At 39.0% G+C, this 576,716-nt stretch overlaps 4 protein-coding genes, 1 non-coding gene and 2 pseudogenes across 32 annotated transcripts; 4 read left to right on the plus strand and 3 right to left on the minus strand.

Moving 5' to 3' along the window:
* Positions 1-621: 621 nt before the first annotated feature.
* Positions 622-56,084, plus strand: CAPZA2 (capping actin protein of muscle Z-line subunit alpha 2). Its single transcript, NM_001168609.1, is given in 10 exon segments — positions 622-763; positions 25,746-25,809; positions 30,525-30,576; positions 36,332-36,395; positions 41,693-41,899; positions 43,745-43,824; positions 47,715-47,793; positions 49,545-49,616; positions 53,236-53,298; positions 54,565-56,084. Coding segments are annotated over 10 exon segments (861 nt in total). The 5' UTR covers positions 622-724; the 3' UTR covers positions 54,706-56,084.
* On the plus strand, positions 40,831-40,956 carry LOC114677306 (U2 spliceosomal RNA; annotated as a pseudogene).
* Positions 56,085-90,662: 34,578 nt separating the features above from the next.
* ST7 (suppression of tumorigenicity 7) lies at positions 90,663-374,777 on the plus strand. Of its 28 annotated transcripts, none has more exons than XM_015134739.3 (16): positions 90,663-90,853; positions 235,285-235,367; positions 254,080-254,239; positions 264,265-264,319; positions 264,966-265,081; positions 266,379-266,454; positions 268,529-268,597; positions 270,484-270,638; positions 272,803-272,900; positions 315,630-315,744; positions 334,325-334,397; positions 335,836-335,938; positions 354,488-354,638; positions 363,791-363,883; positions 366,622-366,761; positions 374,433-374,777. In XM_015134739.3, the coding sequence occupies exons 1-16, from the start codon at positions 90,703-90,705 to the stop codon at positions 374,526-374,528; spliced, it is 1,734 nt and encodes a 577-aa protein (XP_014990225.1). In that variant the 5' UTR covers positions 90,663-90,702; the 3' UTR covers positions 374,529-374,777.
* Positions 109,451-110,262, minus strand: LOC106997621 (uncharacterized; annotated as a pseudogene).
* On the plus strand, positions 156,052-156,160 carry MIR6132 (microRNA mir-6132). Its single transcript, NR_128325.1, is given in 1 exon segment — positions 156,052-156,160. It is a non-coding gene; the product is annotated as a microRNA mir-6132 (primary transcript).
* A 47,061-nt stretch (positions 374,778-421,838) lies between the features above and the next one.
* Positions 421,839-467,854, minus strand: WNT2 (Wnt family member 2). The gene is given in 5 exon segments (NM_001168687.1): positions 421,839-422,999; positions 442,229-442,493; positions 459,638-459,915; positions 465,129-465,355; positions 467,471-467,854. Coding segments are annotated over 5 exon segments (1,083 nt in total). The 5' UTR covers positions 467,554-467,854; the 3' UTR covers positions 421,839-422,769.
* Positions 467,855-507,654: 39,800 nt separating this feature from the next.
* On the minus strand, positions 507,655-572,435 carry ASZ1 (ankyrin repeat, SAM and basic leucine zipper domain containing 1). Its single transcript, NM_001168607.1, is given in 13 exon segments — positions 507,655-508,184; positions 511,806-511,919; positions 513,087-513,192; positions 524,418-524,527; positions 525,498-525,554; positions 526,556-526,631; positions 527,462-527,586; positions 529,211-529,345; positions 530,169-530,280; positions 564,934-565,045; positions 567,004-567,126; positions 571,786-571,885; positions 572,302-572,435. Coding segments are annotated over 13 exon segments (1,428 nt in total). The 5' UTR covers positions 572,407-572,435; the 3' UTR covers positions 507,655-508,031.
* Between the last annotated feature and the right edge of the window lie 4,281 nt (positions 572,436-576,716).

Consider the following 576,716-nt stretch of genomic DNA (forward strand, 5'->3'; position numbering starts at 1 on the left):
TTTTGTTTTTTTTTGAGACAGAGTCTCGCTCTGCCGCCCAGGCTAGAGTGCAGTGGCGTGATCTTGGCTCACTGCAAGCTCCGCCTCCCGGGTTCACGCCATTCTCCTGCCTCAGCCTCCCGAGTAGCTGGGACTACAGGCGCCCGCCACCTCGCCCGGCTAGTTTTTTTGTATTTTTTAGTAGAGACGGGGTTTCACCGTGTCAGCCAGGATGGTCTCGATCTCCTGACCTCGTGATCCGCCCGTCTCGGCCTCCCAAAGTGCTGGGATTACAGGCTTGAGCCACCGCGCCCGGCTATTTAATATTTTTTTAAAAACAATGTTTAAAAAGCTTCTATTTGTCCACCTTTTCAGATTTTAGCTGGCAGAGTTCAAGACTTGATAGAAACATAACGAAGGGCTCAGAATGTACTCATCGCAGACTGAGCCCATATGGTCACTGTGGGGAGAGAACGTTACACTCACGATGCTAGCAAGCCTGCTGCAGGCGGCCCCGGGAGACAACGTCCCCCGCCCGGCCACCAGGCACCCGCGCACGCGCACAGCCGCGCTCAGTCCCCGAGGGCCGGGTCGAGGGAGGCGGGGCTCTCGGGGCGCGTGCGCGGCGACCTGAGCGGCGGGCCCCTCCCTTAGCGGGGGCGCGCGGCGCTGAGGACCGCACGGAAGCGGGGAAGTCAGGTGGCCGCTGCCGCCGCCGCCGCCGCGGTTTGTCGCCAGAAGGAAGATGGCGGATCTGGAGGAGCAGTTGTCTGATGAAGAGAAGGTAAGAGTCGTGGGGGTGGCGGCGCCGGCCGTCGGGAGCCGGCTCAGCCCGGGCGGGTGGGCCCAGAGTCTGGTCGCGGGGGATGGGCATTGGCTCGCAGCTGGCGGTGCCCTCGTCTGCCCTTCTTCCCCCATCCTTGCTGCGCCGAGTGCCTGCCCCTGTCCGTCACCCGAGGCCCCGCGCGGGGGCAGGTCTTTGCCAGGCCTGCTCGCTCCGCTCCTTGTAGGGTGTGTACTCCGAAAATAGGAAGCGGGAGCCGGGCGACGGCGGGCGGGGGCGCGGGCGCGGGGGAGGGCGGCGGCTGCCCGGGACTCTCTCCTGCTATCCGGCCGCGGAGCCTGCGCCGGGGGCCGGGGACCGGGGACGCAAAGGGGTCTGCGTCCGTGCCTGGGAGCGGCCCAAGGGCAGTGCCCAGCGCGGCGGCCTGGCCTGTGAGTGTAGCGGCGGGTGAGGGGGAAGGGAAAAATCGCTTAGGAAGCAGACCTTCACTTCTCCCTTCTACTTCCCCCTCCCCAAAACAAAACGCTTCCTTTTCTGATTCTCTACGGTTTATCCCTTTTTTTTTCCCTTTCCCTATGGAGGCCTCTCTCTCCCCCTCTCTCTTTCGTTTCATGGCTCTAGCAGTAAGCTTTGCAGCTCCCATGTTCCCCGGGAGGCAGCGGAGTTGCTCACAAAAAGACGACCCCTTCCCCATAGTTGTTTTCTGCCCACGTTGTCAGCATTCTCCCCGGGGGTCGATTTGGTGTCACGTCACCTTCCTGCTAGGACTTCTTCCGAGAGGGGAAATTGTTCTACTCCTTTTACTGTATGTCAGATGCTGTGACAGCAGTGGAACCAGATGAACTACTTAAGTTCTCAGATATTTAAAAGGAGCAATGGAATAATTCATTGAACTGCTGCTCTCTTAATTCGCCCCTTTCGTTTGGCTTTCGTGAACGTCCCATTCCTGAGGGTGGTGGGATAGGGGAGAACCCTGCTAATTTTGACTGTTTCTCGGAAAGGACACTGACGTTTCTCAAACTTAGAAGTAACTGACAGAACATACGAGTGAGTTAGTTGTAGGGTTGGAAATGTCCACTCTTCGTTAAAGAGTGCTCCATTTTTAAATTTCAAAGCAGTACAGCCAATGGAGGAAAATACAGGTACATTTAGGTACGTTGTGGTGTTTAAGAAATCCTCGTGTAAGTCTAAGAATATTTTCATTTGGGACCCTCTGCTCTAGGTGTTTTTATATGCTGTGTTCTTGCACCGAAATAGAAGGTTCTGTCCCATTCCCAATGTGAATGGTCAGAAGTCAGCCTCATCTTTATTTTCGGAAATCTGTCTTTCTCTTGTGTTGTTTGGTGAAAGTGATAATACAACAACAAAATGGGGGCGAGCAACGTCTCCATAACCCACAGACCCAGTAGGCAGATCCCTGTATCCACAAAAGTTGCTATACAGTATTGAATGTATAATCTTGGTAAATAACCCTAAGTAGGTGACTGAAAATGTACAGGAGTGCACAAACGCATATTTAAAATTGAGTCGTGCTAAAAAGCTTAAAAAGAGATTGTCGTGTTTTTATTCTACCATTCTTAAGTGGTGATTAGTAGCTCAAGTGGCTAGAAATCTAGCTGAAGAGAGAATACTCAGTGTGGGAGTTAATAAGACCTGCCATGTGTTGTAAAGGCCTAAAATTAAAAAGTTTTTTAAAAATGAGATAACAAGATGCCTTATTATCCGGCACTCTCAGGGCACTAAGCTTCATAAAGAGGAATGAGGAGGTTCTATGTCTTAAAGCCTGCGCCGCCTAGTAGCAAAATGTTTTATGGTTAAATGAATGAAAATTCTAATTTGATTTTTGGTGTTTTGTAAGAATATTATGTAGATATTTTACATATAAATTTCATCACTATATTTACTAATTTAAAAACTGAGAAAACTTTTAGGTTAAATTCAAGTAACCAGTTAAGTGAAATTTTAACGTTCTTGTCAATTGAGATATCTAAAGGTTGTTTTCATTTTGGGGCAGGAGGATGTGTCCAGTATGGGATCAGAAAACAGAGAGGACTTAAAAGTGATATTTTGATATTACTCTTTGTACGCCTTATTGGTAATTTTCAAAAATAAGCTGTCAAGCTGGGCATGGTGGTTTGCACCTGTAATGCCAGCTACTCTGGATGCCAAGGTATGGAGGATTGCTTGAGCCCAGGAGTTGTAGACCAGCCTGGGCAACAAAGCGAGACCTCATCTCTAAAAAAAATATACTAAGTTTTGAATACTTTTAAGTTTTTGAGATTTCCATTCTAGATTGCAAATCTGAGGAAGGGAAGCTGTTAAGATGTATCTAGTACTGTACTTTATATATGCTTGGCTCAGTTAGATCCATTCATTACTTAATTTGTTGTTGTAAGAGGTAGTTGTTCTATTTCCATTTCACAGATGAGTAGAGTGAGGTTCAAAAGCTTTAAGTAGTTCACCCAAGGACAGTCAAGATGAAGGTCTTGTTACATTATGCTCTCTTCTTTTTTTTTTTTTTGAGACAGAGTCCCCCTCTGTTGCCCAGCCTGGAGTGCAGTGGTGCAATCTCGGCTCACTGCAACCTGTGCCTCCTGGGCTCAAGCGATTCTCCTGACTCAGCCTGCTGAGTAGCTGGGATTACAGGCACTTGCTACCATGCCCAGCTAATTTTTATATTTTTAGTAGAGGCGGGGTTTCACTATGTTGTCCAGGCTGGTCTTGAACTCCTGACCTCAGGTGATCCACCTCCCTCGGCCTCCCAAAGTGCTGGGATTACAGGTGTGAGCCACCGTGCCCAGCCGACATTATGCTTTCTTAAACAAAATTGATAAAAACCTCTTCTGGTTTTGTCTCTTCATTTTTAATTTGTTGACAGCTTATTTTGAAAAAGGAGAAACGTTGGTTCTTCCTTTTTTCTTTTTTAGACAGGGTCTCACTCTGTCACCCAGGCTAGAGTGCAGTGGTGATCATGCCTCACTGCAACCTCAACTTCCTGGGCTCAAGCAGTCCTCTCACCTCAGTCTCCCCAAGTAGCTGGGAGTACACGCAGGCGTGCCACCACACCCAGCTAATTTAAAAATTTTTTTTATAGAGACAAGGTCTCACGATGTTGTCCAGGCTGATCTCAAACTCCGGCTCAAGCAATCCTCCCACTTGGGCCTCCTAAAGTGCTGGCATTACAGGCATGAGCCATGATTCCTGGCCCTTTTTTAAAAAGTAATACCAAACAAGTAGTGTTAAGTTCTAAATTTTTGTCTTGATCATTTTAGAATAAAGCTTATTATTAACACATTTAAATGTGTTATGCTACTGGTAGGAAGCATTTTAGAAATTAATCTAGAATAATAGTTTTGTTTTTTAAAGTCATACACAATTGCTTTTTGAGGCTATCACTATGAAATTTAATAACCTTTTCTCCTTTGGCCACTGGGTGAATGGGAAATAAATTTAGCTGAAGACCACAATGAAGTTCTTTAAAGCTCTTAACTTGTATAGTGTGTCCCATAGACTTTTTTACATAGTTACAGAAACCCTAGACCCAAAACAGTTCATTGTCATTCCTGGGTCAGCTGTATTGTACAGTAAAGCATTTTTGTGAATTTGAAATTATATGAAATAGTTGTGTAAGACTCAATTGAAAAGACCCATTCCGAAACCTCTCTCTGGATGAGAGATTCAAGTTCCAGAAGGAATACACTTAGTTACTGATGGGAAAGGATCTTTTTTCTTCCTGTAACCCTTTACTTCAATGATTACAATAATCTATCCCATAGCTTCAACTTTTACGTCTTTGCAGATGTCTCCCAGGTACATAGCTGTAGCACTAACTTCTTTCCAGATTACTGGTCAGATTTTTATCTGCTAGTCATGTTCACTGGAGATGGTTAATTAGGTACGTACAAATGGAGCTTGCCTAGAAGTAAATGTATGAACTCCCTTCTTCTTTCGTCTCACACAAAGGGGGATATAATCTATCTCTCTTGATAATTTTTTCTCTTTAAAAATCTTTATTCCCATTATTCCAGTCATCCTGGTTTTTAATTTCAGCTTTATTCTAACTTTTTTTGGCCCCGTACCTTACAATCAACTGGTAAAAGTTGTCACTTCCATCATCAAAATGTATTATACAAATAACTTATTTCTTGCTTGAAAAGTCAATTCATTTATATTAATACTTGGTTTATTATCTCTTCATTGACCTGATTATTAAATAATGTTTGGTAACAAAATTTCACTGTACAAACAGAATGCAACTTGATTATACTTGTTCTGTGCCAACAGTTAAGAAGTAAAGTCAAGAAAAATGTCTCATATCCATTCTTTCCCTTCTGTTGTATTTGCCACTGTTAGGCTTTTACTATAAAGTTTCTAGACTAATTCCTCCTGTTTCCTGTATCTAAGCCATGCTTTATTGTGTCATTTATCTACTCTCAAAATTTTAGTGCCTGGATCCTCCATTGCCTTTACAAGGAAGTCCAGCTCTTAAAAAATGGTATTCATGGCCTTGTATTCCATTTTAACCTAAATAGTTCTGACATTTTCAATATATATTGTTACTTAATCGTGCTGTGAATTTAGAGAGACTTCAGAGAACTGCATACTAGTTCATTTCTCTCTCTCTCTCTCTTTTTTTTTTTTTTTTTTTTTTTTTTGAGACAGATTCTCATTCTGTCACCCAGGCTGGAGTGCAGTGGCACAATCTCAGCTCACTGCAACCTCCGTCTCCCAGGCCCAAGCAATTCTCCTGTCCTCCTGTCTTAGCCTCCTGAGTAGCTGGGACTACAGGCACATGCCTGTGTGCCTGGCTAATTTTTGTGTTTTTAGTAGAGATGGGGTTTCACCATGTTGCCCAGGCTGGTCTGGAACTCCTGAGCTCAGGTGATCTGCCTGCCTTGGCCTCCTAAAGTGCTGGGATTACAGGCGTAGGCTTGAGCCACCACTCCCAGCCACTGGTCCATTTCCAGCACCTCAGATAAATTATTTAATCTTAACTTCAGTTTGCTCTGAAATGTTAGAATGTGGTAGTAAGTTATCTTCTTCATTAAGTTGTTGTAAGTCTATTGGGCTTGGCATGTAGTAAGCACACAATAAATTGTAGTTATTTTTCTCTGCTCATGACTTTTCATCTACTTTGAGTATTGGCACTGCTCCCAGGTCTGTCCCCTTTTTTGAAACATGAAAATCTCAGTCATCCCTTAAGATTTAGCTTAGATTACACAGCTTTTTTAGCCTCTCATCTGAACTCTACAAGAGATCGTTAGTATTAAATGCAATTTTGCATAATAGTTATTTGCTTACTGTTTTTTCCCTTTTCCATTGGAATTCCTAAGTGCAGAATAATGTCATCTTTAGCATCTCTCATTACTCTACATGTGCTGAATAGCATGGCTCTATCTGTAGTTTATATACTTCTCCCTTAGTGACTGGCTTCAGAAATTTTGTGTATGTAAAAACAATAGAAGCTGCCATTGTATTTCATAATATTAATGTAAAATTAGAAATGCTCTTATTGGCTGGGCGCTGTGGCTCACACCTATACCCCCAGCACTTTGGAAGGCTGAGGCGGGTGGATCACCTGAGGTCAGGAGTTTGAGACCAGCCTGACCAACATGGTGAAACCCTGTCTCTACTAAAAATACAAAAAATTAGCTGGGCATGGTGTCGTGCACCTGTAGTTCAAGCTACTCAGGAGGCTGAGGCAGGAGAATCACTTGAACCAGGGAGGCGGAGGTTGCGGTGAGCGGTGATCGCACCACTGCATTCCAGCCTGGGCAATAGAGCAAGACTCCATCTCAAAAAATATTAAAAAAAAAAAAAAGTTCTTATTAATGAGAAAGTAAACTCAAGCAGAAAGCTATTAATGTAGACAATATTCGTTTCTAATTTCATTCTATAGATAAATTATGTTATTTCACCAATAAAATACAAAAATTTCTGTTGCAGACAAGAACTTGACAGCAGCTATAACATTAGTGGAGTTTTTCAGACTTTACACATTAAAGTAAATTTGTAGTAAATTTTCAGTGCATTTGGGAGCCATTTTTGCATGAGTAGTTGGATAGAATAATTGCACGTTAGTGTGAGAATACAGATATGAAAACACTTAGAGAATTTAAATAATTTTTAAGGTTGAAAAGCATAATGGCTAAACTTGACCTGTGGTTCCAAGCTATGACCTAAAAGCCTAATCAGTCACCTGAAGCAAAAATTTGTTAAAGTTATTATAGCACTAATTTGTAATAAGAGATTCATGCATATCAAAGAAAATGGGGTCTTTGTCTTCTGAAAACCACTCTTCTAACAGGTTCCATAAACATACCGATGGCTGTTGTCAAAAAAGGAGTATTTCATAAATTTTATTTTGAGAATTAAGTATAGTTTTTACATTCTTGCTCTTATGACATATTTACATGTCTCACTATGCATCTAATGGCTGAGAACTTTTCTTATGCATTCTAATTCACAGTGTTTCTACTGAAAATGACTTTTGAAATTGTTTACCTCCATCTTCATTCATTTACCAAATATACCATATTTCGCTGATTTCAGTACTGATACTTTTTTAGATTTTAAGATCTCTGAAATCAGGCTGCATTGTTCAATCAATGGCTTGTAATATTTCATTGGTAGCATTTTTCCTTTTTTAGTGGTACATAAAGTTAGGCATCTTATATTGATTGTGAATCAGGATAGGCAAGGATATAGTTCAGTAACAAACGTCCTAAAATCTCAGCACAAGAGTGTTGAATGTGGGAGCTTTGTACTGCATCTCATTCATTCGATGTACATCTAGTGTGGGTCAACAGAGAGCCCTGCTCAGGGAAGTAATTTAGCTTTCCAGTTGGTTAGAGAGCTTCCATCTAAACTTTTTTCTCAGTCACTGCAGAGGTGGGAAGGAAATGGAATGAATTGCACACTTTTTTTTTTTTTTTTTTTTTTTTTTTTTTGAGACAGAGTCTTACTCTGTCACCTAGGCTTGAGTGCAGTGGCACAATCTCGGCTCACTGCTACCTCTGCCTCCTGGGTTCAAGTGATTCTCCTGCCTCAGCCTTCTGAGTAGCTGGAAGGAGCTCACGTCACTTCTCCTCAGATTTCAATTAGCTAAAGCAAGTTACATGTATAAACCTAATTTCAGAAAGGTCAGGGAAGAAGAGGCGAATTGGAATATTTGTGAATAGCAATAATGACAGCATAGATTAAGTTTTAAATTCACTAAAGTGTAGTGATCACCTGGAAGGTGGATACAATGCAATGCAAAACTGTAGATTCAAAGGTGAATTGGACATATATAAGATACATACTAAATTGGGTCTAAAAATTTAGAAGATAGAAAAACTACTTCTGCTTAGGGGCATGGTAAACATCAGTTGGGGTCAAACTCATACCAGAGAGCACAACATAGGGAAAAATAACAGGAAAGTGGGAATGAGCAGGCAGTGAGTTTTGTGTGAAAAGAATTCAGTTAAATAGTTGAGTGTCTACTCTATCTTCGGTACTTTTAGAATAAGAGATGCAAAGGTGAATTGTGCTGTTTAACAGCTCACTGTCAGGGTTTTTCCACCTCAGCACTGTTGACAGTTTGGGCCAGATATTGTTGGGCGAGTAGACGTCCTGTGCATTGTAGGATGTTTAGCAACATCCTTGGCCCATGTGATATGCCACTACCACCACCAAGGCTTACCAATCCAAAATGTCTCCTGGTGGACAAATTACCCCTGGTTGAGACCCATGGGTCTAGATAGATTAGAGCTAGTAAGAACAGTTGAGAACCTGGCTTAAGTGGACTTTAGGACCTGGTTTAAAGTCATCCCACAGGAAATGGAGGCAAAAAAGATTGCTAATAGATTTTAGAGTTGGAATCAACAAGACTTGGTAAATGAATATAGGGGAAAGGCATGAGTCAGATAAAACTGTTAACATTGAAGTCTGGATGACTGGGAATTGGTACCACTAGTAACAACTGGAGAACACGGGAAAGAGGATACCCAGCTGGGAGAAATAATGGTGAATTTAGTTTTGGTTGTACTGAGTTTGAAATGCTAGTTTGTTTATGTGAAAATGCCTAGCAGATACGGGAGACAGAGAAACAGCTTGGAAAAGAGGTCACCTCCAGAGATTATATAGAGATTTGAGAATCCTTTTTGTGGGTTAAAGCGAGATGGGATAAGCCCTTTAGGACAAAAAGCTTAGACTTAGGAAAGAGGAGAGGGCAGGAAGCATATACTTAATACTTTGATTTGAGGAATAAGAAGTGGAGAGAGACCTAAAGGGGAGGAGAAACCCTTGAAGTCGAAGTGTTACCTATTGATAGCTAGCTAGCACAGAGTAGGTGCTCAGGTCACAGAATGTGAAGAGAATTTCAAGAAGGAGCAGTTGCAGAGATTAGGGGTATGAGATTGAAAAAAGCCTTTGGATTTAAGAGAAAGGAATGAGAAACAAATTACACCTACTCTATGCCCGGCACTTTAACATGTATTCTCTCTATTAATTGTCAGAATAACCTTGTTATTATCTTCATTGTACAGACAGGAAACTGGTGCAGTTAAGGCTATTTAAGTGGTGGACTAGGGATTAGTGGCCTTCAAGAGAATAATTTTACTAGTGTTTGGAGCAAGGAGTGGAGAAACATAAGCCAGATAACTGGAGTCTGTAATAAAAAGTATGTATTTTCCCTTTTCCAGAAATGGCCTTTCAGTCTTGTTTGCATTCTAAACTACTCATCTTTGGATAACCAGACTCAAGGTCTTTCTCCTCTTCTTTTGTATCCTGACCTATCTCTGCTCCCTTAGCAATGTGTACTTATCTTTGTTATAGCATTTACCAATTTTAATAGATTTACCCACTGTCCTTATTTCCTGTGTTCTTCAGAGCCGGGCCTTATGTCTTCATCATCTTGGTAATTCCAGTAGAGTGCCTAGCATGTATTAAATCAGTGATTTTCAACTCTGGCTGCACATTAGAATCAACTGGAGAGTTTATAAACAAAATGAACACACAGGCTCCTCTTGTGGGTGAGGCCTGGAGTATCCGTAATTCCTTGTTTTTTTTTTGTTTGTTTGTTTGTTTGTTTATTTTGTTGTTGTTGTTTTAAAGCTTCCGAGGTGATCTGAATGTGCAACTAGGGTTAAGTTTCACTGTATCACTGTATTAGGGGCTCAATAAATGTCGACTAAAGGATGAGTGGAGACAGTAAGTATAAATTATTCTTAAAAAAATTAGTAGTGAAACAAAAGAGAAAAATATGTATTACTACTTTGTTTTTTCCTGCTATTTCATTTTAAGAATACTTTTTTTGTAAGAGAACATTCTAGGGTGTACAAGGGAAATGATTCAGAAGGGAAAAGGAAATTGAAAACGTAAGATAAAGAATAGTTTACATAACTTATTCTCTTTTAGTTGATGATAATGCCTACTTTGGATACATGGGTTTCTTCATATTTTAAATAAATGGTAAAAACATATTTAAAGAAGAATCAATGTTGAGTTCTGTAGATGACCCAGTTTTAGGTTAAGTGCTGTGGGCCCTGTTTTTAATTACCAATCAAAATGATAATTATAAAGGAAAAAAAATTTTGAGGAAAACTTACTAAAACAAATTACCACTCTTAAGTTTACCTGTATTAAAATAAATTCACCTGAAACACAGACATGCAATAGTGATCACTTGGTCATAAACTATTTAAATGTCATAGAGTTCAAAAAAGTAGGTTTTGTCTCCTTTTTTACCTCTAATTCTCAAAAGACAGCCATTTTTTAGAGAGTTGTGGAAAACAACCTCAAATAATTCTTTTAGTTGAAGTGGAAAAGTGCATAATAGCTCCTTTAATTTTACTACCAGTGTCTAAAGTAGTGACCGTTTTTGGTGTTTCATTTTCTTGAGAATCAAGTAAAACCTATAATTCATTTCACAAGGGGACTAGACTAGACAAATTTTACATCTAAAGGCCCTTATAGGACATGGGTGCGGTATCTGGTCACCCTTCAGAATCACCTGGAGAGATTTTCTAAAACATAGATTTCTAGGTTCCCATTCTCTGGAAGTAGATTCACTGGGTCTAGAATAGAGGGTAGGAATCTGTATTTTTTCCAAGCTTTCCAGGTGAGTCTGACCGCCATTCATATCTGAAAAATTCCTACCGTACTATCTCCTTCCTTGATCATGGCGGCCCATACCATGTGAAAATTATAGGCGCTGTAGGTAGGATTCTCAAATAAAATACTGATGCGTCAGTAAATTTGAATTTAAGCTAAACAGTGAGTCATTTTTAGTACAGATATTTCCCATAGTAGTGTACCTTTGGACTGCAGGAGAGTGCAGGGTCCTTTGCCTCTAAATTTAATGCCTCTAGATGGCTGTTTTGGGGCTTTTTTGTTGTTGTTGGGTTTTTTTGTTTTTCGTTTTTTGTTTTGGTGCTGTGTATTTGTGTACATTTATGTCTGTGTGCTCCCATGCACATACATTGTCTGCTTTTTATACTTTCATCTTTATTTTTTCAGTTGCTTAAGGTTTAAAAACATTTTTTAAAATTTTTATCAGTTTACCATTTTTATAGCTGCTTTGGTGAGGACTCCATTTCTTGTTAAGGAATTGTTTTCTTCAGACAGTTTTTAAATCTCCTGAACTCAAGTTTTACCTTAGTGTTTGAAAACATGTTGCCAAATGTTCAGCAAAGGCAGCAGAACAATCTGGAGAATTCATGGACATAGGCAGGTGAAGTAACTTTAATTTTGCCATCAATTTCTGTAAATTGTGGTAATGAATGACAACCCACGGTAAACTCTTGTGTTGTACCCTCATGTTCTAGGTGGTAATTATAAAACTGAGGTAGCACTACCAATTGCTTATGACTTCCAATAATAAACACATCTTGAAGGGCCATCATAGGCTGAGGGAACCCAGTCACTTCCCCTGTGGCACTTCACCATGGAGCTTGTCTTTGCTTGAGAAAGGTACATTCTGTACCATTAATGCAAAGAGTGACACAGTCAAGGATTGCAAGGCAGAAAGATACATGTGAAGCTTGTGTTCATCCAGCCCTCCTTCCCTTTGTTCTCTTTCCCTGATAAGTTTTTCAGCAGTGTAGGTGTAAAATTGTACATTTCCAAATTCCATATTCCAAGTATTATAGGCCATTAGAAGTACTAGATGTTTTTGCACTCACTGCTTTTTCTGAGGTGTCACTCAAGGCCAAAGGCAACAATTCAAAAACCTGCTGATACTTGCCTGGTTCATCAGGGTATCCCGTAATGATACCAAGGCTTTTGATCACAGCTTCTCATACCAAATATGCCTTACCTTCCATTTAAGGAGGACTAGGGTGTGAGGAACTTCTTGAGGAAAGTAAGGCACCACTACTCCATAGGATTTAGCTACAAGTAGTGTCCTTTCTGGGTCTTTGTGACTCACCTCTTCCCATCACTGTGGTAAATGTTCGGCTTCTGCATGTGTTGGCCCGACATGATGTGTGAATGTCATAACACCAGTTAGTATCACTTGCCTTAGCTCTTTATCTGGCCTCTTGATCATACTAGAAAGAACGTGGAGAAGCTGATTTTTCTTTTTAGATTCAAGATGTAGGCATGTTGTGTACAATCTGAGGGCATCAACGTCTCTGTCTTTGCCAGCAGCACGTCAAGTACGATGTATGACAAGCAGCGTCCAAGCATCAGCACAAGGCGTTTTTCACTGCAGTCAGAGACACTTCTGATCCTAAGCGACATCTGCTGACACTTGACAAAAAGAAAGTAGTGCATGGTGGAAAGCAGAAGACAGTTTACTGTGGGGTTTATCAAAATGAACTGTGCTTTTACTTGATGGAGAAAATAGCATTCTTTCCTTTCTCTCCTAAGAGAAGGGACTGGGGAATTCTCTCTAAGAATAGTAGAATCAGGCTGGGCACGGTGGCTCATGCCTGTAATCCCAGCACTTTGGGAGGCCGAGGTGGGTGGATCACTTGAGGTCAGGAGTTCGAGATCATCCTAGCCACCACCACCATGGAGAAACCCTGTCTCTACTAAAAATACAAAAATTAGCCGGTTATGGTGGTGCTCACCTGTAATCCCAGCTACTCAGGAGCTGAGGTGGGAGAATCACTTGAGCCCAGGAGGTGGAGGTTGCAGTAAGCAGGGATGGTGCCAGTATACTCCAGCCTGGGCAATAGAGCAAGACGCCGTTCCAAAAAAAAAAAAAAAAAAGTGGAATCAACAACAACTGGTTTTGAAAGATGAATATCCTTCTTTTTTTTTTTTTTTCCCTTGCCTGAACTGTTTACGACTGAATTCTGTTCACTTTCTTCAGTCTTGTAGGGATTCCAAAGAAGGTTGAATGGAATCATAAACTACCAAATGGCAAAGTGTTCATTTTTGAGGATGGCAATTTTAGGTCTTCTAATTTGCTCCATCAAAGACCATTTGTCACTATGTAATAAATTAATTTTATCTTCCCAATTTGTATACTAACAAGGAGTTCTCTCCAGGTTGAAGAGTAGAACAAGTGAAAGAAGATTGCCTAAAATTGATGTAAGAGCTTCTAATTCATTTTCTTTTACTCCGCTAGCAGTATCCACAAAATCTTTCCCAGTTACTTGATCACTTCCAAAGTCTCAGTAGATTTGCAGTAAATTGGAGGGATTTTTTTTGTTTTTTGTTTTTGAGACAGGGTCTTGCTCTGTCATCCAGGCTGGAGTGTAGTGGCACAATCACAGCTCACCGTATCCTTGACCTCCCAGGTTCAAGTGATTCTCCTATCTCAGGCTCCCAAGTTGCTCCCATGGTGCTCACCACCATGCCTGGCTAATTTTTTATTTATTTTTTTCTCATTTTTTGTAGAGACAGGATCTTACCATGTTGACCAGGATGGCCTCAAGTGATCCTCCCATCCCAGCCTCCCAAAGTGTATAACTCAAAGTTCTGATCATTGTTTTCATCTGAGGTGTTTATTGATGTAAACTTGCATTCTTCAATAAAAATTCAGTTGCTTAGAAGTTTAAAGCACTCAAGAGGTTTGACTGGCTCCTGCATTTCAGGGCTCAGTTTGTAATGTTTTCGTTCCTCAGAAGGAACTTTGTTTTCTGCTGCCTTTGTCAGTTTGGCTCGGATCTTCCTTTGTTAAAATGTTGTTGTGTGTCAACCACTTCTCTCCTCCCTTCACATCCATTGGCTGATAGGAAACTAAATAACCACACTTGTAAATTTATGTCTGAAAAAAAATTAATATGATTTGTGGAGAATCTTGTGTTCTCTTCTAATGTTTAGACTATATGTCACCTTATTTGCTTGCTTAAAACATGTTTTTAAGTATCTGAATTCCTTGCTTCCTGTGTGCCTTGGTATGTCCCCAATTACATATCTTAAATTCAGGCTTCACCGGTAAGTGAGATCTTGTTTAAATGGCCTCCTCTTCACTCCATTGCTGGAGGGGTTCTTGCCCTGGAATTGGGGGGTTGACAGAACATACAAAACCTGACACTGGACAGATGAGATTGACAGCAGTTTATTAATCACGAATGCTCAGCAGCCCAGGAGAGAGGAGACAGCACACCATGCAGGCCCGCATGGGAGTTGTGCTTGGTTGGGAACAGAGTGAAGAACAGTCGGGCTGTAGGAGACAGACTTTTAGTAAGTATCAAGAGGGTGGAGTGATCCCTGGTTCTCAGGGCATGATCCATTCATTGTTTGATAATTCCAAGGGCTGGCAGGGACCCGAAGCTTGCTACTCAGGGATAAGAAGGAACTGTGTCTGTTCCCTGTGATAAAAGATTGTTTGTCTAGGGGACCTTGTCTGTGGGAGCAGAGTGAAGAGAACTTGCAGTTAGGCCATTCAAGGTTCTCCCTGTTTTCCCAAAGTGTCAAGGCACACGTAATATTGAGCCTTAATTTTAGGCCTTAAACCACAAGTCTTAATAGTACTAGCTAGTTATCAAAGGTATTTGCTAATGATTGCTGTACTAAATAATGTAACAAGAAGTTTTTAATCGTATAATTTGATCTTAGAGTTTTCCTTTCTGTATGACCTTTTCTTCTGATGCTTTGCAAAGTTTAAGATATTCTGCTGCTGTGTGCAGCTTCACTACAGTAAATAAAAGATGGCCAAATCATGTATATGAAGTGATATGGTGACAGGAAAGACAAGAGTTCTTGTTTGAGAGACCTAATGGAGTGATAAGGCTCCAGTTCTGTGTATATGTGGGATGACAAAGAATGGATAGGTTGTAGGAGCTAGAAAGTGGCAGAAAGATTACAAAGGTAATAGCTATTATTTGAGTGCTTACTCTGTGCCAAGCACTTTTCTAAGTGTATTATCTCATTTACTGCTAGTGAGGAAACTGAATTTAGTTTGCTTAAGGTCATGCAAGTAGTAAGCAGTGGAGCTGTAGTCTGAATCCCTGCTTAATGTTATTTAAGAGCTTATGCTGTTAACAGTTAATATTTTACAGCCTTAGAAGAACCTTATATATCATGCTAAAGACTTTGAACTTAATCTTGTTGGCATTGGGGAACCATTGAGTGATCTTGACAGGGAGGAAACGTCAGAATTTACATTGAAAAATACCAGTCTGGTGGCAAGGTGGAAAATGAATTTTGGAGAAAGATGAGGCCAGAGGCAGGACAGCTTTATAACAATCCAGGAACAAAGTGCCTGGGTCCGAATAAAATGGAATGGAATCAAATAAAAGGGGAATGGACTTGAGACAGATACTTACTGATCATGTGACTGACTGTAGGAGAGAAGTGTGGAATGATTTCTAAGTAGTGGCAATAATTTTATCAGGAACAGAAGGCAATACATTTGAATGAGAAGAGAAGTTCAAGGTATCTTTGAGGCATTTTGATGGAGATCTCTAATAGATAAATTATAGTTAGAAAAAGGATAAGATCTTTATCTTGAGTGAGGTTATGATAGGTGTGTAGATTTGAGAGTTACTGTGTGGTGATGATGGAAGCAATGGAAATGGATTACCTAGAGATTTATTTTGTAACTCACAAAGAATCGTCATAGAAGACTTTATGCTGTATTGGGAGGCGGCTATGTAAAAAGCTGAGGACTTCATCCAGAGACTTCATTCAGAACTTAATTCTGGATTTCTGTTTTCTCTTTCATAAATTAAGGGTAATATCAGCTATATCAGAATAATCATAGATAATATTGTATTTTATTAGGGCCTGAGGTATAAGAGTTGAGAAATAATGATGCATGTGATCTCCCTTAGTTTTTACCTTTGAAAACTGAGGTTTGCAGAAGTTAAAATAAAAACAAAATCTTGGCTACAGATCATTTGCCTTTACTTACGTAAAGCCCCACATCTTAACTGCACATTGCCACCATCTTTCTCTCCTGTGTTGCTATTACTGGTGTTTGAGGTGAGCAGGGTCAAGTGGAGGGGGAAGGGTGACATCCCAGATAAGAAGAAATGATGTTGATGTATGGCAAGTGAACGCACTGCAGACAGCACAGTAATACATGGGCATAAGCCACCCTTGAACACTGTAGGGCACAAAGAAACTAAGATATAATCACTTGAAAATGTCTGTACTCCAGGTCTACATTTAAGAATATTGGCCAGGCGTGGTGGCTCACACCTGTAATCCCAGCACTTGGGGAGGCTGAGGCTGGTGGATCATGAGGTCAGGAGTTTGAGACCAGCCTGACCAACATGGTGAAACCCCATCTCTGCTAAAAATACAAAAATTAGCTGGGCGTGTGGCATGCGCCTGTAATCCCGGCTACTCAGGAGGCTGAGGCAGGAGAATCACTTGAACCCAGGAGGCAGAGGTTGCAGTGAGCAGAGATCGTGCCACTGCTCTCCAGCCTGGCGACAGAGTGAAACTCCATCTCAAACAAAAAAAAAAGAAAGAAAATACTGGGACTATGCTAATGCAGACATACTTCTTATCTACTGCTATTGCTGCTAATAATAATAGCTAATATTATTTATTCACCCAAGGTCACATAGCTAATGACTAGTAGAGATTAGAAATCCAGCCTGGTCAGTCTGGCTCCAGAGACCATACTATAAACCATTACATTAAACTGTCTCTTTTTATTGGGATAAGTTTTTGTGATTTCTGAATGTAAATTATTGAAAATTAACAATCTATCTACAGTAGCAGTCTCCAGCCTTTTTGGCACCGGGGGTCCCGTTTCATGGAAGACAGTTTTTCCACAGGGGCTAGCGAGGTGGGGATGGATGGATGGGGGAATGTTTCGGGATGAAACTCTTCCACCTCAGATCATCAGGCATTAATTAGATTCTCATAAGGAGCACACAAACTAGATCCCTCGCATACACAGTTCATACTAAGGTGTGCGTTCCTATGAGAATCTCATGCTGCCGCTGATCTGACAGGAAGCAGAGTGCAGGTGGTAATGCTTGCTTGCCCACTGCACCTCCTGCTGTGTGACCCCGTTCCTAACAGGCCCCAGACTGGGACCTGTCTGTGGCCTGGGGGTTGGGGACCCCAATCTACAGAATTGCATTAGTGGTAACTCTCAAAATGTTCATTTCATTGAAAGACTACATTCCCTGACCATTTTGAATAAATGGGAATTTATTTGTGCTTATAGATTTATTCAGCCTGTAATCAGTAACTACTGATTACAGAGTATGGGGCAGAGGAAACAGATTCTGCCTTGGAGGGAGGTTAAATGTTTATTTATTCAGCTAATATTTGAGGGTCTGCTATTTGCCAGGTACTATTTTAAGCACTCAGATATGGCAGTATATAGGCAGTTTCTCCCGCTCTGATTTTTTTTTTTTTTCCTTCCCAGACTAAATCAGTGCTAAACTTTGAGGATTTTGAAAGCAGAGGGCCTGGAAAGTTGGCCAATTTTTTTAAAGTAAATTAAGGTAAATACGTTTAACCATAGATGACATATCAAAAAAGTACTCATTTATCTTGCTTTATTATAAAGTCTAAACTAGAGCAGTTTATTCTTGAGTTTCCAAAATCATGAGTTGGTTCAAATAATTGTAAACAAACAACAGTAGATATGATTACATTTTGATTAATCAGAACTCAAGTAATTAGAATCCTCTATTTAATCCAAAATTATTTAACTTGATTTTAAGGGGATGATGGCTCACTGTGAACTGCAGCAGTGCCTACTAGAATTTTTTTTTTTTTTTTGAGAGGGAGTCTCACTATGTTGCCCAGGCTGGAGTGCAACAGCACGATCTCAGCTCACTGCAGCCTCTGCCTCCCGGGTTCAAGCAGGTCTCCTGCCTCAGCCTCCTGAGTAGCTGGGATTACAGGCACCTGCCACCGTGCCCAGCTAATTTTTGTATTTTAGTAGAGATGGGGTTTCACCATGTTGGCCAGGCTGGTCTTGAACTCCTGACCTCAGGTGATCCACTTGCCTCGGCCTCCCAAAGTGCTGGGATTATAGGCGTGAGCCACTGTACCCTGCCTTTTTTTTTTTTTTTTTTTTTTTTTTTTGAGACAGTCTTGCTCCGTCGCCCAGGCTGGAGTGCAGTGTGATCTCGGCTCACTGGATCCTCCCAGGTTCAAGTGATTCTCCTGCCTCAGCCTCACGAGTAGCTGGGATTACAGGTGCCCAGTACCACACCTGGCCAATTTTTGTATTTTCAGTAGAGACAGGGTTTCTCCCTGTTGACCAGGCTGGTCTCCAACCCTTGAGTTCAGGCGATCTGCCCACCTTGGCCTCCCAGAGTGCTGGAATTACAGGCGTGAGCCACCACACTGGCCATGGAAAGTCTTTAAAGTCAGTTGGTGAGGAGGATTAGAAAATTAAATTGCTTTCACATTACTTACATTGATATTTTTGTAGTGTTAACCAAAGCCTCTATTAAACTCTAGAATAGCATCACTTCTTGCTGCCTGCTAATATTATTGAATATTTAGGACTTTCTTGAGGGAGTCACATTCTTATAATTACTACTTGAATGATGACTGCTAACTTCTTTGGATACTTATCAGAAGGGTTGTTGGAATTTACTAAACTATAAGATGTGTTTTTTTAATATCTCTGATAAAGAAATAATTTATATTGTTTAAATAGGACTAAATATGTAAGATCTTTTTTTTTTTTTTTTTTTTTGGTCCAGTGAGGAAAAGAAATATACTTTAGCAAATAGTACTAGAATGTTTTATTTATCCATATAACAGTGTAATAAAAAAGAAATAGAGCCCCATCACACGTAAGACACAAAAATCAATCCTGGGCAGATTGAAGGACTAAGTACAAAGAGCTGAACTTTAAAGTTAGAAAAAATATAGGAGAAACCACCCAGCCTCAGAGTAGAGAAGGAATTTTTTCCCCCAGTCTTTAAATACTTGACTGTATTAAGGGCATTCTCTTACAAAACTACAGTACAATTATCTGGCCGGACGCGGTGGCTCACGCCTGTAATCCCAACACTTTGGGAGGCCGAGGTGGGCACATCACGAGGTCAGGAGATCGACACTATCCTGGCTAACACGGTGAAACCCAGTCTCTACTAAAAATACAAAAAATTAGATGAGCGTGGTGGCGGGCGCCTGTAGTCCCAGCTACTCCGGAGGCTGAGGCAGGAGAATGGCATGAACCCAGGAGGCGGAGCTTGCAGTGAGCTGAGCTCATACCACTGCACTCCAGCCTGGGCGACAGAGCGAGACTCCGTCTCAAAAAAAAAAAAAACAGATTACATCACTAATGCACCTTCCCCTCCACCCCCCGGGTTCAGGATCTAAACCAGAATCACACTGAATTTTGTTGTAATGTCTCTGGTCTTGCTTAATTTGGAACAGTTTCTCAGCATTGTTTATTTTTCATGACACTAACTCTTTTGAAGAGTACAGACTTGTTATTTTGTAGACCGTCCCTCAAGTTTAGTTTATTTGTTTCCTGATAATTAGATTCAGCTTGTGAATTTTTAGCAAGAGTGTCACAGAAGTGGTGTGTTCTCAGTATGTACTCTCAGGGAACACACGATGTCAGTTTTTCCATTTTTCTTATTACTGTTGATAACTTTGGTCATTTGATAAAGGTGGTGTATGGCAGATTTCCTCAGTGTAAAATTACTATTCTTTAGTAATTAAGTGTCACCTGGAAAGATACTTACAAACCATGTAAATATCCTGTTGTTTTATTCTTCTGCCCACCAACTTTAGCCTGCCTTGATGATTTTTGCTTGCAAGAATTACTGTGGTGGTCACCCAACGTGATTTTCTAATTCAGTCCCTCCTTTTACATTTATTAATTGGAATTCTATGATGAAGGGCTTTTCATTTTCCCCTATTCGTTAGTTTATTTCTTTATGCCCGTATGGACTCATAGATTCTTGTTTTATTCTGTGGGTTACCATTTGTTACTAACATTATTATGTAATGGGTTGCTTGAAGAATTATTATTTTTTTTTTTACAAAATAAACCCATAAGAAAAACAAAATACGAAAAAATAATGTTTGACAGTATTACTTTTGTATTGTCTCAGACAGTTGATGGTCAGGAATTGTTTTTTTTTTCCTCAGGGCTCACATGTATTTTGGATATTTTTTGAACACACCACTTTTATCTTCTGTATAGGTAGCTTTATAGTGACTAGTGATGTGTGCTCTTCTACAAGAAATGCAGCAGAATGGAACATTTTTTTATGTTATATTTGTTACCTATGTGTATATTTTATACCACATAATGTTTGGAATCAAGAGAAAGAAAAAAATATAATTTCAGGATTTAACTCAGGTTATACTTGAAGCTCTATAGGTTAACTTTTCAAAACTACTCTATACTTCTTGATGTGATTGTTGTGAGGTATGCCTATCTGCTGCCAGGGACTTTATCATGGAGGAATACGGTTAATTTCCCACCTGTAGCCCCTGGTCCCCAACAAAACTATGCCCCCAAAATCCTCAATTAGATTAGAAATGCAATAAAAGTAATAACTCTTTCATGATTTTGACTCCAGTTTGTCCAGAATTGACTTTGAAGAATAACATGTGGAGGAAGATGGTGGATAAGGAAAAAAAAGATTTAGCAGTGGGCTTAGAAATGTATCTAATAATTCACTAGACTCTTTTAAAAGCTATAATTCCCAAGGGCAAATGGAATGTATTTACTTACCCTCCATGTTTGTTAAACTTAAGGAAATACGTTTGTAATTATTTTCAGAAAATCTATTCTTGGGATCTCTTTTTAACTTGTACGATTTTTTTTTTCTTTTTTGCATTTAGAAATGAGCTAGAATAAATAATTTTTAAAATTAAAATCAGCGAGGAGGAATGTTGAGTCTGTAGCAGTGGATAAAAAATACCTGGATGATTGAACGATATCTTCTTAGGAAGACAGTCAAACTTTTGCTTTGAGAGACACACTTTCTTTTGTCTGGGGCCTGAGAAATCCAAAGGTCAGATTCTTAACCTTTTGAAATTCAGAAAGAACCAGATTAAAGTATTTCAGGCACAGTTGGTTTAATCCACATTGTGTTTGGGGTTCTCAGCTAGTCTGCTCCCTTGACCCTCCCAACCCTTAGTGGTACTTTTGACCCACCATTCACTTTGGATGTTGTGGAAGACAAGTAATACCTTTTGATTACTGTGTACATTTAGTGCAACCGCAAGGGCAAATAAGTTCATGGAATGAAAATGCAGTACAGATCATTTTTGCTTTCTTGGTGAAAACCCAAAATAGAGCTGACTAAAATTCTAAATGGTATATTGCCTTTTTTGGAAACAACTAAAATTTTTAAATCTCAACTAGTTAAATGCATTACTAAATATACTATATGTATACTGCTTGCTATCGGGAATTTAATTTAGCCAGTTTTATAGGTAGTGTTTGTGTAAGTCATTAGGAGTGTTAATAATTACCTCAAAATTCTAAAAGGGTTTTGTTATCACATTTTTAATTTCTTGCCTGTGGTAGTGATCAAAAGACTTCAGTTTAAAAAATTCCTAACAACTCCTTATCTCAATAGGAAGGGGATAGGGGCAGAAAGGGGATAAGAAAATGAAGATGTTTACATAATCATAATAGGCTCCTGTGTATGTTTGGCATGCACAGTGGCCTATGCCCTACTCTATCCTTGCCTTTTTAAAATTGTTATGTATGTTTTACCTTTTAATAGTACTCTTAAATGTTTTAGAAGCAATGTGTTTTGAAAACACATAAAAAATTTTATTTTTTCAATTAGTATATAGTAAGTACTCTTGTTTGATGACTTTTAGCACATGTATAGATCAATGGAACTACCACAATCTAGATATATACTAGTACAGTTCCATCAACCCCAGAACTCCGTTTCTTTTCCCCCTCTCATTTCTCTGTTTGTAGTCACACTCTTCCCCTTCCCCACCCCTCAGCCTCTAGCAACTATCCATCTTTTCTTCATTGCTCTAATATTGTTTATTTGAGAATGTCATATATAGGGAATACTGTAGAGTTACTATGTAACCTTTTGAGATTGGCTTATTTTATTCAACATAATGCTTTTGAGGTTCATTCCAGTTGTCACATACATTAATGGTTTGTTCCTTTTTATTGCTGAGTCATATTTCATTGTGTAAATGTAGCACTGTTTATTTGTTTGTTCACCCATTTATGGACATTTGGGTGGTAGATTGCTTCCAATTTTGAGCAATTGTGAATAAGTTTTTATATGAACATAAGTTTGCATTTCTAAAGGGTAGATACCTAGGAGTAGGATTGCTGTGTCCTATGGTGTGTGCTTGCTTAATTTTATAAGAAATGACCAAACTGTTTTCCATATTGGTTGAATGATTTTGCATTTCCACAGAAATGTATGAGCGTTCCAGTTGTTCTGCATCCTCACCAGCACTGGGTGTTATGTCCTTTTTATTTTAGTCATACTATTAGGTATGTAGTAGTATTTCGTGATTTCAATATTCATTTCTCTACTGACTAATGATACTAAGCATCTTTTTGTGCACTTACCTGTCTTATATATCCTCTTTGGTGGCAAAGTGTCAAGTCCTTTGCTTACTGTTTTCTTGCTGTTGGAATCTTGAGGGTACTTTATATATTCTGAATAAAAATCCTTTGTTGGGTATGCAATTTGATGATATTTTCTCCACTTTGTAAACTTGTCTTTTCATTCTTAACAGAAGTCTTCCACAGAGCAGGTTTTACATTTTTATTAAGTCCAGTTTACCAGTTTTTGTTTTGTTTTGTTTTGTTTTTTTAATGGATCATGGTTTTGGTATCATGTCTGTGTGTGGACAAAACACTTATTTTTTTTTCCTATTCTCCCACTCAGCACAACAGTCAACACAGAAGACTTCTGTGACCCAGTGTTTGGTGGGGAGAGGTGGGAGTCCCCCACCAAAAATCAAGCAATCAGTTTTACAGTGGACACCGGCTGAGTGTCATCTAACTTAACTCCAATACCATCTACCTGGAGCTGCCTGGAAATAGTCAGATCCCACAGGTGGAGGGCTCAGTCCCCAAGGTTGCTCCTTCCCCCACTTCAGACACCAGTCGCAAGTCCAGGCATTTGGAACTTCTGACTGACCATCTGTAGATCCAGATTCTCACGGCCTCCTTTTCGGGTTCAGTAATTTGCTAAAGTGGCGCACAGAACTCTGGGAAATGCTTACTTACATTTACCAGTTTATTGTAAAGGATACAGATGAAGAGATGCATAGGGTGAGGTATGGAGGAGGGGAGCAGAGCTTCCATGCTCTCCCCAAGCACCCTACCCTCCAGAAGCCTCCCTGTGTTCAGCTCTTCCGAAGCTCTCCAAACCCTCTTTATGGGTTTTTATGGAGGCTTTATTACGTAGGCATGATTGGTTAAACCACTGACGATTGATAATAAACATAACCTTCAGCCCTTCTCCCCTCCCTGGAGTGGAGGTTAGGAGGTGGGTCGGAAGTCCCAGCCCTCTAATCTTGCCTCATCTTTCAGTGACCAGCCCCACCCTGAAGTTATCAGTCAGCAGTAGTTTGGAACACTAAGAAGTTTGAAGCAGAATCTGTGATTGTTGTCAGATACCAGATAGATAACAAAAAGATGATAAGGTGATAACAAAAATTGGTATTTAAATTAGGGCTTACCAAGTACTTGAGATCATTTACTCTTCCCAAAAATTCTATGAGCTAGTTACTATTTTATAGGCACTTTGTAGGTGAGGTAACTAAACAGAGAAAGTTCCGTCTGATTCCAGAACCTAAAGTTCTATTAATTACAAAATGCTGCTTCCAAGTTCAAAGCTACAAAAATTCCCTTTGTCTTAAATAGACGTTTTCTGACCTTTTGAAGGCCTTGTCATACACGTGACCTCTAACTAGGAACATCTTCATTCTAGCCATCTATACCTTTTTTCCATGTTTCTCTCCTCTGAAAACTCTATCTGTACTTAGACACATATACATGCACACATAACACATACACAAACATACACAGCCATTTCCTTTTCTTTCCATTATTTTTAGTTTCTACATCAAAGCAATGATAGTGCTATCAAAGTGGTAGATATAAAAATAAATCAAGGCTTGTTTTTGCCAAGGATGGTCTCTTCATACAGTGAATACTTGAATGTGCATAAAAATCATCTGGAAATGTTTAAATGGTGTTTCCCAGGACCTGTCTCTGGAGATTCTGATTCGGTTAGTTGGTCTGGGGCCAATGAATTTGCATTTTTGACAAGGTGCTGCCGAGGCTGCTTGCCTAAGGACTACACTTTCAGGGACACTACCTCAGCTTATTCAGAGGTACCATGTAGTGTGATTGGATGGCTCCTATACGTAGTTAAGGTGCTTTCACTAAACTATTATGTTAGGCACATCATCTGCTCTCTCAGATACGTTTTCATTAGTGATTAATCTCTTTATCAAAATAGGCTTTATTTTCTTAAAAGACGCCTGTTAGCACACCTGTTGATATTTAATCTCCTACTTGTCTTTGAACTAAGATATCCTAAGATCTAGTCAGGTCTCCTGTTAAACCTTTTGAACTTAGACTTTTCCTCTCTCCTTTTTTTCTACATGTATTACTAATTTGTGACTTTTTAGTCGAATATGTATATCATTGTTCTTCATTTTATTTATACCTAAATGCATCTTGTCTTCACACATAGAAAATTTTGTGATTGGTTTTTTTCACTTTAGTTAAGAAGAAATAAAATTGCTTATAAGAAATTGTTGGCCAGGCGTAGTGGCTCACGCCTGTAAACCCAACACTTTGGGAGGCCGAGATGGGAGGATCCTTTGAGCTCAGGAGTTCAAGATCAGCCTCGGTAACATAGTGAGATCCCTTCTCTATCAAAAATACAAAAAATTATCCAGGTGTGGTGGCACATGCCTGTAGTCCCAGCTGCTTGGGAGGCAGAGGCGGGAGGATGGCTTGAGCCCAGGAGGCAGTGGTTGCAGTGAGCCAAGATCACGCCACTGCACTCCAGCCTGGTGACAGAGCAAGATCCTGCCTCCAAAAAATAAAATGAAATAAAATAGGCCAGATGTGGTGGCTCATGCCTGTAATCCCAGCACTTTGGGGGACTGAGGCAGGCGGATTATTTGAGGTCAGGAGTTCAAGACCAGCGTGGCCAACATGATGAAACCTCATCTCTACTAAAAATACAAAAAATTAGCTGGGCATGGTAGCACATGCCTGTAGCCCCAGCTACTTGGGAGGCTAATGCAGGAGAATCACTTGAACCCAGGAGGCGGAAGTTGCAGTGAGCTGAGATTATGCCACTGCACTCCAGCCTGGGTAACAGAGTGAGACTCCATCTCAAAAAATAAAAAATTAAAGTTAAATAAAATAAGAAATTGTTTATCTGTAGGCAGCTTTGGATCTTTAACTGTATTGTATATTTTATCTGCATTCAGTCTGTATGTTGTGATTATATTAAATTATTCAAACAGTAGTGATCTTAAGGTGACTGAGTGAAGAAGTGTCACTGTATTTAAAATCTTAAGCCATTTTCAGTAGAACTTTGAAATAGTATAGTTTTGCATGTTTTATGCTTATTTTAGCGGAAACCTATGATATGGAACATTTATATCTTTCTTTCTATTTTAGGTGCGTATAGCAGCAAAATTCATCATTCATGCCCCTCCTGGAGAATTTAATGAGGTTTTTAATGGTGAGTGTTTGATTTATAACACTAGGCTTGATGTATCAAGCCCTCTTTTTAAAATAATACCAAAATAATCAAAGTAAGCTAAGGAGAGTATGCAGCAAAATCTGTTTTCTGAATTACAATGAAAATATGTTAGCCTGGATTTTATAATGGCTAGAATATAATGTATTTATATATGATAATTCTGTTAGCAAATTAACCCTTTTAAAGACTAAAATAAATTTTATTCATATCACTGACTAGAATATATCCTCATTCTGGGAAAGGAGAGTCTTTTTGGTAAATTGTTTTATTTAAGTAAAACTATAAGCACATGTAGTAGATATTTCTTAGGGCGCGGGCGCGGTGGCTCAAGCCTGTAATCCCAGCACTTTGGGAGGCCGAGACGGGCGGATCACGAGGTCAGGAGATCGAGACCATCCTGGCTAACACGGTGAAACCCCGTCTCTACTAAAAAATACAAAAAACTAGCCGGGCGAGGTGGCGGGCGCCTGTAGTCCCAGCTACTCGGGAGGCTGAGGCAGGAGAATGGCGTAAACCCGGGAGGCGGAGTTTGCAGTGAGCTGAGATCCGGCCACTGCACTCCAGCCTGGGCGACAGAGCAAGACTGTCTCAAAAAAAAAAAAAAAAAAGAAAAAAAAGATATTTCTTCACTAGAACTCTTAAATAGTTTAAAAAGACAACAAGCCAGGTGCAGTGACTCACTCCTATAATACCAGCACTTTGGGAAGACGAGGCAGGCAGATCACTTGAGACCAGGAGTTTGAGACCAGCGTGGGCAGTATAATGAAACCTTGTCTCTACCAAAAAAAAGAAAAAAATTAGCCAGGTGTGGTGGCATGCACCTGTAGTCCCAGCTACTTGAGAGGCTGAGTTGGGAGGATCACTTGAGCCCAGGAGGTTGCAGAGAGCCGAGATCACACCCATTGTACTCCAGCCTGGGCAACAAAATGAGACCCTATCTCCAAAAAAAAAAAAAAAAAAAGACAACAGGTGTTTCCTCATGACCATATATTTTTTGGAATTGTGAGAAGAATTTTCGTATTTCTTTTAAAGAAAATCCTATGAGGTCAGTATGGACAGCCAAAAGAAAAAGGGAAAAAACATTTTCATACTGCATAGAGCCTGACAGCACATGTAAAAACAATTTGTTATTTAAATTATGTCTTGTAAATCACTTCACAGTAGGCCTTACCTTAAATTTCACTGGCAGACATTTTTATAATTATTCACCCATAGATCTGAAATTTAAATTGCTGTAAAGTCTCCTGGTTGCTATAGACTGTAACAGTAGCTGCTCTTCAGCAGTAAGAACAACATGCTTGAAAGAAAAATGGCCTGTAGTGATCTCTTTATAAAACTTCTTATGTTGTTAGAAGAATACATTACTTTCAAGTACTGTCTATAAATGTGTTGTTTCTTCTTCATATATATTTGAACTTTACCGTGTCTTAGAAGTGAATTTACACAGAGCTCTTCAGTTTCAGTTTTTTAAACATTCTACATAGTAAACTAGTTAAATGTTTTTTAAGAAGTTTAATCATTTTTTTTCTTAGTATAAGATACAGGACTGGGCACTGTGGCTCACTTCTGTAATCCCAACACTTTGGGAGGCTGAGGCAGGAGGATTGCTTGAGGCCAGGTGTTTGCGACCAACCTGGGCAACATAGTGAGACCCCCATCTCTACAAAAAAAAAAAAAAAAAAGATATAATGGAATCTCACCTCAGGAAAGATTAGTTTTGAAAGTCAGAAAGTGAGGCAAAAGTTGCATAAAGTTAAAATTATCCTAGAAGTCCCTGAGGTCATCCACAAACTACAATATACATGATTTAGTGCTTACAATTACATATGGCAGTTCTTACGCATTTTAAAATTTAACCACTGAGCTGTGCTTAGAAGGCAGAATGGAAAATTGATGTTGTAAAAAAATCTGGAAATTAAAATCTGCTATTTAGTATAACTACAAAATCTTATGTAGTGAACTGGGGAGTTGGAGAGAATTCAGAAGTACTTTCACTTCCTGTAAGATTTAACTTCTTTTTTAATATTCAACCTCTGTAACCTACATATACATTAATATATTTGATGATTGGGGGATTAAAGAAGATAGTCTCTTCCTCCTTAGGGTCAAAAAGTGGCATGTAACTTAAATTGATAATGGTGAGACTGCACTAAAGTCAGTAGCCTCCAAACTGTACAATTCACAGAGCCAAGAATAAATAGAATTTTAAGAGAAGTTTTCTACATACTTTTCTTACCTTGAGTTAAATGCCCTGCATATTTAATCAGGAAAGTCCTAAAAGAATGTATGCATCCTAGAAATTGCTTTCCTAAGTCTATTTGAAATTGACATTGAATTAATATATTCTCTGTTGAGTTGTAGTAAATTTGGGCATTCAATATGAGCCTATTAAATAGGCCTGGGTAGAGAGTAAGCTATGGAATAGAAGTGGGGATATAGGATTTATCTAATAAATTTTAACCAAAAGAATATTTAAGAGTTAGATAAAAGGGATAAAAGAGCGGGCACAGTGGCTCACGCCTATAATGCCAGCACTTTGGAAGACCAATCCCGGTGGATCACCTGAAGTCAGGAGTTCAAAACCAGCCTGGCCAACATGGTGAAACCCTGTCTCTACTTTAAAAAAAAAAAAAAATTAGCCAGGTGTGGGTGGTGCATGCCTGTAATCCTAGCTACTCAGAAGGCTGAGGCAGGAGAATTGCTCAAACCCAGGAGGTGGAGGTTGCATTGAGCTGAGATCGCGCCACTGCACTCCAGCCTGGGTGACAGAGTGAGACTCCATCTAAAAAAAAAAAAAGGAGTTAGAAAAGAATTAAATTATTTGAAGGGAAATATCATATAAATGTGATTATTTTCTATTTTTATTGAAAACCACAGTGTCAGAATGATTCCAAGAACAGCCACAAAATTTTAGAATTACAAAGTTAATAAAACCTTAACAGTTAGATGCTTCCCAAATGCTGCTTCCTAGGCTAACTCTGTTAGAATCACTAAAACATGGATCTCTGGTCTTCATTCTCAAACACATAGTCATAGATCTGGACTAGGGCTCTGAAATCTATATTCCTTAAGTCTCCTGTCCTCCACCTTGTGGTTTATGTGTTGCCTGGCTTGGAGCCACAGCCTGATTTCTTCTTTAAGAGAAATATTTTATTCAAATTATCCTCTTTATTTCTTCTACTCTTCTTATGGTAAAAGCATGAATTTATTATTTTTTTCCAAAGTAGAGCTAACTGATCACATAAATCTTATTTTTCAATCATTTACCCATTTGGAACTGGAATAGGCATACTGTCCATGCAGTATCGCTGTTCATTGTGTTTAAACTATTGAAAATAAAATAATCATATTTATCAAATAGAACTTCCCACTTTGTGGGATAAAAATAACAGTAATTATAAATTTCTCATTTTTTAAAATAGTTTTTTAGGCAGAAGCATCCATTGTTTAAAATCAGTTCATTTCAAAATTTAAATAGTAGTATTTCAGTGGTTAGCAAAGGATATTGTTTTTTAAATAAGGACCTGTTGCTGAAAAGAGGTGAGGTATGTGAATAGGCAGTGGGTTTTTTTCTTTTGAAGTGACTTTATTGTAAAAATGATTCATAGTCATTCTAAATTTTCCAAAGTACAAAAAAGAATCTAAACATCACACAAAATTCTACCTTCTAGTTCCCCATTGTTCAAATGAATTACTTCAAACATCTCTCAACTAACAAATATATTTAACAATACATAAATATGATAATATACATACTAAATTTTTCTCTTCCTGCCTATTATGTCACAAATGTATTTCCTTGTTGGTAAATATAAGTGTACATTATTTTTCATGGCTGCCTAGTTTCACACTCTATGTAAGAACTATAATCTTTTTACATTTAACCAGTTTTTTAATGGAAGATATTTAGGTTGTTTGTGTTATTTTCATCTAGTGAAAAATTAGGATATATTGTATTATTTACTTTATAATTGCAACTAAGTGAAATCGCCAGGTGCTTGGGAAAAATAATGACAGAAAATACACTAAGACTAGAAAAGAATTTGGTTTTTTGGTGAGAGCCGTATGTGACTTTTTTTCTTTTATGTTTTACAAAGTTCTTGGATTTTTTTCAATAAAAATATTATTTTTGAAGTCACCTTCAAAAATAAGAATAATCCTAAATCTTTTCTGCAGACTTTAACATACCATATTTCCAGGGTAGCTTATTTCCCCTTTAGTTCCTTGGAGATATATTACGTACAGCAGGGGTGTCCAATCTTCTGGACACATTGGAAGATGAAGAATTGTCTTGGGCTACACATGAAATACACTAACACTAACAATAGCTGATGAGCTTTAAAAAAAAAAATCCCACGATGTTTTAGAGTTTACAAATTTGTGTTGGATCGCATTCATAGCTGTCTTAGGCCATGGATTGGACACGCTTGGATTGTAGTCTGCCTGCATTGACTATTAAGGGTGTAAAGGAATATGTATTTGTATTTCATTCCCCTTCATATTTACTAACCAAAACCTCTTTTTTTTTTTTAATACTATGGTGTGTGTTTGGTTATTTTGGTCATGGGTGATATTTTGATCTTGCTTGTGTTTGGGGTGGGAGGTGTTAATACATCACCAAAATAATCTGCATTCATTACATTCTTGAAACATATAAAAATAATAATGTAGATAACACAATAATTGTTTTGCAGATGTTCGGTTACTGCTTAATAATGACAATCTTCTCAGGGAAGGAGCAGCCCAGTAAGTATTATTTATTATACTAACCTAACTAAAATGACATGGGAAAATGAGAGATGTTTTTAAAGTGTGTGGGGTATTTTTGTGTTTTTGTTTAGTTTTGTTTTGAGATGGAGTCTCACTCCGTCGCCCATGCTGGAGTTCAGTGGTGTGGTCTCGGCTCACTGCAACCTCTGCCTCCTGGGTTCAAGCAATTCTCCTGCCTCAGCCTCCCAAGTAGCTGGGACTACAGGCGCACACCACCACACTTGGCTGATTTTTGTATTTTTAGTAGAGATGGGGTTTTACCATATTGGCCAGGCTGATATCGAATTCCTGACCTTGTGATCCACCCGCCTCGGCCTCCCAAAGATCTGGGGTGACAGGCTCAGTGAGCCACCACACCCGGCCTTAAAGTGTTTTTAAAGCACTAATCTCTGACATAGATATTTGCACATCAAGTTCAAATGTGTATGATTTTATATGTATCTACTAGGCAGGCTAGGAGAAAGATATTTTTCATCACAGAAGGACTTAGAGGTACAACTACGACATGAGATTATTCACTGTGTGTCTAGCGTGGCTTATACCCTCAGTTAATACTATATTCTGACATTTGCAAAGTTGGAAAAAATTATTTTGAAATTGTGGTTGCTACCATTTTTATGTAGATTTTGCATTTTATTTTATGTTTGACCCTAATAGCTTTTGAGAGCTTTTAAAGTTGGGAGTTTATTTACTCATAAATGCCTAACATAGTACCTGACACATACATGCACACTGAATTTTTGAGTGATTTAAGGAAGTAGGCAATTCTAAATCTTAATACATCATCTTTGAACCAGTGACCCCAGCCATGACTTTTCACAGCTATCCTGCAATTTCAGAGAAATAATTGGTTTTCTGCCTACTTCTCCTCCCAAAATAAAGTCTAGAGACTTATTTTAGGCTTACTGATTCTACTACTCATTTGAAAATGATGAAATAGTGCATTCTTTCTTACAAAGAAAGTTTAGTATCCATCCAGTCAGCTACTTTTCATCCTAGTATAATAACCAATATGTAAAATCCTGACTAATGGCTGGGTACGGTGGCTCACGCCTGTAATCCCAGCACTTTGGGAGGCCAAGGCAGGCGGATCACGAGGTCAAGAGATTGAGACCACCCTGACCAACATGGTGAAATCCCGTCTCTACTAAAAATACAAAAATTAGCTGGGCGCGGTGGCACATGCCTGTTGTCCCAGCTACTCGGGAGGCTGAGGCAGGAGAATCACTTGAACCTGGGAGGCAGAGGTTGCAGTGAGCCAAGGTGGTGCCACTGCAGTCCAACCTGGTGACAGAGCGAGACTCCATCTCAAAAAAAAAAAAAAAAGAAAAAGAAAAATCTGACTGATGGTGAAAATTTCTCTCATTTTATTGTTCGAACAATTGAAGTCTTTAAAAAATAAATAATATGACCTTTATGAAGGTAGAGGTTCGACAGACTTGTAGGCATATCTGCATTTGCTTGTGATTAAAATTCCTGTTATTTGTAGCAGTTTTTTAATTGTGGAAAATACACATAAAACATACTATTTTACCCGTTAAGTGTACAGATCAGTGGCTTTAATACATTTACATTGTTGTGTAATCATAGCCACTATCCATTTTCAGAACTTTTTTCATCTTTTCAAGCTGATACTTGAAAACCCCTGGCAACCACCATTCAACTATCTATGAATTTGATAACTTAGGTACCTCTTAGGAGTGGAATCGTACGGTATTTGCCTTTTGTGACTGGCCTATTTTACTTAGCTTAATGTCTTCAAAGTTTATCCATGTTGTAGCGTGTGTCAGAATTTCCTTCCTTTTTAGGCTGAATAATATTCCATTGTATGTGTATAGCACATTTTGTTTGTCCATTTATCTGCCAATGGACACTTGAGTTGCCTCCACCCGTTAATTATATTAAAGTGCTTCATAGGAATCAGTGTAGTTTATCCTTTTGATTTTAGTTACCAATTTATGAGTAAATGACCACTTGCTCCTAAATATTTTAAAGTTTATTGAAATTTTTTATCAAAGTAATATTAATTTTCTTTATAATTGTATAAAACATGTTGACAAAAGTTTTATGGATGCAAAAGAAACATACAGCGTTTATGAACAGTACTTTCAAAGTAAGCTTTTCCTTTGCATTCTCTATGTTAAATAAGTTGTGGGTTGTTTCATGTTGGTGCAAAAATTAGTGGATTGTTTTTAAGTCAAGAAAATGAGAAACTTGGTCAGAGTACTATTCATAAATAGCATGAAATAGTTATACATTTGACTCAAGATACGTGAAAGTACGGGACTTTTATTTGTCCAAAGAATTATTGATCTGTTAATGATTGTTAGATTTAATTTAAATAAATTGTATTTGTTGCAAGAGAAATGTGAAGATGAGCTACATTTGTCTTTTATTATAAACCAAATTTCTGGAACAGCTGTGGTCCACACTTCATGTACATTGTAATAGGAAATGCATCGTATTCTGATCTTTTAAGCAAATGAGCATTTGAGGACATCGGTAATTGTGATAAAATATGATGCTTATAGTATGACCCTAAGAAAAAACTCATCAAAACCTTTACTAGAAACTTCAGATTTTCTTTGCATGTGGTTGTAATGTCAGCAAATGTTTGCCTACTAGTTAAAAAAAAAAAAAAATACTGAGTTTGATTGACTTCAGTAGTATGCAGTTTCTCAAAACTATCCATTTAAGTTCATGTTGTAGACATCTCTGGGTGTCTGTGAAGTACAGAATATATACTGTAAGTCACTGACTTGACTTTCGAATGCTGTTACTGTGGTTCAGTGTGCTCTCTATGAAATAATTTCTGAGCAAAAATAGTGTTACCCTGTTCTTCACCCCACTTAGTTCTGAATTACTTTTGTCTTCAAAAGATAATAATTTGTTACCTATCATTGAGGCCATCCAAAACTACATAACAAAAGCTCAGAAGACATTATAAAAGCATTTAGAATGTTTTCCAGTGGCAGTTTCACTAGAGTAAGTGTATAGCTATAGACTGTTTCTTTTTCACTTGCACTTTTTGATATTGAATTTCTTTTATACAAATACATCTTTCCCACATACATCTACATTTCCTCCTTTCTTCCACCTTTGCCTTATTGCTTTATCTCTTTTTTTTTTTTTCTTTGCCCCTTACCTTTTTTGTAGGGGGGAAAACATGACAATTATTCTTTAGAGTGGTTGTAATGGGACATCTTTACAAAAAGGTACCAACTCAGTATGTTTCAGAGTAAAATTAGACATACTGAAGAGTTGGTATTGTCAAGTCAAGAACACTTTGAAATACCCAGAAATAGCTTCTTATTCAACAGACATTGCCAGACTTCACTGTGATGATGAGATCAATAAGCCTCTTAGGGATTTTCCAATGGAGAGTTAGACATGTTTAATATCAGACCAAGTGAAATGAAATACAATAGAGGCATCTGAAAGGCCTTTATAACCCAAAGGAAGAAATTTTTAATTTCTATTTAAAGGTGATTTCTGAGATGTTTTAAATGAGCAGGATTTTAACAGTAAGAGAAACGATATGGCTAAACTGAGGGAAGAGCATGGAGAAAAGTATAAGATACAACTTGATGGAAAGGGTGTAAAAATCTAAATACAGTTAACAGGTGACTTAGAAATTGATTGGGCCACAGAATTCTGCAAGAGCAGGGAGAACATTGTTTTTACTGTGTCTAGTAGAATGCTTAGCTTATAATATGAGCTCAGTATTTGCATAGATGGAGGGGTGGATGAATGAATGATGAGTGGGTGCATAAAGTGAGTTTTAGGAACTGAAGAGACTGGAATTTATCTGGTCCAGACTACTGTTTTTCTATCTATAAAGTAAGTGAGGTGGCCTGTACTGGTTAATGATAGGGTTGAAGCAAAATCTGGATAGTTTCACTCCTAGATGAGTACCTTTTCTACTGTACTGTGTAATGTCACCATTTAACTTACTTTGAGCCTTTAAGATGAAATTTTAACCTATTTCATATTATTTATCTCCTTTTCAGATTTCCTATTCTTCCTCTATCCCCTCCTCCCAAGTTAGAGGTGGATGGTGGTTTGGGCAATAAAAGGCTTTCATTCCAGCCTGGGCCCAAATTACTGTTTAAACTTATTTAAATATGACCTTACTGGAAAATGAATCCAAAATTTTAGCTAAGTGACTTAGTTTAAAACATACTTTTGGATAAATCATTTCAGGATTAATAATGCCCTGGCTGTATTGAGTTTATTCTTAGGAAAATTACGGTTTTCATGAATTAGGAAAATCAGAAGTGCATAGCTTCTTTTTTCTTTCTGACCCTCGTACACTTCTGTATTCACTGTCATCTTTTTTGAGCATGCAGTATCAAGAATTTAACAGCTAATGATTTAATTCTACTTTGCTGTTTTTACATTTACTAGGCTCCTTTTAACTCATCAATAATGCTTTGTTTAACCAAGCTTTCCTTTCTAAAGGAGACTCAGGAGCTAATACCTGAAAATTCAGTGGATGCCTGGCCATCCCGAATAATCTGGAAAGTTTCCAAGAAGATTAAGTTTAGAGATATATTTCTGAGATTGGAAATTCTCAATATCCTTTCTGTTAAGTGACAGTGATTTCCCAGATTGTAGATTTAATTTAAAAATAGAATTTTTAGATAATATTTTATACTCTTGAGAATTTTTTCTACAGAAATATATGGTAATGTATTATTCTTTACTCCTGTGAGAGTAGAGAGAGAGTAGCTTTATTCTTGGATCCGTCTCGTCACCATTTCCTAGCTCACACTCTGCAGTTTTTAACCTTAGCAACGGCCTAACTGCTTTTTCTGGCTCTTGTTGCTCCACTGCCCAATTCATCGTATATACACTGCTGCCAAATTAATCTTCTTTAGAAGTACTTCTGTGTTCTCCTTTCTCAAAAAGCTTCTGTGACTCTGCTCTGTGTCCCAAATAAAGTAATTATTCCATCATTCAGAGCCTTTCAGTTCATTTCAGTAAATATAACTGAACACCTGCTACGTGCCAGGCATTGAGCTTGGTGCTTTCTGTGATGTTGTACCTAACTTATTTTCTCAGGCGTTGTGCTCATACGGTCCCTCTACTCTTTTCTGCTCATCCCTCCAATTTCCATAAACCAGAGCCTACCTAGTTTTTCAAGTCAGTTTTTCAGTATCACAGTTATTAAGAAATTACCCCAATTCTCTTCTCTTCTCACTGTTGCCTCAACAGAAGGTAATCTTTTTTTTTTTTTTTCTAAAAAGCATTCTTTGCAGTGCTTCATTGGTAATTATCTTACTATGCTTTATACTTTGTGTTATGGTTACGTTTATCCATTATCTCTTATTCACCTGTAGGCCTCTTGATCAGAGAATATATCTAAGTATTCTTTGCAACTCTCACAGCACCTAGTCTGTTTCCTGGTATAGTAAATATATACTTGAATAATTGGATGCATCTCTTATCAGTAACCTTTATTTTCAGGGTCTTGAATGAAAAGCCAAGTTATATTTGATTTAATTTTATTTTGCTAAACATTGAAAGCTGGACATCATTGTTCAGTTTTTAAAATAGCCATGTCAATATTTGTAGTTAGTGTAAGTTCAGTAATGGAGAATTACAATTTTGTTTATTTTGCCATGTGCAATATAGGAGGAGACTTTATTGATGGGTGAATTTTTTGACCGTTGTTTTTAAAAACCATTAAATATATAATTTTAAGTAACTGCCATTTTCTTCTTTTTAGTGCATTTGCACAGTATAACTTGGACCAGTTTACTCCAGTAAAAATTGAAGGTTATGAAGATCAGGTATGTTTCATATAAACACAGTAGCTAGCTATTCTTTGTTTTGTTTGTAACCGTTAAGGTATCCTGCAAGAGCTGTGAAGTAGTATGCTTCAAGATAAAAAATTATTCATATTTTAATCATAACCACTTATGGGCAAGTAATTGAAGTTTTACTTTCTTTTGTTGATACCAATAATACTATTAGCAGAAAGTCCCTTTTAGAAATACTCAGATGTAATTCATTTAAGATTTTACTTTCTTATTTTTTTCTGAGAAGAAAATCCTATATTAATCCAAAGTCTAGAATATATGTTAGTAGATTTATATCATAATTTGGTTGCTGTGGAATTCTACAGTTCTTCGTGTGAGTAATTTAGCATTTAGTAATTTTTAAATCTCTTCTTTCCAAAATACAAGTTAGATTCGCTAAGCTAAGAAAAGCCACAAAAGGTCACTAGCATTTTTTTTTTTTTTTGGTTTAGAGTTTCTAATAAATAGTGATTGTATGAATGCATTTCATGCTTGCATGAAGGACAGCCTATGTAAAACACTATGAAGAAGAACTAGTAGGTAGAACATAAGCGAAAGTGGTTAAGAAAGAACGTAAGAGAAAGTTCTTAGTGGCTAATCATGTCAAAGCTTTTATTTGGCATTATCCATTCTATAATATGTAGTCATAGCTACGGGGACAAGCAAAGACTAGGCTAGAAGGTGACTTGTAACTGAAGAGAAATTTTAAGCTTATTTATAGATACGTGTGTGTATATACAAAGCTATGTAGAGTGTCATTGTATTAATCTGCAAATTTTATTTTATCTCTGGGAAGATTTGGAGTTTTTTTGCTTTTTCTTTACTACTATAAATAATGCTATATTAAACATCTTTGTACCTCTTATATTAACAATTATTTTTGGGCATAAATTGCTATAAGAAAATTTGCTGTGTCTTCTAAAAATGTTAGATAGCCTCCAAAATCACTTTATGAACCTAGCATAATTTTAATATTAAATATTTAAAACTAAAAAGATAAAAAAGGTAAACAGTATACTAACTTCACATGGTCTATAGATTTTAAAACTTTAAGTAAGATACTAACGAATAGGATTTAGAAATATATCCAAAGAATAATATATCAAAACTAAATAGAATTTTTTACAGAAATGCAAAAATGGGTCAATATAAGACAGATTGGTCTTACATATTAATAAATCAAAAAGAAAAATCTTATGATGTATCAATAGACGGTGAAAAGGGATTTGAGAAATTCAGTAGCCATTTTCTCATTAAAAACAAAAATTCTAGTAAAATAGGGAATTGAAGAAAACCTTTTAAATATGAAAGACTTTAACAAAAGTTAATAGTTAATGTCATAAAGTAAAACACTAAAACAGTTTTAGTTAAAATGTGAATTAGCTAGGTATGCCTGCTTATCAGCATTATCATTTATCATAAATGGAGAGGTAGCAAATAAGACAAAAACTTGAAAACTTGTAAATTTGGAAAAGAAAACTTCTTTGTGACATGATTTATATATTTAGGAATACCAAGAGACACTAGTAATACCACTTCCAACCAAAAAAAAAAAAGCTATTAGAACTAATAAAAGAATTTGGGGAGAAGTCTGAATTTAAGGTAAGGATACAAAACTCATTAGTTGTCCTTTATTACAGCAAGTAAGGACCTGAAACTAGAAATGGTGGGGGTCAGAGTGTGGCAGGGAATTCAATTTAAAATAATGGTAAAAATTATAGGAATAAGCTTCGTCAAAAAAAGGCATAGGATTATGAAGAAAATAGTGACGGTCTTCTCAAGCAACAAAAGCAAAAACTAACACATGGGATCTAATTAAAGAGCTTCTGCACAGCAAAGGATACTGTCAACAGAGTAAACAGACAACCTACAGAATGGGAGACAAATTTTGCAAATTATGCCTCTGACAAAGGTTTAAATCCAGCATCTATAAAGAACTTACATTTAAAAGATAAAAACAACCCCATTAAAAAGTGGGCAAAGGATATGAACAGACACTTTTCCAAAGCAGACATACTTGAGGCCAAACAAGCGTATGAAAAAAAAGATCACCATCACTGATAATTAGAAAAATGCAAGTCAGAACCACAATGAGATACCATTTCAAACCAGTCAGAATGGCTGTTATTAGAAAGTCAAAAAATAACAGATGCTGGTGAGCTTACAAAGCAAAAGGAATGCGTATACACTGTTGGTGGGAGTGTATATTCAACTATTGTGGAAGACAGTGTGGCGATTCCTCAGAGACCTAAAAACGGAGTTACCGTTTGACCCAGCAATCCCATTACTGGTTATATACCCAAAGGATTATAAATCATTCTGTTATAAAGAAACATGCTCGCATATATTCATTGCAGCACTATTCACAATAGCGAAGACATGGAATCAATCTAAATATCAGTGATGATAGACTAGGTGAAGAAAATGTGGCATGATAGACTACTGTGCAGCCATGAAAAAGAACAAGCTTTATGTCCTTTGCAAGAACATGGATGGAGCTGATAGCCATTATTATTATTAGCAGACTAACACAGTATCTTAGCAGAAAATCAAATATCACATGTTCTCACTTATTAGTGGGAGATAATGATGAGAACACATGACACATAGAGGGGAACCAAACACTGGGGCCTATCAGAGGGTGGAGGGTGGGAGGAGGGAGAGGATCAGGAAAAATAACTAATGGGAACTAGGCTTTATACCTGGGTGATGAAATAATCTGTGCAACACGCACATGACACAAGTTTACCTATGTAATAAACCTGCACATGTACCCCTGAACTTTAAAAAAGAAAATGTGATAGTCTTGAAACACATAAAACAGGATCTGACCAATGGAAAGGTGCTCTAAATTCCATTCTTAGATAAAAAATTAAATTATTTTAAAAGTAATATATGAATTTGATGAAATTTGAATTAGAATCCTGATCGGTTTTTGTTAATTGGTCAATATTTTCGTAAAGTTTATGTGGAAAAAAAAGCACATGCTTGAAATAACCAAGAAATACATATATATATATATATATATATATATACACACACACATATATATATATATGCACACACACACACACATATATATATGAAAAAAACATTAAGCACAGTGAGGGAGAATTGCCTTACCAGATAGTACAAATTGTTTTACAGCCAATGTTACGTCAATGTGGTGGTGTATAGAGTAGACAAAAAATCAGTAGAGCAGCATAGAGAACCAGAATTTAGTCTCAGAATATACAAAAAATTTTATACAGATATTGGCATAACTGGTTTCTATCAAGAAGAAAATTAAGTTAGACCTCTGTCACATACAGTATACAGAAATAGATTTCAGGTGGTTTAAAAATGTGAAAAATGACTAAAATTTTAGAAGAAAATCTGAGTCTACATGTGCAATACAGGGCTAGGGAGACCATCTTAAATAATACTGGATACCCAGGAAGTATAAAAGATGGACATTTTACTATATATTAATGTTTTTAACTGTAGAATGAAACCTATCTTAAAGAACTCTTATAAATTGATAAGAAAAAGACCCCAGATAAAAATATTTTAATATATTTGCTCACAGAAAAGCAAATGACCCACAAATGTGAAAAGCCATACTTAGTTCTATCAGTAGTCGGTGGAATTAAAATGATATATTTTCTACCCATCAGACTAAAAAAACAGCTATAATGCTTATCATTGGTGGTAATATGGATGGAAACATGCTCTCATATATGTATAGAAATTTGGATTGTCACAGGAGTATATATTAAAAATTACAATACCTGCTGTCCCTACCACCACTGCTTGGGAATTTATTCAATAGAAATAAAAGTATCCAATGGAAATAGAAACATCCGTATGTTAAAATATATGTACATCGGTACTCATTTGACCTTTTTTGTTGTTGTTGTTGAGTCAGGGTCCTGCTCTGTCACCCGGGCTGGAGTGCAGTGACACAATCACAGCTTGTTGCAGCCTCAATTTCCTGGGCTGAGTAGCTGGGACTATGGGCGCATGCCACCACGACTGACTAATTTAAAAAAATTTTTGTAGAGATAAGGTCTTACTATGTTGCCTGGGCTGGTCTCAACCTCCTGAGCTGAAGCCATCTTGCCCCCTCGGCCTCCCGAAGCACTAGGATTACGGGCATGAGCTACATGCCCAGTCTTATTTCACCATTTTTAATGTGTTCCTCCTTTCCCCTAAAAAGGAAACAGCCCAGAAATAAAGAGATGGCACATCAGTAGTGGATTGGCAGACTAAATTATGTTATAATCACATCATGGGACATTATGCAGCCATTTAAAAGAATGGTGAGAAATACATCAGCTGACTTGGAGGGATTTCCATAGGATGTTTATGTTGAAAGAAGCCAGATGCAGAGAAGAGTGTGTGTTTGTGTTTGTGTTTTCATCACATTCTTATAAAATAATGACCAATCGCTTCTCGGCCTTTTGGCTAAGATCAAGTGCAGTAAAATAATGACCAAAAAATTCTGTGTGTGTGCAAATACAGACATGTGTATATCTTTATCTGTAAGATTTTATGACTATGAAAAAAATTTAGAAAGGTGTGTCCTGTGTTATTAGCATGATATACATCAGAGGGATGGATAAGTCCCGAGATAGCTAAGGAGTCAAAAGACTGGAAGAATTGCAAGGGAAGGAAAAGGGGAAATTTTTTAAATAAAGCACAGAATATCAGATAATACATTATGCATTGTGGATGTATAATTTAAATTTATGTAAATGAATTATGTTTTTAAATATTTGGAAGTCAATTAAAATCAGTCGTCAATGTGGTTTTTAAGAAGCAAGAAGCAGATACTTCAGAGTAGGTAAGACTGTGGGCCCAGAGGCAAGGTGGGGGATACACCGAAGAGGATTTGCACCAGACCAAAACCATTCAGGTAACCAACCTGATTGGAGGTTCTCACAAGTTCTGTAGTTTTGAGGAACTAGAGTTTGATATCAGACACTGTAACCTGTTAGAGTTCTCAAAGCAGAAAACCCACCAAACCCACTTGAACAGTGTTTTTAGAGGTTGCATTTTTTTCCACCAGTAGTTGGAAGTTATATTGGGAGGAAATCTGCTCTGCACTGGATGAGAGTAACCTCATTGTCTGGATAGTCAACTCGTTTGAAGTATTAATAGTCATACCATATGATTAAAATATATGCCTGGAATAGAATTGTTTTATAGTTTTAAGGAAGAAGCTGAAATGAGTGTAATTATGATGTATTAGTACTGAAATGCTGTTTTTTTCCTTTTTTTTCTCTAAATTCATTCCATAATCAAAGGTATTGATAACAGAACATGGCGACTTGGGAAATGGAAAGTTTTTGGATCCAAAGAACAGAATCTGTTTTAAATTTGATCACTTAAGAAAGGAGGCAACTGATCCAAGACCCTGTGAAGTAGAAAATGCAGTTGAATCGTGGAGAACTTCAGTAGAAACTGCTCTGAGAGCTTATGTAAAAGAACATTACCCGAATGGAGTCTGCACTGTAAGTCATCAGTAGCAGCTTTGTGTGTGTGTTTTGTGTAAATGAGAGTCTTTAGTGTCTCCTAAAATTTACAGTAACTTACAGAATTGACATTGTATAATTTGTCATTTTTTTCCTTAAATATTTCTAAGAATGTTTACTATTTTTTTCAAGAAATTCTGGATAATAAATAGATACATTAGGATGGCTTAAAATAGAGAAATGGTTGTATCTTGATTTAAATCCATGTAGAAATTCTAATACGTTGATTAAGGGAGCATGATATGGTGAGATTCTGTAATCTTATGTTCATGACTCATCTCAGTTTAGATCAAATTTATTAAGTTACAGAAATCTGAGAACAAATAAAATTACTTGGAAGTAAAATTATGTGTTTATGTATTTTATAGTTACATTTCTTGTGGTTTTTTGTGTGGTTCTTTCATAGGTTCAGCCTGTTATTATATTTTCAAGAAATACATGGCTGGGCATAGTGGCTCATGCCTGTAATCCCAGCACTTTGGGAGAGGCCAAGGCAGGTGGATCACCTGAGGTCAGGAGTTCGAGACCAGCCTGGCCAACATGGTGAAACTGTCTCTACTTTAAAAAAATACAATTAGCTGGGCTTGGTGGCACGTGCCTGTAGTCCCAGCTACTCGGGAGGCTGAGGCAGGAGAATTGCTTGAACCCAGGAGGCAGAGGTTGCAGTGAGCCGAGATCGTGCCACTCCACTCCAGCCCGGGCGACAGAGTGAGACTCTGTCTCAAAAAAAAAAAAAAAAAGAAAAAGAAAAAAGAAATACAAAATATGGTAGTAGGAATACATTTCTTTTTTAAAAATTTCGTAATATTGTTTGTACCCTGACAGGCTTTTTTAGCACCCCCAGTTTGTGCTTCAGTGACCTTTTCCATTGCCAAAGTGATCTTTTGAAATGCAAATCAGGTTATCAAAATTCCCTGCTTGAAATCCTTCAGAGGTTTCCCATTGCACTTAGAGTCCAGGCTTTTGAAGGTGGCTTAAAGGCCCTGTGGATGGCGTGGCCTCTGCTTACCCCACCAACCTAACTCTACCATATATCCCAGTTTATACCTGCTTTCTCAACGTAATTATTAATATCACCAGTAGCATACCCCATTTCTTTCTTGGAAGTTTCCTGGTTAGGACAAAAATTCATGTGCTCTGCTTAAGTATCTAGCTCTCTAATTATTTGAGAAATATTGCAGCATAACTTCAAATATCTATTACTTGAATTATAACTTGTTCATCAGAATTATTTTGGAGGAATAATGAGAGTAAGGGAGTAGAGTCCTCATTTGTTCTAGAGGATTGAAAGTCACAAATTATTACTTTTAAAGCAGTAGGCAAGATGTGAAATAACATTGGGATACATCACAGACATTCTCTTAACAACCTTTCTCACTTATAAGTAAGTTAATTTATTCCAATACTTTTAAATGACTAGAGAAGCAGCAGCCCCTAAGATTGTGAAGTGAACAAAGGTGATAACCATAAGCTAGGTCCAGTTTTCACTTGCATGGAAAAAGCTAGATTAGCATCTGTATGTTTAAAATAAATTATCTACTTATGAAAGTAGATTATCTAGAATGCTCGTGAATATTTCAGAGTACAATTAATTTTAATAAATTTTATTTAATGTTGTCCCCTTTTGTGGTCCACTAATAATTTGATTAGGCACAAATATTTGAGAACATGTTTTTCTAGCTACTATATTGGAATGATGGCCTACTTTGTATTTTATGTGTTCTTGTCAAAGTACTGTGCAATTTGCAGTATTTTATAGATTTTTAAAGTTGGACATTCCGTAACCCTAAATTTATTCTTACGCTTATTTTCTTTGCCAATAAGGTGTATGGCAAAAAAATAGATGGACAGCAAACCATTATTGCATGCATAGAAAGCCATCAGTTCCAAGCAAAAAACTTTTGGTAAGTTAAAATCTTGGGTATTGGGGAGTTTTGGCATTGTTTTAAGTCTTTGTAGTTCTCGCTTTAGTGATTTGGGCAACACCTTGTTTGTTTATGATTAAGAACAATCTAGACATGATACAAAATTTTAGCCTTTTGATATAAGGAAGGTAAATTTGCTCAACAGCCTAATCATTAAAGGTAGTGGTAAATCCATCGACATTCAGTGAAAAGAGAATGGGACTAGCAAACAGCATCCTGAGGGAGCATGTGTGCCTGCAAGAACACCAGTTGGCAGTCCATATGCTCATTCTGTGAAGGGGCTGTTCCTGAATGAAACTAATGTGGAGGAGAACAGAGGTAATTATAAAGCAAAAAATGATGCTGCTTTTGTGAACTTTGTGGCTCTGAAGTAGAGGATTGCTTTGTACTTGGTTAGCCAATGTGAGGAAGTAATGACGTGTTTTATACAATGAGGCAGATTGCAATCATGCCTGGTAATTTTGTGTACAGATCATTCCATTATTCCTTAGAAACATCAAGCCCTCAGGAGCACTGACTGACCCTACTGATCTTGGACCTTTGACAAGTTGTTGGTCCTTTTTATTCTTAGACAAGACTATTTCTGAGCACCTGTTACAAAATTCTGAGATTCTTTAAGACCTTACAAGTCCATAATTGAATGAAATCTTTACATTTATCCCTGTTTTACATGCTGAGGTCACCAGAATAAGTATGGTCATAATATTTACCTTTTAGTATATTAGGCTTTGACTCACTAGCCAAGTTGGTTGGTGGTGCTATTAAAGGTAAAGTAACAGGTAACCCCTTTGGGCCAGTTGGGTTCATGGCCCAAGGTTGCTCCGCTACTTAGCCATCTCAGAAATAAATGCAAGATTGCAAGGTTAACCAAGAATATTTGGAGGAATGCAGATCCATCATCACTGAAGGAAAACCAATGCCATAAGTAAACATATGCCTTAATGACTAGCCGCAGTTCCCTAAAGGTTCTGGCATATAGAGTTACTTTTATAGACTTAATATAAGTGTAGTTTCTCTCTGTTGGGTCTAAAATCTTGTAGCATTAACCTACTGGAATCCTGAAGCAATCAATGTTTATAAAATTACTACTAATTGATGTTATTTATGCCAGGAAATACATAATAAAATCAATCTTGTTGAGATGGAACTACTATTAGAAGAAAATTCTTTTTACTAAGGTTTTCTTTATAATACATTGGAGATGTTATAATAAGTTTACTAATTCATTTTAAAATCTAATTCCTTTCAGCTTTAACATATATAAAATGAAGAAAATGTCTGTCCTTGAGTTTTATTTTCTTTTTAGAGACAGAGTCTTGGTGTGTTGCCCAGGCTGGCCTCAAATTCCTGGGCTCAAGTGATCCTCCTGCCTCAGCCTGTCAAGTAGCTGGAACTACAGGTTCACACCATGCCTGACTTGTCATTGAGTTTTCTATTCTCACTATTTCACTTTACAAGGGTAATTTTTCCTAAACCATCACTATGAGCATTGTATCACTTAAGTTAATGGCTTTCACTTTCTGGAAAAAAAATGTATTTTATATGCTTTGATATGATTTTTCCAAAGTGATAATATCATGGCACAGTAGTCTCAGTAAAATCTAAATAGTTAATACAAAGAACTATACTTCAAGCCAGGCATCTATAATCCCAGCACTTTTGGAGACCAAAGTAGGAGGATGGCCAGAGGCCAGGAGTTCAAGAAACCTGGGCAACACAGTACAACCCTATCTCTAGAAAAAAAAAAATTAGCCAGGCGTGGTGGTGCATGCCTGTAGTCCTAGCTACTTGAGAGGCTGAGGCAAGAGGATATCTTGAGCCCAAGAGTTCAAGCCTGGGTGAGCTATAATCACGCCACAGCACTTCAGTCTGGGTGACAAAGCAAGACCCTGTCTCTAGAAGAAAAAAAAAAAAAGAAATATACTTCAGTTCATCTAAAATATAGGTAGAGTAAAAATCAGAAGCAGCTAGTCTTAGATGTTTCTTAGGTTTCAGTAGATACCTTCTCTTAGTCTTTACCATTTCTCCAGGGTCTAGCAGTATTAGGGGCTTAATGTAAATATTTGTTGAGTGAATACATACTTTTAATTAAAGAGTTAAGGTAAGAGAGGGGCAGAATAGAATTAAAGGCTAGGACATATTGGCCATTTACTCCACTAATGAAAGAGTTCTATCTACTCAGTGTCATTTACTGTTACTGTAGTAATTAATGCCTTTGGAAGAATCTTTTAAAATAGTTCTCAAATTGGTAATACTACTTGGTTTGGATTTTTTTGTGTGTGCTTTTCATAATCAATGTTTATATAAATGTATATTGTCCTAGTCAGTATTGTATATGCTAAGGACTCACTAGTTGACTTGGCACTAATACCTCAATAAAAGGAATATTTCTTTTGGAATCATGAAACAAAAGTTATTTTTTCAACCTCAGTAAAAGGAGTACTTATTTTGGAATCATGTTATTTTTCCAACCAAACTTCTTTGAAAAATCTTGAATGAGTCACTCAAATCAAGACATGTTTTAATTATCTGTTATTTTGTAGAACATATACATTGATCTAATAATTTCCATATATTCAGTGTAACCGTAAGTATGAGAATACAGGTTGAATATCTCTTACCCAAAATGTTTGGGACCAGAAGTCTTTTGGATTTCGAATTTTTAAATATTTACATCATACTTATCGGTTTAACATCCCTAATTCAAAAATTCAAAATTCAAAATGTTCCATTAATCGTTTCCTTTGAGCATTATGTCAGTGCTCAAAAAGTTGCAGATTTTGAAGCATTTCAGATTTTTGAATTAGGTTGTACTATCATTCTATAGACTTTATGATTGGGTAGACTGCATGAATATTGAACCCAGAAATCGTTGTCTAGCAAAAGCCAGTATAGTGATTCATTACCCTGTGACTATTATATACTGTTCAAAAAAGCTAACATATCAGAATTTCCTTAGCTTGCAAAGAGTAAACAGAGACAAAAAGAAAAGTTACCGTGAAAGTTTGTCAGCAAAATAGAATATCAGAAGCTATACTACTCATCCAGAATTTTGTTAAAAAAGAAAGATAAAATTCACTAGTAGACAAAAAGTAATAACATACCAGTTTGTAATTTCTCAGTTTCGAACCATGAGTATGTATTTGTATACCAAAAATCATTTCAGGAGCAGAGAAATGCCTTTTATATGGTGACTTTAAACATAAAATTGGAATATTTTAAAAAACCTCATGTTAATAACTATAGCCCTTTATTTCCAGTTATCAAAACCTCCTTAAGAGTGTTGTGTAACATTTACTAGCCGTTCTTTTTAAATTATATGGTACTTTGTATCATTCAGTAGATGTTAAACTACACTGAGTGTATTTATAAAATCCCCTGATACTCTAAACATTTATTCCATTTATTTTGGAAATATAAGTGATACAATTGAAGAAGTAGCTTAAAATTTTTCTCCACAGTAGCTTATGACTTAGTTTTGTATTGGTTTTTGTTTTGTTTTGTTTTTTTAAGGCTAGTCAAGTGGAGACGGAACAAAGAAACCTGTAACTGATTGTGATCAATTAGTGGCAAACAGCACTGCACACACACCAGCCTGAATTGTATTTTAAGCCTTAGCTTTAGAATTCTGGCATTAAATCCATTATGTAAGTTCTTTTTTATCAGTAGGGTGAAGATTAAATTAAATATATATCATAACTGGATTTAACCTTTTGATTCTTTTTGACTGTTTCGGTGATTAAAAATTTAATGTCCAGTGTTCATCCCCCACACACTCTCATACTGTAGCATGAAATATAATCTGAAATTTAAAATTGATTCAAATTATTTTCCCTACCTTATTTACAGCTGCTGTTTTTATTTTTAAGGAATGGTCGTTGGAGGTCAGAATGGAAGTTTACAATCACTCCTTCAACCACTCAGGTGGTTGGCATCTTGAAAATTCAGGTATGAAATAAAAAGAATTTGTTTACTGATCTTTAAGAAGATTCTGAACAGAGAAACAACGAATTCCTAAGTTTACATTTTCATAGTACATTTTATATAGTTCTTTTTCAGGTCTTTGTTTTGGGGTAATAGGAAAAACAATAGTGCTGTTTTAAATATTTTAAATAACCTGGCAGTTCATTCCCTAGTCGTCAAAAATCTGCAAGGATAGCTAACAGATTATAAAACACAGCTAAAATTAGATGCTGCCATTTGGTCTGCTCTTCAGATACAATTTGTTCATCTTCTGAGTTTGAGTTGTGTACTTCTCTCCTCTGAATTGGGTGGAGTGTGGTGAAGTATAATATTAATATATGCATGTGTGTAGTTGTATAACTATATTATATGCATGTATTAACATGTGTATGTATTGGCCGGGCACGGTGGCTCATGCCTGTAATCCCAACACTTTGGGAGGCCAAGACAGGCAGATCACAAGGTCAGGAGATCAAGACCATCCTGGCTAACACAGTGAAACCCCACCTCTACTAAAAATACAAAAAATTAGCCAGGTGTGGTGACATGTGCCTGTAATCCCAGCTACTTGGGAGGCTGAGGCAGGAGAATTGCTTGAATCTGGGAGGCAGAGGTTGCAGTGAGCCGAGATTGTGCCACTGCACTCCAGCCTGGGCAACGAGTGAGACTCCATCTCAAAAAAAAAAAAGCATACATGATTGTTGGAAGATTTAGTTAATAGGGCTAAAAGGGTTAGAACAGAGACAGATACCGAGTACTCGATGAATGGTAGTCATTATTGTCAGCATTATTATTCCTTCACTTAGGCCTCAGTGGCGCTTACCCGGATAATTACAGCAATTTCTAAAATAGTGCGTCTTGTAGGACCAAAGCTTATTGAGAGCAAGGATTGTCTGGTTTACAGTACAATCTTCAGCATTTAGCATATGATTGTTATTTTGTTGAATTGCTGCACTCTTTGGCATTCACACTGCCATCAAAAAGATAATTTTTTAAATTTAAATGTGGATATGTTACTTGTAAGACCATTTAATGGTACACTCTTATCTACCAGATAGTCCAGACATATTTGCATGACATACAAGGCCCAGAGTTGACTAGTTTCCTACCTGCATATATTTCTCCAGCTATTGCTCTCCCCAACTTCATATACCTCTAGTCCTCTCTGAAATATGCTGAAGTCCTTTTTTAACCCTCAGAAAGAATCTGGAGTATTGCTAACATACTTTATACATACCTTTACCATGTTGTGCTGAAATATGAGATCAGGGACTGTGTCTTTCTAAAAGCCATATACCCTCAGAACCTTACGTAGTAGCAGTATATTTATTGCACTCACTCAATCTTTGTTGAGTAAATTCATGTCTGAGTTTGGGGAATTAAGTGGTTGGTGGAAATACACAAAAGAGGAGCAGGGTTGGGAGGGAATATTGTGAGCTCAGATTTGGACATCTCGGTTTTAGTTACCAGTAGAATGAATGATTGTGAGGCAAAAATGTCCAGCAGTCAGGTCAATAGAAGGCTTGCCTGAATAACTGCAGGGATGTCTCTAACTAGTCTCCTCACTCGGCTGAGGGAAGGGAGAGTCTTGCTGGAGTTCACAGGTTCTGGAGCTCAGCAGAGAAGTCTAGAGTAGAGCTGAAATATGTAGTCCATCTGCATTGATATGCTTGTTGAAGCAATGAGGATCTTGATGATTCCTGTAATGTGGTTTCTGTGATTTCTTTTTCTAATAGGTTCATTATTATGAAGATGGTAATGTTCAGCTAGTGAGTCATAAAGATATACAAGATTCCCTAACAGTGTCTGTAAGTAATTAATTCTACAATAAAATTTAACCTAATACTTCTTTAAAAGCAGAACAGTTTTGGAATGAACATTTTAAGTAATATTTCTGCTTCAGATTGAAGTGTTTTCTGATAGATTAAAGATAAGTAATTGCAAACCTGTACCTAACTTTTTTGCAGCTTTATTGAGATATAGTTTGTATACCATTCAGTTCACTCATTTAAAGTAGAAGCTTCAGATTTTTTTTTGTATATTACTAAAGGGTTGGACAGCAGTCACCACAATCTAATTCAGAACATTTTCGTGCTCCTTAAAAGAAACCCTGTACCATTAGCAGTCATTCTCCATTCTACCCAGCCCTTCCCCCAGAACCCTCCCAGCCCTAGGCAGCGGCTAATCTGCTTTCTGACTCTGTGGATTTGTTTGTGTTGGACATTTTATATAAATGTAATCATAATATATAGTCTTTTATGACTGGCTTTTTTCATTTAACATGTTCAACATTCATCCTTTTAGAGCATGTATTAGTACTTTTTTCCTTTTTATTGCCAGATAATACTCTGTTGTGTGGACATACCGCATTTTATCAATTCTTCAGTTAATGGACATTTCTGTTTTCTACTTTTGGTGCTGTGAACATTTGTGTACTATTTTTTGTGTAGATATTTTAATTTCTTTTTGGTATAGACATAGGAGTGGAATTGCTGGGTCATTTGGAACTATGTTTAACCTTTTGAAGAACTGCCAGACTGTTTTCCATTTTATAGTTTCACCAGCAGTGTATAAGAGTTTCAATTTTTCTGTATCTTTTTCCAAAATATGTCCTTTTGATGATAACCATCCTAGTCAGTTTGAAGTAGTATCTTATTGTGGTTTTTATTTACATTTTCTTGATGCTTATGATTTTGAGCATCTTTTCATGTGCTTGTGATCATTTGTATATCTTTTGGGGGGAAATACCTATTCAGATCCTTTGCTCATTTCCTAATTGATTATTCACATTTGTATTATTGAGTTGTAATTGTTCGTATATTCTGGATATAAGTCTAGTGTATCACATACATGATTTCAGATATTTTCATCCTTCTGTGTGTTGTCTTTTCACTTTCTTGATGATATTGTTTGCAAAACAGAAGATTTTGGTTTTGATTTTTTTCTTTTGTCATTTGAGATTTGAAATATTAATAGAAACCATTGCCTACCCAAGGTCATGAAGATCTACTCCAGTGTTTTCTTCTAAAAGTGTTATATAGTTTTAGCTCTTACATTTAGGTCTATGATCTTCTACCTAACTTTTAAACTATTGTATCTTTTCATTGTGTGGCTATTTGGATCATGATTTAATGAAGTTTTTTTTTTAAGTTCATCTTTCAAATTTAAGAGTTTTTGAACCTGGTTTTATTTCTCCACAGAATTCTTTCACACATTCTTTCCCTTGCATATGCAACTGTTTCCTCATTGATTTTTTTTTCTTTTTTTCTTTTTTTTTGAGACAAGATCTGGCTCTGTCACCCAGGCTGGCATGATCTCAACTCACTGCAACTTGTGCCTCCAGGGCTCAAGCCATTCTCCTGTCTGAGCCTCCTGAGTAGCTGGGACTACAGGCATGTGCCACTACACTCAGCTATTTTTTTTTTTTTTTCCCAGTAGAGATGGGGTTTCACCATGTTGCCCAGCTAGTCTTGAACTCCTGGACTCATGCAGTTTACCCACCTTGGCCTCCAAAAGTTTGGCTTTTGGTTTTCTTGCCCCATGGATATTGACAGTATAACATTAACAGTGACATTTTCTCATTTGTGTCATATACCTAAAAGTATCTGTGTATTATAAACATCCACTGCTTATATACAATTTGCAAATATTAAAGAAAACTTTATTTTTAACTCAAGAAAGCATTTAACTTTAAGAAACATGTATAAATGTGTTAAGCCAGATGCTACCTAAGAAGATAAGCTATATATTTACATAGACATATATATTTTTATATATATATATATATATATATATATATATATATACACGTGTGTATTTTTTTGAGACAAGGTGTCACTCTGTTGCCCAGGCTGTAGTGCAGTGGTGTGAATACAGCTCACTGCAGCCTCGACATCCTGGGCTCAAGCGATCCTCCTGCCTCAGCTTCTCTAGTAGCTGGGACTACAGGCATGTGCCACCATGCCCAGCTAATTTATTTTTTATAGAGATGGGGTCTCACCATATTGTCCACGCTGGTCTCAAACCCTGGCCACAACCAAACCCCTTCTGCCTTGGCCTCCCAAAGTGCTGGGATTACAGGCATGAGCCACCACACCCAGCCCCTGAAGCTATCTTTTAAAAAACTTTTTATTAGCACTTAGGTGATTTCTGCTCTGACCTAATTGGTACTGTTCTTGCAAAATTTGCCAGTGAAAAAAACTTACTAATATCTGATTTTCCATGAGATGTTCTACTCCATATAGTTATATATCATATGTAATTAGTACATTCAATATTATTCACATAACAAGGGTATGGTGCCATCTTGTTTGGGGGAGTTTGACATTGAGCAAAGATGCCTCCTGTCTGGGTGCGGTGGCTCACGTCTGTTATCCTATCACTTTGGGAAGCTGAGGTCGGTGGATCACTTGAGGTCAGGAATGTGAGACCAGCCTGGCCAATATGGCAAAACCTCGTCTCTACTAAAAATACAAAAACCCCATCTCTACTAAAGATAACAAAAATTAGACAGGTATGGTGGCACATGCCTATAGTCCCAGCTATTTGGGTGGCTGAGGCACGAAAATTGCTTGAACCTGGGAGGTGGAGATTATAGTGAGCCGAGATCACACCCCTGCACTCCAGCCTGTGCTACAGGCTGAGACCCTGTCTCAAAAAAAAAGAAAAAAAAAAACAGATACTTCCTAAGAGAAATTTGTCCACAAAATTACGGAGTGTGGGGTTTTGAGAGATGGTCATAGTAATTAAACTTGACTAATATGCCAGCTTGAGCTCATTTTTTCTAGGAATGACCATTTTTATTTTTACTCTATCTTAGGAGGTTTTCATTGTTTTATATTTTTACACCATATATATAAAGTATAAGGTGTTAGAGAATTTTACATTAACACTGTTTCATTTTTTAAATCCAGATTCTGTTAACTTTACTATTAGGAAAAAGCAAACAAACCCATCTATTGGCATGTTAAAAAAAATTTCCAGAAAAATACATTCTTCCTGATTAGTGTTTTTTTTTTTTTTTTTTTTGGTATCACTGTTCTGTTACATAATGTTCATAAATATTTAACAATATTTAGATAAAGAGTCATCAATTAGAAATCTTTACCAAACTTGTTACCCATAAAGGTTGTCTATTGGAATGCATGTCCAGTGTTTAAAATTGAACTTTTCATCAATGTGTGTATCAATGAGAGTTCACTTTCCTTAGCCAGCTAAACATTGACACCAGCTTATTCTGTAGACTTTTAAAATAATTTTACCTATTTCCCCCTTAGACTTAGAATAATTGATCTTACAATATTTGTTCTTTGTCATAATTTCCTTCTGTGTTATTTATTGTAACATTACATTAACCATACATATATTTTAAAGTAATAGTGGTTTAGTTTTAAATTACAATTTTTATTTTTATTTTTTTTTATTCAGAATGAAGTGCAAACAGCAAAAGAATTTATAAAGATTGTAGAAGCTGCAGAAAATGAATACCAGGTATGATTTTTTAAATATTATATAAGCTACATTCACGTATGAATTAATAGCACTGAAATTTGAATTTCATTCAAAGGCTGAATTTTTCCATTGCATCAGTAAGAGTCTTTTTGTTGTGTGTCTACTTTTAACACAAGGGCAGACTTATTAAAGTGTAGGCAAAAAGAGTGGCAAGTAAATTGAATTCCATTAATATTTTGTATTTTAAAAATACTAAGACTAGGCCGAACACGGTGGCTCATGCCTGTAATCCCAACACTTTGCGATGTTGAGGCAGGTGGATCACGAGGTCAAGAGATCAAGACCATCCTGGCCAACATGGTGAAACCCCGTCTCTATACAAAAATCAGCTGAGCGTGGTGGCATGTGCTTGTAGTGGCGGGTTCTACTTGGGAGGCTGAGGCAGGAGAATCGCTGGAACCTGGGAGGCAGAGGTTGCAGTGGGCCGAGATCGTGCCATTGCACTCTGGCCTGGCAACAGAGCGAGACTCCATCTCAAAAAAAAAAAAGACTAGGTTTTAGCCAACTGTAATTTCTGAGTGCAGATTGAGTATCGCTGATCTGAGTTGTGTGGGACCAAAAGTGTTTTAGATTTCAGATTTTTTTTTGGATTTTGGAATATTTATTATATATTTACCACTCAAGCTTCTGTAATCTGAAAATTAGAAATCTGCATCAATGCTCCAGTGAGCATTGCCTTTGAGCGTCATGTTGATGCTCAAAAAGTTTCAAGTTTTGAAAACTTCGGATTTTTCAGTTAGGGGTGCTCAATCTGCATCAGTCAAAAAATGCCAGACTTTTTAAGTGGCTATTTTTTTCTGGTTGAAAATTTTAATTCAGGCTGTGTCTTACCATTTGGATTATGTGCAATCTGCTTAGATCACATTTCATTTTGTGCTTTACTTTTTGTTATTTATCAGCTTCTAAACTACACTCTTGAATTTAAGCATTTAATTTGTGAATTAGACAAGTTTCTACTCCTTAAAAATAATAATCCATAAATTGTTCTGACATACTAAAATAAATTCAAAACGAGGACACAAATATTACATCTAATTTATAATTTTCATTAAGTTTAATTATTCAAAATTATTATGGCTTTTTCTTCTAGCTGCCTTAACAAAATGTTGGGTTTTTTTTATTTGACTGTTTAAAAACAGTGAAATGGGCTGCTTAAATAAAATGTATTCTGAAAACATCTATATGCTTTATAAATTGTTCTGTTCTTTTGCTTTACTTTAAACTTCTAACTATTGTTTTTCATAGACTGCCATCAGTGAGAATTATCAGACAATGTCGGACACTACTTTCAAAGCCTTACGTCGACAGTTGCCAGTTACACGCACTAAGATTGATTGGAACAAGATCCTTAGCTACAAGATTGGCAAAGAGATGCAGAATGCATAAGATGAACATTGCATGACCGGATCGTTTTAGTGTCTTTGCGTTAAAAAATTATTGCAAAAGTATTCTGAACTGTCAAGCTGCCCAGTCAGATGGGCTGTTGCCATTTAAAATCACTGTAATTAATTAGTTTGATTAGAGCACAAAGCTTAGCTAATCAACCATTATTTTTCATTTTGTTTGTTCTAAGAGGATTGAAAATCAGTTTAGTTTAAATGTCTTTCTGTTAGGCCTTTCTTTCTTAACAATGAAGAAGAGATGATTCTTCTAGTTTATGGTTAAAAGTTTTTGAAGTGTCTCAAAAATATTTTACTAACTGTAACCCTAAAATTGTTGTCTTTTGGTTTATGAAATGGGTAATTTTTGATATTTCCCCAGTTCTTTTTAATGGGGTCAATAATGGACATTCTAGTTTAAGGTGGTTGATGGATTTAGCCATATATGCTGCTAAAGAAATTGTCTACCTTTTCTTCCTCACCTGTTCCATTTATGTAAGGTTGAGATTAGAGGGAAAGCATTTTCTATATCAATTGTGTTTAAACCTTTCAAGAAGGTTATTTAGCTAGCTTAGTGTTGAACTAAATTTTTTTTAAACAAGGCGAGGTCTAATGCTGTTTTGAGATTCTGAAATTAAATGAAAATACTTATTTCAGAAATGCATTTAATGCTTTTTTTCTTGTGACAGTTACGCAAATCAGCTTGAATTCCATATGTCCCTGAGTTATTTTTATCATAAAGCCACAAATGTATTATAACAAGGCAAATTGTAATATATATAATCCTTAACTCATAACCATGTCTCGGTTTATTTTTTTTTCTTGGATTGAAAAGTACTGAAATTCAATGTGACATTAAAATGCAAATTTTCCTATTTATTTGAGTAGAAAATCACTTACCAGTGAGCATATATATTTTAAAATACTTTCTTTGGATATTGTAATTCTTAACTGGTTGTAAATTAGAAAAGCTGGGATTACATATGGTGTGTGGTTACAGTCTAAATTTTTTCATCCTCCTGTGCGTCATAAGCATGTTTGTAATATTTTAAAAAATAGTTCTACTGATGCTACAGGAATTTCAAGCCTGTGGCGAATGTTAGTATTTACCATAGGGAGTGAAGCGGAGTTATGGTTTCATTCAATAGAGTATTGCTTATTATACTTGAGTGGAATCCTTTCCTCACATACTCCTACAGACGTCTGGGCCTGGAAATTTTTTTTTTTTTTTTTTAGAAAAACACCACTTTTATTATGTACAATAAAATATTTCGTTAGCTTGAATTGTATAGATTTTTAAAAATTCAATGAAAGCATGTTGTTTAATTTCTTTTTAAAATCACTGTTGAGCTTTGAAAGCATTGAGAATATAATATGAAAATATGACATTTTGGCTAAATCATCTTTTCTTTTAGTTTTAAAACACAAGTTTTGACACATTGGGATTCCTAAAGAAAATGAATTGGTAACATTAATTATCTGTTCCTTTTTTAAATATATATATTTGAAAGTTTGATGATGGTGAACTAAATACTAGATCTAATTGACAAACTTAGTTCTATCAGGCCATCATGAGTTTCTATCCCATGAAAGTCATCAGTTTCCTGTCTGTTCTAGTCTGGAATGCATTACTGAAAATATATGCAAGTGTTCGTAAGGTGATTTGCTTGTGAGATGGAAGATTTATCAAAAATAATTTAGAACAGTCTGAAATAATGATTGCACAGAATAGACTAGTCTTTTATTGTGTAAGAATGGCAGCCGGGTGTGGTGGCTCACGCCTGTAATCCAAGCACGTTGGGAGGCTGAGTCGGGCGGATCACGAGGTCAGGAGCTCAAGACCACAGTGAAACCCTGTCTCTACTAAAAATACAAAAATTAGCCAGGCGCAGTGGCGGGCGTCTGTAGTCCCAGCTAACTCGGGAGGCTGAGGCAGGAGAGTGGCTTGAACCCGGGAGGCGGAGCTTGCTGTGAGCCGAGATTGCACCACTGCAGTCCAGCCTGGACAACAGAGTGAGACTCTGTCTCAAAAAAAAAAAAAAAAAATGTGGCATTTATTGGGCCAGGTGCGGTGGCTCACTGCTGTAATCCCAGCACTTTGGGAGGCCAGGCAGGTGGATCACGAGGTCAGGAGTTCGAGACCAGCCTGACCAACATGCTGAAACCCTGTCTCCACTAAAAACAACAACAACAAAAAATTAGCCGGTTATGGTGGTGCACGCCTGTAATCCCAGCTACTCAGGAGGCTGAGACAGGAGAATCATTTTAACCCGGGAGGTGGAGGTTGCAGTGAGCAGAGATCGAGCCACTGCACTCCAACCTGGGTGACACAGGGAGACGCCGTCTCAATAAAAGAATGGCATTTATTAAAGTGAAAGAAGAATGGAAACCCAGAGTATCCTATAGCTCAGGGATGTAATTTTAGTAGGAGCCATTGTGGCTGTTTTGCTGAGTAGGTTGAAGTGTGGTGGCAAAGGCACAATCAGGGAGAACAGCTAGGAGACTACTGCAGTAATCTAATTGAGAGCATGCTGGCTTGGACTGAGGCAGTTGCTGTAGAGGTGGTATAAAGCAGTGAGGTCTAGATACATCCTAAAGGTAAAATCGGCAAGACTTGGGGAGAGTTTGGTCATGGAGTGTGAGATAAAGAGAACCATCAAGGATGTTTGGGGCTGGAGAAATTGAGGAAGATTCTTGTAGGAGGTTGGTTTAGGGAAGGAGGCTGGTCAGGAGTTCAGTTTTCTATTCAAAGAAGTATCTCATGTAGCAGTTAGATAAAGAAGACAGGAACTAGAGGAAAGCTCTGGGCTAGAATAATGGGAAAGTGAATGAACCTGGGAAACAATTTTATAGGCAGACAGGATGAAGGACCTTAAGGTTAGTGATAATGAATTTAAAGTAAATGAGACCAATGATGAGTATGGCTGTATGTTTTTCTTCAAATGTGTAAAGCTGTATGGATGCAGGCATGGAGTAGATGAAATAAACCAAGGCTGTGGTTTTGCCCAGAGTGAATGACCACATGAATAGGGGCAAGGTATAATGATGGTCTGTGGAATTTCAGCTGGGTAAGCAGGGAAGTGAGGGCTTGAGACAGGAGGGATAGTGAAAATGTGGTACAACCAATGGATTATAGGTGTGTTAAAGTAGGGGGACTATAAAGAATGACCTAGAAATGTAAGAAGTGGGCTGGGTGCGGTGGCTCATGCCTGTAATCCCAGCACTTTGGAAGGCCGAGGCAGGTGGATCATGAGGTCAAGAGATCGAGATCATCCTGGCCAATATGGTGAAACCCCATCTCTGCAGTGAGCCGAGATCACACCACTCACTACAGGCTGGCGACAGAGCGAGACTCTGTCTCAAAAAAAAAAAAAAAAAGTGGTGGGCTGGGCACAGTGGCTCACACCTATAACCCCAGCACTTTGGGAGGCCACGGCAGGTGGATCACTTAAGGTCAGGAGTTCAAGACCAGTCTGGTCAATATGGTGAAACCCCATCTGTATTAAAAAGACAAATATTAGCCGGGCATGGTGGCACATGCCTGTAGTCCCAACTACTCAGGAGGCTGAGGCAGGAGAATCTTTGGACCCAGGAGGTGGCGGTTAAAATGAGCTGAGATTGCGCCACTGCACTCCAGCCTGGGTGACAGAGTGAGAGTCCGTCTCAAAACAAGAAAAAAGAAATGTAAGAAGTGGTGATTAAAGAATGGTATGCTTAACTAAAATTGAGATTTTGAGTAGTTATTAGTAATGACAAATATGACCAAGGGAGTGACTGGCTGAGGGGAGAGAGGAGAGGAGGAAGCAACTGTGCCACCCAGGGTTGGAAAGGTCACCTCTGTGACATTAAAATCCAGAATTCTGATAGAAGTAAGAGTTCTGGCATGAGTGGTGCTTTTCCAGACTACACTTGGTTATACGATTACATTAGATATTCATGTGGCGTTTCCTCATTTGGGATTTTGGAAACTAAAATAGTAGTGAAACCATTAAAAGAAAGATGTCCTGGAAGTTCTCGTTCATTGCAAATGTTCTTGAAATGTGAAATTCTTGAAAAAGTAATCAAGGACAACTATTGACAGTTGTATGACATTTGGGTAGCCCTTTCTACAGTTAAAGTCATTTTGACTTTTAGTAACCACACTGAAACCTTTGGAATAATGAAAGACCCTTTCAAAAGATCTTCCATACTGATCATCAGTTTGCACCTTTGCCATCTATGGGGTATGAAATAGAAAGGCACATTTAGCCACGAGTTAACACAGGTGTTTTGTAATGCGTGCATTATGAAACATCCCAAGAAAGATGCGTATTTCTGTTCACTTCTCTAAGGTACAATATATAAAAGAATCATCGTGTACTTGCTAGTCTTAAAGTGTAGGTTTTGGGCCAGGAACAGTGACTTACGCCTGTAATCCCAGCACTTTGGGAGGCGGAGGCTGGTGGATCACCTGAGGTTAGGAGTTCGAGACCAGCCTGACCAACATGGTGAAACCCCATTTCTACTACAAAAATACAAAATTAGGCGGGTGTGGTAGTGCACGCCTGTATTCCCAGCTACTTGTGAGGCTGAGACAGAATTGCTTGAGCCCAGGAGGCAGAGGTTGCAGTGAGCCAAGATCACGCCGTTTCTCTCCAAAGAGTGAAACTCCATCTCTGAATGAATGAAAGAGTGATTGAGTAAATGAATAGTGTAGATTTGGGGGCCTGAAACTGAGAACTTCTTAAAGGCAGACACTGTATAGGCATGTCCAAATTTGACATTCTGAGTATTATGCAAAAGCTTTATTGTAAGTTTGGTCAGTAGTGCTAGCTATTGGAGAATATGTAAAATATTCACAGATTAAGATTAAAATAGCCAATTAAACCTTTAAGGTCTAGTTGGCATTAGAAATGAATGTCAGGCCATTCACATTTAAGCAGATGTATTCAGAGAACTGTTCTAGGCATTGTGGAGTTTGGAAAATATAAAACCGTTTATAAAGGAATCTACAAACTAGTCATGGAACAACAGTGTTTTCCAACCTTTGTCACATCCCAACATATATAGAAAATATTTGTGGCCGGGCATGGTAGCTCACACCTCTAATCCCAGCACTTCAGGAGGCCGAGGCAGGTGGACTCCTTTCAGTCTATGAGTTCAAGATCAGCCTAGGCCACATGGCGAAACTCTGTCTCTACTAAAAATACAAAGGTGTGGCACACGCCTGTAGTCCCAGCTACTCAGGAGCTGAGCCAGGAAGATCACCTGAACCTGGGGAGGCTGAGGCTGCAGTCAGCTGTGATCACGCCACTGCACTCTAATCTGGGTGATAGAGTAAGAACCTGTCTCAAAATATATAAATAAATAAGGCATACTGCAGGAAATGGACAAGGCTGCCTGCCAATTGTTGTAAGGGTTAAGAAGATCAGTATCTTGGCACACCTTAAACCCGTTTAGGAAGATGTGCCATGGGCAACACAGGTTGTTTTTAAGATAAACTTCAAACCTTACCTAAGATAACTTTTTAAAGAGATGTCAAGCCAAGGGAGGTTTTCTGGAAAGGATGAGTTTTAAACTGCTTTGGCAAGTATGCGTGCCACTGGTAGGCGGGAAATCCTCTTGTATCTCGAGGAAGCATTAATATGCAGGTAATAGGTTTCCGCTAAAGAAATGTCATGGGTCAGAATGTCATCCAGTTCAAAACTAAATCTGACTTTTTAAAACAGCCAGTACAAAATGAAATTATAACACAGTGAAGTTAAAAATTAGTGTTCTTATAAACTGTAGTATGGCCAATAAGATGCTTTATCTCTAGTTTTTGTATAACTAGTACACAAAAAGTGTACTAGTTAACATCAGTTTCCATTTTTGCAGTGTGACTGTATCAGAAAACAGATTTTTTTCACACAAACTCGCTAGAAAACCCATCACAGGCCGGGCGCAGTGGCTCACGCCTGTAATTCCAGCACTTTGGGAGGCTGAGGCAGGTGCATCACGAGGTCAAGAGATCGAGGCCATCCTGGCCAACATGGTGAAACCCCGTCTCTACTAAAAATACAAAAATTAACTGGGCATGGTGGTGCGTACCTGTAGTCCCAGCTACTCAGGAGGCTGAGGCAAGAGAATTGCTTGAACCCGGCAGGCAGAGGTTGCAGTGAGCCAAGATCATGCCACTGCACTCCAGCCTGGGCGACAGAGCAAGACTCTGTCTCAAAAAAAAAAAAAAAACCCACATCAAGAATACCAAATCAGCCACTGACTCTCATAACATGAGCTGTGGGACAATCTGCAGTTAAAGCACTCTGATTAATAGAAGACTGTTAAGGAAGCCCCGTTGGCATATCTTAGAAGATTGATGACTTCTGGGAAAATTTGTGAAATGCCCAGCTCTTTTAACCAAATAAATTTTCAAGGCATTTTTTTACTGCAAGGATATCCCTAAAGTCTTGCTGACTAAACAGTGCAAAGTGTCACCTTCCTTTGGGCTGCTAACTTGCTAGCCTCTCAGCGTCTGAATACCTGATCCGGATCTCTTCCATCCCAGACTTTGGCCTGAAAATGAAGGCTTGCCTCCTGTTTCCCAAAAGAATACTAAACAGAAATAGCCGGGAGCAATAACTCCCTTAAGTATAAATTAAGGACCTAGGGAAGACTTTAGTTCTTTGAGAAAGGAGAACAAAATATAGGAGATCAGTGTTCCAGGACACTGAAAGCATCTGCAGTGAGGAAAAGGCAAGGTAAAGAAAACCTGCCCACATGCACTCATTTGCCCCTACTTTGGGGCTTTACAGAGGCGAAAGAGAAATTTTTAAAGGAAATAAATTTCATTCCAGAGACTTGAATAAGGCAAACCCGTAAGTCAACCTAAATATCCACCCACAGCGAATGAGTACAGATACTGTGGTTTGTTAATACCGGGAGAGCATACAACTTTTAAAAACTTGTGAGTCAGAGGTTGTATTAACATACTGTAAAAATTCCTGTTGAGAGAAAAAAGCAAGTTGTAAAAAAGTATACTAAAGTTTAAAAATACATAAAACAATACAAATGTTTTATTTTATATGTAGTGAGTGTATAAACATACAACAGATTAAAACACCAAATCAGGCCAGACGTGTGGCTCACGCCTGTAATCCAGGCATTTTGAAAGGCCCAGGCGTTCCCAGATCAGCCTGGACAATATATCAAGATCCCATTTCTAGAAAAATTTTTAAATTAGCTGGGCATAGTGATATGTGTGTATGGTCCAAGCTACTCGGGAGGTTGAGGCAAGAGGATCACTTGAGCCCAGGAGTTCAAATTACAGTGAGCTTTGATCATGCTGCTGCACTCCATCCTGGGTAGCCAAGTGAGACCCTATCTCTCAAAAAAATTAGGATATTATATGTGTGAGGAGGAACATAAGGGAATAGGATTAGGGAACAGTATAAAGGAATTGTAACTTTAAAAATTGGATAATAGGTATATAGGTGTTCATTACAGCAGTCTCAAATTTTAAACGTCTGTTTTGTTATTTAAAAAATTATACAACTTATGCTGACATATAACTCTACATGAGAGGAAATATATACAAAGATTGACTCAGGCAAAAGTAGAAAAATGACAGGTCATAACCATAGGATGAATTGAATAGAAAGTTTACTAATACCCCTTTATAAAGTCATTAGACTTACTGTTTTACAGAGAATTTTATCCAACTTAACACATACATATAATTTTCTATGTTACAGAAATTATTTTAGTTGGTAGAAAAAGATAGACATCTAATTTATGAGAATGATTTATAAGCTTAAATAAGAATAGCACCAAAACCAGAAAACTGATTAAACTTCCCTGTACAGTCAAAAGTAAAATTCCTTAATACATTCATAAAGAATCCTACATTATGATCAAGTATGGTTTATTACTGGAATTCAATGATTGTTCCCTGTTAGGAAATCTAGTACTGTAGCCTCCTACATTAGCATATTAAGAGAAGAAAAGCACATAAAATCCTCTGAGAAAATAACATTAAACCATTTGATAAAGTTTAGTCCCTAATTCTGACTTTAAGGGCAGCCTCTCAAATCAGTGGGGCAACAGATGAATGATGCGGAGACAACAGCGTAGCCAACTGGGGGAGAAAAGTTGGATCTATACGTCATACTTTACACTAAGTTAAAATTGGACCAAAGATTTAATGATATAAAATAATATTAGCCAGGCGCAGTGGCTCACGCCTATAATCCCAGCACTTTGGGAGGCTGAGGCAGGCAGATCACTTGAGGTCAGGAGTTCGAGACCACCCTGGGCAACATGGTGAAACCCTGTCTCTACCGAAAATACAAAAATTAGCCGGGTGTGGTGGCGGGTTCCTGTAATCCCGGCTACGGAGGTTGCAGTCAGCTGAGATTGTGCCACCGCACTCCAGCCTGGGTGACAGAGCGAGACTCCATCTCAAAAAAACAAAAAAGATATTATAAATGTTTTTTAAGAAATGATATTTTTAAAGTAATAGCAATATCAGAATAATTTTAGAAAAAACCCTTAGAATCCATTCAATAAAAATGTATTTGGCTGGGTGCAGTGGCTCACGCCTGTAATCCCAGCACTTTGGGAAGCCAAGGTGGGCAGATCACTTGAGTCCAGGAGTCCGAGACCAGCCTGGCCAACATGATGAAACCCTGTCTCTACTAAAAAATACAAAAATTAGTCGGGTATGGTGGTGGGTGCCTGTAATCCCAGCTACTTGGGAGACTGAGGCAGAAGAATCGTGTGAACCTGGGAGGTGGAGGTTGCAGTGAGCCAAGATCGTGCCACTGCACTCCAGCGTGGACAACAGAGCGAGACTCCATCTCAAGAAAAAAAAAAAAAAATGTACTTCACTTCATAAAAATTAAGATTTTCTACATGGCTTAAAATGCTCTAAACAAAGTCAGAAGACATCATTCACAAGGGAAAACATTTGCAACTTACTTAACAGATGGATACCTTTTCAAAAATCTAACGCGTACCTACAGCACAATAACATAAGAGTCCAGGAGAAAATTGAAAAGCACAGGCCAGGCATAGTAGCTTACACCTGTAATGCCAGCACTTTGGGAGACAGAGGTGGGAGGATCGCTTGAGCCCAGGAGTTCACAATCAGCCTGGGCAACACTGTGAAACTCTCTGTCTCTACAAAAAAAAAAAAAAAAAAAAAGAAGAAGAAGAAGAAAGAAAGAAAATTGAAAAGCAGTGCCTATGGCACCTGAACCCCTGACATTATGGAGAGCCTTACAAAACTTGAACTTCCTCACTGGACCTTTATTGAGAAATAACCATATTTAAGCCACTGCTGTTTGGAATTTGTTTCATTTCTTATCACCCCTGCCACCCCTGCGTCTCACCCTATACAGCATTTAGTACTAGAAACAGGATCCTGCAAGTATCAAAATCTGAAGTGTGGCATTGGTTAAGGGCAATGTAAGTCAACAGGGGTTCTGCTGGCATCTGAGTCCACTACAATGTGCAAGACTGTTCTCCTGTACCCCTAGACACTAAATGCCAGTGACACCTCCTAATCCTTGTGACAGTCAAAAATAATGCCCTAGAGGAAGGGAATAGTATGCCAGTGACTAGGGGGGTTTAGTAGGGCCTAGATATTGCAGGCTGGAAAGCTGGTGACGCTTGTTAGGCCGCGATAAAACATTGAAATTATTGCCTTGAGTAAGTAGATTGGCATGACAATAGGAAAGATGGCAGGGAAGACTCGGAATGGAAGAAAGGAGGTAGCAGCCATACTGAATTCCTCCTCTCTTGTCTGGGTTATTTGAGGAGACATTTGAGCCCAGCAGAACTTCTTACAACTTCAAATCTTGCAAGGATTGCCCTTCTGGGTGCAGTGGCTCACGCCTGTAATCCCAGCACTTTGGGAGGCCGAGGTAGGCAGATTACTTGAGGTCAGAGTTTAAGACCAGCCTGACAAACATGGTGAAACTCCAGCTCTGCTAAAAATACAAAAAAATTAGCCAGGTGTGGTGGTGAGCACCCGTAATCCCATCTACTCAGGAGGCTGAGGGAGGAGAATTGCTTGAACCAGGAGGTGGAGGTTAAGTGAGCATAGTTAGTTACACTCCAGCCTGGGCAACAGAGCGAGACTCCATCTGAAAAAATTAAAAAAATAAAAATGTTCCCAAGTCCACTGAACCAGACTGTCAAGATCCTTCTTTCTCTCGCTTGTAATTTGTGGACTGTAGGTCCAAAGTGATAACATTAACCAGGACAAGGTTATAAGGCAGAGATGAGAATAAGTATATTGCCCTTCCCCCAAGCCCATTGTCTTAGAAAATATATTCGTTTTCTATTGCTGTATAACAAGTGGTCACAAAGTTAGGTCTTAAAACAATCCAACCTTATTATCTCACAGTTCTCATGGGTTCGGGCACATGTCAGCTGGGTCCTTTGTTCATAGTTCCATGAGGCTGAAATCAAGGTGATGTCTGAGGCTGCAATCTCATCTGAGGCTTGGGTTCCTCTTCCAAGCTTGGGTGGTTGTTGGCAGTTCCTTGTGAATTGGATTTTGGAATAGAGCAATTATGTAATTTGTTGGCCAAGCTACAATATTTTTGAGAGAAAGGAGAGCTCTTAATTATTACATTGAAATAACAGGTGTAAATAGGAACTATTCTGGACAAACTGCTATGTGTGGTCACAATCAACAACAGTGAACTCCAAAAGCTATGCAGCGCCAGTTGTAGCCAGGAAAGTTTACAGACAATAAAGAACCTTCCTGGGAATGATGGACAAGTTTTCCCCGGAGAGCAGAATCAGGGGCTACCTCATGAACTAAGCAATAAAATCACTACCAGAGTAGGGAGACCTTGTTTCATTTCTGAATTGCAATAATTCTGTTCCTACTTTGTATATTAAGAGTGTTGGGGCACTTAGCATCTTCTAATTTACAGTTTGCTGGATGACGAGATACATTTGTTTTTGGTGATGAGAATTGCGCATTCACGCTGCTATCTTGGACTTGGAGCTGACTGTAGTGAGGGATGGGTCCTTGGGGAGGGGGTAAATATACTACTCTGTGTGTAATAAGAAGAATGTGTTCACATAAATCAAAGGGGGTAATCTGTGGTGCAAATTGGTAGTTGTCCCTTCCATATTTATTTTTAGTTATGTGACTAAGTTCTGGTTAATGGGATAAATGAAAGTGTTGTAGGGCAACTCCTGGGATTTGCCCTCAGGGTCAGAACCTGTGTACTCCCCTTTTATTCTCTCTTCCTCCATCCTGCTCTTTGAAACTCTGATGCCACCGTCTTGAGCCATCAGGTCTAGGCACAAATGGAACTGAACACTCTCCCTTACACTTTGAAACACAACACCGGCTCAAATCATGTACCTGGCTTTTTACCTGAGAAACTTCTATCTTGTTTAAGTCTCTGCTATTTTGTTCGTTGTCACCTGCAGCTTAACCTAGTCTTAAAACTTAGATCCTCAGCCGGAAGAGGTGGCTCATTCCTGTAATCCTAGTACTTTGGGAGGCCGAGGCGGGCGGATCATGAGATCAGGATTTCGAGACCAGCCTGGCCTGGCCAGCATAGTGAAACCACATCTCTACTAAAAATACAAAAAAATTAGCCAGGCATGGTGGCGGGCGCCTGTAATCCCAGCTACTTGGGAGGCTGAGGCAAGGAGAATTGCTTGAACCTAGGAGTGAGCTTGAACCTGGGAGGTTGCAGTGAGCCGAGACTGCGCCACTGCACTCCAGTCCAGGCGACAGTGCGAGATGCGGTCTCCAAAAAAAAACAAAACAAACAAACAAACAAAAATCATATGGGCTTGAAGATCTGACCAAACCAAATAGTGAACATTTTGGAACTAATAATCTTGAGTTACAGAAAAACCTTCCTATTCCTATAAAGTCAACAAAACTCAGAAGTCATAAAGGAAAAGATTGACAGATTTTTCTTCCCACAGAATATGTTAAATATTCTACAGAAGAATATTCATGGGAGAGCCCCTTAGAAATGGTTGCAAACTTTTGTTCTCTCTCCATCTGCTCGCACTCTTTCTCTCTCTGGAATCTCGCTTTGTTGCCAGGTTGGAGTGCAGTGGCACGGTCATAGCTCACTGCAGCCTCAAATTCCTGGGCTCAAGTGATCCTCCTGCCTCAGCCTCCTGAGTAGCTAGGACTACAGACTCGCGCCATCACACCCGGCTATTTTTATTTTCCGTAGAAACGGGGTCTCGCCATGTTGCCCAGGCTGGTCTCAAACGCTTGGGTTCCAGCAATCCTCCCGCCCTGGCCTCCCAAAGTGCTGGGATTACAGGTGTGAGCCGTCGCACCAGGCCTGCCTTTTGTCTTTTAATTTTGTGTTTGGCATCTTTCGTGTTCAGAGATGTTATCACTATGTGTCTCACTTAGTGTTTAAAAATTCTGCTTGAAAAGGAAAATGATTTGTGTTTCTGAGCATGTATTTGAGTGGGATGAGATCCTGTTTCTGTAACTAACGACAGGAATGGACAAGACTGCAGTTTCCAAGAGGCGCCAGCAGGGAGCACTGTTTCCATTTCTAGCTAATCGCAGTACAGGTAGATGCCGCGCAGAGAAACGAGGCCAGGATATCCTGTGTCCCATTCCTTGGAGCATCTCTGGGCTCAGGGTTCGGCTATTACTCAGCAGAAGGGCACTGCTGGTCTGGAAAAGAACCTTTAGGACGCGGAAATAGTAATAAGTTAGGGTATTCATTGCCCGCTAACACCTGTAGAAAAGTTTGAGTATGTTCAAGCCAAGAACGCAGGGATTCTTGACTGTCTTTGAAGTTAGGGACTCATCTTAAATGTGAAGCGAGCTATGATCTCTTTTCTCAGAAAAGTGCATTCGTGTCTGCACATTGCCATTTTTATCTCTGTCTCCTCTCACAACACGCACTCTTCATACAATTAGAGTTCATGGCCCCTATAATCCAGTATCTCTTGACCTGAATAATGTTCACAGATTTCACAGAAAAAAATGTTGCAGACCTCCACTGTTAAATTATTTTCAACACAATTCGTCTTTTAACAAACTTTCCTCCAACTCTTCCTGGTTGCAGACACTATTCTGGGTACTTGGTAAACACGGCAGTGAATTAGACAGTAAAAAGTGCCTTAGTCACTAGACGAGAGAGAGAGAGAGAGACACTACATAAGTCAACAAGAACAAAAAATGCCAGATAGTGATAAAGGTATAAAGAAAATAGGGGAAAGGCCTCTGTAAAGAGATGGCATGAAAACCAAGATGAGAAGGAAGCGGTAGTCAGAAAACGTGGGGGAAAGTATTGCCCGCAAGGAACCAGCTTCAGCAAAGGTCGAGGCGGCAGTGGGCTTGGCTGAATCAGCCGGAGTCCTTGGCATTTCTCTCAGTTCCTTTCTTTCTTTCACTAACCACATTCAATTGACAGCAAGTTCTGTCCATTTTACCGCCAAAATACATCTCAAGTAAGTCCACTTCTCTCTATTCCTAGTGCTATCACCCTAATACAAACTGCCTAGACTGTGGGAATAATCTAACTTTTTTGTTCGTTTGTTTTTGTTCGGCATCTACTCTCATTTCCCTCTAATCCATTTCCTATCCAGCCACAGAGGAGTGATTTGTATTTTTATTTTATTACTTTGTTTCTTTTTCTTTTTTTCTTCAGGCGGATTCTTGCTCTGTCGCCCCGGCTGGGGTGCAGTGGCGCGATCTCGCTTCACTGCAACCTCCACCTCACGGGTTCAAGCGATTCTCCTGCCTCAGCCTTCGGAGTAGCTGGGACTACCTCCATGCACCACTGCGCCCGGCTAATTTTACAAAAAAGATGAGATTTTGCCGCATTGGCCAGGCTGGTCTCAAACTCCTGGCCTGAAGTGATCCACCCACCTCGGCCTCCCAAAGTGCTGGGATTACAGGCCTGAGCCACCGCTCCGGCCTAGGAGTATCTTTTTATAATGCAAGTCCTGTCATTTTCCTTTCCTGCTTAAAACCCCTCACATCCCTTGCTAATGAGGTCTCTAAATGGCCTTCGCAGCGTAAAGGTAGAAAGAAAGGTAGATAAAACAAGAGAGCTGGATGATGTGGAGGGTCCTGCCCCTTCCCCCTTACTCTTGTACACTCAGTCACGCTTTCGGCAACAGTCACCTACTGACAGTGGCTTAAACCAGGGTCTGCAATCTATGTATGGCCCGTGGGCCAAATTCACAAAGATTCTCACCTTGACCAAACTCTCTAGTTAGACTTTTTTGAGCTCTTTTTCTTTTTTCTTTCTCTCTCTTTCTTTCTTTCTCTCTCTTTCTTTCTCTTTCTTTCTTTTTTTCTCTCTTTCTTTCTCTTTCTGTCTTTCTTTCTTTCTTCTTTCTTTCTCTTTCTTTCTTTCTTTCTTTTTTTTTTTTTTTTGAGACAGAGTCTTACTCTGTTGCTTAGGCATGAGTGCAGTGGCGCCATCTCAGCTCACTGCAGCCTCCACCTGCTGGGTTCAAGCAATTCTCCTGCCTCAGTCTCTCGAACAGCTGGGATTACAGGTGTGCACCACCGCACCCAGCTAAGTTTTGTACTTTAGTAGAGATGAGGTTTCACTATGTTGGCCAGACTGGTCTCAAACTCGGTGATCCACCTGCCTTGACCCCACAGAGTGCTGGGATTACAGGCGTGAGCCACTCCACCCGGCCTGAGCTCTTTTTCAACGAGGCTTCAACCTTTGGGTTCCCACGTTTATCTCTGTATTGTCCAGTTTTAGCAAGAATCCTGCTAAGTCGGTTTTGCCAGAATCCTTTACCTCTGATGTTTCCTCTTAGTAATTTTTCCATTTGACCCGCATCCTGCTCCTTGGCTAAAAGTTTCCACTTGTCTTTGTCGTATTCAAAGTTGAGCTCAATGTGTCTGCCGCACAGCAAAACCCCATTTCAGTGGCCCCTACAACTATCCCAATGGTAAGTCTATCTTACCTTCTTTCACAAGTGTCATGAATGACTTTTAACAAAATCCAGCCTATGGCCTGTCTTCATATAGCTGGAAAGCTAAGAAGAATTTTTACACCACTAAATGGTTGAAGAAATAAAAAGATGAATAATACCTAATAAAGTACATTAAAGTATGCCATTCACTACTCTAAAGTTTTGCACTTGTTAGATCTTTTTATCATTATAATTCTGTGAAGTAGGTATTACTATTTTATAGATGAACTTTGAAACTGATGCTCCAAAAATTGACTGGGCACGGTGGCTCACGCCTGTAATCCTAGCACTTTGGGAGGCTGAGGTGGGTGGATTACCTGAGCTCAGGAGTTCAAGGCCAGCCTGGCAAACATAGTGAAACTCCGTCTCTACTAAAAATACAAAAAATTAGCCAGGCGTGGTGGGGCATGCCTGTAATCCCAGCTAGTCGGGAGGCTGAGGCATGAGAATTGCTTGAACCCAGGAGGCAGACATTGCAGTGAGCTGAGATGGCGCCATTGCACTGCAGCCTGGGTGACAAGCAAGACTTTGTCTCCAAAAAAAAAAAAAAAAAAAAGTGAATTAAGTAGTAGTTCAGCTGGAATTCAAACTCAAGGAGCCTTAGTTTCGAGCCTATTCTCCCCACATGAAAAGGTATCCAGCAGTATGAAGACAGGTATGTAAGTGGCAAAAGAGAGATGTGGGCAGCAGACGGTGGTGAGTTCCCAGGAAGGAAGATCACTGTGTCTCAGAGAAGCAAGGGAAAGCTGTGTAGGCAAATGAGGCCATGTTTCCACCATGATTCAAGGGAGCACTAGCCCCAGTGAAGTGAGTGTTCTCTATCTCTCCCCACTGTCTCAGTAGTAAGCCTGTATTGTACTCGATGATTATACTTTGGATTTTTTCCAGTAAAAAAAAAAAAAATTGTAGAAATTTGTTTTTCTTCATATATAGGTACATACCTAATATCTTCTATTTTGCCTCTTGGTCTGCAAAGCCTAAAACATTTACTATTTGGCCCTTTACAGAAAACATTTGCAGAACCCTGGTTTAAACTAGGGTTTAAACCATAAAGACATTTGTTGTTTATTTAAGAAATCCACATTCCACAAAGCATACATATTTCAAAACATCATGTTGTACATAATAAATATATACAATTTTGTCAATTTAGAAATTAATCAATTTTAAGAAAAGAAGTTCAGATGTAGGTGATTCCAAGGTTAGTTCAGCAACTCAGTAATGGTGTCAAAGACTCAATTTCCTTTTATCTTTCTGCTCGATCATTTGTAGCATTTCTATTTGTTTGTTTGTTTGTTTGTTGACTTCTCATGGTCACAAAATGGCGGTGATAGCTCCAAGCTTTGCAGCTGATAGAAAAAAAGAAACTTGGACAATACATGTATATAGATCAGAGACCTCTCAGCAAGTGTGGGGTAGAGACTGACAACAAAAGACCAGGATGAGACGATTACACAACGCTGCCAAGGCCAGCATAGATCAGAGACAGACTCAGAGGTGGATGCTGTCTCTTCATTTAATGGGGAAACAGCAAAGTTTCAGAGTTTAGAATTAACACCAGTGGAAAAACAAGAGGAAAAATTCTGAATGTGGCTGAGTTAATCTCCATATGAATAGATATTAATCTGGACATGATAGAAATTACATTAACAACAGTGAAGTTTGCAGTCTCTCTCCTCTAATAGAGTGTCAGCTGCAGGAAGGCAGATATCTGCCTCGTTCACTACTGTGGCAGATACTTCGAGTTGCCTACTCAAAATGCTGTCCTCCTTCCTCCTTCTTCCCTCCTCCGTCCTTCTCTATCTTCCTTCCTTCCTTCTTTCTTTCCTTCCTTCCTCCCTCCCTCCCTCCCTCCCTTCTTCTCTGCCCCCTTCCTTCCTCCTTTTTTTTTTTTTCCTAACACACCTTGAAGTATCTTTGAGATGTCAATTTGCCTAGTCGAAGTACACATTTGCCCTGTTTCCTTTGCAAATATTGGGGGCCAAGTGATGAGCTGTGAGCAGAAGTAGTGGGGTGGGGCTTCAGAAAATGCTCCTTAAAGGAAGGAAGCTCTTCTGACTTGCTCTTCCCTCTGCCCTTCTTCCTCCCTGGAATGTGGACCTGTTTCCTGGAGATGCAACAGCCCTTTTGCAGCCCTGGGAATAAACACTGCACACTGTACCAGAGGTAGAGCAGGCCAGTGGAAGGAGCCCGGGTGCTATCTATTTATCTATCTATCTATCCATTATCTCTCTATATATATCTATATATTATCTCTATATAATATACCATAATATATATTATCTCTATATATCTATATCTCTATTTATATAATATATAGATATATATTCTCTCTATATATATACACACATATATATACAGACATATATACACACATATATATACACACATGTATATACACACATATATACACACACACACACACACACACATATATATATTTTTGAGACAGGGACTCATTCCGTCACCCAGGCTGGAGTTCAGTGACGTGATCTTGGCTCACTGCAGCCTCGACCTCCCAGGATCAAATGATTCTCCCACCTCAGCCTCCCGAGTAGCTGGGACTACAGGCATGTGCCACCACGCCTGTTTAATTTTTGTGTTTTTTGTAGAGACAGGGTTTCGCCATGTTGCCCTGCCTGGTCTCAAACTCCTGTACTCAAGCAATCGGCCCACCTCAGCCTCCCAGAGTGTTGGGAATACATGCATGAGCCCCTGTGCCTGGCCAGAGCCTGGGCTTTGAGCAACTGCATGAGCCCTGGACTCTGAGCTGTTTGTTCTGTCAGGAAAAAGAAACCTGTTTGATTAAACCACTATTATTTAGGTTTTCTGTTACATCAGCTGAACACAATCTTAAGAAATACAAACTTCAATCTCCTGTTCCTAAAATGGTGTCACCGTAGAAGGCTCTCGATAGTCATGTGTAGAACGAATGAATGAAATGCAAAGGCAGCACTAAAACTTAGTGACAGTAGACAGTTTAAGATGGTAACAAGATGCAGCACCACAGAACTACACGATCCCGGAGAGCCCTCCGCACTGCAGTCTGCACTCATGGAGCACGAATGAACAGAATGTGGACACTGCCCCAGGAATTCTGCCATATAGGGCACCCTCTCCATCATCCCAAATGCATATGTGTCCGTTTTTCATGATTATCACCTAAACGAAAAAAACACATTTGGAAAGTTCTTGTAAAAGCTCTTAGAAAACTCACAGATACCCAAGGATATCCCACTGTGAGATACAATGTCCAGAAGGGCAACGTTGCCCTGGGATTTGAAATCACTAAGAAGTGCTTGCAGAACTCATGGATGGTGGGTGTTTCCTTTGAGCACAGTTTATTGGTAGCCATGGGCACTATTTGCTACCACCTAGTTGTGTGACTTTAAGAGACAGAAAAATAAAATCTACTAAATGTTCAGCATTCCAAGTTTGAAGCTGGCACAGTTTAGTGTCCAGAGTGGAATTTCACATTCTTCTTTCAACCATAAGGTACCTACCAATTAGCACAACCTACCCATTTGCTCATAAAGCCCCATTCATCCTCAGCATAACATAAAGCGGCTTTTGATGGGGAAACAGCAAAATTTCAGCCTTTAGAATTAATGCCACTTCTAAACATTGACTTGAGAATATACATTTTTATTAACTACCCATTTAAAACAACTCTTTCTGTCCCCACATGGCACCACAGAACTACATGATCCCAGAAACCCCTTCACAAGAGGGTCTCCCCTATACAAGAAACAGGTTGGTATACAAGTCACTCAGCAAATTAAACTATTTACCTTATGCACTTAAGATAAAGGTATTTTCTCTTAAGGAAGGATTTTCTTTGAAAACAATGAAGGTGGTCAGGCGCAGTGGCTCATGCCTGTAATCCCAGCGCTGTGGGAGGCCGAGGTGGGTGGATCACCTCAGGTCAGGAGTTCGAGACCAGCCTGACCAATACGGTGAAACCCTGTCTCTACTAAAAATACAAAAATTAGCCAGACGTGGTGGCGGGCACCTGTAGTTCCAGCTACTCAGGAGGCTGAGATAGGAGAATTGCTTGAACCCGGGAGGCAGAGGTTGCAGTGAACCAAGATCATGCCACCACACTCCAGCCTGGGCGACAGAGCGAGACTCCGTCTCAAAAGAGGAAAAGAAAACGATGTTGTGTGGAAAGACCCGACTATATCATGATTACTGTTTATTGTCTCCCTTCCCTCCCACTTTCCTGCCGCCAACATGTCCTAAGTTGTTAGCTTTACAGCAGCAGGGGTCTTTGTTTCGTTCACCAAAGTAGCTTCCGCACCTAGAACTTTGACCAGTGCTCGACAAATCCTTCTTGATGAATGAACTGGACCAGAAGGCAGCATAATTGCATAGCGTAGAGCAAGTAGCCTATCACAGATTTTTGTTGGAAATGTAAGAATAGATTATTTCGCCCACAAAACAAGAATACTTCTTAATATAGGTTATGAAATATGTAGAATTATTCCTGGAAACATTTTCACAAAACCATCATCCTCTAAGGCTCAATTTCACCCATGCTTACTCCTCTGCTGGATTACCTTTTACTTCATGCTTCTCTTTCCTCTATTGTATCCATCTTCTCTGTAAGTCCAAATTCCTCCCACACCACAAAGACTGGTCCAAGGGCTATCCCCTTCATATACGCTTTCTGCACATTAATTTCTCTCTCTCTTTGAATCCTTATGAATAATTTATATTTTTCTTAAGACTCATCCCTCTATTTTGGGGATATCTTATTGGTAAATACCATTGACCCACACATCTGAAACAGCAACAAAATAGACAAAACATATGAAACAACAATTTTCAAGACACTTGGACACGAGGCAATAAAGGACAGTGATTCCTGAGGGTTGGGAAACAAATGAGGTGAGCCCTCCTGAGAGAGCATCCAGGTCCCAGTGAGAGAAGGGAAGACTGGGATAGCCCAATAGAAACGTTGAACTGGAGAGACATTGCACAGAATCTGAGGAGACCAAGACAGAGCTCACAGGAAAGAGTTTGGGATCCTTTATTATGGCAGCCTTAGAAAACTAATATGGAGAGGGTGCAGTTTGACCAGTAAAACTTGTTTCCGTGAAGAGTTACTTCTCAGAGGGAATTTTCTTCAACTCTTTCTTAGCCAATGTAAAAACAAAGACCTTGAAAATAAAATGTAATGTCCACAGAAGACAGTGTGTCATTTTGGTGATGCAGAGTTAAATGTTCTGCAGTGTAGAAGGATTTCAGTTTGCAAATTTTGGATTTTTTTTTTTTTTAAGACAGGGTCTCCCTTTGTCACCCAGGCTGTAGTTTAGTGGCATGATCATGGCTGACTGCCACCTCACCTCCTGGGCTCCAGGGATCCTCCCACCTCAGTCTCCCAAGTAACTGGGACCACAGGAATGTGCCACCACACCTGGCTAATGTTTTTTATTTTTTATTTGTAGAGATGGGGGTCTCATTATGTGCCCCAACTGGTCTTGAACTCCTGAGCTCAGGTGAGCCTCCCACCTCAGATTCCCAAAGTGCTGACATGGGCTACTGCACCCACCCTGAATTTTTAAAATGGATTGATTGAATATGATGCTTGTTCCCTGAGAATTAAGGTCGTTTTTTTTTCCTCTTCTTCCTTTTTTTTTTTTTTTCCTTTTAGAGATGAGGTCTTGCTCTGTTGCCCAGGCTGGTCTTGAACTCCTAGCCTAAAGCGATCCTTCTATCTCAGCCTCCCAAACTGTTGGGGTTATAGGCGTGAACCACCACGCCCGGCCAAGTCTTTTTTCTATTATGATTTATGATGAACACACAATAGAAACTTTTTCCTTTTATCAATTCCACAGTCAGATTCTCCCAGTTGTTTCCAAAATGTCCAATATGTAGCTCTGAATAAATGAATACAAATGTCCTGTAGCGAAACCACAGGACACAACTCATAATGCATGTTACACAGTCATTTGTCAACTGGGCTGTAATTTGAGGCTGTGGTTAAGATTTTATACAATCGGGATGAGTGAACCTTTCTAAGAATTGCTTACAGCAACTGGGTAGCATATATCAAGGAACTTCAACATGTTCTTAAGCTTCAGTCCACTTCTGCATATCTACCACAATAAAATCACCCTAAATCTAAAAAGAAAAAGTTACAAACGCAACAATATTCATCATGGAATTGCTGAAAATAGCAAAATATTAGTAATGACAATTGTGGAATGGCTTAAAAATACTATGACATAGGATGGGCGTGGTGGCTCACGCCTGTAATCCCAGCACTTTGGGAGGCCAAGGCGAGGTCAGGAGATCGAGACCATCCTGGCTAACACTGTGAAACCCGTCTCTACTAAAAATACAAAAACAAAATTAGCCGAGGGTGGTGGCAGGCGCTTGTATTCCCAGCTACTGGGGAGGCTAAGGCGGAAGAATGGCGTGAACCCGGGAGGCGGAGCTTGCAGTGAGCCAAGATCGCGCCACTGCACTCCAGCCTGGGCAACAGAGTGAGATTCTGTCTCAAAAAACATAAAATAATAAAATAAAATAAAAAATAAAAATACTACGACATAAGGAATATCATGCAATCATCAAATATCATGTTTAAGAAGACTATATACTACCATGGAAAATAATCTTCTAATGATAATATGTAAGAGCAGCCTGTGGCTGGGCACGGTGGCTCACACCTATAATCCCAGCACTTTGGGAAACTGAGGTGGGCAGATCACCTGAGGTCTGGAGTTTGAGACCAGCCTGGCCAACATGGTGAAACCCCATCTCTACTAAAAATACAACTAATTAACCAAGCGTGGTGGTACATGTCTGTAGTCCCAGCTACTCGGGAGGCTGAAGCAGGAGAACTGCGTGAACCCAGGTGGCAGAGGTTGCAGTGAGCTGAGATCACGCTACTGTACTCCAGTCTGGGCAACAGAGCCACAGTCTGTCTCAAAAAAAAAAAAAAAAAAAAAAAAAAAAAAAAAAAGAGAAAGAAAGAAAAGAAAAGAAAGAGCAGCCTGCAAAATCAAACTTATAGATTGAATAAAATAATGTTAAAACTATGCTGGAAAAATACTAAAACACTCGCTAACAGTAGATACTTAGGGTCATTGTTCTTCATTATTTGTATATAATGTTTTCTATTTTCCAAATGTTATTGTGATTATTTTGACTCCAGATATGAACAGGCCAAAGCCAATTTGTTCATGTGTCATCACTGGCTTTTTGAAATTTTTGGTTGGTATCAATAGCTATAAATACAACTTGACCCTTGAACACCCCAGGCTTAAACTGTGCAGATCCACTTATACGTGGATTTTCTTCTGCCTCTGCCACCCCTGAGACAGGAAGACCAAACCCTCTCTTCCTCCTCCTCAGCCTGCTCAGTGTGAAGACAAGAGGATGAAGACTTATGATGATCCTCTTTCACTTAAGGCGTGGTAAATCTATTTTCTCTTCCTTATGATTTTCTTAATAACATTTTTCTTTTCTTTAGCTTAACTTATTACGAGAATATAGTATATAATACATATACAAAATATATGTTAATCAACTGTGTTTGTTATTGGCAAAGCTTTCAGTCAAGAGTAGGCTGTTAGTAGTTACATTTTGGGGCAGTATGTACAAAGGTTATACATACCAACCTGTGCAAGATGGTGAGACCCTGTCTCTACCAAAAAAAAAAAAAAATTTAGCTGGGCATGGTGGTATGTGTCAGTGGTCCCAGCTACTCAGAAGGCTGAGGTGGGAGGATTGCTTGAGCCCAGGAGTTCAAGGATATAGTGAGCTAGGATCATGCCATTGCAGTCCAGCCTGGGTGACAGAGAGACTCTGTGTCTATTAAAAAAAAAAAAAAAAGTCATACGTGGATTTTTGACTGTGTGGAGGTTGGTGCTCCTAAGGTCAACTACAGTTACACGGAACTGAGAGAGCTATAGTCTTTTTCCCCTCTCCTTCCTCTACAGCCTGAACATCCTTGCTACCAGGTAACATGTCAAAATGAAAGGAAGCCCCAGACCAAATTCTGACATGTGCTCAGGCACTTATTAGAAACAGATCGTGAAAGTGTCTATATAACTTGTTCTGTAAGCTGGATGAATTCCCCACTTTCGGAAATTGTAGTGCTTTGCCACCTTTGCGTGAAAGAAGCTGTGTGAATGAATCAGGACTCAGTTATCCATACAGTTGGCAGGAGGAAATTGGAAAATTTCCAATTATCAACTAGTTCCAGGAATGTTTAGGAATCATGCTTTTTGTACTATCCTCCTGCCCACCTCCTTTTTTTTCTTCTTGGTACACTGGACAGGGTATCTTTAAAGTATTTTAGCCAACCTCGTATCTTGATTTCCACTAATATTATAAATGAAAACTCATTTTTAATACTCTTGCTCTGCCTAGCAGAGGAAAAGGTAAACCCTCTCTGGTAGAAGATATCATCATCTGTAGACTCTACCATTTTTTAAGTAAACAATGTTCAGCATTCATTCAAAAATTCTTAGAAATATCAGGCTGGGCACCGTGGCTCACATCTGTAATCCTAGCACTTTGGGAGGCTGAGGCAGGTGGATTACCTGAGGTCAGGAGTCCAAGAGCAGCCTGGCCAACATGGTGAAACTCCATCTTTACTAAAAATACAAAAATTAGCTGGGCATGGTGGCGGATGCCTGTAATCCCAGCTACTCAGGAGGCTGAGGCAGGAAAATCTGGCAGGCGGAGTTTGCAGTGAGCCGAGATGGTGCCACTGCACTCCAGCCTGGGTGACAGAGCGAGACTCTGTCTCAAAACAAACAAAAAAAAGTTCTTAGAAATATCAAAATTTAGCTGGGCATGGTGGCGAATGCCTGTAATCCCAGCTACTCGGGAGGCTGAGAGAGGAGAATTGTTTGAACCTGGGAGGCAGAGGTTGTGGTGAGCCGAGATCATGCCATTGCACTCCAGCTTGGGCAACAAGAGTGAAACTTCGTCTCAAAAAAAAAAAAAAAAAAAAAAAAAAAAAAAAAAAAAAATCAAAAAAATCAAAAAAAGCCAAGAGAGGGGAAAAAACCCAAATAAACAATAGCAATAGGTCCACAGGTGACCCAGATGTTGAAGTTAACAGATAATGTGGTTTAAAGTAACTATGATTAATAAAAATAAATAAATAGGCAAGGTGCGGTGGCTCACACCTGTAATCCCAGCACTTTGGGAGGCCCAGGCAGATGGATCACGAGGTCAGGAGATCAAGACCATCCTGGCTAACATCGTGAAACCCCATCTCTACTAAAAATACAAAAATTAGCTGGGTGTGGTGGTGCTCGCCTGTAATCTCAGCTACTCCAGACGCTGAAGCAGGAGAATCACTTGAACCTGGGAGGCGGAGATTGCAATAAGCCGAGATCCCGCCACTGCACTCCAGCCTGGCAACATAGTGAGACTCTGTCTCAAAAAAATAAAAATAAATAAATAAATAAATAAATAAAAAGGGATAGCAGATAAAAAGATGGAGAATTTCTTACCCTTTAAAGAACTGAAATCTAAAAAAGAATGAAGTTGAAATTCTAAAGCCAATGTACATTACCATTATAATAGTATTACATTTTTAGAAAGTTCTTGCTGAGGTGAGCTGAGACAACATATGTGTACTTTTGTGGGGTAACAATCTTGCTACTCCTTAGCTAGGAGCTAAGGAGGCTCCTAAATGCCTACAGCCACTGTGGACGTTCAGACCCAAGCAGTCACATACTGATGAACTGAAGCCATTGCAAGGAAGCTGTGAGGGTTACATGACATCCTCAGAGTGCATAGATGAGCCAGCAAAATGAGGTCTGCTTCCAAACTTGGGATTTAGCTACCATAGGCAGCAATGTTGTTATGTAATTTAAGGGAACTTGGCAATAAATGAAATAACGGTTAATCTATAATTTCTCCAAATCACTGATCCTTAAAGTAGGGTTCAGGCAGACCAGAGTATGTAGACAATCTCCTAGGTTTTAGGGAGGAAATGCTAAAACTTACGCTTATGTTTAACTCATGTTTGAAATGCCTTTATATTTATTTTACACCATGTACTTAGTATGTTGGTATTGTAGAATATATTAACTTATAAAAAATAGATATGCATCTTTTGGAAGTAAGTTTAATTTTTTTTTAAATTTCTGGCCAAAGTTTGGAGACTTTTTTTTTTTTGAGGCGGAGTCTCGCTCTGTCGTCCAGGCTGGAGTGCAGAGGGATGATCTCCTCTCACTGCAAGCTCCGCCTCCCGGGTTCACGCCATTCTCCTACCTCAGCCTCCGGAGTAGCTAGGATTACAGGTGCCTGTCACTACGACCGGCTAGTTTTTTGTGTTTTTAGTAGAGACAGGGTTTCACCGTGTTAGCCACGATGGTCTCGATCTCCTGACCTCGTGATCCGCCCGACTCGGCCTCCCAAAGTGCTGGGATTACAGGCGTGAGCCACCGCGCCCGGCCCCTAGATCATTTTTTTCTAAACCGACATATTTATTTACTAAATTCCATGTTGCATCTACTAAATCATGAATAAAATCTTACCACAGTTGGTTAATATCTGAATTTGGAGTTGCATTTGTTTCCTCAGTTTTCTTCATCTATAAATCCTTGGCACTCAGCTGTTTTGTGAACTAGGCTAAAATGGCAATCTCATTTGCAGACAATAAAATGGTTTTCTCAAAGTTAAGTTATTTCCCATAAATTTTTATTAAATCTTTGATTATTGTTATTATTTGTTTTATAGTGCATTAGTAACAATAAAACAGATGAATAAGTAGATAATTGGTAATAAAAGAAACATCAAGGTATAGTTTTTTTATAGCTTGTCTGCTTTCTTTCTTTTTTTTTTTTTTTTTTACAGATACGTGCTCCTAAAATAGTTTTTTCAAAGTTAAGTTATTTCCCATACATTTTTATTAAACCTTTGCTTATTGCTATTATTTTTTTTCTAGTGTGTTAGTAACAATAAAACAGATGAATAAGTAGATAATTAGTAATAAAAGAAACATCAAGGTATAGTTTTTTTAATAGCTTGTCTGCTTTTTTTTTTACAGATACATGCTCTTGTGATTTTTTAATTGCAGATGTATAATATATTTATTATAATATATTTATTCTTACCTTTTTTGATGGAATTACATTTATCAGGTAAAGGTTTGGTAAGGTCACTCTGACCCCCAAGATATGCTGATGCCTGGAAAAACTTGTGAAGATTATTTTATTTTATGGCTCTGTTATCTGGTATCTGTTAGTAGCACTTGGAAGAATAACAAATTATTTATGCACAAACAAACTGATAGTTGTAAAAGCAGATTTTGAGAGTAGATGAGGGAAGGAAGTAAAGGCCTGAGACAGCTAAAGAAGTGAGAAAGTCCATTAAAAGGTACAGAAAATAAACTTCCTCCTACCTCCCAATTTTGCCAGAGGCAGACCCTGCAACTGAGAGTCTTAAGAGTTGGAAGAAAACTCAGAAGTCATTTAGCCCCACTGTGACTGACGGGATTCTGAAAACATGGGACTTACAGTATTAAAACCAGGAAAGGCCCAGCAAGCCAGGATGAGTTGGTCATGCCTCCTAACTTCTGCAAGTATACCTTTTGACATGATCACATATGCTATTATTGTTCCCAATTTACAGATGAGGTTGGGTGGTCAGCCAAGCCTCTGTTAGAATATTCTCAGTGATGGAAAACTAGATAGTGTAGATAGTGGTTCTACTAGATGCTTCTGCCTCAAAATGAAATATTTTCCCCTCTCATTTACATGCATTGGTCCTTTTTATATGAAAATCACATAGGACTTCTATTTGGTAAGTCTAGAAAATCAACTTGCTGAGAGGTCCAAAAAATAAATAAATAAATAAATCAACAACAACCATACCCCTTCTTCCCTCCAACTCAAGTATATTCGTTTCCCATCCAAGTACTAACCAGGCCTGACCCTGTTGAGTTTCCAAGATCACGTAAGATCGCGTGTGTTCAGGGTGATATGGCCATAGACTTCATATTCATTACCATTTAGCCCAGCACACAGTACTTGTGCTAGGCCCAGGAGGGGATCTGAAAAAGAGCATGGACAAATGAACAAATCTAGAAAGACTATTTGATAAATGTGTCTAAACGTGGTAGCCCAAAATAGTGCCTCTTTGGGAATGAAAGTGTAATATGCGATGCATATAAGAAATAGAGGTGTGGATAACTCAATCCAGACTGTAGCAAGCTATTTGCTATAGTCTGCTGTAAGTTGCTATAGTTTGTCCAATCAGTCATACTTGACAAGTTAATTCAAATTGGCTTGATTATGTGGACATCTTCAGCTCAAAGGGTAAATGACAAATTTATTCAAAGAGACAAAATTGTACTGTAAATATAGTATTACAACAATAGTTTTGAAGATCGGACATGGTGGCTTTCACCTGTAATCCCAGCACTTTGGGAGGCTGAGGTGGGTGGATCCCTTGAGCCCAGGAGTTCAAGACCAGTCTGGGCAACATAGCGAAACCCTCTCTCCACTAAAAATACGAAAAATTAGCCAGGCTTGATGGCATGCACCTGTGGTCCCAGCTATGTGGGAGGTTGAGGTGAGATAATCACTGGCACCTGGGAAGTTAAGGCTGCAGTGAGCCATGATCGCGGCACTCTACTCCAGCCTCAGTGATAGGAGTGAGATTCTGTCTCAATAAAGAAAAAAAAAAAAAAAGATAATACTGAGGGGGAGGAAGGAAAAACTCAAGGGAAGCCACAGCTACCATTACAATTATAATCCATATTCACTAACTATCATTACTAACAAGGATATAAAACCAATTATGGTTAAATGTGCTTAAGGTGCTAAATTTAGCAGGTGTGCAATGACATTGCAATGCAGAATAAAACAGAAACCTGGAGTGATTTTTGCAATGCAAAGTAAAGAGAGACTACAATTAATATTAAAAATACAATTAATTTAGGTTGGAGTGGGCAATCGCTTTACTTAGTATTAGCCTGAAATGTACTTTAAGATAAAAATAATCTGACTCTTCTTTCTTTCCTTTTTTTGGATTAGGTTTCTGCAGAGGCCAAATATACCAGATGACTGTGAAATGTTCACCTTAATTTGCATGCCTAAGTATAGTCTTGGGTATTAGAAATGAGAAAAAATGAAATGTAACTGATCAAGTGTAAGGGAATACATCCTGATTAAGAGAATAGAATCAATTTTTGGAAATCTAGGAGTAAATGCTCTGTGTCAATAGAAACAAATTTAAGCTTACATCATCATGGCCAGCAGATTTTGAAAATTTCTACTGATAATTCTATAACATAAGTTTAACCTGCTTTCTGACTTTTTTTTAATGCAAAAGGTTGTTTAATTGACTTGTCTAAATCTGTCAGGTATTTTGGAGGTTCATATGCATGAACTTGAAATTAAAAGCCAAAACCAGAAAACAGCATGCTATGCACATGGAAAGTAAATAGATAGCATATAATTTTTGAATTTGGCTTGGAAGCATTTAAAGTGATAGTTATCACTAGTGCCAGGTATTTTTGATATCATGTAATTTTTCAAAGTGATATCTAGATGTGGCTCTTGTTCCTGAAATCTTAGCCAGTTATGGACCAAAAAATGCAGTTTTTAAATAAAGTAATAAAATTGGCATAGCTTTTTTTGTTTTTGTTTTTTTTGAGATGGAGTTTCGCTCTGTCCCCCAGGCTGGAGTGCAGTGGCGCAATCTCGGCTCACTGCAAGCTTTGCCTCCCAGGTTCACGCTATTCTCCTGCCTCAGCCTCCCAGGTAGCTGGGACTACAGGCGCCCGCCACCACGCCCGGCTAATTTTTTGTATTTTTAGTAGAGACGGGGTTTCACCATATGAGCCAGGATGGTCTTGATCTCCTGACCTCATGATCCGCCCGCCTCGGCCTCTCAAAGTGTTGGGATTGCAGGCGTGAGCCACTGCAACCAACTGATACTTTACATATACAGAATATTTTAGACAATGGATTTTTATTTTGATTAAAAGTGCTATAGACATAAAAAATAATAAAACCTCTTGGGTTTGAGTGTCAAGAAATTAAAAAATACATACCATTACATTTCCACACTATTTAAAGTGCAACTGACAAACTGCCCCATCTTAGAGTATCTTCCCAAGAGGAAAGAGGGTGAGTACCAGAGTAAGGAATAAATAGAGTTAATTAAAGGAAGTGGGTAATATTGTTACTTTTCATGATTAGTTAGCCTAAGAAGCAAGAGACCTCGCTGAACTTTAGAGGGTTCCTTAAAATAAATTTCTAGTCTTTTTGTTGAACACATCTGGATCTCTCTGTTGTCGCTAAAGTTTTTTTTTTTTTTTCCAAATCTCATCCATCTTCCTCTGGTCTTGTCTCCTGATTGTATTTTAGCAGTGTAGAGGAGATGCTATGTTCACTTCTCTACTTCTTTCCAAAGAAATTTTCTTTTTTCTTTTTCTTTGAAAATAAGAAAACATCTTTCATTGGCTGGGGCAGGTTTTTAGGGTGGAGATAGCATTAGGTTGCTTTCAGATTTTTAATATTATTATTATTATTATTATTATTTTGAAGACAGAGTCTCGCTCTGTTGCCCAGACTGGAGTGCAGTGGCATGATCTTGGCTCACTGCAACCTCCGCCTCCGGATTTAAGTGATTCTCCTGCCTCAGCCTCTGGAGTTGCTGGGCTTACAAGCATGTGCCATCATGCTTGACTAATTTTTGTATTTTTAGTAGAGACAGAGTTTCACCATGTTGGCCAGGGTGGTCTCCTATTCCTGACTTCAGGTGATCCATCTGCCTTAGCCTCCCAAAGTACTGGGATTACAGGAGTGAGCCACCGCGACCTACCTGATTGTTTTATTTTGTATTCTTGCTATTAGAATTATTCCATATATCAACACAGCTGGTCTTATTACAGTAATTTTGATATTTTAAACACATCAGTGATGCTAAGGAACATCACTGAATGTTGACATGTCTGTGAAAGCCTTTATATAGAAACTAAGATATCTTTGTTAGGAATGGGGAAACAAAAGGTCAATGTGATAATGTATCATAATGTCTGAACTTAGTTACTGTGAATCTCTGTCAGATTAGGATGTATGTGCAGTATATGTTAATTATGGAAATGCATTCTGCCTTATACATGCAGAATTGTACCTTAGAGAACTTCTCCCCAAACTTTTTGCTAACCAAATCATGTTTTCAACTATATACAGGTAGTTGAAATTCCATCTCTTCAATATTTTATGAGAGAGTGTGTTGACTTGAAGAAGTTAGAAATGGCAAATTCCCTTCCAAACCTGGTTTTCTGCTCTTACTATATCTCTAAACTAAACACATTGGATTTGCACTTATTCGGGTCTAGGTAAGTCACTAAATAAGGATAACCAGTTATGTAGGATGTTATTCACGAGTATAGGATATTGACCAATTCAAAAACCCAAGCAGTGAACATGGACGAGATTTTTAAAATAAAAACCAACCAGTCAGAACAGTTACTTCTTGTGTTTAAATTTCAGATGAACTCTGAAAATTGTTTACAAAAGTAGATTCTTAAATTTATAACAAAGTATAAAACTAAAGACTATGACAGTCAATATAAGCATATATCCTTTCCAAATATCACAAACAAGAAACAAAAATAAATACTTTTAAAGAAATTTTAAAGTTCTTCGCTGATATACTGGTTTCTTATTCAGCTCAGATATTTTATCAGACTAAGATATATACTTTAACCAAATATATAAACCAATTTAAGAGGAATTTAGGAGCATATTGCTTTTGACATAGTTATTGTAAGTTAATGGTCATTTCACTACTATTATCCATTCCAAAGGTGGTTACACCTTTAGAAACAAACTTTCGGTTTTTTTTTTTTTTTTTTTTTTTTGAGACAGAGTCTTGCTCTGTCACCCAGGCTGGAGTGCAGTGTCACGATCTCGGCTCGCTGCAACCTCCACCTGTCGAGTTCAAACAATTCTCCTGCCTCAGCCTCCTGAGTAGCTGGGACTACAGGCGCGTGCCACCGCACCTGGCTAATTTTTTGTATTTTTAGTAGAGACGGGGTTTCACCATATGAGCCAGGATGGTCTTGATCTCTTGACTTCGTGGTCCGTCCGCCTTGGCCTCCCAAAGTGCTGGGATTACAGGCGTGAGCCACCACGCCCGGCCAGAAACAAACTTTCAAGGAAGCTCATCACGTGGTGGTGGCCAAATCTTAACTTTTGCCCCTGAGTTAAATCTTAGCGTTCTTTGTGTCTGTGTTTGTAAAATGTAAGATTTGGAATTTTCTTTTCATGTAACTGATTTTTCATTCCTTTATACAACGCTCAATATTCATGAGCACGTACCATGTGCCAAACACAGCACAATTTGTACTAGATTAAAATTCAGAGGACTAAAATTAACAACCATAACAAATTACTTAACATCAAAGGCTTCCATTTAATAACAGAGGAAAGATATGGACAAGGTGTTCTGCTCAGCATTTTTGGTATGCATATCACTCAATCTTCACAACAACCATATGTAAAAGGTAGAAGTGTAACCCATTGTACAGATGAAGTAACTTAATAACTTGCCAAAGAGCACCCAGTTAGTGAAAGGCAGGATCAGAAATATGGTCCAGCACTGTCTACTCTAAACCTGGTTTTTAATGACCTTCTTGGTGCTGCATCTCACAGGGAAGAGACAGTGAGCTCCGTGGAGGGAGCTGGTGTCACCAAGGAGGCGGTATTTCAAGTGGTTCTCTAAATAACCTGTTATCAGGCAGTTGAAGCAGGAAAGAATGTTGGTCAGGGAAGTGGAGCACAGAGAAGTGTATTATAGGCAGGTTGTGTGGAGCAGGTCCAAAAGTGTGAAAGAGAATAGTATGTTTGCCAAAATGCTGGTGCTACGAAGGTAGGCAGAAGTGCCCTTGCAGAAGGCCTGGATACCATCTAAATTTCATCCTTTAGTTAGACACTGGGATAAAAGTAGGAGTGCAGTAGGGGTGGGGCCTTAAATAATTTTAAGCAAGGAGCGAGTTATTGGATTTGTGCTTTAAAAGGTAACTGGTAGAGAAGTGTGGAAAGTGGATGGAAGGAGGCAGTGGTGGTGCTGGCCGTGGTGCAACTAGAGGCAGGGAGCCCACTGCCTTGTTCTCCATGAATGATGATCAGGCTATCACCAAAGGCTGAGAGAAGTGGTGGTCTGAGTCTTAATGCACAGTTGAATGTAGAGAGGAAAGGAGGTACATGATGCTCAGATTTCTGAATTAGGGAACTGGAAGGATGGTGCCCATTCCTTGATGGAACTCTAAAAGGAACAGGTGAGGGTGAAGAGGTAATGCATTCCATTCTGCATGTGATGAGCTTGGTGGCTATGTGCCATTCCATTGGGAGATTGTCAAGAGGTAGTTAGGTATATCTGGGGTGTCATTATTTCATTAACAGTCCCACTCAAGAGCCCCCCCTTTATCTTTGCTCTGCCTTTTTTTTTTTTTTTTTTTTTGAGGTAGAGTCTCACTGCCACACCCAAGCTGGAGTGCAATGGCGCGATATCGACTCACTGCAACCTCTGCCTCCTAGGTTCAAGCGATTCTCCTACCCCAGCCTCCCGAGTAGCTGGGACTACAGGTGTGTGCCACCATGCCTGGCTGAGTTTTGTATTTTTAGTAGAGACAGGGTTTCACCATATTGGCCAGGCTGGTCTCAAACTCCTGACCTCAAGTGATCCACCTGCCTTGGCCTCCCAAAGGGCTGGGATTACAGGCGTGAGTCGTCGCGCCAGGCCTGCCCTGCCTGTCTTATCAGTCACCAAGACCTGTCACTTCTGCCTCCCCTCCCTCTCTCTCTCCCTCCCTCCCTTCCTTCCTTGTTTCCTTTTCTTCCTTCCTTCTCTCCTTCCTTCCCTTTATTTTTTTCTCTCTGCTTGTCTCTCTCTTCCCTTCTTCCCCTTTTCCCCCCTCCCTCCCTCTTTCCCTCCCTCCCTCTCCCCTTCTTTCTCTTTCTGCCTTCCTTTTTCTTTCTCTCGCTTTCTTTATCCTTCCTTTCTCTCCCCTTCCCTTCCCATTTTCCTTTTCTTTCTTCCTTTCTTTCCTTTTTCTTTCTTTCTCTCTTTTCTCTCTTTTTCTTTTCTTTCTTTCTTTTCTTTCTTTCTTTCTCTCTCTTTCTTTCTTTCTTTCTTTCTTTCTTTCTTTCTTTCTTTCTTTCTTTCTTTCTTTCTTTCTTTCTTTCTTTTTCTTTCTCATCCTTCCTTCCTTTCTCTCCCCTTCCCTTTCCCTTCCTCTCGCTTTGTCTCTCTCGACAAGGTCTCACCCTGGAGTGACTGGCACAATCACAGCTCACTAAAGCCTCAACCTCTCAGGCTCTAGTGATCCTCCAACCTCAGCCTCCTGAGTAGCTGGTACTACAGGTGCACACCACCACACTCAGCTAATTTAAAAAATTTTTTGTACAGACAAGGTCTCCCTATGTTGCCTGTGCTGTTCTCAAACTCCTAGACTCAAGTGATTCTCCCACCTCGGCCTCCCAAAGTTTTGGGATTACAGGCATGAGTCATCTACTTCCTTAATGTTTCTTAAATCTCCACTTAAATAAATCTCTGAGTTGGTCATTTGGATTGGTGTGTGCAATGCCCTGCCCCATAGCTATGAGCACCTTAGGGTTTCTACTAGGCCCTTCAGAATCAGACTCAGGCCTGTATCTTTAGCTTTGTCTCTAGCCACACCACTCTGCAGAGCCTTCACTCCAGCTATACTGAAGCAGCCACAGTTTGCAAGAGATTATGCTTACTTCTGTTTTGAAGCACGAAGACATGTGTACAGTCCCCACCACATGCCAGGATGCACACCAGGAGAGGCAATGATGAGTAATATAGGGCTGACTTCCCAGGAGCGCCTAGTAGAGAATTAGAAGACTGTGACTCAGCAGAGTCATATTCATGTCCATTCATTGAAGTTCATTGACAGCAAAAAGCCAGGCCTCTGGATGTTCATTTAAATTAAGTAGTCAATATCCTAATTTAGTGACTCGCAGAGAATCTGGTGGGTTTTTTAATCATCACATAAAATAGGTGGTTCATATACTCATGTTGAGGCAGGAGAACAGGGTCTAGAGGCAGGGAAACTGAGGACTTCCTTGAACTAAATTGAAAGGAAAACCTTAACTTTCCACGCGTAACGAAAGGACCAGAGGCTACCTTTGACCTTTTCGGCCTAGCAGATGGGAAATTGGCTGTCTGCAACAGATCGGACTGATTGCAGGTCCAGTCTTCATTTGCAACTTTGTAACTTCACTCCAGCCTCTGAATGGTTGTTGTTCACAACTAATCAGACTGTGGGCGAGTCTTCGTTTGCCTAGAAGTATAACTTTGTAACTTCATCCCAACCTCTGATTGGTTGCTTTTTGTAACCAATCAGATGTTTGCACAGGAGTGTTACCTTTATATCTTCATTTCAGCCTCTGGTTGGCTGCTTTCTGCAACCAATCAGACTGATTGCGGGCTACCACTTCATTTACCTGAGGTGAGCATGAAGTTGCCAATGGGAAACTTCTTGGGGGTATTTGGACCCAAGAGGATTCTGTATCCGGGCCCTTGAGCCGCTCCTCCGCCCGCTCCCCCGCCCGCTCCCGTAATGTGGAGTGTACTGTCGTTTTCAATAAATCCCTGCTTTCGTTCTTTTGTTGCTTCGCTGGGTGTTTTGTTCAATTCTTTGTTCAAAACGCCGAGAACCCGGACAACTTGCAGTCACGATCCTCTACTGGTGACAATATTGTTTTATTTTACTGAGATTCCATGTATCAGTGTTCGACACAAAAATCATTTGGTCATGTGCTGCCATAAATAACTATAAAGAAAGTCTATGTGTGCCAATTTCACTTATCCTGGCCTGGATCTCACTGTAGTAGATAAAATGTGAGGAAGAAACAGTAGCAGAGAGAGGCTGGAATTAGTAAAAATTTAAGAGTAATTCCATCCATTATGTATGCCATAATAGGCCCTATATGTGAAAAGTTAAAGGAGCTTATTTAATTATGGAGGAAACTATTATACAAGTAAGCAAAAACAATTTATAATAAAATATTCTTTATGCTCAGAATTTAAAAAATAGCTGTAGACTGGAAAACCTGCAATTGCCTCATTACCATCGAATACATAGAAAGTCAAATCACTTATGGACAGAAACAGACTTGAAAATTTCAGCTGAGAAAACATTTTATAATAAAATAAACATTTTATTCAGCACAGACAAAACAAAACAAAAAAATCTTTAAAATGGACTTTTTGTTAAAGGTAGCCGTTTCACAGTCAAAATTATCCCAGAGAATTGTTTATGTTAAAAACAGGCTGAGAATAGTTTGACCTCTGATCACCAAAAAACCTGGAGGATAAACATTCATCTTGTCAAGATATCTCTGGAAAATCGCTGCGCTGCTTCAAAGAATTAGAACAAAGGTAAATAGCATCTGCCACCCAAATCTTGCTGAATAGAGTGATTTATCTTCAGGCCTGCTAGCCGGCGACAGGAGCGCACCTCCTCCCTTCTCCTAGCTGTCCCGGGTTTATTCATTCCCTGAGCCTGAATCCTGATAAGGGAGCAGAGTGTAGGGTTTAAGACCTCGGGCCCCAGAATACACCACTGCAATTGAATTTTGGTTCCACCTTAAGGTAAACTACGCAGCTGCTGTGAGCCTCAGTTTCCCTACCTATAGAAAGAGGATCGTAGTGGGGATTGTTGCAGGGGTTAAATGAGATTGTACGGAGCGTGGAGCAGTGCCTGGCGTGTGATAAACGTTCAACTTATGCAGGTTGTAACTGCCTGAGGAGTTTCCTTCGACGCGCCACTTGGCCTTGTCTTTCTAAATATTAGCATAATAAATATAAATGGACCCAGAACGCGAGGGGGCAGGGGCCACGTGATCGCTCCACGAAAGCCACTTGTTAGCAATAAGGCTGGAGAAGGAAAAGCCGGCGCGCCCGCGGCCCGCGCGATTTCCCGCCGCTCCCGCGTCCCCGGCGGCGGGCGGGCTCCGGGGGCGCCCGGGCCGCGGCGGCGGCGGCGGCGCGAGCTGCGCCTCCGGGCCGGTGAATCATCCCGGCAGACACCGAGAGCCGCGGCAGCAGAGAGCAGCGCTGAAACATGGCTGAAGCGGCCACGGGCTTTCTGGAGCAGCTCAAGTCCTGCATAGTTTGGTCTTGGACGTATCTGTGGACCGTGTGGTTCTTCATCGTGCTATTCCTGGTCTACATCCTGCGGGTGCCTTTGAAAATCAACGACAATTTGAGCACAGGTAAGGCCGGGGAGCCGGGCCCGCGGCGCCCACCCCTCCCCCGCCCCGGAAAGTTAGTGTAACTCGCGCGGGGCCGCGGTCGGCTGGGCGCGCGCTCGGGGACGCGCCGGGGCCCGCGCACCGGACTCCCGCGGCCACCCGCCAGCAACGCGGCGGCTTAGGCGGCTGGGCCGGGTGGCTGCGGGCGCGGGGGCGGCTGGCGGCCTTCACTGCCCCGCGGAGGAAAAGCTGCGACGCGCGCAGACCGCAAGGCGGGCCTGCCTGGCAGCCGCCCTGCCGCGTCGCTGGTGGTCGGGAGACGAAGAAGGACGGAGGTCGCGGGCGAGGGAGTTCCTGGGATACCCCCTCGGGTGTCTGCGCCGGAACTCCGAGGGTTCCCCGGAGTTAGACCGAGTCCTTCCTCACGCCCTCCCGGCTGTGGGTGCCGAGCGGCCGAAGTGTAGTCGGGGAGGCGCCCTCCCGCCCGGCCGCGGAGGCCCCAGGGCGGCTGCCGTTGGGTGCTCAGCGGCGAAGCCCCCCGACCCAGCCGGGCTGTCCGGGCGGCGCCCTCCGCGGCCCGGAGTTGCGCCTCCCCGAGCGTGGGGCTGTCTCTCTGGTTGGGTAGTGGGGAGAGGGGTTCCCGAAGGCACTCTTGGCAGTGTATGGATGACGTGTCAGGTCACCAAATGGATTGTCGAAGGGACCGGAGGGAAGAGGGGAAAGCTGGAATTTCTGAGGGTTTCTGTTGCAGTTTTCAGTGATCTTTGCTGGTCTCCTTTCCCTGTAAAGCTACATATGCTAAGCAAGTGCCGCGTGCCTCCCATCCTTGGTCGGTGGTAAATGCAGGAGGTAATTAGAACAGGAATTTAACAAACTTGGAGCCAGCCCACTGAGTCGTTAAAAAAACACCCGCAAAGAAAACACACGAGCCCTAACACTACAGAGAGTTCCGAAACACAAAGTATATTTTGAGCTAAGGGTTACAATCCTTGAAATCTGGAAATTTCAAGGTAGAGTGTTTTTGTTTTTGTTTTAAATTTCAATTTCACAATACTGGGAAATTCTTACAGTCCTGAATATAGATACATATGCACACATATATTTTTTCCGTTGTTAATCTCCATACTCTGGGAGTGCAGATCTGGAAATGCATTTTCCTCAGGTGTTTAGCTGCATTAAAACGCTTTTTAAAACGCTTGAGAGAATGTACTCATTTTGTTAGGAAACTTGTACCTTTCAGATACTAAAGTATTTTGATTACTAACTTGAACTCACGTTCATATTTACATTTGTTTTGTAATATCCTTCGGGATAGTGTCCCTGGGAGGCGGATAGGATTCAGCACTCTAGAATTGTCTCACTATTTGAATCGGTGCTGCTCAGCCCTTTGGAATCTGTCATCGGAAAGACCATGGCTTTCTGGCTTTTCATCTTTTTGGATGGCTGCTTGTCACAATATTGTCTTCTTCGCTTTAAACAAATACTTCCCCAGGATACCTTCTGGTCTCAAAGTTCTATACCTTTAAGAAGTTGTTTGAATATATGTTGTAAAGGAATTATGTATTTGTTGGTAACAGTCTCAGTCTGTTTTGTGCTGCTGTAACAATACCACAGATTGGGTAATTTTTAAAGAATAGATTTCATTTCTTGTAGTTCAGGAGTCAGGGAAGTCTGAGATCAAGGGACTGGCATCTGGGGAGGTGTCATCCCTTGGTGGAAGGTGGAAGGGCAAGAGAACATGAGAAAACAAGAGGGGGCCCAATTTCACTTTTATAACAAACCTACTCCTTCAATAACAAAATTCATTCTTGAAGGCAGAGCCCTCATGACCTTGTTACCACTCGCAGGTCCCACTTTTCAACACTTTTGCACTTCGGATTAAGTTTCAAACACACTAGTTTAAAAAATACTAGTGTTTCTCCTTATTACACACTTAAAATTTTATTTCATAATATGCATTTGTATATCACATTTTCATCAGTTAGGTTAAATAATTATCCATGTATCTATGTGTAAGTGTCACATCCAGTGCTCTGTGCAGATCAGGCAAGAAGCAAAATACCTACTGGGAAAATGTGTACTTGTTAAGGAAGGTCATTGTTAGGTCTTGTCCTAGCAATTTAAATCTAGCATTTCTCGGAGATGCCTTTGTTAATTTGTGTAGGGACAGTTCTTTTTTTTTTTTTTTTTTTTTTTTTGAGACGGAGTCTCGCTCTGTCACCCAGGCTGGAGTGCAGTGGCCGGATCTCAGCTCACTGCAAGCTCCGCCTCCCGGGTTTACGCCATTCTCCTGCCTCAGCCTCCCGAGTAGCTGGGACCACAGGCGCCTGCCACCTCGCCCGGCTAAGTTTTTGTATTTTTAGTAGAGACGGGGTTTCACTGTGTTAGCCAGGATGGTCTCGATCTCCTGACCTCGTGATCCGCCCGTCTCGGCCTCCCAAAGTGCTGGGATTACAGGCTTGAGCCACCGCGCCCGGCCCAGGGACAGTTCTAAGAGAGAAAATATGAAGATGAACGTGCCATCCAGGCTGTACCTTGCTGGACACATGATAGAAGACCTGGTGATGCTGGACTTTTCAGTTTTGTTTCATGCTCATTTCAGTCATAAAGGAAGATAAAAGGGGAAGCACACAGGGAGCACTCACCTCTTTGCTGTTTTTATGAGAATGTAGCAGGATCTGGGGTGGTAGGAGGACTTTGGCATTAATTTTGAGACATGAAATTACAGCAACAAACCACCCCAGAACACTTTAGGTTTTTCAAAAGACAGTTGCAGACATTAGAGGCCTATTTTCTTCCCTTTTAAGTAACTGAGAAGTTGTAGTAGGAAAACTGCCAAAAGGTTGTTGTCAACTTAATTCCCTCCTTTCCTTGCCAATTCCCCTCCCCTTTGGGAAAAAGTTTCTGTACTGAAGTTATTGGCAAGGAAGGCCTAGGGAGAAAGAAGTCATTAGCCAGCACCCCTGAGAGGGGAGGCAGGAGCTAGCCTGGTCTAACTTGTCCTTGCAGGGAGGTCTAAAAGAGTTCTAATGGGACTAATTTGGCTGTTCTTCAGCCCTGTGGTGCTTACTCTTCCTGTGATGAAGGCAAGTGTGTTCCTGGAGAGGTTACTGAATCTGGAGCTGCTTTTAGGGAGTTGCAGATGGTGCAGGCCTCCCTCCCTCCTCAAGGAAGCCAAGGACACCATCACAATCAGGCAGCCAGGAGCCAGGGCTTCCAAAGGCCCAGCTGTGCACCTGTAGGGGTAAGGAATCTGGTAAAAGTATTCTGAAGTCGTTCTTGGATATCTGCTCAGTATCTTCTCAATATCTTGACCATCTGTGACAATTTTAATCCTCATTTGATCATATTTTATGGTAAATGAGCTTAACTCGATTTTTTTTTAAATTTAAATGCCTCCTAATGTACTATAACAGGTGCTATAAGAAAGATGAACGAGTTTGTAAAACCCAGGGTAAATAAGGAGTTTACAACAAGAATACAACTTGGCATATGCAAGATGGGGCTGGGCAAGACTGTGAGAGCTTCCCTTGAATTGAGCCTAAGAGGATGAGGAGAATTCCATGATTGAGGACTCGGAGGTGGACCTCCCAAACAAAGGCACAAAGCTGTGAAAGTGCAGGTCAGATCCAGAGAACTGTGAATCATGTGGAATTTAATTTAAAATAATAAAAGAAAAGGACTTTGATGAACAACCGTGCTGTTTTTAGCTCTTACATTGTGTAGTTTTCCAAGTAAAAATGCGTTGAATGCTATTTTTGAGGTATACTACTTCCCTACTCCCACCAGCTTGGCTTGTGTGATCTTCGTTGCATTGAGCCAGTGCCATTTAGGGTAGGGATATAGTTCAAAGAATTCCACAGTATTCTCTTAGACCATACAGAGAAACATTCACATAGGCAACCACATCTTGTAATGAAAATGAATTTTAAAAAAGAAAGGGGAGAAATGAACATAATAGGAATAGTACATAATGGTTAGCTTTGATAATAGGTTTTTGTTTTTGTTTGTTTGTTTTTTAAGGGAGTCTTAGTATGTTACCTAGGTTGGGCTTGAACTCCTGGGCTTAAGGGATCATCCCACCTCAGCCTCCCTAGTAGCTAGTACTACAGGTGTGTGCCACCATGCCCAGCTGCTAACTGATTTTTGAGGCTCTGCTCTTGATTTGGATATAAGAGTATTAAAATAGTTTTATGATTTACTGAAAATAGAATGAACTTTTAACAATGTTTTTAAAAGACCCCGAATAATATTACTTGTCAGTTTCCAAGAGAATTAATATCATAAAGCAATACTTTTCCAAAGGGCAGAAAATTAATTGTAGATTGGAGCGGTCATGCAGGATATTATTAAAATAGGTGAGTCTTAAAAAGTAGCACCATAACTTACTTTAAACAGTGATGTTGATGGCACTTTCTCATCTACCCTATGTTATAAAGTTTTTTGCTGCTGAATTGAAACACCTTTTCCTAAAACGGACAACTTTGCCATTTTTGCAAAAAGCAGCATAAGTGATTTTCCAATTCTTTCTCTATTTGCTGAAAAGCAAGTTTTCAAATCTCTTTGAAATCCGTTTTCATTCTTTTTGGAAAACAAATGTAATAGCCTGACCTAGGCTTAAAGTTATTTATTTACTTATGTTTGAGACAAGGTTTCACTCTGTCACCCAGGCTGGAGTGCAGTGGTGCAATCACAGCTCACTGCAGCCTCAACTTCCAGGGTCAAGCAATCCTCCTGTCTCAGCCTGCCACTTCACTCTTAGTAGCTGAGACTACAGGTGCACACCACAATGCATGGCTAATTTTTTTTTTTTTTTTTTTGTAGAGACAGGGTCCCCTATGTTCTTGAACTCCTGGGCTCAAGAAGTCCTCCTGCCTCCACCTCCCAGAGTTCTGGGATTGCAGGTGTGAGCCACCGTGCCTCGTCAAGTTATTTAGAAGACATTTTTCTGTGTTAATTAAGCTCATAAATACAGATGTAAAACTCTTACATTGTTGACATGGTATATAACTTAGGCTGCAGCTCAGTTTTGGCATTTTTTCATGTTGAGAATTTTTGCTCTAAATTTACTTAACATTTAGATTTTAATTTACTTAAAATGTACATAAAATTGGATTGTCCTTCTAGAGGGCCTGGTTGCAGTTTACATAGGTCTTTTGCCCCCGTTGTGCCTGTTGTCTAAAATGTTCTTCCCTATCTGTAAATCCCACCAGTCCGTCAAGGACCAGCTGGCATGCTGCCTTCTGATCCTTTCAGCTGCAGAAAAGACAGGCTTACTTTGGAGAGACTGCGAGTTTGGTTCCAGGCCACCGCAATAAAGTGAGTCCCATGAAATTTTTGGTTTCCTAGTGCATATAAAAGTTATAGTTACACTCTATTGTATTCTATGAAGAGTGCAGTAGCATTATATCTAAAAGACTAATGTTTATACCTTAATTTAAAAATGCTTTCTTGCTAAAAAAAAAAAAAAGTGCTATCTGAGCCTCAGGAAGTCATAATCTTTTTGCTGGTAGAGAGTCTTGATGTTTATGGCTGCTGACTGATCAGGGTGGTGGTTGCTAAAGGTTGGGGTAGCTGTGGCAGTTTCTTCAAATAAGACAGCATAAAGTTTGCCGCATGGATTGACTTTCCTTTCCAGAGACAGATTTCTCTATATCATGTGATGCCGTTTGATAGCATTTTACCCACAATAGAACTTCTTTCAGAATTGGAGTCAATTTTGCCACCCTGCCACTGTTTCATCAATGAAGTTTCTGTAATATTCTAAATCCTTTGTTGTCATTTCAGCAATGTTCACAGCATCTTCACCGGGAGTAGATTCCATCTCAAAACACTTTCTTTGCTCATCAAAAGAAACAGCTCTTTATCTGTTCAAGTTTTACAAGGAATTACAACAATTCAGTCACATCTTGAAGCTTCAGTTCTAATTCTAGTTATTTTGCTGTTTATGCCATGTCTGCAGTTACTTTACCTTACGTGAATTATGGTATATGTGTGTAATATATGTGGGTCAGTGTTTGTGTATATATGCATCTTTTTTGTGTATGTGTGTTTTATCACTTCTTCTAGATTCTAGTTCTTCATCTTCCAGTGTAATTCCTTGTACAGAGTAGATCCTTATTCACTGGATGAATGAATATCGAAGTTATGGTGTATTTAGTGAGCTGGGATTGGGACAGTACAGTTGATCAAATGCATTGCTGAGTATGTGTCCCATCTAAGTTTGCAGCTTTAGATTGTGGTCAGAGACTGTTACAAAATCTTCTATGTTCTATGATGGGTCATGTGCATCGAAAGCATGGTGGTTCAGTTTATGAATATATAAAAGGGCAATTTTTTGATTAATGTCAGCTTTGAGTTTAGAAGGTATCCCAGACATCTTAGTTGCCCTTAATTATTTTTGGAGATATTTTTCTCAGCCATTAATAAAGCAATCCGAATGATGCATGTTTCTCTGGCCTTGAGTTTTTGTATATGTAAAATAATGGTTTTACATTCATTAAGTTTCCTTCTAGCTCTGGGATTCTGTGTCTTACGATGAATTAATCGAGTGCAAAGCATATTATCAAGAAAATACATGGACTTAATGAGTATACATGTTTTTTACAGTTTGGACTCTTAATTCTTAGTGAATACAAGTCCAGATTTCATAAGACTTCCTGCAGTGGCTTCCATTGCACTGAAAATACAATCTAAGTATATTATCTTCACTTACAAAGTCTGATGCTATGACTCTTTCTTACCCCTCAAATCTGAACTTTCACCTCTCTTTTTCTACATCACCACCCTCCAAATATGCTGGGATCCTTTTTTTTTTTTTTTTTTAAAGACAGAATCTCGCTGTGTCACCCAGGCTGGAGTGCAGGGACGAGATCTCAGCTGACTGCAACCTCCGCCTCCCGGGTTCAAGTGATTCTAATGCCTCAACCTCCCAAGTAACTGGGATTACAGTTGCACGCCATCATGCCCAGCTAATTTTTGTATTTTTTGTAGAGACAGGGTTCGCCATCTTATCCAGACTGGTCTCAAACTTCTGGCCTCTGGTGATCTGCCCCCCTTGGCCTCCCAAAGTGCTGGAATTGTAGGTGTGAGCCACTGCAAACACATAAAGTTGTGCTGAAGTATTTCTAATCGCTTTGAGTTACAATTCTGTCTGTTAAGTTTCATTTTGCCTGCCAATATTATTCTGAAAAATTTCCCAACCAAATCTTTCTTGTACTACTATATCATTGCTCACAGACAATTTTTTTCCACATTAGTAGAACCCTGAACTCCATTCATACAGATACTATGAGGTACTTGTACATTTGTTTTAAGTTCCTTATTGATGCTGGATATTAGACCTTTGTCAGATGTGTAGTTTCCAAAAATTGTCTCTGTTCTGTAGGTTGTCTGTTCACTCTGTTGATAGTTTCTGTTGCTGTGCAGAGGCTCTTTAATTTAGATTTTATTTGTCAATTTTTGCTTTTATTGCAGTTGCTTTTGGTGTATTCGTCATGAAATCCTTACCCGTTCCTATGTCCTGAATGGTATTGTGTAGGTTGTCTTTCAGGGTTTTTATAGTTTTTGGTTTTACACTGAAGTCTCTAATCCATCTTGAGTTAACTTGTATATGGTGTAAAGAAGGGGTCCACTTTCAATCTTTTGCATATGGCTAGTCATATATCCCAGCACCATTTATTGAATGGGCAATCCTTCTCCCATTGCTTGTTTTGTCAGATTTGTCGAAGATCAGATAGTTGTAGGTGTGCAGCATTATTTCTGGGTTCTTTATTCTATTCCATTGGTCTATGTGTCTGGTTTTGTACCGGTATCATGCTGTTTTGGTTACTGTAGCCCTGTAGTATAGTTGGAAGATGAGTAGCAAGTAGCATGATGCCTCCAGCTTTGTTCTTTTTACTTAGGGTTGCCTTGACTGTTTGTGCTCTTTTTTGGTTCCATATGAATTTTGAAACAGTTTTTTCTAGTTCTGTGATGAATGTCAATGGTAGTTTAATAGGAATATCATTGAATCTGTAAATTGCTTTGGACAGTATGGGCATTTTAATGATATTGAGTCTTCCTATCTATGAGCATGGAATGTTTTTCCATTTGCTTGTGTCATCTCTGATCTCTTTGAGCAGTGTTTTGTAGTTCTTCGTGTAGTGATCTTTCACCTCCATGGTTAGCTGTATTCCTACGTTTTTGTGTGTGTATGTGGCGGGGAGGGGGCGGGCAATTGTGAATATGTTTGCATTCCTGATTGGCTCTTGGTCTGACTGTTGTTGGTGTGTAGGAATGTTAGTGATTTTTGCACATTGATTTTATATCCTGAGACTTTGCTCAAGTTGTTTATTAGCTTAAGGAGCTTTTGGGCTGAGACTATGGAGTTTTCTTTCTTTCTTTCAATTTTACTTTAAGTTCTGGGATACAAGTGCAGAATGTGTAGGTTTGTTACGTAGGTGTATGTGTGTCATGGTGGTTTGCTGCACCTATCAACCCGTCATCTAGGCTTTAACCCCTGCATGCATTAGCTGTTTGTCCTGATGCTCTCCCTCCCCTCACCCCCCACCCCCTGACTGCTCCTGGTGTGTGGTGTTCCTCTGTCTGTGTCCATGTGTTCTCATTGTTCAACTCCCACTTATGAGTGAGAACGTGCAGTGTTTGGTTTTCTGTTCCTGTGTTAGTTTGCTGAGGATGGTGGCTTACAGCTTCATCCATGTCCCTGCAAAGGAGATGATCTCATTCCTTTTTTATGGCTGCATAGTATTCCATGGTGTATGTGTACCACATTTTGTTTATCTAGTCTATCATTGATGGGCATTTGAGTTGGTTCCATGTCTTTGCTATTGTAAATAGTGCTGCAATAAACATACGTGTAAGTGTGTCTTTATAGTAAAACAACTTATATTCTTTGGGTATACACCTAGTAATGGGATTGCTGGGTTAAATGGTATTATTTCTGGTCCTAGATCCTTGAGGAATCACCACACTATCTTCCACAAAGGTTGAACTAATTTACATCCCACCAACAGTGCAAAGGCATTCCTATTTCTCACAGCCTCATCAGCATCTGTGGTTTCCTGACTTTTTAATAATCACCATTCTGACTGGCGTGAGATGGTATCTCATTGTGGTTTTGATTTGCATTTCTGTAGTGATCAGTGATGGTGAGAATTTTTCTATGTTCGTTGGCCACATAAATGTCTTCTTTTGAGAAGTGTCTGTTCATATCCTTTGCCTACTTTTTAATGGGGCTGTTTGATTTTTTTCTTGTAAATTTGTTTAAGTTCCTTGTAGATTCTGGATATTAGACTTTGTCAAATGGGTAGATTGCAAAAATTTTCTCCCATTCTGTAGTTTGCCTGTTCACTCCGATGATAGTTTGTTTTACTGTGCAGAAGCTCTTTAATTCGGTGACTCTAGGGTTTTGTAGATATAGGATCATGTCGTCTGCAAACAGGGATAGTTGACTTCCTCTCTTCCTATTTGGAAGCCTGGGCGTTCTATGAATATTTATGTGGTTGAGATAGTTACTGAGTTTTGCCTTCCAGCTTGATGATAGACTTGGTCCCTTTACCAGAATGCAGTCTTCATATGAGATTATAAAATGAATAAGAAAGTGCTTTGTAGACGGTAAAATACTATTTAAATCCGAGGCATTGTAGTAGGTTTTTTCCTCAGAAGGCTATATTCTATATTCTAGAGGCTTGGCTCTCACAGTGAAATGACAGGTTAAACTATATAATATAATCTCTTTTATCCTTGAATATTCTTTCTAAAACTGCACCAAGCAAGATAATGGGTTGTTGGATTGTTTGAAACCACACTACTGAGTGTTGTAAATGTGGAATAATATCTTTCAACATCACTATTGTATTTGAGATGTTATTGTAAATATATCTATAAGGGGCTTTGTATTTTCCAGAAGAGAGAACTTGTAATGAAACTCATTTTTCTTTTTCAGTGGAGCAAGACAGTTGCTGATGTGTTACTATTACCCATCATTTAAAAGTAGCAGGCATTCCTGTACTACCTACTGTGCTAAAATAAGGAACTGACAGGCCCAGTTAGTTAGCTGTAGCAGTATTTTATGTTGCTGTGGCTGTGGTGTCACTGTTTAATTGCAGTTACCGAATTTCTCAACAAAGTAAGGCAACATTTATCTGAGAAAGCGTTTTTTTCCCCTTCTGAATTTTAGCAAACTGAAAGTGTACTGGTTATACTTATACTCTGTGGAGAACCCTAACTTTGGTTCTGTTTTTTTTTTTTTTTTGAGACGGAGTCTCACTCTGTTTCCCAACCTGGAGTGCAGTGGTACGATCTCGGCTCACTGTAACCTCTGCCTCCCGGGTTCAAGCGATTTTTCTGCCTCAGCCTCCTGAGTAGCTGGGACTACAGGTGCGCACCACCACACCTGGCTAATTTTGGTATTTTTAGTAGAGACAGGGTTTCACCATATTGGCCAGGCTGGTCTCAAACTCCTGACCTTGTGATCTGCCCGCCTCGGCCTCCTAAAGTGCTGGGACTTTGGTTCTTAAGTTGACCTCCACATCTAATAAAAGATTGTGTTTAAATATCAGTCTTTCAGAAATTTTAAGCAAGGTTGTAGAGCGTTAAAGGACCTTAAAGGAATCTCTCAGGTCAGTGAGGAAGGACTATTTGTTTTATTATTTTAAAAAATTAACATTTAAAAACCACAAACAGTAGAAACACTCTGAGGTATAAAATCATCTTAAAAAAGGAAGTAGTTTTGACACGTAAGCAGCTCATATCTGGAGTTATTGTGTGACCTAGATTTAGAGTTTTGTCTTGTTTTGGTCAGTTGTTAATACCATTCTGAAGTATTATTTTATTAGCGATAGATGATAGTAGAATGCTTACAGTTCTTCTCTCTGTTAAGCTTTTCCAGTTTCTGGACTCTGTCTTGGGAATGAGAATGAAATTTACTTCCCTACAAATTGGGTCTTTTCATTTATTTGATAGACCTTGTTTATTGAACATTCCTAATAGTGCTAATAAAATAATGCTCTTGTGGTGTTTTGCAATTTATTACACCTGCTCCACTCAATTGATTCTCTTTCTGTGACATGTGTTTAGATTTGTAGAGTGCTACATAATAAGAACTAGTGTGATCTAGTTTGCACTTTTCCCTGGGTCTTGGGTTGGGGAGCGTGTGTATTATGTTGTTTGTGTAGAATTCCTATCCTCTATCATTCGTGTCTTTTATTTAAAGCAAAATAAAACAAATTATACTTTTCTCAGTTCAGGCTCAGAGTTGGCATCGTTTAGAGAGGAATTTTTGTCTTAGCTTATTTATGTTGCAGAAATATAATATTTGGCTGTTTTCATAAGACTTTTTAAGGAAAGTATTTTAAATTGTACCCTTACATTTGAGAGGTGAAGCATGAGAGGCTAAACTACAATTTTGAAATATTAGAAATTTGCTGCCCAATCGTTCTTTCCCCAAACTGGAAATTGTATATGCATTATCATTCACTAAAAGTCTGAAATGGAATCTTAAAAATCTTATAGCAAATCTAATCAATTAAAGTTATTATCCTAAGAGAAACTTTTTCTTTCTCTTACATTATTTGAATAAGGAAATTCTGTTTTTGGAGGGAAAGCACAGAAGTGATGGCAATATAACATCAATTAATTTAGAGCAAAGATACGCAGACTTAGTTTAGGCTATAAAAGTATTCCATGGACACAGGGAGGGGAACATCACACACTGGAGCCTGTCGGGGGATTGGTGGCAAGGGGAGGGAGAGCGTTGGGACAAATACCTAATGCATGTCAGGCTTAAAACCTAGATGATGAATTGATGGGTGCAGCAAACCACCAGGACACATGTATGCCTGTGTAACAAACCTGCACGTTCTGCACATGTATCCCAGAACTTAAAGTATAATAAAATTTTTTTAAAACAGTATTCCTATAAATGTTTTGTACACTGTATTTTTTATTGCTTATCTATAGAAAATAGTGTAACAATTCTGGTAGCTCTTAAAGTACAGTTAAAGGAACTGTTGACTCTTGAATGAATGTTTTCAGTTTTAATCATGAGAATAAATGGGATGAAGAAAAGTAATAAGATATTTGGAAAAGATAAGACAAACAGCACGTTACTGTTGGGGCTAAAGAGGACCTAAATTCAAAGTTTGCATGAAATATTGTCAGCTGCTAAGATAAAATAAAGATTTATCATTGTTCAGTCCAAAGAGAAAACTTAAATGATATTTATAAATGTAGTGATGAGCAGGTTGGATCTAGCAGGGGAAATGTAGTTGTGTAGTGTCACAGGCAAGAGATTTTCCCCTATCATGTCTTGAATGTGGTTCATTGGTTCCTGCCCACCTAGCCATTGGTTCATACCCAGCTCACTTTCTAGAAATAAACATGACCTAGAAATAAAATATAAGGTCCATTTTAACATGTTTTCTTCTGTTTGTAACACCTGCAAAAACAAAACATACAACAATAGGTAGACATCAAGACAGTATCTTTTTTAGTGGATTACACTTATTTATTGCAGTCATTTATTTCCATAATATATGTTGCTTTTTTTTTTTTTTTTAAAGATAGGAGTCTCACTCTGTCGCCAGGGCTGCAGTGCAGTGGCATGATCTTGGCTCACTGCAATCTTTGCCTCCCAGGTTGAAGTGATTCTCAGGCCTCAGCCTCCCGAGTAGTTGGGATTATGGGCACCCGCCATCACACCCGGCTAATTTTTGTCTTTTTAGTAGAGACGAGGTTTCACTATGTTGGCCAGGCTGATCTTGAACTCCTGACCTCAGGTGATCTGCCTGCCTTGGCCTCCCAAAGTGCTGGGATTACAGGTGTGAGCCACTGCGCCCAGCCCATAATGAATTGCATTTCATTAAAAACATGGTGTTCATAAGTGATTGCTATTGGCTTTATGGAAATCTCTTTTTCGTGTTGACTACTCACCCAGAAGATTAAAACGTGGCAGCTAGACAGGCAATGTCAATCCTTTCAAATCAATTTACTTACTGGAGATTTTAAGTAGTTTAAGCAGAGCATACCCTCCTAGGCAGGAAGCCCAGCTGTGTTTGTGAAATGACATTATTTTTACCTTGCATTTAATTGAAAGCAGCTCCTTTCTAGTCCTGGCACATTGCTTTCACCCTTCTTAGAGGCACTGGAGAACAAGTAACTATTGCTTCTTGCAGCACAATGTTGTATGCCTGTGATTCTCTGTCCTAGTTTACTTACCACAGAATGTAGCAAATTATCCAAAATAGGATGTAAAAATTGCAAATCAATAAAAAATTAATGTATCACTTGTTACTTTCAGAAATAAAATGGAGGTTAGGAAATCAACACTTTGATGTATGTTACACAACATATCAAATGATTCACTTTGCTATTTGTGGGTTTCTATCATTCCTATACCCCCTCCCCTCCCGCTAATTACAAAGTAACTCATATAAACCTGAGTTTCTCAAGCAATGTTCTCCTGGATGTGTAGGACAAAGGATATATTGGTATGAATAGGTAGTAATTCTGAGCCTGTTCTGGAAGACCCCATTCCTCTGCAGAGTTCAGTAGGGCTCACATACCCTCAGTGGTGGCCGTTAATGACCACTTCTGCCTGTGAGTGCTCCAGTTGCACTACTCTCACTTCTGGTTCCTGGTGCTTAGGACCACTGTCCCCTCTCCCTGTATTACCAGTTCCTATTGTTGTGGACATTAAGGAGTGAATTTGGTCAGGCAGCCTGTGCAAGTCAGCGTCCCAGAGGCAGGTCTACAGCTCTAGCGGGTCCAGTCCCAGTGGACCTTTCTGCTAATTGTGTGCAGCCTTTTCATTCTTGAATTACTGACCTGCAATAAAAAATGATGGCGCCCTTACCACATTCTAGCAAAAAGGTCAGCAGTCATTTATCAGTTCTGTGATCTTAACACTAGTTACCTTCTTTATAACTGAGCACAATAATGGTGAGTACCTCATAGGACTGTTGGGAGGATTAAATGAGATACTATGAAAAAAGCCTTAACCAGTGCCGGCGCTTTCTAGTGCTCAGTACATTTTAGATATTTAGTTGTAGTTACTCTTGTGGCTCCTACTATAATACTGACTTTGTTTGGTAATTCTTGGTATCTAACTCAATCAGCTTTTTCTCTTAAGTCAGTTTCTAGACTGATAGTTCTTTTTAAATACATCTGTTCTTTGTTTTCATAGTGACATGTATGTCCTCTGTATATTTTCTGTTCCCATTCAGTTTTGGGGTGAAATATGATAGCAGCATGAGGAGCTCCACTCTTGGTGTAAGTGAATAAGCTTATATTATCTGTTTCTTAACTTTACTCCTTAACTCTTTGTATTCTGTTACCTGCTTTCATAATTTGTCTGGAACTTCTTAAACCTCATTGGTAATTTCAAAGCCAAATTTCATTCATCATTTCTCAGATTTTGTTCTTACTAATATGTTGCACTACAGAAAAGGACTTAAATTTTTTTTTCTAATATTCACTTTTTTGTTTTGTTTTACAAATTTTCCCCTCCCCCTCCCTTCCTTCCTTCCTTCCTTCCTTCCTTCCTTCCTTCCTTCCTTCCTTCCTTCCTTCTTTCTTTCCCTCCCTCCCTCCCTCCCTCCCTCCCTCCCTCCCTCCCTCCCTCCCTCCTTCCCTCCCTTGCTCCTTCTTCCTTCTTCTTCCTTCTTTTTGCTGCTTCTTGAGACAGGGTCTTACTATGTTGCCCGTGCTGACTCGAACTCCTGGGCTCGAGCAATCCTTCTGCCTTAACCTTCTGAGTAGTTAGACTACAGGTGTGCACCACCATGCCTGGCTTAGAAAAGGACTTTATGTTGAACCTCTTTTCTCTTACAATCAAATAATAAATTCATTGAGTCATAGTACTAGCAAGTCACAGTGCTTGGTGCGGGGGTAGAGGAATGGAATGATGACCAAAACACGGTCCCTGTCTTCAGTATCTTGAGATATTGAGCACTCAGGGAAAGAAAAACAGGGACAAAACTAACTCTAATCCAAAGTAAAATGTGTAGAGCACAAAGGAGAAGTAAATACCAAAACAAGGGGATGAAGAGAAAGCTTTCAAATCATAGCGGTAGTTACTGAAATAACTGTAGGAATTCCCAGGCTGCTTGGAGAATGTGCGAATGGGCATCTGCTTGGTCCCTTCAGAAAACTGCCAGTGTGACAGATGGGAGGGTGAAAAAGAGAAAAGCTAGAATCTGTTGGGGTTAAATTGGAGTTCATTTTGAAGGATTAAAAATAATTGAAATTCTGATATATTTTACCTGTATAGAAAGGGACAGGGAATAATATGAGAAACAGTAATAGTGGGGTGACCCATCATCCATATTTAATGTTTGTTAACATTTTGCCACAACTGCTCATATTGCTTTCTCTCTCTTTTTCAAATAAACTATTTTTAAGAACCTTTTAGATGCGGCAGTTTTTCAGACTTTCCTTGTTTTTGATAACCGTTACAATTTTGAGGAGTATCATATCCCTCTACAGTCCTTTTGGGTGTGGCAGTTTTTCAGACTTTCCTTGTTTTTGATAACCTTAACAATTTTGAGGAGTACCGGTCGATAATTTTTTAGACTATTGCTTAATTGAGATTTGTTTGATATTCTTCTAATGATTTTCTGGGATTATGAGTTTTTGGGAGGAAGACCACAGAGGTCAAGTGCCATTTTTGTCACGACATAGTATCAACTTGACTTGTCACTGTTAATATTGACCTTGATCCCCTGGCAGAGATAGTGTTGATCAGGTTTCTTCACTGTAAAGTTACCCTTTACTTCCTCATACTGTGCTCTTGGGAAGGAGTTCGCTTTGCTCAGGCCACACTTAGGGAATGAAGCTTTATTTCCTCTTGTGGAAATAAATGAGGAACATCTAAATGAGAACAAGTAAAGGCTATCTATTCAAAGCCTCCCATAGCAAAGGAGTCAGCCATCATCACTTGTGTTTGGCAGTTAGAGGAGTAGGAAAGCTTTATTGTAGAAAAAAGGGAAAGTGGCTGGGCGCGGTGGCTCACGCCTATAATCCCAGCACTTTGGGAGGCTGAGGCGGGCGGATCACCTGTGGTCAGGAGTTCGAGACCAGCCATGACCAACATGTGTCTACTAAAAACACAAAATTAGCCGGGTGTGTGGCGCATGCCTGTAATCCCAGCTATTCGGGAGGCTGAGGCAGGAGAATCGTTTGAACCTGGGAGGTGGAGGTTGCGGTGAGCTGAGATCACGCCATTGCACTCCAGCCTGGGCAACAAGAGCAAAACTTCATCTCAAAAAACAAAACAAAGCAGAAAACAATAAAAGAAGGAAAGCTATATTGTAGAAGAAAGGGAAAGTTCCAGGTAGGCCCTGTTTGGAGGCTGCTGACATGGAGAGGGTGGGACATCCTGTGTTACTGATTAGTGGTATATATTTTGCTTTCTTCAGCAAGTCTTAACTTAAAAGTTGGTACAGAAATTAGAGAAGCTGTTAGTTACTGGTCAAGTCCTGACTGTTGGGCTAATTGTTATATAAGTTTTGTGCTTAGTCAGTTTAGGCTACTCTGGACAAATAAACCATAGGGTTTGGTGGCTTCAACAACAAACATTTATTACTTACAGTTCTGGAGGCTGGGAAGTGCAAGATTAAGGGGCTGGAAGATCCTGTGTCTGGAGGTCTTGCTTCCTGGTTTGCAGATGGCCTTCTTCTCCTTGTGTCCTCACATGGAAGAGAGCAGAGAGAGGAAGCAAGCTTTCTCGTGTGTCTTCTTATAAGGGAACTAATCTCATTTATAGAGCACTCCATCATCATGACCTAATTACCTCCCAAAAACCCCACCTCCAGGTGCCATCACATTGGGGATTAGGCTTCAATGTATGATTTTTGGGGTGACACAAATATTCAGTCCATAGCATTGTGGTTTGGCTTTCTGGACTGGTTGTTGCAGGTTGTGAGTCAGAGTTCTATTTTTATATGTGGTCTGGTCATTACCCATTTGTGTATTCACTCTTTCACCCACCTCAAAGGTAGTGTTCTATATCAGTTATTTTGAATTCTTCTGCATGGGAGATTTGTCTCTTCTTTCCCATCTATTTATTTTTTATTTTTTGGAGGGACTGGTTCTTTATTTCACAAAGACATTTGTCAATATTCAGTATCAAAACAGTTGCGCTATTGATTTCTCTTTCTCCCAATTGGACCCAAAGAGACCACATCAAAGGAGAGTACATTTGAAGCCAGTAAACTGCAGGACGTACATCTAACAGACCTCCTGGAAACCTAAACAGGCTTTAAAAGATCACTAAACTGCCAGCCCACGGACTGCAGAGGCTGTCACAGCTAGATGGGATGGCCAGGGTGCCACAAACCCAAAGAAACAAAGTTTCAAAATAATACAAAATTTAAAATTTTGTACATAAGCTGTTCAAGATTTCTCCAGCACTGACTGATACAAAGCACAATGAGATGGCACTTTTAGAGACAGCAGCTTCAAACCCAGAAAAGGGTAATGAGATGAGCTTCACATGGCTAAATCAGTGGCAAAAACATCATCTTCTTTCTTTCAAGGAGGCAGGAAAGCAATTAAATGGTCACCTCAACGTAAGGGTCATGTGATCCGTTCTGTAAGCGGTTGGGAGGGGTAGAGATGGGACAAAAATTTGGTCTCAGAGGTCTTACCATCTTAATTTGGTCACTTCTAATGAAAAAAAAAGAAAAAAGAAAAAAGAAGTAATATTGTCCAAAGATATCTTAAAGTGAGAACTTGAACAGCACACTTTTTTGTTGTTGTTGTTGTTGTCATTTGACTAACTCCTCCTGGAATCACCTTTGTGGTTCAGCTGGTACTTTGTACAGAGCAATGAGGTTTCCCCTAGTGGAGTCTTTCCCTGGGCTGTTTGGCTCTCAGTAAGGCAGGCCTATACCTTTTCCTGTCCTCTGTGGAGAGTGCAATATGCAGTAAGCTGAAAAGTCACCTTCCAAAAGTGAGAAAGGGATGAGGTTGCTGCTTCAGGGCTGTGGAATTATTTGGAATGTTTTACAAATGGTTGCTACAAAACAGCAAAAACGGTAATTACAAAATGTGTACATCACCACATGCTTTTATTTTTTTTATTTTTTTTATTTATTTATTTTTTGAGACGGAGTCTCGCTCTGTTGCCCAGGCTGGAGTGCAGTGGCCAGATCTCAGCTCACTGCAAGCTCCGCCTCCCGGGTTTACGCCATTCTCCTGCCTCAGCCTCCGGAGTAGCTGGGACTACAGGCGCCCGCCACCTCGCCCGGCTAGTTTTTTGTATTTTTTTTAGTAGAGACGAGGTTTCACCGTGTTAACCAGGATGGTCTCGATCTTCTGACCTCGTGATCCGCCCGTCTCGGCCTCCCAAAGTGCTGGGATTACAGGCTTGAGCCACCGCGCCCGGCCACCACATGCTTTTAAAGACATTATGCATTGTGCTCACATTCCCTTAAATGTTGTTTCCAAAGGTGCTCAGCCTCTAGCCCAGCTAGAATCTCCGGGAATTGGTAAAGACAGTTTGGCAAAAAAGACACAGGGGAGGAGCAGGAGGCAAAAGGGGAAAGCAGCCTTCCAGTTAAAGATCAGCCCTCAGTTAAAGGTCAGCTTCAGGCAGGCTGGCCTCAGGAAGAGTCAGGGTCAGAGGGAGGAGCAGCAGCAGGGTGGGACTGGGGCATTCTACGTGTTATTCAGGTCAAGCAGAGTCTGGTCCAGCATCCTTTGTGTACAGAGGTGCTCTTCTTTGGTGCATTTCAGTTTATCTTCCAAGTCATCAATTGTCTTTTCCAGCTTGGCTACCGATCTCTCAGCAAACCCAGCACAGGTCTCTGCCTCCTTGAGTTTATCAGTAAGAATCTTGATCTCTTTCTCATATTTGTCTTCTTTTTGAGAGTACTTTTCTTCAGCAGCACTCAGACACTTCAGGTTCTGGTCCCTCCGTCTGATATGCTCATCTATCTCTCGGCAGCGGGACTCTGCCAGCTCAGCTTGTTCCTCTGTGTGTTTCAAGTCTCTTTCAATGATCACCAACTTATGAGCCACCTTTTTATACTTCCTATCTGCCTCTTTTGCAATGTGCTTAGCTTCTTTGAGTTGGATTTCCTGGAGTTCCATCTTTTCTTCATTTTTTAAGGCCGGTTTTCAATAACTTTCATACCTCTCTTACTCTTAGCAGCAGCTTTTTCCGCTTCTTCCAGCTTTTGCAGGGCAGTGGCCAGGCGCTCCTGAGCATGGTCCAGCTTCTCATCAACCAGCTGGATCCTGCAGTTCAAGGAAGCCACCTCAACCTCAGCCTGTTCCCGGGCCCACCTTTCCCCCTCAACTTCTCACTGGAGGCCCTCTGCATCATCTGCCTGCTGCTGCGGAACCTGGATATTGCCCTTAACTGCCTCAATGGTGGTGATCCCCGCCATGGTGCCCACTCAGCTACTGCTCGCGCTCTGGTTCCTGCCTCCTCTACTCAGTGTTGCAGCCTCCTCTCCCTCCCCCATTTATTTATTCACTTATTCATTCATTTGTTTATATCAGTATGGACTCATGGATATTTATTTTATACAGGTTATAATCCAGTACTGCTTTATTTCATTGTTCAAATTTTTCCAGTTTTGGCTCATTGAGAGCTCTACTGGTTGACTTCTGTGTTTCTTTGACATGCTCCCATGATAGTGGGTTTTTCTTTTGAGGATTTCCTTACTTTCTAGCACTACAAGATGTTCTAGGCTCATCTTGTTTATTTCTCGTCCCACCTCTCTCTCTCTCTCTTTATTGATTGATTGATTAATTGAGACAAGTTCTTGCGCTATCACCCAGGCTGGAGTGCAGTGGCACAATCATGGCTTATTGCAGCCTTGACCTCCCAGGCTCAAGCAATCCTTTCATCTCAGCCTCCCGAGTAGCTGGGACCACAGGTGTGTGCCACCATGTCAGACTACTTTTTAATTTTTTGTAGAGATGGAGTCTCCCCATGTTGCCCAGGCTGATCTCAAACTCCTGGGCTCAAGATGCTACTCCCTTGGCCTCCCAAAGTGCTGGGATTACAGGTGCGAGCACTGCTCCTGGCCTCTCTGTTTTTAAAAATAAACTGTTACCTAGACAGGTAAAGCTACTCCTACATCCCTTTCCCCTCATTTTTTCTTTGTTGGTAACCATTGTCCTGAAGTTGGTATTGTTCCCATGTATTTAATGTATTCATCAACAATATATAGTTATTTTGTAAGTTTTAAAAACGTACATGGTAGACTACTGCCCATACCCTTCTGCAGCTTGTTTCTATTATCAAACATTATGTTTATGAGCTCTTCCCATGTTGTAGATATAGTTAATTTAGATGTTATATAGTATTTCATTGCATGAGTATACCATGGCATATCAATTTTACCATAAGTAGATAAATTAACTCTACATGGACCTCTTTACACATGTATTTGATTTATCAAAGGACAGTGTTATCAATAGTAATGGATCAACTAGGGAAAGTTTGGAAATTTGTGGGGGACATTTTGTTTTTTAAATTTTTACATATTTCTTTTTTCTTCAGGAAATGCCAGCAGGAGGGATATTTTCAATTATTGATTGGGAGAGCCTTACTGACATTGAGAGAGGGTGAGGACAAAGGATGTGTGATGACCTGTGATGTGTGTGTATGCCTTTCTCCCATATGATTTTTAAATATCCCCGTCAGGTCTTCTTGTACTTAAAAATTCTTTGTATGATGATCTGACTCTAGAACCACCATTTTGCATGTAAAACTAAAGTATTTTTGGCATGGTTTTAGTATATGCTTTTTTTTTTTTAATTGAAACTACCATGCATGAGGGAAGAGTTTACTTTGTTCAGAACTTTTACCAAGTTCTGAATAAAATAACACACTTGTATCATCCTGCATTTGTAGGTTTTGCATTCATGATGACAGTGTATATAGGGGTGCAAATGTCTATTTGCTTCATTAAATCCTCTACCAAAGTCATGAAAAAATTTGCATTTTTAATGTAATTATATTATTCTAAATAGGGCCAGGACTAAGGTGAGGCAACTGAGGTTGCTTAGGTGCAAAATTTGAGGAGATACAGATGCAAGTGTCCTGCAAGTGGAGGTTCAGCACTTTCACTACTTTGCCTCCTTAAATTTTGCACCCAAAGCACCTTGCTTGCCTCATCTCCATTCTGCCCTGATTATAAGTAATATTTTATTTATTTTTTTCATATTTTAGTTAGGCTAGTGCATTAGTCCATTTTCATACTGCTATGAAGAAATACCCGAGACTGGATAATTTATAAAGAAAAAGAGGTTTCATGCACTCACAGTTACACATGGCTGAGGAGGCTTCATAGTCATGGCAGAAAGTGAAGGAGGAGCAAAGGCATGTCTTACATGGTGGCAGACAAGAGAGGGTGTGCAGGGGAACTGCCCTTTATAAAACCATCAGATCTCATGAAACTTACTCATTATCACAACAGCACGGGAAAAACCCACCCCCATGATTCAATTACCTCCCACCAAGTCCCTCCCATGACACGTGAGGATTATGGGAGCTATAATTAAAGATGAGATTTGGATGGGGACACAGCCAAACTGTATCAGATATTATGGGGGTTTTTTGAAAACAATTTTTTTTTTTTTTTTTTTTTTGAGATAGAGTCTTGCTTTGTCTCCCAGGCTGGAGTGCAGTGACATGATCTTGGCTCACTGCAGCCTCCACCTCCCGGGTTCAAGTGATTCTCCTTCCTCAGTCTCCCGAGTAGCCGGGATTACAGGTGCCTGGCTCCACACCTGGCTAATTTTTGTATTTTTAGTAGAGACAGGGTTTCATCATGTTGGCCAGGCTGGTCTTGAACTCCTGACCTCAAGTGATTTGCCCGCCTTGGCCTTCTAAAGTGCTGGGATTACAGGCATGAGCCACCATGCCCAGCCTTCTTTTTTTTTTTTTTTTTTAAATTTATGTGTGTTAGGTAGATTATCTATTACGTTCATTATAGAATAGAAAAAGGGTGTTTCAAATAATTTCCTTTAAAAGGAAATATTAGATCTGATTGGTCTGAGAACCACTGCTTTAGGACACAAACTTGGAAGTGCCCTTTGTTGGACCATATGAGCATCTTCAACTTTATTGGGTGTTGCCAGATTCCTTTACAGAATGGTTGTCTCAGTCAGAGATTGCTGTAGTAATGCTACATTAAAAGAAAGAAGGCCAGGCACGGTGGCTCATGCCTGTAATCCCAGCACTTTGGGAGGCCTAGGTGGGCAGATCACCTGAGGTCAGGAGTTCGAGACCAGCGTGGCCAACATGGTGAAACCCCTTCTCTACTAAAACATACAAAAAAATTTAGCTGGGCGTGGTGGTGGCAGCCTGCAATCTCAGCTACTTGGGAGGCTGAGGGAGAGAATAGCCTGAACCCAGGAGGCGGAGGTTGCAGTGAGCCGAGATCACACCGCTGCATTCTAGCATGGGTGACAGAGCAAGACTGTCTCTCCAACAACAACAACAACAACAACAGCAACAAACCCCAAAAGACCCCAAGTTCAAAACTCAGTGGCTTAATATAGTAAGGATTTATTTTTCCCTGTCAACCTGTGGATAGGTTGCAACAAAAATTAACTGGGCAGGATTCTGGACTTCAGGCTCTGGGCTCCAGTCTGCAGGTCGGATTGAGGTTGAGTTCAGGTCTGCTCCAAGTCTCTCATTCTCTTGGACTAACAGCTACCTAGGACATGTTGTTCTCATGCAAAGTGGCAGAAGCAAAAGAAGCCAAGTGGAAATATGTGAAACCTCATGTGGGCCATGCATAGAACTGACTCGCTGTCATTTTTGCTAACATTTCATGGACCCTAGCTTGTCACAAGGTCAAGCCCCACATCCATGAGGTAGGGCAATATATTCTGTTTATTCTAGTGAACGGTACTGCAAAGTTATGTGGCAACGGTGTGGATTAGAATTCTAGTACAGGGAGGGTGTGAAGAATTATGAATAATGATTCAGTTTACCACAGGGGTGTGCCATTATATACCTCACCAGTAATAGATGCAAACTCCTGTTTCTGAACATCTTCACTAGTCCTGATGTTACCAAACTTCACATTCTTGCTAGTTTGAGTGTTAAATGACACTGTTATTTTAATTTTCGTTTCCAATTACATAGGTCTTTTAAAATACTATCTATTCATTTTAAAAGATTAGTTTTAGTCTCCACTCTAAAGTCAGTTAGAATAAGGAGGTTTTTGTGATGAAAATAAAAATTTGGAATCTGAGATTGTGATAGTTATAATTAATTACTCGCTTTGGCTACCAACTAATTTGTTTTTCCTTTGCTTATGTAATGTCAGATATTCTGAGGACCATTAAAATGTCTAGACTGTGTTCTCCAAGAGCCCTGTTCTAATGTTCTGATTCTGTGTACATGATGCATTCGTAATTTTATTTCCATGTAATAATCTAATTTTATTGACCCCACTAAGTAAGTAAGGTGTTGGCATTATATTGCAAACTACTCTTGCAAAAGTGTGACTGTACTGCAAAAAATGCAGATGTTGTGGGTTTCAATAAATGGATTTCTGGTACATTCCTCTGGGAAGAATGCTTCCTGTTTATTGGCAGTCCTCTGATGTGGAGGCAGGTCTTGCTGGAGAGCTGCATTCGGGTGAGAGAGGGGTGGGAAGGAAGAAAGGCACCCACAGAGCTTCTGCCTCGTAAATATAATCTCATTTGTGCTGGCATCAGACAGATCGGTCTAAGAGTGGTAATTTTTTTTTATTTTTTTATTTTTATTTTTTATTTTTATTTTTTTGAGACGGAGTCTCTCTTTGTTGCCCAGACTGGAGCGCCGTGTCCAGATCTCAGCTCACTGCAAGCTCCGCCTCCTGGGTTCATGCCATTCTCCCGCCTCAGCCTCCCGAACAGCTGGGATTATGGGGGCCCACCACACACCCGGCTAATTTTTTGTATTTTTAGTAGAGACGGGGTTTCACCGTGTTAGCCAGGATGGTCTCGATCTCCTGACCTCATGAACTGCCCGCCTCGGCCTCCCAAAGTGCTGGGATTACAGGCGTGAGCCACCACACCCGGCCCATTTTTTTTTTTTTAATATATTTGTTTATTTTGAGACAAAGTCTCGCTCTTTTGCCAGGCTGGAGTGCAATGGCACGATCTCGGCTCATTGTAACCTCCACCTCCCAGGTTAAAGCGATTCTCCTGCCTCAGCCTCCCAAGTAGCTGGGACTCCAGGCACGTGCCACCACGCACAGCTAATTTTTTTGTATTTTTAGTAGAGACAGGGTTTCACCATGTTGGCCAGGATTGTCTCGATCTCTTGACCTCATGATTTGTCCGGCCTTGGCCTCCCAAAGTGTTGGGATTACAGGCGTGAACCACCACGCCTGGCCGAGTGGTGGTATTTTTAAAGAAGCACAGGCCATACCTGCAAAAACAATAAAAGTTGAAAAGGAATTTCTTTCTATACTGTTATTTCTTAAAGGAGATACAATTAATAACCCCAGTAACATTTCCAGAGCCTTCCTTTGGCTTCTACTTCTCATTTCTCACTTCTCTCCTCAGTTCTCTCTCATGTGGCTGGTCAGCAGAGCTTTTACCGTTCTCACTCTCATCTGCTCAGCTGAGCTTGGCTGAATCATTCCATGGGCCAGCCTCATATCCTTTGGTAAAACATGGAGACTTATGTGACATTTTCAGAGAAGAACCATAGTTGATTGAGGAAGGCCAGGCCAGTGTAGGTGGAACAATGTCTCTCTTACCAGATAAGAAAGAAGTTGGTTCCTGACCTGCAGGTGTGAAGTTTTCTGATGTCCCCCGATTTCCTTTTCCCAGGAGTCACCAGCTTCCACAGGATTTGGTGAGGATGTATCCCGCTTCTGACATCTTAGAATCCAGCATCTTGACAGACAACAGAGAAGATCAAAGATAGAATGAACCAATTACATTCTAGAAAAGGCTGTTGACTAGAACTTTGTTTAGGGATAGTGGGAAAAATTAAATGCTTCAATATATATTATGGAGATTATTATGACTGACAAAAATAGGGCACTGTATTCAAATGAAGGTCCTAGCAGGAAACAGATCATACATTCTGTCTGTCTGTCTGTCTGTCTGTCTATCTATCTATCTATCTATCTATCCATCCATCCATCCATCCATCGATCGATCGACAGTCTCATTCTGTTGCCCAGGCTGGAGTGCAGTGGCATGATCTTGGCTCACTGCAAACCTACAGCTCCCAGGTTCAAGCGATTCTCGTGCCTCAGCCTCCGAGTAGCTGGGACTAATGGCATATACCACCAGGTCCGACTAATTTTTGTATTTTTAGTAGAGACAGAGTTTTGCTTGTTGCCTAGGCTGGTCTCAAACTCCTGAGCTCAGGTGATCCACCTGCCTTAGCCTCCCAAAGTGCTAAGATTACAGGCGTAAGCCACTGCGCCTGGCCCAAATCATGCATTCAAATTGGCAACTGAAGATAATTAATAAAAGGCTATTTACAAAGGTATTGGCAGGATAATAATAAAGAATGTTTTACTGGTAACAAAGGATAGCACAGTGCCCTGGAGCAAGCTGCAGAAGGGAGCCATGACCATTCTTGGGCACAGCTCTAAAACCTGGGGAGGCAGCCATGTGGAAAGGCTATGGCCTTCAGTGGAGAGATGCAGTCGGTTTGTGCATTGGGAGCCTGGGGAAAATGCTATGTGCCTGTTGATCCCTATTGATCCCCTATTGGGGAACCCAACCAGAAGCCTAGGGCAAGCAGCAGGGAAAGTGTAAGGGGAGGGACAAATGGAAAATAACTAGCAGAAGACATTTTCTCTGACTCATTGAAATATTTTTTTGTTTCACTGTCTCTTTTCCTAACAAGAGGCATTTCTCAAGATTCCATTTACAGGAGTCTTCTTATGCTGTATCTTTCAATAAGCTTGTGTAAATGAAAGTGAGATCTTTCTCCTTTCTGTCCTCTCTCAGCTTCCAGGTTTTCATTTTCAATTGCCTATTGTATATTTTCAGTGAGGCATAGATTACTAGCTCCATCTCTTCCTTCTAACAGAGTGCAATTTCTTGTCAAGGCTCTTAATAGTCTTCATCTGGTCTTTCCTTCATATACGTTAAGTTCCTAAATCCCATTAACTTTGTATTGCCTTAATCTCTCTTTGCTTCCTACTTCTGCCATTATTTCAACACTTATAATCTTATTACAGTAATCTCCCAACTGGTCTTCCTGCCTCTAATCTCTCCTAATCTATCCTATATACTGGGATATTGCTTGCAAATTCTTTAATGTCTTTTGTTGCCTAGCAAATAAAATAGAGACCCCTAAACCTAATATCCTAGGCCTTCTACCGTGAGACCACTGCATGTTTCTGGCTTGATACTAACTGCTTTCCTTCATACACCATGCTCCATTCAAAGTATGCTTTATAAAATGTAACTTTATCATATTTATCATGCTCATATTCCTTTTTTCTTTTTCTTTTGTTTTGTTTTGTTTTTGAGACAGAGTCTCACTCTGTTGCATGGGCTTGAGTGCAGTGCTGTGATGTCGGCTCACTGCAACCTCCGCCTCCCGGATTCAAGCAATTCTCCTGCCTCAGCCTCCTGAGTAACCAGGATTACAGGCGCCCATCACAACGCCTGGCTAATTTTTGCATTTTTAGTAGAGACGAGGTTTCGCCATGTTAGCCAGGCTTGTCTCCAATTCCTGGCCTCAAATGATATGCCTGCCTCACCTCCCAAAGTGCTGGGATTACAGCTGTGAGCCACTGCGCCCAGCACTCATATTCATGATCACCTTAAAAAATTCTTCACTTTTGTTGTCATGGAGGCCAGATGAGTCATCTGCAAGTTAGACACCTATAGTTTATCTGAGTCTGAACACTTCCAAATACCCCACATTCGAAATGTCCCACATAACCAATATACCCCATTGGCTCCTTAGTCTCCTTGTCCTGTGGTTCCTCCACAGGATTTCAATTTTCCCTCCAGAGTTTTACTCGATGCTTGATGGTGCATCCTGGCTTGGAAGCCCCTGGACTTTGACATGCTCTGGGTCTTTTCGCCTCAGTGCATGTTTGTCTACAAGCTGAGCTCTTCCAGCTGCTGTCGTCACAAGAAACAGCTGGCAGTCTATATGGAGGCGTCTCTAGCATTCCTCACCCACCTTTAATTTAAAATAATTATTTTAAAATAATTTCAAATTTGTAGAAAAGTTGAACGTACAGTACAGTTTTTTCTTCTAGAACCATTAGATGCTGATGTGGGACTTTATCACTCTGAAATACTTTAGTGTATATTTCATACAAACAAAGGTGTTCTTCAAAATAACCATAGTATACTCATCAAAATAAGAAATTAATGAGATTTATTAATCCGAAATTGGTACAGTGACACCATCTAATTCTCTCGATTCTATGCGTTTCGTCAATTATTACAATAATGTGCTTTACAGCAAAATAATTCAGTTCACAATCATGCCTTCCATTTAGTTGCCATGTCTCTCCAGACTCCCTTTTTTTGCAAAAGTTCCTAAATTTTTCCTTGACTTTGATGACCTTGACCTTGATAGTTTTGATGAATACATGCCAGTTATTTTGTAGAATACCGTTCAATTTGAATCTGTTCAGTAGTTTTTTTGTTTTTTCTTTAGACAATCTTGCTCTGTCACCCAGGCTGGAGTGCAGTGGTGCAATCATGGCTCACTGCAGCCTGGACCTCCCAGGCTCAAGTGATCCTCCCCCTCAGCCTCCCAAGTAGCTGGGTCCACAGGCGCATGCCACCACACCCAGCTAATTTTTGTGTAAGTTTTGTAGAGATGGGTTCTCATTGTTTTGCCCAGGCTGGTCTCAAACTCCTGGGCTTTAGCGATGCTCCCACCTTGGCCTCCCAAAATGTCAGGATTATACGTATGAACCACTGCACCTGGCCTCAGTGGTTCCTCATGATTGAATTCAGGTTATGTAGGTATCCTTGGCTGTGATGATGCTATGTTTTTCTCATAGAATCCTATCAGGTGGCAAATGATTTTTTCTGGGTCCCGTTATTGATTATTCTCATTGTGATTACTTGATTGATGGTGTCTGTGAGGATTCTCTATTATAAAGTTATTCTATTCTCTTTTGTAGATAACAAGTATTTTTGGAGAGACATTTTGAAACTGTAAATTCTTTATCAGATGCTTAATGTACAGTCATGTGTTGCTTAATGACAATCCCTCCTTTCTAGAATACTTCCTGAAGGACCTGCTTAAGGCTGTTTTACAGTGAACTAAGTAGGAGTATACTCTAAAATAATGACAGAACTGTAGTGAATACATAAACCAGGAATAGTCATTTATTATCATTTTCAAGTATAATGTACTATACATAATTATATGTGCTATACTTTATTTAATTGGCAGCGCAGTAGGTTTCATTACAAAAGTGAGTAATTGTGCTACAGTGTTACAATGGCTGCAGAATCATTAGGTGATAGGAATCTTTCAGTTTCATTTTAATCTTTTGGTATATAACTTGGCAGTAAGTTACAAAGTGAGTAATAAGTTGTGCTACAATGTTACAATGGTTGCCACATCATTAGGTGATAGGAACCTTTCAGTTCCATTTTCATCTTTTGATATATAATCTTGTACTGTTGTTTAATGTGGTCTGTCATTGACAGATATGTTGTTATGTGATGCATGACTATTCGTTTACTGCTGCTGTTGCTGCTGCTGCTGCTTCTGCTGCTTCTTCTTCCTTCTTCTTCCTTCTTCTTTCTCCTTCTTCTTTTTCTTCTTCTTTCTTTCTCCTCCTCCTCCTTCTTCTTCCTCTTCCTTTTTCTTTTTGAGATAGAGTTTTGCTCTTGTTGCCCAGGCTGGAGTGCAATGGTGCAATCTTGACTCACTGCAACCTTCGCCTCCCGGGTTCAAGTGATTCTTCTGCCTCAGCCTCCCGAGTAGCTAGATTATGGGCATGCACCATCACGCCCAGCTAATTTTGCATTTTTAGTAGAGATGGGATTTCTCCATGTTGGTCAGGCTGGTCTCGAACTCCCGACCTCAGGTGATCCACCTGCCTTGGCCTCCCCATTTACTTCTTTAAACCAGTGTGGAATCCTGCTTTTCTGTTGTGTTCACTGGGATATAGCCTATTTTTACTATCGTTATTTCAATACTCAAATTGTTCTAGATTTGGCCCATGGAAACCCCTTCAGGCTAACTTCTGTATCCTTTTGACATGTCCCTCTTATTCTTTGAGGACTTGATTACTTTCTGAGATGTCCCAGTCTCGTCTTGTAGTTTTCCTCTTCCAGTCTTGGAATCAGCAGTTTCTCTGAGGATCCCTTTTTCCTTTCAGTGGAGAAAAATATTTGGAAGCCAAGATCTGGGCACAAGGTATGCTTATTGCCATTGAGGAGTTGCTGTTCCCAGTCCTCTCAGGGGAGAGTAAGGGAATATATGTATATATACATATATAGATCTATGCACTTTTACACATATATGTTTTTTGTTTGTTTGTTTTTGAGACGGAGTTTCGCTCTTGTTGCCCAGACTGGAGTACAATGACACAGTCTCAGCTCACTGCAACCTCCACCTCCCAGGTTCAAGCGATTCTCCTGCCTGGGCCTCCTAAGTAGCTGGGATTACAGGCACATGCCACCATGCCCGGCTAATTTTGTGTTTTGGGTAGAGATGGGGTTTCGCCATATTGGCCAAGCTGGTCTTGAACTCCTGACCTCAGGTGATCTGCCCTCCTTGGCTTCCCAAAGTGCTGAGATTACAGACATGAGCCACCGCGCCCAGCCACATGTATTGATTTTATATCTAGTCCTTACCTACCTCTCTTGAAATTGTAAGTTCATGTGGATATCTCAGATCCTCATCTAATGTCTCCAGTTTCCTTCTTTTTATATTTGTTTATTTCCTGAAAATCAGAAACATAAGTCCCATTATCCTTAATATATTTACCTATTTGCTTAACCCATCTGTATGCAACCAGTATCTCTTAATATCCCCTCTCACCTCACTCTGGCTCTGATATCACATGCTTGGGCTTTGAAACCACATGCTGAGCATCCTTCTCAGAGGCCTTGCTCAGTTGTTTGGGCTCCAGCACCCAATATCCTCTACATCCATCCCCCTTCCCCTAGGGGATGCCTCCTATACACACTGGGCTCTGACACCACGTGCAGCCTGCCTCCTGCTCCTATACCCTCCTTTCTCTGCTTGGGCCATGACACCCTAAGCAGGGCTGCCCAGTGCATCGATGCTCTCCTCACCTTGCTGAATCTCAGTGCTGCCGCCAACCCCCACTGTCTGTCTTCACCCAAGCATAGATACCTACCTCGCTTGGCCCCACCTATGACTTTAGAACTATGTAGGAAGGAGAAGAGAAAGAAGAGGTGGGCCCATCTTTTTGATTGATTCTTCTCCCACCCCTTTCTCTTTCTTGCTACCTTAAAGAAACTCCAAATAACGTATTAATCAGTTACTATATACTTAAAGTTTTTGGTCTCATTCTTGGTTCCAAAGTCATGATGTCCTCTTTCATTACGCTAAGCTCTCATCTGTTTGTCACATTCTTTGGTTCTTAAGGTGGAATCGATCAAATTATGTGAAGATGTAAGGCTTTGAAGAAACCTTGCAAACCTTGCCACAAAGAGCATGTCTGTTGGAAAGCAGCAGTTCGAATGCAAGCTCCAGTTTGCACATATTTATGTCAGCTGTGTGTGTGTGTGTATCTGTCTGTCTGAGAAAGAAGAGAAACTGTTGAAATTGGGCTGAATAATTTATAAAGGACTCCCTTGTTGTGATAGTCTTTAAACATCCCCAGATTCGGCCTGTCAATCTGAGACTTCTCAGCCTCCATAACTATAAGAAATAAATTCCTTTTCTTTATAAATTACCTAGTTTCAGGTATTTTATTATGAGCAACAAAAAATAGACTAATACAGGCTCTGGTTTCTTTTAAGATGGCAAGAGTCTGGTTAATCCCAGAGTCTGTGGGATTATCTATTATACAACAGCGCATCTCTCTTTTCCATGTTGGGGTCAGTTACGTGTGCCCTAAACTAAGTGCTCAGTGAATTTGTGTGCACTTCTCCTATTGTATTACTTAATTTTTTTCCCCAAGGAGCCAGTAATAGTTAGATGCAGGGCAGGAGGCACGGTAGATGGGGAGGTGACTCTATCACTTAATGTCTGTATGAGTTAGGATACATTATTTAATATGTGAGGGTCAGTTTTCTCATTTGTACAGTGGGGATTTTAATAACTTTCTTACCCTGTTGCTATGAGGATTAAATGAGATACAATGTATGTAAATATGCCCAACACATGTGCAGAGTCAGTGCTCAATATAGGCATTCACTTCCCTCAACTGCAGGTTTAAGACTCATGCAAGGATGTTGGAACAGCTCAATCTGGACTGTTCAAATGACCATTCAGACTTAATATTTACCCTAAAACTGGCATTATCCTTGATTTAGTCATGATGTGATTATTAAATTTGTTAATAAAATTGAGTCCTGAATAAGAACTGCCCATGATTTGAATTTTGGCAGATAATTTAGGTAGCTGTACCATCAATGGTAACTGTTTATCCAGAGTAATTCTTTTTACCACTAGATGGTGCTTGTCCATATATTTGTGAGGCTCTCCTATATAAAGTTACATAATTTGAGGTAAAACACATCTTGTTGACCTTTGAGAATTGTATAGTGGTACTGATACTCATGTTCACCTTGTTGATGAGATGTTTTTAAGGGTAAAATTTAGGGAAGGATTTGATGAGAATTTAAAAGTTTGGATCACTTTGTTTACCCATATAATTCGCAACTCCTAAGTTTAAGATATTTACTAAAAAAAGGATGAGATGGGAAGAATTAATGTGGGTAATATGGTATTTGTATTTTTGAAATGTGTGCAAAATTGGACCTAGGCTAGTTCATGAATTTGTTAGAAGCGTCAAGATAATTAAGCAATTTGTAGGCCCACATAATTTCCTCTTGATTTTTCAATATGAACAGAAAAGCTTAGCAGACATTTCACACTCCAATGTACTAGTAGTGGATAGTCAACATCACATACAACTCAGAGTATGCATTATTTGAAGTATGGTGACATCAAAAAATATAAAGCAATTTTTGTTTTGCTTTCTGAACAAATTCGAAAAGTAAATTCAACTTGCCTCACATGGGGATACAGAGATGAGATATGGTCCCTTCTTTCATGAAGTTAGGAATAATTAATTTTGTTTGACTGGGGTTAGCTGGTATAATAGAGATTGTGTGGGATCAGAGGAAAAGGTGATCAGAATTTGTGTTACACAACTATTTTAGATGAACTGCAAGGAAATCCCTGCTAGAGATTTCCTACTCTGTGCTTTCCACAAATAGCTGACATAACCAGTTTGGAAATAAATACTTTGGTGATTTATTTTATTTTACTTTATTTCATTTTGAGACAGAGTCTCACTCTGTTGCTGAGGCTGGAGTGCAGTAGCATGATCTTGGCTCACTGCAACCTCTGCCTCTCAGGTTCAAGCAAGTAGCTGGGATTACAGGCATATACTACCATGCCTGACTAATTTTTGTATTTATAGTACAGATGGGGTTTTGCCATGTTGGCCAGGCTGGTCTCAAACTCCTGACCTCCAGCGATCTACCCACTTTGGCCTCCCAAAGTGCTGGGACTCCAGCCGTGAGCTACCACGCCCAGCGTGATAATTTTAATTTTCAAAATTTCTCAACACTAAGAGCAGTTCTGGGTTGTGTGAGTAGTCTATTTTAGTTGAAAGTGGGATGATTCTGCTGTTTGATTCTAACTGTAAGTGGGAAGGAGGGGAGGAGACAGGCTGGTGGTGAATTGAGAGTTGAGGGGTACTGAAGCAGAGTCAATGAGTTGAGAGGTGGTGTCATGTAGGGTAAGGGATTTTATTTGTAAGCAATGGAAACTGACTCTATTTTTAAGGAAAAGCGAAAAATTTTCAGAATCTAATAGAAAGTTAAAGGATTCAGTTTCAGAAAGGACAAAATCAAGAGCATTTTCAGGGATTTAGGTAGCAGGAAATAACAAATCATTTTCTCAGGATGCCACTGTAAGAATAAATGAATTCTGGCTGCTTCAGTTTTTTTCTTTTATTATTTAAAAACATTACTGATAAATACTGTATTGTTTGGAGAGAGCATGAGTACCAATCCCAGTTGACATCAGATGAAATGGGGAAGGCTAGTGTGAGGGAAAAGAGGAGCAGGTTTTCATGGAAAGACGAGTTTTGGATGTCAGTGGAAGAGATTTAAATATTCAAACTGAGATATTGGGTAGGTAGTTGGATATATGAGTCTGGAGGTAGAGAGAGAGATTTTGGATAGGTGGTATTTAAAGTCATGGGATTAGATATGGTTACTAAAGAAGTGAGTATACATGAGAGTCCTTAAATTTTATGGTGAGGCTTTCCAACCCAAAGAGAATGGGAGGAAGAACCGGCAAAGGAGACTGAGAAGGATGATTAAGAACTGCTGCTGCTGCACCTTTAAGTGAGAATTCATGTGTGTATTCAAATTCTCTGAGCCCTTTCATATAGTCTGCCTATCCACATTCTTAATCTCCAACCTTTGAGCTGGAAATCCTTCAGTCCAGCTTTTTCAGCAGGACATTAGCCATTGCTCAGAAATTTATATAGATTCTCATCCTATGGCTTTTCTTCTGGCAGACAAAGTAAGAAGATGTGTTATTTGAAGACTCTTCCTTCTTCATTATTCTCAGTTACCCCAAAGAAGGGCTATCAGCAGTAAATGAGTACTATCATGCCATATAGAGCCATCAAAATGGGCTGGGTATTTTTCATCTTTAAGTATCTAACAGGGTTCTAGGTGAGTCCCCGTGAACTGGTATATGTTTGAGGCACAGGAGTAGACTTACTGGGTGTGTACATCCTATTATGCAACCTCCTGGGCCTTTAGGCCTGCTATGGCATCACTGGCTTGGCTGTTCAAGGCTGCAGCAAGAAAACTGCTCCTCTTTTGATGTTCTTTGCCTAGTCCCAGATTCTTGTCACTAAAAATTGGCCTCTGATTTGGTTCCTGACTCTGCATCACACCCTGAACTTCAGACATACTGATTTTCCGTGAGATTGCTCTCGGCACCAATCCCTTCACTTATATTGGCCACATTTCTACAGAATAATTTCTGACCTTATTATTGGCTCAGATACCTCAAAGGAAACCTATTACCAGGGGCTTCTCTTGTTCACATCTGGCATCAGTCTCTCTTTGGTACCAGACATCACCCACTGTGAATACACCTTTTTTCTCCTTTTGACACAGAGTCTCACTCCGTCACCCGGGCTGGAGTGCAATGGGGCAATCTTGGCTCACTGCAACTTCCGCCTCCCAGGTTCAAGCAGTTCTCCTGCCTCAGCCTCCCGAGTAGCTGGGATTACAGAGGCCTACTACCACGCCTGACTACTAATTTTTATATTTTTGGTAGAGACGGGGTTTTGCCATGTTGGCCAGGCTGGTCTCGAACTCCTGACCTCAAGTGATCCATCTGCATTGGCCTTCCACTGCGCTGGAATTACACGCATGAGCCACCGCGTCCAGCCCACCTTTTCTTATTTTCCAAAAATTTTCTAATTTTCTAGCTAGTCCTAATATAATGAATCATTTTTATCCTTTGCTAGTTCAGGAGTACTGGCTGAACTAGTTAAATTAACCCCTATTATGACTTGTAAAAATCCAAACTGCTTGAAACATTTATATAGTTCTATAGGAGGCCTCCTGTTTCCCTGAATCAGCCCATATCTCAGCTACATTAATTGCTTTGATGAACTTGGTGGTCAGAGTGTTTATGTGGATCTCTTTGTAGTAATACTGCTAGAAAATTAGGTTGTGAGTTTACCCACTTTTGTAAAATGGAATATTTATTGATATTTTAAAAATAACACTGAGGGATATTTTCTCTTCTGCTTTCTTTCATTAAACTGGTTCACCGGAAGCCAATATTTTAGCTATCTGCTGCATTTAGTTTTACTGTATTTTTCAGAGAGTCCTTTAACATTGTTATATACAGATTTCATAGTCAAATTTGTTTTTAAATTTTATTATAAAACTAATTCATCTTTGCAGACCAATGTATTTTAATAATATTATGATCACTAGAGGGCACTCTTTAAAAGATAAAGCAGATTTTTTTCATTTCTCGATTTTTGAAATCTGTATGATCATAGCTATTGAAACAATTGAAGGTAGTGATTAAAATGATTGTTGTGTTCTGATTACATATGAGAAACATAAATCATAATCTATAAAGGATACCGAAAATACTTTAAATAATCAACCAAATACAGGAATGCAGATGTTGTTACTTGAATTGACTATCCAGCTTGTCTCAGGCTGAACTTCCAAAATGTACACTTTTAACGTGTCACACTTGGGCACTAATGCTGTGAAACATGTATATATTTTTTTAAATTCAGCAAATAGCAAATACCTACTGAGGGTTTATGATGGTCTAGGCTCCCTAGAGGACACAAAAATGATTTAGATACAACCTTGTCCACAGCGAATGTATGATCTAGCATAGTGGTATCCAGTAGAAATATGATATTCAAGCCACACATGAGCCACATATGAAATTTCACATTTTCTAGAAGACACATTAACAAAGTAAAGAGAAACAGATGAAATTATTTTTAATAATATCTTTTATATAACCCCATATATTCAAGATATTATCATTTCAAAATGTATTAAATATAAAAATTATTAATGAGATATTTACAGGTTGTTTTTGGTATTAAGAGTCTGAAATCCAATATGTACTTTCCATTTCTAGCACATCTTCCTTTGCATTGGCCACATTTCAAGTGCTCAGTATCCACATGTAGCTCGTGGCTATCCTTTTGGACAGTACAGCTCTGGGACCCTGCATAGCTGTGGAGCTCAGCATTTTCACTAGGCTGCATCCTGGAGATTTAGGTAATAGCCTCTCAATCTTTGTTGAGGTATCATTTATATACCAAGAAATTCATCCATTGTAGTGTGCAATTCTGTTACCCGTTCTCTTTTAAACAGCATCTGTTCTTATTCCAAGGATGTAACATCTTATCTCGCTGAGCTTTTTTTTTTTTTTTTTAAAGTGTTTTGTTGGTTGTTTTTGTCAGTATTTTGTTAGAAATTTTCCTCAAATGAGGCTGTAATCTCAGCACTTTGGGAGGCTGAGGTGGGAGGATCGCTTGAGGCCAGGAGTTTGAGACCAGCCTGGGCAACATAGTGAGACTCCCATCTCTAAAAAAAATTTTTTTTTTTTTTAAATTAGCTGGGCATGGTGACATGTACCTGTAGTCCTAGCTGCTCAGGAGGCTGAGGTGGGAGGATCATTTGAACCCAGAAGTTCAAGGTTACAGTGAAGTTTGACTGTGCCAGTGCACTCTAGCCTAGGTGACAGAGTGATACTCTCTCTCCAAAAAAAAAATTTTTTTTTTCCTTTTGTCTGGTGATCCTTGATTGACAGAAAACCATATGTGTGTGTGTTTGTGTGTATGTGTTATGTGGCATAGATTGGTGATTAAGCATTTTTGTTGTTGTTGTTTGTTTGTTTTTGAGATGGAGTCTCGCTCTGTTGCTCAGGCTGGAGTGCAGTGGCAGGATCTCGGTTCACTGCAACCTCCGCTTCCCGGGTTCAAGTGATTCTCCTGCCTCAGCCTCTCGAGTAACTGGGACTACAGGCATCTGCCACCACACCCGGCTAATTTTTTGTAGGGGTTTCACCATGTTACCCAGGATGGTCTTGATTTCCTGACCTCACGATCTACCCGCCTCGGCCTCCCAAAGTGCTGGGATTACAGGCGTGAGCCACCACGTCCAGCCGGTGATGAACCTTTGATTTCTTTGTAGAGTGAGTGAGTAAGTGAATGAGTAAAAATGAGTAATTTCTCTTTCAGCTTTCCTCTTTATCCTGTTCGGACCATTTTCTTTCTATTCTGGGTAAACTCATTCTTTTTACTTTTCTCAGCAGACTGGCTCTGCTTGTGCCTAGGAATCAGTCCCCTTCCTCTAAGGGGTTAGTGTTGTTTTGTTTTGTTCTGTTGTATGCACAGAGGGGAAACACCATTTTAAAAAATGTTATAATGGTCTAGGTTGTTATAATTCCACTGGAAAAAAAAAAGGTAGAAGATAGGTGGATTACTTTCAGTTTGTGATACAAATTGCAGTACACAAGCATAGGTTGAACTATCTATTCTGTGTACTTTCCTTTAGAAAGCTGCATACCCACACTCTTTTCAGGTTTCTAATTAAATGTCATCTTCTAAGTTCAGCCTTCCATGACCCTTTAAAATTGTAAATCCCCTTCCATACTCATCTATATACCCTGGCACTGACTGTTCCCTTTTCTTGCTTTATTATTATTATTATTATTATTTTAGTTGCGCTTACCATCACTGACACAGTATATACTTTACTAATGTCTTTCTCTCCCCAAAATGAGAATGGAAAATTTAAGAAGTAGACTTTAAAATTAATGTAACATTCATTCAGAAAAGAGCAGATATTCTAAGTTTAAAACTTGATGAATTTTCATTAAGTGACACATACATTTGATTACTGTGTCCCATATCAAGAAACAGAACATTACCAGTACTGAGAGGCCTTCCATATGCCCCTTCCTATCACTAACCCTGACCTAAACACCTCCTCAAAGGTTTGTTGGTTCTTGTTGCATTGGTTTGCATAGTTCTTCATTGTATGTTCACATTTTATTTCTCTATTATACTTTTTGTGTATATTTGGTTGGTTGCCAGTTGGACCTATTATGAATAGTTAGTATTTTGTTTTGAAAAAGCCTGAAAGGTTCCTAGGCTACTACTTTATCCACGCTGACATACGCCTCCTTTGAGGCATTAAGCACGGCTCTCTGCTTGAATTTGGGGAGGTGGAAATGTTATCCAGCCATGTACTACTCCGTTTTCATGCTGCTGATAAAGATATACCCAAGACTTGGAAGAAAAAGAGGTTTAATTGGACTTATAGTTCCTCATGGCAGGGGAGGCCTCAGAATCATGGGGGGAGGCAAAAGGCACTTCTTACATGGTGGCAGCAAGAGAAAATGAGGAAGATGCAAAAATGGAAACCCCTGATAGAACCATTGTATCTCATGAGACTTGTTCACTACCATGAGAATAGTATGGGGGAAACGGCCCCCATGATTCAAATTACCACCCACTGGCTCCCTCCCACAACACATAGGAATTATGGGAGTACAGTTCAAGATGAGATTTGGGTGGGGACACAGAGCCAAACCATATCATTTCACCCCTGGCCCTTCCAAATTTCATGTCCTCACATTTCAAAACCAATCATGCCTTCCCAACAGTCCCCCAAAGTCTTAACTCATTTCAGCATTAACTCAAAAGTCCACAGTCCAAAGTCACACCTGAGACAAGGTAAGTCCCTTCTGCCTATGAGCGTGTAAAGTCAAAAGCAAGCTAGTTCTTCCTAGTACAGGTATTGGGTAAGTACAGCCATTCCAGTGGGAGAAATTGGCCAAAACAAAGGGGTTACAGGGCCCAGGCAAGTCTGAAATCTAGCGAGGCAGTCAAATTTTAAAGCTCCAAAATGATCTCCTTTGACTCCAGGTCTCACATCCAGGTCACGCTGATGCAAGAGGGTATTTCCCATGGCCTTGGGCAGCTCTGCCTCCATGGCTTTCTTTGCAGGGTACTGCCTCTCTCCTGCTGCTTTCATGGGCTGGCGTTGAGTGTCTGTGGCTTTTCCAGGCGCATGATGCAAGCTGTAGGTGGATCTACTATTCTGGGGTCTGGAGAACAGTGGCCCTCTTTTCACAGCTCCACTAGGCAGTGCACCAGTAGGGACTCTATGTTAGGGCTCTGACTCTACATTTCCCTTCTGCACTGCCCTAGCAGAAGTTCTCCATGAGAGCCCTGCACCTGCAGTGAACTTCTGCCTGGGCATCCAGGCATCTCCATACATCTGCTGAAATCTAGGTGGAGTTTCCCAAACCCCAGTTCTTGACTTCTGTGCACCTGCAGGCTCAACACCACGTGAAAGCTTCCAAGGCTTGGGCTGGCATCCTCTGAAGTCATGGCCTGAGGTTTTTGTTGGCCCCTTTCAGCCACGGCTGGAACAGCTGGGATGCAGGGCACCAAGTCCCTAGACCTCACACAGCACGGGACCCTGCCCATGAAACCATTTTTTCCTCCCAGAACTCCAAGTCTGTGATGAGAGAGGCTGCCGCAAAGGTCTCTCACATGTCCCGGAGACATTTTCCCCATTGTCTTGGAGATTAACATTTGGCTCCTTGTTACTTTTGCAAATGTCTGCAGTTGGCTTGAATTTCTCCTCAGAAAATGGGATTTTCTATTGCATTGTCAGGTTGCAAATTTTCTGAAGTTTTATGCTCTGCTTCCCTTTTAAAACTGAATGCTTTTAACAGCACCCAAGTCACCCTTGAATGCTTTGCTGCTTAGAAATTTCTTTTGCTAGATACCCTAAATCATCTCCCTCAAGTTCAAAGTTCCACAGATCTCTCAGGCAGGGGCAAAGTGCCACCAGTCTCTTTGGTAAAACATAATAAAAGTAGCCTTTGCTGCAGTTCCCAAGTTCCTCATTTCCATCTGAGATGACCTCAGTCTGGACTTTATTGTCCATGTTGCTCTCAGCATTTTGGGCAAAGCCGTTCAACAAGTCTCTAGGAAGTTCCAAACTTTCCCACATTTTCCTATCTTCTTCTGAACTTCCAAACTGTTTCAGCCTCTGCCTGTTATCCAGTTCTGAAGTTGCTTCCACAATTTCACATATCTTTTCAGCAACACTCCACTCTACTGGTAACAATTTACTGAGTTAGTTTGTTTTCACACTGCTGATAAAGACATAACCTGAGGCTGGGAAGAAAAAGAGGTTTAATTAGACTTACAATGCCGCATGGCTGGGGAGGCCTCAGAATCATGGTGGGAAGCAAAAGGCACTTCTTACATGGCAGCGGAAAGAGAAAATGAGGAAGATGCAAAAATGGAAACCCCTGATAGAACCATCGTATATCATGAGACTTGTTCACTACCATGAGAACAGTATGGAGAAAATGGCCCCCATGATTCAATTTACCTCCCACCGGCTCCCTCCCACAACACATGGGAATTATGGGAGTACAGTTCAAGATGAGATTTGGGTGGGGACACAGAGCCAAACCATATCAAGCCATATTTGCATTCTCTGTTCTCCTTGAGAACAGAAATCTTGACTTAATCATCTTGGAAACTTTAGTGTTTGGCATGGGCCAGTAGCATAATAATCTAAAGACCATTTCTGAGGGATCACATCAGCTTTTATTCTCAGAGTAGATACCAGAGCTAGGGGAAATAGAGTTTATTTAGAAGGATCAGGGTTGAAATTGAGACTCACCATGTAGAAACTTCAAAACCAGCAATAAGAGGGGTTCTAAATACATTGAAGATAGAAATGTGGCTAAGGAATCAGTAGTGTACTTTGATTGTATTGTATAAGGTATTTTCAGATAGAAAAGCAGGTAGCAGAAATACTAAAATAATTTTTTGCCTTAGTGTAAAGTAGATGAGAGGTAGATGCCTAATTTCTTAATTTTCTTTTTTAAATTATGCTAAAATATATATAGTGACATTTACCATTTTGACTATTTTAAAAGCATACAGTTCTGTGGCATTAAGTACATTCACATTGTTATGCAGTTGTCACCACTGTTCATCTCTAGACCTTTTTCACCTTCACCTAATGAAACTCTGTACCCATTAAACACCAACTCCTCATTCCACCTTCCTGCTAACCCTTGGTCATCATCATTCTACTTTCTGTCTCTATGAATTTGACTGCACTAGGAGCCTAATTTAAGAGGAATCATGTAATATTTATCCTTTCATGACTAACTTATTTCACTTAGTATAATGTCTTCAAGATTCTAAAATTTTCTTTTGAAGCAAATAGACTGGAGTATGATTTGGGGTTGATTAATAAATAAAAAAACACTTCACTCTCTCAGATTCAAAGACATCTTTCCAAAAGTATCAAGGAAACTTAAAGGCATAATTAATTATTTGCCAAAATATATAATGTTTAACATTTTAATGCACAATAAATAACAGAATCATTGACTAAAGGAAACAACTATAACTCTTTGGTGAAAGAATGCCTGATTTTTATGATAGAATCTACTAGATGTATCTGGGAGGGTATATTTACCTCCAAGCAAGGATAAACCAATGGACAAAATGTTTTTAGATTAAAAGAAAATCTTTAGTGATATTTTTATACTCAAGACTATTAAAAATGAATTCATTAACCATTAGAGGGATACTTTGACATTGGAGGCATTCTCTCTTAGAGACCATAATAAAAAAGAGAAGTAAGTATTTAGTTGTGGAACATGAAGTGCTAACAGTGGTTTTTTCTGTCGGGAAATTGATGCTGGGAATATGTGTAATTTAAGATAAATGACTAGAGATTACATGATGTACCAGTCCTGTTCTGTTCGCTCTTTCATACTTACTTTTCACTCTTTTTTACCATCTCCTTCTATCCTGGGAGGTAATCAGGATGGACTTTTGCAGTCAGATGTCTTGCATACCTCTGTTTTCTGGTTGGGTTTAGCCCATTGGAGGAAGCCTAGTAGGAGATTGGGGGACTTAAGGAGAGTGACTTATCTGGCTGTGCTCCTCCACCAAAGCCTGTGCCCTTTCTACATCTTTATTAAATTCTCCTCAAAATCTTCGGAGTATGGTATCTGCTTTCTGCTATGACCTAAGTAATACACGTAACCAAATCTAATAAATAGTTGGAAGAGAGGAAAGAATCACCAACCCAAGAGATCTGGATATTAGACTTGTCTTTGCTGTTATTCGTAAGAGACAAAATAATCTCTGTGCCTTTGCCCTTTGACAAATGAGGAATAGTAACCATCCCCATCCTAGGGTGGTTTTGTGGTAATGTACATATATACATATCTAAGTTTACCTGAAAGCTTTTTAAAACAAACTGCCACCAATGAAAGGCATTATTATTACACTCACCACCAGTGTGAAATGCCAAGTGAGGGGAATAAACCCTTCCTGGTGAGGTGATATGATGGGCTGGAGGTAACGTACAAGCCATAAATGGCCAGGGCTAGCACTTATTGGGAGCCCATGGGAAGCAGTCCTGAGTAACAAGGAAGCTGTTTTAGAGAATGGGTTGGATGGTGCTGCAGACTGTAATGTCTGGTTTCTTAGTTTGTGCTTTCCCCTTCCTTTTTCCTGCTATTCAGCTCCTGATATGGATCATAACTTTGAGTATGTCCAGGAGTTGTAAACTCAGATGCCTACAGTAGGTGTGAGTTATTTGTTCCAGTCAGTTGTTTCTGTGAGGGAATATGGGTCATATCTTCTAACTTTTCAAGGAAAGTTGAAAATGTCAATTTTTATGTGAAGTTTCCCAATTTACAAATGTTAACAACTAATTAAAATTTTAAAAATTGTGTTTGGGCTGAAAAGACACACGTTTGAGCTAGATATGACCTGTGGGCTGCAACTTTTGATCTCTGCTATATGGCCATCTTGGATTTCCTAGTGACTTTATAGGATTAGACTAGAGTTCCTACCCCTTGTTACCTCCATAACATACTGATGTGTCTTCCACTTTTTGGTTTCTGGTGTTAACTCTGCAGATTCCCAGTTTTGTTTTTTCTTTTGAGACGAAGCCTTGCTCTGTTGCCCAGCCTGGAGTTCAGTGGCGCAGTCTCGGCTCACTGCAATCTCCACCTCCCGGGTTCAAGTGATTCTCCTGCCTCAGCCTCCCGAGTAGCTGGGACTGCAGGCACATGCCACAATGCCTGGCTCATTTTTTTGTATTTTTAGTAGAGATGGAGTTTCACTGTGTTAGCCAGGATGGTCTCGATCTCCTGACCTTGTGATCCACCCGCCTTGGCCTCCCAAAGTGCTGGGATTACAGGCGTGAGTCACCATGCCCGGCCAATTCCCAGTTCTTTATGTTTAATACTTGTCATATCCAAATGTGTGGGAATGCACTCTGGGAAACACTGTCTAGGAAATTGAGCTAATACCTCTGCCAATTCTTGTAGAAGCTGAGCTACTGATACATGATATGAACTTCTTAGTGCTGCTTCATCATACCGGGCTTGCTTAGGTGGCTACAGTCTCTTCTTAACCAGGCAGTATAGAAATCTGTTATGTTCCCTCCTCCAGTCCATTAGTTGTCATTTTCTGAATAGGTGCATTCTTCTTTATTAATCTGCAGAGACCAGAAAGTTACCTGGTTTGATTTAAATATTTTAGTGTTTTCTCATGGTGCAAATGAATAACTCCCTTTTGCCAAAGAAGGTGATAAAAGTGCCTAGATGACATTTACATACTATTTACACTTTCTAGTATACAACTGAATTGACATTTATAGCTGGTGTTTTTCAAATTTGTGTCCATAAAATATTAGTTCTGGAGACATGAAGATCTTCTATAGGAAAAGGATTTGATAGCTGGTAGGAGAAATATTCCACACCCTATGACCCTCTAGAAGGGTCATAAGGCAGATTTGCTTGGAAAAGAATGAGGAGTCCTGTAGTAAGGAAACAGTTAACTTTGTTTAATCCAGAAACTGAGTCATTCATTTATATGCCAACTATTTATTGAGCATTTACTATGTGCCAGAGACTTTGCTTTTCTTCCAGGACATATTGTCCTCATGGAACTTATGTTCTGGTGAGAAAAACTGATAACGGAGAACTAAGTGAATATGTAAATTCCTTATACATCATGAGTAAATAGTGGGAAGAAACTAAACAGGGAGCTGTGATAGAGAATAACGGGCATATATTGAACGTAAGTGGTCAGGAAAGGCCTCTCTAAGGAGGTAACTGAGACCTAAAGAATGAGAACAAGCTATCTCTCTGAACTATCAGGGGAAGAATGTTTCAGGCAAAAGGAACAGCAAGGGCAAAAGTAACATTAGCAAAATACTTTGTGTCCCTACTATGTGCTAGGCATTTTGCCTGATAATCTTTTATCAGTTCATTTTTCAGTTGAGAATCTTGGCTTACCATGCAACTGGCCTAAGGTCTTAGAGCATGTCAACTTATGGTGGAAAGTGGATGGAACTCAGACATGCTTGTGCTATACTGCCTTCCAAATTGCTTGAGATTGAAATATCCTCCCTTCTTTCTTTTTTTCAATAGTAGGCCTCCTAATAAGCTCAGGTACACGAAATTGGAGAACTCTGGTATACAAGGAATTATAACAGAATTAGAATTACTGCCATCATCTTAGAGTTTCAAATCGTAGAGAGGTAGAGAAATACTTTTACAGCTTTATTAAATACTTTTTCAGGAACTTACATTCTAAGCATCTTAGATACTTGGAGTTCAGCCTTCAAGGCCCCTTCTTGGGCACAATTCCAAGGTTTAGTAAGTGTGCAAACAACAAACCCTATGAGGAAAAGTGTCCAGTAACAGAAGAGAAAATGGAACAGCTCTGAATTTGGGAGGAGCAAATAGACATCATACCTCTGTGGCCCCCAAAGGCCATGCAGAACATTTTAGAAGGTGATATCTAGAAGAGAAAGAAAGGATAGGCATGTTCTTAGTATCATTTCACTTATCAACATTATCTTTTAGGACACTTTGTTTAGAAGATACTGTAAGAGAACTGATCCATCCTGTAGATACTAAATAACTTGTTCTAAGATTGACATTTCTGTTTTTAATTTCGCTTGTGCCTAGAATTTTCTTTCAAAGCCAAATGTCAAAAAGAGTCTGGACATGAACTGTGAACTGTGTAAGTACTTTCTGTTACTGCCACTGAAGAATTCTATCTTTGCTGCAAACTACCCTCAAGATGGCAATGAGGTGGTGGCAGGTCATATGCTTAGGAAGCTTTTAGAGCAGCGTTGTCCAGTAGAACTTTCTACAATAATGGAAATGTCCTGTAATACAGTGTCTGTTGAGCTCATGTGGCTAGTGTGACTGAGGAAGTGAATTTTTAATTTTAATTAATTTAAATTTAAATAGCCCTTTATAGCTAGTGGCTACCATATTGAATAGCACAGGCTTTGAGATAACTTTAATACCTTTACAAGGGGAGAAACAAGTGACCAAAAAGCAAAGTGATTTTTGAGACTTTGAAGCAGCTTGTTCGAGATCCTTTTTAGAGGTTAGGCCTATATCCTACATCATGTTTATTTGCATATCCAGTTACTTCTGTAGTCTATAAAAGTAATTGCGTTATTAGGAGAAGCTTTTTGGAGCTTTGTGTGACTTAAGATCGCAGGGAAATACATTTGAAGGTTGGGAGGCGGTACTGCCATGTGGAAATGTGGGTGTGGGCTTTGCGTTGTCACAATGACTTGTTAGTGCTACTGGCCATAATACCTGGGGATATTGACTGTAATATTATCCTGCCCAAAATACCAATAGCACCCTCATTGAGAAGCATTATTGGATCTTTTTGATGGTAAGAGTTATGTTAAAATTTAAAAATTCCAGAACTCAAAGAATTATTGCTTCTCTGAAAAACCCAGACATCTGGTAGACATTCTCTGCAGCTTCTGGATGTTTTTCTATATTGTAGTCTATGGCATTGTGAATCTAAGATGCCTTTTCAGCCCAATTAGTAGAACATTTTAATGTTGCTGTTGGATAACACTGAAGAAGCTATTGACATTTGTTTTGAGCAGCAACAGTGAAACTGGCACCTTATCTCATATGCACAAAAATCCATGTGGATGATTTAAAAACTGCTGTGTTGCAAATGAAGGGAAGAAAGCAGGAGGTCTAATCATCGTCAACTGAAACCTCACCTAAGTAGTATTCGCCTGTCTCCACTTTAAAAGACAAATTAAACTACTTGTAGTATTATGTAGAAGAATGTATGTATTTGTATAATATATTTCCAAATTTAAAGTCTACCTTTTGCCTGAAAGAACATAGAAAAGAAAACTACCGATACTAAGTACAGTTGAGTGGTTTTCCTGCTGTTTTCTGTTACAGTCCCTGGAGCTCAGGTGTCCATTTTCATGGGAAGGAACCTTTTCACTTGATAAATGAGCTGGAAACCGGGAGTTTATGTCTGTGTGAGTTGCAGAAAGGACTAGTAGTTAGTAAGGTGATAAAATTGCAGGATCAGGCAGTGATACTTTCAGAAGCAATCACTGCAGGCTGTCAACAGAGCCTACAAACCTTTGAGGTTATTCCTCGGCCAACCTTGGAAGAAGGTATATCTTATGTAATTGTCATTATAACCAGAGAACATTTTTGATACAGTTTAGTGTTCTTATCCCTTTTTTTGTAATTATGGGTGATAGATTGATAATTGCATTAATATCAGTACAGGAGCTATATTTAAAAAAAAAAAGTGGCTGAGTTTTCTTATTCTTTCCTCCAGTACCATAATAATGGCAAGATCCTTATGTTGTTCAACAAATATAATCTGATGTCTATTTTGTCTAAAGACAAAATATAATAAAACTACATGGGAAAGTACATGGACAAGACATTACGTTTTATGAACGTACTTTCTTATTAAAATGTTTTATTGGCCAGGCGTGGTGGCTCACACCTGTAATCCCAGCACTTTGGGAGTCCGAGGCAGACGGATCACGAGGTCAGGGGATCAAGACTATACTGGCTAACATGGTGAAACCCCGTCTCTACTAAAAATACAAAAAAATTTAGCTGGGTATGGTGATGCGGGCCTGTAATCCCAATTACTCGAGAGGCTGAGGCAGGAGAATTGCTTGAACCTGGGAGGCGGAGGTTGCAGTGAGCTGAGGTCACACCACTACATTCCAGCCTGGGTGACAGAGGGAGACTCCATCTCAAAAAAAAAATAAATAAAATAAAATGCTTTATTTATTTATTTAATATATTTTTTAGAGACAGGTCTCTCTGTACTGTCCAGGTTGGTCTTGATCTCCTAGGCTTAAATGATCCTGCTACCTCAGCCTCTTGAGTGGTGGGGACTATGAGAACGCAACACCATACCCAGCCTTTTGAATATACACTCTTAAACACTAAAGATTGTCTAAGTAATTTTAGCTGGAGGTGAACTAAGACCTATTATTTTCTAATTTCAAGGTTCTAATACAATATTATTGTTTTTACACAGCATTTGCTGTGTTTACAAGCTTCATTAATTACCTCCAGTTAATAGCATGATATATTTTCAACGCAATCTGTTTCAAATTGATCAGGTATACAGAATCTCTGGTAACCTCCTAAGCATTGCAGTTGAGGGTGTGTGTGTGTATATGTGTTTGTGTGTGTATGTGTGTTAAAGGCAGAATCTCTTCACTATGAACCATTGAAGAAATTATGCAAATTAATAATAAAATCTGCTTATGATTTTATATGATTAAAACAACATAAAATTAAATGCATCTACTGATTTTTTTTTTCTTTTTTTGAGATGAACTTTCATTCCTGTTGTCCAGGATGGAGTGCAAGGGCCAATCTCTGCTTACTGCAAACTCTGCCTCCCAGATTCAAGCAATTCTCCTGCTTCAGCCTACTGAGTAGCTGGGATTACAGGCGCCCACCACCATACCCGGCTAAGTTTTTGTATTTTTAGTAGAGACAGGGTTTCACCATGTTGGCCAGGATGGTCTCCAACTCCTAACCTCAGGTGATCCATCCGCCTCAGTCTCCCATAGTGCTGAGATTACAGGCATGAGCCACCGCGCCGGGCCTGAATTAGTTTTTTAGAATGTGTGTATTTTTTTTTTAAGACAAGGTTTTACTCTGTCGCCTAGGCTAGAGTGCAGTGTCATGAGCCCCACCCGGGCCCAAGTGATCTTTCCACCTCAGCCTCCCAAGTAGCTAAGACTATTAAGTGTGTGCCACCACAACTGGCTTTTTTTTTTTTTTTTTTTTGAGACATAGTCTCACTTTGTCACCCAGGCTGGAGTGCAGTGGCACGATCTTTGCACACTGCAACATCTGCCTCCTGGGTTCAAGCAATTCTCCTGTCTCAGCCTCCTGAGTAGCTGGGACTACAGGTGGGCACCACCACACCTGGCTAATTTTTGTATTTTTAGTAAAGATGGGGTTTCACCATGTTGAACAGACTGGTCTTGAACCCCTGACCTCAGATGATCCACCTCCCTTGGCCTCCCAAAGTGCTGGGATTACAAGCGTGAGCCACCACTCCTGGCCATGCCTGGCTAATTTTTGTATATCTTTGGGAGAGATGGGGCTTTCGCCATATTGCCCAGGCTGGTCTTGACCTCCTGGGCTCAAGTGATCCTCCTGCCTCAGCCTCCCAAAGTGCTGGCATTAGAGTGTGAGCCACCATAGCTGACGAATGTGTATATCTTTTCCCTATGGTGTGCTGAAGGGCTTTTAAGAAAATGTTTCATAGGAAGGGGTTTTGAGTTGTTCAAAGGACAACTTCTGAATGAGTTGTCTGTAGGCTGCAATTGTTGCTGATTTGATTCATGTCACATGGAGGGTGTCTTTGCAGGGTGACTACAGTCTGTTCTGAGTTCTCTCCTTCGTTTTTCATTGTCTCTACAACTCCGAGTTCAGAATTTCTCAAAATGAGAATGAGACTGCCATTGTCTATTGTCTACCTTTTAAATTGAAAAGAATAAATTTTATGGTGTCCCATTAAAAATCCTATTTAAGTTTCTTCTTTTTTGGAAAGTTTTTTTTACATTGATATGGATGAATGCCAATTAGTATGGATAACATATTTTTGACAGAAAAATATGTTGGCTTGATCCAGATGGAAAATGATTGTCTTTTGGATATATAACAGTAAAATTGTTAAATTATGGAGAAGAAACCCCATGTTCTGAAAATGATTTCTTGAACATTGATAATCAGAGATGCAAGTTGATAGCTACAGAGTTCTTTGACCTTGCTTTTGTGTTGTCCACTTGGCTCAGAATTGTACCATTTCATCATGGGCAAGTCTCTGGAGAGAAACCATGAAATGTTCAGCTTGTTTAATCTCTTAACAATTCAGAAATATGCTGTATATGTTGAAAAGAAGTGAGGCGGGTGGATCATCTGTGGTCAGGAGTTCGAGACCAGCCTGGTTAACATGGCGAAATCCCGTCTCTACTAAAAATACAAAAATTAGTCAGGTGTGGTGGCAGACTCCTGTAGACCCAGCTACTCGGGAGGCTGAGACAGGAGAATTGCTTGAACCCGGGAGGCAGAGGTTGCAGTGAGCCTAGATCATGCCACTGCACTCCAGCCTGGATGACAGAGCAACACCCTGTCTCAAAATAAATAAATAAATAAAATAAAAATAAAAATAAAATGACCATGAACTCTCATTTTTCTCTTCTAATACTTTAGAGATAAATGCTTTAGAATAATTTTAATTAGAGTACCTAATTTCTAAAAATATAGGTTACAGAAATGAAGACAAAGGTAACTTATCTTCCATGGAATATTTTGGATAGAACAAAACATTTATGATGCTTGAATCTGTGTTTGTATGAAGAAGATTTGATTCAAGTGAAATTAGGAGTACTTAAGGTAGTGTGGGAACTTAGCATGTTTTATGTTTTCGTTTTCTTAGCTATTTTAAAAATATGGCTATGTTTAAATATATTGCTACTGCATAATGCCTAGAAGTCCACTGGCCTCTGCATTTTGTTCCTTATGATATCACCTGTTCTCAATGCACTACTTTTTTTTTTTTTTAAAGAAACATATACACATTCCTAGAATCTTTTACATTCCCAATGAAATGCCAAGACAGGTCCGTCAAATCTAATTTTACAGAATTGGAATGTATTTGTCAATATTTTATAATACTGACAAAAACTTAAAATTTTTTCTTCATTTTGTTTATCACTTCTTGTGACTTATGAGAACAAATTTTTGATGTTAACAAGTCACATTATGTAAGTTTAAAATCTAATATTAACATTGTACAGAGCAGGAAAATCTAAAGGCTGTTGTTCCTAAGGCTAGCCCCAGTTGCAGTCTACTTCACTTACAGCCATCTCCTGTGATGGTAAGCCACAAATGTCCCGTTTTCCTCTCTGCCTTTGTATTGGTTGTTACTAATGTAAAAATATTTCCAATTTTTACAAATAGTTATGTGCGTCAGGTTTTAATGAAATGCTGAAGGATGTTACTAATAGACCCCAAGAGATTCAATTTCTTCTTCGCCTGTCACACTTCCTGCTCAAGTGCTGATGGACTGTGGAAACAATGACTACTATGGAGCACTGTTTGAAGATGTAGTATGCTGAATTCCCAGACATCAGCTTAAAAATAAATTCTGCTCATGAAAAGTATGCAGGGCATGTTTCTGCTTAAAAGAATGTCCTGGGAAAAAGTCTAAATTGAATTCAGAAGCTAGAGTACCATATAAAAGAGTGGCCAAGTTATAGGAGGTATTTATTTTTTATCTTTAATTAGGCATTTTAACATTCAAAAAGCTAATGCATTTTGTTTGTTAGACATAAATAAATACGTAGATCATAAAAAGAAATGTTTCAGAGACATTTTATTTAAGAGTCAACAATAGTAATTAAATTAATAGTAATAAATAATGCTAGCTCCTGACACTTTACCATTGACAGGGTGCTTTCACCAGTATCTCACATGAACCTCATAGCAACTCATAGCTCATGTCTGTGAAAACTGAGGCAGAGAGTTGCCTAAAGAAGACTCCAAAGTGGATTTTGCTTTAATTCCATTACTTTTTTCACCTGATAACCTTTTTCATGGTTGATTTATAGTAGAGTCAATGTACCTTTTGAAAGAACAGTGTCCATATCTTATTGGAAATAGTAAAGCTTTCAAAAGAGAGCAGTTGTTATGAATCTGTCATCCTCTTACTTCCATCTTTAAAGTTTCAACAGTTCACTCTTTCCTTCTTACCATCCTTGTGTTTTCAGAATGCTATCACCAGTCAGTCGCAGTGTAACATGACTACCTATTCTGAATGGTTTGTACCCTTTCTTAGACTTTAGGAGTTGCTTTCTACTCAAGCTAGTTCAATTGTTAACTCAACAAGCATTGCTAGGCATTAGATTTAACAGCACAATGTTTATTCTTTCTTTATATTTTTATGTCTTTTTATTCAGAATTAAAATTTGTATAAGCTTTGCCTAATTGCCATTTAAAGTTAATATTTTTCAACAAATGTAAGAACAGAAATATACCTAATTCTTACCAAACTTTTATAATTATTTTAGCCAGTTATTCTGACCCTAGCCATATAGAGGCACACCTTGTTTTGATGCACTTTGCTTTATTCTGCCTTGCAGATACTGCACTTATAAATTGAAGGTTTGTGGCAACCCTGCATTGAGTGTCTGTCGTGCCATTTTTCCAATGGCACATGTTCACTTCATGTCTCTAACTCACATTTTGGTAATTCTTGCAATATTTCAAACCTTTTTATTATTATATCTGTTATGGTGAGCTGTGATCAGTGATCTTTGATGTTACCATTGTAGTTATTTTGGGGTGCCACAAACCACATCCATATAAGACGGAGAACTTAATTGATAAGTGTGTGTGTTCTGGCTGCTCCATTGACCTACCCTTCTCTGGTTTCTCTCCCTCTCTTTCGGCCTTCCTATTCCCTGAGACACAATATTGAAATTAGGCCAATTAATAACCCTACAATGACTTGTAAGTGTTCAAGTGAAAGGAAGAGTCATATGCCTCTCACTTTAAATCAAAAGCTAGAAATGATTAAGCTTAATGATGAAGGCATGTTGAAAGCTGACATAAGCCAGAAGCTAGGCCTCTTGTGCCAGTTAGCCAAGATATGAATGCGAGGGAAAAATTCTTGAAGGAAATGTAAAGTGCTACTCCAATGAACACACAAATGATAACAGAATGAAACAGCTTTATTGCTTATATGGAGAAAGTTAGAGTGGTCTGATAGAAAGTCAAACCAGCCATAACATTCCCTGAAGCCGAAGCCTAATTTAGAGCAAGGACCTAACTCTCTTTAATTTCTTCAGTTCTGTGAAGACTGAGAGAGGTGAGGAAGCTGCAGAGGAACACTTTGAAGCTAGCAGAGGTTGGTTTATTTGGTTTAATAAAAGACGCTATCTGCATACCATAAAAGTACAAGGTAAAGTACAAGTGTTAATGTAGAAGCTGCAGCAAATTATCAAGAAGGTCTAGCTGAGATACTTGATGAAGGTGGCTACACTCAACAACAGATTTTCAGGGTAGATGAAACAGTGTAATATTGGAGGAAGATGCCGTCTAGGCCTTTCATAGCTGGAGAGAAGTCAATGCCTGGCTTCAAAGCTTCACAGGACAGGCTGACTGTCTTCTTAGGAGCTCATGCTCACATTGACATGCAACCAATCTTCAGAATTCTTTTCATTTTACGAAACTGAAGTTCTGTACCCATTAAACAACTCCCTATTTTCTTCTTCCTTCTGCCTCTGGCAGTCACCATTCTACTTTCTATCTCTGTGAATTTGAAGTCTGTGGTTGCACAGGCACAAATGTCTGTCTCTAGAAACATTTTCTAAGTAATACACTTCACTACATTTTCTCTTAGAATCACCTATATCTGTGTCAAAACTGTAAGAATCTGTGTCAAAATTGTAAGAATGTAGCAGTTGTCTTGATTATAAATATATTTTCAATAGCCTTTCAAAAAACCAGAGACAAAAGAGCAGAGTGGAAATTATCTGCTTCTTACCTGAAGGCCAATGACAAAAAAAATGTCATCCATGTGCACTTTAATAGAAATATGCCAAAACCCTTAATGAGGTAGGTATCATGATCAGCATAGCTCATTACAGAATTGTTGTATTTTAAAGCTAGAAAAAAATCACAGAAATGATTTTAACTTCTTCATTTCATAAATGAAGTGATACTGTTGTGAAATGTCTAACCAAATTAATTAACTGTGCAGTTAGGATTGCAGTCTGTTTCTTGTTTCTCAAGAATTCCCTTTCAGCAATTGTTGGTGAACAGGGTCAGATTTTCTCATATGAACTAGTTATTACTTGTGTTCAACACTATGAGTGTATATTATAGAAAGTTTTCCTGGCTTATAATATAATTGAAGAGACTTGGAAATCTTAGCCCATGATTTCCATTTTTATATAATCTTCAAGGACTAGAGATGTATGTGAATTGGAGGTATATGGTTTTCCTTATCTGGGAAAGTAGATGATTTCTCAGAAATTGAACGTTTATCACCAGTTCTAATGTGATAGGGAGTGAGGTATTGTTCTTAGTATCATCAGAAATGAAAGGAATTGGGATGAAACTTTTTTTGAATTTCTGACCCTGATGCAGTCAGGCAGTTGTTGATGAATTCCATTATCTTCTTGAGTCTTGTCAATGGCAGAGACCTAATTGAAGAATAGAGCTCTTGCAGAGAAAGGTCAAATCAACCGCAGTAAATATTGTTGAACAGGGCTGGCAAACTGTAGCCCATGGGCTGCGTGTTTCTGTGAGACTTAAAAGCTAACATTTTTTTTTTAAGCATTTTTAAATCGCTGAAAAATTTTCAAAAGAATATGTCATGATATGTGAACATTAGAAGAAATTTAATTTCAAAGTTTATAAATAAAGTTTTATTGGAATATAGCTACACTAATTTGTTTATGTATTGTTTATGGCTATTTTTGCACTAAAACAGTAGAGTAGTTTTGACAGAGACCAGATGGTCCCACAAAATCTAAACTGTTTACTATTTGGCCCTTTATAAAAAGAATTTGCCAACTCCTGCTAGAAAACATTGAGAATGATTTGTTTTGGAGTACCATGGAAATCTGTGATCTTCTTTGCTTACCTAGAACTGCAGCTGTATGCTACAGCTAAGAAATTCCTTAAAGAATTTCTCCACTGTTTTTTTTTTGTTTGTTTTTGCCTCTGGGACAACCCACACTAGTCCATTCATGACTATTTTTTTATGACTTTCTTTGCTTATTTTCCAGTGGTTCCTTTTGCCAATCATGTGAACAGACCAAAACCACACAGGAAGGTCTGTGGTTTGCCTAAAGAAGCTTTGCTACAGAGGGATATGTCTGACTTGGGTACCTCCCTGTTTGTTGTACAAATCTATAGTTTGATTCTGATCATTACACTAAAGCTTTGATTCAAATGTATATAAAATAACCATCACTGTCAGGATGTAAAATGAATAAGCATATTTATTGTTGGATTCGTATTTGTAGGAAGAAAATCTTAATCTTTCTTATTTTTATCAGGCATTTTAGTAACTTTAGTAATATTTCTCATGACTCCTAATTATACATCAAGATTAATTGCTATGTTTTTTTTTATTGGTTAACCTTAAACACGTAAACCCAATGTCCTTTTTTATTGTCATCTTCTGGTAGAATTAAAACATCAGTGATTAGGAGACCAAACAACACCTCTTATAAAACTTATTTACCTCCTTTTTCCAGCTATGATTACTTGATTTTAGTTCACTTGAGGCCCCTGTAAGAAGGGAGTGACCCTACAACCATGTAAGAGATCTGTGCTTTGCAGCCACTGAGAACCGGGGATCCTGCCACCATTGCCACTATCCTGTTAAAGCATAACAGCAAACAGGTGTTGTGTATCCAGAAAGAGCCCTTACCTGAAGGTTTGGAGTTTGGTTAAGCAGATCTTTTATTATGTTTTACTCATGTCTTTGGTCATAATTATGCTTTTGTGCCCAATGCGGATGATTGTTATCTGTGAAAGTAGTTGACGATTTCTCAGAACCATTGCCTTGGTTCAGCTAGTAACTAGTTTGGTTAGTGCCATGGAGAATCTGGAGCACTGGTCTGGGTCATGATATTGAGTTGAGCAGCTGGATTCCCTCCTCATTTCACAGGGTAGTTCTTTTATCTGGTTAGTGCTAGATGCTCATCTGTCTTAACTTACTTAAGTTTTGAGGTGTTGGGAGTAGAGCCCAGTAATGGGAGGAGCTGGGCATACTCTCTAGGAATCTTCTGCATCCAGAGAATCCTTTTCTCAATGGAATCTTCTCACATTTTGGGATAGGCCATGAGGTAGACTTGGTGCTCAGTAAGCAAAGCCAGTCAGGATGACAAAACATGAAAAGGAAATGCTGATGCAGATGCAGGCTGGAGTGGGTGGTAAGAAGCCTGGGAGAGCAGCAAGGTGAGATATCTTAGATAATGTTTGTTCTGACTTAGTAATAAGGGGAAGTTGGGATGTGACATAACCTTAAGGCATTTTGACTTAGCTCTCACATGTTGGTGAGAATTGAGACTAGAGGGAAAACCCCCTATTTTCATTTCTGAAATGCAGAAAAGTAGAGTGAACATTTATAATCCAACCCTGGTGTTTTAAAACATGTGTAATAACAAAGTCAGTTATTATATAAGTTGGAAATGTGATGTAAGATATTATGATAAAGTTGTGATTTTCTGATTTAAGAGGGAAAAGTGAAGTGGGAGCCATGCTCATTCTCCTCCTCTGAGGAGGTTAGAGGACTGTGGACTCACGTGGCAGGCACTAGTCCAGGGAGGAAAGCCGTGAAAGAGAAAGAGAGGAGAGCTGTGTCTCATAGATGAGATTCCATCTATGGAAAACTTCACACTCTGTGTCCAGCTGTCTCAATCAAGTCCTGGAAAAAGGGTCTCCTTCAGAGGCTTTATTGCTGGCTCCCAGGCCACATTGTCCTAAGAGGTGTGACTCACCAGGCCATGAACCATGAACCCTCTAGTAGGCAGGTCCTCCAACAGTTTAAGTGTGTGTGTGTGTGTGTGTATTTGTCTACTTATCACCAGGCTGAGTTACTGGGGGTCTGTCTAGAAAGGAACAGTGTCTCTGTAAACAGGAGGAGGCTCCCCAGAACATCAGCATCCAGCATAAACACACTGGGTCAGGACAACACATCCTGGCTCCTTTGAGGAGGGGCTATTCCCAAGGCCCTGGCAGGATAGAAGAGGGGATGGTGGGGGCTAGAAAAGGAGTAGGTATCAACAGGAGTTACTTGAGTTTTCTCATCTGGCTGTGATTGGTTTAGAGTCCAAGATTATTAAAGTTGGACTAGATCTTAGGGATTTTCCAGTTCAACCTCCTCATTTTACCAGTGAAGGAACAGATACATACATGGGTTCTAGAATTTATCTTAGATCAGAGAGGTAATGAGTGGCAGTGTTGGCTAGATTTCAGGTCTCTTGATTCAGTAATGATTCTTTCTCCAACCTGGATCATGAAGGGTTAGATTGTAGTAGGACTCTGGGATGCGATTCAGAGGTGCAGAGTGTAGTAAGTACAACCCACTGCTGTCTCAGGAAGTTGTGGTTAGGATAGCGATCCCTAGAACAGGTGACCCAACAAGAACTTCTGACTTAGGTGAATGTTACACGTTTTGGAGAGGACTATGATCTGATTGTTTGGGAAGGGGGCATCTAGGCGTATCAGCAAGTCTTACTTGCTGAGAGTGAGATGGAGATCGAGAAAATTCTTCAAGAGGTAGGTGGAGGGATCTAGTTGAAGGCTCTCCTGTTGAGCTTTGAAGTTACAGTCAGTGTTTATAGTCCAGGCAAATAGTATCTACTGTGACATTTGGAGAACCGAAAAGTAGAGTGGGATTTAGTGGTTACTGAGTGTGCCTTGGGTAGGACAGGTCCTTTTATGGTTGCAGCTTTCTGCACTTGAGTACTTATTTCTGCTTTACTGGCAAATGCCACTCTCATTTTAAGCTATCACAATGACTAAACATTATCCCTTTCATTCTGATTCTCTGTTTAATTTTTTCATATGTTGGAATTGAACATAGAATATAAAAAGAATTTTTATGAATTCGAAACTGAAATGTTTGGCCCACTGTAGATTTGGTTTTGTTGGAAAGAATCAACCTAGTATTTTGAAGTGATTTTTTTTTTTTTTTTTGGCTTCCATATGATAACCTACTCTACACAGGCAGTATTGTATACTGGTTAAGCACAAGGATTCTGAGCTAGAGGCTACTCTAGTTGAATCCTGGCTCTGATCTTAGATAAGTTAGTTATTCTCCATGCCTCAGTTCTTCATCTATAAAATGGGGATAATACCTCCCAGGGTCATTTTAAGGGTTAAATAGGTTAATACATGAATTAGAACAATGCCTGGTACACACAAAGTGCTATTTACGTATTAGCTGTTAATACATTCCAAGCATTGATCTAGGCCTTTTGTCAATTTATAAGTAAACCAAGGCTCAGAGAGGTTTAAAAACCTACTTAATTAAGATAATCTATCTAATAAGCTGCTAAGATGGGAGTTAAATCTTCTCTGACTAAACTTGGCTTTTCTGTCTGTTAAACCTGGCTCTTAACCCCTCTGCTGGATTTCTGAGGTATGGCAAATCACTTAACTATAAGTAGGTTGTAGGTTTTATATTCATCTACTCATCTGTCCATGGGTCTTATACTTTCTAATTTAGATATTTCATTATGTTCTCATTCTGTTAATAAAATTCATTTCCTTGAAATGTCTATCTCTTAAGAATTATAAAATATACAGCATAAAAATAAAATGTCTTAAAATAGTGTTACTCAAATAATTAGATAAGTACTTTAAAAATCCATGCTAACTACTAAATTGTGAAAATAATAAAGTGTTATTTCATGTGATACTCGATAATGGCAATCAGTGTTTCCACACACTTGTAAGTTTTGTGTAAATGTAGGTAGTTATTATCAGGCATTTTGAGTTTACTATTTTAAAACAATCATTACATTAATATTCTAACCATTTGTACATCTTAATTACCAGGATGAAATTCTATCAAATTGTTACAACTTGTGGAAAGCTTCCCAGTCTGTACCCTGGGTTAAGATAAAGAGAATTAAGGCCCAAGAAATGAGATAGGCTCACTTAGCAACAGTGACAGGTGAGGTTGATGAGAATTAACAGCTTCTGACTGTAGCAGATTGGTGGCATAATAGGCTCTGCTTATGGTAAGGAAGCACTGATTAGACGACTGAGTGAAATGGTACTTGCTTATTTATTTTATAAAATTACTGGAGATGGCTGGGCGAGGTGACTCATGCCTGTAATCCCAACACTTTGAGAGACTGAGGCGCGGATGGCAGGTTAGGAGTTCCAGATCAGCCTAGCCAATGTGGCGAAACCCCGTCTCTACTAAAAATACAAAAATTAGCTGGGCGTGGTGGTGCACACCTGTAGTCACAGCTACTCTATTCACGAGGCTGAGGTAGAATTACTTGAACCCGGGAGGTGGAGGTTGCAGTGAGCCGAGATTGCGCCACCGCACTCCAGCCTGGGCAACAGAGTTGAGACTCCATCTCAAAAATAAATAAAAATGAGTAAATAAGTAAATACAATTATTGGAGAGATCTGTTAATTGATAATAGTAATCCTAGAAATTGTAGAATTTGTGTTACAGACTTTTGATATTGTACTGAAAATTCAAAATCACATTTTATAGCATTGTCAACTTTATAATTTCTTATGGAGAAACCTGTTCAGTGGAAAGGAAAGTAACAAAAGCAAAACCAAACACCCCGCAACTCCAGCAAAACCATTCTAAACAATTGGTACCTCATCTTCTTCAAAGTGGTTGCAATTTGGTGGTGGTGGGGGGAGGGGGTTGGTATTTGATATAACTCTAAATTGGAAATTGTCCAACCATTCAGATTGCTTAAAAAAAAAAAAAGAGGCCGGGCGCGGTGGCTCAAGCCTGTAATCCCAGCACTTTGGGAGGCCAAGACGGGCGGATCACGAGGTCAGGAGATCGAGACCATCCTGGCTAACACGGTGAAACCCCGTCTCTACTAAAAACTACAAAAAACTAGCCGGGCGTGGTAACGGGCGCCTGTAGTCCCAGCTACTCGGGAGGCTGAGGCAGGAGAATGGCGTGAACCCGGGAGGCGGAGCTTGCAGTGAGCCGAGATTGCGCCACTGCACTCCAGCCTGGGCGACAGAGCAAGACTCCGTCTCAAAAAAAAAAAAAAAAAAAAGATTAAAAAATGTAAAAATTTATGTTTTGTCTTTTGGCAAGGTAAAGAATTGTATCAAGATGAAGTAGCCATTGTTAAATTTTATTTAAAGTGTCAGCTAGGATATACTCAAGATTGAAACAATTGGCAATGGAGGAAAAGATGGCTCAGGATATGTGGCAATGTGACATTAAAGATTACATCAGATAGAGTGTCTCAATAATGACCATATGTCCTTTCCAGCTGATGTCTATTTTAGGACTTGGATAAATGAGTTGGAGGTCTTAGATATGCTATAAAGGATTGTTCTTGCATCGCCTTTATTAGGTTTGTTTTCCAATTAGTCAAATGTATTTCAAATGGACAAATGGATAAAATGTGCATATGTACTATCAAATGAATGGATGTAATGACAAAATTGTGACAAACATTGGGACGCTGATTCCTTTCAGGTTATGCGGCTTCATGTTGAGTACTAGGCTTCATTGAGTACTAGGAAGAAATATGAATATCTTGTGTCCTTTTCACTTACAGGAATAAAATAATTTATTTTTTCTCAAATAGAGTTTTAACCTAAAACCAAAATTTAGTTTTAACCTAATAATTAATACAGGAGTGAAATGGGAGTAAATAACAGTTATTTTCTGAGAGACATTTCTAAGGAAGACTTTAAAAGACCAGGCAAAGGAGGGCAGAGCCCAGCCGTTGCCGCTTGAGAGAGATAAGCAGAAGTGTGGGTGTGCTTAATGTCACATGGCAGGAGGCTTCCCCAGAACGGTTCGTCAGTCCAGGGAGCTGTTTCATTTTCTGGCTGATAGAGTTGTACTTGGAAAATACTCAGTTTCCTGCTTACTGCTTCATTATGGATTATACAGGTAAAATGAAATGTTAAATATTTTTCAGTTATGTAGAATTTAATATTTTGAATTTATATTTTAAAAATTACATTGATTGTGTGAGTACTTTAAAAAATATTGTGCATCAGTTTATTCCTGAGTATTGTATGAATTTGTTTTATCCAAATGGTGATTAATTTAGGATAAGAGCTTAAGGGAATTTCTGAGATATACCTTTGTTGTTTCTTCCATTTCAGTTGGATCATACTTAAATGGACTTAAAATAAACCCCAACCCATAATTAACCCACATTTCTTAGACCAGAGGATTTAAAGTACAAACATCTGAGTTCAGATTATTTCACACAGGGAAATATGTACACAGTGTACAGAGCTTCTGTTATTGTGGTGGTGGTTTTGTGCTTGTGTATGGCTCTATTAGATGGTGTTAATGTAATGAAGTGAACTGGAGGATTTCAGTTTTTCTCCTAAATTTTCTGAGTATAAATGTGCCCAGATTTTTCTGACCTTTTCTGACCTTTCTAACCTTTTCCTTTTTAAAATTGCATAGCCTTGTTTCTCAATTTCTAGTTTCACTGAATGGTAAATTGGTACATGTTTAGAAATAAGGTTAGATTAACCATAGGTAGTGGTTGCTTGATGAGTAAGTGGGCGATTCCCTTACATCTGGTAGGGTAAAAGTGTGGGTGGGAGGTGAAGCAGTGATCAGGTAAGGACATGAGTCTTTGCCCAAAATTTGTGTAACGAATTAAGAATTATATTACCCTAAATTTGAACTTTTGGGTAATGGTGACATTGTTTGCTGACAGATTGCTTTTAAACTAAAGAACGAAGAATTGGAAGATTTGTTTTTTAGGGCAGAGAGAGGCCACTTTTCATACCCAGTGTAATACAAATTCCCGTTTGCATCCAGATTGAACTGTACATACACAGTATCTATAAATTATTCCTGTAGGTGGATCTTTGGCAAGACAGTTAATTACAGTGTGCAAATAAAAGTTTTGTGAAATCGATCACTTAAAATATAGCTTTTAGGAGCTTGCTATTTAAAGGACTTTGTGGTAGATACTTTTTGAAGATAAAACATTTTAAAGCAATTAATTGCCCCCAAAAGATTTGTTTTATAAATCTTTAGTATTCTATTTTAGGGCTTCTTTAAAGCAAGTATACCTGTATCTGTGTCTTGTGTGTGCATTTTGATTTTCTTTTCCTCGTTAGATTAGCATGCTAGAATTTGTGTTCCAGAGCTCTGAAGTAAAATGCACCTACCTTTTTAGAAGGTTCACTTTATGTGTGGTGCTACATTGAAGCAGGAAGGAACACATTTTAGCCATATGCAAAGAAATCAAATTTGTAAAATCCTACCACAGAGCTTTACTATGAGTATGCTTTTAGTTATAAATTTGTTCCTCTTCCCACAAAGAACACCATCATTGATGAATTCTTTCATTTTCTATAGTTTGTATATTGCCATTAAAACATTTCTTTGTTGTTCTTAAGTAATACTCTGTATGTGTATAATTGATAGTTTAAGACGTACAGCTTTAACATTCTAAATAGACATCAAGAGAATACTAAGAAACTAAGAACTTTAGTGTGAACAAAGAAGGTGGCTTTAAAGAAATTCACAGATATGACACTTTCAAATTTAGTTGTGTGTACTGTAGAGAAAAAATTATGGTTTGACTTCTCACCACATTAATAAATACATTAATTAAATTACCTGTCTGATGTGGTGGGAAGCTCTTTTGAATATTGTCTTTCATGGTGATTTTTATAAACATTTACACATTTATTGCAAAGATAGCTATATTTAGTCTATTAAACTTTGAAGAGAACAACTCATGTTTTCAGTTCATGGCAGAGGGATTTTTTTTTTGTATTAGAAAAGAGAATTTATTTTGCTTTCAGCACAATCACTGTTGTACTAACGGCATCATCATAACACTGAAGGGGATATCTTTCAAAACTGATATTTGATGATTCAATAATAGATTTATTATAAAAAATTTTAAGGGGCCCAAAAACACTTCTATTCAAGGCCTTTGCATGAAACACTCTTCCTTCCATGTGGTTTTCATGCTAACCATGTGGTTTTTTCAGGTCTTGTTGAAATGTCACCTTTCTAGAGTGGCCTTTCCTAACAGGCCACCTAAAATAACCTTCTCATTCAATTACTCCTTATCCTGTAATTCCTTTTTATCTTTGTTCATCACACATACTATCACTTGACATGTCATGTGTTTGTTTCTCTGTCTCACTCACTAAGATATAAGCTTCATAGGGGAGGGACTTTGTTCATGGCTGATGCCTAGAGTGTAGAACAGTAAGCTCCCAGAAAACAGTTGTTGAGTGAATGCATGATAGGCTTTCCTTTAAAAGTGACTATTGACTGACTTTAAGATTTTTGCTATAATTGTTCTTTGTCAATAGCATTCTCATTTAATGATTATTATTTTGACCACTAAACTATTTTGAATGTTATCCTTCCTTTCATTGCTAACTTTTTCTAGAAATTAACAGCACTGTCTTTACTGTGAAAGAAGGACAAGGTTGCAGGCAGGGATATTCAGACAGAGTGGATAAGCCAAAGATCACTTTGGGTTTGGATTGTATTATATGACTTTTTTTTTTGGAGAGGGAGGGATAGTGAGGGACATCAGATCAGTTTTATTCATCCTTCATTTTTCTTCGTTACGTTTTCTTTAGGCAACACATTTAACTTTGTGTTCCTTCTCTGAGGTGACTAGAGAAGAGAACTGGAATGAACTAAACTTTTGGAATCATTTTGGTCAAAGATGGATCTTCAGCAATGTGGATCCAAACCTTCTAAAGTGTTTAGAAACGCCTCAGGCCTCCACGTAACAGAAATCTTCATAGGAGTCAGAGGGTGTGATTTGTGTCCGGTTTTCCTGGCAAGTGAGATGCCTAATGTTTTTAGCATACTGATCCTGTTACAGTTGTCTAAAAAGTAGACTTAAAACAATCACAGCCTTTAACTCTTAGAAGCCTGTGCCAAGAAGTAAATATAGGCCCTCAGAAAAATGCATTTTTTTTTTTTTTTGAGGCGGAGTCTGGCTCTCTTGCCCAGGCTGGAGTGCAGTGGCCGGATCTCAGCTCACTGCAAGCTCTGCCTCCTGGGTTCACGTCATTCTCCTGCCTCAGCCTCCTGAGTAGCTGGGACTACAGGCGCCCGCCACCTCGCCCGGCTAGTTTTTTGTATTTTTTAGTAGAGACGGGGTTTCACCGTGTTAGCCAGGATGGTCTCGATCTCCTGACCTCGTGATCCGCCCGTCTTGGCCTCCCAAAGTGCTGGGATTACAGGCTTGAGCCACCGTGCCCGGCCTGAAAAATGCATTTTCATACACATATATATACACCCTCCCATGTATGAACCAACAAAAGGAGCAACATAAATGAGTCGGCAAAGCAGTTATTAAATGTAGACCATGGCCTCTGGTTGAAAATATCTCTAACCCAGGTGCCATTTTCTCATTCTCTTTTCCCTCTTGCTGTTCTGATGGCCACATCCATCTACTATTTGAGTACCTATTTATATGACAACATCTCATATGCAATTTAAAATTGACCTTATGTAAGACATCTGTCTTTAAGGTTCCACCCTTTTGAACTGTATTATCCTTTCCCACTTCCTACAGTTACATTTCAGCACCATTATTGATATTCCGTCTTGGTTGTTGACATGACTATTTTTGAAGGTATACATTTTTATTAATTCCTGCAATTTTCTGTGATTTTTTTTTTTTTTTCCTTCTCTGATGACCTTTTGCTTTTAAGGATTCTTTTTTTCCTTCACATTTTGAGTTGGTTTCTGTTTTCCCTTCATTTCAATTAAATCCTTAAATATAATTTTGCCGATTATTTATTCATTGTTCAAGAGGCATTATCGTAGTGCGGTTAAGAGCATTGGATCCAGACTCCTGAGTTTGAAGCCCAGTATATCATTCACTACCTGTGTGACCTCGACAAAGTATTCAACCATTTGTCAAATGTGGATAAAAGTGGTATCTACCTTGTAGGGTTATTATGAAGATTATACATGTAAAGGACCCAGGATAGTGCCTGGCACATAGTAAACACTCAGTAATAGCTAATTGTTATTCTTTCCTGCGACAGATGATTTGTTCTTTATCTTATGTAGCATCATCAAATGTTCTTCTTAATGGCTCAGCATTTTTAGTAAGCTAAAGATCAAGTTACCTTGAATAAATTGTGGTACATTCATGCAATGGAATCTTATGCAGTCATTAAAAGGATGAGGTAGATCCTACATATACTGACCAGAAAAAGTACTAATGATATTTTTAGATGTTAAAGTAATATGTGGTTCCACTTTCATAGCAGAATATAATATTTAAAAACTGTATTGAGATGAAGACATGTCTTTGTGAACACAAGAAATTAATTAGAAAAGGTATATACCTTGGATGAATGGGTGGAGAGGAGACTTGAACTATTGAACTTTCTACTATATATGATTTTAAAAGTGTGGAATTGTGGAGTTACATATATATGTATATATATTTATTTTTTGTGCATTTCAGTATTTTAAAAACATAAGAAAACTTTTTTTTTTGGCTTGTGTTGGATAGCTAATGAAAGTTCATATGGTTCTGGTACTTCTTCTTTAAAAACAGATTTATAAGAATATGGTAAAGAAGGAAGACATTTTTTTGTTCCAGTGAGTCAAGAGATAAAATATTTTCAATTATTTCTTTGTGTGGGTAGATCAAAAAGAAATGTGTTGGTCACAAATGCTTACTCATACAGAGGTACACACAGGTGTGTGCACACAGCCTTAAAATGACTGAGTTGCTCTGGAAAATGACAGAAATTCATGTAAGCCACGATGAAGAAATAGGAAAAATACATGTATGTAAATATATTCCTAGAGCAACGTTTTTCACATTTGAATAATAGTTGCAAAATAGCTAGTAATGGAATTGCCTACATTTGAGTACTCGCTGTGTGCCAAGCAGTGTTCTAAGTACTTAAGATTACTATTTTACTGTTACATTTGTATGTATTTATGTGCCTAGAATATATGTGTAATAGTATACATATTTTCACATACTTGTGATTGAGTATACAATCCTTGATCTGTCAATCTACCATAAGCTTCGAGAAAATAACAATGAACTCTTCTGTAATTACTTATAAAGGCAGATAATTTTTCTCACTTCTGATATTCTTAATTCCCTTGAAAAGTTCTTTCTATATGCTGCGCAAAACCAAGAAGCCTGATATGCATGATGTCTTTGTGGTTAATTGCTATAAAGCCAATATTTAAATTTCTTTGAGTCCTCTTTTACTGCCTGGTATCTTGGGATGAAGAGCTGCGCAGGAGGGGAATATATACGTGGCTCTCAGTCTTGTGCATTTTGTGACAAAGGAATTCCCCTTTCAATCACGCTGCTCTCCTGGAGCCCCTGGAGCCTCTGGCTCAAGCGGCGCAGTCAGTCTGTGCAGTGTCCCTGACGTCATCCAGCGTATGCATAAGCCCTGCTATTGTCTTACTGCTACAGCAGGGCTGGGGATTGCAGTATCCGCTGTTGCTGCTACTCCCAGTCCTGCCTCTGCTGCTACCTAGTCCAGCCTCACTGCATCCCAGAAGAGCCACGTCGGCCTTCATTTGCCTAGTGGATTTTCAAAAGCAGCTCTTCGGTTTTTGGTGCTGTTAAGAGACCTTGCATTTCAATCACACGGGAGAAAACTGAAGCTCGTAAGAGGAGAATCTGGCAGCTGGACACAGCTTGGACTGCATTGTCTGGCTTCATGACCCCTGCTGTGTAGCCGGCTCATCTCTTCACTCTCACATGTACACTCTCCTCGCTTTTCTTTCTTTTTTTTCCCCCTTTTCTTTCTTCTTCTAATTTTTAAAAAGCAGCCTCTGGAGCCAGCCATGTTTGGCACTGAATCTTCATGTAAGTAAATGGATCCCACTTCTCTGCTATTTAGAAATCTGCTTGCTGTCATGGTTTCATTGGCTTGGAGTTCATATCACTTCGCCTTAGGTCATTAACAACCTTTGTATTTTGGCTCTAATTACAAAGGACTTGGTCTCAGGGAAGGAACTCCCCTTAACTGGGTTATTCATCCTTAAGGCCAGGGATGTCAATGTGTCAAAACCAGGCCTCTTAAGAGGGAGGTAGGAAGACCAGAATCCATACAGCCACCCTAGAATGTGTTAATTGATGGGATCAGGCCTGTCACTGATCTATTGTTGCAGGCTCCATAATGGTGCTTAAACCTTAAAATAGATACTGGGAGGATCTGAGATGATAGTGTTTATTAGAAAGGAAAGAAAGGCTTACATTTTTCATCTAAAGAGATAAATAGTATCATTATATACTCTTCTTCCATAGTTTTACAAAAACATATAGACATATGTAGATTCAAAATGAATAAGAAATAGCTTTATTTTTAAGGATGGATTTTTTTTTCCCCCCACAGTGGCTTCAATTTTGATATGCTGGCTAGCATCACAGCCCAGCAGGATCATATCTTTTTAAAAACTTATACAATGAAATTGCTTTTGTGCAGAGAAGGCCCTGCACAGTGGGCTAGGCAGGACAGCAGTTGTAGATGGCTACAATTGATACTTTAAAAATTACAACCAACCTATGTGAGGAATATTTAATGTTGGGCATAGAAATATAACATCAGTGCAGTTGTACAGGCTCTGCAGAATATTTTGTCATAGTCTATTAGCAAAGATGACAGTTAAGAATTTCTAAAAGAGATAAGAATTTCTAAAGAGACTTTCAACCTGCTGGGTAGAGCATTAAATATTGGCAAGCCACTATCTTTGCCAGGGAGAAGGGGTTTAGGGCAGGAATTTAGGAAACCGATTTCTTATGAACTTGTAGTTTGACCTTTGTTTTCTGATCACAGGTGATCAGTGTGACTGTGTGCATAGCTGATTATTGCAGAATAGTAGCGTTTCAAGAGAGCTAATAGTCCTCAGTTCTTTTGTTTCTTAATTGGCTTTTTAAAAGGGTTACTTTTGTTTCACTGTAGAAGCTTCTCATCTCAGACTACCACATTGCCTAATCAAAGTCATGTTAGAATAATAGTGACATGTAATATCCCATTCAGCCTGTGATAGTATTATTCCCTAATAATTTAGGCATAATTTTTTTAATTCGCTTAGTGGTACATTTACAATTGGTTATCTAAGAAATAGAAATAGATCACAAAGTGTCAAAGACCGTCTGGTTTCATTTCAGTCATGGAATTTTGTTTATGTGGGAGCCTAGGTATGGGCAGAAATATTTATATACTAAAGGAAAATTAGACCTGTTACTTGGTTTAGCCAAAAATGGAAGTTAAAACTCAGTGCAGAAGTCTTTGGTTCTTGGACTAGGGACTCTGACATTGTCTGCTCAGTGTTACCAAGCAGACACATAGCCTTTCCCCATCATCAAACCTGATCTTTGGTAATATCACCTATGTGCTGTATGGTATGTGTGAAAACTGCTGGTTGCTTGTGGTCTCCATAGCTACCAGATTACTGAAGAGAATAAAATATCGTTCAGAAGACAGAATACTATCATGCAGGTTTTTAGCATTTTTTGTCTTTTGTGAGTGTTAAGCTCTGTTTCTTGCTTATAACTTGAGGACCATAGTTAGATTCATACTGTCAGTGGATATTGTGTTGAAAATGAATTGCCTTCTTTGGCACGTGTATACCTATGTAACAAACCTGCACGTTCTGCATATGTAGAACTTAAAGTATAATAATAATTAAAAAAAGAAGATACCCTAAGTCTGCATTCAGTGTTAGGATAAGTGTATTTTCTTTGTGTTCTGAGACATAGCTTTCTAGGCCTTTGATTTCAACCTTTTGGAGGCTGTTTTTTAGGTTTGAAACTTTATTTAGCATATTCAGGAAAATAGTCACATTTGAAATTCCAACTAGTTCAAAAGGAATCTCCCAAACCATCTAGGGTATTCTTACTAAATTATCATAAGAAATTCTTGTTTAACTATCTATTCTGTATACAGTGCTGTGGTAGATCCTGGAAAGAGTTAATTTTTTTCTAACTTATTCTGATTTTCATGATTCTTATCCTTGATTATGGTTGCAGTGCCTTACTTATATAGGATGCTTTTACTATTTAAATTGAGGTATGATTTACATGCAGTAAAATGCTTAAGTCTAAGTGTGCAGCTCAGTGAATTTTTGCCCATGTTTATACCCGTAGAATGCTACTCAGATCAAAATACAGAACATTTCCATTTCCCCTAGAAGTTCTCTTGTGGCCTTTCCCAGTCAATGTTATTTCCCCTTTTCATGAAAAGGTAACCACTATTCTGACTTCTGATGCCATAGATTCATGTTGTAAGTGCCTCTTTTAAACTTTCTTTATCTCCCCCTTGCTCTCTGCCTATAAGAGAAGGAAATGTCTTCATTTTCAAATATTGTATTGATTAAGTTGATTTTATGTTTCAGATCTTTGAGTTCAGGAATTTGCAGTAGCCTGAATGTCACATTATAACATGTTCTGTCTTACTGAAATAATGTTGTTTTAAATACTTGCACCCTCCCTAACCAAAAAAAACAGACACACAAAAAAGCCTTTAAAAATACCAAAAAATTTATGTCGAAGAGTAAACCCTAGTTCTTCAAAGTTAAAGACTTACACAACTATGGCAATAGAATTAATAAATGCTGTTTTATGACTGACACTGCTTTAGTCAATATCTCCAAAGGTACTAGTCTCATCTCTTTGACTTAGTGAATCTGAATCTCCCACGGTTGTGTAGATTGGTCACAGTCAATCTATTCTGGGCTCACTTTGAAATGGGTGTTCTATAGTATGTGTAGACTGATCATCACAAAGCAGGAAGTATAGCTTCTATAACTCCGTTTATTACCATCTTGATGTATTTCACTGAGCTTTTCCTTTACTAAAATTTCCCATGTCTAACAATGGGAATAGTATGTCTGTTCTTTAACTGCTTTGAAGAAATACAATTTTAGTTTCTGTGGTCAGAATAATTTCGGTGTAAGAAGAAAGTACTATCAAGTTTTGTTGAGGAGGGTGATAATTAAAATGCATATTTAGGGTTCTTAATTTGATTTAATTTTATACATACATACATATATATATATATATATATAGTGTGTGTGTGTGTGTGTGTGTGTGTGTGTGTGTGACGAAGTCTCACTCTGTTGCTTTGTTGCCCAGGCTGGAGTGCAGTGGCACATTCTTGGCTCACTGCAACCTCCACCTCCTGGGTTCAAGCGATTCTCCTGCCTCAGCCTCCTGAGTAGCTGGGACTACAGGCGCCGCCACCACGCCCGGCTAATTTTTGTATTTTTGTTTAGTAGAGATGCGGTTTCACCATGTTGGCCAGGCCGGTCCCGAACCCTCGACCGCAGGTGATCCGCCCACCTCAGCCTCCCAAAGTGCTGGGATTATAGGCGTGAGCCACTGCACCTGGCCGATTTAATGATATATTTTAAAATAAATTGATTATTTTCTCTTAAAATTTTATAAGAGGAGAAAATATTTTTAGGGAGAGAGGGAGAAAAAGTGTCATCCTTTCTTTCTGTGGAGTAAGTGGTTTTGAGGAAAACTGATTTTGCACTGCTGACATTTGGTTACATCCTCCTTGATAAAGCCAGTTATTCTTCAAAGAGTGGATACTTTAAGTATAATGAATTATTTAATTGGCATTTATTGGGCTCAGCCCTCCTCTTGTCTCCCCTCCCATGTTTGGCTTTTTCAGTTCTCAAGGGTACCACTTAAGATGTACTGTGGTGGGAATTGTGCCCTAGTCGAACACATTAATGTGTCTTCCAAAGCACCTGCCTTATTAGTCCAGTGAAGAGAGCAACACCTTACCTGCTGAGAAACAGAGTGTCCCTGGAGCAAATAGCATTATTTTATACTCTTCCAAAATTTTTTGTACAGTTATAATAATTAAAAAGACCATCTGTGGATGGAGAAAATAAATCACCAAAGAATCAACAAAGCTTTAATAGGATCCCCCCACCTGAGCTTAGTGGAGATGAGAAACTAGTGGATGGGTGTGTCAGGGGGTCAGGAGTCCTTTTTAGCTCTGGTGTGGCTGGTCCACACATATTCCCTGCCATTCCTTGGATATCTACATCACCTGGGGTAGGCAGCCAGATGTTGGAAAGGATTTGGGATATAGTTTGATACCCCATGTGATTTGTCTTTGATGGGCACCAAAAGTTCAGTTGTTGCTTTTTGTTTTCATTACTGATGAGTGCATTAAGTTGAAAATGACAGCTTCTCAGTTTTAACAGGGAGTGTGGTACCATGTTACCGAGAACTAGATAATTTTCTCAAATTTTGAGCCATTGTGTGAGAGGTAGTCAAATGAATAATACTCTAGCAATATTAAATCACCAAGATACTGTAGTTAAACAGACATCTCTTTGATAAAGAAACAAGTGAGTTGTACTCTTTTATGTGCATCTCAGGCCATTCTTGGTAACTGGTCACATGTGAGATTAAACTTGGGCCTATTGTTTTGGTGTGTAATTTCTGTGAATTGGCTGAGATTTGAATAGTAACTATGGTCATTCAAAAATGGCTGTTCACATCTGGACCATTTCTCAAAATAAGCATCTAATTATTATTAAATCATTATGTCAGAGACTGCTGTTTTTGCTGTTAGTATGTTTGGCATTTTAGTAGTCTATTTGGTTTTCCTTTTTATTATTTATCATATGAAACTAGGTAATTTAGGAACATGAACCCTTTTCCTTTCCCACAACATTAATCTGGTTATTAGATTTAGCTACATTGGATTTTAGATGCTTTCATCTTAAAACAAAAATAGAAATACTTAAGTATATGCACAAAAACCTACCTCTAAGTCTGCACTTAGAGCATTGAATGTAAAAGAAAAAATATTGCATGACATTAGATAAGTAGAAAACCACAGACTGCTGAAGTCACAAACATGGAAAAATAATTATAGATTTTAGGCATTATATTGGAACATAGTCATACAGGAGCTTGAAAAACTAAAGCTCATATAACGTATTTGACTCATCTTACTGTATCATTTTTTTCTTTTTTTCTGAGAACACACATTCTGATGTGAAATTTCCTTTTGAGTTCCTTGGCTGTTAGTAGTTGACGTTGTATTTTTAGTATCAAGATAATATTTTAAAGTAAATAAGGAAATTTTTTTTTCTTCTGGGTATTTATATACTTTACCAGTACAGAAATGGAATAAAAATATGCAATGGTTATTTTTAAATCCTCAGATTTCTTATTTTCACTTCAGTATTGGTCTATTTGTTAGTCTGTAGTTTGTTCAGAAAAAAATTACATGTGAGTCTTCAGTGATTTGTTGTTTTCATTGTCACAATGGACCAGATTCATATCCTGTATAAACTGTGGGGAGTCTATGGGGAAAATTACCATATATGGAAACTTTCCCCATAGTATCCCCATGGAGTTACACAGGATGTGAATAGTATTCATTGTTGTTATGGATTCTGAGCTGGAAAAGTCACTGATCATGTGTATTTTTTTAAACATTAATAATAGTCACTGCATTAATTTATGTTCATATACTGTTAAATTTTCAATATGAGACTATATGGACACTATAAATTGAATAGTCATTTATAGACTATTAATTGTATAGTCATGTTTTTGTTCCTTTTTTGAAGAGTATTGATATCCTTCCATTTTTTCCTAGTCAGTATAAAGCACGAGTTAACACACTTAATGTTTTTAACAAGAAAATGCACAAATGCTATATTATTTAAAAGGTCCCATTTACCATGCTAGAATAGTAAATAGTAAGATTTTCAATGTATTCTATTTGTATTAGTAATTAATTCAGATACTTATGAACAAAAAAACAAATATGCAATTCAATGCATATTTAGAAATGGCAGCAACCACATGCCAGATGCAGCAACTAATTGCAGAGACTCTGACTTTCACTTGCCTGGATTCATACCATGGCTCTACCATGTGCTACCAGCGTTTAACCATGTACTGTCTAAGCTTACAGTGTGACTTATCCAATGAACTCTCTGTTTTAGGGGAATTGGCCTTTGGGGTCCTGGATATCTGCCAGGGTAGGGCTTATCAAGGGGCATTTGTGGAGAGAGAGTTCAGCAGTGGAAAATACTGACTGAAGAGAGATGTCACTTCTTTTTTTTTTTTTTCGAGACGGAGTCTCGCTGTCTCCCAGGCTGGAGTGCAGTGGCCGGATCTCAGCTCACTGCAAGCTCCGCCTCCCGGGTTTAGGCCATTCTCCTGCCTCAGCCTCCCGAGTAGCTGGGACTGCAGGCGCCCGCCACCTCACCTGGCTAGTTTTTTGTATTTTTTTTTTTTTTTTTTAGTAGAGATGGGGTTTCATTGTGTTAGTCAGGATGGTCTCGATCTCCTGACCTCGTGATCTGCCCGTCTCGGCCTCCCAAAGTGCTGGGATTACAGGGTTGAGCCACCGCGCCCGGCCACTATGTCACTTCTTAAGGCTGGGTGAAGACTGGAAGTTCCATCATGGGAATATTTTAAGGGATCCAATAAGAGGTTTGAGGGGAGGAGACTGTATGAAACTGATGAAATGAAATGCGTCAGGGTTGGCAAATGCCAGATGCCCAGTGGCAAGCATCATTGATTGGTCATAGCTCTCTTGCAGGATTAGCTTCAGCCACTAAAGGTTAGAATGTTGTCCACTCAGAACACTTCATCAGTGCAAGTGTTTTCCATGTTAGTATGAGTAATAGACACATAAATATTTAAATAAACATACAAATATTTACCAAATTAAGAATCAAGGGCCGGGCATGGTGGCTCACGCCTGTAATCCCAGCACTTTGGGAGGCTAAGGCAGGCAGATCACAAGGTCAGGAGTTTGAGGCCAGCCTGGCCAACATGGTGAAACCCTGTCTCTACTGAAAATACAAAAATTAGCTGGACATGGTGGTGCACACCTGTAGTCCCAGCTACTCAGGAGGCTGAGGAAGGAGAATTGCTTGAACTCGGGAGGCAGAGGTTGTGGTGAGCTGAGATCACGCCACTGCTCTCCAGCCTGGGCAACAGAGACTCCGTCTCAAAAAAATAATAATAATAAATAAAAAAGGTAAGAATCTTAAGTGTTCCAGAAATATCTCTTTAGATTTTGGGCTGGACATGGTGGCCCACGCCTGTAATCTCAGCACTTTGGGAGGCCGAGGCAGGAGGATTGCTTGAGCCCAGGAGTTGAAGACAAGTCTGGGTAACAAAGCGAGACCCTGTCTCTAAAATGAATGAATGATATAAAATAAACACACCAGTCTGTGTCACATTATGGTTCTCAGTAATGTCAATGTGTTAAAGATTCAGACCCACCACTGGGCTCTTCTGAATGAAATATTTATCAGTTGATGACAAATCCCCGGAGTGTAGCAGGGTACCTAGCATATATCAAGTGCTCATGTTCTTTAAAATTTGAATCTGCTGTGGATTAAGGTAATGTCATTGAAAATAGGATGCGTGGGCTTGTAGGGTGTTAATATTCAGTTTAATAAAATTTTCCAGGCTAAGGAGTTTATCACACATAATGGGTACATGTCAGAAACATGCCAGTAATCAGCCCTTGTCATCCTTCAGAGCAGGAACAACTGACACAAACAGAATAATAGCTTATTACTAAGCCCAAATTTGTTAGTGAGTAAACTACCATATACTGATAATTTGCCGTACACTGATAAGTTGACTGCGTCTAATCTAAGTTGGCTCACCATTCTTAAAGGTTAAGTAAAAATAATGAGTTACTCATAATCATCAGTTTATGTACAGCATGAAAATTGAGAATTGTTTGCTTGCAATACTGATATAATTTCAGGAACTAGAAAAATTATTTTACATTTTTTTGTGAGCATTTCACACTGTTAAGATTGAGGCTTTTTGGCATATTTTGGGCAGTAGCAAGCCCGACTGGAATGCATATAGATTAGAAAATCACAGGCCGGGCGCGGTGGCTCACGCCTGTAATCCCAGCACTTTGGGAGGCCGAGGCGGGCGGATCACAAGGTCAGGAGATCGAGACCACGGTGAAACCCCGTCTCTACTAAAAATACAAAAAATTAGCCGGGCGCGGTGGCGGGCGCCTGTAGTCCCAGCTACTCAGGAGGCTGAGGCAGGAGAATGGCGTAAACCCAGGAGGCGGAGCTTGCAGTGAGCCGAGATGGCGCCACTGCACTCCAGCCTGGGCGACAGAGCGAGACTCCGTCTCAAAAAACAAAAAACAAAAAACAAAAAAAACAAAAACAAGAAAATCACAGTGACTCCACTGGAGTATTCTTTACTACCTCCTCTACCTCTGGCTTCTTCTAGAACACCTAGTTTTCAGGGGAAGGCTTTGGTAGGGTCTGGCCTGGTGATATACATGGATGGTGCAAGCCTGGACTTGTCTCAGAAGTCTGAATTTCTCATCTGAAACTTTCCTAGTCTTGTGTTGGTATAATGATGTTTCAGTTACCTATTGTTACACAACAAACTCCCTCAAAACATACTGGTTTAAAACAATTATGTATTATTATCTTTCACAGTTTTGTGGGTTAACTGGACTCCATTAGTGGTTCTCATGAAGGGTCTCATGCAGTTAGATTTCTGTCAGTGCTGTAGTCATCTAAAGGCTCACCTGAAGTAGATCTCCAGGATAGCTCTGGCATACGCTCTCAGTTGAGGTTAGCTGTTGGCTTAGGGCTCAGCTGCGGTTATGGGCAGGAATGCCTATACAGTTGACCCTGGAACAATTTAGGGGTTAGAGGCTCTGATCCCTGCACAGTTGAAAATCTACATGACGTTTTACCACTAAAAACGTAACTACTAATAGCCTACTCTTGACTGTAAATAATTATAACATGGATAATTAACACATATTTTGTATGTGAAATATATAGCTATAAATATATATGCTGCAAGTATAAACATTCCTGTATATTTCTTTATGTGGACATATGTTTTCATTTCTCTTAGGTAAATACCTAGGCATGTCATTGTTGAGAAACTGCCAGACCATTTTCCAAAGTGGTTATACCATTTTACATTCCCACTAGCAATGGATGGGAGTTCACTTGCTTCACATTCTTGCCAACATTTAGTATTGTCAGCCTTTTTAATTTTTGCTAATTTCGTGGGTGTGTAGTGGTATATTGTGATTTTAATTTGCATGTCTTTCATTCTTATCATATTGAACATTTTTTCATGTTCTTTTTGGCTGTTTGTGTATCTTCTTTGGTTAAGTGTCTATTCAAATCCCTTGCCTGTTTTAAAAATGAGGTTGTCTTCTTCTTATCGAGTTTTGAAGGTTCTTCATATATTTTGATACAAATCCTTTGTCAGGTGTATGTATTGACAATATTCTTACAGTCTGCAGCTTTCCTTTCTGTTTTCTTAATAATGTTAAGTTTTTAATTTTGAAGTCCAGTTTATCAATATCTTCTGTCCTATGTAAAAATATTTTGCCTCTGTTATTGTCATGAATATTTTTCTCCTGTATTTTCTTCCAGGTGTTTTGTGTGTTTTGCTTCTTTGTGTGCTATGATCCATCTTTAGTACATTTTTGTTTGTAGTATGAGGTAATGATAAATGTTCTTTTTTTTTTTTAGTGAAATAAATATTCACTTGTTCCAGCACCATTTCTTGAGAAGACTGTCATTTCTCCATTGAATTGGCAACTTTATCAGAAGTCAGTTCACCCTATATTTCTAGTCTCTTTTATCCTAGGGATATGTATATTTATCCTTAGGCCAATACCATGATTGTGATACTGTATAGCTTTATGATCAGGTAGTGTAGGCCCTCCAAGTCTGTTCTTTTTCAAAATTCTTTTGGCTAGACTTGATCCTTTCATATCCTCATGCATTTTTAAATTTGCTTGTCAGTTGCTACAAAAATACCTTGGATTTTGATTGGAGTATATTTAATCTATAAAGTAACTTGGGGAGATTTAACATTTTAACAATATTAAATTTTGCAATTCACGAACATGATATATTTGTCCTTTAATTTAGGTCTTTAATTTCTCTCTGCAATGGTGAAACTAGTTATGAAATTAAAGGAATAGTCAGGATATTTTTCATTGATAGAAGAACACTTACTTGGAATGGAGTAACTTATATTACCCACTGAATATATGTTTCTAGGGAACATATAGTAAATGTAAAAGTGGTGGTATTAGTAAAGCATCATTAATTTGAAGGAATTATTTGCACTTGTAAAAATCTTAAATAACCTGGAAAGTGAGATTTCATTAAACAAATGTTGTCATGAAGAAGTGTTTTGATGGTATGTTTTAACAAATAGATTAGAATTGTTTATACATACAGGCAAAAAACAACCCCATTAAGAAGTGGGCAAAGGACGCAAACAGATACTTTTCAAAAGGAAACATACATGCACCCAACAAGCATACTAAAAAATGGCCAGCATCACTACTCATTAGAGAAATGCAAATCAAAGCCACAGTGACATACTATCTCATACCAGTCAGAATGGCCATTATTAAAAAGTCAAAGAATAACAGATGCTGGTGAGGTTACAGAGAAAAAGGAACGCTTACATTGCTAATGGAAGTGTAAATTAGTTCAGCCATTGTGGAAAGCAGTGTGGCAACTCCTCGAAGAACCAAAAACAGAATCAGCATTCAACCCAGCAACCCCACTACTGGATATATACTCAAAGGAATACAAGTCGTTCTACCATAAAGACACATGTATGCGTATGTTCACTGCAGTACTATTCATAATATCAAAGACATGGAATCAACCTAAATGTGCATCAGAGGTAGACTGGATAAAGAAAATGTGGTAAATATACACCATGGAATACTATACAGCCATAAAAAAGAACAAGATCATGTCCTTTTCAGGAACATGGATGGAACTGGAGGCCATTATTCTTAGCAAACTAACACAGGAAAAGAAAACCAAATACTTCATGTTACCACTTTTAAGTGGGAGCTAAATAATGAGAACACATGAACAGAAAGAGGGTAATAACAAACACTGGGGCCTACTTGAAGAAGGAGGGTGGGAGAAGGGAGAGATTCAGGATTAAAAAAAAAAAAAAAAACTGTTGGGTACTATGCTTAGTACCGAGGTGACAAAATAATCTGTACATCAAACCCGAGTCACGAGTTTACCTGTATAACAAAACTGCACATGTACCCCTGAACCTAAAATAAATGTGTGTGTGTGTGTTTCTGTGTGTATATATATATGTGTGTGTGTGTATATATATATATATTTTTTTGGCAATGGAGTCTCGCTTTTTCACCCAGGCTGGAGTGCAGTGGTGTGATTTCGGCTCACTGCAACTTCTGCTTCCCAGGTTCAAGCAATTCTCCTGCCTTAGCCTCCTGAGTAGCTGGGATTACAGGCACATGCCACCATGTGTGGCTAATTTTTGTATTTTTAGTAGAGATGAGGTTTCGCCATGTTGACCAGGCTGGTCTCGAATTCCTGACCTCAAGTGATCTGCCCTCCTCGGCTTCCCAAAGTGCTGGGATTACACGAATGAGCCACCATGCCTGGCCTAGTTAAAATATTTTTAAAAATAAAAAAAGAATGGTTTTGTACTTAGAACATTTAAAAATTATGTTTTATGTAAATGCTATTTTTATGGCTCTTAGAACATTTGTTCTTCCTCTTGTTTGTCATATCTTGGGAAATCACTTTATTATATTTATATGTGTTTTACTCCAGTTCTTGCTAAATATTCACATTTCTTTAATTAGAAAGGTCTGCATTTATGAATTTTTATACGAAAAAACAGGATCCCCCATTTTTATTAAGCTGGTTCTATAGTCCTGTTGGGTTTTCGACCTTTTTGAGACTCTAATAAATCTATGGATCCTTATGATGAAGAGATCTGAAGCCAAACCTTTCTCTAAAAATAGATTCAGGATGACATTTGTCACCTTTAAAAATTAAATTGAATTTAAATTTACTTTTTAAGAACTTTTTCTATTTGGCATTACTTGCAGTGATTTTCAAAGTCCTTAAACTTGATAGAGATTGAATTGACCTGAAACAGTGTATTATGTATATGCATAATAAATATGAATCTATAAACATATTTCATCCCCAAAACAATTAATATTGCATTCATCCACCTTTGTTTTAGGCAGTGTATAAAGCAGTAATCCTCTAGTAATCTCTAGGTAATTAGTGTAGTCTCCTGAAAGCTGCAAGGGTGAATATACTTAGTGGCTTATAGATTCATCTATGCTGACTTTCTCACCCTTTTTCTAAGTTAGTTCCAGGCGGGCCTACTCTGTTAGTTATTTTTATTGTAAATATATAGCACAGCGCTTAAGAACCTGGGCTTTGGGTCAGGAAGATAAGGGGGTCTAATTTGACTATGTTGCTTTGAGCATCTTATCTCTCAGCTTCAGTTTGTTCATCTGTAAAATGGGGATAATATTAACTTCATGGGATTGTTGTAGTGCTTAATTGAAATAAGTAAAATGGAAAGCCTTTAATGGCACATGATAAGCAGCTGATATGTTAATTATTTTTGAAGCTTTCCATACCAGGAACACATTACATAGCAGCATCGACATGCTGTATATATATATATGATATAAAATAAAGTATAGGCCAGAATAGAAAATGGCAGCGTTGAATGTACAAATGTCAAAGAAAGAAAAAACTGTTTTAAATGGAAAAACTTATTAAGTTTGGTTCCTGTCGTCTGGCAGTTTCCATTCTAAGGGGATAAGATGAATGAAATTATAATTCATGTGTGTCTGCTTGATATTGATTTGTGTTACTGTTTGTATACATGCTTTGTTTTTTTGTTTTGTTTTGTTTTTTGGAGATAGAGCCTTGCTCTTTTGCCCAGTCTAGAGTGCAGTAGTGTGATCTGGGCTCACTGCAACCTCCGCCTCCTGAGTTCAAGTGATTCTCCTGCCTCAGCCTCCCAAATAGCTGGGATTACAGGTGCCCACCACCACGCCTGGCTAATTTTTGTATTTTTAGTAGGGACTGAGTTTTACTGTGTTGGCCAGGCTGGTCTCGAACTTCTGACCTCAGTTGATCCACCTGCCTCAGCCTCCCAAAGTGCTGGGATTACAGGCGTGAGCCACTGTGCCCAGCCTTATCCTGCATTTTTTAATGTTCTATTGTACTTTATAATGGAGGGAGCATCTCTTCTGGTTTACATGCTCTGGAGTCAGTAAATACACTGAAATCCTCATTCTATTGGCTGCATGACCTTGAATAGATTAACTTCTCTGGCTTCAGTTTCTTACCCTGTAAAGTAGGCTCACAAATAGTACTGTGTCATGGGGCTGGTATGAGGTGGTTTTTGTTGTTGTTGTTGTTGTTTTTGCTTTTTTTGTTTAGAGACAGGGCCTCACTCTGTACCCAGGCTTGAGAGCAGTGACACAATCACAGCTCATTGCAGCCTCAACCTCTGGGCTCTTGGCGATCCTCCTACCTCCCTCAGCCTCTCAAGCAGATAGGACCACAGGTGCATACCACTATGCCCTGCTAATATTTTATTTTTTGTAGAGGCGATCTTGCTCTGTTGCCCAGGCTGGTCTTGAATTCCTGGGCTCAAGCAATCCTTCTGCCTCGGCCTCCTAAAGGGCTGAGATTACAGGTGTGAGCCACTGTGCCTGGCCTGTTGTGAGTTTTAAATGCCTTAAAATACTTATCACCTAGTAAAGGCTCGATGAATGCTACCTACTGTTATTAGGTATTGTTATATTAGTCGTTTATGTTATTGCCTTATCCTTCCAATTGCCTTCAATATGCCCATTTAAACATTTGCTGTATGAAAGTCTGTGATGTGTGAGGGGTGAAAAGTTATGTAAAGACAGAACATCAGTGGTTCTGGGTTTTATGCTCACCTCACCTAATACTTAGTCTCATCTCTCAGAGTGTCTTGCTTATTAAACACAATAAGGTCAATAACCTTTTCTTTATTCATGAAAATGTCTGAAATGTGAATGGAATTTATACCTTTGTAATGGTATCATATTTTAACTTAAACTTAATATTTAAGGAGACTCTAAATACTAATAATCACTCATTGGTTTATCTAATTTAAATGTCTGTAGCTTTGTTAGAATTTTTTTAAGTCATGCATATAAGTTCTTTTTTTAAATAGCTTTATGATATTTTGATACAGATGTCATAGCGTGCTTTGCATTGTTTAATCTCCATTTAGATGGATTAAGTGGCATTTTCTTCACTGAGGAATTTGGTAAACCCTTTTTGACTTTTTATTGGGATGGACAGAGTTATCACTATGTAAGAAGGGAAATAATACACCTAAGAGTGTACTTTCTGGTTTGTTTCTTTTAGGATTTATACTAACATGCATCCAAGATGTTTTGTTTAGTTGTGTAAGGGGGATCAGGAAACAGCATTGCTACCCTCCAGCACTTATGCTTAGAATGAAAAACTTTTACTGTGGTGTTGCAACATGAATAATTTTCCTTCAGACTTTCATGAGGCCAAGACCATGTTTACATTTGATTCCAAGCAGAGGACTGGCAAGCTGGGCAGTTTTTTGTTTTTTTTTAAGATATAAAATACCCATGTCCCTCAATGCTTGAGTCTTCATATGCTCTGGAATTACCAGCTGCACACCTGACTATAGTCTGTTTGTTTTTAATATTAAATTGACCTTTTCCAGCCTCTCTTGTTGAGGAAGTGGAGTCTGAGTAACACCAGCTGTGTGTGGTGTCAGGCTGGAACAATAATTCAGGGATGCAGAATATGGCTCGCCTTTGTTTCCTGAAATTGTGCATTGATTTCTTTTGTCAGTAGACTGTTTCAAATGAATGGAAGAAACATTTTCTATTTTTAATTTTTTTGAGGGGTGGCAGACTTCTTTCAAAAGTAAATAATTCATCTGCAAATTCAAATTCTATTTGGTACATTGAATTTCTCTTAAAGTAAAACACACATATATAGTAGAATTTTTTAACTGAGTCAATTTCATAGCTGTCAGAACCTTTCTCATCACAGTAATTTGATTAAAGTTTTCTTTAAGGTTTTTCATTTCTGGTAAGGAAAACACCTCTATTGTAACCACTGCTGCCAGCAGGAGGACATTAGTTTTCATGAATATTTTTAGAATTTTCTCCACCTCACATTTTTAGGTAGATAAAACTGAATTAGGTTTATAGAGTTGATTTCTCCTTTTCTTTGGCATTGAATGTACTCTAATTTGTAGCATAAAAAATTAGAATTAGTCTTTTTTTTTCCTGAGTGAATATTTTTTTTTTGTAGAATAGATGGTTCTTAAAGAATACATTAGTTCAGGATCTAATATGAATCAATAATTTTTTACTGATAATATGAACAACCAGATGATTGGGAATTCTTGAGAATTATACAAGAAGTTTATAGCTTTATTACTATTTCACAACTGATTCTGGAGGTTTCTTAGGATATTAGCATTATAAGCCTGAGGTAACTGGTTTTTCTTTTTCTGACCTGGGTGCATTTGTGGAGTCTGAGGCTGACAAGTGAAATAGTTACTTGCTGTTTAATAAATCTCCCTGAGAATTGTTTGGTACTATTTGGCAAGCTTACTCCACATACTAAGATTTGACTTTTCTGTGTTTTATTAGAACTCCTTGCTCCTGAAGCACTAACATTTCTATTTTGTCTTTCATGCAGTTGAGCCACCTCCCTAACGGTGACCCGTCCTCTGCAGGCAATCAGGTCACAGCTACCAGTGATTGGCTGTCAGCCCAAATGATGCAGAATATTTTATCATTTGTAATGCAAAAACATAATGTCTGGAATAAGGGATAACATGACATTTATCATGATCAGTGGAATTGGTTAATCTGGTCAGGAAACGACTGAATATTTTACCCATTTAGCTGACTGGGCTTTTATTTTGTTTATTTGCCTTTGAGAATTGACAGTAGGAATAAGCCTGGGTAAACAGCAGTGCTAGGCTCTGCACTTTTGTTTTCTATCCAGCCACTGTGCAAATGAGATATGATAATTTAAGATCCCTTTTGGGAGAACCATGTTAAAAGGAGAAAGGAAGCAGGGACCGGGGCATTTAGGTGGCAATTGTCTTCCACTGAGGTAGCCATATATTATATTCCCATGGTATGATATATCGTATACATATGGTATGATGTGATATCATATACTTTTGGATTTGGCTGCCCACTTGGTATTATGAGATATTTGCATAACCATAAATGCCCTGCATTTGTTAGAAAGCCCCAGTTGCCTGAATCTCTCAACCTAAACTCAGTTTCAAATCTTTTCCTAGGGGTATGAGTAGGTGTGATAACAGTTTCAGACTTCTTTTCCTTTCAGCACTTCAGCCTAAAGGCCTCTTACTGAATTCAGCAGGTGTGCTTCATAATAAGCTTCCTCCTTCTCTAACACAAGTAAAAAGTCACAGGTTGGACCCAGCATTGTGGCTCTATGAATGCTGGCAGTACAAGTGGAGAGAGCAGCTCTGCCCTGAAGAGCTGCCACGGAAGTCGCATGGGCAGCTGGAACAATTGCCTGAGCCACGTTTTGTGAGGCAGCCTTCCCCCTAAACGTTGGTATTTTATTCTGGTGATTAGGATAATTTAGCCTTTGGGAGGAAGGTCCTGTGACCTTGTATTTTGTATGAAAATATACAGCATTACATTTTTATGTTATGCCCTTAATGCACAGTCCTACCACAAAAGCTTCCCAAGGAGAGGCAATTTCAGGGTGATGAGGAAAGGATGTTATAATGCCATTTCAACAAAGAAGGCAGTCAAATGCAATAAATCAGAATGAGGTACAAAACAGACAAGCTAATGGCAAAAGACTGATCCAAAAATGTTGGCCATAGCATCTACCATCACCTCCTAACCTGAGTTACAAATAGACTTTTTCTTTCAGAATCAAGATACGGGAGTGCTATGATCTTTTCACATTATCCTATTGGGGCTGGTGGGAATATGTTTTATTCAGTTTTCATGAAACGATTAAAATGATCCATTATATGTTCGGCACATTGTGTTGCACATAATGATTTTTTTTTCTATTGTTCTCGTGTTCCCCAAGGTCTTTTGCTGCTAGCCTATGCTTCTGAATGTGTGAGGGATCAAATGAGACTTCTGATTATATGGCGAATAGCATCATCTTGAATTTTGTGAAATTGCTTCTGGATAGAATTAAATCCGGTATCTGACATTATGGTTTAGCTAATTGCTTGCCAACCTGTAAGCTCTCTTCTCAATGGCAAATGAATTCTTTGGGAAATAATTTAAATCTGCGGTGAAATAATTGGTCCAGATAATTGTGCTCAGTGTGTGGAGATGTTGATGAGTGATATCTTGATATAACCTGTGTTCTTTAAAGGGGACTGCTTAGGAGAAGGGCCTGGACTTCCTATTGCTATAGCCTTAACTGAAAAATATCTGATGGTAGATGTTTGACACTAAAAATATAGATCCGATGTGATAACTTTTTAAAGAATAATTTTCTGTTATTTTCTTGGAGTCATCTTCATTACTAAAGATCATTCCCAAGCTAATGGCAAAAACTCCCAGTACACTAAATAACCACAGCAAATGGTAGGGTTTGTGACAGTTCCTACTGCTGGGAAAGGCTTGTTCACTCTTGGTTCCTGCCTTAACCTATGCAGGGCAGTTTTAGTCTACCTTGTTAATACTACTTTTTCTGCGTTGGGTATTGATTAACACCTAGTGATGCTTTCATTTCTTACGGCTAGGGTAAGAGCTATTTTTTAGAACACAATACCATTTTAATCTTTCCAGTGTCTAAAATAATAAAACATGTCGGAGTTCATTTTCATTGTAGATGTCTTAAACAATACCAATAAAAAAGGAAGGAAGAAGAAAAAGAAGGGTCTGAGCTATGAAGTAAGACAGATTGGGATTGATTTTGGTTCTGCCCTTGACTGGGCTAGTGATCCTGGGCAATTTTATAATCTTTCAATTGAGGACAGTATTCTGCCGATAAACTTGCTGTAAAGGTAAATGAGATAGTGTATGTAAATATATGCTTAGTACAGTGCTCCACATACAGTAATGTTGAATGCATAGTCATATAAGTATAAATGTGGGTAAACATGTATCAAGCACTTGGGAGGCAGTGTATTAGGGGATTTATACTATAGGTAAATATACAGATATATGTAAAGGGGGGAGTATGTGTATAAAATTAGTAAACGTTTCTAGTTCTATCTTTAAAGCAGAGTGCCCTGCTCAAGAAATGGAAGATTTTATGATTAATAACATACAAATCAATGATATCTTCTGTTAATATGTCTTACAGTTTTTGAGTGATTTGTGTAAAAGGATATTATTTTGTATATATTACTTGCAATCTGCCTTTTTTCATTTAATAATATTTAGTAAATACTTTACCATAATACTGAATTTAACAGCCACAGAATACTTTGTTGTAGTTTGAAACATATTTTTTTAGCTAATCCTTTGAGTGGTTACTTAGGTTTTCTTTTTGCATTTTTTTCTCTATAAATAGATGTGGCAGACATTCTTAAGGTTAAATCTTTGCACATAGCCATGCTTTTGTCCTTAGGATATATTCCTGGAACTAGAATTGGAGGCCAAAAGGCTTGCAAACTTTAAGATACCTGGTTGCTATTACCAGGTTATGTTGGAAATCTGTACTTCTTTGCTATATATTTTAAAATATTGGCTGGGTATGATGGCTCATGCTCGTAATCCCAGAACTCTGAAAGGCCAAGGCAGGAGGATTGCTTGAGGCCAGGAGTTCAAGACCAGCCTGGGCAACATAGGGAAACCCTGTCTCTACCTAAAAATAAAAAAATTAACTGAGCATGGTCTCATGTACCTGTGGTCCGGAGGATCACTTGAGCCTGAAAGGTCAAGGTTACAGTGAGCCCTGATGGCATCACTGAACTCCAGCCTGGGCACAGAGTGAGACCCTGTCTGCAAAAGCGAAAAAATAAAAAAAATTATGCAAACTCTGAATTTGTAAGGACATGGAAGAATGCAATAATACCATTTGCTTTCTGCCTGTTATGTAGGAAAAATACATGTTTTCATTTTATTTTTAAAAATTTGTGTTTTTTACGTTAAGGTGGCTGAAAACAAATCCTTCCTCCCTACACTGCACCTCACTACTTCACAGTAGGGTGTGTAGCACCCTTGCTTAGGCTGTGATCTTGGTAAGTCTGACTTGAACTCATTCTGGGCCAGCTATCCCACCTCTTCTGTAGAAGTTATCCCACAAACCAGACTGTCTTGCCTGGCCAAGTATCTTGCAAATCTTGGACAGGTGTCCCAAGGGAAATAATCTGTTATGGAAGCTAGAAGAGCCCAGGAAGAGCCATCATGCTTGCACGTGAAAACAGTTCATTGTAAGAAATTCAGTCAGGTAGAATTTGGATGTTACTAATCATCATAAAGTCTTCCATTTCTTGAGAAGGGCACTCTGCTTTAAAGACAGAGCTAGAGGCTGGGTGCTGTGGCTCATGCCTGTAATCCCAGCACTTTGGGAGGGGGAGGCGGGCAGATCACGATGTCAGGAGTTCGAGACCAGCTTGGCCAACATGGTGAAACCCCCTCTCTACTAAAAATACAAAAGTTAGCCAGGCGTGGTGGTGGACGCCTGTAATCCCAGCTACTCAGGAGGCTAAGGCAGGGGAATCGCTTGAAACTGGAAGGCACAGGTTGCAGTGAGCCGATATCGCAGCCTCTGCACTCCAGCGTGGGCGAAAGAGTGAAACTATGTCAAAAAAAAAAAAAAAAAAAAGTACTAGAAACATTCACTAAATTACACACACACACACACACGCACACCCTTTTACAGATACCTGTATATCTACGTATAGTGTAAATCCCCTAATATGCTGCCTTCCAAGTGCTCAGTACGTTTAGTGGGTCGGTATATATTTGCTGTTCGCATAGTAAATACCCTCTCTGGGCAGCACATTTCAACTGAGCAGGTTGCTTCATAGTAATTCTTTAGGGGATGGTCATAGGTAAAACTTTTTAAAGATTTATCTAGTGATCCAATTCATGTCTTTATCACTGGGTCTAGTTGTACTTGTTTGTCACTATGAAGGGCTGATTGGTCCAATTCCTCTTGGGAAAAATCATTACTGGGAGGACAAGTTGCTGATATATTTAGGCTTCCATATTTGCATTTAGAATAATCTATGCAATAATGCCATTGCCAAAAGGGTCCACAATTAACTCTGAATTAATCTATTGTCTTGTAGAATATTCTTTACTAATTTCATTCTGCAGAACTTATTCCATGGAACTACACACATACACATCCTATCAAACCTTATTATTCACCTTTCTTTTTGCCTCTCTTCTTCCCTGCGTCCTTCACTATCTACCCCTTCGCTTTCCTTTTCTCTGGATTGAGTAAAAGTTACAATTAGTAGATGGTGCTTTCTAGAATGTTTAAGGATTTCTCTGGGGAACAGCCCCTTCAGGGCTGTATCAGCCTTGTGGTGTGAGGACCCTGAACATGAACAAGAAAGTCTGAGTAATGGTTGTGCAAGGGTATCAGCTGATTTTCATTTAAGGAGTTTAGAGATGTGTCATCTGGCAATGTAGAATTGAATCTTTACCGCATGTTCATTTTTCTACACTGACAATGAATGTAATTCTAGTAGATGAGCAAGCAGATTGATTGGTTATTCATTGCAAATTCTGCTGTTACTGGAGTGTTCTGCTTTTCTCTTCCAGTGAAGCCTGGAGATGTTTAGTGCCAAAAAATCATGTTACAGTCACTAAATTAGCCAGAGCTATAAGACAGTGGTATGGATACTTTTAAAGAATTAATATTAGCAAAGAATGAAGGTCTGCAAAGTGGTTGCTACTGGGAGAAATTATTTGGTTAATGCTTGGTGCTAACTGGAATGTTTTCTTCTTTTTCATGTTTTCCTATGAATTGTTTCCCATTTGCTTTATTACTTTTGACATCTATCTTATATATCCATATATAAGATCACTTTTCACATATAAATGCCCCTTCTCTCTGCATATATGTGTTTGCATTTTCCTAAAATAGCCGTATAGGGTATTTCAATAAGGCATATTTTACCTTAAAGAAAAATAAGAAAGCCCCTTTCCCTGAACTGTGTACCCATACCTGTGGTAAACACAGTAATGGCCCCAAAAGATCTCTATGTCCATGTCCTAATCTCTGGAACCTGTGGATATGTTGCATTAAATGGCAAAGGGAAATTAGGGTTTAAACCAGGCAGAATTAAGGTTGATAATAGACTGATTTTAAAATATGGATATTATGCTGAATTATCCAGGTAGGCTCAGTATAATCACAAGGGTCCTTAAATGTCGAAGAGGAAGGCAGAAGAAGAGGTCAGAGTAATGCGATATGAGAAGAACTCAACCTGCCTTTGCTGGGTTTGAAGATGGAGAGAGAGGGCCACAAGCCAAGAAATGTGGATGACCTTACATAACCTTTCAGAAATATTCTGCATAATAAACACACATATGTATTTTCTCCTCTTTATTTTACACAAACAAGAGTTTACAGTCCACACTTTTATATTGTTGTTTTTGCTTTTTTAATCAAGTGTTTAAAAAAGGTGTAGAGACTATGTTTAGATCAATTACTTTCTTTTTAAAAACAGCTTCTAGTAGTCTTTTGTATGACCATACTACAGTTTATTTAAATAATTTTCTATTGATGGAACTACTAGGCTTTTTTCAGTTTGGGCTATTACAAGTCTTTGTGAATATACACAAATATATTTGCAGCAGAAATTCCCCAAAATAAATTTAAAGGTAAAATTACTAAATTACTCTCCAAAAGAGTCATCCAATTTATACGTTTTATAGCCTCTTTCTGGGCTAGAGTGTACCTTGATTATTAATTATAATGAAGTGGGAAGTATAAGATATTAAAAGACAGAGATTAGACGGGGTGTCACTCTGTCTTTATTCCCTGTTAAATATAATTCCAAACATGGTGGCATGATTGCCAGTAGAGTTCTTCAATTTGTCTTTTTCTTTATGGCATTCTTCACTCTTGTAGACATTTAAAATTTTTATGTAGTCAGATTTATAAATTTTTCATTTATGGCTTTTGTTTTGTGACTTGCCTTCTCCAAGATTTTTAAAAAATATATAGACCTCCCATATTTCTTTCTAGTACTTTTGTGCTTTCCTTTTTTACTTTTGAATCTTTGATCCAGTTAGAGGTTTTTTTCCTTTTTTTAAGGAAAAATTCATGCAATTAAATATTAAAATGAGATTTGACATAATCTCTAGGTCCTTTATGTTAACTATATAATATATTTTAGCACAGCGGTTCCACTCTGTATATATTCTTTCATCATGATTGTAATTCATACATAATTTTTTTACTTGAAGTTTTCAATATAATTGCTTAGGAATGGATTAAGTAATGTTTTGAACCTCATTGCAACACATAAAACAATTCACCTTTTTGTTTTAGAACTAATGTAGTAATCCATAAAGAATTAAATAGACATGTAATAATGAGTTTTCGTTGAATCATCACAAAACACATGCTATTAATAATCTTTGGAATACCTTGATATTTTCTAGTTCTCTACTTCCTCATGTCTGATTACAGCAATTTGGAGGAGGAAAATGTATTCAGTCTTAGTAATTTTTTATTTTGACTTAAAGCCTCCCAGTGGAGGAATAAAGATGAATTATTTATGCTTTATAGTCTTAGAGTTGTTGTTAGAAATTGGTGTTGATGAAAATAATGACTAATGAAGCAAACATTGGTATGTGTTGCTGGGACCTTTGAGATTATTCCTTTTCAGTTTTTCCATTGTGGCCTAAGAAAATTCTATCTGCTATTTGACGAAGTCATATGTTTGAGACAAATTAAATTTTCAGGTCAAGAAATATTTACTTAATTAAACATATATTACTTTTGTGATAACTGCCTCATATTCCCAAGTCAACAAGCCTTCTCAGAAGAGGTCAGGGAGTTTCCTGTGTTTTTTAATTGACTTTAACCAATGAAAGCTTGTCATGAATGGGATCTAAAGGGAGCCTGACCTCATCTCCCAAGTGAAGAAGTGATTGTCTATGCCATCATAAGACAATTCCCTCAGATTATTTCATATTCCCTCAGATTATTTCCCTCCTATTCATTGCATTCCCTCAGATTATTTAATAAATGTTACTTCAACTCCTCAGATTTTATTATTAGTGCTATTAATTTTTAAGTCCAAACTTGCAAAATAACATCACCACACCCCTGTGAGATAGCAAGTGTTATTTCCATTCTCAGTTGCAGAGATTCCAGTTGAGTATTAATGCCTGTTTTGCCTGAGGATGAAGATGATGATCTGTATTTCTTAACTTTTTAGCCAATTTTCCTTAATTACATTTGCATTTTTTAGGGTCAGAGAGTTTTTGAGGGGACACACTCTTATTAGGGACTACTAAGACCAGGACTTACTCTGCATCTTGAACCACTCTGCCTCTTGTTAGTTTTCAACCTACATTGTTCTTTCTCAGTACACATCCCTGGGATTGGTTCTTAAACACTTATCTTTTCCCTTTCTTTCTCTCTTAGATGTCTTTTTTCTTTGGCTTCATAAAGATAAGAAAGGGGATTGTTAGCAGTTTTGATTTACATATTTGATGGAATGTTTCATTTTAGTGGCAGGGATTGGCTTGCGTGAGGGTATCTTTCTAACAAAACAAACTTGTTAGCATCACTCATTTGCTTAAAAGTCTGATAAAGTCAGCATCATTTGAAAGCTCATCATGTACTAGATACCTTCTAGGTGCTTTGTGTATTCATGTAAATCCCTCAGGTAGGTGTTTTCTTCGAGACAGAGTGCAGTGGCATGAGCTCGGCTCACTGCAACCTCTGCTTCCTGGGTTCAAGCGATTCTTGTGCCTCAGCCTCTCGAGTACCTGGGATTACGGGTGTGCACCACCATGTCTAGCTAATTTTTTTAATTTTTTTTTTTTTTTTTTTTTGAGTCAGAGACTTGCTCTGTCGCCCAGGCTGGAGTGCAGTGGCACGATCTCGGTGGACTGCAAGCTCCACCTCCCGGGTTCACGCCATTCTCCTGCCTCAGCCTCCCAAGTAGCTGGGACTATAGGCGCCCGCCACCACGCCTGGCTAATTTTTTTGTATTTTTAGTAGAAACGGGGTTTCACCATGTTAGCTAGGATGGTCTCAATCTCCTGACCTTGTAATCCACCCGCCTCGGCCTCCCAAAGTGCTGGGATTACAGGCATGAGTCACCACGCCTGGCCTAAAAATATTTTTAGTAGAGATGGGGTTTCACCATGTTGTCCAGGCTGGCCTCAAACTCTTGACCACAAATGATCAGCCCACCTTGGCCCCTAAGGTAGGGGTTTTATCATACTATTTAATTCAGGGGAAAAGGAATTCAGAAAAAATTTAAAGATGCTTGTATAAGGTCACACACTGACACTGTTGTCAGTGCCAAGAGTCAAACCCAGGGTCCTGTGACTTCAAAGTTAATGCTGTTCATTCATTTAGTCTCACCTCTCTAAACACCATATAGTTGCAGACATCTCCCAAATTCATATCTCTAGTCTAGACCTCTCTGAGCTCAAACCTGCTCACTCAGTTGCCTAGTCAACATCTTCAGCTGGATGTCCCACAAATACTATATGTGAGATGTTTTCCAAAACTGATTTCTAATGCGTCTCCCGACTACTACTCACCCAGTCATCACCTTCTCAGGTTGTGGCTGCTCCATCCTTCTAGTTATTGAGACCAAATATTTTGAGGTTATCCATGACTCCTTTATTTCTGACACTCCACATGCACTGCCAGTAAGTGTTGTTGGCTTTACCTTCAAATGTATCACCATTGCCTCCACCATTACTACCTTGGTCCAAGACACCATCTTCTGCTTGGATTACTACAGAGGTCTTATAATTGGTGACGCTGTCTTCACCTTTGCTTCCCATCAGGCAGAGCTTTTTCTAACTCCAGTCAGACCTTGTCACTCTTCTGCTTAAACCCTCCAGTAGCTTTCCATCACCCTCAGAATTAGAGCCCTAGCAGATCTGGCCGTGATACCTCTCTGATGTTACCTTCCATAGTAATTCCCTCTTCCTAATCAGCTCTAGTCACATAGGCCTGCCTGCTATCCTTGGATATACCAGGTACACTGCTGCCTTAGGGTCTTTGCGCTTCATGGTCCCCCTTTCTGGAATGTTCTTTCTCCGTATCTGCATGGCTCATTCCCTTATTTCTTTAAGTCTTTGAGCAAACGGCATATTTCTTTTAGTCTTTGAGCAAACGGTACCTTCTCAATGAGGCCTGCCCTGACCATCCTACTTGCTAGCACTCCTTATCTCTCTTACCCTATTTAATTTGCCTCCATTGCACTTACCACCCTCTAATAGATCATACAATTTACCTATTAATGCATATTATCTATCTTCCCTACCTTCTAGCCTCCCGTTCCCAAATGAAAGCTCCACAAGGACAAGGGTTTTTGTCTGCTTGGCACATTGTATGCCTGGCATTAGGTCAAGACCTGGCACATTGTTGCTGACCAATAAAACCTGTGGAATGAATAAATTTACTCACAAAGTATTAAACTCTGTGCTGAGATTGAGGGATATAGGAACCATCTCTGGCTTTCAAGGTTTTAGTGGATTCTACCTTTTTAGGATTTCTACCTTTCAGTTAAAGGGAAATCAAGTTCTAGAGAGGTTGTAACCCCCAGTGGTGAAAACAACCAGCATGTGTTGAGCAGTTGTTTTATACCAGATGTTTCATATAAAGCGATAATGTATTCATTCACACCTTACAACAATCCCATGAGGATTGTTATCTATCTGTGTTTTGCAGATGAGGAAACTGTGGTTTAGGGAAATTATGTACCTTGCTGAAAACCAGCTTCCCTGTAAGTGGTATAAGGAAGAGTCAGACCATATCCGTTTGTTGGTGGTGTTTCTTTTCACTCTGTCATGTTGCTTTTCTAACAGCTCCCCCATCACTTGTAGGGTGAGCCCTGTTCCCTTCCTGCAGCATATAAGACCCTTCCCTGTCTGTATTCAGCCTGTCAGGCAAGACTTCGTTTTTCTGTCTCCTCTGGGACACTACCAACTCCAACTTCTCTATGAAGTCTTGCTTTTCATCTAAAAGACCATATGCTTGCAGTTTCACACCTCTGCAAAGTGTTTTCCCTCTAACTGAAATGCCTTTTCTTCCCTTTTCTGCTTGGAGAATCTATGCTTTGTCCTTGGCATTCCAGCTCGTGTGTTACTTCCATGAAGCCTTTTTTAGCTTCTCTCAGGGACATAGTGGGTCACTGCATGCTGCTCCCACACAGTACCACCTGTTATTCCTGTACTATGTTCTAGTTAGTCTACCACAAATGGGGCTTTCTTCTATTCTTTGTTTTACCAATGCCTAGGACAGGGCCTAGACTATACCATATACTAAGTAAATGTTTATTTTATGACGTAATGGTGATTTGTGCAATAATGGGTAATGGAAACACCTAGGGATTTAGAATTTAAACATGGAAGAATGACAGGTATAATCTGAAAAAAGTCTAATGACACCTCAGCAATTCTCTGTAGATGAGGCGCTCCTTCATGTATTCATGGCTATAAAGTAGTTATTAAGTGCATGGACTTAATGGGTTCAAAACCCAGTCCTTACATTTACTGCAGGTTTAATGTTAAATTATTTACTTCTCTGAGCCTCTTCTTCATCTGTGAAATGTAAGATAATATTGTACTCACCTAACAGTGTTGCCAGGAGGATTTAATGACAGAGCCTGCCACATATTAAACATTGAATAAATATATATAATTACAGCAAAGTTTTCTAGAGGAGTTAGTATTTGTACTATATGGTCTTGGATCTACATTGCATTGGATACATTGAACGAAATACTAAACTAAGGACATCAGTCATTAAAAACCAGGGAAGCCCGTGGTTTTTGATGTTCTTATGGGTTCAGCCTTCAGAATGATTCCTACGCTCGTCTTTTTTCCCTAGGTAAAGCCCCATTTGAAGTTGTAAGTTGAAAATGTTAAACATTTAAGCAAAGAGGACTTAGAAACTGTTATTATGAAAGAGGAAACAGTTGGAACCTGGGAATTTTGTGTTTCATCAGAATGACTTAATTACAGGCAGTGACAACTTTGTTGTTTATGAGATGGATTGTTTTACCAAATAGAGCATTTGATTGTAAGAACTGAATCCTGCCCAGAATCTGTCTGGAGGGCCCTGTGATGTGGGTATTCATGTGATAGAATAATATTTAGAGGGTCCTCTAGGGAAATTTTAGAACCATGCAAATGTACATGTCTAGCTGCAATCCAATTTTACATTAATCTAGTGTCTGGCCGTTTATACTCTGTGCATTGTCAGATAGCTTGCTAGCCTGGCAATAATTAAAGGATTTAGATTAAATAGATGTAATGTGAAGTCTGTGACATTTGAGGCTAGGTTAGCTAGCTTAATACCAGGTGTTTGGAGGCTGGGGATGTTTTTCGTGGTTATAAGTCTCCATGCCAAATTTTTATTCTAGAAATTGGCCTGAGAGGGCATGTTGAGAAATTCAATGCAGAAGTAAACAATGACTTCAGAAATCAGCTTGGAAGTCAGGGATTTATTTTCTGTGTCTTGCACTATTAATATACATTTGACCCTTGAACAATGCAGGGGTTAGGGACGCTAACGTCTGTGCAGTCAAAAATCTGAATATAACTTTTGGCTCCCACAAAACTTAACTACTAGTAGCCTACTTGACTGGAAGCCCTACTGGTAACCTAAATGGTCAATTGATACATATTTTGTATAAGTATTATATACTATATTCTCAAAATAAGGTAGAGAAAAGATGTTATGAAGAGAATCATAAGGAAGAGAAAATATATTTACTGTTCATTAAGTGGAAGTGGATCATTACAAAGGTTTTCTTCATTTTCACGTTGAGTCGGCTGAGAAGGAGGAGGAAAAGGAGGGGTTCATCTTGCTGTCTCAGGGGTGGCAGAGATGGAGGAGGTGAAAGGGGAGGCAGGAGAGGCAGGGACATTCTGTATAACTTTACAGAAATACATCGTAATTTCTGTCTGAAGTTTTGCTTTGTCCTTTATCTAAAAATGTTTGTATATGGTACCAATTTGCAAGTTTCAGCGTCTAGATCATAGAATGGTCCATGTTGTAAAAGAAGCCCAAAGCAGTCTTGAATAATCAGAATCTTCTGGTAGATTATCTAATGTCAGCTTGTTTTCTGGCATTTCTATGTCCTCTTCATCATTTGGCATTGGTTTGGAAGCATTCATCTTTATCCAATTGCCTTCTGTTTAATTCGTCTCGTGTGGTGTCTGTTAGCTTTTGAATTTCTCCAAGATCCGTATCTTGAAACCCTTTACCCACCCCACCCCACCTGCTCCTTTTTGCCATATCTGCAGTCTCTTTCATGGTTTCCTTGATAGGCTCTGTCGTAAATTCTGGGAAGTCATGCACAACATGTGAACACAGTTTCCTCCAGCAGGAATTTATTGTTTCAGGTTTGATGGCTTTCACTGCTTTTTCTGTAACAGTGATAGCATCTTCAATGGTATAATCCTTCCAGACTTTCATTTATGTTCTCTTTGTTGGGTTTTTCCTCATAGCACTGACAGTCCTTTCCATAGAGTACTGTGTGTAATGAGCCTTAAAGGTCTTTATGATCCCATGATCTAGAGGCCGAATTAGAGACACTGTGTTTGGAGGCAAGTAGACCACTTCATTGTCCTATATCAAAAGAACTTTTAAAAGGCAGTCTTTTATTGACAGGTACTTCCTGACTTCAAGAACAGAGCATTGATGGAACCAATCCAGAAAAAGAGTTGTCATTGTCCAGGCCTTATTGTTGTAAAGTTAAAAAACTAGCAGCTGGTGTTTATCTTTTCCCTTCAAGGCTTGGGCATCGGCAGCTTTATAGGTAAGGGCAGTTTAGGTCATACACCCAACTGCATTTGCACAGAACAGTAGAATTCGCCTGTCTCTACCTTAAATCCTGGTGATTCCTTCTCTTCCTTACTAATGTCCTTTGTGGCATTTTTCCCCCAGAATAGGGCACTTTCGTCTACATTGAAAACCTGTTCAGGTAGGAATCCTTTCTCTTCAATGATTTGCTTAATGGCACCTAGGAACTCATCTGCCGCCTCTTGGTTGGCAGAAGCTGCTTCTCTTGTTATCTTGACATTTCTTAAGCCAAACCTCTTTCTAAAGTTATCAAACCATCATTTGCTAGCATTAAATTCCCCAACTTTAGATCTTTCATCTTCCTTTTGCTTTAAGTTGTCATGTAACGACTTTACTTTTTCTCAAATCATACTATAGTCCACAGGTATGCCTTTCTTATAGCAATCCTGCACCCACATAAAAGCTGCATTTTCAATAGGAGATAAAAAGATATTTTGCAAAAAGTGTATGCGTTTTGTGTCTGCTGGCATAGCTGTAGTGACAGCTTCACAAATTTCATTTTCTTTGTTTTACAATGATTCTTACTCCCGATTCACGTATCTCGAAATGGTGGGCAACCACAGCTGGAGACCTCAGTCATATATCAAACAATTCACTCTTTTCCTGTAATGTCATGACTTTCCTCTGCTTCTTGGGGTCATTTCCAGCATCACTAGTGGCACTTCATATGAGTTCCCTGGTGTTATTAAAGTTTACAGTGTTGCACTAAATGTGATGATAAATACGCCAGACCTGGCCGGGCCTGGTGGCTCAATGTCTGTAATCCCTGCGCTTTGGGAGGCCAAGTCAGGCGGATCATGAAGTCAGGAGATTTAGACCATCCTGGCTGACATGGTGAAACCCTGTCTCTACTAAAAATATAAAATATATATATAGCTGGGTGTGGTGGCGGGCACCTGTAGTCCCAGCTACTCAGGAGGCTGAGTCAGGAGAATCACTTGAAACCGGGAGGTAGAGGTTGCAGCAAGCCAAGATTGTACCACTGCACTCCAGTCTAGGCGACAGAGCGAGACTCCATCTCAAAAAAAATAAATAAATAAAATAAATATGCCAGACGTGTGAGAGAGCACTTATTGCTGTGATGAGCAGTTCACTGGAGAGACAGACTGCTCCCATGGAGATGATTAGTGTCACATGTTGTTTTAAGCCAATCCTCCAAACAAACTCGTCTCAATAGCAACAGAAGTGGCTACAAAATTATTACAGTAGCACAGCATGTACTACAGTTAATTTTATACAGCTCTGATTTCATCCTGCATCTTTACAATTGTTTACATTTCTCCTGACTGCAGATGGTGCCATGTATGGTCTGTGTTTGTGTGTGTAGGTTTTGATAAATTTTAACTTTTTATAATAGATCTGTGTATATTTTATTTAGACTACCGTCTCTATATATTTTACGCATTCATGACACATAACCTAACTTAAAAATTTTGAGGCCGGGTGCGGTGGCTCACGCCTGTAATCCAAGCACTTTGGGAGGCCAAGGCGGGTGGATCATGAGGTCAAGAGATCGGGACCACCCTGGCCAACATGGTGAAACCCTATCTCTACTAAAACTATAAAAATTAGCTGGGCGTGATGGTGCACGCTTGTAGTCCCAGCTACTTGGGAGGCTGAGGCAGGAGAATCACTCAAACCCGGGAGGTTGCAGTGAGCCGAGATCCAGCCGCTGCACTCCAGCCTGGGGACAGAGTCTCGAAAAAAAAAAAAGAAAATATTTTCAGGCTATGCGGTTTGAGTTTTTCAAATTTTTGTAAATCTCCAAATTTTTTTCCAATATGTTTATTGCAGACAATTTGTGTATAAACAGACCTACACAGTTCAAATTTGTGATTCAAGGGTCAACTGTACTTGTAGAAATACTACAAATTACAGATGAAACCAAGTATTCTTCATTTCATTAAAACATACTGTGTTTAGATGCTAGAGATACAACAGTGAACAAGATGGAAATGGTTCCTTCTGTCATGGAACTTATAGTTTAATGGATATAGCAGACAACAAACAAATAGGCAACACATATGTATTTACCTAATAGGGTGCAGAGATCGAGGCTAATTGTTCTCTTAACGCAGATAAGGTGGTCAGAGAAAGCATTTCTGAGGAGCTGAGATTCAAGGTGTAGGCTTCCAGGAAGTCAGGCTTGTGAAGGAAGAGTGTTACAGAGAGGGGCTCAGCATGTGCAGAAGCCCTGAGAGGGAAAGAGCTTGATCTTTGTCTGTTCAGAAAGAAACAGAGGCAAGGGCCAGGTCACACAGGGGCTCATATCCATGGTGTGGAATCTGGGCTTTATTTTGAATGCACGGGAAGACACTGAAGAGTTTTAAAACTCAACAGGGTCCAGTGTTTATATTATATGGAAAGTGGGCTGGAGGGAATAGAGCAGGAGTGGAAGCAGGAGACCGCTAGGAAGTCCTTGTGTAAGATGAGAAATGATGGTGGCCTGGACTAGGATGGTCAAGGTGGAGAGAAAGAGAGGGTTCGTTCAGATCATACTTGGATGGTAGAACTGATGGAGCTTGTTGGATTGGGTGTGGGGAGTGAGGGAGACAGAGAAATCAAGGATAAGTCCCAAGTTCCTAACTTGAGGAATGGGGTGTATGGGAGTACCATTAGCTGACATAAATTATCTGAAGGAAATAGAGAAGGACACGCAACAAAGGCCAAAGGAAATTTGAAGGTTGGCAACCCTTAGCAGAGTCTAGCCACCCACATGTTTTTATTCCCATTCTCTTGCTTCTTACCAAAATAAAAGCTTTTCATCTGCTGCAGACTCTTTGAACACAGTGCAGCCTCTGTATCATCAATAATTTATGCAGTGTTCTCAAGTAAAAGCGTTAGTGTCCAAGGCCTTGTGATTCTGATCTGGTTTTCCAGAAATATTTCACAGAGCAGATATGAAAGGGAAGATTTAGAAACAAAATAATCCATCACTTATTGCTGTGGTGCAATATAAAGTGCCATAATTAAGTTGTCCCCAGCATCATTCTCCTTTTTGTAGGTGTGTATTTCAACTAGAAAGATTATCTTTCCTCCAAGATCTGTTGTACTAGTGCCTGAACCCTATTTATAGGAGACTAAACAGGTTGATTGGTAAGTTTTGCTTTCAGCTGATTTTTTTTTTCCCTGTGCACCACCAGAAAGGATTTTGGAGTTATACGCTTGCAACTTTCAGTCTGACACTGTTAGTTAACTTGTATCAGGAAGGTGATTATTCTCATCAGGTATCATTCTTTTAATAATAAATAACTTTTTTGTTATAATAAAATATCTTCACTGTTTAGACAAATTGGAAAGTAGAGAATTTGTACACCAACCACTTACAATCTCAGTGCCAAGAAGTAACATTCTCTTCCAGTCTTTAAAAAATCTAGTCAGTGTGATGCTTCCTACTTTATGTGCAATTTTATATCCTCATTTTTCTACTTAACATTCTATTATGACTCTTTTCTTTTTTCTTTTTTTTGAGACAGAGTCTCGCTCTGTCGCCCAGGCTAGAGTGCAGTGGTGCGATCTCGGCTCACTGCCAGCTCCGCCTCCCAGGTTCACACCATTCTCCTGCCTCAGCCTCCTGAGTAGCTGGGACTACAGGCGCCCACCACCATGCCTGGCTAGTTTTTTGTACTTTTAGTAGAGATGGGGTTTCACCGTGTTAGCCAGGATGGTCTCGATCTCCTGACCTCGTGATCCACCTGCCTGGGCCTCACAAAGTGCTGGGATTACAGGCGTGAGCCACCGCGCCCGGCCTATTATGACTATTTTCTATATCTTATCAACTATTACTCAAAGACAACATTTTGAATGGCTATATGGTATTCCATTGGATGGAGTACTTAATCATTTTCCTGTTGTTGAGCATTTAGGTTGGTTGTTGTTCTTCGTAGAGAAATTTTAAGTTAAGGAAAAAAAGCCAGACGGTTTTTACGGAACACATTGTTTTAACAAAAGAGATTAAATTTTCTACTCAAGCCAAAATAATTTGTAAAAACCACTGTCTGCTCCAGGCAGCTCTAGAAGAATGATCAATCAGGGCATCAGAACAATTGCACTAAAAACCCTAGTCTCCTGGCAAGTCATTTCCGTGCTCTCAACTCTTGCAGTGTTTTTCCATTACTCTGTAAGGTACCAGAGTTAAACACGGACCACTCTTGCTAAGTAAGTCAGCTCTGTTACTCACGGGGATCTTTGCCCTGGTCCTTTGAAGCTTCTCAGCATTTCCATTTGTTGCTTGTACCTCTGGATCTTGCCTTGCAACAATGACTAGAACTAGGGAAAGATAGGCACAGCTTTGAGCTCTTACTACAGCTTTGAGCTGCCAAATTTGTGCTGCTTTATCCTCATCCCAGCCCTCCACTATGCCAGTCCCTCTGGTCTCAGTGGGCCACCTCCTTCTGACCACCCTTCAGTCAGCAACTGTTGATTGAGCGCTTTCCAAATTCCAGAAACTGGCTGGATGTTGGGAATACAGTGGTGAGATAGATGCAAATGCTCTTATAGTTTATGATTGGTGGGAAGTAATTATGTGGGAGGGAAGATAGAGAGTTATGTATGGTGTGGGAGAGTGATGTACTAAAAGAGAGGTCTAGACAGTTTTTTTTTTTTTTTTTTTTTTTTTTTTTTAAGATGAGGTCTTGCTTTGTTACCCAGGCTGGAGTGTGGGATCTCTGCTTATTGCAACCTCTGCCTCCTGGGTTCAAGCAATTCTCCTGTCTCAGCCTCCCGAGTAACTGGGATTACAGGCATGCGCCACCAGGCCCAGCCAATTTTTGTATTTTTAGTAGAGATGGGGTTTCACCATTTTGGCCAGGCTAGTCTCAAACTCCTGACCTGAAGTGATTTACCCGCCTCAGCCTCCCAAAGTGCTGGGATTACAGGCGTGAGCCACTGCGCCCGGCCGTCTAGACAGTTTTGACCTCAGCTAGCTTTCCCACACTCTGAGCACTCTCTACATACTGTATTTTAAAACCTGTGCACACACCCCTTTAGGTGTGATCTGCTTTTGTTAAAACTATAAAATAAACACAGAAGGACACAGCCAGTGAAGTGGAGGCATTGTTCAGTAAGGTTGTGTCTCTCTAGTGGCCTCCATGCTTGGAATTGTCAAGCTGGTCCTCCGGTGTTGCAACACAAGTCTCTTAAAATCCTTCGGAGATCAGGAACTGCTCCTTTTTACTGCTGTGCCTGTGACACAATGCGTGACACAATGCGTCGCACATGCATCCTGGAGGTGGAGGTGGGTAGAGGTGAGCTGCTAATCTTCTTAGCAGGCAACATTTATTGTTGAGGTTTCCTCTTATTCTTAAAAGGACCTCATGAACACAAAATATAAGTGAATTTTGCCTTTGTTGGGCTGTTCCTTTATCACACTTTGTACTATAAATGTGCTATGCTTGAGGTGTGGGCTTTGGTTTTTGGTTTATTTGGTAATTTGACAAATACGTCTTCATGGGTGAAGAACAGAACAGTTTCACCTGCTAAGTTCTATGTGAGCATTTCCCCAGCACATTGTTTTTGTAAAAACGACCAGTATCTGACAGATGTTTGTTACTGAACTCTCTGCTGGACATGCCAGGAAAATGCAGCAAATACATTTGGATTTCAGTAATACATCCATCTCGTGATATTTCTTTACAAAGGTGAAGAAATATGGGCTACATACAAGGAAAAGCAGATGAATTAGGAATATTAGGCATTGTGCGTGGTGGTAATATGGTATAGGGAACCCCAGTCATGCATTCATTGGTTCTAAGTTAACTTTTTTCCTCCACTTCTTATTAAATACATGGCCTTGGACAATTTAATTGAAGTAATCAGAATTATGTATAATAGTGATTAATAGTCACCCAGTAATTGCTCAATTACTAAAAAGTAACTCACTATACCAAGGATTCAGTTTGATTGATTTAATCCTCTGCAACATGTGGGTACTGTTGTTATCCCCCAATTTATTTATTTTTTTCTGCTCCTTAATTTTTTAATTTTATTTTTTGAGATGGAGTCTTGCATTGTTGCCCAGGCTATAGTGAAGTAGCATGATCTCGGCTTAGTGAAGTAGCATGATCTCGGCTTACTGCAACCTCCGTCTCCCGAGTTCAAGCCATTCTCCTCCCACAGCCTTCCAAGTAGCTGGGACTACAGGTGTATAACACCACACCTGGCTAATTTTTTGTATTTTTAGTAGAGACAGGGTTTCGCCTTATTGGCCAGGCTGTTTTCGAACTCCTGACCTCAGGTGATCCGCCTGCCTCGGCCTCCCAAAGTGCTGGAATTATCCCCCAACTTATACGTGAAGAAACTTAGGTGCAGATAAATTGAGTGAACAATCCCAGATTGCACAGCTTCTCTTTGCTGGACCCAGGATTTGCACTCAGGTCATTGTCACAAATAGCCTATGCTCCAACCACTACACTCTAACCTTTGTAAGTCCTTATTTGCTCAGTTGGGTAGTGGGCACTTATTTATCTGATAAAATATTAGGTGCTTTTGGTGTTCATATTTGGGTAAATTACAAGTCTCCCCCTTTCTGGTACTATTCCTTCTTTTTATTGAAACTGGCAATAGGACTTTTTGTTCTGGCTTAATTAACCAGGTGGATTAGTCAGGATTCCCTAGAGGGACAGAACTAATAGGATAGATAGACTTATTTATAAAGGCAAGTTTATTAAGTATTAACTTACATGATCACAAGGTCCCACAATAGGCTGTCTGCAAGCTTGAGCAAGAACAGCCAGTCTGAGTCTCAAAACTGAAGAACCTGGAGTTCGATATTTGAGGGTGGGAAACATCCAGCATGGGAGAAAGATGTAGGCTGGGAGGCTAGGCCAGTCTTGTCTTTTCACATTTTTCTGCTTGGTTTATATTCATTGGCAGCTAATTAGATTGTACCCATCAGATTTAAGGGTGGGTCTGCCTTCTCAAGCCCACTGACTCAAATGTTAGTCTCTTTTGGCAACACCCTCACAGACACAACCAGGATCAATACTTTGCATCCTTTGATCCAACCAAGTTGACACTCAGCATTAACAATCACACTAGGTGAGATGGGAACGCTGTGCCAGGTGATAAACGGGTTTTTGTGCAGTGCTGCTGAGTATATATCTTGCTCAGAGTTGTGAGAGTTACATGAGATTAAAGAAGATAAAATAGGCCAGGCACAGTGGCTCATGCCTGTAACCAGCACTTTGGGAGGCTGAGGCGGGTGGATCACCTGAGGTTGGGAGTTTGAGACCAGCCTGACCAACATGGAGAAACCCCATCTCTACTAAAAAAAATACAAAATTAGCTGGGTGTGGTGGCGCATGCCTGTAATCCCAGCTACTTGGGAGACTGAGGCAGGAGAATCACTTGAACCCGGGAGGTGGAGGTTGCAGTGAGCCGAGATTGCACTATTGCACTCCAGCCTGGGCAACAAGAGCGAAACTCCATCTCAATAAATAAATAAATAAATAAATAAATAAATAAATAAAAAATAAAAATAAGATAAAACAGGAGAAAGTGTAAAGTAGAAAGGATCTTACACAAGATCCTTACACAAGGATCTTGAACAAATATGGCCAATCTATTGACTTAAAAGCTGAGTAAAATTTTGCATTGTAATTGTTCATAAAACACAGGATGAATATGAAAATAGGATTTGTAATTCTTAAGTATTTCCCTTTTTTGATAATTGGCTTCCTCTTAAGAATTATGATGCTCAATTACACTTATAAGAGATTACGTTTATAAGAGATTCCTTTACATCAAGGTCACCCTGAGGGAGGATTCTGTTGGTGTACTGAAGGGTCCTAGCTCTGATCCTGCCCATTTCAATATTGTGTCAGTATCTGAGATAAAGTAAAGTGGATGGTTGTCTGTTTGTGGATGATCTAAAGCTGTAGATTTAGTTTTCACTGAGTCTTTATATTTTTTCTCCAATGATTTTGAAAGGTAGACTATTTAAAATGTAATTATTTTAAATTGTGGCCAATTTAAAGATTTTCATATACATACTTAGAGCTGTATTTCACTACCTAATTTATGTCATTGTACTTACATATTAAAGTAGAATAACTCCATTTATTCTTCACATATCTGAAAGTGACTTTCTTTTGCCTGCATCTTTGAGTGATAGCTAACACAGTATAAAACTGCAACTAGATGTGAAAATTCGTTAGGTCAAGGACTGTTTATTTTGTTACCTTGTTTTTCACATGGTGCTCAACCTTATGTTTTAGATAGAATTGATACTCTTTCCATATTGTTGATTCGCTGTGAATTTTTAAAAATTAAGAACTTAAGCCTTAGGAAGTTTTAAGGTACTTGTTTAAATGCCGTGAGTTAGAGCTTCTCCTAACAAGAGATTGTATGATTGATTTATGTGCAAACGTGTTTATGCTTGATTAGTTGACTTCAAGTGCTCAAACACAGGAAATAATTGCCCAATTGAAGATGTCTAACATTATTAGATATGAAGCTATTTCAGACCCATACTAAATCATCCATTTGAATATAGTACAAGAAACTTCTTTATTGGGACTTATTTTTCCTCTTTACAAAATACCCTTGAAAAGAGATAGTGATGTAGTCGAAAGAGTGAGGGAACCTGAGTTCCTTGACTATGTACTATAAGAACATGGGCCTGTCATATTAATTTTCTGGGACTAACAATTTGTACTATAAAGTAAAAGGGTTACAAATCAAAATCCCTTTCTATTTTTTTCAGTTACCACTTGTAAAGTATGGTAGTTATAGTAATCCTATCTGAGTGGGGTGTTTTGCAGAACCTTAGTTGATTCCACTCCTCTGACTTAGGATAATGACTGTTTCTTGTGTGGGGGCCACAGATGCCAGGATTTAGATATGCTATCATTAGAAAGCAAACTAATTTTTCACAGGTTTCTATTTTTTAATTCTTTATCGTTATGTTTGCTAGTGGGTGTCAAGAGAATCAGGGATATTGATTAACCTGTGTGAATGAGTAGCTGGAAACACATGTGCTTTGCCTTTTGGAACTCAACTGTTCTTTAGCCAGTCAGGTTATCTACCTAAATAAGAGGGAATTCAATAACACTTTTTCTTTGTGCACAAGAGTGGTTATTTCTTATGGTGTTTGCATGATGGTATTTTTTATTTTTAATTTCCAGTGGAATATAAACATGATTTTTTAAAGCTTTATCCATCTTTCGAAATTAATGATCAATTTGCATAAAAGCACTTGAGCTGGAAGGCTTCGAATATGTTCTATTTAATACCATCTGCTTTGTATCTTTTCTTTTGGTTGTTATGGAGACTTATTTTTCATGAAGGGACATGGTGCTGCTTTACTTGAAGACTGAATTTGCTCTGATTTCATAGTTCATTATGGTAAAACTAAGCACCATAATTCTTAAGAGGAAGCCAATTATCAAAAAAGGGAAATACTTAAGAATTATAAATCCTATTTTCATATCCATCCTTTGTTTTATGAGAAATTGCAATGTAGAAAAATTTTACTCAGCTTTTAAGTCAATAGATTGGCCATATTTCTTCAACAACTACTGTGTGATGGTATCAAAGAAATAGCAGATATAATGCACTCCCATGTTTATTGTAGCACTATTCACAATAGCCAAGATTTGGAAGCAACCTAAGTATCCATCAACAGATAAATGGATAAAGAAAATGTGGTACGTATACACAATGGAGTACGATTTAGCCATAAAAAAAGAATGAGAGCCTGTCATTTGCAACAACATGGATGGAACTGCAGGTCATTATGTTAAGTGAAATAAGCCAGGCACTGAAAGAGAAACTTCGCCTATTCTCATTCATTTGTGGGAGCTTAAAAATTAAAACAGTTGAACTAATGGAGATAGAGAATAGAAGGATGGTTACCAGAGGTTGGGAAGGTAGTGGTGGGGATATGGGAATATGGAGATAGTTAATGCATCCAAAAAAAGAAAAATAGAAAGAGTGAATAGACCTAGTATTTGCCAGCACAATAGGGTGACCATAGTCAGATATAATTTAATTGTACGTTTAGAAATAGCTAAAAGAGTATAATTGGATTGTTTGTAACACAAAGGATAAATGCTTGAGGTGATGGATACCTCATGTACCCTGATGCCTGATATTACACATTCATGCCTGTATCAAAACATCTAATGTACCTTATAAATATATATCTACTAGGTACCCACAAAAATTAAAGATAAAAAGAAATACTAGATGTAATTTCTGCTTTTGAATAGGTTATTATTTAAAAAGAAAATAGTGGTCAAGGCAAGAAGTATGTCTTTGCCTGTTTAATATGCTAGAATGGACACAAATAATGGCAAAGTTTCATTCATTCTTGTGTATGTGTGAGAACATGTTCGTGTATGTAATATATATGGAATTTCTGGCATATATATGGATATATTTGAAATTCCTACTAATTTTAGAGATATAGATCTAAACTTGTTCTGGAGTTGAGAATTATGTCATCCCCCAAAGACTATATTTCATAGTACTTCTGGTCAGAAGTACTGTGGATCTTAATATTAAATTCTTGGCCAGGCACGGTGGCTTATGCCTATAATCCCAGCACTTTGGAAGGCCAAGGTGGCAGAATCACTTGAGTCGAGGAGTTCGAGACCAGCCTTTGTTACATGGTAAGACTTCATCTTTGCAAAAAAAAAAAAAAAAAAAAATTAGCTACGTGTGGTGATGTGTGCCTGTAGTCCCAGCTACTTTGGAGGCTGAGGTGGGAGGATCACTTGATCTCAGGAAGTTGAGGCTGCAGTGAACCAAGATCGCACCACCCCACTTCAGCCTGGGCAACAGAGCAAGACCCTGTCTCAAAAAATCAATCAAATTCTTATATACTAACTAATTGTTAGTTTTCTTTTAATATATTCCTGACTTTGGACCTCACACCTCCACCATTTTTAGGATTTGTCTGATTAAGCTTTAAAATTTTGTTCTGGATTTTACATTGTTTGATCAGCGTAACCAATTGACACAAGTGCAGTGGGATCTTTCGGTGGGCACCCAGACCTTGGGTGGGGCCAGACACTGGCTGGTCAAAGAATAAGAGTCTGTGGGTAATGGAGATCAAAATAGGCCTGAGAGCTACAGAATCAGTTGCAGAATCAGTTGTAACAGGAAATGTGGAGAAGGCAAACAGAGTATCAGGTACTCATGACTGCAAAACCATAATTACAGAAACATTTCCCTTATACAGACCCTAGTGTTTAACTTCAGTGTTCATTGAAAGGGAACTGGTATGTAAGTGATGCTACATCAACATGACACAATCTTATCACGTCATTACAATAAAACATATGAAGACTAAATGCTTGACAAATATATTTAAGGTGTAATGTTAAATAGAATAGAACCCACAGTGTGATTTCAAGGATAATAAAATTGTGTGAAAGCTAATAGTCAATAAAGTAATTCTATTAAAATGATAGTTTGCAGGGTTTTTAAAAGAATTAAAATAATGTTTTTCATATATATTAATTTTTTTTCTCAATCTTGTGATTACCACAAGATAAAATAATGTTTAATGTAATATTGCCTTGCCAGGTGTGGTGGCTCACACCTGTAATCCCAGCACTTTGGGTGGCCAAGGCGGATGGATCACCTGAGGTCAGGAGTTTGAGACCAGCCTGGCCAACATGGTGAAACCTGGTCTCTAATAAAAATACAAAAATTAGCTGGGTGTGGTGGTGGGCGCCTGTAATCCCAGCTATTCAGGTTCCTGAGGCAGGACAATCGTTTGAACCTGGGAGGTGGAGGTTGCAGTGAGCCGAGATTGCACCACTGCACTCTAGCCTGGGCGACAGAGACTCTGTCTCAAAAAAAACAAACAAAAAAACAAAAAACCAAAGTATAATATCGCCTTTCCACTAAATAAATGGGAAAACAAATCCAATTCCTGCCCTTTTAAAGACAATTAAAAGGAGTTTTAGGTCCTGCCATTTTCAAGACAATTAAAAAGAGTTTTAGGTCTCTGAGATGTGTGGGTTATAGGGAATCAGATTGTCCATTTGGCTTTTTTTCCTGCAGTCTCAACCACAAAATTCAGCTCTAAGGATTCCTACACTAAATGGGGAAGCAGGAAGAGCAAGTCTTGAAAGATTCAAGTCCATTGACTCACCCTTCTCACCGGCCAGCCTGTTTAAACTTATTTGAACCTTACTTTCTACACTTTTGGTTGGGGCCGGGGGGAGGGGTAGTAGGAATAATTTATGATGCTTTTTACAAGTAATTTGATGCAAATTATTTATTACGCAAAATAATTAGATACCCAGAGAACATTTATATAAATCATCTGAATCCCAGGCTCAGTGATAAGAAAAACTTAGATGTAAATGTTTTACTTTTCAGAAGACCAGTCAAAGGCCCTGAATTTTACATCCGTAAAGGCACAAGGGAAGAATATAAATTGAATTAATAATTAAAGGAAGGTCTGAATCCACAGACATAGCAAAGATGGAGGATTATATATAAAAGGGTAATAGAGAGGGACACTGACATTAAAAGGAAATGTGTAGCCATTACTGTGCCAGAAAAAGAAAAGGAACAGTATTTATATCGGTTGTCACTTAGAACATTAATATGTAGGATGAAGCTTAAGAATCTAAACACATTTTCAGATTATATTTCGGTTTGTCGTGATTCAAAAGGATAACTTGTGTGTGACTGATTTGATGGTATATGAGTCAGCAACTCAGGCTGCCATAACAAAACTTCATGGACTGGGTGGCTCAACAGGAGTTTCTTTCTCACAGTTATGAAAGTTGGGAAGTTCAAGATTAAGATGCCAGCTGACTTGGTTCCCTGGTACCAGGTCTTTCTTACTGGCTTGCAGAAGGCCACTTTCTTGCAGTGTCTTCACAGGGTGAGGGGGGAAAGGTGGGAGAGGGAGAGAGGGAGAGAGGGAGAGGGAGAGGGAAGAGAGGAAGGTAGGAGTTGGTTCTTATGAGGGCACTAATCCCATCATGAGGGTCCCTTGGGCTGCTCCCTCATGATGTCATCTAATTCTAATTGCCTCTCAAAGGCCCCATCTCCAAATACCATCACACTGGGGGCTAAGGCTTCAACGTAAGAATTTTGGATGAACACAGTTCAGTCCATAATAGATGATAATTTTGCCAGCAGGTACCCTATCTTATACTTTTTCGGCCCCTAAGCAGGGGGCTCATTCTAATTGTAGCACATGTGCTCTCATGGAGATCAGAGTCAGTATTGTTTGATTAAAGGTGATAACTTACTAATCTTTTACTCACTGTGATACGAAATTCGATCATACTTTCGTAGTAGTCTATGAAATTTATTTCAGTGAGCTGGTTTGTTAGAATGCTAAGCAGTAGTAGCAATACCATTCATGTGTTTATTTTTTTACCTTTTCTTTTTCTAGAACATTATATTTAATACATGTTAAATTTTTCTAAGATACAATAAATGTATGAGGTCTCCTCAAAAGATATAATCATTAATATAATAGTTTATTATGGGTAAGTTAAATTAAATTTAGATTCTTCGTAGGAAAAAAGTGAATGTTTATGTTCATCTACTCTGTATGTCAAACATTGGATAGAAAAATGATACATAATTCTGTGCCAAAATAATGGGTTAGTTCTGCCATTTTAGTTAGAATTATTAGCGCCTTAATCCCCTACATAGTCAGATACAGTGGAGCACAGGATGCTGGAAACTTGCCTTTAGCTTTTTACATCTTTCAAGTAGAAGAAAAGAACGTTAAGAAATTCCTTGGTTTTGACCTTTGCAGATGCTCTCATTAATCAATAGTGATATTTTAAAGAATTGATTTTTTTTAAGCATAGGGATATTGTCCTATAGACAGAAAAATAATCAAAATCAAAGATAAAACTGGAAATAGAATCTTGTTTGCTTTTTTGTTTCTTTGCTTTTGTTTTTGTATTTCACTGTGTTCTTTTTTGAGGTCCTAGACAGAATTAAATTAGAAATCTGGGTAATAAGAGTTTTTAAATAATATGAGTGATGATTTTATGTGAATTATAAAATATAGTCCCAATTCTTTTTTTGCTTTAAGCCCAGGACAGAGATTAAATGTTTTCACAATAAAGCTTTCGTTTCTGTTCATTTTTGTTTCTTTCAATTGATAGGACGTGGAGAAAGATGTTTGCATTTATGTTTGTGTAAAGTACTTCAGGTCCAGGCACAGTGGCTCACACCTATAATTCTAGCACTTTGGAAGGCTGAGATGGGCAGATGACTTGAACCCAGGAGTTCAAGACCAGCCTGGGCAATGTGGCAAAAGCCTGTCTCTACAAAAAATACAAAAATTAGCTGAGGGTGTGGCATGCACCTGTAGTCTCAGCTACCTGAGAGGTTGAAGTGGGAGGATCATCTGAGTCTGGGAGGGTGAGGCTTTAGTGAGCCGAGATTGTGCCACTGCACTCCAGCCTGGGCAACATAACAAGACCCAGTCTCAAATAAAATAAAATAAAATTAAAATAAAATAAAATAAAATAAAATGTCCATCTGCTGCTTTCTTAGTTTTATATCTCTTCCTATAGAAGCATAGTTTACTTGTTTCTTTGAAGGAAGCTGAATTTTTAAAAACATACACTAACCTGGAAAATACTTTTGGTACTACATCCTGGGGACGAAATTTAACACCAATATGTGCCATTTATAGCAATTCCCAACAGGCATTACTTATACTACTGTGTATCAGTGTTCTTGTATAAGATTTGAAGCAGCACACCAACATGGCACAAGTATACATATGTAACAAACCTGCACGTTATGCACATGTACCCTACAACTTAAAGTATAATAATAATAAATAAATTAAAAAAAAAGATTTGAAGCAAAATAATTTTCAGAACATTAAATTTCTATTTAGGGAAATAATTAGATTTCTTCATATTTCTTCAGTAATTAAACAATAGCTATGACAACATAATATAGCATTTATTTAAAGGCATTTTCTATTTTATTACCTTTGGTTTTTTTAATATGGTATTTTATTCAACAAGAAAAAACGACTACCTTTTTCTATTGAAGATAAACATTAAAATTTATGGGACAATATACATGGGAAAAGTTTTTTTTCTCTTACATTATCCTACTTAACATATTGTAAATAAACATATATTCTTTTGCTTTTCTTTTAGTTAATGCTTTCTTAACTAAAAAATTTAATAAATGTGTAATTATTATGAAAAAAATTTAATAAATATGATGTAAGTATTATGAAAAGTCAGAAAAACATTAATGAAATATCAAGGTAATTAAAAAACTACTTCCCTGTAGGTTTCTGTCAGGGGCTTCCAGCAAAGTCTCAAAAGATTTTGCTTTTTTCACACTGTTTAATTAACTTGAGAAAAGTCCCAAGTGTACCCTTATTACAAACATCCTTCAGAAAAGTGGTGACTATAATGTGTACAGCGGTATCTTCACCAGCAGCAGGACCAAAGTGTTGGGGTTTGCAGGTGAAATTTGACTGTAATTTATTTACTTCGGTCAAATTTTAATGCTATAATACAGATAATTTTGTCATGAACTTTACAAAAATATCTCCTAAAATCAGTTCTCTTATTTGTTGCTTCATAAAGCTGTTTTATAGCAAATGTACACTGTTCTTCAGGTCTGCACATTCCCTGGTCTGGACTTCTTTAAGGAAAAGCTTTCTCTTAAAATACTGTTTGCTTCCCAGAGATAAGTCTATGGGAGAGGATTCACCTGCAAAAATTTGAAGAGTTTCCCAGCAAGTGCGTGCCATGGAACAGGAGTTGATGGATCCTCACTGTGTTCTCTACAGGCCATGGTCTATTGAAAAAGCTTAATTTATCCTCAGTAAAACAAAACACACCTTGACCTTAAAGGGGGAAAAATGACTAATCTCATTGTGTATCTTGTTTTCCTTTGGGTGTATCTCTTAAACTGACTAACACTTATAAGCACACTGCCTGCAGCTCTTCAGTCACTTTCACATATATTAAGACAGTTAAGTCTTACTGTAATCTTTGAGGAAAAGCTATTATTCTAATTATACTGATAAAGAACTGAGTCTCAGTGAGGAAGCATTTGCCAAGATTCTATAGCAAGTTGGGAATAAAACTAGAAATTTGAGGGCTTTTTGGTTCAAGTCTTTTTTTTTTTTTTTTTGAGACGGAGTCTCCTTGTGTCGCCCAGGCTGGAGTGCAGTTGCGCGAGCTCGGCTCACTGCAAGCTCCGCCTCCCGGGTTCCCGCCATTCTCCCGCCTCTGCCTCCAGGGTAGCTGGGACTACAGGCGCCCACCACCACGCCCAGCTAATTTTTTTGTACTTTGAGTAGAGACGGGGTTTCACCGTGTTAGCCAGGATGGCCTCGATCTCCTGACCTCGTGATCCGCCTGCCTCCGCCTTCCAAAGTGCTGGGATTACAGATGTGAGCCATCGCGCCTGGCCTGAAGCCTTTTATGGTACACTTTATACCAATTCAGTCTTCCTTTTGTATTCTATCCAGTGCAGGCTGCATATATAGAGCAGAATAGGAAGGATTCTGCAAGTACTTGTTTTTTTATTTCTGTGTATCTGTCAAGGTTGTTAGAATCTCTACCATAGCATAATCCAAGCCATCATTTTATTTCCTTTAGAGCACAGCAGTGGCCTTCTGACTGTACTACGCTCTTCACCTCTCAGCAGCCAGTCATCTTTTTGAAATGTAATTTAGATCATGCCATCCTTCTGTTCAAAAACCGTCAGTGACTTTCCATTGTACTTAGAATAAAATCCAAAGTACTTATTTTGGTCTTCAAGACCCAGCACGTTCTGGCTCCTGCTTCTCTCTCCCTCACTTGTTCAGTATCGTCTGACCATGGTTCCTGAAATACCTTAAACTCTTCCTTGCCTCAGGAACTTTGCACTTAAACTTTCCTTTGTCCGCAGGTCTTCAAGTTCCTTAAATTCTTTGACTCCCTCCAACTGATCCTTCAGATTTCAGCCCAAATGTCATTTCCTGAAGAAATACCTTCTCCTACTTCCTAAACTAAGTCCTCCTAATTTATTCATGTTTTTTCTCTCTCCTGACATTTTTAATTTGCCTTTATACTCATTTAGTAGTAACATTTAGCAAGTCCTTCCAGTGTGCCAGTCACTTGCCTTTAAACCTTATTCGTAGATGAGGAAGTAAAATACTTCCTCAGATTCCCACAAGTATTGAGCCAGGATTTAAACCCAGGTTTCCTCCACAAAACCATAAACTCTGGGACATAGACCGTGTCTATGTATTGTTATAGCTCCAGTGCCTGGTACTTAGTTGGCTCTCAACAAGTAGATATTGAGCAAATGAACCTGTAGTAATGAATTTTTTTAAAAAAAATAGCATTATTGAAATGTAATTCACATACAGTAATATCTGCCCTTTAAAAATGTGAGATTCAGCCAGGCATGGTGGCTCACGCCTGTAATCCCAGCACCTTGGGAGGCTGAGGTGGGTGGATCACGAGGTCAGGAGTTACTGAGACCAGCCTGGCCAATATGGTGAAATCCCATCTCTACTAAAAAAAAAATACAAATATTAGCTGGGCGTGGTGGCGCACACCCGTAGCCCCAGCTACTCAGGAGGCTGAGGCAGGAGAATTGCTTGAACTGGGAAGGCAGAGGTTGCAGTGAACCGGGATCATGCCACTGCACTCCAGCCTGTGCAACAGAGTGAGACTGACTCCATCTCAAAAAAAAAAAAAAAAAAAAAAAAGTGAGATTCAGTGGTTTTTAGTATGTTCACAGAGTTGTGCAACCATCATCACTATCTAATTTTAGAGTATTTTCATCACCCCAGAAAGAAACTCTATACCCATTAGCAGTTACTTTCCACTTCCTCCCACCATTCTCTGGAAACCACAATCTACTTTCTGTCTCTGTGGATTTGCTTATTCTAGAAATTTTATATAAATGGAAGTATACAACATTTGGCATTTTGTGAATGGCTTCTTTCATTTAGCCTAATGTTTTCAAGGTTCATTCATTTTGTAAATGTATCAGTGCTCCATTGCTATTACTATTATTTTATTATATGGATATACCATATTTTATTTATCCATTCTTGGTGAACATTTGGGTTGTTTCTACTTTTTGGGTTTATGAACAATACTTCTCTGAACACTTTTGTACAAGTTGTTGCATGGACATGTATTTTCAATCCTCATGAGTGTATACCTAGTAGCAGAATTGCTAGATCATGTGATCACTCTATTATGTACATTTTGAAGAACTGCCGAACTATTTTCCAAAGTGGCACAATGACTAAGAAAACCAGAACTTGACAACATTTAAAGCTGTACAAGCAGATTTTATTCAGGACTATTGCAGGAGGGTAAAAGAGACCCCAGTACAGAACTGAGCTCGGTTCTGAGTACAAGGAAAAGTAGGGGTTTTATAGCTGGGAAGCAGGGTGGGTAGGTATGTGTCAGTGGATTGAAAATTACTGAGAAGATAAAATGACCTAAAAGATTCTGGCTGAATGTGGGCCAGAGTGATTAGCTGTCTCCTGGGGGATAGTTGGGGTTGGGGAATTTGGTCAGATTTTGAGGGTGACCAGAAGGGTGGGAGATTGTGGCTAAAGATTTTTGCAAAGATGGACACAAAGTTTAAAAGTTGAGACCTACTTGGGAAGAGGATTTTGAGGAGCCTGACTAAAGTTTGGTCAAAGACACATACATTCTTTGTCATACCCAAAACAGACAATTCAGCTACAATGCTTTGTCTCAACTTTATTAGCAAGGATGCTTCCCTTAAATTCTCTTAAATTCTGCACAGTGACATTTCATTGTGCATCCAGTGGATATTTGTTGACATGGTGTTAGCTGAGCTGGGATATAGCCTATGGAGAAATTTCATGAAGCTGGCAAAGCTCCTGTTATTTTCTATCTCATGCTTACGTATTAGCGTTTTGTTGGGTTTTCTTTTTCTTTTTTTTTTTTTTTAGATCTACACAGAAAGATTTGGCAGGTCTGATAATTTAGGCCTCTGGAAACCTCAGTTATGCTATAAAGAGTAAAGAGCAACATCATATGTTATTGTAGGGTTCACAGTTTAGGATACTTGGTCTTATTTTGGTAAATTACTATTTCTATTTTAAATGCATATTTCAAAAATAATGAATTATATATTTTTCTTCTTTTTTTTTCTTTTTCACTGTTCTTTTATAAGAAGCATTTCATTTTTATGTCTTAGGGTAGGTAGTGGCTCCAATCTAGCACTAAGTTGTTTTTATTACTATTATATTATTCCACTTACCGAAGTACAGAGTAATTTGTTTACAAATGAACTAGCAATGGCTAAGAATGGTTTAAACTTTCTCACAAATTGTTTCATCCTACGTTTTTCTACTTTACCACCACCTATCTGCAGTAATGTTACACATCTTCAATTAATGCAAATTCAAAGTTATTTTTATAATGGAGCAGCACTCCTGAAAATAATTGGCTGTCTTGGGGAGTTGGAAATCCAGAGTTGTTCCTTACTCTATTAGAAAAATGAAAGCCTCCTTTTAGTGACTAAAACGGAGCTTCCTAACCTTCACCAAGGTTAACTGCATCCTTTTCTGTGCAGTGAGCAGCTAACGTGGTGTGCCAGCTCTGATTGTATAGGCTTTTATCACAGGAAGTAGATTCAAATGATTGTAATTGCTTGGGTTACGTTAATATTCACGGCACATGCCTCTTACCTTACATGGCACTCATTCTCTGTGTATTTAATTAATATGCCATTTTGCCTTTCATTTTGGCGCGGGGAGCCATGATTTTAGAGGGTGTGAAACAGCGAGCAGCTGGGGAAAGAATGAATACCCAGAACCCAGTGCCAGGATTAACATACTGATGCAGATATTCTGAGAAGGGATCTTTTGAGGCAGGTTAAAAGGAAATGCCAAGTGGAAGCAAAGCCGACCTTGCACTAGCACGTGATACTAGTCAAGGAGGCGCTTGGCTTCACTCTGCTGCATTTTGCTCTTGGATTGCCAGCTGCTTCAAGCCAGCTGCTTCAGCACAGCTCAAATGAAGGAAAGAATATTCACTATATATTTTGTATTTGAAAATCTGCTGATAATTTCAAAAGCTTAGAATGTTGACAGTAGCCTGTAGACGAAAATTTAAAACTTGATGATCAAAAAGGAAAATATATCCTTCCTCCCTTTGCAGAATTATTTTTAAAAGATTGTGGCTTGCCTGTTTGGACAATTTTCAGAAGACAAGGGGAAAACATTTTTCATTTTTTATTATAATATGATTAGATATAATGGAATTTAGTAAGTACATTGCAACAATGAATTTAATTGGGCATACAGTATAACTATTTTAAGTTTTCTGGATGTAGATTTTGCAGAAAGAGGAAGTAAATACTGGAATTTAAATGCCATTTTCCAATGGACATTCCAAATAGGAGCTTGAGATGTAATTCATTTTTTCCCCTCTGCTGTCAGTTGTCCCCTTATATCATAAACTTGATGTCTAGCAAGAGACAATATCACTCCTTTTTGTGTTCCTTTGGTTGATTGTTAACTGGAAGATCCCCCTAACTTGTTACTTCCTGTGGAGGCTTCGGGTGCTCATCAAGAAACAAGTACTTAAGAGCTTTAGTAATTGATATGAACCCACCAGGTGCCTGTAGAAGCAGTTTGGTTTATGGGTTACCAGAGTGCCCCTGTTGAGCTTTGCCCCAGGTCCTGCTGTGTATTTTAGGCTCTTCACTTCAGTTTGGTGCTTCTCAAAAGCCCTAGAGACAGAGGTGGGAATGGATGCCCTTGGCAGCTGGACCACAGGCAGAAGCAGCTCACTGCTGAAACACTATACTCTTGAAGTCCTTTTAAATTAGGTTAATTTTGCACTTTACCCTGCAATATATTCATGATTACTTTAATATAATACAGTTAATTTTCTAATCACCAAATGAAATTGATGCTCTAGGAAGGCATGGCATGTTTAAATTGGGGCTTCTTGATGTTTTATGTACCTGCACTGGAGAATTGTGGACTTAGCGTGGCTGTAGGGGAAATTCTTTTAATCCTTTCTTTGAAGTGGACCTGATAGATACAAATAACTTTCAGGACATTTAGTGATAGAATTTGGTTAATTAGCAGCTTGTTTCAGCTTTCTACTCTGAGTGTTGTGAAAAGAGGCCAGACTTAAAGTCCAGTGAGTTCAAGACCTGGTTCATTATTAATTTGTGATGTTGTACAAATTATTAACATCTTCAGGCCTGTTTCTCATCTGTAAAATGAGGTGATGAACCATAAAATATAAAGCACCGTTTTCCAAATTACGTTTTGTGAATGATTACTTGCAAAAGGTATTCTAAGGGTGGTTGTCAGGCAATAGGAGGAGAGGGAAATGGAGAGTTGTGATTTAAAGGGTATAAAGTTTCAGTTTTGCAAGATGAGAAAGTTCTGGAGATTGGTTGCACAACAATGTGAGCATATTTAGCAGTGGTAAATTGTACACTTAAAAATGATTAAGATGGTAAATTTTATGTTATGTGCATTTTACGTGCATTTCACCACCATTTAAAAAACTATATTCTAAAAGCTCCATCTTTAAATAAATATTAATTTGTATTACACCCCCCTGCTGGAGAATGTCACTGCATTCAGCATATCCAAATGTCTTAGACATCCTGCACTTAAAAAAAAAAAACAACTTTTAAACTTTAACCCAGTATTTCTCAAATTCCTTCTCCCAATTAATTTAACATATCTTAATGTTCTATGGAACTTACACTTGAAGGAGTCCCATTTGGGAAAAAGTTATCTGGGGTCTTTCCAGTTCAAACATGTTTTTATTCTTCAAAGACACTGTATGGGATATGCCAAAGTAAGATATTTGATAAAGATTAATTCAGGCCTTTCCAACCTTTTCCATTATCATGGCATGTATAGAAAGTAATATTTGCATGGCACACTGGGGTTAACTGACAAGGTGGCCTAGGGCTGAGGAGCACGGTAACTCAGTTACACCCTTGGATAAAGATCTGTAACCAGGTGTTTAAAAAGTTATCGCTGAGGAAGCTGCGTGACATAGCTTGTTCTCCAGATGTCATTAGTTAGCATGTTTGGTCTGTCAGAGAAGTAGAGGCAGATCATACAAAACTCTATGCCCTTTGGTTTGCCTTGGCAGCAATTTATTTTCCACTTTAGAGGAACTAGAAAGTCTTCTGATTATATATGGCTGTGGATATTACTGGTCATTAGACCTAACTGGCAATCCCTTGTGGTATGAGAGTGAGGGATAAGAGGTTTCCAGAAGGATAATACTCTTCCACAGTCTATTTAATATACTCAAGTGATGAATTCAGCAGCCTCCTATTTTTAAAGCGATAGCATATATCCTAATGTCATAAGCAGAAAAATTCGCATTTAATGGGGGAAATTTTTTTCAACTTCACATTTCTTAGAGGAACAAGTATTTAGTGTACTAATAGGTATTGGATGTGGGGAGAAAAGAATGTTTATATTAATTTTTAAAAGAAATATAGCATAAATCAGTGAGTGAGATCAACATTTTTTATGCTTCAGGCCTTTTTCTGAAGTCATCTTCAGCCCTTTCTCTCCACTCTATTCCTCAGTTAGTATCATTCTATAGTGTCACATCTTCTGAATGGCTTACTTAAAGATTCTAGACTGATGGAAAAAAAAACAAAGAAACAAGAAATTGATTAGATTTGACAATGGCCTACATCATTGTTCAGTTAGTATTTTTATTCAGCTCACCTAGAAACTAAGCAGTCACGATCCACTTAGTAACAGATGTTTTGATTTCAGACATGCCAGGTCTTCCCCAGATTATCTTTTGTACTTACTGTCATTTTCCCCTTAAAACAACTTTTTTTGGTCTTAGTCTTTACTGTCTTCTCTGAGAATCCTATTAGAGTTTAAGATTTAAAACCAGATGTAGAACTACATCCTTGCTTAGTGTCAGGGAGCCACTGTGAAATCCCATTGACAACCTACTCTGGGCTTTAGAGCCAGAAGTTTAATTACCACCTATTAAGCAAGTTTGATTTGTCACTTCTTGGGTTCTGGCCAGGCAGAGCTAATTCCTCCTAGTAGAGCAAGGCTGGTGGGCAGAAGCCAGAATTGAGAAAGTGATGCAGTCACTTCAGCTTGTCCAGCTTCAGGCGTGGATGAAGGGAGTTAAGTGTGCCAGATTAAGTCCAAAGTGGCACACAAGCATGAGGGGCAATAGGGGCACCTGGTAAACCACAGCAAGAGGGAGTCTGCAACAAAGAAAGGGGGAGCGTGGTGACCAGCAAGGAGCAAGGGCTTGCAATTTTCATAAGTCCAGGCAAGCTGTGCTGGCACCAGACAGGAAACATTGAGGCTGGGCTTCAGTCAGAGGCTGGCTTCAGCCTTTGAAGAAGACTGACAGGGGATATTAAGCAGTTACTGGAATGAGACCTGTAAAAAAGGCAGAAGAAAATCAGTAATAACAACTGAATAATAACAACTGAAGAAATCAGTAGACTATTTAACCACATCCGTAGGCCTCTACACAATCTAATACTGTGGAGTATTAAATGAATGAGATAGATTTAGAAATAAAAAACCATCCATGGTATATTAAGGAAAATTCAAATCATAGTATATTACATAATATGTTAGTGAAAGGAACTTTGGGACATGGTAATGTAGAACTCTGTTCAGATGAATGATACAAACACCTTAGGCATACTTTATAGGGACAGATATACTTTGTTTGCCTTTTGTTTTCATCCATATATCCTGAGGAAGGTCCACAATTATTGAATAATAACTGCCTAAAGTGGCAAAATGTCTCTGGTACTCCTGAAAAGAGGCAGCTTATTGTGGAGGGGGCATTGTGAGTGGTTAGGGGCACAAACTTTGGATCCCAACTACCTGGGTTTAAATCTTGCTTCTACTACGGACTACTCGTATGATTCTGAGTAAGTCCTCAACCTTTCTATACCTGTTACCCCATCTGTAAAAGGGGGACAGTAGTAGTACATACCTCAGAGGGTAGTTATGAGAATTGAGTAATAATAATATTTTAAAAATCTGTGGAAAAGTATCTGGCCTATAATTAGCCCTATAAATATTTGCTAAGCAAATACACAAATAAAATACGTACTTTCCCAGCTTCCAGGAATCAGGAACTAACCTTAGACTTTGCATCTGGTGTGGATATTGTTCTCATGGAACACTGAACATTTCTTTAAGTATTGTTTTAAGCACTGTGGAAAAAATAATAGTTAAAATTGTTAGCAGATCATGGAATTGGATTTTTTACCTCAATCCTTTTGAAATTAAGAAAAAAATTACACTAGTTACTTTAAACTGGCTATTCTGTATGTTTGTACTCTAGCGATATAGAAAGTAGATATTGTTGTATGATTTCCTAGATACAATTAATCTAGGCCAGGCATGGTGGCTCAGACCTGTATTCCCAGCACTTTGGGAGGCCAAGGCGGGTGGATCTCTTGAGGCCAGGAGTTCGAGATCAGCCTGGCCAACATGGTGAAACCCTGTCTCTACTAAAAATACAAAAATTATCCAGATGTGATGGCTACTTGGTTGGGAGGTTGAGGCAGGAGAATCGCTTGAACCCAGGAGGCGGAGGTTGTGGTGAACTGAGATTGTGCCACTGCACTCCAGCCTGGGCAATAGAATGAGACCCTGTCTCAAAAACAAGCTACTATCTTGTTTAGATAGCAGATCTTTTCCCCCTCATAGAGAGCGCTTTGGCAGTTAGGAAAAGTAAATCACACCGAAACTGTTTATGGCGACCCCCCTCACCTCACACACTATGAGCTAGTTAGACAGAAGATAATGCAATTTACAAATATCTGTGGGTGGCCAGGCCTGATTAGTACATGTAAAAGAAAAGTCATTAGATACACTGTGACTTCAAATAATGAGGCAGGGTAATAGGATTTGTTTTAATAAGATTTTGAGAGATTAAACCTCCTAAATCTTTGTAATTCTGTCAGGTAAAGTTAAGGAAACCAGCACTCCACAACATAAACAATGGTGTTCTATTTAGAACCTCTGCAAAATTAGATGTGATTGACTTCTTCTAAGACATTGAGCTGTAGTTAGTTGACATGTTTGTTTGCTAGTAAGTAGTGGTGCTATGGTGAATAATGCCCTTTTTGTATTTGTACTCTTTTTGGTACAGATACACAGTCTCATAGAATAATTTCAAATTAATTAGTATTGCAGCTGAACTATGTGATGCTATCACAATTTGGGTTAGTGGATGAATTTAGTAATTTTGGGTGCCATTCATCCTTTCTAGCTTAAATCCAATAACTGAATATTTAAAAACTTTCTTTTGTTGATAAAGGTGATACCAGTGGTATGCTAATATGGTGAGGATAATTTCTATCCCTTCCTAAGGATTTTTGTGAGGAATAAAGATGAAAATAATTACTCTAAAACATACTGCAAAAAATCTATTAAAATATATCCTATTCATGAAAATTTATATTAATGACCAGTATCCTTAATGTTACTTAAGTTCATAAGCACTCATAGTTCAAAGGTTTATTTTTTTCTTATTTTGTATATATATTATAACCACTGAACTCAACATAGTGACAGTTTTTACTTTGTTTCATGGTAGAAGTTGTATCTAAAGAAATAAAGGAGTGGAGGTAGATAGAGAAGGATTAGAATGGGAGGTAGAGCTAGATAATGTAGGGGCTACAGGTTTCTTTGCTCCCAAATTAAGATATTTGGACTAATTGTAAGATTAAGAAGTTCAGCCTCTCAGCACAGCCCATTGTTTCCCTGCCATCTACTCCTCTGGATGTCGAGGAGTAAGGGAAGGAAAGATGTGTTTCTTTGCTCTCCTCCACATTGTACTTCTTCCTGCTTCCAGGCCTGTTCGTGTGAGGCCTGAACCAGTGTGAAAAAAGACAGCTGGAGAACATACATCCTCTCATCTCCCTGCCTTTAGAGTTTTCTAGAACAGTTGCTTCATAAATTGCAGGGGATTCCCATAACTCAGTAATTTATCCTGATCTTCCTTAAAAATGAGAGAATTTCAAGATATCTTGTTTTGAAACCAATTGCCCCATAGGCTGTTCTTTTTGATAAACATAGAAATTGACCCTTCTGGCATTAAAAATGTTGAAACATATTTGATTTCTCTGAGTTCCTTCCTCAGGAAACGACTTTTAGGCCTCTCACAAAAAGTATCAAAGAACTGAAACCACATCACTGCACCATATGCCAAGAGATCCCCTCATTCACCATGTTTGCTTCTTTGCCCCTCTCAACTTCCTGGTTTTTTACACATCGTTACGTTGCTTACCTGCTATATAAACCCCTGATTTTAGTCAGTCAGGGAGATGGATTTGAGAGTGAGCTCCCAACTCCTCAGCTACAGCACCTGATTAAAGCCTTCTTCCTTGGCAATACTTGCCACCTTAGTGATTGACTTTCTGTGTGGCACGCAGCAGGACCTAGACCAAACCTCTGGTGTTTCCGTAACAATTTAAAAAATAGATTATGGATTATAAAACAAAGGTACAGAAAGTATCTTGATAAATCTTTGGTGAAACTGAAAGTAGATTTTTCATTTCCAGATTATCAATTTGGGATTTAGCTAATCAGGATACCTTAAATTTACAAATTAGTCAATCCATATGTGTATGTATACACATACACCCAAAACTTCTTAGTATTTCTCACTACTGAGGCAGGATATTTCCTTGATGCCTTCGTGGGACTTGCAACAGGGGTGCCTTGTTTGCTCAGCCCGCTGCTTTCAACTCCTCATGGGAGGGAGTGTGCGAGCAAACGAGGCAGGAACTGAGGTGCACGAGCGCTGGAGTCTGCTGGCCACTTGGGCACCAGCAGGATCAAACTCCACTCAGACCCACTGCGTTCCACCCCTTGTGGGAGGTGATTGGGTACAGGAGCTGGAGCGAGCACTTTTGGGCACTGGCAGGAGCGAACTCTGTGCAGGCCCTGCGGCAGCATCCAGGCAGGGTCCCTGCGGCAGCATCCAGGCAGGGTCCCTGCGGCAGCATCCAGGCAGCGTCCCTGCGGCAGCATCCAGGCAGCGTCCCTGCGGCAGCATCCAGGCAGCGTCCCTGCGATTCCTGAAGTCCCAGGAGGCATGTTACAGAGCCCTTTTAGCTCTGCTGTCCATGGATGGCTTGAGTGTTAACAGCTCAGGGGGCCCTCCACCCTTTCACGTGAGGTGGCTGTTCTCTGCCAGTGAGGGCAAAGGGCCAGTCTATCAGCCTTTTGTATCTGCACTCATGGCTCCCGAGCTCTTGCCCGGCGTCCAGGAGAAACAAGGTTACACGAACAAATTGGATGGTAAATGTGGGAAATTTTTCTTGACGATGAAAGTGGCTGTCAGTGGAAAGGAGAGCTGAAAAGGGGACACGGGAGTAGGTAATCTCCTGGAGTCTGGCTCTCTCCAGTCGGATTCTTTTCCAAAGTTACGTTCTCAAGCTGTGTCTCTGAAGTCAAGCCACTTCTCTCCAATGTCCAGCTGTAGTCTCTGCTGTCCAGCTGCTTCTCCTCTCTCTGCTGGCTGAGCCTGGGGTTTTTATAGGCACAGGATGCAGGGTGGGGCAGACCATGGGCAGTTTAGGAAAAGGGAATATTTGAGTGGGAAAACAGGGATATAAGTTCTAACTTTGGGCCATGGTTTCAGGTTTTTCAGCTTGAGAGTGGGGCTTTGCCATGGACCTGCCCTTTTCTGCCTAGAATTTATCTGCCTCCTGTCTCCATCATCAGGAATTCCTAGTGATTTATACATATTGTCTCATTATTTTCTATAACATCACTTAGAGGAAGGTAGAAGTATAACATGTAAGTCTATGACAGGGTATGGCTAGCACACAAATTTATTGAAGATCCTAAAGGACTGTCCTCAAACCAGAGAAAGAGTGACATTTAGGAATCCAGTAACTGCTTTTATGCTACTGCAGACATTGTGTTAAATAGGTGTTATAACACAAGCCATAATAGCTCCAGATGAGAATGTCATTAAATTTAACCATTTAGAATGGATAATATGTTGTAGTAGTAATAATAGATATTATAGGCAGCATGTGGGTTTGCCTCATTTTAAGCAAATCTGAAAAAAAAGTGTATATTATCAAATTTTTGGATTTTTGCCAATGTAATCAGTGTGGGTTTGAATTCTGTTGTGAAAGAGGTATTGATTTCTTTCTTTTTCTTTTTTCTTTTTTTTTTTTTTTTTGAGACAGGGTCTTGCTCTGTCACCCAGGCTGGAATGTGATATTGATTTCTAAGAACTCTATTTATTAGTGACATTAGTCCGTTGTGATATGAGTTGCAAAAGTTTTTGGATTCCTCGCTTAAATGCTATGCTAGAGCAGTCATTAGAGATTTGTCATTTGTCTTAGAGGTGAAAAGAGCCTTGTAGTCCAAATCTCTCAATCTATAGATAAGAAAAATTGACCCAGAGACATTAAGCTGTTAGCCCAAGAGAGAGCAAATCTGATCCCTAAATCTTTTCTAGGAAACAAGGTTCCATGTGGCTACAAGAGAGTGAAGGACAGAGGGAAGAACTCATAGTTGCAGCCATGTTCATGTAGTAGTTTTATACAACTGGCATCGAATCCAAAGCATAGCTTGTAACTCCTTGATGTTGAGAAGGTGCAGCTGGGCATTTTGAACAGTTTTAACAGTAGAATAGAAAAGTAAAGATTTCAAAAACTAGAATTATGTTTCTACAACCTTAGTTTTAGGAGCATTGCTGATTAGTTGCTAATTAATCCATCTCTCTGGTGAAACAGATTAGTAGCATTATTGGGTTATAATATAACCCAATAAGCATTGTGAATCCAAGTTAACATGTTACTTTCATTCTTTCTAATGTAATTATTATGCTATTATCAATTTGTTACCATGCAGTAATCATGCAGTTTTAAGTAACTGCTTAAAACCCAGAGTGAGGCATAGAAATTTATGTCCAGTTGGACAGAGCTGAATGTCAGCTACATGGTAGCAAGATAGATGCTTTGCATCAGGGTCATTTCTACTGTTACAAAGCTTGAAAAAGAATAGAACAAAAAGAGTCATGGTTGTATGGATGTCTTTATGGGTGATAAAGTTTGAATTAGCATATGTAGGACATTCCAGTACAATTAATAACCACTCTGTTAGTTAATTGGTTGGGGTGAATTCTCTTTTAGTGTTTCATTTACCTTATAATTAGCTGTAACTCAGCAATTAAGTCATGACACCAGCCCACTGTGACACTGAAGGATGGAGGATAGTGCTTGGGTGGGGGAGCATAGTGCTTAGATGCATTCTGCTCATATTAAATCAGACTTGTTGGCTTCCTAAGTGCCTCTCATTCTCTTTTAGGTTCTTGAATAAGTCTACGTGTTATTCATATATAGTCATAAATGCACTGAAACAAATGCCGTCCGCCCCATGAATCTGCAGGTTCCACATCTGCGGATTCAGTCAATGGCATATTGAAAATAATATTCTGAAAAAAATTCATGGTTGCCTCTGTACTAAACATGTACAGCATTTGTTTTTTACTCATTATTCCCTAAACAATACAGTAAAACAACTATTTATGTAGCATTTATATTGTCTTAGGTATTATAAGTAATCTAGATATGGTTTAAAGTATACAGGAGGATGTGCATAAGTTATATGCAAACACTATGACATTTTATGTAACGGACTTGAGCATCCTCTGCTTTTGGGGTCCACAGGGTGAGGGGATTCCTAGAACCAGTCCTCCATGGGCACGGAGGGACAACTATAATTTCATACAGGATTTTGTGATTGTAGTAAACAGTACAAATTGTTTCATGTTCATGTACCATCTTTCTAAAACTAGAATTCAGATTACATATATACATATAAATACTTTTTCTCATTGGTTCTTTTAGAAAAACTTTTTAAGATAGGAGGATTTTGTTCTTGATGTTGTTGTTGCTATTATTCTGTCAACTTATTCTTAAATATCTTGTTTTAACTAAAATAAAACAATTAAAAAAAAGATTCACCTAAATTCCTGCTTTAGAAAACAGCCTGTATTGGTTGTTTTTAAAGCTATATATGCTATTATTTGTTACCAAAATAAAACAAGTGCATTTAAAAATATTTAAGACTAGAGAGAATGGAAAAAGTGTGTAAAATAAAAGTTCCATGTAATTCTATCCTCCAAAGATAACTACTTAATGGATTCTAGTTTTATGTCATGCTTTAGAAACCTTTTGTCCTGCTGATTAAAATACACCACTAGCACATATAGTAGAACATTTCAAGTCTGTAGTGAAGAAAAAAAAATCACTCATAATTCTACCATTCAGAGGTGAGCACTACTGGAATGTTTGCCCTTCTATTTTTCAGTGATATATGTGTTACAGAAACTGTACTTATGTTTATGTACCTATACAGATAGCTAACGTATCATCTATACACTTTAAACAAAAGATGTCAAACTACACGCACTTATATAATTTGCTTTTTAAACTAAAATGGAGTGATCGTTTTCCCATCATTTGTAACTTGATTTTTAATGGCTGCATACAATTATATCATATAGAGATTTAATATTTAACCATTTTTCTTGTTGTATATTTAGTTTGTTGTATTTTTTTGCTTTTGCAAATAATATATTTATAGATATATTTTTGCTGAATATCCTTGAAGGTAAATACTTGTACATACCTATTATTATCTCCTTAGGTTAAATTCCCACGTGTAGTGATTTTTAAAGAACGACAAAAATATGCTCAATTCACATGTACGAACTTATGGGATTGATGAGTGTTTGAGCAAGATCCCATCAGATTTTTAGAATGACTTTAGCAAGTAAGTTTGAAGATTCCAAATTTCAGGCTTTTAATATAAATAGATAATCTTCTAGCCTTAAACATTCTGCATTTAGGTACTTAAATATTTTGGCAGAGTATGTATTAATAATCACCAGATTTGTGCAGAGGAAGCCTATTGTGCATATTTTAATACCACCTTTATTTATGTCACTGAGTTTTCTATCCATTCATTGTTTGGAACTGTGTATATCACACCAAAATCCAAATCCAAAGTGAAAAACATAGTCAAACACAGGTGTTGTGGGGTACACAGAAACAAGCAAACCTAGATTTTCTTGGGGAGAAAGGATATGATGACTTCCCAGGATGCTTTAAATTTCTTTCTTGTTTTTGGCTGACCTCACTCTAGGAAGAGAAAATAAATTATATTGGTTATTTTATTTCCAAATAAAAGCAAAAGAATTATAACTTATAAAATAGCTTAAAATGTAAGTAAAAAATATAAAATAATATGACTTAAAATATAAAAGGGTATTATCTCAAATGTTGATTAAAACAATAGTTAGATGACTGGAATAAAATTTTGACTTTAAAATGTAGAAACTGTAATAGCTACTGTTTAGTAAGCTCATAGTAGGTACCTAACATGACCCCAGGAGCTTCTTCTCATTCTTATTAATCTTTATTAAGGCCAGGATAATAATATATGCATGGCAGGTCTGAATGCTTCAATTTTAAATGCTTCTCAAATTATTCATCTTTTTGATGTTTTAGATCCAGGAAACCTTTGGATGCCTCCCCACAATTTATTAAATTTTTTCAATGTGTTAATCATTTTCTTTACAATTTTTATAGAAATTATTTTAAGTGTGATTTGGCACGACCTGTAGCAGAAATTTTAATCATTTCATTCATCTTTTTACCACCATTGTTTATCTGAGACATAATGATTTTTCTGACTTCAGTGACACCTGGAATGAAACCAGTACTCTATGGTTTCAAGTAGTTTTTGTCTAAATGATTTTATTTTAGAATTTATGTTTTGCCAGAGTGAAATGAGCAATTCAGATGTAATAGGGAGTGACTGTACAGTAATGAGTTTCATTTCTAGCTAGCTATTTTTATCTAAGGAATTGGTATTCTCTAAAATGACAATTGTAAAAAATGACTAAAATTATTTTTGAAGCATTTTTATTTAGACTTGATATACCAGGGTTCCACTAGAGAAACAGAATCAGTAGGCTATGCACACATACACTGAGACAAAGAGAGAGAGAGAGAGAGAGAGAGAGAGAGAGAGAGAGAGAGGAAGAAAAGCAATGAGCTCGCTTCCAGGATTTTGGGGGCTGGCTAGCCAAGTCTGAAATGGGTAGGGCGGGCCATTAATCAGGAAGGGCAGGCTGGAACTCTTGTGTCTAAGCTGAAGCGGCTGTCTGCAGGTCAAGTTTCTTTATCAGAGAAGCCTCAGCTCTGCTGTTAAGGCCTTCGAATGGATTGAACCAGGCCCACCCAGATTATCTAGGATAATCTTTACTTAAAGTCAATGGATTGTGTATTTTAATCACATCTACCAAATACCTTCACAGCAATACTTAGTGTTTGATTTAATAGCTAGGGGCTGTAGTCTACCCAAGTTGACACACAAAATCTCACCATCACACTTGATATCTGAACTAGTTGAATGCTCATATAGAAACACCCACTTCATTAATAGGTAGTCATAATTTATCCATGAGAAAAACCATGTATTGTCTATGACTGCTTTCATGCTACAACAGCTGACTACTTAATGCTGGTACTAGTTTGGGCTATACACAGTTTGCACGTTACTAAAAGTAAAAATCTACCTTAGAAATACTAATATTTACCAGAGTTGAGAATATTGAAAAGAAGGTATGCTAGGCTACATTTAGGACTTTTATAAAGTTTTGAGGAATGGCAGCATCACTGGGATACTGATGACTTCCCAAATGATGTAATGGGGCAAACAGTCATTTAACGCTTTGCTTCTTAAGCGGGGCTCATAACTCCCCTGAAATATATTCTTATTTAGTAGAAAATAGTAGAAAATACCAGAGAAGCATTGCTTTTATTCAAGGTAAACCAGGGGTCAGCAAACTCCTTTCTGTAAAGAGCCAGTTAGTAAATATTTTCAGCTTTGCAGGCTGTACAGTTTGTTACACTATTTAACTCAGTTGTTGTAGCATGAAAGCAGTCATAGACAATACATGAACTAACAAGCATGGCTGTGTTTATAAAATGTATTTACTAACACAGGCAGTGGGCTGGATTTTGCCTGCAGGCTGCATGTTCCTATCCCTGATGTAGACAGGTCTGGTGTGTTGGTTTAATAGTCGCTCTGCTTGTAATACCATACATATCTAGTGACAGGATGTATTTCAGCACAGTTTAGGAACTGGTCAACTATTGAACACCTTCCATTTTTCTGCTATTTTATTTTATTTCATTTTATTTTATGTTGAGGTGGAGTTTCGTTCTTGTCACTCAGGCTGGAGTGCAATGGCATGATCTTGGCTCACTGTAGCCTCCACCTCCCAGTTTCAGGCGATTCTCTTGCTTCAGCTTCTGCAGTAGCAAGGATTACAGGCACCCACAACCACACCTGGCTAATTTACACACACGCACACACATATATATATTTATTTTTATTTTTATTTTTGAGACAGAGTTTCGCTTTTGTCACCCAGGCTGAAGTACAGTGAGTGTCACAATCTTGGCTCACTGCAACCTCTGCCTCTCTGGTTCAAGTGATTCTCCTGCCTCAGCTTCCCGAGTAACTGGGATTACAGGAGCCTGCCACCATGCCCGGCTAATTTTTTGTCTTTTTAGTAGGGATGAGGTTTCACCATGTTGGCCAGGCTGGTCTCAAAACTCCTGACCTCTGGTAATCTACCTGCCTCAGCCTCCTAAAGTGCTGGGATTACAGCTGTGAACCACTGCACCTGGCCACATGTCTCTGCTATTTTAATAAGAACATGGAATAGAATAAGTACAGGAATGGGGTCGTGTTCAATCTATCAGGGGATTAAAGCTATTTATAAAATTATTAGCACACAATATAGAGTTATGATATATTTTTATATATGATTGTATAACATATGACTTGTCTATTAAATATATGTAATGAAGCATATTCTCTCAATTCTCAAGAAAGAAAAAAAAAAAAAGTAAGCATTCATGTTTGTTTTGTGGCTCAGCACAGAAGCTAGGCCAGGTGCAGAGATTTCCTTGTGAGCATATGGAGGCAGCGCCGTAAGGCAAGCTGGTGGTTGCCAACTTCCTGGCTTTGGTTCCGTCTCCCATCTTCTCCTTATTAACAAATGACAATAATCAGAGAAAAAGGAAGCTGAAGAATTATTTGAGCATGTATGTAGACGACATAGGCATTTGGTAGACTATCATAGACATCCAAATACTTGGGTTTGAGATTCTAAATTTGGTAGCAAAAATGCTACTTTTTACTCTAACACTATGTAGTCAATAGTTCAGGCACAGGCTAAGAAACCAGCAGATTTTCCAATTCTTAGAAAAATGACCTAGGGAATAGCACTTACCATCTTTAGGTATTAGCTTCTTCATCTGTTTTAGTCATGCCTTATGTCAGTGATCTTTAAGCTGGAGCAGATCAATTCCCATGTATTAGAAAGATGACTCAGGTGGCAGTGTAGAGTTTGGGCTAGATTGAGTGCTGAGAGATGGCATCTAGGAGACAGGTTGGGGGGATATGATCATCCAGGTAAGAGAAAGGAAGATTGGACCACTGAGGTCGGCACAGATGGAAAGAAATGAACCTACTGGAAACACCTGTGAACACATGCTTGGGTACATGCTTTATGTGAACCCAGGGTGAATAATGCTGTGGGATCCTTCCAGTGTAAGAAGCCCTTAGAACAATGGTTGGGAACTCAGGCTTCAGCACTGGTTGTACCTGAATTCATATCCTGGGTCTGCCACTGTCTATCTGCGTGACTTTGGACAAGTGACTTAAGTGATTTAATCTTCACTTTCTTATCTCTAGACACAGGCAGGATAATAACACAAAGTTGTGAAAATTTACTAAGACACAATGTAAAGCATTTAGCCCATTGCTGGTTGTTTTATGAAGATTCTATGAGTGTTTGCTACTACTATTATTATTATTATTATTATTATTTGTGGGAGGAAGTAAAGTTCAAGTACCAATAATAATTTTCAACCATTACAAATTGTGATTATATGAAAGTTTTAAAAATTTCTCAGGAACCAGGGAGCATTCTATTTTTTATTCTAATCTGAGAATAAAATTATATTTTATGTTTTTACTTTTCTCAAAAGTGGTAGGAGCAAATTGATTTTAGGTTGTCATTTTTTCTGTTTCCAGGTTTTTAGAACAGTAGATACCTGTTCCCTGTAATTTGGTATGTGTATCTGTGTAATGCTTAAGTCAGTCCTGGTGGTTGTTCCTAAGAAAAGGAAAATAAGAGGCAAATACATATTGATTCTGTACAAAAAAAAGAAGACAAGAAGGGGGAAAAACATCAAAAGTCACTAGTGCTCTGTGACAGAAGAGAAAAAGGTTATGTTTCATACTACACTGAGGTAGACTTTATGTTAAAAACATACTCACCAATACTCTGCAAGTCGAATTTTTTTTGAATATTTCTTTTCATCAGCTAGGTTCTTATTTTATTTTCTCTGCAGCTGTTGGTCTGTCTCATGTTACATTCCCATCATTTCTGTATCTGGTTTTGCCTGTGATGAAACTGAGAAATGTCTCATTTTAATGGTTTCTGTGTTTTGTGTCTGTCCGTTTTCCAGTTTTAGGGAGACATTTAAACCAGTAGTCATGTCATCTCATGTAATGACATGTCTCTCTGCTTATTCTCCCTTCTGTTAGCAAACAATATTTATGGTTAGTGTCTGTGTGTATGTGTGCGATGACTATTTGCTATGCAGTTGCCTCGAGCACTGTGAAGCTCCGCATATTCAATGGAGTGGTTTCTTTTTGTTTTTCTGCATGCTATCAAGTACTTTCAAAGTATTCCTTCTGCTTTTTGCATCAAAGATAGCTGGAGGATAGAAAGGGACATTCTAGTAAATTCTACTTTCTAGCAAATTGTATATAGAAGTTTTTCTTCCAGTAATGTTTTCCTCTCGATTTTTATGTAGAAAGCGTTTTGTTAAAATTCTGGAAATGAAACTCAGGAAATTAAAAGAAAAGGGAAAAATTGCATCAATTATGACAGATAAGAGGTTAACGTACTAAGAACTTTTATAAATTAGTGACATTCCAATAGAAAAAAAGGCAAACAACACGAACCAGTAATTAAATTAAATTAAACAATTAATTAAAGCATTAAAAACTAGAGAAAATAGACAGAATTTTAAGCCTAGCTAGTAATCAAAGAAATAACCAAACTTCCCTCCCCCCTCCCCTCCCCCTCCTCCCCTCCCCTTCCCTCCTCTCCCTTCCCTCCCCCTCCCTTCTCTTCCCTCCCCCTCCCTTCCCCCTCCCTACCTCCTCCCTACCCCTTCTTTTCTTTTCCTTTCTTTTTTCTTTTCTTTCTTGAGCAGGGGCAGGGAGGAATGGTTTCTTTCTTTCTTTCTTTTTAATTTTCTGCATTTTAAAAAATGTTTTGGGAAAATAACTTTGAAAAGCAAAAGCAATCTCCATCCATTTTGGGGATACAGGTTTGTTTGTTTCTATGGTAACGTGATGGTTGGCCTTCCAGTGGTAATACTCATTGTAATACACCTGGGCCAGAGGTAACTTCTGAATTCGTGGCACAGGATTTCTTGGTGTGAGGCTGACCGACTCATTCAAACCTAGGACTGTAGCTTCATTAACCTTGAGTTTTAACCAATTACTGATCCACCTCAAGAAACATTGTCTAGGTTCTAAGGATCTAGACATTAGACAATTGCTAATTAAAAACATGAAATTTCTTTCTTTTTCCTTCTGCATTACAGATGAATAGATTATTCACCATGAGGAATGACCATTTTGGACACTATTTGAGATAATAAGAATAGATTTTTAAGAGGGGGAAATGCCATTTGCAGGGGCTAGGAGCATTTTTATTAGGGATGAATTTAGCTTAAGATTTGTGTGGTAATAAAAAGCACCTGGAATTTAGATGCATCTTTTAATAGATTAAAAAAAAAAAAACTGTCTTGCCAATATTTGAAAATATCAGTGCTCCAGTTTCCATTGACTGTTACCTGTAGACATTATTTAAAGCTAGGTGCATTTGTGATTAACCGGAGTTCACAGCCCAGGACCTAAGGAGATAATTGTAGGTACTTTCTGGAATAATAACTGGTCCTTAGGTACAAATGCAAAGCCAAATGTAGTTACTAGAATTGAAAATAATAAAGCCAAGGGCTTATTTTGGACAACCACGCAGTTGGGAGCAGCTGAATACTAAAATAGTGGCCTGTGTGGTGGTTTCCCCTGTGGCTTCTTATCTCTGTGGGTTACACACCCTCACCCAGAGGAAGGCAGCCTTCTTAATGCAGCTTGCAGCAGGCCTTCTTCTGTGGGGCAGCTTTTCCTCAAAAGAGAAGTACATTAGTCATTGAACTGTTAGAGAATATAATGAAAAGAAAAACCCAACTTAGGATCAGATTTGATTTTTACTACCCCATGGCCTGTAGCTGTTCCTCTGACCCAAAATATTATCTTCCTTTGAGGCAAACTATTTAGTATTCAGTTAGTAGAGGGTTTAAAAACAAAGCAAGTAAATTAATAGAAAGTGTAAAAATCAGAATAAATAGATTAGAAAATAGCTTTATTTTTGTTTTGTCATGTAATCTCGGCTGATAAAACAGGAATATACATATGTGTAGTTGTCAGGTTCAAAATCATGCCAGTTAAAGTTCTCTGTGTTTTAATTTTTCTTAAAGGCATATATAAAAAAGAATCTCAGAGAAAGGAGACACATTCATAATGACTAACCATACATATATCTTTAAAAGTTTGGTGTAAGAATGAACCAGTATTATACTTCATAGAAGGGCTGATTGTTCTTGCAGGAGAAAAAAGGTTTGAGTTTTATTCATAATTTACTTAATAACTCATTCAATGCCATTTATATCTTTAACTTAAGTCACACTTAATGATAAATGCTCTTCTCTTTACTGCCAGACTGCCTGTAGAAATAGCTGAGCTGGCTGCCTTAATTTCCTTACTATTCACTGTCTTTAATCACTTGAAATTTGACTTTGGCCCCACTTCACCAACATGCCCAGGCTCTCACCCTTTGTGTCACATTGGGAAAGCCACATCCTGTTGAATTTAACTGTGCAACATCTGATATGCCCAACTCCCCTCTCCAGTGGTATTATAGGCGCTCCCCTCTGAAATAATTCCTGAAGCTGTACATTTTACACACTCTACCCCATTGCTACCAGATGCATCCATCTTTGTCACATCTCTGGTTATGAATGGTGAGGATCTTCTCTCTGCCTGCTATATAAAGTCCACTTTTCTTGGCTTTACGTTTGAGCCAACATTCTCTCCTACTGCTTCTCATCTGCCCTGTTTTCCAACCCAGTTCCTTCATGTATGCTGTGATATCTACCTACAGTCCATACTTTCTTCTTTCCTTTTTAATCTCACATTCAAAGCTTATCCTTCTTTCCAAGCCCAGAAGGAAGGACATCCCATTCATTAACCTTCTCTAACCCTCCTAGCTGGAAGTAATGTTTACTTCCTCTAGATTTTATCTGTACTTCTCTTCCGAGATGTTTCATATTCTGTGTTATTTGTGTAGCCATCTCATTTTCCCTTCTCAAGGGTAGGGTCATTCTCATTATCATGTTATTTTCTGTCCCCAGTGTCTAGTTCAGTGTATGATACCTTTTATAAGCTAAATATATTTTAGATATTAATAAATGTAAAGCATATATGAAAGATGTTTTAGAAGATAGTTGGTTATTCCATTATACTTGTTAACATTCTTCTTACATTTCTTGGTTATTTCCATGCATTTTAGATTTAACAATTGTCTGTTCAATCAGCTGATTATTGTGAGTATTTTGAACCCTTTTATTAGGTTCCAGCACATTAAGTAACGAATTGCTGTATTCAGCTTTATAGCATGTAATCTTCTGAAATCTTACTATTAAAGTTTCTGTAATATTTTTCAGTGTAACTTCCAGTTATAGGAAGAGTAAATGAGAAGCTAGTGAACAAATTCACCTGAAGATAATGGAAAAATCCTAGCACATTTTGCATGACTGATGCTGTGAAGAGCCTTTTGGAGTACTCCAGTGTGAACACAAGAACAAATGGGATTGTCCTTTTATACCACTCACTCCAGCCACCCCATAAGAGCATGTATTATAGCTCCCTACAGTGACACTGCACCTTGTGAGAACTCAGCGATCCAATCATTTCAACTCCCCAGAGCACCAAGTGCTAAGTAAGAAAGAAAAGGCCAGTACATATAGCACATACAGATGAGCATAAAATAATTACCAAGGGAAGGCCTTACCTTTGGCTCTCAAACACAGCTGTTATTTTACATAGTTCCAATGCACATCTTTTAGGGCTATACTTAGCAGCCTTCTCAAGGAAACTTTCCTTTATGCACATTCTGTCACTGACTCCCTCCAGCCCACAGCTGAGTTAAGAGTACTAGCTCTATATTTTCAGCAACACCAGAATTATAATTGCCTGCCAATTTGTCTCTATGTCTGCTTCTCCCACAAAACCCAGAGCTCCTTGAGGATAAGAACTATGTATGTATCATGTATCTTTGTATCACCAGTGTTTTACATAGTGCCTGGCCACACACTGAATATGAATATCTATTGAATGACCAAAGCTGGTCATGTGCCTTTGAAATCACAACAGATTTTTGAGTAGCACATTAAGGTGAAAAAGCAGTTTGAAGCAGGTACACAACAACAAATAATAGTTCATATCTGATAGTGTGTCAGGTGACAAAAATAACATGAAGAAGACATTAAAAAAACAAAACAAAACAAAACAAAACCCTGTCCTGGATTACTTACTTTTGGAGGGCAATAACCTAGAATACTTCAATGGCTTTTTTTTTTTTTGAGATGGAATCTTGCTCTGTTGCCCAGGCTGCAGTACAATGGCATGATCTCGGCTCACTGCAACCTCTGCCTCTTGGGTTCCAGTGATTCTCCTGCCTCAGCCTCCTGAGTAGCTGGGACTACAGGCACCCACCACCACGCCCAGCTAGTTTTTGTATTTTTAGTAGAGATGGGGTTTCACCATATTGGCCAGGCTGGTCCTGAACTCCTGACCTTGTGATCCGCCCACCTCGGCTTCCCAAAGTGCTGGGATTACAGGCATGAGCCACCGCACCCGGCCTCAACAGTTTTTTAAAAAACTTTCTTGCATGCTAATACAGTACTGTAGTTTACATTCATTTTGATGACTTAGAGTTACCAAACAAAGATTAAAATATGTTCCAGCCATACTTTTTAAGGGTGAAGTCAAGTATGTAATGCATTTTGGAAAGATTCTCTTGGGAAATTGCTTTAAAAAGTGTCTTTGGTTTAATAGGATAAAACCTTAACTATCCCACATGGCTAATTTCAGAGGGTTCTTCATAGCCATGGTCTTGCTGTATGAGGATAATATAAGTATATCTGGGACCATCTTGATTTATTAATGTGTAGTAGTCCATTGAGTCTCCCTAATATGGACTTCAGACTGTACAGGTAGTCTAGGGATAGAAACATACACACACACACACACACACACACACACACACACACACGCGCACATGAATGGCAAGGTCCCAGCCACCAAAGACTTACAGTTTTGTCAGATTTATATTTTCTTAAGAAGGTTATTATCAGAAGTCCTGGGAAATGCTTGTTATAACTTTCCTATCTAGAACTCTGCCCCTGATAGTCATTCAGCATTTATCAAACACGGAGTACTCTGTGGACCAGGCTGTGGCTGGGTGTTCTGTGTTGGCTGCTAGAGGATTGAGACATAGTGTGTGTGCTTGTAAGAGGTTCCCAGAGCCTGGAACACCTTGTCTTAGCTAAGTTTCTATTTCTCTTCAGCATAACTAGGGGGAAGGTTTGCTTTGTGTACAAATAGACATTTATTTTTTCTTCCTGGTATTAAATAGTTTATGAGAAACAGACAAACTCATAAAATAGTCTTCAACCATAAATGAAAGCATATTTTAAATAATTAAAAATATAATAAGACTTATTTAGGTCTTTCCCCTGTTCTTGACCAGGGTGGAGATCTTCATTATCAAGGTTCCTCTAATTAAAAGGGAACAGATAGTCTGAGATCTTGCTCCACTTGTCCTTGAGGGTTATTAAGGTTTGTGTGTGACTGGGTGTTGGATGGTCCTTCATGATATCAGGGAAGGCTGACAGATGGCCTCCCTCCAGCAAGGGAGAAGGTGCCATGAAGACTGAACGCTGCATTGTTCCCACTAATACAGTTTGCTCCAGTATAGTTTCCCAGATCACAGCTGAGAAAAGAATGTGCTCAGCTCCACTCCTCAGCAGAGCCAGATTCCCAGTACGGCAGAAACGGTGTACCTGTAAAGTTGCCATGGCAACATCAAGAGTGGAGGGAAGAGTAGACAGAATGATTTATGAGGGTTTCTTGCTGTAGGAATGGGTCTAAAAATATACCTCCACGTCTTTTCCTCAAGAATAAATGACACAGGATTTATCAAGGGGATTGTGATGCATAAAAACTCGAGACCTTATCAGAGCCCAAGGAGACCAGTGCCAAGGACAAGGAGAGGGGCAGCGAAGCAACAAGTGAGGAAAAGAAGTGCTCGTGCTGTGCTTTTAATCCGTGATTGAACTGCTGCTCTGCCTTGATGTAAAACTGATTTTTAAAAAACATGCAAATATTGTATGTTTAAAATATGACTAGAAAAAAGCCACTTACTGGGTGAAATGAAGATATTTTATTTCCATGTTAAAAAAAACAGCTCCTCTCAGCATCTACTTTAGTATTAGCACATTTGCAAAGACAGTTACATGCCAGCATGTGAAATAGCATGTCATGGTAGCAGAGGGAGAAGTTGTATTTTATTTATGAACAATTGGGAAAGAAGCGCTCGGGGCACATAGAGTTGGATTATCTTAGCACCTTTTCTCGGCGTTCTGCGGTTAGCCAGCATTATCAGATGTCAATGTTGATTTTTATTTTCATGAGTTATTATGTTGGTGATGGTATCAGTTTTATATTGCTGCATAACAAATTTCCATAAATACAGCCGCTTAATACACACTTCTTATCTCTCAATTTCTGTGTCAGGAGTCCAGGCATGGCTTAGATGGGTCTTTTGCTCTGGGCCTCACAAGGCTATAATCAAGGTGGTGACCAGGCTGCTGTTTCAATTGCAAGTTCGGTCAGGAGAGAATCTGCTTCCAGGTTCGCTCAGGCTGTTGACAGTAATCATTGCTGTAGCACTGAGGGCTTGAGTTTCTGACTGGCTGTTGTAGAGGCTGCCTGCGGTCCACATGGTCACTTACTTCATTAAGCCAGTAAGGAGGATCTCTCTGTCTGCCACCAACATAGAATCTTATATATAGCTGTTTGTTAGAAGCAAGTCCCGTACTCCATGTCCCACCCACATTCCAGGAAAAGGGGTCACATAAAGTTATGAATAACCGGGGCTGCCTGTAGTTCCAGGTACTCGGGAGGCTGAGGCAGGAGAATGGTGTGAACCCGGGAGGTGGAGCTTGCAGTGAGCAGAGATCACACCACTGCACTCCACAGTGGGCGACAGAGCGAGACTCTGTCAAAAAAAAAAAAAAAAAAAAGTTATGAATACCAGCAGAACAGGGTTCGTTGGAGTCACTTTAGCGTTTGTCTGTCACAGGGTCATTCTGAGAAAAAGTTCTTTCATTTTAAAAGCTGTGCAATTTAGAAATCTGTTTGAAATTAGCAGGAGTGTAAACTAAGCCATTAGAGCTTCCATTTTTCATTCCCTTGTCCTTTGGTAAATGAGGAAGGGCAGAAGTAAAGTTGCAGCCTTACTTAATAGAAGCTGACAGGAAGGAAGAGAGAAGTTAGTAAGGTTGAAAGAACAATAAAATGAGAGAAGAGAATATTCTCTATTATCACATGGAAAAACAAAAATACAAATGATGTATTAAACTATTCCATTGTTTTCCCTACCTCACTTTGGAGGTCTGAGAAAACAGTCTGAGGTGAAGTCGCTGCTAGACTAACTTGTCTCGTAATGTACTTTCTATAGAAAAGCACATTTTCAGTAACTAACTCAGAAATGTTGCTTTGCATGAAATTGACAATTTCTTAATCCACCCTGATGCCCAGTCTTAGGGCCTGGAAGGTACTGTGGCCTTAAATATTCATCCCTTACAATGAAAACATTACTAACCAGCATGCTTAGGTTATGGTTTAGGCTTTAACATGGCCTAGGTCATAAGCCATAAGAAGACTTGAAGAAAAGGAATAAACAGGATCACAGGTGGTTCCCATATGGCCTGTGGCTCAATTGATTGTTCCCATGGTATCTGGTAAGGCAGTAATCAGAGATTTAGGAGCACATGTAAGACTTTAGGGACATTTCTTTGCCTTCTAAAATGGCTGCTTTCAAAATCACCCTCAGGTTTAGTACTACCCCAAGCAACTGGAATCCAGATAAAAGTACCCTTCTATTAAATGATTTCTTCATTGTTTTGTAGGACATACATATTTCACATAAGGACTGATCACAATGTGGATGTTTTGCTTCCTGGGCTATACACTGTAGCACAGTGCTTGGCACATAGAAGATGCTCAGTTAATGCTAATATGACAGCTACTCCTACCATTTACACATTCAGCTCAGTCTCCCCTGCGCATTCTACAGCTATAGTAATATAAGATGCCAAATCAGGCTGGGCATAGTAGCTCATGCCTGTAATCCCAGCACTTTGGGAGGCCGAGGCAGGTGGATCACGTGAGGTTAGGAGTTTGAGACTAGCGTGGTTAACATAGTGAAACCTGCATCTCTACTAAAACTTCAAAATTAACTGGGTGTGGTGGCACATGCCTGTAATCCCAACTACTTGGGAGGCTGATGCAAGGGAATCACTTGAACCCGGAAGGCGGAGGTTGTGTTGAGCCAAGATTACACCACTGTACTCCAGCCTGGGCAGCAGAGTGAGACTCCATCTCAAAAAATAAAAAAAAAAAAAAAACAAAGAAGTAAAACAGCCATCATAATACATATTATTTGATGAGGTCTGCTGTATTAGGCATTTTATCTGCAGTATTATATTTAGCTCTTGTGACAACTATGCAAGATAGGTATTACTTTTTAAATTTTATAGACAATGAAACAATCTCAAATGTGCATGAATACTTTTTGTAAAGAGATTTTCACCCACATTGATTTACCAAGAAAGTAAGTAAACCAAAGCCCCCTATTCTTTATCTTTTTAGTTGGGCTGCATTGTCCATCCCGGCACTGCATAAACTTGTTAGAGAGAAGTCCTCCAAAAATCATTTTGGTAATTTTGGAGAAGACCAAACAGCTGTCCTAATTTTTAGAAGTACTATTTGGATTCATGTTAATTTGTCTCATCATAATGGAAACTGAGACTAGACATTCACTACTAGTCAATCAGTATTCCGTGTATTTGTATACAGGCACTTTAGATAGAATTTCACATATCTAATTCCCCACCGGTGCCTCAACTGCTCTTCACTTTCCTTCCCTGGGCATTCACACTCAGGCCCCAGGGCTGCAGTACTCTGCATGGAATGGCCTATGGCTCTACCCATCACTGTTCCCTAGTCTCTGCAGCCATCAGTAACTTTACCTGGTTAACTTTCTATTCAGCCTACAGGTCTCAGATGAGATGCTTTTTCTTGGCAGAAATTTTTCTTGATCTTCCTTTCCTTTTGGTGCCCTGTCCCTTATAATTTCCTCATGTGTCCTTTCCCATTTGCTTATCCGATTACTTGCTTCTGTCACCCATTGGATTGTGAGCCTCTTGTGGTCAGGGGCAGTGCTCTGTAAGCTGCTGTGTCCCCAGAATCTGGCCCAGGGTAGGCACTCAGCGACTATAGACTGATGTTAAGAGAAAATGCACATTTCATCTCAGCCTCAGAGCAGTTCTGGGAAACAGATAGGAAACCAAAGCTCTGCAAGAGCTCTCAGGGCCATCGTGACACAGTTGTTGGTCTCATGTTTGGCGACTGGGTCTCCTATTCCTGGTCTCTTTCCTAGGCATAATGCTTTTATATAAAGTCCCTTCCGTTGTTTTTTTGTTTGTTTTCTTTTTTCAGCCTAAATAATTTAGTTTCTCTAAACTTTTCTCCCAGGGACTCTTTTTTAACCCTTTGAATTATTGCTGATTGTTATCTTATAACTTTTATTTTTTTTCCATTTTGCATGTCACATTTTCGCAAAGCATTAAAAGGAATATGGCACAAAGCACACCCATAGTTTTGGATGCTGTGGACTTCATCATGCTGCTTATTCAGTTCTATCTAGTCAGTACCTCCAAGGCATTCATGCTGCCTTACCTCATTCATTCGAAGGCTTCCCTGTGCAAGGTGGAATATACGTAAGGAGGCAAACACACAGGGTTATACGCCTGCTGTGTTTACAGAGGCCTCTTCCAGGAGTGTAATACAGGGGTTGCTCATACTCTGAAGAAAATAGTGGCAGGTTGTTACTGTCCTGAGAGCCAGAACGTGGCTGGCTCCTTACAGATGTGGCTTCATAGGGGCATGCCATGTGATTCCTGAGTGAGCCTTCTGGTATTAATTCCCTGCTCACTGGGGTGATTCTTCACTTCCCACAGTTGAACCTGCTGTATTATCCTGTTACCTATGCTTTTCTGTGATCCATAGAGGTAATTTAATTTTCAGTGCATGTACCTACCCCGCCTACTTAGTTTCTTCTCAGTGCCACACTTAATTCCTTCACATTTACTGATTAATTAAATGAGAAGACTGTTCCAGGTGAAGGTGCAGCATCTTCAGAACTCTACGTGGTGCATTCTCTGAGGCTGCCCTTCAATAAGTGATGTAATATTCTTCGAGCAGTGTGACCTGTTAGAGGTGCCCAGTCAGGTCAGATGAAAAGCCCTCTGATTTATTGAAATAGTGCATTAGTAAAGTATTATAGTTCATTTTCACAAAGCTAGATTAGTTGTTACATGTTAGTTTTTAACATTTGTTTTGCCTAGCCCCAGCAAATATGGAGGTGACCCTTATGTATCTATAGAATATCAGGAATATCTGGCTGGGCGCGGTAACTCACACTTGTAATCCCAACACTTTGGGAGGCCGAGGTGGGTGGATCACCTGAGGTCAGGAGTTTGAGACCAGCCTGGCCAACATGGTGAACCCCCGTTTCTACTAAAAATACAAAAATTAGCCAGGTTTGGTGGCTGGTGCTTGCAATCTCAGCTACTCGGGAGGCTGATGCAGGAGAATCACTTGAACCGGGGAGGTGGAGGTTGCAGTGAGCCAAGATCGTGCCACTCCACTCCAGCCTGGGCAACAGAGCGAGATTCTGCCTCAAAAAAAAAAAAAAAAAAAAAGAATATCGGGAACATCCATTTTGTGTCTCAAAGCACATACCTCACAGTTTTCTGGTCCAATTTTTAGGCACTTTATCAGGCCCTCATATGTTTTCAAAAATAATTGCTAATGACTTTGATGAAACTAGGCAAGATATTTCTTGGTTTCAGGGCAGTTTGGGGTTTGCAGCCTTCCTAATGTAATAGAAGAATTTTTAACTAGATTCTCCCCCTTCTCAGGGTGGCTTCCTGCCTTTCCATTCTAGTGCTTCACACACAAATGACAAGCTCACAGGGGACTTATCTAGAAAAGGCAGAGATAAAAATAAGTGCAACGTTAAAAAAAATCTGTCTTATAGTATCATTTAGAGCTTCCTCTCCTTTTCTAATGAAAGGCTACTGTAGTTTCCTTTTGTCCTTTTTTGCTGAAGGCTTTTCAGTAATATTCCCCTGTGTCCCCCATGGTGCTAAAAGCATGAGCTTGGGGGCAGGCTGACTGGCATTCAGGTCTTTGCCCAGCCTCCAGCCGCAAGACAAGGCGAATAATATAGATCTCATGGTGCTGAAATGAAAATTAACTTCTCTAATCTGTGGAAATGCTTTGTTATAATCCTTAAACACATAGATAAATACATAGGTTGAAATGGCAAGTACCAAGTGTTGATATTATGTCCAGAATTGCCACATGCCATGTCTGCATGATTTTAGCCAGATGCTTAATAAGGTTGTAAATGAATAGGTTATTAAATGGGCATCTCCCACTGTCTGGGTGTTTGTTTCTGCTTCTCTATTTTCTGTTTGTGTCTCCATTTATTTTAATGCCTACCATTATGTCTCTCAACTCTGCCACCTTCCTATACATGGATATACCAGAGAAATAAACTTTAATTATTAATTATTATTGGTATATAATCGTAATTAAATAAAAACAAATGAATGGAATCTTTATCTTTATCTCCTTTAAGAAAACTCAAAAATTTTTTTTCACTTATTGATTAAATCTTCAGTCGTTTGCCCCCAGTGGATCAGTGATTTTTCAGCAGAAAATCTTTCTTCTCCATTGCTTTATGCTTTTGTTGCTAGGCAGTTAACAGCAGGGCTACTAAAGCACTTCTAATTTAGGCAGATCTTTTCCTCTATTTTAGAAATGGATTTCAATGGCGTTCAGTTTGTTTGCAGAAACCTACTGAAAGGTATATATGGTACAGATATGAATGTTTATAATTACAGAATAACAAAGTGAATATTCTGCTGGCTTTTTCTTTTTTCTTTTTTTTTCTTGTGATGGAGTTTTGCTCTTGTTGCCCAGGCTGGAGTGCAATGGCACGATCTTGGCTCACTGCAACCTCCGCCTCCCGGGTTCAAGCGATTCTCCTGCCTTAGCCTACCAAGTTGCTGGGATTACAGCACCCACCATGCCTGGCTAATGTTTTGTATTTTTAGGAGAGACGGAGTTTTGCCATGTTGGCTAGGCTGGTCTCAAACTCCTGACCTCAAGTGATCCACACACCTCTGCCTCACAAAGTGTTGGGATTACAGGCATGAGCCACCACGCCCAGCCTCTGATGACTTTTAAAAAAATAACAGGGAATGTGGGGTCACTCATAGTGTGGAGGGAAATTTTGAGAATTTTAAGCACCTCTGAATCATATTGGCAGTTATAAGCTTTAGGGGTGTTTTGTGCACATTTGATATTTTTCCTTTTTAAAAATCTCCTTCCTTCCATGAACAAACTTTTGCATGGGAAATGACATATCACTTTATTTTGTTTTTTTTTTTTTGATGGCCAGGGAAAGCCTCCTCAACTCAACCGTACCTTCCTCCTCTTACCTCATAGCCCTCAGCTGATCACTACTTCTGTGCCGCCTTCTACCTTCCCGGAAGTTCCGGGTCCATTTAGTTCAAGTTGTAAATATTGACTGAACACATTGTGTTAGTCCAGTCTCTTGTGATTGCAAATGAGATACCACAGGTCAAACAGATTCATTTAAGAGTAGGTGCAGTGGGAGGCGAGCTTATTGAGAGGATGCTCAGGTAGCACGAAAGAATGCAACCAGTGTACCCCTCTACATCCATGTCTTTGTTGCTCAATCTCCTTCCCTCCCCAACCCTTGCATCTGCTTGGAAAGTCCCATGCTGTCTCCTTGGCATCTTGAGGCAGGTCCTTTCCTCTGTTTAGATTGTCCTCCTTTCCCTCCTTCCGTCCACTTTGGTCTGGTTAGCTTTTAATTATTCTTCAGGATTCAGCTGAGATGTGTCCGTCTCCTGGACTTCTTCCCTGCCATCCAGCCTGGGATGCATCCCTCTTATGTGTTTTCATAAAATCCTACGCCCAGGACCTATCTATGCACTTATGTAATAGTTGCTCATTTGCTTGTGCGTTTCAACTGCACTTGGTCTTCTAGAGGGTAGGAACTGTGTCTGATTCATTCTTTCATTTTTTACCCATTGTCTCATTCATAAACAGAGAAAAATATTTGTTGAATGAGTGAACGTGGGATCTCTGTTCATTTTGGTATATTACTTTGCTTTCTGGGCTGAACTCAGGACAGATGCCAAAGCCTTTCCCTCTAATGACATCAAAGCCCTACTTCTAAAACCAGACTGGATGTGATTCCCTTCTACAAACAGATTCAGTAAAGAAATGTGACTGTTCCCACAAAAAGCCCAGTAAGTATGTGGTGGTTTTGATAATAATAAAAGTTTTGTGTAGTATCTAGATATAAATAACAATGACTTAAAATATATGTATAAAATACTTATAAGCGAACCCTAATCGGTGAGCAACCAGGTTAACTGGATGGTGGATATGAACAGAGTGGTGGGAATTGGTCAAGAAGGTGCCTGGGCTTTCTTAATAAACTTGGTTTCACTAAAAAAAAGAAAAGAAAAGAAGGTGCCTGGCAGTGAACATTCATTTTTAGAGGTTTATTTTTCATTTGTTTTCATTGACTCCATTTATTTTGATGACCAGTTTAAAAGCCTTTAAGTAAGTTGAAAAAAACCTTTTACTCATCATACAATGGCCAAAACCACAATTACTTTTGCACCAACAATTTGTCCTCCCTTATTAGGGGTAACCATAGTATAATAATCTTTAATAACTAATATATTAAATATAGCTATTTTCAATTTATTCTAAGGTTGAAATACTGCTTGTTGATGCATCAGGGACTCTGATGTGCAGGTCCCACAAAATGTGTAAGAGCACCTTCTCTTTTTTGGCTAAGAGGTTTGTAATCAACTTTGATTAAACTCTTCCGTGGTTATGAATCCATGAAAACCATTCTCAACAATTGTTTTGGGAGTTAGAAATTACAACTACTCTATTTTCTCGTATGTAGCTTTTTTCTTTCAGGATATGTTACTTGACACCTAATATTCTGAGCCTGTGTAATGGTGAATCATTTTAATGGGATCTCACTATGGTTCTAAGAATTCTCATCATCAGAAATGAATGATTTTAGCAGAAAGAAAAATGAAAGAGCTGTTTTTACTGACATACTCATACATTCCTTGTTCTTCTCCCTTTCTCTCTCTTTTCTTTTTCAGTGAGCATGTTTTTGAACACATTAACACCGAAGTTCTACGTGGCCCTAACAGGCACTTCCTCACTAATATCAGGGCTTATTTTGGTAAGTGGTGGAGTCTTTCTCATTTAAAACCTTGCTGATTAGTAATATGTATATTAGTGTATGTACAATAAAAAAACTGGAAGAATATACACTAACAGGTTATAGTGATTATCTTGCTCATGTCTATATGTTGGGGAGTGGACTCATAGAAGCCTTTTACTACCCCATTATATTTCTGAAATATTTGAAAAAAATTTAAGCAATCGTATATTACTTTGTTGAAGGGGAAAAAAACAAATGTAAATGAAATAGAAAATAAAGGAAGACATAATTCTCTGTCAGATTTTACTATCTAAGATATTGTAAAATAAATGTAACTCAGTTCAACTAAAAATCATCAAAATGGGGCCAGGCGCAGTGGCTCACATCTGTAATCCCAGCACTTTGGGAGGCGAAGGCGGGCGGATCACTTGAGGTTAGGAGTTTGAGACCAGCCTGGCCAGCATGGTGAAACCCATCTCTACTAAAAATACACAAAAATTAGCCAGGTGTAGTGGCGCATACCTGTAATCCCAGCTACCCAGAGACTGAGGCAGGAAAATGGGTTGAATCTGGGAGGCAGAGATTGCAGTAGCCGAGATCACGCCATTGCACTCCAGCCTGGGTGACAGAGCAAGACTCTGTCTCAAAAATAAATAAATAAATAAAACCATCAAAATAGAATATTGTGCAAAATCAAGATCAATAGAAATATAGCTTTTTAAAAAAAATGTATTGACATGGATTGTGACAATTCTAAGGTTTTTCCCCCCTTCATCTTCTTTTCTTTCTAAATTTACATTTATTTATGCGTTGCTTCCTTTAAAAAAATCCCAAACGTGCCAAAAAGCAATATGATTATCATTTGTATGGCTCTGTTACCTTATCTTTGTAACAGTTGCAGATGTGCTAAATCGTAACACCTGAAGTAGTTAGTTTTAGTGGCCTCAAATGGGGACCATCTAAACTCAATGGTACTACTCTAATAGAATTAAATGACCTTTAAGGCAAGAGGTTTTAGAAAAGCTTTTTTTCTCTGTACTCATATACTTGTGGTTAAATTATTATAGAAACAAGCATAAGAAAAATTTTACAGAGTTGATGTTAAGAAAAATGGATGACAGAAGAAAAACAGAAAAGGTTTAGAGAAGGGTGCAAACATGTGGAGCAAAGAGCATCAATGGACCTAGAATAATGGTGGATTTCAGAAGCTTGAGCTTGTAAGGAGCCACAGTAAAAAGGTGGGAGAAATGTATGCAGGGACAGAAACCTGCAAACAGAGGAGAGGGATGATGGCAGTGTGGGGAGGATCTTTTTGTGTGCAGAGGACATCCAGGTTCATCTTGCTTTGCTGTGTCATATGGATTGCTAAACTTGTGGCATGAGATGTTTAAAGTTGATGTTAAACGTCCTCCCACACATCTCCATTCCAAGTTGCAGGGTCCCACTCTTTTCCAGTTAATGCCCTCACTTTAACAGTAGACACCTGACGAGCCTGAGCATGTACCTTTCATTGCACATCAGCCACTCACATGATAAGAGCTTGTGTCTGATTTTCCACAATTTCCAGCTGTTTCTCTACAGGAGCTAAGACTCTCACTAAGGGCACTCTTAGAAGATTCGAGGCTCAGTATGTGCTTCTGGAGCCAGGAGTTAGAATCCCTGAGTTCATTGTTTTCTTTCATGACCTTGTCCAGTGAACTTAGGAGCAACCAACCAACTTCATTATATTCCTTGCTTCTCCACATATGGTCAAAGGTATTATGTGTAGAGTTGCTAAACTCTTTGCCTCTCAAGAGTGGTGAATCAGGAGTATCAAATGCATTTATTTTGCGTAACTCTCTAAACAATTCATGCCAAGGACGGTCAGTGTTCTCCACAGTATTAGAAGTAGAGTCCTTAGCGTTTTTGGATCTAATTATATTGAGCAGCCAACTCCAGAAACCCCAAAACCAACTAAAGAAATCTATCCTTAAAATTCTGTTTCTCTAGAACTACTTCTGGTATGAAAAGTTTGTTTTGGATAAGAGGAAATCCAAATAGAAAGCCCAATGCTGGCTGCAAAGACCAACCCAAGTTGAGGGGAAGCATATTAAACTTCCTCTTTAAAATTGGTTGAAATAAGGTATATGTGATAATTTATACCATGTCACCTCTTAAATACTAATCAGTTCACCTGTATGTGTCTCTGAAGTTTTCCCTGTTCTTTAGAGACATGGGAAAAATAAAGACCCTGTAGAAAGTGGCTCCATAAAGCTATAAAGCTGGTCACTAATTTATTCCATGTAAGGACTGTATTTTATTCTGAGATTGTGTCCTTCTTACTTTTTAACGTTACAATGTTCTTCTGAAATGATGGTGATAGTGTATGGTAGTGCTATTTTACTATTATTACTTTGCAAAGAAGAATATAGCAGCCCTACATTGGTCTTCACATTTGTCAGGGGGTGGGGCACGAACTCTTTGCTTCAGAGAACAACCTCAAAAATTTACTTCTACTTAACCTGTTGAGGAACAACATAAATTGTCCAAATGGGAAATAGTAAAAATATTTGAGTCTGACCTAGAGCAATGAATGGAGAAGAGAAAGGCTTTAGATAATCTCTTCAATCTAGGGGATTGAGGGCAGAGGAAAATAATCTGAGAGAGGATTTGGTGGAGGGAAGCCAGCAGAAACTGTTTTGCTAGAAAACCACAGAAAAAATTGTGGTAAGTGCTGAGGGTATGGGAATGAATCTCTCACTCCAAAGGTTTCTAACTTTATTAATTAAAAAAGATTTTCATTAGGAGGCAATATACTTACTATTTAGAGCTAAGTAAGAAACTGTATTAATATATTGAGAATTACATGATATCTAGAGAGGACAAAGAGTAGACAGAAGATAATGAGAGAAAGTAATGAAAAGGGGAGATCAGTTTCAGTGAGACAGGTTATAGAAGAGAAAACTCTGAAAAAGGAAGAAGTCAAGTGAGCCCTGTTTGCAGACAACATGATTTTATATTTAGAAAAACCTAAAGCCTCCACCAAAAATGGTTAGAATTGATAAATGAATTCAATAACATTGCAGGATACAAAATCAGCATACAAAAATCAGTAACATATATGCTAACAGTGAACAATCTGAAAAAGAAATCAAGAAAGCAATCCCATTTACAATAGCTACAAAGAGCGTAAAATACCTAGGAATTAATTTAATAAAAAAAAGTGAAGGATGTATACAAGGAAAACTATTAAACCCTGATGGAAAAAAATTGAAGAGGACACACAAAAAATGGAAAGATATTTTTTGCTCATGGACTGGAAGAATTAATATCATCAAAATGACAATACTCTGCAAATAAATTTGCACATTTAATGCAATCCCTATCAAAATACCAATCACATTCTTTACAGAAATAGAAAAAAAAAATCTAAAATTTTTATGGAACCACAGAAGACCCTGAATAACCAGAGCAATCCTGAGCAAAAAGAACACAACTGGAGGCATCACACTACCTGACTTCAAAATATTTTACAAAGTTATAGTAACCAAATCAGCATGGTACTGGCGTAAAAACAGACATGTAGCAATGGAACAGAATAGAGAGCCCAGACGTAAATCCACACATTTACAGTCGACTCATTTTGGACAAAGGCACTGAGAACATATGTTGGAGAATGGACAGTCTCTTCAGTAAATGTGCTGGAAAAACTGAATAACCATATGTTTAAGAACGAAGCTGGAACTCTGTCTCTCACCATATGCAAAATCAAATAAAAATGAATTAAATACTTAAATCTAAGACCTGAAACCATGACACTTGTGAAAGAAAACATTGGAGAAATGCTCCAGGACGTTAGTCTGGGTAAAGATTTTTTGGGAAAGACCTCAAAGCACAGGCAGCCAGAGCAGAAATAGACAAATGGGATTATATCAAGCTAAAAAGCTCCTGCACAGCAAAGGAAACAATGAACTGAAGAGACAACTCATAGAATGGGAGAAAATATTTGCAAGCTATTCATCTGACAAGAGATTAATAACCAGAATATATAAGGAGCTCAAATAACTCAATAGCAAATCCCCAAATAATCTAATTATAAAATGGGCAAAGATCTGAATAAACATTTCTCAAAAGAAGACATGCAAATGGGCAACAGGTATATGAAAAAATGCTCAGTATCGCTAATCCTCAGAGAAATGCAGACCAAAACCACAATGACCTATCATCTCAATACAGTTAGAATGGCTTCAAGTGATTCTCTTGCCTCAGCCTCCAGAGTAGCTGGGACTACAGGCATGTGCCACCATGCCCAGGAAGACAGAGTATGGTAGGTGCAGTGGCTCACACTTGCAATCACAGCACTTTGGGAGGCAGAGGCAGGAGGATCACTTGAGGCCAGGAGTTCAAGACCAGCCTGGCTAACATGGTGAAACCCTGTCTCTACTAAAAATACAAAATTAGCCGGGTGTGGTGGCACACGCCTGTAGTCCCAGCTGCTCAGGAGACTGAGGCAGCAGAATCACTTAAACCCAGGGGGCAGAGGTTGCAGTGAGCTGAGATGGTTCTACTGCACTCTAGCCTGGGCAACAGAGTGAGACTCCGTCTCAAAAAACAAAACAAAACAAAAACTGGATATAACAGAAGCTGGTGAGGATGTGGAGAAAGCGGTACTCTTGTACACTGTTGGTGGGATTGTAAATCAGTACAGCCACTATGGAAAACAGATGGATGTTTCTCAAAAAGCTAGAAGTTGAAATGGCATATGATCCAGCAATTCCACTACTTGGATATATATCCAAAAGAAAGGAAATCAGTATATTAAAGAGATACCTGCAGTCCCATGTTTATTGCAGCACTATTCTTAATAGCCAAAATTTAGAATCAATGTAAGTACCCATCAATTGATGAATGGGAAAAGAATATGTGGTATATATTGTAGAGATGAACAGAAAACTTCCCCTTCACCCTTGAAAGGTTGACAGAAAAATCAACTGACAAATGACAGATTAATAAGAGAAAAGGCGTAAGAAATTTATTATTAACGTGCACAGGAGAACTACAGAGTGATTGCCCAATATCTCAATGGGGTTAAGAAGCTTATATATGATCTTGAGGTTACAGAAAGATTAGGGTCTTGGATCCTGGCAAAACAAGTTATGGTGGAGAAACAAGTTGTGGGAGGGGGAAAAGAGGAATTTTGTTGAGGGAAATACATGATTACTAGGGAGAATGATTGGATCAGGGAACAGAGATTAATTTGTAAATGATTCTCTTTGGAATTTGAGTATTCCACAATAGAATGTTTTTCAGTGATAAAAAAGAATGGAATTCTGTTATTTGCAGCAACATGGATGGAACTGGAGGTACTTATGTTAAGTGAAATAAGCCAAGCACAGAAAGACATATATTGCATATTTTTACTCATATATAGGAATTTTAAAAGTAGATCTCAATGATACAGAGTAGATTGGTGGTTACCAGAGGCTGGGAAGGTCATGCAGGCTGCAGTGTACTGCACACTGCACATTTGATTGTAACCTTGACCTCCTGGGCTCAGGCAGTCCTTTGTCTCAGCCCCCCAAGTAGCTGGGACCACAGGTGCGTGCCATCATGTCTGGCTAATTTTTTATATTATTTGTAGAGATGGGATCTCCCTATATTGCCTAGGCTGGTATTGAACTCCTGGGCTCAAGCAATACTCTTCCCTCGGCCTCACAAAGTTCTGGGATTACAGGTGTGAGCCACCATGCCTGATTGAGATTGATTAATAGGTACAAATATACCAGTTAAATAGAATAAATAAGACCTAATGTTTGACAGATTGCTAGGGTGACTATAGTTAACAATCTGTTGTATACTTCAAAATAGTCAGAAGAGAATAATTTGAATGTTACCAGCACAAAGAAAAGAAAGATAAATTTAAGGTAGTAGATATTCCAGCGACCCTGATTTGATCTTTACATATTACATGAAGGTGTCAAATTATCACGTATACCCTGAAAATATGTACAGCTATTATATATCAATTTTAAAAAGCAGGGATTGTTGATGTGATGGGACTTGGGTCATTCATCCCTAAGCCATTCATTTTTCAGAAGAGAAAATCGAGACTAACAGAAGAAAGAAAAGGAAATGTTTTATCTAAGCTCATGTGGTTAGTCTATAGCAAAGCCAGGCCTAGAACCTAAGTCTTCATGTTCCTACCTTAATATTCTTTTTTTTTCTTTCAAAGCTTGTTTATTTTTATTTTTAAATTTTTATTTCAATAGGTTTTTGGGAAACAGGTGGTATTTGGTGAATAAGTTCTTTAGTGGTGATTTCTGAGATTTTGGTGCATCCATCCCCTGAGCAGTGTACACGGTACCCAATGTGTACACTGTGTCTTTTATCCCTCACTCCCTTCCCACTCTTTCCTCCTCTGAGTCTCCAAAGTTCATTGTATCATTCTTATGCCTTTGCGTCCTCATAGCTTAGCTCCCACTTACGAGTGAGAACATACTTTTGGTTTTCCATTCCTGAGTTACTTCACTTAGAATAATGATCTCTAATTCCATCCAGATTGCTACAAATACCATTATTTCATTCCTTTTTATGGTGGAGTAGTATTCCATTTTTAAACTTTTTTATTATAATCATTCTTACAGGAAGTAAAGTGATACTGCATTGTGGTTTTGATTTGCATTTCCCTGATCGTTAGTGATATTGAGCATTTTTTTCATGGTTTTTTTTTGGCCATTTGTATATCTTCTTTTGAGGATTATCTATTCTTGTCTTTAGCCCACTTTTTTTTTTTTTTTTTTTTGAGACGGAGTTTTCTCTCTTGTTGCCCAGGCTGGAGTGCAATGGCGCAATCTCGGCTCACTGCAACCTCTGCCTCCCGGGTTAAAGCAATTCTGCCTCTGCCTCCCAATTAGCTGGGATTACAGGCATAAGCCACCATGCCTGGCTAATTTTTTGTGTTTATTAGAGACAGGGTTTCCCCATGTTGGCCAGGCTGGTCTGGCCTCAGGTGACCAACCCGCCTCGGCCTCCCAAGGTGCTGGGATTGTAGATGTGAGCCACTGCACCTAGCCTTTAGCCTACTTTTTGAAGGGATTTTTTTTTTCTTGCTGATTTATTTGAATTCCTTGTAGATTCTGGATATTAGTCCTTTGTCAGATGTGTATATTATGAAGATTTTCTGCTACTCTGTGGATTGTCTGTTAATTCTGCTGATTTTTTTTTGCTGTGCAGAAGCTTTTTACTTTAATTAAGTCCCATCTATTTATCTTTGTTTTTGTTGCACTTGCTTTTGGCTTCTTGGTCATCAAGTCTTTGCCTAAGCCGATGTCTACAAGGGTTTTTCCAATGTTATCTTCTAGAACTTTTATGGTATCAGGTCTTAGATTTAAGTCTTTGATCCATCTTGAGTTGATTTTTGTATAAGGTGAGAGATGAGGATCTAGTTTCATTCTTATGTATACATGTGACTTGCCAATTATCCCAGCACTATTTGTTGAATAGGGTGTCTTTTCCACACTTTATATTTTTGTTGTGCTTTGTCCAAGATCAGTCGACTATAATTATTTGGCTTTATTTCTGGACTCTTTATTCTGTTTCACAGGTCTGTATGCCTGTTTTTATACTAGTACCATGCTGTTTTGGTGACTGTCGCCTTACAGTATAGTTTGAAGACAGGTAATGTGATATCTCCAGATTTTTTCTTTTTGCTTAGTTTTGCTTTGGCTATGCAGGCTCTTTTTAGGTTCCATATGAATTTTTTGGTTGTTTTTTTCCAGTTCTGTGAATAATGATGGTGATATTTTAATGGGAATTGCATTGAATTTGTAGATTGCTTTCGGCAGTATGGTCATTTTCTCAATGTTGATTCTACCCATCCGTGAGCATGGGATGTGTTTCCATTTGTTTGTGTCGTCTGTGATTTCTTTCAGCAGTGTTTTGTAGTTTTCCTTGTAGAGGTTTTTCACCTCCTTGGTTAAGTGTATTCCTAAGGTTTTTTTTTATAGCTACTGTAAAAATGGTTGATTTCTTCATTTGATTCTCAGCTTGGTTGCTGTTGGTGTATAGCAGGGCTACTGATTTGTGTACATTAATTTTGTATCCTAAAACTTTGCTGAATTCATTTACCAGTCCTGGGAGCTTTTTGGATAAGTCTTTAGGGTTTTCCAGGTATATGATAATGTCATCAGCAAACAGTGACAGTTTGACTTCCTCTTTACCGATTTGAATGCCCTTTATTTTTTTCTCTTGTCTGATTGCTGTGGCTAGAATTTCCAGTACTATGTTGAATAGAAGTGGTGAAAGTGGGCATCCTTGTCTTTTTCCTGTTCTCAGGGGAAATGCTTTCAACTTTTCCTCATTCAGTATAATGTTGGCTGTGGGTTTGTCAGAGATGGCTTTTATTGCCTTAAGGTATGTCCCTTCTATGCCGATTCTTTTGAAGAGATAAATAAGATTGATAGACCATTAGTGAGATTAAGCAAGAAAAGAAGAGAGAAGATCCATATAAGCTCAATTAGAAACGAAGTAGGAGATATTACAACCGATACCACAGAAATACAAAAGATAATTCAAGGCTACTTTGAACACTTTTACACGCATAAACTAGAAAACCTAGAGGAGATGGATGAATTCCTGGAAATATACAACCATCCTAAATTAAACCAGGAAGAAATAGAAAGTCTGAATAGACCAATAACAAGCAGCGAGATTGAAATGGTAATTAACCAACAACAAAAAAAGTCCAGGACCAGACAGACTCACAGCTGAATTCTATCAGACATTCAAAGAAGAATTGGTACCAATCCTGTTGACCCTATTCCAAAAGATAAAGAGGGAATCTTCCCTAAATTATTCTGTGAAGCCAGTATCACGCTAATACCCAAACCAGGAAACAATATAACAAAAAAATAAAACTACAGATCAATATCTCTGATGAACATAGATACAAAAATCCTCAGTAAAATATTAGCTAACTGAATCCAACAGCATGTCCAAAAAGATAATTCACCATGATCAAGTGGGTTTCATACCAGGGGTGCAGGGATGGTTTAACATACGCAAGTAAATAAATGTGATACACCACATGAACAGAATTAAAAACAAAAATCACGTGATCATCTCAGTAGATACAGAAAAAGCATCTGACAAAATCCGGCATCCCTTTATGATTAAAAACCTACCTTAATATTCCTAAATAGAGTGAAGCAACTTCAGACTGGGAAAATGCTTGGTAAATTCTTACTAAATATGTGCCCACAACATGGCAATCTTTTAGCATATATGTTTTGTGGGGGGAGAAGGGGAAGGCATTACAAGTCTCCCTCGGATAACTATCATTTACATTTACAATAATATTTTAACATTTTCATTCAAAACATCTTGGAAATACTTTTTAAGTGAACAAATAGGAAAAAAGAACTTTTCTGGATACCATTTCATACTGAAACCAGTAATTCACTCTGATGCTGAAAGGTAGGCTTTTGTTTGTACATTCCTCCTCTCAGGGGAAGGTCACTGGAAACTGTTACCTACTTAGATGATGTCAGGCACTGATCTAAAGCACTTTGCATGCTAACTCATTTACTCTTCCCCACAGTACAACAAGGTCATTGCTTGATTGTTTCCTTTTTACTTACGCATAGCCTCAGTAGGTAGAATAGGCCAGTTAGTAACCTGCCTTAGGTCACACAGCTAGCAATGGAGGAGCAGGCTTGGAACCCAGGCCATCTTGTGCAGACAGCCTGCACTCTGTCACTCATTTCACTGCCTCCGTGGTCAGCCGTTTTTCTAGCCTGCTGTACGAATGGTAGGTCTGGACTTTATTCTAGCAGTAGCTTGGTGTAGATTCACAGGCTATAAATTAATTACCTCAGTGTGGGTTGTTTCCTTTCACTCTGGTAAGCTAGGCCTAATCTTTGTTTCCTTTTTTAACTCAAAGATGGTGAAGCCCCAACAGCAATAAAGGGATTTCCCTAGAGCATGGCCACCTTTGCAGATCTGGGCCGGTGCGGTTTTCTGTGCCCCTGCTGAGCCGGATGATCATTGCTGGGCTATCTTATGGTACATTTGCCTTGCAGCATTCTCAGGAAGCAGAGGATACTTCCGACTAATAGGAAACTTTGAGCAAAGGAAAACCTCTCCTGTAGGAAAATTTTGAAAGGTCTCTCTCAAAATGCTGGTCTGTAGTGAGAGCTAAGTAACTACAGTGTGTACAGCTTTAGGCTCCTGCTTTAGAGCTTGTTGACATGCCTAGCATTTAGGGACTCAGCTTTGCCAGACCTCGAAATGAACCCAGGGTAAGGTTTCTATTCAGCCACTATCCTTTTCTGCTGAGTGCATTTCAGGGAGAGGTGGCATTGAGGTAAAGGATAAGGTGCCCTGCAAAATAGCTGTGTGCATGGAAGTGCTTAGCAGTTTGCTTCCTGGCCCTAGGGAGACAATTACCTAACTGATCTCCCCTAAGAATGTTCTAAGAGCCTACCGTGGACATTTAAAGTATAGGGCTGACCCTGGGGAAATTGATTATTTGGGGGCCTCACAGTTTCTATGCTGGAGACTGAAATTATCAAATTAAATTGAATTTCTTTGGAAAAGAGAGCTAAAAACAACAAAAACCCTGGTATTTCCTCTGTAAAGAAAAAGTCAGTTAACTGAAAAAATATACAATGTGTTTAAAAATAAACAGGTGTATATTTTATGAGATATCCCTAATACTTCTTAGTTCACAAGTTGAAAGCTAGCAATGACTTTGTTATACCATCTAGCTCACTCTTCCCTTTTAGTTCCTGTGCCTGTATCCATCCATCCAGCTTTTTCCCTTGCTGAATTTCAAGATACCCCTCTGTCTGCTTGGCACAAGACTTCCCATCCCAGTCCAGTTCCATCCACAAGAACTGCACCTGTCATCACAGTGTAGACCTGCCAAGTTAGTCTTTTATCTGCTAGCAAAGACATGCCCAGCCTCTGCAGGCAGTGTTTATTTCAGTGTAGAAAATCTCTGGATTTTGCTTCGCTTTTGGGAGTGGAAGGTGGATACGTGCAGAAAATGCTTGCCTTAATTATCTCAAAATGTGATAGAATGCATAAAATTCTATATGTTGCATTGACATTTATACATAGATTCCTATATACCTATTAAAATGTGTGTGTATGTATTTCATTGGATACAGGGATCAATACACATTTTAATAGGATAGAGGATATGTATATGTGTGTATATGTATATAGATAAACATGTACATATATGTGTATGTGTGTGTGTGTGTGTGTGTGTGTGTGTGTGTGTGTGTGTATAAAACAGAGATATTTTTAAGAGGCATCCAGAGCATAATTTTTAAAGGTCAGAATCAAGAACAGGAAATGGAGAAAATCAGAATGATAAATAAAATAATTAGTTCATGGATTAAATGTAAAAGAAGTGTGTTTTTGGGAAAGTGGTAGCAGATGACAATTGAATAGGAATGAGTTATAACAAAAAGATCTGTTTATTGAGTTACCACTCCATGCCAGGTGTACTATATTAAGCACTTTGCATATATTATTTCATTTAATTCTGATTGAAATTCTGAGTGGTAGGTATGACCAGTGTCTTTATATTGCTAAGTATAAACAGACACAAAGTTTAAATAATTTGGCCAAGATTATATAGCAGTTAAATCATGAGATTCAAACCCAGTTCTCTGACCTTGCCTTCCTTCTCCTCTTATTCAAAAGTAAGAGAGCGGAATTGAAGATTGCTGTGTCTCCTTTCACCCCCTTTTCATCCATCTCAAGAACTTGAACTGCACTTCAGGTAGCACTTTAATTGATAGGCATATGGATCACCCAAAATGATGGTGATTCTGGAACAAAGAGTGGAAAAAGACGCAGGGAAACTTGATTACAAGGGCTCTTGGGGGGTTGGGGTGGGAAGTAGCACATCATCTCTGTCAAGCTGTGTCATCTCTGAAGCACCTTGCCTCTTGACTCTAGAATAAAGAATGAGAGATATGCTGTGAGGGCCAGATGGCTGGGGAGCCTGCAGACAATGAGAGGAAACAGGCTCATTTAACCTTGTCAGATTACAGCTTCTTGTGTTCACCACGGAAGTAAATGATCTTCTGCAGGAGACCCCGTGTCAGGCAAAGAAAGTAGATTGATACCTGTCGTGGACTGATTGTGGACATGAGCATTTGGGTAGAACAGATTAATGATAAGCTATGGCAAAGGTGAAGAAGGTGAATGAACTAATGGCGGATAAAGGGACAAAACTGCCATTTTGGCTTTTTCAGCTTACATTTCAGCACAAATTGAGAGACTTGAAAGTCATGTAGTTGCAGTGCTGAGCAAGAATGCTCAGAAGCAATCCACTTTAAATCAGTGAAGACCTAAGGACTAGGCATTCAGAAAACTTGTGACTTACCTAGGAAACTTTGCTAGGTAAGGATGGAGTGAAGACTAGAATTTAAATTTCCACCACTCTGCCCTAGCGTCATTCTGCCTCTCCTAAGGTTTGCCTGGGAAGGTGGATAGCAGCAGGGTGTAACGGTTGATATTTTCATTTTAACAGACACACAGAAGTGGGTCAGGTAGATAAGAAAGAGAGAGTGGGGAGAGGGAAAGAGAAAAGAAAAAGGAAAAGAAAGAGGGAGGAGGAAGACTGCAACCTTCTTTGGAGGAAACATTTTTTCTTTTTCCAATTGGCCGTGGGTTAGTCCAGATTTGTCCAGCCTAGAACATAGACCAGTACTTAGCACATTTATATTTTATTTGTGTAATCATTTATTGTCTTCTTTCTCTTTAGAATAGAAACATCACAAAGGCAGGAACCATATCTGTGTTTTTGTATACTACTGTATACAAAATGCCAGCATAAATACTTAGAAAATATTTGTCAAATGCACATAAGATCCAAGGAATGAATGAATTAACTGCCTGCGTCAGAATTATCTGGGAACTTGTTTAAAATGATACATTCCAAGCACCACCCAGACTAACTGAATTAGAATCTCTAGAGGAGGGACCTGGAGGACAGCTGGCAGGACTTGGGGTGAATGACACAGGCTGGCTTTTCCCAATTCTCAGTGGTCTCCATGGCTTTTTGCTCAGGAGAGTTACCCTCCTTTTTAGGCCACAGTAGTTAATGCTGCGGTGGAAAATCTCGTCCTGTGAACTTAGAGACACTGAGGTGGGGATGGACCATTGGCTGTTGACCTTGAAGAGAGCCTTACTTCCCTGTGTTTTCTTAAAGTCTTGGCAACAGGTGGCCAGAAAGGCGGGTGGAAGGGCAGGATGCCAGTTTACATGGCCCCTGCAACTGTTTAGGGGAACAGGTGGCTGAGGAGGGATTGACTGAGATCTAGGAAGCAGGAGGCCAAGACCCACTCGGTTGCTATTCCATATTCCTAAACAAAATATACAGAAACCAAGAATGTAAAAAAAAAAAAAAGTTTTATCTGTCATAAGGAATTAGGAAGGACTTTGTAAGAGTCAATATGGTAAAAAGAATATACTTTAGGATCAAAAAAGAAACTAAAAATGTTACAGGTATTACTGTAACACATGCCAACTGCCTAGGTTTATCTTCTTTAGCCCAGATAATCCCCTTTTGCCAAAAAAAAAAAAAAAAACAAAAACAAACAAACAAAAAAAAACCGTTTACCACCAGATATATTTTTGAAGACTTAGAGCAGGTGTTGGTTTGGCAATCTTTCTATCTAGGAGTAGACTGCCATAAAGTTTCATATTCCTTCTTCAGCCTCTACCATCACTGTATCTATCCTCCTGTGACATCATTGTAATTCTTAACAAGCACTTAGCCAATTTCAAGCTTTGACATCTTTCGATTTCCCACAGGTTTAATGGCGTTGGTGTGGAATTACTATGCTTTTGCTGTGTGGAAATCTGGAGGCATTTTTGAGTGTGATAATAGGGCATAGGGAAATTCCTGACGCATGAAGTGTTTTATATACAGAATATGCAATTCAAAAGAAGAGGAGGACTTATTGGATAGGAAGAATCTAGGCATCTTGAGCAAAGGCTTTTAGGTCTGCAAGATTGATGGAAGGGCCTTGTTTATTGTTCCTTTGCCAGATTTTTGTTCCCTGCAGGTAAACATGAGACAAGTTTGAAGCTTAGGGCAGCTGGAAACCTGGGTCTCTGCCCCCAGCTCCCAGCCCCAGTACTCCTTGGCTATCCTCTCTGCTTCTGTCAAATAATAATGAAGGAACTCACTGGGCATTGGTAACTGGGTCCTTGCCAAAGTATCTTTGTTTTAAATATGATATGGGCCTTGAGTATAGCTTCTGGCCCTTCTGCCTTGCAAGATATAGGTCCAAACCACTTCCTCAGCCCTCATTCCCAATTCCGTCCCCACCTCCCTTATTCCCAGAAGATAAACCTTCCCTGCATCTCCACTGAGATCAGTGTCACCCAGTTTTTATCCGGTTATTGCCTTCTAGCCTGGGAAACAGCTCATAACACACTCTACTTTCCAAAATAGAATGTCTCCCCCTGTTCATTCTTTCTCTTTCTTCCTATCTTAGAGCAAGAAGTGGTTGGTTTTTTTTGTTGTTTTTTTGAGACGGTGTCTCACTCTGTTACCCAGGCTGGAGTGCACTGCCGCGATCTCGGCTCGTTGCAACCTCCGCCTCCTGGGTTCAAGCAATTCTCCTGCCTCAGCCTCCCGAGTAGCTGGGATGACAGGTGCCCACCACCATGCCTGGCTAATTTTTGTATTTTTGTGGAGATGAGGTTTCACCATGTTGGCCAGGCTGGTCTCGAACTCCTCACCTTAGGTGATCCGCCCACCTCGGCCTCCCAGAGTGCTGGGATTACAGGCGTGAGCCACTGCACCCGGCCGGTGGGTTACTTTTAAAAGGCAGAATAGATATGCTTCCTACTTGGCATCATGTCTCTGGGTAATTTGTACTGTTTCCCACCATCAGTTTCTCTCTTTCCACTGGATTCTTTTCCCCTAGCACAAATATGTGTGAGCCTCTCTTTTTCGTAAAAAACAAAATGAACACAAAATCTTTTATTGATCCTGTTGTTTATTTAGACAATCTCCCATTACATCAACCAGACCAGCCCTTATCATCCATCCAGTCAACCTTCCAACTATCCTTCCATTCAGTCTTCTAGTCATCCCTGCCTTTCTCTCTCCGTCTCTCTGTCCAACATTAACTGAATGCTTACAATAATCTTATTTTACACATTAGAAAGCTAATCCCCAAGGAATCAAGAAAAGCAACCAAGGTCGCATAGCCCAGCTATCTAGTTTAAAGGGGTTTTGCCTTTAAACTAAATGGTAAGGTCCCTGTTGACTTCCTAAATCCCAAACCCGCTTGATACTTTTTATTCTCATCTTACCTGACCTTCTTAGGGGAAGAGCATGAATAGGGAAAAAGCACAGGAGAGGTTTTTAAAACTATGAAATGCATATTTGTATTTTAATTTTTTGGTGATCTGTCAGACTAAAAACTGTTTTGTTCCACTGTGACAGGCCCACTGAGCTACTAGCATGTCCAAGAAGTACTTTTAAAATCTAAATTTGTTTATGAGAGCTCTGCTGTTTACATTGTAGGTATGCACCAGGGAAAAGAATTCAAAGTGACACCGAATATGTGCGCATTAAATAACACCATCTGCCCATTTGGATCTGTGCAGCTCTTTTAAAATACTGTGAGGTAATCGCCTAAAGCCTGACATGATTCAGAATAAGGGAAAGATTTTAATGTTAAGACCCTAGATGAGGACACTATGTTTGAAGTTTCAGAAGGTTTTGAGTTATTCCCTTCTTTCTTTACTAGTTGTTCATTCAATATTTATTAGAAGGACAGGGTCCTTTTTTATTCTAGTGTCCCTTGTACACAGCAGAGGTCCATTTTTGTACTTGTGTTCTCTGTACACACAGGGGCTGTAATATTGCAGGGATATGACAGACCTGAGAAGGCCCTCCTTTTCCTCCCCGAACAGCTGCATGAATAACCCAGTCTTCACTGAGGTCTGTTATTACTGCATTAGAAATACTGGGTCGAAGGTCTATCACCTATTACAAAGCAAATGTCCAGTTAATACAAGTCATTTTTACCTTAGGATGAGTAATCTGGTCCCAGTTGATAGACTACTTCTGGATTGGTTTTTATAACTAGGAAAGCGCAAAGGGACAGTGTCAGAGGGCACTTGGAAGTAAAGATTTGAAAAAAGGAATGATAGGCTACATCTGTCTGTTTACATGAAGCAAGGGAGCTATAAAAAGCCTTGTTACAGGGCCTTGGTAAGATAGTGACAGAGAGCAGGGGCTTCTGGCTGAGTGACTATTTAATTAGCCATGAGACTTTGGTCAGGTCATTCTACGTTGATGGGTAGTTCTCATTCTGCAGCTGTAAGTGGACTCTATGTAGACCTTTAAGGTCCTTTGTAGCACTGACACTTTATGGTTCTGCTGGAAGAACTGAGAAATCTGAAGAAAGCCAGGGTTTGTGTGTGTGTGATGGGTACAGGCATGTCAGGAGCCTGTGAGAGGTATTATGGATCTGTGACATAGACTTGTGGTGGCAGGGGCCAAGTCTGTAATCCTGGAGCACTGCTTATGGTTGGTGTGGAACATGTAGTGCTGTGTGATGGAATCAGTGAACTTAGGACTGGCAGGTGCTCCAGCAGCACAATATGGAAAGCAGAAAAATGACTTGGGGCAAATAATTTTCTGGGTCCTTTGGAGTCTTCTCTTCTAATAAAGGCAAAGCCATGAATCTACTGAGAGCCTTGTTTAGTGGTCAGGACTGTACAGTGAGCAGTACCCTTTGTCATGATGATTTCCAGTACTTTCTACCAACGGTCTAGTAACAGGCAAAATGCTGTACTAACCTGAATTGTAGACTGGCATAAAGAGGGGTGCCTCATGGTAGCATGTGAGGTATGCTGCCCGTGGAAGGGATGTGCATCGTTAACATAATAAATGGCAGCTTTGCTATTACTTTTGACAACCAACTGCAGCAGGCACTGACTTAGGTGTTTTACATGGGGTTAGTATGAAAATTGAGGACCCTTGAGATAAACAATAAATATGATTTCCACTTACAGTTGAAGAAACTAATGTTCAGATAATAACTCACCTTCTAGATCCCTTCTAGACTCCCTTCTAGATCCATGGTGTGTAAATTTATCATTCCTGAACTTTCTTCCTTTATGCAAAATCCCATTCCTAGTCATTCCAAATGTTACAGATTAGTCTTGTCCCTTCTTAACTTTCTAGTATATTCTCCCCTCTCTGCCCAGAGAAAATACTTGGATGTTTTAACATGTGATAATTCACGATAGGTTGAGCACTTTAAAATCTGAAAATCCGAAATCTTAAGTGCTCCAAAATCTGAAACTTTTTGAGTGCTGACATGACACTCAAAGGACGTGCTCATTGGAGCATTTTGGATTTTGGATTTTTGGATTAGGGATGCTCAACCAGTGTGATACACATATTCCAAAATCTAAAAATACTCAAAATCCAAAACATTTCTGGTTCCAGGCATTTCATTTAAGGGCTACTCAACCTATAGTCAAAAAGAGTAACTCCCTGGGATTAAATCAAGGTGTCGTTATAGGATTGGAAATGTTTCATTGGATTGATACTTCCTTCTGGTCGTTCATAAATGTTCCTTATATCTTTTTAGAAATCTTTAATAGAACAAAAGAGAGAAAACATCAGTTTTAAAATTATAGCCAAAAGTCCATTCCAGAGTAGATAATCTTGTTTTTATGGAATAAGTAAGGATAAAAGTAATTCTATGTTAATTGCACATTTTATGTTATAAAATGTAGCTATCCTATGAGACTCTGGGATATGATTGATTCTTAAATTTCTTCTGTGGAATGATTTGTGACTGCCTAAGGAAACCCCCAATCAGGGAGGAGAGAAAAAGATGTGGGAGAGAGCCACTTTAAGCAGTGGTAGGAAGTGTTCACTGTAGAGAGGCAGAGAGCCCAGGTAAGAAGTGTTGGGGGAGGTCACTGCTTTTCCAGTGCTTAGGAAGTCCTGACTTCAGTCTAATCATATAAGCATCATTGTTCTTTCGTTACTGAAAGTTATTTCTTTTCCCTTTTGTAATTCACAGTACATAACAATTAGTAGGCTTGTGAACTAGTAAACATTAATGGTGTACAACAGATGCTTGTGTTTATAAAGCACTTCTCTGCAAGTGGGATAATGCTGAACCTCAGTGGCTGGGTGCTATCCATGTGGGAAATGGGATACATCTCATTCTTTTGTTCTGTAAAACCAGTATTTCCTTAAGGAGGTCTTACCAAACACCTCCGCCACCTCCCCTCCCCGATTTTGCTCCTAAGCATTTTACACAGGTATGGTTTTTATCAGAATATAAAGTGCAAAGAACTGGAATATTTCATAAGCCATATTTCAAAAACTGAGTTATTTATATACATTTCTGGAATTGTCTTTCATCTATGGTGATTTTGTTATTTGAATATTATATACAAATTTGGAGAAAAATTATATTGAGCAGTTCTTAACAGTGTTCTTTTATCCATGATTGATATTATAGTTTTTTGAAACCAGTATTAAGCAGAGAAAACCACACTGAGAATTTTAAATGTTATTATTAATTTTACTAAAAACTAATTTTTAGAATAAACAGTTTTTGAAATAAAATGTACTTAAGGTGGATAGAATTAGTAAATGTAACATGTTTTGTGGGCATGTGTATAGAAGTCATAAATGATAACAGGGACCATAAACACGCTTATTTTTCTGTTTTAGATATTTGAATGGTGGTATTTTCGCAAGTATGGAACTTCATTCATTGAACAAGTCTCAGTAAGCCACTTGCGCCCCCTTCTGGGAGGGGTTGACAACAACTCTTCCAACAATTCTAATTCCAGTAACGGGGACTCCGATTCTAATAGGCAAAGTGTCTCAGGTATGGAATTTCCTTCAGCTTGCAATATTATTTGCTCGCTCTGACTAAATTATTATTGTTACTCATGCTAAGAGAGTAAGAATGCTGTTATTTAAACATTAGGCTTCAGAGAAAAATGCAGTTCTCCCATGGAGTTGACAACCTGTATCAGAGAAGGAGGGTATAAATATCCTAGGGAAAGGAAATGCTTATCTTATGAATTTTACCCTCTTTTTTTTTTCATGTGAGAGTTTTGCCCTGTCACCCAGGCTGGAGTGCAGTGGCATGATCTCAGCTTGCTGCAGGCTTCACCTCTTACGCTCGGGTGATCCTCCTACTTCTCAGCCTAGCAAGTAGCTGAGACCACAGGTGTGCACCACCATGCCTAGCTAATTTTTGTACCTTTTGTAGAGATGGGGTTTCGCTATGTTGTCTAGGCTGGTCTCAAACTCCTGGGCTCAAGTGATCTGCCCGCCTTGGCCTCCCAAAGTGCTGGGACTACAGGCGTGAGCCACTGTGCCGGGCTTTTCACATTTGACTTAACCAACAGTCACTTAGGTCAGTGTTCCCAACCTGATGCTATAGCTTCCTTGTCCATAGTTTCTCAAACCTCAGTGAATAGATTCATTTTCTTCCACGATAATGGCAGAATCTCGTGTCTAACTAGATCTGATCACATCACTCCTCTACTTAAAAGGTATCATTGGTTCCCATTCCACTGAAGATAAGACCCAGGTTCGGATTCCTTAGCACAGCATGAGCTGCTAGCCAACTTTGGCTTCTGTCACAATCCAGTCCCTTTCCCATATGTCCTATTTTCTAGTCACATGAAGCCAATTTTTATTTCTTGAACATGCCGTGTTTCTCATGACACTCCGCCTACAAGTCTCCCTTTTCCCTTATTCATCTGTCCAAATCACTATCCAAATCAAATGTCACCTCCTGAGAAGCCTTCTCTGATAGTCTGTACACTATCTCTCTACTTCTGTTAATCTTTAATATTTTTACCTTTAGCAACACTTACCAAATTACATTGTGATTTTTTAAAGTATGGCTTTATTGTAGTATCTCTAGCATCTTGCAGTGTCTACTATTTCTTTGAAACAAAGCTGCTGTTACAGCACTAAGAATAGCATCAACATTCATATAAAGAATAAGGCTTAATCAAGGCATCCACTAAGAGAGACAGCAAAATAATAGTGAAAATGGGAAGGGTATGAACTCTTCATTGCATTGAGAAATGATGTCAAGAGATTTAGATCAAGTAGAGAGAGAAGGGAAACTTCAATGAAAATATAAATGTATTCACTATAAAAAATGGTCTCAGATGAGGATGGTTTCTGTTTTCAATCTGTTAATTTTCTACAATGTTCTTTGTCATTCAAAGGCTATAGTAACTCAAGTCAGACAAGAGCACAATTAATCTGTGGGATATACACAGGAGATGCAAAGTGGTAGCAGTTATCCACCACTGCTCAGGCCTGGCGACTGAATGATCAAGATTCTTCGTTAGAATAATAAATAGCATTTATTATAGTAGCTGGTTAAAGTAATGTTTTGCTTTGCTGAGGTCTCTTTTCCTTTCATAAAGTGAATGAGTTTACAAAGTCTCGGACAATTTTGTTACCTGGCTGGGCAATGCCATCTTTTATACATGTACCCTTTAGTCATAAAATAAATTGTACCAAGAGGTGCCCAGTACTACTCATAGCAGGCTGGCAGAGTCTATTAAAAGAGTATTGACTTAAAATCTGGAACAAAATTTATATATACACTGATCCTTGATTCGTACAACCTGGTTAGACAGTTACGAAATGTGGGTTGGTTATTCTAGACAGGAAGGAAAACACCTAATGTGGCTTTTTAAATTTCTTCTTCTTTATCCTTCAAGTTTTAGAACTGGTGGCTCTCTCCTTGAAGGAGCAAATTACTTTTCCCAGCTTGGGTCGGGATCTCCTCCTTTGTTTTCCTTAGATTTGTATGTTTTCCTCATACAACCAGAGCACTTATCCCTTTGTCTCCTTTGATAGACAGAGTTTTCCATGGGGATAAGAACTTTGCCTTTAAAAAAAATCATATTCATAAAAACCTACACAAGACTAGGTTCATAAGAAGTACTTAGGTAATGTTTACTCAGTTGACAGAGAGACTGAGCTAGGAAATTCTTCCCACTTGTTTTATAAGAGGAGAAAGTACAGGCCTTGCATGTACTCATGTGTTAATTCATTGAGTTTCAAAGAAATAGGACACTGCAAGAGGCTAGAAATAAAGCCATGCCTTAAAAATTACAATGCAATTTTATAAGTGTTGCTAAAGGTAAAAATATTAAAGATTAACAGAAGTAGAGAGATAGTGTACAGACTATCAGAGGAGGCTACTCAGGAGGTGGCATTTGATTTGGATAGTGATTTGGACGGATGAATAAGGGAAAAGGGAGACTTGTAGGCAGAGTGTCATGAGAAACACGGCATGTTCAAGAAATAAAAATTGGCTTCAAGTGACTAGAAAACAGGACATATGGGAAAGGGACTGGATTGTGACAGAAGCCAAAGTTGGCTAGCAGCTCGTGCTGTGCTAAGGAATCCGAACCTGGGTCTTATCTTCAGTGGAATGGGAACCAATGATACCTTTTAAGCAGAGGAGTGATGTGATCAGATCTAGTCAGACACAAGATTCTGCAATTATCATGGAAGAAATGAATTCATTAACTGAGGATAACCTGTGTAAATTCTCACTTCTGTTTGTATTTTTTACTTGGCTAAGACTGAGCTTTTGGATATTATTACTAATTCAATGATAATATTATCTACTAGTATTCATTTGATATTAATATCTACTAGTATTTACTGAGTGCCTACTATGCATTCTGTATGTCCATTCATTTCTTGTATAATAGATAGCTGCATTTATTATCTGATATCATAACAGTGTTCAAATAGTTATCCTTAGAAAAATGGAAATTCCCTTGTCTAAGTATATTTAGGTCTCCGTCTGCCCACTTCTTGACATTTGGGCTTCTGATATTTGGCTGACTCAGCTAAACAAACATGTGTGCTAGCTTGGAAGTGCCAGATACCACTGGAATAATCCCATTGTCTATTTCTGTTTTTTTGTGGTGATTTTGATTTTTGAATAAGAAAAATACTAAAAAGGTACGTTGTCTGAATTTATCTCTACTTTTAATCACTTTCTATTTCATAGTCTCATTTCAAATGCTAAGTATCAAGAAGGTCCAAAGCTGAGGGTTATCAGTGTATTTTCTTAAACTTGTTTAAAAATTCCCATTGCCTTCATAATAATAAAATGACTATTGGCCTTAATAACAGAAGGGTGAATCTGTTGACTTTCTTGGAGCATCATAAGACAGCCCTTTGCTGAATTGTACATGAAATATAACATGGCTCACAAAGTCTCATGGATGTTGGCAAAGGCAGTGTAATGGTATTTTATTGATTATTTGAGAAAATCATTGAAAATAAGAATAAATGGAAAATATCAGTTATAAACATTGTTCTATATGAAAATTCAGTGTAACTCTTTCCTTAAGGAATAATTTGTTTTGAATAAAAGCTGAAAAACATGGCCTACCTAAGAACAACTTGGGATGGGGGTGGTGGAGTGAGGAGTGAGAAAGGTTGTTATGGTTACAGGCAGATTGTACATATATTTTTAAACTTCTGGATTTGTACAAAGTGGCCTGAATGCAGACTTGCTCAAAATTTGCAGTGATCTTTATCTGTGGGCCAGTGGAGAAATGTAGTTAATTATACAGTTTCTTACTTCAGTCAAACTTCAGATTGTTTGGCTGAAGTTAGCATTTGTGTCCATTCCACTGGTTTCGCTTTATTTGGGAGCTAAACTGCTGTTTTCCTCTCAGATATGCAATTTCTGATAAACTTGCTTATATATTCTGCCACATCACCATGTTTCTCACTACCATTTCTTAATTCAGCTTAGTTTATGAGCTGATGATGAATAGGGTTTTAAAAGGTCTCAGTAACATTCTGAATTTGGGTTTATGGGAACATCTGTTTGATAATTTGCCTTGTTCTCAAATAAGATTTCATAAAGACAAAGGTTTGCAGTGTTTACCTTCTTCAGGATAATGCGAAAAGTGGAGAGTGCTCTGTCATGTGAAAAACATCCCTGCCAAAGTCAAGTTTAAATTATCTGAGATACTTTAATAGCCTCTTGCGTAGAACTGGATCTTTAAACAAACTGGATAGTCACTTGGCTTCCTGTCACAAATCATCTCCTTTTAATCTCTTTTAATCTTCATAAGATATATACATGTATATTCCAAATTCTAAATAATTTTAATAATTCTATATAAATGTATATATTCTAAATTCTGAATTAAATTTTATTACATGGCTAGAAGCAATTTAAGCGCTGATTAAATTCAGATAATAAAGAAAAACAATGGCGATGTAGAAATTCAGATAGAGTAAAAAAAATATATTCAAGACCTTCATAGATCCCAAATTTTCATAACACTAGAGCAAATAATTTTCTCCATAGGAAGCCATTTCGTTCCAATAATAATAACTAACACTCTTAGTGTCTGCTATCAGCTTTGTATGATATTATCTCTTGTGATCCTCACAATAGCCCCAGAAAGCAGATATTATTATTTCTCTTTTATAGTTAAGGGAGCTGAGGCATAGCAAGGTGAAGTAATCTGTCCAGGGTCACATGGCGGATAACCTGGGTCGTCTTACTTCACAATTCAAGTTCTTAAGCACTTTAAAAAATTCAATTGACCTTGTCCAGAACCTCTGTGAGGTCTATAAACCAAGATTAACCTAATTATCAAGCAATTAAAATAATAATTTTAGTAAAATTCTATACTACAGTGGATGACATTATTTCTGAAGTGACATTAACCTAAACTTACTGTAGGAACAAGTCAGTGGCAGGATTGCCAGTGGTTGACAGCTGGGGCTCTGGGGTCAGACAGATGTGGTCCTAATCTTCTGTGTGTGACCTTGGGCAAGTTGTTTAACTTTCCTACGTCTTAGTATCTTAACCTGCAAACATGGGAATAGCAGTGATGTCTACCGCATAGAGTCACTTGAGCATTAAATGAGGTCGTGTGGAAATGTCAAGTCAGAGGACAGCCATTTGGCAGTGTGCCCAGATGAACTGATTTCTCTACGAGTATGATTGTGGAGAATGGCAGTCACTTGGAGGTATGGCTTTGTGGTCAGCCAGGCTTACTCACTAGCTGAGTGACTCTTTTATATCCAGGCCATTCAGTGCTTGCCTTTCAAATATATTCCTCAGCAAAACTGCAATGTCAAGGACCTTTCGGGCTGCTCTCTAATAGTCTCAATGCGGATAAACTCACCACAATCTAATGGATGTGTTGAAAGTGATTATCTTAGCCAATGTTTTTCACATCTTTTTAAAATCCTTTGCCAGTAAAATTTGTGCTCTAGTACAAATTAGATCTCCAGTTAAATGATGATAATACCTAAAACAGTTTTAGTAGCTAGGGAATACTTATTTAGTAAAGTTATTTCACAATTTCCACATTATTTGGTAGGATTGGTTGACTTAGGTGAAAACTGACCAATGAGAAGTGTATGACAGAAGCTGCTACAGATTTAACCATCTCAACAGTATTCTTGAAGAAAGTAGTACATTATCTTAAATAACAGGCCAAAATAATGGTCTTAAAATTCACATGTACTTATATCTTTTGTTATTTCATAAATAATTTGAGATAGTAACATATTTGAATTGAAAGCTACCTACATATTTTTGTGCTTTTACTTCTAATCATTGTTTCAAAATAGCATTTTAAAGTTATGAAAGAGTTAAAGCTTAATTATTTAAGAATATGAATATTTTTACTCATAATGATTGCTTTAAATTGATCTGAATAATGTAGAGAATAGGGTATTCATTTCTGAGCTATCAAAGCTGATAAACATATGCACAATCACTTGTCAGAAATTGACTGATTTGGGGTTAATTTTATAATACAAGCCAATGAAACTTTAGCTAGCACCCTTTTTTGTTGTACTTTGGAACTAAAGTGTTTAAAAGTGTTAAAAAGTTCCTAATGTTTTTCCAGAGGAGTTTTTAAAAACTGTTTCTCTAGTGAAAAGTCTAACTGATGGACTCACAATATTTCCAAAATATGATGTTGCAGGATTTAACAGGTTTGTTGCATATAATGGATAAGAGTTGGGCAGTCTGGACACCAGGCCTTAATCTCATTTACCATAGACCTTATGGAAATTAGCTTTTCTGTTTTTACTTTTGTAAAAAGGATGTAATATATACCTCTAACTAATGTATGTAAGGAATATAGATAAATTGAGCTTTAGGCCCCTTTATAGAAAGGATCAATGAAAATCAAGCTCATAACAACAATAAAAGTTGCGGCTACTGCTGTTTGTAATAACGTTGTCATGCTTGTCCATACTTTAGATTCTGGGAAGAAGTGTTAACATTTTGAAACCTTTCTGGGCCATGAATTAGCAATTTATAACTTTTGAAGTCCCTATGACGAGGAATGTTCTATCTTTTTTTTTAATTTTAGAAAAAAGTTTTCAGAGTTAAATTGGGTGTAGAATAATATTTTCTTTCTGTGTGATTAAAAGTCCTGTGACTGTAGAGCTTTTTGTTTTGTTTTATGAGAATTGAGTTCTCTTCCCTTGAATATTGTGACAAAGGGAAAAGTCTGTGGTTCTCTCAGAATATTTATTCCCTCTGTAGAGCTTCTTCAGGTGGGTGCCAGTTAGTTCAATACCCTTTTCACTTTTCTGCCAAGGCTAAACATTCCTCTAAGACATAAGCTGTTATCTTTTTTTTTGTAACCCATGGCCTAATTGAGAGATTAATGCATAATTAGCTACTCAATACATGTTTAAACCACACAGTCTTATGAGTGATAGGATGGGCATTGTAGAAGAGTAGTTGAGTATGAAAATACATGAAATAAGTATGATTGCGATGATAGGTTTTAGTAGGGAGTAGTGAGAGGGAGGGCTAAAAAAAAAGGATTAGAGCTTGCTTTTAGAAGTACTTAGCTGTAGATAGTAAACATTATTCTTTAGGTTCTTTGTCTCTCACACAGAAACTTGTAATTATCTCATTATGACAAAGTAGGGAATCTCTTCTGCAGACTTTGGGAATTAAACAAGTGTTATTCCAATATTTGCTGCTGCCCTTTTTCTTGAATTTCATTCTTGTATGTGTGCTGAGGATGGAACATTTCTGTCAGCACTTGTGAGTAGAGACTGCACTGTGAATTGCTGCGTATGGAACTATAGAGAGCATGTTTGTTGTATTAAGGGCATATTTTTAACTATATTATTAATGATATTAGCAAGTTCGTGATGAAGTCCCAGTCAACTTCTAGTGAATCTTGAGGGCATTAAAATTGTTGATGTTAATGAAGAATGGAAAATTCCTTTTGGAGGTAAAATTTTAAATCTGATTTGAAATAAAGAATTTATTCGTTAAAGGAACAAATAAGAAACTCTTACCCTCTGGAGATCTGAGTATTTCTTGACTTAAATCTTCATATTCTAATATGCTTGGTATTTGTGTCCTTCGTCCCTATCACTAAAACATCAGGCAGCCTGATACTTATGAGGTATGTTCCCTGGAGTGATTCCAGACTGAGTTTTTGCAGTCAAGGTAAGATTATGGAACAGAGGGACAAAGAAGAAATTAACATAGCTGTGGCCTAATCTCAAAGCAAAACTTTGACATGTGTTCATGTTTGACCTCTAGATTGCTTGTTTCTTAAAAGAAAAATATACCTGGCTTGCACCTTCAATTTAAGGGCATAACTAGTGAAGACATTTCTTAGGTACTTCTTCATTACATGTTTTATTCTCACTTAGAACAGTTTACATCTGATGCAATTACTTAGATCCTTTTTTCTAAGTTTTAGGGATAATTAAACTGAATTCAGCACACATACACGACAACGATGTTAACACATTTCTTTTTAAGCTCAGTTCTCTAATGGAAGTCATAAAAGCAGTATTTCACAATGTTTGCTGCACCCCCTACTGGCTATATTGTGACACTTCCTAAATAAAGAGCATCTTTAGATACTGCTCAGTGAATACATGATTTCTCTTTGGAGTTATTTTTTGTTTAGAAATCATTTCAATTGCATCTGATATATAATAGAGTTGAAATTTTAATTGAAAACAGTTTTCTTTGTAATTTGTCAATTGATGTTTAAACAGTGCTTAACCTTTCAGGTAGTATAATAATGTATTTGTTGGAGACAAAATATTTGCCATAGCCTTTTTACTAATATTTCAGAGGAAATTCAGTGGAGGAGAAACATCTCCCCAAATGTTCTTCTTTTATAGTAAATAATTCTACCACGAGGATCCTTATCCATAAATCTATATTCATGTTTATTTTATGATAGATACAAACCTTGCAATATTCATGAAGCTTTAAGAAGAGCACTTTGAATCTTAAAAGAGATTCTCTGAGCAGGGGTTAGCAGTGGTGAGGTCCAGGTAGTTATAATAGCCATAAGGGCAGGGATTATGGTTATTTGGCTCACCAGTGTGTTTCAAGCCATGATCTGGAGTCAGGGTGTTAGTGATTCCTCTAAGGGGAGAAAAAGTAATTACAGGAAGCATAATTTTCTAGTTAATGCCATATGAATTGACAGCCATCAAATCTCAGTTTCTCAGGAACAAAATGCAGAGATGCTAAATTAAGTGGACAAAGATCATTTTCTAAATGGCAAGTTAAGCTAAGTGACAAAAAATTTAGGGCCATTATTTATAAATATTGCGTGAATTTTAAGTGGGATCCTGCCCTAATTTAGAAATAAGTGCATCTTCTTTAAATAAAAACATGTATTCCTGTTACGTGTACATCCTTTACTATCTTAACAAATATTTATTGAGATTACACACATGTTCCCAGAGTGTTTTGTGTTCTCCATTATCATACTGTGTTGAAATTGATGGTTTACTTATTTCCTCCAGTGAGTGCTCAAATTAATGCTCAGTGGATGGATGGACGTTGAATGTACAGGACTGAGGGTAGAATCCTAATGAATCACCATGTGGCCTTTAATGTCCTTTGAATTTCTGCAATAATCGCTCACTTTTTTGTACATATGTTGTTGGATGTGGTTTTTGCTGGTTACACATGCACATAGATGTTTTGAATACTATTAACTGTTTTTTTTTTTCTAATAAAATCTTATTCATCCAAAATCTAGTACTCTGAATCAGTAGAAAGTCTTAATCATAGACTGTTTTAAAAGAATTGTAGTTTATTAGTCATATGCTTACCATTGTAACACAGTCTTAAAGCTAATGTTTGACTTTTCTAAGTTAAAGTCCTTTTGTTCTAAATTTCTGTGGTCCTGGTATGATGAAAAGGTATGGTCTATTAGGACATGCTAACATTATGATATTAGTATGATGATTAGTACATGTATCTATGCAAGTAAATGATATTAAAATGCTTTGAGACAATTTTTAAAATTGCATTTCTTCCTACAACATGGTAGCCTTATTAATTTTCTTATTCCTTTCCTGTAAGGCAAAAGCAAACTGGTAAATTATCATAAAATCACTGTTATCATGAACTCAAATTAAGACTGTAAGGCTCTTTGCGTATTATACTCTAGAGTTTGTCTTGTCATGTACGTTATTGTGAGATATGTTTCAGACCAACAGAAAATAGGTTTACTTCTGCCTATACTTTTATCTATAAGATTTTAGAAGTAAATTCATAGAATCAGTTTGGACTTCTTGAAATAATTTTAGGAGTTATGAACTAGCTGATTTTGGCGTGTATCTTGATTTGGCAAGTGAGGAAACTCAGGCCCAGAGAGATTAGGCAAAACTTTCCAAAGTCTGGAGCCTGAGCCACATTTTGTGATTAACCACCCAGAGTTTTTCCACATTGCTTCCCATGGAAAGGATAGAGAATAGAATTATCTTATCAAATGGCCAGGAAGGGTGTTTTGCTGAATTAATTAGCTTGTAGTGTCACTGAACTTACGTGTAACATTTTCACATTTCTCTTTGTTGCAGAATGCAAAGTATGGCGAAATCCACTAAATTTATTTAGGGGTGCTGAATATAATCGGTAAGCATTTTGACAGCTTGGGAAACAAATGGGTCTGGTTCAGAGAGCAAAGACAGCAGTAAATGTTTTTGCTGGTTCATTTAGGGGTCATTGTAACCGTCTATTTAGTGCATCCATTTTTTAATACTATCTATCTTCAAATGTTTTGATTTTTCTGTTTTATAAATATTTTAGCACTAGATTTGGGATAATGTACAAAAATGTGTAGTTTTTAGAGTTTTTGTATTAACAGTTATTCTTTTCAATATATACTATACATTCAAAACATTTCGAAGCTTACCTGGAATATGGTTATAGAGATGTCACAGAAGTTATGTTGGAATTTAGTTTAGCAAAGTAATTAGGCAAATTAGAATTTTCTTAGCTTTAGGAAAGTATCTATTCATAATATGAATTAGGGAAGGTTTTCATTAGCAATGGCTAGTAAATTTTAAGACGAAAATACAGGGGAAAATGTTTATATATTTTGATTGATATAATTTCTGAAGGGAGAATAAGATGATTTAAAAAATTTTTTTTATTCATTAGCAAAGCTATTTTAATATTCAGTTAATGGTCTATATTTCAACACCTCTGCAGCTTAATGTTTTATAGGTCTTGCTTTTCTCTCTCAAAAGTGTCTAATCATCTTATTTCTCCTTTGCAGGTATACTTGGGTGACAGGACGAGAGCCTCTTACTTACTATGACATGAATCTCTCTGCCCAGGACCACCAGACGTTCTTTACTTGTGACTCGGACCATCTGCGTCCCGCAGACGCAAGTATGAAAAATCCATACGTCCTTCTGAATGGGAGGGCTTTTTGGCTTAAGTATGAAGATTTCTGCTTTTAGAATATCCACTCTGTAAAACTCCAATGAATAAAATGTTAAATTATTGATTGACTAATAAGAACCCAGAACTCTGATAATTATGTAAACCTTTATCACAATGAAGTATTAATGTAGAAATGAGTCCCCTCATAATAATTTGAATCATGATTTTTAAAAATATATTAAATTTGGTTTTATATATTTTAAAGAAATATAAATCTTATATGATGCTAATGAAATTATTGGTTGAGTTAGCCTGAAGGATCTTGCTCCTTTATAATATCCAAAGTAGAAAGTGGAATTCACTGGATTAAAATGATTAATGAATATATTTTAGTGACTTTTATTTGCTGGTTTATAGGTTAACTATCGAATGGGGTCATGGCCTTGGCTATTGGAGTCCAGATGTGTGCTCCATCTGAGAAAATACTTTGTTTAGTGTGTATTTTACATTACTTGAGTTTCAAATAATTCAACCGAAATTTTTTGTATTATAAAACTAACTCAAAGTAAATAGGTGAAAAAATGTTTTTAAAAGGGAACCTCTGCACACTCTGAAAGAATTTATAAAATACAAATTTATAAAATAAATAACGAGATTGTTACTCCTTTGTAAAATGGTACTCTTTGCTATGGTAGAAACATCATGGTACAATAAATATTCCCAAACATTGAGCTTCCCACCATATGTTCAGAAACTGCTCTGATGTATAAAAGCTAGGTTTGTAGGTAAATTTGGGATGTCAGTACACATGTTAAGCAAAAGCTTAAAGCACTTATTACTGACGCACACATCATTCCTGAAATGGTTTCAAAATGTTCTAACACCAAGAGTCTGTAATAAGTGCTTCAGAAAATGACCAATTATGTTGCATCTAAGTGAATGGAGAGGTTAGTAGCAGTGTCATCTCAAAATGTGTAAAATAATGTATGTTCTCCAAAAACAAGTGACATTAATGTGCAAAGGACATTAATGTGCAAAGGACATGCAAAATCTCTGTTAGAGTGCCTTTTCTTGATTTCCTTAGCCTGTAGTTTTGTGAGCACAAAAAAGGTTTGCTATCAGCAGTTGAAACACAGTGGAATAGCACATTAATGTGACTTTGGAGATTTTGGCCAACCCTCTTAGCAATGAACTATATTCTTGTAATTTAAGCTGACATTTCCAATTTAGCTCTTGTCCTCTACTGAGTCTACCTAATTATATGTATAGATTGACTTGGATTTTTTCTCTTTTTCTTAAATAGTAATGCAGAAAGCCTGGAGAGAGAGAAACCCCCAAGCTAGGATTTCTGCAGCTCATGAAGCGTTGGAGATAAATGAGTAAGTGGCGGAAAATCTTGCCGTTAAGAAGGAAATCTCATCCTTTGCTGAATATATTCAGTTGCCATTGATAGGATACTTAAATTAAACTGCATTTGAACTGGAGGATGATTTGGGGAGTTATTACTCTATTTAAAAAAGTTGTTTTTCTTTTTAAATGAAGGACAGCCACTGTGTGGAGGTGGTTTTAGTCATTTTAGAGAGAAATTCAATGGCTTTGCTGTAATCCTAAATTAATTTCTTGAAGGGCTTTCCCTAGGATATTGTGAAGATATAAAATAAATACAATTATTTACATATCTAAAACATTTTGACAGGGAAATTTTTCCAGATGTAGACTGCGCATGTGCACTAGAACGTTTTCTAGTAGAACTTCTGCTAGTGGGGAAAACATGATAACAACATAAGGTTTAAAAAAAAATTTTAGAAAATATTTCAAGATTAAGACAAAGATAAGAGGAAATGCTGTCTTGAGTGTTGTTAAACATTCTATGGGTTACCAAGGAAGGCTGGGAAATCTCTTCTGGAGATCTCAGAAAATGAGAAAGATTCTTAAAGTTGGAGTCATACAAACTCAGGGTTGGCAGAGACCTTAAAGGTCATTTAGCTCAACCACCCATCTGGTGCTTGAATCACCTCAACACTATCCTTGCCAAGTGGTCATTGCTAAACTATTTTATGATTTTTCTAAAGAAGGTTACAGAATCTTCTTCAGAGGTCTTAGGAAAAAAAAAAAAAAAGATTGTCTTGAGAGTTGGAAATCCTGCCATTGTAACCAGTTGATCTATGGTTTCTGATTCTGTCATGCAACATATTTATTTTCCAGTTTCTTGTCATCTACAAATTCGATATGCCTGCCTTCTGTGTGTCATCCATGTTTCTGAGAAAAATATGAGGGCCAGGAATAGAGCCCTGTGACATGACATGTAGAAACTACCCTCCAGGTTCATGTCTTCATGAATCACCATCTTTTGTATTGTTCATGTAAATCTATTAGAGTAAATTAAGCTAGCACAATCTGATTTATTTATTCTTAGTGGATTTAAGCTGGCTTCTAGTGGTCACTACTTTCTTTTTAAAGTGCTTGGAGACCATCCCTTTAATAATCCATTAGAATATCTTTCCAAATCACTGTGCTCTGTAGTTTGGGAAGTCAGCCTTCTTACCCTTTTTGAAAATTTATGCTACATTTATCATCTCATCTTCTAGCACCTCTCCATTCTTTGTGATTCCTCGACTATCCACAGAGAGCAATTCCATGGCCTGCCTACAAGGTCTTTTGGTTTCCTGGGATTTGCCCATCCAGTCCAGTAATTCATTTAGAATGGATCAATTATTTGCTATCTTACATCTTTTTACCCATTTTAGAGTTTAATTTCTTCTCCCTTTTTCAGTCTGACAGTCATTCTCCTTAATAGAGAAGCCAGGAACAAAATAGGAGGGAGTTTTGCTTTTTCTTTATTATCTACTGCTGTTAACAATAAACCTTCCTTGTTTTGATGTTGTTATGTTGTTTGTCTTTTTTTTTTTTTTTTTTGCTTATTTGCTTTTGTGACATGGGGATGGTGATAGGGCCTTAAACATAATTTTAAAATAGGGAATACATGGTTGTCTTTAGTATTTTATTTTGTCTTTATTATTATTATTATTATTTGCAAGCATCAGCTAATTTGGAATTGTAGCTCTCCTGACATTATTCTTATAAACTCATTCCACTCTCTTATAGACCATCATTACATGCCCTCTTTCCATCTTTTAAAATACGTCCTTTAAAAATCTGACCTGGGAGAAATCTCTGTGAAGCCGTATTGGTTACTTAAGTGCCACCCCTCTTTTCTTCCTGAGAGGATCATTTGTGATTGCAGTTACAGTTGAACATTTAGAAGCTGCTCAACCCTCTTAAACCATTTTTCCTTCTGAGTCTCATGCCATTGAATCATGCCTCTTTTCTTTGAATTTTTTGAAGTCCACCTTCCCCTCTTTGATTACCCTGAACTCCGAAATGACATAGTGACTCTTTCTGAATGTTCCTATCAATTTTCATTTTACCAACTATTTTTTTCTTCTTGGGCAGAATTAGGTCCAGAGTTGAAGTTCCCCTAATTGCTTCCTCTACCATCTGGGAGATAAAATTGTTACCAAAGTAAGTCAAGAACCTGTTGGGTGCCCTACTTCTAACCAAATGAGACTTCTAGTGGATATCTGGATGGTTGACACCCCCATCACCACACTTTCTTGCTTCTGTGTGTGTATTGTGTTGTGACAAGGATGCATCATCTATATCTTCCATCGAGCTGAGCAGTCTGTTCTGTACTCCCCAACCATTAGCACTTCTATTGCTCTCTCCTTTTTCCTTCACTCACAAGCTCTTAGCATGTTTCTACCCCAAACTCATGCGTTTCCACATAGATGTATGTTTCTTGGCCAGTAGTGCTACTCTGCCTCTCCTCCTAAGAATACCATTTGAAATTTAAATAAGCAAAGCAAGCAAGCTAGCCCCAACCATTCTTGGGTTCCCAGCCCAACAACTACAATCTTACAGTTAATTCCTCTGATACTGTATCTACCACTCAGTATTACAATCTCAGTTTTCACTTCATTACCCTTGCCTCATATTGATATGTCGGCATCTGAAGCCTTAAGCATTTCTTCTGATGCCTGTCCCAGTTATTTTCTCCAGTGAATCACTTGGATAGTTTCAGCATCATTATGGTTCTTTCCAAGTCATGGATGCTGCCATCTGTAGAAATTGGTTTTATAGCTGTTTTTCTGGGCATTTTTCTCCCTCCCTCACCACATTGTTTAAAGCCCCATTGATGGTTCCTGCCTGAAATTAGAGAGATTGGCTGAAGACCTTACAGACCCTTCCTAAGGCTAAGATTAATTAGTAGCCCCAACCCTTACATTAGCTGTGAAGTTCAGCCTCCTTTTCCTAGCTGGCTATTGCAGTTTGTGGACAGTAAAAGTAGCATTTGGTTTTACTTTCTGTTTATTTTCTCTCTTGTGGTCTGATGGAAATAAGTAGGGAAATGGCCACAAGTGAGGCAGTGGGGAAGGAAAGTGGAAGGATGGGTGCAGGGCCTGTGTGGTCTGTTACAGCCTCACTACTGCCCTATTCCATTCCCTGTCTTTGGCAGTGGGTTGTTCCTCATATGCTTTGGAAGGTTTAAATTCCCAAGAACTCCCCATGTTCATTAATTATCCTTTTGGCTTCCCACCTGAGAGGCTTGTTGAAAGGATTATATGAGATGATATATGTTAAGTGCCTGGCACAGTGCTTAATAGATACTGAGCAACAAGTGATAGCTATTGTTGTTGAAGGCATGAGATTTAACTTGTTAGCTACTGTGGCTGAGTCAGATTTTGAGTTCTTCAGAAATAACACTACTTGTAGGTTCTTCCCATGTTCTCTGAAGCAGAAAGTCAGTGCTAACTGTAAAGAGATGTTGAAGCACTGTGTTTTTTTCAGTGAGTAACTTGATTTAACAGATTTCTTATTCTGAAGAAATCCTTAGATTGAAGATAATCTGTGTTTGGTTAACAGAAGTAAACCTGTATATAGCACCTCTAACTTTAAGTGTTGGAAGGAACTATTTAATAACAGCTGTTATCATCACCATCACTAGCTGACATTTATTGAGCACTTAACCACATGCTGGCTATAGTACTGAGCACTTTACATGCATCATCTTACTTAACCTTCACAACAACACTGTGAACAAAGATTCCATGTTGTTCTCCATCAGGGAGGCAGAGTAAGAACTTGCCCAAATTGACACACTAATAAAGGGTGGAGTCCATATGTGAGCCCCATGCTCCTAACACTACACATCCTACCTCTCAAGCTAAAATATAGACGTTTCTTTTGTACCATTATTTTGTGTCAGCAACTACAAACAGGGGTGCATGAACCAGTTGGCCACTCTGCATGTTTTGGCGTAACTCCTTGCCTTTCTGCATGAGCTCCTACAAGTCTATTACCATGTCCTTGGCTTTGTAATTGATGGTGGCTATTATCTGAATGAACAGGTGTGCAACTGCTTATATTCTTTTGGCTGAAGAGGAAGCAACCACCATTGCTGAAGCAGAAAAACTATTTAAGCAGGCCCTGAAGGCTGGAGATGGCTGTTACCGACGCTCTCAGCAGCTACAACATCATGGATCCCAGTATGAAGCCCAACATAGTAAGGTTTCCTCCAGGTTGATGCATTGGGGGATCAGAATTGTAAATATTATTAATCAGAGCAAATTTTTAGTCCAGTTCAAAATATGATTCTCCTAGACAAGAGAAAATATTGGCTTTTGCTTTATTTTTATTAATTTTCTTCTTTCCTATAAGTGCAGTTGGTAAATAATTAACTTACAGCTTCATTACTGTTTATAGTCACATTCCCTTTCCTGCCCATAGACTCCTAACCCCAGAAATAAATGGCAGTAATCTTTGATGGTAACCTTTTTCTCTCCTGAGTTCTTACATATTTCTGTTCATCAGTCGCTTCTGCTCATAACTTTAAAACCCAGTTGGGAAACAGGATTTAAATTAGCCATAGTGTTAGCAAAGGTTTTATCTTATAGATCTTCTGTAACATGGATTAAAATAAGACAGTTAAGAATATAAGTTCTTGGTGATTGTATCAGTATTTTTTGTTACATAAGAAACATTTGTATTGGCTTCCAGAGAGAAAGAGCCACGAGCTCCTAGTTATTTATCTTTTTTTCTATTAAAATAATACCTTTTTAAACAAACAAACAAAAACTGCCCTTTTAAATTTAAGATAACGCTTTAAAACCCGAGACCTTTCACTTCAGTATACTAAATGGAAAGTCAGTGACGCTTTGTAGGGGAACCATATAGAAAGAAAACAATGCAATCTTTTCTGGAATTCCCTGACCCCCTCGTCTCATCAGTTTGTTTGTTGTTTAAGCAGAAATTTTGCAGTCCTTGTGGTAAGAGAGTAAGTATTTCCATGGTCCAACCAAAATTCACAAAGTTATTTTGTTTCTCACTTAGTTTCTCCCTCCTGAAATTTAGGGAGTAGGGATGTATCTCCTTCATATTTGAGATTATAAAATTAAATGTTAATGTTAAACTTGGATTTGGTGTAGAAACTGACTGCATTAGTCCCCATAACTAAGGTGTCAGCAAAATCTTTGCATTACAGCCTGCATATATGTGAGTATGTCCTCACATGTACCACATCAATACCTAGGTTTTTATTTTTATTTTGCAGCATCTATATGCTAATAAAATCTCTAATCACCATCTATGTCTCACTTTTTAATAAAAAAGTGTTTTAGTGTAATGCAGTGCATTTTGAAGACAGTAGTAAATGTGTATTTTGTAAACTAAATGGAAATCAATACATAAAATTACATAACCTATAATACATTAATTTTCTTTCTTTTCTTCTCTAAATTAAATCCTTTCAACCTGTTGCCTAAATCCAAAAATATAATCACATTTTTAAAATAATTTGTAGGTACTTGGCAAATTTTCAGCACACATCTTGTTCTCATTGTTTCAATCTTGAAATGTTAGGACTTTCGTCTTAACATCTTTTAATAGCTGCATATTATACATGTACTTAATCTATAACAGGTGTGTCATATTTTTCTCAAACGTGGTAATTTTTATCGAGGATTAAACACATGCATGTTCTCATTGGTCTGAAAACATATCCAACAAGACATATAATTAAATAAAAGATTAAGATTAGAAGTTGTTAATGTACTTTTTTTAAGAGTCATTTTAATGACTATTGTTACAACTATTTAGCTTGTCAATTCTCTAACACTAGGGTAGTTTTTCATTTTGTTGCATACTCTATTGTCATATCTGGAATGTGTTATATTGCCATCTAAAATCAACTGCTTAGGGGACCTGGAGATGATTATGATGTCACTAGTGTTAGGGAAAGAATAATATGAAGCAGAAGTTCAAGATGAGGCTTCTCCAGACTTAATGTCAAGAATGAAACAAAAATAGTTCATCAGGATGCAACCTGAGATTCACCTCTGCATCTTTACCAAAAGAATGCACACTTGAAGAATGTGGAATTCCTGCTTGTAAACCATATACATTGTGGGTATGTTCATTTTTGCAGCACTTCGTGGCAGATGATTTTATTTATTATCAAATATTCAACATCCTCACTCAGAAGCATGGATTAGGTAATCAGTCACATGATTTGACCTTTGGGAGTCTAAATGCTTTTACTTTACTCGATATTCATTCTACTATTAACAAAGTTGTCAGTGCTCTGAAGATTTCCTTTAGGGGCAAGGCAAATGGGCCTCTGTATTTTTTTTTTTTTTTTAAATGTTGGTGTTTTATATCTCCCTCTTCAGGACGAGACACCAATGTCTTGGTGTACATCAAAAGAAGGCTAGCAATGTGTGCCAGAAGACTCGGGAGGACCAGGGAAGCAGTGAAAATGATGAGAGATGTGAGTTTGAGTTTGTGTTTGGGATCAGTGGCTTGCAGATACAGGAGCCCGCTGAATGGCCATAGCAGTCTGTACCAGTGATGGTGTGGTGGTCCCATGGGTTCTGGAGCCAGACTCTGTGGGGTTCTACTCTAGTTCCCAGTTTACGAGATGAATGATGTATGTTGGGCAAGTTACTCAACTTCTCTTTGCCCTAGTTTCTTCATCTCTAAAATGGGAACAATAGTAACAGTTCTCATAATTACTACTTAGAATTTTTGTGAGGACTAAATGATATAATACATACAAAGCTTTTAATAGGGTGGCTGGCATATTTTAAAAATCTGGATAGATGTCCTTATTAAACGTTTGGGGCCACAGCCAGAAGCCAATAATGAGACCAGCCATGTTAGCAAACTGATTTTATTCTGTGTAGTTGTTAGGAAGATTCAAATTAATTATGGTTCAAATTGCTACTCTCAAATTTAATAATATGTGCTAATCCTATTGTAGTTGTTTCAAGCATTTTCCTGGATTCTTGAACCAGGATTCTTTATTAGTAGTAGTCAAGACAAAAGAAGAGAGGAAATAGGTGGGAGTATTAAAACAAAAGAGAACCAAGGGAGGTTATTATTATGTAACTTTAAAACAAAACAGGTTTTAAGGGAAACCAGTTGGGGAACTTGGATTTCCATGTTTTTTGTTAGTAGGAAATACTTTTCATAAAGAAACTGACACCAGTATGAATTGTATTTATAGGCTATTTTCTTTTTTTTTTTTTAATTTATTTATTATTATTATACTTTAAGTTCTAGGGTACATGTGCATAATGTGCAGGTTTGTTACATATGTATACTTGTGCCATGTTGGTGTGCTGCACCCATCAACTCGTCAGCACCCATCAACTCATCATTTACATCAGGTATAACTCCCAATGCAATCCCTCCCCCCTCCCCCCTCCCCATGATAGGCCCCGGTGTGTGATGTTCCCCTTCCTGAGTCCAAGTGATCTCATTGTTCAGTTCCCACCTATGAGTGAGAACATGCGGTGTTTGGTTTTCTGTTCTTGTGATAGTTTGCTAAGAATGATGGTTTCCAGCTGCATCCATGTCCCTACAAAGGACACAAACTCATCCTTTTTTTTGGCTGCATAGTATTCCATGGTGTATATGTGCCACATTTTCTTAATCCAATCTGTCATTGATGGACATTTGGGTTGATTCCAAGTCTTTGCTATTGTGAATAGTGCCGCAATAAACATACGTGTGCATGAAAAACAAACAACCCCATCAAAAAGTGGGCAAAGGATATGAACAGACATTTCTCAAAAGAAGACATTCATACAGCCAACAGACACATGAAAAAATGCTCATCATCACTGGCCATCAGAGAAATGCAAATCAAAACCACAATGAGATACCATCTCACACCAGTTAGAATGGCAATCATTAAAAAGTCAGGAAACAACAGGTGCTGGAGAGGATGTGGAGAAATAGGAACACTTTTACACTGTTGGTGGGATTGTAAACTAGTTCAACCATTATGGAAAACAGTATGGCGATTCCTCAAGGATCTAGAACTAGATGTACCATATGACCCAGCCATCCCATTACTGGGTATATACCCAAAGGATTATAAATTATGCTGCTATAAAGGCTATTTTCTTTTTTAAAAACAATCTCAGAAAACCTTTGTCAACATTTCATTCTTTTGCTGAATTAGAAGACATACATACCTGCCTATTATAAAAACGAAAGAACCAAGGGGCAAGATAAAAGTGGCATCTAGCTCAATTCTCAGCTCATGGATTTGAGCACAGGAGGACTGCACACTTGGTGAGCCTTTTTGGAGTTTGGAAAGACAGTTATTCTTGTGAATTCCCAGTTGCTCTTTGGAGGAGGGAGCACCAACACACAACGTTCACTCCAGGTTATTTCTGCAAGTTGCAGCATGATGTGAGAAGGCCCAAGTGAGACTCGTGCTTTGGTTTTGGCCACTCTGTTAGGCAACAGTGTAGCCCCCAAATCTGAGGAGAGGAACTGGAAGGGAAGGTATTACAGTATTTCTCTTCAACTGCAGGTGATAGATGCTCTCTAGGCAGAGCCACTGCAAAGAGAATCTCCCTCAATTAAATTATTTTGTTTGAAGGAAGAATTCAAAGAACGTTATATGGTATAAGTGCTAATTTTAAGAAAAGGAGATTTCTGCCGAGATAGGAACTTGTTCTCAAAGCTTTTTAACTTACAGAAATTCCATCCTTTGATATACTGCATCCCTTTGCCCGTCACTTTGGCTCTGAAGGGGCTGGGAATTTTAGGAAGGATGAGGTATTTCTCTATCTTAACCTGGCCCAGTCACATTCAGCCTTTAACAGAGTTTTCTGAACTTTAATTAGCTTGGAACAGGCATGCATTGAGGAGCTAATTTTGGTGATTTTCTTGAGTGCTTAAGCAACTTAATAGGAAGAACAAATTCTGATGATTTTAATTTCAGGGTTTTTTTCTGTCAGTCTCCTGGTTATCATCATTTTCAGTACGTATAAAATTTCATGTGATGAAGATCAATGCACCTACATTATGATTTGCTTTTTGTTTACTGTTATTTTATATTTACAATTCCATTGATTGACCTAGTTCACATTATAGATCTTGAGGGAGAGACGGATGCAATGGGAGAAACACTGGGCAGGAAGTCAAAACACCTGGATGTGTATCTCAGCTTTTCTCTTTATCAGCTTCGTGACCCAAGGCAACTTATTAATGCCTTTTATGTGCTTTTCATTTAGTCTTCTGTAAATTGGGGATAATAATTCTTACCTAAAAGGATAATTGACAGGGAGAATTAAATAAGATAATGTGAAAACACCTGACATATGGTAGGCATGCTTACAATTTTTGTTCGGATTTTTCTCCATTGTATAAACATACCATCATTTGCTTGACCATTCTCCTGATGGACATTTTACAATATTTCTAATTTATTTTTCTTAAATGAATTGATCACTCAATTAATTTCTGTCTCCCTCTCTCTACATATGTGTATACATACATACACATACATATTTATGCATGTTTGTGTATATATGCATGTTTCTTATATTACATTTCTAAAAAAAAATCTGTCATACTCTTAGAATACCAATACATGTGCTCCTTTTTCTGGATTTATGGAGCATCCAGCATACACGGGCCCTCTGGTATAGCAGTCCTGTAAGGAACACTATGAGACATGGTAGAGATATGTTTTGAAGAGAAATATTTGAAGTGCTCCTTCCTTCAGGGACTCCTTTTATCAATCCTTGCACCACAAACAGAGGAGGGAAGGCTGAGGACCCTTCTCTTTGTTAAAGCTATGACTGTTCCCAGCCTTGCAGGAGACAGTTGTTGACCAGGCCTAATTTGTTTGGCTCCTCTCCGGTCAGGGGTCATAGATAACTACGACTTCACTAAGAGGTTCACTCCTTTAACAGCATGCACATAAACTATCTTGCTGGAAGACTTTTTCCGATAAAACAGCTCAGTAGATTCCAGACAGCCTGCTGATAGAGGCTTAGGCAGGATGATCTAATTTCTCATTAAGACATAGCCATCCTCTCCCCATATGCATGAGTTTAAAACTTTCCTAGAGCAGATTTCAAAGTAGAAATAGAAATGTCAGAGTTGGAATGCCTTCCATGTAGAAAGCAGAATCATTTAAAGAAATTTCTCTGGAAACACCTTAAGGAAGGGGAAACTGTTATTTGATAAGAGATTCTGAAAAAGAATAAAAGGGAATTCTGGGAAGGCCAGCAGTAGATAATTTCTTGTATTTCCATGGCAATACACCTGTGAAATATCGATGAGGTAAACATGTCAACTCCTTAACATCAAGATTCATCACTTCTCATTTTTTAAAGCAACACATTAATTATTTTGAATTCCCAGGATGTTTTTCAAAAATACTCATTTTAATTAGCTTCCTTTTGCAATCATGAATATGGAAGCCGTACCTTACTACTGAAGGAATATTTTGGCAGTAGGCAGAGCTAAGAAAGCATACTGACTTTTTCTTGCTTTCTTTCTTTCCTACTTTCCTTTTTTCTTTTCTTTCTTTCTTTCGACAGGGTCTCACTCTGATGCCCAGGCTGGAGTGCAGTGGCACGATCTTGGCTCACTACAGCCTCGACATCCCAAGCTCTAGTGGTTTCCCCACCTCAACCTCCCAAAGAGCTGGGAGTATAGGTGCACACCACTATGTCTGGCTAAATTTTGTATTTTTTGTAGAGACTGGGTTTTGCTATGTTGCCCAGGCTGATCTTGACCTCCGGGGCTCCAGCAGTCCATAAGTTCTGGGATTACTGGCCTTGCATGCTGGCTTTTGAACGTCACTGTAATGTAAGGTGTTATTTATTATTCAAAATAAAAAGGGTTGCATTTTCTGCTTTATTAAATTTAAGGAAAGGTCTTTCTGCTTGCTCTCATGTCTGGTAATTTTGCCTCTTTAACATTTAATATACAATACAATTTCTTTTTTCCTTTTGACATCTACTATTTAGCTAACCTCAGGTTTTCCTTCTGTCTTTTCCTGGCCCTATTTGAGTAGATTTGGAATGAATGTCATAGGGCTGATGACTATGGTCTGGCCCCTTAGCCATACACTGTCAGAACTGGCATGGAAAAACTAATAAGGATGGGTTAGATTGCCTGTATGAAAGAACCCAAAAGCTCCTGTGCCTAGGTCATTTGGTCTAGGGCAGGATTTCTCAGCCTCAGCACTATTGACATTTTGGGTCACATAAATCTTTGCTGTGGGGAGCTGTCTTGTGCATTGTAGAATATTTAGCAGCATCCTTAGCTTCCACCTACTAGATGCCAATTGCAACTTAACCCCTGTACCTCCCCAGTTGTGACAAAAAAAGGTGTCTCCAGAAGTTGCTAAATGTCCCCTGGGGGGTAAAATCATCCCCCATTAAGAACCACTGATCTAGAGCATCTTGAGGTGAGTAGATCTGTTTCAGGGCCAACATTGGGTATGTTTTTTGTTTGTTTTTTTTTTTTTTTTTTTTTTTTTTTTTTTTTTTTTTAATTTTAATTTATTTATTTTTATTATACTTTAAGTTGTAGGGTACATGTGCATAACGTGCAGGTTTGTTACATATGTATACTTGTGCCATGTTGCTGTGCTGCACCCATCAACTCGTCATTTACATCAGGTATAACTCCCAATGCAATCCCTTCCCCCCTCCCCCCTCCCCATGATAGGCCCCAGTGTGTGATGTTCCCCTTCCTGAGTCCAAGTGATCTCATTGTTCAGTTCCCACCTATGAGTGAGAACATGCGGTGTTTGGTTTTCTGTTCTTGTGATAGTTTGCTAAGAATGATGGATTCCAGCTGCATCCAAGTCCCTACAAAGGACTCAAACTCATCCTTTTTTTTGGCTGCATAGTATTCCATGGTGTATATGTGCCACATTTTCTTAATCCAATCTGTCACTGATGGACATTTGGGTTGATTCCAAGTCTTTGCTATTGTGAATAGTGCTGCAATAAACATACGTGTGCATGTGTCTTTATAGCAGCATAATTTATAATCCTTTGGGTATATACCCAGTAATGGGATGGCTGGGTCATATGGTACATCTAGTTCTAGATCCTTGAGGAATCGCCATACTGTTTTCCATAATGGTTGATCTAGTTTACAATCCCACCAACAGTGTAAAAGTGTTCCTATTTCTCCACATCCTCTCCAGCACCTGTTGTTTCCTGACTTTCTAATGATTGCCATTCTAACTGGTGTGAGATGGTATCTCATTGTGGTTTTAATTTGCATTTCTCTGATGGCCAGTGATGATGAGCATTTTTTCATGTGTCTGTTGGCTGTATGAATGTCTTCTTTTGAGAAATGTCTGTTCATATCCTTTGCCCACTTTTTGATGGGGTTGTTTGTTTTTTTCTTGTAAATTTGTTTGAGTTCTTTGTAGGTTCTGGATATTAGCCCTTTGTCAGATGAGTAGATTGCAAAAATTTTCTCCCATTCTGTAGGTTGCCTGTTCACTCTGATGGTAGTGTCTTTTGCTGTGCAGAAGCTCTTTAGTTTAATGAGATCCCATTTGTCAATTTTGGCTTTTGCTGCCGTTGCTTTTGGTGTTTTAGACATGAAATCTTTGCCCATGCCTATGTCCTGAATGGTACTACCTAGGTTTTCCTCTAGGATTTTTATGGTATTAGGTCTAACATTTAAGTCTCTAATCCATCTTGAATTAATTTTCGTATAAGGAGTAAGGAAAGGATCCAGTTTCAGCTTTCTACTTATGGCTAGCCAATTTTCCCAGCACCATTGATTAAATAGGGAATCCTTTCCCCATTTCTTGTTTCTCTCAGGTTTGTCAAAGATCAGATGGCTGTAGATGTGTGGTATTATTTCTGAGGACTCTGTTCTGTTCCATTGGTCTATATCTCTGTTTCGGTACCAGTACCATGCTGTTTTGGTTACTGTAGCCTTGTAGTATAGTTTGAAGTCAGGTAGCGTGATGCCTCCAGCTTTGTTCTTTTGACTTAGGATTGTCTTGGAGATGCGGGCTCTTTTTTGGTTCCATATGAACTTTAAAGCAGTTTTTTCCAATTCTGTGAAGAAACTCATTGGTAGCTTGATGGGGATGGCATTGAATCTATAAATTACCTTGGGCAGTATGGCCATTTTCACGATATTGATTCTTCCTATCCATGAGCATGGTATGTTCTTCCATTTGTTTGTGTCCTCTTTTATTTCACTGAGCAGTGGTTTGTAGTTCTCCTTGAAGAGGTCCTTTACATCCCTTGTAAGTTGGATTCCTAGGTATTTTATTCTCTTTGAAGCAATTGTGAATGGAAGTTCATTCCTGATTTGGCTCTCTGTTTGTCTGTTACTGGTGTATAAGAATGCTTGTGATTTTTGCACATTAATTTTGTATCCTGAGACTTTGCTGAAGTTGCTTATCAGCTTAAGGAGATTTTGGGCTGAGACAATGGGGTTTTCTAAATATACAATCATGTCATCTGCAAACAGGGACAATTTGACTTCTTCTTTTCCTAACTGAATACCCTTGATTTCTTTCTCTTGCCTAATTGCCCTAGCCAGAACTTCCAACACTATGTTGAATAGGAGTGGTGAGAGAGGGCATCCCTGTCTTGTGCCAGTTTTCAAAGGGAATTTTTCCAGTTTTTGCCCATTCAGTATGATATTGGCTGTGGGTTTGTCATAAATAGCTCTTATTATTTTGAGGTACGTTCCATCAATTCCAAATTTATTGAGCGTTTTTAGCATGAAGGGCTGTTGAATTTTGTCAAAAGCCTTTTCTGCATCAATTGAGATAATCATGTGGTTCCTGTCTTTGGTTCTGTTTATATGCTGGATTATGTTTATTGATTTGCGAATGTTGAACCAGCCTTGCATCCCAGGGATGAAGCCCACTTGATCATGGTGGATAAGCTTTTTGATGTGTTGCTGAATCCGGTTTGCCAGTATTTTATTGAGGATTTTTGCATCGATGTTCATCAGGGATATTGGTCTAAAATTCTCTTTTTTTGTTGTGTCCTTGCCAGGCTTTGGTATCAGGATGATATTGGCCTCATAAAATGAGTTAGGGAGGATTCCCTCTTTTTCTATTGATTGGAATAGTTTCAGAAGGAATGGTACCAACTCCTCCTTGTACCTCTGGTACAATTCAGCTGTGAATCCATCTGGTCCTGGACTTTTTTTGGTTGGTAGGCTATTAATTGTTGCCTCAATTTCAGAGCCTGCTATTGGTCTATTCAGGGATTCAACTTCTTCCTGGTTTAGTCTTGGAAGAGTGTAAGTGTCCAGGAAATTATCCATTTCTTCTAGATTTTCCAGTTTATTTGCGTAGAGGTGTTTATAGTATTCTCTGATGGTAGTTTGTATTTCTGTGGGGTCGGTGGTGATATCCCCTTTATCATTTTTAATTGCGTCGATTTGATTCTTCTCTCTTTTCTTCTTTATTAGTCTGGCTAGTGGTCTGTCAATTTTGTTGATCTTTTCAAAAAACCAACTCCTGGATTCATTGATTTTTTGGAGAGTTTTTTGTGTCTCTATCTCCTTCAGTTCTGCTCTGATCTTAGTTATTTCTTGTCTTCTGCTAGCTTTTGAATGTGTTTGCTCTTGCTTCTCTAGTTCTTTTAATTGCGATGTTAGAGTGTCAATTTTAGATCTTTCCTGCTTTCTCTTGTGGGCATTTAGTGCTATAAATTTCCCTCTACACACTGCTTTAAATGTGTCCCAGAGATTCTGGTATGTTGTATCTTTGTTCTCATTGGTTTCAAAGAACATCTTTATTTCTGCCTTCATTTCGTTATGTACCCAGTAGTCATTCAGGAGCAGGTTGTTCAGTTTCCATGTAGTTGAGCAGTTTTGATTGAGTTCCTTAGTCCTGAGTTCTAGTTTGATTGCACTGTGGTCTGAGAGACAGTTTGTTATAATTTCTGTTCTTGTACATTTGCTGAGGAGTGCTTTACTTCCTATTACGTGGTCGATTTTGGAGTAAGTACGATGTGGTGCTGAGAAGAATGTATATTCTGTTGATTTGGGGTGGAGAGTTCTATAGATGTCTATTAGGTCTGCTTGCTGCAGAGATGAGTTCAATTCCTGGATATCCTTGTTAACTTTCTGTCTCGTTGATCTGTCTAATGTTGACAGTGGAGTGTTGAAGTCTCCCATTATTATTGTATGGGAGTCTAAGTCTCTTTGTAAGTCTCTAAGGACTTGCTTTATGAATCTGGGTGCTCCTGTATTGGGTGCATATATATTTAGGATAGTTAGCTCTTCCTGTTGAATGGATCCCTTTACCATTATGTAATGGCCTTCTTTGTCTCTTTTGATCTTTGATGGTTTAAAGTCTGTTTTATCAGAGACTAGTATTGCAACCCCTGCTTTTTTTTGTTCTCCATTTGCTTGGTAAATCTTCCTCCATCCCTTTATTTTGAGCCTATGTATGTCTCTGCGTGTGAGATGGGTCTCCTGAATACAGCAGACTGATGGGTCTTGACTCTTTATCCAGTTTGCCAGTCTGTGTCTTTTAATTGGAGCATTTAGTCCATTTACATTTAAGGTTAAGATTGTTATGTGTGAACTTGATCCTGCCATTATGATATTAACTGGTTATTTTGCTCGTTAGTTGATGCAGTTTCTTCCTAGCCTCGATGGTCTTTACATTTTGGCATGTTTTTGCAATGGCTGGTACCGGTTGTTCCTTTCCATGTTTAGTGCTTCCTTCAGGGTCTCTTGTAAGGCAGGCCTAGTGGTGACAAAATCTCTAAGCATTTGCTTATCTGTAAAGGATTTTATTTCTCCTTCACTTATGAAACTTAGTTTGGCTGGATATGAAAATCTGGGTTTAAAATTCTTTTCTTTAAGAATGTTGAATATTGGCCCCCACTCTCTTCTGGCTTGGAGAGTTTCTGCTGAGAGATCTGCTGTTAGTCTGATGGGCTTCCCTTTGTGGGTAATCCAACCTTTTTCTCTGGCTGCCCTTAAGATTTTTTCCTTCATTTCAACTTTGGTGAATCTGGCAATTATGTGTCTTGGAGTTGCTCTTCTCGAGGAGTATCTTTGTGGCGTTCTCTGTATTTCCTGGATTTGAATGTTGGCCTGCCCTACTAGGTTGGGGAAGTTCTCCTGGATGATATCCTGAAGAGTGTTTTCCAACTTGGTTCCATTTTCCCCCTCATTTTCAGGCACCCCAATCAGACGTAGATTTGGTCTTTTTACATAATCCCATACTTCTTGCAGGCTTTGTTCATTTCTTTTTCTTCTTTTTTCTTTTGGTTTCTCTTCTCGCTTCATTTCATTCATTTGATCCTCAATCGCTGATACTCTTTCTTCCAGTTGATCGAGTCGGTTACTGAAGCTTGTGCATTTGTCACGTATTTCTCGTGTCATGGTTTTCATCTCTTTCATTTCGTTTAGGACCTTCTCTGCATTAATTACTCTAGCCATTAATTCTTCCACTTTTTTTTCAAGATTTTTAGTTTCTTTGCGCTGGCTACGTAATTCCTCCTTTAGCTCTGAGAAATTTGATGGACTGAAGCCTTCTTCTCTCATCTCGTCAAAGTCATTCTCCGTCCAGCTTTGATCCGTTGCTGGCGATGAGCTGCGCTCCTTTGCCGGGGGAGATGCGCTCTTATTTTTTGAATTTCCAGCTTTTCTGCCCTGCTTTTTCCCCATCTTTGTGGTTTTATCTGCCTCTCGTCTTTGATGATGGTGATGTACTGATGGGGTTTGGTGTAGGTGTCCTTCCTGTTTGATAGTTTTCCTTCTAACAGTCAGGACTCTCAGCTGTAGGTCTGTTGGAGATTGCTTGAGGTCCACTCCAGACCCTGTTTGCCTGGGTATCAGCAGCAGAGGCTGCAGAAGATAGAATGTTTCTGAACAGCGAGTGTACCTATCTGATTCTTGCTTTGGAAGCTTCTTCTCAGGGGTGTACTCCTCCCTGTGAGGTGTGGGGTGTCAGACTGCCCCTAGTGGGGGATGTCTCCCAGTTAGGCTACTCAGGGGTCAGGGACCCACTTGAGCAGGGAGTCTGTCCCTTCTCAGATCTCAACCTCCGTGTTGGGAGATCCACTGCTCTCTTCAAAGCTGTCAGACAGAGTCGTTTGCGTCTGCAGAGGTGTCTGCCTCGTTTGTTTAGTTTACTGTGCCCTGTCCCCAGAGGTGGAGTCTACAGAGACAGGCAGGTTTCCTTGAGCTGCTGTGAGCTCCACCCAGTTCGAGCTTCCCAGCGGCTTTGTTTACCTACTTAAGCCTCAGCAATGGCGGGCGCCCCTCCCCCAGCCTCGCTGCTGCCTTGCCAGTAGATCACAGACTGCTGCGCTAGCAATGAGGGAGGCTCCGTTGGTGTGGGACCCTCCCGGCCAGGTGTGGGATATGATCTCCTGGTGTGCCTGTTTCTTAAAGCGCAGTATTGGGGTGGGAGTTACCCGATTTTCCAGGTGTTGTGTCTCAGTTCCCCTGGCTAGGAAAAGGGACTCCCTTCCCCCTTGCGCTTCCCAGGTGAGGCAATGCCTCGCCCTGCTTCAGCTCTCGCTGGTCGGGCTGCAGCAGCTGACCAGCACCGATCGTCCGGCACTCCCCAGTGAGATGAACCCAGTACCTCAGTTGAAAATGCAGAAATCACCGGTCTTCTGTGTCGCTCGCGCTGGGAGTTGGAGACTGGAGCTGCTCCTATTCGGCCATCTTGCTCCGCCCCCTGTTTTTTGTTTGTTTTGTTTTGTTTATTTATTTATTTTTGACATGGGATCTCTCTCTGTCACCAGGCTGGAATGCAGTGGCACGATCTCGGCTCACTGCAATCTCCCAGGTTCAAGTGATTCTCCTGCCTCAGCCTCCCGAGTACCTGGGACTACAGGCATGTGCCACCACACTCAGCTAATTTTTGTATTTTTAGTAGAGATGGGGTTTCACTGTGTTGGCCAGGATGGTCTTCATCTCTTGACCTCATGATCCACCCACCTTGGTCACTCAAAGTGCTGGGATTACAGGCTTGAGCCACTGTGCCCGGCCCAGACTTTGGGTTTTTATCCACTCTGTGTGTTAGGAGTCTGGGCTTCCCTTAGTGTGGGTGTAAGCCTCTGAAGCACCCCTAGATTTGACCAGCCTGGTTTTGGGGACTGTTTTGCCCAAATGAGATTCCCTGAAGATCCATCCCAGGGTAGGAAGAGTAAATCAACCTGCTGGGGTCCTGGTGGGAGGGCGGACAAAGAGGAGAATGTGATGTGGGGTGGTGGTCTCCCTTGCCCCTCATGCATGCTTCGAGATCATCATTTGCTTCATTTCCGTAAATCTACAGTTCCTTTGAAAGTAGACTCTGACGTTATCGCCTTTCCCCCTTCCTTTTTGCAGTTTCCTGCCAACCTCTGAGCCGTTCTCCCTCACTCTTATTTCACTCTCTCTGCAACACTACCTCTTCCCCTATCCTGGCCTCTCATTTCCCACAGATCGTCATGCTGTTCTTGAAACATTTTATTTACTTGATTTTAGAAAACCATACTCTTAGTTTTCCTAAAATCTCATAATCTCTTTGCTAGATTTTCCTCATCTTTGTGACTTCCAAAATTTGAAGTGTCCCCTGGCCAGTTCTGGGTGGCTACATTCAATCTCAGAGTTTTAAATACCATCTCAATGACAAATATTTCTGTAGTGTTTACTGCGTCCTAGGTGTTGTTCTAGGTGCTTTACAAATATAACCTCATTTAATTTTCCTAACAACCCTTGACATTGGTACTTGTTAAAGGTCTTGTAATAAGGTAGTATTTCTGAAAGTGTGGTCTACAACTACCTGTATCAGAAGTGCCCAGGGTGCTAGTTTGGTACTCACTTCACAGGGTAGATGTCAGGATTAAATGGGATATTTCAAGCAAAGCACTTGGGACCAGACTTCATGAGTAATAAGTACTCAGTGTTGCTATTCTTACCGTTATTGTCCAAGAGATATTGTTAAGTGAAAAGGAAAAGTATAAACATTAGGTATAATTTGATTCCATTTTTTCAATTAAAAATATACGCTAATATAGACTAATAGTTCTCAAACTTTTTGGTCTCAGAACCCCTTTAAAATAATTGAGGACCCCTAAACCTTTGTGTGAGTTTACCTATTGATATTTACCATTTTAGAAAATTAAAACATAAATTTGAAAAGATGTTAAAATAATAATTACAAATATATGTTAACACAAATAACATTGTTATGAAAACTATATTGTTCAAACAAAAAACAGTAAGAAGAGTGACATTACTTTTATACTTTTACGAATCTCTCTAGTGTCCAGATGAACAGGAGACAGCTGGAGGCTAAGATCTGCTTCTGTATTCAGTCTATGGTGATATTACCCAACAGGTGACCTCTTGGAGTGGGAGAGGGAGAGTGAAAAAGGCAAAGAAAAACTTTATTATTATGAAAATAGTTTTGATCTAAGGACCCCCTGAAAAGATGTCAAATACTCTTAGTGGCTCATACTTGTAATTCCAGCACTTTGGGAGGCCAAGACAGGCAAATTGCTTGAGCTCAGGAGTTGGACACCAGTCTAGGCAGCATGATGAAACCCCATTTCTACTAAAAAAAAAAAAAATTAGCTGGGTATGGTGGTACATGCTTGTAATCCCCAGCTACGCAGGAGGCTGAGGTGGGAGGATCACCTGAGCCTGGGAGGTCAAGGCTGCAGTGAACTGTGATCAGGTCACTGCACTCCAGCCTGGGCGACAGAGTAAGACCCTGTCTCAAAAACAAGACAAAGTAAAACAAAACTCCGGGGGTTCCCTGACCATACCTCCAGGGGTTCCCTGACCATGCCTTGAGAGTCACTTGTATAAGCATAAAGAAAAAACCTTGATTATGGAGAAAGTCTATAGCAGTAAGATTATAGCCATCTTTCTATTTTTTTGTATTTAGGTAATGTTGAATATTTTTTTTTTTTTTTTTTTTTTTTGAGAGGGAGTCTCGCTCTGTCGCCCAGGCTGGAGTGCAGTGGCCAGATCTCTGCTCACTGCAAGCTCCGCCTCCCGGGTTCGCGCAATTCTCCTGCCTCAGCCTCCCGAGCAGCTGGGACTACAGGCGCCCGCCACCTCGCCCGGCTTATTTTTTTGTATTTTTAGTAGAGACGGGGTTTCACCGTGTTAGCCAGGATGGTCTCGATCTCCTGAACTCGTGATCTGCTCATCTCGGTCTCCCAAAGTGCTGGGATTACAGGCTTGAGCCACCGCACCCGGCCTAGGTAATGTTGAATATTATATGTGCTATTTGTATTTTCTTATGATGATAAAAATAAAATTTAAAAATAAAGATCAAGACCACTTTCAAAAGAACGAAGTAGTGGATGCAAAAAAGGTAGAAAATGGCCGGGCATGGTGGCTCACGCCTGTATTCCCAGCACTTTGGGAGGCTGAGGCGGCGCAGACTGCTTGAGCCCAGGAGTTCGAGACCAGCGTGGGAAAGGTAGTAAAACCCCATCTCTACTAAAAATTCAAAAATTAGCCAGGCATGGTGGCACACGCCTGTGGTCCGTGGTCCCAGCTGCTTGAGAGGCTGAGGCAGGAAGATCTCTTGGGCCTGAAGTTAAGGCTGCAGTGAGCCATGATTGTGCCACTGCATTCCAGCCTGGGCAGCAAAGGGAGACCCCATCTCAAAAAAAAAAAAAAAAAAAAAAAAAGTAGAAAATGGGGTAGACACAGGGAAATACGGATGTGGTGAAGAAAAACTTCATCCACCTAGAATTTTAGCTTAAAACCAGACCTGTGACTAGTTTGTTCCCAGGCATATTAGTTTCCTGGAACTGGGATAACAAAATACCCCAAACTAGATAGTTTAAACAACAGAAATTTATTCTCTCACAATTCTGGAGGCTAGGAGTCCAAAAACAAGGCAAGTGGCAGAGCCGTCCTCCCTCTGAAAGCTCTAGGGAGGAATCCTTATTTGCCTCTTCCAGCTTCTGGTGTTTGCTGGCAGTCTCTGACATTCCTTGGCTTGTAGCTGCATTACCCCAGTCCCTGCCTCTGTCTTCACATGGCATTCTCCCTGTGTGTGTGTGTGTTTCTGGGTATAGATTTCCCTCCTCTCATCAGGATATAAGTCATATTGTATTTATGACCTCATCTTAACTTGATTGTTTCTGCAGAAACCCTATTTCTGATAAGGTCACATTCATAGGTACTGAGGGTTAGGATCTCAACATATCTTTCTGGGAGACACAATTTAACCCACAATAGCAGGTCATATATAAAAGCAAAATATAGATACCCTGTATAAACTTTCATTCTTCTAAAACTTCACTGCTATATCAGCTCAACTATAAACATGTTTTGCATGCCTCTGACCATGTTAAACCCACTCTCAGCCTAGTATGTAAAGATGATAGCTGCTGACTATCCCTCTGTGTTCTTAACACTTGGCTCCTTTAAAAAATAGTCAGAGGGAGCTGCTTGTGTCCTTTCTGCATTTTCATCGTCATCTACAGGATTCCCAGCTGAGAACTACAGGCTTTTTAGTTTGTATCAATAACCTACAGAGTGAGTATTACTATGTGCCATACATTCTGCTAAGAAATTTACAAATATTGTGTCATTTAACTCACACATACCGTGAGTGTCCTATAAAATTACAAAAGTAATTTATGCTCATTGTGACAAGTCAGAGAATTGAAGGAGTTGTGATATCACCTCTACTTCTACAGTGCCATCGCACTGAGGAAGTCAACACATACAGTTTAGCCTGTATCTTTACAGCCCCTTTTCTCATACAAATACGTATCTGATCATGTAGGGATTTTGAGCGGAGTTGATTCATATTTTAACCGAGGTTCTCGGAGAGAATGAGCCTCAATTTCTGAGCATCTCCCATGGGGGCTCCCTCACTCAAGAAGACATACAAGTTTCGAGGTAATACAGTGCCATTTCCCTTGATGTCTTTTCTCACTTATTTTATCCCTATTCTCAATTTTTATCTCAAATCAGTTACTTTTGTGATCCCTTTATTAAAGAGAAATTAGGGCTGGATGTGCAGACAGACAGGTTCTTGAGCCACATTTTAAAAGCATGCGAAAGGGTAACTGAAGCTCACTAAATTTTGAGCTTCTTGAATGCGAGTGCTGTGCTTTTCGGAGCAGTATCATGTAGACAGAGACAGTCAGTAAAATCTTTGAATTGGTAAGCCAGAGAGCTGTGGCTTACAAATTCCCAGGCAAGGCTTTGCACCTGTGACCTTTGATGCCCAGCTTCTTGTTGATTATGACACCTCTTTGTTACTGGTTTAATTCTGATTTTCTACCTTCCTTGAAAGTGATAGTATTTGTTTTAAAAAATAATGTAAATTACAATGAGTTCTACTTAGAAAATTATTGCAGATGCTCAGTATATACCTTTTGTAGGTCATTAGAGGTATCCTGGGGTGTGAATGATTGACCTTTGGGAATTAGTGTGATAGTATGAATAGTGTGAGGATGCCCTTTAAATTATTTATGAAAAGGAACACTTCTAATGAAAGCATACTTTACAAAATATACACCTCTGAGACGAGTAAAAGTCAATAGAACATTAAGTACTGTTGATTTGCATTTGTGCCCACTTATGTTCATGAGGGGAAATCTTTATGAAATCAGTGATTTGTAAAAGAGAAATATTATGCTCTTCCAAAATTGTTTGTAAAACATATTTTAGAGAACATTTTACAACATGAATTCTGCTTTTATTGCAAAGGTACAAAGATCTCTTTAGGAGGAAAAATGCAAAATGAATGTTTTGGAGGTAATTTCTATTACCATTTGTTTCCCCTTTTTCTTATTCTTAAGTTTTCTAGTTACTTCCTTCTCTACCTTTCCATTCCAAAGGTCACATTATTTCCCCTGTATACAGTGTTTCTTTTTTTTTTTTTTCTTAAAATTATCATGGATCATATTGGTTGTTTGGTTGATGAATCGATCTCAATGTTGTTGAGCTTGAATGTTGAAGAAGTAAAGTACCATTATGTGGGGATGGGGAGTGGAAAGAGTACCTTTCTTACCTCAGGCAATCAAGTGTCACCTGAACAGTTACTTTAAAAGCTTTGAAGATATGCAGGTGTATCATTGATCTAAAGACAAAGTATACAGTGAAATATGTTAATTCCTCTAAGTGTTTCTGAAATGACTGTTGGCGTGTTTCTAGATTTTCTTTGCTGTACTTACAAATAAAGGAAAAGTGAGTCTTGAAAGTAGATGCTAGACATAAAACCACACTGATCTTCAAAGTTCTTTATATTAACCCCTGCCTTCTTTTTCATTTTTGATCTGAATTGCTTTTCTGGACTTGCCTGATACTAAGTTTACTTATTCAGTAAATTATTGACAATTAGTGTGTCATGGAGAAAGGAAAAGAATTTAACTAATTGTCATGCGCGTCCATGTGAAGAGACCACCAAACGGGCTTTGTGTGAGCAATAAAGCTTTTAAATCACCTGAGTGCAGGCGGACTGAGTCTGAAAAAGGAGTCAGAAAAGGGAGATGGGGTGGGGCAGTTTTATAGGATTTGAGTAGGTAGTAGAAAATTATAGTTAAAGGGGTTTGTTTTCTTGTAGGCGGAGGGGGCTGAGTCACAAGGTGCTCAGTGGGGAGCTCCTGAGATTTGTTGTCCAGGAGAAGGAATGTCACAAGGTCAATTGATCAGTTAGGGTGGGGCAGGAATAAATCACAATGGTGGAATGTCATCAGTTAAGGCAGGAACTGGCTATTTTCACTTCTTTTGTGGTTCTTCAGTTGCTTTAGGCCATCTGGATGTATGTGTGCAGGCTTGGACTCAGAGGCCTGACACTAATGAGAGCAAATAATAGATTTACCAACTGTTTATTTACCTAATGGTAACCACATCAGTAATGATGAATCATGTTTTATGAGAACTCTACTCTGTATTCACCATCCATAGTGAAGCAGGTGGTAAACAACCCCTGATGCAGGTGAGAGTTTTAGCTGAAAATAGTGTTATTTTACTTGCCATGGTATTTCTATTTACATGACTGATAACCTGAGCTGTCACTATCAGGATTTCTCATATGCTGGGTGCTCATTTTCCAGTGTATTGAGTAGTATACCCTGCTAAGTAGAACCTTCCATTTATATGGCTGGCTAGATGCCTGCCACCTGAGTGAGTGATTTAGCTTCCCTCCTCAAAACTCCTGTTTTGGGCCTGCTTTTGCAGGTACTGATGTTGGGTTTCTGTTTCCCAGCTATACCTATACCAATTCTTCCCTCGGATGCCCGCTGTTCTGCTTTTCACCTTCCCAGGATTCAGTCCTGGTTTCCACTTAGTGGCTCCAGTCAGGACTGCTGTTTTTCTGGTCTGCATTTTCTCCCATTCTTTTTACCCTTTAGTGTTGATTTTGATCATGCCATACCCACATTGCCCTAAACCACCCACCATTCATCCATTCGTTTATTAAAAAAAAAAGTATTGAATCTCTACTCCATATCAGCCCGTGTTCAAGGTGATTGGTATAATTGGTGAACAGAATAAAGAATCTTACTCTTACACAGCTTATATTCTAACAGGGAGGAAAGACCAAAAATAATAAGCACAATAAGTGTGTTTTTATAGTATATTAGAAAGTGAAAAATGCTGTGGGAAGAAAGATAAGGTACAGCAGTACAGGGAGGATGAGGAAAGCCAGTGGGTAGAGAATGTGGAGGGCAGGAAGTCACATTTTTCAATGGGATGATCAGGTGTATGTGACCAAAGACTGAAGGAGATGACAAAGTTGGCCATGTGATGTATTTTCAAAGGCCCTGAGGCAGCAGTATGTCTGGAGCAAGGAATCCTGGGTGGATGAAACAGAATAAGCCCAGGGAAGAGAAGGGAGGGAGCTTAAAGATCGTACAGGGCTTAAGGATCACAGTAAGGATTTCAGCTTTTACTCTGGGTGAAATGGAGAGCTTTGCAAGGTTTTGAACAGAGGAGTGACATGACCAGTCTTAATTTTTACAGGCTGCTGTGTAGCAGCGGAGAAGCGGAAGAGTGTTATATTAATCTTGGCGAGCCACAATGGCAGCTCAGGCCAGGGTGGTAGTAGAAGAGGTGGTTTGAAGTGATCAGATTCTAAATATGTTTTAAAGGTAGGACTAACAGAATTTGCTAATTAATCAGATGTACAGTACAAGAAAAAAGAGAAGTCAAGGTTGATTCTAAGTATTTGCCTTGAAAGGGAAGGAGTTTGTGTCAGTTAAGATGTGGAAGCCTGGGGTGAGAGAGGTTTTTTGAGAGAAAATTATGAGTTCAGTTTTGAACATGTTACATTTGAGAGAGCACCTATTCATTTTTATCTTAAGTAGTGACTTCTTGATCTTCTTGTGGACTATTAACAAATTTATACTTTGTTGGGACATTTTGGGGGATTTGATTAGATCCTTCTTAAAATATAGTTGGTGAGGAACTTCAGGAAGATAAAATCTAATTGATTTCAGAGAAACTGTGACTATAACAGTCTTGCAGAATATAGAATGTAGTGTCATGTGTGTGTTTAATTTATATGTCTATACATCTCTTCTGTTTTTTTCAGGTCTGTCCGTTTTTGCTCTATGTACCTCTTGTATCTAGTTTGTAGTTTCTAACTGCTACATCATATTCCATGTTGTGTTCTTACTCTATTTTACTTAACCTTTCCTCTAGTGAAGGACCTCCAGGTTTCTTCTAACTTCCCATTATCCCAGCAGTGCTGCAGTGAACATCCTTGTAGACATGTGAGAAACATTCACTAGACTGTGGGATTATGTACGTGCTTGATTCCAGTGAGTCCTGCCATTTCACTCTTCAGAATGGCTGCCTATGTTTAAATTCTTACGAGCAATACCTGACTATGCCCATGTATCCCAGTACTAGGCTCTGCTTCAAGCACGTCTATATTTAATATACGTATTTATATATTTTAAAAATTTATTACATATAACTTTTCATCATGTTATTTCATAATTTAAAAATACTATATAGTTTTTTTCTTCCTTTTCATTTTGTATTTTATTTGGCTATTTTTACTTATTTTCCCTGATTAGTCTTGGCAGAGGTTGTCTATTTTGCCAGTCTTTTAAGAACAATTAGGTTTCGTTTATTTCCTCAACTTTTTTGTTTTTATTCTGTTTTTTCTTTCCATATTTGTGTTATTGTTTCTTCTCCTCCTCATCCTTCTCCCCCTCCATCCTCTGTGTTTGTTGCCTTTTTACCATTTGATTGTAAGCATTTTTAAATTTCTTTATAATTTCATTTTACCCTGTATAGTATGTTTTAACCCCCTGTCATTGATTGATTTTTTTTCTTTACATTATGCTTAGAAAACATACATCATATGATATTGATTTGGGGAGAATTTATGGACACTTCCTATGAGGCGTAGTATATGGTCAGGTTTAATAAATGTTATATCTGTGTTTGAAAGGAATATAATCTCTGTTGGGTGTAAAGGTTTATATGTATTTACTAATTTGAGCTTATAAACCATATTATTCAAATCTTGTATATCAGCTTATTTTGTCTCTTTGCTCTATCAGTTTCTGAGAAGAATGTGATAGAATATTCATCTCCAACTGTTTATTAATCTGTTTTTTCATGCTTAATTATTTGTTCCTTTATATATTTTAAGGTTCTGTTGTTGGGTGCATTTATGTTGGTGATTATTATGACTTACTGATATGTTATTATGAGTATACAATGTCTTTTATATTCATCTTCCTTGAATCTTTTAACTTGTGTTAAGAATACCTACTCTAACTTATTGGGATTCATATTTACCTGGTTTATTGTTGTCTAAATTTTATAATCAAGCTTCCTATAAGTTTTTGATGGATCATTTGGATCTGTAAAATTTTTGAGGAATATTGTCTTTATTCAAATCTGAGGGTTTTATACTTTTAATTGCTATGTTTATCCCATTTGTGTTTGCAGAGTAACAGAATAATTACTGCTTTTTTTGAGCGTGTGTGCTGTCTTTCACGTTTTCTATGTCGTACTTTCTCTCTTCCATTGAAATTATCTTCCACTGATTCAACATTTAAAATTTCTGTTTTATTCTTCTGATATTCCCACCTCACTAAGATCCATACTTATATTTATGTTTCTTGATCAGTTACTAAGCATATCACTATCTCAATATCTATAAATTATTCCCAAATGTTAGAATTAACTTAGCATGTGCTGCCCTGCTTTCCACCCTAAATCAGGCAGCAACCATGGACATTTGTGAACAGCTTTTCCTTCTGTGAGATGTGTGGGGAGCACTGATGTCTGAGTTTCTGCTGGGCTGGCAGGATTGCTTCTGTGAGCAGAAGCCAGTGAAGTTGTTGATTTCTAGGGTAAGCAGAGAGGCGATCACTGGAAACAGACATATTGCAGACCTGGGCTATCAGGAATAGAAACCATAAAACAGGCAAAGCCAGCAATGCATGTGATGACCAGGGAGGACAATGAGTTGGGTCTCCTGGCTTTCCCTTTTTAATAATCAATGCAAAAGCACTGATCATATCCTTCTTTCTGGACCGCTATCTCTACTACTTGTTAAGAGCAGATACCCTGGTTGGCCTTCCCCCTCTCCTTGGGCCTGGGGAAGCTACCTTTGTGACTCAGGAATCCTCAGGTACACAAACCTACTTTCTGGGACCTCCCACTGAGCCATTTAAAGACAAGATTAGGCTCTAGTAGGACATCTTTACTCTTTCACCAGTAAAATCTTTACTGCCTAAACAGAGTAAAGATAGTTACCACCCATCTTCCTACCCACCCACCACCCACCTTTCTACCCCTAAACACCCATTTCTTGAAATCAGGTGGGCTGTCCTTCCAGCTTAATGTATCACTGTCCCATTTTCCACTCTTGATTCACGGTTTCTTGTTGTTCCATGGAGGGTCAGGAGTGGGCCTTCTCAAGTTTTCATTGGAGAGATGCTCTCTGCTCCTACTCTGATGGGCTCCTCTGGCATTTAGGTGTGTAGAGGTATTCTCATCCTTCAATTTTTGCTATATGCAAGTATTTCATTTTATTACCTTGACTGTCCATGTCCTACTTTTTTTTTTTTTTTTGAAAGCATTGTTTTTTGAGCTCATTGACATTTTATTCTCATTTGGATGTATAGCTGTGGTTGCCCAGGTAACTGGCTTAATCATTTAATCACATACTCCCCTCAAATGTCAGTACCTGGATTTTTTTCCCCATGGTGATTCATTTCCTCCATGGAAAGATTGTCAGGTATTTTGCTTGTGGAGTATACACCTGACTGCCAGTGTTTCTGGGATCAGGTTAGGAGACAGAACTGAGTCATTCATTATCCAGACTGTCACCTTAATTATTCAGTTTTTAGCACCAGGCCTTGCTTAGTCTCTTACTCTGTCTGATATCCCTGGTTTCGCGGTTGTCTGAGGTGGGAAAGAGAAACTGGAGTGTCTAGTCGCTATGGGTATAGACTTAAACCCAGTCTTGTTCTCTGGCTGCTTCTGTGCCCCATGCCTTCAAGTGCTGAGGCCCTCAGGGATTCTGTTTCCTTTTTGTTTGGATCTCTCCCTGAAAGTATTTTGGAAGGTAATGTTGTCCACTCTGCTCATGCATATCCATATTCCATAAGTTTTACATCGCCTAAAAATTTTTCAGAGAGTTTCATCTTCGCTTGACTCTTCTGTTTCTGGTTTTATGCTTTTTTAAGCTCTTCAAGTGGCCAGTTTGTCATTTCAGTTGTAACCTCTTTTTGGTTACTTCTCTCCTGGAACACTCTCTTTCCTGCTCTCTGTGGTCTCTCACTCGTGTAATTTCTCTTCTACCTCTCCATCTGCTCCTTCTCCATCTTTTCCCTGGCTCTTCCTGCCTGCAGCCTCTCAGTGCTGGAGGGCTGCAGCCTCTGCCTGGGCCTCCATTCTTCCCTGTGACACTCCCTTTCCAGCCGTCTCACTTGGCCCTCGACTCTAAATACAGGCTGTAAGGTAATGACTCCTGTAGTTGTATTTCCCTCTTCTCTGTTGAACTGCAGATTTATATTCATTTGCCTACCTGATATCATTACTTAGGTATCTAATAGGAACTTCAAACTCAATACGTCAAAAAAATTGAACTTTTCAATCATTTATGCCAAATCTGTTTCTTCACTATCTTGGCTCTCAGTAAGTCACATTACATCTACTTAGTTGCTCATGTGAAAAACCTAGGAGTTATCCTTGATTCCTCTCTTTGCGTCACCTTCCACATTCAATTAATATGTGCAAGTCCTCGTTGGCTTTACTGCCAAAGCATGTACACAGTCTCGTCACCTCTTCCAACAGCACTGCTATAATCCTCATTCAGATTACCTCTGTCTCTCATCTCAGCTATGCAGTTGGTCTGCAGACTTCCACTGTTGCCCGTATAGAGTCCATTCGGAAGAAAGTAACCCAAACTACTTTTTTAAAACTCAGATCAGCATTTGTCACTTTTCTGCTGAAAAGCCTTCAGTGATTTACCATTGCCTTTAGAATAGAATGCAAACTCTATACATGGTCTGCGAGGCCTCACATGATCTTGTCCCTGCCTACTCCTCTGAACTCAGCTCATGCTACTCTTTTTCTAACTCACTAGGCTGGACTCACACTGGATTTCTTTTTGAGTGTGCCAAGCTTGCTTGGTCCTTTCTTAGGACCTTTGCACAGGAATGGACTGATCCAGATCCTTACTTGGCTGGCTCCTCCTTGTCATTTAGGCCTAGCTGGAATAGCACTTTAGAATGGACCTTTCATGATCCCCAGTTGGAGGAGCACTATACACAAACACTCATGGGCACACACACACTATTTTTTTTTATTTATTTTTCTTATTTTTTAATTGCTCCTTCACTTTTGAAATTACTTATTTGTTTATTTACTTATTTATTATCTGTATTCCTCACCTCCATTAGAAAATAAATTCTACAAGGGCAGGAACTTCATCTTCCATGGCACATGATAGATAGGCACTCAATTAATTTTTGTTGAATAAATGGATGGATGGGTGAATGCCTGGATGGGAAATAGAGGGGTACATGTTCCACCCCAAATCCTCATAAAAGTCAAGATAAGAGGACTTGACTAAGAATTTATGACCTCAGGCTGGGCGTGGTGTCTCATGCCTATAACCCCAGCATTTAGGGAGGACGAGGCAGGTGGATCCCTTGAGGTCAGGCATTCAAAACCAGTCTGGCCAACATGGTGAAACCCTGTCTGTACTAAAAATACAAAAATTAACTGGTGTGGTGGCACATGCCTGTAGTGTGTGCCTCCCAGCTACTTGGGAGGCTGAGGCAGGAGAATCGCTTGAACCCGGGAGGCGGAGGTTGCAGTGAGCTGAGATCATGACATTGCACTCCAGCTTGGGTGACAGAGCAAGACTCCATCTCAAAAAAAAAAAAAAATATATATATATCTATATATATATATTTAATGAAGAAATATTGAGTTTCTTTAGTGAACACCTCTCTGATTGTAGAGCAGGCAGTCACTGTATTTCCATTAAATTTGGGGCAATGAGAAGGGTTGCTCAGCCCAGCTGCTCTGAAGTCAAGTGTTTAATTACATATGGCTACTGCCCCATAACCCACTCCTGCTTTCTGTCTCTGCCAGCTCCAAATTTGGAGCCTCTGTGAGGCTTTTCTCAGAACAGCTATCGCTTCCTGTGCTGTGGATTAATCAAGTCCCACTTAACAGTTTATCTTGGAGAAAATTGTTAAAATCTCTTGACTCTGCCAGCCATTCCTCCCACCTGCTTTCCTGTTTTCATCACAGGTATAGATTTCTCTCCTTCGACACCATTTTCTAATAATTTCAATAGGTTTTGTTGCAGGGGAGAGGAGTAGCTAGGTTTGTTCAGTCTTCCATCTACATCTGTAAGTCTTTTGCTGAGTTCTTTTACTGCTGTGATATGGGCTGTATAGAGCCTTCACAAGTGGATCCAGAGTTTATGCATTAATAAATAACTCCATCTGGTGTTCTCATACATCACTGATTTTAGGGAGATAATTTTTTTAGATCTTTTGCTGAAGAGTCAAAGGTCATTTGATGCTGCTGCTTCAGAGTACAACACATGTCTGTCTGAGAGAGAGAGAGAAATGCTCACTCCTGTCTTGTGTAGTTTCCTGTTTCAACCTTGCCTTCTATTTTTCAGTAATAGAGAGACACAGTTCAAATATTCTGGGTTTAATTTAGTGGGTCCTGGTAGAATAACCCGAAGTGGATTGTGGGTTCAATTGGCAAGATTTAAGAGGTAGAGTTGAGAGAAGTTGGAAACTGGGTAAGTTTTTGTTTGCCTTTACTTTCAGGGTGGTGGGTGTTGTATGAGGAAGAGAGTAAGAAAGATAAGTCATAGATAACGTCTGGATTTCGTCCTGGGAAACTGGGCAGAAAACATCGTCATCATGGGGATTGAGATTGCAGTCTAAGTAGCTGGTTTATGGATGGGTGGGCAGGAGGAATGATTTCAGCTTCAGACCTGCTAAACCTAAGGGTCATCCAAATGGAAATATTTAGAAGGCAGTGGGATATACAGACCCTGAGCTTACGAGAGAGATATGGGCTAGAGGAAGTTCTGGGAAGGATCAGCATGGGAGGTGATTTAGATAGTGAGTGAAGATGAGATTATGGAGGAAAAAGTGAGTAGAGTTAACAAAGAGGAGGAGGAAGAAGTGCAGGATTGATCAGTCAAAGGAGACTTAAAAGAAGTGACCAGAGAAGTAGGAAAAAAGTTTAGGACACTGCCATGAAATCCATAGCAACAGAATATCTTAGAGGGAGGAAATGGTCAACAGTATTAAATGCTGCAGAGAAAAATGTATATATGATCTGAACAATTCTTAGTCCAGTACTTGTCACACAATTACTCAGTAAATATTTGTTGTGGAGAAAACTATTTGTTACATTTTACTTCAAAGAGGTGGTTGGGAATTTGGCAAAAGCAAGATCAGTAGAATGTAAAGTGTATAAAACAGATTCCATTGTGTTATCTCCTGAATGTGAGGTAAGATGTCTACTGGAGTAGTAAAACTCTTGCAGTAATCTTAGATGGAAAAGAGAGAGGTGATGATACCTAGAAGGGAACCTGTAAGCAGTAGAAGACCTGAGCATGTGCCAGTGTTGATGGGAACGTACTGAAAAGCAAGGGAGAAATTAAACATACGTATGAAAGAGAGGGGATCACTGATAGAATGAAGTCTGGAGGAGTGCAGCATGATGAATTCCAGAGCACAGAAAGGGAGGATTAACTAAAGGAGTACTACAGAATGAATGTTTGTATTCTCCCCAAATTCATATGCCAAAGCTCTTCTCCCCACTGTGATGGCATATAAAGAGAGTGCCCTTTGGGAGCTAATTAGGTCATGAAGGTAGAGCCCTTACAGATAGGGTTAGTGCCCTTATAAGAAAAGGCAGGAGAGGATCTGTCTGTGCCATGTAAGGATGAAGCAAGAAGGTGGTCCTCTGCAAACCAGGAGGAGGGCCCTCACCAGAAACCAAATCTGCCAGGACCTGGATCTTGGACCTCCCAGCCTCCAGAACTGTGAGAAATAGATTTCTGTTGTTTAAGATGCACAGTCTGTGACATTCTCTGATAGCAGGCTGAGCAGACTAAGACAAAGAGGATTCTCTGTGTGGCTGATAGGGCTAGGAAGATGGATCTGGATGCAGGTGGGACCTGCAGTGGAGGAGTATGGTAGAGGTGAAGAGTGACCGGATTCCTGCCTGCTGACTTTTGTTTGCTTGATTAGATAGAAGACAGGGTCATCTGCTGGGAGTTAACTGCGAGGAGGTGGGTTAAGAGTATTAAGGGAGTGGTGGAATTTGCAGGAAAGAAGTCAGCAGAGAGGTAAAAATCCTGGAGGTTTACTGGGCAGTTTGGGCTCGATAGAGGTCAGAGATCAATATACTTTAGTTGCTCCTCTACACCTCATAGTTGTGCCCTTTGACCTGAATGTTGGAGCAGAAATGATAGACATCTGGGTTGATCTAGGGTGGGGGTGTTGCTATGTGAGTGGAATGAAAAGATGTGAGGAAGTCAGGAACTTGAGGAATTGGCAAGGAAATGGAAAGGTGATGGGCTGTGGGCTCTAGGTTGGAGAAGGGAGGAAGGGGAGGGAGGGTAAGAAGGGATGATGGATTCATTCTTTTTTAAAAGCAAGCATCTATAGAATGCCTCACACCAAAACAGACAACATCCCTACCAGCATGGGGAGGGGAGACATGGATGATAAAGACACTTGCAGATAATGATAGGTGCCATAAAGAAACTAAACAGGCTGCCATGATAGGTAACAGGAGGGCCTAATTTAGATAAGTGCTTAGGAAGGGCCTCCCTAAGAGGTCATATTTTTGCTATCTAAAGGGTGAGAGGGAGCCAGCCCCATGAAGATCTGGTCAGAGGAAGAACTAATGCAGAAGTCCTGAAGCTGGGCAGAGTTTAGCAAGAATGAAAAGGAGGCTAAGGTGACTAAAGGGAAGGTCAGAATGAGATGAATTTGAAAAGGCAGGGAGCAGCCATGTCATTTAGGGCCTTGTAGTTTTGTAAGGAGTTTAGATTTCATTGTAAGTACAATGGGAAGCTTTTGAAGTGTATACAACAGAGGAGGGATGAGATCTTACTAAACTACGTTGTCAAGAATGGAGAGCAGGAATGGAGGCAGGAGGCCAGTTAAGAGGTCATGATAGTATTCCAGGCAAGAGCTGAAGAGGGTTTGGATTAGGGAGTGGCAGTGAAGAAGTGGTTGTATGTGAGATATATTTGGACGTATATATCTCAACACCCTACCCTTGGTTCATAGCCCTTCTCTTGGTTTAAACCATCATCTCGCACTTGGAGTGTACTAACAGCCTTCCCTTTTAACTGGTCTTTCTGCTTCTACTCTTTATTCTAACTCCACATAGCAGAGAATGAAGCCATTGAAGGCATATGTAAGGTAATGTTATATTTGACTTCAAACCTTCCAGGGACCTCTCATCTCACTCAGAGTTTAAACTCTCAAAGTGGCCTACGGGGCTGTCCACAGCCCGGCTGCTGTGTTCACTATGCTCCAGCCATGCTGGCCGTCTTGCATTTGTTGAATACCCCAGACTCACTCCCACCTCAGAAACTTTACGCTGCTGAAAACTTTGCCCAGCATGCTTCTCTTCCAGACATTCTCATGACTTGCTCTGTTATCAGTTTCTGTTTAAATGTCACCTTGCAAGGTAGCTTCCCTGATTGCTCTATTTAAAAATCACGTCTGCCTGTGCTGCACCAACATTCACGAACCCATTTCCCTGCTTTACTTATTCTCCTCAAAATGTATCATGATCTGACAGTCTATGGATTTTTTTTATTTGCTTATTTTCTGTTTCCTTTCCCTAGAATGCCATTTTCATGAGGAGAAGAATTTTGTATGCCTATTACTGTATCCCAGTACAATAGTGCCTGATACACAGTAACTACTCAGTAACTATTTGTAAAATGAATTGAATAGATTGTCTGTGGAACAAAAGAAATGGTATAATCAAGGAAAGTTAAAAGTGTACAGCTTTTTAGCCTGATCAACTTGGTGGTGGTCATACCATTTACTGAAAGAGGGATGACTAGGAGAGGAACAGGTTTTAAATGGTACAGTGGGCATTCTGCTTGTGTCATGTAGAGTTTCAGATACCTATTATAGCTCCAGGTAGGTGTTGCAGGAAGGAAATTGGATGGAGGCCTGTGGATGGAGGCCTGGAACTCAGAGGTGAGGAGTCTGGGAGTTACCAACATATACAGGATTGAAAGCCCTGATGTTGAATAGGATCATGTATGTGGAGAAATAGAGAAGAGGGAAGTTTAAGAAGTGAGTCCCAGTGGTCTCCAACATTGACAGAGAAGCATCCAGTAGCTTCTGAGCAGGAGCAGCTGGAAAGGCAGGAGTAAAACCAGGAGAGTGTGATAACACGGGGTCTAAAAGAAAAAAGAATTTTTACAGGAATGAGACTGGCCCGAGAAAGATAAGGACAAAAAAGTAGAGAGGACAAGGCACTGGTGGTCTCAGTGAAATTAAAGAGGAAGTTTAATGGGAGTAATGGTGTGAGATAACCGGGGAGCAGTATGTTATGGTCATAGCATTGCACAGGTGAATTTCAAAGGAACATATCTAGATAACATCAAGCTCTGGAGTTTGGCCATGGAGTCTTCTTATTTTGAGAAGGTGAAACACTAAGAGTCTAGGTTACCAGATGGGATGTTCACATAGACTGAAATTATCTTTGTGGAGGGTAAGGCTTAAGGTCAAGAGTGAGAATATGGAGCTAGGCGCCAAAATCTTCAGTGTATGCGGGTGTGTTACCTGGTAGAATACATGGTAACAGAATGCTGGCGGGTGCTGGAAACATGATGGTATGAGCTTCTGAGGGGCAAGAACTGCTGCCCAAGGGCTGAGCGTTAATGATCTGGATGCACTTCAGGCAACATGGAGAAGCCAGCCCTACATCCTGCCTCATAGACAAAAGTTTTTTGGGCTAACTCAACAGCTGCAAAAGAAGCAGTGAACTCAGGCTAGTACTCTGTAAATAGCATGTGGACGTGTTGGGAAATGTGTGTTTCATGGACTCAGATTCCAGGAGGGTTCAGTGGAAAGACTTGGGGAGCGAAGAGAATGTTAGAAGGCAAAGTGAAGAGCAGTGTGTAGATGAATGTAAGAGGTTGGAGTACCAACCTTCTGCCTATTGCTATAGAAGAATCTTCCATAATAGTTAACTTTCAGCATGACCCTGTCATGAGATGCCTGCCAGCATGAATATTTGTTAATTGTGCCCCAGATAACCATATGCATTAATCTACTGAATAGAATTATTTACTATTACCCATGTGAATGCAGAAGGATGCCTGCCAAACACAATGATAGTGGTTTTGGCATAAAAAGTCCTTTCTGACAGTAATTGTTGGCCAGTGTGGTTAGCTGCTTGTTGAGGCCACTCTTGGCACAGGAGAGCAGTGCCATGTCATCACAGAGGGGGAGGAATGCTTATCGCCCTCTGTCGGTGGGCCTGCTTCCAAACCATTCAAAATATGCACCAAATTGCTCGGATTTGTTCATGATCTCCGGGCCAGGACACAGCCCTGTTTTAAGCTGTTTAAGATGAGAAAGAAATGTTTTACTCAGAGTTACCCATCAGTTTTGAGGAGAGTATAAATCATTCTTCTCCCCAAGACAGCATGAGACCAGCCTTCTTTCCTCCCCTCCTCTCCAACAACCTCACTCTGGGGTTTGTGAAACTGCAGTTTGCCATAAAGTTTAGAGTACAGAAATTTCCTTCCTAATAACATAGATAAAACAGTGGTGCTCTCAGACCTTTGATTTTGGAAAGTTCTTAGATTCTTAAAGTTAGGTAAAGAATTGTCACTGAGGCAGGTAGAGGTAGAGGACAACCTTTGAAGATTTCCAAGTTTTGACCAGGTTTGCTTGTTGTTTTTGTCTGATTGAGAAACAAATGGAAAAGGAAGTTTTACATTGAAACGTTTTTGTTGGTCTGTGCATAAATGCAAAGCTTGTCTCATTCATTTTAATTTTTAAGGAAAAGCTTCCTCTTTGGACCAAACGGATCACAGTTTTGACAGGAAAAGTAGATAATTATTTAGATAAACGTCCAGCCCTTTGAGTCTTTGGGAGATACAAAACTCTCTTTGGAAGATCATCAGCGTGTCTGCAACTGTTACTTCTCTTTAGTTCTCAATGATGGATGCATTTACATAATGCGCTCAGTTCAGTGAAGAACTAGTTAACTGGTGAACTAGTGAACGTGTGGATCATGTATTGACCATATTACTTTTCAATAGATGCAGCTTAATATTTGTCTTTAGATTTGTTGTGAAAATGACATTTTCTACTAGTGTATGTTTAGGCCTCTCAGGACTCAGTACTGCATTTTATAGTGATCTGTATAAATGGAATTCTCGTGGGCCTCTGAGGACTCTGGTAAACAATTCATTCTTCCCGTTCACGGCCCTTAGTGTCAGTAAAAATTACTGACAAAATAATAACCATGCAATATACAGTGTCTTTTCTATTTTCTATTTATGCCTTTATTTGAAACTATAATTAAATAATGTCAAACTTGCAACTATAACAAAATAGTATCCGCTCTTTGAATATAATACAGGCCAAATTCTATAAACTTTAATTAGCCCAAGCTTGTATTGACCTCACTAGGAATCTGGCTGAGGATCTCTTTTAGTTAACCTCTGCCTTAAAGTATGTAAAAGTTTTCCCATTGCCTTTCTCACTCAAGGAACAATACATGCATAGCTAAACTAATAAAATGCTTAAATAGATACAAATCAAACGTGAAAGGTTTAAACTGTTGTTTTCATCCTGTAAGTCAGCTGAGAAAAAGTATACAGACCGTAGTTCTAAATTATGTCCATAGAGTATTTCAAATCCAGTGAATTAACTCTGCCTTTTTTTTCCCATTTGAGCTCATAAATGTTAACCTCAGAAGTGCCTCAAATTCTTCCATTGAAATAAACTTGAACTGACAATAGCCAGATGATGTAAAATTGAAACTGAAATTCTATCCTTGGCCCATCCCATGTTCTTCCCCATAGGTATTAGAGGACTCATAGAAGAGTTAGCATTTTCATTCTATGTGAGCTGTAATATTTGGGTAAAAGAGGGCATATAAATTTCTTGCTGCCAAGAAAAAATCAATTACCAGTGTGGAGAAGATAGCGGGCAATAAATAAACAGAACTATGCTAGATACTGAGCACGTTTAAAGATTTATTTAGAATGATTTAGCTGATAGAAAACAGGCCTTTATATTTATCATATGCTTTCATTCAAAACTTGATATGGGAACTGCGGTCTTTTTGTAATAGAAAGGCTAATTATGTTACCAAGTATTTATTTGGTACATTATTTTAAAATAAGTAAATTGAGTTATGTTCTGTTGTGCAACTAAAAATGAAAACTATTCATACATAGCGTAGCCGGGCGTGGTGACGCACGCCTGTAGTCACAGCTACTCGGGAAGCTGAGGCAGGAGAATTGCTGGAACCTAGAAGGCAGAGGTTGCAGTGAGCCGAGATCACGCCACTGCACTCCAGCCTGGGCAACAGAGCAAGAGACTCCGTCTCAAAAAACAAAAAACAAACAAAAAAGCAAGGCAGGCGCAGTAGCTCCTGCCTGTAATCCCAGCGCTTTGGGAGACTGAGGCGGGTGGATCACCTGAGGTGAGGAGTTCAAGACTATCCTGGCCAGCATGGTGAAACCCTGTCTCCACTAATAATACAAAAATTAGCCGGGTGTGGTGCCTAATTTAAATTTAATGCCTCAGCCTCCAGAGTAGCTGGGATTACAGGCAGGAGAATCGCTTGAACCCAGGAGGCAAAGGTTGCAGTAAGCCGACATCGCCCCACTGCACTCCAGCCTGGGTGACAGAGTGAAACTGTGTCTCAAAAAAAAAAAAAAAAAAAAAGAAAAAGAAAGAAAAGAAAAGAAAACTATTCATATGTAGCAAATCAGATAGCACTTTGAAAATGTACTATATCTGTGTCAACGTTATTTATGGATAATGACCCCCTACGTGTCTGTGTGGGATCTCTACATGTAGTGGGAGCTAGGTGTTAGCCCCGTCTTACTGATGACGAAAATGAGCTCATCTGGTGCTAAGAAACTTCACTTTCCCTGGGTATCAACCCAGATCTATCTGATTGCAAAAGTGGTGCTGCTCTTGACTTCTATAATGTGCCCTCTCTCCCGTGACAATCCCTTTCATCTCTCTCTCTCTGTCTCCCATCCATCCCTCCATCCATCCATCCATCCATCCATCCATCCATCCATCTACACATCCCCCACATATATGAGTTTGTGCATGTGTATATATACACATACATATACATGCATATATATACATATATGTATTTCTTCTCTTTTGTTTTGAAAACAATGTGCCAGAGAGTCATTAATGTGGTTTTAGAGAAGAAGCAAAAAGGAATTTTTGTGACCCCAGAATTGTATTAGGTAGTCTTATCTAGCCTAATCTCAACCCCAATACTAAGGGTTAGACAGGGAAGGGACTTACCTTATAGTTAATGTAACTGTTAGGCATTCTTCAGGATAAAATATTAATTCTTAAAGTTCTTTACACCCTGTCTGTCGGTGAACCTACTCTCTGAAACTCACGGAGAATTAAGAAGCGGGGCTCCAGCTATGCTTCCTGTGGGATTAGCAGTTATTATCTTGATATTATTATAGAATTCAAGTACAGAGTATTAAAATCTATTAAATCAAATTATTTTAGGGGAAAATTCTCTAAATAGTGTTCAATCAAAGACACTCTGGTTTTTTTGTTGTTTTTTTTTTTAAATGCCAACACCACCATAAGTAGCTACAGAGCCAAACCCCTGAAGGGAAGAAGTAATTTTGCCTCAAAAGGCACTTAGAAAATAAGAAAACAAATCAAGGTCTCATGAAAATTAAGCTCTTTAAGAATTACATATGAAAAGTACATCTCACAAACACCCTATTTTTGAGGAAGAAACTTTTAAAACATAAAAATGTATGCAGAATGTTGTGTAAAAATCATAGCTGCACTGCTTAGAATTTAAAATAAGTAATAATACATAGTAACAAATTCATTAGTTAAAATTTTTGCATTTTTCCCTTCACCTTCTTTCCTTTTATTTTTTATTTTTTTCTTTTTTCACCTTCTTTTTTTACAAGAAATAAAATAATGTAGATAAAGCTGTGGCCCTCATCTGACCACTGCTCACACTATTCACCTTCCCTGAGGCACCAACGAGTCTGTTTTTTCAGTTTTCTTTCTTTCTTTCTTTTTCTTTTTTCCAAGATGAAGCCCTGCTCTGTTGCCCAGGCTGGAGTGCAGTGGCGCAATCTTGACTCACTGCAGCCTCTGTCTCCTGGGTTTAAGTGATTCTCCTGCCTCAACCTCCCAAGTAGCTGGGATTACAGGCATGCGCCAGCATGTCCAGCTAATTTTTGTATTTTTAGTAGAGACGGGGTTTCACCATGTTGGCCAGGCTGGTCTCAAACTCCTGACCTCAAAGTATCTGCCTGCCTTGGCCTCCCAAACTGCTGGGATTACAGGCGTGAGCTACCACACCCGGCCCTCATTTTGTTTTCTGATATTTCCATGATATAGCCCATAAACTATACATTGTATTGTTTTGTGTTCATTTTTGGTTTTAATTATATCATATCAGATTTTAGAACAGATATAGTGTACTTACTCACTGAAAACTACTTGATTTTGGTGACTTGTATATGCAGTTGATCTCAGCCTTATGTGTTCGTCTTATCTTTCTAACTACTGAGGTTCTAAGTATAATTTGCTCTCATTTCTATGACTTGCCTTTAAGAATAACAATCAGTTGCCACTTTTTGTGAAAATAAAAAATTATCGATTATCTTTTATGCAATAGGTAGGGGTCAGTCTTAATGAACTGTGTGTCCTGATGCCTAGCATATAGCAAGGATTTCATATTTGTTAATGTTTACTGAATGAATGATTAATGTTTACTGAATGAATAATCCTTTTAGATAAGGAAAAAAAAATAAAACTGCTTGATTTTTGTCCACATTAAGATATCTTAAATTCTAACCCATTTCTTTTTTCTGCTGAATAGCATTTTGTCATATAAGTATACCCCATTATCTGTTTAGTCCACTATTTGTGATGAGATTTTCCTCATCCCTAGTGAATGTCCGCACACTGGGGATATTTACTACGGATGAGGAAAATCCCATCATAAATAGTGGACTAAACAACAGTCTCCAGGGGATGTAGCCGGGAGAAGAGGTGCTGGGTTGTACGGTAGGCTTTTTCCATTTTGCTACAGTCTGCCAAACCAGCTGTGTATAAGAGATGTTATGTTTTTAGAATATAGTATCATTATGAAACTTCTTTTATGAAGATATTTTGGCTTTTACATTTTATTCCTATTAACCAGGAGTTGGCAAACTAAGGCCTGTGGGCCAAATCTGGTTTCCTACCTGTTTTTGTAATTAAAGTTCACTGTAGTCATCCTACACTGGTATGGAACATTAGAAGTTATTCCTTCTGTTGAGCTATAATTTTATATCTTTTAACAAATCTCTCTCTATCCTCTGCCCTTCCCAGCTTCTAGTATCCTCTGTTCTACTTTTTAGTTCTAGGAGCTCAACTTTGTTTTTCTTCTGCATAGGAATGAGAACATGCGTGATTAACTTTCCGTTCCTGGCTTATTTCGCTTAACATAATAGTGTCCTCTGGTTTCATCCATCTTGCTGCAAATGATAGGATTTTATTCTTTTTTATGCCTGGGTGATATTTCATTGTGTATATGCCACACTTTCCTTATCCATTCATCTGTAGTTGGACACCTATGTTGATTCCATGTCTTGGCTATTGTGAATAGTGCTGTAGTAGAGATGTGGGTGCAGACGTCTCTTTGATATACTAATTTCCTTTCCTTTGAATAAATGCCCCGTAGTGGGATTGCTGGATCATATGGTTATTCTATTTGTAGTTTTTTTTGAAGAACCTCCATACTGTTCTCCATAGTGGCTATACTAGTTTACAGTCCTACCAAAAGTGTATAAGAATTTCCCTTTTTCTGCATTCTTGCCAGTGTTTGTCATTATTTATTTATTTATTTATTTTTGATCTTTTTTACAATAGCCATTCTAACTGGAGGGAGATGATACTACATTGTGTTTTTGATTTGCATTTCTCTGATAATTGTGAGGTTGAGCATTTTTTCATATATTTGTTGGTCATTTGTTTGTCTTCTTTTGACAAGTATCTGTTTAGATAATTTGACCATTTTTTAATTGGATTGTTTGTTGTTTTGCTGTTGAGGTGTTTGAGTTCCTTGTATATTCTGGGCATTAATCCCATCAGAGAAGTAGTTTGCAAATATTTTCTCCTATAGGTTGTCTGTCTTGTAACTCTGTTGTTTCCTTTGGTGTGCAGAAGCTTTGTAGTTTGACATAATCCTATTTATTTTTCCTTATGTTACCTGTGCTTTTGAGGTCTTATTCTAAAATATTTTCCCAGACCAATGTCCTGAAGCTTTTCCCCTCTGTTTTCTTCTAGTGGTTTTATAGTCTTGGACCTTACATTGAGGTTTTTGGAAGCAGTCTACAGTTTTGCTGCAATCTCTATCAAAATACCAATGACATTCTTCATAGAAATAGAAAAGCAATCCTAAAATTTGTATGGAACCACAAAAGACCCCAAATAGCCAAAGCAATTCTAAGCAAAAAGTACAAAGCTGGAGTCATCATACTATAAATTGTTTTAACCCAAACTGCATGGTACTGGCATCAAAACAGATACAGGCCGGGCGCAGTGGCTCAAGCCTGTAATCCCAGCACTTTGGGAGGCTGAGACGGTCGGATCACGAGATCAGGAGATCGAGACCATCCTGGCTAACACGGTGAAACCCTGTCTCTACTAAAAAAAAATACAAAAAAATTAGCCGGGCGTGGTGGCGGGTGCCTGTAGTCCCAGCTACTTGGGAGGCTGAAGCAGGAGAATGGCGTAAACCCGGGAGGCGGAGCTTGCAGTGAGCTGAGATCCGGCCACTGCACTCCAGCCTGGGCGACAGAGCGAGATTCCGTCTCAAAAAAAAAAAAAAAAAACAACACACACACACACACACAAACTGATGGAACAGAATAAAAAGGCCAGAAATTCATCCACATATCTATAGCCAACTGATTTTGACAAAGGTGCCAAGAACACTCATTGGAGAAAGGACAGTCTCTTCAATAAACGGTGTTGGGGAAACTGGATATTCATATGCAAAAGAATAAAACTAGACCCCCACCTCTCACCCTCTATTATTTTTAGTTTTTTTTTTAATTATCTAATATTCAGCCACATAAATAAGATGATTTCAGAATGTGATAGAAACAACGGAAAGTCGTGATATGAGGGGTGGGTGGTGACATTAGGTAGGGTGGTAGAGAGAGTCTGAGAAGATGCCATATGAACTAAGACCCAGGAGATGAAAAAAACAAAGCTCAGAGAGGTTAAATAATTCGTGCAAATTCACACAGGTAGTAAATGGCAGAGGTTGGATTTTAATTCAGGAATAACTTTAAATTTAGGACTCTTTCCTCTGTAATACATCTATCTTCTTAAATTCATGTAAACACAATACAAAGATGATACAGTAGTATTGTGTGAGAAGCGTAAGCAAAATGGTTTAGTTCTGGACTTGGCAACCCAGAAACTAGGGTTCTGATGTTTTGAAATTTGGACTCAGTGCTGATGACTGAGTTTGGATCATAATCCCAGCACTAACTTGGCTGAATCACTTAAACTTGCAGCCTTTATTGTTTTTTGGTGGGGCGGGGGTGGGAGGGAGCTCGTCTGTAAAGTGAGGAGGGTGTTTGGATGATCTCCATGGACTCTTCTGGCTCTCACTTTCTACGATGCTGTGACTTTAGGAGGTGACATTTGATCTGGGCTTTGGAGGGCGGGGTGATTTTGACAGGCTGCCTTGTAAATGAGGGGAAGAGGTATTCCAGGTGGTGAAAACAGTTCGAGCAGAAACACGGTGGCTAGGAACAGTAGACAGGATTCTGGGAATGGTGCATAATAATCTGGTTTGACAAGACTAGAATTTAATCCTGCAGAAGACAGGAGAGGCCGGAGGAATCTGGCCTTGAACTGAGAGAGGGCCTTAAAAGTTATGCTTAAGAGCTGGGAATTGTTTCCCTGGAATTGCAGAATTTGAAAGGTTCTTGGTCCTTTCTTTAGTATCCCTGTCCCATGACGGGCTTCTCTGTATATAAGTAGTTATGGTGACAGAGACTTCTCTAGACCATCTATTCCATTTTCAGACGGTTCTAAGTATAAGAAAATTCTGAGCATTGAGTCAAAACATACAGGTTCTACCTATACCTTGTCCAAGGTGTAGATAATGGAAGATTATAAATGATAAAGAACCTGTTTAGGGATATGTAATTCAATGGCCTGAAGTAGAGCTGTGGCAGCAGACATATAATATTATAACATGTACTCTAAAGCAATAGAAATGTAAAGCCTTTAAAAAGTATTCCAGTCATGAAGTGTGTGCTGAGCACCTATGATAGGTTGGTCACTGACGAAGAATACAGCAATAAGGCAAAGTTCCTGCTCTCATGTTCTTCTCAGACTCATGGAGAAGATGGACCAGTAGATGATTGTGACAAGGACTCTGGTAGTTCAGGCCAGGAGTACTTAACCTGCAGATGAAGGTAAGAGGTCAGGAGTCAGGGGCCAGGTAAAGATTTCCTGGAAATTGAGGAGTAACCAGATTGACCAAGATGGGAGAGCACTCCAAGGGGGAGGAGCTTGGATAGATGCATGAGTGAACGTGGCCTGTTTAAGGAACTGAAAGCTGTTCTATGCCAGGTGTGTGGTGTGTGTGAAGTGGCTAGAAGTGAGGCTGGCACGGTAGACAGGGACTTGTCACAAGGGGCTGTGTTCGCCTTGCCAAGCATTTTAGATTATATCCGGAATTGAGTGAGAAGCCAGTATTCCTAAAAATGGCTGTCCCCCTCCCCAGTTCATAGAATGAATGTTAGAACAAAATTTTCAAAAATTAGAACATATAGAAAATATGAAGGAAGAAATAAAAATCACCTTTAATATCAACTAGAAATAACTGCTGTTAACATTTTAGTATATTAGTATAATTTAGTATATTGGTATAATTTTAGTGTATTTCTAACCAAGTATGTTTCTATGCATAGGCTCATAAGAAAAGCATGATTTTATTGCAAAATATAGTTTGTATCCTGCTTTCTCTAGTGTAATATTGTATGCCAGCATTTCCCAGGCCATGCTGTTGAAAGTTTTTTGAGAACTTAACTTCTAATGACAACATATAATAGCCCACAAGGTGACTATAGTTTATTATACTTAAATATCTCATAATGGGTTAATGCATTTAAAAAATTTTTACTATTACCAATAATGTGATAAACAGCTTTGTAAATTTGTATTCACATCTGATTATTTCCTTGGGATAAATCTCGTCAGGTCAGTGGTTGCCTTTTAAGCAGGAGTGTGATGGACTCACTTGTGTATAAGAGTCTTCATGGGCTGGGCGCGGTGGCTCATGCCTGTAATCCCAGCACTTTGGGAGGCCGAGGCGGGCAGATCACGCGGTCAGGAGATGTAGACCATCCTGGCTAACACGGTGAAACCCTGTCTCTACTAAAGATACAAAACATTAGCCGGGCGTGGTGATGGGCGCCTATAGTCCCAGCTACTCGGGAGGCTGAGGCAGGAGAATGGCATGAACCCAGGAGGCGGAGCTTGCAGTGAGCCCAGATGGCACCACTGCACTCCAGACTGGGTGACAGAGTGAGACTCCATCTCAAAAAAAAAAAAAAAAAAAAGCCTTTATGACTGCATTGGAAGGGTGGATTGGAAAGAGGTGATTGGAGGCAAATGGACAAATGCAGATGCTATTGGAGCAATTTAGGTAATATATGAGGGCATAAGTTACTGGCAGCATGGTTAGAGAAAAGAGAGATAGTAATGATTCTTAAGGTGTATGTTTGCATAACAGAGCTTTCAGTGAATGTAATGAAAGCTATCAACATGTTTTAAATATCAACTCAGGGGTTGCAGGCCTCTAAAGTGGCTGTAAGGAGAAGAGGGTGACAAGAGTTTAATGGTTCTTTTCTCTGAGATAGGAAATACCAAGGAGGGAAGAACAGGTTTGAAGGGTTGGCCTGGGAAGAGGGAAATTGTCAGCTCAGTATTAGGTGTGTTGCCTTTAAGGACACTGAGGTGAAACTGTCAGGAAGACAGTTGGCAGGATGTTAGGTTGTGGAAGTCATCCCCGTGGAGATGCTGATGCTGAGACCCTGGAAATGACAACGGTTCTAGAGATCAGGGTGTTTAAGATAAGAGGATGCAGGACATAACCTGCAAGAAGACTTACTCCTAAGTCAGAGACAAGGGGAAACTAGAAAAGGAGCTGTGAGATAAGTATGAAGAAAACCAGAAGAGAATACTGTTGAAGAAGCCAAGAGAGGCAAGCGTTTCAAAGAAAAAGCTATCAGACTTTCAAATGATGCAGAGGTCAAGCAAGAAAAGGGCGGAGGGTGTCCACAGGAGCAATCTCAGTCACCTGTAGATGGGGACAAGCAGATTCAGGTTGTGCAGAGGCAAGCCAGATTGTAGCGAAGCAGTGTGGAGTAAACAGAGCCAAGGGAGTTGTGGGCTTTTCTCTAAGATAGCTTGTTTGAGGGGCTGGAGAGGGCAGTGGAGGCAGCAGAGGGTTCACTTTTTCTTCCTGTTTATATTAAATTAGGAAAGCTAGATTTACGAATTGTCATATGACTTTAATTACCTCTCCAACATTTGCTTTTTACCATGTTTAAAATCCTTTTATTGGTGATGTGTTTTTGAACACAGTTTACCCTGTCCGAGCTTCCAATGAAAGCACTGTTGTTTAAGCTCCTAGCAGCTTACCTCAAGTTCTGTTGGAACCGGGTGAGACCTCATGTTTGCATATGCGGTCTCACTGAGTTTTAATAAGACTCAGTTTTTAAGCTTCAGCAAGTAATATTTGGAATTGTACTTTTTAAATTATAGAATATGATTTGTGTCCTTGAAGTTTGATCATTACCTGAAGAATTGGCTGAAAACAATAAATGTTTAAATGTTGCAGTTTAGAGAATGTCTTTATTGTGTTGCCAAATGCTGAATGGCAGAGAGCTTTAATTCTAACTAGCTTTAATTAGAAAGAGAAAAAAAATCAAAGAGTAATGTCAACTAGAATCAAAATGAACCAGAACAAGAAGTACTTTATTGGTTACAGAACATCAGCAATGTGTGGTATAGTCTTATTCACTTCCTTTATCAACAGTGAAAATACTGCAGGCCTCTCTGGGGAAGTTCGGACCATCAGTCTTACTGAACGCCTAATCAGTTTAATAGGGGTTTTTCATTAGTAATATGATGCTCTTTTGGGCTGCAGAAAATTATTTATTTTTAAAGATAGGGTAAATGATTCTTGGCTTTAAAAAACAAAGCGATATGGTAAATGTTACTAATGATGGAAGAACTGGATGGTCAATGCAGTATATTCACTGATTTTTTGCTTAGCAGTGAATTAGCCTATTTTTGAGTATTATTTCTCTCAGCATAATTACTTTAAAGATGTTGACATCGAAAACAGTTACCACTTTTTTAGAGGTTATTATGTTATAATAGATAGCAGTTATCCAGGTAGAGGATTAGAGGAGAATATATCTGTGATTCTGCTCTATAAAGAACCTGGTTACCTTTCTTTTAAGATAACATTTTACTTTTCTTTTTTTTGAACCTGGTTATCTTTGTTTTAAGATAAGATTTTACCTTTCCTTTTTTTTTGAACCTGGTTAACTTTCTTTTAAGATGAGATTTCTTCTTTTTCTTCTTCTTCTTCTCCTCCTCCTCCTCCCTCCTCCTCCTCCCTCCTCCTCCTCCCTCCTCCTCCTCCCTCCTCCTCCTCCCTCCTCCTCCTCCCTCCTCCTCCTCCCTCCTCCTCCTCCCTCCTCCTCCTCCCTCCTCCTCCTCCTCCCTCCTCCTCCTCCCTCCTCCTCCTCTTATTCTTCGAGATGGAGTCTCACTCTGTTGCCCAGACTGGAATGCAGTGGCATGATCTCAGCTCACTGCAACCTCCACCTCTCAGGTTCAAGCAATTCTCCTGCCTCAGCCTCCTAAGTAGCTGGGACTACAGGTGCGTGCCATCGCACCTGGCTAATTTTTGTATTTTTAGTAGAGAGGGGGTTTTGCCATGTTGGACAGGCTGGTGTCAAACTCCTGACCTCAGGTGATCCACTTGCCTCGGCCTCTCAAAGTGCTGGGGTTATAGGCATGAGCCACTATGCCTGGCCAGATTTTACCTTTCTTGAAGATAAAAAATTTACTCTGAAATTCTTTGTCTTTCTTCTTTCTCTTTGCTTCCCAGTGAAGTTCAATATTGTATCTTTTAACTCCCTTTGGGCCTCTCTTCATCCTCATCTAGTCTAGAACCCTTGGACCATTCCTTTAATCATTCGTTCACCACCATAGTCCAGTCTCTTGCTCCTTGAATTTTATTGAACCTAATTCAGTCCACCCAGGCTCAACCTAATCATTTGACATCTTGCTACTGTACCTGGGCTGCTGGCCACTGCTAGGTAAAACTTGACCACCATGCAATTATAACCTCTATAAATTTATGGTCTCCAGTCTGTTAGGCCCTCAAGACAGCCTTAGCAATTTTTTCTTTTTTTTTTTCCTGAGCAGTTCACCACCGTGTGGCTGTTTTTTACTTTCACCCCATCTTTAAGCTTCTTCCCTGACACCTATTAGTCTCAGAAGATGATCTTGGCCCCGGTTTTATGGAGGCCACCAGGCAGGAACTCGTAAACCTTCCTCTTTACTACCACCCCCATCACTACCTACAAATTTTCTTTTAACCCATGTCACTTCCTAGCTATTTTTCTACTTTGTCTCCCTAACTTTGCCACTAGGCTACTTGAAAGAGTAGGGCCCCCTTGTTTACTCTTCTACAGTCTGGCTTCCGTCCAAACTGCTGCTGGCGAAGTTACCAGTGACCTAACTGGTAAAGCCTGTGAGATATTTTTCATCCTTTACCTTGTTTGGTTTTTCCATGGCATTTTATCTTTATTGAGCATTTTCTTCAACTTTTATGAAAACCTCTCTTTGAATCTTATCCCACCTTATCGGAAAAGAAAGAAGCATTTAATGATTTACAAAATAATAATTGATATGAACTCTTATAGCCCAATATTAATTATACTTTTAAGAATTGAATTATACTTTTATATAAATACAATTCAGTATTATACTTTAAAAATAAGAGATGCTGTAATCCCAGCACTTTGGGAGGCCGAGGTGGGTGGATCACGAGGTCAGGAGATCAAGACCATCCTGGCTAACATGGTGAAACCCCATCTCTACTAAAAATACAAAAAATTAGCCGGGCATGGTGATACGTGCCTGTAGTCCCAGCTGCTTGGGAGGCTGAGGTAGGAGAATCACTTGAACCTGGGAGGTGGAGCTTGCAGTGAACTGAGATCGCACCGCTGCACTACAGCCAGGGCAACAGAGCAAGACTCCATCTCAAATAATTAAATAAATAAGAAATGCTTATTCCTTAAAATGCTTAACTCTAGTAATCATTTTACTGTGTGTGTATATATATAAACGTAATATATACAGTAAATATGTACAATAAAATATGTACATTAAAAGTATAAGACATACATAATATACTAATTATTCCTTGGTTTCTTCTGCCCTAGTTAATGAAGGAGTTCCCCCTTCTGAGCATGTTCAATATCCATGAAAACCTTTTAGAAGCCCTTCTGGAACTACAAGCATATGCTGATGTTCAGGCAGTCTTAGCTAAGTATGATGGTAAGTCCTTGGGTATTTTTATTTACTTGACTGTTCCTCTTTTGATGTATTTTCCCTGATTAGATTGGAAGGGTCATTTTAAATAGCACAGCACTTTTGTAACCTTACTCTTACAGAATTTTCACCTACAGTTTTATGATGGTGTTTGGTAGAACCTTAGAATTTCATGGTTAGCAAGGACCAGAAATGTGACATGGCGTGTGTCCCGTTCCTCTCCTTCCCTCCCTACAGGCTCCCCTCATGCTCTCCCCATCAGGCAGTTATGTCTACTCTGCTCTATTACCTCTGTGGTCAGGAATCACCCAGAACCTCACAGGCAGTACCTATCCTGTAGGGGCAGCACTGACTGTTAGAGCTCTTGCTATAACTCCACATCAGTTCACTGTGACCACTGCCTACTGGGCACATTACCCTTTGGAGCAATGTAGAACAGCTAGTATCCCTTGCACATGTGACAACTCAGTAAATATTGGAAGATGAAATCAGATCCCCTTCATCCCAGCTCCTCTCCTTTGCAGCAGAATATCCCGATTTCTTTAAACAGCAGGCTTTGAAGTCCCTTTGCCATTCTGGTTACTCAGTCATGAACTTATTCCATTTTGCCTGTTCCTAAGAAATCAGAAAAATAAGCTGGCACATCCTAGATATTTTAAAACTCTAATGTTCATATTTTCATTATCCATGAATTCATGATTTGATTAATTGGACAAAAATTGTCCACATAATTACCTGCCATGACATAGTTACTAAAATATCTGCGGAGCTTCATACTATTCTGCTTCATTTCAGCAACCATCTTCCTAAAGTGTTTGCTTGTAAAATGGATATAGGGAATGATTACTTATTATATAATCATTTTTTGGTTTATGAAATATTTTTTCTTTAGTAAGCATCTTCAGTGCATTTAAAGCATTATTCAGATTACAAAGCATATAGAGCAAACTATACCATTTGGGTCTTTTTTTTTTTAGAGATAGGGTCTTCCTCTCTGTTGCCCCAGATGGAGTAGTATAGTGGTGTGATCATAGTTCACTATAACCTTGAACTCCTGGGCTCCAGCCATCCTCCTGCTTCAGTCTCCCAAGTAACTAGGACTATAGGAGTGTGCCATCATACTTGGCTAATTTTTAGGGTTTATTTTTGTAGAGACTGGTTATCATTATGTTACCCAGGCTGGTCTCAAACTCCTGGCCTCAAGTGAACTTCTCACCTTGGCCTCCCAAAGCACTGGGAGTACAGGCGTGAGCCACCACACCTGGCCATTGGGTCTTATTTTTGACACATTTCTTCGTAAAGAATCTCTGAAATGGGTGAGAGTTGTTATCTCCTATAGTTGAGGGAACTCAGGCATTATGAGATTGTTTTTGTTTTTGTTTCATTTTCTTCAAATTCTTGCTCAAATTTATGGAAACTAACAGCCTTCAGCCAGTGATGGCATCATTTTGCCTGTGCAGACATGAGTACCCTGTGTAACAAGATATTTGCCACCTAGTATGGAACTGATTTTATTTTATTTTATTTTATTTTATTTTTGAGACGGAGTCTCACGCTGTTGCCCAGGCTGGAGTGCAGTGGCGCGATCTTGGCTCACTGCAAGCTCCGCCTCCCGGGTTCCCGCCATTCTCCTGCCTCAGCCTCCCGAGTAGCTGGGACTACAGGCGCCCACAACCGCGCCCGGCTAATTTTTTGTATTTTTAGTAGAGACGGGGTTTCACTGTGGTCTCGATCTCCTGACCTTGTGATCCGCCCGCCTCGGCCTCCCAAAGTGCTGGGATTACAGGCTTGAGCCACCGCGCCCGGCGGAACTGATTTTAGAAACAGAGAAAAGTATTTGTGGAGCACCTTAAAGTAAACAAAATAAACACTGTTTGGCTTTCATGTCAGCTCACTTGTATTCTCTATTTATATGCTAAAATCTTACTCATGGTTCAGCTAAACAGTGGTCCAAGCTTAGGGGTCTAAACTGTTGGGCTGCTTTGTAGGCAAAAATCCTCATACGTTGACATTCTTTTAGTACCAAAGGAATTCAGTCCCATGACCATGGGTTCAGGTGGCAGTACTCTTTTCCAAATGCCACTCTGTAGCCATCAGTGCCATAGCAATCCCTAATGCTGACCTCTACTCAATCTGATATATCAAGCCTTAAGAAATAAAACTTTAATTAGTAGAGCCTTTGGGACGGCAAGCCTCTTAAGGCTCCTTTCATGAAGATCTCTGTTCATTACAGAAATCATCAGCCTTGTGTTATAAGACTGATTGTAAAATAAAGAAATGGAACTCCCCATTGTCTCTAACTATCCCATTGCACAGCCTCTGTTCCACAACATCCAAAAGCTGATTTATTAGATTCTGATAATATATGTTCGCATCATTTGTTACAACAGCTCGTCCCACCCTCCACTGAAACTTGGCTCACACTTTGAAAAATTCTTTTGTTGCAAATGGACAAACTCACCATACCAAGGCCCTTGTGTTGAGCTTTGTTTATGTTGTGTACCTGGCAACAGAGATGATGTTCTTGTTCATTATTCATGGAAAAAGAGCCTCATTAGTGGCAGGACACATATTGTTGCTGAGATGCCTCGTTAGGGGTTTTGAGTTCAGCAGTTGTCAATAGAGTACAGATGACCTAACACCGAGTGAATTCTGAAGGGAGTTTTGGTGCTGACTTGGCTCAGGCCTGTATCATTTACAGTAGAAATATAATGAAGTGGCTGCTGAAGTTACTGCTCTTACGGGTTGAGCTGCAGCCACTGAAGATTGTGGAAAAACATGCCTCTTGTTTCTCACCCCATATCATGAAATGGGTTCTTTCAAGTTCATCCTTGCTGCTTTTCCTGGAGACGTCTACTGAACTGCTGGTTCCTTATCTGGCCCTGGGTGAGGAGGTGGGTACTTTAGAGGTCTTGGAGTACAGACAGCTCTTAGGGCGTCCTGTTCTTCACCCTGGTTCAGATGTCTAATCCATGAGATGCTGGAGACAGCACTTAGAATCCCATCCCCTTCATCCCTCTCTGTAGAGCCACACCCAAAGCAGCAGGATTATATGTCCTTTTTACTAATTGGAATGCTCTGGTGGGGTAGCCATTTTTTGGATTGTTTTTGGGTACAGCAATCCTTCTTTATTACATTTGCTAGGTGGCTGAATTTTTTAAGTAGTATGCTGGGAACACAATGGGATTAGTTCTGCTTTTCTGACCTTTGCAAAAAGATTTAGAAAAATGGCAAGGCACTGGGGACCAGGGATGAGGGTGGTGAAGAACATATTTTGAGGGAAAGAAGGGAGGCAAAATGTATTCCCCTAGTCTCATTGTTCTTCACCACCTTAAAAAAAAGTTTGGCTTTGAGTTCAGAAATCAGTAACAATCATATACTCCTGTGTCCCCACAAAGATTGCCAGTTGATTGGACATATCTCATCGTAGTCTGCAGTCTGATTTTGATTTTGCCATTGAGATAACTTCTAATGTTTTATTATTCCAGGTGTTAGTCTAAAATACTGTATTGCTATTCTCAGGCGTTTTCTTACTCTTGTGTGTTCAATTTGTGAATCAACATTATAGGTGGGTAGTTTTATTCCAGGTGGCTGGTCCTGGTTCTATCATGTTCTTCACACAGTGACTAAAATAGCAGCAGCAACAGCTAGCATTTATTGAGTTCCTGTAATGTGTCAGTATCAGACATGATTCAAACCACAAGCATATTGGGTAGATACTATTGTTAGCCCCATTTTGCGGATATGGTAACTGGTACAAAAAGAAGGTAATTGCTCACAGGAAGAGCCTATAATATCAAAGTAAAGCCATGTAGATGTTATATTATGAGAGAAAAGTGGTCGACTGAGAACAGCTTCATTAAATATGATGTGAATTCCACAAGGAAAGGAAAGCCAGGATAAAAACTGAGGTGGTCTGACTCCAGACCCGTGCTTTTAACCACCACACTTACACTCTTTCTGCTGTTGGCAGTATTTATTTAGATTGTTTTTATGAATTCCATTGTTCTTGTTGTTATTAGCCACAATTTATTGAGAACCTACCATGTGCCAAGCATGTTATTAGCTTGGCATTAGCTTTACCCTCACAATAACCCTGCAAGGAGGCAGTTATTCCATTTTAGCAGATGCAGAAACTGAGGCTTTGTGAGATTAAATAACTTACAAGCCCACATTCTTAGAAAACTGCAGAGCTGGGATTCAAATCCAGATCCAGCTGGCTTTAAATCCCATGTGTTTTCCATAAATGTAAGCCTTCCAAAAGTGATGTGCTGGGCCTCTCTCACTCCTCTTACAAAGGCATGACTTGTGGGCTGAAGCCATGGTGCAGAATTTCAGTGATGCCACGTTGTCTTCTAAGGTTCCTTCTAATCATTTTTTAAGAACTGAGTGTATCTATATTTGCTTGTCTTTCTGAAACTGTCTTCAAAATATGACTTCCCATCTTCAATCAACTTGTATCTAATTTTTTTTAATCACAAAAGGGATTTGATGTAAGGTGTTCATTTAATTTGAGATTTATCTTTCTCTTCAGTCATACATTTGCTATAAAGACAGCAATGTTTTCAAGATCCTTAAGTCATGAGAACCTTCTTTTAGAAGCCATTGCAAAAATTGTTACAAGCTTTGGATTGCCTTTCAAAGAAGTTTATAGGCCACCTAGGTTGAAAACTTAAGTCCCAAAGATTAGGGTGGGAATGTGGAAAAGAATTCATGTGTTTCTTATTCATTGTCATTTGTGTATTTCAATTTTAGAAGAATCTCATAGAGCAAGTGAACGCAGGTCTGAGCACTATAAGGTACCTTTGGGAGCATCTAGTTCTGCCTGTCTCTAGTTAGTGATCCTTGGGGATACTAGAAGGCAGTCATGGGTGGTGGGGAAGAGTCCCAGCTCTGCCTTTCACCAACTGAGGGAGCTTGAGAAAATTACTTAACAATCAAAGCCTTGGTTTCTTTCTCTGGATATGAGATCAAGGCTTAGAAAGGCTAAGTAACTTGCCCAAGATCACACAGTGGGTAATTTGTTGTGAGGATTAAAGTGGTTTAATCTATGTTAAGTGTTAAGAACAGTGTGGGACACACAGTAAGAGTTCAAATATTATTCGCTATTATAAAGAGCTGAAAGTGTCACTCCTAAACTTCACCACTATTCTTCATTAGTCTTGTTCAAATGGAAAACCATATATAAAATGTCACAATGAGGGAATAAGAGTCCAGTCTTATGCTCTGCAAAAAGACAATGTTATGACTTGTTATTAAAATTAATTATAGATCTAATAGGACATACAGATATTTGATTAGAACTAAAATTCTTAGTTTTATCTAAAGCTTTGGAAAGCCGAAAAAAGAAATGCCAGGGATTTTTACTTCTGATCAAAGGAAAAATTACTTCTTTGGGTTCATAGCAACTTCAGCCTCTCTGAACAGTTTGTCCTAGTAGAAATACAGATCTAAGCACTTTTGGATATTTACTCCGTTAAGTCATTTAGTGATTGCCCTAAATTTGGGGCAGAATCTTCTCTTGTTCTTCCCTTCTTTCTCAAAAGAACTAGGGACAGCTGGTCTTTCTTACAGTCACAAAAGTTATATAAATGCAACCACTATATCAAGATCATTTTTACTGATGCCATCAAGCCCATCCTAAATTAGCATTATTATCTGCCATCTGGTAATTTGCAGAGGGTATACTTTTTAGAACAGGACATGTTTCTAACATTGGAGGAAATACTTTCATCTCAGTAGATTGAAAACAGAAGTTCTAAGGAAAGTCATTAGGGAATCACTCTATGTTGAGACTATTCGGAGAAAAAGCCTTTTTGCTGATACTGTTTTGCAGAGTCAGCAAGTAGTTATAACTAAAAATTTCGTAAACCTTGTTTATTGCCCAGGGCCTTATAACTAGCACAAGTTATTCAGCTATCATCATAGTTCCTTTGAAATGGTTACTGGACACCCTGTCTTTTGGTTAGGCTGTTTTCCATTTATGTTTGAGGAATAAGTAAAAATAGGAAGGATGTGAGATGTCTGGAGGTCCAATGAGTAAAATCTATATTTATCAAACATTTCAAGTGTCAGTCTGTCCATACTTCCAAAACAGTGCTTTTCAGTTAAGTATATAGATGTGAATTTTGATGCCACAGGCACAAACATCTGAAATACCCATCTGAAAATACCCATCACAAAATTAGGCTGCATATTAGAAAGAAGATTTGGTATGCTGTTGGTTTCTAGTGACAGACTATAAACCTAGTCCACCTCCTTTCCCTGGGCTGGCTGTTACGGAAAAGATCATGGATACCAGGCAAGAGCTTAAAGAGAGTCGTTGTGAAAAGACTGGCAAATGAACCACATTGGTGCTTCAAAGAAGAAAATAATTATCAGCACTGATACTAATGGCTGTGACTTCATGCCTGTAAGCACAAGTCACTGAGAAATGGTGGTCTTACATAGCTTTGCACTGGATGCTCTGCAGATTTGGACACCAAGAGGTAGATCTGCCAAGAGGACTAGGCCTTTGAGGTTACTTTAGAACAAATGATAGACTGTTAGGGGATGAACTATATATTGCAGTGAGCAAAAGTTGTGACAATAGATGTCATTTCAGTGAGGACTATATGCATGACAAACTTCTGTCTCTGATGATGGAAGACCTTTGGTGAATGCATACATCTGTAATTCACATAGTTGGCACTTGCACAAACCCTCCAAATTTATGTTGGGTTTGGTAATCCTTATTGCCCAGTTATCATAATTTACCCAGGTAACATCCCTCCCCAGCCAGCCATTACCATCAGGGAAACTGCTGTGTTTGGCTTCAGGGCACCAGCCACAGAAGGGCCCTCTGACACAGACCTTCTGGGGTAATCCAGTCCAAAAGTTGCAAGTAACATCTGGTGTTTGGCTTTGTAGCGTAAGATGCATTTTTCTGGGTGTAGTTGAATGTGTAGTGCTTGTCCTTCCCCCTGCCCCAAATGACTAAGGTCATGTAGAACTTCCTAATTGAATCATTGAACTCCCAGGCGGCACATCTTTTTGAGATTCTTGTATATCAATCCCTTTTATTTCTTCAGTAAAATTTTTCCCTTTAGTTGGAAGGGGACCTCAGATTGGCTTTCTGGAGGTGGGGCAAAAAGACCTTATACTGCCTGGAATCAACAATAACAAAAATTTAAGCACAGAATCCTGTATGTCTATTGTTTTCTTTGCGTCATATCATAAACAAGTAAACTGATTAATCACATAATGGGACAGTAAGAACACATCACAATCCACAAACAGGTTATGAAGAAGAAATGGACTGCTTTTTAAATTTGTTTTCCGTTTTTGTTTGTTTGGTTGGTTCGTGCTTCCAAGAACATCTGTGAAGGCCAAACATGTTGGATTATAGGAGCTTCAAGTGTACCTGGTAGAAATGATATCAATTTGTTGCCTGACCAAGAAAAGGGATTCTTGGTACTTCATAATGTTAAAGGATAACAGGGAGTAAATAGGTTAATTTTTTTCAAATTATTTCAGCAAGGATCTATCAAGTCCTTATTATGCTGAAGTACTAACTTTTAGGTGCTTTAGATTCAGAGATAAATATAACCTATTCTCTGTCACCAAGAAGTTTTCAGTCTAGTGGAAAAAACAAAAATACAAAAATAAGGTGAAGTGAGATGAATCAGTGCTCAGTGAGTCTGTTTGAAATAAGCTGTGGGGAGTGCAGAGAAAGAAAGCCTTTGAGAGCAAGCTTGTGCCCCTTTCATCTCAACCCCTTTGTACTAAGGTAGTCATTGGGAACATCTGTGGTCAGTGAGTGACTCGATCTGTAAGATCCTACTACGATATAGTGTTCTCATTTGTGAGATGATTTGGGATTTATATATCTACTTGCTGCCACCTTTGAAAAAAATTTAGATTCATAGATATGAGAACTGACCCTGCATTGAAACTACATCTTGGTTGTTTTGGGAGATGAACAAAAGGATATCAGATCAAAAAGGTTATCATGGAAAACTGTTGTATCCTGTCTAAAGTTTTGCAACATAAGTTTTCCGAGGCCCATCTGATTGACAGTTTTACTCATAATTACAGACATTTCTTCCAAGATTATTGAATTAAAGTTTGACTGTTATGAACCACTTATGACTGTTGAAAATTCAAGAGTCATTCTCCCTAAGATGACCTTTTCTTTCAGCAGCATCATTCCAATAACGGCTCCTTAAGGAGTCAGAAGAGGTGTGGTTTTCCTTGTTTTTTCTACTTTCCTTCAACCTTGTTTCAGTTTTTACTTTATTGTTTTTTTCATCCTGCCCCACAATTTCATTCCACTGCTGTTTCAAATAGACATTGAGATTAGAGGACCAATACAATTTCAAACACTCTGCTGGAACTCTGTAAGCAAAGATAAATGCAGTACACATGTTGAGAAATAACAAGTTTCTGATTCCCTGTTAGAACGTACAACACTCATCAATGTTGGCTTCTGGGAGCTAAATTGGATGTAAATGTTTGCAAGTTGAAGGAAGCTAATATCAAGAGATTTGAGATTTTAGTATATTAATTTAGGATTTTATTCAGCAAACACTGAGCACCAGCTATATTTCAGACATTGTTTTTTGTTGTGGGTGCAAAGTGATGAAACAGCCTAGCTTTTACTCCTAAATCACACCATGTACGTAGGACAGGGAAATAAGAGAACAGACAGTTGCTGTAAAGTATAAAGATTGTGATGCACTTTAGCCCAAGATGGAAGGGGCACCGCAGGCAGCAAGGAGGAGCGAGGGGAGCCTTCCCCTTGGGGGTGGTGTCTGAACCGCACAGGAAAGTTGCTTGGGGCAAGGAGAGCATATTGAAAGGTGCAGAGGCGCAACTGGCATGACTTATTTGGAGAATTGTCTGTATCCCTTAGAGCAGAGGAATGAGGAGGGATGCAGTGAAGGGAAGAAGATGACTTGGGTGAGTTAGCCGGGGATGTGGGGTGGTAGAGGGACTGGATTAAAATCCAAGCTTGCATTTTATTTTATGGGCCCTGGAGAGGCCTGGAGGCAGTTTCAGAAAGGGCTTCAGTCCAGCCCAGAGTGAAGTGGGTGGCACAGTACATTCACACCGTGCCCCTTTTGAGTGGAGGTACTTGAGAGATCACAGTGGGAAAGCACTCAGGTGTGGAAGAGTGGAGTGCCACTGCAGCAGGCTGGTGAGGTGATCTCCCACACTACAGTGGAACACATTCTGTCCTGGAGGGAGACATTTGTGAGGTTTTCTGAGCATTGGTGTAAAAGAGTTAGAATTTGGTTTTTCTTTCTTAAGCAACAAGTAGGAATCCTAGTGCAGAAACTTTTGTCTCCTGGGTGGGAAAACTTACTTGAAACTATAACCACTTCATTTCATTTGCTCTCGGGTAATCTCTTTACAGGACATTGAGCCCTATGTAAAACCACCATCACCCACAGACAATCTTTCAAGGGAGCGTAACTAAGGGTGAAGAGCCTGTCAGGACCCATGTCACCCATCAGTGCCCACCTACTTCTGCTGAGTTGTAACAATGACATGAGGAAAAAAAATGCGGAAGAGGGGAACAGGTGGCATGTCCAGCTGTACTTTCTGTAAAGGCTGTGAATTTGAAGATAGGAGAGGACATGATGTGAATGCCTGTATAAATCTCACTTGCTAAAGCAAACCATCTGAAAAATTCCTGCCTTGTTGATACTTCAGTTACTACTAAAATAGACAAAGCATGAGAATAATACCATGGATTTAATTCTTACCAAAAAGGAAGAAGCTTAAGAGAAGGAGACCATATTATCCTGTAGCTCTAGTTTAAAAAAAAAAAAAAAGGAATATTAGGCACAGGTGTACCTTGAATCTGAAACAAACAAAAGTAACAAAAAGTGAAAGCCATGCTCTTTGTTGTTGTTGTTTTGAGACGGGGTATAGCTCTGTTGCCCAGGCTGGAGTGCAGTGGCATGATCACAGCTTACTGCAGTCTCAACTTCCCACGCTCAAGTGATCCTCCCACCTCAGCCTCCCAAGTAGCTGGGACTACAGGTGTGAACCACCACACCTGGCCAATTTTTTCTAGAGGTGAGATCTCACTATGTCGCCTAGGTTGGTCTTGAATTCCTGGGCTCAAGTGATCCTCTTGCCTTGGCCTCCCAAAGTGCTGGGATTACAGGTGTGAGCCACCACACCCAGCCTTTTATTTGTTTATTTTAATGCAGAGGAAAGATAAATATGAACCCACAAACAGAATTTCAATTAATATAACTTTGTGCTGAGACTATTTGGCATAGGAGATACAGAGAGTTTTTTTTAAACTGGAAAATGGTTCATGAAGGATGGAAGACTAAAAGTGGAAATTGTAGTTACTCCCAATGGATAAAAGTGTAAGGAAACATAAATGATTAAAGTGTATGAAAAGATCAGAATGACAAATAGCTAAATAAGTATATACAAGTCAGGTATAAACTTGTAAGCAGGTTTTCAGGGTGGCTAAAGACCGGAGGAAGCTAAAGTCTCACACATTACAGGATTTAATGTGTGACTCTGTTGTCCAAACAAAACAGTGAAGAATGACAGGGAAAGTAAAAGCAAGTGTCACACTAACTATGGAATGGTGACAAGGACGTGGTCAGTTCTGCCACTCATTTGTTGGGTGGCTCTTAAGAAAATCATTTAACTTTGCTGGGTCCATATTTCTCATCTATAAAAGAAAAAGATTTTGGGAGGTTGATCTTGGCAGTCCTGTACTGTTGTTCAGTTTTTTGTCTGTATCTTGCAGTAGTACTGTTTTGAGCAGAAAATATTGTATTAATACATTGCTGACGTACAATTATTCATTCCTATTTTATATTTCCCTTTAGTACTTTCTACTTTTTAAAAGAATGTGTCAAATAAGTCAATCCCAACCAAATTGTAGAAATGATTATGTGGCTTTTGACCACAAGAAAAAAGGAGGTAGTTGGGGATCTAACATGGATTTATTAAGACAGTTGTGTCAAATAAACACTGATGAGATAGTGGATGTGAAAATATTGGTAGTCTATACAATAGTATTTAAATGTTTATCTTATTAGTGTAAATGACCCTTTTCCTTCGTGTTTCTGAAATAGGAGAACACCATAAATGTGTTTACATCTTTATTTAAACAAAACATTTGGTAATATTTTAAATGCTGTCCTTTCAGGTACCATGGAGCAATATGGATATAATACCTAATTAATAAGTGGTTGCAGACATATCATTGCAGACTGTTGCAAATTGAGGGTGATCTCTAGAATCCTATTTCTAGATTCTGTGGTTGGTATTGCCATGGGCAGTATTTCTAAAAATCAGATCTTGGAAACTACATAGCACAGTTTAAAATCATGTGCTCAGGTTTGTTCTCGATTTGTGATATTGGCATATTTCTTAACCATTCTATGCTTCATTTACCCCACCTATAAAGCAGGGATAACAGTCCTACCTCATAGGACTGCTCTGAGAATTAAATAGGATAATATATATAACTGATTAACACCAGTGCCTAGCAGTTAGCCTTTGGTAAGTGTTAGCAGTCATTTTGATGATGATAATGATCATATGGGGAAGAAGATTTGGAGGAAGCACAACTGTGTGTGGTAGCTTGAATCAGAAAAATGACTAATAGGCTGGAATGATGGGCTGAGGCTGAAATTATTAAAATTTAATGGCTCAGATTTAATTTTAAGATTTGAAATGTAATGGAGTCAGATGTGAAATCCTGCCTATAGGTTTTTTTTTGTTGTTGTTGTTGTTGTTGTTTTAATGTTCATGGCTTACATAAAAGGGAGAAAAGACCTGACTTTGGCTGAAGTCTGTTTGAATAGAATTGCGGGGGCGAGGGTGGGGATGTTGTTGACCACGCAGTCAAAGAACAGACAAAGAGTCCCAGCTGCTCAACACCAGGGCGTTCTAGCTGGTATTCAGAGACGTGGAGCGGCGCAGCTCCTCAGATGGCACGTTTCCCCGAGCTCTCTACTGCTCAGTTTGGGGGATTTAGAGGATTGTTTTCATTTCTAATTCTCATATTTTGAAATCACCTGTGGCCAGGTAACAAAAATAGATGAGAAGTTCTGAAGAATATGTCAGGTGAGGAACTGGAGGTATTTATCCTAGAGAAAATTGCTATAGAAGAGATATTTTAACCATCTTAATGCTTGAAAGATTGACAAACAATGATCAGATTCTGTTTTCTTGTGGAAGGTGCAAGTGATTTTTAGATAAAGATTTGTAGAGAGAATGGAGTGGGGCAGAATGATAAAAGGCAAGTAAAATGTTATGGAGGTCAGATTGGTATCTTCAGGTGACCACAAGATTTCAGGTTTTATTTTGTTTTGTTTTAATTTTTATTGGCTGGGTGCGGTGGCTCAGGCCTGTAATCCCAGCATTTTGGGAGGCCAAGGTGTGCGGATCACTTGAGGTCAGGAGTTCGAGACCAGCTTGGCCAACATGGTGAAACCCTGTCTCTACTAAAAATACAAAAATTAGTCAGGCGTGGTCATGTGCACCTATAGTTCCAGCTACTTGGGAGGCTGAGGCACAAGAATTGCTTGAACCCGGGAAGTGGAGGTTGTAGTGAGGGAGATTGTGCTACTGCACTCCAGCCTGGGTGACAGAGTGAGACTCTGTCTCAAAAAAAAAAAAAAAAAATATATATATATATATGTATATAATTGAGGCATAAATTACATATAATTACATGTACAACTCTTAAGTACAGAGGGATGATTTTTCACTTATATATATACCCATATGACTGTTACCCAGAATGAAACGGAACTTTCTGAAATCTCAGAAGGTTGCCTCATACTCCCTTCCAGCCAATAACTGCCCTCCAGCCCAGCAGTAACCACTTGCCTTACTTTTATCACAATATATTAGTTTTGCAAACTTCACACAATCACTTTGGAACACTGTCTAACAGTTTCCAGTAAAGTTAAACAGACATCTATCTTCAGATCCAGCAATCCTATTTTTAGTTACATATCCCTGAGAAATGAGTTTTGTTAAGCTTACACAAAAATGATCACAGCAGCTTTTTTCATAACAGTCTGAAGTGGGAAAACAATTCAAATGTCCTTCAGCAAAAGAATAGATAAACATGTGGTGTATCCACACAATGAAATATTACTTAGCAATGAAAAAGAATGAATGACTGATCCATGTTTTGAGATTCAACATGGATGAATCTCAAAAACAGCATGCTAAGTGAAAGGAACCAGACAAAAATGAGTACAAAAATGAGTCTGATTCCATTTGTGTGAAGTTCAGGATTACAACTTTTAATGAAAGACTTTCATGACAATTTAATTTTGCATGCCTGAGATGTTTGGGGAAATTTCTTCTCCTTTCAGAAAAACATTTCTACAAAACATAAGATGGCAAAGAGGTGGAAGAAAAATTAATACTGGCAGTTCAGCTTTGCCTAAGTGAGAAACATTTACTTAGCATTCCTTGTTTCTGCAGTGAGTAATGGATTATGTGATACCTCATTATTTCCTTTCCTTTTGTTTGCTCTTTGGATTCTAATTCGTAAGAGGTAATAATGTAGCTAAATGCCACTTACAAAAGTCAGAAGGCCACTGCAGAGTCAGTGTGTTCATACAAAATCAAACTGACTTAGAATTATTTTGAGTTGCTTACTCAAAGTAAAATTTCTGAATAAATTACAGGCAATATTGGAAAGTGGATGATTTGTTCTTATTGCCACCATTTCAATCACTACTGGTAGCCACTCTATTCATCTTATCATTTTATCCATTTCCGTAGTGATAAAAGCATGAAGTCATAGCAGGCAGACAGAACAGTACAGAACAGATTAGTGATCACCGGGGGACATGTATGAGGAAGGACAGGGAGAGTACAAATACAAAGGGGTAGCACCAGGGAGTTCCTCTGTGGTAATGGAACAGTTCTGTATTTTGGTGTGGTTACATGAATCTAGTTATGGGATGAAATTGGATAGACATGCACACTTGATTGTATATAAAAAATGGTGAAAATGAACAAGGTCTGTAGTGTACCCAATAGTACTCTAGCAATGTCAATTTCTTGTTTTTTGATATTATACTACAGTTATATAAAATACCACCATTGGGAGAAGCTGAGTGAAACATTTACAGGACTCTGTGTATATTTTTATAAATTTCTGGAAACCTATAATTATGTCAAAATATTAAGTTTAAAAATTATAGGCAGCAATAACCAAGCTTCCCCCTTTTTTGTGGGGTGAGGTGGGAATGAAAGAGGAGGTGCTCATGGGGCAGGCAGCCTAAATAATTTCTCCTAGAGGAGAGTATATATGGTTCTTGTTAATGGTGAGCCAAACATCAGTTCCTGCCACTGGTTTAGATGTTAGGCAGTTATTAGATTAAAATATGGCTAATAAGGTAACTGTACCATAGTGGGCACACTGTAAATAGAACACACTAACTTTCACAAGAGTATGTGAAAGTTACATCTGATAGATCTCCGGGCCGACAGCACCTCATGTGATAAATTCTACGTTTGTCTATGCTGTCGGTATCTGGCTCCACCAATGTATTTGCCCATGAACTTGCTTCAGGCAATTTATAGAACAGAATTCTTCCCTCTAGCATCATTATCTGCTAAAAAAAAAAAAATACAAAAAAAAACAGTTTTTGCATGTACATGACAGAAAGCTTTGGAAATACAGATAAACAGTGGGAAAAATTGCCTATAATCTTGCCATGCAGAAATAACCACCACCAATGGAGTAGTCCTCCCTTATCCTTAGGGCATATGTTCTAAAACCTCCAGTGAATGCCTGAAACCATGGAGAATACTGAACCCTGTATACACAATATTTTTTCATGTACATATATGCTTATGATAAAATTTAATTTATAAATTAGGCACAGTAAGCTGGATGCGGTGGCTCACGCCTGTAATCCCAGCACTTTGGGAGGCCAAGGTGGGTGGATCACGAGGTTGGAGTTCGAGACCAGCCTGACCAACATGGTGAAACCCCGTCTCTACTAAAAATACAAAAATCAGCCGGGCGTGGTGGTGCATGCCTGTAATCTCAGCTACTCAGGAGGCTGAGGCAGGAGAATTGCTTGACCCAGGAGACAGAGCTTGCAGTGAGCCGAGATCGAGCCATTATACTCCAGCCTGGGTAACAGAGCGAGACTCTGTCTCAAAAAATAAATAAATGAAATAATAAATAAATAATAAATAAATAAATTAGGCACAGTAAGAGATTAACAATAACTAATAAATAGAACACTTATAACAATATGTCATAAAAGTTATGTGAATGTGGCCCCTCCTTCTTGTCATTCTACTTACTACATACTGTGGTCATAACTTTTGCAGTTTTGAGGTACAACAGTGAAACTAACAAATTTCTTTTCCTTTTTCACGATTCACATGATTCATTCCTGCTGTAGATCTTAGCAGCCTCGGTGTATGATTTTTTTCTTTTTTTATTAAGTTGAGAAGTTTCACCTTTTCGTTTAATGGAAGCACCTTACATCTTCTCTTTGGCCTATCCAAATTGCCAGCATCACTATACTTGCCCTTTGCGGCCATTATGCAATAAAATAAGGGTTACTTGAACACAAGCACAGTGATAACTATGACAGCACTGTGATAACTATGATAATGCATGTGGCCACAAAGTAACTGATGGGCAGTAGCATCTACATTGTGGATGTGCTGGACGAAGGGATGATTCACATCCTAGGTTGGATGGAGCAGGACAGTAACAAGATCCCATCACACTACTCAGAATGGCATGCTGTTTAAAACATAAAGTATTCGTTTCTGGAATTTTCCAGTTAATATCTTCAGACTGCAGTTGACTGTGGACAACTGAAACCACAGAAAGTGAAACTACTGATAAAGGTAGTCTACAATATTTGGTGCATATTATTCCAATCTTTTTCTTTGTGTATATAAATGCTTTTAAAGATGAATATTAAAGCATACTTTTTATAAACTTATTAATGTGTGCACAATACATTTCCCCCAGATCATTCAGTACCTTTCCACCACCACCATGATTTAATGACTGCATGGAATTGTACCCTGTGAATGTACTTACAGCGTGTTAACCAGTCTATAATTGGACATTGGGCCATTTCCAGTATTCCATTAGAAACAATGTTGTGATGAACAATCTTTGTGCACATTAATGATTATTTCCTAGGATAAAGTCTTAGAAGTGGAATTGCTGAGTAGGCAAAACGTAAGAGCTTTCCATTTATATTGCCTAAGTGCTCTGCAGAAAAATATGCATCACTTTCAAAAATGAAAATTGTAAACCAAAACCTATCTGAACAACAAGACGCTCTATGTGAAGGGAAATTTAGGATCAGTTTCTTTAGAGTGATTCATCCCTCCTTAGAGGCAAATTGCTATTACCAAATAGATGTAATGTTTTTACAGAAAAAAGAATAACATTGAAAATATCTAAATAAACAAGCTATGCAAGAATATTTTGCTATTTTCTATTTTTCTTAATCAGTGGGAACAAAATAACTCACTAGCATAAAAAGATAAATAGAATGAAATGCCACCAATGGGGAATGGGGTATTTTCATAGAGCTACATTTCCCTGTTTCCTCATTTGATATTGATTAAAATATATTTTTGGTTATTTTTAAGCATTTTTCTTGTGCACATATACTACTTAATAAAGGAGAAGGAGCAAACATTTAAAAAATGGAGAAAATGTACTGTAGTCGTCATATGTTGCTGAATGCTGTTGCATTTTTCTAGTTGTGAATGTCCTGTCTATGCTAGTGGGAATGGGGGTCAGGATTCTAGATTAAAGATTACCTTTGATTAGGCATCTCTAGTCATTTGCTGGAACACCTCAATTGTATCTCTTTCTGTATTTCTCTCTGGGTGAAAGTGTTCATTTGATTGATTAGGTAACCATCAAACACAACTTGATCTTTCTTGTTGAGCAGCTAAGTCCTTAAAAAGAGGCTCCTTCTCATGCTGCCACCTTCAAATAATTATGATCATTGTTTTCGGAAACAAGGCTTGGGTAACTTTAAAATCAAAAGTCTGAACTTTTAAGTAGGCCATGTATCATCTAGTTTTTTTTATTAGCTTCAAATAACAATCAATGAGTATACCCAAAAAACAGGATATTTCATTTTTGTATTGATTCCCCACACTGGAAAGCTGTTAAATGTTTAGATGCTGGAAAAGCAACAAGACTAATCCATGAGTGTCTGGCATTTTTTTCTTCCTAACTGTAAGTGCACCATTTTATATAGTATGTATGTGGTGGTGACATTTTGCTTGAAAATAGTTTATGAGATTAAGGGTACAAAGACCTCTTTTCCTTTCAATTCTGTGCTGATATTTTCTATGATTGTGTTTTATCAATGTCATTGAAATTTCCCTCAAAGAGAAGTTCCTTAGGAATCTCCTTGGAATTGGCATTAAATACTCTTTATTGAAAGAGAGATTGGTTTTCTTTTATGAAATTGTTTTCTTCTGCCTCTGTCTATTGGCTAATTATGGGACTTCCCTTTTTCATTTCTACTTTAATGTAATCCTTTCTAAGTTGAAAACAGCCTTGCAAAGAAACTTGCAGGGCATTCCAGGTGCAAAGAGTTCCTCTAACCTAGAATGAATTTTGCAGCATCTGGGAATGGCATATTTTTACCTGTTCTGAATTAAAGTATTTCTGTGTTATAGTGTAAATTTGGTTGCAAGTATTAAATACTAACTCCTATTCTGGAAAGAATGCAATCATACTTTAAGAACATGTTTTTCACCCAAAGGAATGCCCTCTTTGAGTTTATCTACTCTCACTTGTACCCTGTGCTTTCACTTTCCTGTAAACTCATTATCTGAACCCCACTCCCACCCTGGCCTTTCTGTACTTTTTGTAAAATTGAAAGGAACTGTTTTTCCTGGTGACGAGTGAGTCTTCATATGAAAGGAGATTTATGATAGGTTGGCATGAGCAAAAATTGTGTAGTTTCCTAAAGATTTCATACATATACTGTTTAAAAGTTATATATCTTTAATTATATATTAGATATATATGTATATCTCCTTGACTTTGACTTTTACATTTTTAACAAGCACTATTAAAAATTGAATGTAAACTTGAAATTTAATGCAAAAGAAATGTAGTTTAAATCTGACCACTAAAGAATCATTCATTTGGCTATGTCTTTTTTTAATCTAGATTTTTTTCTTCAATTAGTATTTCATACACCTGTCGAGAAATTTTGATAAGTGACAAAGACACTTTCACATCAAGGATATTCATGTGATATCTAAATTTATATATTTATAGCTATAATCTGCTTCAACTCAACATACAAAAATTCATATTTTAAAATAGAAGGTGATTGCTTAAGAGTCAGCCTGGTGGACATGAATTATTCATAAAAATACAACCTACCCTTAGTTTCACATACTGTGTTGATACAGTAAGGAATAGCTGAAATTCTTTTGTAACATATGTATTAAAATATTCTTCATTTATGCTTTATTACACTTAAATGTGATTAAAATGCTAGTGTATTGAAAATTATTGCTCTTTGTTACCTACAAACTTATGTGTTCCTACTTTCTTTTTCTCCAACAGATATAAGCTTACCAAAGTCAGCAACAATATGCTACACAGCTGCTTTGCTCAAAGCAAGAGCTGTCTCTGACAAGTAAGTGAATAATAGCTTGTGCGGTACTAATGCCTGACCGGAATTGAGATGTGTTGCCTCTGAGGGCTTTCTCTGGAAGTTTCTCTTAGTCTATGAGACCCCTGCTTATAAGCATGCATTTTCCAAAACCTGCTGTTCTTTTCTTTCACTATTAGAAGGAGGGAATATGTATCTTCAGGTAATGTAAGAGTGTGTAAAGGTATCCTAAAGCAGGATTTATTTGAAATTCCATACTTCTGAGATGACTTTTTTGGTGTGAGACAGTAGATACCAAAACACCTGCTTGGGACTTACACAGAATGCCATCCTTCTATTCGTTTCTTGCACATTCCTCTCCCTTCAGCAGTCCATAAATGGGCAGTGTCATACACATGTGGAATGTGGCAGACGGGATGGCCATCTCTCATTCTTTGCCTCATCAACTCCAAATTAGCCCCCACTGGTCTGTTAACTTTGAGTTGCCATCTCAATGGGACGTTTGCCTATTTTGTTCAGGCAGGTGACTATGGCATATGGACTTTTCATAAGCATCCAAGGATGCCTGTCAGGTGAAAGAGCCTAGATGGCTTAACTGGTTTTGAGTCCATAAACTCTTACACTTCCCCGATATAATCCCTCTGTAGCATCAAAAGCAGAGAATAGGAAACCAGCCTCTGCTGTATCAGACAGGTTTGCTGTTAAGTGTGTGTACACTTCAAGACCAAAGTAATTTTCTTTCATTCTTTTTTATCCTGTAGATCGCCAGTACCTACTGCAACATCTTTTCTCCCTACACAGCGACTCCAGCTTGGGAGGGCAGGGCCAGGGTTGTCACAGCTTCCCCTGTGGTGTCTGCCTGCCAAGCACAGCTCTGGAGTTAGCCCTGGGTGTGAGGTGAGAAAGAGATTGCATGGTCTGGTTTTTTTCATTCACTCGGGCAGGTGTCTCGCCCGCAGTTTGGGCATGCACACGCCCCCTGCCGGAATGGCCCCAAGCAGGCTCGCCTGCTGCTGACGCTGCAATGATTTAACCTCCATCGCAGCACTGACATTGGGTGGGAGGCCTCCTTTCAAATCCTTCCCAGCTCTGTTTTTAACCAAGTGCACTCTTCTGTAACCTAGTTTTCTCTTTTTCCTACACTGTCTGCCCTTGTCAGTCCTACCTCTTCCCCCGACCTGAGCAGGTACCTCGTAGAAGACTTAGATTAGCTATTTAGACAGAGACTTGACAGCCGAATTTAACTCCTGCCATGACTAGATGCAAGCACGCTTTCTGCTTCTGCTGGGGTTTTTGCTGGCCTCGGTCCTCGGGGTCACTCAGAGGTTCCATGCAGTAGAAGTTTGGAGAGCTCATGTCATTGGCTCGTTGTGGTTTTATGGGCCCTTGATGTGTAGATGCTTTCGGGTTGATGCCCAAGCAGTGGTCCCAACTGGATGGTTTTTGTCTTTCTGCTTTTCAGATTCTCTCCTGAGGCTGCATCTCGGCGGGGGCTGAGCACAGCAGAGATGAATGCAGTAGAAGCCATTCATAGAGCTGTGGAATTCAATCCTCATGTGCCAAAAGTGAGTCTGTGGAATCCCCACAGGAACTCGTTATGATGGCAGAGAAAGCATTCATTGACCACGGTGTTGTATCTCGACTACACCGGTTATAAAAAATGAATTGCAACCAACAAATGTTGAGGCCCTGTATAGTGTATGGGCATTAGCCTCATTTTAAGCAAAAGCTACACTCAAGAGGCTTTGGGGCAGATTTCCAGACTTCACTTAATAAGGGTAAATCGATAGACCTCGCTGAGGCAGGCCAGGAAGCCTGAAATTGGCAAAAAGTAGATATCCCGGGAGTGTTGACACATTTGATAGGAATTTCACACCAGTTATGGTCTCACAAAGACCAAAATCAGGAAATAAATGTTGTTGTGAATAAAACTGGTAAAAAAAAAAAAAATACTGACTAATGTGGCATTCCATGTCTCTATAAATAAATGATAGTAATCAGTATTGGCAAGAAAATAATAGAGAAAACTTCAAAATATGAAAAAGTATTTTGCTTTGTACCATTTTCATAAGTATATGTAGTAGAAAATATTTGTTTTAGTTATTAACCACATGGTTGACCAATTTATAAATACCCAATATTTCCAATTTTTTTTCTGAAATTTATTTTAAGGGAATCAATTTGGAGCAGAGGATATTTCTGTAATCTTTTATTCAGGAGATGAATGTGTATTTATTATTTACCTATATTTAACTCCCTGCTCTTTTAGTATCTACATGCTGTATTACATAATTATCATCTTCTCTGAGGGAGAAAAAAAAAGTAGCTGAGAGCCACTTTCAGTCCCACTATTAAGTACATTTTGACCTCTAAGAAACTTCGTGTGGTTCACCTCAGGTATGACAAGCCATATCTTCCTTGGCAAAATGTCTGATGAAGACTTACTGGTGAAAAATGACAAAGGAAGGCTGTTTGATTTGTGTTGTAGCACTATAGCAAAAGGGTGGGAGGTATGAGTGAGAGAGAGAGAGATGATTTATGGAGTTAACTACTTTATTTTGTTGATATCCAGAGTGACAGAGATAAGTGATCTAATATCATTCCTGGGATTTTAGTCAAGTCTGGGTCATTGTTTTCAGTTAGCAGGAAATTGAAGAGTGGTTCACTATGCCACATTTGCATAAGGATGTATTTATTCATTAGGCCTGATGGGTAATGACCAACATAGTATTTTTAGATTTATGTATTGTCCATATGGTGCTATAACTATATATCCTTATATAATATTTTTCACCTAAGCTAAAAACATTTATTCCACTTTGACTAAAATTTAAAACTAATCGTGAAAATATTATCCTGAATTACAGTAAACTGAGGTCATCTATTAATACTCATTGAATGCCATTCTCTACAGAGCTATTCAGTAAGCATAAATAAGGCTCTTTTAGAAGTAGTATTGAGCAATAAGTTCTGGATTCTGAGGCAAAAACTCGTGTTCCACTTCTGGTTCTGTCATTTATCAGCCATTGGACATTGGGCTTAGCATTTCTCAGCTCAAAGTTGTCCCTCATCTTTAAATGAAGATAGGATAGAAGCCCTGCCTATCTTCTGGTAAAGATCAAGTGAGATTATATATTTGAAGTTCTTTGAAAATACTTGAGCACCATTTATTTGTAAATTATTAAGATTTTTGATAATTTTAATATCAAAAATTTTGATAATTATTGATAATTATTAAGAATTTTGATAATGATTGGGGGCTTCTCATATCTAGGAACCAGATCTTTTACTGTGATCCTAACTAGAGCCTTGCCATCCTGGGGCACAAGACAGAAAATCAGTACAGTACTTGTTGGTTAGATATTTTGATGGAAGTAGTCATCTAATGCTATAAAACTGGTCCGAAATGGTTAATTGAGCCTCTCGAAGAATATTAAAAGCCCTAAGAAACACTTTAAGGCTGCCATGGAAGAATTTGACACAGTTAACCGGGATTCCACCTGCAAAATAGAATTATTCTAAAGGTGGAAACATTTCAAATATTTGATTGCACTCTCATTTCTAATCATGAAACTGAGCGAAGGTAGGGAAAACTACCTAGGTAAACTGACTCTCCAGCACTTTGCTTTGTTGATGATTGTGCTGAGGGGGCGATGTGTTTCCAGATCCTCTTCGTCTATCAGAATTCCGTGGGGGACGGGTCCTGGGATTCACTGGCCACATCTGTCAAGAATTAGCCACAAATTTCTAATATACAGTATGCAGCGTGCTCTAAACATCTTACTTTAGCAAATACACACACACACACACACACACACACACACACACACATTTGGTGCCTTGGAGGCAGAGAATAATAGCCTTAGTTCTAATGAGACATCGGTGAAGGTTATAAACTCTTGGACTCTTAGCATAAGAAGGGGCCTTAAAGATCTTCTAGGTCACCTTCCCGTCCTAACCTTGACTCTCTCCTTATAATGATACTGCGATAATCATTTTTATTATTTTTTTTAATGTTATGTGCCAAGCACAGTGCTAACTGAAGTACATAAGCCCTTTCACTTATTTTTCATAATGATTCTGTGAGGTGTGTTATATTATTATCCCTATTACATAGATGAAGGCACCAAAGATTTGGAGAGGTTAAATAATCTGCTTATGGTCATTCAGCAAATAAATGACAGAGCCTGAACCAATTCTGGGTTATCTACTCGTAAATGTTGCCCTCTACTGCCTCCCACATCTCACCAGGGAACAGACCAGCCTAGGCTTGGACCCTTCAAATGCTGGTGGGTACACTGCTTCTCAAGGCATTCAGTCCCTTAAGGGCAATTCAGGTTTCTTCAAGATATCTTAAATGATATGACTTCCATGGCTTCTTTTTCTCTACCACAGGAAGTTGTCAGTGGCCCACCACAGGAATTTTCAGTATCTGCATGCTGTATTATATGATTATCATCTTCTCTAAGGGAGAAAAGAATACCAAATATAGTAACTGAGAACTGCCTTCCATGTATTTCCAGCTTTGCTTCATCTGGTATCCCATTAAGCAAAGATACATAGGTAATATTTCACCATCCAATGATAAATACCAGTCATTTACCTTCAGAGGGCTACTCTTAGAAACGCTCTTCGCCTGCAGACATGAGGAGTAGGGAGGGAGTGTTGCTCCTTACCACATCACAGGACTGGGAAATAAATAAGAACAGTAAGAAACCCCTTATCTCTGTTCTGAAGGAGAGCCCCTTCAGTGGTCAGTTGGATGTGAAACACTAGAATTTCTGAAGTATTAGATTGCAGCAAACTAGTAAAGAGGAAGCAAACACACAGGCTCATCAGTCCCAACAGAACTGTCACTCCCTCCTGAGAAACTGCAGCTGTGCCGCCAGCTCCCATAGGAAAAGGCATAAACTCCTTGTGCGATTCTTCAGTACCCTCCATAATCTGACCCGACTTGGTTTTCCTTTTTTCCACCTCGTAACTATTTGTTCATCATTCCAGACACATTCTCTTTCCTTTCCCTTTTTCACTTCCTCTGAGGAAACCCTGTTGCCCCTTCACCACCACCATTAAGAGTCACCAGGAAGCTTGTTCTTCTTCATCAGAAGTAGTCTGTCTCTTCTCTGTGGTCTCTCAGTATAATGCATTGATTATGTACTTGCTGTTTACCTTTTGTTGAGGAAAATTGGGGATATTAATGATGCTGGCGATTTTCAACAACTAAAAACAAAACTCAAGAAGACAAAGAAATCTCGAATCCATTAGAGGATGTTTTCCATTTAATGGGATTAAAATCACTTTGCGTATAAAGAAAATTCCATTCATGTAATGCTGGACAATCAAAGGACTGCCCTCATCACGGTTCTATACCTTCATCTTTGTATTGTTATAGTTGATTGGATTTGGGGCCTTCTTTCTGCAGATATGCTCCATGCTCACCCTGCTCTTCCTCAGTAGTCTTGAGATTTATATAGGGTGGGGGTGAGGGAGACATTTCTATCAGTGACCCATCAGCTACACAGACCTGGGTTAACCAGAGCTTATGTGCTCTCAGTATGCTGTAGCTACACTGCAAGCCTTGCACTGCGAGGAGACACATTTTTGTTTTGGAGGATGTTACATTAACTCCTTCAGGGTACCAAAGATAAACTTCCATTTTCTGACAAGTTTCTGAAAGGTGGGCTAAATTATTTGTTTGTTACCGGCAATATTAGATATGTCTTTTGCTCTATAGTGGTATTATAAAAAACAATCTACTCATATTTAAGACTATTTCTAGCCTTTTTTCCTATGTATTTTAAATACTTTTACTTTACTATTTTAAAAAAATTAGCATAGGGCTCTTAACATGGACTTTATGTTTGGGTATTGGGGTTGTATTTGTTTCTGAGGGAGGATTATCAGATTTTCAGAGTTCTTTAACCTTCAAAAGGTTATTCTCCAACTTACAGTTCTAGTATTTTATCTATGTGCCTTCAGACTCTTTTAAGACAGTTTCTATAACTGGATACTTCTGTTTTGGATACTTCTTTTTTATGGGTGTGAGGTAAAAAACATGTAACATGAGATCTACCCTCTTATCAAATTTTTAGGTGTACAGTACAATCTTGTTAACTGTATTAGTCCATTCTCATGCTGCAAATAAAGGCATACTCAAGACTAGGTGATTTATAGAGGAAAGAGGTTTAATTGACTCACAGTTCAGCATGGCTAGGGAGGCCTCAGGAAACTTACATTCATAGTGGAAGGGGAAGTAAACATATCCTTTTTCACATGATGGCAGGAAGCAGAAGAATGAGCAAAAGGGGGAAAAGCCCCTTATAAAACCATCAGATCTCATGAAAACTCACTGACTATCATGAGAACAGCATGGAGATAACTGTTACCTCCCACCAGGTCTCTCCCACTACACATGGGGATTATGGGAAGTAAAATTAAAGAAGAGATTTGGGTGGGAACACAGCCAAACCATATCATTAACTATATGCACATCACTGTACAGTAATCTCTAGAACTTTTTCATCTTGCACGATTGAAACTCTATTCTTATTGAACAGCAACTCCTCATTTTCCCCTCCGCACAGCCCCTGGAAAGCACCATTATACTCTCTGCTTCTATGAATTTGACTACTTTAGATACCTCATATCAGTAGAATCATGTATTTATCTTTCTGTGACTGACTTATTTTAGTTAGCATAATGTCCTCAAGCTTCATCTATGTTATATCCACCATATGACAGAATTTTCTTCTTTTTAAAGACCGAAAATTATTCCACTGTATGTATATGCCACATTGTCTTTATCCACTCATCTGTCCATGGACATTTAGGTTATTTCCTAATAACCTTGGCTATTGTGAATAATGCTGCAATGAAAACAGCAGTGCAAATATCTCCTCAAGATCCTGCTTTCACTTCTTTTGAATGAATACCCAGAAGGGGGAATGACTGGATCATATAATGGTGATTCTATTTTTGATTTTTTGAGAAACTTCCAAACTGTTTTCCTTAGTGGCTGCACCATTTTACATTCCCACCAACAGTGCACAAGGGTTCCAGTTTTTCCACAAACTTGCCAACACTTGTTATTTTCTTGAGAGTGGCCATCCTAATACATCAGGTAAAAATTTTTTTGTGGTTTTGATTTTCATTTCTCTGCTTGTTAGTGATGTTGAGCATCTTTTCATATACCAGTTGGTCATTCATATATCTTCTTGGAGAAATGTCTATATGAGTCTTTTGCCGAGTTTTAAATCAGATTGTTGGGCTTTTTTTTTTTTTTTTCATATTGAGTGGTAGGAGTTGCTTATATGTTTTCAATATTAACCCCTTATTAGATATATGGTTTGCAGATATTTTCTCTATTCCACAGGTTACCTTTTCACTCTATTGATTGTTTTCTTTGCTACACAGAAGCATTTCAGTTTGACATAGTCCCACTTGTGTATTTTAGCTTTTGTTGCTTGTGCTTTTGGTGTCATATCTAAGAAATCATTGCTAAAACTAATATCATGAAGTTATTCCCCTCCTTTACTTTCTTCTAAAAGTTTTATAGTTTCTGGTTTTACATTTAAATTTTTAGTGCATTTTGAGTTGATTTTTTGTATGGTGTAAGATAAGAGTTCAATTTCATTCTGTTACATTTTGTAGAAGAGAATTATCTACTTCTTCCCTCTCCCAGACCCCCTGACCCAAGGCAGGGTTGTACTCTGTCACCCAGGCTGGAGTGTAATGACACAATCATAGTTCATTATAACCTCAAATTCCAGGGCTCAAGGGATCCTCCAGCCTCAGCCTCTAGAGTAGCTGGGACTATAGGTATGTGCCCCTACGCTAAGCCAGCTTTTAAAAATTTTTAATAGAGACAAGGTCTCTGTTGCCCAGGTTGTTCCTCAAGCAGTCCTTCTACCTCGTCCTCCCAAAGTGCTGGGATTATGGGTGTGAGGGACTGTGCACACAGCCTAATCTACTTCTTGAGTCCTCCATGGTAGATACCAAGTTGACATGATCGGTCAACTTCTGTAATGAACCTCTTTGGGCAAGAAGATTTTTTAGTCAGGATTATTTCCTGAGGGTAGATTTGAAGTATGGGAATTACTAAGTCATGTGTGGAAACACTTAAGGCTCTTGATATTGCCAAACTACTTGCCAAAAAAGATTATAGCAGTTTAAATCAGCAGACAACTCCTTCTTCACCATTTTATCATACCCTCACTGTCGTCGAGCAGTTTGTTTAAAAAGGAAAGAAGGGGAGCAATAAATATTTATGAACCTATTAAGTACAAATGGAATTTTGTTCTTTAAGTCTGCATTTCTTTGCCACTACTAGCTTGGTTGAACATTGTTAGCCATTTGTATTTATTCCTTTCTGAATTGTCAGGCAAAACATATTATAACAACAGAGCAAGGAAGACAAGGAGAGCTATGAAGTATCATTGAAAGGGTTCATCATGCCTGTAATTCCAGCACTTTGGGAGGCTGAGGCAGGAAGATCGCTTGAGTCTAGGAGTTTGAGACCAGCCTGGACAATATAGTGAGACCTCATCTCCACAAACAAACAAAAAAATTAGCTGGGTGTGGTGGCACACACCTATAATCCTAGCTATTCGGGAGGCTGAGCCAACAGGTCAAGACTGCAGTGAGCCACGATTGTGCTGTTGCACCACAGCCTGGGTGACAGAAAGAGACTTTGTCTCTAAAAAAGAGAAAAGCGCAAAAGTGTTCAGAACAGTTACTCCCATTACTTGCTGTCCACAGGACTGGAATAAAGTATGGGAGGAGGGAGTTAGTTTCCTGCCCATTCTTGTTTTGATAAAATGAGGATAAAAGTAATGGCTTCACAGGACTGATGACAGGTAAATGAAATTACATCATGTAATTCATTCAGTACCTGCTCAATACATGTTGGCCCCTTCATTATCTCTTCCTTTTTACCTCCCGTTCTATTTCTGTGCTTGCAGGCTAGGTGGAAATAGAGGCTGCCTAGAAACATGCATTAACAGGTGCTTCTTGGGCCACCCTAGCCTGAAGAAGGAAACCAGAGAGTATAACAGTGGCACCTCAATGCCTTGGCCTTGAGGACCCTCAGGGTCCCTTCAGGCCTCCAGATTTGAGGGGAGGCTCTAGCATGTTCTGGCTGCAGCTATTGTCTTCAGGGATTCTGCAGCTTATAGCTGCTTGGTAAGTTCTTTGCTTGTGGCTGATTAAGTGTTACCCATTTCCGACCTGTGTCTTATATTCTTGTTCTGAGCCTGGTACCATCCCTGCTCCCTGCCAACCCACTCCCATCAGGTCCTCTACCCCAACACAACACTTCACGTCTGGTACGAAACTTGCCCATACGCAGGCCCCTTCCTCTCCCTGTTGCACCTGCCTCCTCAGGTGGAACAGACTTGAAAGCCTGACCTAGGCATGCATGAGGTTGCCTCGTAAAACATCACTGTGTCTTCTTCTTTGATTACAGAGGCAGGTGTCCCCTCTATTATGGAGGCTGAAGCCACCCATCTTTCGATTATATAACTCGTATTTCCCTGTCTGAGTAATCAAGATTGTAGGGCTACATTAACAGTCCCTAATACACACATACATACACCGAACCCATCATCATTGGCTGCCCCAGCAAAATGTTTCCAGATTCTATTAAGTTTTCACTCTTTCCAAAGCTTTTCTTCTTCAGCCTATAAAAAGCAAGCAGTTGTTTTTTTCATTCCCGGGGTACTTCTACCAATTGGAGTTGGGCTGTTGGAGTCATCTCCACTGCCTACCACCAGGACAAGGAGAGCAGTGTGAGTGGAAGAGAGAGAGGTGGCAGGGAAATCTCCCTTAGTGTGAGCTGTGTGGTCAGGGGTCCCAGGTGCCCATAGTCATAGAGGAGGTAGGGACCCACTTGAACATCACCAGGTACTTTTTTCAGACCTGGCCTAAGGAGTTTGGCGTCTCCCAGCCTGGGTTGCTTATATCTCCTTCCTCCCTGCCCCTGCACCCTCTGTCTTGGTGCCTATTCTCATTATCAGAGTTGGCAAGGCTCTCATGCCCCTCAGAAGAGGAATTCTTCCATTTCCTCCCTCAGCTGGAAACCACACACCTTGCTAACTCTCCTGTCAACCACAACATATTTGAACTACTTTTACTTAAGCAGGATCACTCTGCTCTAATAGAATAAACAGGAGACATCCCTGCCACTTTACTTCATCCTGGAGGGGCTAACCTTCCTGCTGCTGTCCACCAGCTTCTCTAGTCTCCAAGCAGAGTCCCCTTTTCCCTCCCAGCAGCGCATTCAGCTAGCACTTATTGAGCACTAATTATGTGCCAGCCACTGGGACGCTGGTCAGAACACGATGCGTGCTGTCACAAGAAGTGCTCAGTCATTGAGAAGACAGACTGGGCCGTGCCCCTCTGAGGCAGGCAGAGTGCTGCTGGGCCCACCAGAGCAAGGCAGCCAGCTCACAGTCAGGGTTGGGCCAGATAACCCAGGTACTCTGTAACTTCTGGAAGCTAGATCCTGTGCTTTGCTGTTAGAAACATTCTCCAAGTGTGCAGTGGTAGGAGAGTGGCCTGGCTGTATACAGAATGCCCAAACTTCCCTCTCAACTCTGAAAACCTTGAATGTGGTAGTCCCCAGAATTGAGCCTTGGCTGATAGGAAAGGCTGACCTGGTCAGTATCACCAAGGAGGGCTTCCCAAGTCACGGGTCTTCACTACCACACACAGGTCTCCACTGGCCAGCTTGTGTTTACTTCTACAAAAACAAACAATGTTTAACTTTTATAAAGCAGTAAACATTTTTCCTCTCCTAATTCAGTCTTACATGAAACCTTAATAAATAAGCAAGTAGATGCTCTGCTTGAAACTGGGATGAGAAGTCTGGTGGCCCAGCAACCCCAAGGCCCCTCTGCATACAGTTCAGAAAATAACACATGGCTGTGACCCATCACCCCCAGAAAATCCTAAGCTTTTGAGGTCCCACCCATAGAGGAGGAGGCCTCACATCCTCCTCTGAGCAGCAGGGAGGGGGCTGCGGAGCCAGTACCAGTTCCTTAGCATGTCCGAGTGCTGTAGACAGAGCTGCTGAGGGGAAAAAATCAAGAAAACTTGCCAGCACCAACGGGGGATAGCTTTCATCTTAATCTTGCCCCAAATCCCAGAACCAGTAAACCATCTGCTGTCCTCACTGCGCCTGCCCAAGAGGTAGCGGAGGACACAACAGGCAGTCCCAGAGGGTACCGAGGGGAGAAGGGTGCCACACTCCCAGCACTCATTTCAGCAGCGGGGCAGACTGGGGTTGACGCAATATGGAAGTGAGGACCTAGCCTAATACATATTTAGCTTTCAAATTTTAAGTCTAGGAGTGTGGGAAGTCATGAGAAAACAGAGAGGAAAGAATGAAGAATGTTATGACAGAAATGCATTTCCATTAAAAATGTACTTTTTTTTAAAAAAAAGAAAGCTCATCTAATGTTAATCTAGAAACTAGTTTCATGGGGATTTCAAGAGGCTTGTGGAAGAAAACATCGTGGTAATTGTATATGCTAATGGAGTACCTACAGGACATTGTTATAGTGATGGAAATTCTATTTCATGCAAACACTAAAGCAATCCTCCCTTTATATCTTGGTAAAGCTGATTGACAGAGTATAAAATTGCTTTTTAATCCAATTTAGGAAACAAAATGTGTAGTGGGTTTTAGTATTTTAAAATGCTTAAAGCATGGAAGCAGAAATTCAAAATACCCTGGCAGACTGTCTATGATATTGTATATCAACAGGACATTTTAGAAATATTATTTCAATATAAGTTTCTTTGAATTGAGTCATATTTTGTTCCAAAGCTTTTTTGGATTAGAGTAAGGAGAACGTATTGTGGAAATATGACCCAGAGGAAAATGAACAGAAACCAGTTTTTAGCCACATTTCTCAGGAATAGGAAGTTTGTAAGTCTCTTTCTTTAACAAAAAGTACTGCAGCTGCTTTCTCCAAGACTATCCCCATACAGGCCACCCCCACCAGGCTCATCACCTCTACTGAGGTCACTCTTATTAAGCTCGCTGCCACCTAGGCCACCAGAACCATTGACCTCTTCTCAAATCTCATCCTATTTCATCTCTCCTTGGCATTTGGTCCCACTGACTAAATGCTTTGGTCCCACTGACTGACTGCTTTTTATGTCTTTTTTTTTTTTTTTTTTTTTTTTTTATAAGACAGGGTCTTGCTCTGTCACCCAGGCTTGAATGCAGTGGTGCTATCATGGCAATCCTCCCACCTCCACTTCAGTTTTGCCATGTTTCCCAGGCTGGTCTTGAACTCCTGGGCTGAAGAGATTTGCCTGCCTTGGCCTCCCAGTGTACTGGGATTACAGGTGTGAGCCACTGCCCCCGGCCAGCCTTATGTCTTGAGGCCATCTTGACCCCATGACACCTACTCTCTGTGCCACTCCTGTATGTCAGCACTCTCCTCCTCCTCCTTTTCTGTGCTGCCACACACTTATGTTTTCCAGGGAGCTCTGTTCACTGCCCTCTCCCTGATTGCTCGAAGCTGTCTTGAGAGATCTCCGCTGCTCCTACTGCGCAGCTTCCACCTCTGGCCCAGAACGCCCACATTTGTGTCTCCAGCTTCTCTCCTAAGCTCTAGACCTGCAGACCAAGCTGCCTTCAGGCCATTTTTCCAGGGATGTTCTGCAGGTTCTTCAAGCTGTTTTTGTTACCTTTCCCTGCTAAGCCTCTTCCTCTTCCGGTGTCTTTACGCTAGCTAAGGAACTCACATTATTCTAGTTTCTTACACTAAAAACTTGTCACCTTTGGTTCCTCCCCTCACTCTCACATTTAGTCAGGCGCCAAGTCCTGGAAAAGCTCCTCCTTCATCCCCCAATTTTGTCCCCATCACCTGGACTCTAACAGGAGCTTTTTAAGACTTTGCTAATTTCTATCTCTTCCCTGTCTGTTGATCCTACACATGATTCACCCATTTCTCTCAAAATTGCAAACTGCACAACTCACTTCCCAGTTGCCTATGGCAGTGATTTCCAAACTGTCCTATTAGGAGAGCCAGGAGGGTTCCCCAGACCTCTCTCGGGTCCATCCCTCAGATTTCCCCACAGCTTTGTTTTGCATCAGCTTCACAGATTCTAAGTGGTTTTTTTCTCTCTCTCTGAACAAATTACAGCCATCTCTCAGTATCTGCAGGAGATTGGTTCCAGGACCCGTCACATATACCAAAATCTATGCATACTCAAGTCCCTCAGTCAGCCCTGCAGAACCCAATAGAACCTGTGTTATGCAAAAAAATCAGCTATCCGTATATGCAGGTTTCCCATTCCATGAATACTGTATTTTCAATCTGTGTTTGGTTGAAAAAAAATTTGTATAAAAGTGGGCCTGTGCAGTTCAAACCCAGGTTGCTCAAGAGCCAACTGTATTCTGTGTCTAAAAGTTTGAAAACCAGCTACTAAAGGTCAGGGCACCCTCTGGAGCAGGGCACCCTCTGGAGCAGATCATGAAGGCCTTTTACAGCCTACTTTTTCTACTTCACTCCTTTGGAGAGTGGCCTGAGTTCAAATGCAGGTTCTGCCACGTGCAACTGTGCAACTCTGAACAAGTTACTTCCTAAAGCCTTCGTTTTCCCATCTGTGAAACAGGAATGGTAATATTAGCTCTGTCACAGACAGTGTTAAGGAGTTACTGAGATAATGCTTGGCACGTGTGTTAGTGCGTAATCAGTGTTGGCAATTACCATCATGTTAGTAGTCAGGCCCCACCAGTTTAGAAACACATCATGCCCTTTGATGCCTTGGTTTGCTTTTGGTAGCCTTTGATGCTTTTGGTATACTTTGCCCTTTCATGCTGGTTTGGAATCCCCCCTCCTCATTTTTTCAGTATCAACTCTTATGTAATTAGTAAGATTGATATTTTCATTTTTCTGTGAAGCCTTCTCAGACACAATACTGTCCATTTGCTTCCTTAGTGCTAAGTTTATACATCTTTCTAAGGTACTCACCATGTTGAATTTTATTCTTTCTCCATACATTCTCTTTTTCTCTCCTTCCCTCCTACTGTCTCTCTCTCCCTCCTCTACTCCTACAAAGACTATGGATCATCAAGGTGGGGACCTGACCTGATTCATGTTCATGCCCTTGAGGTAAATTATGGGTGCTTCCATAGCTGCATCCTTGGAATACACAAAGGATCCTTCCATATCCATGTCCTTGGATAGCCTGTGGGTGCTCCCCTATCTATATTCTTGGGATACACTGTGAGCCTTCACATATTTTTTGAATGAAGCAAAGTAACCAATGAATAGATAAGTGAACCAGGAAGAAGAAGGTACCTTGTGATGAGGATCCCTGAGTGGTACTGAAATCACCAGGTTTAATTTGACAATTCAGCTTTGCTTTATGCCTGGCTCCGTATTGGTTGGTTAATGACCCTTGGTAGCCAGGTCTCTTCAACTGATCTGCTACTACAATAAAAGTGCTGAAGTATTTTACCCAAAAACAAACTCAGTTATCTGTGGGACATGTATATGTGGAAAACACAAATTACCTCTACAGTAATATGAACATATATTTTTTAGTGGCAAAAATATCTACTATTCAATGCACACTTATATGCCAAGTACTATGTGAATGAATGCTTTACATATATTACATAATCTTCAAAAATTAAAACCAGCAAGGTATGTTTTTACTATACCAGTTTTACAGATGAGCAAACTGAGGTTCAAAGAAATTAAATAACATGTCCAGGGTCTCGTAGCTAAACAGTAGAGCCAGGATTCCAGTAAGTGATTCAGAGTGGCAGATGGTAGATGAGATTAAGGCAAAGAATCCTGGTGACGTGTACCGCATTCTCCATCACCACATGATCTGAGTGAGCTGTGCCTACTTGCAGTGTTTTTTGTCCTGTCCCTGCTTTGTGTCTTACTCATTCCAGGGAGTAAGCAACATTGAAAGTCAGACTATGTGGTGTCTCTCCCAAATAGCACTAGCTTAATTCGCAGAACTCTTTATTGATGTTTTAAAAACATCTTTTCTGGTGTTAGGCCATTTTATCAGAACCAGTTGCACCAAAGCATTGTAGGCATGAAAAAAATTGCTATCTCCAGTTGTCTTTTGTTTGTGTGTTTGTGTGTGTGTGTGTGTGTGTGCATGTGTGTTTTGATGCAAGTCTAGAAAATAGATTTGTATTACATATATACATACATACATGTACATACATATATAGTGAGAAAAAAATAAAAATATTTATTGCAAGCCAGGCATGGTAGCATGTGCCTGTAGTCTTAGTAACTTGGGAGGTGGAGGCAGGAAGATCGCCTGAGCCCAGGAGTTCAAGGTTGCAGTGAGCTATGATTGCACCACTACACTTCAGCCTGGATAACAGAGCGAGACCCCATCCTTTACAAAATGTTTATTATAGAAAACTTGGAAAGCACAGAAAGAGTACAAAAGAAGTTAATCTCCCATTAAAATCAAATATTTAACCACCATGAACATTCAACTTGTGACTTTCCACTGGTTTTTAATGTCTACCTATACATTTTTATTGTCAAAATAATTAATAATCTGCTATGTAAATTGTTAGGGTACACTGATTTTTTTTCATTTAGCAATGTATCATGAACATTTCCCTGTGCTAATACATATTCTTTCATTACCTGGTTTTGGGAGCCACTTAATAGCCATCATTAACTGTGATATAAGTTAATTTACCTGTTTTTTTTTTTTTTCACATTTTGCTTATTCCCATACTTTTGCTAATGATTTTTATGTGACTTATGCTATTGTTGATATTGCAAATCCCAAAAAAGAGGTGTATGAGTTAATTCTTTGGTATTAACATTTATGTGAATGATAACTATGGGATCATTTTCATTCAAATTATTATAGAATTTTAAGATCTTAGCAAAAAGCACTTTAGCAGCCACCCAAGGTGGCCTCTAATAGGCCACATCTCTTCAGCAGTTTCCTTGACAGCTGAGCCAGTCTTGTCTCAGAGACCTCCATGAATAGGCGCTGCTCACACCTAAAGACCATAGCTCTCTGCTTCTCTTCATATGCCCTGACTTTAGGTGCTCCTGCAGTGGATGCTGACACAAATAGATTTTGAAAAGTTGCTTCCGAAATTTTTAGAAGCACTGCACTTCAAGATCAGTGTGATTTTATCTGGGAGGGAAGTTAGACGCAGGATGGCGGGCAAGATAGCACAGAATGCTGGCTGAGCTAGTAGAAACCAAGCCATTATTATAGATGGACAAAGCGTGTTCTCTGATTTGCAAGCTATAGTTATTCTAATTGATTTCTGCATACTTGTGGATAGGGATCTGCCCTCTTCCATTTATTTTTCTCCTGACAAGTAAGACGTGAAATGTTGTTCCATGCTTTTCTAATTTAAATGTTGTACATGTTGAGAACTGATCTTGCCAGCCATTTTAAGCCTGGCCAAAAACATAACACATTGTTGTTATTAGCCTTCACCATTTAGTTAGGGCCAATATTTTGTTTAGAATTATAAAGGAGTATAAATCTCTTTTATAGTCATAGCCGATTGCTGCCATAAGGTAGATAAGATGAGAAGGCAGAGTTATTTCCTTAATGTGTTGCTTTGGTTAGCCTCATAAGGCTGATTAGGCCAGGGATGTTCACTTTGAGAGACTTCTTGGGAAGTAAGATTTCATTTTAATTCAGCTTAAAAAAATATTACCTTGATGTACAAGGCTCTGTAGGAGGTGCGGGAGGGGAAATTAAGATGCAGATGACAAGGTTCATGCTCTTGCGGGTCTTATGATTCAACAGAGAAACAAGATACATGATAACTAATATAAGGTGGCATGTGAGTAGTACACATACACAAAGATTAGAGAGAGCTTAGAAGAGAAACAGCATTACCTCATGGCCTGTGTTTGGGGCTGTGGATGATGGCCTTGAGGCCATATGCATCCCACTGAGCCTGCAGGCTGAGTAAGCCATCTGTCTCACACACATGTGTACTACTATTTTTCAAATGTTTTATGTGTAGATGCCCTGGTGGCCAACAATGCTTTTAGATTAATTTTTGTTTTATTACATTTATTGTAGCTTTTTGTCATATTGTATATTTTCAGTCAGTAGCTACTACCCTGATGATTCCTATCATGAACACCTTTGAAATTTTTTCATGTTAAAAATTGGTCCAGTTATCCAAAGATGAAAAACCATTGTCTATGGCAGCCTTCAATGCTGTCCAAAAGACTTTTCTGTGATCATGGAAATATTCCCTGCATTGTCCAATACAGTAGTTATTAGGCACATGCAGTACCTGAGCACTTGAAATATGGCTAGTGAGATGGAAGAACTGAATTTTTAATTTTGTTTGGTTTTAATTAATTTAAATATAAATAGCCACGTGGTAGAAACTGTCGTATTGAACAGGGATAGCACATATCTATAATGTCTCTTTGTCAGGAATTTTCGGAACTCCTACCCTCCCCTGCCAGTTGACTTGTCCTGCCTCCTGCTAGCTTATCTTTTCTTTTCTTTTCTTTTCTTTTTTTTTTTAGATGGAGTCTTGCTCTGTCGCCCAGGCTAGAGTGCAGTGGCACAGTCTCGGCTCACTGCAACCTCTGCCTCCTGGGTGCAAGCAATTCTCTGCCTTAGCCTCCTGAGCAGCTGGGATTATAGGCACCCACCACCACACCCAGCTAATTTTTGTATTTTTAGTAGAGATAGAGTTTCACCATCTTGGCCAGGCTGGTCTTGAACTCCTGACCTTGTGATCCACCCTCCACGACCTCCCAAAGTGATGGGATTATAGCCGTCAGCCACTGCACCTGGCCTTGCTAGTTTATTTTCTACCCACAAATGTGGGTGACTACCAGGCCCACTCCTTCTCAGGTGCCCCTATTCCTGAAGGTTCTTTAGGCTAAGAGAAGAGTTCTTTCATAGATCCTTAATCAAATGTAAAAGCCTTTTCTAATCATAGAAATGAGAAGAATGGGAGTTTACATTTATAGCCACCATCTGATTTCAGGGGCTTTAAGGAGATTTCTGTATACCTGGGACACATGAGTTAGTTGTTTTCATATTTTATTTGTTTCAAATTTTATAAGCATGATCCTTCTTTAAAAATTGACTATTTGATAGACGTGGTGACTATGAATAATTAGAAAATCAGATGAAAATCTTATTCCGGGGCTCTCATTAGGCCAGAAATCTCCCTTCTCCATTGTTTTTTTGATGATGATTATTATGGATAACCAAATGCTCTTCCTTCTCCAACTTACCCTGAAACAATTAATACAGTTCATAACACTTTACAAGTTATTTATTTTTCTCATGACTCATAGCCTCGGAGTCCTTTAAGACCATCACTGGCAGTAGCAATGTACATTTTAATGGTTCCTATTAAGGTAACAAAATCACAAGAGGATAGCCAGGTAACTCCAAATATAAAATTCACCATAAAGTAAATATAACTGTATTATGACTGATACTCATTATAAACATAGTGCAAATTGGATTGCTAGGTAATTCTCTATTGTTATTTTTCGAAAAAGACTTTTGTCTTGCACTGTTTTAAAACAAGACATTAGGAGGAAAGCAGTAGTTCATAGAATCCAAAAAGGCAGATGGCCAGAAAGTTCTTTTAGAACGCATGTTTGAGGAGTTCTACCAAAATAACAAACACCTGTCATGGCCAGCCTGGAAATGGGTCCCAGGTCTTTCTGTGGAGTGAGACTTTCTATCCTACCTCCTCCCAAGTGTGACGACCATATCACTGTCCTCCTGCTGCTCTCTGGGTGTCTCTCTTTCACTTCCCTACTCTTTCTGCTTTGAGGCCAGAAGCTTGGAGGTGTCTTCAGATATCAGACCCAGAGTGAGGAAAGTTGCCTGCATGTGTTCTCCTGGCTCCTGCCGGGCCATACACCTCGACACCAAGCGTGCCAATGGGAGAGGAAGCTTAAGGGCAACTGGGTGATGCCCAAAGGGTACAAATCCTCAACTAGATGACAGGGAAACATTGATAGTTGTGCCATAGTGTCCATTCTGTATACCATGACTCTTCTACCTTTCACTGTCTTTCATAAACTTCCACGGACAGAAAAATACGTAGGCAATTATTTCTGATAGTAACATTTTGGAACACCTTTTTTTAGCACTTGCTCTTGCTGTCCATATCCCTCTGTAGTCTGTTAGTCTCCATTTTAAAGGAGATTGCATGGGCTATTGTTATGTTTGTCTTTGGTGGTGGTGGTGGGGTGGGTGTGTGGGTGTGGGTGTGGTTGTGGGTGTGGGTGTGGGTGTCACGGATGGAAACAGGAGGGGAGAATGCCAGCCAGAAAAGAAAGGTTAACATTTGCAATTATAAAATAACCTTCAAAAATTGCTCCCTATCTATCCTATAGTAAAACAGAAGAATAAAAATGGAAACGTAGTCTTTTCTCAGCCCCCAGGAAGTATATCCATTCTTGCCCTATACTCCTACCCACTTTGTAGAAGATAGCAATGAAGAGGTGTATGCTGAGACCCCCATTCCCCACCCCCACTCCCTAGTCTTTGGGAAAGGATCTAAGAGTGTCACAGTTTAGGGTCTATAACGCTCCCCTCCCTTGGGTCTTCCAATGCTCTGGCTGCCACCCTTCCTCCCTGTAGCACTTGAGCAGCTGTGGGTGGCTCTTTTCATAGGAGAAGATTCTTCTCCTTAATACATGTGTATAGAAAAAAATAGTGGACAGTGCTACTCAATCTCAAATCTTTGTACTGCACTTGGTTTAACCACATAACTTTTTAACCTTCATGTGTCCATTTTATAAGGTTTCATTCTGCTTCCAAAATTATACCAAATTATCATGTCTTCCACATTTTCCTTTATGCTATTTGAGTCTTATGTATTTCTTTGATTAGAGTGTCTTAGCCTGAAAGCCTCTGATCTTCACTGTAGGAAACTAGTACAAGGCTAATCATCTGTCAGCAAACTTTGTGTTGCTGGATGTTTTAGTAATTGCCTTCAAATGTAGTAATGAGGTTTCAGGTTTAATGAAATGCTTATAAATGGTGGCTTTAGGGAAATCAACTGCTCTATTTTCAATACTGAATTCCAAATTACTTATGTATTAACACAACTGTGTCCTGCTTTTTTATTTCAGTACCTACTAGAAATGAAAAGCTTAATCCTACCCCCAGAACATATCCTGAAGAGAGGAGACAGTGAAGCAATAGCATATGCATTCTTTCATCTTGCACACTGGAAGAGAGTGGAAGGGGCTTTGAATCTTTTGCATTGTACGTGGGAAGGCAGTAAGTACTCTTCTTTTTTTGAAACATTTTTAAGAGCATGAAGAGGTGCTAAACTGTTTTTGCACTGAGTGTTTATGATGAATAATGAAGATTTACATATGTACTGCTCTTGTGTTCTGTGATGGCGCATCTAAGCCAGTTAGTGACTTAGGTTCTTCCATCCCCCGGTGGTGGTGGATATTCCTGTGATGAGGCCGTTTCCACAGCTCAGAAGGGTAAGTTTATGTTATAGAAGGGGTGAACCCAGATGTTCTTCAAAGGGGCACCCTGTCACCCTGAAAACCCTGTTTGGAAACTTGGACAGCCCCACAGCATCCTGGTAATCTTTGGCATGGGGTTAGGCTTCGTGCTGGACGCTGATGACCACTTCTTGATGGCCTTTCTGGGAGGGTTGGCTAAGAGCCACAGTTATCCTCCACTGGAGTCAGAGTGACTACCCAAAAAGGTGTGGCAGTTATGCTCAAACCAAGAACAGTGGCCATTGAACCCTAGTGTTTGCTAGGAGTTGTAGCATTCATGTATTAATGGATAAATGCTTGGTAGATGAATGTAGGGATAAATAAATCTGCGGGCTTGTTCTCCATAGATATTATTATTCCATGTAAGGAGAAGAGGCTGTAATGGTGGGTGAGACATGCTCCCTGCCTTGGAGAAGCATGTCATCTAATTGGGAAGAGGAACCAGCAGCATGTGGCAGCTGCCTGTTGATTTTTCAGAAGGGAGAGGTTATGGGGTGGAGTGATCATGGTTAACATTATGAGTCAGATGAGATTTGAACCAAGCCTTGAAGAAGTAGGACAGTATTATAAGCAAGGACACTGTGTGAAGAAATGGTAAGTGGTGGGGCTATTTGAGAGAATGTAAATTAAGGAAAAAAGCCAAGACTATGAATTATTGGACAACATGTGCACATGTGCATTGACACTCTGCTAGCATTAATTTTAGCAAAACAAATACAATATGAAGCATGGCTTTCTTTTTCCACCCATGGGAAACTAAAACAATAAATTATTAGAGTTTTCTGACAGTTTTTTCCTAGCTCACCCTTACTCTGATCAACCCCTCAAACAAGTGTCTTTTTAATCCTTTCACTCTGTTTATCTTTGCTGCTTCCATTTTCATTTTGATAATCTGCTCCTCCCTTTTCCTGCCCTTCCCTAACCCATTAGGAGTCCAAGTTGGTGTAGGAAGGGAGGTTGGGGGAGCAAAATGGGATGGTATAAAAATAAGCTAGAGATGGGACTCAAAGTTGATTGAAAATTTTTGTTTAGTTTTGAAAATATCTCTTTAGCGAATTAGTAATGGTTCTGCTTCTATAGATTACTATTTATAACTTGAAGGAGGATTTGATCAGTGCCTCTGCCCCTCCTCAGTAAGTGTAATAGCACACTCCAGGTGGCCTGGGTGGCACCAGCAACTGTATTTAAATGGGTTAAGACACACCATACTCCACTCAGGGTGTGTGTGAGCACAGTCATGATTCCTTCTGGCTTGTGCTTCCTGTTGTATGTAAGGTGTTCTATCAGAAAGGAACACAATACATGTTTATTTAAGCATGAGAAAGAGACAGAAAAGCCCAACAGGACTGAATGTGAGAGGCCTTACCTAGTGTCAGTTGTGGAGAAATTAAATGGACAAGTTGGCTTGCCAAATATTTGTAGATTGGTCTCTTGGAAACAATAATAGAAGCTCATCCATTGGGTCTCATAGAAAAGAAAGTTACGTGTCCTATAGAAGAGACCCAAAGAAAAGTTGGGGCAAAGGGTAATAAAGACATGGTATCACCATAGAAAAATGGTATCACTATAGAAAAAATAAAAATCCTTCAAAGAGTAACTGGAAACTCCCTTTAGAAATTAGTTATCCATGTGGTCAGATAACAATGGGGAGATGCTCTGATCCACTGGAAGGATGATGGGATTAAAAGAAACATGAAGTGAAACAGGGAGCTACAAAATCAAGCAGGATAGCTGTATGGGGATTTAATTTTCTCAAATTGGCAGAATGCTTTATTAGGATAAAAAGAGGGGGTGGGTTTTCAGACATAACACAGTATGGCCAGGTACCTACAGGAAAGGGAAATTCTACAGTTGATCCTTACAGATAAGCAGGAACCACTCTGGAGAAGTGTTTGTGAAAATCAGGTAGCTGTGATCCCAGCCAAAGTCACTTACATTGCCATTCAGTTTTCACAGAGAGCCATAACATTCAATTTTAGAAAAGAGGACTGTGGAAGTGCTTACTATATGCTGAATGCTTGAGAATGCCACGAACCTTGAAGAGTGTTTGTTTAACTGGGTAATTTACAGAGGTTTTGCATTTACATTATTCACTCTTCCTGATAATATTTTGAGTTAGGCCGGACAGAGGTGGCCATCTCAATTTTTCAAGAGAGGAAACAGGTTCATTGAGATCAGTGTCTTGTTGAAGGTCCTGTGGCCACTGTTGGGGAGCCAGGATGTAAACCCAAGTTCACTTTTCCTTCACTGTACTAAACAACAGATTAAGAATACAAAGATCAGTCATCTCTGAAACATTTGTTTGGAAGCCCACAATTGAAATTTACATCACTACTTACAGCGTAGGTGTATTTATTGCACCTGATCTCTCTGTAGTGTTTAGAAAGTTAATCATCCTATATAAAATTGTATTTTGTTGTTTAATACTGACTTAAACCTTTTAAATATCAAATGAGACCAATTTTATAAAATAAATAACAGGTATGTATAAATAAATGAAAGAGACTATAAGTAAATAAGTTTGTTTTAAGTGATTATCACTCAGTTGTGGATTTTAAGTAATTTCTTTTTTCTTCATATTTCTGTTTTTAAATTTTCAACAAGCATAAATATGTATATGTATATATACACATATGTATACACATATATTTAAAAAACATCTCATTACAGATGTTTTTGGTCTTTTTTAAAAACAAAGCTGTAAATATCATGCAATTTAGAAGAAAGAATTACCCCTCCAAACCCAGACAATCTTATCCAGTCTTTTGACATCGCTTCTGGATCTGTGTTCCTTCTAAGTTAAATGGAGGTTCAGAGCTCTGGATTTTCCATCAGATGACCTGGATTAGAATTCTGACTCAGCTACTTACAGTAGCATTTACTTAACTTTAGTAATTTTTAGAAACTGTGAAGCACTAATGATACTGAATGCCATACCCCACCCACCCCAGACTGGTGACTTCAGGGCAGTTGCCGCAGCTCCCTCTCAGGTCAGCTGGCCATGTATAGGCAGCCTGTGCAGGAGCAAAGGAGGCTGCACTTCTGCCAGTGCACCACTTGGTGGTGCCTTTTGACGTCTCCAGCCTCATAGTTTAGGTTTTCTCCTTTGAATCATTTTTATCTTCATTCTGAAATTTAAGACCATTCCCCAACTCCCTTCCAGCTTCCGTTTTTCATTAGAAAGAAAATTCAGGGAAGAAAGTAACAGTACCTAATTTTACTGGGTTCCATGTTCAAAATGATTATTAGTAAATTTGGGAGATTTAAAACAAATTTTTAGTTTCTGTCAAAAGTGTTTGTTGGGGGTAGGGGTGTAGGTGTATTTTGTTTTGATTTTTAATGAATTTGTTATGTTAGAACATTAGTCATCCTTAATTAGTGGAATTAAGTGAGTTTTCCTCCAATCAAGCTAAAAAAAACCTCCCATTTTTGATAAAACCCCAAAGTCCAGCTGATGCATGGCAGAGATTGTTTGGGTTTGAAACATATGGTAGTTTAAAAAAAAAAAAAAAAAAAACTGAATCCTCAACCACAAATACATCAGCATTTCAAAGGTTTCCAAAATGTTTGATTCATCACTGTCACAGCCCCTGAAAGTACACAATATGTTCCAAGTAATTAAGAAAGGGCGAGGGTTTTAATGTACAAGATTTTATAATATGTTTCCAGCTCATTACATAGCTGCCACCTTATCTGAATCGTATTTATTTTAAACACTGTCTGTTCTGGTGATCCTCACATACATGCACCACTGGAAGTATGAGTTGAACGAAAAAAAAGAGAAATGAAGGGTCTTGTTTGAACTGGGTCTTCTTTACAAGGGTATTACACCTATGGGGCCCTATTTTATTTTTATTTTTTATTTTTGCTGGGGCCGTATTTTAAATGGCACATTCTCTGTGTTACCTGTATTAATACTGATGTGGTTTTATCTCCTTCCTATCTTGATCTTTTCAGGGCTCTGTTTTGGCTGTATTTATTTTAGAAAGCGGGGTTGCCTGCCGACCACAACTGTGAACTTTAATTTTCTAGTTCTGCATATCAGGAGGCTAGTCTGCCATGGGGTATATCACTTAGCCTTTCTTTGTTTCTGTTTTTTTCTACTTGACCAAGTAAGACTCTTTATTTTCTTTTTAGAGATCCCCCCACCCCAAAGAATCCACTAAATAATGTATAAGATTTGAGGGTGGTGCTTTTTAGGGGAACTAAGGCTGAGTATTTCTTTTGAGAGGGGAAAATGGCCCATTGTTGAAGCATAGGATGAGATTCTGATTCTAATTTATTCTCTTTGAACCTGATGGCAAATGCTGCTCACTGTAAGATGTGGTTCTTAGGGCATTTCCTCTAGCCAAACTTTTCCTCCATAAGGCTGGCATCTTTTGAACTACGAAAGAGAAATTCTGCCACCCTCCCCCATAGATCCAAGGCTAAATTTTGTAATTTGGGAGAAAGCAATGATGGGCTAAAGTCTCTGGTCATAGCTAACTTACCCTAATAGCCAGGCTCCAGATATCATATGATGGTTCCCCACCTACTGCCCAGTAGAACCAACTTGCTCCTTTCCTTTATTCAGTCTTGGTGACTGGCTATCATATGGGTCCACCTTTAAAAAGGAAAATTCTGTCTCTGCTTGATTTTGCATTTATTCATTCATTACTTTATTCAACAGACATTTATTGAGTCCCTCCTTTGTGCCAGGCATTGGGTTGAGGAGATCAAGATGAATAGGAATCTGAAATGCTTTGGGAGGAATGTTTGTGTGTGTGTGTGTGTGTGTGTGTGTGTGTACAGTGTATATAAGCAAAAAATACACACACACACCCCCCACATTAGATAGATAGATAGTAGTGCTTGTATCCACACTATCTATCATGAAAGTAGGAACTGAGTATTAGAGTGGTGAGGGTCACTAGGAAGTTAGTGAGTCTGCTGTAAGACCCTAGAATTTCAGAGTAGAACATCATTTAATCCAACTAAGGGAAAGTGTTTTTCCCAAGGTCACACAATTAAGTGGTGAAAGCATGGGATCACAACCCAGCCTTTTGACTTTTGGATTTTCTTTGTTGCTGCACCCAAATGCCTCACTAAAAACAGATGGCCTTTGTGGCTGGTTAGCTACATTGAACTTAAAGGTAAGGACATGAAATTTGCAATTTGGTGACAATTTCCTGTTCTATCACTTGCATTTCTAAGTATTAACAAACAAGCAGAATTTTTATGTATAAGCTAGAGTATGACCTGATAGAGAAAGTAGGAACTTTAGGTTTAATAGAGAGAGGGATATGGGGGAAAGAGAAACCCAACCTTTATTGAGCAGCCAGGCACTATATGTGGATGCCTTGACCTCTGCTGTTACACTTAGTTCCTTTACCAGCCTTTGGAGGCCTGTGGTATTCTCGTTTTACAGATGAAGAGCCAGGGACACAGATTAACAACCCACCCAAAGTCATACGCTAGTGAGCCTGGGCAGGTCCTGCTCATCCTTTAGATGCCACTCTGGCTGCTCTGCCATTATGTACAGACAGCACCGTGACTCCCTTGGAGGTGTTCATCACCGTGGGAACCTTTGCTCTTACTTTCATGATTGGATCCTGCTTCTGGCACTTGGTGGTGAGCTCCATGAGGGCAGGGGCAGTGTGTGCTGTGCTCTCACCTTTGTGTGCTTGTCACATAAGAAGCCACTCACCTTTTGACAAATGACTGATTATAAGAAGTAGAGCTGGGATTCAAACTCAGTTCCCTCTATTACAAATAATCTGTATAAAGTTATCTAAGATACTCTTAGATTAATTACATTCTATCCTTGCCTATCTGGTAGGTAGAGTAAGAAGAAGAGGTCATTAGAAGTCATTGGGAAAATCAGGAATTAACTTGTTCATGTATCCATCTTTTTGTCGTTTCTTTGGTTCTGGTGATTTTTACCCCCAGTATCAATTGAGAATCTCTGATGGGAACAGCACTGATAGACTTGGAACCAAGAAAATGTGTCTGGTCAGGGATAGAAGAAGGCAGCATTGTGCCGCAGACTTGACTGTGAAGACATGATCTGTTCTTTCACTAATTCCCAGTTTCATTTTGACCCTTCAACAAATGCACAACCAAAATCAAGGTAGGGGAAGGGATGGCACACAGAAGAAAGTGCAGAAATATCATTTGTATACCATGTATTCACTCTGAGTGGCCTAGCTTTTTTGTTTTGTTTTTAACCCAATACATGTGTATTTTTAATTCCTCTGAAATTTGTGTTTTCTCAAGGATTTTTAGGTCTGTACTCATTCATAAAATAGATCTGTTCAAATGACCTTTTTCTGTTCTTATTGGCACCGCCAAATCAGTGTGTTTTTAATACTTAGATTAGCAAAATTTCTGGACAGTTGGCAAAAGGCACAAGGCTGTCATGGAGCAGTTGCATGTCTTAGCAGTGAAAGGGACCAGGAGGTGGGAGGTGACGCTGGCAAGGCTTGTGCAGTGCCTTTCCCGGCCTCTCTCCGGACCTCCCCTGCTTATCTCACACTTGACTGGGCCCTGCACTGCAGGGTGGGTAAAGGATAGAATTGCAAGCAGAAATTGTATTTGCTTTTGTTTAGTGAAGCCAAAAGCCTTATTATTATTTTATGAGCTCAATGCAAATGACAGCTGACATGAGAGAGATTTTAAGACCACCATAAGCATCTTTATAATCATGGGGGTGGAGGGCAATCCGGGAAGAGGGTGTGGGTGGGTGGCTGTGTGTACACATGCACTCTTTTTAAAGTTGTATTGTGTCTCTAACCTCTCCAAAAAGGCCAGAACCAATTAGAAAAAGGAAAAGGCCAACTTGACGCACAAAATTCTGTATGCGTGCCAAATATTGGAGTGAAAAACATGTAGCATTTGACTGAAAAGACACCAACCAACCATTAGATTTCTATGGTTGAACACTCTCAAGATCTTGCACTCCTGTATTTCATTTAAAAAATTACTCCCTGAAGTGCAAACTGACTTCAATTTTGAATAAAATTTAGCATTCAAATTTATAGCCACTTTGAAAACTGAGGGTTTATATTTATATCATATGAACTTGAACAGATTCTTAATTACAGCAACCCAGCAGCCCTTTGCACATGGAGAATCTGGATTTGGGGGGGAAAAAAAAACAAAAAACAAAAAAACTTCCCACGTAGGTTTTTCCACATTTTTCAGATGCTTTTGTAGCAGCCATCATTTATGGGAAATGGCATTAAAATCCTGCCATAATGTAGTTTACGTTTAAATCCAGTACTTCCCAGAAGAGATTGTAGTGTATCCTATAAAGGCACTGAAAGGCTTATTTTTGTTTTTGTTTGTTTCTGTTGGGGGTGTTTCGTTCTCTTGAAAGTCTGGTTCTAATGGAGAGATGTTGGTTCCTTGGAATGATCTTTGTGTGTTAACAACCTGTGCAAAGAACTACTCTCTTGCTTGTTCCAGCGGGCGAAAGTCATCTTTGTTTGCATGCAAGAAAAGGTCTGATTGAACTAGGGTGAGCCTTTCGTTTTAAGCAGAGTTAAAGTCTGGGGTGTTTTTAATGTTTTAATCTCTGTTTAAGAGGTTTCTGTTATGAGAGGAAAATTGATAACATTTTTACCTCAGCAAACTGCCAGCAAACTGGCTCTGCTCTAATCCCACATTTATAGTGATTTATATTCTCCGTGGCAATGTGCTGTAACCTCAGAGTGATACCACTGCGGTGTAGATTGACTGCATTCCAAATGCTGGAATCACATACATAATGTTTTTACTTTTAAATAATATTCAGACACCAGAATAAATACCATATGTGCACTGATGCTGGTTACAATGGAACCTTGTCATTTCTTGTGAGGGAGAACATTCTTTGTTTCTGATTCCTGTTTGAAATAAGTATGCAAAAGATAAATATGTACATTGACAGCATTTTGAGAAGGCTCTGGTAGTTAAGCAGAGGATGTAGCTATGATTCCTTGAAATGTATCATTTAAAACTAAAAATATTGCTGCATGTTTTACCATCCCTCACTAACATACATGAAGGCAAGGATTGTTATCTGACATTCCCAGAGTAGGGTAGAACTTTTATATTTTATATCTACAGCAGGCTGTAGTAAGAGGACATCTGTTGAAGAAAAATTACCTCCACGAGTACTGTTCATAGGAACAGTGAGACTAACATGCTGATGACATTGAAACAGGGAGAGTAACACACTTGATCATGGGAAAGAATGGATTGATTGGAAAGCCGTAATTCAGTGTGAGCCCTAATGTCATCTGATGCTACAAAAGCAGAATTTAGGTGACCTAATGTCATCAAAATACAGATAATTAATCTCTCCAGATCAGTTTTCCCACATGATATTTAAGATTTAAACTTTTAATAAAGTTTAGAAATGCCTCCCGAGTTATCGTTTTTAGATTTTTGTTTTTATTCATCTTGATTGGAATTCAAATCCACTTAAACAGTATTTTTTAAATCAACTTGGTAGAATGCCTTTCATATTTGTACATCTAGACAAACTCCAACAAGTCGATCCACATTTGCTTCTTGGGGAAGCATTTTAATCCATGTTTGCATGATTACTATTTGTTTAGCTATATTGAATTAGTGCCCATAACATTTTAATAATACTTAGTAGATGATGAAACCCTGGGCATTGATACTGATGGCTTCCCAACCCCTCTGCACCTCTGTCCCACCCAGTTTTGTGAGGTTTGCCCAGAATATATAGTGTGAGATGAATGTGTGAGTAATACATCATAATTTATCTCTGACATTTCATCTGGCACATAGCTTGGGTGGGTAAGCCTTGCCTCCTTTGTAGAAGCGTTCCCTGTTATAAAAACGCTCAAACGTCCCTTTTTGCAGTTGGGAAGTTATGACCCAAACATTGGACATCTCTGACCTATTTTTTCTCCTTTTCAGCTTTTCGGATGATCCCTTATCCCTTGGAAAAGGGGCACCTATTTTATCCTTACCCAATCTGTACAGAAACAGCAGACCGAGAGCTGCTTCCATGTAAGTCTCACCTCTCTTCAGCCAGTGAGGGTGTGTGGCGAAAGGTGGGGATTGGAAGAGGTGGGAATATCAATGTTTAGAATGTTCCTTATCTTTTATTACTTTTCTCCAAACCCCTGTCCTTGTTTAATAGCATATGAATTCAAGTGAATTATGTGAGTGGGTTTGGCTTCCTGTTCCTCCAAGTCTCTCCAAATTTATCAAAGGGAAAAATGCCAAAGGATTGAAATGTAACTGAAGAAACCCTATGCACTGATGGGCCGGAGCACAGAGACCCCTGGTTTGAGCGGGTATGTGCTGGGCCGGTCCATTGTGAGGGTTCTGCCTGGGCTGCTCCGCTGGACAGATGTGGTCTGCACAGACTGGAGTTTGAAGAAGAGCTGCTGACCGAGAGGGAGCTGCTCATGAGTCATGGGTGGGCAGGCAGTACCAGGAAGCTGGCACCATGGCCAGAGGTGGAGTTGTGGGGCAGGGCAGTGTGCTCTGTGGTGAGGCTGTGCTCTGGCCAGAGGGATTTCCCATGAGCACCTCGTGGGTTGCATGTAGTGGCTCAGAGTACCATGTGCAGAGCACACGTGCAGCCTCAGCACTGTATGAAAGCACACAAAAGAAAACTCTGCCCTCCACTACCTTACACTGCTAGCAGTCTAATGACCCACACCACATGTGGAAAATATTATTTTGCTTTGCTGTAATACAACATTGTTTTGACAATTCAGGCTAAATGGTTATTATCAAATCATACTGTGTACAAGGATCATGTCAGGCTCTTCATGTGGCCCTGACTTAGGATCTATTTTTCTCCCTCAGAAAATAAGCTCCAAATTTCAGCTCTTCTCCCTTCTCTGTCTTCTCTCCTGCCATCTCTGCCCTTTCACCAGCCCCAGTTATATCAATATCTTATAGCTGTAACATATAAGTACTTTCCCCAGAGGAACAGTGTAACCTTAGAGCCCTGGGTGCATAGTAAATTTCCAAACACCAGCATTATCCAGCCAGTCATGAGTCTCCAGCATGGTGGGATCTGGGTGCAGAACTCAATGGCTGTCATCAGATTGAGGTAGCAGGAGGTGCTCACTTGCCTCCTTGCCAGCCAGACCCAGTGCGAGATTTGTTACCCGGGAAACTGGGAGATCCCCGTGATGTGTTCCTCACTGTTCAAGTTTGATTGTGAAAAGAGTCTGGTGCCTCACACATTAGATTTGATTTCAGAAATCCTCACCGTGGGCCCATAGTTTACCTTTTGACTCCCCACTTCAGGGAGATCCTTGTTAAGTTTTGGTTTTCTGGTAAGAAAGGCAGTTTTCTGAAAAGTACAATGTTTTTAAATGTTTTAATCGAGTCCAATTAAGTTTCCATGGGGATAGATTGGTTATTAGAACAAGATTACAGTTCTTAAGAGAAACCTTATAGGGATAATCTTTATAAGCCCGAAATAGAAAATTATGGCTCACATTAATTGAATGCAGTGCTCCAAGTCTGGTCTCCCTCCAAAATCTTTTTTGGTTGGATGTTGAGGGTGAGGATATGAAGAAGGTAGGTTGTTTTAAGTGCTACCCATAATTTGCACATTAAAAGTATAATTATAGCCACATGAGGCCCTGAGCACACTTGCTCTCTGTGTTTGAATTGCAGCAGGCTGACCTACCTGGACGTAGTAGGCATGTTTGTCTGCATGGAGCTCCTCCTGGATCCCCTCCACCCTCAGTATTCAGCCTTGTGGATTACTGTTGAGGACTCTGAGGAACAGGAGCTGAATGATAGAGGAAAGGCCTCTAGATCTTGTATTCCCTGAGGACCATGGAGCCCTCTGGTCCTCTTGGTTAGAGTGGGCTGTTTCTCACGTGCAGTTTCACAGCCTCTCCCGCAGCACCCCCAGCACTTGGCTCTTTCTCCTCCTGCAGGCCAGCCCCATCGACCCAGGCAGTCTCTCAGGCAGCATCATAACGAGCACAGAGAAGGAGGCGATTCTCTTGACCTTTGTACCACAGCTTTTTGGTTTTCCCAAACCCAATGTTTGAAATATAAAAGTTATAGAAGGCGCTCTAAAGAGCACCAGCTTTTCTCGTTTTTTGATGGTTGTTGGAAGTGTATTTGTCATCTAGAGTCTCTTACAATTGTGCCAGATAACCCTAGCAGCCTTGACCTTCCCGTCTTGCAGTTTGAATAGACCTACATGTGAGGTCCTCGCTGGATGTGTCTCTGTGAGGGTGGCATCCTCCACTGACATACTTAGAGAGCGCCAGGAGAAAATACAGGAGAAACTAGTATCACCTCCTTATAATGACTTTTAAAATACAGGAAGGAAAACATATGGATGGGGCGCCTTTTTTCCCTGTATACTCGATTTTGGATTTTCCAGGTTTTGTACAATGAACACGTGTTTTGTAATTTGAGTAGTTTCATTGTTTTAACTGTGTTTGCTTTTGAGAAAAAAATACTATACATTAGGCATAGGCGGTGCTCCTCTTCCCTCCCATGAAGGGGTGACACCCCCAAATTCGCCCCCTCCTGCCTCCACTTAAAGTGCTGAAGCCTGGCCGGAGACTTGTGACCAGCAGATGGGCCTCCAAAGGCTGGGTCAGATGTTGGCTACGGTTTGTCAGGTGTGCTATTTTTTCATTTCCAATAGGCTTCCAACTCTTTCCCAAGCTCCGGAGTCAGTGCCGCCATATAGACCTTCCCTGAGAATGCGTTTTACTCCAGCCCTGATGTTTTCCTTTTGCTCTTCTCCACAGCTTTCCATGAAGTCTCAGTTTACCCAAAGAAGGAGCTTCCCTTCTTTATTCTCTTTACTGCTGGATTATGTTCCTTCACAGCCATGCTGGCCCTCCTGACACATCAGTTCCCGGAACTTATGGGAGTCTTCGCAAAAGCTGTGAGTGTTTGCCTAGAGGGAGGCCTCGGGGAATGGACGGGGAAAGCCAAGGGAAGCAGCATAAGAGAAACGGGGTTGCCTTGCAGAAATGGATACGAGCCTGCAAAGATCATTGCTCACCATTTAATTTTCATGATCATCAATGGAATCAAAGTGCTAAGGGTCAAATGAGAAAGTGCAGGTTGTTACTGCATGCCTTGCCTCATTTCACAAATTCTCAGCCGTTTCCAAAAAATGCAGGAGGTCCAAAAGGATGGAATGATTTGGGGAATCCTAGCAAATGAAAAATGTGTGGGAAATTATTCAGTTTTCTGTAAATTGAATGGCATTATTTCTAATCTTTGGATATCGTGGGTCTTTCCTTAGTGAAGGATGAGATTTACATTTTCAAAGATGATTTAAAAATTTTTTTAAAAGGCTGCAAACCCTTGGCTTGTTTAAGGAATAAACAGAGGGTGTGAAGGGCTTATTAAGAAATAAACTGAAATGACATTTAGAAATATGGAAATCCATTAAGCGTCTTTAAGGAGCTTGAGGAGAGGAGTTTAATAAGAAAAGCCATCTGCATTGACAGCCAAGAACCATTGTTTCTTTGTTGAAAACTGACCATTGCAACCTGCACATGCAGTTGAGGATAAGCTTACTGATCTTGCCACAGATGAGTTGCAAACAGAAGGAATAAGGAAAAGAGTATCAATTGCTTCTCTGGAACTCCATTCAGATTTCAAGGCGAGTGCAATCAGAAAGGACGATTTCTAACTTGGCTGGGTTGATTTAATCCCTTTCCAGATGAGTGACATTTTCTGCTCGGCAGAGTTCAGGGACTGGAATTGCAAGAGTATTTTCATGCGTGTTGAAGATGAACTGGAAATCCCTCCGGCACCTCAATCTCAACATTTCCAAAACTGAACTCATCACTCCTCTTCCCCCACCACCAAAACTGCTCCTCCTCCTGTATTCCTGACCTCCGCCATCCACCCCGTTGCTCAAGCCAGAAACTCAGCAGCCCTTCCTCTCTCACTCCCCACATCCCATCTGTCTCGGCCTTCACAATCCATCAGTTCTAACCTCCTAAGCAACTAGGCCTTCAGTAAATGTGATTCACCTCTTCTTTCCCTCCTTTTCCCAAAGCATCCCTCTTAGTCTAGGTCCTTGTTATTTCTTGCCTGAACTCCTGCCATAGTCTTAACTGGTCTCCTTGCTTCCTGTCTTATCCTCTACCAGTCTTTCTTTTATGCTGACACAAGAATGGTCATTCTGAATTGCACATCTGAGCATGTCACTTCCCTGCTTAAATTTCTCCAGTGGTTTCTCACTGACTTCAGGTTCAAGTCCCAGTTGTTCAGCATGGCATCCAAGGCTCTTTATGATCTGGCCCTTGCTTACCTCTCAGCCTTAGCTCTCCCAACTCTTGCACAGTCACTGCTCTTCAGCCACAGTGGATCACTCACCATTCCCAGATGCACCAGGCTCTTGCACACTTCTGCGCCTTTGCACGTGCTGTTTGCTGTGTGTGGTATGCCCTTCACTGTCACCACCCTGCGCATCCACTCTACTAATGCCTCTTCGTTCTTTTATACTCAGCTTCCTTTAAAGTTCTTCTAAGCTGAGTTAGGTGTCTGTCCTCTATGATCCCGCAGTAGTCCATGAATACGTATATTCTTACATTTATTGTACCGTATTATAATTGTTGAAAACTTGTCTGTCCCATTTAGAATGTGAGCTCCTTGAGAGCAGGACGGTGTCTTCCTTATCTCTGTATCCCCAAGGCTTTGCACAGTGCCTTGCACATAGGAGGTTTTCAATAAATGATTATTAAATAATATATGGTAGTGGTCTCTGCAGAAAGAATCAATGGAAAAATCAAATGCAGCTTAGCATTTTGTTTTCTTCTTTTATGCTTATAATCATAGCCTCTTAGAGTTGAAAGGGACCTGAAGCAAATTGCCTTTAACAGCAACCCTGAGTGGGGGTCACCTAGGCTCATCTTGAATACTTTCAGTGATGGGACGCTCACATATTTATAAACATCAAAGCCCATTTGATTATTGGATGACTCAGAACTTTTCCTTGTACTGTAAAAATCTGCCTCCCTTTGGTTTCCACTTATTCCTATTCTATATTTAGGGTACACCAAAAAGCCCTCCTTCCTCTTACAAATTCTTAGGACAGCTCACTAATTAATGGCCACCTCTAACCAACTACCTGCTTTTTCCTCCGGGTAGAATATCTTGCATTTCCTTAAATCTTCTGTGCATGACATGATTTCTACACCCATTATCACCCATATTGCTGCCTTGGATGTTCCTTAGTTTATGGGCCTATACTACTTGCTATTTTCTTCTACTCCCTAGCCAATCTCTGAGTAAAAGTAGTTGCCAAAATTCTGAGTGTGACTTAGTAAAATTTAAAATAAGAATATATTTACATTAAACAATTATTGGCCTTTCATGTTTTCTGTTAAATATTTTTAGAGCATACTTGTAAAAATATGTCATTAGTCCAGTATTCTTCATTAAACTGACTAATAGCACTTGGTGGGAGTTTTGAATCAATAGAGATTCCCAGCCTCCAGTCTACATATTCACCTGGCCGCACCACCAGAAATCCAAAATCTTGAGTATTAGCAGGAGGAATCTGTATTTTTCACAAAGCCCCCAGCAGATTCTGAGGATGGAGACTGAGGGCATTTTACTGTCTCCTTCCAGGAACACCGCTTGGAAAGCTGAACCTTCAGGCAGCCACTTGCAGCTGCATGGTATGCCGTCAGAGCTGTTCAGGTGGAAGCTTTTCAGGAATCAGTGGTTTCCTTGGCTGTACCTTGGAAATATCGAGAAACTTAAAAGCTACTGAGGCCTGTCCCCACAAGCCGAACTTTCTTGGTCTGGGGTCAGCATGGGCAACTCAGTTGTCAAGCGCTCCCCTGGTGACACAGCTGTACAACCACTGCATTGAATGGAATGAATAATTGCCTGAGCCTGCTTTAACTGGCAAGGGGATTGGGAATGCAGAGGGAAGGACAGCAACTAGAATACAACTGGGTGTTCTCTAGGACTGGCCGTACAGCTGTGCTTCCAGAGTGTAGCAGAGGGGTGTTCATTATGGATGCGGGACAGGACACCACTCCTTTCATGTTTTCAAAGCTTTGGTTTTGAGTATAGCATCAAATGATTGAATAAAATATAAATCTGCCTTTAGGGTCCTCATATTTTCTGCTCTACCAAGGTGTGGTAGTTTGGTCAGCTCCCCATAGTTTTCAAATGTACTTTAGATAGGTTTGCATTTCAACCTCTGTCTGGAGAATCACATTTATCTTGCCCTTCATAAAATGTCTGTAGAGACTCTGTGGGGAAGGAAGATGGATGGCCTGAATGAGACAAGCCCCTTCTCCCGCCGCCTCCTCCACCTGCCCCCAGAGTCTTCTCTGCATCTTCACCCTGGTCACTTCATTAGGCCCCTCCCGAAGCTCCCACCCCACACCCCACACTCCACACCCCGCAGGTTATCGCAACTGCCCTAGAGGCTGCCTGCGACCATTTGCAGCTTGTGAAAGTGATTTTCTCAGCCCTTTCCTGAGATAATGTCCCTGGGACGATGACCTTTAGTAGATGCAGAGAGATTGCACCGCCACCGCCAGCTGCGGGCTTGGGAACTCTCCAGCGTGTTTACATGGTGACCATGATGTGCGGCCCATAAGGAAGCCCACAGGGAAGCGTGAACCACTGGGAAATAGTGGAAGGAGCAGCTTCCACTGGCATTTCCCCCTAATCTAATCTACCTCAGTGATTTAGGACTAACTCTTCCTAGAATGTTTAGTTACAAAGATAAGCTTGCACATATAACTACGTTATCATTCCAAACCCACCTCCTCACAGAGTGTGGGAAGGTCAGGATTCTGACCCCTCTGTCTTTCCTTCTCTAGCGTCTCTCCTTCCCTGAGACTGAGACTCCTGATTTCTGACTCTCATCTTCACTTATAGGCCTCGACCTCTTTGAAGCCTGATATTGATTACCGTGAAATGTCAATTGTCTGATTGCAGTAGGGCACCTGGAAGTTATTCAGATAAGCGGAGGCGTTTTGAATGTTAATGAAGCCTGTTGGGAGCCGTGACCTTCTAAGTGATGGTGTTTCAGGAAAAGGAAGATCAGGCAATTGAAGTGTCATTCTCTTTTTTTACTAGTTCAGTTGCATTTTCTCACCACGAGACGCTCATTGAATCCTGGGGCATTTTGGTTAAAGATTTGACCATGTATCTCTGCCCTCTGGACAGTTGTAGACATCGAGATAAATAGGCTGTTCCAGGCTTTCTTGGTGTTGCTCATTCAGACTCAACTTTTCAGCAGTAAAGTGCCCCTTAAGTCAAGTGAAAACTGCTGTTTCTCCTTGTGTATTGGTTGGGTCTCCAGCTAAAAAATATTGACTAATTTTCAAACATGCTCAGAAATACAGCTGAGCATCCCAAGCCAGTCATGCACCTCCAGACATTTTAAAAAATATCTCCTGATGGAGCCACTGGCCTTTGTTTGGTTACAAAGTGGAAGGGTTTAGCAACTTCAGACACCTCACTACATTGCCTGCTGCCTGCTTGCAGGTATAGGATGGAAGGCATGCTGTGGGGGAAGGTGGCTTAATAATGAAGGAAGCACATCTCAACTGGGGTTTGTGAAAGAGTAAATTAGGCCCTCTAGGAAAAAGTTCAAAGGAGTCTTTGTGAATTCTCCCAAGGATGGAGCATTCTAGATAGGAGGGATAGAAGAGAATCATTCTATACGTTGGAGGCGTTGGGGCTTAGTATTCTTGTGGGACCTTGTTGAGAAGGGCAGGTGTCACCCAGGAAAGAAGGGGCCACTGTACTTTGCTGTGCAGCATGGGGAAAAGGGAGCATTTATGGACATCAAACAGGATGAAGCTCTCCTCTTGATTTTCAGAGGCCTCACTTTTGTGCTTTTTATCCAAGTCAGGTTAGTGCCCAAAACAAAGCAAACAAATAAAAAACAAAAAAGGCCTTTATTTTAAGCCAACATTGTAACATCTCCATTCATTCTGCAGCTCAAGGTGTGGCTCCCTGAGGTCCGCCCATTTTAGTGTGTGTGAATCACCCAGAGAACAGACTTTGAGCGGTGCCTGTTACCTAGCTGTGCTGGCTCATGTTCAGCAGTTGCAACAGCTCCATGGCTGCAGTGGCTCAATATTCAGCAGTTCCTTCCCCACTCAACCACAACTTCAACAGTTCTAAATCTGTTTTTGGCCAAGTCTTCAGGATATAACTTTGCCAGCAATATCACCTTGTTTATTAGGCCCTCTCTTCTACCACCTGTCAGAATCTCCGGTTTATCCAGACCACTATAACACTTTAACTCCTCTTGATGGAGTTGAGCATTATAGACAGATGCTGTGGTGTGTGGAGCCTTGGTGGTCTCTGATTATATATGTGTCTGTGTATGTAGTTATACACATGCAGACATATATAATTATGCATGTACACATATGTGTGTATTTCGTATCATGTTGGGTGAAGGCAATCAGTAGACTTGCTCCATATTATTCTCTTATAACTAGGATTTTACAAATGCTTTCAGAGTAATTGGGCGGTAATTGCTCATTCCCAGGCCCGTTATCTCCCATGATGCCTTCCAACTGCATGCGTGGGTGCACCCAGTCCAGCTCTAAACTGAAAAGGATAGGCCATCTGTTCCGTAGCGTGGTTCTGTGCACTCAACAAAGGATAATTTCAGAAGGTTATCAGAAACTGCCATGTACCTGGCACCCGCTTGAGGATGGCACCGGCTCCTCTTTGCTGAAGCACTGACATGGCTGCCTGTTTCTTAACTGCAGACCCAGCCTGGCACACAGGGCCCTCCCCAGTATCCTTCTAGCCACTTTTGAACTATACTTCTTCTAACTGTCCTGGCTAAACTGAACCATTTACTACCTTCTGGTCATACGGTTGCTTTTCCATTTCTCTTCTGGCTGTTTACTGAGCCTGCAGGGCCCACCCTGCTCCTATTTCTTTACCATCCTTGCCCCATCTCTCTCTCTTCATATTCCAGGCATCCACTGGAGTCCGTTTTACTTGCCTCATTCTCAAAAGTATTCCTGCTGCTTTCAACAGAATGGTTTCTCTCCCTTTTCCAGTCCCAGTGCTTTGTTTGGGCCTCTATCCTGATTGTCATCATAGCCTATCTGGTTATTAGTTTGCTCTGTCCATATCTTCGTGGCCGCCTTCTTCACTGGGCTTTGAGCTTCCTGACAGTGGGAGTTTAGTTTTGTCCCACACCCCTTTCTATTTCACCCAGCACTTAATTGCCTTGCTAAATAAATACATTTAATTGGTGTAAAACACAGGTTGGAGAAGGATCCCAAATTTTATGCTGTCTTGACTTTCCATCTTATGGATCTCGCATTTGATGATCTGGCTATATAATGTGTTGTGGGCCTTCCCAGTGTGAAACTGGTTTTGGACCAGTTCTATGGGTCCAAAAACAAAACAAAACAACAGGAAAGATTCTGGGTTAGCAAATTTGGGAAACTTGCCCACCATACCTCTTCTCGAAGACACACAGTCCACAGAACGTATACCTAGTAAAGGAGCCTGATTTAACTTCATTTAATGTACTAAACTTGCTTGACCTCAGAACTGTGATCCCCTCTGCATATATACACACACATTGCACTACACTTCTATGAGAAACTCTTGGTAGTATGGATGGTGCTGTGTAATGGACAAGGGCTTAGAACAAAGGGCTCCACAGTACAGGAACCAGGTGTTGAACCCCAGTGAGACAATACCTGGGTTCTGAGCAGAGAGAGGGCAATGAAAGCATCCCAACAACTCTCTCTTCCCTGACGGGTAGGGCACCTCTTCTGCCAGATGCTGGATGGGGTGTGGAGTGAAGCTGATTCTTCACAAGAACAGAATTAGAGTGGATTTGATAATATTTTAAAAAGAGTCTCACGTGAAGCACTTGGCTTTCTTAAAAGACACAGCTAATGAGCTTTATTCTCTACATGAAAAGCAGAAAGGAATTTAGTAACCAAATGAAAGAATTCCCAGAGGTGCACTCGGAACAGCCCCTCTTAACAAGGATCTGTCCTCTATGGAATAGCCTGTTTGCCGCCTTCTCCCAGGGTCCCAGGCATGCTGCTAAACACGTGGCTCAGACAGGAGCCCAGGCTGCTGTTTGGGAGGCAGTGGAATCGCAAAGAAATTCATACACAACACACTTGACCTTTAAAATTGCCTTTTCCATTTAAAATGAGCTGTATACCCAGCTAGATGAGCAGCTGGTCTAAGTTGTCACCATTTTTTTAACTCTTGTGCCCACTTGCCAGCAATCTGTCATTCCTGTTTGATGACACCAGTCATCTGCATGGCAACCAGCAGATGCTAAAGACTAGCAGGAAGACCTCAGGACTGTGGGCCACCTGTCAGGGGAGTGAGGGGGCTGTCAGCTGACACTTCTCCCCCTTATCTAACAGTGCTGGGGCCAAGGACTGGAATGCAAGTTTGACCATCAGCTGATGTTTCCTGTAAACATAAAGATGAAATGGTTGTCTTTTGAGACTTTCGTAATGCAGTGACTTAAGCTGCAGGAGTGGGTGGAGAGGTTTGTTTTATAGTCTTGAACAAGGTTTCTGCTGACTTCTGTGTCTGTCTGGTTTCTTTACAGTTCCTCAGCACTTTGTTTGCCCCCTTAAACTTTGTCATGGAGAAAGTGGAGAGCATCCTCCCATCCAGTCTGTGGCACCAGCTAACACGGATCTGAGAGAAGCCCCGTCCTCCAGTCACCTCACCCGCTGCTGCCACTGTCTCCTCCGTGCCAACTCCTTGTGGACCGCAAGAAAGCATGACTTTGAAAAAGGGAAGCCATTCCGAGATTTTAAAATGTTCATGGACTATTCCATATTAAAAGCTGTTTTTGTTGTACAAAATTCATTGATGTTCAGTTCTATTTTATTTTGCCTTCAGAAAAGAAGAAGGAAGTCAAAAATAAAACTTTTGTGTATTGCAGCAATCATTTGTATCCTCCTGTGTCTTCCAACCCTAAAATGGTTGATGTCCCAAATAAACCTTTGGGTTTACCTTGAGTTTCCTGGGAACCTGAATCTGCTGAGTGCCACATCATGGTTTCTCTGCTGATGGAGCACATCTCAGCCGGCCCTGAGAACCCCTTATAGGCAGAGGCTTGGAACATGGAATCTCTTGGGTTCAACAGTACCATCATTGTCAACCCCAAACTGTCCTTCTCGGCCAAATGCACAGAAAAAGCTCACAAGAGGAATCACTGGAAGCATGAATGAAGCAAAATGCGTGTGCCATGGCAGGGTGTTCCGGTTCAGAGACTCTACTTACTGAAGAGTGTTCAACACTGTAGTTCCAGGAATCATTTTGGTTTTGCTGTTTGAAAACTTCTTGTGAGAAAACTCCCGATAAGAAGCCACAGACCCAACAGTCTGTGGTAGAACCTGACCAGCTTACCGTCATTGCCATTTTTAAAATGTTTTCTCATAAGGGTACTTTTAAATTTTTTATCGTGTTTGCATTCCTGATGCTTCAGTGTGAGCATTCTTTGAGTACTTTAGTGATTTGAACCAAAGTGATCATTTGTCCTCACCACCTTTAAAAGCTTTCCATATGATTCATATCTTGCTTAGCATCTGGCTTTACTTAAGCAAAAAAAAAAAAAAAAGAAAAAAAAAGAAAAATAAATAAACTTGAATCCTCTATCTGAAGTGAAAAGTACCACTCCAGTGCCTAAAAACAAAGGGCCTGTCCTTTACAAAGCTTGTTTTTCCCCTTATTGAGAATCTGAAGTCTTTCCCCACTAGTGTTAAAATAGGCAGTATTTGGGGAAAGCGCCCGGCCACATCTCCTTCCCAGGGGATCTTCCTACTGGCCCCAAGAGCATAGTCAGGTGAGCAGGTAACATTTAGGTGCACAAGGGCTTTTTATGCTTTTGGCAAACCCTTCTTTGTACCCACTTTGTACAAAGGCCTGATGGGATACGTAGCTAGCTCTGGCTCTTAAAGGAAGTATCTCATAAGAGCTTGAACTCCATGTACACACACCGGTAGCAGGGGGCAGGTCTATCTTGTGGATATCTGCTCTTGGTGGCAGGGGCCAGGTCTATCTGTTTTCCTCTTCTTCCTCTGACACAACTCCCAACATACAGGGGATGTGCAAATGATTTCTTGGATGAATTGATGCGATAGTGATAGGTACAAAGAACCTTTGACCCATATTCAGAGGAGGAAGATGGGTTCCAGCTGAGAAGGACCAGGGAAGGCTCAGAAATGTAATTTTGAGCCAGAAGAAAAAGTGATGAGAATCTGATTCTTTGAATTGATAGATGAGGAAACAAAAGTCCAAAGTCGACCTGCCCAAGTTGGGACTCCAGATTGTGATAAGCCTTGAATGAAGGTTTAAGAGCTGATAGGCAGTGGGAAGTGGAAATGGCCAAAGACATCATTGTTAGAAACCCCAAGTTTTCTGTAATCCCAGCAATTTGGGGAGCCAGGCCGGGAGGATTAGTTGAGCCCACGAGTTCAAGACCAGCCTGAGCAACATAGTAAGGCCAGATCTCCACACACAAAAATTTTTTTAACTAGGTGGGCATGGTGGCAAGTGCTTGTAATCCCAGCTACTTGGAAGGCTGAGGTAGGAGGATCACTTGGACCCAGGAGGTCGAAGCTGCAGTGAGCCCTGATGACACTACACTCCAGCCTGGGTGACAGAGTGTGAGACCTTGTCTCAAAAGAAAAAAAAAAAAAAAGTTGCAGAAAATACAGCAAAGATATGGAAGATAAGGTAGTTAAAGTGCCTAATGAATTTAATAAGATTTTAGAGCCATTTCATGGAGAAGTGAGGCTTTGAGGGGTAGGAGGAGTTAATGGGAAGTGCAGATGGAAAAAAGATGGTGACAGATGTAGACACAATCAATGACAGATGTGGGTAATACTGTTGAAGGAAATGACAAAGTAGGTAATATTGTTGAAGGAAATTAGTCCCTTGGCTAATAGAGTGTATTAGTCTATTCGTGTATTCATATATAGAAATATCTGGGACTGGGTAATTCATAAGAAAAGAAGTTTAATTGGCTCACGATTCTGCAGGCTGTACAGGAAGCATAGCAGCATCTGCTTCTCGGGGGAAGCCTCAGGAGGCTTCCAATCATGACAGAAGGTGAAGTGGGGGCAGGCACATCACATGGTGAAAGCAAGAGCAACAGAGAGAAAGTGAGGGGGAGGCACCACATACTTATTTCTTTTTTTCTTTGTCTTTTTTTTTTTTTAAGACATAGTCTCGCTCTGTCGCCCAGGCTGCTGGAGTGCAGTGGCGCGATCTTGGCTCACTGCAAGCTCCGCCCCCCGGGTTCACGCCATTCTCCTGCCTCAGCCTCCCGAGTAGCTGGGACTACAGGCGCCCGCCACCATGCCCGGCTAATTTTTTGTATTTGTAGTGGAGACGGGGTTTCATCGCCTTAGCCAAGATGGTCTCCATCTCCTGACTTCATGATCCGCCCGCCTCCCAAAGTGCTGGGATTACAGGCGTGAGCCACTGCACCCGGCCCACATGCTGCAATCAGAATCACTATCAGACAGCACCAAACCATGAGGGATCCGCTCCCATGATCCAAACACCTCTCACCAGGCCCACGTCCGGCATTGGGGATTAGAACTCAGCATCAGATTTGGATACTCTATCAAGGGCTAATCAGGTGAGGAGAGAGACACCTTCCCTGAACTTGAGAGAAGCAAATGATGTGAACTTCCTAGACCTTACGCCTGACGACGTGGAATCAAGACCCCCTCCTCAACTACTCTGCTCAACGGTTGAGCCCACTCACAACTCACACTAGCAATTCTCACCTCCCCAGGCCTGGGTGCCAGGAAGGTTGCTATTTTCCCAGGTCTTGCCTTGTTTTGCTGTCCCTGAGGACCAGCATTAAGGCTCTTTTCTTTTTAAAGCATTTAATGCAAGTATGTGGAGAGGTAGAGCCAGAGCAACTCAAATAACACAGTAGAAGTTTTAAAGATGATTATTTATACATCATTCTTACACTTCCTGACCAAGGTCCACTGTTCCTGACTTCTTACAGAGATGGCAACTGGAATCCAGGTTGTCTTCTGCCTTCTGCTTTGATTTCTATGTGAGGGTCCATCAAAATCCATTCCAATGGGCTTTCCTTTATAAAGACCCTTCCTTCCAGCAGGACAGTAAGTGTTCCTGAGTCTCAACTTATGTGTGTTTGCTGGAATACAAATGTAAACATTCTAAATTTATCAGCAAACGAAATCTAGCAGTGGATACAGGAAATAAAACAATATGACCAAATGGAATGATCTGCCAGTTTGGTTTTTCTTTTAAACTTTGTGATATGGTTTGGATTTGGGTCCCCACCCAAATCTCATGACAAATTGTAATCCTCAATGTTGGAGGTGGGGCCTGGTGCAGGTGATTGGATCTTGGGGGCAGATTTTTCCCTTTGGTGGTGTTTTCGTGATAGTGAATTCTTATGAGGTCTGGTTGTTTAAGTGTGTGTCACCTCCGCTCTCTCTTCCTCTTGCTCTGGCCATGTTAAGTACTTCCTGGCTCCCCCTTCACCTTCCAACATGATTGTAAATTTCCTGTGGCCTCCTCAGAAGTCAAGCAGAAGCCACTATGCTTCCTGTACAGCCTGCAGAACTGTGAGCCAATTCAACCTCTTTTCTTTATAAATTACCTAGTGTCAGGTATTTCTTTATGACAATGGGAGAATGGACTAATAATACACTTCCTTTATCAGTACTTACCAGCATCAAAATTATTACAGCTTTATAAAAGAATTGAGAAGACCAGGCTCTGTGGCTCATACCGGTAATCGCAGCACTTTGAGAGGCTGAAGCAGGAGAATTTCTTGAGCCCAGGAGTTTGAGATCAGCCTGGGCAGGCATAGTAAGGCTACAAAATAAAATATAAAACATTTAAACATTTTAGCTGGGTGTGGTGATGTGCACCTATAGTCCCAGCTATTTGGGAGGCTGAGGTGGGACAGGTTCCTTGAGCTCAGGCATTGGAGGCTGCAGTGTACTAGGACTGCACCATTGTACTCCAGCCTGGGTGACAAAGGGAGACTCAGTCTCTAAAAATGTTTTTGAAAAGGATTGAGAAGCTTTCCATATTTTCATATGGCCTGAAATAAACACTGACATTATCTGCCCTTACAGGATTAGGGAAAAGACATGAAACATCTGAATTTTGGGCACTAATGGTGGATTTTTAAAATTTTTTTAGTTTTTAATTTTTGTGGGTACACAGGTGTATATGTTTATGGGATACATGAGATGTTTGATACAGGCATGCACTGCATAATAATCATGGAAAATGGGGTATCCATCCCCTCAGGTATTTAATCCTTTGTGTTAAAAACAATCCAATTATACTCTTTTAGTTATTAGTTATTTTTAAATGTACAATTAAGTTATTATTGACTACAGTAGTCACTCTGTTGTGCTATCAAGTAGTAGGTTTATTCATTCTTTCTATTTTTTTGTATCCATTTACCATCTCCACCTTCTCCCTCAAACCCACACTACCCTTTCCAGCCTCTGGTAACCATCCTTTTACTCTGTATGTCCAGGAGTTCAATTGTTTTGATTTTTAGATCCCACAGATAAGTGAGAACACGTGATGTTTGTCTTTCTGTGTCTGGCTTATTTCACTAAACATTAATGACCTCCAGTTGCATCCATGTTATTGCAAATGACGGAATCTCATTCTATTTTATGGCTGAATAGTACTCTATCATGTATAAGTAACACATTTTCTTTATTCATTCATCTGTTAATAGACATGTCGGTTGCTTCTAAATTTTAGCTATTTTGAACAGTGCTCAACAAACATGAGAGTGCAGATATCTCTTTGATATACTGATTTCCTTTCTTTTGGGTATATACCCAGCAATGGGATTGTTAGTTTATATGGTAGCTCTATTTTAAGTTTTTTGAGGAACCTCCAAATGGTTCTCCTTAGTGGTCATTCTAATTTACATTCCCACCAACAGTGTACAAGGGTCCCCTTTTCTCCACATCCTCACCAGCATTTGTGGTTGCCTGCCTTTTGGAAGTAAGCCATTTTAACTGGGGTGAGATGATATCTCATTGTAGTTTTGATTTGCATTTCTCTGATGATCAGTGATGTTGAGCACCTTTTCATATGCCTGCTTGCAATTTATATGTCTTCTTTTCAGAAAGTCTATTCAAATCTTTTGCCCTTTTTTTTTTTTTTTTTTTTGAGACGGAGTCTTGCTCTGTCGCCCAGGCTGGAGTGCAGTCAGTGGCCGGATCTCAGCTCACTGCAAGCTCCGCCTCCCGGGTTTACGCCATTCTCCTGCCTCAGCCTCCCGAGTAGCTGGGACTACAGGCGCCCGCCACCTCGCCCGGCTAGTTTTTTGTATTTTTTTTAGTAGAGACGGGGTTTCACTATGTTAGCCAGGATGGTCTTGATCTCTTGCCCATTTTTTATCGGGTCATTAGATAGAGCTGTTTGAGCTTTTTATATATTCTGGTTATTAATCTCTTGTCAGATGGGTAGTTTGCAAATACTTTTCCCATTCTGTGGGTTGTCTCTTCATTTTGTTGATTGTTTTCTTTGCTGTGTGGAAGCTTTTTAACTTGATGTGATTCCATTTGTCCATTTTTGCTTTGGTTACCTGTGCTTGTGGGGTATTGCCAAAGAAATATTTGCCCAGACCAATGTCCTGGAGACCTTCCCCAACATTTTCTTGTAGTAGTTTCATAGTTTGAGGTCTTTGATTTAAGTCTTTAACCCATTTTGATTTGATTCTTCTGTATGGCAAGAGATAGGGGTCAAGTTTCATTTTTCTGCATATGGATATCTAGTATTCCCAGCACCATTTATTGAAGAGACTGTCTTTTCCCCAGTGTATGTTCTTGGCACCTTTGTTGAAAATGAGTTCACTCTAGGTGTATAAATTTGTTTCTGCATTCTCTGTTCCATTCCATTGGTCTATGTGTCTGTTTTTATGGCAGTACCATGCTGTTTTGGTTACTATAGCTCTGCAGTATCATTTGAAGTCAGGTAATATGATTCCTTTAGTTTTGTTCATTTTGCTTAGGATAGCCTTGGCTATTCTGGGTCTTTTGTGGTTCCATATAAATTTTAGGATGTTTTTTCTATTTCTGTGAAGAATATCATTGATATTCTGATAGGGATTGCATTGAATCCATAGATTGCTTTGGATAGTATGGACATTTTAACAATATTGATTCTTCTAATCTATAAACATGGAATATCTTTCTATTTTTGGTGTCCTTTTCAATTTCTTTCATTAGTATTTTATAGTTTTTATTATAGAGATCTTTGACTTCTTTGGTTAATTCCTAGGAATTTATTATAATTTTATTTCTGCCTACTGTAAATGGGATTACTTTTCTGAATTCTTTTTTACATTGTTCACTGTTGGCATACAGAAATGCTACTTATTTTTGTATGTTTATTTTGTATCCTGCAACTTTACTGAATTTGTTTATCAATTCTGTTTTTTTGGTAGAGTCTTTAGGTTTTTCCAAACATAAGATTGTATCATTTGCAAACAAAGATAATTTGACTTATTTATTTCCAGTTTTGGATGCCCTTCATTTTTTTGTTTGATTGCTCTAGCTAGGACTTCCAGTACTATGTTGAATAACAGTGGTGAAAGTGGGCATCCTTATCATGTTCCAGATCTTAGAGGAAGGGCTTTCAGTTTTTTCCCCATTCAGTATGATACTATCTAGGGGTCTTTTGTATATGGCTTCTATTATGTTGTGGTATCTCCCTTCTATATCCAGTTTTTTGAGGGTTTAACAGTTTATTTTTGAGCAGTTTTTTTTACTGTCTTCTCTGGTGATCAGTGTATGCAAATTTTTCACTTCTTTTTGTGTTCAGTTGATTGTACACTTATATAGGAAATAATGCATTCAAATGTGTTGAATGCATTATTCACAGAGTGACAGTGGTTCATAATTTATGTATTTAATTTCATCTGTATTTGTAGTTATTTCTTTTCTCATTTCTAATTTTCTATAATTTTCTTCTTTTCTCCTTTTAATCAGTCTCACAAGATTTATCTATTTTGTTCGTTCAAAGAAACAAGTTCTTTATTTACTAATTACTTCAACCATTCTTTTTGCCATCTATTTTATTTTTCACCTTTCATCTATGTATTTATTCTTCCTAGTTGCTCTTTTTTATAAGAATTATTATTTTTCTAATTTCCTTAAGTGAATAATTGGTTCATTTTTATTTTATTTCTCAAAGGTAGATTCTTAAACCAATCAATTCTTCTCTAACTTTCTTGTCTTGTACATTTTGCTATTGAAGTGTTCTCCTTGTCATTCTTTTATAGAAATTCAGAAATTTCTGTTTTGGCTTCTTTTTGTTTAGGAGTGACCACTTTGGACATTTAGTAGTAATTGGTTCTCCGTTATTGACTTCAGTGAGTTTATTTTTTATGTAACTCTGCAATATCTAATGAAAACATCGAAAGTATTCAGCTGCCTGCCCCTAAGTGCAGTAAACCCTGATACCTCACATCCACGCATTACTTCTACATTTCTGTCAGTATTTCTATAATTATTTTTTTAATTACATCTTTTTTCCATGTGAAACTTTAAGGGCAAGTTAAAGTATTTAAAACATGTTCGTGTTCCTTCCACTGTTCTTCTCCTGGTTCCTCTCCTTCTTGTCCTATGACCATGCACTTCATCAAGCTGAAACAAATCTGTGTGCTGGGTCACTGGAGAGCTGAGTAAACACAGGAGCATAGTACCCCAAGTGAGTGCTGAAAATGAGGGACATGTGATGTCTTTAAGATGTTCACATCACTTATTTGGCTTCCTTTTTGCAGTAGTGACAGCTCTAGTTGGCTGTACTAGGAATTGAAGATCTTAAAGGGGTAGGAGGTGTAGACCAGCGTTTGAAGGAACTCGTCTTGCAGTTCTGGATGTTGAGGATCTGGGATAACAGACTGAGCAGATAGGAACTGGCCAAAATGGAAATGTTCAAGCAGAGGCAGCTTGGCCCTCTCTCAAGAAAATTCTGGAGAGCCACAGGGGCTGGAGGAATAGGAGAACTTCAAGTGATCTCTATATCTCCTTAGAGTAATCTCTATAATTTTTTAGCAGGAGCAAAGAAGACAGGAAGGAAGTTCTCTTCCCCTCCTTCTGCAGCTTGTCTCTGGTTCTATTCACCTCAAGTCAATTTCATAGTCCCATTTGTCCTCAGCTTGTGCATGACTAACCTTAGGAAGAAAACTTTTGGAATCAAAAACCTCAACTGGCCATTGTAAAAGGGTAAGCAAGCCTCAAGATGGTGTATGTTTGTTCAGGGAAGGGACAGGCTACAATTTTATAAGGTGCAAATTTTAATGTTCTTTAAAACCACCTCCTTCCTGTTATGAGTCCCATCCCCTCAAGCCAGCAGGGAATGTCACTTGAGTCCGGAACAGGATATTCTCCACCTTCAGAGTGGATCTGCCTTCAGGACGCTTGTATCCTAGGTGTCTCTGACAGCATAGCATCGTCCAGGCCCACAGCATCCCTGAAGTCCTCAGCTTTCTGCTTCGGCAGCATGCTCAGGCCACAGGACCCCAGGGCCCCCCATGCCAGACTCCCCATGTGTGTCCCCAGCCACCTCTTCTGAGGTCTGAGTGCCACTCGCAGGCCCACACACCACCCTGCTATGCCTCTCTCCCCCGCAGCCTGCCTCCTGGACACCCTGGGCTGTCTCGGCAGTGGGGGCAGTCCCCCCAGTTCCCCACCCCCGACAGCCACAAGCTTTTCCAGGCTGCTTCTGTTTTTCTCCTTGAAAACTCTCTGGGATAAAGGGTTCCAAACTCCAAAATCCCACTTGAAATGCAGCAAAAAGAAGGATGCAGGGAAAAAATGTGAATTAATATCTCACAAATATTATGCCCTACAAACCAGACAACCTCTTTCACATCTAGTGCAAATTAGATTCCTTTGTTCACTCATTCCCTCATTCAATTGAAATGTATTGAGGGCTTCTTGCATGTCAGGGCGATGGCCAGATCCTCCCAGCTGAGCCCTCAGTGTAATACTTTCCCACTGGGCGTCACTTGTGTGTGTCCTTGTCTCTCTCCCGCTCTGCTCCTCTGGACCGCAGGGAATTTTAGTTCCACATTGTGGCATTCATCTTCACTCCCTCATGATCTAGAACTAGACGTTCTCTATTCTAGAATAAACACAATAAATATTGGCAGGAAGGCAGGACAGACTAGATCCTAAGAGAAGGAAAGGTGGCAGCACTTGACCAGAAGGGAGCATTGTTCTACAGAAGTCCAGGGAGACATCGTGTTAAAATGAAATGAAATGTATTCTATTCCTGGAATATCAACTTAATGAGTGAGGAGCCTTTGTGCAAACTTTGCCAATAAGGTTTTATCTGGGAGATATTTTTTCTTCTTATTCCACATCACCCAAATGACAATTGTTAATGTTTACTGTGTCTATTCATATATTAATACTGTACAAGGTACTCAATCTGCTTTGTGAGGGTTCTCCAGAGAAACAGCACCAATAGCTCATATTCACACACACACACACACACACACACACACACACACCCTTTGGCTCACAAGCTACAGACCCAGGAAAGCTGAAGGACTGAGAACTTGGGGAGCCAATGATGTTTACCCAAGTTCAACAGCAGGAGAAGATGAGATGGGATGTCTGAGTTCACGGGCAGGAAAGAAGCGACGAATTCCTCTGTGCTCTGCCTTTTGCTCCATTCAGGCCCTCAGTGAACAGGATGATGGCCACCTCCATAAGGGAAGGCAGCCTACTGAGTCCACCTATCCAGATGCCAGTCTCACCTGGAAACAGCCCCCACAGACATGCTCAAAAACAGTGCTTAACCCGGGCAACCAGTGGCCCGCTCAAATTGACACATAAAATTAACCATCACATGTGTGTAACTGTTTTAATCCTTCAAAGCACTCTGTAAAGTTGCTACTAATGCCATCATCCCCTCTCAACAAGCAGTGAGTCCAGGAGCTGGGGGTGAGTCCGTGAGGTCCTGGGCCCTGGCCACTTTGCAGGGTTGCTGCGGGATGTCGCACACCTGTCTCCACTCCCTGCCTACCCACTCTCTCTAGCTGGAAGCAGATTACTCCTCTGCGGATCTTCGACCTCTGGGAAAGTGCACCAAGGAACACTGCCCCTCAAATGCCCCAGAAAGGTGCAGAGCTGAACAGATCTCAAAGGACAAGGTGGACATTTTTCTTCATGTTCTAGTCATGTGTGTTGTTCCGGGAGATCAGGAACTAATTTTCCTAGATTCGATGGTTTAAACATAAAAACAAGTGTAATGCTGTGGACTAAAAACAGGAAGAGGCTCCTCTAATGAATATAGACCAGGGTTCCCACAATGGGTTTTGAGAAACATTAGTCCAGTGAAATGCCTTTTAAAGGATGTATTGCAAACTTTACCATTCTCTTGGAAATTCCCAATGTTGAAAGCCCTGAGAAATCTCATAATAAAGAATCCTGTTTAACCTAGCCCTTCTCATCCCAATTAGATCATGAGGCATTCTCTCCTTTTATAAAGAAGACTTTTAACATCTCACAGCATTCATTTCAGAAAACGGGACTAGACCAATGCTGACCAAAAGGAAGGTTCCACATACAAGGCGTGTAGTGTGGTCCTTCTGAGTGTCTCATCCATCCTGACCAGGTGGGGACCTGCCAGACCGAATTCCGAGAGGAATCCCTGGCTGCATCCAACAGTGAAGCGTGGCTATGCTTCCTAACTGGGCATCGTGTGCTCTGCACCCACTCCCCACCTGCTTAGAAGGCCCCTTGGTGCTGGGTTTGAATGTGGCCCATGGACCCCCAGGAGGGCCTCAGGGCCTTCTAACTGCCCACGGACACCTACGCAGCAGAACAAAGTGGAGAAATTAAGGACTGGGGCAGCTGTCATAATTCAAGTGTTCTGTTCTCTCTCCAGACATCCAAGAAAAAGCCAGTGACTGTTCCTGAGGGCGCCTGTTAAGAGCTGGCTTTTGGCTGTGTTGACCAGTCAGTCACGACCACTCCTCCGAGATCAACACCAAGTGGAAACCCCGCCAAGGAGGCTTTTCAGGAACCCCCTCACCACCCAACACCCTAGGATCTTACATCTAGCAAATTACATTTTACATTAGTTTTTTTAAAAACAGGTTAGTGACAACTAAGACAGTCTCTCCGCAATTAAGAGTCTGATGTCAGAGTGAGAAAATCCCCCGTTCCTTGGGAACTCCCACGTCACTCATTCTGCATTAATGATATTTATTCTCCCTCATTGTTTTATTCTTAAAAAATAGCTCCCCTGGTTGCAATGTGATGTTGAGCATATTACATGTTACTCTAAAGTCAGTTCATATATTACAGCTCGCACCACTCCTGGGTATACGTTTCTGAATAGCTCTCACTCCACAGTTCCAGTTCCACGTTAAATATGGGCTGCCATGAGTGGAGCCCAAAAGGGTTGCCTGTTCCATTCCCGCTTCTTGTTTTCCCTGGAAGTATTTTCCCCTCCTGTTTTATACTCCTCGGGGAAGATGTGCCCTCCAGTAAGAAAAGTCTGTCTGGGGAAGGTAGAATGTATTCTTGCTCTAGAGTTTTCTTGAGGGAAGGTGAGAAGGGGCAGCTGTTTGACAGAGTGCTTGCAGCCTTCCGGGGGCCAGCACGGGTTTGACACATGAGTGGACACCCTGACTAGGGGATATGGGATGCCAGGAGCCGTCAAGATCCTTGGAAAAAAAGCCAAAATATCCTGCCTACTGCAACATGAACATCAAAATGAGTTTTCGTCTTTTATGGCTATCATGCTCTTGACCATCTGTGTTGTAGGGTCATTAACAGACAGTTTCAGGGATTCTGTGGGAAGTCATCCTTTTAGTTACTTCAACAGAATCAACCATGATAACCTAGTTTTACTTCCATTTGCTGCAGGATCCAAGCATAAGGCTCTCATGAGCCACCAGCTTCTTTCTTTGTTTCATTCGTTCATTCAATTAACATTCATCATGCATTGGGTCTCACCCAGTTCATCAGTGATCGAGAAAAAAACCCAGTGTGCTCATGATGCTTGTGGCCTGTGTCAAGGTCCACAGTCCTTGGGACAAAGTCCTCATGTGCTGTCCCCAGGTGCAGACATGGCAGATGCCAGGCAGCGCCAATAGCCCTTTCCTCTGGTGTGGCTCTTCTAAGTAGTAAACAAGCAGAAATAGACAGCCTGTATGTCACACCCAAGGGGGCTTATGAAATGCTTCTCAGTGGGCCCCAAAGGCTCTCAAAAGGTGAACGAGTCAAGAGCCACTTTCCTCATGTGCAACTTTGCCAGTTCTGATTTCCCCCTCATACTTTCTTTCAGATTATCTTAGCCATTGCCCAACACGATGTGACGAGCCCCAGGCACGTCTCTTTTTTAAGATAAGGGGGAATCTTCAGAGGAAAAGTGACTGCAACAGGGCCAGGGCACAAGGGTCTCTGGAGCCCACTGCTGTCTCCCTTGGCTGCAAAGCTGAAGGCCCGAGACCCTTGACAAATGAGAATCAGATTGTGTCCAAAATACATCTCAGCCTCTTGGGACTGTCTGTAGCCATATAAGGAGCTGGTCAAGAGCTATTTATCAGAAAGGTTCTTGAGGGCAAAGAGAACCTACAGGGCACTTCAATTAGCTGAGCAGTCCCCAGCTCTGATGTGCCTGCAGCTGTCACCAGGAAGGGGTATCAACTATTCAAATGGCACTGTTATTGCACTTTCATATGCAAGGGCTACAAAGTGCCCCCCTTCCCTGCATCAACTCCTTTGAACATCTTTGCCCATATAACTAGGATCTTGGAACTTCAGAAAATATTAGCATTTAAAAATTGCCAAGGTATTGGCAAGTAGGTGTTTTAATCAAAATGTCAAATGAGACTACCCCATAATCAATGGCCACCACAGCCAAAGACAAGTTAAAAAGATCCTTTGGGAAATCTGCCTCCTTTTTCTACATGATCCCAGTAACAGAGAATTTGAGTCATGACAGCTGTCTCAGGCCTTAATATCTTCGCCTGGGACAAATGTGATTATATCCACGGAAAACCCCAAACCCCAGGGGCCCTATGGCATCCACAGTGAGACCAGTAAGTTCCTTTTGGGTCTCGGTGGGAAGCATTTTCATACATGTAGATTTTTAGGACTTGTATATTTGCCTTCAAAAATATCTCTAGATGCCTCTTAATTCTGAGAGGTCTAACCAGATATTAAAAAACACGCTGAGTTTTTGAAAACAAGGAGGGGTACTCATCCTACAGCCAGTTTTCTGCCACAGGAGAGACAACTGAACTAAGCTTTGAGATATTTGTTTCAACTTTATCTTCCCAGGCTGTTTTCTCCCTCGCCCCTCTGGAACATATGAATCCTGAAATTTCATTTGATTTGCCCTGTCAAGTATAAGAAACTTTTTAAAAAGTTCTACATCTATTGATGCCATTGTCACAGCACTCAACAATTCCTATTTTAATGTCTCTCTCTGTTCCTTCTATTAGTTATGTACTTATTCATCTTCTCATTCCCAGTGTTTAGCACAATGTTTGCATTGGTGGTGGTCAGTAAATGCTGAGCAGAAGGAAAATGGAAGGAGGAAGGAAGGAGGGAGAGAGGGGTGGTTAGAGCTCTAGATGTGTTTTCTTCCCCAGGTTGAATGGTGGAAGAACTAAAGTCCTCAGGGTGGATGGCTGGGGCCCTGACACTCTTTGCACACTGTAGTTCAGTAGTTAGAACTGAAATGTTTCATCAAGTGTGTTCAGAGCCAATTTACCACAGTCACTTTTTGAAAATTCTCTCCATGTGTGAGTGGGAAAGAGACCAGCTTGAAGAGGAGGTCTGAGGCCAGAAATCCCGGCTCTTTGCTTGTTTTTCCACGTGTCATCCGTAGTCCATATCCTACTGCAAACCAGACTTCTGGAACTGGAAGACATTAATAGTCCAGGAGGTCAACAACAAGCTATCCAAATTAAGAAAACAATCCCATTTATAGTAGCATCAAAAAGAATAGGCCGGGCATGGTAGCTCAAGCCTGTAATCCCAGCACTTTGGGAGGCTGAGGTGGGTGGATCACCTGAGGTCAGGAGTTTGAGACTAGCCTGGCTAACACGGTGAAACCCTGTCTCTACTAAAAAAATACAATTAGCCAGGCGTGATGGCATGTGCCTGTAACCCCAGCTACTTGGGAGGCTGAGGCAGAAGAATCACTTGAACCTAGGAGGCAGAGGTTGCAGTGAGCCGAGATTGCACCATTGCACTCCAGCCTGGTGACAGAGTGAGACTCTGTCAAAAAAAAAGAAAAAGAAAAAAAAATGTCTAAACTTAACCGAAGAAGTGAAAGACTTGTACACTGAAAACATTTATGAAAGAAATTAAAGAAGACACAAATAATATAAAGACATCCTGTGTTCACAGATTAGAAAACTTAATATTATTAAAATGTGCATATTGCTGAAAGCAACCTACAAATTTAATATAATCCCCAATCAAAATCCCAATGCTATTTTTACATAAATAGAAAAACAATCCTAAAATGCATATGGAAGCACAAAGGACTCTGAATAGCCAAAACAATCTTGAGAAAGAAGAGCAAAGCTGAAGGCAACATACTTCCTTATGTAAAACTATATTAAAAAGCAACAGTAATTAAAACAGTATGGTACCGGTATACAGACAGACATAATAGACCAATGGAACAGAATATAGAGCCCATAAATAAGCCCAATAATAAATATATGGTCAACTAATCTTCCACAAGATTGCTAAGAATACACAATGCAAAAAAGGCAGTCTCTTCAACAAATGGTGTTGGGAAAACTGGTTATCCACAGGCAAAAGCATGAAATTTGACCCCTTTCTTATACCACATATAAAAATTGGCTTGAAATGGATTAAATACTTAAACATAAGACCTGAAATTATGAAACTCCTAGAACAAAACATAGGGGGAAACTTTATGACATTAGTCTCGGCAATGATTTCTTGGGTATTATTACACCAAAAGCACAAGCAACAAAAGCAAAAACAGACAAGCAGAACTATATCAAACTAAAAAGCTTCTATCTCTGCAATGGAAACAAGAGTGAAAGGCAACCTGCAGAATGGGAGACAATATTTGCAAACCATACATCTAATAAGAAGTTAATATATAAAATATATAAGGAATCCCTACAACTTAATAGTAAAAAACCAAATAATCTGATTAAGACATGGGCAAATGACTTGGATAAAAACCTCTCCAAAAAAGACATGCAAATGATTAACTGGTATATAAAAGGATAGCAACATCACTAATCATCAGGGAAATGTAATTCAAAACCACAATGACATATCATCTCACACCTGTTCAGATGGGCCTTATCAAAAGAAAAAATCAAAAGATAATTTAATCAAAGATAATTTAAGTAAGTGTTGGTGGGGATGTGAAGAAATTGGAAAACTTGTATGTTATTGGTGGAGATGTAGGTTGCTGTATCCACTATGGAAAACAGTTTTGAGCTTGTTTTAAAAATTAAAAATAGAATCACTCTATGACCCAGCAATCCCACTTCTCAGTGTTTGCCCAAAAGAATTGAAACTAGGACCTCAAAGAGATATCTGTACCCCCATGTTTATTGCAACATTATTCACAATATTCAAAATGTGGAAATAACTTGTGTCCATCAACAGATGAATGGTGTTTATTAGTCCGTTTTCATGGTGCTGATAAAGACATACCCAAGACTGGGCAATTTACAAAAGAAAGAGGTTTAATTGGACTTACAGTTCCACATGGCTGGGGGAGCCTCACAATCATGGAGAAAGGCAAGGAGAAGCAAGTCACATCTTACATGGATGGCAGCAGGCCAAGAGAGAGCTTGTGCAGGGAAACTCCCCCTTATAATAACCATCAGATCTCATGAGACTCACTATCATGAGAGCAGCATGGGAAAGACCTGCCCCCATGATTCAATTACCTCACCAGGTCCCTCCCACAACACTTGGGAATTCAAGATCAGATTTGGGTGGGGACACAGCAAAACCATATCAAACAGATAAAGAAAATATCCTATATTCATACAATGGAATATTATTCAGTCATGAAGAGAAGGAAATTCTGCCATGGTTGAGCATTGAGGACATTATGCTAGGTGAAATAAGCCAGTCACAGAAGGACAAATATTGGATGATTCCACAATTTATATGAGGTAGCTAAAGTAGCCAACAGAAGCAGAGAGTAGAATGGTGGTTGCCAGAGGCTGGAGAGGGGGAAGTGAGTGTTGCTCTTCAATGAGTACAAAATTTCAGTTATGCAAGATAAGTAAGTTCAGCTGTAGGACATTGTGCTTAAGAGGATAGATCTCATGTTATCTGTTCTTACCACAATAATAATTATAGAAAATAGTCCAGAAGGGTTTGTGGAGTGCCTCCTTCTTTCTTCTTGTTTTCCTACCCTGACAGAGAAATGTCAAGATTCTTTTAGCAAGAAGTTGTTCCCAGGCCGGGTGCAGTGCCTCACGCCTGTATTCCCAGCACTTTGGGAGGCTAAGGCGGGTGGATCACCTAAGGTCGGGAGCTTGAGAGCAGCCTGACCTCTCTGCTCTCTACTAAATATGGTGAAATTTAGTAGAGAGCACTGTCTCTACTAAAAATACAAACATTAGCCGGGCATGGTGGCACATTCCTGTAATCCCAGCTACTCGGGAGGCTGAGGCAGGAGAATCGCTTGAACCCAGGAGGCAGAGGTTGCAGTGAGCCAAGATCATGCCACTGCACTCCAGCCTGGGCAACAGAGAAAGACCTCGTCTCAAAAAAAAAAAAAAAAAAAAGAAAAGAAAAGAAAAGAAATTGTTCCCTTGGAACAGGGTTTCTCAGACTCATCACTAACGACATTTTAGGGCAGATACTTCTTTGTGGTGAGGGGCTGTCCTGTGCATTATAGGATATTTAACAGCTTTCCTGACCTCTATCCACTCACCCCATCCCACAGTTATGACAACCAAAAATGCCCCAGAAATTGTCAAATGGCCCACAGGGATCAAAATCACTCCTAGTTGAGAACTGCTCCCTTCAAGAGTCCCAACAAGCCTAGAGCTTAGGCATTCTTTTTGTCAGTGGTGAGGTCAGATGCAGTATTTGGTGGCACTGTGACGGGATGAAATTGTTTTTCCCACCGAGCAGCATGCTCCATTGAGAAGGTGAATGAATGTTCTCCTTCTGACTCTGATAGCCTAAAATCATGAGGACATCCAAAGCCATCTTGTTTTTGGTTTTCACCTAGCTTTGTATATTTCCAGTGAAGTGAAAGGAGAAAAGTATGTTATATTCGCTTCCTTGGACTGCTGTAACAAATGACCACCAACTGTGTGGCTTAAAACAACAGAAATTTACTCTTTCACAGTTCTGGAGGCTGGAAGTCCAAAATCAACACGTCAATAGGGCCACGTTCCCTCCAAAGGCTCTAGGGAAGAATCCTGCCTCACCTCTTCCAGTTTCTGGTGGCTCCAGGCATTCCTTAGCTTAAGTCTGCGTCCCTCCAATCTCTGCCTCCGTCTTTGCATCTTCCCCTCTGTGTGTCTCTCACAAGAACGCTTGTCACTGGATATAGGGTCCACCTGGATAATCCAGGGTGATCTCATCTAGAGATCCTTTACTTGATCACATATGCAAAGACGCTTCTTCCAAAGCAGCTCACACTCACAGGTTTGGGGATGTGGACAGACTTTACTGAGGCCTCCCATTCAACCCATTAACACTCTAAAACAAAGCTCCATTTAAGGGAAAACAGAGAGACTGACTTTTTTGTACTTGATGGTTTTAAAAAACATTTTGAAACAAACAAAAGTTGTAAGTGTAGTTTAAAAACCCTAAAACCTTTTTTTTCAGTTTAGTTGCTGACATGATGCCCCATTACCCTCAAATACGTCAGTGTGCATTTCCAACAAACAAAGACATTCCCCTGCCTAACCACACTGCAACCATGAAAACCAGGACACTGACAGCAGGCACGACCTCACCCCCGCGCTCACCACTCACAACCCGTGCAAGTTTCTCCAATTGTCCTAATACTGTCTTTCAGAGCAAAAGGATCTACTTCAGAATCACACAGAGCATTCGGTAGCCATGTGCCTTCACTCTTCTTCACTTTGAAACCAACCCCCAGTCTTTCCTTGATCTTCAAATTCTTAACATTTTTTGAAGATTCAGGATCAGTTATTCGGTAGCATGTTTCTCAGTTTGGGCCTGTCTGATATTTCCTCATGATTAGATTCAAGTTATGTGTCTTTCTCAGGACAATCCCAAAGGTAATCTGTGTTCTTGTCCATGCGTGCTATCAGGTAACATACCTTTTCAATTTGCACAATTCCTGGCAAGGAAGAATGATCACTTGATTAAAGAGTCTCTGCCAGGTGGCTCTTCCCCCTCTGCCCTTGTAATTCATAAGTATTTTGTAAGGAGGAACTTGAAAACTATCTAAATATCCCATTCCTCACCTAACTTTCCATTTCTTAGTGTGTTTATTTGTATCTGAATGGACTAATGAATTCCTATTTTATTCAAAATCTGTTACTATCATTATTTGTTTTGAGACTCACACTGTGTCACATTTGGCCAGAGGAGACCTTGTGTCCGGCTCTGTGTCCTTCTGACATGTCCCATCATTCTTTGATCACTTCCTTGCTTTCTGGCACAGCAAGATTCTCTGAGCTTATTTAGTACTTTCTTTGCCCTTAAAGGAAGCTCTGGTCCCTTTTACTGGGAAATGGAGTGTTTCAAGCACCATTGTGTTCCCTTTTGTGCATTTTCCAGACCGATATATTCTCTGTCCTGCTTCACCCCTCATTCCTTCCACACACTGTGTTTACATTACAGTGTGCCTCTCTCTCCCCTACCCCTGCCTCCACACGTCCCATCCTGTTTCTGTGTGCATGTTTGGAAGCACTAACTCTGTGAAACAAGCAGTCACGCAACAGCATCCTGGCTCTGAGAAAGGCTGGCTGCTATAGGCAGACGTGCTGGGCAACCCACTGGCCATGCCTGTGGAACGCTGGCTCCAGGACTTCTGGCAACATAGCTGCAATGAGTTAAACCTCTGAATTTGTGTGGGTCATTCCCAAGCACAAGTGAGGATCAGGACCCATGGCTGACTTACCATTTCATACTGGAAGGACAACCGAGTTCCTGTTTGGCCTTAGTTCAGCTTTTCCCCAGACTGCTTTCCCTGATATTTTGAATCTTGAGAATTATTTTACGAGGTCTTCTCTACTTGGCATCTTTCCTCCTCTAAGAAGGAAAATGTGAAAGGCTTCACTAATTCAGTCATGCCAGCTTCTGCTCAGGTCTGGGGCTTTCAGCCAGACTGCACCCCGGGGTAGGGCCAGTTGGTTCCCTGGAGGTTGTGAGTGGAGCCTGTGAGTGGGGTTAACATGGACTGGCATGTGCCCAGGGCTTGCACACATTTTACCCTGTCCTTCCAGGCTATATCCCACCCCATTACTCTTTGATGCCTTGTGACAACTCATGAGGTAGCCCCTGCCATCCAGATTCTTTTATTTTCCTCTGTGGGCTTTCTGTCCTCTGCCCATCTTCCTATTGGTCTTTATCATTGTGGATTTCCTCAGCATGACTTCCTATACCCACTCCGTCTGGAATTTAATAACACCTTTTCTTTCCTTTTAAGTTACACGTGCCCAACATTTCTGTCCTCTACTCCAGCCTCTCCTGAGTGGTCTTGAAACCCTAGGAAGCTGCCCTGGATGGGGCTAGAAGAGACACCTGAGCTCTGGGCAAACAATACGGAGGCCAGCGAGAGGCCCTTGGCGTGGCCGGTGAGGAGTGCTCTGTTTCCTGCTCGCTGAACTGGGGAAGCAAGAATGAGACACAGAGTGAGTGAAGCGTGAGTCGTGATGGAGAGTAAGGAGGGCAGCAGTCGTCGTGTTGGGCTGTGTGAAATTTAAACAAGTGAAGGAAGAGGCTAAAAGAGAGGAAGAGGAAGCGGATCCTTGAAGAAGAGCAGAGGGGCCATTTCACCAGAGAGTGAAAAGGGAAAAGTAGCTCCTTTGGTTTCCAACATCTTTCTAGAAACAAATGCCAGATCATTCAAAGCCCAACTTCTCTTGCTTCCTGACCAAGAATTCTGTCAGATCTTTATATCCTTACAATCAGCTGTCTTTCTTGTGCCATTCTGAGTGGATTTCTCTTTCTTGCCACCAAAAGAGGCTTTCTTGAATTTTTTTTTTTTTAAGAGACAGGGTCTCACTCTGTTGTCCAGGCTAGAGTACAGTGATGTGATCACAGCTCACTCTCTGTAAGCCTCAAACTTCTGGGTTCAATAAATCCTCTCACTTGAGCTTCCCAAGTAGCTAGGACTACAGGTGCACACAACTGTATTTTCTTTTTACAGATAGGGTCTTGCTGTGTTGCCCAGGCTGGTCTTGAACTCTTGGCTTCAAACGAACCTCCTCAGCTTCCCAAAGTGATTGGATTGCAAATACCCTCCCAAAGTTGGGATTATAGGCATGAGCCACCCTGCCCAGGCTTCTTGAACATTCTTATTGACTACATTGCCTTCAAGACCTCTCAGGTGGAGACCGTTCTCTCAAGTCCTGAAAGAAGGGTGAGCATTCCTTCTCACTATACAGTGCTGCCACCCAAATGTCCCTGTGACACTTTTTTGTTAAACAACCATCCTTCTTTGCAGGCCCATATGAAGCAAGGGGATGTATCTTCCTCTTCCCTGTCATCCATTGATATCTGGACCCTTCTCCAGGTTCCCTGATAAACACATATAGCTCTCCCTTTGTATCCCTTGCCATCATCCCGGGCAATATCAGGGTCCACATGGATGGTTCACGTGCCCCATCTGCCCCACAGTCCCTCCACCCATCCATTTCAAAGAGTGAAAACAATACATTACAAAATGATTCATGTTTTATAGCTTAGGAAATACTTTCCCAGTCATGAGCTCATTTTGTTTTGATTTTTGAACTCTATTCCCAAAGCCAAAGCCTAGACTCATCCTCTTATCACTGTTTCATTTCCAAAGCCTAGATGTCATTTTTAGGAAGCTGGGCCTTTAATGCTACTTGAAAATATCTTACTAATCCTTCAAGAAATACTGATCTCCATTTTCTTCTTCCAAGCCTAAGTTTTCCTTCTATCTGCACTCTTACTGTCTTGGCTCCAATCTGCTCCAGGATCTTAACACATCCTTTTTTCGTCTCTTTCTCTGTCATCTCCATGTCCAGGCACCCTTTTCCTTGACCTAATTAAAGAGTCCAGTGTTTTCCTAGAAACCAGACCTCTTCAATCTTGCTTCTCCCTTAAGCTGCCATTCAGCGTCTTCCTACTCACTCCCTACTTTAGGGCTTTTGCGCATCATTCTGCCTCTGGTATCTCTTCACACATTCCTTCTTTAATCCTCCAAACTCTGTTCTGACAGGCCCTGATTCTTGTTGTTGTTATTATTTTTTTAATACCACAAAGCTTGCTTTTATGGATTTGTTTTTTAAGGGAAAAGGATGACTACCCATTTCCCAGTTCGAATTTGACCACCAAGCCCTGGGAACTCTCCTCCTTCGGCCTCTGAGACACTCTTTTCCTTGAGTGTCTGGAGAGGGTTTTCTCCAAGCTCTCTGGTCCGTGTCTTCCTTTGCCACCTTAAATGGAGGCCTCTCTCAAAGTTCTCATGTGGTCCTGGAGGGTCCCCTCACTGTTTCACTCTCTCCCACCCACCCCCTCCTGACGCTACCCCCATCCCTGTGGAGCTGCTGAGCTACATTTTCGAATGCCTATCTGACATCTTGCTCCAGTTTCAAACTGAACTCAATGTCTTTCCCCTAAAAAGCTGTGTAAATGACATCACCAACCACCAATGCACACAGAAACGCTGGCGGTTGAATTCCCAAAGTGAATCAGTAGCTCCTAGTGCCAGATGGCTGGAGAGTTTTGTACCCATTCTGCAATTCAGTGCCTAACTCCCCTCCCTGATCCGTGCCTGATCCATTCCTGTGACCCTCTGCCTGGCTTTTCTGCCTCCAAACTCCCCTCTTTTCAGCCTTAAAACACAGGTTTTGTCCTACCATTTCCACTGCTGACTTTGCACTGATTTCTCACCGTGTAAAGGTAAAGGCTCTGGCTCCTGGGAGGGGACCCAAGGGCTCCATGGTGTCCCTGACACGTCCCCACCATACCCTCCAAGACCCTTGGCTCCTGCCACAGGAGTCTCCCCACTGATCCCTGAACCTGCTGATGTTCTTCCCATGCCTCCACTTACTGTTCCTTCAGTTAGGAAGATTTTTCTCTTCATTTTCTGCCCATCCAAAAGCTCCCATAAGTTAAAGTTCAGATGGATGGCTGCTCTTCTGAGAAGCATTCTTTGATGCTCCTGGACAGAACTAGCTTGCTCCTCTTGTCTCCCATACTGCACTACCATTAATTCCTCATTCACCCTGCCTTGAATTGTAAATGGTTGCAGTCATGCGCCACATAACGTCTTGGTCAACCGTGGAGCGCATATACAACGGTGGCACCATAAGATTATAAGACTGTGTTTTTATTGTACCTTTTCTATATTTAGATGCACAAATACTTATCCTTGTGTTACAGTTGCCCGCAGTAGTCAGTACAGTCACATGCTGTATAGGCTTATAGCCTAGGAGCAGATGGCCGTACCATACAGCCTTGGTATGTAGTAGGCTATGCCCTCTAGGTGCATGTAAGTACACTCTGTGATGTTTGCATAATGAGAAAATAGGCTAAGGACATATTTCTCCAACTGTATCTCCATTGTCAAGCAATGAATGACTGTATTGTTATTTTTTCAGAGTGATATTGATATCCTCACTGGCTAAGAAAGATGCCAAGACTCAAAAGGTCTAAATTTCTTTTTCTTTTTTCTTTTTTTTTTTTTTGAGACGGAGTCTCACTCTGTCACAGGGCTGGAGTGCAATGGCACAATCTTGGCTCATTGCAACCTCTACCTCCCAGGGTCAAGCAATTCCCCTGCCTCAACCTCCCGAGTGGCTGGGACTACAGGCACCCGACACCATGTCCAGCTAATTTTTTGTTTTTTAGTAGAGATGGGGTTTCACCATGTTGGCCAGGATGGTGTTGATCTCTTGACCTCATGATCCACCTGCCTCGGCCTCCCACAGTGCTGAGATTGCAGGCGTGAGCCGCCACGCCCTGCCAGGTTTAAATTTCTTAAGATGACACAGCCTGAAGCTATAGAACTGGAATATGAACCCAGGTTGGCTTTACTCCAAAGCTCACTCTCTTTCTCCCTAGGGCCTAGATCAATGGTTCCCAGTCTCCATGGTACAATTGAAATCACTTGGGGAATCTGCGGAAACTACTGCTCCACCCAGGCATTCTGATTTAATTGGCATGGAGTGTAAACTGGGCTTTGGGTTTTTAAAAATATTCCTCAGGTGACTCTAATGTGCAGCCTACCTCTGCCATAGGCTACTCAGTGCTTCCCCCAGTGTCTGGAACATAGTGTGTTTAGTACATGTTTGCAATCAATCTTTTCTCCATATGCTTTTCTGGTCCACTGGACACTTGCTCTTCAATTCTAAGGCTGGGAACAATTCAAAAGAAAAAATAAAGCAGAGAAAGAAAATAATTATCTGGCTAATATGAGCCCCCCGAATTCATTTTACATGAGATTTTCCAAATCAATATAAAGAAATTAGGAAGCATAGGCCAAAGTTACATTTTAACTCATTTCACTTGATCCTCCATTGCCTTCCTTTGGCGAGAGCAGCCTGCTTCTGTGGCAACCTCCAGTCCCCACTCTTTCCATCCCTCCAGCAGCTGCACATTGACGGGACTTGTTTTACAAATCGATCCCAAGGCGGAGCCTACCTTCTTTTGAAGGCAGGCTCCGCAGAGGAGGTGACAAGGATCAGGTCACTCTCCCCAAGTCCTAGACATGGTCCCTGTGTCAGTCTGACACAGCCCTGCACAGCCCTGGTAACTGACAGAAAAGACATCTCATTGGGTTAGTCACTCCCTTTGCATAATGTGAGGTTATCACATTACAGCCAAATTAATGGAAGGACATTTGCAAACTGGGCGACCTCTTTAAAATGTTTTGTCCCATTAAGACTTTATTTATAACTTTTAATATTAAATTCTGTCAGTGAGGAAACATCACCTGGTATAACTGCTGTGAACTTACACGCACTTCTTGTCTAGTGAATAGGATATGTATTCCTGTGAAATTCTAGTAAAGCTTCTGTGTTGTTACATCTAAAGAGAAAACAACTCCGGAGACCTTTCGGCATCTATGCAGGTCGTAAAACTACACTTCCCAGATGTTATTGGATACAGGTGTTGGTCCTTGCTAGCAATAATTGAGAACATATGAGAGCATGGACATCCTTTCTGCATGCTCGAAGTTCTGGATTAAATAGTTCACTCAACAGACTTTAGTTGGAGTCTTCTCGACATGCCAACATACACAGTGTTCATATAGAACCAAGTCCTCTGCGGACCCAGTGACTCACAGTTGTGTTCCTTTAGAAAGATGCCTAGCTGAACAGCATCAGTTGGATGATACTCTAGACAGTACTTAAAGAGGTGCTTCAGAGCCTCAGATGATTGAGTTCTTAGTGAATGGGCCACGTGGGCGGCTTGTCATGGAAGGCAGGCACAGGTGGAGGCTGTGCCTTTGACGGTAACTTCTGAAACTCAGCCTCTTAAAGTGCAAGACGAGAGAGTCATATTAGAAATTTGGCTGGGCGCGGTGGCTCATGCCCGTAATCCCAGCACTTTGAGAGGCAGAGGCAGGTGGATCACGAGGTCAGGAGTTCAAGACCAGCCTGGCCAAGATGATGAAACCTCTGTCTCTACAAAAAATACAAAAATTAGCCGGGCATGGTGGCGGGTGCCTGTAATCCCAGCTACTCGGAAGGCTAAGACAGAGAACTGTTTGAACCTGGGAGGTGGAGGTTGCAGTGAGCCAAGATCACACCACTGCACTCCACCCTCAGTGACAGAGCAAGACTCCATCTCAAAAAAAAAAAAAAGAAAAGAAAAGAAAAGAAATTCATTTCTGAGGTTCACGCCAGCTCTATGGTGAGTCTGAGGGTCTGTAGAGTTCAGAGGATGGGGTGGCCATGGAGACCTTCTTGCAGGGAGGTGTGTGTAAGCACCTCCAGAGTGTATTCCCCCCGTGAAGGAGGGGAGACAGGAAGGGGACTGGCCAGGACCTGGTCAGGAAACACACCAGTTACAGAAACGGACAATTCAATATAGACAACTGGAGAACATCAAGGGAACCCTGGGCTATTGCAGAAATAGGAGGTGCAGGAAGCAGCTAGCACTCTTAGATATAGAGGAACAAAGGGAAGAGGTTGGGATTTTTTGAAATTAGAAACTTGGAGCTAAGGTGGCGGTCCTGGCCTGATGGTGTTGGTGTCTGTTAAAGCCACAATAAGGCTGGTCTGCAGGGTGAGAGAAAACTGTAAACTAGAACCTGCTGCTGCTGCTGCTGCTGCTGCTGCTGCTGCAGGAGGAACCGTTGCTGAAATAACACAGACAGGAACATCCAGCCGACAGAGCGCATCCCCTGTCTTTCTCCTCTTCCAGCCTTGTAGTCCCCTCTGATATCTTTCTGAGGAGCCAACCAAGGAGTGGCTGGCAAAGCAGAAATATGGTTTGCAGCTTCAGCCAAGTGGCCAGAGCTGTGCACTGAGTGATGGTCTGGAGATGAGAGAGTATATTCATACCCAGCCCAGGAAGAAAGGGGAACAGGGATCACTACTAGCTAGGGAACTTGTTTAAGCAAAGTAGTAACCATATTCACCATGTCCAATATCCCCCATATCTGCTTGTATCATTGTACCCATTCACTCTTTAATCCCCACAACCATTGTATGAAATTACTATTGTTATTCAACTGTGGCAAAGGAAGAACTTAGCTCAGATGGGTTAAATAATTCTCCAGTCTTACCCAGAATGGGGATCAGAATGCAGAATTGTCCCATTTTAAAGCTCTTCCCATCACAGGATGCACCGTGTGTGCTGAAGATATGCTTGGTATGTCTAAGCAGCAGTGAGTAGACTGGAAGGATTCATGGGGAACAGATTTGGAAGGGGAAGTATGGGCTAGATTGCGAAAGAGTATGGGATTTGGACCTTTTAGGCATTAGGAACCAATGAAGATTTTGGAAGACTGCAGAGAAACGATGGAAACACTTTTAGAGTGATTTATTTGGAAAGAGTGAACAAGGTGGATTGATGAGAAGAAAGTCTGGTGCCAGTGAGTCTCATTGGGCATTCAATTTAATAATTTAGAAATGAAGTGATATAGGCCTTGGTTTGGATGGTGGCAATGAGAAAGAAGAGGAAGGGAAAAATATTTGAAAGAAAGAATACACAGAAATGGTTGCACATAGAGATTATATGAAAAGTAGGACTCAAGGATAATTCTGAGATTTGGGGGTCTTGATAACTAGTAGAATAGTGTTTCTCCCTTCAGAAACAGAACTTTTGGGAATTCTGGAATGTTCTTCCTTTTCAAATGTGGCCTCTCTCCCTGCACTGCCCCCTGCCCCTAATTCACCATGATGGCATAGGATTCCCAATGCTCTGAGCTTCACCCTTGATTACCATCAGCAGAGTTGATAAGTTGAACTAATTCAGAGATAACTGTTTACTGTGTAGTCAGGGAAAGCATTCGCTTGGAGACTGGAAACTGCTGTTTTTCACTATCACCAACTTGCTGTTATTCACTAGCTTTGACTTATTTGACAAGTTATTTGATAGTATGGCTAAGAGGATGTATTGGGATAATATAGGTCAATGGTTCTCAACCTTTGGTTTTATTGTAATCCCCGGGGAGCTTTTAAGAAATACCAACACCTTGGCCCATCTCCAGAAATTCTCAGTTAATCTGGGATAGGGCCCAGTCTGCCCCACACCAACCCAGGGTGGATCCAAAGGGGCAGGATGGAGGGGGTGACTGGGACCCAGTGTTTTGTTGTTTTTTTTTTTTTTTTTTACCAGCATTTCTGGTTATCTATTTGAATGCTCCCTCACATACATTCTCAAGGACTCTAGAGGGTCTCACTAATGTCTAAGGGTTGTCAGCACAAAAGAACTCACCCAGAACTGGTTGACCACATTCAGGACACTGTGGGCATCTTGCAAGATAAAGGGGCCAGGGGAGAAAAGATCTCTGCTTGCCAGTACAGCCACAGCCGAGTAGGACATTTTGGATTTTCATAGCCTCAATCAATGAAAACATATTTAAAAATTCAACTAGACTTATATAAGAGGAAGAATTTGTTACTCTACCTTCCTAATGTTATGTGAGTGTCATGGGGCATTCTGAGGGGGATAGGTTATGCACGTGGCTGCAGTTCTTAGAGAGGTAGCACATTATATTTGGGTGGTCCAAGCCAAGTTGAGACCCAGTTTACCCAGAGGGCATGTGCTAAAGTATAATCCAAATTACCCTTGAAATTCTCTTGTGAAGATCTGAAGATAGTGTAGTTCTGCCCTCACAGTTCAACATAGATTTTCTTTTACTGTTAAAACTCGTTGCTTATTCTTCCCCGAGCCCTTAAGGGATGGTTGGTTTGTGTTTTAAAAGAGCCATTTATACCTAACAACAATATTTCTAAATACAAAATTCACACCTAGAAGGCTCAGGTGCTCAAGTGAGAGACAGGCTGTGCCCAGAGACATGGACAGTAACTGAGGGAAGCACAGATTCAAGTCTCCAGTCCATTGTCACTCAGGGATGCCTGCTCATTGAGGTAATGGCCCCACTAGCTCACATTTTTACCCATATCTCCCCCAACCACTTCACTGTCTCTTAAATGCCACAAGTGTTAGGTTTCTGATAGAGGTCATCAAGACCTTGTTGGACACTCTGAGAGGGGTAGGTTATGCATTAATTAAGCACTCATATTAGATGGTAGATTAAAAGTCACTGATATAGAGAAGGGGCTAATTTCCCCAGCACACATGCCACACACCCAAGGACATCTTCATGTTTGGCATACAGTAGTCTCCTGTCAATGAAAAGAGTAAAACCCTGTGAAATATTTGAAGAAATTTATTCTGAGGCAAATATGAGTGACCGATGGCTGGTGACAGCCCTCAGGAGATCCTGAGAACATGTGCCCAAGGAGTTTAGGCCACAGCTTAGCTTTATACACTTTAAGGAGACAAAAGACATCAATCAATACATGTAAAATGTATATTGGTTCAGTCTGGAAAAGAGAGACAACAGGATGTGGGGTCTCTCAGGTCACAGGTAGATTCAAAGATTTTATGATTGGCAATTGGTTGAAAGAGTTAAGTTATTATCTAAAGACTTAGAATCAATAGAAAGGGTTAAGATAAGGGATTGTAGAGGCCAGGGTTTTATTATGCAGGTGAATTCTCCAGGTAGCAGGCTTCAAAGGGAATAGATTGTAAAATTTTTTTTTTTTTAAATCAGACTTAAAGAGTCTGTTCTATCAGTAATTTCAAAAGGAATGAGGGTATAATGAGGCATGTCTGACCCCCTCTTCCCATCATGGCCTGAAGTAGTTTTCCAGGTTAACTCTGGAATGCCCTTTGATGAGCCGGGGGTTATATTCAGATGGTTGGGGACTTGCATTTTATTTTTTGGTTTACATACCCTATCTGTGATTTATCTTTCCATAGTTTCAGTTACTTGCAGTCAACTGTGGTTCAAAAATAGGTGAGGACAGTACAATAAGATGTTTTAAGAGAGAAAGATCATATTTACATAACTGTTATTGCAATATATTGTTATAGTTTTTCTATTTCATTATTAGTTACTATTGTTAATCTCTTACTCTGCCAAATTTATAAATTAAACTTTATTATAGGTGTGTATGTATAGGAAAAAATGTAGTGTATATAGGGTTCAGTACTACCCGAGGTTTCAGGCATCCACTGGGGGGTCTTGGAACGTATCCCCTAAGCATAAGTGAGGACTACTGTACCAGCAACCCTAGGATGATCCAGATGGGCTGGAATCCTCTTACTGAAGCATTGGCTTTGACATCAGGGAGCCTGGTGTCAGCATTTTGGAGTGTGAAGATTGTATTTACATTCCTGACTCCTCCCACTTTTCCCACACTCCCACCCACCCTTAAGTTAGCATCATCCATCTATATCATTGTGTCCTTAGGGTAAACTGTGTGTGTGTGTGTGTATACACCACTTCTCCTGTCAATGGCTTCTAATCATCCCTCATTCTTAGCATGATGTAATTAAGCACCAAACTCACATTTTGTGATCCTTGTGGTAGGTTGTAAGGAGAGAAGAATAGAAACTTAAAGTAAGATTGGCCTGGTTTCATTCTCTGTTTGGTCCAAACCTCAACTTATGCCTAGAATTGGCAACCAGAGGAGAAAATGGCCAGCAGAGAGTCTACCCAAGAAGACTAGACTAAATTTCCAGGGTAATTTAGGTTTTTTTGTTTTTTTGTTTTTGTTTTTGTTTTTTTTTTTTGTCCTTGAGTTGCTTCTACAACTCTCCAATGTCTTTAAAAAGTAAGATTTTGAAAATAGTTTTTTCTAATTGTCACAGTGGGAGGATTGGCCTCCAGTCGACTCCATCTTACCTGAAGGCATGGGTGAGGTTTTTAAGCTAGTGGGTCTGTGTACTGTAAATACTAGGTATCAGATGAAGACATAAATCAGCTTAGAGCAGGATCTCATTATGAAAGGAGTCATTTGTGTACCCAGAGTTAGTTATGCTAGTATAAGAACACTACTAGACTCTCCTTACCCTAGGGTGAGGACATTAGCAGAATCTTTGAAAAATTCCTGTGGTTTATCAGTTTGCAAAAAGATCCTTGGAGGCTCATAGTATGGAATGAGTGTGAGACTCCACCCTCATCTTCCTAGGAATTGAATTAGAGAAATCCGTTTTTAAGAGTGTGGCCCTAAAAAATAATCTGCTGGCATGAAAGGACCTCAAGGTCCCTAAAGGGGAATTCATTATGAGAGAGTCTGCTTGTGATTCCCGTTCAACATAAAAGCATGGAGGTTCTTTGGGAAGGAGAGGTTCTAGCAAAACATGTAAGTGAGGCTGAAGAACCTGTGGATCTACCCACCAAGACATATTGTCATTCTTTGAGAACAATAGATGAATATGTGAGTGAAAAATAAAAGAGCTATACCTTTGGAACCTAAGTGTGAGCTTTGGGCTGTTCAGGGATCTGCACTGGCAAGGGTATACCTGATCTTTGAGCTAGAGTCCTTGCAACTCCGCAGGGCTGGTGTTCAATGATGGGGTCCTATGTAAGTAACAGAAGCAGTAATGCTGGTAGGCTAAAGAGACTTTCCAGTTAGGCTGCTTGGAAATACTAACCCATTTAGATTCAATGAGGCTTGGGGATTCTTGGATAGTTTGCAGTGGGAGCCTCAAGAGAGAGATCTTGGATTTATACTAATTAGGATTGGAGGAAAATGTGTAAATCTGGTAAAAAGGGTTATACCAGCTATACTAGCTTTCAAGCTCTAGTTATTCATTTGTAATGGGAGTAGGGACAGAGTATAGGGGAAGAAAATTCTAGTAGCATGATAATGTTTTGAGACAACCAGCTCTTAGGGATCATTAGGCTTTTGAGATCCTTTTACTCATCTGCAGGAAATCAGAGTGTGAGTTTCTGATGCTTTCATGTACAGGTCATTATGTATACACCAAAGACTTACTTGAAGACACTTTCTGAGCCATATGATAAATAGCAGGCTATTGAAGTTACCATATAAAATCGGAGTTTTCTTTACTTTAAGAAGTGTTTTGAAAGTAGTAAGCATAGTTAATGCTCTCCTATTCTTGTATTTTAATTGTTGCAGATTATTTTTCATTAGATTAACACTAAGAAGTCAATATTGTAATATATTTGTGGCTCTCAGAAAACCTACAATAATTTCAGTTGTAACCAATTTACAAAACAATCTTGGCAAGAGGTTGGTTTGCATACTTCTGAGAGATTCAAAGCTGGGTACTACCTTTATGGTATGAATTTGTACCAGGCTTGATGAGAATTTTTTTTGAACGTGTACATCAGAATTACTTGAAGAACAGTTGAGTCTTTTGTTTATTCATTCCTTTGTTTGAAAAAGCATATGAACTTATCAAATACTTGCTTTATCATTGAATCCAGATTGAGAAGTGAGAAAATAAATTGGTGTAGGGAAAGGGAGGAAGGGAGGGAACCTGCCTAAAAGAAATAGTCCAGATCATCCTTGGCTAATGTGTATTGGAATTGTAGCTTTATAGATTAGATTAATTTTAGTGAAAAGTTGACATTTTATAATATTAGGTCTATTGTAGTATTCTCTCCATTCATTCAAAGTATCTCCTTTTCATTACTAAAGTTTTGTAGGTTTCTTTCTTAATAGTTCTGCATAGCAATTACTGTTTATTCCTAAGGACTTTTTGTTTCTGCTGTGAGTTTCTACTATCCTAACCAGTTTCCCAGCTTTCAGAAAGTTCTTCCCACATCCACACCTGCAAATTCACTCTCCTTTTAGGTTGACTGAAGAGGTGTAAAAGTTATTTTCATCTTTCTATGAGATAAATTATTCATTTTTTTGTTATAATTTTATCTTTAAAATTTTAGCATGCTTACTTAACAATGTCTAAAGTTTATCAATACTTCTACCCTTCTAAACAATTTTAAAAAGTTAAACTGCTTAAAACTGATCACTCCATTTCCATCTTGATGTTGTTGCCAATACTTTGTTTCACTTTGTTTTATTACCAGACATTAGTAATTACTAGTTATTTCTAAATATTCACTGTTGCCTACATTTACCTGCACAAGAACAAATTTATTTATTCATCATATCTTCTTGCATCTCAGTTCTTCCTTTTGGAATATATTTCCTTTTTCCTGAAGTTCCTAGATAGAGTATGCTCTTGGTAGATTTTGTCCCAAAATGTCTTTATGTTTTCCTTGCTCTTTAATAATAATTCAGCTGGATATAAAGTTACAAATTGACAAGAAATTTGAAAATTGATTCCATTGCCGTCTGCTTTCTATCAATGCTTTGAAAAAGTCTACTCTTAGTTTGATTATTGTTCTTTTTTAGACAACTTTACTTTTTTCTCTGGTAGCTTTTTGCGTCTTCTCTTTTTCTTCTACTCTCTACAGTGTCTCAGCAATATGTTTTGTTATAGATTTATTTTGTTAATTCTACCTTGTAGTTATGCTTCTTGAAACAGGGTTTATATATTTCATCCATTCTGGAAAGCACTCATTTTTCCCATTCTCTGTCTCTTTCTGGAACTTCTAGTATATGAGGAACCTTTTCATTCAATCTTCCATGTCTCTTAATCCATTTTGTACTTTTTCTTTATATCTTGGACAACATTCTGGGTAATTTCTTTAAATCTATCTCCTACCTACTTCATTAACTTTTTCTTTAGCTGAATCTATTTTTTCTGTTCAGCAGAAAAACTCCACTGAGTTTTTTAAAAAAAAGACGTATTTAATCAACATCAAGATCAGACTCTTACATTTAGCGATCAACAACATGTGTACAAAAATAAGGATATTATAAAACTTTTGTTATAATGCTTCATACTTTCCACAGAACAAAACCTAAAATACCTGTTATATAGCTAGTCACAAATACTATCCTTTTGGTTTTTTGCTCATAGGAGTATGTTCTAAAGCATCTCTTTATGTAGGATGTAGATCCTGCCACTGCAGTTGGCTGAGTTCATAAACCTATTGTAACCTGTAGCTTTCTTGTTATTTTTCAGGCTTTCCTCTTTTGCTAAGCACTTTTTCTTGGCAGTAGTTCAAATCTTCTGCCACTGCTATAGCTTCTGCTGATGCTAAAACAACCATAACCACCTTGCTTTTGTGGTTTGGCAAAGTATTGGCTCTCCTGGTATAAGAACTGGAGCTTGTGCTCTACAGTCTCCTTCCTTTAGGGGTCCAGAATTTGAAGATTATTGAAATTGCCATTGTACACTGTAGCTTCCACTATCTCCAAAATTGCTTCCATCATTACCAATACCATTATAACTATCCCCACTGCCATCATATCCACCACCATCATGGCTGCCACCAAAGCTGTCACAACCATTGTAGTTTCCTCCATAATTAAAGTTGCCATTCCCTCTAAAATAACCTCCACAATGACTGCTGAAGTTTTCAGAACCACTTTGACTTAGATAAGGCACTTACAGTCTCTTGCTTAGCCAGGGATTTCCCTACTTCACAGTTATAACCATTCACAGTATGTTGTTTCTGAATGACAATCTTATGAACTTATGGTCACCAAAGTTTACAGAAGCAAAGACTCTCCTCTCATCACTGCCTCAGTCTGTAATGATTTCACTTCAATCTTCCTATACTGCTATGTATTATCTATTATGAGAATGATAGAAGCAGTTGCCTGTGTAAGGAAATATTTAGTGACTGCTTCTGTAGAGCAGGGGTTGATTTTTTTAAATGAAGATTGGGATAAGGGGATGGAACTTAGGCTTAGCCTATAGTTCCATCAATTTTATTGTCCCTAGGAGGTTTACCTCCATTAACAGGATTTCTGCCTACATGAGTCATTATTCAAGAACTTACAAAAAACGACAGTCTTATTTCCCCAACAATTATAGCTATTATAACCCTACTCAACCTATACTTTTAGGTATGCTTAATTTACTCTGCCTCAGTGACAATATTTCCCACATCCAATGACATAACAATAAAATGACAGTTTGAAAACACAAAGCCCACATTATTCCTCCCCTCACTTGTCTCTTCTACCCTCCTTTTACCCATTTCCCCATTAACACTATCTATGATCTAGAAATTTAGGTTAAACAAGACCAATGGTCTTCAAAGCCATTTAACATCACCCGTCCAATGAATCCTCCCAACGAAAAAAGCTTTATGTTTCTATATTAATTATCCTACAGATTTTTAAAATTATAGCATTCACAACCACAGAACAAATCATATTTTATATTCTCTTTGAAGCTACACTTATCCCTATGCTAATCTTTATTACCTGCTGAGGTAAACAACCAGAACACCTCAATGCAAGCTCATATTTTCTATTTTATACACTAGTAGGGTCTCTCCCCTTATTATACTTATTTATACACAATTACCTTAGGTTCACTAAATAGATAATAATGACATTCATCACCCAGGAACTATTAGTCTCCTGATCCAATAATCTCATATGACTAGCATGTATCATAGCTTTTATAGTAAAAATACCCCTATATGGACTTCACTTATGACTCCCTAAAGCTCACATGGAAGCCCCCATTGCCAGCCCAATAGTACTTGCAGCAGTACTCCTAAAATTAGGCAGCTACGGTATAGTATGGCTCACCCTCACCCTTTAGCATTGACTTAATGGCAGAATATTATGCTTTGTTGTTTGGACTTATGTAGTACAGGAATAACTGCTAGAATGAGAATAGAGAATAGAAGGGCCAGTATACCTCCTAGTTTATTAGGAATGGATCATAAGATTGCATAATCTTCCTATACTATTCAGAATAATCTCTTATATGTTGTTCTTCAATGTCTTCCTTAATGCCACAAAGATCTTTTTCATAGGTAACTGGGCACCTGGTCTTTGGTAAAATGTTTAAAAAATATCCCTCTTTGATTTCACAACTCTTCCACCTTGTGTGGACTTCCATCCATGACTGAATCTGCTTGCACCACGGTGGCATATATGACAAACCTAAAGATTCTGGAGTGCTTAGTGTGTGCATCTTTCATTACCACACAATCTGTGTGCATTTCCCATTACTGAAAATGGCTCTTCCATCTTTTGTGATTATTTTAATAAAGAGCTTCTGCAGTTCTTTGGGCTCTTTGGGACACTGACTAAGACATGACTGCAACAGGAGGTGACTACTGTGTTTCCTCTGTTGTGGCCACAGGCAGAAAATCACAGAGTTTTTCATATCAGTGGTTATATTTTTAATTTCTGGGTATTTCCTTCCTTCCCTCTTTCCCTCCTTCCCTTCCTTTTTTTTTTTTTTCAAGGTCTCGCTCTGTCACCCAGGCTGGAGTGTAGTAATGCAAACATAGCTCACTGCAGCCTTGACCTCCAGGGCTCAAGCAGTCCTTCTGCCTCAGCCCCCTCAAGGAGCTGGGACTACAGGTGCATGCCAAAACACCTGGCTGATTTTTGTACTTTTTTATAGAAATGGGGTTTTGCCATGTTGCCCAGGTTGGTCTTGAACTCTTGAGCTCAAGTGATCTGCCTGTCTCAGCTTCCCAAAGTGTTGGGATTACAAGCGTGAGCCACCACACCTGGCCCTGGGTGTTCTCTTTCAAACATCTTTTAGCTTAACCTTCCTTCCTTCCTTTCCTTCCTTTCCTTCCTTTCCTTCCTTTCCTTCCTTTCCTTCCTTCCTTCCTTCCTTCCTTGACTGAATCTTGCTCTGTTGCCCAGGCTGGAGTGCAGTGGCGTGATCTCGGCTCACTACAACCTCCACCTTCCGAGTTCAAGCAATTCTCCTGCCTCAGCCCGGCTAATTTTTGTATTTTTGTTAATTCAACCTGAGTAATCAAGCATTAGGCAGAGGCTTGGAGAAAACTCTTAAATTATGATTCATACCATGTCTAAGTTGATACATAATATTTTAGAACCATCATCAATTGTGGATGGACTCTCTACATGACAGAGAAAGAACATTTCTTGTGACTAGAAGTCTCAGATTTTCTGCAAGAATCTAAAAACTATTTTATTTTATTTTTTGAGACTGAGTTTCACTCTTGTCACCCAGGCCAGAGTAGAATGGTGCCATCTTGGCTCACTGCAACCTCTGCCTCCTGGGTTCAAAAGATTCTCTTGCCTCAGCCTCTTGAGTAGCTGAGATTGCAGGTGCTTGCTACGATGCCCAGCTAATTTTTGTATTTTTAGTAGAGACGCTGTTTCACCATGTTGGCCAGGCTGGTCTTGAACTTCTGACCTCAGGGGATCTGCCCACCTCAGCCTCCCAAAGTGCTGGGATTACAGGTGTGAACCACCACACCCAGCCAATCTTTTTTCTTTAAATATTATGTACCTTATTTATGTATTGTTCATTTTTAATTTTCTTTTATGGTTCTAAACAGATTTATTTATATAATCTGTCTGTAATAATTTTATTATCTGATATTCTTGGGAGTCTAAGTTTATGATTTGTTTGTTCTATGACTCTTGATCATGGTGGCTTATTTTGTGGTGTGTTTTGTAATTTTGAATTATGAACTCAGGTTTGGTGAAATTTTTATCTGTGGGTATCCCCTTTAGCCTGGTTAAAAATATGAGCTTCAAGGAGGTTTTGCCTTTGCATCTGCTCAATCCAGAAAGTTTTTAAAGGTTGATTTCTTGACTAAACAATTCCTGGCATATACAAATTATGTAAATTCTAACATAAGAATAGGGTGAGAAGAGGATGTCAGCTGTAAATGGTCAGAGGATACATTTTCTCTACTACAATTCTATTTTACAACAGACTAGTTCGTTGCTGATTCCCTGTGGTTGTGGTCAGATTTTTCCTTCATTAAATACATAGCTCTTTGAAGAGTCTGACTGTAACCTTATTTCCTACACCAACGTGGTCTTCAAAACCCAAACATCTAAACAGAAACATTAGTAAACTTCTACTGGGGTACCGAATCGGGTTTTCAGCTTTCCTCTTCATTTTGGTCTTTGGAGCTTTCCTATATTAGAGACCGAAGGTTGGGAGAGTTCACTTATACATTTCAAAAGATGTTTATTTTACTTTATGCAAAATTTCTGGGCATTTGTAGCTGGGGGCTTTTTTGAGAAATATTTGGTTTGCCATATTACCAGAAATATTTATGTCTCATTTATTTCATTTATCTTATTCTATGGTGTTTCCCAAACACTAGGGAAAAATGTTTGGCAGATTGTAAATTGTACCAGATATTTGTTGAATAAATAATTGTTGAATTAAGGAATAAAGCTGAATAATATCCATGTATTTTAGAAGAAATGTTCAGAAGATAGATTCTTAACTCCAGGCAGCAGCAGTAAGGATGGGAATTTTCAGCACTGTTCAAAGACAATGAAAGAAAATGATATTTGGAGAAGAGTTGTTCCCTGTCATGGGTGTTAATATATTCTACCTAGGGGTCTGACTCTGCTATAGTTGCTATTAGGAAAAAGGCTTACATGTCCAAGGAATAGAAAAATTTCCTTTGGCCATCATCTCACTCTATTTATTGCTCCAAAAGAATGAATCATTTGACTACAATAAAAGTTGATTAACAAAAAAGAAAGAATCAAATTCTAGGCAGGATTAAACTCCCTAGATTTTATTTACTTATTTAAATTACCACCTTCTTCATGATCTCACATTTCTTAACAGCTTTCTCACAGATTAAAATGCATATCTGGGGGCAGTTTTTTTCCCTATCATGAATAAACATGAGTGTAAATCTATTCCATACACTTTTAGAATAATTATAATAAAATTTCTCCACCCTCTCCCCTGACCCCTTGTTTAAGATTTCATTTATACAAAGATTCCCTCATTTGCCTTCACTCTTCAAATATTTATGTGAGGACTTGTCTTTGGTTCCCCTACTTTCTGAACAGATTTCCCTTTTATTAATTTGGCCACCATCAGAAACAACCCCAATCACAAGTTTGGACTAAGTGACCAGTCAATTGGAGGTCAGTGCTGGGAACCTATGTTCATCCCTACTGGACTGTTTCTAGATAACAAGGTGTATTATTCTGTTTCCACACTGCTGATAAAGACATACCCAAGATTGGGTAATTTATAAAGGAAAAGAGGATTAATGGACTTACAGTTCCACATGGCTGGGCCTCACAATCATGGTGGAAGGCGAAAGGCACATCTTACATGGTGGCAGGCAAGAGAGAATGAAAACCAAGTGAAGAAGGAAACCCCTTATAAAACCATCAGATCTCATGAGACTTATTCACTACCACAAGAACAGTATGGGGGAACCGCCCCCATGATTCAATTATCTCCCACAGGGTCCCTCCCACAACATGTGGCAATTATGGGGGCTACAATTCAAGATGAGATTTGGGTGAGGACCTTTTGTTTCTAGAAGCATTATCCAATAATCCTGTATTATAAAAATCTTCCCAGTTTGCCTTATGAAGAGAAAGAACACCCATACTTCATGTTAAAGGAGGCAAAAATCTTATTGTTAATAGATGCCAATATCATATTTATATGTACTTTTTGCCTTTAAAATATTTTAAAATACATCATTACATTTGAAAGCAATTCTGGAAAATATTTCTTAGATATTGTTGCTAAGAAAATTCTTCCTTCTTCAATGAGAGGGCAAGTTTATTATGAAAAGTATTTTTTAAATTATTGACATGTTAATTAGACCTGAGTAATCAAGCATTAGGCAGAGGCTTGGAGAAAACTCTTAAATTATGATTCATACCATGCCTAAATTGATACATAATATTTTAGAACCATCATCAACTGTGGATTGACTTTCTACATGACAGAGGAAGCAGATTTCTCATGACCAGAAATCTCAGATTTTCTGCAAGAATCTAAAAACTATTTTATTTTATTTTTTAAGACTGAGTTTCACTCTCATCACCTAGGCTGGAGTGGAATGGTGCCATCTTGGCTCACTGCAACATCTGCCTCCCGGGTTCAAGTGATTCTCTTGCCTCAGCCTCTCGAGTAGCTGGGATTGCAGGCGCCTGCTATCATGCCCAGCTAATTTTTGTATTTTTAGTAGAGACAGGGTTTCACCGTGTTGGCCAGGCTGGTCTTGAACTCCTGACCTCAGGTTATCTGCCCACCTCAGCAGTGCTGGGATTACAGGCATGAGCCACTGTGCCTAGCCTATTTTATTTTAAGGAAAAGTGCCTATTGTGTATAATTCAAAGTCACTTTCTGGTAGTTTTGTTCAATATGTACCTACATATGATTTGCTATCTAAATTTCATATAAATTAAATAAAAATCATAGAAATATTTTGGCCATCCATGTATCCTCATTTTTGCTTAGCGAATATGATCATTGAACTGGTCGTTTTCAATAGCCAGTTGGACGAATGCTCATTGAGTTCTAATCACAGGAAGCCTCTGTTATTCTAGAAAGGACACTGGAGTGAGAGTTAGAAGACAAATACTTGAGTCCAGTCTGTGCCTCTTATACGCTTATAAGTCTTTCATGACCTGGAGCAAATTACCATATCTGAAACTTGCCTCATCTCAAAAATGGGGATAATCATATCCATATCTAAGGGTGGTTCTAAGCACCAAATCCAATCCAAGTACTTTACAAAGTGCTTGTCAGGCAAAAGGAAAAGTGTTCAGTGTCAGTCCTTCCAGAAGGCTCTGAGCAAGTGTATGTCTGTCTTAGTCACGATTACATTTCCAGTAGGTAGCACAGTGATTGACTCATAGGAGATGCTCAATACAGCCTTACTGAATGAATAATAACTGTTCTTCCCTGAAGATGATTCAGAGTGTCTTGCTCATATCACAGTTCGAATCATGAAGTTTCTTTTGTTTTCCCATGAATAACATCTGGAGGTTGGAATAAATAACCTACAAAGTTCCTTCCAAATATGACATTCTGTGATGCCAGGAATTTTCACTCTCAGGGTCCCGAAGTGTCATGTAACCTCACTGCTCTGTTGAAGTCCCATATCCATATGACAGAACAATAATAATTTTCAGAAACTATTTAATTATCTGTCTACAATATGTAGGCCAGAGGAATCATCTTGACTTGCTCATTCCGTTGGTTCAGAAAAATTTAAAGAAATTTGCCAATGAATGGTTAATAGCCAAAGAAAATATTCAAATTCATTTGTCTGTATAGACAGTCTACTGAGTAATTCTTACTCCAGTTACTAAATCCTGTAGAAGAGGAAAATTTCTCATCTGTGAATCATGATTCTAATAAAATCTCCAAGGGCTGGTGTAAATACTTTTAAAAACACAAGTGCTTATTATTTCATGAGAGTTGCTGAGAAGATAAGGCATTGTTTATAGTTACAGTAATATATAGGAAAGTTAAACCCGTACTCCCTTCTTTTTCTAGTCGTACTTTTAGGCTGGGAATATTTGTCTTGATTAAGCACGATTCCAAAATGACAATTCAGGGTTCAAGGCCTTTCACAAAGTTTCATTACCATTGGAGAATAATGATCCAGATGCCAAAGATTATGTGGGTGAGTAGACTTTTGGAGACACCGATTCAGATTTTGTTTTCTGTTTTTCCTGCTATTTCTTTGGCTGGTGGGCGACCTCCACTTGTAACCTGAAGCACCTAAACATTTACAGATGGGTTTGCGACGCTCCCCAGCCCCTGCTGAAGCCACCAGTGTGAGCAGTCCAGCTGAGTGAATCCTGGTTGCATCTTCATCATTTAATTATTTGAACCGGGTTTACGGGCAGTAATGTGATTCCTCTCGTCTGTGGAACTTAGGAAAGCCTACGATGCTGTTAAAAGAGGACTGGGTGAACTGCCTGGGGAAATCCAGGGCCTGTGATTCAATTTCAGGGGCTTTCACGGGGTCAGTCACTACTCGGAAGTTACAAAATCAATTTAAGGGTCCAAAAATAGTCTATATGTTAAATTGATCGTGTTGATCAGATTTTAATCGTGCTCTTATCTAGAACTAGATAATACCATGAAGGAACAGATCACGAGCTATTTGTTCATCCAAGCGGTTCTTGTCTGATCATTGCTTCGTTGGGCAGCATAAAATATAAATTCAGTTTTGCCCATGAATTGTCATGGCAAAGACAAGCTTTCTGATTACTTCTGTCAGTCAGTTGTCAACTGCCCCAAATTCTCCAGCCAGCTGGGGTTACCCTTCTTTTTTCCTTTGAGACAGAGTCTCCCCCAGTTGCCCAGGCTGGAGTGAAGTGGTGCAATCTCGGCTCACTGCAACCTCTGCCTCCCGGGTTCAAATGATTCTTCTGTCTCAGCCTCCCGAGTAGCTGGGATTACAGGCATGTGCCACACATCCCGTTAATTTTTGTATTTTTAGTAGAGACAGGATTTCACCATCTTGGCCAGGCTAGTCTCAAACTTCTGACACCAAGTGATCTGCCTGCCCTGTCCTCTCAAAGTGCTGGGATTACAGGCATGAGCCACTGCGCCCACCTAGGTTTACCCTTCTTCTTGTCCACCACCTAGACTGTTTTTTTTTTTCTTCTGCACTCTACTTCATTTTCCCTCCAGCATGTGCTGCCCTTTCCCACCCTTTACTGGCACACGTTAGACAGTATTTCAGTTTGTTCTCTGCTAAAATACCAGCTGGACCATGCCAGGGGACATGTGGTGGGGCAACTGGCAGTGAGGAGGGGGGTTTCAATGAACAAACTGCAAATGAGACCCATCTGACCTTAAACTTGAAATTCTCTCTCTTCACTTGAAACCCAGATTTTCTTTATTTCGCAGGGTCTCCTCCTTATTATTACTCTCCCTGCTGACTATCTTGAGAAACTCAAATGTGTTGAATTATTTGCTGCAGAGGTCTGATGTTCTCACTCCTCCACCTTTCCGGGCATATGTATCTTGGGGATTTGGGGTTTTCTGTTTTTGTTTTTCCCACTGAGAGTATTGTGAAACTGAAGAATTCCTAAGAACTCTGCCTCCAGCTTCTAAAACCACATTATTGTTTCTCCTTGTTACCCTTCCATCCTTTGTCTGATTCCCCTCAGTTAATGCCCATCCTAGAAACCCAGGAGCCTCACACTTGCACAGACTCCAGGGACACACAGTGCAGGCCTACAGGAGCTTCCAGTCAAGTCTTAGCCTTTCTTATTCTGCCCCATGATGCTGAAGGGTTTCACAACTACCCCTTTTCCTAAAGATTCCTTCTAGCAAGCCTGATACATTAATACTAAGAAGCCATCTCATTCAACTAATGTTCCCGATGAGGTGTTTCTAACTGAAAGTGGCTTGCATTTGAATAGAGGGCTTAACCCAAAGTGCTAGACCAGTGGTTCTCAACTGGGAACAATTTTCCTCTTACCCCTCCTTCCTTCCCTGGGGAACATTGGGCAATGTCTGGAGACATTTTTCGTTGTCACAGCAGAGAGTCAAGGGAGTTACTTCTGGCATACAGTGGCTGGGAAGAGACTAGGGTTGCTTCTAAACATACTACAATGTGTAGGACAGCCCTCTTACACAAGAAGTTAGAAAACAGGAAAATTTCATTGACAATTTCAGGGCAAAATATTTGGGGGAGATGGCCTTTGAAAAAAACACACAGACACATGAATCATGACCCCTTTTTATTTTAATTTTTTAAGATATAGGGTCTTGCTGTATTGCCCAGGCTTGAGAGAAGTGGCACCATCATAGCTCTCTGTAGCCTCAAATCCCTGGGCTCAAGCCATCCTCCCACCTCAGCCTCCTAAGTAGCTAGACCTATAGGTGTGTGCCATCACACCCAGCTTATTTTATTATTTATTTTGTAGAGAAGGGGGTCTTGCTATTTTGCCCAGGCTGGTCTTAAACTCCTGGCCTTAAGTGATCCTCCTCCTTTGGTCTCCTAAAGTGCTAGCATTACAGGCATGAGCCACCACACCCAGCCGGTCTCTCTTTTTCAGATCATCTAAGTAGGTGCAGGAGTTTCTAGATGGGTGGATGGAATCCTAGAGGGACAGTGTGCAGTCTAACCGCAGGGCTGCAATGTGGTGCTTGAAGTGTAGAACACATGCCTTGGTCAGCCAGGTCGCCCTAAAACACAGCTCATCCAGGAGGAAAAAGTGGGGAGGGTGGACTTCCTTTTCCACAGGAGAGTTTATTCCCATTTTCTGAGCTTTTACTGCTTGATGGAAGTAGCCCCCAAAATCAGGATGCACAGATTTCAGTAACTGGGCAAGGGATTCTGCATGTTTCTCACCAAGCAGAGAAAATGCTATTTCAGCCCAGAGTCAGCACTTACAGGGAATGCAATAATTTGAGAAGTTGATGGGGGTGAGTTAGCTGCTAGGGAAAGACACCGAATTTATAAACACTGACAAAACATGCTAACATCAAGAGAGGGCAAGCACTCAGATTGGTGCACACAGGAAAACACAGGGTGAAAATGTGGCATCATTTCTCAATTTTTAACCTAAGCCTCACCCATCAACTCACAAGAATAGCTACTGAGGCAAGTCAATTGCCTTCCTGAACATCTTTACAAACTTGAAAGATGCCTCTTGATTGAGTTGTTTGAAGTATGGTCCTGAGAAAAGACAAGGGAATAGTTCCCATAACCTGCAGGGACTTCTTTTCACCAGAGGGTTTGGCAAGACTACCATGAGTTTAAAATAACAGAGTTAACACTGAAAATTCACTTTATTATGTTTTGACTTCACAGAAAACGTAGACTTGTAAATAACAATAGTTCTTTGTAACAATCTGCATGACACTTTTATTAGCTAGTGGAAGTGGGAGGTTTGCTTAAACAGGAATCCATGTGAATATCGGGGGGAAGAAAGCTAGAGCTGGAACAACTATGATTTAGAAAAATAATAATCATGTTGGGTTTTGCAAATCACCTGTCACCTTGCTGATCCCCAGAAAAATGTAAAGAACATTCTCATGGATGAGTGAAAATTTTCTCTGCCTAGGTAAGGAGAAGGTCAAAAGACGCACAGCTTAGCTGTCAGTTCGCACCCGCGGATTGCTTTTCAGAGGCTCAGTGTGGACTTGACAAAAGCTATTTACCAGCTTTGGAACTGGCAAGGTTTATTTGTTGAGTACAACTCTTGCTCTTAAGATAAGGAAACCCACGCTGAAGTACAGTAAATAGACACAAAAGAATGGTTCTGGTCCATTGGACACCCCTCTGAGCCTTTATTCTGAGAGTCGGCAAGAGGAGAGATGAATGTTTTTCAGCTGAGCGAGACAACAGCCCGGGGCCAGCTTTTAATAACCGAGAAGTAATAACAATACCCCGGCCTGAACAAGCCGGCCAGGAGAGCGCATGCACGGTCATGTTGTCCCTTCTGAGACACCCCTGCTTTAGGTCTGTTAGAGTTGATGTGAGGTTCCTTCATAAATTAATATGGCCTAGAAACGTCGATGTGAAACTGGATTTTCTGACTTTAAAGCTACCTTCTTTGAAAAAGAAATGTAATGCCTGATTTTTTTTCAGACTTTGTAATAATTCTAGTTAAAAAACAATACAGTTGTGACCATTTCAAAACACCTCTTGAAATTAATATTGGCTGCCTGGAACAGAGCTACACAATAGGTGTGGACAATCTGAGCCATGGCCTGGGTCCCTGAGCCCGGTGGGCCTCACGATGGCTCAGGAAGTAGGTGCTGAATGTAGGGACAGGGAAGTGGCAGCAGGAAGAAGGGTGGGGATTACCAACAAAAGCAGAAAAAGCCACTGGCCCCCACCCCCCATTTTTTTTAAGAGACATAATCTCACTGTGTCACCAAGGCTGGTGTGCAATGGCACCATCTCCGCTCACTGCAAACTCCGCCTCCCAGGTTCAAGTGATTCTCCTGCCTCAGCCTCCTGAGTAGCTGGGATTACACCACCACCATGCCTGGCTAACTTTTGTATTTTTAGTAGGGATGGGGTTTCACCTTGTTGGCCAGGCTGGTCTCAAACTCCTGACCTCAAGTGATCCACCCACCTTGGCCTCCCAAAGTGCTGGGGTTATAGGCGTGAGCCACTGTGCCTGGCCTGGAAAAAGCCACTGCTCTTGATCACCAAGCTTGGCCAGTCACCTGGCAAAAGTTACCAGGTTCTTTCCCTCTCACGTCCCCTCCCATCATCTGGCCCCACCCAGATGCCACATGATAGATCCCTCTTTTCAGATGTTTATTTCAATCTGGTGACACCTGGAGAAGGGAGAGCAGATAGCATTCTGGGGTGCCCTATGCCTCTCCTGCTTCCATTCTGAGGCATCTTTAGTCCAGTAACATGCCAGAACTCTCCCTCATCCCTGAGGGGCACAGAGCCAGAGCTTAGTGTGGTCGTGGCACTGGGGACTAGTGTGCTTGAGCTTAAGTCACTTGAGTGGATAAATCATCTCTTAAGGCAGAGGATTAACTCTTTCAGGCCTTGGGGGGCTACCCAAGATGCTGAAACTGAATGCTCATTGACAAAGTATGTTCCAAGAATACAGACAAATATCAGTCAGCACCATGAACCAACTTAACAGAACCAAATCTGTTGAAGAAAACAACTTATATGCTCAGTCTCAGGGTCATGTGCAGATTATATCTTTATTGTAGAAAACTCCAGTGAACTAGTCTATGTCCTATTGTGGGCACTTTTTCAGATATTGTAGAAAATTAATGGACATTATCTTGGACCTAGAAAACTTCAATTTATAATAAGATTTTCATAAGGAGGGAATTTGTAAGGGGATTTCCCAATTATTTTGTTTTGGCTAATTTGTGCCATACATTCCCCTTAAAAGCCTCAGATAATTCAGAGTTTCAGTGTATTTCAGGTTCCTGGAATACTGATCCTCTACCAAGCTCGAAGGCAAAGGAGTTTTAAAATTACCTTCATTTGTTTTGTAATTTTTTTCCCAAACAATAGACATTTCCTCTTTCAGAAGTAAAAACTGATAGCAGTATTTCATTCTCTCATTTTTCCCTCCTCAGTGGCAGGACCCACCACCACTTGCGATGGTTGCCATTGTCTCCCTTATGGATTAGGACAATTTATGTAGGTTTCTACGTGGATATGCCTCGTCCCCTTGCTACTTACCAGGAGGGATATATCTCAGCATAAAAAGAATGTCAGATCTAAACATCCCAGGCATTTAAAAAAAAAAAAAAAAAAAACCAGCAAACACCCCATTGGAAGCTAAAATTATTTAAAATCCACTGAGTTAATTCTGGGAGAAACTAGTTTCATTTAATGGATGAAGTCCTACACTATCTCAGACTCTCAGAGTGTGGTCCTATTTGTGATGGAGCATTGGGCAATGCCTGATATGTGCACCGATCCCTTCACCTCTCTTGGTCTCAATTTCCCCAAACTGAAGGAAGCTGAGATGTCTCCTAAGATCCTTTCCAATTTGAAACACAGCCTGGATTGATGATTTCACAGTTCATCTAGCAGGAGGAAGGGCTGATGGCTGTGGGGCTCCCATGAAAGTGCCTTTGCACTCTCATGAAGGAATTCACACCAACCTTCAGTGTAACTGAAGACTGAGCAGCTGCCCATGTGCCTGGCCTTCTTCACACCAAGTTCAGAGCAGCTACTGTCATTCTACTGCTCCCAACATCTGAATCCATAGGATAAAAGGAGGAAAGAGTCACTTTGGAAAAGTTAGAGAACAAGTTAGGGGTTTGGGAGTGAGGCAAAGGGGATGAATTATGTCATTTTTAAGAGGGCTGGAGGCAAATGTCAACTATGACAAAGTACTCCAGTAGGTTGTTTTCTACGAGTCTCAGTCTAAATGACCTTAGTGTCCAGTATTAAAGAATGAGGAAGGACCAACAATTTGATACCAGATGCATGTAATAAAATATGCTGTTAATGTAGCACTGCAAGGAAATCATATACAGAATAAGAACCAAATTTTTCAAGAAGACAAGAAGTAGTTATTTCACCTTTCTTTCATTTAATATTAAAAAATGGTGCAGGCAGCCCCTCCATTTTCCCTGAATGTCATCTTTTGGCTGATGGCAGGAGCCAACCACTATTTGCATACTGATACTCCCATAATTACAGCTGAGTCCCTTAAACATAGTCTCCAAGTTACGATTTGTTTGCAATATAATATAGCAGGGTTACCAACTTTATAAGCAATGCTATGTGTCATTTGCTTTAGGCTACAGTATCACATCATCTTGTAAGCATCAAATAAATACAATTAAATATGACAGGTCTTTAAACTGGGCTTGAAGGGTGATGGGCATTAGCAGACGGTGGACGTGGCCGACTTCTTTCAGGCATCTGCTTCATGTAAGGCTGCCCCAGGCGTGAGTTAGCTCTGGAAACCTCTCTGTCAGCATGTTAGTTCACCAATCTTGTATCCCCAAAATTTTCGTCCTTAAAGTCATTTCAGTTATGAGATTCCATGGCTCACATGCATAACACCAGATAGGAATTTTATTCTCCCTTTTTTTTTTTTTTTGATCTGTACAGATACATTTCTGATATTCCATCCACTGAATTATTTTCCACCATATTGACCCAATAGTTACAGAATATTACCAGACCATTCCTCTTCCTCATAATCCCCTTCAGGTTCTAAGTGAGAAGGAAGTCTCATTCCCTAAAGATTTTTTATATCAAGGGGACAGCAATGCAAAGCAATCCCTTTCTGAGGCTTTTGCTCTTACAAAGATACAACACACCACAGTACCAAAGCACACACGTCCCCACCTCGTTACATCAGATTTTAATATGGCAATAAATGCCTTGAAAAATACACATTTGAAACTTAAAAGTGTATTGAAAGCCATTCTTCTCCAGGCAATTACCAATTACCCCTAGGGGTGGTAGCTGTAAAATCACTTGATCAGACAAAAGTCTTGGTCTTTTCAAAAATTAAAGTTAAGTCAGGGGCAGTTGATTCTGCTTTCTTTACTGTTCCCATCAGAGAGAAGTATGGAATTTCTTAATTGGGACCATTTGTGGGAAGACATTGAGAAAGCTCCTTTGAGGCACTCTTTTTTTCTGCCTGGCCAACTGCTCTAGAAAGAAGAAAAGTTGAGGTGGGTGGAGACAGTGGTCTGGGCCCACCACCCTCTGGGTTGAACAGCCTGTCGCGCTATTTCCAAAGAGAACTCACCAGGAAGGGAGATGACCCCAGAACGCCGGGAGATGGATAGAATAGGGTAGGCTTTAGGTGCAGCATGTGGCCCCCCATCCTGGGGCCCCCAGAGAGGAAGAGGGGCTTCTGTTGAGACAAAGGCCACATGCCTTAGGAAATATCCCCCCAGAAAGAACCTGAAGGTCCAGGGTTCTTGCAGATCCAATGTAGTCCTTGCAGAAGGGAAGGTGGATGGTGACATCTGCTGGGGTCATGTGGGGGTTGTCCAGTCAGCGTTCTTGGGGGCCTTGCATGTGTGCACATCCAGGGCCTCCAGGCAGTCCTGACAGCGCACGGCGCAGCACCAGTGGAACTTACACCCACACTTGGTCATCCGGGTGACATGGGAGGTGTCGTAGCCTCTCCCACAGCACATGACTTCGCAGCTGTCCATGCCCCGGGAAGTCAGGTTGCACACACGGCCTGCTGTACCCAGGGAGCCTGGAAGACAAGCCAGGGAGTGTTACTGAAAAGGTCTGGGTGGACTCCAATATGCCTCCGGAGGAGGAGTCATGAGGTCCATCCGCTAGGACAGAGCCCTGGCCCGCTCTCCCTACAGCCTGGGGCTGTTATACCCATTCTGTGGGCCCATGCCACATGTGCCAGTCCCATTATGCCAGCTGCAGGAGTACAGTGGTGCTGAGAGGGCCGAGTCCCGAAAAGGTGAACATGAAACTTTGGATTTCCTTGGACACCCTGAATCCAGCTCTCCCACTTCTGAGTTGGATAAACTTTGCAGATTATCCTTACCCAGGCTTGAATTTAAGGATCCTTGATCAAGCAGAGCCAGATCAAAATAAAAGAAGGATCTATCCTGGCTCCCTCTCCCTACATCAAACCACATTAAGGAAGCAGTGACCAAGGTTAGCTCTCTTGAAATTTGTCAGGGCATGGAGCCCTCAAAGGGAGGCAGTGTTATCTCCCTAGACCTGATTACACTGGCTTGTTAGAAACAGAATAGAACTCTGGTTCTGAAGGGGAGAAATGAGCATCATTTCTGTGAGACCCCGAGGAGGGAGAAAGGCCTCACCAGGTTTATCATATTAACTGTCTCTCCTGCTGTAGTCTGGCAGGACATATAGATGTGTGTGAGGTCCTGGGTGAAGCCAGGATTCCAGGCCTTCAATAAACAAAACTGGCATAGAAAATCTGCTAGGAATTACCAATGGAACATTGTCTTAGTTAATCATGGTGATGTTTGCTAAATGGCAATCCATATTTAGGTATTTGTTTATGAAAAATAATTTTAAAGCTAGAAAGCCTATTCATTTACTCTACTCTTGGGGACGCACTCAGAATTCTTTTATAAGCACATTATCAGTCAACAGAACGAAGCGTAGTAGACATTTTGGGAGAGTGCTGGGCTTACCATGATCCTTTCTACTTCCTCCCCCACAGAGATGGGCACCTGGCAGCCATGTTGTATAACATCACCCTGCTCACTGGTGACCAATAATTGGACCAGGGGCAATCACCTGACTTGTCCTGGGCCAATCAGGTAAATTCCCTGAAGATTTGTGATTTTGACAGAGATGGTCACTATTGCCACTTAAAAACTCAGTTGCTGTTGGCAGCTGTACACCATGGTGAGGTCTGTGGACTTGAGGAGGTCCACAGAAAAATAGAAATGAAGCAAATGTACAGTGACAGTGAAGACAAGACATGGGAAGAAATGCTGCCCAGATCCTGAACTATTTTCTAGTTCTGCTTCCATTTCTCCCTGAGGCCTGGCTGCATTCTAATGCTTGAGTTCCTAGAGACTCTGTATCCTTAAAAGAAGCTTCCCCTTGTGGCTTAAACTGTCCCAGTTACTATTGCTTGCTATCAACATTCCTACCTAATTGATAAACCTAGAGAAGCTAAACTCTTATTTAAAAAAACAAAACAAAACAATTTATATCAGGGTGAAAAAGACAGTGACTTAATCCATTTTGAGTTTCTCCATCATTTAACTAGGAATCTCTTCCTTTTGATATCTCTGACAATGCCTCGTGACTGGCTCTCTGTTTATCACAGTCCACTCTGTGTTGGAATTATCTACAGAAATGTCATGTTGCCCTCCCTGTTCAGGATGACCAGGGAAGCAGCAAGGTTCAAGCAGGGCATGGGGTCAAGAAGAGGAGAGGGTGGGGCAGCGCTTGGTCAGAATGATTGGCAGCGGAGAGCAGGAAGACTGGCCGGGGAACTTCATGAGGACAGGAAGGATGGCAAAAGGCCGGGGTCAGGGTGGAGGGTGGGTCAGCCAGGGATGGCTCCGAGCTTGCATCGTGCTGAAGAAGCATGGGGTTAGAAGAGGCAGCAGCTCAGCTTGGATTCCAGGCAGCCATCAGGACAGTCCTCAAAATGTACTGATTATGCAGAAAGGACTCACTGCCAAATGCTGCCTCTTCACAGCACACCCATTATTTCATTCAGTAAACATTTAGTGAACACAAACATGTGTAAGACACTGTGCCAGCTGCTTGGGGTTTGGGGGACCAGGGAGAATAAAATAAATAGGACCAAGTTCCTATTCTCAGTGAACCCGCTATAAGGCGCAGAGATAAATATGTAAAGAGAAACTTCCACTACTTTGGGTTGTCTGATTTGCTAAGGACCTACTGTAACCCACAGTACAGTCATGTGCAAAGCACCACAGCACACAGAGCTCAAAGACAGTCAAATGAGGTTATTTAGAGCTTGAACAATCAGGGTTCAAATCCTAGATTTGCCATCTATCAACTGGGTGGCCTTGGGCAAGTTACTTCAACTTGTTAAGCTTCAGTTTCCTCCTGTGCAAAACTGGAATAAAAATAGTTATTTCATCATAGAGCTTTTGGTGAGAACATAATGAGATAATGCATGAAAGCACCTGGCATAAAATAAGTGCTCAATAAATGTTAACTATACATGTCTTCATCTAGCAAGTGTTTCTTGAGTGACTACTATGTGCTAGGCACAGTTCTGGGAACATGGGATATATCAGAGAACAAAACGAAGATCCTGCCCTGAGAAGTTTATGCTCTAAGAGCATGAGCCAAACATATTACAATAGTGATATTTCTTGGTATTAACAGTAGCAAATAGAAGCCATCAACTACACAGTTTTACAGAGGAGGTAGCATTAGAGATAGGTGTAAAGGATGACTAGAAGATTTGCAGGTAAAGAATGGGGTACACAGCATCCAAGAGAGAATCTTCCGGCAGAAATTCTGAGGGCAAGTTCACAAAAGACTGCTGATTCAGGGAGGGTATTAGAGACAATGAGCATAGAAAGGGAGGCTGGAGCAACAGGTTAAATTTTTGTTGTTGTTGTTGTTGTTGTTGTTGTCTGAGACAGGGTCTCACTCTGTCACCCAGGCTTGAGGGCAGTGGCATAAACATGGCTCACTGGAGCCTCGACCTCCTGGGCTCAAGGGATTCTCCCACCTGAGCCTCTCAAGTAGCTGGGACTACAGGCACACACCACCACGTCCGGCTAATTTTCATATCTTCTATGGAGACAGGGTCTTGCCATGTTGCCCAGGTTAGTCTCAAACTCCTGGGCTCAAGTGATCCTCCTGCTTCGACCCCCACCAAAGTGCTGGGATTACAGGCATGAGTCACACGCCTGGCCTAAAGGGTCTTTATGCATGCCACAGTTTGATTTTTATTACAAGGTGGGTGGTGGACCTGTCCAGACCTTTAATTCTGAAAACTGTGTTGCAGAGATAAGTCTGGAAGAGCAGCTTAGGGCAGGGAGGAGGGCTGTTGGAATAGTCCAAGCAAGAGATATTGAGTGAAGAAACAAGCAGGACAAATACATGATTGGCTGAAGAGGGTGAACCACTAGAACTTGATGACTCATCGAATTAAGGAGTAGAGGGAGTGTCAAGTAGGAAAATACTAAAAAAAAAGTTAATTTGGCTGCATACCAAGGAAGTAACTGGTGCCCTTGATGAGAGTAGTTTCAGTGGATGATATACATGAGTGTGGTGGAGGAGAGGACATGGGGACAGTGAGTGTAGGTAAAGTTTTCAAGGGGCTTGGTGATGAAGAGGACAAAAGAGAGTAGGGCCGAGAGTGGTAATGAGAGCAGAGGTGGGACTTTAAGATTGTTTTAGGCCATTACATTTTTTTGGTGGTATGTTTTGCAGCAGTAGATAACTGCACAAGGTTTTCATTTCAGATTAGGTTTCCATGTACATAAAGTACAGAAATGGGAAAAACTAGTCATTGCTATTAAAGTCAGGGAGGTGATTTCCCTTGGGGAATAGAGAAAAAGAGCGTGAGACATGCCTCTGGAATACTGGGCCTCTTCAGGTTCTTGATCTGGGCACAGGTCATGTGGGTGTGTCCATTTGTGAGAATTCATTGTGCTGTACACATGGAATGTGGGCACTTTTCTGCATTTCATATTTCAATAATAAGAAGAAGGTGGTAGAGTAAGAAGAGAAGGGGAGGGAGGAGAAGGAAGAAGGGGAAGAAGATGAAGGGAAAGAGGAAGAGGAGGAGGAAGACAAAGAGGAGGAGGAAGAGAAGAGGAAGAGGAGAAAGAGGAGGGGGAGGGGGAGAAAGAAGACAAAGGAAGAAGAGGAGGAGGAAGCAAGGGTGGCATGTGCCAAGGCCAGGAAAGGAGCAAAGCTCTGCAAAAGAGAGTGTTCCCTATGGCTGGTATACAGTACTCAAAGGGGAGAGTGTCAGGAGATGAGGCTGGAGTGGTGAGGGGAAGCTGCATTCGGAATGGTCAAGGGGTTTAAAATTGAACTGGAGGGCAACAGAATGCTATCAGGGGCTTTCACGCAAAAAGGCAACATGATCTGATTTGTGTTTCAGAAGGATGTCCAAGGGTGTGGGGCTGGAAGGAAGTGGAGGGGGCTGGAGTGAGGGCAAGGAGACAAGTTAGAGACCAGTACAGACTCTGTGCAGGACATGAATAGCCTGGATTAAGACAGTGGTAGTGGGAATTGGAGTGGTTACTAGAGTCAAGAGAAGGGGAGGAGGCAGGACCTGTGGGACATGGTGACTGAGTGGAGGCTGGGAGAGGATGAAAAAAGTTAAGAGGGTTTCTCAGGTTCTGGCCTGAGTGACTGCTGGTGCTGTTAATTCTCTGACATGGGGACACTTGGTTAGGGGCCAGCCTAAAGAAAAGATAATGAGTTCAGTTTTCAACAGGTTGAGTTTGCTGTGACTGTGGGTCATTCAGGTAGAAACGTTTGCTGAAAATACTCTCTGGGACTCGAGAGAGGTGGGCATGAAGACTCGGGTATAGAAATCTTTCGTGCAGTGGTGGTAACTGAAGCTACAGGCGTGAATGAGACCCCAAGTGGGTGTAAAAAGTACTCTCACTTGGCATCCCAGAAGTGACTCTTAAGTTTTACTTTTGTTATTGTTCATATGCCCTGAGCAGCAGTAAACATTCTTCCCTTCTATTGATCTGTATTTATCACAATGGGAATACAGTGCCGTGCATTAGAATTCTTTATCTGCCATAGGGCTTTGGGCTTAAGGGAGCCAGGATAAGGAGGTGAAGTGTCTCGTTCCTGACTCAGACTGTCGATCTTTCACTGAAATCTAACTTGGTGGTCTTTCTTTCCTGAGTGGCTTACAGCCTGATGAGGTTTGAGCTTGTGGTCTGACTCAGCCTTCTGTAATGGTCATGGTGTCTTTTGTCACCCAGATGCAGAAAACTGAACCAGACTGTCTGAACAGAAGGATCGCTCAGTGTAGTCACCTCAACACCATCCGAACTCAGAGACAGGAGCAGACAAAGCTATGCCCATTGACAAAAGCTTAACTCAGAAGTGGTTTCAGTAAAGGAAACAAAGACTTTGGCAATGAGACGTCTCAGTAGTTCAATGCTCAGCTCTAAAATGCTGGAAAACACAATCTGAACATGCCACTCTCTACCAGCTGCCCAAACAGGGCATAATGAAGGCCCAGAAGACAGAAAATGAGAGAGGGTTTTTGAGGATTGACAGCCACTGATGAGAGAACAGCAGTGAGGTCGCAGCCTGGGACTGTGACGGGCCCCCCGAGGTATCAGGGGCACCAGAGAATGGGCCAACTGGGCGGGGAAGGGTGGTCCCTGCAGCTGGAAGGGAGGATGAGGCTGCCTCGTGATGGATGACAAATTGGCCCTGTTTGGGGGTTTGGATCTAATTAGATCTAATGACAGGTTGTAGGGCAGAAGGGCAGTTTTGACACTTGCTGTCATTTTAGCAGAACATAGAACCATTTCATCAAAACTCTGAAAAGAGCATTTCCAGAGTGCAGAATCTATACAAAATCGCTGGCATTACTTTCCCTTAGTGAATTACAATAAAGACTCATTATTATCAATAGCAGTAGGGCCATACTGTTCCACTGGTCTTTTCAAAACAGAAAGCATCACCATTATGTTTCTAATAAAATATAAGAACCAAGAGTATATGTTTATGTGTGTGTGTGTGTGTGAATGAAAAGGAGCCACTGACTTTTACCATCTGCCTATTTGTTTAGTTCTAAATCTTTGGGACACATACTTTTAGATCTTTTTTCTCAAATAATTTACAAACTTGTTAACTGAGTCACTCACCCTTGCTTGGGCCACAACAGGAACCACCAGGGAAACAAACCCGGCTACATCTATCAGCCTTAATCCCATAAGGGTGAGTTTTCACATTTTCCAAGCTGAATGGAGTGAAAAACGTCCTTTCTTGTTTTTTTGTTTTTGTTGTTGTTGTTTCTTTCTCATTCCTCCTTTTTCCTTTCCCTCTATCTTCTTTTCACTCTTTTCTTTCTGTTCACAACTGGAACCAATATTTATGGAGCACTTATGTGAGCTAGCCCCATGCTTAGCATTTTACCTGCCTTACCTAATTTAATTCTCATAAGCTTCTAAGGAAGGTACTATTATTATCACCATTTTGGAAATGAGGAAATGGAGATTCAGGAAGATTAAGTAACTTGCCCAAGATCACACAGGCAGCTGGTGGCAAGGACAGGATTTGCAAGCAGGCTCGCCTCTCTAGAGCTGAAGCTCTTGACAGTTGTGACATTCTGCCCCTTTGCCGAGTGCCTCGTCCTCGTGCCTGGCCAGGCACCAGAAAGCAGCCTGCTTTATAATATTATGTGACCGGTGCGGCAGCGTCTTTCCCGCACTCTCTTCTTTTATCAAATGAGTAACTTGCAAAGGTCCTGACATGTAACTTTTTGGGGAGAGGGCCTTTTTCTCCAGCTCATGATATGCTGTAGACAATTAAAACACACAAAGTTATGTAAGAAACTGAAACAAAGACTGGGATAGCATGGTGTTAGTTGCTCATGCTGCATTTTTCCTATATTGATATTCCTAATGGATTCCTATAACCTTTTAGAGAAATGAGAATAATTTGTTTGCAATGCCAGGATGCACGTCTCCAAAATATGCATGCCCTCAAGGTGATTTTAATGTCTGTCACGGATGTGGCCAAGGCTGAGGACACTGAGCCTTCTCTAGGCAGAACCTTCTGGTTTAGGGAAGCCAATAGCATCAATTTGTATCTCATCAAGACTATAACTGCTCAGATCATCTACCTAACTCTTCATACTTCATTTGAAGATTCTCTGAGCCATTTCCAACAAGCATCTTGATCTTTATAGGACAAATATTTGTACCACACTATATCTACAAAGCAAGTGTAGCTGGGTCTTAAAAATACTCCAAAAGAGACATTTTAAAAAGATTTTCAATTACTGGTCCTATCATTAGAGTCTCCAAAATTGATACTTTAAAAGGATAAACATATATCTGGGTGCTTCACATTTAACAAGTTTGTTCTACAAAATCATTCATATTGGTTTATAATGTTATTTCTTATTGCAGTTTGATTTACATAGTTCACCTAAGAGGAGAGTGACAAGTTGGAAATTCATTTCTCTGACTTCCTTTTGCTTTATATTTGTGAAGTGTCCCCAAGATGTGTGGCCTGCCTAAGTCCAGAGCCCAACCCCCAGACACAGAAGGTTGCAGACTCAAAACTTCCTGTCATCTTTATACCAAACAATTGTGAGATCATCGTCCTAAACGCAGTGTCTGTAAGATCCGGGCAGAGTTGCTAAGGTTTGGCAATGTCTGTGCTGTAGGGAAGGAGCTGCTCCCAGCCAGATGGACCTTTTGCTTGCCCATATGTGTTGTCCTCATCCCGACTCGCACAAGAGCTCACAAATGCATACGATTAAAAAAAGGACAAAGAATTGGAGTTTCTAAATCACATCGGTTTGGGACCATGTAACACTTTTGGTGGGGCAATGCCGAGGGAACCTTACAGAATTGAGAATCCCATCTCTAGAGCTATAAAATTAATAATGGAGTCAGGGTTCCCAGTGTAAAAACATTTCTGTCTCCACTAACATGCATCTTGCTGACAGCAGAGGAGGAACAGAGGGGCTTTTGCTAATAGTTCCCAGACCCATACCTCTGGGACCTGGAGGAAGGGCTCTCTCTCTCTCTCTCTGTGGCTGTCTGTCTGTCTCTCTCTCTCTCTCTCTCCCCCTCCCTTTCTCTCCCTACCCTCTCTCTGTCTCTCTCTATCTCTCCCTCTCCTCCTCATCTCCTTCTCCCCCCGACTCCTCTCTCTGGATAGGCCTGTGTCTGGAAATTCCTGCCACTCCAGGATGACAGAGGCCCATATGTTGACTATTAGGGCATAAAGCAAGATTCACTTAAGCCTGTCATCCAATAGGCTGTTTCTCCTCTGGTTGACTTACACGTTGTCATTAATGACACAGATTTATTGAGGGAACAAAAGTATGTTAAAGAGCAAATGTTAGAGACCGCACATTCATTCACTGGCCAGGCTCACCCCTTCCTCACATTTGGACTGCACAGCTTAAGCTACATAGGAAAGAAAATATCTTCACTTATCTCAGATGATTTTATTCAGTGTTTTCATAAGTTGGAAAGTTTGACTGGCACAGGAAAGCATGTCCCATTAAATTAGCAAATCTTATAATGGAATTAAAGTTGTTACGGTCAGACTCTGTGAGGCTTTCCATATCTGGCACTACACAGCCTACTCAAAGCTATTTCCCACAGTCCTCCACCTGTACCTGCTAACACGGGTGTCTCTTCACTGTCCTACTGAGGTGACTTTCTGATGTCACAGTCATGTAGACTGTTTCCTCATAAGAGTTACTTTCTGCCAGGCACGGTGGCTCACACCTGTAATCTCAGCATTTTGGGAGGCCAAGGCAGGTGGATCACAAGGCCACGAGATTGAGACAGTTTTGGCGAACATGGTGAAACCCTGTCCCTACTAAAAATACAAAAATTAGCTGGGCGTGGTGGCGTGCCTGTAGTCCCAGCTACTTGGGAGGCTGAGGCAGGAGAATCACTTGAACCCAGGAGGCAGAGGTTGCAGTGAGCCAAGGTCGTGCCACTGCTCTCCAGCCTGGGCAAGAGTGAGACTCTGTCTCAAAACAAAAACAAAACAAAAAGTTACTCTCATCTGCTGCATTGGCCTTTCCTATAACTCCTTGCATCAGAAGTGTTCCAATCTTTCCAGATTCAAGCCTACTTCAGCATTTTCTATACAGCACTTTCGGTCTGCAAGCCCAGTTAACCTCCTTCATTAGGCCTGTAATGCACGTCATGCCACAGGGCTCATGCACTGTTTGGAAATATTTGATCATTTTTCATGCCTCTTGTCTCCCCAAGGACAGGGGTTGGGTCTTATGCTTTCTTCTTATGCTTTCTTCTATATACTGTGTAGTGCTCAGCTGGTCAACACATATGTGCTGATTTATTAAATATCACATTAAAAATCGTGTATTAAAAATTTAGATCAAGGCCGAGTGTGGTGGTTCATGCTTATAATATCAATACTTTCGGAGGTCAAGGTGGGCAGATCACTTGAGGTCAGGAGTTCAAGACCAGCCTGGCCAACATGGTGAAACCCCATCTCTACTAAAAATACAAAAATTAGCTGGCTGTGGTGGTAGGCACCCGTAATCCCAGCTACTCGGGAGGCTGAGGCAGGAGAATCGTTTGAACCCAGAAGGCGGAGGCTGCAGTGAGCTGAGACTGGGCCATTGTACTCCAGCCTAGGTGACAGAGCAAGACTCCGTCTCGGGAAAAAAAAAATTAAGATCCGCCTTCCTTTTGCCTGATGAGGGCACATTTCTCCAGGGACTGGTCACCCAGTCTTCAGGCACCATGGTGGCAGGAGATCAGCTAAACCTTGGCTCTATTCAAATGATCTTGCTTGGTATATGGAAAACACATACCAAAAATGTGGCACATTTTTAAATGATAGAAATTAAAAATGACAAGAAAGTTGGTGGTATCAATTTAAGGGTCTGTTATTGCAAACTTAAACTTAATTAATAATTAATTCATTCACTTACTGTATCAAAGGAACCTTAGAAATTGCTAGACGGAACAACCATTTCTTAAGAGACCCAGAGACGTTAATTTGCCCGTTAGTCCTATTGGTAATCAGCAGAAATAGTCCTATGCAACAATCTGTAGCACCAAAGCCTCCTTATACATCACACAGGGCTCCTTCCCTAATAATATGAAATTCACATATCTTTAAAAAAGAGATTTACCAGTACAAAATAGGTGTCATGGAGAAAGCTTAAATGAAGTAAGCAAATTTGTTATTTTAAAGTATTTTAGCATCATCCTTTTGTTTGCAACACATTTAATTGGTAATTCAAAATGAGTACTTTCTATTTCCAAAATACAAAGATAAAAGGACATCTATTTGGTAAAGTATTTGTCAGTAGTTCAAACTAAGTCAAAGAATTAGAAATAAGAAAATAAGCATTTTTCTTTTCCTGAAAGAAAAGTGTCTTTTTTTTTTTTTTTAGAAAAAAATCCTTTTTTCAGTATTCACAATTCAATATGATTATCACTGTCAATTCAATTTAGGGCACATTTTAGTGTATCCTAAAAATATAGTAATTCTACTAAGTTTGTATTTTAAAAATAACACAGATTTATAGATTGTGCCTATAACATCAAAGAGCATTGGATGTGATAAGTATTTTTGCTAGGTTAGTACCAGAATTAGGAACTACCCAGGGAGGCCAGTGATAGTAGTGAGTGAAAAATGCCCCTCCAAGAGTAAAAGAACTGAATCTCTGCTGCCAGTTAAAAGCAAGAGATATAGTTTGCTGATGAATTTGTTCACTTGAGACTTTTTATCTCCAGGGAAATAGCCAGGCAAGCAACATCTGAAGCTCCTTAAATGCCTTATGAATGTGCCTGAATATGAGGAAAAATTCCACTGAACACTTAAGCTTAAATGGGAATTTTCATAGGCTGTGTATTAAAAGCTAATCAGTGCTGGGTGGAGACGTGCTTAGTAATTCCCTTCAAAGGAACCGAGTTATCTTTAAGCTATGAAGCAGCACTAACACACTTAAGAATGCAGCTAATCTAATGAAACTATTTTATGTTTTTTACAATTAGCCATTCAATTCACTTCAACACATGTTTGTGTACTAGGAGTTGGGGAATGAGTGAGCAAGGCAGATATAGTTCCTGCCATCACAGGATCCTCAGTGGACTCCAACGGTACAGGCAGGTCACAAACACATGTTTATACAAGCTATACACACTGTGGCACGTGCTATGAATGAAAGAACGTAGCTCTGTTTGGACCTAGGGGTTGGTAGTGAGGATGGAGAAGCAGATAGGTCCTTGACACATATAAGAGGTCCCAGTGGTACCCAGGATGATAGAGGTGACAAGGAAGGAGTGTAAGGAATGACTCGCAGATTTATGCTTGACCACAGAAGTGGGTGGCAGTACCATTTTCTGAGATGAGGAGGGCTGGGGGAAAACAAGTTTCAGGTGATAGGGCAAATAAGGAGTCCAGTTTTGAGCAGAAGCAGGTTGATATAATTGTATGAAATCTGGGTGAAGCTGTCAAGCAGGGAATTGGATACAGGATGATGGTACAGAAGGCAGACAAGGACAAAGACAGCATTTAAAACCATAGGAATGGAGAGACCAAACCAGGGAGAAAGTACAGAGAGAGAGCAGAGAGGGTTCAGAGAGCCTGGAAGATCTTCAAAATTTGGAGAAGGAGAAACTGGCAACTGAAATCAGAAAGGACCAGTTATTGGAGCAGGAGGAAAAGCAGGGGAGTGTGGTGTTATAGAGTCAAGAAATTAGTGTTTTGGGGAAGAGGGAAAGGCTAATTATACTATACGCCGCTAAAGAGTTTGAAAAGAGGGCTCAATGGATAGTAATTAATACTAATTCTACAGCATAATCAGTAACTACCCATGAAAATGGTGGCTTATAAGCCTCAGTGAAACATTTTTTTCTACAATTCTCTTCTGGTCTAGCTATCTTAGCACCTTTTAGATATCAATTCATGAATTTCTGTAATTCTCAAAGCAGAAGGAGATGAATAACTCATTCTTTACCTTGTCAAAATTACATACGTAAGATAAGACCTTGTAACAGAACAATGCAACAAGGACTGAAACCTAAACACCACCACTTTACTGCCCCAGTGTGAGGGTTCTCCAGCACCTAGACTCTGTCCCAGTGCCTGGCTACTGCTTCAAGGACCGTGAAGTCAATGACGCCATAAGGGTAAGGACTGAGTCTGTTTTCCTCAACCCTGCATTTCCAGTGATTGTAAGAGTGTCTGGCACATAGGAGGATCTCAATGAATATTTGTGCCGGGAAGAAATGAGGGACTTAAGGTGTATCGGTTAGAACTTCACATATTAGCGTCTAAGTAAGATCCACCCATTGCTATTGGCTGACATATTTTTAATCATGTTTAATCATTAAAAACATGTTCCCTTGTTTTTAATCAGCTGGTGGGACACAATCCCGGCATTCGTCAGCTTCTGCAAAGCAGGCCACACCGCTGGGCATGAGAGAACACCAGTCTCTGAAAACCATGATTGGGATGGGGTACCCAAGGGTTCTGAGTTCTGTTTGTCAAACATGATTCGTGTGGGGGAAAAATATGATACCTCAGTGCTTACACCATTCACAGCCTGGAGTTGTCAACTGGGCTTTGGAGTTTTTTGCAGGCAACAAGTTAAACAACCACTGAGCTCTGTTTGTTTTTTGAACTTGACTGGAGAAGAGGTGGAGGGTGGCTTGTTTCTTGCAGTTAGAGAGGAGACCTCAGGGTGACCTCTGGCCCAGGTCAGGGTTTTTACATCATAACTAGTGAAAGTGGCCTGTGATTAGGTGCAGACGCATTCTCTAGAGAGGAGAGCAGCAGCATTCCTCAGTTAGAGATGAGCCTATCTCTACCTTAAGGGCTCCTTTGATTTACAGATGCCTGGAGCAGTGACCAGAGCAGATAACTATAGAACCACCAGGATACTCATCCCAGACAGTCCAGCTTCCAAGATCTAGCCTCCAGTTTGGCCTGCAAAATGTCACATGCACAACGTCACACGGTTGTATGTACTCTTCAGATCTGAGCTGCACGGGGGCAGTAATTATAGTTGAACCTTAGAGCACTCAGTTTCTGCAACTGAAGACTAGAGGAAAATGTCTTTTGCTGTTGTTCTTGCCATTATAATATCTTCCTTAATTGGTTTTTAAGCTTACTATTTCTTTTCTCTTTTTTTTTGAGACAGAGTTTCACTCTTGTTGCCCAGGCTAGAGTGCAGTCTGCCGAGTAGCTGGGATTACAGGCATGAGCCACCACGTCTGGCTAAGTTTTGTATTTTTAGTAGAGACAAGATTTCACCATGTTGGCCAGGCTAGTCTAGAACTCCTGACCTCAAGTGATCCACCTGCCTCAGGCTCCCAAAATGCTGTGATTACAGGCATGAGCCACCGCATCTGGCTGTTTCTGTCTTTTCAACAACCATCTTACTTCGCTTCTCACTGCATCAGGCACGAAGCACACAGCCGCAGGTGCTGGCTTTCTGAAGGAAGTTATATCACTTATTTTCTCTATTAATTTATCTCTCTTCTGTCTGAGACAAATTTTAGCTTATCTGACTTTAAAAAATATGAAATTGGTTCTCAGTTGGTGTTGATTAACCAGTGTATTGGATCAGATTTCCAGTAAGATTCCTAGATTACTTATAAATTATTTGAACTGTACTTAATGTTCTTTTTGGCTGAGCCTAAGAAAATGCCAAAGTGGTTGATGCAAACCTTGCAATATTTCTTTTGAATTCTGTTGACCATCAGATGATTATTTTATTAAAAATATGATTTAGGATATTTGATATTATGTAAGCACAAGTCCAGATAGTTAAAAATTTTTTTATTGTATATATTTGGAGTCCTATGCAATTAGCCGCATGTATGAGATGTATAAGATGCAAGTTTTATCTGAGAAAACCCGCTTCCACCCATATGGCTGCTGAGGGCCTTGCTCTTGGTTATGTAACCAATGGCCTTTTAAAGATGAGGCTTGGTCAGGCACGGTGGCTCACGCCTATAATCCCAGCACCTTGGGAGGCCGAGGTGGGAGGATCACTTGAGGCCAGGAGTTCAAAACCAGCCTGGGTAACATAGCGAGACCCCATCTCTAAAAAATAAAAAATAAAGTTGAGGTTTTATCCTGGCCATTTTCCACTAGAAACTTCTGTAGCATGTGCTCTAGCAAGTCAGTCATCCTGGAAAGAATGGAGTCATCCTGGAATGTCCTCCAACCTCTGGTTAGTAAAGGCAGGGGGTGTAACAGAGAATCTGAGACCTGTAAGAAGGGGGCTTTCTGCCTTTAACTCAGTGGGATCTGGGAGCCTCTCTCTTCTCAAAATGAAGGTGTTGGGTATCATCTTCTCAGTCTGCACTGAAGAGCCACAAGCATGCACACATTATTGAGTAAGCACACCACTGAGAACCCCAACCCCACCGTGCTAAAATCCTGTTGCATTAGGAAAGGCCTGTTTCCTGGTAAACAGAACTCTGGCATGTTCAAAATGGGCTAGCATCCTGGGATAGCCAGGCTCCAAAACAAGTCCAAAGTTTGCAGTCAAATTTAAGTCAAGTAATTAATACAGAATTTCTTGTTTTTCATTTTCTCTTTTAAAATCGGCATTAACCCTTCCTGACATTGCATCTCATACCGCTCACTCTGCTTTGTTGTGGTTATTTTGTTTGGTTTTGCTTCTTCCTTTGCTTTCCATCATTGCTTTTGTTTTAAGATCACGCACACTTAATAGTTTTCAACTTAGTGGGCACCTTCTACTTGCTGGCACTGGGGAAGCAATGGTGGTGAGAAGGTTGAACATCATTAGGGAATCAGTATTTGGAAGTGACTGGCTTTACTCCTGCTAGTCAGCAACTGCATCGTGTGCAAGGCAGCTTGTTGACTGAGGTGAACTGGCTTGTTTTATCAGTTAGGTTTGCGCAACTGATGCAGTCTACAGGTGTGGTCTACTTTTTTCCAAAGGAAGTGGCTCTTCAGCAACCTATTGAACCACCATCTCAGGGAGCTGTTCCTGAAATTGTATACGTTTTTCTGTTTCTCATCATTTTAATTTTTTTTTTTTTTTATTGCTCTGTTGCCCAGACTGCAGTGGCATCATCGTGGCTCACTGCAGGCTCCGACTCCTGAGCTCAAGTGATCTTCCCACCTCAGCCTCCCAAGTGGCTGAGTCCACTGGCGCCGCTTTTCAAACTTAAACACCTCAAAGTTTGAAAAATCAGTGATTTAGTTAGCCTGTGATTCCTAATTTTCTCTAATTATTAGGCAAGAAGAAATTCAGGGAGACACACCTTTTTTTTTTTTTTTTTTTTTTTTGAGTACCTGATTTCTTGCTAAGGAAAACTAGATAACTCTAAATAAACATCTCCCAAAAAACATCTCCCACCATGGCTTGCCCAGTATAAGAGAGTCATTCTTTCACTTTTAGGCCAGCATCCTCAGGAACCCTCTTTGACTGCAAATAAAATCATTTCACCCATCAAAGCTTTCACTGACAGCAGTTACCAAGTCAGCCTCTAGAGAAGTCCTGAAATAATGCTAACAGGCTAGTGAACTTTGATGAGAAAAATTGCAGAGTGGAGACCCCAGGTTATTCCTGGATGGGGACAGACTTAGCTGGAGAAGGATGCGGGAACATTTGTTGAGTTCCTGCTGCAAGTCAGGCCCTGCGCTACACACTTTATGTGTATATTCTCTGACTCTTCAAGGCAATTACCTCCATTTATAGAGAAGGAAAGTGACGTTCCAAAAAATTACTTAACTTGCCCAAGATGGCATGGCCTGCAAGTGAGAATAAAAAAAATAAAAACAACAACCCATACCTTTCTCACTGTGCCACTTACGTCCCAGTGTGTGCGTGTGTATGAGTGTGGCTGGGAGTAGGTCCTGTGTGATGAAGAGGCAGCATGAGGATGCGTGAACTTTATGGGGTGAGGTGCCCACAAAGAGGGGAGGTCAAAAGTAATCAGAATCAAGCTTCACCCACATTTCGGTTAGGTTGCCTTGAAGCGCTTTTCAATTACAAGCCCCTCAGATTTTCAAAAGTGTCAATTCAATGTCTTTGATTGCTCCTAAGAAATAGTTAGCTGGCTGGGTGCAGTGGCTCATGCCTGTAATCCCAGCACTTTGGGAGGCTGAGGAGGCTGGACCACCTGAGGTTGGGAGTTTGAGTCCAGCCTGACCAACACAGACAAACCCCATCTCTACTAAAAATACAAAATTAGCCATGTGTGGTGGCGCATGCTCATAATCCCAGCTACTCAAGAGGCTGAGTCAGGAGAATTGCTTGAACATGGGAGGTAGAGATTGCAGTGAGCCAAGATCATGCCACTGCACTCCAGCTGTGGTGACAGAGCAAGACTCTGTCAAAAAAAAAAAAAAAAAGTAAAGAAAAGAAAAAGAAAAAAAGAAAGAAAGAAAAGACAGCCAGGGCTGGGTGTGGTGGCTCATGCCTGTAATCCCAGCACTTTGGGAGGCTGAGGCGGGTGGATTACCTGAGGTCAGGAGTTCGAGACCAGCCTGGCCAACGTGGTGAAACCCCATCTCTACTAAAAATACAAAAATTAGCCGGGCGTGGTGGCACACACCTGTAATCCCAGCTACTCGGGAGGCTGAGGCAGGAGAATTGCTTGAGCCCGGGAAGTGGAGGTTGCGGTGAGCCGAGGTCGTGCCACTGCATTCCAGCCTGGCCAACAGAGTGAGACTCTGTCTCAAAAAAATAAATAAATAAAAAATTAAAATAAATAAAGAAAGAAAAGAAAAGAAAAGAGCCAGGCTCAGGTTTAAGTCCCTGCTCTGCCTCTTACCAACCCACAAGTGGTTGGGGAAAATCTTTACCCTCTCAGAGCTTCAGTTTCCTCCCATAAAATGAGATAATAACACACTCACCTTATAGACTCTCTGTGAGAATCAACGAGAGAATGCAGTTGCAGCCCTGGCATGTGATGGGTACTATAAGATATATCTGCTATTTCAGGATTAAGAAACAGAATTTCTTTCTAATAGAGTTGAAAAAGCAGAGTACCCAAGAATAACTTAGTAACTTGAAGAGGCAGCAGGGATTAGATTCAGAATCACCTCTGTGGGGTAAAAAAAATATATGGTCTATATTTCGTTGACAATAAATGTCATACCTGTTATACCTAAGGCAGTACATATTCCTCAGGTACACCAGCTGGCTTCCCTGTGCAAACTGCTTCAATCCAAAGAACCAGAAAAGACATGCTGGGGAAGAGGGTCCTCTTATATTTGAAATAAGGTTTTTGCTCCCCAAGGCCTTTTCACATATGTGTCCTTGGAGGCAGGCAGGGGTAAGTGTGTAATGACAGGGTCAAAGCACAGGCCAAGGGATCAGACATCCACCCTCTCCTACCAGTGAGATCGTGAACGGGTCATTCACTTTTCTTATCTGTACAGTGGAGAAGATGATATCTAGGGTTGCTTATCTGACTTAAAAAGTAAGATGTGAATGTGGTTCTTGGTTGGTGTTCATCATCCAGGAGCCACCTCTTATTCATTTTTCTTTTTTTTTTTTTTTTTGGTTAGTAACAAGTTTCAATGCATTATTGTCATAGGGCTGCTGTAAGGATCCTACTGTAAGGATACAATAAGACCATGTGTGCAAGAATCTCAGCTCAGTACCCAGCGCACAGGAGTCAATGCATAGGACTTAAATGATCAAGACAGCAGCATCTCCATGCTCAGTGTGAGGAGGCTGAGGTTAAACAGCTAGTGACCAGTAGAGGGGGGTCAGACCCCTGGGACAATCCTGTATCCAAGCATAGGCTTCATGGTGATTTCATTATAACTTTGACCTGACAGGTAGGATGACTTGTTAGAGGTCCCAAAATGTGTCAGGAATGCAGTGGGGAACAGCATCTGGTCCTCTGCTCAGTTGTCATTAATCCCTGGGCTGCGTGTAGCAACCTGCTCAAATGCTGCAGAGAACTAGCTCATCAAGCCATGAAGGCAATTCAACCACTCAGGGAAAAAAAGACTTTGGCCTCCTTGTGACATTCCCTGGTAACTTTGCCTCTTGGTCAATCTAACTGACAGCTGGCTGCCATCTACACCATTTTATTGGTGCCTCTGCAATTATTTTGAAAAAAAAAAAAAAAAACAAAACTCAGACTCGAAGTTAGAGGATTTTTTTTTTTTTTCTGATAATGAATTCCTTTGCTTTCTACCAAGTCTTAGAAATTGACTTGGGCTGTGGACTCCCATCACCTCCTATGAACTTAGATTTGTACTCATTCTTATTTTGGACTAGAATCTTTACAAAGAATGAGCTAAACCTGGAGCTCAGAATTGATCAGGAGGAGTGAGAGGTAGAGCATAAGCATGTGTAAACCAGATAGGTGGGATGGCTGCGGTGTTGAGGCTGACAGAGCTGTTCTTTGAGGGATGGAGAAGGTACCGTCTGGAAGGGAATGGTGTGGCTTTCATAAATGAAGGGCCTCTGACACAGCCTTTATTATACACTGCCCACCTATAGCCAAGAGAGTGGGGATAAATTCTTGCTTTTTATCTTTGGCGATTTCTAAGCATATTGAAAAGAGCAGGGAAGGGGAAGTAGGGCAGATTTCAGAAGAGTCTAAATTTAAAGCCCTGGGACCATTTTCCGTAGTCACAGAGGTGGGATTTAATGTATCCTGCTCTCAGCTTCAGGATCACATGAAAGATGCTGGGCTGCTCTCCCTAGTGTACATCGTCCACTAACTAGAAATCTGCCCAAGCTGAGGAATTTTGCTAATCTGCGTATCTTGACTTTTTGCCCCAGACATTGTGCAGTTTCAATTTCTCCAGAATCTGTGCACTGTCAACCCATTTCTCCAGTTGCATAGGAGAGCTCTCTGTGCAGTTTCTTTTCTTTTCTTTTTTCTTTTTTTGAGATGGAGTTCACTCTGTCACCCAGGCTAGAGTGCAGTGGTGTGATCTCGGCTCACTGCAACTTCTGTCTCCTGGACTCAAGCGATCCTCCCACCTCAGCCTCCTGAGTAGCTGGGACCACAGATGCGCACCATCATGCCCAGCTAATTTTTTGCATTTTTGGTAGATTCAGGGTTTCACCACGTTGCCCAGGCTTTTCTCGAACTCCTGAGCTCAAGCAGTCTGCCCACCTCGGCCTCCCAAAGTGCCGGGATTACAGGTGTGAGCCACTGCGCCCGGCCCTGTGCAGTTTCAATAAGAATGGTGAGGATTGTGAGCTTCGAACCCAAAGACAGCAGGCTGAAAATACAGAACCTCATTTAAATTGTGGATTATCAATTGTTGAAAGAATTAGGTGCTATGAAGAAAGTCTTTTGAGCTTACCTGCCTCTCGGTCCCTGATACAGTAGTCTGGAGAATTCTCAAAATACACGAGGTCATTTTTTGTTGGCTTCTTAAACCTCTCGTTAGCCACAGTGAAACCTGTACCATCCTGGTTCATGACCACCTGGATGGCCCCATTGTACTTCCTCCAGAGATAATCGCCCGTTTTCCTGAAGTCGGCCATGGCCAGCCAGCATGTCCTGAGAGTACACGAGCCGCTCACCCCATGGCATTTGCACTCTTGTTTCAAGAACCGCTTTACAGCCTGCCAAAAAAGATAGGGGCAAGTTCAGTGAGGTGGCTTCGAGCAGGTGACACATGCTACAACTACTCTCCTTGCCTCCCAGTAATCCAGAAGTGACTCTCAGGATGCTGGATCCCGGGGCGAGTGACTGGGAGATGTTGAAGCATTGCTTGTCGCTTGTTAGCCACATTAGCCACCTGCCCTGACTGCAGCAGGCAGGACAGTGGGTAGAGAGGTGAAGGATAGCGCCTAACTGTGTACCCCACTGGCTAACAGTATAACAGAAACCTCACTATTTAACAGGGCATGTGGCCAGTTTGAAGAGTGAGGGACTGAATTATTTTCTAAATAAATAGAGCTTTATTATAGGAAACATGTATACTATCCAATTAATGCTGTCCAGTTTAAAATAAAATAATATAAAAATGTATGCTATTATGCAAATTAGATTAACAAAATAACTGCTAAGTCCGAATCCTTCAATAAACCAATCATAGTAATTGGTACTACAGCAATCCTGTGCTACTGTATTTATTTTGCCGATGATCGAGAAGCAAGGCTGAGAGAGGTAGAAGCATTCGCCCAAAGTTACACAGCCAGGAAAAGACAGAGCCAGGCTGTCCTGCAAAGTCAGTCAGTGACCCTGAGGCTGACAGTAACTTGGGGAGATTCAGCTTAGATGACAGGGGTGGGTTTGCTCTGATCCTTCTTAGAGAGGAAGCAAAGAAACTGGGACAGGCTCATCTCGGCTGGCTCCCAATACGGAGACCCCTTTTCTGTGGGTGCAAGGCCTGTGGAGAGGAGAGGGGACGGGTGGGCCTGAAACTTCCAGGGAAGCTTCTGCTTTGTTTTCATGAGCCAGCGGAACAGCACTTTCCCCAAAGCAATTTGTGAGCGTTATCCTGCCCTGGCCCATTTTCTCCTTTGCTCACCCAAGTGAAGAGATTATTAGTGCTCATGGTCCTCACAACAACTTTGATCTACTGCTCTTCCCATGTTATAGATGAGGAACCAGGGATGGGGAAGGCAGGTGACTTGCCCAAGCTCCGTAATAGGAATTCACTCCCACTCTCCCCAGGCTGGGCCTTGGCACTAGGTGTTTTTCCCACCTTACCCCCACCTCCATTGTGGATGGTGCACATTTGAAATCTGTCCCCCTCAACACGAGCCAGCCCTGGAGGGCAAGGATGGAGAAGCGAGCAGGAAGCACGTGCTTAGCTTGACTCTCCCAGTTACAGGGAGCCGGGCATCTTTAAAGGATGTCTTAGAATGAACTTCCTCTTTGGAATTACACTGCCCCATGTGCCCCACCCCCATCTTTATATTATGAGGGTTTGGTAGGAGGCTCACAGGATGGCCTGGATGGCAGGCCTCTGCCACAGACACAACCCTGGGAGTGCCATCTTGGCCCTACCACTCTGCGCCACGTGGCTGTCACCTGTCCTGGAGCTGTCCCTCCTAAGATCTTGGAGCATGCCACACAAAACTCACTCCACACCACGTACTTGGGAATTAAATGTGAATGCTCATTCTTCCAAGTTTATTCTTTCTAAATCTAGATTATTTAATCATAAGTAATACTCCTAGATTTAACAATGACAGGAACTATTACTGCTTCTCCTCTACTTTCTTTTTTTCTGTTTTGAGACAGAATCTCACCCTGCTGCCCAGGCTGGAGTGCAGTGGTGTGACTGTAGCTCACCGCAGCCTTGAACTCCTGGGCTCAAGCAATCCTCCTGCCTCAGCCTCCTGCATAGCTAGGACTACAGGTGCATGCCACCATGCCCAGCTCATTTTAAAAGTTTTGTAGAGATGGGGGTCTCACCATGTTGCTGGGGCTGGTCCGTAAGTCTTGAGTTCAAGCAATCTTCGCATCTCAGCCTCCCAAAATGGTGGGATTATAGGTGTGAGCCAATGCATCTGGTCAGCCCTCCCTTTCTAATATTGAATTTCCAGATCATAAACTTCAAAGCTGATATTTTTATACAATTAATTGAAGAATTTGCATATTAATTGAAAATTGGATCTTAAAAATAACGTTATAAATCCTTAAAAAAACATGTGGTGGTGACGGACAGGATCATCTGTGCAACCTTCTCCCTTCCTTGCTAACAGTTTTCGTTCAGGTGTTGGGCAGCCTTGTGTTCCAAAGGACTCCTGACCCCAGAGTAATCTAAATCGCTGATAGTAATTTCACTGTCTTGCCACTAATTTTTTTCCAGCTTGGACCATGTGCTGGTTCAGTTTGGGCCAATCCTGTGATAGGAGAAATCTCTTAGGAGTCTTGTAAAAAAATGTTTCTTCACTCTTTATTTTTCATTTATTTATTTTGTTTTTGAGACTGTGTCTTGCTCTGTCGCCAGGCAACTCACTACCGCCTTCGCCTCCCTGGTTCAAGTGATTCCCCTGCCTCAGCCTCCCGAGTAGCTGGGACTACAGGCATGGGTCACCACGACCAGCTAATTTTTGTATTTTTAGTAGAGACGGGGTTTTACCATGTTGGCCAGGATGATCTCGATCTCTTAACCTTGTGATCTGCCTGCCTCGGCCTCCCAAAGTGCTGGGATTACAGGCGTGAGCCACTGCACCCGGCCATGTTTCTTCACTCTTTAAAAGAGACACATGAGGTTGGGGCACGGTGGCTTATGCCTGTAATCCCAGCACTTTGGGAGGCTGAGGCAGGAGGATCACTTGATCCCTGGAGTTCAAGAACAGCCTGGGCAACATAGTGAGACCCCGTTTCTACAAAATAAACTAGCCAGAGGTGGTGGCACGTGCCTATGGTCTCAGCTACTCGGGAGGCTGAGGTGGGAGGATCGCTTGAGTCTGGTGTCCAAGGCTGCAGTGAGCTATGATTACATCACTGTACTCCAGCCTGGGTGACAGAGTGAGACCTTGTCTCAAAAATAACATAATAAAATAAAAGAGGCACATAAGGAGAAATACCTTGTCTCTGTCTCTAGATGCTGGTTTCCGTAGCAGCCTCTCTGCAACCTGAGGGCAGCAATGCCGACAGGCAGCAAGCTGCAGGCACACTTGACGGATGTGAAGATCTGGGTTCTGGGGATGCCGCTGAGCTGCTCAATGAGCCCACTTTGGACCTGCCCTACCACCTGACTTTTTGTGATCCAAGTGAGTAAACTTTCCTCCTTTTTTTAGTGCCTTTGGGATCTGTTACTTGTAGCAGAAAGTATTTCAGCAGGTACCATGGTCACTTCTTGGTGGTGGATTAATGACAGGCTTTATCTGACAATAAACCTGGGAGGAAATTGAGACAGCATCTCTAGTATTGGGCTTGCTCACGTCTCCAGCATCCACTGTTAACGCACAGTGCGTTCAGTGGTCAATCGCCGTTTGGGGCTACCTTCATCTCTTCTACGTACTGGGTTTGCCGACTTGAAATTCAAACCCTTAACCTTGAAGTGGACAAAAGCGTACTCAATCGGAGAGGCAGAAGGAAGGGGATGTAAGCCAAGGCAGCCTGTTTTCAAGAGTAACTGAGATAAGAGTAAGGATATGGGGGCAAGAAACTCACAATGAGGATTCCTAGTTTAGAACAACTCCAGTATTCAAATGTTATAACATGGTAACAGTAACAACCACGTATTGAGTGAGTGCTTCACTGTGTGCCAGGCTCCACACCAGGTGGTTTACACACATTATCTAATTATCACCATCAGGCAAAGTAAGTTATCATTCCCATTCTATGGTTATGAAAACCAGGGCTCTGTAAGGAAAGGAAAATCCCTAGTCACCCAGCTATTTAGAGGTAGAACAAAGATGTGAATCTCAGATCTGTGCTATTTCTAAAAACACACTTAAAATTCTACTATAAATCACACTGTGATTTTGAATTATGATTTGCATTGTGATTTTGAATTATGCATTCTATTTCCCTCCATCCTTTTTTTTTTTTTTTTTTTTTTTTTTTTGACAGTCTCGCGCTTGTCACCCAGGCTGGAGTGCAATGGTGCGATCTCAGCTCACTGCAACCTCCGCCTCCTGGGTTCAAGCGATTCTCCTGCCTTAGCCTCCCGAGTAGCTGGGATTACAGGTGCATGCCACCATGCCTCGCTATTTTTTGTATTTTTAGTAGACATGGGGTTTCTCCATGTTGGTCAGGCTGGTCCTCAGGTGATCCATCCGCCTCGGACTCCCAAAGTGCTAGGATTACAGGCGTGAGCCACTGTGCCCGGCCCCCTCCGTTCTTTCGAATAATCAAGAATTGACATAAAATATTACATACCTTTTGTAATGGGGCAGAGGAGGAAGAATAGGTAGAGAGAGAAATAATGGGGGATTACATTGCATCTTCCAAACTAATCATTAAAAATTTATTAGACAATTCACAGAAGAAATACAAAGTACTAACAAAAGGACAAAAAGGTGTTTGAGTTCATTAGTAATTGGAGAAATGCAAACTTAAATAATACACTTTTTTGCCAATCAAAAATAGTAAAAATGTCAATCGTTTTTAAAATTTTAAGAATAAAAAAATAGTAAAATAGTAAAAAGACTGATAATGTTTGATGTTAGAGTCCAGGGGAAGAGATGCTTTAACAAACCATTGGTGGGGGAGTACAGTGATCCATCATTTAAACGAGGAGTGTTTTTGCAATACCTACAAAAATGTTAAATGTACGTATCCTTGACCTTTTGATTCCACTCTGGAAACATCTGCACAAGCTTGGAAGGATACACGCCCACATGGATCTTCATGCAGCTATTGCATAATTAGTAACAGCAAAATATGAGGAAAAACCCAAATGACATCAGTAGGAAAATGGCTAAGCAAATTATGGTATATGCTTAATAATGGAATATTATGTGGTCTCTTAACAATGAAGTAGGTCAGTCTTACAGGCAGGCAAGAAAGTCAAGTGATATGAGCAAAATGCAGAACAATATATGTGGTATGATCCACTTTTTAAAGGCCTGCATATGTGTGTACACTGGCAGAAAAAGGGGAAAAGATGTTCTTTTACAATCTGGCTACAGTTTGAGGGATTTCATGGTCTCGAAAGAGGGGGGAAACAAAAAGGGTGAAGCTACTCCACATAGTAAAATAATAGGAATTTGAGGCTTTCTCCCTGGCAACTGGAGAGGGCAGGCCAGTGGGTGTCACTCCTGGCTACATATTAAAATCGCCTGGAGATCATTTCCAGCCTCTCCTGAGACTGCGTAAATCAGAGCCCAGGGTGGTTGTGAGGCCTGGGCCTTGAAGGTACTTGTGGTTCCTCAGGTGATTGATTCTAATATGCAGTCAGGATTCAGAATCATCCAGACCCAGGGATGCAGAGGAGAAGGTGAGAAACCCCTGCACCGTGGCGGGAGTCTGGGGCCTATGGAGGGTTACAGAGGTGAAGAATTCCTGCGGCAGAAGCCGACATTACATTTCTAATAATGGGGAAATCGTTATTCAATTAGAAATTGTTTCCCACCCTATGCCTCCAAAACATCGCAATCTCCAGGAAAATGTGCCACCAGTGACAATCTCTGCTAGTGCTGCTTTGGAGGGAATGAAAGATGGGTGGTGGCCAGCGTCCAACCCAAGTACCAATGGATCAATGGATTAGTGGGCCACACCAGAGCAACAGGCTATAGTGGTGGGATACTCCCCCTGGGGTTTTTGGAGGCACTGGGCAAGGAGCTTGGTTGGGGTGGGGGGCCAGTTTCCCATGCACAGTCACTGATGGAGGGACTGGAGACATTTTATTTGGATGATAAAGGAATGAGTGACTAAAGTCAAGGACCTCTGTTCTGTAGCTACACTTAAGTAAATTTTGATTCTAAAATTTTAAAACAATAAACATCTACATAATATTAACTGCACAGCCAAGAACTGTGCCAGGATTGCAGTTCATTGTCTCTGATCCAAGATCACAAACCTTGTATCAATGAAGGATGTTCTTAAAGTGAAGTTGGGTGTTTTCTCGTTCTGTTTGCTACCAAGTGCATTGGCTATCACCTCATGTTTTCCACCCTCACAATTGTCCCACCTGCCGTCACTTCTCCTCATTTCCTGGGGGCAGCCACAGTCTTCTGTCCTTTAGTGCCAACCAGGACTGGCTCCACAGCTCAGACCTAACTTCATGCCCTGCTAGCCTGGACATGCTGTATCCTAGATGCCATGTTTTCTCTTTTGATGTATTCCTCCTTTTTGCTGCAGTACAGTGTTGAATAACTCCTTTAAGGTGGATGCATTTTCTGAATTCTTGCATGTCTGATGTGTCTTCAGTCAGCCTTCATACTTGATTAATAGCTTGGCTGGGTATAGAATTCTGGATTTAAAACTTTGAAAGTATATATCTGCAGGCTTTTGGCTTCTAATGTTGCAGATGGGAAGTCTGATATGGGAAGTGGGGGAATCTTTGAAAATGGATTTGTTCTTATTTTCATTTTACTTTGTATTTTTCCCCTATGAAAGCTCCCAGAATCATTCCCTTATTCTTGGGTTCTGAAATATCACAATATTATTCCTCATTAATCTTGTTCAGCACTCAGCAGACCCTTTAAATCCTCTCCTCCACGTTTTTTGTTTTCTTTTTTTTTTTTTTTTTGAGACAGAGTTTCATTCTTGTTGGCCAGGCTGGAGTGCGATGGTGAGATCTCTGCTCACCGCGACTCTGCCTCCCAGGTTCAAGCGATTCTCCTGCCTCAGCCTCCCAGGTACCTGGGATTACAGTTGTCCACCACCATGCCCGGCTAATTTTTGTATTTTTAGTAGAGACGGGGTTTCACCATGTTGTCGAGGCTGGTCTTGAACTCCTGACCTCTGGTGATCCACCCGTCTTGGCCTCCCAAAGTGCTGCGATTACAGGCATGAACCACTGTGCCTGGCCATTTTTTTTTTTAAATGGCATTCTAATTAGCTGGTTGCCAAATTTTGGAATTGGTCCTCTATGTCACTTATGTTTTCTCTCATCTGTTTTCAGTACTTTCTTCCCAATTTCTTGAGGAAGAAATTCCATCAGAGTAACACTCCTGGCTCTTTCCAGCCCCTTACTCATTTCTCCCCAGAGGAAGAGAAGTGATTCGTCCAACTGGTAAGTTTAGAGGAAGGAGCAGGGCTTGTGTGCCTGGGTTCTTTCTCTTTGGGGATCTGGTAGCCTGTGGAAATGAGTTGTGATCAGCTCCTACCATCTAGCGTGTGGCTCCCTTGCTGCGGGGGCTCTGAGGGCCAGCCTGTGGCAGGTGAGTCTTCCTGGCTCAGGGTTGGGCTGCTCCGGAGCACTGTGCTTCCAGCCGGCTTCCTCTAGGGCAGCATTTTCTTCAATCACGAAACTGCCACTTTGAGTCCATCCATTTGTCCATTTTTCAGTTGGTTTCAAACTCAAGTGGAAAAGAGCGGGGGGCATTTATGGACCTCCTTAATAAACATTTATCTTTTGGGCTTTTTGATGTACTTTCTGAGAGGTTTATTTGGCTTTCTCTTCCAAATTCTTTCTTCTCTGATCGTTACCTTTTCAAGCCTTCCATTCTTATTTGTGGGTGTCAATATTATGTATCTCTGTGAGGAGACTGATTAGGCTATAAAAATGTTCTCTTATCCTTGAATTAACTGCTTTTTCTTCTGGAGTAATTTTCCTGCAATTTTTTTTTGTCTTTTTCTTTCATGCTGCTATATTGAATCTAATATATGATAATCCTTGGACAGTCTCTTCATATTTAAGAATGAAGTAGTAAAAAGGCATTCAGGAACTCTGGTTACAGAGGTGGGACTTGTGGACCAAAAAAATGTTGCTTTCTGGTGAGTTGGCAGGACAGTGACTATTTTTTTGAGATGAGCTCTTGCTGTGTTGCCCAGGCTGAAGTGCAGTGACTATTCATAGGCACCATAATAGGGCACTACAGCCTTGAACTCCAGGGCTCACGTGATCCTTCTACCTCAGCCTCCCAAACAGTTGGGACTACATGCAGATGCCACTGCACCCAGGACACTGGCTCTTATGCTGAGGACTCTAACTCCAGAAAGCCTGGGATGTTAAATGCCTGCTCATGGGGAGAAGGGAGGGGTTGGGGTTCCCTATTCCATCGATGGAATTTTCAGTTATTCCCAACTTTCAGGCCTATGTTTCTCTCCAGGGCTTATTTATATCTGGGGCATTCTCAGGGCTTCTTCCCTCCCATGTTGGCAGTTGCCCCATTTGCTTTTATTCTTCTAGACTGTGGCTTCTCCATCCTTCTTTATGAGCTACAGTTTATTCATTTGCTTTCCACTTTCCATAAATTCATTAAGCTCTTTCATTTCTTTTACTATTCTTCTTATTGTCAATTTAAACCATTTTTTCCATTACTACAATTTTAATGAAGTTTGGGAGGAAGAGGGGAAACATTACATGTCCCGTTCACATCCTTGAGTCAGTTTGCATTTTGAAATGTTCTGGAAGGAGACAAGGACTGTGAGGGGAGAAAACGGTCCCATTTTATGATATACATTTCTGCACTGCTCAAGCTGTTGCTTTTGATACTATGTGCAAGCACTGTTTTTACAATAGGAAGAGAAAGAACTAGAATAAGAATCAATTACAATGACTTGCTGCCTCTTGCTAATGTGGGATACTGAAAGCTTCCGTCAGAACCTCAAGGCCATAGCCCATGACACAGTCACATCCTGGTTTCTATTTTGTCTCTTGAATCTTTCCTGAGAAGTCTCTTGTTCTACTTCCTTCTTCTTTGATTCTTAGTGCAGGTCGCTGTCAAGATTCCATTTTCAGCATTCTCATATGCTCCTGTTCTCAATTCTCCCAGCCCCCATGGTTCTCAATATCACCAACTGACCAGCACAATTTTTAATCAGTCCCCACTCCTCCCCATGTGCCTTAATCCCATCTAAGTTTTACTCCGTGGCATCCTGTCAATAAATACTTGTTCATGTGACATGGCTACACTAAAAAAGTAGTTTTTTGATGACTTCTAAGGACAGCAGGACTCTTTTGGTGTTTAGCTTCATAGAAACCATTTTTAGCTTAATATATAACAATTCTCAACAAAAACTCTTCAATAGGTTCATAACTGTTTCAGTGCTAAAATCTTAGCAGATTTTTCATGTGACCCTTCATTTTTTATTTATTTTGAGCATTTTAAGACTTTGACCTGCAGAGGCTATTTTCTAATTTTAAAATTTAAGAAACTTCTATTTTTTAAAGTTCTTTTTTTCTTTTAAACAAACTTCTAGATATTAGCATTCTATACCAGATGCAGAAGTCTGTTTAAAAAAAAAAAAGGCTACAGAAGAAGAAAATACATGCATTGCATAGGCTAGAACAATTCTATTTTATATTTCTCTGCTCTAACTTTGTGTCGGAGTATAATACCGAGGCATCATATTCATTAAGTTCTTACCATATATCAAACCATGCCAAGCACTTTATATTCACTATTTTATTTAGTCCACACTACCACATAAGATATATACTATTATTATCCCATTTTATAGATAAGGATGTTGAAACACCCAGGAGTAGAGGAGCTTGCCCTAGATCTCACAGGCAGTAAGTGAGATAACCCAGGCAGGCAGGATATAAGCCAAGTCTGTCTGACACCAAAGTCGACATCACTCTGCTGGTGTTTTTCATATTAGGGTTTGCCAATCTCTGGGGCTCATGTTCCTTGGATTCGTTGAGTTCTATAAGCTTTTACACTTAGTGTTTGCGTATCTAATTATAGTCTAAAAGGAATTATATTGCCAGTTATAAAGACAAACTTCTCCTAAGGAAGTTTTGGTTTCTTAAGTCAGTTCTGAAGACTGAGTCCAAGCAGCCCTTACAGTGTCTTTGTAAAACTTCTTTGTAGAACATGAGAATTTTTTTCTTGTAGGTACCTGCATTTTGCAACGTTTATGAACCCTGTGTCATGTCATGCTGATTTTCTTCCTATCAGAAAGAAGGCAGTCCATTTTATGCTGTGTGAAATATTTGCCAGCTTAACAACTTGTCTTAGAAATCCTATTTAGAATTTATTTTAGGTCTCCATATACTGTGTCTTCACTAAATTATTTAGTTAAACTTGAGCATTTGAAGAAGTGTTAGTACTTCACATTTTAGTTGGGTATATTCTACAAAGTCAGTAATATATTTCTGGATCTATATCAGTTTTCCTGAGGGAAACTCTCATTAAAAACATATCATTTAATTTTCAGATGCTGGCTTGAAGCCAAGTACATTTATTAACAATTAAATCCTTTTGACAGGTCCACGTCTCTAAGATAGAAGTTGCTGAAAATTGGGCCAACTCATACCTTTTAAACATACACACTCTGGAACTAAGAAAAAAAAATATTTATTAAAAAACTGTGCAGTTGATTTGCTTATGCAAACATTTATTAACTTAATAAGACATTGTGATTTCTTGAGCACTGTCATTCTTTAAAAGCAGTGACTGTGGGTGGGCTTAGCTAGAAAATATAAGGTGTGGAATTTACATTTGTGGAATTCAAGAACATTACCACTGACTAACCATATATCTAATAATTCTTATTGACTAATGAGGCAAGTCTAAAAAACATTTTCCACTAATAATAGAACTTTACATGGAGTTGTAACAATTTTGTTAAGAGTTATTCCCTGTCTTGGGACTTGACTTCTGGTTAGTTTTTGATTCATATGATAAATAAAGATCTCTAATATCAAGCACATATTATTTTGGGGTCCAACAAGACAGAGGTGAGGCTGGCAGAACTGATCTAACTTTTAAAAATGCTTTTCATTTCATGAACTAAGGAGACCAGTAAGTAAACAAATACCTACTAGGTGAAATTTATACCCCATAAAGATGCTCAAGATTGTTGAAGGGAGAGTCAGGATGAGTAGGAGGTTAAAGCAACGTGGCTCTGCAGTTCAGTATGGCTTTGGCATTTTCTTTCCTATTGATATTCCCTACTGTCTAAGAGTGGGATTTCTTTGTCATCATGCCCCAGTTCTCTTAGGTCACACCCATTATTCATTTATTATTATTTATTTTAAATGGCATCAAGGGATCAATTTTTTAAAGTCTCGGCCAAACACAGTGGCTCATGCCTGTAATCCTAGCACTTTGGGAGGCTACGGCAGGAGAATCACTTGGGCCCAGGAGTTTCAGACCACCCTGGGCAACATAGTAAGACCCTGTCTCTACAAAACATTAAAAAAAAAGAAAAAGAAAAATTAGTCGAGCACAGTAACATATGCCTGTGGTCTGAGCTGCTTGGGAGGCTGAGGTGGGAGGATCACTTGAGCCTTGTGCAGTGAGTCATGATTGCACCACTGCACACTCCAGCCTGGGTGACAGGTCTCAAAAAAAAAAAAAAAAAAACCATCTTTTTAAAAGTCTTTATTAGAATTTGGATTTGCTTGCTTGTAAGGTTTGACTTACATGTAGTACAATATCCATTTCTGTTTACTTTGGAGGCACTTTCTGCAGGTGGAACTTAGAAGTATCTGGTCTGTCCCAGCGCCCAGTAGGCCATGCTCATGCTCAGGGGCAGGTCCTAGTGCTCTGCAGCACTCACCTTGGGTGGTGCTTGTTTGGATGGTGAGTGGAACTAGAAATTTTGGACCCCCTCACCCTCTGTGATTCTCCATAGAAAATACAGGATGCCAAGTCAAGTTTGAATTTTAGATGATTTCAGTGAGCAAATATATTCAATTTATTTGCTGATTCTGGCCACCCTGCTAAACCTCAGTCTCCTCATATGCAAACTGTGTATAATAATGGTACCTACTCCTGAGGCTTGCTTACCACCTGGTGTATATGCGTATGTATTTTATTTCATATGGCAACCCTGGTTTGGTAACTTGTGCAAGATTTTGCTCAAGTATTAGAGCCAGTTTTCTGATTCCAGGGCCTTATCCTCCATAATGCCTCAGTCAAGAACTCCTAAACTAAGAGCTCCCAATGAGTAGAGTAGCCAATCATGACATTAACTATCATGTTGAAAATGTAAATATCAACACAGTTGCCATATGCTAATTTTTTAATATTAATAAACACCCAGAAGCTTACTATATCAGTACTTATATGTATATTTAAGGCTAAAAATAAAATTCAAAGAAATACAAATTTCTCACAATTTTCCTAGTAAATCTATTTTTTTGATGTGGGATCTCACTATGTTGCCCAAGCTGGTCTCAAATGCCTGAGCTTAAGTGATCCTCCCACCTCAGTCTCCCTAGTAGCTGGGATTACAGGTGCATGCCACCTTGCCCAGTTAATTTTTTAAGTCATGAATTCAAACTTATTACAGAAGGTTTGAACTTTGATAGCTATCACTCTATCAAAGTGGACTCTAGAGAAATTAACAAATGCATGAAAATTAAACTTAAGTATTTAACTTTCTTTCCCACTGTTCAATGCCTTCCTCTTGTCTTCCCGGTGGCATCCAAATGTCTCTGCACAGTATATGAGACTCTCCAGGCCGGGTGCCGTGGCTCAAGGCCTGTAATCCTTTGAGAGGACAACTTGGGCAGATCCCTTGAGCCCAGGAGTTCGAGACCAGCCTGGGCAACATGGCAAAACCTCATCTCTACCGAAAAACAAACAAACAAGCAAAGACACCCAAAATTAGTCAGGCATGGTGGCATGTGCCTGCAGTCCCAGCTACTGAGACTGAGGTGGGAGGATCGCTTGAGCCCAGGAGGTCCAGGCTGCAGTGAGCCGAGATTGCGCCACCGCACGCACTGCAGCCTGGGTAACAAAGTGAGACCCTGTCACACACAAAAAAAATAATAAATAAATAAATAAAGGACTCCAGATCTGGCTGGGACTCAAATTTTCAGCCTCAGTTCCCATTAACTCTCAGTCTTGAACTCCACCCTAGAGTTCTTGTATTCCTCAACTTTATGATACACTTCCTGCTCCAACATCTGTCTTTGTCTTGAAGTCCCTTCATCCTGGAAAGTGCTTTCCCTATCTCAACCATGGGAAATCTTTTATCTCCAGCTCAAACACCCAGTTCTTTTTTTGATACAACCATTATCTCCTCAGCTAACTGGCCATGTGGCTGATGATGTTATTATACCACATAGCATTGCTTGCCTTGCAATTGTATTACACTTGTCTCCTTGACTAAAATTTAGTTTCTTATGGTCAGGGGCTGCTTTGTTTTATTCTTTTCCACACTGATTTAGCACCAAAATGGATGCCTTTCCCAAAGTAATTCCTTAATAAATGATCTGTCGAACCAAAGTTAGTCCCAAAATACAAGAACAGAGCTCTGAATGTTGCAGTGCCGTTTGTTGAAATTTTGTGAATCCTCCAAAAAGGTTAAGGTGGTTTGGGTGTGCTCACAATGACTGGCTGTTCAGTTTTCAGCACTTACAACAACTCTTCCTTGCCATTAAAAACCAATACACATTCATTTTAGAAAATGTGTGAAGACACACACAAAGGAAAAAAATCATCAGTAAACTACCTTCCAAGGGTAGTTTACTAGATTTCCCCCCGTACATATAGAAATATTGTTTGTTTCCTCAGAAATACTCAAGAAAGGCAATATGGAAATGTAGATAAGGGCACATGGGAGAACAGGGGCGGATGTGAACTCCCAGGATCTAGTACTCTGTGATTCTATGACCCTGGTTTAGTCTCTCTATCCCTCTCAGGGCCAGTTTCTCATCTGAAAAGTAGAAATATGAATGCTCTTTTTTATTCCTACAGGGGTTTTGGAAAGATCAAATTATAAAACACTTGACAGTATTTTGTAAATTGAAAAATACTATATGTCTGGTTTTATAAGTATGTTAACTGAATAGAAGATGATTCTATAGATAGATGGAGTGATCAGATTGAATCCTAAATAATAATTCCAGGTGGATGGACTTCTGCCTAGCTCTGTTACCTGACTTACAAATAATCTTAACTTCACAGAAGGGAAAGGAACTTTTATTAAGCATCTATTACATGCCAGGTTCTGTGCTATCTGCCTTACACTTGTCTTCCTGTAGCACCACAAAATGCCCTTTCATACATGAGAAAAACAATTCAGTGAGCAAAGCCACTGATATTGTAAGATTAGAACCAAGGTGCATCTGATTTGAAGTCCCATGTTCTTTTCTATTTTTCAGTTAGAGGCACCTTTTAGGGAAAGCATTTTCATGGAATTCCTCTTATTCTTGTGGAAATTCTTACTCTTATAGAAACTTTCAGAGTGATGGAAGGGCAGTAAGATTGGAAACATGAGTTATTTTGATACAGATTCCCTTAGGAACGTTTAAAGAAGTTGTGATTATTTCATTATTTCATCTTGGAAGAAACAGTGAACTAACTTTTTTGTTTGTCTGTTTTGTGTTTTTGAGACAGGGTCTCGTGCTGTCACCCAGGCTGGAATGCTGTGGTGCGATCAAGACTCACTGCAGCCTCAACCTCCTTGGCTCACGTGATCCTCCCACCTCAGCCTCTTGAGTAGCTGGGAATAGTAGCTGAATAGCTGTGGTAGTAGCACTACCACACCTGGCTAATTTTTTGTATTTTTGTGTAGAGACAGAGTTTCACCATGTTGCCCAGGCTGGAAGAGTAGACAAATTTAAAAAGTGCTTGTTTACAAGCTCATTAAAGGAAATAAATGGCAGATGTTGACCTTTTGCATGTAATTTACCTAAAAATATCTTAAAATATAATTTGGAAGTTTTTGTAGCATGGCTTCTTTAGACCTAAACAGAGCTGCTGAAGGATGTTATAGAATTTCCTTCTTGATAAAATATTTGTTTTGAACAAGACAGGCTTATCTTTTTGGTACTTATTCATAGTCCTAATTGGAGGTGGAAAACTAGACTCAATCAAGGATGAGCATTCAAGTAAACATGGAAGAAAAAAATCATTATAAATTCTGCTGAAACTGTGATTAAAATAAATGATATAGCACAGAGGATCTAAAATGATATTACAGTACAGAGACACATGAGGGTGCTCTAACCAACTGCTATAATAAATAAATTGTTCAAATATTGGGGAAAAATTAAGGCCCGTGGTGAATGGCAGTGATGAATTCTGACTTTTAACATTAGCTAAACAGAACAATCTCAGAATAGATGGTGTTTTAAAAATAAAATTTATTGCTCTCCCCTACCTCTCCCAGTTTAAAAAGTAGATGTTCATATTGGCCAATTTGGAAAATACTGAAAAGCACAGAGAAGAAGAAACAAAGTGGACTGATGTTACCGTCAGCCCTGGGAGGTGGGGGCTTTCTAGAGCCTAGAGCCAAGCCAGTTGGAGGCTTAGCTCAGGAGGCCTGCCTTCAAACACAAGCCCAGCCTGTTCTCATTTGGATTCCACAGACCTTCTGCTAGTACGAAGGGGGAGTAGAGACTGGGGGTCTAATGACCGCAAGAAGAGAATTAGAGACGCATGTTTATCTCAATACATTTACTCTCATTAAAGTTCATATTCACTGACATCATGCATCTCCTTGAAAAAGTCTGCCCACCCACCATTAATTAAAGCCACATTTTAAAAAGTCAGCGTGTGCACTTTTATTCCAATCAAAAGTAGCCTCCTAAGTTTTGCAGAGCAGGCAGGAGAATATCTGAGGCCTGACAGCTGTTCACCTCTACATGGTGAAGAATCATGTGATTTACATTAAAAGTTGTGTTTATTCAGGGCCTAAAATATAATAGGTATGATCTATTGTCTTGAAGAGTTGAAACATTCAATATCTAATGACCTATTTAGTGAAATTAACATTTATTTTGATAAGTCAATGTTCTTTTGGATACAATATCTGACCATATGCTTTTATCTTTCCAAATAGAGAAATCTACCATATACCCTGTTTGAATGATTAAGCAGCACACTCCTATCAAAGACACCACACTTTATAACTTATACATGCACTATCAATGTTAGGACAAAGGTCAGTGTAAATTTTTTTATCCAAATCATTGCACAAACGGTAATTACCAATAGTTGTAGGATTGCAAAACCATAGTCTATTTTCTTGGCAGTAGTGACTGTAAGTTCATAAATTCATGAAAATTAGGAATGTTGATTTTTAAAGTTCAAGAAAGGTACTATTTGTAAACAGTTCAGGTCACACTCATGTTATACCATGTGCTAAGCAAGAGTTCTTTCCTTCCAACTTCCTTTGAATGAGATTTGTTCTCTCCAGGAGCCTAGTAAAGGGGTTTTCATCCATTCTTTTCTATTATTTTTCCTATTAAAGCCCCCCCCAGGGACCGTTCAATTTTATGCTGATTTTTCTTTATATATTAATATCAAACACATTTTTATGTTGTGGTGATAAAAGACAAATTATGGTTATCTCTTCCTATTGGCAATTAGATTATTCTAGAATAGTTCTGAACAAATATTTGATTCACCCAGCCAGTTAATGCTTTCCACACAAAAGTATCAAGTACAGCATTACATTCTGTAGTTATTCTGGTCATACCACCATACCAAAAGACATGGGTCATCAATGGGTCGGAACATTGGCATTGAAATGGTTTAATCCTAGGGTAAAGCACCCCTGGACTAGGTGTTGAAACCTGACTTTCTAGTCCTTTCTACTACCTTGTGACCTTGAGTACCTTGAGGGCCTCAGTTTCCTCATTTAACAAATGGTGGTTAGAGGGGGAACACTGACTGGAGCCCAGGAAGTTAATCAGGTCTAGAGGAGAAGGGGACAGAATACCCTTTGGGGATCATGTCTTCCCCTGGTCCACTCACTTATCCAGCACCAGAAACAACAAGGTGGCGCTTTTATGAGTGAGACTTGGGTCAGGTTCCAAAAGAGGGCATCCCTAAATCTAGAAGAAGCCAACGAATCATGCTTGGTGAGTTGTTCTCATGATACATGTAAGAAAAGATGCTCTGGGTCTTTACATCCCTTAGATATAAGCATTCAATGTACCGTTGCTATGTAGGATGAAGCACTATCCTAACCCACAGATCGTATCTTCTGCTTAAATGATTAGTGTCCAGAGGGACCATAAAAGACTTGAATCAACACAATGCCAAACGCAATGGGTGGACTCCTTCAACTAGCTGTAGGAAGGAAGGTGGAGTGTGGGTGGGAATATTTCAACCTAGTTGTTGGTATTCTTCAGAACAAACAGCAAATGGCTAGCAGATAGTAGGAAGTTGTGACTACACAGCATTTTATCAATTCTAGGAAAGTTTAAAATAAGCTCTGCCTAAGTGGTTTATAAAGCCATGCAGCCTACAAAATGAACACCGTTGCATTTCCGTACCTTCCTGCCAGCTCTGTTGTTATGAAGATTCATCAGGGCTCTGGCATCCTTTCCTTTCCTTTCCTTGGCATCCACGAATGCGCGGGCAAATTTGATCCCATAGTCAATGTTATCACTGCAGCCACCCCAATCAAAAATGCCCTTGCTGTCCTTGGCGCTTCCCATCTTCTTTGGATCACAGGAACAGGATTTTACTTCTCCTTGGCTACAGGCCCTGGTGATGGCAAATACAACTCCAGCTGAGGAGATGGCATAAACAAAGGCAGATTCCCGACTACCTGAAACAAAAATGCTTTTCTTAAAAGTGGTCCGGTAGCACTATTTCTGAATAACTTTCATATGATAATTGTTTAATACTTGCTCTGTTTCAGACAACCTTTGCCACTAGACAACAAGGTACTGATATTCTTGAAGGGTTCTTTTCCAGAGCCTGGGCTCTTTCTTTAATATGAATCATCTCTATCTAATAGAAGTTTTTGTCAATTTAGATATCTATATGGCAGCTCTTCTTAAATAAGGAGTATCAAAGAAAAAGATGGCCTTGCCCAGCTCCTGGCTTCACATTAGTCTCAAACACAGGCTTGCCCTGTTTCAACAGAGAGCTCCAGATGTCCTAGAAGAGAGGAGCATAGCATCTCTAGGCCTTTTTCTTTACTTTACAGTCTGAATGCTACAATTCTATCATTCCGCAATATAGTTGGGAACTCATGGCACCACAGCTTTCCTCAAAAAATCCTTCCAAACCTCCAGGACTTCCTGAAGATACTCATATGCATTTAAATTATTGAGAATGAAATACTGAATTCAAAGAAATCTAGGGACCAAGGTGGGAAGAGAATTCTGGCAGTAACCAGCCCCTTGCATTAACACGGGAGAGCTTTGGCTTGGCATTGACTTTCATAAGTAATTGAGAGATTGCTGAAGGCAATATGCAATATCCTTGAGTTACATACTATATGTCTAACTATTAAGGTGAATTTACTTTCTTCTGGAACACCTGCACTAATCACTGGTATTGGGTAAAAGACAGTGAAAAGTTTTTCTTTGGTTTTTCTGGAAGGAAACAAATTTACCGCCTATAATTAGACTTGGGCAAGAACCCTTTGGGGTGCTTTCTTAGAATTGTTCTTTATTAGAGCACAGGCTACTTTCACTTACAGGCTGAAAGGTACATATTTCAGTGCAATAACTACATTAAATTATTTTAATAATCTGTAGTAACTCATAACACGGTGTTGTGGTATAGTGACAGATATAAGGCTCTTTAGGGTCCGTGTGCACCTCATTTTTCAAGTGGAGCTGTATTTCATTGTTATTAGCATGCCCTTTTATTAATGGTTGCTGCAGCAAATATATTAACAATCAAAATAGAAGCTGGACAACCTAATGCCAATGCAAGGCAGAAAACAGAGAACCATTCGGTGATTCAATATGTCAAGAGGAGTGTGACTTTTTGAACCACACAGCTGGGAGAGCAAACCACCTTTTCGCATTGAAGCCCTGCTTGTTTCCGTTTGTCATTCAGTGTTAAAATTTATTATACGTCCCTTGCAATATTTGCTCTGCTAGTCTCATTATTAAAAATCAGGAAAACATATCTACACCATATTAAATGGCACTTACCTCAGCCTTCAGAAAATATTTACCCCCCAAACCTCTAACCATCAAAAAAGGAATCAATCATGCCCTGTAGTTAGGTAAAATCAATTACATGACTATTCGCCATAGGTAGCAGGTAGTCCTCCCCAGAGGAAATATGATGGTTATGAGAGCTATTTTAAAGAGTCCCAGCTTATACTATATAGATCACAGATATTCTAAGTGGAATTGAGATGTTTTGTAAAAGAAGGTGACTAATACATGCTAATGTGACTTAATCTCAGGTAGTGGCTTTCAGATAAATAAAACTTTTATTATATCCATTTTACAGTTTAGGAAAATACCTTTTCCATAGTTACCCCATTTATCTTCTAAAGCTTCATTTGGGATTTAGAAGCCAGTGCCCATGTTTAGAGAGATCACATAGAGGAGGAAATTCCCAAAAGCTGAAGTATGTAGCACTAGTCTTATTTTTTAAGGAGAAAGAAGAGACATTTTATGAGGTGGTCTGTTACGGGAAAGGCATGGAAGATGGGGATGATAGTATATCAGGTAACCAGACAGTACTTTGAAAGCAACAAGAGAAATAAATTGTCTAGGTGCAGAATTCATCCTAGTATAACTTGGAAACAATTACATGTTGACTGAAAGCAAACAAATCACAATCTGCTTCATTTCAGAAATAATTTCCAAAGTAAAAATATGACTTTTCTAAATATTTGTCATTTATTATTCAAACACATTACTAAATAGCTAAATGTTCCTTTATTTAAATTAAAAATTTAGCACATTGACTGGGTTTTTCATTTTACCTCCAGATGGTTTGGTACCATGTAGATATAGCCCTAAGATGTTTTCAGTTAAGTGTTTAGATGAATCACTAAAATGTTATGTGTGAAGTAGTAGCACATTTCAAGAGCTGGCTTTGTAACAAAACAAATTTTGATCTTGGGCCGCTTCTTAGAAAGATTCTTTTTAAAGCTATCACAAAATGAAACAAAATCCAAATCTAAGTGGTGACATCTACATTTCCCAATGTGTTGCTATTGAAGTTTCTCTAATTTTTGTATGGAGATAAATCAAGCAATGTCTGTTAAGTACATAGGCACAGTTTTTATTTGGGGTAGAGGGATTGTTACCTAGGAAGGCAAAACTCTAGAAGCTAGGGTTTCTTGAAGGTTATGGGTTGTTTGACTCTCTTTAAAGTATTTGCTTTATAAAAAAATATTTATAAGGATGAGACCTAATTACCTTTGTGTTTTCTAAGGCTAATTCTAGAATTTTGGAGGTGCATTCTTGCAGGAATATTTTTAGATCTGCTAGTTCTGTCCTTGTTTCTCTGCCTGTGACTGGTAACTGTCTGTTGAATGAGTAAATTACAAATGTTTCTAAAAATTGTTCTGTCTTACTCTGACTCTCTAAAGCCAAACAGGCACATTTTCTCCATTTCTCTATGACCATGGGACATTTTGGTAATTTTATGTTCTTCTTATAAATGGTCTTGCCTGTTGCCTTTCCTATTCATCTATGAGCATATTTAGGTGTCCACAACTCTAAGATGTAACTTTCTCTCTAAGCAACTAATTGTAGAAATCTTTGGATAGCTTCATTGGAATTTCTTGATTATTTCCAAGATGAGCTGCTTTAGGCCAAATTCAGCCCTCCCATAACCAACACAAAATCATCACTGACAGTCATAATAGTTTGCATAAATGTTTGAGAGGGAACCTGGCCTTCTGTGAAGAATGGAAAGAAATTGTGTAGCATGAGTGGTTTAAGTTCTGAGTACTTTAGCAAAGTATCCTGCTTCATTTGAAAAAAAATCTGACGGAAGTATGAGTTAGAATCTCTTATTTACCTGGGGCCTAGACTAAGTTAAACTAGTTCTGTTTCCTCCAGTCCTGTCACCCAGGCTGGAATGCAGCAGCAAGATATTGTCTCACTGCAACCTCCTCCTCCCAGGTTAAGTGATTTTCATGCCTCAGCCTCCCAAGTAGCTGGGATTAAGGGCATGTACCACCACACCCATGGGGTTTTACCATGTTGGTCAGGCTGATCTCGAACTCCTGGCCTCAAGTGATCTGCCTACCTCGGTCTCCCAAAGTGTTGGGATTACAGGAGTGAGCCTGGCTGTTGCCTCTAGTTCTAACCTCCTTCCTCTCAGCAATTTTATAGCTCTGAAGAAACTAATAGTGTCAAGATTAAGTTACAGTATTTTATGAATGAATCCCCAGCTTTGATGGATATATTTTCTTTAGGATCACTGGTCAATATTGCTTCCTTTGATATGTGATCTAAAGGTTTTATTCAAAGATGTAGACACCTTAATACATCCAGAGATGATCACATTATAAATGAGATGCATATCTAATTTGAAATCATTGCAAAGTGGTTGTAAGCACTTTGAAAAAAATCCTGATACGTTTTAAACACTGAGAGCCATGCATAATCTATCCAAAGATTACTTGTTCTAGATATTTGCAAACTCTCTTTGACAAGGTCCAGTTTCTTTAATTGATTCACTGTGAGATAATCTAGGTGAAGTCTTAAAATTCCATGGAGCTGAAATTTATTATTAACCTTTCAAAAATTTGCGATGTCATATCGAAACTCCAAAAGGAATGCAGAAGAATATAGTTCTTAAACTAGAGAATAAAATTGCAGAATATTGCAGTAAATTAACTTTAGGGATACTCTAAGAATGAGAGTACTACGCCCTTGGGGGATTTTAGAGACATTCAGTTATGCATTTGGCCTCATAAAACCCTAGGGCTGTGATGATTACATGATAGAAACACCCTCTGTTAAGCATTACCAAGTGCACATTCCGGATGATTTTCTTAGGAATTGGGGGGGGGTAGGCAAAAAACAAGTATAAAGTTTCCTATTTTGGGGGTTTGCACATAAACTGCTGTGTTATCAGTCAGATTTTCTAATAGCAAATGGGCTGTGGTAGTTCTTGGAGAATGCTAATAATGCCAGGTTAGCAGATGGGCATTATTTGAAAATAAAATATGATTTTCAATTAATTTTCTTTAATTTTGCATTAGCTAGCAAGCTACTTTCCATATTCAGAACTTTTAAGAAGTTTGCTACGTAATTAGAACATGTTTAAGGTTCCTGTTAAGGAAGAAAAAACCTCTATGGATTCATGTTTCCCACCTCTATCCCCCATAGCTATCCTTATTGCTTAAAATGTAACTGGAAAATAATAAGTACCCACTACAAGTTTATTCACTCATTCATCATAATGAATGGACAGGGCCCGCAATACACAAGGCACCAAGCAAGGTACAGGGAATATAGGTTAGTTTCTGCTCTTAAAGAATTTACAATCTGTTGGGAGGAAAAATGTTGAATTTAGTCACAGAGTGACTCAAGGCTGAGTAGCTGAATGGAAGGTGAAAAGTGGTGAGTAGAGATTTGTCTCTGCTTCTTAATAACACTTACGTGGTGTTTTTGCAATGCTGATCATCTTTTGCTGAGAAAAGATTTGAAGATTCTATCCTGATGATCTGCTCAAATTCTTCTGAAGGAAGCCCCAGAAAGACAAGGAAACAGTCAAAAGAGACTTGTGGCTCCTTCTCTCGTCTCTTAGAGACGAAATCTGAACCTGGAGGATGTGTCGTATTGAAGGGATGGACAGAGCAAAGAGTGAAAAGACAACAACCTGGGGTTCTACTTCTTCCTTTTAATTCACCTCTTGTAAGCCTCTAGACATGTTCCTTGATTTCTCTAGTCCTCACCTATAAAACAGGGACAATGACGCCCAACAGAACAAACTTCTGACGGAAGAAAATGCAATAGAAGATAAGCAGGGTCTCTGAAGACAGGGTGAGGGAGCTGTGCATGAGTAGAGAGCCATAGGGCTGGGTGAAGGCAGGGGACTTACTTCGGAGTAGGACCCTGCCAAAGAGGCTGTGATCCCTGTCCAGGGTGTTGCAATTCCAGCGGTGCTGGCGGAACTGGTGCTGGCATTCCGCTGTCCACTCGGCCACGCCCTGGCTAATGGCACGCATCACATCTGGATGTCGGTGACACAGCTGCCGCTGGCTGCTCACCAGGCCTGGCACATTATCGCACATCACCCTGGAGGAGCCACCTGTAGCTCTCATGTACCTATAAGGGACAAACCAACACAGAGGTGAGGGCAACGTGAACAGAGAGGCCTGACTCGGTGCTCCTGGGAGACTAAGGAGTTCAAAGCACTTTTCAAATATGAATTCCTTATCCTTCTGGTGGTATTAGAAAGCAAGGGTTTTTACTTTTTAATGTAGTGGAGAAACAGCCAAGGCAGGCAGGCATAGTGAGTGATCTTGCAGAAGTCATCCCCAAAATGCTGTGATGACTTCTGTTGGACATGAAGCTAGGTCCACCAGATGATGCTCTGGGCGGGGGGACAGAGGCAAGGTCGGCATCTGGAGAAATGAATGATGGGTAAGAAGCAATGTGTCTTAGGGAGAATGTGTGGAAGACTTTTCTCAAGAAGGTTCAGATCTCAGTGACACAATGTGTCTGGACTTGGCTTTGAGGGAAGCTGACCTTAGAAGCTCTTCGTTCCCATTTATTTGACAGAATGTCTTAAGAACTGTCTGTATCTGTCTAATCAACACCTGCTGGTATCTGATGTTACACTCTCCTCACAGACAGGCTGTTCTTTCCTTACTGAAGAGCCTTTTAAACATTTCCATTTTGTAGCTCTTTTTGGCTTTTATAAAGATCCTTTGGAAAAAATTCTTTCTATTGTTATTAAGGACACTAAATGTTTGGAAGAATCAAACAGTGTTATAGCTCCATAAAGTACTTTTTGAAAAGAAACTTTAACAAAAAATTACATCATCATCTCTACCCAGATGTTCTCTATTAGTCGTGAAATGTTTAGAAAGGTACCTTTTATATAACCCAAGCTGCCATAGGTGTCTTTTGAAGCGATCAAACAAGGAGAATGTCTTTTTCTTGTATTTTCATTATTTTATATGATCATAAAATCGTTACAGCTGTGACTTCCAAAAAATATATTTAAGTGACAGCTGAGAGACAATGTGACAAAAAGCCCGAGCAATAAATAATGTTTATACACCCATGGAAACAGAAATAGTCATTTTATTGAAAAATGGTCAGTCTGATAAATCAATCTTTGATCCTGTGTCAGCAATGTCAAGGCTAAACGCCTCCCTGTTCAAAGCCGGCTTAGGAAGGAATTGAACCCCTCTTCCCATCAGCGCATTGCCTTGCTCCTTTGAAGAGCTCCAGTGTCTTCCTAAACATTTCCCTGCTCTAGACTGTAATTGAGCTGAGACCCCTTACCAGATTCTTTAAAAATTAGCCCACAATAACGGGTCTCTCTGAATCAATATTTTAATATCTGTTCTGAAACTTTTAGGTGCAAGGAAATTACAGGGCTATCAACTCTATCTCTTTCCAAGACCAGAAAGTCGGCAGATGAAGAACAGTTTCTAGATGGGGAGGGAATCTGCCTTTGGAACTTTTAGCGACCTGTTATGGTTCAACATTCCATCACTATGCAAAAATAAATAAATTGCAGACCAAAGTACAAAGGAAAGCAGCAAAGTTACTCTTTGCGGGGACGGTTGTGAACAGGGTAACATCTTAGAGACAGACCCAGGGTTGTAGCTTTGCATTAAAGCCATAGTCTCTACCTGGAGGCAGCAAAATGTTCTTCCGCCCCACTGGGGTGAACCTGGAATGTGGAAGGACGGGAAATAATACAAAATCACACGCTTTGGGTTCTACAACTCCTGACTGCCTGAATTGGCCCGTCGATTTACCTTGAGGCAGTTTTGGGAGGGGGGTGGGGCGGGGGAGGCGGTTGTAGTTTTCAAGGTGAATTTACACACACACACACACACACACACACACACACACACACACACACACGTCTGTGCTAGAGCTGGAGACCGGGCTAGCGCGTCTCTCAACAGGATAAGAAATTGGCTGATTTTGCTGTCGCTCAGCTGGATCCAAATAAACCAAACATCGGAACTCTCATTTGGTGGGGGAATGTGGTTTTATGGAGTTGTCAAAGCTGAAATGATCTTCCGGGAAAAGAGAAGGGGCTCACCACGGGGCGATAAGAGGGCAGTAGCCAGGGTTCGGGCCAGAATCCGAGACTGCTGCGGCCGCGGGGAAACGCAGCCAGGAAGGGTCTATGTGGCCAATGAGGTCCCCACTCCGATCTCCAAAATACCCCCGCGGTCGCGCGCGTGTACTTACCACCATGAAGAGTTGACCTCGGGGGTGAGCCAGGTCAAGAGCAGAGGGAGCCAGAGCCAGATTCCACCGAGAGGGGCGTTCATATTAACCCCCTTGCGTCTGCATCAGGTCAGACTCCGTGTGCGGGCGCCATGCGTGCCCAGAGCAGAAGCGCTCAGCTCCGGGAGCGCCTCGTCACGGCCGCCGGCGCCTCGCCGCGCCCCCGCCCCCCGCTCGCGTCTGCGACGAGTGGCGAGACTCGCTGATAAAGTTTCAAACGATGGGCCCGGCGAGCGATAAAGGCCAGCCCGGGCCGCCTCGCCCACAGCCCAATTCCCCAGGCGCGGCGAGCGCCTGCAGCCCGAAAGCTCTGCGCGCCTCCCGCGCGCCCCTGTCCGCTCTGCTCCCCTCCGGGCGCAGCCGAGGGAGGGGGTGCTGCGCCTGGCGGGGGTGGGGAGAAGCGCGGGGTTTTAGACAAGGGTGCATGAAATGATGGCAAGAAATGTCTGGGGATGAGGTGAGGCGGGGAAGGGGGAACACGGCAGCATGGTTACGAGCACACGCGAATACAGGCACCTTTAGGGAAGCTGGGGCAAAGAGCATCCGTGGGCTGTAGGAGCGCGCGGTCCGGATTGCCGAGGCCATCCGCTGGCAAACAAGTCCCTGAGCGTGCAATGTGGGGCAACGAGGAAGGGGGCTGGGGGATAAGGAGATTACTATGCATGGGATACAAGAATCCAGAGATGATTCTCAACTCATTGCTTCGCTTCTCTCCCTGACGCTGGGATGAAGAGCTAGCACTTGTAAATTTGGAGCTGCCGCGTCTATGCAGGGCAAGATTAGGGAGGGGCCAGGCCTCAGCGAAATGACCTGTTGGCTTTGATTCCTTGGTGCTGGGCTTATATACAGAGCCCACAGGGAGGGGAACTTGGAGGGTACATGACCCTCGGGACCTAACCCAGCAGTATCTGCCAAAGTACCCAGGAAAGATGCAGTTTTTACGCACATCCAGCTCCTCTCCGGAGCTGCGGAGCGCAAAAGATCACCCAGAGAGGAACCGAGGTAGCCAGGCGTTCGCCCGGGGTGTGCGCCCTTGCACCTCCCGCCGCCCGGGCGCTCAGCCTGTGCGCCTTGTGGAGGTTAAGGGACCCTCGGTCCTGGACCTGGGCCCCCGCCCAGCCAAGAGAGAGGGGCTCGGGCCCGCGGGTGGAGCATTTTGAGCAGTAGCTGGCTTGTAGCAGCGCCGTTTATCACCGGAAAGGAAGGAAGACCAGGAACTCGTGGCGGCCGTGAACTGTTCCATTGCTCTTTTCCTGGGGTGGAGGGACTCACTGCCCGCCCGAGGAGCGTGCTCTGGGGAATAGAGTGTGCGCCTGTATGTGTGTGTGGGAGGCGAATTGTTCGCAGGGCGTGGGGGAGGGGGTGCCGCCCAGATCGGAAGGACGGGCTCTCCCTCTCTCCCGCCCACCCTCGGGCCTGGGCTGGCCAGAGCGTCAGCCCTCGCCGGCCACTAGCGCGGTGAGAGGCTGGACGAGGCGAAGCTCAGAGACGCCAAAAACCTGAAAGATGCTGTCATCGCCACCCCCTTCCCCCACGCTGGTCCCTGGCAGGTCCGGCCCCTCCCAGGCTGACCCAGATACATCCCCGTTTGGGTCCGGAAAGGGAGGGGAGGGAAACAAGCACCGCGCCACCCACGACTCGGGAAGAGGAGGGCTCCTCGCCAGGGCCGCTCCGTATCGCTGGGCCGCGACCCAGGGAAGTTCTGCTTGGTCTGCGTCGGTCGGTCGGGCGGGAGGTGCAGGGAGGGTGCATGCGGCGGCAGGCGGCGGGGCGGGGGAGAGTTTCTGCTCGCCGTGTGTGCACGCCGGCCATGGGGAGGGTATGATAGGCACCGGAGAGCAACAAGTCTCTCATGTACCTCCATGCTTCTGCTCACAAACCTCCTTCCCCCATGAAGCAGGGGAATAAACTAAAGCTTACCTCCACCCTTCTTTGTCCCGCAGTTTCTTGAAGTAAATCCAGACACTTGGGAAAGAAAAGGTGGTTGGCTCCGAGGAACCATAAACATTGCCAAAATCCAAAATTTCACTTCTACCGTGAATAAAGTAGGAGTGTGGATGTGTATGTTGGGAAAGGTAGGCAGTTGTATGATTCTCTCATGGAGAATACGATTTGAAACCACCTAAAAACTCCAACTCAAGTTCCACCCATCTCAGCACATCGTGTCCTCACAGCTAAGGGGTGTTAGAAGTACATGGAATGTGACCATCAGCTTACAGGCCTTTCCTCTCCGCCCGGGGAATTAGTGAGTGGCCAGGAGACCTGCCCTTCAGTTGATGGTGAGGCCAATGGAATGACCTAAACCTGAAACAGACCTCCTGGAAAAGGAATGGACCATCCCCAAAAACTAATTAAATCCACCCCAGAGGACCTCATCCTGGGGCAGGAGGAGGAGGAGTGCCACATGTCTCGCAGAGAAGAAATTGGTTTTGGTGAAAGGCAAAAGGCTGAAAGTGTTCGAGTGAAGCTAAATCCAGATGTGAAAAAAGGGTCCACCCAAACACCCCTTCCTGACCTGTCTAGAGGCCGTCTGGACTCAATGACTTGTCTCTTCCAGATCTGTGATTCCATTTCCCTCCCATTCTCCACCCCTTTCACTTGTGAACCGTTACTTAGCTCCAGCATAACTTCTTGTCGTGCCAAGAAGGCCTTTACTCACTCCTTGTCTGTAGTTATTCTCTCAATGGACCCGTTCACTTTGAAGATAAGGTGTTCACTAGTAGACATAGTTAGGAAATGCTCAAGAAAATTAGGAGGAAAGAAGGTTACAGCAAACCTTACTTATTTTACAATTAAAACTACCATCCTAAAGAAGAGTTAATAAATAATGAAGTAAATTGCATATGACTTCAGCCTCGCTATAGCAGATGATGAGGTAAGGAAAGAAAGGGTCACAGTGTCTTTAGATTTATTAATTTAAACATCTGATTTTTGATTTCTTCAATGAGAAATCTCAGAATTGACTGTAAAATTCATTTACAGTATACAGAACCCAATTCTGTTTCTGGAGCTTAATGTTAGTTTGCTTATAACTTCTGTATAGCACTGTAGCCAAATGAGTCAGTCTATTTTCTTAGTTAGATCCATTGTTTGTCTAATCTCCCAGGGCAGTGTAAGAGAACTCATTTACTACTGAGCCATCTCCACCCTTTAAAAATGGAGAGTTACTTCTCAACCAAATAGTTATTTGTCTTGCAGTCTGAACTGGCTTTTTCTTCAGGCAATAACTCCTAAGATGGCCACTCACTAACCAAAGGATAAGTGACAGTATCAATCATTTAAATCTCAGTGTGCCTTTAAATTAAAGTGTACCAAAATCTTTTGCTTCCAGCCATGAGAGAGTAACAAGTACCTGAGTAGCTCTCCTTCTCAGGTATTGGACAGTAGGCCCCACACGGCTGTGATCCTTGAGAGAAGGGAAACATATTGAGTTTGCTCCACTACTATCCTGTAATTGTCCAGGTTTTTCTGCTGAAGAGAAAAACGTTTTTCTAGAATGTAGGAAGGTAGAACACAGGTAAGGCAGAAGTTTCAGTTAAGGGGGGAGAGACTGGAGTTTTGGTTTGTTGAAGCAGCTGAAATTTCTGAAGATAGGTAGTTATGGAAAAGGGACTCCCCCACAAGTCTACATGGAGATTCACCACCAGTCCTTGGCCAACAGCTGAGCTGAATATAGACATGACAAAACTCTGCAAGGCCTAACACAGATTACCTGCTGCATGTAGTGCATTGTTGAGAGACGTTGGAGTTCCATCGCAGCAGGGCAGCGAGACCTCATTGAGCACTTCAGGGATTCAATTGAGATGCTAGAAAGGCCTTGCCTTAAAAGCAACAATCAGGCGAAAAAGCATGTCTTAGAGCAAAATTCAAAATCTTGTTTCTCCATAGCACAAACTGTAACGAAGAATAATATGAAATCAGACAGGACCAGGGAAATTTATAAGAATGAAACAACACCCATTAAAAGAAAACAACATGATACAGACTCCCTACAATGGATAATTAACAACAAAAAATTTAATAGGCTGGACACGATGGTGCACGTCTATAGTCCCAGCCACTTGGGAAGCTGACAAGGGAGGATCACTTGAGCCCAGGAGTTCAAAATCAGCCCAGGGAAACATAGCAAGACTCTGTTTCTAAACAAACCAACCAACAAACCCAACAAACAAATATAGACAAGTGAAAAACACACAAAAGTGACCTATACTGAAGAGAAAGCAGTCAATAGAAACTGATCCTGACATGGCCCAGATATAGGAGGAATTGGCAGGAAAGAATAAGTAACTATTATAAATATGTTCAGGTATTTAAAGGAAAATGAATGAACAAGTGGAAAATGAACAAATAGAGAATCACAGTAGAGAAATGGAAGCCAAAAGAAAGAAATGAAAATTCTAAACCCCATTAGTATAATTATCTAATTTGCAAAATTTGTACTTTCTGAAATGGAATTCCAGAAAGAAAGCAGAAAGAAAATAGGGCAAAAAAAAATTTTGGAAATAATGCCCCAAATTTGGCCCAGATGATGGGAAGCATAAATTTACCAATCTAAGAAAGGTGGAAAATCCCCCAAAGAATAAATAATCAGCATATCACACTGGCACACACCAAACTATTTAAAACCATAGATGAAAAATCTCTAAAGCAGCCAAAGGAAAAAGATATATTAAATATAGGAGAACAAGAATATGAATTACACCTGGCTTTTAATCAGCAATAATGGAAGTCAGAAGACAATGGAATGACATCTATAACATGCTAAAAGAAAAAAAAATCCACATAGAAATCTATAATCAGGGAAAATACCCTCTGAAAATGAAGTGGAACTCTTTTCTTGCTTCTTCTTCTTCACTTAACCTTAGGAATAAGAACCACATTGCATGAATAAGAGCAAAATGAAAACAGAACAGCCTGAATGAAGTCTAAAGCCAACCCTAGACAGGATCAAGATTTTCCAGTGGTACTTTTTTTGCTATCCAAAAAAAAAACTCCACCCTCCATGTTTTTTTTTTTTTTTTTTTTTTTTTTTTTAAGACAGAGTCTTGCTCTGTTGTCCAGGCTGGAGTGCAGTGGCATGATCTCAGCTCACTGCAACCTCTGCCTCCCTGGTTCAAGCAATTCTCCCTGCCTCAGCTTCCCGAGTAGCTGGGATGACAGGTGCTCACCACCACACCTGGCTAATTTTTGTAGTTTTTAGTAGAGACATGGTTTTGACATGTTGGCCAGGCTGGTCTTCATCTCCTGACCTCAGGTGATCTGCCCACCTTGGCCTCCCAAAGTGGTGGGATTACAGGCATGAGCCACCACATCTGGCCAACTCCACCCTCCTTAAAGGAACATAGTATCATTCAGGATCTCCACAAATTTTCAGCAAATTAAAAATTATTTTTTAAAACCCCAAACAAAACAAAACCTAGGAAAAAAAACAACAGAAAACAGAAATGGACCCACAGGTAATTTAGAGTTCTGACTTATCTGAGAGGGACTCCAAAATAATTAAAAATGTTAAAAAAAAAAAAAAAGAACAGACAATTTTAAGAGAGAGTTGGAATCCAGACAGAAGACTTAACTAAAAATCCAGGACTACGGAGAGGAGAACAGAAGCAGTTACTGCAATTAAGAATTAGATAAATGGGTTGAGGATCTATCTATAATCAGCAGAACAGTGGATTAGTAAGCCAGAAGAGAGGTCAATATTAAATATCCAGATTAATGCACAGAGAGTATTAAAAGTATAGAAAATATATAAAAGAAAAAGATAAATATGATAGAGTGAAAAGGTCTAACCTAATTGCAATTGAAGATCTAGATGAAGAAGAGAGAATGGGACTAAAGAAATATTTAAATAACTACCCATTGAGAATTTTCCAAAACTGATGGAAGAAATCAAACCACATATTCAAAAAAACAAAAACAAAAAAACCAAAAAACCCCTACAAACTTGTAGCAGGTTAAATACAGAGAAAACTACGTTCAGGCACATCACACATACATTTCTGACAAAGGCAAAAAGAAAATATTAAAAGTTGCCAGAGGGGGAAAAACATTAATTTGAGGAGAGAAATCACAAGATATGGCTGACTTTTCAATAGAAACTATTGAAATCAGAAGATGGTAGAATGGCATCTTTGAAAAAGAGGTGGAGTGGGGAAGGATACTGCCAACTTGGAATTCTATAGTCATTGCAAAGAGTCTTAAAAATGAAGACAAAATAAAGATGCTTTCAAACAAAAGGTAAGAAAATCCCTTATTAGCAGAGTTAATAATTATTAAGCCAGTTATTTAAGCTGAAGGACAATGATCCCAGACGGAATTATAGAATCAGAGTCCCCTGCTGGTTTTTGTGTTAATGATGTCATATATTTTCTTCTACACATTTTAAACTTTAAAAGATACTATAATCATTGTTTTAACTGTCAATACTATTTTATATTTATCTATTAATTTACCTTTCCCAATACGCATTCTGTTTTGCAATTCCATAATTCCATCTGGGCTCATTTTTTGTACTACTGAATGGTGGTGAGTCTCCCATTTTGCTTTTCTTCTGCTATCCTGCAGCCTGGACACAAGGCAGCAAAACCGTGAAGTGGGAGCTGGCATGGACAGAAAGGCATACAGGAAAGGTGTCTGGATTAAAGGAGTGTGAAAGAGATTTCTAACATACAGTGAGTGGGAGAAGTTCCCTGGGTTCCTCCCTTTTAATTCTTTCACATCCCACACCCCTAGGCAAACCTATGCCAATGTTGGCAGCAGTGACAGTAGCAGCAGTGAGAGCCCACTGGTGCTTAAAATTCTGAGAAGTGGGAAACTTTCTGTCCAGAGAAACTGTTCCCAAAAAGATGAGATGAAATTCCATAGCTTTTCTCCCCCCTCTTTCCTTCTGCCATGTGGTCGTAGACATGGGTGTAGTACAGGAAATGTATGGCAGAGTGAGATGACTAAAGCCAAAGTTTCTGGCTAGAGGACCAAAAAGAGGAGTCCTTGAAAATCAGAAAGTACTTAGGAAGTCAGGGGAAATGAGAATCTTGGGAAAGCAATCATATAAAGTTATATGTGAAGTCCTGTGCTTACCCTGTAGGTTATGTACACGTGGATTTGCCCCTAATGATCATATCAAAAACTTTCAGAATAGAACTATGGGATAGACCACAATCCAGGTCCAAGACAAGATAATGGGTTTTACACATGAGACAGGCATGAATAGCATTACAAGGCCTTTGAAAACTGAACTAACATCAGAACCAGAACCCACATAAGGCTGGTCAGAAATTGTGGCCTGAACTCAATTAGGTTGCTCATATGTTGAAACAAGAATATCAACATTCCACATAGATAGCATTTAAATAAGACCCGGAGTCTCTTAACATTCTATTCTGAATGTCCAGGATACAAGAAAAATTACTTGGCATACAAAGAACTAGGAAAATTGCAACTCGAATAGAAAAACAGTAAAGAGACACTACTGCCTAGATGACAAAGATGTTGAAATTATCAAAGACCTAAAATCAGCTGTTATAAAAATTCTTCAAGAAGTAAGGATGAGTACTCTTGATACAAATGGATAATATAAAGTCTCAGTAAATAAACAAAAAATTTAAAGAGGAAACACATGGAAATTTCAGAACTGAAAAATTTATTAACTGAAAACTCTATCTCAATGGATAGGGGTGATAACAAAATGGAGATGACAGAGAAAGACGTGAATGAACTTGAAAATAGATCAGTGGAAGTTATCTAATCTTAACAGCAGAGGAAAAAATATTGAAAAGAAATGAAGAGATCCTTGGGAAATCTCTGGAATAATACTCCAAGGTGCAACACTGTGTCACTGGAATCCAAGAAAGAGAGGGGAAACAGTCCACTGCAGCAAAAAATATTTGCAGAAATGGTTAAATACTTACTAAGTTTGGCCAAAGGCATAGACCTAGAGATTCAAGAAGCTCAGCAAATCCAAAGAGGATACCTCCAAATAAATTAATGCTGAGATACATAAAAATAAAATTGCTGAAAACTAAAGGCAGAGACAAAGTCTTATAAACAAACAAAGACAAATGATGCATTACTTATGGAGAACAAAGGGGAATGATGATTTAAATTACTTTAGATTTTTCATCACAAATTATGAAAGCAGAAGAAAGTGGAACAACATTTTTTAAAGCACTGATAAAAAGAACCATCATCTCAGAATGCTATATACAAAGAAAATATCCTTAGTGAAAGTGAAATAAAGACATTCTCAGATGAAGGAAAACAAAGACAATTCATTGTCAGTAGACCTGTTCTACAATACTTGCTAAAGGAAGTTCTTCAGACAAAAGAGAAATGATATAAAAAGGAAACCTGTAAAATATGAAGGAAAGGCAAGAGAAATGGTAAATAGCTGAATAAAAGTTACAGACTCTTCTAGTCCTCTCCAGTTCTTTAAGAAGGCAGAAAAGGGGAAACAGGATTGAAAAACCAAGATAACACATAGAAAACAAATAATTACATGATATACTTAAATCTAAACATACCCATAATTATACAAAATATGCAAGATCAAAACACAGGTTTTTTTCAAAATTGATGTATTTATTATAATAAACACAAAATTCAGGAACAACAATAATAGGTGGTATTTGGTGATAGAAATGATACTTAAAAAATAGAAGTGGTATAAACAGGAAAAAGGCAGTAACACAGTTAGAACCATGAGACGTCATTAATACTAAACCACAATCTATGAAGAGAGGAGATAAATAAAAGAGTGATAGCTGAGTTTGAAATGAGATATTACCACCTACCAACCAGAATAACTAAAATTTTATCGATCAATCTGACAATGCCAACTGTTAAGATATGAAACAAATGGAACTCTCACTTCTTGCTAGTTGAAGTAAAAGTGATAAAGCCACTTTGGAAAACTGACAGAATCTACAAACTCTGACCACATGCATTCATATTGTTTAACAAGTCCACTCTAATTATATACTCAACCAAAATGCAAACACAACAATTCTAAAACAGAGATTTTCTGAATGGATAAAAACACAAGTATATGCTGTCTACAAGACATTCACTTCAAATACAATTATACAGGTAGGTAAAAAGGAGAAGTACACAAAAAGATAAATGACACAAACACTAATTAAAAGAAAGGCAAAGTTGATATATCAATATTAAAGTAGATATCTAACCAAAATAAAAGTTAGCTAGGATAATGAGGGAACATGACATAATGATAAAATGGTCAATTCACCAAGAAGACATACTGTCCCTAAATGTGTATAGACCAAACAATAGATCTTCAAAACATATGAAGCAAAAATCTGACAGAACTGAAAGGACAACACAGACAAATGCACAATTACAGTTAGAGATATCAACATTCCTCACTCAGTAATTGATAGAACAAATAGAAAAATCAGGAAGATACAGAAAAACTCAACAACGCCATCAACCAATTGAAATTAGTTGACAGTTATACAACACCTCCCACTACAACAACAGAATATACATTCTTTACAAGTGCATATGAAATATTCACTAAGATGGATCATAGGCTGGGTAATAAAACAAATCTTGACAAATTAAAAGAATCAAAATCATTCAAACGGTTTCACGTTCATTACAGAATTAAATGATAAATCAATAAAAGAAAGGGAACAGAAAAATCTCTAAACTCTTGGAAACTAAGGAATACACTTCTAATCATCTTTGGATCACAAAAGATGTCTCAAGGGATGTTAGAAAATATTTAAAGTGAATAAAAATGCATTATTTTGAAACTGTATTTAATATAGATTCTAAGAAGTCAAGAATACATATTGTCATCTCCTGGGTAACCACTAAAAACTAACAAAATATATAACTGTTCCAGTTTTCTATTGCTGTATAACAAACCACTCCAAAACTTGGCACTTCAAAACATCAATTTATTATTGTCTTTCACAGTTCTGTAGGTTGACCAGACTTAGCTTGGTGGTTCATGCTTGGGATCCTTCATATCATTTCAGGGGTTGCAGCTGGGACTGGATTCATCTGAACGATTGACTGGGCTGGAGGTCCCATGTGGTTTTTTAACTCCTATGTCTTGCAGCTGTCATCCTCTTCATGGCCTGGATTTCTTACAAGCTGGCATAGGACTCCAAGATGGAGGAGGTAAAAGTTGCCAAACTACTTAAGAACTACACCTGAATCTCATCAAAGCAGTCCCAGGACCTGCACAGATTCAAGAGAGTGAGAAATAAACTCTGCTTCTTGATAGGAGAGTAATAAAGTAACACTAAAGGAGAGCATGTGGCAATAGGAAATATTATTGTTGCCATCTCTGGAAAACAGTCTTCTACAGTCTTCCCTTTGGACACAACAATTCACATTCCTTCCACATGGGCGAAATAAACCCACTCTCTCTCCCAAGTCCCCTAAATTCTTATTCCAATATGGCATTGGCTTGAAGTCCAGGACCTTGTCATCTAAATCAATTACAAATGCAGATAAGGCTCCTCAGGTGCAGATCCTAAAATCTTTATGAAAATACAATAGGCATAGAACAGTCATCACAATTTTGGAGAAAAACAACTTGGGAGATTTACATTATGAGATATCAAGCTTACTTACTATAAACTGTAATAATTAGGGGAAGGTGATATGGCACAAGGGTAGTCAAATAGGCAAACGAAACCTAATAAGAGTGCAAAAATAGACCCATATATAGGACCAACTTCATTTTCAGCAAAAATGCCAAGCAATTTAATGAAGACGAAAGGAGAATGATTAAAGTTTTCCAATTTCTAATTTTAAGGGAAAAAGTTAGAGCTACAACTTCCCTTTAGACTGTCCATCTGGTATTATGTTAAAATTTTAAGGATCATCACTAAAAAGAATTTTAAAAAGATGTAAATTTATAATCTCACAAAAAATGGAGGGGGAATAAAAAAAACAAACTCCATACATTCAGTGGAAAGAAAGTAGGAAAGGAGAAGAGCTTAAAAGGAAGTCAGAAGGGATGTTAGAGATAAATGCAAATATACCAATAATCAAAATAAATGTAAACGAGTTGAACTTTCCGTCTCTATTCAAAGACAGGGATTGGTAGATTGATTTCCCTTTAAACCAAGTTATATGTTATTCAAAGAGATATCGGAACTTAAGGACACAGAAAGGATGAAAGTATAACTATCTTAGAATCAGACAAATTAGATGTTAAGGCAAAAACATTAGTAGAGATAAAAAGGTTGGTGATATAATGATAAAGATAAAATTGACCTGGAAGACAACAATAATTTCAATTTCACCTAACAATACAGTCTCAAATATTCATACCAAAAATGAACAGAAATACTAGGTAAATAGACAAATCCATTACCTTAGTGAGAATTTTAACTCATCTTTCTCAGTAATTGACTGTATCAGTTTGCTTTTGTTATGTAATACACTACCCCAAAATTTAGATGCTTAAAACTGCAATCACTTGTTAGCTCATTATATTGTGGGTCAGCAATTTAAACTGACCCACAGTTCATCTGGGTAATTCCTCTGTTGATCTTCACTGGGCCCATGCAAGTTTGATGGCCTTGCTCACATGTCTATGAGTTTACTGGAGTGATAGATAACTGGGCCATATTTATCCCATTATCTATTAAGTTAATGGACCTTGTTCACGTGATAGAAGATCAGAAAAGTAGCAAGGAAACAAATGTTAATGCACAAGCACTTTTCAAGCCTTTGCTTGCATCACATTTGCTAATGTCCTACCGGCTGAAAAAGGTCACATGACCAACCTGGATTCAAAGGGTGGAGGAAGAGATTCCAGTTTTTTCGATGGACCTGCTATCTCATTTCAAGGGTATAGATTTCAGGTGGGAAAAGATTTTGTAACCATTTTTATAGTCTACATATTGATAGAGAAAGAAGACAAAAAAATTAGTAAGGCTATAAGAAGTTTTGAACAATACAAAAAGTTTTGTATGCTTTATATGTAAAACTTGTACTCTGCAATTAGAAAATACAAAATCTTTTAAAATGGACATAATGCACCTATAAAAATTAATAATAAATAAAGTTACAAAACTATTCTCAGCAAAAAACCAAAGAACTGCTCTTTTATAAACCCCATTTTCAGGCCAAAACTCAGTTAAGCTAGGAATTAGTTACAAGATAACTTTTTAAAAAGCATATTTAGAAATTTTTAAATGCTTCTTAAAAATTAGTTGATCAAAACAGAATTCATAATAGGAATTATAAAATATTTTGAATGTAAAATATTGGGAAGACTGTGGCATAACTTATGAGATATAGCTAAAGTGATATTTAGATAAAAATTCTAGCTTTAAATGTTTACATTAGAAAAGATGAACAATGTAAACTAATGAGTTGTGCACATTGTCTTAAGTTAGAAAAAGAACAACCGAATAAACTCAGGAAAGCAGAAGGAAGAAAGTGAAAAATAACATAAAGTAATGAAATAGGAAACAGATTCACTAGAAAGGTTCTATAAAAACAAATGCTAGTTTTTGAAAAGTTTGATAGACATGTCTCTTACAAGATGAATACAGAAAAAATGACAAAGACATAAACTGTTAAGAAAAAAGGAGAATTACAGATTCAGTAAGATTTATAAAATAGAGACCCTGAACTCATTTAAACAAAACCAAATAAAGATAATATAAGAAAAAAATCATTTATGAATCTAGATGCAACTATAAGAAATAAAATATGATAACATCATGTGTGTATATAAATCATGGTCAAGGAATTCAAGAATACTTCAACATTTAAAAATATCTGCCGGCCGGGCGCGGTGGCTCAGGCCTGTAATTCCAGCACTTTGGGAGGCCGAGGCGGGCAAATCACGAGGTCAGGAGATCGAGACCATCCTGGCTAACACGGTGAAACCCCGTCTCTACTAAAAATACAAAAAAATTAGCCGGGCGTGGTGGCGGGCGCCTGTAGTCCCAAGCTACCCCGAAGGCTGAGGCAGGAGAATGGCGTGAACCCGGGAGGCGGAGCTTGCAGTGAGCGGAGATGGCGCCACTGCACTCCAGCCTGAGTGACAGAGCAAGACTCCCTCTCAAAAAAAAAAAAAAAAAAAAAAAAAAAAAAAAAATATATTGCCAATAAAACACCATAGTGTCTGCAGGGAAAAAAAATTGAAAATCTGTCAATGTCATTTAATATATAAATACTTTTGAAAGGGAAAAATATGATTATTCCAAAATATGCAGAAAAAAATGTTTGATAAAATTCAACAGTTGACATGAATTTTATGTTTTTTTAAAAAAACTTTTTACATAAGAGCAATAGGAGTAAACTTTTTTTTTTTTTTTTGAGATGAAGTTTCACTCTTGTTGCCCAGGCTGGAGTGCAGTGGCATGATCTTGGCTTAGTGCAATCTCTGCCTCTTGGGTTCAAGTGATTCTCCTGTCTCAGCCTCCTGAGTAGCTGGGATTACAGGCGCCCTACGCCCAGCTAATTTTTGTATTTTTAGTAGAGACAGGGTTTCACCACGTTGGCCATGGCTGGTCTCGAACTCCTGACCTCAGGTGATCCACCTGCCTCGGCCTCCCAAAGTGCTGGGATTACAGGCGTGAGCCACTATGCCCAGCTAAAAACTTTTTTAATAATTGAAAGGAATCTAACAGACTTACAGCAAATGTATCACATTTAATAATGAAATATTACAAATATCTTCAAAGTTACAAAACACGAACATCCATTATCACCACTATTATGAACTATGGGATTGAGATTCTAAAATGTTATGATAATAAAGAAATATGAATTACAAGAAAGGGAAATAAAGAAAATTTTTATTATTTGCAGATGATGTGAACATGTACATGGAAAACCTGAAAGTATTAAAGAACAAGACTATCAGAATAAACTGGTGATGGTAGTATGCACCTGGAGTCTCAGCTACTCAGGAGGTTGAGGTGGGTGGCTTGGTTGAGCCTAGGAGTTCAAGGCCAGCCTGGGTAACACAATGAGACCCCATCTCTTCATAAAGTCTTAATATATTGACAGCAAATAGATGAATGGAATAGAATGTAAAATTCAGAAACAGATCCACAAGTACATTAGAAATTAGGAAATAAGCCCCACTTCAAATCAAGGGAAAATGATGGATTATTCAATAATGGTGCTGTGAAAATTGGCTCACAATAAGGAAAGAAATGCTATTAGATGACTTTCATACTGTGCACAAAAATAATTTTCAGATACATTAAGGACCAAAATATGAAAAGTAAAACTTTAAAACAGAAGAAAATGTAGGTAGATATGTTAAAGGTTTGGGTAACAAAAAACACCAATGACAAAAGGTAAGCAGCAGATGACAGCTATTTCAACATATGTAACAGATACGGATAAGTATTTCAAATATTTAAAGTACCAAAAGTCAACAAGAAAAAGACAATCCAGTAAAAAAAAATAGGCAAATGATAGTAAAAAGCAATTTATAGGGGAAAAAGGGCATATACAGAGATGCTCAATCTCACTTGTAATCAGAAAAGTAAAAAATAAAACAAAAAATCAATTATGTTGAATCCATCAGATAGAAGAAAATTTAAGTCAGTTAATATTCAGTGTTGGCAAGTGTGGGGGTAGTGAACACTCTTGTGCACTGCTAGTAAGTCTAAATTAATACAGGCTCTTTGAAGAGGAATATAGCGGTGATGCAGTCAAGCTCTCGCCTAAACAGATGGAGGATAATTCAAGGAGGTTCAATTTACAAAGAGACTATGAAGATGTGAGCAGAGGAACTGTTACCACTTCCAGATCCAAAGGGACAAGGAGGAGTAAAAGTTCATAGAATCCAGAAAGGGAAAATCTTGTAGAGCTTGCTTTGAGAGGAGCAGCGCTCTTTGGTTGAGGGACACAGCACAAGAAATCTTGTAGGACGGAGCTGGTGAATAAATACCTAGACTGCACTCTCCCTTAGATATTCTGCTGGGGTTCCTCATTGGATAAATCCAACCAGGAGCTGAAGGGCCCATCGATATAGTTCATAGAGTCAGCCTCCTAGGGCAGGGTAGGATGGAGAAAGGAAGACTCTGAAGGGGCAAACGAAAGTTAACTGGCAACATCAGTAGTTAACGAATTGAAAATATTTGTGCCCTACAACCAGCTATTCCATTGCTAAATATAGTTAAAGAAATTTTGTTGTGCATAAGGACACATGTACGTATGTATAGCACAATACTGTTGAGAAGAGTAAGTGAAAAATAACTCAAAATTTTATCAGTGAGGGAATAGAGAGGTAAAATATGGGATGAAAATGTGATGGCATACTGTAGAGCAGTTACATGAATTAATGACATCTTCACTTTTTACGGATGAATATGAAAACAAGTTGATGGAAAAAGTAAAGAATAGAATGAAGCTACATTAGTAAAACCCCGTATTAGTTGGGAGTGTCTTTAGCAACACTGACAGAAAACTTAGCCACAGTTGCTTAATCAAATAGGGGTTTACTTTTCTCATGCTCTAAGAAGCCCAGAGGTAGACTATCCAGAGCTGGTGCAGCTGCTCTAGGATATATACAAAGAGGGTTCTTTCTGTCTCACTGTTCTTAGTGTATGGCTCCATCTTATGGCTTTGAGGTATTTAGTAACAGCCCCAATGCTTGAAATAGAACATTTCAGTTTATTTAGCAATTCTATTAACCTGGGCTTTTCCATGTCTTTAGTATTAGTTTTCAAATAAACTTGAAGTAAGTAAATACTTTTAAAATCAGTTGAATTCAAATCAAGAAGAAACTGAGAAAATATCTATATCTCAGGTGAGTAACCTCTGGTGCACATGATGGTATATAAAATGTTTCAGGAAGATGAGGTCCTCTGTGTGACTTGGGGAGGTGAAAGTGTAGGTAGGTTTTAGGATAAGTACCAAGTAGACAATCTGAAATGTACAAGATTGAGTCGTGTACATTTCCACACCGCCAGCAATCTTCATCTATGGAACAACAAGAATGTAATCTCTAGTTCTCTCCATTATCACAAGAGGGTTTACTAGTTTGGCTTTATAGACAGTGGTTTCTGCTTCTAACCTGCAACTGATTGCACATCTTTGCATTTGAGTAGGTACAGTTTGTTGAAGAGGAAGAAGGGAAATAAAGGGAGTCTTATGGGATAATTTATTCTCTGTTTGACCGTTAGCTGTTGTCTTGTGGATTCTGAGTATGTCTGTGCCAGTTTAGATAATTTAAGTATTTTTAATTATGTCACTACATTATAGAAAATATTTATTTCAAACAAAAATATGGCAATTTGAAAAATGTGACTCCTTTTCTCACACAGAGTATCATTTTCAGTGCAAGGCACTATAACATATGTTTTATTATGAATAACAACAATAGAAATTATACTGACTACCATTTATTCAGTTTATACCATGTAGCAGGTATTGCAGAAAATCATTTATATGGTTTAGTTCACTTAATCCTTATAGCAACCTTATTTATTTTATTAAATAAGCTTATTATTATTATTTTTGAGACAGAGTTTTGTTCTCATTGGCCAGGCTGGAGTGCAATTGTGTGATCTCAGCTCACCGCAACTTCTGCCTCCTGTGTTCAAGCAATTCTCCTCAACCTCCCGAGTAGCTGGGATTACAGGCATGCAATATCACGCCCAGCTAATTTTGTATTTTTAGTAGAGACGGGGTTTCTCCATGTTGGTCAGGCTGGTCTCGAACTCCCAACCTCGGGTCATCTGCCCATCTCAGCCTCCCAAAGTGCTGGGATTACAGGCGTGAGCCTCTGCACCCAGCCTAAATAAGCTTACTAAAATATAGGTTTGATTACATTAGCTAAATGACTGGCATATAGTAAATGTCCAATTAAGTGTTATTTTAGTATAATTATTGTTATTTTATAGATGACATGGTAGATACATGAAGGGCTTAAGTAGCTTTCTGAAAGCTACATAGCTAGTAAGTGGTAGAGCTGAAATTGGTACTCGCATCTATCTGGCTCCAAGTCTGCATTAACTATAAAACTCTACAACTTCTGTGACATTGCATTTAACACTTGAACAAAAACCCTAGCTCAGGATGATATTTATGTTTTGGATTAGGAAACTAGGTTTCATAGAAAATAATTAATAATGATCTTTTTTTTTTTCATGACCTATTCAAGGGCACTTCTGGTTGGTGACAGAGTTGGGTTCCCTGGGAAGAAAATCCTGGTGGAGATTAGTATATGAGACACATTGGGAAGTGCTCTGGAAAGCAATACCTGTGCAAGGAAAGGCAATGAAATAGGATTAGGCAGACGGAGAATATGGGGTGTGATGCCCTCTCAATGAACGCCTCAGCCATCCCCACTGGGAGTTCTAAAGTGGGATTGTCTTCCAGAGTTGTCTTGAGTTGGGATGAGGGCCCCTGAAATTGGAGTCTTTCTATCCCCAAGTTGACCAGTCATTTCTGTGAATAGGAAATGCTATAGGGAACTCAGCTATCTTTGGCAGAGAAAACTCTCAAAGAAGGTTGAGGGCTTGGGGCTGTCTGTTAACTGTACTCCAGCCACTGGAAATAAGTCATTTATTCTTAAAGGCAGATTTGGGAGCCACATCACACATTCACTTCAGTATACAAAACTTTATTAAGAAAAAAATTACTATTTTTCTTTCATCTTATGCTGGTATTCCTATTTTATTTAGAAAATGATGTAAGGACTTTGCGTAATAACTAACCTTTTGTTTCCATATTTTAAGTTCAATCTTGGTACACCGGAGCTAACCATGTGTGTTAATTGTAATATTACCATTAATATGACAGTTAATTATAATATTACCACCAACATAACAGTTAATATAGTTAATTGTAGTATTACCACTGAAAATTCTAGGTGTTTTCATACTCTGTATGGGGGTTATGAACTCCATATGCAACACCAAAAATTGGTTTAATTGAATGAATCTTGAATCCATGATGAGAAGTTGGTTTAAATCTGGCTTAAATGTCTTCTAAAATATTTCACACATAGGGAACTTTGCCAGTTTTTCATTTGTAGCTGTTTTCTTTGTAGAAGTGTTTTGTAGAAGGTTATAGGTTGAGGTTTAGCCCTACTCCTACATGGAAAATTAAGTGAATCTATTCTATACTCTCAACTGAAAAAAAACTGTTAAAAAACAAAACCAAAAAACTTTGACCGCTCTCTCCAATGAAACAAAATGTGTTTTTCTTTTTACAAAAGTTTACATCTTTAAATGAAGCTAATCCTACTGTTTCTCTTAATAGCAAAAATATTAACTCTCTCTCTATATATTTTTTTAGATATTGGGTCTTACTCTTTTGCCCAGGATGGAGGGCAGTGGTGCAATCATAGCACACTGGAGCCTTGAACTCCTGGACTAAAGCAGTCTTCCCAGCTCAGCCTCCTGAATAGCTGGGACTACAGGCATGCACCACCATGTCTGGCTAATGTTTTTAATTTTTTTTTTCAAAGAGATGGGGTCTTGCTTATGTTGTTGCCCAGGCTGGTCTCTAACTACTGGCCTCAAGCAATCCTCCTGCCTTTGCCTCCCAAACATTGGATTATAGGTGTGAGCTATGTGCCTGGCCTAAGTATTTAAATTTTCTGACCTCTGATCTCATATTAAATATGTAATATATGGTTATAGTGCTTGCACATACTGAGCACTCAGTGATTGTTTAATGAAATAAAATGTCTTTATAAGTCAGTTTCCCAAAACTATTATGCTGGCAACAGCCAAGTATTAAGAATAACTCTCATAATAGCAAATCTCTAAAAGTGAGTTCAACAGGAAAATCACTTATGAGGGGTTCAGTTTTGTCTCAGCATTGATTCATGTACATAAAGCCCCTAATAGCTTTGTTCTAATTTTAAGAATTCCAAATCAGATCCATTTCTGAGGATGGCATTATTCTGATTAATTTAGTCAGACTGATCATCTGTTTTACAGATGAGGAAACCAAGACCCAAAGAATGCACAAGCTAAAAACAACAGGGCTAGAATCTAGGATACCTCTGTTCTATCTCTAAATTTAGAGATAAGAGAAAGATTAGGGGTTGAGAAGGGACAGCATACAACAGCAGACATGAAACTCACAAAAGAAAAATAATAAAGAAGATTACAGTGTTAGAAAGATACCAGAAGGGAAGCAAATGTATGGAAACAATTATAAAATATCTGTTGAGAAGAAGGTGAAAAATACTGTCTACTGAAATAAGTCCAGGGATAGTGCCATTCTTGAAAATGTCTTCATTTACTCTCCCTCCAAAAATGTTATACAGTATTCAAAACTTGTTAATTTAATACAAAATATTGAGCAGATAATCTGAATTCACAGGTAAAGAAATATAGCATTGCTCAAATGGTTTAGAGTTTGTTTTTCTAATAACTAATGAATGGTGTCACATAAGTGCAGTATAACGTTTTTATTGGCACTTAAAATAAATGCATTACTCACTAGTGGATATGTCGAAAAGAAAATATCCACCCAAATTCTACCCCCACAGAGCTAAAAATGATTATTTATTAATCAGTGACAGTGATTTGGAGTGCAAAAAAGAAATCATCATGGTTGTCTGTATTCTGAAAGATTAACCATCATCAAAGTGTTAAGATCAAAAAATGGTTGGCACAAACCTTCCCATAAAACAAAACAAAACAATACAAAACAAACAAACACAACCTCAGTTTTGATTCCGTTCCTTGAAATTGTGGCTGGATTCATTTTTTTTTCTCATTCTACTTCCTTAGTACTTTTTAAGTTTAATTTTTTATTTCAGTAGGTTTTTGGGGAACAGGTGGTATTTGGTTACATGGCTAAGTTCTTTAGTGGTGATTTCTGAGATTTTGGTGCACCTATCACTTGAGCAGTGTACACGGTACCCAATGTATAGTCTTTTATTCCTCATCCCCACCCTTTTTCCTGAGTCCCCAAAGTCCACCTTTGTGTCCTCATAGCTTAGCTACCACTTATGAGTGACAATATATGATGTTTGGTTTTCCATTCCTGAGTTGCTTCACTTAGAACAATGGTCTCCAATTCCATCCAGGTTGCTGTGAAGGCCATTATTTCATTCCTTTTTATGGCTGAGTAGTACTCCATGGTATATCTATACCACATTTCCTTTATCCATTTGTTGATTGATGGGCATTTGGGCTGGTTCCATGATTTTGAAATTGCAAATTTTCACACTGCTATAAACATGCATGTGCAAGTATCTTTTTCATATGACTTCTTTTTCTCTGGGTAGACACCCAGTAGTCGGATTGCTGGATCAAATGGTAGATCTACTTTTAGTTCTTTAAAGAATCTCCACACTGTTTTCCATAGTGGTTGTACTAGTTTACATTCCCACCAGCAGTGTAAAAGTGTTCACTTTTCACCACATCCATGTCAGTATCTATTATTTTTTTATTTTTTGATTATGGCCATTCTTGCAGAAGTAAGATGGTATTGCATGTGGTTTCGATTTGCATTTCCTTAATCATTAGTGATGTTGAGCATTTTTTTCATGTTTGTTGGCCATTTGTACATCTTCTTTTGAGAATTGTCTATTCATATCCTTAGCCCACTTTTTGATGTGATTTATGAGTTCCTGCTAATTTATGAGTTCCTTGTACATTCTGGATATTAGTCCTTTGTCAGATGCATAGTTTGCAAAGATTTTCTTCCACTCTATGGGTTGTCTGTTTACTCTGCTGATTATTTATTCTGCTGTGCAGAAACTTTTTAGTTTAATTCAGTCCTATCTATTTATTTTTGTTTTTGTTGCATTTGCCTTTGGGTTCTTGGTCATGAAGCCTTTGCCTATGCCCATGTCTAGAAGGGTTTTTCTGATGTTATCTTCCAGAATTTTTATGGTTTCAGGTATTAGATTTAAGTTTTTCATCCATTTTGCATTAATTTTTGTAAAAGGTGAGAGATGCGGATCCAGTTTTATTCTTTTACATGTGACTTGCCAATTATCCCAGCACCATTTGTTGAATAGGGTGTCCTTTGCACACTTTATGGTTTTGTTTGCTTTGTTGAAGATCAATTGGCTGTAAGTATTTGCCTTTATTTCTGGGTTCTCTATTCTGTTAGACTGGTCTATGTGATGATTTTTATGCCAGTACTATGCTATTTTGGTAACTATAGCCTATAGTATAGTTTAAAGTTAAGTGATGCCTCTAGATTTGTTCTTTTTGCTTAGCCTTGCTTTGGCTATGTGGGCTCTTTTTTGGTTCCATATGCATTTTTGGATTGTTTTTTCTAGGTCTGTGAGAATGATGGTGGTGTTTTGATGGGAATTGCATTGAATTTTTGGTTGCTTCTGGCAGTATGCTCATTTTCACATGAGCATGGAATATGTTTCCATTTGTTTGTGTCATCTATGATTTCTTTCAGCAGTACTCTCTAGTTTTCCTTGCAGAGGTCTTTTTACTTCCTTGATTAGGTATATTCATAAGCATTTTATTTTTTTTTCCAGTAAAAAGGGTTGAGTTCTTGATTTGATTCTCAGCTTGGTCACTGCTGGTGTATAGCAGTGCTACTGATTTATATACATTCATTTTGTATCCTGAAACTTTACTGAACTCATTTATCAGTTCTAGGAGATTTTTTGATGAGCCTTTAGGATTTTCTAGATATACAATCATACCATTAGCAAACAGTAACAGTCTGGCTTCCTCTTTACCAATTTGGATGCCCTTTATTTCTTTCTCTTGTCTGATTGCTCTGGCTGGGACTTTCAGTACTTGGTTGAAGAGAAGTGGTGAAAGTGATTATCCTTGTCTTGTTTCAGTTCTCAGGGGGAATGCTTTCAACTTTTCCCCATTCAGTATAATGTTGGCTGTGGATTTGTCATAGATGGCTATTATTACCTGAAGGTATGTCCCTTCTATGCTGATTTTGCTGAAGGTTTTAATCATAAAAAGATGCTGGATTTTGTCAAATGCTTTTTCTGCATCTATTAAGGTTTTGTTTTTAATTCTGTTTATGTGGTGTATCACATTTATTGACTTGTGTATATGAAACTATCCCTGCATCCCAGGTATGAAATCCACTTGAACATGGTGGATTATCTTTTGGATATGCTGTTGGATTCCATAGCTGGTATTTTATTAAGGATTTTTACATTTATGTTCATCAGGGATATTGGCCTGTAGTTTTCTTTTTTTGTTATGTCCTTTCCTGGTTTTGGTATTAGGTTGATACTGGCTTCATAGAATGATTTAGGGAGGATTCCCTCTCTCTATCTTTTCAAATAGTGTCAATAGGATTGGTACTTCATTGGATGAGGAGTGTCTTTGAATTTCTAATAGAATTCAGCTATGAATCTATCTGGTCCTGGACTTTTTTTTGTTGGCAATTTTGTAATTACCATTTCAATCTTGCTGCTTTTTATTGGTCTGTTCAGAGTCTCTATTTCTTCCTAGTTTAATCTAGGAGGGTTGTATATTTCCAGGAATTTATCCTGGGAGGTGTTCAGTTTAGCCTTGAATGATCTTTTGTATTTCTGTGATACTGGTTGTAATATCTCCTGTTTCATTTCTAATTGAGCTTATTGGATCGTCTCTCTTTTTTCTTGGTTAGTCTCACAAATGCTGTATCAATTGTGTTTATCTTTTCGAAGAACCAGCTTTTTGTTTCATTTATCTTTTGCATTTTTTTGTCTGTTTCAACTTCACTTAGTTCTACTCTGATCTTGGATATTTCTTTTCTTTTACTGGGTTTGAGTTTGGTTTGTTGATGAATAGAATGTATATTCTGCAATTGTTGGGTAGAATGTTCTGTAAATAACTGTTAAGTGCATTTATTCTAGGGTATTGTTTCTGTGTTGACTTTCTGTCTTGATGACCTGTCTAATGCTGTCAGTGGAGTATTGAATTCTCCCACTATTATTGTATTGCTGTCTATCTAATTTCTTAGATCTGGTAGTAATTGTTTGATAAATTTGGGAGCTCCAGTGTTAGGTGCATATATATTTAGAATGTGATATTTTCCTGTTGGACTAGTCTATTTATCATTATATAATGTCCCTCATTGTCTTTTTAAACTGTTGTTGCTAAGAATAAGAATAGCTACTCCTGCTTGTTTTTGGTGTTGATTGCATGGAATGTCTTTTTCCACCCCTTTACCTTAAGTTTATGTGAGTCCTCATGTGTTAGGTGAGTCTCTTGAAGACAGCAGATACTTGGTTGGTGAATTCTTATGCATTCTACCATTCTGTATCTTTCAAGTGGAGCTTTTGGGCCATTTACATTCGATGCTAGTTTTGAGAAGTGAAGTACTATTCTATTCATCATACTAGTTATTGCCTCAGTACCTTTTTTTTTCATTGTGTTATTGTTTTATAGGTCCTGTGAGATTTATACTTTAAGGAGGTTCTATTTTGGTGCACTATGAGGATTTGTTTCATGATTTAGAGCTCCTTTTAGCAGTTCTTGTAGTGCTGGCTTGATAGTGGTGAATTCTCTCAGCATTTGTTCGTCTGAAAAAAAAAACTGTACCTTTCCTTTATTTATGAAGCTTAATTTCCCTGTACACAAAATTCTTGGCTTATAATTGTTTTGTTTAAGGAGACTGAAGATAGTACCCCAATTCCTTTAGCTTGTAGGGTTTCTGCTGAGAAATCTACTGTTAATCTGATAGGTTTTCCTTTCTAGGTTACCTGATGCTTTTGCCTCACAGCTCTTAAGATTATTTCCTTCGTTTGACTTTTGATAGCCTGAAGACTATGTGCCTAGGTGATGATCTTTTTGTGATGAATTTCCTGGGTGTTTTTGAACTTCTTGTATTTAGATGTCTAGGTCTCTGCAAGGTCAGGGAAATTTTCCTCGTTTATTCCTTCAAATATGTTTTCCAAACTATTAGGTTTCTCTTCTTCCTCAGGAATACCAGTTATTCTTAGGTTTGGTTGTTTAACATAATCCCAACTTCTTGGAGGCCTTTGTCCATTTTTTTCCCTTTATATTTGTCAGATTGGGTTAATTCAAAATCCTTATCTTTGAGCTCTGAAGTTCTTTCTTCTACTTGTTTGATTCTATTGCTGATGTTTTCCAGTGTATTTTGCATTTCTCTGAGTGTGTCCTTCATTTCCAGAAGTTGTGATTGTTTTTTATTTCTGTTATCTGTTTCTCTGGAGATTTTTCTGTCCATATCCTGTATTACTTTTTTGATTTAACTTAGTATTTACTTTTCTCTAGCATCTCCTTGAGTAGCTTAATAATTGACCTTCTGAATTGTTTTTCTGGCAATTCAGAGATTTCTTCTTGGTTTGGATCCATTGCTATTGAGCTAGTGTGATCTTTTGGGGGTGTTAAATAATTGTTTTTCTGGTTCCTTTTCATTTGGGTAGACAATGTCAGAGGGAAGATCTGGGGCTCAAGGCTGTTGTTCAGATTGTTTTGTCCTACACGGTGCTCTCTTGATATGGCACTCTCCTTCTTCCCCTGGATATGGGGCTACCTGAGAGCTGAACCATAGTGATTGTTACTTCTCTTCTGGGTCTAGCTACCCAGTGAAGCTACTGGGCTCCAGGCTCATACCGAGGAGTGTCTGCAAAGAGTCCTGTGACATGATCTGTCTTCAGGTCTCTCAGCAGTGAATACTAGCACCTGCTCTGGTGGATATAGCGGGGGAGTGAAATGGACTCTGTGAGGATCCATGGTTGTAGTTTTGTTTAGTGCACTGGTTTTGTGTTGGTTGGCCTCCAGCCAGGAGGTGGTGCTTTCAAGACAGCATCAGCTGCCGTAGTATAGGGAGGATATAAGCTTGCCCTAGGGTGACCTGGATAAGTATTTGGGTTTCTCAGGTGGTGAGCAGAGCCATAGAACTCCCAAGAGATTATGCCCTTTGTCTTTGGCTACCAGGACAGGTAGAGAAAGACCATTAGGAGACCATAAGGGTTAGGTGTGTCTGAGCTCAGACTCCTTGGGCGGGGCTTGCTGTGACTGCTGTACAGGCTGGGGGTGTGTTTCTCAGCCTGATGGAGTTACATTCCCAGGGCGATTATGGCTGCCTCTGCTGCATCATATAAGTTGCCAGGGAAGTGGGGGAAAGCCGGTAGGGACAGGCCTTATCCAGCTCCCATGCAGCCTGAAAGGCCAGTCTCACTCCCACTGTGCCCCTCCAACAGCACCAAGTTTATTTCCAGGCAGCCAGTGAGCAGGGCTGAGAACTTACCCCAAGCTACAAGCCTCCCTGCTGAAAAAGCAAGCAGAACTTTCAGATTTCACACCTCTCCACCTGCTGCAGTTTCTGTGCTCATATCTGCACTCCCCATGGACCCCCTCCCCCAGATTCTGTTCAGGAAACTTCACGTTTTGTCAAAATTGTTACAAAGTTCAGCTGGAAGTTTCCTTCTCCCTGTGGTCTTTCCCCAATGCCACTGGGAGTCCTCCCTAAGGACCCCCGTGGGACATAGTCAGGAATGGCTTCCCTGGGAACCAAGAGTGCCCACAGGGCTCTTCCTGCTGCTTCCTCTACCCGTATATTTTGCTCAGTTCCCTAAATTAGTCTCAGCTCCAGGTAAGGTCAAATCCTTCTCCTGTGATCTGGACCTTCAAGGTCCCCAGTAAGGATGTGTGTTCTGGGGCAGACACAGTTCGGGCACTTTGGGCACTCACAGTGTTTTTGGACATTTCATAGAGCCTGCAGTGGCAAACTGCTTCCTTAAGAGGGTCTGTGGATTCTCTTGGCTTTCTTGGTATGTTTCTGTGGTAGTTCTTGGAATGAAAGTTCATGATGTGTGTCCCCACATGCTGCTATGTCCATCCGAGAGGAAGCTGCAATTTAGCCCTGCCTTGTAGCTGCCATTTTTCCCTGCTAGCCCCTGGATTCATTTTGGATTGATACCCTTTTAGACATTTAAATCTTGTTTCCATATTTAATAAATATAATTCATCTAAATTAGGTATTACTGGAAATACCTTCCACAGGAAAGCCTTCAAAATTAACAGTGTAGCCTTGCTTTATGTATCATTTATCTAGCCCTAATGTAATCTTGTCAAACCTAGGTGGCGTTTTCCTTTTGCTTCACACAGACTTTAGGTGCTCTTAAAATTTTCAGCATCCTATAGTACTAACCTAAATTTTTAGCATCCTATAATGTTAACTTAAAGCTTATAGAAAAAATCCCTAGCTAGTGTTTCTGGTTTTTAAAAAAGAATCCTGCACAGTATTCTGGGGTAAGTTCTATACTAAGCACAAAGCAGATGCCCCAGAAATACTGATTAAAGAGTTTTACTGCCAGGATGGTAGTATGATGAATGTCATAAATGCACTCCCCAGAGAAACAAGCAAAACTGGAGAAAACTATAAAAATGCAACCATTTAAGGTCTTTAGAAAATGTCCTAAGGACACAGAGCAAATGCAGAAACATTTATTCAAGAAAATCTACTAAAACTTAGCACAAACAATGAGACTGTAAGCCATGATCCACTGTCACTTGAAGCCATGATCCACTGTCACCATATCCCCAGCCCCAAGCCAAAACAGCTTAGCAGAAGCTCCACGCTGGGTGGATATGGCCCAGAAGATGAGCTCCCTCTCCTCTTCAGTTCCCAAACAAGTGTTACCATATCTCATCTGAAGAAGCAGCCTACCAGCCTTTCTTATCCCCTTCAACTCAAATGTGAAGTGACTACATTCTGGTGAGTATGGCTGAGAGGTTGAGGGATTTCTCCTTTCACTGAGCGCCATAGGATGGGGACTCTTCCCCCAGACAAGGAAGGCTGAGAATACTAAGGCCGAGGATACTAAGACCCTGAATTCCTTCACCGTGCTTGCTGAAAGGCAGAGGTTCCATGCTGTGAGAAGCAAACCAAGAAGACCAGAGGCTACTGCTCCACCCAGCACCTAGAATAGTGGCTCAGAGATTCTGCCCATGATAAAAAGCAGTCCTTAAGAAAAAAGTAGCTCAAAAGCTCTCCCCAAAGGAACTGACTTTATTTAAAATAGAGTGTGTGGAAATTCAAGCCTAAGGACACTCTGGAAAACAATAGCTCCTCTTAATTAGGAACAAGTTGAATTCTAGACCAGTTAGTTTACCCTGGAGAACCCCAGGGAAAGAGACAGCTAAGAAGGGTCCTCTTGGGGTCAGAATACACATCAGAGGCTGGCCTTAAAAACAACTCTGTCCAGTTTTAATTCTATCAGAATACAGAGTAATTTATTCCCCAGGCTATGTCAAAAACAATAGAGCAATTGTCCAGTAATTAGTGCAGCCTAAGGGCTGGGTGTAACACACAATGAGCCGTACAGCCTAGAAGGAAGATTAGAGAAACAGGCAGTTTAAAAGAGCCCTGTTAAAAACCACTGTCATCCCAGGGTGACTATATATGCCCAAGACTGCTCTCTCTGAGAAGAAACATCAAGGACTTCACAATTTGGGGTAAGTAGACTTCACTAATATAATCCAGCCAAATCACTAAACAAAGAAACAAGCAAACTCCCATGTGGGGAGGGAAAGAAGAATCAGTATCTAGAATTGCTAGAATATATAACCTAAAATATCAAGTTTTCAACAAAAATTATGAGACATGCAAAGAAATAAGAAAGACTGACCCATACATAAGAAAAAGAGTAGGCAACAGAAACTAACTGTGAGAGGGGCTAAATGTCATATTTAACAGACAAAGACTTCAATGAAGCCATTATAAATATGTTCAAAGAACTAAAGGAAACCATGGTTAAGGAAGTAAAGAAAGGTATGAAGAAAATGTCTTATCAGAGAGAATATCAATAAAAAGAAATCATAAAAAAACCAAAAAGAGAATTCTGAAATTGAAAAAAAGTACAATAAATGAAATGTAAAAATTCATTACAATGGCTCAACAGTCAGTTTGAACTGGCAGAAAAAGGAATCAGTGAACTTGAAGATAAATGAAAAGATTATATAATCTGAAAAGGAGAGTGAAAATAGAATGAAGAGAAATAAAAAGAGTCTTAGAGAAACCTGAGACCTTTTGGGTATACCAACATTGGTATAATGGAATGACCAGAAGGTGAGGAGAAAGAAAAAGAAAGAGAAAAAACATTAAAAAAAATAATGGCTGCAAACTTCCCATATTTGATGAAAAACATTAATATACACATCCAAAAAGCTCTGTGAACTCCAAGTAGGATACATACAGAGGTCCATATGGGGGCTAAAAAGCACTGGGATGACATATTTAAAGTGCTGAAAAGAAAACTCTAAAGACCTGTCAATCAAGAATCCCATATCTAGCAAAACTTTCAACAACAAAAACAAAGTCATTTCCAGATAAATAAAAACTGGAAGAATTCATTGTTAGCAGACCTACCTTATCAGAAATATTAAAGAAAGTTTTTAAGAGAAAGTAAACCCAGATAGTTCTCTAAATCTGTTACTTGTGGCAGGTATCTGAGTTACCAGCAGCATAGCCATATGTGTCCACAGTAACTTCAAGTCTTGCCTCCTCAGAAGAAAGAATTTGATTGAGGAGTGTAAAGCAGAAAAAGGGACTGAGGCAAGTTTCGGAGCAGGAGTGGAATTTTATTAAAAAGGCTTTAGAACAGGAAAGAAAGGAAAGAACACTTGGGAGAAATCCAAGTGGGTGACTTGGAGAACAAGTGCAGTGCCTAACCATGATCCTAGGACTTTATAGGCTGCAATCTTGCACCCTTTTCCTGTGATTCTGCCCTTAGTGTAGGTTACCCACATGTGCAGTGCCCACCACCCACCCCCTTACCTCTGGGAAGTGAGCACGTGCAGTGTGTTCAGGAAATTCTATGCATGCCCATCGGAGGCCTTCCTCCCATTTCTGGTGTAGTGCCCCCAAAGATCATACTTCACCATTTTGTATTTTAATATGCATGCCCAGGAAGTTGCTTCTCCCTGGTGTCTGCATTTAATTAACACTTTAATGTTAACAGCTGTAGATCATCAGGAGATTGTCTCTCCCTGGAGCCCTGGTGCCAGCTGCCGAATTAGAATTAGTGTTTTCAGAGAGGCGGTGTGATAATTGTCAAACCATCACCTGACTTTCCTAGTGGGTCAGGGAGAAGAGCCTTCTCTTGTCCAGCTAATGCCTATCTAACTACTATAACAAATCCACACAAAAAATACAAAATGGTAAAGGTATCTATGTAATTATAAAAGATAGTATAACTGCATATTTCTTTCTTCTTTTAATGGTTTGAAAAGCTATTGTATAAGTCAATGTGTATACAATTGCATTGTTGAGCCTATGATGGATAGAAATGTATTATATTTGAAAATAAGAGAACAGTAGAAGTCAAAGGGAGCAGGGTTGTATTAGAGTAGGAAAATAATAACAGATGGTAACTTGAACCCACAGGAACAAAAGAAAAGAACCAGAAATGGCAAATATGAGTGTAAATATAACAAACCCTAAATATAAATTTGCTCATATTTTTGTTCTCAACTTCTTTAGTAACATGAAATTATGTAAGGTAATAATTACAATACTATAATATTGGGTCAGTAACTTATATAATTGTAATAGAGATAATAATAGTTCAAGAAGATGAAAGACAGAATAGAGCTATACAAGAGTAACATTTCTATATCTTAAATTAAGTTAGTATAAATCTAAAGTAGATTGTTATAAGATGTATATGGTAAATCCTAAAGCAACTACCAAGAAAATAACTTAAAATATAGTTCTAAAAAACCACTAAAGGAACTAAAATTTTACATTGGAAAATATTCACTTAATATAAAAGAAAGCTGTAAAAGAGAAATAAAGAAACAGAAAAGTTATGAAACATAGAAAACAAAAAGTATAATGGCATGTGAATCCACCTATGCCAATAATAACATTAAATGTGAGTAGATTAAAAAATTCAATTAACAAGCAGATTGTCAGATTGGATTAAAAAGACCCCTCAATATCTACTAATATGTTCTTTATAGAAGACACACCAGAGATTCAAAGATACAAACAGGTTAAAAGTAAAAGGATGATAAAAGATACACTCTGCAAATAGCAACCATAAGAAATCAATAGTGTCTATGCTATCAGACAAAATAGACTTCAAGACAAAAAAAAGTTACTACTAATAAAGAGTATCTTTTTATAATGACAAAAGGGTCAATCCATCCAGAAAACATAGCAATTTTATGTAAAAATAACAGGGTCCCAAAATAACATTAGACAAATGATGACAGAAATGAAAGAAGGAATAGTTAACTGAACAATAATAGTAGAAAACCTCAATACCCCACTTTCAATAATGAACGGAACAACTAGGCAGATCAACTTCTGTCTGAAAATAGAAGATTTGAACAACACTATATACAAGTTGACCTGACAGACATTTACAGAATACTTCATCCAACAATAGCAGAACACACATTCTTCTCAAGCACACAGGGACTATTCTACAAGATAGACAACACATATGCTAGGCCATAAAACAAGTTTCAATAAATTTAAAAGGACGGCAATCATATAAAACAAGTTTTCTGATCACAATAAAAACTGGAAATTAATAGCTATAAGGAAGTTTGGGAAATTAACAAATACGTGGAAGTTAACATACCCTTAAAAGAAACAGGTGTGGTGGCTCACGCCTGTAATCCCAGCACTTCAGGAGGCCAAGGCGGGTGGATCACAAGGTCAGGAGATCGAGACCATCCTGGCCAACATGGTGATACCTCATCGCTACTAAAAATACAAAAATTAGCTGGGCATAGTGGCGCATGCCTGTAATCCCAGCTACTCGGGAGGCTGAGGCAGGAGAATCGCTTGATCCTGCGAGTTGGAAGTTGTAGTGAGCCAAGATCATGCCACTGCACTCCAGCCTGGTGACAGAATGAGACTCCATCTCCAAAAAAAAAAAGAAAAAAAGAAAAAAAAAATAGAACCAGTGGGTCAAGGAAGAAATCACTGGAAAAATTAGAAAATATGTTAAGATGAATGGAAATGAACATGTAATATACAAATACAGGATGCTTCTAAAGCAGTGCCTAAAAGGAGATTTATAGGTTGTTCTTTAAAAAGATCAACAAAATAGAAAAACTGTTAGCTAGACTGACCTAAACAAAGGAAAAGACTCAAAGTATTAAAATCAGAAATAAAAGATGTTACTATCAACTTTACAGAAAAAAAATTACAAGGAAATACTATGAACCGTATGCCAACAAATTAGATAATGTAGATGAAACAGAAAAACTCCCAGAAAGACAGAAACTTCTCAAATTGACTCAAGAAGAAATGAAATGCTGAAATAGACATAACAAATTGAATTAGTAACAAAAACCTTCCCACATAGAAAAATGGAGGCCTAGATGGCCTTACTGGTAAATACTATCAAGTGTTTAAAGAAGAATGAATACCAATTTCTTCATGAACTCTTCCAAAAAATAAAAGGGAACATTTTTTAACTCATTCTATTAGTTATTATCCTGATAAAACCAGATAAAGACATTGTAAGAAAACTACAGATTAGTATTACTTATGTATATAGATGGAAAAATCCTCAAAAAATACCAGAAAATCAAATCCAGCAATATTTAGAAATAATTAAACACCATGGCCAAGAGGAATTTCTCCCAAGAATGCAAGACTGGTCACACCAAATCAATAGAATAAAGGACAAAACTGCATGATTATGGGAATACATGTAAAAACATTTGGCAAAATTCAACATGCATTCATGATAAAAGCACTCAACAAATTAGCAACAGAAGGGGACTTCTCAACCTTATAAAAGGCATTTATGAAAAACCCACAGCTAGCATAGTACTTGATGGTGAAGAACTGAATCCTTTCCCCCTAAGATCAGGTATAAGACAAGGATGTTTGCTCTTTTTCCTTCTATTTAACATTGTACTGCAGGGTCTAGTCAAGGCAATTAGGCAAGAAAATGTAATGAAAGGCATGAAGATTGTAAAGGAAGAAGTAAAATTACATCTATTTGCAGAGAATGTGATTTTGCATACAGAAAATCCTAATAAGTCTGCCAAAAACTATTAGAAATAGTAAGTTCAACAGGGCTGCAGGAATCAAGATAAATATACAAAAATCAATTGTATTTCTATACAGTAGCAATGAGCAAACTGAAAATGAAGTTAAGAAAACAATAGCATAAGAAAAACAAGCTTAGGAATACATTTAACATAAGAGCAACATTTATACTCTGGAAACTATAAAGCATTGCTGAAAGAAATTAAAGATCTAAGTAAATGGACAGACATCCATGTTCATGGATCAGATGATTTAATATTAAGATGGCAGTGCTCCCCAAATTGATCTACAAATTCAATGCACTCTCTATCAGAATCTCACATTTATGTAACGTCAACTATCTTCAGTGAAAGGTGCCAAGACAGTTCAATGGGGAAAAGTACAGTCTGCAACAAATGATGCTGGGACAACTGAATATCCATATGCCAACGAATGAAATTGAACCTCTTTTTCATACCATATACAAAAATTAACTCTAAATGAATCAATGATCTAAATATAAGAGCTAAAACTATAAAAATCTTAGAAGACAACACATAACAAATCTTCGTGGTCTTAGATCTGGCAATGGATTCTAACATATGACATGAACAGCTCAAACAACAGGAGAAAACAAATTAGACATCATCCAATGAAAATAATTTCTTATCAAAAGACATTATTAAGAAAGTGAGAGGAAAGCCTAAGAATGGGAGAAAATATTTGCAAATCATGTATCTTATCAGGGTCTAGTATCCAGAATAAAGAACACTTATAACTAAATAAGACAATGCAAGTAAAAAATGGGCATAGGACTTGAATCGACATTTCTCCAAAGAAGATATACAACTGGCCAATATGCACAGGAAAAAATGCTCTTTAGCCACCAGAAAAATGCAAATCAAAACCACAGTGAGAGAACACTTTACATTCACTAGGATGGAAATAATAAAAAAGGCAGATAAATGGCAAGAATGTGGAAAAATTAGAACCCTCACACACAGTGGGTAAAAAATGTAAAAAGGTACAGCTACTTTGGAAAAGGTCTGCAATTTCTCAAATGGTCTTATAGAGTCATCATATGAGCCCATAATTCTCCTCCTAGGTATATATCTAAGAGAAATGAAAACACGTTCACAGCCCAAAATGGAAAACAACCCAAATGTTCATCAATTGATGACTGGATAAATGTAATATATGCATACAATGAAATACTCAGCATAAAAATTAATGAAGTACTAATACATACTAAAACAGGGATGAAGTTTGAAAACATACTCAGTGAAAAAAGTCAGTCACGAAGGATCACATATTGTATGATTCCATTTATATGAAATGGCCAGAAATGACAAATCTATAAACAGAAAGTAGATTAGTGGTTTCCTAGAGCTGGGTGGGGTTGGGGATGATAGATAAGGAGTAAGGGGTTTCTTTTTGGGGTACTGAAAATGTTCTAAAATTGAGTTTGGTTATGGATAGAAAACTAATAGATGAGAATCCATTGAATTGTATGCTTTAAATGAATGACTTATCTCAAGAAAGCTTTTAAAACAAAACATCGAGTGAACAAATACAAGATCAAGTGTACATTTTTTTTTTAAGACAGGGTCTCACTATGTTGCCCAGGCTGGAGTGCAGTGGCGCAATCTCAGCTCACTGCAACCTCTGCCTCCTAGATTCAAGCAATTCTCTTGCCTCAGCCTCTTGAGTAGCTAGGATTACAGGCACGCACCACCATGCCTGGCTAATTTTTGTATTTTTAGTAGAGACGGGGTTTCACCATGCTGCCCACGTTGGTCTCAAACTCCTGACCTCAAGTGATCTGTCTGCCTTGGCATCCCAAAGTGTTGGGATTACAGGCGTGAGCCACCACCCAGCCAAGTGTACAGTTTTATAGTGCAGTCACATGGCACACTGCACTATGAAATGCGATGTTTCAGTCAATGATGCAGGAATATCTGCATATAATGGAACTGAAAAATTCTTACCGCCTAGTGGAATCATGGCCATTGTAACACTCTAGTGCAATGCATTACTCACGTGTTTGTGGTGTGATGGTGTATACAAACCTACTGTGCTGCCAGTCATATAAAAGTCTAGCACATACATTATGTACAGGACATAATACTTGATAATGATAATAAACTATGTTAATGATTGAGGTATTTGCTAAACTTTTAAATCATTATTTAAGAGTGTACTCCTTTTACTTATTAAAAAACCTGTAAAATAGGCAGATCATTCAGGAATTATTTCAGAAGGCATTGTTATTACAGATGATAGCTGCATGCATGTAATTACCCTTGAAGACCTTCCAGTGGGAAAAATGTGGAGGTAGAAGACAGTGATATTGATGGTCCAGACTTTGTGCAGGCCTAGGATAATGTGTGTATGTTTGTGTCTTAGGTTTTAACAAAGAAGTTTAAAAATTTAAAAAAAAACACAAAGGAATACTTTTAAAAATAGAGAAGAGCTCATAGAATAAGGATATAAAGAAAACACTTTTGCACAATTGTACAATATATTTTGTGTTTTAAGTTAAATGCTATTACAAAAGAACCTGTTTTAAAAAATTAAGTTCATAAAGTAAAAATGTTACAGTAAGCTGTTAATTTATTATTGAAGAAAAGTATTTAAAAATAAATGTAGTGTAGCCTAAGTGCACAGTGTTTGTAATGTCTACAGTAGTATACAGCAATGTCTTAGGCTTTCATATTTACTAGCCACTTACTCACTGACTCATCCAGAGCAACTTCCAATCCTGCAAGCTTCATTCATGGTAAGCGCCCTATACAGGTGTACCATTTTTATCTTTTATATTGTATTTTTACTGTACCTTTTGTATGTTTAGATATGTTTTGATAAAAATACCATTGTCTTGCCCAAAATATTCAGTATAGTAACATGCTGTACAGGGTAGTCTAGGAGCACAATATAGCCTAGATGTGTAGTAGGCTATACCTCTAGGTTTGTTTAAAAACACTCTATGATGTTTGTACAATGACAGAATTGCCTAACGATGCATTCTCAGAATGTATCCCTGTCTTTAAGTGATGCATGACTGCATTTACTATTTTTAAATATTTTAATTTGCAAATCTTTATAAAGTATTCCTTATACTTTATAACCTTAGGTTTTCTGTTTATCAAAAATGTGATAAACTTGCTCATATTAATGGTATTCTAATTCCAAATTTACTATCTTACATGAAAACTATCCTAATACCAGATTTTAAAACTCTCTGAATTTCTCTTTAAATTTTGCAGTTTTTTTTTTCAATAATACCTAAAATTAAACTTGTTTTCAAACTTAGGTTGTAGAGTAGGCATTTTATAGTTGTTTTTTTCATAATCCACTTTTGTTAATATGCCAATTTTTTACCTCTTAAAATCTTGGAATTTTGGAGCTTGAAATTGTACATATCATTGAATTTTTATGTATATACCCAAGCAACTCCTGGCCAGATCAAGATAAAATATTTCCAGTGTTCTTGATTCTTTTTCCAGTCAATACCTACTTCTCAGACCTAGCCACTACCATCACTTCTGTAAGTTTGCCATAAATAAGTTTTCCCTATTTTGAACTTATATATAAATTCATAATATGGTATGTACAAAATTTTGTGTTTGGCTTCTTTTGCTCAATATTGTATCTGTCTGATTTGCCCATGTTTTTGTGTAGTCATAGTTTGTTCTTTTTTATTACTATGCAGTATTCCATTGTCCAACTATTCTGTTATTTATCTGTTGCAGTTTTGGGCTACTAATAAACCTACAGTGAACATTACTGTATATGTCTTTCTGGGGAAGCGTGAACTCATTTCTCTAGGGCACATATTCAGAAGAACTGCTGGGTCATCAAGAAAACGTGTTTAGTTTTAGTAGATACTGCCAAATGGTTTTCCAAAATGGTTTTCCCACTCTGTGGTTTAAACTAGTAATGCATGAGTTTCAAGTACTTTATCCCTACTACCACTTGGTGTCATTCTTTTTAAATTTTAGTCTTTTTGATGAGTGTGTAATGGTATTATATTTCATGGTGGTTTAAATTTACATTTCCCTACTGACTAATGCTGTTGACCATCCTCTGGGCCAAATTTGGCCCATGGGTTGAAGGATGCTGACCTGTGCTCTTGCCTAGCCTCACTGGCCACTCTTTAATCTCCTTTCCTGATTCTTCCTGTCTCCCTTCCTTTGAATTTTGGTATCCTAGACTTACCCTTCTTCTTTGTCTACATTATTCCCTTAGGGATCCAGTCGAGTCTTCTTATCTCTAAAGTGACAACACTCAAATTTTTATCTTCTGCCTGTTTCTCTCTCCTCTAAATTTCTGACTAAAATATTCTGATTATTAAAAATTACTCCCTTCTCATCTCTCCTAATTGTTTTTGTCTTCTCAGAGACTTCCTTATTTCGGTAAATGGCAACTGCATTCTTCTGGTTGCTCAAGCCAAAAAACTTGAGTTATCTTTGACTATTGCTTTTCACTTAGAACTCACATTCAACCTGTAAGTAAATCCTATTGGTTATATCTTTAAAACGTGTCTTGAGCTCAACTGCTCTGTTTCCAATGTTAATTCAAGCTACCATCATCTTGCACCCGGAATATTGCAGCAGCCTCCTAACTACTCTCACAGCATCCACACTGGTGCCTCTAGTCCATTTAAAAATAACAGTACAGGCCGAGTGCAGTGGCTCATGCCTGTAATCTCAGCACTTTGGGAGGCTGAGGCGGGTGGATCACAAGGTCAGGAGTTCAAGACCAGCCTGGCCAATATGGTGAAACCCTGTCTCTACTAAAAATACAAAAATAAATAAATAAATAAATAAAAATAATTAGCCAGGTGTGGTGGTGGGCACCTGTAATCTCAGCTACTTGGGAGGCTGAGGCAGGAGAATTGCTGAACCCGGGAGGCGGAGGTTTCAGTGAGCTGAGATCACACCACTGCACTCCAGCCTGGGTGACACAGCGAGACTCCATCTCAAAACAAACAAACAAAAAAACAGTACATTCTATTGCTATAGTGATATTTCTGCCTCATGGTTTTTGTTCTGGAATAGTTTCCCCCCAGGTATCTGTATGGCTTACTCTCTAATCCTTTATGTTCTCAAAAGTTCTGAAGTTTGAGATGTCTTCCCTGACCACTCAAAGTACTACTTCTACCCTGCACTTCCTATTTCCTTTTGTCTTGTCTTCATAGCACTTATCACATCTAATATCTTATGCTTCATCTGTTAGTTTATTTCCATTAGAATGTAAGTTCCATGAGGGCAGGGATAATTGATTTCCCAACATCTAGAAAAATGCCTGGCACATAAGTGCTCAGTAAATATGTGAGTGAATGAATGGATGAGTGCTGGAAAGAGCATGGGACTTGAAGTTAAACTGATTGGATTAAAATCCCAGCTTTCTTATTAGCAGTGTGAATTTCAATAATTACTTCAACTGTCTCTGAAACTCATTTTCTGTAAAACAGGAATATATACCTCATGGCCCTGGCCTATGAATTAAATGTAACATTTATGAAGTGCTTGCCATATATTAGGCATTCAAATGGTAATCTGTCCATCTCCGTCCTAAGCCTAAGAAACAATAATAGTTCTTTACAGTATAATCAGTTTATTTTTGAGCAATACTTTTTTTTCAAAAGAGGAAGTTGCAGAAATATAAGTTTGAAGTCACAATGTAGTTTTTTTTTTTCAAAAGCAATTTAGAAAAAATAATTTATGAAATAAATGTCAATAAATAAATACTGTAATAACCCAATAGGGAAAAACAGATGTATTTTAAAAGGAATTGTGAAACTACGGTATGTAGAATACAGGGCTTTTAATTTGTTTCTCAGAAAGCAAAAAATATTTCAAATGTGTTTGAAATAACTGAGTAAAGAAAAAGAACCCAAACAATTAAGATAGGAAATAATAAAGGTGGAAATGAAGTAAAAATTTTAAAATGTAGTTGACCAATAAACCCAAAAGCTGATTACTTGAAAATATTAACAAAATTAATAAATTTCTGCTTACAGGATTAAAAGAGCCTCAAATTTGTAACTCTGTGACATTAGACTGAGGTCTGTAAACTATAGCTTGGTGGGCCAAATCCAGGCAACACCTGTTTTTGTAAATAAAGTTCTATTGTACCACAGCCACATTCATTCATTTATGTACTGTATATAGCTGCTTTTGTGCTACAATAGCAGTGTTAAGAAATTTTGACAGAGACCACGTGTCCTGCGAAGTCTAAAATATTTACTATCTGGACCTTTACAAAAAAATGTTTGCTGACCTCTTAACTAGAGGTATGCAAGTTCTTTTTAAAAAATGATTCTATTTCCCAGGGAAATAAGAAGCATGGCCATCATTTTAAGAATGAGATGTGGAGGTCTCAGAAGTTTGAGGGAAGAGCAGCCCGAAATAGTTATCTGGTAAAAAGATTACTGAATGTATCAGAGAAATGTAATAAGTGTATCAGAGAAAGGTAGTAAGATTGACAAAGGGCACTAAACACATCACTAAAGGATAGTGGAAAGTTGGGACAAGTAAGCATGCTTCTCTTTGAAAGATACTTACATCCTCAAAATAGATTATTTGTACCAGAGTTGGTTCTAAAGATATAGGAGCATTTTCTGATTCAGATTAGTTAAAAATTAAATACCAACTAATTTTTAAAAAGGTTTACTACTTTCAAGTGCATAGAATTAAAACTCAGCTGACAATATTTGTGCCTGTGGTTCAGGGAAGTCTCTAGGGGACACTTACTTTAAATCCTCTTCTTGTTTGAAGAAGAGAAGAAAAATGATTTATACTGAGTTATGTGTTACAAAAGAATGGATATTCTAGAAGCAATAAATGCCTCCTTTCCCACAAAAAAGCACTGTAATCAGGTGAGATAATCAGAGTAGGAAGAGACTTATGCTCTAGATAAAATAACCAATTTTAAATTACAAGAAAAACTTTACCCATAGAAATAACTTCAGTAATCACAACAATGCTGCTGTGCTTATTCTCAATCTGTAGTCTAAAAATCACACTGTATTTGTCATGGAAATAAAAAAATCACCATTTTATGGAATTTTGTGACAAATCCTTTTGGAAAGCAAGTGTTTTATAAATTCACATTTTCAGTTTGTCCTAATATTTGCGAGATGGTTTGTTTTTATACATTACTGTATAAAGACATACACAGTAATGTTCATGGTAGGTTTATTAATAGCCCAAAACTGCAAGAGATAAATAACAGAATAGTTGGACAATGGAATACTGCATAGTAATAAAAAAGAACAAACTATGACTATACATAAAATAGTGACCCATCCAGCCAACAGAAGAAATATCAGTATCTTTAAGATGAACTGAGGCGAAAAAGACCATCATAAATAGATAATCTGATAGTATGTCTGTCATTTTCTGAGAGTTTTTTTTTTTTTTTTTTTTAAAGAAACTAAAACACAAGATTTATTGAATGTTTTCTATTTACCCAAGCACTGTGCTGGGAGTGAAACACTGTATGTATTAAAATAAGTACCTTTAAAACTTCTAAAACTCATTTAAATGAGGAACTATCAGAAAAAAATATGCCTTGCTATTTAGCAGTTAGGTTAAAATGTCAGGCACCAATTCATAGTGTGATTACTTTCCAATGACAACTGGTTGAGCATATACTCAAGAAAAGAATGATTGAAATCTTGTTGTTCTGGTATAAGAGCAGAAACTGCGACTAATTATAGATCCTTATAATGTTCTTCCTTTCCACAATTTTTTATCTTTGCTTTGTTTACTTCTCAAACAACTGTAGATCAACTGCATCTGTTTAAGTACGGCACTAAGTCAGGCAAGATTTAAATACTATATTCCCTGCTAAATTGGGCTTGCCTTTTTATTAACTTCACTTTAAAAATCTGAGTATCATTAGGGTGATTTTGAAAAATAAATCTTACTTTAGATATGATAAATAATATGTCAAATGCCATTCACTTTAATAACATTTGTAAGAATGTTATATAGTATGTATGTTCCCCAAAGTATTTTACATAAAAAATTCCAATGTACTTTGTACTTTCAACACTAGTGTCTAATTTTTTGCTGTTTTAATTTGTATTTAAAATACTTTTCCTAAGGATTTAATCCACAATTCAAAACTTTTAACATTTTACCTTTATCCTTTGTATTTTCACAGATACTTTCAAAATTAGTAATTTCCTCATAATGTAATATAACAAAAAAATCCAATAAAAATCCTTATTATGTAATAATGGAGGGGGAAAAAAGAAATAAAAGAAAGCTGTTAATTTATGAACACTTTACAAATTCTGTAAGATTCACTACGACAAATGAGCACACTTAAAAATTAAGTCAAAGATATTAGATATAACTTTAATTTTGAATGTGATTTACATAAGATCAAACCAAAGAATTACTTATACTTTACTGCCTAATCAAAATTAACATAAACATAACAAATAGTATTTATAAGTCAAGTAACAAATCACTTTTTAAAAGAAAAAATCTCTACATTGTCAAAATTTTTCCTATGGAATATTGGCAAAGAATGTAAAGTTATATTGTGCCACAAATAGTTAAAAGCAATGATTTTTGGATGGTTCAATAAGATGTGTATATATAACTTAAAACAAATATTTGGGTTATTTTCTCTGGAAAGTTAGCTTGCAAATGAAAAGAAGAAAACCGAATCCGCATACTGTAATAGCTGTCCTCTTCAAAATTCTACTATTCCATGTAGATACTTCTTCCCTTAATTGTATATGAGTTGGATCATTTTCCCGTTCATTTTGCAACTAATATTTGCATGGAAAAAGAAAAGAGTTATTGTATATTAATAAAAACATTTTGATTTAAAAAAAATCATAATATCCATGTTAATTCAATTCACTTGTTTAGATGTAGGCAACTCAAGATTCCCATGGAAGATTTAAAGTAAACGTATATGTCTTGAAATACAGTCTTTCATTAGCATCCCATTACTGTAAATTATTAGTTTGCCATTAAAAATACATGCTGTCACAGATAATCACATTTTAAAATGGTGTTTTTATGTCATAAGACAAAGTAACTTTAAATTTAAAGTTTCTGTTTTACTTATAAGGAATGACAATTGATACTGATTTGCTTGTGTATTACATATCAATTAACATCTTACAAAAAAGTGAATCATTATTATAGCAAACCTAAAACATGAAATTTAGCAAAAACGAGAAGACCAGATGCTACTGGTAGAAACTTAATACTTTATTTAAATATAATGTAACAAATGTCAACAAAAACTTAAGTGGTTCTTTTAGTAATTCTCAGTAATGAAAGTACAGTACCCATTCAGTTTGTAAATTCCCACAGATACAAATTTCTTGCTCAAGAAGCTCCCTTCTCCCCTACCTACTGTGTGTGTGTGTGCCCACTCTGTGTGTTTCTGTGTGTGTGTTTCTGTGAGAGACAGAGAGAGAGAGGGAGAGAGAGAAAGAGAGAGAGAGAAGGGGGAAGTGAGAGAGAAAAGACTTAAAGAGGGAGGGCTGAGAGGAGAGAGATGGCTTTTGGGGGTGGGGCACGAGAGAAAATAAGCAGAAACCAAAGATCCTTGAAAGATAAAAAGAATCAGGCACATTTATAGAGTGATATTTACTAGAAACATCCTGTGCTGGAGTGATGACATAAATACTTTCAACATCAGCAGGAATAATGACTTCCAAATTCGACTGTGTAAATATTTAATTAAAAAGCTTGCAAAATTAATTTTAAATTTATAGCAAAAAACCAGACTCCAACGCCAACTCATTAATACCATATTCTTGGTCTAACTTCCAAATGGCTTCATTCAGCAACAGATTCCTTTTTGACACTGATGCTCCATTTACTGAATCCTGAGACAGTCATTCCTTTTATTAACCAATTACTTAGAATGACCCTTTCTGACAGGAGCCTGTCAGTGTGTTGGCTTGAAAGAGAGTGATGTGGTGTTAAAGTCTAGCCTTGACCTCTCCCACCCTCTCTCTTTGTTACCTCCATACACTTATCTGTGATAACTCATGTTTCTTAAAAAAAAAAATCTCCTTCGATTATTACTGGTAAACTCTGAAATAATATAAGCTTAACAGGCATCATAGCATATTTGCAAATCTGGAAGCCTTCATAATTCCCTAAATCAAATCTCATTATGATGATTACTACTTGTACAAGACTAATCTGGAAAAACCAAACCACTAGCTTGCTCCAAAATTAAGACTTTCTTGCCCAAAGAACTGTATTTGCCATTATTATAAACTAATTCATGTTTTCAAGGGTAGTTCTTATATAGAAATGCATAAATTCTAAATAGAGAAGGGTCACGGGAAAAAGGTCTTCTATTTAGCTAAAGAACAATGAAAATTCTCTTAACAGGTATGCATTATTAAAATAAATATTATGGTACCTGATTGAATTGTGTATGCTTTAGAGTGAGTCAGTCTCTATAGCAAAGTTTCTTAATTTCACTCATTTAACAAAAATATGGTTTTCTAATTTCATTTTAATTCTATACACACACCCTTACCCCTCACCCCTATGTTTTTAGTTCATCTTGGAGACACAAATGAGTAAACAACCCTGAAGCAAATATGTTTTAGGAAATTTCCTACACTAAAAAACGCTGATGTTTTGCAAGAAGTATCTCTATACACATGCTTCTAAACTTCCCTGGGATACCCATGAAAAATAGCATGTTTAAGTAGAATCAGTTCTTTTCCTTTGATTCTTCTAGATGAGATGGAGGTAGTGATGATGAATGGTGCTATAAGTTTTGGGTTGTCAGCAAGTTCAGGATGTAGCTTGTGTAGCACAGGTGCTTGACATATAGCAAGCAGTCTTATGTTTGTTGAATGAATAAATGTCAGAGATAATACAATTTCTAAGATGCCTTTTTTCTTTGGAAAGAAATTATTTTCTACAAGAATTCTGAAACATGGTGCTCATTTCCCCATTTAAAATGTCCTTTCCCACCTATTATTTTGTATAACAGAATTTGCTTCACAACTTTCTTCTCACTTTAAAAGACTCCTTTTGGGCTGGGCGCAATGGTGCACACCTGTAATCTCAGCACACTGGAAGGCTGAGGCAGGAGGATCACTTGACCTCAGGAGTTTGAGACCAGTGTGGCTAGCGTGGTGAAACTTCGCGTCTACTAAAAATACAAAAATTAGCTGGGCGTGGTGGTGCATGCCTATAGTCCCAGCTACTCAGGAGGCTGAGGCAGGAGAATCACTTGAATCTGGAAGGCAGAGGTTGCAGTGAGCCAAGATCGCGCCACTGCACTCCAGCCTGGGCAATGCAGTGAGACTTGGTATCAAAAAGCGGGGGGGGAAGACTCCTTTTGATTTAACACATTAATAGCTAGAATGACAATTTATTAATACTTGGAACATGTATAAAGTCTATTTTGAAGAAAAGAACTTTTTTGATAAAATATTAATGAAAATGTTAAATGAATTATGGGTTGAAGCTAAATAATGTATAATCTAACCTTCAAATCAGATATTTCACAAAAGCTTTATAGACATAAACTTATTAAACAGATCAAGAGCTCAGAAGTGAGCTCTCTGGTCGACTGGAAGTGTTTTTCTTTATTATCCATCTTCAACAAAGGTTCCCATTCCAACAGCTTAGATTTTGTTATAGCCATTTTTTTTCGAAGTGGAAAAATCACCTGTCCTTAAATATGGATATATATTATATATTTTTCTGTATGTGTGAAAAACCAGAACCAAAAAAGTCCATACTCTTTAGAAAACAGTTAAATTATAAAAATATTACAGAGAGTCTGGACAATCAAAGGGGTATTTCATCCACAATCCTGTTTCTTTAACAGAACCAATAAATACTTCATTTATTTTATCTGTACATTTACATGTAAGTAATAATGTACAAATATAATTTCGTATCTTTAACCAGCTGATATTTAATTTTCATTTTTAACTGCTTATTATTATAACAATTGGTATAGCATAATTTATTAAGTTATTCTCCTAATATAGAATACTTATGGTACATATAATTTGGGATAAAATAGTATCAAAAGATACAAATTTTTAATGGTACTTGGCACATCCTGCTAAACTGTTTTTGAAAGGGCTTGTGTTACCAGTCTCACATAAGAGTATCAGTTTGGTGAATTCTAACTAGAAATTGGTAGTGATACATTTTTCCCTGCTAATTGAAAAGATAAAAATGACACATTCTTCTTTTAGTATGCATTTCTTTAATGGCCAACAAAATCTGTTTCCTATGTATATTTCTTCCTTTGGAAACTATCCTTTTCCCCACTTGTCTAAGTGTTCCATTTGTTGCTCTTACCAGAATTGCTTCATGGTCTAACACCTTTTGCTGTAAATCATTTGCCTTCGTTTCCCCTCCTTTTAATGTTAAATATGTACCTTTTGAATTAAGTCTTTTAATTTGCAGACTTCTTTACTCAAATCTTCAACATTATTAACCAATTCTTCACAAACTGAAGTAAAATTCCGGGGAGAAGCCCATTCCAGCGTTATCTGTTAATATTTTCAAAAGTTCAACAATAAATAATGGAAATAACTTCCCACAACTTTATATCCACAAAGATTATACAACATTCTTAAATATTAAATTACATAATTGATATATATACCAATTTTGTTGATATAGGATAAATATCAAAATTGTTTAGGATAAATACACCAAAAATAAGTAACTTTATAAAAATAATCAAATGAGCTTGCCAAATGCATTTCCTGAATATATGTATATATAACTTTCTATATGGAGATTAATATTAGTAATACCATTTATGATGAACAAATCAGTTCATGAAGGTTTTAAAAATGACACGATTCTCATATTAATTGATGTTATATAAAAATCACTGGAAAACAAGTGCATTAAAAAATTTTTACTCAGACAAACAGCTAAAACCTAATCACATGAAATAAGCTGCTTTTGCAGGCCACTTACACTTTTTCTTCCTTTTTTTTTGAGACAGTGTCTCGTCCCGTTGCCCAGGCTGGAGTGCAGTGGTGCAATCATGGCTCACTGCTGCCTCAACCTCTTGGGCTCAAGTGATCCTCCCACCTCAGCCTCCTGAGTAGCTAGGACCACAGGTGCATGCCATCATGCCCAGCTAATTTTCAGTTAGGACCAGAGGCACATGCCATCATGCACAGCTAATTTTAAAAAATTCTTTGTAGAGACAGGGTCTCACCATGTTGCTCAGGCTGGTCTCAAACTCCTGGCCTCAAGCAATTCTCCCACCTGGGCCTCCCAAAGTGTTGGGATTACAGATATGAGCCACCATGCCTGGCCACTTGCACTCTTCCTATTCTAAATTTATTTAAAAATTTTTTATTGATACAGTTTTTAAATAACACACTGTTTTGTTTCCATTTTCACTTGGGTCTCCTGTCACTTTATATTTTAAACAAGAACACATGGTAAATTCAATACATGGATCAGTTTAATTTTTGGTCTGACTCGCTTTCTTTTTCTTGAGGTAAGAATACAAAGTTTTAAAATTAGTATGTAATGAAATAATATTAAATTGAGTTATTTAGATCTTACGTGATTTTGCAGAACAAATGATATAATTTTAGCAAATCAGTACTATTTATTGAATTATCATGAACTTATCTGGAATGTTCTTCAGTGTTCATACTTTTCTTCACTTAATAACTTTTGTAGAATACCTTTTGAGAATTTACAGGTAACTCAGTAATAATATTCTGTACAGCTGTTATTAAATGGCCACACTGTTTATTTAATTTGAGAAGAAAGTTGAGGAACTCATCACCACTAAAGAAAGGAAACCAACAAACAAGCAGGAATTACCAATAAGAGCAATTTATTTCATTCTACTAGGCTAGTTACTGAAAATCTAGTCATAAAATTAGATTCTTCCAAAAGAATTCATGGAACGGCTAATACAGATTAGGTACTGAAACAGGCACTGATTATAAAAGAAAAACAAACCTCCAATCCCGAGAATCTTAAAGTTCAGGATAAGATGCAGATATACAATTGCAGCTTTATTATTCACAGGAACACATGAAGGAGGAAGATAAAATAATCAATATCTGAGTAGCTACTATGTGAAGACACTGCACTAGTTATTTTACATTTGTTATTTCTTTTGATTTTTCCTAACAACCCCTATAGGATAGATGTTGTTAATACTATTTTACAGTGGAGACATCTAAAATTCAGGGGGAATGAATTTAATATCACATGAGAAGGAGGAAGTAGGGAATTAGAAATGCTTTACAGAGATAATACTTGAATTGTGTCTGTGGTTGAAGAAAAAGTTTGCCAAGTAGGTAAGGAAGAGATTCTGGATAAAGAGAATAGCAGGTGCAAGACTACAAGGGTAAAGGTCAGTAAGGTGTAATTAAAACACAAATTATTGAAAAGTAGTAAGATAAAAGGCTGGATATAACCATTTATTAAAAGAACTTTTGTGTCAGCATAAGGAATTGAATTTTACCTTTCTGATGATGTAGAGTTACTAAGAGATTTTCAACAGGAAATTTGAAAATTAGACTTTTAAATGAGAATGTTTATTTGGAGAGTGGTGTGGATAAAAGGAACACAAAAATAGAAGCAGAATAATTAGGCAACTAACAGAGAAATGCATCCAAGAGATGATGAAGGAAAACTTAGACTAAGGATCTGGCAGTGGCAGTCTTACTGTGGGGAGGAGGGAGAGCAGTGGCTTGAGAAACCTTTAGGAGAATAAACTGAAAAACTTGGTGATGGATTGTATGTAATGGAAGAATCTATGATGATTCTCAGTTTTTTTGGTTTCCATGGAAGGCAGTGCCACCAAGCAAGGAATTGAATTTGGTGGTGGATGGTGGAGATAAAAGAAAACATTATGGCATAATAATTAAGAGCACAGGCTCTTGAGTCAAGAGTCAATGTGAGTTTGGATTCATCTTCCACACTTACTAGCTTTATGATTTTGGGCAAGAATAATCTTAAGCCAAATGTTTTCGTATCTCTAGAATGGAGACAGCAGGACTCAAGAAGACAATGTACATAAAGTACCCAGGATTGTGTCTAGTACATAGCTGGTGTTCAAGTAAATGTAATTATGATGACTGCAATGGTGAGGAGACATGCAGGTGGCAACAACAAGTAAGTGGTAGAAAATGGGGGTCTTGCAAGGGTATTTATTCTGGGCTCTAAAGACTCATGAAGATAGATACAATTCAAAGTCGGTGAACCTCAATGGGAAAAAAATATGTCTTTATTTTCACTAACTTCTAGCCAAGATTCAGTCTTTCCTTGAATTGTGAAGGTAGCACAAACACAGTAGTATTAGAAATGTCTCCAATAGAAATCAAAACTATGATCATAAAGACGACCATAAGACATATTGTGAAGAAGGGAGAGTTGACAGGGGTAGAACAGAAAAGCCACTAAAGGAAATGTAGCCTGAGAAGTAGAAGAAAATCAGTAGTTAAGAATTGTTATGAATGACAATGAAGGGGATGGATTCAAAGGAGAAAAGATTAAGCACATTAAATAAGTATACTGATTTTGGTAATGAGAAAACACTGGTGACTAGATTAGCTTCAGTGGCAGAAGCCAATTTATAGTAGAAACAACAAAGAAACTTAACCCAACAGAAAAGTTAGTCAAGGCTATTAATAGGGAATTCAGAGAAAAAAAAAAGAAACAAAATTTGAATGGATAATAAATGTGGGAATACAATAACCGTAAGATGCCACATCCTAGCAGAATGATAAAAATTAAGATCATTAATATCAAGAGTTGACAACTGTATTAGATGACCTTTCTGGGGAGTCCTTTAACAGTATCTACTGAAATAAAAATACACTAAAAACTACTATTATTGGACCAAAGGTAATTTGTGTGTATGTGTGTGTGTGTGTGTGTGTGTGTATGTGTGTGACAGAGTTTCGCTCTGTTGCCCGGGCTAGAGTGCAGTGGCGCGAGGCTCACTGTAATCTCTGCTCCTGGGTTCAACTGATTCTCGTGCCTCAGCCACCTGAGTAGTTGGGATTACAGGTGTGCACCACCATGCCCAGCTACTTTTTGTATTTTTTAGTAGAGATGGGGTTTCACCAAGTTGGCCCAGCTGGCCTTGAACTCCTGGCCTCACGTGATCAACCTGCCTCAGCCTCCCAAAGTGATAAGATTATAGGCGTAAGCCACCATCCTAGCCCCCAAAGGGTACTTCTAAGCCCATACAGAAATTCTTATTTGTAGAAGTTCTGACTACATACTATACAAAGTTTCTTTCACACTATTTCTAGAAGGAAAGGTTATAAAAAGCAAGCAATGTCAGCCTCCAATGAAAATAACAGAAAACTTCTAAGATACAGTACTGGGATGTATATAGTATTTTCATTTAAGACAAGTCTTTTAGCTATTAGGCTGAAAAAATGAACAATTTCACTTTAACAGTTTTATAAAATACAAACTTTATAAACAAAATACATATAATCAATGACTTAGAATAAAAAGTATCTGATGGTTGCTTTCAACAGGCAAACCTAAAATTAAAAAATGTAGGAAAACCCTTGTTCTGTTTAGCAATAAGTATTCATAAAACCATTTTCAAAAAATATGCAATTCTTCTTTATTCTATTTTCTTTCTGATCTTTACTCTAGAAAACACAGAACTTGGAGTATATGACACATTTCTGCCAAAGCAACAGCAGTGATTACTTGTATTTTGTTTCCGTGTACTATTTATATAAGTACACTTATAACTTAGATTTCAGTGTTCTTTAAATATTCCAATTTTATTTATCAAGAATAATTACGAAATGAGTAATTCACTAATGCCATATATATTTAATTTATGACCTCGAGGAAATTAAGATCCATTGAGAATTATCATTTGAATTATCAACTGATAGCAGGTATGTAATTTTAGATAGGTGATTCACGAATATATATGTGGAATATAAATTCATCAGTTCTTATTCTTAAGATAGTAAGAGTTCAAATAAACAAATTTTATTACTAGCAAAATTAGTCTTAATGAATGAAAGGAAAATATATACCTTTCTTGTGACATATAATTTTCAGAGCCACTGAATATGGATGGACAAATTGTACAAAACAAAACTCTACAGAGTGCCATTCACACTATGTGAATGGTGTGTCTCCATCACAGCTGCACAGTATATGACCTATACAACTTTACATGGCAGGCCTGATAACTTTGTGCTTATTTAAAAAATTCAAAATAAGCAGATATGACACAGGTATAGTAGACTGTATTATTTGATCAAATTCTCATGTCTTTTCTACTGAGCTAACTACTACCAGTTCCCTGACCCCTGTCAGGGGACTATAATTCATGCCCCAGGGGCATGAGGCCTGACCACATGACTTGCTTTAGCAAATAAAATATTATTGGAAGTTACTGTGTAACTTTTGAACAGAAGCTTCAAGAGCCACTGAATGATCCTGCCATCTTTCTCTTCTTTCCCATGAGAGCAGTATGTCCCAGGTTGAGACTGTTCCTCCAGCCTACTCTCAGAATGACAAGATCAGTGTTGCTGACCCATGATACAGATGATCAGGAAACACAGTTTGTTGTTATAAGTGACTGACATTTAGAAATTATTTGTTACTACAGCATAACATAGTATAAGCAAACTAAAACAACAGGCCATTTAAAAAATCTGAAGTCAAGTACTAAGATAAAATTTATACTTTAAATAAAGGTATTATAAACAAAGGTATTATGTGCTCATTGTAGAATATCTGAAAAAAATTAAAATCGTCAACAATCTTACCACTCAAAGACAATGACTAGTACTATTTTCTCTCAGAATATATTTTTATAATACACATTTTCTTCCAGTGTTTTTCCTATGGATATATATAACTGACATTGCTTCACATGACCTTTTATATTGTGCCTTTTATAATTATCATGAGTATTTTCCCATGATGTTAAGTTTCAAAATAATTTTAATGATGAAAAAATAATTATATTGATGCAATGGAATTTAACCATTTTCCTGATGTTCAGTATTTAGAGTTTCAAATTTTAGAATGTTTATAAATAATAGGGGTGAACAATACACTTTTACATAAAATCTTAACATCTATATAGATTTTTTGGGGTGGAGCAGTTTTCTTGATGGACATAGCTTTGAGATGCTTTTGACACCTTCAAGTGGATGTCAGTTAGCTCAGACAAAGAGTCTAAACAGGAACAGTTAAAAATTTCAAATGTGAATGAAAACTTATTATTTCTGTTCAAAATATCTAAAATTAGCAACAGAATGGATATTACAATTTTAAATTGCACTCTTTATTTTTTTAAGAGAGTCTTGCTATGTTGCCCAGGCTGGCCTTGAACTTCTGGGCTCAAGTTATCCTCCTGCCTCTCAAGTAGATGAGACTACAGGCACACCCCACTGCATTGGCTTTAAATTGCATACTTTAATTCTGCAAACATACTAAGGCAGAAAAAAGTAAGTGCAGTGTCTGTATGCATTGTTGTAACAGATTATTTTAGAAGATTTTGACACACAGAAGAAAACTATCTTAAAATAAATCAGTAAATTGTTGAAGTCACATTACTAGGAGATTATAATCAATCAGTTCAACTTTTCCTGCTGTTAGTTTTCTTATGACTTAATGACTGATTTCTTCTTTAAAGAATGACTTTGAACAAATGGTAAGTAAAACCTTTTCCGTAACAGCATGTAAACAAAGTCTGTGATTTAATAACAGGGTCAAATTCCTGGAATATATGTCTGCCAGTTTTATTTTTTTAAAAAAATTCAGTAGCTTTTTATAAGTGAACCATTCAGGATTCTGTACATTCTTTACATTTATTAAATCCCATAAAGTAAATTCATATAGGCAACCCTGCCATCATACAAATGAGTTACATAAAAACATTTAATTTGTAACTCAGTCATTTAGAACTTAGAATATTTCTTCATAGAAACAATAATGAAGAAAAGCAAGAAAATGAACAATGATATTTAAGAAGGTGTGCTGATTTTTAAGTCCTCACAACTGAAATCCTTCACAATGCATTTAAATATTTAAGAATTATTAAGTTATTCTGAAACAATGATGAGGCATTATTTTAAATACAGATCTTGCTGTAATGAGATATATTAAGGAAGAAGAATGGAAAAATGGGAATAGGGAATTTTAATATGGGGAATATTTATAATTTAAGCTGTATAATAAAGTTTTTAAGAAATTAGGATCATCTATATTATTTTCTGGAATACTTCTCTGAACTCCAAAATAATGTGGAAATCTATTGTTTGTATGTTTAATTAATGTTTATCATAATTACAATATTAGTTTTAGACAGACTATACTAGTGATAATATCACTGCATTTACAAGTATAGTATAGGATATTATAATTCATTAACTCATTTATCCATGTATTCAATAAAATCTCGCTATACAGTCATGTCCCAGGCAATGGATAACACGGTTAATATATACACCAAGCTCCTTAGGTCATTCTGATAACGTAGCCAGGTAAGGAAATAGCATAAATCACTAGCATAAATCATGGTTATGAACCCTAATATGTTTTAAAAGCATATATATAGAAACCAAGTCTCTACTAACATGTAAGGTACTTTTATGTTAGCTATGTAATCCTCATTTGTAAAATTATTTTAGGGAAAAAATCAAACTGGAATACGTTGAAATAAAAAACAGTATTTGTATTATCAGTAGAAAACTAAAATGATTGTGATACTCTTAAATTAACTAAAAAAGAAAACTTAGAAAATAATACTAAGCTAGTATTAAAAGTAAGATTACAGGAAACTGAGGCAATAGAAAAAATATTTGTGAAGATTTCTTACAGGGAACTTGTATGTACTTTTAAAAGCTCTAGAGGCAAAAAATTTGATTTGTCCTCTGTACAGGCATTATTCCTATTCTTAGTCCCTGTGGTAATGGTTACTTTTGAACTCATATGAAACCAAAAGAAAGAAAGGAAGAGAGTTTCCTAAGCAATAAAAAAATAGAAAGAATGAGTTAAGAGAAGCTTACATGAGCAAGAGATTGGGTAAAATGTAATTAACCTGACCAACTGCAATGAGAGGTAGAAGGTGGGGAAAAACATTTGGTGCACAAATCCTCAAAGTTGGGGAGAGAAAGCCATTGTAAAAGAAAAAAGAATTTCATAGGCTGGTTATAAGGTAGTGTTGCTAAGTGACATAATTTCAAAATTATCTAGTTGGTGGAATGAAAACAATTATTATAGGTTATTTCGGATTATAAAATCTAGGGGAAAATTACTGAAAAGACAATCATATAATCTAAAAGGCAGAAGAGGCCTTACAGGGTTTGTATTCTATGCTATGGTTAAATTCTTTCCATAAGCAAAAACCTCTAGAAGTAGCTATTATGTACAATAAAACTGTTATCTTATTTATTCTGGACATTATACTTCTATTAATGCAGCCTAACAGTGCTGGCTTTCCATGACTAGTCATGTGACACTTTAACCTAAACTGAGTTAATAATAAACTTAAAAACTCTTAGTGATTCTTCATGTATATTAAGTCCCATCCTATAGTAATATAGTTAATCTTGGACTTTCCATTTATCCTTATTAAAGTTAACCCTATTAATTTTGGGGAGATTTGCTTCAACCTGCCAAAGCCTTTAAAATCTTAATTCTCTATATCTCCTCCATCTAGCCACCAGTCACATGTAGCTACTGAACCCCTGAAATCATAGAGTATATTCTCAGACTATAACAGAATCAAACTGGAAATCGATAACAGAAAAATCTCCAAACGTGGACATTAAACACCATACACCATGGGTTATTTAGATAATCCATGGGTCCAAGAGGAAGTCTCGAAGAAAATAAAAATATACATAGAAGTGAATGAAAATGATCACACAGCGTATCACAATTTGTGGAATGCAACTAAAGCAGTGCTGAAAGGGAAATGTAAAAGACTAAATGTTTACATAAGAAAAGAAAGTCTCAAAAATGATCTAGATTTCTGCCTCAAGAATCTAGAAAAAGAGCAAAATAAATTCAAAGTAAGCAGAAGGAAGAAAACAGTAAGAATCACAGCAGAAATCAATGACACTAAAAGCAAGAACAATACAGAAAAGTTACTGAAACAAAAGAGCAGGTTCTTTGGAAAAACAAATGCGTAAACCTCTAGCAAGACTAACAGAGATAAAAAAAGAAAAGATGGAAATCACCAATATCAAGAATGAAATGGGATATTATAACAGATCCTACAGTCATTCAAAGAATAGCTGGAAATACTAGGGGCAACTTTTGGCTTCATCAATTAGAAAAAATGAACCAATTCCTTGAAAAACCACACATTACCAAAACTCAGCTAAAGTAAAATAGATATAACTTGAATAATCCTATGACCATTAGATAAATCAAATTGTAATTTAAAAGCTTCCCCAACAAAATATTCAGGCCCAGATGGTTTCACTGGAGAAATCTACAGAATGTTTAAAGAAGAATTAATGTCAATTCTACACAATCTTTTACAGAAAATAAAAGGAGAGGGAATAAGTCCCAATTCCTTTTGTGAGGCCAGTGTTGTCCTGATACCAAAACCAGACAAAACGCAAAAAAGAAACTTACAGAGCAATATACCTCATGAACTTAGATACAAAAATTCTTAGCAAAATACTGGCAAATCAAATCCAACAATGCATAAAAAGAATAATAACCCACAGTCACATGGGATTAATCCAGGTATGCAAGGTTGGTTCAATAGTTAAAAATCTAACAAAGTAACCATATCAACAGGCTAAAGAAAAAAGTCATATGGTCATATCATTTGGGATAGAAAAAGCATTTGAAAAAATTCAACAACCATTCATGATAAAAACTTTCAGAAAAATGAATAGAGCATAACTTCCCCAATATCATAAAGAGAATCTACAAAAAAACCTATAGCTAACATCACAGTTAATTAATACTAAAAAAGTGGATGGTTTTCTTCTGAGATTGGGAAGAAGGCAAGAATGTCCACTATCTACAACTCCTATCCAACATAATATTGGAAGTCTTACCCACTGCCATGAGGGAAGAAAAAAGGCATACAAATGTGAAAGGAAAAAATTAACCTTTTTTTGCAGACTACATGATTATCTACATAGAAAATCTCAAACATTCTACAAAAAACCTACAACTAATATCTGAGTTCAGTAAGGCTGAAATGTACAGTCAAGACACAAAAATCAATTGCTCATGGAAACAAATAAAAAGATAAATACCATTGGCAATTGCGCCAAAGAAAACAAAATACTTAGGTATACATCTAACAAAATATGCATGAAATCTGTATGATGAAAATGACAAAATGCTGATGAAAGAAAACAAAGAAGGTCAGAAATGGTGGCTCAGGTTTGTAATCCCATTACTTAGGGAGCCAAGGTGGGAGGATCACTTGAACTTAGGAGTTTGAGACCAGCTGTGGCAACAAAGTGGAAACTCTGTCTCTACAAAAAATTTTAAAAATTAGCCAGGCATGGCGGTACATGCCAGTGGTCTCACCTACTCAGGAGGCTGAGGCGGGAGGATCACCTGAACCCAGGAATTCGAGGATGCAATGATCCATCATTGTGCCATTGCTCTCCAAACTGGGTGACAGGGTGAGACCCGGTCCCAAAAAATATATTTTAAAAAAGAAAACCTAAAACTTTTAGAGATATATGTGTTTATGAATTAGTATAATTGACATAACTGTCAATTATACCTAAATTAATCAATAGGATTCATACAATTACCACCACAATCTCAGAAAGTTTTTTTTTGTAGAAAAAGCTTTACATAGAAAAGCTTTATCTAAAATGTATATGGAAAGAAAAAGGCTCTAGAATAGCCAAGATGATTTTGAAAAAGAACAAAATGAGAGGAATCACTCTTCCTGATATAAAGGCTTACCATATAGTTAAGAGTAATCAAGACGTGGTACTTTCAGAGGGATAGACATATAAGGAACCCAGAATAGAGAACCCAGATTATACCCACACAAATATGCCCAATTAATTTTTGACAAATAATCAAAAGCAATTCAATGGGCGAGGAACAGCCTTTTCAATAAACAGTGCTAGAGCAATTATCCATCCCCTGGTAAAAAAAAAAAAAAAAAAAAAGAACCTCGGCCTAAACCTCATAACATTACAAAAATGAACTCTCAAAATGTATCATGGACTTAAATGTAAAACTATAAAACTTCTATGAAAAAAGCATAGGAGAAAATCTTTGAGACCTAATTTCTTAAACTGTTATTTAACTTGATACTAAAAATATACCAAAAGTAATGTTCTATAAAGGGAAAATCTGGTAACTTAGACCTCATCAAAATAAAAGTTTTTGCTCTGTGAAAGACCCCATTAAGAGTATGAAAAGAAAAATTACAGAGTTGGGAAAAATATTTACAAATCACATATTCAACAAAAGATTTGAATGTAGATAACTCCTAAAACTCAACATTAAAAAACAATTAATCTAACATAAAATTGGCAAAAGATACTGTTAGAATTTCACCACAAAAAGTACACATATGGCAAATAAGATATAAAAAGCTGTTTACATCATTAGCCATTAGTAAGTGCAAGTAAAAACATAACAAGCTATTACTATATACCATTCAGAAATGGCTAAAAAATATCATGCTAACACCAAATGCTGGGGAGGATGGAGAGCAAACTGGATTACTCATACACTTGCTGGAAATATAACAGTATTGTCATTCTGGAAAACAGTTGGACAGTTTTAAAATACACTAAATATGCAACCACCGTACAACCTAACAATTGTCCTCTTCAGCATTTATCCCAAAGAAAGAAAATGTATTTTCTAATAGGATCTTGTAGATGAATGTTCATAGCAGTTTTATTTGGAATAGCTAAAAACTAAAATCTATTCAAATGTTCTTCAATGGATAAATGGTTAAACAAACTGTAGTATATACATACCATGGAATACTACTCAGCAATAAAAAGGAATGAACTATTGTACTGATACATGCAACAACTTTGATGAACCTCAAGAAAATTAGGATGATTGAAAAAAGTTAATCTCAAAAGGATTTATACTGTATGATTCTATTTATATAATATTCATGAAATAACATCATTAAAAAAATGGAGAACAAATTATTGGTCACTAGGGGTTGGTATGGGGAGAAGGTTAGACGTGGCTATAAAGGGGTAGTGTGAGAGAGCCCTGTGTTAAGTACATTGAACACGGAAGTAGTTACATGAAGCCATAAATGTGATAAAATTATATATATACACACACACAGATGAGTGCATAACTCACAAAATATGAGTAAGCTCTATGGGTCGTACCAATGTAAATTTTCTAGTTTTGATATTGTCCTACAGTTATAAAAGATACTAATACTGGGCAAAACTAGGGAAAGAATGCATGGGACTTCCCTGTGTATCTCTTTGAAATATCCCAAGAATCTATATTTCAAAAAATTTTAAAAAATCACTTATTGCTGTATAATATATTAATAAAATCAAATATTATTTTCAAAATAGATTTGGGATTATTAATAACCATTGCTTGACAAGTTTTTAATATTGGAAATGAAGTTTATATTTTGGTAACATAATTTCTTATACAGTAAGGCTGAAAATAGAACTGAGCTACCTAAGAAATGTTTTCTTATTGACCTAAGTGAAAATATTACTTTGAATTTTCAATTTAACCTCTAAAATGATTTTTAAAGGTATACTATAAAAAAGTATGGGATTGTTTATAAGGTTCAATTTAGCAAGATGCAATGAAAAAATAAAACAAAAATATTTCTATGTGAGTTAACAAGAAGACACATTGTTTGCTTCTTGGTAAATGACTTTATAAAAATTGACTTTACAAAGCACATCCAATTTCAGAACACAGTATCTTCCAAAATCTATTACCCTGGGAAAATGATCATATCAAGTAAAATGACTCAGACATTATGAAAATTAAACTAAAAAAGAACAATTTGTTCTTAACACTATTAATGTAAACAAATAAGTTAATTTTACCTGATTTCTAACTTTATCTCTTCAGATAACTCTCCAAATTGTATCTCTTCTACCTGTAGTTCTTTAAGAGCAGCCAGAATTTTCTGCTGGTCTTTACTGGTAATTCCATTCTAAGCAGAAATAGTTTTAAGGTACAGTAAATTAGTTATACTTGAATAATTTAAAACTCAAAATCAGTGAAGATGTCTTCTTACTTGATGAATTCACAACTTGAAAAAATAGGCATACAGTGGAAAAATAACACATTTCTAAAAAAATATATGTTTTTCTTATAACTGTGATTGATGTTAGTTACAGCATTAAAATATTTAGATATATAATAACTATAGCCAATTTTTTTGCAATACATAACAACTATGATGGACTCCCAAAACAAATTACTAGAACTTAATATTTGTAATACTTCAAAAAACACAGTAAAACGAAATTGCCTTCAAATTTTCATTTAAAAATCAGTGATAAATGAGAATCAAGTCCTATCTTTGTTTGTATTCTACCTTTAGTGTTAAACTAAATTTTCTATACTGGAGTTAGCTTTGTAGTATGCTTATTTATTTTTAGTGATATTAAAAATTTCAAGTTTCCCATGTGGTCATGCACTCAGATCATTGCTTTTTACATATCCTATTTATCAAGGTGTCTCTAACACATCCCACAGCTATATGTTATTAGGTAATACTAGATGGCAAAATAAAAGGTCTCAACAGTTTTGAGAACCAAACAAAAGGCTTGGGAGACATATGTTAATACCCATATACATAGAAAAACAATCTCTTATTTGTAAGTGCCCCAGTTTACAAATCTATTTCACATTTGAAACTGAAGGATCAGTTTTAGTTCAGATGTCATGACAATCTGAAAAAAACAAACAAACAACCCAAACTGTAAGTCATTACGTGTTCTTAAAGTAACTTAACACTAACACAAGACTTTAGATATGGTTATGCGTAATCATATCTAATCAAGGACACAGTAAAAGAGCAATCTTTTGTCTGTAGCCCTAGTATTTTAAAGAGAAAAGGATCCATAATTTTAAAAACATCAAACAATATATCAGGAATTTCTGAAACTGATACTAACCTTTGTAAATTCATCTTCCCTCATGGTCAAAAGGTGTCTTAACGTTATATCCCTTTCCTGTATAAAAGGAAAAAAAAGGCCACCTTTCCATATAATTAAAATAGTAGAAGGAGAAGTAGGCAAGTGTTCATAAGCTAGTTACTTGCTTCACTCTCAAGCAAATTCCAGTTTTCTAGAGGGAACAGGATATGTAGATATAGAACTATAATATTAAGTAGACAGTAATGAGTATCATAATAACTATTCACCTAAAAAGTATAAACATAGCTAGGTTTTCAGATTCAAATGATTACTATTCATATTTGCTTACATTAAAAGAAAAGCAGTTCTATAAAATTTGGCAGAAATTATGTTTTATGAATATTTTAAATTTCTGACTGTATCACATTAAACCATCATGTAGTTTTATTCAAGATTTCTCCAAATAGGGAGACATTTGAAGATTATACAATGAAGCCCAACTCTGAAATATTTTAACAGAATGTGCACACTCCAAAGAGGAGTCTATCTTAAATAGCGCTTTACTGCTTCAGTATCCCCACCTAGCTGATAATAACTGTCATGGACTCAAACCCCATAATGTATGCTTAAAACACCCAGACAGTCCTTGGCATATGATCTGATTTAACCTTCATGACAACCCTACACTAGGTATTATTATCCTTATGAAGCAAATGAGATATGTAAGTCACATATTTCAGTGATTAAACATCAGAGCAAGAATCTGATACCAGGTGTGTTTGGTTTAATATCATGCTCTTCCAATATTCTACTCATGAAGATGAGCAACTACAGAAACAAACTAAGGACTCAGGTGTATATGAAGGTTAGACAATGGGTAAAAACTGTTTAATTTCAGATTCTAATTTATGAAAATTTCTAGAATAATACATTTTTGAAATGTTTGTTTCAAATTTAAAATCGGGATGTACTACAAATTACGGAGAAAAGTGAATAGGCAGTTATTTATAGACATTTTATGAATTAATATCTAATGTTACAGTAACCAACAAACTAACATATATGCATAACTCACTGTAGGTTATATAAGATCTTACCTTTAGTAAATCTGTCATATGTTCAAGTCCAATACCATGTAAAAATACTTCCAGATCTCCAAATGCTGTATATGAACTGTATACATTTATAGCAATGTCAATTTCAGAACAGACTATAAATGCACAAATAAATATATATTTATATTGCAAGAGAATACGAATGATGAATTCATGTAGCATATATGTGCAATCTGCACACCAGACCTATGCTATATCAAAGGAATGAGTAAGGTTTTGTGACTGAAGGTGTATGAGGAGTATAACTCATCTTTCCCCAAAATGAAAATATATGTCAGTATGTACACCTTGTGAAATTTCTGCACATAAAAATCTCCTCAGCCTGGCACAGTGGCATACACCTGTAGTCCAAGCTACTTGGGAGGCTGTGGTGAGAGAACTGCTTGAGCCCACGTGTTTGAGGCAAAAAACCCCACAAAAAACGGGAGGGGGGACCACACCTCTTTAATTGCAGTAAGTAAAATGTAAATAACTTTAAATGGGGTAAGGAGATAATTATTTTTGGCCATGTACTGAACAGCAGTGTTCTGGGGGGGAAAGTGTATGTTTAATTTTAGCATATAAAATTAGAACTGTACTAAAAATAGTTAGAAAACAAGGTGTAATACTGTTTGAACACTAATATAATTTCAGAACATTTAAAAATAGATTTTATTGTTGATATCGTACTTCAAGTTTACATTTAAAGTTATTATCATTAGTGTTAGTACATAAAAATGAATAAAAATTTTCTAAAATTCTGGAGAACATTAAAAACCCAGACATTTAAAAATGCTTGTAAACATTTAAAATACCATATATTTTAAATAAGTCACCACATTTACTACAGTAAAATATACACAAGTTTTACTTATAGGTATTCTGTTGAACTAAAACATGCTATATTACCTAAAAATGTGATCTTTTTCTCTATCAGAATCTGTTGTCAATATTTTACAAATAGTGTCTTCTTTAGTTAGCTGTTGAAGTTTTCCTTCCAATGGATTTAAAGTAAAAGAAAGTAAGTTGAAGATCTGAAAAAAGTTAACATCATTCAAATATAATTAACATTGCATACTATAACTTAGAGTTAAAAGAAACCAAACATACGATTATCTCATATCCAGAAAGGAAATTTTAGCAAGTAAGTGGGACAGAAGTTTCACAATTTACTACCCTGATAACAACTTTAAAAAATTGATATATCACAGTTGTACATATTTTGGGGGGTACATGTGATATTTTGATACACATATACAATGCATAATAAACAAATCAGGGTAATTGGGATATCAGGTAAGTGCTTCCTTGACCTATAATAATAATCAGAAAAGAAAAAAGTACATCTAATTCAAAATAGTAAAAATTAAAGTAAGATAGTAATTACTATTTTTGGTAAGATCTATAGCAAAACTAAAAATTCCATTTGGATAAATGACTCAGATTAAATATTAAGATAGTACTTTGAAAACATTGCTAAGTGGGAAGAGAGTAATGTGCGTGACTAAATGTATACAAATCCTAACTGAACACCTCAAAAATACATGGTGACATTCCTGAGTTTTAAAATCTAACTTCTTAGGAAGTAAAGGTTATATCATGTAATCAGCCAAAATACAAGATCAAATCTCATTTCAATAAATGATTTATGACTCAAAATAACCTTTGATGTTCATAAACTTCTTATGTCAAGTTTGGTGTCATCTACTCTACATTTAACAATGTAATAAAATAATTTTAAGTTTTTGAATTTTCAAAGTTTAGAAGAAAAATGGTAAATTCCTTTTTGAAGTTCTACAGGGCTTTAGTGATTACTGTTTACCCTATAATAATTCTGAAAATATTAGAATAATACTTGGAAAATGATAGCCATGTTTATCAGACTGCTTAAAAGGTTAGAGGAAGTTACTTTATATGCAGTAAATGTGGCTTGGTTTGATGATTACATGACGGAATCTTTGGAATTTTACATGCTTTCAAATTCAGGAACTCAGTGTTACAAACTCCCGGACTAAACAACTTAGTTTTATTATTGTACTATATTTGATCCTTGCTTACAAGTTACAGACTTGTGGCTACAGCTTTAATCTTCAGACCAAAAGTTTATATTGATAAAGTAATTTAATGTATGGCAAGTATTTATTATTGAGCTTAACATCTAAATGATAGATTATACATCCAGGTATATTATCACTTTATCGTATGCCCTGTCACACATATAAGAGTAAATGTTGCTTAAATAATTTAATTTTTAAATTTTTTAATATATTAATTAAACTTACAAAAGAATGTTTTAGTTACAAGTTCAAACTGGCATTTTACTAGCTTTCACTCAATAACTTAAAATTCTGGACCAGTTTGAAATGTTTAAATAGTATATTACAATTTTATTCCTGGGGCCAGAATAAGATTTTATTACTCTTTTATAGAGCTTTTAAATTACTGTATTATAAGTGCCTCTTGTTTCACAGAAGATGAATACTCTAGCAAAATAAAGTTCTCATTACCTGGCTGGAGGAAAGATACATATTTAAACATTTAATAATTGCCAGATACACTATAATTACCCTTGTAAATTCTAACAAATTAATAAAAAAGTTCTACAAACGATAATGTGACATGCCACAAAAAATAAGTTTAATATGTACAGAAGGATACCTCATGATGTTTGTTTCTTTTTGCAATCTCACTTGGCATCTTTCCATCTTTGGTTTGTAGCATTTTATTAGCTCCAAGTTCAAGCAACTTCAAAACTATATTTTTATGACCCTGACGTGCTGCCCATGTTAAAGCCTGTAAGTGGGGGGAAAAAGAAGATTGTTTAAAGAGAAGGAGTGTATATGAGACAGACAGGAAAAGTTTTTAACAGTATTTATGACACAATAAAAAAGAGAACATAGTTAATTAATAGAATGATGCAATCTCTTGATTTTACAATATAATGTAAACATATTTCCAAAGTTATAATTGCAAAGCTGACTGCAAAGCTCATTGATTTTTTAAAACCAGTGTTTTATACAATTAACTGATGTTATGGAATAAAAGGATTTATTTGCCAATCACCAGTTTTCTACAAAAAAGAATTCTTAGGTATATTTTAGAGCCCAGATTTTGCTGTGTGTTACAATTTTTTTTTTTTTTAATCAAGAGTAAGGACTAAGAGAGTCAATTAATTCCTCTTTTTTTGAGATGGAGTTTCACACTTGTTGCACTTCAGCCTGAAGTGCAGTGGTATGATCTCGGCTTACTGCAACCTCTGTCTCCTGGGCTCAAGCGATTCTCCAGGCTCAGCCTCCTGAGTAGCTGGGATTAAAGGCGCGTGCCACCATGCCTGGCTAATTTTTTGTATTTTTAGGAGAGACCGGGTTTCACCATGTTGGCCAGGCTGGTCTCAAACTCCTAACCTCAGGTGATCTGCCCGCCTTGGCCTCCCAAAGTGCAAGGATTACAGGCGTCAACCACCATGCCAGCCTTTTATTTCAACTGTTGCTTTTTTTCACCAGATAGCAATTATATTCCAGCCCTTTTGTAATTATTACTTCTTAAAACTCTTTTTTTAAAATGGATTACTGATAATAACAGAAACAAAAAGAAACATTGTAAAAATGTTTCTCACAGTGTAACCATTCTCATCCTGGGTATTAACTTCTGCTCCATGAGCAACAAGGAGAGCAACAACCTGGGTGTGACCATCTCGAGCAGCATACATGATTGGGGTCATAAGTCTCCTAAGGAGGAGGAAGAAAGGAAACATTTGTGTTAATGCTGCCATTAATCTCTCATTTTCATTAATTTAACCATACACAATACCACCAGTACTACTTTGAAAATAAAGAAAAAGAAATGAAAGCTTTTGCTAAATCAGGTGATTTAAAAATCCAATCTTCCTGCAAATAAGTACAAGTGAAAGAGATGACACTTTTAAAGTGCTGAATGCTTACACAGCACCCTCTAGTGAATAAATGTATTAAAAAATACATGAAATAAGCCATGCTTTCTACTATGAAGTCTCACTAATATACATATTCATCTATAAAATTATCAGAGTACCCACACTATGCTTCTGCTAGGAATATAGTAATGAGTGACACAAACAAGGTCCCTGCCCTCAAAGGATTTGCTAATACTAAATGCTTATTACATTTTATTTAGAGGATTGCTGAAACAAAAATGTAAATTTAAAAACTTTATTCCTTAATGTATTCTATTATGATTCTACTTTAGTTTGAGACTGAAAGAATTTTATTCTGACCGGGAGACTTACTGTATGTAATCAGAAAAGAGATAAGTCCAATAGATTAACCAGCTTAATATTCTCTTAAGAGTACTTTCTGGGAGAGGATAGTGGTTTCTCTGTAGTTTATCATTTCCCAAAATTAGAGATTCAATCCTTCTACTCCTGGAAGTTAGTCAGCTTCTGGGCCTCTTCCAAGGACACCAGATTTTATCAGCTCTACTTGGGCTGAACATAACATCATGGTCTGTTTTAAAGGAGGTCTGAGATTCTGAGTCCAATTTTCCTGAGTCGTCCTCAAGATCTGATTTATACACAAAGAACTTTGGAAAAGAAAAATAAATAATTTCAGAGCTCCATGTTTTGATCTTACCAAGAAAGTTTTTATTGGTTATTCACATTACATATACAACCTACAAATAGACTATTTCTCTGTAAGGCTTGTTAGCATAAGGTATACCCTGAAATCTGATCACTTCACACCAATGTCCTTATTAGCACAAAGCAATTCCTATATATTTGTTTCTTCTATTTCATGGTATATTATAATTTGAATGTTTTATGTGAAATTATATGCTAAGGCAGTTGTATAACATTGCCTCCTCTACCTTGAATATCTCTTACATAGTGGCTTCATTAGATAGACAATCTTTATGAAGTAAAGATTGAATTTCCTGGATAACTTAAGCAAACGTAAAAAATTATATACAACTTGCCAGGTGTGGTGGCTCCTGCCTGTAATCTTAGCACTTGGGGGGCTGAGGTGGGTGGATTGCTTGACTCCAGGAGTTCGAGACAACAGAGCAAAGCCCCGCCTCTACCTCTACTTAAAATTTAAAAAAAAAAAAAGTTAGCTGGGTGTGGTTGTGCACACCTGTAATCCCAGCTACTTCAGAGGTGGGAGAATCACCTGAGCCTGGGAGGTCAAGGCTTCAGTGAGCCAAGATCATGCCATTGCACTCCAGTCTAGGCAACCAGAGTGAGACCCTGTCTCACAGCAACAACAACAACAACAACAAAGCCACAAAAAACCCCCACATACACACACGCATGACAACAACAAATTATTTGAATTAACTAACCATTCTAATTCAAATTCTTCATTACATCTAAGTCCAAACCATTGATGTCTCATCTCCACTGCACTTACCCCTATAATAACCCAAATCGGCTCCTCTCAGTCTTCCCTATTTCATGAAGCCACCATTAACCACATTATTCAGGCTTAAGACTAGGCATAGTTCATGACTCTTCTCTGTCATTCCGAGTACAAGTCATTGGCAGCTCCTATTAGCCCTACCTTCATAATCTGCTTCTGATCACTTCTCTTCACCTCATTAGCTTCTGATCACTTCTCTTCACCTTCATAATCTGCTTCTGATCACTTCTCTTCACCTCATTAGCCACTGCAATGGTCCAAGACAACATCATCTTTCTCTGACTTATATTATTGCCATAGCCTTGTAACTCCTCTTCATGCTTCTATTCTTGGCCACTTACAATTTATTGTCTTTGAAAATGCCAAGATCTCCCCTTTGCAGGAACTGTGCAAGTGCTCTTCCCTGTCCCCAGACCTTCATACTGCTAACTCCTTATTCTTATTCAGATCTTTATTATGAGAAGATCAATAAAATTTACAAACCTTTAGCTAGACTGATTAAGTAAAAAAGAGAGAAGAAACAAGTTAGCAGTACCAGGAACAAGAGAAGTAACATCAGTACAGATTATCCAGATTGTAGAAGTATGAGGAAGTATTATGAACAAATTTATGCCAATAAATTAGACAGGTTAGATGAAATGGATAAATTTCTCAAAATACACAAACTACCATGGCTCACTCAAAAAGAAATAACTTGAATAGACCTAGATTTATTTTTTAAAAACTTAATTAGTAATTATAAATTAAATTAAATTTTCCACAAAGAAAATAACAGGCCAGATGGCTTCACTGGTGAATTCTACCAAACAGTTAATGAAAACAACACCAATTCTAAACAAACTCATCCAATAAACTGAAGAGAAGAAGCTGCTTTCCAACTCATTCTATGAAGCACAAATTACTCTTATACCAAAACTAGAGGGTGCCATTATAAGGAAAGAAAACTATAAACCAATAATCTTCACTGAAAATAAAAATGTTTTGAAAAAATTTTAACAGAATCCAAAAACACATAAAAAGGTTAATACATCATGACTAAGGGAAATTATCCTAGGAATGCAAGGCTGGTTTGATATTTGAAACATCAATCAATATAATGTACCATATTAACAAACTAAAAATGAAAAAAAAAACCCTCAACAAATGCAGAATGAGTATTTTACAAAATCCAACATTTATTTCTAACAAAAACACTCTCTCAGCAATGTAGGAATACATGAGAACTTCCTCAACCTGACAAAATCATCTATGGAAAATTTACAGTTAACATCATATTTAATGGTGAAAGAGTACTTTCCCCCAAGATCAGAAACAAGTCAAGGATGTATGCTCTCACATTTCTACCCAACATTTTATTGGAAGTTCTAGTCAGTGGAACAAGACAAGGAAAAATAAGAAAAATGGTAGACCTCCAGATGGGAAAACAAGCGAAATTGTCTTTATTCACAGACAGCATGATGTATACAGAAAACCTGATGGACTCTACAAAAAAATTACTAGAACTAATGAATTTGGCAAGATTACAGCATACAAGAGCAATATTTAAAAAATCAATTGTATTTCTTCATACTAGCAATGAACAACATGAAATGAAAATAAAACAATACAACTTATAGTAAAAATATAAAAGCCAGGAAATCTATTACTGCTTATTAGAAATGCACCCAGTATTTGCATATATGCATACATAAATACATGGTGATGGTGATGTATTTATGTATTTGAATATATCTGACTTACAGTTGTCTAGGTAACAATTTGGATCCAGAAGTCTTTTTTTTTTTAGATTCATTTTTTTTTTTAGTACACGTTAAGGTTGGTTAATGGGTATATTGTGTGTTGCTGAGGTTGAGGTTTGGTCTTCTATTAATCCCACCACCCAAGTAGTGAACATAGTACCCAACAGGTAGTTTTTCAACCCTTGACCCCTCCTTGCCTCCTCCCTTTTGGATTCCCCAGTGTCTATTTTTAACCAAGTATCCCAGCCTCAAAATGCATTTTAAAACTTTTTTTCCTTTCTTGTTTTCAGCTTTGAAACATATTTTGAAACGTTTTGTTTCTACTTTTCCCACCAGGCACTTCAATGAACAGTGCTTGCTTATCTACTTATGTGCTTGCTTAGGTAATCCAGGGGCCAATTTTGAAATAAACCAGGCAGAGAGATACAGCTCCCACTTAGGGGTAGTTACGAACAGTTAGCCTACCACTACCAGGCCAAAGTCAGGATGAGGCAAACCAGACCTTCGGGACAGGCAATTTCTCAAGATAATCATTGAAACAAGACAGGTAGACCTGCACCCTCAGGTAACACTCCTGCATATTTTCCACACCTTTTCCTTCTTAAACCCCTTCATTTAGCCCAAAAAGTTGGAATGGTCTTTTGAAGGCATGAGCCTGGCCATTCTCCAATTGCTAGCATTTGATAAATAAAATTACTTTCCTTTCACCACATGTTGTTTCTTCTGTTCTTGGTTTATGGGTAGCCAGTAGCTGGACTTAAGCAAGTTACCTGTTGTTTCCATCTTTATACGCATGTGTACCCAATGGGTAGCTCCGACTAATAAGTGAGAACATGTGGTATTTGGTTTCCTTTTTTTAGTTTTCTTTTTCTACATAAATTCACTTAGGATAATGGCCTCCAGCTGCATGCATGCTGCTGCAAAGGACACGGCTTAATTCTTTTTTATGGCTGTATAGTATTCCATGGTCTATATGTGGCATATTTTCTTTATCCAGTCTTGATAGGCACATAGGTTGGTTCTGTATCTTTGTAACAGTGGGTTTTTTTTTTTTTTTTTTTTTTTTTTGAGACAGGGTTGTACTGTCACACAGGCTGTAGTGCAGTGGTACAATCATGGCTCACCACAGTCTCAACCTCCCAAGCCCAAGCAATTCTTCCATCTTAGTCTCCCAGGTAGCTGGGACCACAGGCATGTGTTACCACACCTGGCTAAATTTTTTATTTTTGTAGAGATGGAGTCTCTGTATGTTGTCCAGGCTGGTCTCGAACTTGTGGCCTCTAGCGATCCTCCCACAGGGCTGGGATTATAGGCATAAGCCACCATGCCCAGCTGCTATTGTGAATAGTGCTGGGATAAACATAATGAGTGCAGTGTCTTTTTGGTAGAATGATTTATTTTCCTTTGGGTATATACTCAGTAATGGGATGGCTGGGTCAAATGGTAATTCTAGTTTTAGTTCTTTGAGAAATCTCCAAACTGTTTTCCACAGTGGTTTAACTAATTTACATTCCTGCCAGCAGTGTACGTGTTTCCCTTATCTCTGCAGCTTCACCAACATGCTATTTTTTGACTTTTTATGTATTATTTTTTGAGAAGAAGCCTCACTCTGTCACCTAGGCTGGAGTGCAGTGGCACGATCTTGGCTTACTGCAACCTCCGCCTCCTGCGTTCAAGCGATTCTCCTGCCTCAGCCTCCTGAGTAGCTGGGATTACAGGCACCTGCCACCGCATCTGGCTAATTTTTGTATTTTTAGTAGAGACTGGGATTCATCATCTTGGCCAGGCTGGTCTTGAACTTCTGATTCTGGAATCCACCTGCCTTGGCCTCCCAAAGTGCTGGGATTACAGGTGTGAGCCACTGCGCCCAGCCTGAATTTTTAATAATAGCCATTCTGACAGGTGTGAGATGGTATTTCATTGTGGTTTTGATTTGCATCTCTCTGATGAGTAGTGATGTTGAGTACTTTTTCATGTTTCTTGACTGCTTGTATGTCTTTTTTTTGAAAAGTGCTTATGTCCTTTACCTACTTTTTAATGAGGTTATTTTTCTTACGGATTTAAGTTCCTTATAGAGTCTGGGTATTTAGTCCTTCGTTGGATGCATAGTTTGCAAATATTTTCTCCCATTCTGCTGATAGTTTCTTTTGCTGTCAAGAATCTCTTTAGTTTAATTAGGCTCCACTTGTCAAATTTTGTTTTTGTTGCATTTGCTTTTGAGAACTTAGTCATAAATTATTTGCATAGGCTAAGGTCCAGAAGAGCATTTCCTAGGTTTTCTTCTAGGATTTTTGTGGTTTGAGGTCTTGCATTTAAGTATTTAATCTATCTTGAATTGATTTCTGTATATGGTAAGCAGTAGGAATCCAGTTTCGTTCTTCTCCATATGGGTATCCAGTTTTCCCAGTGCCATTTACTGAATAGGGTATCCTTTCCCCATTGTTTATTTTTGTTTACTTTGAAGAAGATCAGTTGGTTGTTGGTGTGGGTTCTCTATTCTGTTCCATTGGTCTATGTGTCTATGTCTGTACCTGTACAATACTGTTTTGGTTACTGCAGCCTTTTAGTATAGTCTGAAGTCAAGTAACATGATGCCTCAAGGTTTGTTCTTTTTGCTTAGAATTGCTTTGGCTACTCAGGTTCTTTTTTGGTTTCATTTTTTTTTTTCTTATTTTTTGAGACAGTCTCACTCTGTTGCCAGGCTGGAGTGCAGTGGCATGATCTCAGCTCACTGCAACGTCTGCCTGCTAGGTTGAAGTGATTCTCCTGCCTCAGCCTCCCAAGTAGCTGGGACTACAGGCATGCACCACCAGGCCCAGCAAATTTTTGTATTTTTAGTAGAGACAGAGTTTCACCATGTTGGTCAGGCTGGTCTCAAATTCCTGCCATCAGGTGATCTGTCTGCCCTCTGCCTCCCAAAGTGCTGGGGTTACAGGTGTGAGCCACCATGCCCGACCTCATATGACTTTTAGAATAGTTTTTCCTAATTCTGTGACAAATGACATTGGTCCTTTGATAGGAATCACATTGAATCTGTAGATTGCTTTGGGCAGTACAGATATTTTAATGATACTGCAGTCTTCCAATCTGTGATTACGGAATTCTTTTTCATTTGTTTGTCATTTATAATTTCTTTCAGCAGTGCTTTTCAGTTCTCTTGTAGAGATCTTTTACCTCTTGGTTAGATGTATTCTAAAAAACGAATGGAAAATCCTTTTCTTTCAGCAGTGTTTTTCAGTCCTCCTATAGAGATCTTTTTACCTTCTTGGTTAGATGTATTCCTAGGTATTTTAATTATTTTATTTTTTTGCAGTTCTTATAAATGGAATTGCATTCTTGATTTGGTTCTCAGCTTGAACATTATTGGTATATAGAAATGCTTCTGATTTTTGTGCATTGATTTGGTATCCTGAGACTTTACTAAAGTCATTTATCAGGGTTTATGGAGTCTTCTGGGGGAAATCTTTAGGGTTTTCTAGGTATGGAAATAATACAATAAGCAAAGTCATTTTTAAACATTAATAATATACTGTTCATATGTTTTAATTTGCCAATAAGTGAATTTAAAATTATTTTTCTCTGAGGAAATTTCCTCTGCGTTTTGTCTGAATCACCCAAGTTCTGATATAAAGGCCTTGTGTTGTCACTTTTACCAGTTCTATTTTAATTAATCCAGAAATTACCAGAAATTATTAAGATATAACTTTTTTTTTCTTTTCTTTTTTTTTTTTTTCTTGAGATGGAGTCTCACTCTGTCACCCAGGCTGGAGCGCATGGCACAATCTCTGCTTACTGCAACCTCTGCCTCCCAGGTTCAAGCAATTCTCCTGCCTCACCCTCCTGAGTAGCTGGGGACTACAGGTGCATGCCACCATGCCTGGCTAATTTTTTTGTATTTTTAGTAGAGATGGGTTTCACCACTTTGGCCAGGCTGGTCTTGAACTCCTGACCTCAGGTGACCTGCCCACCTCAGTCTCCCAAAGTCCTGGGATTACAAGCATAAGCCACTGTGCCTGGCCAGGTATCATTTAAAAAAAAAAAAATTCTTAAGGACTTTCTTTGTGGTCTATGACGTAACTTATGTTGAAAATAATCCATGCATGTAAATTATGTTAAAGTCAGAATTCTAGGTAAATATCAACTAGATACTCTTGTTAATTGTGTTATTCTATATTTTTTGTCTAATGTTTTTCTAAGAGATATATTAAAGTCTTCAAATATGATTATGGATGTTCCACTCTTTTTTTAGTTCTACTAGTTTTTGTTTTATATATTTAAAAGCCATATATATTAAAACCATCTTGTTAAATTGTTGCTTCTAAAAACATCATTTTCTCTTTGGTCCCTTAAGTAATTTTTGCCTTGCATTTTATTTACTACCCTGGGGTATTTTTTTTTTTTTACCAGGTATAAATATTTGCTGAATAAATGGCATTTAAAAAATCATTTTATTTATTTTCCACTCTAATGTAATGTTTTATTTTAGGTGTGACTTCACTGGATTTTGCTTTTAGCCAATATGAGAGTTACTATTACTTTAATAAGTGAGTTTTACCGATTATATTACTTTTCTTAGTTATTAATATGGCTGGATTTATTTCTGACACTTTTGCACCTTCTGTTTATCATGCTTCCATAATAAATACATGTTTCCATGTCTCCTTGGACATGGAATCACCTTGTTAGATTGATCAAGTTCTCTTAGTTTCACTCCCACCCACTTGATCTGAAAGCTTTTAATTTCATTATTTTCTTCAAGTACAGTACTTACTTTTAAGTCCTCTCCTCTCCAAAAAGCTTATCCTTACTATTCAACAAAGAGAAAAGTTAATCAATAACTATACATAGTTTCATGAGAAAAGAGATGTTTACTTTTATTTTGCTTCACTCGCTCCTCAGCTACTAGAACACCAAACTTATGATGGAAAGTTAATACAAATTTAACATAAATACTCTTCCCTATGCCGGCCCCCCTTTTTTAGGAGACAGGGTCTTGCTCTGTCACTCAGGCTAGAGTGCAATGGCACCATCATAGCTTACTGCAGCCTTGATCTCCTGGGCTCAAGCCATCCTTCCACCTCAGTCTCCCGAGTAGCTAGGACTACAGGTATGCACCACCATGCCTGGCTAATTTTTAAAATTTCTGTTGCCCAGGTTGGTCTCAAACTCCTGCGCTCAAGCAATCCTCCCACCTTGGCCTCCCAAAGCACTGGGATTACAGTGGTGAGCCACCAAGCCTGGCCAAGATGGTCATTTCTTGATAGGAGTTTTCTTGATATATAAGTAATCTCTTCTGTAGTCAACTTTGAGAATTTTTGCCTTCATTCTTAATGTTCTGAAGTTTATTGTGATGTGTCTACATATTTTAATTAAAAATGTATATATATCTATTTGTATATAAATATTTTATTCAATAATTCTTTCAATCCTACAAATTTGTTTTCAGCTGGGAAACATTCTTGGTCTTTATTGCTTCAAATATAGTCTATCTTCTATTTTCTCCTTTGGAATTATTATTTGATAGATGTTAGGACTTCTGGAAATATTCTCCATGTCTCTACCTTTCCTTTATACTTTCCATTTCTTTAGCCCTTTGTGTTATATTCTTGGATATTTCCTCACCTCTATCTTCTAGTCCACTAATCAGCTCATTAGATGAGTCCCATCTACTCTTCTACCTCTTCTACACATATACTTAGTTTTAATATTCAATAGTTCCTTTTTTCATAATTCATTGTTCTTGTTTTTTAATATCTGCTGTTATTTTGTGAAGGCAAATCCCTATTTTATTGTTCAGGAATAAAGGCCTTTTTAGATTCCTCTATTTTTCCCACTTTCTCTAGCTTAAGTCACTCTTTTGTTGAATTTGTTGTACCTGTTTCATGATACCTATATTCTTCAGATTTTGGTGATTTATGGTTGTGCACCTACCTTCTGGTCTATGGCAAAGGCCTCCAAACACAGAAGATAAGATAACCTTGTCTATCAGTAATGCAGATTTTAGGTATTGCTAGAGTTGCCCATCTGTTTCTTTCTTTGGCGAGTTACTCTTTTTCCATTGCAGAGATAACTTTTTTTGTTTCAAAACTAACTTTATCAAAATATTTTAATACCTTTATATCTAAAGCTTTCTGTGGAAGGGCAAGACTTTAGCATATTCTCAGTTTAAGAGCTTGAATTTATAAGCCTATTTTTCCAAAAATTCTTTTTTTGGTCATGTTTTTCTTCCAGAATTTTTAGAATCATTTCATCAAGTTAAAACAATCCCTTTGGCACTCTGAATAAGATGTTTAATTCTATAAATTTAGATTTAAAAAAAAGTCTTTTTAAATATTGAGTCATCCTAGTCAAGATGACAACCAACATCCAGCCAACATGACGTGTCTATTCAATCTTCTTTTATTTTACTTGGTGTAGTTTTAAAATTTTCATTTAGATCTTTCACATATTTAAATCATAATAAATTATATTCTCAAGCTTTTCGTTTCTTGTGAGTTGGAAATCAAATGAAGTTTGCACATTAGTTTTGTAGAAACTACTATACTTTATGATTGTTATTTCTGAGTTGAGTATTTTCGGTTTACCAAGCATACATTAATACAATTTAAAAATCATGATTTTGTTCTCCTTTTCCTAATAAAAAGATCTAATAGTTTAATTAGAGGCATAGTTCAATGGTTTAGATCAGCAGTCAGCAAATTTTTTCTGTAAAGGGCAAGACAGTAAATATTTTGGGCTTTGTGATGTATACAGGGATTTGTCACAACCACTCAACTCTGCTGTTGTATCATGAACACAGCCATAGACAATATATAAACAAATGAGCACAGCTGTGTTCCAGTGAAACTTAAGACGTCTGCCAACCTCTGATTTAGAGTGTTAAGCTGTGGAGTCAGAATGCCTAGGTCTAATCTAGCCTCCAACATTTACTGGCTTAGATAAGTTTCTTAAACTCTCACTGCCTCAGTTTCTACAACTTTCTATGAGCATAAAATAGTTTCTACATTTGTGGCACCTATTTGTGTTAGTATCACAATCTGTGATGAGAAAATAATGTTTAGTAACAAAGAACAGTACCATGCACAAAGTAAATTCTCAGTAATTAATAGGTATTTTTATTATTAACTACATCTTGTACTTTTCTTACATAACTGAATTGCCTTACAGTTCCCAAAACAATGGTAAAACTAAAAGTGCTTATAACAAGCATCCTTGCCTTGTTGCTGACATTAATGCAAATGCTGCTAATGCTTCTCCATTAAACATGTGATTTGTTTTATCTTCAGATATATGTTTGTGAAATTAAGGAGCTACTCATCTAATCAAATTTTACTAAGGTTATAAAAATCAGGGATTTTAACTTTTATAAAATATCTTTCTGGCATCTATTATAATGATAACCACCTTAAAAATCCTCTGACCTGCTTATATATTTCCTTAATGTTGAACCATTTTTGTATAGTTGACCTGAATCAATTTGATCAGGTATATTATTCATTTAATTTGCCGATAACATTAAATTTGCTAATACTTCATTACGTGGTTAAGATTTGTGTATCCATGTTCATATAAGATTTCTTTAAGTGGATCTTTTTTAAATTGGATTTCAGAATCAGTGTTATGTTTGCTTTATAAACAAGAAATGAAAGGTTTTTTTTTTCCCCTTAGGTTTTGATAGTATTAATGTAATCTATTCCTTGGAAGTTTAAAATAAGTAACCTATTAAAATCTCTGAGCCTAACACACTTTTTGTAAGTTATCTTTCTGACATTTTTTTCTCAAAAAATGCATTCAAAATCACAACATAAAAAAATTTAAAGCATAAACAAAAACCGAACTAGAAATAGCATCTACAACATATATTAAAATAATTAAATTAAAAATAAAATTATTTAATTTAATACAAATAATCAAAATAACTAAAAGAATTTAAAAATACCTACCAGACATGGCGGCAGACACCTATAGTCCAACTTCTTGGGATGCTGAGGCAGGAGGCTCTCTTGAGCCCAGGAGTTCAAAACCAGCCTGGGCAACATAGTGAGACTCTGTCTCCAAACCAAACCAAACCAAACCAAACCAAACCAAACCATGCCAAACCAAACCAAACCATGCCAAACCAAACACAATAAAAAACTAAAAGATCCAATATACAAAAGATTCTTGTTAATCAATAAGAAACATGTGAACTACCAAACAGCAAAACTACAAGGTACATAGGCAATTAATTAGTAGACAAAGAAATACAAACAACTTACAAAAATATGCAAGACTAATCAATTAAGTATTATTAAAAAGCATGCAAACTAAAATGAGGCATCATTACTTGCAAATCAAACAGTAAAGCTCACAACATAAAAAAAATATCTAGTGCTGTCACTATGTATGTCCTCTCAAGTACTGTTGGAGATAGTGTAAAGGTTTTCAATTTTTTCAGAAGACAATTTGGTAACACCTATTAAGGCAGAAGAATAGGGTCTGAAGGCAGGGAATTTAAGGCCAATTCATGCTAATTTCCCAAAGCTGGAAGAAAACACTGGGTCTGAAGGCAGAGAACCTAAGGCCAATTCATGCTAACTTCCTAAAGCTGGATCAAAAGAAAAATCCCTATCTCTCCACAGCCTAGTAACAAGGATCAAAGGCTACTCCGTCTACAAGCCTCTCCATTCCACTAAGTCTCAGGTGGAAAGGGAAAGTGCCACAGATTGGCCGTGGGCCAAGCGCAGGCTATCCCTTTATCTGCATAGGGTGCCAGTCCAGTCTGGCCTCTGGTTGGCCACAGGCGAACTCACTGCAGCTATTAATCGGCCACAGGCCAAATCCTTCATCCACATAGTGGGTGGCCAATAGGGACCTCAAAAGTGGTACTTAAACCCCAGAAAACTTTGTCAGTGGGGCTCCTGAACCACAAATGATGTATTTGTCATTTCTCTGTACTAAAGGTAAAATAGTTGGTCTTCATGTCATATTTTTATATATAGTTCAGTATTATCTGATCTTTTTAATCTGCTTAAAACACTCCCATCCTGTGGAGTGTTACCTCGCTTCAATATATCCCTACTTTCGCTGTTTCGTTCCTTTCTTACTTTGTGCATTTTGCTCAACTCTTTGTTCAACACACCAAGAACCTGGACATCTCATGCTCAAGGCCTGCCTTCCCATAACACTATCACAATTCTAAATACACATCTACCTTTGTCTCAGCAACTCCACTTTAGGAATGTGTTCTATCAAAAAATCTATCCAACTTGCCAAAGATGTTCACTGTAGTACTTTTTTTGTGAAACTAAAAAATGGAAACAATCCAAGTGTTCTTCAATGAAATACTGGATTAAGATATCACATCCATACAGTGGAATACTGTACAGCCATTATAGAGAGAGAAGTACCTCTATACATACTGGCAGGTATAGTGCTGACGAAACACTGTTTAGTTGCTCTCGCAATAATCTTTTAATTGGATTTCTTGATTCCAATTCGTTCTCAATCTGCTGTCAGAATAACCTTTACAAAATATTAGTATGTTCATTCTTAAATTATTCAATAGCTTTCATGATAAAATTCATATCTCTCAGTAGGATTACACAGGTTATTATCTCGCCTCTGCCAAAGTGGGTCAATTCTGACCCACTTTCTACTCTAATATCTCATGATCTGGTTACAGTATTTCTAGATTCACTATTTACAACTGCCTAAATGAAACAGGCTCTTTCATCTTTCTCCACTTGCATGTGCACCTCCCTCTAAACTGAATATTCATTTTTATGATCTTCAGTTGGCTAACTCCTACTTATTCTTCAAAACAAAGTTTGAGGCTGGGCACAGTGGCTCAAACTTGTAAGATCAGCATTTTAGGAAGTCAAGGCAGGAGGATCATTTGAGACCAGGAGTTCGAGACCAGACTGGGCAACATAGTGAGACTCTGTCTTTACAAAAAATTAAAAACATCAGCCAGGCATGGTAGTATGCACCTGTAGTCCAAGCTACTTAGAAGGCTGAGGCAGGAGGATGGCTTGAGCCCAGGAGGTCGAGGCTGCAGTGAGCCAGGATCACACCACTGCACTCCACCCTGGTCGACAGAGCAAGACTGTCTCTCAAAACTGAACAAAGCTGAAACTAAATGCTAAAAAAATACAAAACAAAACCCACCAAAACCAAACAACAAAAAACAACTAAGTTTGAGAAATGAACCTCTAGGACGTTTTCACTTGTCATCTGCATCTAAGTTTTCCCAGTTTTTGTTCCTAGAGACACTTTCTATTACCTCTAATCTTCCTATGTTGTAAATGCTTATAGCCTTGGAATCTCTTTAGTACTGTCAAATTCTTGAGGTAAGTACTGCGTCTTTCATCTTCTCACTCTTAGCGTTTAGCATGTATTAATTGTGTAACAGAAACCAATTTTAAAAACCAATGACATTAAGTGATTTTTTTCTTCATCTACCAGGCTTCCTCAAATTTTTTTATAGTCAAGAGTTGGCTACATGTAAAGTGTCCAGAACAGGGGAACCTATAGAATTATAAAGTAGATTAGTGGTTGCTAAGGGGTGGGGGTTGGGAGGTTTGGGTGGGAATCAATGACTGCCAATGCATATTAAGTTCCTTTTGGGAATGATAAAATTGTTCCAAAATTAGATTACGGTGATGGTTGCAGACTACCATAAATATACTTAAACCATTGAACTGTACACTTTAAGCTTTACATTACATAATTGTATCTCAATAAAACTTAAAAAAAATAAGAGTTGGTTAAAAAGAATAAAGTTTATGTACATTATATAACCATAATTAAACTTTATTTCTGGATGATACAGAACCTTTCGTTAGTCTCAATTTCTGGTTATTTCATTTCAATAAAATTTCCACTAGAGGGCATTCAAAGAAAAGCAGAAATCCCAAATTGTCATGGCTCCATCGATGTCAGTAATGGAAAATTTGCGACAATCTTGCTTGTCCACCTCATAAATAGAGACTTGAGTGATGCTATTCTGGTGCAGAAAGCAAAACTCAGTCCGACAGAAAAAATATGTTTTCACCATGATGTATTTGTCACTCATCTGTACCAAGGCTAAAATGGTTGGTCTTCATGTCATATTTTTGCATACAGTTCAGTATTATATGATATTTTTAATCTGCTTAAAACACTCAGTTTATAGTTGAGAGATTAATAAAACAACTATGATAAAGGAAATTTTGACAATGATAAAATGCTAGGAATTAGATATCCATTTCCACCTATCAGAAAAGTTTTGTTAGATCAAACCTCCCACTGAAAAAGACTGTAAAAGCTGATAAAATACAAATATGCTTATAGACACAGTAGAAAAACCAAAGTTGCCAGAACAGGAGAAGCCAAGCTCCGGGAGAGAAAAGCAGCATTTGTTGAATTGAGTCTTATATCCCCTTCCACTTTTTCCCTTTAGACATTTGCCAGTTCCTGGGTAGCATTAGGAGAAAGCAGTACCTTTAGACCTTCTTATGGTGATGGGGAACTCCAACACAAAAACTGGAGTTCAGGTCTACTAAAGCACTGAGAACTTCAAGAATCTAGAAAAAGGGGAGTAACAGAAAGGTGACCCTGCAGAGAAGTGATCTTCTGTTGGACTTCTGCCTTCAAAGTATTTTCAGGGGCTGAAGAAGACTACAACCACCAAGCTAAAACTAGATGCTAAGAGGGCTTTCAGCCAAATAACAGAGGAAATAAAAATTGGCATTCATGATCCTCAAAGGGAGAGTGGCTCAGATAAACACCCCAAGTTTGAATTGAGACTGTGGAAAATAACAGAAAATAAATGGATCCTGAAATCCAGCCTAAAATCATCTTAATCCCTGATTTAATTGAGGAGACCTGCCCTTATTTTAACTATCAGTCAGAAGAATATTAAATATTTTCTGGAAGCAAACAGACCTGTACCAAATTTTTATATAATATCCAGCATTCAACCGAAAGTTACCAGGCATTCTAGGAGACAGAGCCAAATGACCAAAATAAAACAAACAAATAAACAAACAAAAATCCAGACCTACAGATGTTAAAACATGCTCTAGAATAAGTGTGATTACTGTTGAAGAAAAATAGAAGGAAAAATTAATTAAAGACCTAAACTTTAGGGGAAAAAAAAGAAGCAATCGGAAATTGTAGAACTAAGAAACAAGATTAATGAAATTGAAAAGCTAATAGATGGGTTTAACAGTAGATTAGCTACAGAAGAGAATTAATGGCCTGGAAGACAGACCAAAAGAAAATACCCAGTGTGAATATGGAGAAGATAAAAGAAGGAAAGAGTGTTAAGAAACAAATGCAATATAGATGTAATGGTCTAAATCTCAATTGGAGAGGAGAATGAAGAAAAAGCAGTATCTTAAGACATAGTGCCTGAAAAATTTCCCAAACTAATGAAATACATCAAACAACAGATTTAAGAATTCCTGTGGGACAAAAACAAAACCCCATTATACCTAGGGATATCATAGCAAAGCTGGTTTTTTTTGTTTTTTGTTTTTTTTTTTTTTTTAAAAAAAAAAGACCAACAGAAAATCTTAAGAACAACCAGAGGGTAAAATCTAGTACTTTCAAAGAATCAACAATAAGAGTAACAGCTGACTTTTGTTGTGCTGGACCCCTACTGGCTCCAATAGGGATGGCACTGTGTTTAAGGGGTCGAAGGAGAGACCCAGAATCAACAAATGAGACATAGAGTTTACTAAGAACTTACAGGGCAGTCCATGAGTGACAGGCTGGACAGGAAAATTGCTACCGTTTGTAAAAAGCATTTATGTATAATAAAGCATAAAAAGCTATTTATGCATAAAAAGCATAAATAGCATTTTAACTTTATAATTTCCACCTAGCAACCTTCACCTAGCAACCTCCACTTAACCCCAAAGGGTCTCTAATCCCCTGTTCAGCCTGCATTCCAAGGAATGGGCTAGGCGTTCAGATGTCCTTCGTAGATAAGGAGCGAATCTTCGGGTTGCCCACTCCCAGATTCCTTAGCTTGGAAGCTCAAACACGAACACACATTCTACTTAGACCATACAGCCATTCTTAGGGTATGCTGGAGTTACTGCTGTAAAGTGCATCTGCCATACATTCCATCTCAGCATATTCTTGAATGGCCCTCACATTTTTATCATGTTTTTTTGTGTGTGATTTTTGGGGGCCAGGTATGTGGAGGAGCAGTATGTGCAGCCAAATGCTGTGGCAGCAATACAAACTATAACAAAAGAGAATGCCAAACATAATAGAAATCATACTGTATTAAAGGTTTTTCTAAGCACTTGGGAGTTGATTAAACCAGGCTCGGTGACCTCAATAAAAGATTGTCCTTCAGTTGTCAAACAGGTGACAGGGCTGAGCACCAAATGGAACTCTGCACTTAAGGAACTATTAGTTGATGTGCTCCCCTTGTTTGGAGCCTAATATTGCAGATATGTATGCTATTTGGCCACATCTGTGTCTGGGAATTCCCAGACTTTGGTTTCTGGAAGGTATCCTTTAACCAACCTGCTATGGGATACTGAGTGCATACCAGCACTGGGAGCCCCTTTGTCATGTTGTCCACTGTTGTAAGAGATGATATTTAGCATTGAGTTGTTGCTCCATGATGATATATTTAGCTTCAGCCCCCTTCCATAATTGGGACTAGAACCCTAATGGCACACCCCTCAGGGTAACTGGCTATGTCCAATTCACAAGGTTGTTCCTGTACTAGAGTTTCCAGTCATAACTTTAGTTTGTTTAAAGGCCTCATCGTCCTCTGTGGACCAGTTCCAGTGAGCCCCCATCTTGACTAAGTGATATAGGGGCCTGAGGAGTTGGGCCAAATGGGGAATAAAAGGACACTAATACCCTATAAGGCTTAAGAAGGTCTGCAACTGCTTTGGTGTGGCAGGACATGGGTAGTCCTACACCTGATCTATAATGGCAGAGAGAAGGACTTGACTTTACTCTTACCCAACCAGATGACACTGAGTATTTGATTGATAAGCATGGACCCTTAACTGTCTGTGCTGCCCATACTCTGTCTGCCAAGTGAGATGGCAAGGTGGGGACTAGCAAGCTCCATACCACTGCAATTTGTAAGGCAAACCACTGCAGTTTGTAAGATAGAAAAAGACTTAGTTAGCATGATATCATCAATTTAATGGAAAACATGTACCCTCTCCAGGGTAGTCCATTGATTGATGTCTGTGGTCATTAGACCTTCGCAGATAGTGGGGCTATGTAAATATCCTTGGGGCAAGATGGTAAAGGTCCATTGTTCTCCTTTCTAGCTGAATGTAAATTGGTCTTGACTTGGGCGAAATGGGGATGCTGAAGAAGGTTTGGCTAAATTAATAAGAAAACATTACATGCCAAGCACCTGTCCTATTTTCATCAGAAGGGAAGTGGTATTTTAATTTTTGGTAATGTATTGTTATTTTCCATGTCCCGTCAGGTTTTTGTACAGGCCACACAGGGTTGTTTTATGGGCTGTGCACTACTGGCCTCATAATGCCCACCTCGGCTAACTCCTTAATAGTTTCTGTGATTTTATTGTGCCCCCAACCCCCACTCACAAGTGGTATTGCTTCAGCACTACTATTTGCTATGGGGCTGGCAACTGTATTGGTGTCCATTTTGTGTTACTGTGATTATGTTTTGTCATTCTAACTCTCAGTTTGAATTTTTTGTCAGTTTGGAGGGTCAAGCCTGACAAGATCCCCATTCCCAAGATGTATTTTGGGACAGGAGCTATATATACTAAATAGGGTCTTCGTGACAGTCTCCCAACTTGTAATAGTAATTCAACCTTTATACCTCATTCCCTGTCCCCCTTTACTATCTATTGCTGCTATAGGCCCTTGGAACTGATAGGTGTGTTACCATTTATGAGTGTATTTGGCTCCAGTATCCACTATAGAAGGGGTCCTCAACCCCTGGGCAGCAGACTGGCACTGGTCTGTGGCCTGTTAGGAACTGAGTCACAGAGCAGGAGGTGAGTGGCAGGCGAGTGAGCATTACCACCTGAGCTCCACCTCCTGTCAGATCAGTGGTGGCATTAGATTCTCATAGGAGTAAAAGCCCTATTGTGAACTGCGCAAGCGAGAGATCCCTACGTTGCATGCTCCTGATGAGAATCTAACGCCTGCCTGATGATCTGAGATAGAACAGTTTCATCCCAAAACATCCCCCCATCCCCAGTCTTAGGAAAAACTGTCTTCCACAAAACTGGTCCCTGGTGCCAAAAAGGTGAGGAACCACTGCACTAGACCAAGCACAGTCTGTTTATTTTTAGGTGACTTATATACAGTTTTACACGAGGCCTCTGGTCCTTGGCCATCATTGCTTTTATTGCGATTCTGAAGCCTTGGCCTTTATCCTAGGCTAAAGGGGTTAGTGCCTGCCATCTCTGTATGCGAGGGGTGGTGGGCTGAGCTTGCGGCTCCTTAGCGAAGTGCTGTTCTGGCTTGAGTTTTTATTACAGTCTAACCAAAACAGTGTTAGACTTTTTATCTATTTTTTTTTTCAGTAGGTATCCCTGCCATCAGCAGGTTGCCTACATCTATCAGCAAATCACTCTGACAAGCCCCTTGACTGTTTCCTTTTTTTTTTCATGGCTCCCTTATCTTTCATCCAGCAGTGCATACCTCTTGCTTATGCCGTTTTTCTGTTTCCCTTAAGTCAGTGGCCACTTGGGCTGCCCAGGATACTGGCTGCCATATTAGGGTGCTTAAGATGGAAACCGGCATCCTATATCACTACTTAGGTGTCAATTGCAGAATTATCTCTTTATTCTGGCAGTAACCAATTCATTGTTGGGATCGTGATGATTTTTAGCAAAAATATTAATAGCATGTTTCATTCCCCACTCCCAGAGGACGTCCTGCAACTTTTTCAGTCTGCCATTGCAAAGGAGATGTGGAGATGTCTCCCTCATTTGGCCAGGCCCCCTTGAAGCCCACAACCACTCAGCTAAGGAGGGGAATGGTCTGATCCTCATTATTGGTGCCATAGAAATGCTGCCTCAGGACCAGGTGCTTTGTGATGGATGCCATTTTATTCATCTCGAATCTAGAGAGTATAGTATTCTCTGCCCTCACGTCCCATGGACAGAGAAATCACCCTATGACTGACTCTCTCCCCTTCTGTTTGAACCTATTTCCCAGTTCCACAGTGGTATAATCCCATATTGTGGTATGCTGCCCTCTTTCAGGCAGGGCAAGTCTTGAGGGGCTTCCTCTTGTGGGGTCCACTTTTACCTTGGTGGTGGCCAATGTACATGCAGAGAGGATGGGAACCTCTATGGACTCATCCTAGTCTTCTTCCTCCTTCCCACTAGAGCTCTCCATGAGGTCCCAGGACTTAGTGTTACAGGATGATTTATTCATGACAGCCCTAACTTGTCGGCCTGGAAGTTGACAACTCTTCAAATGAGTTATGTGGCAAGCCAGAGTGTCCATTCTGTCATTCTGTTGGCACAGGCAGGACAGTAAGCTCTCCAACATTTTAGTCTGAGCTAACTAAGCATTTCTTTCTAATCACAGCTTGCCTTATAACTGATGCACCCTTGCCTGTGCAGTGACCTCAGCCTCAGTGGCTCCTCAACACACAGGAGCTGCCAATGAACTATGGCTGTCATAGCTTGGACATATGACTTTCACTTAGTTGGATCTACCCCCTGCAGCAGCTCTTCCAGACCTTTTGGTGTTATGGGGCATCCCCACACTCATGCAGTGGGCCTCATCCATCAAGGATAGCAGTTATTGGGCCCCACATAGATGTGGATGGCCATCCCAGAGTTTCCCTTGTGGATTTCCTTTTCCCTGATCACATCATCTTGGTGCTCACAGGATTCTTTCCAACTTTCTGGCTGGACTGCCAATTGTGTGGGACTCCTACTGACTCCAATAGGGATAGTATGTTTGAGAGTCTGAAGAGGAAACCCCAAGCCAGTGAACAAGCCATAGGGTTTATTAAAGACATATATAAGGTGGTCCAGGAGCAATGGGCTGATTAGGAAAACTGCAACTATTTCTTAAAAGTGTACAAGTTACATAGCATTTTTACTTAGAAATCTCCACCTAGCAACCTCCATCTAACCCACAACAAAGGGTCTCAATCCCCTGTATGGCCTGTATTCCAAGGAATGGGCCAGGGGTTGAGATGCCCTTCTTAGATAAGAAGTGAATCTCTAGGTTGGCTACCCCCAGATTCTTTAGCTCAGAACTCCAAACACATACTCTCCTTAGACCACAGGGTCATTATCAGAGTACGCTTGAGTTAATGCTGTTGGGAATACAAGCTTCCAGTAAAAATAAAAGACAACAAAATGATAGCTTTAAAGTATCAAAAGAAAGTAATGCTAACTTAGAATTCTATACCCAGTGAAAATAACTTTCAAAAATAAAAAGCAAAATAAAAATACATTCAAAATAAAAATGCTTTCAAACAAAAACACAGTCACCAGCAGATGTATTAAAAAAAGGTTTTCAGAAGAAAAATGATCCCTGATTAAATCCCTGTTTAAAACATGAAAAGAGAGGATACAATGAAGAGAGCCATAAAGGGTGAGTATGTGGGTAAATCCAAATAAATGTTGGTAATAATAACATAATTGATAGCAATACTAAAATGATAATAATAAATTGTGAGGTTTAAAGAGAGATAGATTTCTATAATCCCAGCACTTTGGGAGGCCAAGGCGGGCAGATCACTTAAGGTCAGGAGTTCAAGACCAGCCTGACCAACATGGTGAAACCCAGCCTCTACTAAAAATACAAAATTAGCCAGGCTTGGTGGTGCATGCCTATAATCCCAGCTACTTGGGAGGTTGAGGTAGGAAAATCTCTTGAACCCAGGAGGTGGAGGTTGTGGTGAGCCGAGATTGCACCATTGCACTCCAGCCTGGGCAACAAAGAACGAAACTCTATCTCAAAAAAAAAAAAAAAAAAAAAAGAGAGATGGATTTAAAATATATGACAACAATAGCACAAATGCAGGGGTGGAATGGGCACAAATGAGGTTAAAATATTCTAAGATTCCTGCATTGTCCAGGAATTGTTAAAAGTACTAATTTAGAGTAGACTAATAAGTAAAGAATATATGTTATAATCTGTAGGGGAGCCACTCAAAGAATAATAAAAGAATGAGTAATTACAGCAAGATAGAAAATGGAATAATAATAAATAATATTTGATTAATCAAAAAATAATCAGAACTGGAAAAAAAGAGCACTGACTAATGAAACACCTATCAGTGTGCACATTAAAGGAGGTAGACTAAATACTTCAGTGAAAAGAAAACTACTGTCAATCAATCTGGCTTACAAAAGGAGAACTATATATTACTTAAATAAAAGCACATAGAAAGGCTGAAAGCAAAAAGATGGAAAAACACTATACACATGCTCAAGAAAGCTGATATACCTATACCAATATTAGATTAAGTATATTATAATGAAGTAAGAATTACTACATACAAATGGGTACACTTCATAACGGTAAAAGGTCAATGCATCAGGGATATGGTAGGCTTAAAAGATGTAAGCAAAAGTTGACCAAAATGCAGATCTCAGTAACTGATAGAACACGGAAGTAAAAAAAAAATCAGGACAGTAGTCACTGCTTTATCCATGGGGGATATGCTCCAAGACCCCCAGTGGATGCCTGAGGCCACAGATAGTAGTGAACCCTTTAAATACTATGTTTTTTTCCTATACATATGTGCCTATGAAAAAATTTAATTTGCAAATCAGAAGCAGTAAGTGATAACAGGAACAAAACAATTGCAATAATATACTCAATAAAAGTTATGTAAATGTGATCTTTCTCTCAAAATATCTTATTGCACTATATTCATCCTTTTTCTTGTGATGATATGTAATGATAAAATGCATATGTGAAGAGATGAAGCAGGGTGAATGACAGGCATTGTGATGTAGTGTTAAGCTACTTTGACCTTCTTACAATACATTAGAAGGAGGATCATCTGCTTCTGGTGATCCTGCATTATCAAGCCATGACAATGTCTATGGTTGGATGTCAGGAGAAGATAATGTAGATGACTAACAGCCAGGTAGTATGTAAAGAGTCTTCATCCAGATACGCTGGACAAAGAGATAATTTACCTCCCAGGTGGGAAGGAGAGGGATGGTGTGAGATTTCACCATGCTACTCTGCCAGTACTTTCTCATATTCACCAACTCAAAAGCTCTCTACAAATCCTACAGTTTAGGGTTTTTTTATGAAGGGATCATTAAATCATTGGCCATTGGTAATTAGCTCAATCTCCAGCCTCTCTCATCTCTCTGTGGAGGTCAGTGGGTAGTGTTAAAAATTTCTACCTTTTAATCATGTCTTGGTCTTTCTGCCTCCCTTCCCGACAACCAGTCATCTCATTAGTATAAGATGTCTAAAGACTCTTATCACTCAGGAGATTCCAAGGGTTTCAGAAGTTCTAGTGTCAGGAGCCAGTGATTAAGACCAAATATTTTAACCAAACATACTCTACATCATTCAAAAGATCACCCCATCATTCAAGAAATTACAAGGCATGAAGGAGCTTGTCCCAGGAACCAGGGGACAAAGACCAAATATATATTTATTATATCACAATATCACAGTAGACCATTACACCCAACCATTGCCAAATCACATTATTTTATAGTGCAAAAATTGACCATAGGCTGGGCTATAAAGAACATCTCAAAAAATTTCAAAGATCTGAAATATATAGAATATGTTCCTTCACCATAGTAGAATTCAGCTAGATATTAATAATGAAAAGCAAACTAGAATGAACTGTAATATAGCCAAACATTAGAACATTTCTCAGCAGTAAAAAGAAATGAACTACTGATACACAAAACATAGGTTCTCAAAAACACGCTGAGCAAAAGAATTTAGACGTTAAGAAGTACAATATTGCATAATGTAGTAAACAGCACTAATGCAGGGTAAGAAAAAATAATGAGTGGCTGCCTTCTGGGTTCAGGGGATTATCTTGGAAGGGGCCTAAGGGAGCTTCCTAGCGTAAGGAAGAATGTTCTATATTTTGAAACAGATGTGGGTTACATGGGTATATGTATTTGTCATAATAAAAACTCTACACTGAAGATCTATGGATTTCATTTTGTCAATTAGATCTCAATAAGAAAGTGGAATAAAAAGTATGTCAAGTGGCATTATATAATGTTTACGGATGATTACATACACACGCACAGATGGATGATCACTTGTGTAATTTAACTTGGGCAGAAAAAGTACACACAAATTACAAGACTGTGGTTGCTTCTATCAGAAAGAAAGAAGGAAAAGGAATAAATATGATTGGGGAGGATACAAATGGTCCTTTAACCACGTTGTATTGTTTTACTTAAAACATATTTAAAGAAAAATTAGAATAATTAGGCAAAACATAGCTTTTCAAAGACTGTATGAATTACAGTTTTGATATGCTAACAGCTCTAATAAGAACCAGTAAAACAAGGAAATAATTTATTTTAAAAAATTATTCAGAATTCTAATAGTTAAAAGTTAAACATATTAGCAAAAAAGAAATCTGCTTTAAGTCAGTGTTCCTTTACAGTTTGTCACTGAAAATATAAATAAGGTGTCAAAAAAGTCCCTTGCTTTATTTTAAATAAAATATTTTAGCCAGCCAAAAGGGGATAAAGAAATTTGAATTCAACTATATGTTCAGGAAGAACACATTCAAATGTGGAATGTTAATTATAAGATAATCCAAGATTTAATGACACTGTTATCTGTTTAATAAAAATGAATAACATACAAATTAAGGGGGACCTTGTCAGTTATTTGAAAAACTACCAGGATGCATAAAATTTAGCAAAATTTGAAAACAAATATGTATACGAGCTAAAACACTCAAATGAAAACATATTTTTATTATGTGAAAGAAAAAACTTCACTACTCCTCTCCATAAAAGATTAAAAAGAAGAGTTAAACAAATCCAAGTGAGGCTTCCAAGAAAGAAAAATATTGTTCTCTCTCACCTAGAAAATGTATGTTTAACTAGCTTAGAATTAAGGGATGGATGAGGACCATATTTATGACTTTGCTTGTTAATCATCTTACTGCTTGTTTTAGGAACATGTAAAATTCTCATTAATTCTTTTGGGATTACACATTTATTATACATACTTCTATAATTTTGTGTAACATATCCCTTATAAATAAACTTTTTATGTAGATAATTTATTTTTACTATTTCCTTGAAAACATACTACCCCTAATTATTAATAGATACTCCTTGTATCTGCTTAGTAGTACAGTCATAACTAAAGTGTGATTCTTTAATGGCATCAGCCATTTTTTAAGAAACTTGTCATATTTATATGCAACACTTTTTACAAAACAATTTTACATGATATTGCATCTGACTGTCACAAGAATCCAGCAAAATCAGTGAAACAAATTTTCTTATCTTATTCCATAAATGAAAAATAAAAGTTCAGTTTCAGAAGTTAGCAAGGTTATGAAGCTTATAGTAAGAGGACTTGGGACATAAATTCTGAGTCCAAGATCATTCACAAGTAAGTAATTTTCAATTTTTCTTAATACAGTAACTCAAAATACATTTTTGCTTAATTTTAACAATGAAAATTATGACTATTTTGCCATTATAATGCAATTTTACAATAAAATGGCAGATGAAACAATGTAAAAAATTACAAAGAAAGGATAACAGGGTTTTTATTCAAGCATAGCAGGGTGTTTTTTGGAGAGATTCTTGTTGAGAATTTCTGGTTATCATTATACTGTTGAAAACCAATACACTAAAGTTAGACAACTTATAAACAATAAATTATAAACTCATACACTAGTTCCCTGATATCAGCTATTAGTACTTCAGGACAGGGTATGGAAAGTTGTTTTCCTGAAAGATGTAAGAGGAAAAAAAAAATCACATTTTTAAATGAAAGCAATTAAGCTGTCCTTTCAAATTTAGAATTTAAAGTATAGCAAAAGACAAAAAAGCTAAATTCTCAAACAAACTTTATAAGGAGGTAGTGGTATAATTTTAACCTAATCAGTGTGTATAACATTATTACAATCAATAAGACTTATCAAGAGGTAGTCTATTTGATGGAGAATTGGGTTCAATTTAGAAATAGTAATTTCCTACCATGTACCAGACACTAATAAGATAAAAGTCAAGTCAGAATTTGAGAGGTGTTTGTGTGTGATCTTGGTTTTTATGTATGTGTTTTGAAAAATTAGTGCCAAGAGCTTTTCATCAACTAGCTTTCTTCACCTCTATCCTATTTTGTGCTTTCAAAAGGGCCAGTTAGATTTCTAGGTATCTGAATAGCAATATTAACATATGCCTTAAATATGCAAGGTAACCCTAAGATATCTATCACTGTCTGCATACAGGTAAAACTGCTAACAAAGGTAAAATCAGCTCCTATATGTAGATAAGAGATAAATTTTAAAATAATGGGGGCAATTTATTAAAAAATATATTAAAGGCTAAAAACATAAGGAATGATGTTCAGAAAAATAACAAAACTATATAACATGCTCACTTTTATCCATGATATTGTTCAAACCACAAAGCCTAATAATATGTTAGCAAAAATGCCAAAAACAAAATGGATACTTTCACATGGTTTACCAATGTAAAGTGGAAAAAACTTTTTGGAGGACAGTTTGGATATAACTTGAAAGATTTTAAATGTGCAAACCTTTTGAGCAATTCTACTTCTGGAAGTCTTCTACAGAATTAACACGCACCAAGGATATTATCATCATTGTTATGGCAAACAAACATCTGACTCTTACTCTGTGGCTAGGCACTGTTCTAAACACAAAGCAACTTAATGATGTGAGTGGTATTTTTATCCCCTAATATAAGAATGAAACTGAAAAGATGAATAACTTGCCCAATTACAGAGCTAGTAAATGACAAAGTTGGGATTCAAACCTTGGCAGTCTGGCTCATAAGACAGTACTCTTAACTACCCATAAAACATAACAATAAAAATTATAAACAACTTAAATGCTGTCAACATAATGGTTCAATAAATTACAGTGCATTAATAATAAGGAATATTAAGCAGCTAAAAAATGGAGGTAAACTTATATACTGACAAGGAAAGATCCCAAACAAGTGAAAAGAAGTGTCTGTGTGTGTGTGTTCATTTGTATGAAAATGTGTATTTTAAAAAAGGATTAGGGACATTTACCAAAGTACTTAAAATAGCTATCCTGGGGCAGAGAATTTAAGGAATTTCTTTAGTCAACAAAGACTCATGATTTACTACATGAACTTCTATATTATTTTAATCTCTTATGACAAAAATGTCTTGATTATTTATAGTTTTTAAAGGGCTAAAAAGAAAAACTACAACATAAATGACAATTTCTTGTAATGTTTTCTAAAGATATTTCTAAAAATTCTTTATGAAATAATAGTTTTGTAATTCTAGTCTACGCTTTTAGAGCAAAGATATGTCACACGTTTACTTACAACTAGAAAACAAGTCACTATTGTAAGCCAAAATTACATTTTTATCTACCAAACTGCTCCTGTGACATTTACAACTAAATTTATGTTCTGAGAAAGTAGGCAACATTTTTCCAAAGGTATCTTCTGTTTATTAAAACATGTAATAGCATTCAACAAGTTAACAATTACACAATGATTACGTCAAAACCTAGGGCATTAATTAATGTGTTCTGCCTTATCAATGGTAATAAAGCATCTATTGAAATTAAAATGCCACATCACTTTACAAAACCCTTATCTTTGGTAATAAAGCATCTATTGAAATTAAAATGCCACATCACTTTACAAAACCCTTATCTTATGACTAAGCAATCTTAACGTAACAAATACATATATGCTAGAGAAATTGCCTTCTAAATGTAAAAAAAATATATATTTTTTAATACAAGAAAAGGTTTCAGCAAACTAGGGGGAAAACCCACTATTTCTAATAACAAAAATGTTAATTACATATATTTTTTAAAGGCTTATTCTAACAATAAAAATGTCAACTCCAAATTTAAGGTTAAATTGAAGATTTTACTATGCCAAGTTCCAATTAATTTGACTGAAGGCCACCTTGTTTTCAGACCTACAGGTGATTAAGCTAAGTTAAAGTGGTAACATTTTTCTGTTCCCATACTTTTGTAGTTTTAGAGTGTTTAAGTGAAAATATTCAACTATAAATTAGGGAACAAGACAGAAAAAAAACCCCAAAAACCCAAACCCAAAGATACAGGAAGTTTAACACAAACATATGTTTTGCAACAATATAAAAAGTCATGCTGTTTAAACTGTTGTGAAAACACCCTAAATATAGACAAGATGAGGAATATAAATACATTCTACTGGTGGATCCTGTTCAGATTAAACTGTTATAAATACCCTTATCAAACCTCTGTTACATTCAAAGGCACTTAAACGCTTGAGCACCAATTTTCTGTTCTGTAAAAAATAACATACCATTTATCAGTGAGTTGTAAAGATTATTTAGACAATGCAATGTATTAACACAGACAAGCAATTAACACAGTGCCTATTACACAGCAAATATTCAATGAATGTTTCATTTAAAAATTATAAAGTCCCCAAACAAATTCTAAAGCCAAAATAAACCAGTATTACATTTCCATATTTGCCACATAATGTACACTGTGTTAAATATTGTCAGTATCAAGATCCAAGAGAAGAATGAGATATAATTTGTGTCCTAGAGGCTTAATTTTAAAAATGGCTTTCAAGTTGTCAGTTTTTACCATAAGTTCCATAGATGCTAGAAAATGGAAAAATAAAAGAAAATAAAGAAAAAATAATAAAAGAACAAAGTGGATCTACATATCATATGGAAAGTTGTCCATGAATTAAATCAATGCTATTTCCAAAGCTATTTTAAATAACATTTTAAAAAAGAAGTTTGCATGAGAAGGAAAGAATTACAGAGCTGACACAAAAATAGTTAAAAATAAACCATTTAAAAATATAGAAGATGCTGATTTCTATTTCTAGTAATTTTAAGTTAGATAATTTGGACCAAAACTGTGAGAGAATCTAGAAGTTTTTAAAAATTTCTTAAAAACTGAGGAACTAAATCCATTATTTCAACAACAGATTAGAAGGTGAAGTGAGATTTAGTGACATAGAGGGAGGATCAGAAGCTATAATCCAGAATATGGCATGAGACTGAAAAATGGAAAATGAAAGAAAGATATTGAGGATACAGTGAGAAGATATAACGGATATACAACCAGAGACTCAGAAGGAGGATGTAATATTTGAAGAAACAATAGATGTGAGATTTTCTAGAACTGAGGTGGCAACCCAAAATTTAGAAGATGCTTGTCATGGTATCATGATGGAGATACCTAAATTAATAATACCACATTTAAGTGATGTTTTTTCAAGAAGCTACTTTCAAGATGAAACAGAAGAAATGTTGGAAGAAGCTACAAAATTTTTGCAAAAAACAATGACACACAGGAATCCAAATGATATTAGCAAATTTAAATGTTTACTTAAAATTTGGGTGCAATATAAACTTTAAAGCAGATGAGAATTACTCCTTTAACGTACCTATTTAGTAAGTTTGGAAATATTCACCATCAAATGATAACAATTTAATTATTTATTTTTATTATACTTTAAGTTCTGGGGTACATGTGTAGAACGTGCAAGTTTGCTCCATTAGTATACACGTGTCATGGTGGTTTGTGCACCCATAAACCCATCATCTACATTAGGTATTCTCCTAATGCTATCCCTCTCCCAGCCCCCCAATCCGCTGATAGGCCTTGGTGTGTGATGTTCCTTTCCCTGTGTCCATGGGTTCCCACTGTTCAACTCCCACTCACGAGTGAGAATATGTGGTGTTTGGTTTTCTGTTCTTGTGTCAGTTTGCTGAGAATGATGGTTTCGTTTCATCCACGTCCCTGCAAGGACATGAACTCCTCCTTTTTTATGGCTGCATAGTATTCCATGGTGTGTATGTGCCACATTTTCTTAATCTAGTCTGCCGTTGATGGGCATTTGGGTTGGTTCCAAGTCTTTGTTATTGTGAACAGTGCCGCAATAAACATACGTGTGCATGTGTCTTTATAGTAGAATAATTTATAAGCCTTTGAGTATATACAAGTAATGGGAATCCTGGGTCAAATGGTATTTCTTGTTCTAGATCCTTGAGGAATCACCACACTGTCTTCCACAGTGGTTGAACTAATTTACACTCCCACCAACCGTGTAAAAGTGTTCCCATTTCTCCACATCCTTTCCAGCATCTGTGGTTTCCTGACTTTTTAATGATCGCCATTCTAACTGGCATGAGATGGTATCTCTTTATCTGTGGTTTTGCTGTCTGCAGTAACCTGAGGTCCAAAAATATTAAATAAAAAATTCATAACTTTTGAATTGCACGCTGTCCTGAATAGTGTGATGAGATTTTGTACTGTCCCACTTGAGATATGAATCATCTTTTGTCCAGCATATCCACGCTATATATACTACACATCCAAAGATCAGATTGACAGATCTTTTCAGATCATTTCAGGTCACCAAGAAAGGTGAGTACAGTATAGTAAGATATTTTGAGAGAAACCATATTCACATAATTTTTATTACAGTATATTATTATCATTGTTCTATTAGTTATTGTTAGTCTCTTACTATGCCTAATTTATAAACTATCACATATATCCTAGGAAAAAAAAAAACAGTATTTATAGGGTTTGGTACTATCCATGTTTTCAGGCATCCACTAGGGGGTCTTGGAATGTAGCCCCCCTGCACATAAAGGGGAACTTTGAAAGAAAACTGAAAAAAATGAAATTAAAAAAAACAACAACAAAGGTACTTAGTGATATTAATGTTTAGTACACATACACAAATGGCTTGCTGAAGCAAAACAAATGGAAACAACCACAACATACTCCAAACATGATTCCCAATAAGCAATTCAGTGGGTAAAATAAAGGAGTGGGCCAGGTGCAGTGACTCATGCCTGTAATCCCAACACTTTGGGAGGCCAAGGCAGGTGGATCACTTAAGGTTAGAAGTTTGAGACCAGCTTGGCTAACATGGTGAAACCCCATCTCTACTAAAAATACCAAAATTAGCCAGGAGTTGTGGTGCACCTGTAGGCCTAGCTACTTGGGAGGCTGAGGCAAGAATCACTTGAACCTGGCAGCTGGAGGTTGCAGTGAGTGGAGATCCACCACTGCACTCCAGCCTGAGTGACAGGGAGAGACTCCATCTCAAAATAAATAAATAAACAAATAAATAAATAAAATAAAAAAATAAAGGAGTGGATAGTCAGTGCTTGCTACTTGAAGCATTGATACAAGGCACTTGTCCCTGTTTAGTGACTGAGAAAAACGTACTATATTGTCAGCACTCATGCTGTCTTAGCACACAGCCTAAATATTTTAACATTCTGCCTACTGAAGTCTAGTTAACAACTCTGTGGCTTTTTTGTCTTTACTTTTAATTTCTAAGCCAATCGATTTTTCTGCCTTAGTGGAACACTTATTTTTCTCAGGCCATAAAGAAAATAGCAAACTACTAATACACAGAGCATGGATGAGTCTTAAAATTTATTATACCCAGTTAAAGAAATCACAAAAATACTATATAATTCTAGAACAGAAAAAATTTATAGTGGTAGAAACAAGATCCAGATCACATGGTTGCTTCTGGTGGAGAGGGAACCTGACTGGCAAGAGACATGATGGAACTTTTTGGAGTGATAAAAATATCCCATCTTGTGGTGTAAGTTACACAAATGCATGCATTTTTCAAAACTGATCCAACTATACACTGAAAATGTGAGTATTTTAATTATGTGTATGTAAATTATGCACAAGTTAAAAAATTTAAACTATTACAGAATTCCCTCAGTACCATTCAGCGAGATTTCTAATTAGTTAAGTAGAGGAAATTCAACAGTTTCTTCTTAATCTTTATTCTTCTATCTACCCACTTGTAGTGCAGTGCAAACAGAACCAAGTAATTCAAGTGACTTTCATTTTAAGATCTACAAACCTCTAGAAATTATCTTCCTGCTCCTAATACAAAGCAGTAACTCATTTTTCCCCATTTTATCTCAAAGTAAGATCCTGTCTTTTGAGGTATTTCCATAGAATGGAGAAGAGTTCATGCTACTTTACATATGGAAACTAGACTTCAATCTCAAGCTTAGAGGCTGATCTCCAAGACTTTGCTATTACTTTCACTTTGTAAGACAAGACTACTGATCCCATATTAGTTTAAAAAAAAAAAGTTAGAAGCCATCTTTCTTTGCAGCTATCAAATATGTGACCACCTATTTAGCTTTCGCAAAATCTAGCCATTTATGTTTTATGGCTGACTCTTTCCTTGTGCTCTTTTTCTTAAGAGGTAATTTTTCTTAGCAAAGGCATTGCTCAACAAAACAGGCTACATCAACAGCTTGAAAATAATTCATCTAAAGATCTGTTTTTCTCCTTGACATCTGAAGAGTGGTTCCCAGATGTATTGCTGGTATCTTCTGGCACTTTTTACAAGAATCTAAAGCTCCCAATCTTCTAATAGGTTTTGACTTTTGTCACTGCTAATGAGTTAGCTATAAAATTCTCTCCAAATTTCATTGTACTCCCCTTGTGTCCTGATATGTTTTGTCTTTTATACTGAAAGTAAGCTACCCCTCCATGTCCCCTAATGCTATCCTTCTTATAAAATTTGCAGCCTAAAAAGCACTATTTGCCATAACTTACCCTCTTTTCAGCTCTATCAAGAAAACACAATTCAATTTTATTGCTTTATGTTTTGAGCATTAAAAAATAAGCAGCTGAATAGTTTTTCAGGTTATTTCTCAATTAATTAATTAAATGCAGATTGCTTTATTTTCTTCAATCATTCTATAAATTCTCCAATTATTTTAGAGAGTTGACCACATACCAATCTTAATCTTGTACTCTTTCAAATTCATCTGCTTATTTAGGATTTTCAGTTTTGAAATTACCTTATAGTGTGATTGCCTTATAGTTTTTAGCATAAGATGCTAACCTTGTGTCATTTTAATTCAAACGGAATCTGTTTTTCCCAATACACCTTATGTACCTAAAGGATATCTTCTAGTTCTTGAGAAGACAGAATAGTCTAGAACCTATGATACTGGCTTGACTGAATTCTATGTGTTTACAACATTTTAGGTGATTAGGAGGGTAAAGACTTCACTACCTACAAAATCTCATAGAGGCAGTTGGAAAAAAATAAAGTGAAGAGCACCAAGCAAAAATTTTATCTTATGTCACTTCTAAAGGTATACATCAAAATTACAACACTCATAGAAGTTTACTTTAGCGAGGAGTACTAAAGCACATGTCCTAATTCCAAGATATAACCAGATCCAAAAGTTACATTTTATTAAGGATTGTACCATATATGACAGGATAAAAGTTTTTGTTAAAAGTTTGAGGTGGGGTGCAGTGGCTCATGCCTATAATCCCAGCTCTTTGGGAGGCCGAGGCAGGCGGATCATGAGGTCAGGAGTTTGAGACCAGTCTGGCCAACACAGTGAAACCCTGTTTTTACTAGAAATACAAAAATTAGCCAGGCGTGGTGGCATGCGTCTGTAATCCTAGCTACTCAGGAGGCGAAGGCAGGAGAATCATCTGAACCCAGGAAGCAGAGGTTGCAGTGAGCCAAGATCTCGCCACTCCACTCCAGCCTGGGTGACAGAGCGAGACTCTGTCTCAAAACACAAAACAAACCAAAAAAAAAAAAAAAAAAAAATGTTTGCAGGTAGGCCAGTCATGGTGGCTTATACTTTTAATCCCAGTACTTTGGGAGGCTGAAGCAGGCAGATTGCTTGAGCCCTGGAGTTTAAGATCAGCCTGGGCAACATAGTGAAACCCCATCTCTACAAAAAATACAAAAATTAGCCAAGTGTGGTAATGTGTGCCTGTAGTCCCAGCTACTCTGGAGGCTGAGGTGGGAGGATCACCTGAGACTGGGAGGCAGAGGTTATAGGGAGCCACAATGGTGCCACTGCACTCCAGCCTGGGTGACAGAGCGAGACCCTGTCTTAAAAAAGAAAAATAAAGGTTTGCAGGTAGTTTCTCTGTCAGTTCTTTTTTATCTTTGTTTAAATATTAATTAGCCACTCAATAAACCTTGGCCCTTCTCACACTAGATCACGGTTTCTCAACCGTGGCACTACTGACATTTTGGGATTTGTAATTCTTTGTTTTGAGGGGTTGTCCTATGCATTTTGGGATGTTCAGCAGCAACCCTGGCTTCTACCCACTAGGTACCAGTAGTATCTCTCAGGTATAACAATCAAAAATGTCTCTAGACATTGCCTAATATCCCCTGAAAGGTCAAATAGACCTTGCTTGAGAACCACTACAACTAGACCAAAATATATTTTTAAAAATCTCAGCAAAGATTTAGGAATTATCTAAAGCTGTAAAGTACCTTCCAAGGTTGCTGTCCAGGTATCATATAAACTAAACTAATTTAGAACAAAACTTCTGGAGTAAAGTATAATTCTTTCTATATATCAGGTACTAGATCATTACTATCTGAACTAAAGAATTATGAATAATAATTCTATTTGTGCTAGACATTTTTGTTAGATGGGCTACTTCCTACTCATTTTAAAGATTAAATGAAACACAAAGAGAGATTTAATAGATGAAATACAAGATGCAGTCAGAAAGGAAGCCAATGTGATAGAAATTTTAAGCATTCTGATTCATTTTTATTACTGACATTTCAAAAGATGCAAGATAACATTTATGCTTGACTTCTATGTATCTAGAAGCTATTACATACATGTTATTACCTAGTTAATTCATGAAGTCTTAAGAAAATGTAAACACTTAAGAAAACAGAAAATGGACATATTTTCTTAGTATTTTTGTAAAATTGTTTAGTTGTTAAATGTTATACAGAGAGAACATTAAGAGGCTTTACTCTTACAGGTCAATCGTCATATTCTTTTGAGGAGTATGATTCATAAGAAATTATACTATAGTTTATTGTCCTCCTTTTCCTCTCATTCTAAATTATGACATTCCTCTCAAAACGTAAAGTTGAAAGACTACCTTCATGATATCCGCTTCCTCTGATAATCTTATAGAATTGGAACCATGGCCTTATGAACTATTTTCATTCATCAACTCTTTGGCCAAGTAAACACTGTTCATGATTTTTAAAAGGCTGATACCAAAGAAAAATTATGATTCAACTTGAATTTTGAACAGATATAAAGGCTCTTACCTACAAGCAACATTTGGATCAGCATTTCTTGAAAGTAGTAGCTCTACACACTTCAAGATCTGTTCCTCTGAGCCATGAGCAGAACATGCAGTTATCAAAATAGTTTGCTTATCTATAGTGAATAGAAAAGTGAGGAAAAACCCCCATACATCAAGAGCATCTATTTGATGTCTTTACCACCCAAAACATTCTATTATTGCACTCTAAAACTCTATAACCTCCTCCTAAATCTCTCTCTTAGCAGATAACTTTGTCTTCCTTCATCAAAAGATGAGATTAGACATGAATCCCTTTAGTCTCCAAAGTTTATCTATAAGTCATTTAACTTCCTTCCCCTTTTATTCCCATTACTTCAAGAGAACAGAAAGTGGTTAAGGACATGGACATAGCCACATTGTCTGGATTTGAACAGTTTTTGTTAAAATTTGCCTTGCTAAACTCACGTTTGGGAAACAATGATCTATATTCTCTGATTTCACTTCTTACCCATTTGAAAGCTCCTGAAATCTGGCTTATAAACTACCCTACTGAAATTGCTGTAACTGCCACATCCATTGGTTTGGTTTCTTTTCAGTAATTTTGTACTTGATCTTTCTGAACTCACTGTTTCCTAAAACTCTTCTTCCCTTGGCTCTCATGGTGTCAGCAAAGATTAGAGTAAATTAAACACAAAAAACACCTATTTTGAATTAAAACTTCAAAACAGGTCACCACAGCTATGATTCACATTAGTGGCTCAATATTGACAGAGCATATTCTAGTCCCAGTACTGCCACTGAGAAACTGTAACTCCTGTGATGTCTTAACATCTCATTAGATCTAATATACAGATAAGAACCTAATATCTGCCCTTTGTATGTGATAGGGTTATTGTGGGACACATAAAGGAACTTTTATGTACATTCTGTGAAAAATATATTTTATAACTCTAAGTATCCCTCTGATTACAAGGAGGGAGAAGTATAAAAATAACAATTATTAATTTTTTGAGAATATTTTATACACTTTTGAAAACCTCATTCCTAAGCATAGCTTTCATTGAGTAATTTTTCTTTTTTTGAGACAGTGTCTCACTCTGTTGTCCAGGCTGGAGTGCAGCAGCATGATCATAACTTACTGCAACCTCAAACTCCTGGGTTCAAGCAGTCCTCCTGCCTCAGCCTTCTGAGTAGGTGAGGTTATAAGTGTGTGCCACCACCTCCGGCTAGTATTTCTTTATTTTTAGCAGAGACAAAGTCTCACTATGTTGTCCAGGCAGATCCTGAACTCCTGGGTTCAAGTGATCCTCTTGCCAAGGACTCCCAAAGTGCTAGGACTAGGATTATAAGCATGGGCCACTATGCCTGGCCAAGTGATATTTTTAAATGATACCATAAAAAGAAAAACCTAACAGAAAAAATTAAACATGAAACTGTTAAGACAGAAATTTATGTAAACTATATAAATGAGAAAAAAGAATAAAATTGTAGGTATAAAATTAATGTAAAAATCAATTCTAAAATGAAACCTATACCTGAAATTATGAAGCAAATTTAGTTGTCTATTGAAAATATGTTAAAAATAAGTAATCAGGAATTCAATGTAATAATTAAACTCGATTTGCTCATATACTCTTGTTCTTCTAACACTCAAAGTACTACTGAATGGAAATTATTTAGTAACAAGGACAAACATGGATTTCATGAACTATCTTTGAAACAACTTTAAGTGATGTAATTTGGAGTTTAGTTTAAAATTCCAGACTGATTTTCAAGTAATTTGCCACTAAATTACAAGCTTTTTAATGTTTCTTTCAAAGAATTTTTCCTTTAAAAGCAACCAAAACCTTAAAGTTAAAGGTATATAATAACAACCAGTTATAAAGATACTGTAACTGGAATTTATGTTTTTGGAAAGAGTTTTTCAGAATATGTATGGCTTCTCATTTGATTTTGTATACTATTTACATAATATAATAAATAGAAAGGTTACTTCAAACTGCTTTAGTTTTTTTTCACTTCATATAATAGCTACTTGGAAATCAAGGAATCACAGTAAGCATAATCATTTAAGTTATCTGAAACATCTTACCCTTCTCAAAGCTTGCATTAGCACCTCTGTCCAGAAGGACTCGAACCAGTTCTGCATTGGCAACACTAGCAGCATACATAAGGGGAGTCCATCCATACTGAAAGGTGGAATCTACACTAATGCCTGTCAATATAAAAACAAGCTTTTAAAAGCCCACTACCACCAAAGAAAAAAATCAGCCACCTTATATGCTTAAAGTACTGTGTAAAGTGACGTACATCAAGTACTTTATTCCACCACGGGAAGTTTTGGTAATAATGGCTTCCAAAAAATAGAAAATAATTCTATTGGGACGTTAATATAATTTGCTAAGTTCAGTTTCGCTACAGGCACTACGTTCCAAAAGACTGATCTGACTGATGTTTAATATAATATGTAACTGAGTATGTATATATTCTAACAGGTTTTTACATGCTACCTTTTTTTCTCTAGGGGAGCTGGGAAAGGTTTCACAGAGGTAAAATGCCTTTTAAATTAGAATATTATCCCTGGGCAATATCAATTATCTCTATGGTTGAAAATACCACATATATCCCTCAAAAACCTTTAACTTTACTCCTAACACTAAACTTACCCATGGGTGACTTATAAAACATGAAGCTAAAAAGATAGGTTAAGGTTAGATTATGAAAGCTCTCTTAAGAAATGCAGACTCTGTTTTTGATCCAGAAAATGACATCATTACATATGTATTATAAAGACAACACAGATACCACTATTGAAAATGGGACAGGAAGCAAGGAAACTAGTTATAAGGCAGGAAGTTTATAAGAAAATCAGAGAAAGGGCAGTGGAGAGAGAAAGGAAGGAAAACAAAAGGACATTTCAAAGATAGGGTCATCAGAATTTAAAATTACTTTGAGGAGGAGGTATGATGGAAAAGAACAAATTAAAAATGACTATCAAGTTCTATCTTGGACAATCGAATGACAAGCAGTGAGCTAAAATAAAAGGAGATATCAGGTACTGAAAGTAAGTTTTGTTTTTGTTTGTTGTTCTTTTTTAGATGGGATCTCACTCTGTCACCCAGGCTGGAGCACAGTGGCATGATTATGGCTTACAGCATACTCAACCTCCCAACTAGCTCCGACTATAGGCACGTGCCACTATGCCGGGATAATTTTTTTTTTTTTTTGTAGTGGTGGAATCTCACTATGTTGCCACGGCTGGTCTCAAACCCTTGGCCTCAAGCAATTCTCCCACCTTAAGCCTCCCAAAGTGCTGGGATTACAGGTGTGAGTCACTGGTTCTGGCCAAGAGATCATGACTTAAGTAGCAATCTTTCTCTTAAATCTATGAAATATTTGCTAATCGCAAGGAAACAACATTTTTCTGTTTCAAAGAAGGAAAACTTGCATGTGAAACACCACTGAAGGTGGGCCTGCCTTTAATACCTTGTAATTTACAGGTTCTATTGTCTTTGGCTATAAAATGTCCTATGCGCACAGATTAAGGTCACATCACAGAAGAAATGCAGACTTGGTGGGGGGTGGGGGTGTCACTTTTTTGACTGTATAAACACTGGGTCACTGAAAGACTACATATGTCTAATATCTAATTGTCTAATTTTAATTGATATAAGGTACATAATATTCATTGGGAGAAAACATTAAACCATCTTAGTATAGACACATACTGCTAGCCCTACTTGTCTTCTCTAACAAGTCTTCCTCTTTAAACTGCTTCAATTGAAAGCATATCAATGAGATCAGAGAAAAGATCATTGTTTTCTCAATTTACTGAGAGTACTGCTCAAACTGTGATAGCAAAGATAGAAAGGAAAAGATGTGAAGAAAAAGAAGCAAAGGCCAGGTGCGGTGGCTCACGCCTGTATTCCCAGCACTTTGGGAGGCGGAGGTGGGTGGATCATGAGGTCAGGCAAACGAGACCATCTTGGCTAGCACAGTGAAACCCTGTCTCTACTAAAAATACAAAAAAAAAAAAAAAAAAAAAAAAAATTAGACATGCACGGAGGCAGGCGCCTGTAGTCCCAGCTACTCGGGAGGCTGAGGCAGGAGAATGGCGTGAACCCAGGGGGCAGGGCTTGCAGTGAGCTGAAATCATGTCACTGCACTCCAGCCTGGGCAACAGAGCGAGACTTCGTCTAAAAAAAAAAAAGCAGCAAATGTGGCATTATAGTATAAAATTCTTACTAAAATTCTAACTTAATGTTTAACCTCTAATATTTAACATAAATTACTAAGCACATATTATGTTCCAGGCATAGTGCAAAAAAAAGTAGGTTTCAAAAAGATGAACACCGTATATTTACAGAGCTCAAAAACATTCAAAGTAATACTATATTGTTTAGGGATATAGTAAAAGTATAAAGATACTCATAAGAATGATAAACATCAACTATAGAAAAGTAGTTATCTCCAGAGGGGGTACCTTTCTTTTCTGAATGTCTAAAATATGTCATACTTTAAAGAAAATTGAAATGATAGTACACAGAACAAAAACTGGAGACATCTTCAAATGGTTAAAAGTGTTTGACTCAAAATGTGCTTTTATTTTTAGAGTTTTCAATCGGTGCAGAAACATGTTTCAAGAACAACAATGACTTTGAAAGGCAAAAAATTAACAATATTTTAAAAAACAGTTACATAATGACATCTGGAAGGAAATACCCTAAAACAGGAGTTAACCTGTGAAAGTGAGGCATCAGCAGTAAGGGGAACGAGAGTGAGGACAATGGTAAAGAAATCTTTCTACTTCTACCTACATTTCTATTACTGGCTTTTAAAAATGCACTTTAAAAATTGTTGTAATTAAAAACAAATTTCAAATGGTTGACTAAATAACTACTTAGCAGCAGGCTCTGTTCAAGAGACTGTAAACCTCTAACCTGCCCATCAATCATATCAAGTCTTAATCCTTCAAAAGCCTCTATCATGTTAACTGTACCTAGTCCCATTACTCCTAAGGCAAATTTTCTTTTCTAAAACAAATCTCTGCTTATTCCACCCCATGCTATGTACACTATACATATATTAACATTAGGTATTCAGGCCTCTTTCTACTTATTCAGAGTTTATTCAATTTCATTTTTCAATTACAAACTCAAGTTCCACTGTCCAAAAAGTCATACAGATCCTTCTCATATCTTACACGAATAACAGCTAATGTTTACATAATTCCTATGTGTTCTAAGTCCTTTAAAAGTGTATTTTAATTTTTCCCCTTGCCAACAACACTTTGATATAATAATCCTCATTTTAAAACGGACAGAAATTGAAACTTAGGAAGATTTGGTAATTTAGTAAAGGTTACAAAGTCATCAAGTGGCACAGTTAGTAATCAAACCTAGATCTGTCTTGTTTTCAAAATTATTTACTTTTCAGTAAACTATGCATTGATTCTAGCACAGAATAAAAACTTTATGCTACATATAATCACATCTAACTACCTTGTGTGTGAATGTTTTGTATCTACAATGGCAAAAACCACAATTACTTTTGCACCAACCTAAAGTAAATGCTTGTTATTCCTTTGAGTAATTTCAATCATTATAATCAATAATTTACATTTCTATGTGAAGGTAATTAAAATTTTTTTTTCATTTAATCCACACACACAAAAAAAGTCATGAAGCCCAGGACAGAATTATGATGCTTTACATAAAGAAACTGATGCTCTCTGGCTGGGTGTGGCGGCTCATGCCTGAGATCTCAGCACTTTGGAAGGCCAAGGTGGGTGATTACTTGAGGTCAGTATTTCGAGACCAGCCTGGCTGACGTGGTGAAACCCTCGTGTCTACTAAAATTACCAAAATTAGCTGGGCTTGGCGACAGGTGCTTTTAGTCCCCACTACTCGGGAGGTTGAGGTGGGAGAATCGCTTGAAGCCCGGCCCCCAGATGGAGGCTGCAATGAGCCAAGATGGTGCCATTGCACTCCAGCAGGGCGACAGAGCGGGCTCCATCCCCTCCCCTCAACCCCCCAAAATGAAAATTGATGCTCTCAAAGCTTAAATGCCTCTTCCAAGAAACCAGAGTAGGCAATAAGCTGGAAGAAATTATCCATATACTTATTCTGATTCCTAGCTCAGGCCTCATTCCACCAGCACAAAACAAAAAACTGTAACGAGAAAAACTAAAATGTACTCGAACCAATTCTTAAGAAACATACAACAGGCAGGGCACGGTGGCTCATGCCTGTAATCCCAGCACTTTGGGAGGCTGAAGCAGGCAGATCACGAGGTCAGGAGATCGAGACCATAGTGGCTAACATGGTGAAACCCCATCTCTATTAAAAAAAAAAATTAGCCGGGCGTGGTGGCACACGCTTGGAGTCTCAGCTACTCAGGAGGCTGAGGCAGGAGAATCACTTGAACCCGGGAGGTGGAGGTTGCAGTGAGCCAAGATCGCGCCACTGCACTCCAGCCTGGGCCACAGAGTGAGACAACATTCCCCTTCACCCCCCACCACCCAAAGAAAAGAAAAGAAAAGAAGAGAAAAAAGAAACATACAACATTATAGCAGAGTAAATGAAGAGAAAATTAAGAATGATCAGAGTGGGACAGGATTAGAGTAGGCCTCTTGCTTGAAGGAGGTGGAAGAACTGATGGAAGATAAATAGGGTGGCATTCCAAATGTAAGGAGAGAGTAAGAAAATAAGACAGGCAGGACTCAGAGTCAACGAAGATTATGCAGGATATTATGATAATTTATATTAACATTTGTTGTGTTTCCATTAGAAAAGCAACATAAATCTTTTAAAAATAAGGAATCCTTGCAAACTTAAGACAGTTGTGTTCAGGTGAAACTGTCCTTATCTCTCACCGGAATCTAGGAGCTCCTGGACCAATGAAACATCTCCGATGGTCATTGCTTTCTTAAATTTTTCTTTCTTTTCCTCAATGGGTAACAGCCCTTTCAATTTCTAGAAAAATGAACAGTTTTAAAAAATTCTTGTTATATATAGTTTTGTTTCCACCTCATCAGGAAACAATAATGTTTGGTTAAGTACATAGGTTTTTTTCTTAGCTTTATTTTGACCGAGATACAAAGTTTGAAAAGAATTCGTGTCGAAAATTATCTTTCAAGGGAATAGGTAATGATGGATCCAAACCCAAGTGAAGAGCTACAACGATCTAAAGAAGCGTATTTGGTGGTAACCACAGTTGGGGAACAGGAGGAAATTTGTGCGGGTTTGCCTAACTACAAACGCCCGTATTTCCACTGAGAAAAAGGGAAATACATGCGAGGAAGTGAGAGGTTTCACCAGGCTGGGCCTCGCCTTCGAGGGCCAGGGAAGGCCGAAACCAGGTGTGGTCAAGACAAGGCCTCCTCTGCTACCTGAGACGTCCGGTCGAGATACCCAATCTCCCAGCCGTCATCCTCGCTCTCGCTACTCTCCCCTCCGCCGGCCACTGGCAGGCCGCGTAGCCCTCCCGCCGCCATGCTAGCCAAGGCAGCTTCCTGTGGGCAACGCGCGTCCTTCAGTTCTCCAGGCGCATGCGCACCGGGGTGGGGCGTCCGAAGGGATGCGCGGGAAGCAGCGACGTGCAAGTGCTCGGGTCTGGAGCCTTCCAGCGCAGGCGCACAGCGGCCCGCTGCTCACCTACCTACCCCGTCCCTAACCTTGAGGCTTCCTGAGGTGAAAACCTGGCGTGTCTAACACTGGTGATGAAGTTCGTGCGCCAGGCTCCTGCTGGCACTTCCAGTTCCTCTCAGAGACTTACCTTTTGACCTCTTTAAAGTATTTGCTTGATGAAATTCTTGCTCGGCAAAGAATGCCTTAGATGTGGCAGGAGCACACTAGGATTTAATGGCAAGTAAGACTAGACTTTCCCCGCCATCCTTTTCATCTGCCCCCCTGCCAAACGTCTGTTAAATCTGTATCCCCTGGGAGACGGAATCTTCCTCGGAGCACCTCGCTCAGGAGCACCACTCAGACATTCAAGAAGCCCTTACACAAGTAGAGGCCGACAAAGGAGCCAGGAGAAAATACTGCCGCAAAGAATTCTTCTTTTTCATTTCATGTGATCTTAGATCTCACCTTAGATTTAGAAGCTTCAGACCATCAAAACACTTCCCCGCTATGTAGTGTAGATGTCCTAGAGGAAATATGAAAGGAGGGGGTTTCTGGGTACAGTGGATCCAAAGAGCCAGAAAGAAAGAAATGACTTAAACGGTCAGAGAGCAAATAATTCAAACAGCTCCAGGTGGAAGTGGCCCAAGCTCAAACTCATCTTTCTACATGGTAGAAATGTAGAAAGGTTCTAGACGGTAGAACTTCTAGATGCTGGTAACACAGTGATTTTCTTCCCCACCAAAGAAAAGTAGATCTACCACGAAACAGGGCATATTATATGTATCTCAAGATAATAGCCATGCACTATTATTTGAAAGCTTTTGCTGTTTTTTTTCTTGCAGATTCTTTGATAAAAGATTTTGAAATTATGTACTTCAGAGACTCAGAGGTAAGTATTTTTAAGTAGTTTAGCTATTTGGGGGCCACATCTGTCTTTCTCAATGCATTCATTCAATAAATGCTAGGGATTACTTAGTACAGCCAAGTGCAACTGGGTTTGGGGAGACAACGTCAAAGATAAACCATGGAGCCTCATGGAGCTCACTTTAATAAGTAGAGTTAGACAATGTGCAAGGAAACAAAAACACTATTGCGGATTGTAAGTGCTTCAAAAGAAACAAGTGTGCTCAGTTTCTGGAATCAAACCACTTTGGTGTTTCCCGGAGGAGTCACTAGCTGTAGCTGTGTGCCCTTGGGCAATTTACTTAGCATCTATCTGGGTATGAGCTAACTTATCTGTAGAAGGGAGGTGATGATAGTACCCACCAAATAGAATTGTTATGAGGACTAAATGAAGTAATAGGCTTGGAATAAGGTCTGTCTTAATGTAAGAGGTAGATTTTAGATAGGGTAGTCAGACCTGTGCAGAGTCCTAAATAACAAGCCATATAAGAGTGGAAGAATAGAGCTTTCCTGGCAGTGGAGAGGAATATTACCAAGGTCGACAAACAGAAGGAAAAAAAGCTCATCACTGACCATTAGAGAAATGCAGATCAAAACTACAATGAGATATCATGTCAGCCAGTCAGAATGGCAGTTATTAAAAAGTAAAAAACAACAGATGCTGGTGAGGTTGTGGGGAAAAATAAATTCTTTTACACTGTTGGTGGGAGTGTAAATTAGTTTAACCATTGTGGAAGACACTGTGGTGATTCCTGAAAGATCTAGAGGCAGAAATAGGATTTGACCCAGTAATCCCATTACTGGGTATACACCCAAAGGACCATAAATCATTCCTTCATAAAGATATGGGCACATGTATGTTCATTGCAGCAGTGTTCACAATAGCAAAGACATGGAATCAACCCAAATGCCCATCAATGATAGACTGGATAAAGAAAATGTGGTACATATATGCCATGGAATATTATGCAGCCATAAAAAGGAATGAGATCATGTCCTTTTCAGGGACATGGATGGAGGTGGAAGCCATTATCCTCAGCAAGCTAATGCAAAAACAGGAAACCAAATGCTGCATGTTCTTACTTATAAGTGGGAGCTGAATGATGAGAACATGTGGACACAAGTGGGAACAACATATACTGGGGCCTGTCACAGGGTGGGGGTTGGGAGGAGGGAAAGCATCAGGAAGACTAGCTAATGGATGCTGAGCTTAATACCTAGGTGATGAGATGATCTGTGTAGCAAACCCCCATGGCACATGTTTACCTCTGTAACCTGCACATCTTGCATATGTAGCCCTGAACTTAAAATAAAAGTTGGGAAGAAAAAAACAAAACAAAACAAAAAAATACTTCTAGGCACCAAGCAAAGAATTCAACACTCAATAAGCCTCCAGGAACAAGCCTGGACTGGCATGCATTATTGAACTCAAAATATATTTTGTCTCCTCTTTGGCTTTTTACATGCCTTGCCCCCTTGCTGAATACTTATTTTCTCTGTTTCCAAATCAAAATAGTGGATAATACTAAGCAATTAACTACTCTCAAGTTTATATATTGTGTGTTCAAAAGACCAGCCAACATTTCTCATTTTCATGTTACAGTGATGTAATCCAACCCCAAGAGTACACTTAACTCTTAAATGAACTGAATAAATTAAAATTTTAAGCTGAAAAAAAAATAAATAGGATTTGGTGACTGGATATAAAGGATGAACAGGAGAGGGGAGTCAAAGCTGGTAAGACAAGAAGAAGAAGGAGGAAAAGTTTGAGGAAACAGGTAAGCTTTGTTCTGCAGAGACACATCTAAAAAGCTAAGGAACATCCATGTCCAGTTAAGGTCTAAAGTTCCCCAGAGAGGCCTGGGCTATCCAGCTTTAGAAGTCATCTTCCTAAGAAGTAATAATGGACATATTAAAGTAATAATGTTATCAAAGGAGAAGGGATAGGATAAGATGAGAGGGTCAAGAATATATTCTTAGGGACTATTTGTTTTTTTTTCCTGTTTTTTTAATTATTATTTTCAATTATTATACTTTAAGTTCTAGGGTACATGTGTACAACGTGCAGGTTTGTTACATATGTATACATGTGCCATGTTGGTGTGCTGCACCCATTAACTCGTCATTTACATTAGGTATATCTCCTAATGCTATCCCTCCCCCATCCCCTAACCCCACGACAGGCCCTGGTGTGTGATGTTCCCCATCCTGTGCGCAAGTGTTCTCATTGTTCAATTCCCACCTATGAGTGAGAACATGCGGTGTTTGGTTTTCCATCCTTGCAATAGTTTGCTGAGAATGATGGTTTCCAGCTTCATCCATGTCCCTACAAAGGACATGAACTCATCCTTTCTTATGGCTGCATAGTATTCCATGGTGTATATGTGCCACATTTTCTTAATCCTGTCTATCATTGATAGACATTTGGGTTGATTCCAAGTCTTTGCTATTGTGAATAGTGCCAGAATAAACATACGTGTGCATGTGTCCTTAAAGCAGCATGATTTATAATCCTTTGGGTATATACCCAGTAATGGGATGGCTGGGTCAAATGGTATTTCTAGTTCTAGATCCTTGAGAAATCGCCACACTGTCTTCCACAATAGTTGAACTAGTTTACAGTCCCACCAACAGTCTAAAAGTGTTCCTATTTCTCCACATCCTGTCCAGCACCTGTTGTTTCCTGACTTTTTAATGATCGCCATTCTAACTGGTGTGAGATGGTATCTTATTGTGGTTTTGATTTGCATTTCTCTGATGGCGAGTGATGCTGAGCATTTTTTCATGTGTCTGTTGGCTGCATAAATGTCTTTTGAGAAGTATCTGTTCATATCCTTTGCCCACTTTTTGATGGGGTTGTTTGATTTTTTCTTGTAAATTTGTTTACGTTCTTTGTAGAGTCTGGATTTTAGCCCTTTGTCAGATGGGTAGATTGCAAAAATTTTCTCCCATTCTGTAGGTTACCTGTTCACTCTGATGGTAGTTTCTTTTGCTGTGCAGAAGCTCTTTAGTTTAATGAGATCCCATTTGTCAATTTTGGCTTTTGTTGCCTTTGCTTTTGATGTTTTAGACATGAAGTCCTTGCCCATGCCTATGTCCTGAATGGTATTGCCTGAGTTTTCTTCTAGGGTTTTTATGATTTTAGGTCTAACATTTAAGTCTTTAATCCATCTTGAATTAATTTTTGTATAATCTGTAAGGAAGGGATCCAGTTTCAGCTTTCTACATTTGGCTAGCCAGTTTTCCCAACACCATTTATTAACTAGGGAATCCT

This window comes from Macaca mulatta, chromosome 3 (genome assembly GCF_049350105.2).
Source record: "Macaca mulatta isolate MMU2019108-1 chromosome 3, T2T-MMU8v2.0, whole genome shotgun sequence".
Lineage (NCBI taxonomy): Eukaryota > Metazoa > Chordata > Mammalia > Primates > Cercopithecidae > Macaca > Macaca mulatta.

Coding starts and splice junctions, on each gene's coding strand:
- ST7 (XM_015134738.3), top strand. CDS start 90,703: ATGGCTGAAGCGGCCACGGGCTTTCTGGAGCAGCTCAAGTCCTGCATA. Junction 235,368..254,079: donor TAATATCAGGGCTTATTTTG/GTAAGTGGTGGA, acceptor TTTCTGTTTTAG/ATATTTGAATGGTGGTATTT. Junction 265,082..266,378: donor TCTGCGTCCCGCAGACGCAA/GTATGAAAAATC, acceptor TTTCTTAAATAG/TAATGCAGAAAGCCTGGAGA.